The 493,153-nt window shown below is 40.1% G+C and overlaps 2 protein-coding genes across 5 annotated transcripts; both read left to right on the top strand.

The window, feature by feature from the left end:
* Positions 1-54,847: 54,847 nt before the first annotated feature.
* On the top strand, positions 54,848-318,032 carry MAP2 (microtubule associated protein 2). 4 transcript variants are annotated; one of them, XM_063317930.1, is made up of 19 exons: positions 54,848-54,938; positions 108,472-108,522; positions 130,330-130,398; positions 220,276-220,563; positions 255,211-255,324; positions 257,159-257,236; positions 271,342-271,586; position 272,628; positions 276,936-280,745; positions 280,945-281,151; positions 281,861-281,995; positions 287,442-287,503; positions 292,844-293,020; positions 294,045-294,195; positions 296,269-296,597; positions 310,844-310,936; positions 312,335-312,416; positions 315,401-315,513; positions 317,049-318,032. In XM_063317930.1, exons 4-19 carry the CDS (start codon positions 220,302-220,304, stop codon positions 317,262-317,264), a joined length of 6,075 nt encoding a protein of 2,024 aa, XP_063174000.1. In that variant the 5' UTR covers positions 54,848-54,938; positions 108,472-108,522; positions 130,330-130,398; positions 220,276-220,301; the 3' UTR covers positions 317,265-318,032. The 4 variants fall into 4 exon arrangements, with proteins under 4 accessions (XP_063174000.1, XP_063173997.1, XP_063173996.1 ...); XM_063317927.1 differs by lacking the exons at positions 54,848-54,938; positions 108,472-108,522; positions 130,330-130,398; ... (4 more) ...; position 272,628; positions 292,844-293,020 and having other exon boundaries at positions 276,940-280,745; XM_063317926.1 differs by lacking the exons at positions 54,848-54,938; positions 108,472-108,522; positions 130,330-130,398; ... (4 more) ...; position 272,628; positions 310,844-310,936 and having other exon boundaries at positions 276,940-280,745.
* Positions 318,033-333,521: 15,489 nt separating this feature from the next.
* Positions 333,522-492,902, top strand: UNC80 (unc-80 homolog, NALCN channel complex subunit). Its single transcript, XM_063303281.1, has 64 exons — positions 333,522-333,628; positions 334,620-334,668; positions 351,575-351,731; positions 352,647-352,951; positions 354,489-354,612; positions 356,755-356,828; positions 358,360-358,499; positions 365,308-365,569; positions 366,433-366,567; positions 368,015-368,231; positions 369,539-369,676; positions 370,519-370,787; positions 373,292-373,699; positions 380,817-380,948; positions 381,777-381,924; positions 382,279-382,427; positions 382,888-383,057; positions 384,110-384,211; positions 384,773-384,996; positions 385,405-385,511; positions 387,137-387,233; positions 394,118-394,290; positions 399,025-399,237; positions 400,058-400,193; positions 403,435-403,568; positions 404,482-404,647; positions 411,277-411,377; positions 413,281-413,478; positions 413,999-414,106; positions 414,716-414,854; positions 415,231-415,412; positions 417,705-417,836; positions 423,118-423,304; positions 424,058-424,189; positions 424,941-425,084; positions 427,160-427,260; positions 428,779-428,865; positions 430,757-430,940; positions 432,221-432,315; positions 433,030-433,119; positions 438,747-438,848; positions 439,940-440,120; positions 440,607-440,875; positions 441,101-441,235; positions 443,291-443,429; positions 444,335-444,431; positions 446,802-446,972; positions 447,780-447,872; positions 448,462-448,497; positions 448,783-449,001; positions 452,527-452,727; positions 455,547-455,670; positions 458,696-458,821; positions 460,197-460,320; positions 461,126-461,332; positions 461,509-461,693; positions 462,002-462,167; positions 462,786-462,965; positions 464,354-464,492; positions 473,284-473,365; positions 473,597-473,708; positions 477,426-477,640; positions 486,553-486,621; positions 492,337-492,902. The coding sequence occupies exons 1-64, from the start codon at positions 333,537-333,539 to the stop codon at positions 492,607-492,609; spliced, it is 9,846 nt and encodes a 3,281-aa protein (XP_063159351.1). The 5' UTR covers positions 333,522-333,536; the 3' UTR covers positions 492,610-492,902.
* The last annotated feature ends 251 nt before the right edge of the window (positions 492,903-493,153 follow it).

Below are 493,153 nucleotides of genomic sequence, written 5' to 3'. Positions count from 1 at the left end.
CATAAGAAGTATGTATTATCTTGGGATATAGAGGATAAACTCCTGAGCCAGAAGGCACCTGAAAATGTCTTGCAGCTAGAAAGCATGGCTATATGGATACTGACAGTTATAATTATTTTTAAAAATAGAATGAAGGTAGCATAAGTTCAAGATCGATATGAAAAGCATAGAAGTATATTCATCATGCATTTGTGTCAACTCCACATTCAGCCACTTTTCATCTTCAAGAAAATACAAGTTAACCTATTATTCATGGAAGAATAGGAGTAAAAAGATTAAGAATGAGCATAACTAGGAACCTCTAGTCTGGAAATCCTTATGATCTGGGAAGCTCTTAAGTGGATGGTCTCTAATACTACCAAATAAATGTAGTGCAGCTTTTCAGTCTTCGCTTAGACAGGTAGAAAGATATGGGAGGGTTACAAGTGGAAATGCTGGCATCTATATGCCCCATAAAACGGGGACAGGGTAACACTCTCCTGCACAGATCTGGTGTGCAATTTGGGGGTCCTTTTGGACTCACGGCTCCTGCTGGAAGAGCACGTGGCAGCTGTGGCCAGGGGGGCCTTTGCACAAATCTGTCCTGTGCACCAATTGCGCCCATTCCTGGACTTGGAGGCCTTGCTCACAGTCACCCATACCTTAGTCACCTCCCATTTGGATTACTGCAGTGCACTCTACATGGGGCTGCCCTTGAAGACAATCTGGAAGCTGCAACTGGTCCAGAATGCAGTGGCACATACAGTTTTGGGTGTCCTGTGGTTCACTTGAGTAACATGACTGCTGTATGAGCTGCACTGGCTTCCAGTTGCTTTCTGGGTGCAGTTCAAGGTGCTGGTTATCACCTTTAAAGCCCTACATGGCACAGGGCCAGGTTACTTGTGGGACCGCCTCTTCCTGAGGTTATCTGCCCATCCTATTATGTTCATAGAGTGGGTGCGCTCCAGGTCCCCTCCATTAAATGTTGCCATCTGATGGGACCTCAGAGGCATGCCTTCTCGGTGGCCATCCCAATCCTTTGGAACAGCCTCCCACCGGAGATCAGAGGGACCCCTTCCCTTTTAGCCTTCCGGAGGGCTGTGAAGCCCTGGTTCTTCCCCCAAGCATTGGGCTAGGATGGGCTGAGCTATAAGGAAGTTTGTTCTGGCCCCTGGGGGAAGGGTATGTTTTTAACTGTTTTATGGATTGTTGTGAGCCGCCTAGAGTCATTGTATGAGATGGGCAGCCATGTAAGTCTGATAGACGATAGATAGATAGATAGATAGATAGATAGATAGATAGATAGATATAGTCTATTGATGGAGTGGGACAAATGCATGCCAAAAGTTTTACTTGGAAACACCCCTAAACACCCAGACCAGGCAATTCTATTTTTCTTTTCACCTTGTGAACATTCTGGACCAGTTGCAGCTTTTGGATGGTCTTTCTCAGCCCATCTCCCTTAACCACATTTTTATCTCCATTCCATAGGCCTGTCTCTAAGGGTTTCCACCACAGCTATTCACTTTCTTTCATAGTCTCCCTTTCCACCCAACTTTTTTTTAGTAGCTACTGTCCTATGTAAGGGGTATCCATGCCAAAGCAGAGTCAGATGGTTTTTCCCCCTACGTAGCATTGCTCCTTTCAGTGGTGTGCTAGGTAATGTGAAATTTGGAAATGAAGGGTTTTAGGATTTTTTTCTCTTTAGATGAGCTTTTCCCAACCAAGTATCTTACAAATAATTTGAAATGTGGCCAGGGACCAGAGATGGGAGTCTTAGTTCAGGTGCTAAGTTGGGGAAGGCTAATATGGTATTGGGTTTGTTTTTTTGTTTTTTTTCACTTCAAAACATAAGCCAGTCCTAACTGTATGAGATGGCATTGTTTAATTAAAGAGACCTGGAGGGAGCACACTCTGCCAGATGTTAGTGTGTCTCAGAAGTACGGTAGGATTCTGTTCCATTCGTGGGTATGAAGAAAGCAGCAGTAATAAAAGGGGAAAGGTTATGCATGATGCCCATTGCTCTAGAATACCCTTATAGAGTAGTGGCTAGCAAGCTCCTTTATTCCACTTGCTTTTTCTGCTGCAGATAGAATTTTTTTCTGATGCTTCTTCGAGTGGCACCATATCAATAGCAGACTGTCTTGGCAGTTTGAACCTACTTTCTGGGCAGGTTCTGAAGGGAACTGAAGAGAACACGTGCTGGATCTTGAAGGCAGATGACGATATCTACCTCCAGGGAAAGGCCATAACAGCTGTTAAGCAAAACACCTTGAGCAAGCCAGATGAGTTGTTGTAATCATCTAAGCTATCAAGTCCTGTAAAACTAGACACAGAGGAAAAGGGATGAAATCCTATTCATGAAGATGTAGAAGATGAGATTACAGGGATAAAAAAGGACAGCTTCAGTGAGCTCACTGTTTCCCTACTATAAAAGGTGCTGTGTAATGGGGTTGCACAGGAAGAGTGCCATCTCCCTCCTGATTTTAAAACCTTACTACTCTCAGATCATGGGTTTGCAATGTAGGCAACTGTAATGCCCAGAGACAACGTTAATGAGGCTCTGATGCAGCTTCCACATTTGCCACATAGATACGGCAGCATATAACCCCGGGGGGTGGGGTGGGGAGCTGAAAAAGAGTAAGGATTAGGAAAAAAAGTTGACAAATGAATTAAATTTAATAGAGTAACAGTACGATGCTGCTGTTCCCCTCCGTAATACCTTAACTTAAGCAGAATAGAGATGATGGCTACTTCTCTCCCACCCCCAATTTTAAGCAGCAACACACACAAAAAGTCAAGCAGCTGGAATACAGACATCTACTCAGAACGGAACTCCGTCTCTTTGATGAACTGGATTATCATCCGCAGATGATTATATGGTAGTAAAATAAGAGTGGTCAGTCTGAAGACTGCTTGAAGACTGGGTAGTCGTCTTTTCTTTTTCCTCTTTTTTGCAGCAAAAGGCAAATGCTCTGAAAACTTTGACAAGCAGTTACTTTGCATTCTGTATATAAATTGGATACTCTTTAATGTTCTGACTAAGCATGGATTCAGTGTTTCAGTGCTTGTGGGACAGTCATTCTTTTAAGAAATAAGGAAAATTGGGGTTGCCTGGAGGAATACTTTGTGTGGTTCCAGCCACCATATAAGCTACATTATAGGAGCAAAAAAATCAAAGCAGGTCCCCAGTGAGGAAAGACTACAGCACTTGGTGCTTTTTAGCTTAGAGGAAGGAAGGGTAAGAAGAGACCTAATAATAGTATAAAGTTACAGGTAGTCCTTGATTTACGACAGCAACTGGGAGTGGAATTTCTGTCGCTAAGCAATGCAGTTGTAAAGTGTGACTGCATCACTTAACGATGGCAATCCCTGCAGTCCCAGTTGCCATCATTAACTGAATCCCATGGTTGTTAGGCAAGGCAGCTTCCTGCCAGCTTCCCACAACCAAGTCAGTTGGGAGAGACTTACCCCAGTGACTTGCGACCTTCCCTGCCCGCTTCCCCATTGACTTTCTGGGGAAGCCAGCAGGGAAGGTTGCAAAGGGCAATCACGTGATCGCGGGGTGCTGCGACTGGTTGTAAGTGTGAGCCAGTTGCCAAGTGCCAAATTGCAGTCACATGACTGTGGGGGAGCTGGAACTCCAAGGAACGGTCATAACCATTCAGCGCCATCATAACTTTGAACGGTCGCTGAACAAATGCTCGTACATAAGTCGGGGACTACCTGTATGAATGATGCTTTTCTCCCACATAAAGTTAGGAGTGAAATACTTCATAGTAGCGTTCTCATAAGATTGCAATGTCTTCATCCAAAATTTGGCAAGATTTCAAATGAGAACACCAAAAACGTAACAAGGTTACTCAGAGTGAACTTTAGCTCTATTCACAGAAATCTTGTGTGCAAGAATTACAGAGTTGAAACTATCTTTTGGAGTCTTCTTAACCAATGTGAAGTCAATCTAAAGCTAAAATAGATATTTGGCAACAATACATTTTACCTCTGAGAATGTAAGATGCCAGCAAAGAACTGAAAAGATTTAGGGGTGGGGGGAACAATAGGGTGAAGAACAGTTATTTCATCCTTCCTCTGCTTGCTGCTTCTCCCCTTCATACCTCTTGAATTGCCAACTTTAGTTTTTGAGTGATCCAAGAAGAGGTGCAGGGGAAAGTAATGGTGAAGTAAATGCGAACACTGATTCCCTGTTTGCAACTTCTCTTTTTTACGTTACTTTCTCACCCAGTTGCTTTTTGTTCAGCTGTGACCCAGATTTTTTTGGTGGGGTGGTGCCACAACAATACAATAACAATAACAATACAATATTTAAATCAGTGCTATTTAAACAGTGCTTGATTGTGCATGTTTAAATTTGTTACTTGTTTCTCTGAGGTTTAATTATTTATGTGCATATTTATACTGTGCAGTACTTTGACACAGCTTGCATTTGCAGAAACAGGCACTTGCTTTATGCCTGGCCTAAGAACATGATAACTGAATAGCTTTGCCATATTGCTGCTGATAAATGCATTGAAGTGATGGAATATTGTCAAATGGTGCATCAAATACATATATCATTGTGCTGTTTAAATTTTCCTTGTTTTGCTTGTCTAATTAAAAAAAAAGCACCTGAGTGGTATGGTGCTGCTTACCAGCCAGTTGTCCCAAATTGGCTGAAACAGTGATGACTGGGGTGGGGGGTGTCCCACCTACAAATATACCTTGGAAATCTTAGGATTTTTTTTCTTGGCAGAAAAATCCCAGCCTCTGAGCAGAGCAGGAGTCTCAAAAGCTGTGCTGCCTTTCTACTGACTGAAAGGTAAAAATGCAAAAAGTGAAATACTTTCAGTCGTGTAACCTAGTCACATGCTTCTGGTTAAGTTGAGTAGAAGTAGGTGACTACTGTAAAGGTGCTAATCCTTCTTCTCCTCTTTGGGTGATAGACCAATCTCAATCTCACCTGAGATTAAAAACAAACAAACAAGCACCTGTATCCCAAAACCACAGTAGTTATCCAGAGCTGGAAGGGAGCATTCTGTGGACTAGATGAAGCGGCAGGGACCATCCTTCTTGGTTGGCTTCTGGTAAATGGGTTTTATGTTTGAAATCAGATTGGAACCACTGATATCTTACCTCTGAATGCACATACCTGCCAACATGTCAGGGTCTGAAACAGGGATGAACTTCTTATAATGTACCACATGACCTATACTCTCACCCGAGTTCTGTCTCTAAGCACCAACAAGAAATTTGTTGAAATAATAAATGAGAGCTAATTGGAGGTGAAGTGGTGTTTGTCTCTGTGGAAGAAATGTTTCACAAGCCCATACCAGTGTGTTGATGAAGTGGCTATTGTACATGGTCATGCATATTTCTTAGCAATTTCACTGCCTGGAAACATTGTGCTTACTAGTTTACTTATAGTGAAATTATCACTCACAGAAAAAAAAATCTGAAAAAGTGGGTCTGCAGTTACTTTTCTGTCACTTGGTTGTGTGAATTGGCCAAGTCGTCATAATTCTTTATTATCATTAATCCCACCATGGGATATTGAGAAATCAGAACCACTTGCTTCATATGGCATATACCTTTCATTTATTCTCTGCCCTCTACATGGTAGACAGGGGACATTTTTCTCTCACTTACTAAGGAACACAAATGGGAAGGTAGCATTTTGCTGGCCATTTGGGGAACAGTGTTAGGCTATTTCTGTGTTATTTTCCAAAATTCCTATTTTCTCTTTGTTTAACCTCTTTACTCATCTGTATTACAGATTCTTCAAATTTTTTTTCATCTTTTCTTCCATACTTGCAAATCTTTCTTCCATTATCTCTTCAAGTGTAGCCAGATCTGTCTTAACGATGCAGTTATTGATGCAGTTACAGATTCAGTCACTGATGCTGTTACTGATGCTGTGACACTTTCCCCCAGTTCTTCAAACATCCTCTGTAAAACATCTGGCATAATCCTTTTTTCTGTTATTTGCTCTGTAAATAATCCTCTCCTCCCCTCTGTAATTTGCACTGCTTTTCTGTTAGTGGCCATTTTCATTTTTCTTTTTAAAATTATAATCCAGAAAGAGAAATAGAGAGGATTTATTTTCTCTCTCTATATATCCTTAACTCTTTAGTCCATTTTGACACTCTGTAGTTCTATGATCTTTCACAACCGCTCTCTTTTATTTCTTCAGCTAAATCAGCCAATTGCCCTTCTTAGCAAGTTTAAACAATCCTCTTTCACACAGAGGTATGTATTAATTATTTAATTAACTCCAAAGTACTTTAAAATAAACAGTAATCCAAATTCAACTGTCCCCTTAATCCATTTTAAACTTTTGTAATTCAAACTCTTGGCAAGCTTTTTGCTTTTGATTCTTTTCAAGTCCATAAAGTTATTTCTTTACTTTTAATTCCACTCATGGAATGAAGGAACAATCACTGGGTGGTTTAGGTACTCTGCTGCTTAGAAGATCTCTATAACTTTTAGAATTTTTCTGTTCCAAAAGTGCACTAGATAGTGGAGTTTTGGGTGAACCCAGGGTCCTTTAGCAGGCTCTGCTTGAGGCTATGAGCTTTTTGTTTTTTCTTCCGTGGCTCCTTGGTGCTCTACTAGCAAGTCACCTGCATGATTCTCCAGATCCTGCCAGTTCCCTCACGAGGAGCTGCCTTCTAAAGCTCAAGTGGGTGATCTCATGGCTTCTCCTTATACAGATAAGCTCCACTTATCTGGATAAGGAGAAGCCATGGCACCAGTCTCTGCCTTGGTGTCATCCCTGCTGTTCAGGAACATGTTTGTCCACCATTTTCTCCACCTGGAAGCCCAATCCAAGTTTGTTTTATAAGAATGTGGCACAAAACTTCACTGTTTTACTAGAAGAATCCAAACCTGCTATTCCTTTAACAAGCTATAGTACTATGTGAAATACTTGGTGTCTTCAGAAAGCAGTACATACATTTTAATATATTTATCTGCAAAAAGAATAAAGGAGAAAAAGATTCCACAGAAACAAGCCTTATTTATATCATTTGATATATCACATTTAAGATGATTTATAATAAAAAAGGAATTTTTTAAATTGTTCAAATGTAGAAAAAGTTAATTTATCTTCTTATGAAGACATTTATATAATTGATGGAGAATGTGTGTTCTTCCAGCCTTGCAGGGTTGTTTTTGTTGTTGTTGTCGTCGTCATCATCTTCATCGAACTGTGTAGTCTTTAGTTTCTAAATCATTGGCTTGTATTTCAAACAAATGTGAGCATCTACCAGAATAATAGTAAGACTGAAACAACCAAAACAACACTTGTCAATGTTAAGGCTGGTTACTGTACCTGTTGCCATGATTTTACTCTTCTTTATCTTTAATCTTAGTCTCCCTTTACACTGTGCTCCTTGACTTTCATTATCAGAGCTTGTGGATTATTTGTATTTTCGTTATTAGATCAGTATCATCAGCACAGCACAGGCCGTTAATGTTTCTTCTTCCAGTTTCAAAATCACGTTTGTTTTCTTCCAACCCAGCTTCCCTCAGTATATATTCTGCATGTAAGTTAAATATATTAAGGGGAGAGTATGCAGCCTTGTCTCACTCCTTTGCCAACCTGGAACCAGTCTATTTCCTCCCAATAACAACATTCTTGAGAAACCACAGAGATAATATAAAGGAGGCTCCAGGCCTCAGGCCTCTGTAACTTTGTTTTTCATGAAACTTATTATTGAGAGGAAAGCAACAGACCTAATGCAAAGAGAGGACTCACTGGAAAAGCCCCTGATGCTGGGAAAGACTGAAGGCAAAAGGAGAAGGGGATGGCAGAGGATGAGATGGTTGGATAGCATCACCAATGCAATGAACATGAATTTGAGTAAACTCCAGGAGACAGTGGAGGACAGGAAGGCCTGGCGTGCTCTGGTCCATGGCGTCACGAAGAGTCAGACACAACGACTGAACAACAACAACAACAAAAGGTAAGAATAGAGGTCTTGTCTCTGAGAAGGAAGGAGTGAGTCATTCCTGACCCAGAAGAAGAAGATGCAGGGGAAGGGGAAGTTGGAACTTTGAACTTCCTCCGATACATTGCTGAAGATTCCCTCCCAGTGATGCCGAATATAGCCTCACCTACTTCATGGGAAAGGGACGCGGTGGCGCTGCAGGTTAAACCGCTGAGCTGCCAATCGGAAGGTCGGCGGTTCGAAACCGCGCGGCGGGGTGAGCTCCTGTTGCTAGTCCCAGCTCCTGCTCACCTAGCAGTTCGAAAACATGCAAATGTGAGTAGATCAATAGGTACTGCTTCGGCGGGAAGGTAACGGTGTTCCGTGTCGTCATGACCACGGACGGGTCCTTACAGACAACGCCGGCTCCAAGGCTTAGAAACAGAGATGAGCACTGCCCCCTAGAGTCGGACACGACTGGACTTTACGTCAAGGGAAACCTTTACCTTTACCTACTTCATGGGAAAGGTGAAGAAGAAGGAAAATCTGGGTATAGAACAGTATAGGAGACAGATGGGCTGGGAGGAGAAGCCAAACCCAGCTCACTACTGCCTGTGGCCACCTCACCCACTCTGGAAGGGGCTCCCCAACCCACTGTGCTTTGTGGTTTGTGGTAGACCAGGGCCCTCGATTCAGCTAAACGTTGCCCATTGCTAATCTTGTATACTTAGATAGGGAATGTAAGAGCAGGGCCAAGAGCAAAGCCAATTGTTCCAGTGCTGATAGAACTAACCCCACAGAGCCTGAACCCTCTTTATTTTCCCTCAAGCCATTTGACCTGTCCAGTTTGCTATCAACTCTTGCTTACTGTACTTCAACGACAAACCAATGATTATCACTAGAGTCATATCCCTTTTCATTGTTGCCCTTCTGCTTGGGTATTTGATGTGAACCGTTAAAATCATCTAGTCTTTTTAGATATTAACCTGCAGACACAAACACTATACCCTACTTTTTGCTTCTGAAGCCAAACTACATAAGATGCATTAGTTAGAATCTGTAGGTAGAAATTTTTGTATGTTTGATAATACTGTCATGAGTATGGATGGTGAGCAGGAGGGGGCCCCTATCCAGGGGGGAAAACGCATGCGTAGTTTAGAGACTTTGAGCCGTCATTCAAAGAAACCCAGAACAGACCCACCTTGACTTTTGGGGTTTATCTGTCTGGGTTTTTCCCATGCTTCTTCAGTTTGGTAGGATTTCCTGTCTAATGTAGCGGTAATAAAACACTAGAGACTTCTTCCTTGTCTTGGCGTGGTTCTTGCTTAGTCAGGACAAATACTGTTGATACTATTAACACTTTAAAAAATATTTTCAGACAGTTCATCCAGGAGCTGAAAAGACTTACTGTCTTTTTTCTTGAAATAGGGATGTTTCTTGTACATCCATGGACTGAACTCAAAATAGCTCTGCAAACTGTTTGACAGCTATGCTAGAACACACTGTTCCTGATCTGAGGATACCTAATCAGTCCTCTATTCTATAATGTGGCAGTCTTTTCATGAGGATGATATTTTGACCTTTATAATGATTATCACTGCTCTCTACTATCTAGCAATATGGTAAAAATCTTGATACACAATAAATGGGAATAAGTCTAAAATTAGCAAAAAAGTTTCCATGCAAATATGTTGTTGTTTTCAGAGTCTATTAAATATTTTGGGATAATTATTTCGTGGATTTGAATATTTTACATTGTCTAATGCAACTTCATGATGACATTAATAGATGGTTGAAAATACCTATGAATCACTCGGGAAAAATAAATGTTATGAAAAAGAATATGACCTAAGGATTGATATTTATTAAGTTAAATCAGTGGTTAAATTTGAATACAAATAGTCAATCACGGTCATGAGAATGAGATGGGCAGCCATATAAATCGTTCAGATAAACTCCCAATGTTTCTCTTTCAGAGTTGCAACTTTCAAATGAAAAGTTAAAAGCAAAAAACAAAATTTTTCTTGCCCTTGAGGGCAAGATGGGTGGTGATAAATTTGACAAATAAATAAATAAAATAAAAACAAAAAAACCATTGGGCAAATCTGTTAATCTTGTAGAGTACTCAGATGAACATGACATTGATTATATACCGTTATGGGCTAGTCTGAAGAGCTATTACTTGTCACCTCTGAAATCTTGACAAGTGCTTGGTTCTTGGTGTAGGAGGAACTCTACTGAATATTCAGTACTAAAGGTGTTCAGACCAAACTGGAGAATGTTGGGTAAGAAATGAAAAATTGATTCTTATTCTCATGAGAAATTGACCCTTTGGAATAACCTTTGTTGTAAAATGATGGGTTACCCTTAATCAGCTAATCGATTTTAAAAGTATTAATTTGCTTTAGAAAGATTACAAAAAGCATTTGCCCAAAATAGCTGAATTGCAATATATTCAGTTAAAGCATTTGTTATTCTCTTTGCCTGGACCAGAAGCATGATTTGGTTTTCATTATGATTTTGAATGTTTTAGAGAAACATTTGTTTAGAAGTTATAAAAATATTTTTATTGACAATTATCTCAAAATAAGGATAATTCATCAAATAATTCTTTTTCAAATCTTTTGGATTTGAACGTAAGTTTGAAAAAGGTTGGTTCTTGACCTTCTTATGTTGGAGATGTAATAAATATGAAGTTACAGTAGTATATATGTTTGGCCATGCCCCTTAGTAGCCTCTTATTGATTCAATATTCTTAGTATGGTGACCCAAGTTCTTGGAAGGAACTTAAGATTTAAAATATTTCTAAATTGTATTCCAAAATTTTGGGATTTGATCATTTTTAAAGAACTTCACATTAACCATGTTTGAATTCATACCAAAAAAGATTATCCTGTGCTCCTGGAAAGACATTTGCATACAAGCTACCAAAAACAACTGTTTTTAATATCTTGTTTTATTTTATTTGTATTCACATTTTGTTTTTTCTTTTCACTTTTTGTAATTATATTATTCCAATAAAATAAACAGCCGCTCTTGTCATGATTTCCTGTTTGTATGACCATCAGTCCTAACCAGATAGTCTGTTGATCCACCCACAGCATGAAATTAGACCTTATGACAGCTGAGTGAGCACTGCTGAAATCAAACATGTGATGTCTTTACATTCAGATATTTTCCACCCTCAAAAGTGACAGCCAATTTAATGGCAATGGAATAACATTACATTTCTTAAAATTACAAAAAAAAAAAGTTTAATGTTTTCTGTGTAGAGACAGCCATTTTGCTTTCTGCTTCATCAATTCTGAGCCAAATAATAAGAGCAGAACTGCCTTTCTGGATGCAGCCAAAGATTCCCTTCTGTGCCCAGTTACCTGGGAAACTACCCAGAAGGACAGTGTGAAATGGTTCAACTCATCCAGAGGGCGATGGTTAGGGAAGAATGCAAATACGAGTTGCCGAAATTAGTCAGATAATGTTGTAGTGGAATAATATTTCTTATCTCAATATCAACTATAAGCAGGCCAGCCATTTTAGCAAATGAGCTTGTACTTTATTGCAGATTTCAGGAGGAGTTAAAGTTTGGGTGATAGCATTAGGATTTAAATAATATGCTTAAATATAGTTATTATTAACCAGGACCTTTAAATTCTAACACAATGCCTACAGATTAAGTTTGCATCTGCATTCTGTGCCTTGCCTGCTTTCATTCTGACAACAGAATGTGGAGATTTATCTGCATCCTTTCTGTTTTAATCAAAGAGCTTGTAACTTATTTGACAGCATCCAGAGTTGCTTATAACCCACCCTCCCCAACCCCCAAGCATGAGCTCACACTCCTGGGAACCCTTTCATTTGGCATTGCCAACAAACTGCTTCCCTCAAATCTTAATGTATTTGCAACTGTCATCCATCTGTGAAAAGCCCCTCCTATGAATTCTGTCTTGTCTCTGTTGTCTGTTAGCATGCAATCTTTTGTTGGTTTGGCTTTTATTATTCCTAATTCCCTAGACCAATGAAGCTGTAATGAAGCTGAAAAATACTCCCCTTAACTTATGTTTCACAGCAACTGTCAACAATGCACTGATAGCAGAACTGTTATTAATGATCATATCTGAAGAATGAGAGGAGAAAACCATTTAAAAAAAACACCTGTGGGAGGAAGCAGATAAATTGGCCAAGCAGCTATGAATGTTGCTGTATCATTTAGAGGAGCACTGCACTTTAGGTCAAAGCTACTGCTAATAAAAATGGTGCAACGAAGTCTATTTCTTCATGACGTGGGCTTCTTCCTCTGAGTTTTGTTTTCCCTGGTTGTACAGTCTTCCCATTTTCAGCTTCTCCAAGGAACTAAAATAACAGTGAGACTGGAACCTTTCTGAGTCATTTGGTCATTTTGAAAGTTCTCCAAACAGTATGTCCCGGTCTTGGAGATTCATCTCTCTGCAGGTCTTGACATTCTTCCAGAAATAGACACAGTTTCCACGGTGTTGGGTACAGTATCCCTGCCCACCAAACTTTCTTTTATGGTGCAGTATAGAGCAGGGGTCACCTGGTGTCTTATTTTTTATTTCTATTCTTCTGTTGTTATAAAAAAATTAACCAAAGGCCACTGCTTTTGGGAGTGTCCATATTAATTACTCATAGCATTATTTCCAGAGGCAACATTTTCATATGTTGATAATATTCATTCTTGTTATTAAGTCCTTTGTCCTTTTTTTCTTGGTGATATTCATGTCTGTCTGTCTGTTTCTCCCCTTGTTTTTACCTGCTTTTGTCCTGTTTTGGCAGCTAAACTTCAGCAAACATCACACGTGAAGACCAGCTAGAAACCGTTCTGTCAACAAATAGAGGCTCTATCCATTGTCTCTGTAGTAAGGTTAGCAGTCATGACTGATTGTGCCTATGCCTCATTCTGAAAACCTATTATTATTATTATTATGGCCACCAGTAAACACTGGGTGGCTAACAATATTGAAATGAACAATTGAAACAGTTAAAACATGGAATAAAATGTGACAGTGCAGACTATGAACAACCTTAACAATAAATGATCGGCTTAAAGTTATACACATTGCTGTATGCAGGGCAACTGTTGCTGTCCTAACAGTCAGGAACCATGCTGAGACAAGGAATAAGTCTCTAGTGTTTTATTACTGCTACATTAGACAGAAAATCCTAACAAACTGAAGAAGCGTGGGAAAAACCCAGACAGATAAACCCCAAAAGTCACAGCGGGTCTGATCCATGTCTCTTTGAATGGCTGCTTAACTCCTTAGTACTACGCATGCGTTTTCCCCCCTGGATAGGGGCCCCCTCCTGCTCACCATCAGTACTCATGACATCACCCTCCCCTCCAGATTCACATTCCATTTCAGCCCCCTCCCCTCTAGAGTTCCTTCCTCCCTCCAGGGTCTCATAAAAGTCCATCTCCCTCTCCAAGCTCCCATGGGAACTGGGCAACGATGGAAATTCTTCAAAGGAAAACTCCTCCAAGGACGAATCAGCGCTGCTCTCCAGGTCTGATAACGTTTCTGGCCCAGGTGGCTGCTGCTGGAAAACAGCTAGATAATCCTGACTGTTAGGATATCAATCCTAACAAAACTCAACTGATCCTTTCTTCAAAAGCTGTGTGAGGGGTTTAGCCCTGTCACTAAATTTATTTATGAATCTCCTGTAAAAATTGCAGAACCCTAGAAATTTTTCTACCACTTTCACATTTTGGGGGGGTTGCCAAGAGAGAATTGCCTGGACCTTAGAAGGATCCATGGATATGCCTTCTGTTGATATTTTATAGCCCAGGAAATGTAATTCAGTTAAATAGAAGGCACACTTCTCTAGCTTGGCGAACAGCTTGTTCTCTCTCAGTCTTTGTAAGACATTATGTACATGGGTTACATGAGTTGTAGCATCCTCAGAGAATATTAATATGTCATCTAGATAAATGACCAGATACTTATCTAGTAAATCAGAGAAAATTTGATTCATAAATCGGGAAAATATGGCTCCTGCATTAGACAAGCCAAAGGGCAAAACAAGGTACTCAAATTTACCAAACCTGGTATTGAAGGCAGTCAGATATTCATGCCCCTCTTTCATCCAGATCAGATTGTACGCATGCCTGAGGTCCAACCTAGTAAAAATGCATGCTTTCTGTAAGCGATCCAGCAGATCAGATATTAGCGGGAGTGAGTAATTTTCCTTGACCGTGACTTTATTGAGGGAACTGAAATCATCACCACTCTCATGGGTGCCTCCTGGTTTGCCGGTGCCAAAGGGTCAGGCTTCTTTGGTACAAAGAAGGTAGGAGCAGATGCTGGGGAAGTAGATGTTTGGATGAAACCCTTTTGGAGATTAGAATCCAAGTAACCCTTTAAGGTGGCTAGTTCCTTGGGGGACATGGGATATTGTTTCCTTGCTGGAATCTTGGCTCCTGGTATCAACTCAATTGTGCAATCACAGTCCCTATGGGGGGGTAGTGCTGTGGCCTCTTGTTCGCTGAAAACGTCTGCGAAATCTGCATACTTGGCTGGCAACTGGACCCCCCCTGCTTCTGTGACTGTGTTGGTTGCTGGAGAGAGAAGAGCGGCTTGAATCTTGTGGTGCTGGCATTCCTTAGCTGGGAAGGAGATTGCTCCCATAGTCCAGTTCAACAATGGGTTGTGGATCTTCAGCCAAGGTGTGCCCAGGACTATAGGCACATTAAGTGATGCTGTAACATAAAGTTGGATCCACTCAGTGTGGTCTCCTGTTGTTAGTTCAAAGGTTCTGTGAACCTTCTAATCGGCCCTGCCTTGAGGGGCTGGCCGTCAATGGTCTCCACTTCTATGGGACGTGGCAATTCTATAGTCGGGATGTTGAGGTCTTGTACAGTCTGTACATCAATAAAATTGGTGGAAGCTCCGGAATCCACGAGGGCCTCTAGCTTGACCTGGTGCTCTGGGTTTATGTGCATTATGACTGGTAAGTAGTAAAAGGATTGCCTGGAATCCTTGGAATGAGCCCTTCTTAATTGATTGATGGTCTCCCTGCTGAGCTCTGTGGAGGGAGACCGATGGAGTTTCCCTGGTTGGAAGTCGAAGTGGAGGTGGCTCTTGGTTCTGCTGCTTGCCCTGGGGCTCTTACAGAATTTGCTTGGCTTCTCGTTGGGCAAGCTCTCACCATGTGCCCCTGGACTCCGCAGTAGAAACAGAGGGCTCTCTCTCTCCTTCTCTGCCTCTCAGCCTCGGAAATAAGCCTCCTGCTCACCCCGATCTGCATCAGCTCCTCTGGTCCTGAGTAAAGAGATGCTGCGGAGAGAGCTGGAAATCCTGGAAGCGCTCTGAGGCCCCTGTTTCTCCCCAGCTGCATCTGTCTGAGCTCTTCTAGCCTGGTGTCTATGACCACAGACAGTTGATATAAACCTTCTAGGGTAGCTGGTGTTCCCTGGCGCACTAATTCATTTTTAATTTCTTCATCCAGCCCCTGTTTGAATTGGTCTTTCAAGGCACTCTCATTCCAGTCCAGATCTCCTGCTAACAGCTTGAAATCAGCAATGTAAATTCCCACCCTCTTGTTGCCTTACTTGAGCTTTCGAATTTCCCGGCTGGCAGTGACCTCTCTGATTGGGTCATCAAAGCGTGCTTGGAACCCTGCCAGAAAATTCTGGTAGTAGTTGAGAATTGGGTCATTGTTCTCCACCATGGGAATAGCCCATTTGGCTGCTGGGCCCTTTAGCAGACTTAAAATGAAGGTGACTCTGGTTCTGTCTGTGGGAAACTCTGCCAGTCTGCTGTCAAAAAACATTGTGCACTGTGTGAGAAAGGTTCTCAACTGTCCTGCTTCTCCTCCAAACTTCTCTGGTAGACTGCCCTGGGATCTCAAGACTACTGGCGGAGCTGCTGCTGCTGGCACCGGTTGTGGGTTAATCGGAGCTGGTTGTTGTAACTGCTGTAGCATGGCTGCTTGTAATGTGTTGATCTGGAGATCTACTTGTTGTTGATGTTGTTGCAATGCTGCTGCCAGTTGTTGGATGGCTTGCCAAATTTCCTGGTTTTCCGAAGACATTTTTCCAAATGTCTCTTCCTTTTTTTTTTTGTTCCTCTGTCTTTCAATGGGAGTAGTTGAGTTTTGTTAGGATTGATATCCTAACAGTCAGGAACCACGCTGAGACAAGGAATAGGTCTCTAGTGTTTTATTACTGCTACATTAGACAGAAAATCCTAACAAACTGAAGAAGCGTGGGAAAAACCCAGACAGATAAACCCCAAAAGTTAAGGCAGGTCTGATCTGTGTCTCTTTGAATGGCTGCTTAACTCCTCAGTACTATGTATGCATTTTCCCCCCTGGATAGGGGCCCCCTCCTGCTCACCATCAGTACTCATGACAGTTGCCTTGCAATGATTAACCAAAAGGTTAATCTTCATTGGTAATAGGTCAATTTTTTCCTAATTCACGTTATATATTATATTTACATTTTTCCTAATTATAACCTACTCCCAGATATTCTTCCTTACTATATTTTCAAAGAGCCATGAAAAAACATTTGGGTATGTCTGAAGCTTCTGCTGCCCAAATGGTGATACATCAGCACTTTATTTTTTTTATGTTACTGATTTTTTAAACATTAAGTTGTTATTTGTAAACTAGTCAGAAACTTCAGGAACAGAGGACCATGTAAATCAAAGATACAAAAATTACTGATCTTCCCAAAAACTACAGAGCAGTTCAGAATTCCCAGTAGTTGTCCTGAGTCATAAAAACTGGAAAAGAAAACCCTTGAAAATCTCCATTGTTCTTCTGCCACAACTGTTTTTTTTTGTCCATCCTATATATTTGGGGGAGATTTGTTGAATGTGAGCCCCAAATGGTCCCCCTTTGTCCCAGTCCCAACATAACTGTTTGCCTTCTCAATGTCTAAATGGAATTGTTATATTCAAGCTGAATTCTGAATTCATTTTAACAGCAGAGAAACTGAGTGAAATGATGAGATTCACAATGCATTGCAAGTCTAAGTCTTCAGACAGAAATACCCCAATAAGCAGCAGTGTGAAATACCTACCTATTCACCATCCTTTGCAATCACACCATAATGCAATACATACAGTACATTTTTATGAGGAAATCCATACAACACAAATGTTTTTTGTTCACCATTTCATAATGTGGATTTCAAGTGTTTTCAAATATTCTTTGAGAACAATCTGATTTATTGGAAAGGACATACAGTGGCAGGTTATTCTGCTGCTCCAACATAGACAGACACATATACACAAATGTATATGTGCAAAAGACCTGAGGTCAAAACTGCCAGGTGTCATATATAGTTTTATGCTTTTATCTTTGTTGTAAACCCCCCAGAGTACCCCCTTTGGGGGGAGATGGGCAGTGGCTAAACTGAATGAATGAATGAATGAATGAATAAAGCCTGAACAGTCCCATACTGTCCATAGACATAACCTATTCATCCATTCACTCATAGTCCTGATGTTTACAAACCATTAAATTGCCATCTCCACTGAAAAGTTTCAGGTCTTGTGCCTTCACATACTGTACAGGAAAGATACTGTGGATTTTAGCACACGGTGCAAAACACATACTCTAGCATACGTTTTAACAAAACATCTGTTGACACACAGACATCTGTGTGTTTTTGTTTTTAACAAAACATCTGTTGACACACTAGTTCAGAGGTGGGAAACCCATGAAATTGGCAAGGTTTCTCCAACTGGCCAAAAGTTTCCCCTTGGTTTTTTCACAGGTATACACTCAAAAAATGATTGCATTCCTGTAGGCTGAAATGATATCATCTATTCTACCACTTCCTAAACCAACTACCTCATTATACAGCATTGTGTAGGTCAGACCAATGAGTTCGTGTTTCTTGGCAACCAAAATAGACAATCCTGAGAAATCAGTCCAGCATTCTTTTGGTCAGGGAGACAAGAGCTGGTAATGATCTCTCAGCCACTGAACATCTAGATTGCCAGTGATAATACCTTGTTACTTCCATCAGGCATTTCTGGGGAGAAATGTGTGAGTTAAGCTTCTGCAAGGCCTAATACACTTACTTTATTTTAAAAGAATACCCACAGCCCACAAGGGGGAAAAAAATGAGCTGAACATTTTGACCCTGAGCTTGCCAGTGATAACACTGTGTCACTAGTTGTGTACCACTGTGATCCTTTGAGTACAGAAAAGTGCTTCTCAAAGAAAAGCAAATGCTAATTTATGTTTATTGGACTAAGGCAGAAGATGGGGCATTTCTTTCTTGTCAGTCCAAGCTGGAACTGAGGAAGTAGACTGAGACCCACCTTTGTAACTGCAATGATGCTGTGGGATTCTCTAGGGATCTGAGAAAGGACAGAACTCCACTGGTTCATTAATGCTGCAAATCCTTATGCTCAGCTGATATAAGTAAATCTTGTAAAAGCAGTACCATCACTCTCTGGTGGCCTCTTTCTATGATTTCACTCAAAGGTAGGGTTCACAATCAACATACAGGGAAAACTCTTTAATACTTCCCTATAGTTCTGTGACAATATAACTTCCCTCTAGTCTTCTGACTATAGTTTTGTGACTATACAAACTTCCCTATAGTCATCTGACAATAATTTATGATCTCATTATCATTTATTCATTTGATGACAAATGTGACTGTGAAATAGTCACCTTGGACATTACAATGCGGCTAGATAAGTTGAAAATACTTTAGAAGTGCATTTCAGTCAAAATTAAGTCAAAACAGGATACTCTTAGCTCATAAGATGTCTGAGGTCCCACAAGAGACAAGAAATTGTTAATAAAGCCTAAATAAAGGCAGAGAGCCAGTTTGGTGTAGTGGTTAAGGCATCAGGCTAGAAACTGGGAAACCATGAGTTCTAGCTCTGCCTTAGGCACAAGCCAGCTGTGTGACCTTGGGCCAATCACTTTCTCTCAGCCCTAGGAAGGAGGCAAGGGCAAGCCACTTCTGAAAACCCTTGCCAAAAAACTGCAGGGGCTAATCCAGGCAGTTGCCAGGAGTCAAAAAACTGACTTGAAGGTATATAAATAAATAAAGGCAATCTTTTTTCAGGAGCCTTATACATATAATGGATTATATTTTTCATTAAATTTTAGTCTCCAGAATACAGAGGCTGGATTCACACGTCATACATCTGTTTTTGGTTTAGCATATTGTATAAATCCAAATATTGTGGTTTGCAAACCATATGCTTGTTTACAACTTAGAGCAGAGATTCATTCATTTATTTATTTGTATAGCTGCCTATCTTATTATACGCAACTTTGGGCAACCTCTTTGGACCAGAGACACATTTTGAATTTTGAGAGCATGTGGCAGACATACTCACAAAAAGATTGCCATGGGATATATTGTGGATGTAGTTACTCTAAGGGGTCTGGCTAGTCAACGCACATTTACTAGAGGGCAAAAGAGTCCTTCTCCTTCCCTCCCAAATGTTTTCTCAGTAGAACTTTAATATGTATATGTATATGTATACAGGGCCACAACTAGGGGGGGGGCAACCAGCGCATGTGCCCTGGGCACCACGCTGGTGGGGTGTCAAAATGAGCACTGGGGGGCACCAAAATGGGTGCGGAATCCATGTTTGCCCCAGGTGACACAGACCCTAGTTGCGGCCTTGTATATATATTAAACACTTAAGTGGGGGAGGGACCTCATGACCACTGGAGGGGGACATGATGGTGTCTGGAACATGTTGATACCTACAAGCATGATGCTAACTCTTGTATAGAGTGTTATGTGAATCCAGGTAAGCGTGATACACACACACACACAGAGTGTATACACACAAATATACATAGACATACACAAAAATAAATCCTGTTGAAATGAAGTATGGTTTAGTGCAATGTTTGAATCTGCTAATTGTGTGTGTGTGTGTGTGTGTTTATCTCTGTTGCTGTCTTTTATCTTCTCTAGTTAGGGTTCTCTAGTTTGTGATTCTAACTTAGCCTTGGCAATTGTACATAAGCTTTTAGGTATAGTATGTGCCACTTAAGGTCTAATTTTTTTCCCCATGATTGGAAAAGAAATTATTATATCATGGTTAACAAAACACTGAATGTATGGATTCACAATTGAGCGCTCTCCAAATGTGGTAAGTAATATTACAATACCCAGGACTTCTGTTGTTCACACTGCCAGGAAATTCTGAGAGCTGTAATCTCAGCATTTCAGAAGGTGGCCAGGTTGAGGAAGGCTCCATTAACTAACCACCCAGCAGAATATTGGTTATAGTCATGCACCTATGAAGTAGTGACTTGGCATATTCACCTGCACTTTAAGGATCTTGATTCATATTCATCAAAGCAAAGCCTACAATTGTGCATCGACATTCAGGGACTGTCATCTGGCTCATCACAGTGGAATAGCAGCATGCAGTGACTCAGTCTCAGCTCATGTATTTCAGTCCAAGTACATTGATTCTCCTAGCTTCCCTAGGAAACATTTTTAAAGTGAAATGCTCCCCTTTCTGATAAGTGTTAAAACTGTTGCCAAGGGCAATGCTACTGAAAACATATGATGCCTTTAGATGGTTTATTTGTAATTAGCATAGTGAAGAACACCACAATCCCTATTGCAGATTCCCCAAAGCGACACAGTGGCCCTGTAAGTTCAGACTGTGTCCAAATTCATACTTCAGTGTGTTTTCCTCACCAGAGTTCATGACCTTTATGCAGTGGCCAGCAACTTTTTTGCCTTGGAGAACCTCATTCCATCATGGGCAGTTGATGTGAGATGCAGCATATGCCTGTACACATGTAAGCACATATGCAGGCAAAAACACATATTCATATTTACATGTACCAAACCGCTGAGCTGCTGAGCTTGCCGATCGGAAGGTCGGCGGTTCGAATCCGCGTGACGGGGTGAGCTCCCATTGCTAGTCCCAGCTCCTGCCAACCTAGCAGTTCGAAAACATGCCAATGTGAGTAGATTAATAGGTACCACTTTGGCGGGCAGGTAACGGCGTTCTGTTTAGTCATGCCGGCCACATGATCACGGAAGTGTCTATGGACAAACGCCGACTCTTCGGCTTTGAAATGGAGATGAGCACCGCCCCCTAGAGTCGGACACGACTGGACTTAACGTCAAGGGAAACCTTTACCTTTACCTAATGGATATTTTTAACTAACAGTGTTACTCTGTAGATCTGTAGAATATTGTTTGCCTACATTTAACCCCTCCCTTTCTATTATCTCTGTCCTTTTGACCAACTGCATCCTCCAAATACTATATTCGTACCAGAACTCAGTTGCAACTACAGTGTAGTATTTCCTTTCCTATACTAGGAAATCAAGCTCATTTATTTCCCATATTCTGAACATTAGTATGGAGACAATGAAAGCCATGATTTTCATAAAACAATGTATAGTAACTCTTTTACTTAGTCCTGTAGTGCACAAATATTTATCGATGAAAACATTGCCTAAGCCCCCAGGTTCTTCAGATGTCTTCATAGAACTTTCATGTTGAAGTTGGCATTGTTTCAATTGCTCTTGACAGAATTATTTGTCCCTACATGAAAGAAAAGGAGGGACTGTGAGTAGTCAATCTGACAACAAAATGTTCCTAGGATCATTCCTGAGGGAAGTGTTGCCTGTCTCACTCAGTGCTCCAAGGGCAATTGAAAGATGACAAATACTGTATAATTCTGAGTAGCTGCAGGAAGAGGGTAGCATGGGAAAAATAAAACATAGTTCCCAACCGCTTCCCTAATGAGGATCATTACATTTCCATTAAGACCTTTTGAAGATGACCATACAAGCAAGGGGAAACTAATAGGCCATATATGACTCCACATCTTATGAGATCACCAAATTTTACAAAATTTTAGCATTATTACCTGAAATCTTAGAAGTAGCTATTCAAATCTCTCTCTCTCTCATTCTCTCATCTACAGTCCTCACTTAAAAACCACAATTGGGACCAGAATTTCCATCACTAAGCAATGTGGTTGTAAAGTGAGATGTCACATGACCACATCGCTTAGTGACAGCAATCCTGGCAATTCCCCTTGCTGTCATTAAGCAAATTTCACCAGTCGTCAGCCAAGGACCCACCCCAATCCAAGCCATTCTGGGCTTGGTCCCTCCCAGCCCTGAGCCTCAGTAAGGTAAGGACTGCCTCCAATTGCCCCATCTGCCTATCTCCCCCCCTTTTGGCCACCCTGCACCCTGCCTTGTGGGATGGCATGCAGCTGCCCCAGCCCAGTCCCAGCTGTCTCAGCACAGTCCCAGCCTCAGTGGCCCTCTGGGGAAGGCAGGAAGCAATTTTGCCCAGTGGAAAAGGGCCGGGGATTGGCTCAGGGAGCCACATGTAGGAATTGGTCGCTGTAGAAACCACTTGCAAAGGGGCTTGCTTTTGCCACCTTCATGCCAAGGGACTACTTGGCGTGAAGGGTCAGGTTGGGCATGCCTCATCAGCAGCTGGAGCAAGAAGATGGTGAAGGTCAGCTGGGTTGGCAGAGCGCAGGGGGCAGAGGTCTTAGAGCACAGGGTGGCAAGGGCAGCTGGGACTGGACTGGGGCAGCTGTAGCTTCCTGGCGTGTGGCAAGCAGCCCCAGAGCCACATGGTTCTGGGGCTGCTTGCTGCCCCACAAGGCAGTGTGCAAGGTGGCCAAAAGGGCAGAAATGGGGGGGGGGAGATAGGCAGATGGGGGGAGTTGAAGCACCCATGTGGTCATAAGTGTGGGTGGGCTGTCAAGTGCCTGAATTTTGACTGCAGGGGCACTGCAATGGCTGTAACTTTGAAGACTGGTCATAAGCCATTTTTTTCAGCACTGTCATAATTTCAAATGGTCGCTGAATGAATGGTTGTTAAGCAAGGACTACCTTATATCTATCTTTCTGTCTGCCTGTCTATCTCTACATACCTATTGTAGTAGATATTTTAAAAGAACAGAATGAAGAAAAAAAAGCAAAAAAGGAAGATGGAAAACAAAAAGAATAGAAAAAAGATTTACAAGCAATATAAGATTAAATAAAAATCTCATAAAGTAACTTAGATTAGTGCTGCATATTGAAGTATCTTGTATTCAATTAAAAAATTCAGAACATTATATTAAAGTCAAGTTGCTATTCAATAATTCAAAACAGTAGCTGGTACAGTCTGAATCATAATTCAGAATAAAGAATTCTCCCCTTATTTAATGACTCAGACAAGAATATATTAAAACTCTGAGAAGCCCAAACTTTGAGTGTGATACAAGTTGGTATGTAGAATTGTAATCTATAAGTAGTTTCCAAGTTGAATTAAATTTTGTATCAGAAATGTTCTTCAAAATGAAGGTTTGGAGGCAGAGGTAAAGCCTCTTGCAAGATTTATGTCAGTCCTTCAGTGTAGACCAGACTTGGAAACCAAAGTTATAAACACTAAAGCTACTTTTATTATAGGATTACAGTAACAAAATCTTGCAAGTCTGAAAGTGCCTCCCCCTTCCCTGCCTTTATGCAGAAGAGAACTAAGGGTGGCATTCTCTTTGGGCATGGGGAAGGGCCAGACTGGACATTATGTTGAATGTGTACTGAGTTGCCACCTTCCTATTTTCTTTTGTTAGTTACCATTTGCAGGAAAGGGACGCTTATCTTCCCTCAAGCAGGATCAGAACAGAAGTCCCTCCCCGCTGCACTAAAGAGAACTGTTTTCTTCTAAGCCATGTGAGAAGCAAGTTTCAATCTGCTTTTTTTTGAGAGAGAGAGCGAAAGCGAGAGCTAGAGAGAAAGTCTCCCCCTTGGGCTTCACGCCTGGTAAGAATTGTCCCCGTTGGTCTGTAGTCAATTTAAGGAAAACTAAAGAAGCATCTCGATGGGTCTTACGTAACATCAAAGGTGGTCAGAACCTGTTGTGCTCTGGGACAGGGGTATGGAGAAGAAGACGGGGAGAGGATCTCATGAAGCAAAGGTTCAGAGACAGATCTCATCCTGGTAAAGATGAGATCGAGAGAGTGGACAAGCAATACTAATGGGGTCAGGCCAAAACAGAAATCAAAGGTGGAGTCTGAAAAAAGAAAGCGGAAGTAGCTGTACCACAGTGATTAACAACGTAAGGTAAAATGACCAGAAAGCAATGCGGAAACAGAAACAGAGAGCTAGAAATGAAATGAAACCTGAATGAATGACTGGAAAACACCATACAGCTGCAAAAGGGAATGAAGTGATGCTGGAAAAAGTGTATGATTGAGAAGAGGCAAGTTGGGTGATCCAAAGCAGGGCAACAGAGACAACCCAGAGAGACCCAACTGCACTGTACAATTAAATTGAACTCTTCCATTGGTTTAATGGAAAATCAAGGATTATTTGTGATAACAGTAGAGTAATTAAATTTCACTCATAGTCTGTAATTGCTTAATTCCTACCAAACTATTTCCAAGCAGCATAGATGCAAACCACTTCCAAAAATTATATCCACATCTTAACAAAAGAACGTTGTTGTGAACTGTAGGCATTATTAATGAGATGTTTTGCAAATATGCAGTCAGACTCACCATTTTATAAATTCATTTCAGAGAAAGGTAACTAGATGAACATTGACTGCTAATTAAAATGTATACAGCTTAGAAGAAACGTCTTAGTGATCTTGTGTAGTGCTGCTTCAGGAAATTATAGAAGGTAAGAAACTTTATTTATTCGTAGTCTCCAAGAGCTTTCCCTGAGACAGTGTTATAAAAATGTAAAAATGTGAATTTTTATGCGGATAAATCATTAACTTTTCTAATAGAAGTATGATCTACTTTCCAGCTGGAATCTGAACAACTAATATTGTCAATTCTGGGAGTTGAAATCCGCACAGCTTAGAGTTGCCAAGGTTGAGGAACCCTGTCCTAGAACAACAGAAATGTATCTCAGTTTGGAGAAGACGTTCTGCTCTCTGGGTGTTAGGGAGAGGACAATGTTCATAGCCCAGCGAGCCAAAGAAAAGCGGAGATTCATTACCAAGTTAATAATGCAACTTGTCTTGGGAATAGTAGAAAACCTATGGATCAAGGAGCCAGCTCTTTCACATTTCTAGCTGGGAGTCTCCTCTCCTTTCTCATACAGGGTGCCAGCTGGACAAACAACCCCACTCCTGGGCCCTTTCAGTGGTTGCCAGGTACTTTTGTTACTTATGTCAGTGTAAATATTTGGAAGGCTGTGGCCTGCCTGCTGTATGAGCCTGATGGTAATTTAATTGAATGTGGCATATGAAATCTGTTGTCCAAGGCTCTTATAAGCAACCTCAGTAAACCAAGCATGATTGGTGCAATTATTTTTTTTTAGAAGGGCTTGTGATTTTCTTAACATAGATTTTCTCTTCACCCTGTTTGTGTCCATCTTTTATTTATTTATACATGATCTTTCAAGAGGATTTAATTGTTTTGTAAATTGTATAGCTTCTTGAGAACTTTTGGGCAAATGGGTGGGTTTATAGTGCTTTTAATAAATAAAATACATTATGAATAAAGAGTCCATTAAAGGTGAAGCCAATTTAGTGGCCTGCTAGAAAAACTGAAATGGAGCAGAGCTTATAACACAGCTGAGAAGCTGGCACAGAAAAAAGAAAATTATCTTAGATAGCTTCAGTGAGCATGCCAGAGAAACACAGGTTATTGATCTCACACATTCAGCCCTCCCAAGCATAAAGAATTACACGCTTAGACAGATTAGATTAAGAAGTAAAACAAATCTTACCGACTTTATTCTTTGTTGTTCTGTTATATCCATCTTAGTGGAAAAGATGAAGTTCCTTTGTTCTTCTTTTCTTTCTAAATACTTAGTTTGCCCTAAACTCTCAGCCCTACAGTTGCCAAGAGCTGTGTGGAAGAAAGGGGCAGAATCCTTCATCAAGGCCTGAGCACATGACCCTGATGAATGGAGAGCACCGCAGCATCCTTGCTTCTCCCTGGGTGGAAGAAGGGGAAAGAGAGAGAGACAGGAAGTGGGAGTGGGAGTGGCAACAAACAGCTTCCTCAGAGTTGCATTGTGGGGCAACTCAATTTACATGCTAATTCACATGCTAATGAGGCATGCTGGATTTGCCAGGACTTCCAACAAAAGGCATGTGTCCTGTTCTTACCCATTATTTTATGCAATGTGAAACAACAGGAATGGATAATAAATGCACAAACAGTGAACAAGGTGAACAAAATAGGAATTACTCTGCATGAACTGAGCACAGAAGTAGATGGGGAATCATGATCTTTTGGCAGATCTTTACTTGATGTCTGACTTCCTTGTGATAAATCTTAGCAACAAGTAACAAGTTTTGTATTTAAAAATAACTTGAGTCTAGAGACTGGATTGCTCTGCTCATTAATAGCATCTTTAAAATAGCATCTTTAATTTGATTCTACTTCTACTTTTTCTTTTACCAGTCTTTTAATTATAACTAATCTCATTCCCGGTATGTAACTATCTAGTCTAATTCTGTAATACTTGTTCAATTACCTACTTCATATATTCTAATCTCTTATAAATTGATTCTTCAATACATTCTTTAAAGGTGACTTATGATCATATAAAGCCATCTTTTCCTCTACCATTTCATACTTCCAGTTTTAGCTACATTTTGAGCTATACTTTTTTTTACAATCATCCTGTTTTATTCCATCATGCTAAAATGAACTCTGATGTCTATGTTCCCTTCAATTTCAATGCATTTATCACAGAAGATTTACATTATTAATTCATTGGTCAATAATTCCCAATTTAGAATGTTATATATATATTAGAATAAAGAAAAACAATCAAAACTAGTTTAATAGTTGTTCATAAACAATTACACCATAGCTCTGACTTCATATTGTCTGATATCTTTACTAAATTAAGATATACAATTAATATAAGCTGCTGCGATTAAGAGACTGAACACAATCATGCCTGATTATATTTTCTCAGAATTGGGCTTTCTGCCAAACAGAGAATAGGAAGGATCAGAACACAGAGTGCATATATCTATCACTGGAAAACAGATGAACTCACAAAAGTCTATCCACATTTAAAAAAAGATTCTGGATACATTCAAGGACTTTGATACTGTACTATGGAATTGCCTTTTTATAAAAATATTAATAAATTTATAACTTAACTTTGGAGATAATTTCCTGCATTTATTCTCTCTAACTTAAAAATAAAAATAATTAGGAAGTGGGATGAGGCAAGGCTCTCCAACTGAGTCCCTCCATCTTGCTGCTGGTCTTCCTCTTCTTCTCCTTCCTTCCAACCAAAAGATACATCAGTTGTTATCTTGGGTTTATATGGAGGAATTTGATCATATATAACACATTATGTCAGCAGGAGTAAGCCTGATGATATTTTTTCCCTCCCAGTGGTAAATTGAAAATTTCATACTGCCTCTTAAGTTCCAACCAGTTGCTGTATCAATGTAGTATTAACATGTTGAGCTTGCACACTGCGCTAAGCAAGACTGCAAGGAAATGATCCTGAATGTAATTATATTATGAAAGAACTGTTAGTCAACAACAGTAGTGGAAACAGCCCTCCTGGTCCATGACAATAACCTTGTGTAATGGTATGTGGGAAAGACCTTGGAGACTGGGCGAAGAGATGCTGCCGAGGGAACGGTCAGATAACAGCTTGGATTTTTTATTCTTTATTTTTTATCTCTATTTATAGTATTTTTTTACTGTATTTTACTTTTTGTATTATTGTGATGGTTTTAATCGATTGTTGTAAACCGCCCAGAGGCCTCCGACGGGAGGAGATGGGCAGGGATAAATTAGATAAAACAAACAAATAAATAAGAGACAGCATAGCCCACAACTGGATAGTAGGTGGGGCAAAAGACTCAGAAGGGACCCGTCCCTAAGTTCTTGGGCTGTAAAGGAGATGGGGGAGAATTGTACTTTCATACATCATAGATTCTGTCAATGTAGCTTTACAGTGATGTAGAATTAGCTCATCAGGTTGTGATTCCTAATAGGTTTACCCTGCAAGGCTGACACCTTGCTATTGGTACTAGCAATTGATTTGCCACTTAGATGTACCTTTCAGCTGTCATCATTACTTTAAGCACAGACTTGGGTAATTACTTGCATTGGCTTTATTCAACAATTCTTTTCTAGAAAATCTATTTGTTTCCCAATTAGCTAAAAAGACTTATAATTCAAACAGCTTTGGGAAATCTATAGAGAGTAGTTTAATCCAGCTGTGCTACTTGCAACATGAGCAAAAATATGCTTTAGAGGAAAAGTCAGACCTTTCCCTCTAGACTGTATGATCAATCTCACAAAACGGAAACATTGTCTAGCAATTTAACATATTTATTTTTGTGAAAGTGATCATCTGCTTTTCATTATAACTGTAAGCCTAAAACAGGATGTAAAATTTAATTAAAAACTGTAAAATTTCAAAACCATATTCATTTAATGCAATTATAACAGCTTATTAAAATATGCAAACCAGGGCAACAGGGACAACCAGAAGAGACCTAACAGCACCAATGCACTTAAATGCTTGGGTGAATCAGTAAATTATCCACTAGCACTGAAGACTTACAAAGCTGGGAGTCTGCCAAAAGTTGAAAAGGGAGGAAATTGTCCTAATTGGCTGCCTACATGTCAAGAATGAGCCCTCACGGATTGTCACATAGCAAATCCTTGGCAAATGAAGCACTGTTAAGAAGGCAATGCAGTATCTGGGCTGATACGTAAGGAAGGAGGCAATAGATCAGTCACCAAGATCCTAAGCTTTGTAGATCTTTCTGTGGTAACACTGGCCCCACTGGCTTAGTAGAAGATTGGCAGTCAGAGCAGCTCTTTTGAAACAAGCATGATCTCTGACTGATAGACTACCTCCTTCTAGCTCCATTGTTCTGTGCCTCAGAGGCATCCCCATCGAAGGGCATTTTAGTAATCCAGTTCTGATCTTACTAGTGCCTGGATCACTGGTTTAGAATTTTAACTGAGATAGTTCTGTGGAGTCCTTGGTGCTCTCTGAGCTTGGTTGTTTGCTTGCAGACGTTTCATTACCCAACTAGCTAACATTCTCAGTGTGAGTGGGACTGGGGTTTGCTCCCTGTTTATATACAGTATCTTGCCCTGCCAGTGTTGGTGGGGGTGTGGTTTTCTCCTTGGTAGTTCTTTGATTGGGGTATTTTTTTCTGCTAGATTGTTTGTCTGGTGTTAATCCCTGCTTATCTGGGTGTTGGCTGCTGGAGAGGATGTGTTCTGGTCTTTTTGTTTCCTTCTTAGCTTTTTTTGTTGTCTTTTTTGAATGGTGTGTAAAGGTCAGAGAGCACCAAGGACTTCACAGTTCAACCCTGAGCTACATATATTCTCTTCTGCTGAGATAGTTTTAAATCCCATTAACAGTGGTCATACTAGGACTTCTGGTGGGGACATGGCCAACTGAACATCTGGGCAGGCTTTTCCTGAAGCCCTAGAGCATTTTCATGGACAGAAAACACTCATAATCATCCCATTTGTACTCCAGAATGGCACCTCACAGCCAGAGGATCATGAAAAAGTTTTTACTTTTGTAAACTTTGCTGGAAATCTTCTATTAACGCTTACTTTTGCAGTTAAGTATCTGGGGGCACCATAACCTACTGCCTATAATATGGAGGATTTTAAGCAGACATTCTCAGAGCTTTGTTGTGAGATCAAGCAGATTTTCTATGATTCCTGTCAAGCTATTAGGCAAGATATTCAGGACATTGTAGAAAATATCAGCTTTAAAATGTTTCATCTGGCTGAGGAGGTTGTGGAAAAAGTTGATTCTAGTGAAGATGGAGATGTTTCTACCGACAGTGAAATTGAAGCTTTTGTTGCACTGGATGATGATGACCAGATTCTGGTGCTGAAGGTGTTAAAGGGACAGACCAAATTGCAAATCACAAATGGAGTTGTTTTTCTGGTGGAATGTTATGGGAAAGAAGAGACTTTGCTCTGTGGGAGGTTTTCTACTGAGAAGTCTGAGTTTCTAAGCGGGTCAGTTGGGCTGCTTAACTTTTTAATGAAAAATGCCTTGTGTGTATTATGGGGATATGTAAATGCTCTGGTATATTTTGAAGTGGGGTAAAGGTTTAAGAATGTTTATTTGGACTGCTTTTAAGGCTTGTATGATTCTATTCTTTTTTAACAATTTGGATTAAGATTAATTGGATTGTTTTTAAGGTTTGCTTGTTTTTATTCCTTCTTAATGATTTGTTAAGATTTATAAGGTATAATAATAATTGTTTGGTTTTAGGGTTAATAGGGTTAAGATTGTTATAATATTAATTATAAAAGTAGACAATTCATACATTTTTTTAGTTTGATTTCTATTATAGTAGGCAGAAATGTATAGAATAGTGGTAGGAAGGAAATAAGTAAATGTTGTCTTTGGGGGAGGAAGTTGATTAGGAGGTTTATATATTTCTTTTTCTTTTAATATAAGAGGAGGGAACAATTGTATTTAGTGATTTTCATAATGTGCTAATGGAATGATTTATAAGAAATAATGTGATTTTGGTTTGATACAGAGTAAGGGTTTGAGTATGGAAATTGCTGTATATTCTTGCTGTTAAAAGTCGGAAGTTAACTCTTTATGTAATCTTTAAAATTCTTTTCTCTTGTGGTTCACACTTTTTAGTTTTTTAGTTTTTTTTTCTTTTTTGTAGTTTTTTTCTTTTTTGTAGTTTTTATCTTTGCTTTAAACTTAATAAAATTCTAATATAAAAAATAGTGGTCATACTAAATACCTTTTGAAGGAATACTATTCACTTGAACAGCACTTTTTTCAAAATGTTCTATATGATTTAGCTTCTTCATCTTTCCAACAACTGCATACCATGAAGTTACAAACATTGTGAAGGCTTCCATTTTTTATATTATATCAGGAATCCAGGCTGGAGAGTTACTTTATTACTCAAAACCACTGATCATAGCTGGGCTAGAATGTGAACTCCAGAATTCCCAGTTCTAAAGGCTGCTTCATAAATGACAAGAGTTACACTGAGGTGAGAGGCCAACATTTTCTGTTTGCCATCAAAAGACTTCACACTCAAGATTCTGGAGTCTTAAAACTCCAGATTTGTATCCCAGAGACTGGCGTGGTTGGCATCTATTGAGGCCCACGCTGTTGCAGCACACCCACTGCCAAAATGGCTGCCTTCTGCTGTTCCTCACCACTACCCCTTGCTCTTTCAACTGGCTTTTCCCAGTTTCCTAGAGAGGGTGGCAAGGAGGAGAGGCTGCTGCTGCTACTTCTTCTATTCTTTTCCACTTGCCAGATTTCTCCCTGGCAGGCAAGCTGGCAAAAAAAGGATAAGAAGGAAGAACAGTAGCAGCATCAAGAAAAAAATAGGATCATTCACCCCGCCCCCCCAAATGGGGTTACACCCAGCTGTCGACTTATATTGTTGATCAGGACATTAGAATTGGCCATTCCTAGACCGAGAGGCTTTGCTCACAGTCACTCATGCCCTCGTGACCTCCCGTCTGGACTACTGTAATGCACTCTACACGGGGCTGCCCTTGAAGAGCATTCAGAAGCTTCAACTGGTGCAGAATGCAGCGGCATGGTTAGTAAATGGTGTTGGATACTCGACACATGTAACACCATTGTTACGTGAGCTGCATTGGTTGCTGGTGTGCTTCCAGGTGCAATTCAAGGTGCTGGTTGTCACCTTTAAAGCCCTTCATGGCTTGGGACCGGGTTACCTAAGGGACTGAACAGAGACAATTATGAGAGATACAACTGTTGAAGAATAATGGCGTGTTTTTCTTCATATTGCAGGAAAAAAAGTCGAGTGCTGTTGCTTTAATGTAAGGCCAGTTTTGCTACAGTATTTGAAAGATACTCCCCAACTTGTGCTTATACTTCTTCGTTTTTATTTGGCCTCTGAGGAGTTATACTGAATACTGAAGTTGTCACCAGCCTGATTCCTTGCTCCATGATTTATAACAGGCTTCTCTGGAGTGAAGAAGCAGCAGAGAGGACCCAGATCAGCCTCACACTTGATTAGCATAATGAGCAAATACGGTGCATATTATGCCAACTGGGTGGCACTGAACAAGAGGGAGAATTGACCGGGGCAGCTGTAGCTTTGTCACAGCAGGCCCTGCCACCTGGATTAGGTCAGGAGCTTTTCTGTACGTCCCTTTCCTACAAACAAAGTCTCCCATTCAGCCAGACACTGTAGGAGGAGAGCCATGTTTGTCTCTGGTGGCAAAAAACCAGGAGTCTGATGGAACCTTTTCTGATTAACAAATTTTATTAAAAGGCATAAGCCTTGGCGAGCTGCAGCCCACTTCGTCGGAGGCACAGAGTGGCTCAGCTGATGTGGGGTCTAAGCCGGGATGAGAGCAGAGAGCGGGGGAGATAGGTTGGCTATGCAGATGCAGGGTACATATCAGACAGAGTACCTTATCAATTAACAATTATAATATGTTAAAAATCCTTTTTGCTTGAAGAGACCTTCTGAGGTTGCCTGAAATCTTTTGATATATGTGAGTTCAGCAACCTCTCGCTCAATGGTGGAGTTAAAGTCCCGTTTTTCCAAGACAGTCACTTTGAGGTCTGTCACAGAGCATCCTGGGAGGTTGAAATGCTCTGATATATGCATAGGTCATATTAGAGGATGAGCATTTGAAGGTGCCTCTAATCTTGTCTGTGTTGACATAAACGTGGGGGCAAAGTAAACATCTGGGTTTCTTGCAGAGTCAGGTTCCCATCACTGTCCTGTTCTGTTTGGTTGCTTTTGTTGTTGTTGCTGTTGCTGCTGCAACAGTTGTTGTGGAACCCTAATGTGATATCTACCATCATCTGTCAGCAGTGCTCCTCAGGAATCTACATAGGACAAACAGGACAAACTTTGTGCAAAAGAATTAATGGACATAAATTTGATTTAAGCCAAAGACAAATAGTGTCAGAGCAATCTTTGAGGGTTTCGACAAACATTTCTAGGTGACCCTAAAAACACTGAATTCCAAATGTGCCTTGAAAAAAGACGTAAAAATACTACTGTTTGGATATTTAAAAAGACTTTCATTCCACATATAAAGCTTAAAAAATGATTATGGAAGCAAACTTCATTTCATTTACATTGATCTCTATTTTAAAATGCAGTCAAATTTGTTCCCAAATTATTTTAACACATTTATTGCCCCCCCCCCATTTTTATTGCACCTTTCATTAAAAAAAATCCTATGGCAATTAACAGCAATGTTAAAATGGATGGTAACATGGATAACAATAGCACTCATTTATCCTATTTATTATAGTAGCCAATAGTGATGGCCAGTTAAATCAGTGAACCTCGACCCAAAGGGAAATGTCAATAATGTTGCAGGCAGGTACACTGCAGCCCACATTCTGGGTATTATATATACTGTGTCTCACATTACTGTTTGATGCATTTTCCCAGTTGATAGGAAATGAGCTGGACCTCTTGCTCAGATGTAAAAACATTGGCAAGCTGATACACAGAGGGATGGTCTCATGACCCCAATTCTGTTAAGAGACTGTAGGTCAACACCAGCACCTTGCCTTTATCATAGAAAGCAGAAGCTCCTACAGGACTGGTGTTAGATGACCTTTTACAGCTGTTCCTGTAGGTAGCCTGGCAGCTGCATTTTGAACCAACCATAAATTTGGGGCCTTTCAAAACTACTTTGTGAAAACCCAAATGAGAGAATTATCATATACGTAGTTCCTTTTTTCATTTCAATGAATTATAAGGCCAAAACATTCAATTGTATTTAATTCATTTATTTTAAAATAGATATATCCCACTTTTCCATTAAAAGTACTCAAGAAGAATGAAACGATTAAATTAGTACTATACACACACACACACAGAAACATTTAACTTACTTGATTAAAAAAAGTGATCAAAGTCAGCATAAATCAAACTGACAAAGATGGTAGAAATAAAACAGTTTTTAAATCTTGGGGTTTAAAAGCAGGGCCAGATGAGGCAAGGAGGCCCAAAATACAGAAGCAGTCAATGAAAAAGAAATATTGACACAATAGATATAGCAGCTCTGAAAGTAACATTTGCCTAATGCTAGCTCTGATTTTTAAACTAGTATTTACCAAGATATATTAAATCAGGGGAGAGGCTGTTTATATAAAGTATTCTCTCTTGCACAGTTATCATATGTCCGTCATGTCACAGAGCCGAGCATTCTCTCACAAGGTTAAGATAAATGGCAAGATGATCTGCCTGTCGTCAGTCTGAGAATTTTCTGCTATATATTGTACCAATGGAAGTTTCCTATCATGCATTTTAACAATGCTGAGAATTCCTGTACCAAGTGGTAGTAGATAGAATGTGATACAGAAAAATTCTCAGCTGAAAATGTTTCTCCTCAGTATATAGTTTTGCACAGCAAAAATATTGTGTCTTTTGAAGAACACATGCCTTAAAAAAAATCTCAGGTGTCCAATTTTCCAGACAGGAGTTGTAGTAAGTGAGATACAACCCCAAACATCATTAGTATCCACCCCCGAGTGCCATGAAAAACAGGAAAACATAGCATTCTTGAGAAAGGATGATGGAGAAATACAAGTGAGAAGATGGAATTTGGTGCGCACTGAAGCATCTCTGAGAGCCAGTATAAGATAGCCCATTTCTCCCACTGGATATTCAAATTCTGGCTGGGAAGTTGTTTCCATTTCCCTCCTGCTATTCCCTTTGATGGTAATAATAGGAACCGCATCCTCCTTTAAATATGATTGGACTTACTGAGAAGTAAATAATGAAACAGAAGTGGGTCCAAACTACCCTTGGTCTTTCAGTTTACTTTTGGTATCAAGTTAAATGACTAAAAGTTTAAACTTTTGTATATGCTTGATCTATTCCATCTTGAGTTTAATTTCCCTCCTGGTCAGACCCATGAATAAAAAAGTAGAGATTGGGAAGATTCAGCTGTCAGAGGAAGACTGATGGTTTAATTTTTGGCACTGATGATGTTACCTAGTCGGGTAATGAAACATCTGCAAGCAAACAACCAAGTTCAGAGAGCACCAAGGACTCCACAGGTCAGCACTGAACTACATATATTCTATTCTATTGTTTCATTTTTCTCCAAGATCTGAATTATTCCTTAAAAGTTGCCATCTTTATCAAGTAGGAAGATGCAGTGTAATGCTCATATTTTCAACATATGCTGGTTATTTTGTCTCCTGGCTCAAGTTCTGTCCTGGTATGAAGACAGATCTTTAGTAGCCTCTTTGATTGTAAGAAGTTATTGGTGGATTTGTTCTGTCATCCTGTTTCTACTAATTGGAAATTGTTATTTATTGCTGTGTCACAAATCCTGTCTTACTGACAGTCTTTTGAGCACGTCCAGTCCTAGCTGGCATTGGAACCACTTCAGAAGAGGATGTCAAGGATGATCAGAAACTGGAAAGCAAATCCTATTAACAGAGATTGAAGAAGTTGGGTATCTTTAGCTTTAAAAAATAGAACTAGGAAAGGTATAATAGGATTTCAAATATCTGAAAGGATGTCACACAGGAGAAAATCAAGTTGTCTTCTCTCTTGTTCCAAAGTGCAGGAACTGGAGTAATGGATTTAAGCTACAGGAGGGCTGCCTATTAGAAAAAACCTTCTAACAGTATGTATAGATGGAGAGTTGAAACAATTACCCAGAGGCACCATTTCATTGGATGTGTTCTTTCTGGGATGCTTGAATTTGAACTACTGTTTGGACTTGATGACCTCAGCGGTCCTTCCAGCTCTATGAGTTGACAGTGCTAGAAAGCTTGCAGTAGTACTACCATTGAACCTACGAAACTTTCTGAAGGGTGGGAATCCTCTAAGTTGCCTTCTGTCATCAACTCAAGTTCTCTTGGCGATGCAGCTAGAGGGAAGTTTAGTAACAGAACATATGGCTGGAATTATTTCAGCCCTCTTGCTTGCTGACACATCCACCTTTTTTTGGAATGAGACCCTCAGTTCACTGTTGATCTGAAAACAACTATGATGTGTAGTGCAATTCTCGCTTCGCCTTTGCTCCATTTTAGAAACAGGCACTGGCTGGGAGCTGCTGGCGAGCTCTCAGCAAAACCATTACCTGGAGCTTCCCCCTCCCCCATTTTGCTTGCACTTTAAAATCCAAACAGTACCACATTACTACTGAGAAAAGAGGAGAGAAGCAGGTGAACTAGGAAAGCCTTGGCCATAGGAAAGAGGGCTGCTGAATGATGAAATGCTGTAATTACTTTTTTCTTGGCATTTTCCGTGTTAATTCCATTCCTACTTCACTATGGAGAAGCAATGCTAGCAGACAAGGCCAAAGGCTCCCATTTGGAAGCCCCCACTCAGCAAAGCAAAGCACGCTGCCATTTGAAATATCTAAAAGGGCATAAGCATGTCAGCTTCTCCTCCAATTGTGTTTTACTGCATAAGATCCCAGTAGAGCACCTTTAAGGAAGGGAGCCTCTAACAGATGGGCTATGGTCCTGCTGCCATCTTCTGGAAACTCACAGCTTCTTCAGGCTTGAGAGGACTAACAGGAATGTGGTATTGAGCATGGAGGAAGTGGCTAAAAGAATTATCTTAAGAAATTGAACAAGTGATACTATTCCGGATGGCAAGGAATGGTTGTCAGAAACATATGATCTATCTGTTTTGGAAAAGGCAGTATTTTCTACTAATCAAAGGATGCCTCAGTACGTGTTCTTACGGCAGAGATGTTGTGATATCTTACCATATCTTGTATTGTTCGTATTATAACAGTGAATTCATTAGTAAGCCACTGATTACTGATAAGTATAAAATATAAGATAGATTTTTTCTTTTTTTTCTTTTCCTTTTTAGTTTGTACTTCAATTTTTTTTAAAAAAATGTATTTTTCTTTAATAATAAAGATTGTTTCGTTTAAAAACATCTTTTTTTTTTTTAAAAAAAAGGAATGTTTTCATGAACAGCACTTTCGTATGTTGAGCAAGGAAGTGACTGGAGTTGCTCCCACTCCCCAAACTCCTCAGTCTACAGATCCAACAGTTGTGAGAAAGGTAATTGTAATGCGTGTCTCTGTAGGTCCAGAGTTCTGGAGAGACCTCCCAAACCCCCGAATTGTAGACATACACAGATATGCATTACAATTACCCTTCTCACATCTGTTGGGATTAAAAATAAACATTTTTTGCTTATGAAGTGTAAGGGGGTAGCTGTCAGCACCAGGCCAAGAACCACGCTGAGCCAGTGCCTCCAACTCTGCTTCTTCATTGTTCTCACCACACAGACAGAATCTTGCCAGACTAAAGCTACTCTAACCAACCCAGGCACAAAGAACCCGAGAGACTCCACCTTGAGCCTCTTTGCTTTCCCACCAACAGCCCCGGGACTACCGAGAGTCCTCTTATCTCCCTGGAATGCGCTCCCTCCTTCCTGAGAGCTAGTGGCAGCACCGAAATCCACCACAGTAGCATTCATCACAATGCATATCAAGTACTGTGAAACAACATAGTTTAATACAGCAGTAACCATAAAATTCACGTATGATCAGTAACTGGAGTGAAGGAGAAATGTGGGTTTGTGTGCACACATAGAGATAATTAGATAACTATAGGTGATGCAGCTATAATATCTCCAGGAATTTGAGCCTCTTCTTCATCCGTCTCTCAAAAAGAGCCTGTTCACAAAATACTGACAGTATCAGCAATCCGGTATTACAATCAGCAAATATAAGTTAATCTATCCTTTCAGTGCTGCCTGAAAATCCTTTTGACTCCACCTCTTGTAGGAGTTTTCCTCAACCCTTCATATGCCGACAAATTTGACACACTTAGGATATAGCCAAATAGAACACATGCATTCTTAATAGTCATGATTGCAAAAGTATGTTGAAAATCCTGATCACTTCAGATCAAAATGTAAAAATAGGATAAATTGTAAAGCCTTGAATTAACATTCTAGCTGTAATTCCCAAATCAGTCAAGGTGGGGGTTACAACCATTAAACGTTTTCTGACATGTCCCATAAAACTGGATAAAACATTATGTTGTACTAAGTAAAGGCTCTGTTGAATCATGCTCTGTGACCATGAGTTTTCTTGGCAACAACACAGAAATGGTTTTCCACCACTGTCTTCCAGGACATTTTTTGCAGCTTCCAGGTGTAGCCTACAGCTCTGAGGACTGTTTCCGTTTAGCTTGTTCAAGCAGTCAAGAGCAGCTAGGTCCTGCCTACCTGCACATGAGATTAGAAGACTCCCATGGGGCGAAGTTGGGAGGAAGCCTAGCTCTGCCCGGTTATCCTGCTGGCATCTAATTCTAGGTTGGTCCAACTGCCTTTTGATAAAGGATGATTTTTTCAAATAAAAGAAATAAAGCATATGGTTTTTCTATCATTTCTGTATGATGTATGCACAAGAGGGAAGAGAAAAACAGAACTGTTAACAGCTGTGTAAAAGGTGGTTTTTAAAATTCCTTTATTCTGGGTTGCTGTGAAGTCATTTTTAGATAAAAGGACAGCTCTCACTTATTCTGAGTGACCTACTGTTGATTTAAAAAGTATACAGTAGGATTGTTTATAATTACTTTGGTCTGCCTCTTCTAGCTGCTGATAAAGACAGGTTACAAGTTTGATTATATCCCATTGGAGTCACTTATAAAAGATGACATTTCAGAGGCTACAGAACCATCAGAACACCAACAAGCTTTAAAAGCAAGGGCTTAAGCAGAGTAAATTGCCAAAAAGCATGCTGATACCCTTTAAATACTATATTACTGGCCAGCATAGGATAATGGTTAAGGTCTCTGCCTAGGGTTATGGAGACCCAGGTTCAAGCCGACCCTCAGCTGCAGAATTTTGCTAAGTTACTTTGAACTAGTCATTATCTCTCAGCCCAATCTTTCTCGCAGGATTGTGGTAATTGGAGGAGAGAATCTAGAGAAAAGGTGGGCTATAAATGAAATGAATAAATAAAAAAATAGAGAGCCAGTTTGGTGCAGTGGCTAAGGCATCAGGCTATAAACCGGGAGACCATGAGTTCTAGTTCCGCCTTAGGTACAAAGCCACCTGGGGGACCTTGGGCCAGTCACTTTCTCTCAGCCCTAGGAAGGAGGCAATGGCAAACCACTTCTGAAAAACCTCGCCAAGAAAACTGCAGAGACTTGTCCAGGCAGTCTCTGAGAATTGGACATGATTGAACGGATAAAACAAAAAATAAAAAAAAATCATGGATTTCATGATAAAGGGGTTGAAACAGTATCTACAGTCCAATATATTTCACACATATATGCAGCATTCAGCACATATTTACCTATTATACCCCACCTTTTCTCCAAGAGTTCAGCGCAGTTTACAGAAGGACCTCCATTTTACCCCTACAAAAATAGCCCTGTGGGGTAGGTTGATGTGACAAAAACTCCTGTGAGTTTTCAGAATTGGATAAAAATTCAGTAGAAGAGTCTATTTCAGATATTTTTGTCAAAAGTTTTCAAATATTTTTGTCCTTTTATTAAGAAATAATTAAAGTGAGCAGCAAGAACACTTTTATTTTCTTAGCCTCACTTGGCAAGCATAACTTATTGTATTGCATTCCACTGTGGGTTTCTCCCTCTCCCAAGCCTTAGCTGATAATACAGTTAAATGGTTTGACTTTCAAATTGCAAGGTGAAATATTTTTTTCTTTATTCAAGACCTCAGCATAAAGGAACTCTATTGGCAGAATAGATTTGAGTTTGATCTATGTGCGTGTAACTTATCTAGCCTTTGACTGATTAATTATGCACCCATATCATGTACCATACCTTTTTTTGTCTGTGTGTGCCTTTGAATCGATTTTTTTGACTCCTGGCAACTGCCTGGATTAACCCCTGCAATTTTCTTGGCAAGGTTTTTCAGAAGTGGTTTGCCACTGCCTCCATCCTAGGGCTGAGAGAGAGTGACTGGCCAAGGTCACCCAGCTGGCTTTGTGTCTAAAGTGGGACTAGAATGCCTGGTCTCCCAGTTTCTTCCCAGTTTCCCCAGTGCCCTAACCACTACTCCAAACTGGCTCTCACACTATAGCATACTGGCTCTGATCTCTAAGGAAACAAGGACCTTAATACTGACCAAGGTTCATCATGATCAACTGAACTCAAAGAGGAACTGAGTGCTAATACCTTTCTCTATCTTCTGATTGTAAGTAGCCACCAGTGGAAAGCATGAAGACCATCTTGTGAATTGCGTGTCACTCAGGCATGGCTATATGCTCAGTGAATTGACTGTTGGCCTTTAGGAACACATGAGGATGAGGAAGCTGACCTGTACAAGCTGAAATAAATGATCCTTTAGAACTTAACAATTCCCTAGGTGGGGAGATGCAGCTGAGTAACAGATGTCCAATAGAACCTAGGTATGGTAGGCAAAGATACAAGTAATAGTTACTTCTAGTACTCAGTGGACACTGCATCTGAATAAAACCTAAGTTGTTAACCACCCATAATGTGCTTTGGGGAATTGGGGCTTGCAGGAATCTAAGGATACCAATTGGCTTGTCAGCCCAGCCAAAAACAGGGCTCACTGGGAAATCCAAGGGGGCACATGCCCTGCCTCCTCCTAGAGTTTGCACCCATGCCCTAGTAAAGCATATGCTCTTAAAGCCCGAAAATACAAAGACCAGGTGCTAGAGTAGGGAGAAAGAGTTGGCATTAAGCATGTGAGAATGCTTGGAGACAGCCTAGGCCTGGGCCCAAGGACTCATTCCACTTGTTGCCAAGGCTTATCAACTAAAAAGTAGAAGGACAACTTTTAAACTAAAACTTTAGTTTTGTTGGGGGAGGGGGGAGGATGGACTGCCTAAACGGGGACAGGTTGGACCTAAGTGTACAAAGTAGATCATGGAATATAATTGCCAGTTCAAAGATCAGAGAGTCACATGGGAAAATCTTCCAGATATTTTGTAATTTATAAGATAGTGCAGTAGATGGCAGGATAGTACAATGAAGCTTTATTTCTGCTTGCAATGATCCAACAAGGAAACTCTGGAAGAAGAAATGGGCTTTCAGTGGGTTTCTCAGCTGACCTGGGAACTGCACATGAAATGGACCTTTTTAAAAATTCTTGGGCCAGCATTTTACAGCATGGATGGAAAAAAAGAGTTGGGAGCTGTATATCTTTTTAATAACTATGCAATTCCAATAGTCATGGCAGAGGAGAAATGAGGAAACGATGGATGAGAGTAATATTCTTGGAAGGAAACAAATTCTGCAAAGCTATGGGCAAAAAAAAAGAAAAGAAAGCCTATGATTCCCATTAGTAGGATCTGCTTATCTTTTTTTTTTTTGCTTATTAACTTATTTGCTCCAAATTCATGGATTATTTCATCTGTTCATACAAGGAGAAGCAGCTATCTTCCATCCTGTGCATCCTTTACTGAAGTGACCAGTGTTGTTACGTAGAGTGCAGCATCTTTTTCAGCCAGTGATATCAGGGATTGGTTGAGTGAGGGACTGCGCTGGAGGAAACAGTTATGCATGCCACATAGCCTAGACTGCATTCTTGTTTTTGATCAAAAGTTGTTGGTCGCTCTGAGCATGTGGGGTTTTAATTGTTTCTAACTTGTTTTTTATTATCCCCTTTTTCCCACTGTTTGTTAGGCACCCAATGTCGTGAGTTGAGTGAGGGGAGATATAAAGTCAAAGGACATATAAATACCGTCAAATACCCCCATTCACCCTCATTATTAGTTGTAGTGGTGGATTCTGATGGTGTTGAAGGAAGGGAGAAAGCGCAATCTCATTCTTTGACTCGGAGAGCAGAGAAGTCCCAGATGACATTCCAAATTCCAGCTTCGCCTTGTTGCTTTGCTGTTAATAGCATGATATTTGCACAGCATGATATTTAGCAATATTTAGAAGCTATTTAAAGATGGTAATTTTTAATGGCAAATTGTTGCAATAATATGCTGTCTGGAAAATCATACTAGATCTGGTCACACAGACTGTTTATATTTATGCACATTTATATATCCTACCTTATCCCCAAATTGTTGAGTGCTTAGCAGCCTTTCCAAAATCACTTTAACCTTCAAAACCATTATGTTGCATAAGTTATTTTATTATTGTGGGATGGGAACTGAAAGCGAAATAAATGCCCCTGGCCACCACCGCATCCACAGTTGGAATGAGACTGGAGCTGAGCTCTTCCAGCTTGGCTGGGAGCAACACGGAGCTGTTGCCTTGGGCTGCAGAACCCAGCACAGTTACCACGTCTCTGTCTTCTCTTTTCATCCCTGCTTATCCTTCAGTAGCTGGAGAGAGAACTATTTATTAATTATTAATAATAATCCCAAATATTGTGGCTTCTTGCTGGGGGAGGGGCATGTTATCTAACCTGCATGTAAAGCGATGCTGTCAGCCATGGGAACCTTTAATGAGAAAGACTGCATCTGAAATCTAGTTAAAAAGTCACATTGCAACCTGACTGATTAAACTCCTAATTAAGCCAATCAATCTTTTGAGGCTTGTTCATTGGTTTCACTCATTACAAAGGAATCAGTTGCCAGGTTGATAAAGCTTGTGCCATCTCCAAATCAGAGTGGTTTTGTATGCTGGGGATCAGAATGAATTTAACTACCAAGGTGAACCAGTTTACCACCTATTCCTTGTGGGCCTACTTGTCCTGTTTGATTTCAGCCTGTGTAGCCTGAAGGTAAGGGCAAGATCCCTAGAAGTATGGTGCCTCTTGTTGGATATGGCTGATGAGAGTGTATTTGGGTGAGATGCTTAAACAAGAGATAACTACAGTTAAAAAAAACTTTTGAATGAATTGATTGTTGAGGATTGTGATAGTATCTTGCAACCGAACAGCCTCAGAAAATGGACAAAGAAAATACAGTATTTTTTCAATATACAGCAATCTTCCCAATGTCTTCCAAATTCATATCAAATTGTGCCTTCCTTCCTCCTTTATAGACTGCCCCCTATGAATAAGGCTTTCACCCAGCTTTTTCTATTTATCTAGGAGGACTAATTTTCTGACTAGGTTTACCTCATGGCAACAGTTGTGACTATCTGGGATAGCTGGGTTAGAAAGAGTCTCTCTGTGCCTGAGAGCCATGAACAGCCAAAGCAGTATGATAGATTATGATAGAAAGCCCAGCAGCAAACAGAAAAGGGAACATCAAGAGAAATGGCTACAAAGGCCAGTTATTTAGAGTATTAAGAGTAATATCCCAAATATCTTGGTGGCCATAAGAGATGGAATGCAATGATGTTGAGAACCTCTTCTTCCATAGGAGAAGCACTCTGGGAGGGCATGAAGCAGAAATTCTGTCTGCTTTGGAGGCCCCAGTTAAGTTTGTGGAAAGATTGGTGGGATAAATCTACAGTGATGTTTCAACAAAGAGAAAGCAGTGGAAGGCCCCAAAATGAGACATTTTGAGGAGTGAGACATAGGCAGCTTTGGATCTGATGGATCCAAAGGCCCTTCAAAGATTGGAGAGGCTCCAGAATCCCTCCCCCAGGTGTTAGTGTTGTTTATTTATTAAAACAACTTTGGTATACTATTAATAAAATAATATTTGTAGCTCAGGGTTGAACTGTGGAGTCCTTGGTGCTCTCTGAGCCTTGTTGTTTTCTTGCAGATGTTTTATTGCCAGACTAGGCAACATCTTCACACACCCGACCTAGCCAAATACACCAAAATAGAAATACCCAGGATAATGGACCTCATCAACCTCTGCCTTACGACCTACTTTCAGTTTGATGGAGAAATACACCAACAGATCTAAGGAACACCCATGGGATCACCTATTTCAGGACTTATAGCAGAGATCGTAATGCAGCGTCTGGAAAGGATAGCACTCCCACACATACAACCCAAAGTATGGATCCAGTATGTGGATGACACTTTCATCATAATACAAAAGAAACAACTGGAAGAAACTTATGAAACCATCAACAATGTCTTTAATGGAATAAAATTCACAAGGGAGGAAGAAAACAACAACACACTACCATTCCTGGACATCCTCATCAGTAGAGGAAATGATGGCAAGTTAGAAACACAAGTCTACAGGAAAGCTACCCACACCAACCAAGTGCTCCATTACCAAAGTAACAGTCCAACCTCCCACAAGAGAAGCTGTGTAAGAACATTATTCAGACGAGCGCTTACACACTGCAGCAACCCAGAACACCAGAAAAAGGAAACAGATCATCTGTACAACATCTTTCAACAAAATGGATACCCGCTCAACTTCATCAAAAAGTGCCTCACCACCCAACCCACTACAACCCAACCAACAGAAGCTATGAAATAGCTGCATACATCAGAAACATCTCAGAAACTACCAACATACTGTTACAACTGCATGGCATCACCGTAGCACATAATCCAACTAAAACTCTTCAGAACATCCTAAGTAACCCAAAAGACCCAATAGCTCAAGAAGAAAAAACAGGAGTTATTTACAACATACAGTGCAAAGACTGTAACAGCCACTATGTAGGCCAGACAGGCAGAAGACTAGCAGAGTGCATCCATGAACACCAACTAGCAGTCAGAAGGCACAATGATAACTCCTTAATCTCATAACACATGGACAGACTCAACCATAGTTTCAACTGGGAAACTGTGAGCATCTTAAACCAAGCCAAATCCAAAAACGCCAGAGAATTCCTGGAAGCCTGGCATTCAGACAAAGCAGCCATCAACAGACACATAGAGGTAAACAACATTTACATACCATTCAAAAGAGACAATAGAAAAGCCAAAAGACCAGTATACCTCCTTGCCAGCAATCAACACCCAGATATGCAAAAATCAGCACTAGGATTAATACCAGATGAACCATCAAACAGCACAATACACCTTAATCAAGGAACTACTAACTCACTCAATCAACCAAGCAGCAAACAACAGCCCAAAGAACTCCCAAGGAGAGAACAACACCTCCACCAACATAAGCAGGACATACCAAGGTATATAAACAGAGAGCAAGGCCCTCTTCGCACTGAAGATGTTGCCTAGCCTGGCAATGAAACGTCTGCAAGAAAACAACAAGGCTCAGAGAGCACCAAGGGCTCCACAGAATAATATTAATTGTTCTTGTGTATAAGACTGGACCTGGGTGATGGAAGTTTGGACTGTTTAACTCATAGCACAGGCTGTGGGAAATCTCTCTGAACTTACATAGAAGTTTCCTGCTATAGGTAGTAACATAGCATAAAAGAAAAGGGAACTCTCTATCATCTGAAGGGAGGGTTGGACAGAAACATGGAAAGTTTGTATTGCTCCCTCCTCCAATGGCTTGTTCTTCATTGTTTTTCCCAATGAAGAAACTAGATCTTGGTTTATGTTTTTAGCAATTATCAGTGGCATGGAATGGGAATTATTTCCTAATTATGCCTGGATAGCTAGGGCAAGATTATATCATACACCCTCAATTAACTTCAAAAAAATTACCTGTAGTCCAACTGCACTGGGGTCTCTATGAAATAATATTCCAGATGATCTCGAAGTCCAACATATGAAATATGTATCTTCTCAGTGAAGGGCTGGGGATGTCATCTGAAGAAATTGCTTTGGAAGAATCACAGATTCTGGGATACAAGTTCTCATAGCCCTCGTTCTATGGACAGAAATGCGTTGTTTTGTTATTAGCATTGGTCCCTGAATCTGAGCTGAAAAGTCCTTATTGCTGCTTCATATGCAGTGGTTCAAGGAAAAGCACGCAGAGCTAATGTCCTTCCTTAACTCATTACAGGTTCTCAAACAATCTCAGCTAATGAGTGATAGACCATTTGCAAAGATTCAACAACAACCAACATGAATGCTGCAGCACAAAGAACAAATAAGCTGTGTGAATTGGATCAGTTCATGTATAATGATTTCTAGATAAATGCTGAATGGGAGTCCTGATAGTTTTTTCTGTGGGAATGTTGCATGGCTCTGCATGGACATTGTTTCAGCTTTCTGGCACAGTAGAGTATAAACTAAAGGTACAGTCTTCCGGAACACTAGTTGTTAGTTACTGTGAGGAAGGTAAGTTGAATGTTTTAAAAATCTTGCTACTAATTCACTGGTATTTCTATAAATTCACAAACTATACAACTTGCTTAGAACCAGATATACTTGCCATCTACGAGATCTATTGTTGGGGGAGTGGGGAGGAATGCACATGTGTCTGTAAGAGAGAATTCTGAAGCAACATCAAATGGTCCCGCTATTTGCAAAAATACTTCCAGTGATATTTTAGTTTTAACTGCCAGACATCAATAACTCTGACTAATACTTCCTGTGCTGAAAGGATTTATTGGTTTAAGCCTTTCAGAAGAAATTGAACTGCATTAATAAGCAAATGAAAAAGTGATACTGTTTAATTAATTAATTGAATTTCTATACTGTAGAATTGCATGACTTGCTGGGGTTTACAGTAATACAGTAGAACAATACACAATATGGAAAAAACCCATATTAATCCATAAAATTAAAATTTAGGTAATAGTCCACAAAATTAAAATTAAAATTAAAAAATAATGACTAATACACTAACTTTGGGCACCATCAACATAGCTAGCCTTAAGTAACAAAGGCCCTCTGAATCAGTACGGTTCAATGTTGAAGAGTCTCAGAAAAGGTAAAATGTCTCTGTAACTGAGAAACACTGCCTTCAGGTGAGGTTAGCTACACAAGATACACCAGACCAAGAAATAAACTCTATGGAATACTTTTATTAAGACGAACAATAGTAACAGAATCTTGCAAGTCTGATTATGCTTTACTGCCTCCCGCTCTTATAATCCTGCGAATTAGGGAGGTGTCTCCCTGAGATGTTTTAACATGCCTTCGTCATAATTTGGGCTTAAGCCGTGTTTTCCTTCTCATTGCTTTGGTAATGGATCTCTCCTCTCTCTGTCAAGGTCATCCCCTTCGCTCTCTACAGGTGCCCGCTGATTCCACCTCTCTCATGTTGAGGATAGATAATCTCCCCTGCTGGGATGAGTTCATGGGATGGGATGGTTCTATCTGGAGAAGGTGGACCTGAAGGCCCCCAGGAGCCAAACCTGTAAAGCTTCAATTTCATCCTAACGCTGTTGCTGTTTTATGACTGTTTGCTTGGACCTAATTAATTCTCTCCTTTCCTTCTCTTCATCTCTCTTGAAAAATAATAAACTTTATCGATAACCAGAATACCAAGATGGTTGCATAGACATTTATGCCAACAAAACAGAATCCCTGTAATTTCCTCACATGATTCATGCAACAACTTGCAAACAAAGACGATGGGTGCCTCCTAGCCCCAGGTGTTTCTCTCAAAAACATTAGCATTAATTCAGTCACTGAAGTTACTTCAATGAAATTTCATTGGTCTGGCTGATAGTAAAGTCTACTATTGTTTACTTTCAGTAATAAACAATTAGGAAGTTATTTCATTTAATATAAGATAAGGCAGTTTGTATTTTTTTAAAAAAAACCATTTGTATTATAAGACGAATTTAACAGAGCTGGCAAAGAACTTGCTTTTCTAGAGTATACATTTTTAGAATAAAGATATTAATATAATTTCTGCCAACTACTAATGACAAAATTATCCTTTATAACTTTGATTGGCAAATTAGTCATTTATCATACTGTTATCACACTTGATAATCACATAAAATGCAAAAGCAGGCACTCTGATCATGAGGATCTCAAGGCAAACAAACAAAATCCATATTTAGGCTATCTTTACCACACCAGTTGGAAATACATGAATAGTGCACAAGATTTCAAGTTTGCAAAGAGATTTGGCTGTAACTGCTGCATTTTATGAGGGACGTCTCTCAGCAAGCTTTAGGAAAGTTCTCAGTGCAACTTAACATCCCTTTTGTGCCTTAGTTCCACTCTGCACATGTGCAGATTACTCCCATACAATTTTAATATGGTGCAGACATGACTTTAATATCCCTCACAATTTTCCTCTTCTTTTTTTTTCCCAACATTTTTAACCATTTTGCCTTTTAAAGTTTTTGTTTTTGGAAATATCATAGCGGGTGACTGATCTTGGCAAACCTAAGCAGATTGGGATGAGACATCACCAGGACTATAGACCAGAGTGGTAAATTAAAAGGACATCTTGGAAGAAGGCAGTGGCAAATCATTTCTGCATTGTTATGAAAACAGAACCTAAATAGCTTCATGGAATCACTAGATGTCAAGATTTGGAATTAATATTCAGTATTAATACTTCCTTCTCTTTCCCTCCCTTCCTTGGCAATTATAAATAATATATGTGGTAGAATCTTGGGTTTTCTTTCCTCTTGATGTACTTGTTGCTATCTCACACACACACAAAGTGGACTGGAGTGAAAAGGATGGAAGAGGCACCAATCTGGAGACATACATTTCTTTGAAAACTGAGTGTTCAAAGTTACCTTCCCAGTATCTTCACCTAGAGATGAGGTCTAGGTTTCAGAGGGGTCAAATCTGGTCACCCAAAGAATTAAGCAGGCCAACATTGCGGTGTGGGAGGCTTTCCCCAAAATTTATGTGGAAGACCCTGCTAGCTAGGCTTTCCTCTTCTTTTGCTCTGGGCCTCAAAGTTCGGCTAATCCAAGGAAGAAACAGCTAGACGGTCTGGCATTGCTTTCACTCTCATGGAGGAAGGGAAATGTGTACCCTACTGTCATTTTTCTGTGGGAAAAACAACATCTTTGCAATGGCAGTTTGCATGGCCTCTCTGGACAAGGGTCTTGCTCTTTCTCTCTTGCAAGTGAATGAATGCCAGAGCTTATGCATCACCTGTATGTACTTCTGAAACACCAGTTTCCCATTCAGCTAGTAATTTGAGAGTGGCCCAAGCAGAGCATTTCTGGTCAAAGCATTTAATATTACCTGCCATGTTGGTCGGGGAAGAGCAGTCATCTCCAAATTGCTCCTGTATCAGTCTCCCAACAGAAGTAGAGGGGAGGAGCTAAAAAATAAAATAAAATGCATTGCATCTCTCCTTGGAGAGTTACGTGGCTGGCTCTGCTGTTGGGTAGTCTAAAACGGATGAATTTCAATATCATGACAAGCCAGCAAATGCTGGTTTGTTTGTTTGTTTATTTCTTATTGCTAGGAGGGGGAGAGAAGCTCAGTGGATTTCCTGCCTCAATTACTAATGTAAATTGACTAACCATGGACCCTCTGTGGCCTGAATGGCTGCCATTGCCTCTGAGGTCTCTTGGCTCAGTCCTGGAAACTGTATTAAATGAACTGAAATTAGGCCCTGGATTGCATTTCCTAAACACACTGGCTGATGGGACCCCACTGACCTTTGGATTAGGACTTCTGGATCTTTCTTCATTCAATTCTGGGAGTTTTCAGAAATTTTCCATAATTAATATTCCTTTACTCCCAAAGAAAGAACACAACACTTGTTTTCTCTGCACACTCTTGACTTTTGCGATATAATAATAGAGACAGCCATTTATTAACAGACTATTGGATGCCGGCACTAGTGTTTCCATGGAAACCCACCAACCTGCACATGCCTCCACAGATGTGTTTTCCATTGTAAACATCAAATAGCACCAGGGAGCTTCTACACAGACACAGACACAGACACACACACACAAATTATATCACTTTAGATGCACTCCCCTCTTTCTGACACCTGTACCTTCTCACTTGGTATCACCCTTTGGGGAAAAAAGGGGTTTCATCTGGCATTTTGCTTTGCAGATTTCTGAGTTGGAGGAGGCATTAGAAATTGTGCATTAATGTATCCATTACATCCCACTGTTCACGTGGCAGAACATTTCCTTGTAAGCATTTCCAAAGGTGCAAACAAAACCACTAAGGCGCCTATGACAAAGATTAAAAGGGTTAGCTTTTTAATCTATACTTCCCAGATCATAGTGGAAAGATTTATGCAAAAGTGTTAAATTGAAAATATATTCAATACACTGAAATGTTAGAATGTACTCACTACACTGAAAGAGCAAAGGAAAATCTTAATCATAGTTTTCAGGAAACGTACTTTCTAACAATGTTATAAGCACATAATACCAAAAACATTTAATAATCATAAATGACAGAGAGGAGGCTGAATTGAGGCAAGTAAAAAGAAGTAAGAACATTCCATGTCAATCTCTATCTCCACTCTTGCACAACACAAGATGACTAACCGATTTGTGTTGATTGATCATTTTCCAGAGCAAAAGTAAAGATCTAGTTTAATTCTTGTAAGAGAAGGGCTTGGATAATTCAGAGCTCTAGTAGATTCACCGGCAGAAAGTATATCCCAGTTGGCATGGGAAGAACAGTGCATTTATTGTAAATACCACCATCCAAACTAAGCACAATCCAGTCCTATTGCTGTGTGTCTGAAGGTATCAGAGATGTGACCCAAAACTCTGATTTTTTTCCATGAGGTCAGCTCAGCACGACTCCATTGGTTCCTAGTCTGCTGTTGATTTAAATTATTGCTGAGTTACTGCTGGACAACAATTACTGTTGGCAGCTGTGCTGGTCTTACTCCAGATGTCTACTTGTTCCTCTTCTTTCTCCCTCCCTGGCCATTTCTCAGGCCTCATTCTGGCCACAGAGAAGGACTCATATGGTGGATTGCTCCATGCCAAAAACTGTATTCTTTTGGTTTTCTATGAGGGACCGAATCCTATCTGATTAACTAAATCTTAGAATATGCAACCTATTAAAAAGCATGATGACGCAACCAGCATGCCTTCCCTATCATTGTAACTGCCTCCTCAGACAACATCCCCAAGATCTGTACAGCCCCAACCTTGCCATCCTTCAGAGGAGCCTTGAAGACCTGGCTCTTTTCCCTGGCTTTAAGCCAAGATATTATGTGAGCCTGTGATTGAATCTAAATGGCCTGTTATGAATTGTCATGGTTTTATCTCCTGGTATGGCCATATGTATTTCTTTAAAAGGTACATACAGTATTGCTGTTTTTGACCTTCGTAAATCACCCAGAGTCTTGTACAAGTGGGTGGCCATAGAAATTGAAAGTATAAATAAATTATACCATGCAGAGGCAGCTCTTAAACAGAGTGCCAAGGATTTTGAAGCCCAATCAGACCTGGCTGCCATACCAAAATGGTTTGGGGGCAGTCAGTCACCATTTTTCCAACTGGCTAGGTATCTAAGACAAATAAACAGTTCCCAAACTCAGAAGACACCTACCCCTGGCAAGATTTAATGCATATCCAATAGCTGTTTTTGAAGGGAAATTATGAGGTCTCCCAATTGAACAATGTGCTGAAGGAGTGCCTGAAACATTAACCCACCTTTCATTAAAAGGTTTGTGGTTGCAGTTAATAACCCCATCAAATAAGATTTCCAGGCCACCCAAATCTGTTTTTATTTATCGTCTGATCAATGTGGTTTTATTTCTCTTAACATGGCTAAATTTTGTTTTATTATTTGTAACATGCCCCATACTTTGATCACATCAGTTTTATAATTATTAAGTTTCAGTATGGTTTTTATTTGCTGCCTCAGAATTTGTTTTCTTTTAATTTCTGAATCGGTCAAAGACCATAATAAAGTTTACTTCTACTAAATTACCTGTCTTTTTTTTTCTGGCCTGGAATTGTTAGAAGATGCTAGAGCAACTGATCTTTCCAGCTTTTGTTTGTTTGTTTGTTTAAATTTTGAGGCCTCCAACCCCATAGCAACTGTGGGCAGCTTAGAAATAAAAATTTAAAAGAAAGGTAAAAGAAAAAAACGTACAGGAGAGAAAAAGAATACAGCTGACTGGAAGACAGAACCAAAAACCAAAGGGGCTCAGCCACCATCCTAACTCAAGACCTGTGAGAACAACCAAGTCTTGAGCAATTGGCAGAAAGTCAAAAGGGTGGGAGCAGTATGGCTCTCCAAGGGATATCATTCCAGAGGGCAGGAGTCATCACCAAGAAGGCATGAGTCCTGGGTCCCACAAGATGACACTGCTTAATCGATGGGTGGAGTGTGCCCATTCTAGCTGACCTCACAAGATGGGTGGAAGCATATGGAGACAGGCAGTCCCTCAAATAAAAGGTCCTATGCCATGAAGGGCTTTATAAGTATAGCCAGCACCTTGAATTGCACCCAGAAGCCAATTGGCAGCCAGTGCAGCTCACAAAGCAATGGGGACATGTGTGCAACCCATGACATGCCCATCACTTCCCATGCTGCTATTGCACCTCCCCCTGTCACTCCTTTGTCTTGTTCCCAAGAAGATGGTGATGGCAGAGTCAGCAGACATCTACCATCACCTCTCTGCCAATACCATTTAAAAAAGAGCCCTTAGAATCTTGAACCAAATATGATTCCCTTCTGCTTGAGTTATGCAACTGCTCCCAGAAATGCAGAATCACCAGCCCAACTCATATTTTCTCACCAGATAGCATCAAATCAACCCCAGAAAGGCCAGGTACATCTCTGCTACACACCTATCATCTAAAACTATCCAGGCTATAGGTACAATGTGCTGTAATGAAACAGTAGTACTGCTCTGGACTGTGTAGCTGATATGCACCCATGTACTTTACGAAGATCAGTTTTATTTGAAGGTCCAGCCATCCAATTTACTATAGATTACCTAAGAGCTATGATAGGGTTTATGAATAAACTAATGGGTAGCAATGGCTGTACTTTTTCTTTAGAAAATCTTTCAAAATCCAGAAGCTGAGAATCTCCCTGAGAAACCCTGAAAAGGCCTGAGAATAAAAAGGTCTATATGAATGAAAAAGAATAAAAAAAAAATAGGGATCAGTGAGCCTCTTAGGACTTGCCACAATTGACTGCTACTACTGAGAAGGCCCTTTTCGATGCAGGCAGGCATTTATTTACACACACAGACACACACACACACACTGCCAGGTTCAACAAAAATGACTCCTGGAGGTCTGCAACATTTAGCCCCTTGCCAAATCTCACCTGGTCCTTTGAAGAAGAGATTACAAGAATCTCTCCGTCAGGCTATGAAAATATTCTACCAGAAAACCAAAATTTGATGAGAGAAAGCAGTAGAACCAGATATCAGTCCCATTAAACTATTTGTTTGTTTTATTAGCCAAGTGGCCCTAGACAAAAGAGTCCTTAGGCTAAACGGGCTTACTCACAAGTAATTGGGGAAGAACTGTGGCCTTAATTGAGGGCATACTGACATATTCAACAACATGCCATCAGCCAGAATTTGAAAATAGGATGTTGCAATGTGGCACCTGTATTGGCACACTGCCATCTCCATGGCAACTGTTTGCTCTAGAGCAAAACCTTGAAATTCGCTTGGATTTTCTTTGTCTTCAGATGAAGTTTTGTTTCTTACAGAACCTATGTGATCATTGCTTAATACATTCAGGGTCCAGAAATCTGAAATCAAGGAACTCAGAAGAACAAGCAACTGAACATATGAAAAATTGCCAGCCCGCCCTTGTTTTTTAATCCCCTCAAGGTTGCCAAGGCAGAATACTGCAGTGACCATAACAAAACAAAGCAGATTTCAATTTTCCTGACAGATTGGCAGAATCCATCCTTATGTAAACTTCGCATCCTGCAACCTTTTTTCTTTTCATGCTTTGCCCCCTTTCAGGCATCTTGCTGAATGCAAGAGAGGAAAAACAGAAGCCCAGGAGGCACATAGGCTGTGGAAGGCAGTGCCAGTAGCTCTGGTCCTGTGAAAAAGGCTGGCGACCCAACCCCAGTTGAAAATCAGCCGCTCTTTTGAGCTGGAGGGAATAATCACTGACCAGACATAGACCAGGCCAAATCTTATTATGGCAAGTTCTACTATTCCCAATGTCCTGATTCTATTCTTCCTCAGCACACCATGCTTAAACACTTAAAATTCTTTAAAAACTGACAGGAAATATTGACTCGACAGTGAATCTCTTCTGAGTTGGTACCACAACCACGCAACTTTAAATGCTCAGCAAGTCTGGATGCAGTGTTTTTTCACAACTTATTTTGTGTTGCTTTTCACTAGATCACACCTGATTTTTGAAGATAAAACGTGTGATGCAGCTCAGAGGTGCAGCTGTCTCGACACATTCAAAGTGCTCCTTGCAAACTCTGCTCAGAAAAGTACTGGAGAGTTCAGACATCAAGCTGGCAGCCTGGAGGGCTTGGTCAGACACCTTGTACAAGGGACTATTTTTATAGACTATGGAAATGAGACATGAGATTTAAATTGATTTTGACACTCACTATTTCTGGGATTTTCATTAACACAATAGAACACGAGAAAGAGAGGCGTCTGTGATGTGAATAAGCATGCTGGCTAGGGAAGATCAGAGCTGCCTTTTAGCTGCGCCGCCAGAAGATGGCGCTGTATAATAAGAAGCCCGACCTTTGGTACGGTACGTACTTCGACAGTACGCTGTTCTGCCAAGAACTCCGTACGAGAGCGATGCTGCGCAAATTTATGACTCTACATCAACGAGCCCATTCGAGTTTCTTCACGGTACAGATTGCTATAAATGATCTCGGTCCATCCATTCTCTCTCGCTGGCGTCCAGCCACCCTCCCTTTCCATGTGAATGCAATAATGCAAGCTGAGACTCGGTTTCTCCAAGCCACATACATGCTTGCGCTGCTGGCCTTCAACAGCCACCTGCCTGGGGCAGGATCCTTCCGCCGGGCATTCAGCTAATGCAGAGCCGCAAGTGGTCTTATTTGGATCAAATCAGGGCGCAAAACCATCGAGGCTGCTGGAGAAGAGCGCTGGGAGGGCTCGCCAGCACCTTTTCCGCCCCCCTGCCGCCGCCGCCGCCGCTTCCCCCGGCGGCCACCTGCAAGTCTCCACCCCGCTGAAGGTCCGCGGGAAAGCTCCGACCGCCGCGCCCCAGCCCCAGCCCCAGCCCCAGCCCCAGCCCCAGCCGCCCGCTGTACCGCCGGGGCTGCTTCGCGGCCACCTCCCCCCGCTCGGCTGCCCCGTTGCCGGGGCCCGCCCAGCGCGGAGGCTGCTCGCTGGGTCGGGGAGCGAGAAGAGCCAGACCGCGGCGAGGGTGGCGCTGCGACGGGCTGGGCGTGGAGTAAAGGGGCGAGGGGGCCGGGCCGGAGCGGCTGAAGGGAGGAGGTGTGTCCCAGGGGCTGGCGGCGGCGCAGGCGGCGTCTTCGCTCCTTGGCTGCAGGTTTTGTCTGCAGCTTCTCGTCTCCGCGGTTTGTGGGATTCGCCGGAGCAGCTGTCTCGGGTAAGGGCTCCCTCCCGGCGCATCCTCGCGCTCCTCTGAGCCGGGATCGTGGCGCGCCAGCTCCCGTGCCGTCGCCAGGCAGAAACCCAGACCGGGCTTCTCTCCCTCCGCCCCGCCATCCCTATGTTCTCTCTCCCTGCCTTTCTCCATCTGTCCGCCTTTTCCCGCTTAACATTTGGCCTGTGCGAAAGGTCTGCTCCTGGGCTGGGTCAGGGCCGGGGAAAGGAGGTCGCCTTCCCTAGAAGACCTCTGGCGGGGTATCTTTGCGAGGCTCTCCCCCGGTGCAAAAGGCAAGCCCGGTTTCGCGACGGTGGCGGCGGCGTTGTTCTCTAGGGGAACCAGTTCGGGGCTGGGTGGCAGCAGGCAGTGGCCGATTTCTTTCGATGCCCGAGGACAAATCCTGCCACCTTTAGAGAATGTGGAAGGCGATAAGGGAAGACCAATCGAGGATTGGTCGCAAGCAGAAGGTCACGCTGCTGGCCGAAGGGTTTTGAGCCGCCCTGGGCAAGCCTCATTTGGAAAGCAAATAAATAAACCACACCGAAAGGGCTGGTTTTTTCCCCCTTCCAACAGGAGGAGAGACACCGAATTTGGGGTGGTGGTTTTGGGAGTGTGTGTGCACGTGTCCTGCTGTGAAGAGGAAAGAACAAAAGAGTTAGGACACCTCCCCATCTTGCAATTGTTTAAGAGGGTTACAATCTAGCAGAATTTGCTTTCCAGTGATGGGGGGGAATCACTGGGGGGGGGGCAGTGACTTACAACAGACATAGTGCCTTTTTAAGGCTTGCTTTTCTCCCTTCCCTGTAAAAGATGCAGTTATGCAGTAGCAGCATCTCTATCTCTGACTACCCTTCTTTTGTTTAAGGACAGAAATTTCAAGAAAACAGGGAGGAGGGAGGGGAGGGGAGTAGATGTTCAATAGATCCCACCCTTCATTGCCCCAGCAGAGAAAGCCTGACAAATTTTGGGTGAGGGCTTTGTTGAATCTGTGCGATTTTGATCAGTTGAGAAAGAGCAGCCTTGGGAAGGTTACCAACTGCAGTCTCCAACTCTTAAGCAAACATGCTTTGAAGGTGGCTGATAGCCTTCATCTCCCCCTCCCCCTCTTGAGAAGAGATTAAGTTTAATTTAGTTGATTAGGGTATCAGTCAGCCTGGGACACAAAAGCTCTTAGGACTGTAACTCTTAACCTCTAGTAAATGACTCCAGAAGATTGAAAGGGTCTGGAAGGAAGGGCTGGGGACCCACAAGTAAATAGGAGAGATGCACCCCTTCCCCCAATTTTTCCTTCCATTGAAATGATTAGTCATAGAAAAAGAGATGCCTGAAAATGTGGGGCAATCTCAGTGAGGCAGTGGAGAACAAAGCTCTTTGATGGAAGTGAAACAGTGTGCAAAATGTTCCTTGCCTGGTGCAGGTGCAGGTAAAGAGTGCAAAAATCCTTTGCTGGTGCAGCCTTTTGTCTTTCAGTAAGGCAGACATACTGAGTCATTGGCGTACAGGTTTGGGATAGTGTTCACACCCTAACATTCAAATGAAGGCTGCTTTTATGGAGACTGGCTTTTGGGAAAGGAGGGGGTGTGCCCCTGCGGATTGTCAGAATCCTTCCTCTGTTCCACAGTCTAGCAAAGCTGTAAAATCTCTCCCTCTCCAAGGATCAAGAGCAAGCAGACAAAAGAAAAATCTTCATTTCCAGCTTCTAGTGTGTGAGACTTGTCTAAAAACCCATGCACTTTCTGTAACGTCTGGTTTCTGTAATCTGAGTTGCCTGTGCCATAATTTTTCACACATCATTTGTTTTCTTTATATGAATGGCCTGTCATTCTTCCTGCTTCTCTGGCCCATCTCCCTGTAGACGTAGTGTTGATCTATGGACTGACCTACAAAGTGACTCTGCACATGATGTCTCTTTCCTTTCCAGTTCCCATATCCAGTTTCCCACTGCTACCACTCAGTCGGTGGCAGATGCGGTTTCTTTTTTCATTTCGTATCCCACGGAGGATGCATCCACATCATGGGACTGGTTGGGTTTCTGTCGCTGTGCCCTGGCTCCTTTCAAGTCAAGGCGTGATCCTGGAGATTGGCTCTTTCTCCAGAAGCCCTAGAAAATGTGCTGAGGGAGCATTACCTCTGTGGCACTGGTGGTGCTGACGTTACTCCACAGCTCACGGGGAGAGCGTCCCTCTTCTTAGAACGGAGCTGCTGCTATGGGCGTCACCCTGGCGGATGCCGAATAGCAGCAACAGGTTCAGCCTCGCTGTTCCGGGTTGCTATGGAGCTGAAGCCAGAACATGAATTTATTTGCTGGTTGTTATTTCTCAGGGGGCCGACAGTGTTTAGTGAAGGTTGTGTAAATGAATCTTTAACACTTAGAGCTGCCTCAATCTTGAACAGATGCGTAGCCCACAGATTTATTTATTTATTTGTTTGTTTATTTATTGGGTATTGGCTGGGGATGATTTCAGTGTGATCTAAATAAAAATCTCAAGGAGACGTTGGGCAGCTCTTTCTGTTCTCATTTCCAGCATCTTCCACAGTGCTTTGTGTGCGGGGTAAACCGTATGCATTGTGAGATATTGTTGACTCATCACTGCAAGGCTATTAGAGCGATAACCAAGCAGTCGCATGGCCAGTGGCTGACCCCCTTTCCATGATCTGTGGTTTTTACTCGAACCCTAATAATTCAGCTGTGCTTATTTGTAAATATAAAACGAAGTGGGACATTAGCTCTATGGAATTGGTTTCTAGTATGTCTTAGGGTTTCACTCCATGCCATCCTCTTCCCACAGTACAGATGTACAAGAAAATTACTTAAGCCAGAGGAAATACAAGAATAACAGGTGGCAGCACTCAGCCAGCTTTGGCTGATCTCAGAAAACCTAAGCAGGGTTGGAGCCACTTAACAGCTTGATGGGAGAACACCAGGAAATCCTAGGGCTGTGGATTAGGCAGGGAGATGGAAGAAAAGCCAAGGGGAAGGCAGTGGCAAATCACTTCTGTATTGTGCCAAGAAAATAAGATGGACGAATTCATGTAGCCACAAGGAGTTGAGCTAGACTGAAAGAAGATGTTATCTTTTTAAATATCTGATGCATTGCACACCAAATGGACTTTAGTATCCATCATGTTAGTGCAGACCGAATGAATTTTTGTTACAGTTTACACCAGCCTTCCCAGCTGGTGCCTTCTTGGTGTTGTTCTGCTATTCCCAGAATCCCCGGCTAGCATGGGATGGTTTGCGTGATGTCCCATAAATCAGGTGGTACTTAAGAACTGTGTGATGAAAAGCTTAAGTGAATAACTTCTTGTCGATCCAGCCATCCAAGGACTGTTGTCCTTATGCATGGCTAAACCATGCATATATTAATATATGTATATCCCTCTGGTAGAGCTGTGTTCATCCCTTGTAGTTCTTGAAGCCAAACAAAATGCTAAGTACATTGTCTCCATACGCAGAGTACAAAATCCTGATTGTCACCAGCTTCCTTTTTAGCCAGAGCCCCGCGTTACCTTTTCTTCTGCTGCACCATGGGGTAGGCACCAAGCCTATCCAAAGTCAGGCACCAAGCCTATCCGATACCCCCCCCCCCAAGATTTGTATTCGGCACCGGATCCTGCATGGCTGCTTGTGAATGGGGTGGGTGGGGGTACCAAAGCCATCTGCCTTGACCCAGCAGAGGGCTGTTAAGAGGAACTTAATCACCAGCTGTGCTCTTTCACTGAGGGGCCGTCTGTAAAATGGCAAGTTGACGTGATGAGCATAATTGCCTTTCAGAGGCTGGAAGGTTTGCAGCTTATCGATACGGACCTGCCAACAGACCTGGAATGATCCTTGATTCATTTTCCTCATCTTGGTTCATTAAGCCCGAGACCAAAAAATGGCTGGCTGACTCTGTGCCAGCGATTGCAGTGTGGAGGAAAAGAAAAGAAAGACAAGGCGGCTGCCCTCTGGTCACCCAGGTGGGTTGGCCTTTCTTTGGGACTTCCAGCAACCTTTGTGTTGGAGAAGGAGTAGAGAAATCTGGGGTGTCGTTCACCCTCAGGCACGGAAGCTTCCTGGGTGACTTTGGGCCAGTCCTGCTCTTTTAGCTCAGCCTACGTCACAGGGTCGTGTTGGTGATGGGGATTAGGAGGAGGGAGTGCTGGGTGCCTCCTTGAGCTCCCAAATAAAAGGCAGGATATATGTCTAATACAGTACAAAGTAGTTCTCAAACCTGGCCATTGTGCGGCTTTATAAGCATAGCTGTTCACTCCGGTTGTCTGTGGTGCATAAGGGTTGCCTGCGGTAAGTAAGAAGGGATTAAAAGTCATGCAAATAAGCGTGATCATCATGTAGGCTATTAAGAACTCTGGCCTGTTCCCTGTGCTTGTGTTTGCGAGATTGCCAGGATGTTTTCCATCAGAGATTGCACAAGCCACATAAGGGCTTGTTGCAGCACACGCGTTACAAGCACAGAGACCAAGATCCAGCTTCCGTCTGAGGAACAGCAAGGTTGGAGAAGGTTTGGCTGCCTAAGAGATTGGAAAGTTGCTGCTGCTTCCTGCGGGGAGTCTTGGCTAGGGAGTCTTGGCTAGACAGATCGGAAGCCTGCTTTGGTATAAGGCAGCCTTAGGCATTCAGAGTGAATATGTTTGGGAACAGAGAAAATACCAGCAGGGCAAAAACGATCCGATCTGATAAGAGGCTGGAAAGAGGAGAGGGTCAGAAAGGAAGGTTGGCTCCATGGGATCCTGGTGCTCCTGCGTTAGTCAAAATAGAGTTAGTCAAAATAGATTTGCATAGGCGTGGAAGAGGAGTGGCGAAGCAGCCCAGAAGAATGAAGGAAGGAGAAGAGGAACAGCTACCCACAGAACAAACCCAGCAAAGTGCTGTGAGCAGGCTTAATCTTCAGGAACAAAACATCGGTACGCTTTTGATGGCAGCGGCCAACAGGAAAGAATGATGTCTCGGTAAAATAGTGGAGAATTTCTTCTGTTGTTTTCTAGTGTTCTTTTGGGAAACATTTTGGGGGGACCATTGAAAGACATGCCAGGAGCTGCGCTTTAGGTAGGGACCAGAACAAAGTAGAAACAAATTTGATTGAATGTTAATTCAGTTAAAATAGAACTTAAATAGGGTTTGTATGAGTATTCCCAATGGATTTAAGTAGTTTTTCTTTCAGCCATATTAAAATGTGAATTTGGTGATAACTTTGGGAATGGCTGGGGGGGCACACCCAAAACTTTTGGGGCCATGAGATTTACACCCCTGCTCTAAAACCATCGTAACCCTGGCTCTTTGATATTTTAAACCAGGGAGAGACTATGATTCAGAAATCTCAGCTGATGCCTTGGCAATGCCAGCAGGGATCTGGCTTGTTTGTGCTCTGACAGCCCAGGGCGCAGTTTCACAACTGAGACTCCCTAAACTTGCCTTGTAAACACCTCTTTTCTTTGGTGATGGTGGGGTGGAGAGTATTTGATGTTAATTATGAGAGTTGCAGGCAATACAGTCGTGGTGCTTTTATTTTTCTCTCTTTTCCCTGCAAAGAACTTGCTCTTCTTTTAGTTTGTCTGAGCTCATGGCAAGTAAATACATAGAAATTAAACAGGCAGTTGTCTTTTTTGCAGACTTCATTTAAGTTGCAATAGCATGCAGGCATTCTTGCTAGTAAGTTCCAGTGAACAGAACGGGACTTTCTTTTGAGTAGACATGAATAAGATTGCACTATAAATATCCTTCCGTCTGTTTTATTGTTAAGTCAGATTGGAGCTATAACATCCATTGAATGTGCTTAATGTGGCACCTTTGGAGGCTAAGGATCACACCTTTTTTGGTTTGCCGTTTTCAGGACATGCAGGGGGTGACTAGTATCTTGCAGGTTTAAAAGCTTCGAAATCCTTTTTCTGGGATTTTAAAAAAATACATCTTCTTTCTACTGTTTTATATGCATTAAGCCTGTTTGTTTCTCCTTGGAAACTGGTGGAGATTTATGCTACCAGTTTTTCTTGTGAGTTTTAGTGGTATAACCAATCGAAGCAAATATTTGTAGCTCAGGGTTGAACTCTGGAGTCCCTGGTGCTCTCTGAGCCTTGTTCTTTTCTTGCAGATGTTTCATTGCCAGGCTAGGCAACATCTTCAGTGCACTTCAGCACAACACTGAAGATGTTGCCTAGTCTGGCGATGAAACGTCTGCAAGAAAACAACAAGGCTTAGTGGTATAATCCTGTGGAAATATGAGAACCATCAAAGAAGGGTTAAGAGCTACCTTCACAATTGCCATCCCTCATTTGACACATTTCACTGTACATATGGACGTGCACTGGCCTGGCTGGGTTTCAGAGTAGAATTTAGCTATTAATGACACTCCATCTGCTAAAAAAACAAAACAAAACTGGGTGGACCAGAGTTTTAGCTCAGATAAATCTGCAGTGTTTTGGCTCTCACTGGAAGGCAGCTCTGCTTACATTACAGTGTCGATGTGAACTGGTTTTGCAGTTGTGAGTTGACACTTCTGGTGGGAAACATTAGCAGGTGGCTAAAGGGTGGATTGTGTGTGGAGGAAGAAGAGGAGTGACAGAAATCCTCAATGCTTTGGGAAAGTTGCATACTGAGCAGGCTTGCCAGGGTTTGCGTCACACTTTGTGTTTTTTCCCAACCTTTGATCCAGGAGGGTCCCTAATGGAAAATGTACTTCCCTGTTACAACAGTAGCATTTTGGACGATGGTCAGTCCCCCAAGCTTTATTCATTGACCTTACACATGCACACACACAAACACACACACACAGAATGAATCCTAAAGGCTTGATGCTGCTCCACTCAGGTTGGTGAATGCAGGCTCACCTTGGTTCAGTGTTTTGGAAGGTGGATCACTTCTGGGCAGGTAACACTGTGCCCCTCTTCTGCTGAGGATCAAAGAGCCTGAGAGTGCTCATTCTTCCTGAAAAATGGTCTTGGCCCTTTGTCAAGCTGAAGCTTTAAGAAGCGCCTCACCTTATCAGTTCTGTGGGCAAAAATTCAATTAGTTCTTAAGAGCTTTCAGCAAGTTAATTCCAAAACTACTGTATCCTGTTTTTTCTCTCTAAAAAGAAAACAGTGAAGTGCTTTTGCTGATATCTCTGAAAATATCTAAAACATTCTGGCAGTATTGTTCCCCTGATTGTTTACTAAAAATAACACGGGTAGCAATTCTTTTAAAATTAAATCTGTCTTACCAAGCAAACAAGCTATTCCTAAGTTTTCTCATGAATTCAACCTTAAAAGAAAAAGAAAACAAAACACACCACTGACTTCTCTCTAGAGAATCTTTCTAATGTATAAATGAACGGCAGTTATTCATAGTAGGAGTTTAAGAGTTTATTGATTCAATCAACCCTAATCTAATGAGGAATAAAATACTGGCACATTTCTGCTATTCAAGGCTCAGATTGATGATTTCAGACATGGAACTTGCTGTGTGTGTTCCCTTAAGTAGTCAGGCTGATTGAATTTAGTAGGTCTTACTCCTTGGTGGATGGTTAGTGCTTTGTGAAAGGTGTCTGACTTCTGCTTAGGTCTTCCTGAAATTGTAACACTCAGGTGTAGTTCTTAGTGACAGGCAAAACAAGACACACATGTGTTTTTCTTACTAGCGTATCACTAGGAGTAAGCCCCGCTGATCTAGTAATTGTAGGTTCCCAGTTGTCAACCTGGGGACCCTGGTAGACAGAGAGTCTAGATGTGCTGACTGTACCCTTCTTGTAGCTGTTTTTACAAAGAGGCAATTAGCATCCTATCTGGAAGAGGGATAGGATCTAGAAGCAGAAGATTTTAGGCTTGATTTCTTGCTTTTTTAGTTAAAGGAAGGTGACAGGACTAAAATTTAATTTAAAGTATGCTTTTTGAAGGTAAACAATGAAAGCTGGTTCTGGTCTGTCTTTGTTTTTCCCCAGTGGCTTCTCACAGCCTTCTCTGTGTCATCTTGGAGTCTTTCACTACGTTTCTGGATATTGATCTGTATGTTGTAGGCATGTGGGGAGGGCGGTTGATCACCACTACCTGAGGCAGAATCCCAATTTACAGTTTTCATTCTAAAATCTGAGATACGAAGCAAAATGTATAGCCATTTTTCTGGCTTTGTTTTGTTTTGTAAGAAATGGTTCTCCTATTTTCCAGTGCTTTTTACTTCTGAATGAACAATCATAATGACCAGGAAACACATGGTCAAGAGAAGGAACCTCTGGATCATTTTTCATAGAAAACATTTTCTTACCTGCCCTGGGTGAAAGTGATTGTTTTCTTGGGTGGGGGGAGGCCAGTCTTTTGTTACAGCTATACCTGGCGTGGCATAACATCTGAAAACCAAAGCTATGAGTGTGTAACCATTCTGAGTCAGTTCTTAATTTTTCAGAATGATATTTCTGAATTTGAAAACATTTTAAAAATGTGTCCTGACATTTGACTTTTCGTTTAGTGCCATTTTCCGTGACAGAAACACAGCACAGCCATCTAAATGCAGTAATGCCTGTTATTTAGGTCACTGTGCTGTGTTTCTGTCATGAAAACTGACCCTAAACAACAAAGGACATATACAAATAAAATAAAATAAAAATGGGCAGATATATTGTAGCAGTCCGTGCCGGGTGTCTTACTGTAGCTGTGTTCCATTCCTGATCAATTCCTGTGTAGATACCCAGGTTGTCCTCTGCTTTTGGTTAATTTCTTTGGGATTCAGGGCAGAGCCTTTTAATGGTCTTATTTCTTTAGAAGGATAATCAGATACTTCTGGGTGAAAATTCCCATTGCTGTGATGGTGACGATGATTAAATAATGTGATGCAAACATAAAATACTCATAAGCATCTTTTTGTATATTCATGCTGTTGTACCTTTTCTTTGTGTGGCAGAAAAAGGCCTGGGCTACGTCTTCCTATGTGAAGTTAATTTATTAATGTCACTGACAGAGAGACCCCCCCCCTGCACTTTTCTCTTTTTAAAAAAAGGGGGGGGATGGCATGAAGCAGGAGGTTTGATCAGGAACCAGCATGGAACATTTCCATCCTGAGCTGTGGGGGAGACTATGTGATGTCCCTCCCCCTTCCTTGGGTGAGATAGGTATTCGGTATCTGCAGGGTCCATGCAAGGAGGGACATACATGTTTTTCTTGAACTCGGAAGTAGTACATACAATAAAGTGTGGAAGTGTGACATTTTCTCCATCTGGATGCTGGCTCACTGTATCCCACAAGATGTGGTATTTCCCCATGTGTCTGAATATGGCTTATGTTTTCCTGAAGGAGGCTGTAATGATCAAAGGAGCTAATTTAAGAAGAGCTGAAAATACCGAGTGCACACTTTGCGGATTGTAGGAGAGCAAGAAAAACGAAGTCATATGGATGCCCACAGATGTCATAAAAATACCAGCTCCTGTATCATTTAGGCTGAAATTCAATCTTGTCAGCTAGTAAAGAGGCATCTCTTCACGTGTTTGGTTCGGGAGGAAATATGCCTGTAGAAGCCAGATGGATTAGGGCCTTTCAAAACAAGACAGTGGAAGTATTGAAACATTTTCCAGAGAAAATGTATTGTTTATGAAGAAATGGTTCTGTACTGTATTAGGATATATTTTTAAAATAAGTCCTTGGGAGAAAGATGCTTTAGTGCCTTTATGTTTCTTTTCTCTGCCTGCAACTCATTCTTGCACTTATTCATTCTTGTGCTTAGTCCCTTCCCTTCGAAGGCAGAGACAAATGTTGAGTTGCTTTGTTATCTGGATTATGTTACAACCAGCTCTGAACAGTCTTGTTTTATGTATTTTGGAAAACATTTAGCATTTTTGTTTATTTAGAAGTATCTGTATAAATTGAATATCCCAATCAATTTATATCGAGTCATATTATTAGTTCATTTGACTAGCAGCATGCATATTTAAGATGTCTGTATACCACCCTTTGTAAAAACTTACTCCAGGACAGAATATTGGTTCATAAACTCACAGTGATTTACTAAATAAAATACAAGTCACCCTAGAATGAAAATATCACTGTAGATGCTGGTGAAACAGCAAACTTACTTAAAAAGAAACAAGAGCATCAGCAAAGAGATCTACCTCTAACAACTTGCACAACTGAACTATTGAAGATGCTTGAAGCACTTACAAGGGCCATGCGTTCCTAGTGAGGGTGTCACAACTGAGGAGAGTCCTGCTCAGGTAAATTCTCCCCCCTGCTCCCCAAGACATTGCCTGTCAACAAAAGCATGATCAGGACTCCCTCCAAAAATGGTATAGGTTGGTGTATACTACGAGAGGACTTTTGCTATAAAAAGGTAAAGGTTCCCGTTTAGTCGTGTCCAACACTAGCAGGCGATGCTCATCTCCATTTCATGGCTGAAGAGCCAGCGTTGTCTGAAGACACTTCCGCGGTCATGTGGCCAGCATGACAGGCATGGAACATTGTTACCTTCCCGCCAAAGCGGTGCTTATTTATCTACTCGCATTTGCATGCTTTCAAATTGCTAGGTTGGCAAGAGCTGGGGCAAGTGTGGGAGCTCGCTCCGTCATGTGGCACTTGGGTCTCGAACCACCAAACTTGCAACCTTCTGGCTGACAAGCTTGGCGTCTTAATCAGTGTGTGACAGTGCACCTTTTGCCATAAGGACCGTACTTAAACAATATTTTGAACTACTTTTAAATGCAAATAATACGAGCAACATTTCAGTGCACTTAAACCAACCTTTGCATCAGCCTAGATATGGACAGCTAGAGCTATTTCTAGTTGTTGTTACCACCAAAGTTTTCAGTGACAAACTGGATCCAGGAGTAACTATACACCAGGTTTTCTAGCAGGTGCAAATTCATCCAGAAAATGCTGTTTTCCCACCTTTTAAACTCAGATTTTCCACCAATACCATTTCTATCTTTTCAAAATTTAATTGTATTGATCTTTGTCCAGCCCTGTACTGCCTCTAGAAACTGTCACACCTGATTCAGTTGAGATTGAATGATAGAGATAAGTATTACACTGCACAATGATATCAACTCATCCGTAATATCTGAATGTTGTCATCCGAGAGTCTCTTGTGGCCTTCAGGGGCCCTGCTCCACAAGTGGCTGGTTGTGAGACCCTGTTCTTCAAGTTGGGTTCCCGAGAACAGTTGGGAGTGTTGCTGCTGAACCAACCTCCCTGCTGTGTGGCAACCTCCCTGCCTGAGCTGCTTGAGGCTGTCTCGGGACTGGCGGTGGAGTTCCCCAGGCTTATGGTTCTGGGGGACTTCAATATGCCATCCCTGGGGTGTGCCTCAGAGGCAGCTCGGGAGTTCATGGCTACCATGGCAGCCATGGGCCTGTCCCAGATAATTCGGGACCTGACTCGAGACAGTGGTCACACCCCAGACTTGGTTTTCTTGTCAGAGCAGTGGCAATGTGATCTGAGGGGAGAGATAGATCTGTTCCCATTGTCATGGTCAGACCATACCCTGGTGGCCCTGAGATTCTCTTATGCCACCCCCCTCCACAGGGAGGTAGGACCCATTCGATTGGTCCGCCCCCGGCGACTGATGGACCTGGTAGGGTTTCAGAGGGAGCTGGGGGTTATACCCGGTGATCTGCTGCACGGTCCAGCAGAGGCCCTAGCTGCAGCCTGGAATAGGGAGGCGGCTGGGGCCTTGGACAGGATTGCGCCTGTGTGGCCTCTCTTGTCTCATTGAACCCGGCACTCCCTGTGGTTTACGGAGGAGCTGAGGGTGCTGAAGAGGGTTGAGATGCCTAGAGCGCTGCTGGAGGAAGACGAAGACTGAATTCGACTGAACACAGGTAAAAGCCGCCATTAAGGCCTACCTTGTAGTGATAAAAGCGGCGAAATATTGTGTCTGCAGAATGCTGCCCGACGGCCCTGTTTAAGATCACTCGATCCTTTTTGGGGAAGGTGGGTTCAGTGACCCACCTACAGGGCAGTGCAGAGGAATTTGCTGAGCATCTGCAGGACAAAATCGCTCAGATCCGCTCCAAGTTGGACTCCAGGCATGAGGCGTGGTCTGGAGAGATACCAGGGGAACAGGCTTACCCAGTTATCTGAGAGCAGTTTGATCCTGTTGGACCTGAGGAAGTGGATAGGATCGTACGGACAGTAAATGCCACCACATGTCATCTAGACCCGTGTCCCTCCTGGCTAGTAAAAGCAGGCCGGGAGGTCACATGTGGTTGGGTCCATGCGATGGTTAATACATCCTTGGGAGAGGGGGTGTTTCCGGCGGCCTTTAAAGAGGGGTTGGTACACCCCCTCCTCAAGAAGCCATCACTGGATCCTACTCTTCTGGACAATTTTTGTCCAGTCTCCCACCTCCCCTTTTTGGGGAAGGTGGTTGAGAAAGTGGTGGCTTTGCAGCTCCAGAGGGTCCTGGAGGAAACGGATTATCTAGACCCCTTTCAGTCAGGTTTCAGGCCCAGTTATGGGACAGAAACGGCATTGGTCGCACTTATGGATGATCTCTGGCGGGAGCGGGATGGAGGCAGTGCATCCATCCTCGCTCTCCTTGATCTCTCAGCGGCTTTCGATACCATCGACCATGGTATCCTTTTGGGGTGGCTCAGGGAGTTGGGGGTGGGCAGTGTAGTCTTACGCTGGTTCACCTCCTTCCTCCAGGGCTGATCCCAGTCGGTGTTGATAGGGGAGGAGAGATCGGCCCTGCGGCCCCTTCTTTGTGGGGTGCCACAGGGATCAGTACTCTCCCCTCTCCTTTTTAACATCTACACGAAACCGCTGGGTGAGATCACCCGTCACCATGGGATGAGGTATCATCAGTATGCTGATGATACTCAATTGTATATCTCCATCCCGGGTGAAATAAGTGATGCCGTGACCACCCTCTCTGAGTGTCTGGGGGCTGTGGGGGCCTGGATGGGGAACAACAGGCTTCAACTGAACCCTGGTAAGACCGAGTGGCTGTGGGTTAATGGTTCTTCTGTATCCGGGACATTAACATCTCTGGTTCTGGATGGGGTTGCACTGCCCCAGACAGACCTGGTGCGTAACTTGGGGGTCCTCCTGGACTCACAGCTCCTGCTCGAAGAGCAGGTGGCAGCCGTGGCTAGGAGAGCCTTTGTGCAGCTACGTGCTGTGCACCAGTTACGCCCCTTCCTGGATTAGGAGGCCCTTCAAACAGTCACCCATGCCCTTGTTATCTCTCAGATAGACTATTGCAATGCGCTCTACATGGGGCTACCCTTGAAAAGTATCCAGAAGCTTCAGCTGGTCCAGAATGCAGCTGTGCGAGCTCTTTTTGGTGCCCCCAGAAGGGCACATGTAACACCACTGGTGCGCGAGCTGCATTGGGTACCAGTTTGCTTCCGGGACCAATTCAAGGTGTTGGTTATTACCTTTAAAGCTCTTCGTGGCATGGGACCAGGTTACCCGAGGGACTGCCTCTTCCCCATTACATCAACCCGTCCCACCTGATCGTGCAGAGAGGGCATGCTACGGACCCCGTCTGTAAAAGAATTTCACCTGGCGGGGTCCAGGAAGCGGGCCTTCTCCGCAGTAGCTCCTGCCCTGTGGAACATGCTGCCCCCAGAGGTGAGATTGGCCCCATCGCTCCTGGCCTTTCAGCGGAGTCTGAAGACCTGGTTCTGCCACCTCGCTTGGGGTGGAGAGGGGAATAGAGTTACATGGGGATGGTTGTTATAGACCACTCCTCCCACACTTGGACTGTTTTAGATCTTTCATCGCTTGGATTTTTATTCTTTTTTTATTTCTATTTATAGTATTTTTATAGTATTTTATTATTCTGATGGTTTTAATCATTTGTTGTAAACCGCCCAGAGGCCTTCGACAGGGGGAGATGGGCGGGGATAAATTAGATAAATAAAAATAAATATCCTTAAGTAGTTTCACAAAGAAAATAATGGGGAAACAAGATGGAATGTTGTAACATTCCTCAGCTTAAATCCTTGGGACTGAATAGATATCCCCCAAGCAGATGGGAGATCTAGAAGAATCAGCAAGTTACAGTTCTCTAGTCTCTCTACCAGGACAGGTAAAAAAGCAGAGCAGTCAAGAGAATGTTGATGCTGGATCCAGATTGAAGTCAGATTGAAATGGGCCTAGAAAATCTATTTCATCCAAGCATATCTGAAGGGTTTTTTAAAAAAAAAATTAGATCCATTTCCATCTGGCTGAAACCTTAGTTACTGGGCCACAGTGGTCTAAAACCAACAGGATCCAGAGATGGTCTCTTGAGGAAGGGTGCACCTCAGTGTATCATTCTCGCCTGAAAAAGAGGCATTCACAACCTCCTGGATTTGTCCTACCAGCCCTCTCTGGATCGTTCAAAGAATGATTTATGGCAAAGACCAAATCAAGGATGAGACAGTGTATATTGGGCCAGTAGTGGTAGATTGATATGTAGTAGTTATGGTGGCTATGAAGTCTAGAGCTGATGAAAAACAGCCTCAACATATTTGCCATGACTGCTGTCTAAAGACATACTAGTCTTTTGTTCTCAGATCTTCCTTTCCCTACCACCAAGCAAACACAACGGAACAGCTGTGATAATGGATCAGGGTAACTTAACTTATAGGATAGCATGGTTAGATATGCTCAGTTCACGCTCTTTGACAATGATGCTGTTCTCAAAGTTGTGAGCAAAGGTGTCAACATTGATCAGTCCCAAACACGAGCTGTTAACAGTCATAGAGGAGGTATTCTGATCTGCCACATACACTCTGTGTGCAAGAGTCAGTGATGAGACATAAGTGTGGAGATTTGCCACAAGCCAGTTCCTGGTGAAACAGGTGCAATCAGTGGTCCAACTTGTAAAGTTACTTCTTTATAAACAGCTGCATAACAACAATCTCTGTATCATCAAAGCCAGTCACTTGCTTTGTTTCTGTTTGTTTCTCTTTGCTGCCATATTATCGGAGTGACTTGGATTATATATCTGTTCTCTCTGTATTCACATTACAGTATATGCCTTATTTTATTTGGCCATTCTTAATTCTATAATATGCCATATTAATGGCATGGTCAAACAGGCAAGGGAAAAGAGGCAATGATGTCTTTAATTTATTAAATAAAAGTTAAAGTTATTAAGCAAAAGATGGATTATGTGCAATCAAGTCTGTGTGATTCTTAGTGACCATGTAGATAGATTCTCTCCACGAGGATCTGTCCCCAACCTGCTCCTTCAGATCTTCCAGTGGTCCATCCATTACTGCTATCATTGAGTCCATTCACCTTGTTACTGATCATCCCTTCCCTTTCCCAGACTTCCACAGAGAGCAAGGTTTTGTATAATGTGTCCAAAGTATGATAATTTGAGTCTGGTTATTTGCTATCCATGGTATTCTCAAGAGTCTTCTCCAACACTGAAGTTAAAGAAGTAGTAGTTATAGTAGTACTGTATTACGATCACTGATCAAATTCAACAAATTAACAGCAGATGAAATGTTAACTTGTAGCATAGGTCCAGATTTAGATTTATTTATGGTCAAAGACCGGCTTACGTGTGATCAAAGTTTGGTATTACACAGATTTTAAACGTATCACCTGTTAATGTATCCTACAGATAACAAGAATTAAGGTTATAACACTAGAACTTCTGCTAAAACACATGCGCTGTGTCATCATGTACAGAGGTAGACACATCTGTTCTGAACTGGATATAGTGTTGTGTTTTCTTAGCCTGGTTGCATACAGGCAACATTAAATAAATAGCTGACTGGTACAAATATCCTCCTGTTAGATAATTTCATTAAGAGGGTAGGGATTATATTCAAGTCTTTTTGATGGTCTATATCCAGCGTACCTATTGCTTGCCTTCAGTCGTCATCATCTTAAAAGCCAGGGTAATTGGAAATTGCTCTGAGAACTATTAATATCAAAGTATAATTCTCTTTTGAGGGAGATGGGCAGTGACAAAATTTGATAGATAAATAAATAAATAATTGTCCCAACGTTACCAGGGATTCATTTGAAAAGGTTGGCCTTAAACTCACACTCAGAGGAAGTCACCCCTGATTCCAAGCATTTAAATCACCGTTGTGAATATGAATATGCTCAGAGTCACTGATGAATTGAATGGCCTTAGAAATGTGAATGATAAGTAGATAAGTTAATTCAAATCTTAAAATTTTTGATTGAATGGCTTCCAGTGGCTTGAAACCTTTATAGATTCAATCCTGAGAACTGTGCAGCATTTGTCTGATTGGACTGGCTTTAAAAATGTGACACTGTGGTAAAAAGAAAGGCTAGTATAGCCCTCGAATGGAATTTAGGCATTATTGGTGAAGGAGCTTAAAGGCGCCCTCTGAACATCAGAGGACTGAAAAGGAACCCTCTGAAATTTGAAGAACATTCTCTATCATCCATTTGGGTTTACAGCTTTCCTCTTTGAGAAGACCACAACCTTTGGTAGAATTTATAATTATAATTAATTTATAAATAATTATAAATGATTTATAATTAATTTTTCTTTTGCAATACCAGACAATGTCAGACACCTGATGGCCATCTTGAATATGCAGTACATTGAATAGCCGCTTTGAGGTTATTAAATCCCACATTATAAGTCTTGAGTTCTCACGCTCCAGGGCACATGGTGTCCTCTTAGCAGGGAGTCTGAGGAAATTTTCATTGCTGTCTAGTTTTACCTTTCCAAGAAGGAAAGCTGGATTCTATATGAAGGATGCTATTCATTCACATGATGCTCTGTCCAAAGGTCAGGGGATTGCATCAGCTTGTTCCCTGGGATGTTTTCCAGAAAAGACAAGGACACTTCACACTAATACATTCTTTTTAAAAATGTTGCTTATCTGGGTTTGGAGCAGTGATAATAAAGTTCTCTTCAACTGTTCTCTCTCCTTGCCTATGAAATGAAAAGAAGATGAACCAGTTGGCCCTCAGTTTCTCCTTTCTGTCCTCCTTGTCACCACTTTTGTTGTCCTACACGTGCTAAGTAAGTAAACACTATGGGGAGAGCTTATAGGAGATGAGGATTCTGACTCATGCAGGGAACCTACATGAGTAAGGAGGCTTGGAGTTCAGGACTGTTAAAGGAGTAGGACTGATGATGGAAACCCATCTAAGATATTGGCTTGCATTCCACTTTGGCAGTAGAACGTGGCCTTTAGATTACTACCTGGAGATGTCCTAAGGCTTAGGACATACATCTGCGATTATTATTTTAAGGAGGAATTCACACAGCCATTTCCCCCATCCTTTTTATGTACTGGCTTCTGATGGGAAATATCCCTCAAGAGTCTGCAGTGTCAATAAACTTGGCAAATCCTGTATTTGAAGATAATTTCCCAGATATCTTCTTACCCCCACCCCACCCCAAGCCCCAAAACTTTTCTCACAGTGTGACTGCAAGACGTCATGTTTGGGTAGAAATCAACTTGCGGATTGGAATCCGTTCTAAACATGGGTGACTTTGCCAGTTTCTTCCCTGACATTCAGCAGGGGGCAGAGCGGGTTTATTAATACAAGAGGAGTGTGACTTAATGCAAAACCTGCTCCATTTGTGCTTATCATTCAGAAAGCTATAAAATATATTTAAGGAGCAGATAAAATTCTAAAAGGTTCACAGATTACAGTATACTTGGGTAAATGTCAGGAGAGGAAGAATAGGAATTTACTCTTAGTGGGCTCCTAGATCTCAAGAACCCGCTATTTTCTCGGAATTTAGGAGATGTAGTTCTGCTCTCATTGGTGAACCAGCACTGAACATAAACCATCAATTGACAATCAGTTATAGATGCCAGTGGACCATTCTTCCCCCACGTTAAAACATTTTACGTTTAAAGCAGCTTCCGCTGCATTTGTTGTATGTTCTGAGCATGAAAGTCCCTTGAACTATGAACAAAAGCTTTTCTTTTTCTCTCTGACTTGATCTATGTCACTTGTGTTTATCTACTGCTTACAGTGTCCCTTCCTAATGTAACAAACTAAGCCTATAGCCATTGTGAAATGTCCAGGTTTTCTGTCAGGTATGGCATTCAAAGAAGTAGCAATCAGTCCTGATTTAACATCTCCATTTGCTTCATTTGCTTGTTACATTTTAGCAATTCACTTACAAAAGCCATTTCATAATAACACAAACACTTTGTAATCTGGCCCTATATGTGGCTTGGGATGCCCCCTTCCAAGAAGGTCGCTCTGTCACACAGCAGAACCACTGAAAATCTAGTTAAGCAGAATAATTGTTTTAAAGAATCCTATCCTATGAATCCTTGCTATTGTGTGATTACACCTGTGCTATTTATCCCTTCTTTTCTTAAGATTTCTACAATCTTAAATTTCTGGTCAGCTCAAGGGATTTCTTTGCAGATGATGGTGAAGAAGTTGTGATCCTAGAGGTGCTGTTGGCTTGTAGCTCCCAGCAGTCCCTGATCACAGATTTTATTTCAACATCTGGAGGGTCACAGGTTTCTCACTCCTCAAGTAGATAATAGTCATATAACATTGGAAGTCTATATGTTTAGTCATATTAGAGCTAATGTGATATATAGTGGTTAAGGTGTTGAACTGAAACTGGTGAGACCAGGTTCAAGCTCATCCTCTACCATGGAAGCTAACTGAGTAACTTTGGGCCAGTCACCCGCTCAGCCCAATCTGTTTCTTAGGGGGATAGCTGTGGGGTGAAATGAAGGGAAGTCCCATAAAAACCATCTTGAGCTCCTGGAGAAAAGGCAGGATATAAATTAATAAATAAATGTATTTAGTCATGTAGCTCAATGCCATCTAGACTGAATCCAGTTCTTAAGTTCATAATAAGATTATAATAAGTTTCTTAATACTTAGGAATCTTTAGTTCCTCCATCCATCCATCCATCCTCCAGAAGAACACATACTCTTTGAGGAGTATCCTTTTCAGAAAAAAAGCAACAAAAGAGGTACAATAGAATCAATGTTTCATCTGCCTTTGGTACGGGAGACACAGGGGCTCCCTCTGACTACTGTTGCTGAAAATTAGTGGCATGATTTGTTGCAGGAAACACACTGAAACGGTACTGTAGGGCATAAATTGGTTTTAACATAATTTTGAAAAATCAGACTCCCCCAGAACAATCCAGAAAAAAATCAGAAAATTCCACCTGTTTCTACCTCCTTTGCATCATTGTCCAGCCCCCTCTCCAAAATGTTAAGTGTGTCTCCCAGGCATCAAATGTTGTGATTAACTGAATGCAGGTATGTTTACAAGATACTGAGAAAAATTGAAGTATTTCTAAGATTGAAAATCTGCAAATTTGGGAAGAGGAGTCTTCCTCATTGAAGGAATACATGGAATAGTCATACTTTGATGGTTCATATATTAGAGGCCCTTTCTCTAGTAAAGTGTGATCTTCCAGTGGCCAGTCAGATTCCCTCCTGAGCTCAGGAGCAGGGTATGAGAGTAATAGAAGTCCTGTACCTGTCCTAACAACCAGGAAACACACTGAGACAAGGAACTGGTCTCTAATATTTATTGCTAGTACTTAACAGGAATCCTAACAAACTGAAGAAGCATGGGAAAACCCAGACATATAACCCCCAAGGGTTAAGGCGGTCCCGATCTGTGTCTCTTTGAATGGCTGAACAATTCATCAGTGCTACGCATGCGCTTGACAGTCTGGATGGGAGCCCCCTGCTCGCCATCCTTACTCATGACAGTACCATTGCAAGTGGAAGCATGGGATTAAGCAAAATGGCAATAACAATGTTGAATAAGCTTTAATTAGCTCAGCCTTTTGTACCTGGCAGCTGATCCTGAAGGTTTTTGTCCTGCTAAATGAAAATGTACCTAATTTGAAGTGAAAATCCATTCATAACTATTTGAAAGTACAGTGATGAAAAGAGGTTGTAAACAGTTGCATCTCTTTTAGTTCCTTGGTCCAGATGAAGCTCGTGTGAGCTGAAAGGAAAGCTGGTTTTTACCAGTGTCCTCTTCTGTCTATGGGTTCCTGTGTCTCTCCAGATCTGCTCCAAAAGGTTGGAATTCATTTTGGAAAGCGTAGGAGGTTCTAAGAAAGGAAGCGTCCCAAAGTGATCCTTCTCTTTTTGTGCTTGAAAGCCACTACTAGATCTGAAAGCCTGCTGCCATTTATCAGAATCCCATGATCTGCATTAAGCTCCAGACCTTGTCCACAACCCTGCGTTGTTCTGATTCCATTCTGTGCTTAGTGACTTATTTCTTTTTAAATTACACTTTTAATTCATTGTGTCCTAAGCAATGGATCTACTTGGTCCTCATCCCCAAATAATCCATCATTCAGAATGAAAGGTTTATTTTAGGGCATAAGTGATAAGCCATTAGGGAAGCAATATCTTTTAAAGGTACATCCTCTTAAAATCAGATCAATCCTGGAATAGTGACAGTAAAGTATTGATTTTAAAACACAAAAACAAGAACATTGCCTGGGTCTTTAAACTGAAATCTTTTCCTTAGAGTGAAAAGAGTGCACTCAGTCAGAAGGCTAAACCCCAAAATCCTGGGCAGACAGATGACCTACAGGTGTGGTTAGAGCCACACCTTTGTTCAGGATTTATTGAATGGTCTCTGGTTAATAGATTTAGGGGGCTGGAGACACAAAGACTTAGAAAGTGGTAGCTGGTGGCAATTAAACCAGTTATTTTCAGAGGACAACAGAGTGACTGGCCTGAACTTCAATCTGCATTTGATCTGCTTAACACACAAGGGCTCAGAGATTATTACCAGGGTTTCGCTCTTTGCTCCTACCAACAGTTGAAGCCCTGGTGCTCTTCCATGCAGAGCTGCGGGTGGGCAGAGACCAGTTGCAAGATGTTAATAGTAAAGAGAAAATGAATTTGCCCCCCCCCACCCTTGGGCCACTCATATTTTGTGCTGTCATTCTGAATGGTTGTTCCAGTTCCAGAATTAGCCATTATAGATTTCTTATTTGCAGTTGTATCTGAATAGCCTTTTGCCTCATACTATGCTCTGTTGAGTAATTTTCCATCCACGTGTGTCCTGTTGCCTGAGGAGATATTTTGACAAATCAGAGCCACTTCACACTTGATACAGTCCCCTCAGACATGTATAAAGTTGCAAAAATATGCATTACCTACAGGCAACCCCAGGGTACTGAAAGCCCATTTTATGTGTACGAATTATGAAATTGAGATTGGTTTTATTTGCTAAACTACCAGAAGAGCCATTTTCTAATCCTTTTTTTAACCTCAATTTGTGACCTGGATATACAAAACTTTAACATTTCCCCCCTTATCTTATATTTATTTTCAGTCTTTTCTTTTTCTCCTTCTCCTTCCTCCCATCTCACTCCTTATAAAGGACTTGATTATCTGATCTGATCTGATCTTATCTTTCTATCACATTTATATCCAACCACAATCAAATTGCCTCAGCCATTAACATGGTAGGCGTACAAACTAAAGAGCAATAAAATAACTCAGAACAAGCAAAAATGAAAGAGATGGTCCAGTCTGGTTAAAGTACCCTCCAGAACAGTTCTGTTTGCAACATCTTTCTGAACTCAGTCAGACAGTGGCCATTCTGATCTTCACAGGGAGCCTGTACCAAGGAGCTGGCACTGCACTAAGAAGCAGTGCCTTCATCTCTTAAAATTGGGACAGTAAGGGCATCTCCTATCCAGCCCAGAGGAGGGTAAAGTTGGGTATCATCTGCATATTGATGATATTGCACTATAAACTCTCAAATGACCTCACCCAGCAGCTTCATTTTAAAGACCAGGGAAGAGAAGACCAATCTCTGCAGAACCCCCCGAAACCAGGGGCCATAGGGCTGACCCCACAGACTGAACTTGACTGCCAAAGAGGGAGTGGAACCAGTGCAAAACAGTGCCTCTAATCCTCAGTCCCAGAAGGTGATCCAGCAAGATCTCATAGCTGATTATATCAAAAGCCACTTAGAGATGTAAAAGGTCTACTCATCCAAGTTGTGATAATGACCAATGCTGTCTTAATCCCATACCTGGACCTGAACACTGATGGAAAAGGGTCCAGATAATTCACTTCATGTAGGGTGCTCTGTAGTTGATCATGACCATCTCAACAACCTTCCCCCACAGGAAAGGTTGGAGAATGGGAGATACTTATCGATACTCCTAGAGCCAGGCAGGATCATTTCAGGAGGAGTGTGGAGAGTAAGGAAGATGACAGTGACAGAAATATGCAAGGCCTGGGCAAAAGGGAACAAAACATTTTTTTAAGTCTGGAAGCATGAGATAATATTCAGAAGTGGCTCGGGCAGATGCTGCTCTGATCCACTGTGTATAAGAAGGGGAAGGAGGTGCAGCACAATCAGACTTGCAAGATTCTGTTATTGTAGCCAATCTCAATAAAAGTAGTGCTAGCCTTTCTGGGGAGTTAATTTCCTGGTGTGGTCTACGTAGTGCGCTAACAAGTAGGCACACCATTGCTCCTATAAGAGCTGCTGGCAACCCGCCTCCCAAGAGAGGCATTGACAGCCTCTTGGATCCAAGTAGTCACACTTCCCCTGGCTCCATGAAGGAGCCAGGATGGACAAGGAGCCATTCTAAAGTCACAGAAGACAACTTAGAGAGCATCCTATCCATTTCCTCAGAGTTCACAGGCCAGAAAGAGTACCAGGTAATATGCTTCAAGCTCAGTCAAAGACTCAGCTCAAGATTCTGAATAAATCTGAATAAATCTGGTATCAGCAAAATGCTGTGCACATTGGTCACAACAGTGAGGCAGGAGATCTTGCATTGACTTTCCCTAACAGGGAATTAGCTGCCCTAAACAAGGCTATTGGACAACAGCCCATCGATGTAAGGGAGCAGAAATAATGATGCTTGCTTCCCCATCACCACAGTGTAGGCCCAAATGAGGGTGTGTACCTGTGCTTTATCAGAGTAACTTTTTGTTTTTCTCTACCAGCACTCTACTGCTTCATTTCCCAAAGGTTCTTAGTAAACCAAGGCACCAACTAGAATTGGTTGCTTGAGAACAATCTAACCCACTGCTTGGCTCGCTTCCCATTGCCAGTGGCTCACCAAAGCTCTGGGAAGGTTGCCTGCTAGGTTGCTGGGGAATTCTCAAGCACCTTCTGGAAACAATTTGGATCCATCGGGGTAAATGTCTGCCCGGGTCTGTGCACCCCACAGAAATCCAAGGTAGCAGTCAGTGTTGTCAGGATCAAGGCATAATCTGACCATCGCAAAAAAGTAATGAAAATCCTCTCCATATCCAGATATTGTAGTATATTTGAGGCAAAAATGAGGTCTAACTTATGACCACCTACATGTATTGCACCAGAGATTACCTGAGACAAGCCTATGGTTATAATAGGCACCATTAACTCCTGAGCCTTATCTTGTTTCCAAGGCATGGAAATTGAACTCTCCTGGCACCAGAAAAAAAAAAAAGGGGGGGGGGAACTCAACTACCAGCTTGCAGACTAGATCCAGAAGTTCAGAGAGAGATCCTGCTGAGCACTCATATACCGGCAGGATCCCTCACTTGTCTGTACAGTCCAACTTCACACATAGTCACTCACACCCTGGTATTTCAGAAGTGTAATCATATATAGATTGCCTTTGATAGTCAGTGCCACCTCCCTCCTCAGCCATGGTATTAAGTTGCTGAAGGACCCAAAATGTGGTGGAGCAAATTTCAGAGGCATCACCACCCTCAGTTCACCTGGTTTTGGTAATACATGCCAGAACTTCCCATTCCTGACAGTTCTCATGAAAATACTCCATAATCCATGCCATTTCTTTGAAGGTTTTGTGAGGCAATTCAGATATTTGCATATACACTTCTTTGAGTGAAGCAAGATATCAACAAAACATTACTGTTCCTTGTTTCCAAAACTGCATTACTGTAGAACATTTAATGAAGAGTTTCCTATATGGGTGAAATTGACTGGATAAAAGTCATTATCCAGGTGGTTGGTGTCAACACTCAATTGATGAGCCTGCAAAAGATAAACCTTTACCTACTCATATGGCTCATTTCCACTGGACTATCTAGTGGATTCTTGCAAAGAATGCTGGACCACGAAGTTCTAATCCAGCAAAAAAAATTATGCATTTGGCAAGCAGTCCATATTCAGTATCATTTAACACAGGCTGGTTAAGATTAGCTTTAGAGACACTGAATATTCTTGCTTCATAAACTTCAAATGAATCTGTGAGTGAAGAGATCCTGCTTGGTGGTGGTTCTTTTTTAGGGCATACCATTTAAAATTGAAGTTAGCCAATTCTGTTCTCTAGAACTAGGAACATTTGGTGCAGCTAGGAAGAAGATTGTCAGGCTCCCATCCTCTTAATACATTGTTTAAAATATCCCATTCTGTATTATATTTGTATGATAATCAAGTTACCAGTAATGAACTGGATTCAGTGCCAGCATAGCATTAAGTGGCAACTGCCACCTAATTTCTTCAGAAGGAATCACCTTCACCGAATCTGGCAATTATAAACAATGCTGAAATGTGCCTATAGAAACATATTCTTATATGCTGCCTTCTGTAAGAAAAAAAATATCATAATTAATGGTGGGGTTTTTTTGTTCTTCAGAAAGGCTTTTTTTTTTGCCAGAGTTCAACCTGTCCTGTGGCTTAAGTCTTCAGCTTTCACTTAGTTCTTCAGCCAAAGCAAAAGAAGTCCAGCTTAGTAGGGGGGTTGTCCAAATCAATCAATCAATCAATCTGCTGTAGCAGGGACTAGATCCCTACAGGCAACTGCCATTTTCGTTTTTTAGAATTCTTTTTTTGTCTGCTCCTGTATCAGTAGATATGTTTATCTGAGACAGTTCATATGTTTTATTCTTTTCTTGTGTTATATATTACTGCTGGGCACCTCAAGTGAATTGATACTATAGAGAAAGTTTGGATGCAAATTTTAAAATAAATAAGGTATTGCATTATAATCCTGAGATGTTAGAGTAGGATTCAGAAATGCAGTTCTCATAATGCAGATTTTTAGAAAACGTCATTGGAAATTAAAATTACACTAATCCTGAAAGACATATCTAAGTTATAGCAGTGTGTTATTGAAGTTCTTACTCACTTGTTGCCTCTACATGTTCAATATATTGGACATGGGAGGGAACCCAAAGCTGCAGTTGTTAATCCAACTTTAGAGTCAGGCCTAAGGTATCGGGCAATCACTGTAGATGTTTAGGTGAGCAGATCACTATGTCAAAGAAAGTACTTGCCCCTTTTTACTGCTTGGACAATTACCCATTGGTAAAAAGGGGAGAAACCTCCTGTATCATGATGTTGAAATTCCTGGTAAGAATACTGTAGCGTACTCTGTTGATGTCAAAACACAGAGTTATACAAACGTACCAACCGAGTTGCATGTGATACTTTGAGAAGTTTCAGCATGTCTGCACATGGAGTGACTGCTTCATCTTTCTAGCTCAAAGACTTTTGGTTGCCAGGGTAGATGCCAACCTAACTTCTACCTTATTTCTGATATAAACTTTGAAAGAGAATATTAATAAGCAGATTATTAGAAGACCAAACTGAATTGATTATGATTGGATGCTCAATTTTGGGCAAAGTGAGCATATCCAGGGGAAGAGAGTCTGTGGTGCTAGGACAAAAATAAAGTTGATTTTAAAAAGGATAATTACATTAATGCAATTAAAGTTAGTTAATCTAAGTATTATGTATGGATCTAATCACATTGCTCTTTGTTATGTTAAAAGTTACAGTTTGGTGGCAAGATTTGGATGTTCTGGGAGTTGCACCAAAGGTTTTGAAAAGTGCACATAGTAACTACGCCCTAAATTAATTCCCCATTCAGACACAAGTGTCATAGCACACAATGCCTAACATGATATGCCTGAAGGAGAATATAGGAGTCCTGCCAAAAGATGTTAACCTAGAAAGGCAGGTAGATAGGGTGATACATTTAGGAAAGTTTACATTTTCACTGGGTGTTGGAGAGTAAAAGCAGTTGGGCCACAGCACATGGAAAGGCTGGCAGGCAAAGGGAAACTGGCAGTGAGCAACTAGAAGAGAACATGCCATTAGTATGCCAATAGAAAGACGAAGGAGAGAAGGTGGCTGGGAGGCAGTTATGGGAAGTTTGGGTAGCCAGCATGAATGAGCAAAGGCGGAGCAAAAGGATGTGGAATGCATTGGAAAGAACAAGACACACTGAAGTCCTAGGGGTGACCCTGCCGCATGACAGTAGTCATACAACTGTCATCCCCTATCTGGTACTCTCCAGACGTGTTTAACTATGGCCTCTTCATCCCCAGCTGGCATTATGCATGGGGATAAAAGAGATGAGCGCTCAACTCCAACATACCTAGAGGGCACTGGGCTGGGGAAGGCTGATTGTGAAAATCAAAAGCCCGGATGACTAGGAGCCAATCCGTATACTTTGGGGGAGAAAATACATTCTGCCATATTGAACTTAAAGCATTTTCAGCGGAATTCAGTTGATAGCAGGACGTGCATTTTCATTTGTTCTTATTAATCTGTATTTCTTACTCTGGCAGTTTTAAAATTAATGTGAGCATTGGAGCAGATGGCCTTGCTTTTGAAATAGTAAACGGTTGACAACTGATGGATGTTATATGTATTTTGTACACCAATCTGTTGTTCCCTAGCAGCTGCCTTTTTATGTTGACTAGAGATTAATTTAAGAGAAAATAAGTGTGAATTGCTGCAGGTCATCCAGCTTTTGATTTCTCTTCCCAGTGGCCCAGTTCTATAACTTCTGGAGGTGGGGGAAGTGGTGAGTGAACATGCCGAAGGCAATGGCTGAGGAGTTCATTTAACTTTGCATTTATTGTTCAGATTCAACCTTGGCCTGCCAGCCAAATGTATCTCTGATGGAAAAACTAAAGTGAAACTATCAGTTGAGAGAATACTAGAACTGGCCTAGCTAGTTTAATCTTTTGCTTTCCCCCTCTCGATTTTTAAATAGCAATCATTCATTATTTTAAAGAGGTTTTTAGAAAGCACATTTGCAAGTTGAGCTTAATTCCCTTAGGTTATGATTTCTGAAGTGTGACTCAGTACATTTCCCTTTGTTGGGAAAGTGATGGAAAGGAACTCAAGATAATACTCTTTAAAATGCCAGTAGAATTTCATGGTGAATAATAGTTTTCTTTGTTAAAGTTTAATGCTGCCTATCAAATGCAGTTATGTATTATCTCTCTTTGCTTCTGAGTGATCAAAGTGGGAGGTGAATCTACTAAGGAGGCAGGAGCGATGGGGTTGTGTGTTGCTTCCTTTATAGCCCCTGCCTTTCTCCCCATTCCAGTTCGGCAGTATTCTTAGAGCAAGCCTGTCCATTACTTTTATCACAGGGCTTGACATCTTGGTGGACACACTGGGCATTCTGTAAAGCAGGACTCCCTCGAGGCTGCCTTGATGTGAGCTGGGATGAATTCCATCTCAGAGTGCAGTGGAGAGACCAACAACTTGACAGGGAAGTGGCTGTTCCTGATGGTGAAAATACCGTATTGATTGGTTCTAACTGAACACCATGGATGTCAGTCAGTTTCATGGATGTCACTTAGTTTCTCTCTTCCTGTTCATTGGGATATAGACATAGTGTGGCACGAAGGAAGTTCACAGTTTCATTGAGATCTAAGCAAGGGAACAATCTTTCTTCTGAACCTTTAGGAAAAGATTTTTTACTTGACTATATCCCTTGGGCCTTGAACATAGAGAAGCAAATTGTGCAAGTATCATGGTCATTTCAAGCTAAAAGCCTGCACAAATTCAGTGCCCTAGTGATTATTTTTGTAATCTGCAAGTTAGCATCTGGCAAGCTGCACAATCATCATCATTTTCAGAGACCTTTCTGCAGGTTGGGTAGGGGTTTATTGATGAGAAGAGGGAGGGAGTGGGTAAGTAAGTTTATTGTTGTAATCACAGGTCATAACACATAGTGTGCCATAAAATACCATAAAATAACAGTAAAATAGTAAGATTGTATAATAAAGTAATAAAATAGGATTAGATGTAAAAAGGTTACAGCAAAATAAAGCCAAAGCTACAACTAAGAGCCTAAGTATTTCTTTCTACGTTGAAATGACAGCAAAGGTAGCAACTTGGTTGCTGACAGCTGGAAGCACATCTGCAAGAAAATAACTCAATTTTTCAAGGTTGGAGCCCTTGAGTTCATCTGCCAATAATAATTTGGCCCCAATCTCATTGTAAACGGGGCAATGGAGGACATAATGGATGAGATGTTGTTCGGCAGGGAGCTTACAAAACCTCCCTTCGAGACGTGTGGAGGGCATGGTCTGCAGGCGACGGGATGTTACAGCCCTTCTGAATGAAGCACTGGTTATGTTCACCAGGTACTGAGAGAGGCTTCTGTGATTTTTAATAATGGTACCAGGATGAAAATTTGGATGATTGTACTGCAGTGGCATCTTTATTGGCATCCCTTTCAAAAAGCCTGTCTCTGATATTTTTTCTGTTCCGAGAGCTAAGTTCTCCCAAAGGTGGTAGGGAGTACATTTGTAGGATGGGTGACAGAAGTTGGTCAGCTGATTCCCAACTGTGTAATGGAGAAAACAGAGTTTGGCAAGGTGGCATTCATGAAGGTTTTCTAGTTTTTTATAGTGCCCCAACAGTGCAAGATATATTTCAACGGCAATGGAAAGTCTCCATCCTTAAATAGGCAGTGGGAGTACCCAGGGGGAGGCCCAAAATCTTCCTAATGAAGTTGTTTGGGACTATCTCCAATTCGGCAATAACCTTCTTGTCCCATACAACATCTGGGTTATCAAAGAGGGAGGGAGTGGCAGAAGAAAGAATCCATAAAATTGTGTGATGGGCAGCATTACAGCAGTGAAAGCTAACCTCTGTAATTTCCCTGGAATAAGCCAAGAGTGAACTCTAGCTACGGATGTTGCTATCTCCTGCATTGGCTCCTGAGTCTGTAAAGAGGTGGGAACTGCATTTACTCTTGAGGACACTTTTTCTGCAGAAATTTTCCACTGCTTTGCTTTCCATATTTTCAGTTTCTCAAAATACATAATTTCCTAGTATTAAATGTAATTGAAATGGATTAATGCAATGCCAGGTATAACTGGGGCAGTTCCAAAGAAGTCCAAACCTACTTTTGATCTGGGATATTGCTCTATATCTGATTACATACGGTTTGTGTTTTTTGGTTAAAATTAACCTAGTAAAGGGTTTCAGTGCATTCCGTGCATTTTCTTTCTGTAATCTTTAAACCATACCTTACTTATTGACTTGTCACATTTTAAGACTAAAACAGTTTTCAAGGAAAATGGAATTCGTTTATATTTTTAATAAGAGCCCTTTTTCTTGTCATTTATCTCCCTGAAGGTGGAATTTAGGAACCATCTCCCCAATTTTAGTAAAGAAAATGTGACCATCAGTGTGTGTTTGAGGTTGTATGTGTGTTAATTGTTAATAATTGTCCAGGGCTAGTAGCTTGGTGGGATTTTTTATTAGCTCCCTATTCTTGTTCTTAATTATCATCATCATCATCATCATCATCATCATCATCCCACCATCTCTCTCTCTCTCTCTCTCTCTCTCTCAAGGTGGCAAACATACCTAATATTCCTGTCTCCTGTTTTCCCACAATAACCCTGTGAAGTGGGTTGGGCTGAGGGGGAGGGACTGGCCCAAAGTCACCCAGCCGGCTTTCAGGCCCAAGGCGGGACTAGAACTCAACACCTCCTGATTTCTAGGCCAGCACCTTCACCACTACACCACATTGGCTCTGAATTGTTTGCTTCTTAATTGCTTTTCAGCCAGAGTTAATAATTCAGATAACTAAGTGAAGCCTTTGGAAAGTTGTGATTCCCGATAATATTCCTGCAGACTTCTTAGTAAACTAGGACATTCAAGTTCACTCTCTCTCTTGCATGCACATACATAGGTCAACACTTTTATTGCAAAGTATGGTAATTACTGAGGCTGCAGGCTATGAAATTATTGATAAGTTCTAAGTTCATATATTGTAGTATTGTAGTTCTGATTTAGAAAAGCTTTAAAAAACAATGTTAGGAAATTACATATTCCAGGACAACATGAGTTTTTGGATAAATTCTATTCAACATATATTTGGAGAAAGGGAAGACTAAACTACAGGTGCAAGCCAGCAAAAAATGTAAAAAAAATATTCTTTGCACTACAATGTTTTTGGTATAGTACCTATCATAGGTCAACTATGATCCAATTTTAACAAAGGGACTACAACAAACATTTAGATTAGGTTACTTATAGTAATGTTGGGCACTATCCATTATTACAAATGAATCTATCCCTTACCTAAGATGATCAAAACCTCTAATATTAATACTGTAATGGCGATTTGCAAGACTTTTGGTTTTCTCTTTAAACCAGCTATATCATTACTCTGAATTCTTCAATGGATTAAGACTGGAGTGAATGAAACTCACTGTATCTCAGGGCAGCATGTGAAATCTTTTCTATTATTTCAGAGACTTGCAGTTTCTGCCTCATACGACACATTTGTACCCTTTTTTTTGTCATATGCTTAACACCACAGTCCCTTGGAATTGAAGACTTAGTTTGAGACTTGGTCTGAATGTTGCAAAGAAATGCCTTCTCTGCAACCTGTTCTCCACCTCCCTTCCTTTCAACTGTGGGAGGCATTTGGCAAAGAGTGTTGGGGCGGGGAAGAGAGTTGAGCTCAGAAGATCCTTATGCTGGAGTACACACACATTTCCCTTCCCCCAGAGACACATTTCAAGTCCTAGGCAGAAGGGTAGCCTTACTTTAAGCATTGCTGAGCAAGCAGCTTGGATTCATACTCCTGAACCAGCCCTGTTTTCACAGTTAGGAGATAATGTGGGTGTAGGTGTGGTTGACTACCCAAAAATATACAAAGAAAGAATGTGTTGAAAGAATGCCCTTTAATAGTAGCCCTACCCATGTGAGGCTCTACTCACTGTTTAGCCAACCTGTGCATCCTCTCATAGGAAAACCTGTTTTATTAACAGTGGAAGCTTCCACTGGGGTCTTGCCTCCTTCTCTCTGAAAGATACATATTGTGCATACAATATGCCCAGTGCATATTAATTTCACTGTTTGCAAGACGAATGCTTTATTCCAATGTAGGCATTGGAAATGTCCCAAATCACAAAATGCAAGTTTTCATCCTAGTAATCAAGTCTAAATTACAGGATAAAATGCTATCTAACCAGTGTTGCACCAAACAGTGGGCCTGCAAGATTAGAGATAAGTTTTGAAACTTCATTTGTCCATGTTGCATTGCACTGTTAGTTCACTTCCCCTATTCAAGACAAATGCTTGAGTGTTATGCAGCCTTTCTTTTGGTACTTAGGTTACCTAATGCAAGCTGACAACTTCCTGAACTGAGACTCCTTGTCAGTGATGTCAGTGCTTTCAGTGGGAGGAAAAGCAGATCCTTGCAGATAGAACTTTCTAATTGTTTAGACTTACTAATCCAAACTTGAGGAAAGTCTATTATGGTTCTAACCCTACCCCTTACATAATGAAGAAGCAATACCCAAAGAATGTGGGTGGAGAGGCACAAGAAACGGGGTGTTTTTGAATCTTTGGCAAACATGGCTAGAAAGAAACCACAAACCTCCTCTCATTTTTTCGTTAGTAACCTTAGCTAGACCTCCCCCCCCACACCAACTCCTTCTTTTGGAACTGGCTCTGGAGGTAGGAGAAGAACCATCCCAACACTTTGCCTTACACTCCCAAACTCCTGAGCCTGACAAGGAGAATGCCATGATCAATGGTATCAAAGGCCACTGAGAGATCAGGGAGGGCCAGGATGGATGCACCATACCCATCCCAGTCACGAGTATGATCAATGCTGTCATTGTACTTTGCCCAGGCCTGAAACCCAACTGGAAAGGATTGACATAATCCATTTCCTCCGGTGCCCTCTGAAGCTGGAGCCCAACCACCTTCTCAAGAGCCTTCTCCAAAAAGGGAAGTTTGGAGACACATCAGAAATTGTCCAACACTGTTGAATCCAGTGATGACTTCTTGAGGAGAGAACAGACTTAAGTGCAGACAGAACTACCCTCTTGCTCACCTCTGCTTGGACCTATTCACACATTACTTCCTGGGCAGCCTTAACCAACCAGGAACAACATAGTTCTAATAAACAGGTAGCCAAGCTTATAGCTCTGAGGATCCTATCTACTTTCTTGGGACCAACAAGCTCTGACTCTTCCCAGATAACCACACCAGACTGTACCTCATCCAAGTCAACAGCTGGATTTGATTCAGAGCAAATCTGAGTGCCTTCATCCCACAGCAGCCCTTCAAATGATCTTCTGATCCATCCTTCCCTAAGAGGATCCAGTTCACCTTAAATAAAGCAATTGGACAGCAATCCATGGATGCAGTAAGAAAAGAAAAATATGTTTTGCCAGTCAGATCTCCATGTGTAAGCTTACATGTACTCAGTCAGATTTACTCTTTGATCTTACTCCAGTGATACTCTAGGTAACTCTTCTGCTGTTTCATCTCCTGGAGTTCCTCTGAAAACTAGGAGGCTTCTGGGGTCCACATGCAGAGAGAGGGAGTGCAGGCACAATCCAACCCAAGACCATTGCCACCTTCCAAGAAGTAACTAAGGCCTAAGTCAAACTGTACACTAGATCCTCTGGAACTTTCCCAACCACCCTCTAAAACCCAATGGGATCCATCAGATGCCTGGAGCAGACCAGTCGAATGAGTCTTACCTCCCTGCAGTGGGGAACATGTATGGAGAGTTCCAAAGCAATCGAAGAGTGATCTGTCCACAACAAGGGACAAACAGTAATATCCCCCAGCTCCAGATCAAAACTGAGACAAAACCTGGATACAACCTGTGACCCTCACTATGTGTTGGACCCTCAATGATACAAAGTAAGAGAGAGAGCAAACAGAGGACAGTTTCAAGATTCAGGAAGATCGAATCTTGGAACAATGAGCAGAAACTAATAAGAAGAATGTTAACAGAGACAAATTAGAAAGTTTTCATTTGGATAGGAAAAATCAAAAGCCTTTTTTCTTCTGTGCTACGAACTGTAGTCTTTCTGGAGATGGCTCTGTTTGTATGGCTTTTCTGTTCCTGTTAGCAGAATCACTCAAGTCTTTCTTCCCCCCTTCCCCCCCCCCCGGCTGACAGGGACAACCACCACTGGGCACTAAAGAAAAGTCTTGACTTGGCCCTGAGTGCTGGTAATTAATGTAACAGCAGCAAACATCAAAGTGAATGCCATGGTTATGCTAATATAACTACCAACAGAATTAAGCAGTTTTGTCCAAGTTGCAAAGTGATGTGAATTTTCAGTTAATTTGGAGGAGAGGGCTTTCTTTTCTTTTTTAAAGAGGCAAGCTCTGTTGCCTTGAGATCACAGTTTCAGTTCTAGAAAGCTTTACATTCCTGTAGAAAAATAGATTTTGTGCTAGATGACAAAGGATGAAGATGAGGCTGTATCTAGAGGCATCCTTCTCTAGCAGAATGGATATTCCTGTGTGGACTTATTTTCCTCTTCCCACAATTGACTAGGCTGAATCTGCTGTTGATGACTGGTACCTAGTGAAAGAGAAGAAGGTGGACACAAGGAAGTCTGATCCCAAGTTGTTGGATAGAGGAGTCTAGGTTCCGAGTACTGCAGGGATGTGATTGATTTGTATGAACTTATACTTATAACCCAGATCACACAATTCACAAATAACCTAGGCTTCCTAAACTGGACTCTACTATAGGCAAGGAAAACACTGTTGCTAATCCAGTGGACTGGGATAGTTCAGCACTTGGATGAACGTAAGAAAAGGCCCTGCAGCAATGAAACATCAGGTCTTGGCAGGATGAAGTTTCCGCTGCTGCTAAGAAGTGAACTTGATTCTGTGAGAAAATATATCCCAGTGCTTCTTTCAAGAACCAGTTGCAGTGGCTGTGGAGGGTGGGAGGGGAAGAAAAAACAAATCCAGTGAAAAAGAAATGTCTCCAGTGAGTGCCTTCTATTAACCACCTAAAGGACATTGTAATTATTATATGTGGTTCAGATCCCTAGAATTTTTTTTAAAGTAATGCATATAAGGAAAGAGAACTTAAGATGTTTTGTTGCTAGAAGCCTAGGAGATGTTTAGCCCTTCTTCCCAAGGAATTACTTCCAAGTAGTTATTTCTCTACTTTCCTCTACTTTCCAGTCCTGTGGTAAAATCCTGTGGCCAAATAAGTTAATAAATAAAATGGAAAGATGTGGACTTTTGCTTCCTGCTCTTGTCCCAATGCATCCTCTCCCATCTTAAATTGGATTAAGTAGGGGGGCCGTAGGTTCTAGAGCAGAGGTGCTAACCTTTGTTTCAGGCAGAAGATCATGCTATGCAAAGAGTGTCACAACTGCAGGGCATGTGCACTTGGATGGCATGAAGGTAAGGCAGGGGGTAATAGCTATGGAAGAAGTGCCCTTGCTTTTTGAAGTGGGATGAAATAACATTACAGTACTGTAGGGGGGAGGGGGAAATGGGAACTTGTGGCAGGATGTCCAGCAGGGGGCAGAAGAAGTTATTTGAAAGGTCTTATTTAACGTTTGGTTTCTGAGGAAGAGACTCACAAATGTGAGTGGAGAGAAGGACGATGGGCATAGAGAGGAGAAAGGAAAAGTCCTGGGTGATCTGCTCCAAAATAAAGTCCCCAGTTTGGTGTATTCCTCCCAAACAAAGGATTATAAATTGAGGAAATACCTGCTAGGGCATCAAAATGTATAGCTGAGAGATAGATTTTTTTGGAAGAAGTCCAGCTCTAAGTATTGCAGTTCTTGAGGAATTTTCAATTTTGAAATAAAAGAAGTGTATGAAAGTCAGCATAAATTTCTAAAGTAAAAAAAAAAAAAAAATCCAAGCTCACAGATTGGAAAAAGAGCCAGAGCTTTTCTTGCAGGTCTCAGAACCTTCTCTTGAAATAACTCTCAAAAGGGTAAATCAAAGAATTAATCTAGAGATGTAGAGCTTTTTTGTTTCACCGGGGATTCACATTCACCCCAATTAAACATTGTCTCAAACTTGCTGTAATTATCATTTCATGCTCACCAGGGCTGGGCTAGCTTTGGGTTCAAAGGAAAAAGGTGCTTCAGAGTGCACGAAAGTGTGAATGGAGCATCCCTCTGCAATTTCTTAACTCAAGCACTGAAGCACATGGGATCACAGGCAGCCAGGGAGGGCACCCAAGCTGTCCTGGGAAAAGATGAGGCTGCTTTCAGGAGTAGCAAACCAGGGCTGCATGAACACCTCTTTTGCCTTCAAATCCAAAGTGCACTACAACCCCTATACTCACAAAATACCCAGGCCGTGATAGACAAAGTATGCCAAGAATGTTCAATTTATAAGCATAATTATACTGTACACTGTAAAAATGATCATGCTATTAATATTAATGAAACAGCAAAAGGTTTAAGCGAATATTAGAAAAGTATATGGAGAATGATATAGATAAATACAAATGATCAAGGAGCTGATAACTAGGGATGAAGTAATGAATAAAAAGCACATGTAAATTTTCATGAGTTTGGATGCCCATGAAACTATTGGTAAATAAGCTCATTTTAACCAACAGTAGACTGCTTCAATGACCCAGCTTCCATGTGATGCAAGTACAAGGATCAGGACAGTATGCTTTACAGAAACAAATAATGCAAGTCAGATTATGATTTATAAATGAATAATTAGGGGTAAGTCATGTCCCTAAACTTGAAGTACAACTGTCATGACTTCAGCTAGCATAGTCAGTGATGTATGAACTGAACTTGGGAAAAATTGATGGCAATTCCATAATGTTATTACCCCCCAATATTCTGCTCTGAGTCACATGGCCAGGATGGAAAAATGAAGGGAGCTTAAGGTGGAGGAGTCAGTAGCCCTCCAGGTTGCCACCCAACTGCATTGGACTGGGGGTCATTTCCTGGAATACTTTTATCCACAGGCCCCAACTGGATCCAGCCCATTTTTGAACTCATTTTTTTTTTTGCCAACTTCTCCCTTTGCATTCTGTTTTGTTCCGTTATCCTGCTAATGGATAGACAGACGAACAGATACAGAGGCAGACTCCTGAGCCCTTTTTCATAATTTCTTTCCAACATTCCGTTGGGCTGTCAAAGATGAATGAATGTCAACTTGACATAGACTGAATTAGACATATGAGTGCTCCCTTTGACATCCTGACGTGAACCTAAATTGATGCACGCTCATGTGCTTCCTCAGAAATAAATCCCACTGAGTTTTCCCACATTTGTTTATTTCTGTTTAGGATTGCTGCTTACCTGTAAAATTAGCATGTTGTGCTTATTTGCATTGTAACTGCAGCTTTACTGAATATGTTGTGTCTTACTACACAGTAAGTGGGCAGTGACGAGATGGTTGGATTAGCTCTTTTCAGCTGACTAGGAGAATATAGCCTCAGATTCCCTCTTATTCCTGAGAGCTGCAAGGCATGGAGGCCACCTTTTGCATGTTAGCCTGGAGTCCAGGGACTGTCCAGCCCGCTCAGAAAGGACAGCCACACGGATCTGATGGTCAACATAACCTGGGTTGCAATATCTGAGCAGGAAGAGCAATTAGCAGCCCAGACCTAAAAGACCTAAAGCCCCTCATTTCAGAAATCCAAGTTCTTTCCCAGCAGAAGGGAAGAGAAGCACAATTATCTTCCCTTCTGCTGGGAAAGAACTTGGACTTCTGAAATGAGGGGCTTTAGGTCTTTTAGGTCTGGGCTGCTAATTGCTCTTCCTGCTCAGATACTGAAACTGAGGCAGATCTCACACCCACTTTTCTTTTGCCGGCTTACTCAGAGATGGTTTTAATTGGTATGCATTTCCTTATGGGTAGCTTCTAAAATATGGGCACAGTGCCCAGAGTACTGTAAACATAACCAGTGCTTTTTATCATCCAAAATCTGGAAACAACACTAAAGGCTTGAACAAGAAACTGTGTCAATATGATTATCTCAGCCATGGAGCTCATAGAAAACCATAATTATACTTGCTGTTCTCCCTGAACCAGTTGTCTGAAAGTTATCATTAAATACAATTTGCCCTGAAAGTAGCACATTTTATATTCTGGCTCCTCCCTCTGTGGTTGTAAAATATGCATTTGATCCTTCCTTATTAAAAGATCAGGTTGCTTGTAATTTTGTCAGGTTTAAAGTTGAGCCAAAATGCTTCTGGATTTAAGTTTAAAGTGCTTCTGGCTACCTCTTAGAAAGGCCAAATACTGAGGGAGATGAAGTAAAATTATCATTTTACCTCCTTCAGTGCTGTTATCATGTCTTGAAAATATTTCAGGATTTTGGTTCAAAAAGCTGAACAAGTCAAGAGTATTGTTTTAGTCAACCTCTACTGAACCATGGCTGCAAAATTTCAGTTGGCCAGTAGATGGCAGCAGAGAGATTCAGAAAAACACTAACTCTTGGCTGTCATCTAGCAGTTGTCCAGATGACAGCAACTCACATCTAATAGCCCTAGTTTAGTGTAAATAGAATTATCTGTATTTGCAGAAATATCCCAATCTGACACCAGAATAGCTGTGAAAATGAAGACTAAAGAATTGCTCTGGCAAAAAGCTGTAGACTGTTCTTTAGATTGCCTGTAGAATCACAAGGGGTAAACTGTAAATGAAAATGGGATTAAGTGAAACTCTCCAAGACTGAACTCTTCATAAGATCATTCTGTCAGTGTAAGAACTGCACCTTTGCTTCTGGATCCACTTGAAAGGACCTCCTCATACCTACGTTCCCTTAATTCCTGAAGATTGATGCTGCCATGGGGAGAAAGGGTATTGATAACTGTTCATCCTTGAGCACCCTCTTCTCATGTGGTTTTGGCAAGAAAGAAAACAGGTAGAGCTGCCATATCTGGATTGCAAAAATCCAGATGACCATTAAATGGATTTACCCAGAGAAAGGCTACCAAGCTTATGAAAGGTCTGGAAACTAAGTCCTGTGAGGAACAGTTAAAAGACCTAGGTATGTTTAGCTTGCAGAAGAGAAGGTTGAGAGGGAACATGATAGCTGTCTCCAAATACCTGAAGGGCAGTCACATTGTAGAGGGTTTGGACTTGTTCTCACTTGCTGCAGACTGTAAGAGTAGAACTAATGGCATGAAACGTCAAGGATGTAGATACAGATTAGACATTAGGAAGAACATCTTGGCAGTAAGAGCTGTCAGCCAGAGCAATAGGTTACCACATGAAGTGGTTTCTTCCCCCTTTACAGAGGTTTGCAAAAAGAAGCTAGATAGTCCTCTGTCAGGTGCAGTGATTCCTGCAGTATGCAGGGTGTTGGACTTGATGACCTCTTAGGTCCTGTCCAACTCTATGATTTCATGTCAGCAAAGGAACAGGAGACCTTAACTTGTTGCTGCTATCTAGTAGTGGATTTGTGCAGCCTAAACGTGGAACACCTAGACAAGATTTCAGTGACATCCACATCATTTAATTTATAGTGGGGTATTCTTCATGGTGGGCTGATCTTTTGAATATGTAGAAGATGGCCATTTCTGATTTGGGTTTTTCATCCTTTTTATGGTATCTTCTTTCTACTATAGTTGGCATTACATTTTTTTCATTCATTTTGTTACCTGTGGCTAACAGAAAATGTGTGTTTTCTCTTTACTATTTGCCTTCTTTTCATTGACCCTTTCATTATACAGGTAGACCTTGTTTACCAACTGCCTCATTCAGTGACTGAAGTTAACATGGTGCTAAAAAAATAACTTGATGACCAATGCCCACATGTATGACCTTTGCAGCGTCCCTCAGTCACATGATCACCATTACAGTCAGTACACGTCCTGTGCCTGACCTGTTGTTTTTCTTCCCCCTTTGCAGAGCAGAGACATTGTAGAGAAAAGGATTACAAGAGAGTAAGCAGGCATATGATGGGGAATACACATTGAAAGGAATGCAGTGGCGCTGGCAACCCCGATTGCACTTGGGGCTGGGAGCTGTGAGTGCACTACGCAAATAGCCCGGTGTATTCCCCACTGCGTGCCTACTTACTCTCTTGTAATCCCTTCCTCTCCAATGAATGTAAATACAAACATTAATTCCCTTCTTGCTAATTATCCCAGCGTCCAGCCAGGGTGAGCATTCCAAACAGCAGGGAAGTGGGGAAAGGAAAGTACAGTTGTGGTCACGTGATTTCCCACTTAACGACCGCTCTGCTGAATGACAGAGCTGCCAGTCCCAGTTGTGGTCGCTAAACGAGGACTACCTGTATTCCATCCATGTGCCATTCTGTGGCGTAATGCTGACTGTTAAACTCTTCCAAGAAGCCACTTAGCCAAGCACAAGAAGAGAACCACTTTCAAAGAAAAGAAGCCAGGAAAACATCAATCCACTTCATCAAACCAAAGGGATTGTATGAGCCAATACCCAGAGTGAGTTGAGGAAGGAGAGTCCAGGCTTTATTTATTTATTGGATTTGTAACCACCACCACCCCTTCTAGATAATCTATGGCAGTGTTTTTCAAACATGGCAACTTTAAGATGTGTAGACTTCAACTCCCAGAATTCCCCTTTTCTGAACCAGTTCCATTTTCTCTGAACCCTTCTTAAAGTGTAGTTCCAAAAATTGGACACAGTCCTTGAGTTAGGGTCTGACAAAGGCATAACAAAGTGAAATAATTATTTCTCATGATTTGGAAACTATCCTTCTGTTGATACAGCTTGAAGCTCTATTTGCCTTTTTGCACTCACATTCTGCTGCTGATTCTTACCAGTTTGTAATCAATAATTATTCCAAATTTTCTGTTGTTAACTGGATTCTTCCCCCTCCATTTTTAAAGATAAGGACAATATTTGCCTTCTTCCAGTGATCTGACACTTTACCAGTTCATCAGGATTCCTAAAAAATAATGCCTAAAAGATTGGCTAGACTGCTCATACACAATAATCTTTGCCACACCTATTTATTTATTTATTTGATTGATTGATTGATTGATTTCTATAGTCACCCATCTCAACAAATATTCTATAGCCACCATCTCAGCTATTACTTTTACTACTGGAAGTATATAAGGAATATGCTGGGTGATTTCATATTCAAACATGGATTAGTTTGTTAAACTTTGTGATAAGAGAAAAAGTATTTTAGATGCCTGCCACAGTAGGCAAAGACTTCTTTGAACTGGTTTCATAGTGTCATGGTTATCAAGACTTCTTTGAGCTAACATTGGCAAGAATATAATCTAATCTACAGCCTGGGATTTCCTGGTCATCTCTTATTAAGATACAAAACTAGCATGACCTTATTTAGTTTTTTGAGATTAGCCAAACTTGACTAGCTGTTGCCACTTGCCGTAGACCTAGTTAGAATACTGAGAGCCAAAATAACCATCCAACTGAGTAGAAATTCAGAGGGGAGACCAAGAAAATGCAACTTGGATTGGAAATTATTACAAAATATTATCACTTCCAATATTTTGGAGGTAAGCCTACTGGGAAAAATGTTCTGTTGCAAATAATTAGCAATATAGAGGTTAAGCTATACCATTAGTGCTTCATATGGATCAAGATAGTTATATTCATTTTCTCTTGGAGGTTTGGAAGGGCTTGAACCAGCCATCAGACTTAAATTTCCCAGGTTCAGCTTCAAGTTTGTCTTCTATTGGTAGAGATCAATTTTATTGTCTTCATTATCATGGATTTTCCTATAACAACCTTAACCTTGGCTCCAAATTGAGAAGCCTGCTAAGATGCACAGTGAAAACATTCTTAACACATTTCTTTCGCTTCACTCATCTGGTTATCCTTTGAAGGATCTAAATAATTTAACATAAGGAACAGTCGTAAGATCTGAAGAACTGGCCTATTAATTATCTCCTCTGAACTTTGGAACCCCTCATTTGTGTATGCGATTCTTGTTTTTCTTTCCTTTACATTTTAGCACATTAAAAAAAAACAATATGTAGTGTGGCTGTTGAAATAAAAATAATGGCCATGGCTTTTTAAATGTAGTTTTAGTACACAAGGTTAATTTTTCTTCTTCTCCATGCTTTCATTATCCCCCATAAATTAAAGTGCAACTGGAAAATTTTGCCTGAAGAGTAAAACATATCACAATTAGAAAGAACACTGATGAAGAAACAGGCTGCCATGTGATTCTTCAAATATCCCTGATGGTTCATTCTTCTAATATTATATGTGGAGGTGAAAAAAGCTGGAGTAGTGACTCATTAAGACTACTTTGAAGAGAGCTTTGCAGAAAGCTAGCCTGTTAGCATGAGCAATCTTCTTTGAAGCATTAAAGCAGCCATTTCTGTAGAAGATTTGAATCACTCTTTTAGAATCTGTTCCTGGCTGTCTGCACATATGTGTGTACAGCTGTTCCACTAGCAGTCATGGTAGAAGTGTTTGTGCATGTACACGTGCAGGCAACTGGGGATATCTTTTGAAACCGCTGTGTGGGTCTTGCAAAAGACATGGCTGCTTTAATGCTTCAAAGACAGTCTTTTCCTGGGTGAGCTGCAAGGGGGAAGAAGTATTTTATAGCTTTTCTAAAATTCTGGTGCCCTTTATTGCTGAATAATTGCTCTGACTTTTCCTGTTCCTGGGTAGTTCTATTTACTTGATGTTCTACAATGGTTGTACAATTTCTTCTGCTTAGAGACTAGTGTTTACTTAAACCGTGCTCTTCTTATATTTATCATATACATATATGGCGTAATGGTGAAGGTGCTGGCCTAGAAACCAGGAGATGGTGAGTACTAGTCCTCCCTTAGGCGGGAAAGCTGGTTGGGTGATTTTGGGCCAGTCACTCTCTCTCAGTCCAACCCACCTCCCAGGAAAAGAGGAAGCAGGAGCATTATATGCACTGCCTTAGTTATACAAAGGAAGGCAGGGTATACTAAATCTAATAATAAAATAAATAAGTTCATTTGGTTATTCCAATTGTGCCTACTGTTCCTTTTTTTTTTTAGCCTTCACCCACTTGAGCCAACATATTCTTAATACAGGTTATTTTAGAAAGCTTATGTTAGAAATGGAAAGCAATGAAAAAGATTGAATATTGAATGGTCTTTATTGGACACAGTGATCATTAATAAGTTGTGCAGAACTAAAGTGGGCTTCTGGTGTAAGAACAATACTTAATTAGGCCTGACTTATTTAGCTCTTCTTCATGCTTTCTGTGACCTACACAGTTTCTGTGGTTGTGCAGCTCTTCTCTAAGCTAAGATTTGGCAGTAAGAGCTTGAATTTAATGCATCTGCTGAAGGGCCATGGTTTTTCATGTTTCCACTCAGTTCCTTTTCCACTGGAGGGTTGTTTGTCCCTGGGAGGTTCTGTTGGATTACAAGAGCTTTTTCATCTTTTACTTTTTAATTTGCTTGTTCCTCCTTTTTGTTTCCTTCAGTATATTTCCATTACCTTTCTTTGAATTTCCTGTTGATTATCTTTGTGCCTTCTGGCATCCTGACACTTAGAGGTATCTTCCTGGTAATCTTCTAGCTGGAAGAATAAATGGTGCTCCCCTTCCCTGGTAGTTGCTTATGGTAACTTTTGAACCTCAAGGAAATCTCCATGTCAGTTGGCCATATGGCCAGGGTATTGCTTGGTTCTTGTGGCTCCTGGCTTTTTTTAAAAAATAGAAATTGGCAGTTACTGCCTCGGAGTAGTGGAAAATCTTCCTCAATTCAGTTATAAAAAACCCATCAGCATCTGTATTTCCAGAGAGAAAACGAGTTTCCACTATTCATGCACACACTGCTGTTCCTTCAAGACTGAGTAAAAGCTTATCCTGAAATTTCTGAGGGCTTTCTCAGATCCCTCTTCTCGTGGCCTGCCTCTATCACTGCCAACCAGATTCTCAGGTTCATTGGTGGTCCTGAGTTCAGGGCTGGGCAGACAAATCTAAGAGTGTCTGACTCTCCCATTTTACCCATCCTAGAACATTCTTTCAGTCTGGAAAACACAAAATGGCCTAGATCTAAGCATTCTTCTACTATTTTGAGTAAGAGAAAAAGAGAAAAAAGGAGAATGAATGATAAAGGACAACAAATCCTGCTTCAGGAATAGCAGCCTTGGCATTTGTGATATAGTCATTTCTGGAATGACCACTTCTGCCCATCTCTCTCCTCTTTTTCTGATGAGGGGCAGATGATGGGCACTTCCCAGAAGGGAAACTCCAGAACTGAATGCCTGAACCTGTTTCTCATCTGACAACCCACCTTGCCCATAGGAATCACCCCACCTTTGGTGTTCATGCACCACATCATAGATGTCGAATAATTTGAGGGTAGGGGCAGGCTTTTTAGTGCCTGCAAGCACCAAACCATCACCAGAGCTCAAAGAGATGCCCTAAACATCTCCCTTGTCTAAAAAATATGTACATATCATGAGAATTTGGAGACTTGTGGGATCTTAGATGTCTTTTTAGAGGAGCACAATGGTGGCTGGCAACACCAGTTTCTGATCTGTGATCCAGCGGTTCAAATTATAGTTGTACTCTCTTGGCTGGAGAATTTCTCAGCATTAAAATTCTTGTTCAGCGTTCAATCTATGAACAGTACCTCACATTGTCTTTGTAAAATAAACATTGCTAAATTCTTTGTAAATTTGTTTGAAAAAATAAATAGGGAAAAGGACATGCTTATTCCCTTCTCTCCCTCCTCCTCCTCCTCCTCCTCCCTTTTTCATCCTCTGGAATGGTGATTGTGGCAGCAACCTAGAAATCTCCTGTATGCCAAAATTGGCAATTCAATTTGTGCATTAAAAAAAAAGGCTTTAATGAGATGTTTCACATTCTGTGGAGCAAAGCACCAGTTGTTCCTACTGTCTTAATGCTTACCCAATAAAAGTACATCATCATTCCCGATGTATCTGTCAAGATGCTAATTTTAGCTTCCAACTGAAGGCTTAACCAATATGAACAAGCCATAGCACTATGCTTAAATTGATGGTTAAAAGATAAAAAGCAATCGGGATGCATACAGGTAGACCTAGGAAAGGTTTTCTAAGCTTCACTGTAATTTTGAATAAATGGTAGTGCTGAGGAAGCCAATGATTGTAGCCTCCTTTATTTTTATGCTGTTCTCTTTTCATTAAAAAGCTCTTAACAACTGAGAGAATTGAATGTCTTCATATTTAAATGGATTTTTCTCATTAGAGTGAATAATTAAGCCTTTGGTGTATTAGAAGGCTATACATGCCAAGAGTGACGTCTATATGTTTAGTCCTTTTATTTGGAAACATTTGCTGAGAAGCTGAGTTTCTTCTGCTACAGCAGACACCTGAAGGCTGGTTACTGTTTCACCTTCTCTGCTCTTCCCCACATTTCCTTTTCCTGCTCATTTTCACTGTCTCTCCAGCCAGACTTCTCCATGTACTGACTTGGGAAGAGGATTCACATTCCACTTAATGGCCCATTCAGGATACCACAGTATATCTCCAGTGATAGGCATATCACTTTTGAGACATACCATCCTAGACCATATTCTTGCATCTTTGTGTGCATTCAAGCAGTCTCTTCCAGTGCCTTTGTGGCTGGTTTCTGGTTTCTTCTGATATGCATTTCATCAATTATTTTTAATAAGGATTTGTACTTTGAATTCTTCAAATGCTGTTGTTGACTTTGGATTGCTGATTTCTTTATTTTTCCCAGTTCAAAAATTATTTGATTAACTGTTATTTTTATGGTCTTTTTTGGCTCTGCTTCTTTTCCTGGAACAATTATTATTTTGGGTTACTTATGGCTTTGATAATCTATGATATATGTTTTATTTGATCCCCTGATAAAGCTTTTTAAAATATTCCCCAAACCTTACGAAAGCAACTGACCTCACGTTATTGTGCTTTCAGCTTCTTCATGAGAAATTCCCTCTTTGGTAAGGCTACCTATCTAGGCTTCAAAAACCTCACAACTGCAAGGTGTTAGCAGAAATTTGTTTCTCTTTGCTACTTTCTAGTGGTTGCTAGATTTTTTTTGCAGCAGGAGTATTGTGGAAGTTCTGTAATGGCCAACAATAGGGGAGCTACTCTCTGCATAGGGATCCTGTCTCCTGGAGTGCTAACACTGTGTCCACTGAAGACAACCACTGCAGATTGTTGCCTTAAAGAACTCTGTTGCACAGTAGTACTCTGTAAATAGAACATGTATTAATTATTAATTCTATCAAAAGCATGGGTCTTCCCCCACTGAGGAAAGCAGTGAGAGATCCATTTTGTACAGGAACCTTCTCACCCAAGCTGCTTACAAACCAGGTCATTTGACTGCTTGGTTGTTCAGTTTTTCTATTATATAATGAAGTGAGAATGAGGCAAGCTTTCAGATGATGGGAACATTTCGAGTTTTGGGAGCACATTGTGGGTGTTCACAGCTAGTAATAAAAGATTTACTTACCAGAAGGAAAAGTGACCAAATTCTCTCTGCTACTCCACCCCTCCCCAGTTGCTCTGTGTCCAACTAATCTCCAGCCTGCCTGCCTATTTCCAAGCAGGACATTGGGGTACAGGCACTCATCATTTCATTTTCTAGGAATATCTATGGAGCCTCTTTAGAGCTTCGAGTCATTCTTATAAATGAAATGGATGCTAGAGGCTGGTACAGTGTTCCAGCTTTCCATTGCATTTTTAAAAATTAAAATAAGCCTAAACAATGAAATAAAGCAAAGTATGATAGGTAGTGCTCATAGATAGGATGTTACTTGGCCTGACAAGCAGTTGGAAAAGTCATTTAGTAAAGTAATCCTATTCATTTTGCCCTAACTTGGACTTTGGCTGCATCCTCAAATCTTTTTTTATTCCTTTGACATTTTCATCTACTTTTAAATGCTCTTTCTATGGAAGCCAGTAATTGGCTATGCTTGTCTACTAGAAGTATCAGTGGACTTTCAGGCAGGGGTATCATTACATGGCTTTGGACAATGTTAAAAATGTTTAAAGAGCATTCATTTTAAAAGAATAAAAATTATTTTCTAAAATACAAAGAACTGAAATGGCCAAGCCATTGTGAGATCCCATGTAAATAGAGAATTCACACGAGAGTCCATGATCTTGTGAAAATTTGGTCTTTTAAACTTGTGTGCTTCTGATTCCTGATCTACTGATCTTTGTAATTAAAGATGATGTGAGTAAGGTTTTCTCTTAGCTTACCCCCAATTTGATAATGTACACTGTTGTTGTGATATTCACTTGACAAGGACCATCATAAGCATTTTCACATGGTTTCAAAGCAGGGTATTTTTCAGATGGGCCAACTCTGTGTTTATCTGTGTTATCAAGTGTGAAGAATTCAAATATCTTTAAAGCCCTGTATGTATATCAAACTGTTTATTTCCCACTAAACATATCCCAGTAGTAATATTCTCAAATGTTTGTTTGTATTTATACATTTGCTCCATGCTCCAGATCAGATTTTCTTGTGGCACAACATTCTAGTATCACACTCTGGACACTCCTTTTGAAAAGGCACAAATGAAAGAGTTTAAGACGGGTATGTCTTTCCAGAATTCAGTGGGCTGGAGTGTTTCCAAAAGCTGACAACTCACTCAATGAGGCTATGATGGTTTCGTGAGTCAGAAGTATTTATTATACATGGACGGTATTTATTATAGAAAGCTATGTCTCTGTTTTGTACTGGGTGTGAGTTTCAGACTGAGTCAGTATTATGAGTATCTCAGAGTGAATGATAACTAAGTTACTGAAAAGGAAAAACGGGGGCAGGATCAGCTATATGATGCATTTTCTCTCAATATTTTACTTGGGAACTGAAAGTTTTATTATGGATACATTACACAAATGCAAAAGATTTTATACAACATTTTTTTAATGATTGAGAATAGTTGTATATTAGTAAGGATTTGCATGCCTTTCTGTACCTAGCGTGGCACTGGTGCTAAATAAACATTACTTGGTAATTCTAAATACCCTTTTCTGAAATGGGAGTTTTGAACTATACCTTTCTAAGGTGTAGTAGAGGACTGTTTCTCAGGGAACATTACACTTGTGTCCCTGGGTTGTTTGTTAGTTACCTGTTTTAAATACAATGGTATATTTAGGTATCCAGTGCATTATAGGGAATTGTTGAAATATAGTGGATGTCTGTATATTGACTAGATTGATAAACTGGTTTAAATAATATTCTTTTGCAGATGCTTAATAGAAAATTCTCTTTGTTCACTTGTTCGAAATGTCTGAGATTTTTAAGGATGAGTTCAGGTTAATTAAAATTAAAATGATGTAACATCTTGTTATTTCTCTGAATCATACACTGAACATGAGGAATACTGTATTCATTAGTCATTTTGTGTGTTCGTAGAGCTTGTGTTTCAGACGGTGATGCTGTGAGCCGAGATGATTTTATCCATGATATTTAATGTTGTTGTTTATTCGTTTAGTTGCTTCAGACTCTTCGTGACTTCATGGACCAGCCCACGCCAGAGCTTCCTGTCGGTCGTCAACACCCCCAGCTCCCCCAGGGACGGGTCCGTCACCTCTAGAATATCATCCATCCACCTTGCCCTGGTTGGCCCCTCTTCCTTTTGCCCTCCACTCTCCCTAGCATCAGCATCTTCTCCAGGGTGTCCTGTCTTCTCATTGTGTGGCCAAAGTATTTCAGTTTTGCCTTTAATATCGTTCCCTCAAGTGAGCAGTCTGGTTTTATTTCCTGGAGGATGGACTGGTTTGATCTTCTTGCAGTCCAAGGCACTCTCAGAATTTTCCTCCAACACCACAGTTCAAAAGCATCGATCTTCCTTCTCTCAGCCTTCCTTATGGTCCAGCTCTCGCAGCCATATGTTACTACGGGGAACACCACTGCTTTAACTATGCGGACCTTTGTCGTCAGTGTGAGGTCTCTGCTCTTAACTATTTTATCGAGATTTGTCATTGCTCTTCTCCCAAGGATTAAGCGTCTTCTGATTTCCAGACTGCAGTCAGCATCTGCAGTAATCTTTGGACCTAGAAATACAAAGTCTTTCACTGCTTCTACATTTTCTCCCTCTATTTGCCAGTTATCAATCAAGCTGGTTGCCATAATCTTGGTTTTTTTGAGGTTTAGCTGCAAGCCAGCTTTTGCACTTTCTTCTTTCACCTTCATCTTAAGGCTCCTCAGTTCCTCTTCACTTTCAGCCATCGAAGTGGTATCATCTGCATATCTGAGATTGTTAATGTTTCCTCCAGTGATTTTAACTCCAGCCTTGGATTCCTCAAGCCCAGCATGTTGCATGATGTGTTCTGCGTACAAGTTGAATAGGTAGGGTGAGAGTATACAGCCCTGCCATACTCCTTTCCCAATCTTAAACCAGTCCGTTGTTCCGTGGTCTGTTCTTACTGTTGCTACTTGGTTGTTATACAGATTCTTCAGGAGGCATACAAGATGACTTGGTATCCCCATACCACTAAGAACTTGTCACAATTTGTTAGGGTCCACACAGTCAAAGGCTTTAGAATAGTCAATATAACAGAAATAGATGTTTTTCTGAAACTCCCTGGCTTTTTCCATTATCCAGCGGATATTGGCAATTTGGTCCCTAGTTCCTCTGCCTTTTCTAAACCCAGCTTGTACATCTGGCAATTCTCACTCCATGAATTGCTGAAGTCTCCCTTGCAGGATCTTGAGCATTACCTTACTGGCATGTGAAATGAGTGCCACTGTTCGATAGTTTGAACATTCTTTAGTGTTTCCCTTTTTTGGTATGGGGATATAAGTTGATTTTTTCCAGTCTGATGGCCATTCTTGTGTTTTCCAAATTTGCTGGCATATAGCATGCATTACCTTGACAGCATCATCTTGCAAGATTTTGAACAGTTCAGCTGGGATACCATCATCTCCTGCTGCCTTGTTATTAGCAATGCTTCTTAAGGCCCATTCAACCTCACTCTTCAGGATGTCTGGCTCTAGCTCACTGACCACACCGTCAAAGCTATCCCTGATATTGTTATCCTTCCTATACAGGTCTTCTGTATATTCTTGCCACCTTTTCTTGATCTCTTCTTCTTCTGTTAGGTCCTTGCCATCTTTGTTTTTGATCATACCCATTTTTGCCAGGAATTTACCACCGATGTTTCTAATTTTCTGGAAGAGGTCTCTTGTCCTTGCTATTCTATTGTCTTCTTCCACTTCTGCGCATTGCTTGTTTAAAAATAATTCCTTATCTCTTCTGGCTAACCTCTGGAATTTGCATTTAATTGGGCATATCTCCCCCTATCACTGTTGCCTTTTGCTTTCCTTCTTTCTTGGGCTACTTCTAGTGTCTCAGCAGACAGCCATTTTGCCTTCTTGGTTTTCTCTTTCTTTGGATGTATTTTGTTGCCGCCTGCTGAACAATGCTGCCAACTTCTGTCCAGAGTTCTTCTGGGACCCTATCTACCATGTCCAGTCCCTTAAATCGATTCTTCACCTCCACTGCATATTCCTTAGGAATATTAGTGAGCTCATATCTAGCTGATCTGTGAGTCTTCCCTAACCTCTTTAGTCTGATCCTAAATTGTGCAATAAGAAGTTCGTGATCTGAACTACAGTCAGCTCCAGGTCTTGTTTTTATTGACTGTATAGATGTCCACCACCTTTGGCTGCAAAGGATGTAGTCAATCTGATTTCGGTGTTGTCCATCTGGTGAAGTCCATGTATAAAGCCGTCTCTTAGGTTGTTGGAAGAGAGTGTTTGTGATGCAGAGTGAATTGTCTTGGCAAAATTCTATCAGCCTATGTCCTGCTTCATTTTGTTCTCCCAGGCCATACTTACCTGTAATTCGAGGTGTCATTTGACTGCCCACCTTAGCATTCCAGTCTCCTGTGATGAAAATAACATCTCTTTTAGGCGTGTTGTCCAGTAGGTGCTGCAGATCCTCATAGAACTGCTCTACTTCAGCTTGTTCAGCATCTGTGGTTGGGGTGTATATTTGGATCACTGTGATGTTAGATGGCTTGCCCTGTATTCGAATTGAGATCATTCTGTCGTTTTTTGGGTTGTATCCAAGCACTGCTTTAGCCACTTGACTATTAATTATGAAGGCTACTCCATTTCTTCTGTGGTCCTCTTGTCCACAGTAGTAGATCTGGTGGTCATTTGATGTGAAGTGGCCCATTCCAGTCCATTTCAGTTCACTGATGCCCAAAATGTCTATCTTTAATCTTGACATCTCACCAATAACCACATCCAATTTGCCCTGGCTCATAGATCTTACATTCCAGGTTCCAATGGTGTGTTGATCCTTAGAACATCAGATTCGCCGTTCACCACCAGCACCGTCGGCTGCTAGCCGTCCTTTCGGCTTTGAGCTAGCTGCGTCATCACGTCTGGGGCTAGTTGAACTCATCCTCTGTTTCTCCCCAGTAGCATTTTGACCATCTTCCGACCTGGGGGTCTCATCTTCCGATGGTATACCGACATATCTCTGGTTGTACTGATCCATTTAGTTTTCGCGGCAAGAATACTGGAGTGGGTTGCCATTACCTTCCCCAGGGATCGCATTTAGTCTGACCTCTCTGTCATGACCTTCCTGTCTTGGGTGACCCTTCACAGTTTAGCTCATGGCATCATTGAGGTGCTCAAGCTCCAGCACCACGACAAGGTAACAATCCTTTGCTGAAGATGATATTTAATATCATCATGAAATTCCTGGGTGCAATAATCTAAACATTTGACTGTATTATCCAAATATGTGAAAGGCACTAAATTCTAATAATAACTGTTGTTGTTATTATTATTATTATTACCCCTTCACACAAAGCTGGCTTCTCCAAGAAGCCACCCAGACCAGTCCCAGCTGAAGCGGCCCTCTCCACCTCCGATCCCCCTGCTGCCCTGCCCTCCACCGCCCCAGCTCACCTGGCCGTCTTCTGGCTCCCTCTTGTGTGAACCCAGTTCCTGCAGAAGGCTGGGATGGCTGTGGCTTCCCAGGGTGTGGTAGTTGTTGTCAGGTGTTGGTGAATGCTGGTGTATCACCCAAAACATTGTGGTGTGTCATACGTCTGCCATTACTGGAATAAGTGCATCCACATGATCAACAATGAATTATATCATCTCTCAGTCAGTTACTTTATTTTGGTCACTGACCATCAAAACCAAACTTTGCAAAACAGAGCCACATTGAACTTGCTGAATATCAGTGCAGCCTATATAACTCAGAAATGTACTAGAATAAAACAAGCTATAAAATATGCATCAATACAGCTAAAATATAAGTTTAAGAATGTTGGGCATAAAATTAATATAGTGAGGCATCATGCAATTTGGATAAAGCAATTAAATGATTATTTAGAATAACAGAGTAGTAAAATTACTGACCTACAGTATAGAACCATTATGATGCTAAAATCCATGGAAAACCTGTAATTAATATTAATATATCTAGAGAAAATGGAGTGATGTAGTGTATAAGGAAGAATAATACATAAGGAGTTATTATGTTTTAGAAACTAAAAGTTTGAATCCAATTATAATGACTATTTATCTATATTGTTAAAATGACTCTGGCAACTATTAATGAAAATAAGACAGAAGTAAGAATCAATTGACAGTAAGGGCATAATACATTGTTATATAGTAGTGATTAAATGAACAGCTGCATCTGAAATGGTTCCAGATGGAGAATATCTGAAAGGTGCTTGAAGAGAAGTCATGGTGTATTGTACAAACTATGGAACAGTATTTGGCTATAGTTATCAGAGTAGAATCAGACTGATCTGATAGTAACCATCTGAGATGGAAGGAGTCAGTGTGACCAGAGCACTTGGTGATGAGAGGGAACAGTAATTCCTGGTCAGCATCAGGATAGAGGGAGCAGTGCCATAACATGTTCCAGCGTTTCAGTTGCTCCTCCACCACATGGGCACAATCTCTGTTCAAAAGGGGTGTTCTGGTATCTGCCCTCAAGGACTGTTGCTGGAAGGGCATCAAAATCAAGCCAAAGGCAAAGCCCTTCTAAATTTAGGGCTTGTTGTATCTGGCTGGGTGAAGTAGATATGTGGAATGGCTCAGAAAGATGTTTCTGGCCAAGACTGACAAATCTGACTGTAGGTTTCAGTCAATGGTGCATCACTTAAGAGTGGCTGATGCATGGTCGTAGCCCATCAGGGCGGTGGCTGCCCATGGGAAGCCATAGGATTTTAATTTTTTACCTCTAAATAGCGCAAGTCATGAGTTCAGAGTATATAAACAAGCATCGCTCATCAATGGATTCTGTGAGGTCTGCAGATAAGAGGAAATCCAAGATTCCTCTTTATAGAGGTTGGCACCTCAAGAAAGGGCAAAAAGTCAAACTGAATATATCTTTTGAATCACCATTCCCACTTGCTCAGAATTTATTAATTGTCATGGTTACCATTTCCTGGAAGAAAATACAGATATGGTTTCAAACTGTGTTCATTCTTGTCTCTCTGATAGCCTGACAGCCATGTCCATCATTATTTCTGGTTACTCTGACACTCTGTAGAGACAGAATTGGGTCTTTATGTTACTTATAAGAAGCAGTCAGGTTAATAGGAGGTGCAAACACCTTCAGGGGACTTCTGACTTGGTCTGAGGGCCATAACTGGAATATCAAAAACAAATTGCTCTGCTCTGGGTCATCCTGGATCTGGAAGATTCTTGTTAAAACAGGGTTTAATTCTCTCATTGTTTAGTAATTAAAAAAAACACACACAAAAGCAAAAGAAGATACAAACTGCTAATTTTCACTGGAATCAGTGTAGTTTTGGAGCTGTGTGACTTGAAAAGTCACGCAGTTTTCAGCCAGATGTGAAAGTGAGCATCCTAGAGTAGAACAAATTTTAGACAACGATACCTGGGAAGATTAACCAAATTTATTTATTTATTTACATCCTGCCTTTATTATTTTTATAAATAAGGCGGTGAACAGACCAGTACTTATGATGTTGAGGTACTTAGGAGTTGCAGATCACTAGGGAAGGATTTTGTCAAAGGAGTTTTAAAAGGGAAGAAGGTTGATAACTTTCTCTCGAAGATGGTCTGCCTCTTGATGAAGGGGCAGTTAATAAAAAGATCAAGGAAACCACCATTACAAAAACAGAGAAGCACTCCTTCTTTGTGTTCAGTGACTAATCTCTTTTGGTTAAACAAATAGCTGTTGGAACTATTCACTGGATTTGTCCAAACAAAGGGTTAAAAAAAAATGAGGGCTGTATTGTTTTATCTTTTTTTCTGGTTCTTGAGACTAGAAAATCTGAATGAAGAAAAACTACAGAGTACAATGCAGGAGGTTTCCTCTTGTTAGAAAGGATTGTTTTGGACAAAAATACTGTGAACAAATGGTGTTCTCTACAAATAACCAGATAATAAATCTTTTTAAAGGATGGACTTTTTTAGGTAAAAGAGATAACCTGAGTAGTAGGATAAATCAACTTCCTTTTTTTCCCAACCATTGTGGGTTATGTACATGAATGATCAACTTTTTTTTTTTAAATTGGTATGGCTGTTACTCTGTCACTCTTTGCAGTTTCCTCCGATCAAGACAGAATCTCCTTAAAGTCAAGATCTGGAAAGCTAAAATCTGTTCCAAATGATGAAGCTCAGGTTTTGGCCAAATCTGATGCACACCCTAATCGAGAATACTGTAAATGCTTAGAAACCTAAACTAACCATGTAGTGGGCTATTGGTTTGGTTAAACCATAAAAATAATTTCAAGTTCAAGCATTAATGAAGAATTCTGTCCTCTCTTTTTCAGATTGCAGAAAACTAGTGTGAGATATCAACTGGCTGACAAATCCACCCAAGGGTCAGTATTCTGTTTTGTGATTGCCTAAGTTTGAATGCTGTGCAATCTAAACTATTATAAGGAATCCAGATTGTCCTAAATGATCTCCCAAGGAATACATCCTTACATTATATATTCAAAATAAACGATGCACACAGGAGTGAAAAAGGAATACCCTGGTACAGTCTGTTCCTCCTCATCCAGACCCAAACAGCCTCCAGAGACTGGTTTGGTATGTTGACAGCTTCACCTGTCCAGCCTGGAGTTGAGATGCAGAGCTGGGGATCATCAGTGAACTGATGATACTGAACCCTGAACTGAGGGGTGACCTCACCTAAAAGTTTCATGTAGGTGTTAAACATTCCTAGACTAGTCCCTCTGAAGCACAGATTTGAGCATGGGTATTTTTTATATTTATAAGCTCAGAAAAAGGATAAAAATATTTAGCTATGGGTTTAGATGGGTTTGATTTCTGGTGGCTGAACAATTACGACAAATGCTTGCCATCTTGATCTACCTTTGAGCTACTCATAGCTCTGCCAGGGACATACCAGTGATCTTCTTGACCCCATCTTACCAAATGAAAACCTTCATTATGGTCACTGACTGGCACCTTGTATATCTTCATTTCAAAAGTCACTTGAACAGATTAAATAGAAATTAGTAAATGAATACATAAATATACAGATGAAAGAGGCTAAACATGATATGAATACAAATGTTACAATACTATGAAAAAGTAAGAAGGAAATGTATTAGTCTTGAACTACTACTAAAATATATTTATGTAAATATTGAAATGCTGAACTAGTGATCTATTAATTAGAATACCATTAAAATATTATGCCATAAATGATCAGTCTCTCGGTTAATTTTATGGGAAGCCCGTAGGATTTTATGGGAAGCTAGTAGGACTTCATAAAACTCAGTTAAAAGAAAATGGGTTCAGCCTTCCTTCATCTTGTTTTCTTTCATACAGAAGCATTGTATCCTGTGAGCTGCCAGACAACACAGTACAATACTTCATGTTTACAATCAAAAGCTAAGCAGATAAGCTTTTACAAACAATAGTATGGAATTAGTAAAAGTGATTGAACTGCTCATTACAGGGATTACAGAGTACACGATGCAAAAACGTAGGAATTAAATTATGCCCAACTGTCATTAACCAGCCAACAGAAAAGCTAATCTAAATACCGTTTTGAGCTCAAAACTTTCTTCTCTAATGCTCGAACGTATTTTGGGGTAAAACCAGGCAGGTGTCTCTCTGAGATAGATAAATCTCTCTCTAGTTTTGTCTGTTTGAAAGTCTAGTTGCTGGTGGTCTGTAATCTCCGTTTGATGCTTAATTACTGCTATGGCTTGTCATAACCCAAAGAGAGTAAACGTTCAGGGAAGAGACCAAGAAAACACAACCTTAAAGGTCCAGCCTGTTGGAAATGATCACAACATGTATATAAAGGTAAGCCCCCTGGGCAAAAAAAAATATCTTCAGCCAGTAATTGGTGGTTGCTAACCCAACACTTGTTTTTAATCTCCAGTTGTCAGAATGCACTTGGGACGGACCTGTCTTACCCATTGTCTTCCTCTTCTTGCTAAGTCCATCAACTTTCCCAAGCTTTGTCTTTTTCTCTAGTCCATGCGTCTTAGCTTGCTGATTGCTGCCTCAAGAAAGCAGTCAGACTTTATTTGCTCCAGGACTGATGGACTGAGTCTGCTTGCAGTCCATATTCTGTAATTTGGAGTCGTACCTTATTCTCTATATCTCACTCTTTTCTCAGTGCCCAACTTCCACAACCATACAGTACTTTACCACTGGAAAGACCATTGCTTTAAGGCTTCTTGCCTTCAATCTCACCGAAATGTTTTCATGTTTCATGTTCTTATCGAAGCTTGTCATAGCCTTATATTTTGAAGTTTAATTTGATGGATATATGGTGAGTTTTAAATCTTTCCCAGGAATATTTTTTTTCTACTTCTCCATTGTTCTTGACTTGATTATTTCCTAGTATTTGGATCCTTAGTTAATTGGTTAGATAAGTGTATTATAGGTTCTGTGCAGGATTTTGATCATGCTCCAGTATTATATAAGAAAATATTGTCTTAATTTTATCTAAGGTGTACTTAGATAAATTATTATTAAAGGATTCACATTTTCTAAAATAAATGAAACAAGGTTTTGAAGAATATTTTTGTATAGACACAAGGAATGTTTCATTACTTATGCAAGGCAACCTGCCCAGAAATAATATAAAACTTTTACAGTATATCTACTAAATTGGAACTTAATTCCCTTTATGGATTTGATACAGAATATTCACTGAATCACATAAAGCAAAGATATTGCAAACAAGGGGAAAGTCCTAGTAAATTATTGCTTTCTTGATACTCAGGGCGAAGAACATCATGACTCTGATAGAAAAACTCAGCATTTTTATACTTTCTGATCCAATAGCGTGCTGGAAACTCTGTAAAGGGGCTTGGAATTCTGTCCATCCATCTGTCAGTGGGATGACTCTCAGAATGGAACAAGAGCAAATATGGTACGGTGGGAGAAGCCAGCAAAAGAAAGGCCAAGTTAAAAATGGGAAACAAAGTCCAGAAAATAGCCCGGCCTGGTGTCCTTATAGGAGAAGCTATGGGGTAGCGGCTCAGAGTGCTGCTGACTGCTCCGTTCTGAGCCCCTCCCCCTTCCTGGTCATATGACCCAGGGTGGAGCTGCTATTAAGAATTCCAGAAGCCGTGCGCTGCAAGCTTTCCCTACCATGTTTTTATATTAGACTTTAAGGTACTGGGTTAAAGGTTACTGAGAAAAAAATCATTACTTTTAAAATTAATACTGTTCTTCCAAAGATTTCTCATGATCAGCTGTTTACCTAGCGACCACCTTGATCTCATCCGGAAATAATGCTATTAATTAAATAGTACTTTGATTTACGACAAGAGGAAAATCGCCCAGTCTTGACAGCCAATTGTAGAGTAGTAGAGACATAACCTTGAATAAGAAATGCAAGGCTGTTGGATTACCTAAACATCAGTTTAGCCCTAAAAGAGAGGATGGGGTAAGAAAGAAATTCAGCATTGTCCTGCCTTGATTCTCTTTGGATAAGCGTTGGGGAGTGGTGGTGATGGGGCAACTCCATCAGGCTTTCAAGGTTCTGCTATCATCCCTTGCAACAAAGAGTTCCACTTTGTGGAATCTGCTTCCTGGCCTGGCCTTCCTTGAAATGCTGACCCTGACCTGTTGAGTGATGTAAGACATATATTAATCTTTTCCCTCTTACATTGATGGAGACTTATAATTATGCTTTTTTGAGGGAAGCCCTTCCAGATTTGTTTAATGAAACTTATACAGCTCAGATTGTGAAAGCTGGTAGTGATTCTGCTAACGGTGCAAATTTGGTTGTTAAATGTTGATACCAAAATTTTGATAGTGACTCTGGTACTTAGATTACAGATTATATACCTTTAATTGTCAAACCTGTACAACCTGGTTTCATAAAATGGCAACAACCTTCAGAAAATATTAGAGTATTAATGGCCATTAAAATATATACTCAGAAAAATTGGATCCGAAGTGGCAATCTGACTGGATTCAGAAAAAGCCTTGGCTATGGTACAGTTTAAGATTTTTAGAGCAAGTTTTAATCAAATGTAGATTTCCTTCTTAAGTTAAAATTTGGATTAAAATATAGTATTCTGATCTTTTGGTCAGGATTATTATTTTGATAGCTTTTTCTGAAGCAACATGTATCTTTTTGTTTTCGAAGTTTTGAAAATATTTTTTCTATTTCACTTTTCCTTTTATGACTTCTTAGAGCTCCTCAGGGTCACTTCAAGTGTACTAAATCTGTTTCTTATATTCTCAAAGTATGTTCTCCAGGTCATATCTTGCTGGTGCTCTTATTTTATTTTCTGAGTTTAACCTTGTATTTTACAAGCAGTAATTTGCAGTCAGTTCCACAATCTGCACCTGGAAGTGTTCTGGGTGACCTGCCACCTTCAACCTCCATCCTACCTTTCCTCTGACGTACTCTGTTGGATTCTGATGTTTACCATCCAGGGATGTCCCAGTGTAGAGTTATCAGCTAAGAATTTTTTTTACAGAATTCTGTTAACTGTCTCCTATGTTACTGTTTTTACCCAGTATAGTACAAATTTTCTTGTAATTCCAGGTTCCTCTATTTTTTTTCATATGGCATTGTAATCACTCAGTTAGCATCTCTTGCAATTTGCCAGAGAATTCTCCAATGTGTCCCTCTGTTGTAGAAGTACACGTTTGCATAATACTTATGTGTACTAGATATATGTGCTTTTAATACATAGGAATTATTTTATTGAATCATAACTGAGCACATACTGCATATGCTGGTTGATAAGCCGAGAATTTTAGATGCCAAAATACATCCAAAAAATTCATCTCTGCTTATCCACAGATGGGCTTATCCACAAATATATAGGGTAGGTTTTTCCCTTGTAGTTTTTAAAGTGCCCATATATCCCATATATACTTGTGGATAAGCCCTTCCATGGATAAGCTGACCCTGAAATTTTTAACCAAAATACCATGAAAAATGTACCACCCGCAGATAAACCAATTGTGAAAATTAAAATATACGAAAATGTTGAGGGTCAGCTTATCCATGGATGCCACATTTTTATTTTTATTTTGATAGTAATTTTATTAAAAATTACAATTGCAAAGATAAAACTAATACAAACTAAAAAAGAAGAACAAAAAAATAGAAACTGCAAAGGAAGAAAATAGAAAGAAAAATAGAAAAGAAAAAAATAAGAATATAGTAAAGAAAAAAAAAGAAATATATAAAGAAATGACTTCCCTCTTCATCACAAGTATAAATGATTTTAGTAATTTATCATCTTTTAAACTACAACAAACGATCTCTTCTTCCCATATCCCATCTCTTATCTGTAAACAAATCCTTCAAGGCTTGTTTCAGTTCTGATTAGCAAAAGTCCATTAAGGGTTATTAGAGATAACAACATACCTAATTTAAACATGATCAAATAAACTAACTCTATATTCCTTCCTTTTACTTTTAACAATCTTGATCTTTAGTCCCTTCAAATAATGTCCTAGAACTTGATTTCTTTTCATTTTTTCTTTGTCCCTTCTCACAAAATTCTTCAAAGTTTTAACAAGACTCTTTTGTAAATCCAATATAGGAAAATTATCCAGGTCACTCTCTTGGTTTGTTATTTGTATATCCCCTTTAATTATTAAGACCTGAGCCAGTTTCTTTTGTATGTCCAGTGTAGCATCTTTTTCCATATCATTCTTGTGGCCTGTCATTTTTAAAACCACTTTCAGATTAATCTCAATCTTGTCAGGTAAAGCTTGTTCCTCTTATAAACTGCCCAGAGTTGCTCTTCTGTGAGATGGGCGGCTATACTAATTTGATTAATAAATAAATAAAAATAAATAAATAACATCTTTTAAACACAGTCTATCTATTGAGGCAGACAATTAACTTAAAATTAACTTTCGGGTCCATTGTTCAAAAATATCCTTAAATATGTCCAATGTTAAAATATTTTGCTTCATTCTGTGTTAGTAGGTCAAAGTAATTTTAAGTACTCTTCTCCTTTAATTGTAATCTTTAATTCCTTCTAATTCCCTCTAGTGTCCAACCTTTGAAGTCTCATCCTATCATGTTTTTTTAAAAAGAGAATTCAAAACAAAAGCATTTTCCCATGGGAAGGATTCTTATAATTAATTCCAAAATCTTATCTCAAATCCACCTGGACCATTAGTCTGTTTGTAACATTCCAAAATCAAAGTTCTAATCATCCTTTTTTTTTTTTTTTTTAAGTCCTTAAACTTGTATATAAATTTCTTTCGCTAAGGATTGAAGGAAGGGACGCAATGGCGCTGCGGGTTAAACCGCTGAGCTGTCGATCGGAAGGTCAGCGGTTCGAAACCGCGCGGCGGGTTGAGCTCCCGTTGCTAGTCCCAGCTCCTGCTCACCTAGCAGTTCGAAAACATGCAAATGTGAGTAGATCAATAGGTACCGCTTCGGCGGGAAGGTAACGGTGTTCCGAGTCATCATGCTGGCCACATGACCTGGAAGTGTCTATGACAACGCCGGCTCCAAGGCTTAGAAACGGAGATGAGCACCGCCCCCTAGAGTCGGATTCGACTGGACTTTACGTCAAGGGAAACCTTTACCTTTACTAAGGATTGAAGGAAACTCACCTGGTGCTGTAAAACCTTTTTTTTTTTTGAGTAAAAATTTTTATTGTATTTGAAACAAAGATAAAAACTACAGAAAAACAAAAAACTACAAAGAAAAAAAGAAACTAAAATGTGTGAAACACAAGAAAAAAAGAATTTTAAAGATTATATACAAAGGTGACTTCCAACTTTCAACAGCAAGAATATACAGCAATTTCCATAATCAAACCCTTATTCTATATCAAACCAAGATCACATTATTTCTATCAATCCTTCCATTAACACATGTAGTAATCACTAATACAATTGCTCCTTCCCCTTATATATATAAAAAAGAAAGTGTGTGTATATATATATATATATATATATATATATATATTTCTAGTTCAACTTCCTTCCCCCTTAAAACACCATCCATTTAATTATTTCCTTCCTACCACTATTCTATATGTTTCCGTCTACTATGATAAACATCAAATTATAAAAGTATATAAATTGTCTGCCTTTATAATTATAAAACTACATCAATCTTAACCCTATCAAACCTGAAAGACAATATAAAATATTACTATATCTTATCAATTCCTTTTAAATCTTACAAATCAAAAATCCTGTCAATCTTAGTCCAAATCGTTAAAAAAAATGAAATCATAATAGCCTAATTACATCAGGCTTCTCGACTGGAAGGTTGCAAGTTTGGCAGTTCGAGACTCGAGCACTGTGTGACAGAGTGAGCTCCCACACTCGCCCCAGCTCTTGCCAACCTAGCAATTCGAAAGCATGCAAATGCGAGTAGTTAAATAGGTACCGCTTTGGTGAGAAGGTAACAGCGTTCTGTGCTTGTCATGTCAGCCACAAGACTGTGGAAGTGTCTTCGGACAACGCTGGCTCTTCGGCCATGAAACGGAGATGAGCACTGTCCCCTAGTGTTGGACATGACTAAATGGGAACCTTTACCTTTACCTTTATCAGCAGTTACACATACTTGATTTTTTACCCCTCCTCAAAGTATACCAGGGCATTTACATATTTCCCCATTACACATAAGGCATTTTTTTATAAAGGTCCAATAGCCCAACTGCCCATCTCAAAAATGCAGACTTCTCAGCAGGAAAAAAACCCTCCCCCATAACATATTCTCTTCTTTCCCATAACACTGATTCAGACAGTCATAATATTTCCCCAGCATGGCAACTCCCTGTACGCTCTTAAACTTAGACTGTCGTTTTAATCCCCTCAACACCAAACCACAATCTTCAGCTGGCAGTACTTCAATCTCACTAACTGCAGAAAAGTCCCCATCTTTACCAGAATCTTCACCATCCATCATAACATTTTCAGCCAGATGACCCATTTTAGCAACGATCTCTTCTCCAGGGTCCCAAACACTCTGCAGAATAGCTTGACAGCACTCAGGGGATCTCTTTAAAAGCCTGCTTACGCTTACAATGGAACTCTGAGAAATCTTTAAAATCTTCCATGCTTCAGGCAGTAGATTATGCTGCCCCCTAGATAGTTGACTCATGCAGATAGGAGTTAATGAGTTAATAAAAAACTTCCATCTAAAATTGACAAGAGAAAGTGTACTAGCAAACAAGTCTGAGAAAAAGTGAACAAAAAGCTAAAAATTTAAAACATCAAATCCAGCATGTAGGAAAACAATCCATCCTTCAAATTCAGTACAAGAAATAGTAACGGAAAGACAATTATATATTCTCAGCCCTCATTACACTGTAGATGGGAAAACAAGCCAAAACTTTTTTTTAAAAAAATTAAGAATATAATCCAAAAATAACGATTATCACCAAGCGATTCTGCTTCTTCTTACTGTAGAAAGCTTCTCTTAGGTTACGAAACCTAAAAAATAAATTGGGTGCTTTAGAAATGGGAAGGCAGGACTTACTTCCCCTTTAAGAGGCTGCAAACGTGGCTCAGAAAAGATGAAATCCCAGCCTCCCAATGAAGGCTTACCGTTCAATCGGGCACGGTGTCCACGATCTCCTGGCTGCAACTCACTGTCTGGAGGACAAATGGGTTGATTCCCAGTGTTTTCCTTACTCCGGAGAAATGCTTTGGGCTACAGAAAAAGCCAGCCTGTGCCTGAAAAAATTGCCACGATGCCAACTCTGCCCATGGAGCTCGTGGAGCTGTTCAGTCTGCCATAATCCCACTGGAAGTCTCCAAGCTTGTTGATCCAAAGATTCCTAATAGCTGAGAAGCAGTTAACAAAAATTTCTGAAAGTGATTAGAAAAGGAAGTATGCGAACCCAGTGTCCTTTTGAAGGTGCTGACCATGGTTTGGGCAAGATGGCTATTCTGTTGTCTCCCAGATCTCTAAGCCTACCGGAGACCACTATCTTGCGGTTCTCCTTGTGAGGAGCAGCTGGCTGGAGCACTTGTGGGCGATCTCAAGTCCTTGCCTTGTCTGGAGTGGAATTACAAAGAGCTGGTCTACTCACCGGTTCTTCATTCCACCATGGTCGTTGGCTCCATTTTTAGAAGAACCGTCTTCAGTTCGCCATTTCTTCCTTGTAAGTCAGGTGGCGCATTTTTCATGGTATTTCAGTTTAAAAATTTGCGGGCTTATCTGCAAGTATATATGGTACTTACTAATGTCCTCCTTGAGAATTACAGCACATCCCTTTGAATGTGTGCCCTAAATGAATTGTGCCCTATATGTAATTAGCTGAGTTGAAGTTCAGGTGCCCCATTCTGATCTTACATCACTTAGTTCTAAGATATTCAATTTAATACGCTTCATTTCCACGTTGATAATTTCACGTTTTCCTTGGTTCACGCTTCTCATGTTCCATGTTGAATGTGTCTTTCTAAAGTAGGACGCTCCTCTTTCAATCCTGGCAGCTTTGCTGACCAGACTTCTTTGTGGCTTTGCTTTGGCCACATCCTCACTTCTAAATCTAATGTAGAAGTTCAGGACGCTTGCCCAATACCCAGAGGATTGGTTTATCTGACCCAAGGGGAGGAGGTCTTTAATGTGTCTAAATGTTACAGCCTTGTCTGTAAATGGTTTTTCTTTTGGGAACAAAACAGGAGAGGGTGTGCTATTGCGCTGTAATGTTAATTTTGGATTTTTTCCTAAGTAAGTGGGTTATCCTCATACCTGCAAAGCTCCATGTGTCCTCATTCCTGCTCAAGATGACCCTTAGCTTTCCTTTCTCCTCTTAACCTTACTAGAAAAGAGGACCTGCAAGAGCCCACATTGCCATCAATGCGATGGGGTTGTTGGAACTACTCAGCCCTCCCACTGTGTTAAGATGTTAATCCTCCAGGAGGGTAAAAATGTTTAACATAAACAAATGGTAAATAATATGCAAATATGCAATTCCTCAACTCCATTCTGTCTTCTCAGAGAAGCCATCTCATGAGTTTCCCAAACTGACAAACAGAAAAAAATCTGGCTACTGGGAGAACACTTTTCTAAGAATGATGTCTTTATTTAAACGATGAATGTAGAGCTGAGTCAGATTAATAGTTGGTGGGCAGAATAGGGCAGAAACATTAAAAAAAATACCTTTTCTCATAATGATTTTGCTGAATATCCTGTATTAATAACAGCCTGCTTGATAAAATGTAGGCTATTGAGAAGATTGAGGATCTATATGAAAAAGTGATTAAAAATGGTATATAGTTAGCACAGGTATAGTACATTCCATAAAAACAATCAAATTATAGCCCTTCAGTCTTGAGCAACATGGTGCATATAATTTCAGTAGGGAATACCTCAGGAAAAAATGGTTAAACTGGGTTAAGTATGATATGAATTTATTTATTTTCTTGGGGTGCTGCTTCTGGTGGATTTGCACACACATATACAACCCCATCATGCACATGCATTTAGTGAGCAGTGGGAAATGTTCAGCTGAAGTTGACAACTTTAGTTTGACAACATGGGGAGGTTCAATATTGGAAAGTACTTTTGTTTGTGTGGATATTTTCCTCTCTACTCGTCCTTTGAGATGGATCATCTCAAATTCAAGGTGGTCTTCCTGTTGGGTGAGTGTGGTGTATTTTTTTATTAAAAGACAAATCAGTTCAAAAGAAAGACATATGAAAAAGCAACAAAAACAGTTGAGACACAAAGTGCTGTAATACAGTATTACAAATTACAAATGTTTTATATATATGTTTGTGTGTATGTTACATATGCATAGACATGTATTAAATATAAACTATAAACTTGAAAATGTATCAATACTTGAGTCTGTCTGTGAAATGAACACTAGAAAATAATTAAAAAAATGTGGAGATCAGGTTGGGAAGACATCAAAAGGAAAAGGTACATAACTATTTGATTGCTGTATATATTCCTCTTTCCCCTCCAGAAGAAAATCAGAGGTTTTGTTTGTTTTTTATTTTGGTTCTATCACTGTATTTTGAACTTACTTTTTCAAGACCTTGATACACTCATGTTAGACTGTATCATCTTTCAGTATTGTTAGGTTTTTCACCGTGTCTAGTTTTCAAGCTTCACAGTTTAAATAATTTCACACAAAAGAAAAGGGATGACAAAAGAAGACAAGGTGTTCTTATTTTTCTTGTCAATTGTTAACTGCAGCAGTCATTTATCTGTTTTATCTTCCTGAATAGGTAGAGTTTCAGGTTAAAAAGCTACCAATACTAAGGTAAATTGTACTGGCAGCTTGATATATAAATTGAGTTTATTATCATTGATATTCATACTAATTGATCTTTTTTTAGAATCAAAGTGCTGCCAAGATACATAGAATCCATTCACCCAGATTCAAATGAAAACATTTAGCCAAATGTGCATTGGGTTAAATGCTAAAAGAGATGTAATCACATAAATGTCAACTTATTTAATATTTTCTGGTCATGTCCCCAAATATCTGTTTAAGCCTTTTATAGGAACAGATAACAACTTATGATTTACCATTGGGTCTAGTAGTATTTCCATTTAATTATACTAAAATATATTTAAAAAGGTTGCTTCTGCATTTGTTAAGTGTGTTTGATTATTTAATATACCATATTATGATAAAAGTAACATATTACTTACATATATATTTATATGTATATATACTCTGTCTGTGTGTGTGTGTGTATGTATATATATATATTACTTAGTGACAACTGGGGAAGGTGAAAGTGGCGTCCCCCTAGAGGGTCAGACATGACTTGGTGCTTGCACAGGGAACCTTTCACCTTTCACCTCTCACACAACACATATTACTAGGTTTAAGGAAAGGAAGAATTTGAGGCAATAATTTCATTGAAAAATTAACTTGATTTATTGTAATAATAGGGTGAAATGTTCCATTTGTTATACCTATTTACTTTTTAAAAAGCAACATAGCTGTTAGTCATGTGAAAGGCATCAGAACTGTTTCTGTCTTTTGAGATTGGAATTTGCCTGCTCGTATTTCAGAAGATCTGAAGATGCTTCCGTGAAAAGAAGAATAAAAGAAATGGTTAGTTTATCTCCCATGTTTATAGACTATGATACCCATATAGAAGGCTCAGGAACAGAAGGCTTTCCTGCTGTGCAGCTGTTGTTTCTTTCTAGCATATAAAAACCTCATAAAGTATTATTAGCTTGACTCAGAAGCATCTTTTCTGTTTTGCTGAGCATAGAAATAAATAAGCGGGAGCAACATAGCTGCCCTTAAGCTTATTTTTAAAGATCCCAAAAGAATATTTAAGCTTTGGAATGTGACAGTGCTTAGAAACAGCTTCTGATCATGCCAAAAAAAAAAAGTACTGTATCACAAACAACTATTATAAGTCTTTGGTTGAATTGTTTCTCTAATACTGAGGGAGAGAGCTTGAGATGGTGCCTGATGGGTTGGTCAGCAAACTGTTCAATATATACTACTCCAAATTTCTAAGCTAAGACCATAATCCTTTTGAGTGAAGAGTTGCAGGAGAGTTTGCAGCTCAAAGTCCAAATGAGTTGTACTGATTCATGTAGTGCTCAAAATTTTAATCTCACCATTTACTTCTTTTATGTACCATTAAGAATAAAGAAAGCAAAACAACCTGAGGATTAGAACATAACAAGATTTGCTGATCATTTAATTTGTACCTCAGTACGCTAGCTAAAACTCTAAATACAGCTAGATCTTCCTCTGGAGAAGTCTAATTATATATTGACACTTCTTATGACACATCATATATAATTAAAAGTGAGTTCTACCTGCTACAGATTTGTAGTCATTGTGTCAAACTACCGGTGAGGTGAATTTGATGGGCCAGTCCTGGGTGGAGAACGTTTTTCTCCACTCAGAAATAGCCAGTGGAGGGGGGTGCTGGTCCTGGTCAGGACTACGAGGGGACGGATAATGGTCCTCTTTCATTATAGGAAGAAACTCTGTTCATCCAAGGTTTCCATACTAGCATTTTTAAAGAAACCCTTACCATGTATGACCTAATTTCTGTCTTTACCCTCATACAGCTAAATAGTCTCCATGCAAATACATTTGAAACTGTCTATGCAAAGAATGGGTTTCAGCTTCTTAATAAGTTTGGTTGCTCTTTCCTATATGTTTTCTACCTCTACATTGCTTTTTTTTTTTAGATGTTGGAACCAAAAATATTTCATAACAGCTGACCTAGCTGACCTTGAATGATATAAAAGAAACCTCATAAAATTAGACTGATTTACTGCTTGGGTGGGAACACTATCAGAACGTCTGTGGGCTGTGGATTTACTAAAAAAACCCCAATTGTTCATTTTGGGTCTGATGGAGAAGCAGCTTGAGAAACAACACGAGACTTTGCTTTTATATATGATTACAGCAGCAAGACTCTTATACGCACAACGATGGAAAGATCCACAAATACCTACGGTGGAAGATTGGATTATTAAATTGGTGGAGCTGGTCCAGATGGCTAAATTGACAGCATTAATAGAAAATACTGTTTCTGGGTTTATTCGTATTTGGCAACCACTTTTAGATTACTTGCTTGTGTCAGAAAAAAAATGAAGTTTTGATTTTGGGCTTTAGTGAGTAAATGGTTTGTTTTGATAGAAATAATGTTAATAAGGTTTAACTAATGGTACGAGATTATATTTGTAAATGTGTTCATATCTGTACTGGAGAAAGTCGGAAGTCACTTTCTGTTTCTACTTTCTCTCTGTTTTACACTTCTATAGTTTTTCTTCTCTGCACTCTAGCTTTTCTATATTCTGTTTTGTCTTTTAACTATACTTTGAGAATAATAAAGTTCTTTAAAAAAAAATCTGTGGGCTGTAGGCTAGACTGAGATGTTGAAAAAATCCCAGAAGGCGGTGGCAAATTGTATCCTTATTGTTGCCAAGAAAACTAGGTGGACCTGTCCATTAAGAGCCAGTTTGGTCTAGTGGTTAAGGCAACGGGCTAGAAACCAGGAGCCTGAGAGTTCTAGTCCCACCTTAGGCATGAAAGCCAGCTGGGTGACCTTGGGCCAGTCACTCTCCCTCAGCCCAGCTCACCTCGCAGGGTTGCTTTGTGGGGAAAATAGGAGGAGGAAGGAGTATTAGGGATGTTCGCCTCCTTGCGTTATTTATAAAAATAATAAAGGTGGGATAGAAAATAAATAAATAAATCATCAGAGTTGGCCTTGACATAAATAAATTGTTTCTTTTAACTAGAAATGTTGGCTGTAATTCAAATGAAGGCACACTGTAGATATGTTCAAAAGCATCACAGTTTTGCCTTCTTACTTTTCCTAACAATCCAGAACATGGATTTTTGCTTTTTTCTCAACTTCTGTAAACTTAGTTATAGTTTAATTGAGTTATCCACTGTGACCCCAAGATCTCTTTCTTGGCCAGTTACAGCTATCTGAGATATTATTCAGTGGATACAGAATTACATATCAACTGATTGCAATTATGTTTACAATGAATTTTAGGTGAATGCCAGAGAACAAGAAAAAAAGTAAAAATACTGTAACATTAAATCAAAACCAGTTTTTTTTTTCCTATTATTGATTGAGGAATTGGGCCTCTGAAACTTTTGCAAAAAGGAAAGAGCTATCCTTGTTACTTAATGTATTTCTATTATTGGAAGAATATACAAACTTTCCTATTAAACACAGAGAACATTAATTGCTGCTTTTTTTTTTTTGCTTTCAGTCATGAAAAACAGTAAATCAAGAAATAAAAAGTAGACATTTTAAATGGTGCTATACGTGATTAATAATATTTATATGCACCTTCCTACATTTTCTTAATGTTTAACTTTCATTCCTTAAAGGAGAATGAATTACTGTGGTCTGTAGTTAAGTAGCACGCAATCCCTCTGATGTGCTAGTCTGCCCTGGGATTTATTAGCCTGCAAAGAGAACAAGATAGAATTTATTTCCCAGCATTGGTATGGCAGTATATATGAGAAGAGCTCATTGTAGGTAAAAATGATGTGAATTTTTAAAAAAACATTCTTGGAATCATTCAGATGAATCTTTATTAATCAGATGTAGGCATATTGTGTGCATCTGTGTTTGTCCACCTGTGTTGATGGAGCAAATTCCTCCCATCTGCTTGCATCCCCTTCTGCATTGCTTATATCTGCTCCAGGAGTTTGGGAGATTTGGAGGAGAGCAGGGAGGAAGACAGAAAGGCAAAGTCCTGTTAATTGAGCAGCAGTTGGCTGGTGCTAAAGGACAATTCCTCTGGGCCAACTGCAACATTGTCACATGCCATCCACAATGTATGTTCTGAAAAAATGGCTGATTGAAAGATGCTCTTTAGCTTTGTTTATTTAATATGTCTGTATTTATAGCTAAACATGGAACCATGACAAACATACATATTTTATACAAGTGACAAGGATTATTTAGTTCTTCAGTCTCCTGGATTCAGTACCAGTTCTTTTGTGCACACTTTTATGCAAAGTTCAAACATAGTTGCTCAATATATTTTTGGCTTATAAATTCTCCCAGCAGCACTGGCTCCTCCTTCTCCTCCACTCCCCATTTAGGAAGTATGAAAGGATAGGACTCTTCTTTAAGGAGCTTACACAGAGGAAATCTGTGCGAAGGGAAGAATGGTTCAATTTTTTTCAAGGACATAGTCTGAGAGGATTTTATTAATTGAGGGCTGAATTCCAGACCAGCCTGCAGCAGGGCTTGGGAATTAGAGGGTTAAGCCAAAGTCACAGCTTCCTATTAACTCAAATACTCAAATACAGGCAAACTTCCCTTGATGTCCATGGATCAAAATGTTTAGGATAAATCTAATGAGAAATTGCTGTTTTGGCAAAAGATCTTACATGCAGTCAAAACTCAGTTGTGCTGAGCCTTGGTGCTGGCTGCATATAGAAACCTACACAAATGCATTGCTAACCATTGGAGACAGGGCAACTAATTCTTCGGGAATTTAATCTCTGCAGGCTCCTGGCTGTCTGCAGCCCGGTTATCACTAACCTGGGAACATAAGTAGTTTTCTGTACCAGACTTTCCATTTGCGGGTCTGGGGCAAGAAGAGAAACATAATCCCAAGAGTCAGCAACTCTGGTTACACAGATATTGCCACCAAGAATGGTTAGGCTTCTACAACAATAGCCTATGCTTCCTTCACAAAGGACTCCTTGGGAAGAAACAAGCTAAATCTTATGAAGATGGGCAAGAAAGTGGGTTTGGTAGGGATCTTTCCAGTCATGAGGGTGTTAAATTAGTACAAAAAGGGAGAGGGTGGAAAAAGTCCAGAACCAAATAGGCAGCCAAGGCTTTTCTACACTAGTGCACAAAATATGGCATATCAACAGGGAGAACTAGACATCCTAACTCAGAAGGACAAATATAGGTGATAGGCATCATTGCTGAGGAGATATTCACACTTGTTACCTAGCACGGGAAACACCCAGTTATTACAAAAACCCAGACCAAGCAGAAATAATGGAGTGTTATACATGGGAAAAAAACATAAATTCTTAAAAACATACATGGGAAAAAAAATAAATTTGGGAATCAGCGCGTGGAAATCCTGTTGAAAATGTGAAAGAATAAAAAGAGAAGCACTCATGAGAGTTTACTGAAGATTACCTGGACAGGTAGAAAATATGGATGAGGCCTTTCTGCATCAGATGCCCCGACTTTCAAAGAGGCATGCAATAGTGATATTGGGAGATTTTAATTATTCTCATAACTGCTGAGAATCTACCTCTATCAAGAGTTAGAGGCTCAACAGATTCTTGTCTTTTCTTTCTAACAACTTTATTTGTTAGGACCTAATCCTTGAAGGTGAAGGTGTCTAGTACCCTGGGGAAAAGCGATCATATTAACCTTGAATTTGTAATATCTGGGGGAAGAGGACTGAGAAAACCTGCATATTGTACTTCAGAAGAGCAGATTTTGATCAACTCGGAGGGATGATAAGTCAGGTTCTGCACTGTGAAATCCTTAAGAAAAAAAGTATGCTGGAAGAATAGGGAACTGTACAAAGTGCAATACTGAAAGCACAACTGCAAACAATTTTTACAAGAAAGAACGGTGGGAAGAATTGTGGATACACATAAGTTCAACTGCTGAAGAGAAAAAGAAATGCATAGGAAATAGAAAGAGGAGGTCAAAGCTAAAGAAGAATACAAGGTAATCTCCAGTAACTGAAGGAACCATGTTAGAAAGGCTGATGTTCAGAATGAGGTGAGCCTTGTGAGAGCCACCAAAAGCAGCAATAAAAAAGAGTTCTTTGGGGGTGTTAGAAACAGGTCTATTGTTAGCAGAGCGTCATAAATTGGCCATGATGAAAAGGTAGAACTTTACTCCTAATTTGTTCCTCTCTTCTCTAAGAAGGGAATTGAGCTCTAGCTAGTCATTGTTATGTCACTGGGGGGCAGGGGGCAGGAGGGAACTAGCTTATGATAGGAAAGGAAATGGTAAATGAATTCTGCCTCCAGATGGATTACATCCTAGAGTTTTGAAGGAAGTAGAGGTGATCTTGGTAATCTTTGAATATTCTTGGAAGACACAGGAGATCCCAGCAGAGAAGGTTTAGTCTAATGCCAAGTAGGCACTAGCCTAGGGTGCCAAGGCATAGGAGGTGCCAATGCCACCCCTCCCTCCAAATCATTCTAAAAATGCAAATCTTTTCATCGGCAGGCGGTGGCACCATTAGTCAGTGTGGCGTAAGGTTGCCATATACCTCTGAGCTGGCTCTGGATCCCAGAAGACTGGAGGAGAGCAAATGTTTAACCCAGCAGGTTAAAAGTACAAGGAAGTAGGTTCAAGCTAGACATAGAAGAAATGTCCTGACTGAATGAGCTATCAGCCAGTGGTACAGACTGCCATATGAGTCCTTCATATGTAAGTTCCTCACTGGAGGTCTTCAACAGGGTCTGAGAGATCATCTGCCAGAGATGCACTATGAATCCTATTTTGAGCAGGGTTGGTCTGGATGACTTCTAAAGTGCCTTCCACATCTATGATTGTGTGATTTAGTGGAGACCTGCAATTAAGCTAGGAGGTGATCTTAGTTATTACTGTTGCCCTATTTTTGAGACCCAGTCGCTGTTAAATCCTGAATAATTGTCAGTTGGTCTGAATAATTTTTAAAGATATTAAAAATCCAAGTGCATACTACTATACACATTGTGCATTATCAAATATACTTAAGTTATTAAAAGGCAGCAAACCTTTGTGAGAGCCAATTTCAATCTTCTACTTTTATTGCTACATATATTGATAGAACACATGATATTGAATATGTGGACACATAAATAAAATGATTCAAATTGGCTTTGGTTGACTTGCACACCACTTAAAATGATCTAGAGCTTTATTAATATAAAATACGTCAAGTTCTCCACCTACCAAAAAATCTTTGTGTTTCACTGCAGGATGGAGATGATGACCAGTTACAGTTGAATATTGTATTTTTAAAAATGGAGCATCCTTTTAAAACTATTTTTTGCTTTTATTTAATCAAGAGAAGAAACAGAAAAAGAAAGGAAAATAAAAATATATAGGGCATCTCATCCAGGTATATATGTACACAGAGTTTTACACAAAAGTTTCAATAGAAGACAACCATATTTAATTGTAATTGTTCACAAGTTACAAGTAACATCAGGTCTTCAGTTAATAGAGTAATTGGAGCCATAAATTTATCTTTCCAATGTTGAAGAATAAATCTTAAGAATAATAAGGGCGCAGAGAATTTATTTCTGTAGTCCAGCTCTCAATTTCTCTATAGTATTTAAGTAATGCAAAGGACTATAGATTTCCAAAAATATTAAAGCCTATCTCAAAAATAAATTAATATATGTAATGACTTCTTCCTGCAATATAATGATTTTGGGACATTGTAAAGACATGTGTTTGAATGAAGTATCATTCTTATTGCATCTCCAACAACACAATGAATTGCTTTTCTGTACAACAGGGTCCAATACATCTGATTTTTTGTTTATTTGTTAAATAATCCATAGTCTTAACATCTATTGTAATTTTTGATACAGAAATTGAGATACCCATTGTTCAGACAAAACAGAGATCTCCAATTCCCTATTCCATTCAGTCTTTAACATATGCATATTGAATTTATCAAAAAGTATTTATAAAAACTAATTGTGGGATTTTTAGTCTCTCAGGATTTGGTAATTCTAGTAATTTAGATGTCTCTGAAATTGAAAATACTACTGGTGTGTTTGTAAAGTTTAGCAAGATATCAACTTAGCAACAAGGCAACCTAAGTCTTGGAGACTGTCTTTTACCACCAGTCCAGCTGATTATTGCCAATCCTTAATAAATCAAAGACATCACAGAACATTTGCTCTGGCTAGATTCAATGGATTCCCTCTAGCAGCCATAGATGGTAAATACCAAAAGATTTGCTTTCACAAATGACTTTTTTCTGTGACCCCCATGCCATAGAGCATGTCCAGCATGTCCGGTTGCATCTATTCAAACTTGTGTGATATATTAATTTGGCCTCTCATAAACAAACTCCCTGGAAGAGACAATCATTAGTATGTTTTCTACCTCTTAGCAGATCATAAGATCACTGTTACCCATAATTAGCCAAATGTTGCCTCACTGCCATGAAGGTGAGGCAGCAAATATAATCTAATAACATTGCATTTTCCCCTTCCCTTCCATTTTCTTTTTAACTCTTTTAACCTCTTTTAATTGTTACTTTTATGATCTATGGAGAACTTTATGTACATACGCATACAGAATGCCGGCTGGGTGACCCTGGGCCAGTCCCTCTCTCTCAGCCCAACTCACCTCACAGGGTTGCTGTTGTTGTGGGGAAAATAGGAGGAGGAAGGAGCATTAGGTATGTTCGCTGCCTTGAGCTATTTATAAAATGATAAAGGCGGGATAGAAAATAAATTCATACATACATACTTGTACACTTGCTAGTCTAAGATCGTATTAAAGTTTACCTACCTGCCTACTAGGGTAAATATGTGTAAAGGTGCTATGGAGAATTTATTTTGAGTGAAGCCATGCAAAATTTGGTACTAGTCAGAAGGTATGTGTAGGGGTGTAATTCAAAATTGGAAAACCCAGTCCCCCCATCTTTAATTGACAAATGGACCTTTTTCAAGGATATATTTGGAACTGAATCCCCTCATAATTTACAGGACACTGTATTGAGTTTTTCAAAATGTCTTCCATGTGTGTATGTATGTATGTATGTATGTGTATATATGTGTGTGTGTGTGTGTATTTCTGTGTATGTAAATATACCAAAGGATAAGTTTTAAAGACTCACTTATCAGGATTGAAGGAAATGTCTTTATATATTTTATTCATGTTTAATGTTAGTATTTGAGAAATATTACATAGCATAAGAATATATAAATAATAAAGTCAGTACATATACAAAAAAGATAATCAATGTATTGCCCTTTGGTATAAGTTCTAATTTAGACCAATTGCCAACTCTTTCGATACGATTTGCTTTCGATACCATTGACCATGGTATCCTTCTGGACCGGCTTTGGGAGTTGGGGGTGGGCAGTGTGGTTCTGCGCTGGTTCACCTCCTTCCTCCAGGGTCGGTCCCAGTCGGTGCTGATAGGGAGCGAGAGATCCGGCCCGCGGCCCCTAATTTGTGGGGTGCCGCAGGGTTCGGTACTCTCTCCTCTCCTTTTTAACACCTACATGAAAACACTGGGTGAGATCATCCGTCACTACAGGGTGAGGTATCATCAATATGCAAATGATACCCAATTATACATCTCCATCCTGGGTGAAGTAAGTGATGCTGTGGCCACCCTTTCCGAGTGCCTGGGGGCTGTGCAGGCCTGGATGGGGGACAACAGGTTGTGGCTGAACCTGGGGAAGACGGAGTGGCTGTGGATTAATGGCGCCTCAATTTCTGGGAAATTGTCATCTTTAGTTCTGGATGGGGTTGCACTGCCCCAGACAGACCCGGTGCGTAACTTGGGGGTCCCCTGGACTCATGGTTCCTGCTCAAAGAGCAGGTGGCAGCCTTTGTGCAACTTCGTGTTGTGCGCCAGTTACGCCCCTTCCTGGAGCGAGAGGCCCTTCGAACGGTCACTCATGCCCTGGTTATCTCCCATATAGACTACTGCAATGCGCTCTACATGGGGCTACCCTTGAAGAGTATCCGGAAGCTACAGCTAGTGCAAAATGCAGCCACGCGGGCGATCTTGGGTTTCCTAAGATCAGCACATGTTACCTCTTTGCTCCACAAGCTGCATTGGTTGCCAGTATACTTCCAGGTCCAATTCAAGGTGTTGATTATCACCTTTAAAGCCCTACATGGCACGGGTCCAGGTTACCTAAGGGACTGTCTCCTCCCCATCACATCAACCCATCCCACCTGGTCATACAGAGAGGGCATGCTACGGACCCTGTCTGCAAGAGAATTCCATCTGGCGGGGTCCAGGAGGCGGGCCTTCTCTGCAATAGCCCCTACCCTTTGGAATATCCTTCCCCTGGAAGTGAGATTGGCTCCCTCCCTCCTGGACTTTAGGAAACAACTAAAGACCTGGTTCTGTAATTAGGCCTGGGGCAGGGGAGAGAGTAGCCATTCCTGGGGATGTTTAGTTCCTTAGAAGGACCCTGCTCTGCTTGCAAATCACAGAGAACTTCCAGCCATCGGGGTTTTTATCATATTTATTTTATTGTGTATTATAGTGTTTTACAGTTTTATTTTTATTTATGTTTTATTGTAAACTACCCAGAGTCCCTTTTGGGAGATGGGCGGTGATAAATTTGATTAATAAATAAAATAAATAAAAAATAATAATAATAAACTCATCTGTATGCACTAATCCAATGCATCAAGGCTGGAATCAAAGTATGAAGTTCAGAAATAGATAATAAAATATCATTGGCATATAATACTAATCTACATTCTAATCCATTGCAAGAACTATGGATGTTATTATCTTGTCTAAAAGCACATTTTAAGAGTTCTAGACTTATATCAAGCATCAAAGGGGAAAGTTGACATTCTTTATCAAGTAAAAAAGTGGATGAAAAACTACCATTGAGCTTTTTATATATTTTTATATATTCATATATTGTATATACTTTGGATTTGGGGAGGCACATACAAAATCTTGGCCCATTTTATAAATCCTCTGAGAAATCCAAATTTAGTTAAGGTCATATGTATGTATGTGTGTATGTACTGTCCACAGGTTTTATCAAAAGGGGCATCAACTTTTGTCTGTTTCTTTTTCCCAGCAGGCCTTGAGAAAGTTTTAGGCTGAGTGAATCCTGGAACCACCTCAGTATCTGGTACAACCTATTGAAAGGGTGAGCAGCTCTCTTGGGGCCTGATTTGCACTACACAGTCATTCTCAATAGCATGAGCGTATTAATATTTATTAGACATTTCTGGTTTCAATTCTGGAACAACGATGCAGTGGCAGATTATCACTGTTAACTCTGAAGTTATGAAAATAACTGGAAAAATTTTAGCTATTTCTCTAGTCAAGACTGTAAGATGTTCCAGCTATAATTCAGATCTTGTTTTCTATAGCTCTGTAATAAAGAGTTATTATAGATTTGAATATTCACCATTAAACACATGTCACACAGTGTGTTCTAGATACTTTAGAGCAGATGGCTGAAGGGAAAAGTACTGTATTGTAAGGTGTGAGAATTGTGCACGTGTCCTTTGCCTGAGGAAACTTCTGCTAACTGAGGCTTATCAAATTAGAATTTGTGTTACATGCATAGATATGTGCATGGATATTTAGACACATTATGCAAGTGTAACTCTCTTCCTCCACAACACTTTTAGCATAAATAATTGCTTAGCACACTGCATGCTGCAGCCAGAGCAAACCATGCAAATGCAGGGATCTTCCTGAACACAGGAAAGAAGAAATAATAGCATTCACTGTTAAAAAATTTACAAAAGCAAATTCCTGCATTGGAATTTTAGAATGCAAATTGTTTATGCTTAAAATGTTGTAATAAAACTAGTCATTCACCTCACATTGCAGTTCACAGGGGAATTATGAGGTCAGCTGTATGTATCTGTATACCAGTTTCTCAAGACATGTGTTGAGCAGAGTTGCCAAATCTCAGGCTCATCTTTCTGTGTAAATTTTACATGAACTCATGTAAGGTCTTTCTCTTCACTGAGAATAACAACAACAAACAAAAGAGTTATAATTAATGCATGTATGTGAGCGCGCACACAAACAATTCTATGAAACAATAGGCTTGAAAAAAATCACAGTTCTTTTCTACTCTTCTTATGACTCCTTTTCATCATACTTTATCCAGTGTTACACAGTTTAAAAATAATAGATTATCTGAGACTTCAGATTGATAATTTTTACATCCCGTGATAATCCATTTCAGGGAGTTATTCCACTATCTCTTTAAATTCACTTCATTCACGGTTTTGAGTGTCTGTTCCTCAGCTGCATAACAGAGGGATATAACACAGTTGTCAACTAATCAAGGCAACCCTGTGTTTGTACATGACAACCAAGTCGTGTCTGAATTTGCGCAACATGGATAAGAAATGATTAATATCTGTAACACTCCCTAATACAGGAGTACACAACAATGGTATGTAGGTGTCATGAGTGCCGTTGAGCTGAAGACATCAGCGCAATGGCACACATGACAATAACAAGGAAACAGGGGAAGGGGCTCAAGATAAGTAGCCATCAACTTACAAAGACTAAAGATCAAGATACAATGGCTAAGCGGATCGCGAGGCACACCCAAGCTGTTAGCGCTAGCGCAACGGAGATCGCCCAGCTGACAGCAATCACCGGAGGAATAGGGAAACCGATGATGGGCGATCCCGGAGCGCCAGCGGGGCCTCGCAACCCCTCACCTACCGGCAAGACAGCATGTTGGACAAAGGGGGGTGACGTAACCGCGAGTGAGGGGGCGCTGACCGGCGCGGGGTATTTAAACCCTGCACCGGCGCGCTCCTGTCACTCTCAGCTTTTTTCTACCACTGTATCTACACTACGAATAAACCAGAGCCTGCTTCAACGGAATCAGTGTCTGTGTGTTACTCGGAGGTAGGCAGCGCATGACAGTAGGTGCTGGCCATAAACAGACTTAAGCTGTCCTTTTTTTTGGCAATAATAACAACAACAACAACAACTCTGTTTTTTTCTTAGAATCGTGTGTATATTGAAAAGTGGCAGCTGAGATTAGAAGACCTAGTATATGATGACCTGTCATTCAGATGGAATGAACACTCACTGTAGTCAGCTGGATCTTGGGAGAAAGATTGGGGGTTTGGTTTTAAAAAACCAAAAGATTGGGGGTTTGGCTTTACATTTGCATAACATGACATAACAAGAGCCACTTTACACATTAGTGTATGTTCTTCTGTCTTTTGCTCCTTTGGTGGTTCCCTGTTTTCTGGAGGCCAACGTAACTGCCTACTGATTGACTGCCAAGGTTTTTCTGCCTTGTCTTTTCCCAGTGTGCTAGCTGTGCTAGTCTGTCACAATAAAAGCAAATAACACTACTAGCACAAATAACACAGATTGACTTTTTAAAAAATAATCTTCATTAGCTGCCAATAGGATGAATGCATTTAAGAGAAGAGCCTTGGGAAAGCCGTGGGTAATAAAAGCTGTGGTTGCAGCATCTCCTATTTAAGCAACTATAAACTTCAGGGTGATCTTCTGAGTTGGTAATCTAAATCTAAACACTATGCTAGGTCATGAAATGCTGTGGATACCAATTATTCTCACTTATTTTGGTTAATTAATTATTAGGCTGAACATTTTAAGGAGTTACCCTGCACAGATTATTTGATCAACAGAAATTTTGAACTTGCTTGATACGGGAAAATATGTGTATCCCTATGTATTGGACACTTATGAAGATCCTGTACATGTTCATTTCACTGTGCACAGATTTAAATTTTTGTTGTTCAGTCGTTAAGTCGTGTCCAACCCTTCGTGACCCCATGGACCACAGCACACCAGGCCTTCCTGTCCTCCACTGTCTCCTGGAGTTTACTCAAATTCATGTTCATTGCATCGGTTGATGCTATCTAACCATCTCATCCTCTGCCATTAAATTAAGGCAATTTAAATAATCAAGAAACCTAGATGGAGTTATGGAAGGGATTTAAAGATATCCATTCCCCTGATATTTCTTTTGTGCTGCTTAGATGTATGCGTCCAGGTGTGTAGTTGGACAGACAAACTAGGGATTAGGGAACCAGGGTTTCTGGACTTCTCTCTTGATCCTCCACCTACCAGTATTATATAGCACAGTATAAGTGGCTGGTATCCAAAATGTTTTAGAGACCAAGGGTAAATCACTTCCCTTCCTACACAATAGATTTTAAATTTGAAAAATATAAAATTTTTAACCCTGATTGCATACACATAGATTTGAAGACCACAGCTGGTAACTGATTCCCAATATAATTCAAAGTAGTAACTCTTTCAAGTGGAGCTCTCTTTTGGACTATTGCAATATGCTGCACATTGTTCTTGAAGACCACTCAGAAGCTTAAACTGGTCCAGAATGCAGCCACAGAGCCTCTATGTTTTCTCACATAGCATCTCTACTGCAAGAGCTGTACTGGTTACCATTCGTCTTCCTCCAGGCACAATTCAAGGTGCTGATTGACAGCTTCAGAGCCCTCCATGGCTTAGGGCCTGGGAATCTATGGGACTGCCTTCTACTGGGAGCTTTTGCTTGCCCAATAAGATCAGGAAGGGTGGACCTTCTCTGGGTCATCTCTGAAACCATGGCAATGAGCCTTCTCTGTTGTAGCTCCCCTTTTCTGGAACAGCATTCCTTGTAAGATCAGAATGGCACTCCTCCCACTGGTGTTTTAGAATACCATTAAAACCCGGTGATTCCAGAGCACGTTGAGGATAGATGTGAGATATGGGGGCATCTCCTGCCCTGGATGAGCAAGCAGTGGCTGTTTCTTGCGGTCTTGTTGTTTTGTCATGTTACTATTTTTTCCGTGCTGTTATATTTGAATGTTTGTATTTTGGAAGCCACACAGAGCCATGTTTGGATTAAAGAGGCATATAGATGATAGTAAGTAAGTAAAATTTACAGGCACATGCAAACATGAGGGACAAACTCCACACTGCAGCTTTATGAGCTGATTTTTTTTTCAACTAAGTGGGGAATACCAATTGCTAGAATAAGGAATTTTTATCTTAAACAACCATCTTCATTCACTTTTTTTGAAAAAGGTATTTTATTTTAAACATCTAGAGTGTCATGCACTGCCTACCGCAGAGTAAAACACAGACGCTGATTCCTAGGAGAGCAGGTTCTGGTTTATTTCATACGTAGTGTCAGTTGCGAAAAAAGCTGAGAGTGAGAGGAGCGCGCCGGTGCGGGGTTTAAATACCCCGCGCCGGTCAGCGCCCCCTCACCCTGGGTTACGTCATCCCCCCTTTGTCCTGCATGCTGTCTTGCCGGTAGGTGAAGGGTTGCGAGGCCCCAGCGGGTGCCCCGGGATCGCCCATCATCGGTTTCCTCATTCAGCCGGTGATTGCTGTCAGCTGGGCGATCTCCGTTGCGCTTGTGCTAACAGCTTGGGTGTGCCTCGCGATCCGCTCAGCCTTTGTCTTTTCTTCTTTCTCCTTTATGAGCTGATGGCTGCTTCCTCCGGCTAGAGTCTGTGGCTGTTGTTGTGCGTGCTAAGCTTATCTTGAGCCCCTTCCTCTGCTTCCTCGTTATTGTCATGTGTGCCGTTGTGCTGATGTCTTCAGCTCAACGGCACTCATGACATAGAGGTAGACTTACACCTTATAAAAAAGAAAAGAGGCTTGGTTATTACGCTGCTTAACATCCGGTATACTGCTTATTTCTCATAGCTTTAACATATACACAATATACACATTTTAACATATAAACAAGATAGAGGTATTTATTTATTTATGTTTTGAATTTAGTTACCGCCCATCTTACTCAAAGAGTATATTTGTCTTAAGGCAAAGTAATTATCTGTTTCAGAGAATGGGAACCGCCACTTCCAGCACTTCTCTTCCAGATTGGAAGGAAACTATAGTGGACACAAATTACTCTCTAGTCTCCCAGTTTCATAAGTCATGAATTTTAAAAGAGGCGGCAAATCTTGCTCTAGCATCTACCAGAGATATGTTGTAGGGGAAAAGCCACTGGGTAAGTTATATGGGTGATGGAGAGACCAAAGAGAAGCTTACCTGTTATTAAAGCCATGCAATTAGAAGCTCTCCGCAAACTTGAGATTCCCTTCTCAGCCACTGTAATCACTCCCTTCTGATCTTACATGCTGGTGGCTTCCACCAGGCACCAAAAAGATTTTGCTTAAATCTCATGTACAGAACCAGGCTTTGGAATCAGTATTTCACTATGGGTAAATTTTCCTTATGAATATATAACCACAGCAGGAGGCAGCACCTGACTAGCCTTGTCTGCATTTGAAAGTTAAGTAGGATTAGGCTGGGCTGGTACTTGGATGGGAGGCTTCCAGGGAATATTAGGATTGCAGAACAGACTGGGAAGTTGAAATATATCCTGCAAACAGCAAACCACTTCCATACTGTTGCAAAGAAAACTGCATGGATGCTTCCATAAAGCACCAAGAATACAGCCTAATTTGGTGTGTAAATTCAAAATTTATTATAGAGGCCCAAGTAAACGGTGCAAAATATTTATTCTGGATAGTGAAAATATAATTTCAGGGAAGTTCTTGGTTATTTGATATGTTCAGATATGCTAAGAATGGCCATGCTATGAGGTTGTACACAATTAGAAAGTACTATAAGGAATGTTCATTTTTGATCTAAAGGTAGGAATGCTTCAGGGATGGGCTATTTTTATTACCAAGGCCAAATGACCAACTTCTTGGTTCCTTCATGTAGTCGCTGATTGGGTGGTGACCTGTAGGCAAGCAGATACTTCATGCCTTAGCTCTTTGGGAGCAGCTTCCTTTTATCAGTGGCCAAGCAGTATCTCCTGGCGTCAGTCTTGGAGGACAAGCATAAACAAATAGGCTTTTGCCCCACTATAGTCTTGAGGCATTCTGCTGGTAAGCAGCTTACGGTGTTACATGTATTGTCAATTGGATGCTATATAATGCTATAAGCAGCATTGCAGAGTTCAAATAATTTAACTTTTCAGCTTACCTATCAGAGAGCTCTGAAGGAGACTTACGAAGCTGCTTCACAAAAAAACGGGATTTTTCATCCAGAACATAAAGAGAAGCCTTTTCTGGCTATTCATAACCAGTAGTGCTGGACTTCACTGAATGTTGATTTCTTTCATTCCCTTGGTTTTGTTTATTTGAAGGTGAATATTAAAACCTATTATGTAAACAACCATTGGAATTGTTCCCTAAAGTCTGCTATGCATTCATATATTCCAGTTTGGAAATAGTCCCTAAAACAGTATTTACCTAGAGCTAGTAGCTGATTTGTAGATGGCCCCCCAAAGATCATTCCTTCTCCTTCAGTGTTATTTTTGTGCGTTGCTGGCAAGTGTAATCCTGGACTGTCAAGCTGAAATTTTGTACCTAGGATTGGAGGGGTAAAATGGAATCATTGTCCATTCTAGTCTTTTCTGGTAAACTAAATTTGAAGAGAGCAAAGATGTGAAATGATAAAGAATATTTGCTCATAAAGTTTTCTTTCAAGCAGCAATTGAGAGGGGTGGAGAGGAAGCTAAAAGTTTCTATTTCTCTAACGTAGCAGAAAGATCTTTCAGAAATAATTCTTTGGTGATTAGTGCAACTTTCGTCGTTATGCACAAATTTTCATTTTTTTGAAGCTTGTGTTGATTTTCTGTTGAGTTTGATTGCTTCATTGGTTCATCTATTTCTTTCACTGTGCCAATGACTCACGCAGTGTAACTCCCAGAGTAGTATTTAGTTGCTCTTTTGGTCCGTACTGCTAAAAGTGTTACTTGTTCCCTTTCAAGCTATGCTGGAAAACCAGTTTAACTGAACTAATTTTCCCAAGTCATGAATACCAGCAAGCTAAATGGAGTCTCTGTGCATGTTCTGAAAGAGAGTGGAACATGGACCATCTCACTGTGTTTGAGGAGGGATAGCAGGATAGTGCAGTCTCCTTAAGTGTATTTTATATCTTAGGCTTGACTGAAATGTTCAGTTAGGCCAGAATTTGGCACGAATTGGAACACTTGTAGTTTGAAATCTCATACTTTTGACATCTCACACCAACATGAAAACACTAATAGACTTACTGAGACTGGAAGAGTCATCATTCATAAGGGAGAAGCCCTTGGTCAGCACAGGGGGCATCCCAACACTTAAAAAAATGGGAGGAGGGAACAGAACATGCACTGATACAATAACATTCAGATTTTATTTTTCTGTTCAAACATCAGGGCTTGTCCTACAATTTGCCAGAATGAGGCAGTCTCACAATCTCAGGTGCCAGAGTTTAGAATACCAGGAAAGGCAACACATTGTCGATTATTTAGTAAATGTTTCCATCTTTTTCCCACCATGGTTGGGTAGTGTGGCATTTGGGGTTTCTCCATCTGAGCTTTAATGAACCCCATGCCATCTCTGAAGACTAGTATGGCAGATACCCCTCCAATGGACAAAGGAAATCTTAAGGAGACAGGCTGAGTTCTTGTCAGCCACTTCTGCTCTCTCTCCTCAACTCTCTCTTGTCAGCAGCTTTTCCTGAAAGAAGGCAGGAACAATATTCAGAATTCTCAGCAAGAATGTTGGGGTGTGTGTGTGTGTGATATCAAACTGGGTTGGGTAATGTTTTAAGCTGCATCTCTGCAGTAGTGCTGACTGCAAGTTCAAACTTCCATTCTGCTGTCAGTTCTGTAGTTTGCCATGCATGGTATTTACTGCACGTTTCCTTGCTGGTTAGAATTTAAAAAACTAGTTTTTCTGGACTGCATTTATCATGGGAACTTAATTTGCAGCTTGATTTGAGGGCAGTTCTGCAACAACAACAACAACAGTTGGATGCTTGCTTGAAAGTTTGAAACTTTTGGGTTTCAGAGATCATATTCTGGAAGACATGCAAATGAATAAATCATTTATTAGGGAGAATAGTGTGGTCTTGCCTGTGTCTATTCCATATGTCTGGAATCATATTGTCATTGTCATACCCTGCATTCTATTTCTGAGAGGAAGGGTGAGTGCTCACATCTATGTTCTCAAAGAAAACAACAGCCATGAAGAAGGAAAAGGTTGGGGCACTTTGCAGAATACATGCTGTTAAAAGGAAAAAAAAAACCAAGTAGTGGAGGATCTGTTCATTGAAGACTTGACATGTTAAATGGATATGGACAGATGTCTGACTGTTAGCAAAATGCTAAAAATCAAGCAGCAAGGCAAATGGAAGAAAGTGGCTAAGAAAGGATGATGAAGGAAGCTTCAGTAGTCCTGATTCATAGTGAAAAGATACTTTAAATATTCTCAGAGATTGGAGTAGTACCTGCTCAAAGGAAAAATCTATCGATTTGGTACAGCCACAGTTAGCTACTAGACTTCCCAAAGTAGCAGCAGACAATAGTTCCTGCTGTTTATAACTCAGTTATTATTTAGGAAAGTGTATTTTAAAATCTCCCAATGCAAATTCTAAAGCAAATACCATTTTTTTCTCAGTTTTCAATGTTATAGGGAGGCCTTGCTGGGAGAGAGTAACCTGTGAAAGCCTTGCACTGTAGTTCATATCGAATCCTGCAGTTCAGTCTTGGAATGATTTTCAATAACCTGGCATTATTATTACAGGAATAAGACCCCTGTTGCACATGGGAGATGGGCTGGCTTTTGCAGAAGGAGAAAGAGAAGCTGACAGCAGTTCTGGCCTGTTGTACTATGTCTGTTCTGGACATGTCCTATTTTTTGGTCTTCAAATGTGCATAAGGCTTTTTTGTTTCTATTAAAAATATTGAGAATTCTGTCAGCTCCCTTGTGGATAATGAATCTGGATGCCTCTCAGAGCTATGGACCTTCCCTTCCCACAAAATCCACCTAGTCTGCCGCAGTGGGATGCCCAGGACTTGGATCCCTGGCATCTTAAATTTGGCATGCTACTTGATACACCTACATTTGGAAATATGTCTGCACCCAGCTGTTTTTCCTCTCTTTGCTAATGTTTTTGAGGAGAAGAGTGTTTCTGTTTTTTCCTGTTTTGTTTCATTTTATTTGCAGAAATATGTGCATCACATATGCAGATTTTGCACCAATGCAGAATCTTTCATACTGTAGTGTTTAGCTATCTAAACTCTAGTTCTGTGTCCCTCACTCAGTTCCTTTTGACTCATACAGTGGTCACAATGAGGTCTTTCTCCTTTCTTAAAAATACCAGGCTGAGTCTTCCTAATCTCATTCTGCTACTATTTACCTTCTTTATCTTCCTCTCTAAAATTTTTAAAAAGTAGTAGAAATCATGTTTCCTTTTCAGGAGATAGTGCTAGCAGGCTGTGATGTTGCCTCCTTGCTGAGCATGTTGCATAGTTAGTTGTAAGTTCCCAGAGTCGCTCTGGAGGCAGCCTCAAAACTGAAATAATAAAATAACTAAATAAATATGGTCTCTAAGCCTTACTTTGTAAGTGTACCAATCATAGTATTGAATTACCTCCTATAGAGAGACAGGCACTATGTCTTCACTAACTGGGAGAGAGCAGTTCATCCTATCTCACAGGGTTGTTGGGAAAATTTGGAAAAGCAAATGCTGTATATGCAGCCTTAAGCTTGTGGAAAGATAGAATAAAAATAAAATTCTCTAATAACAAAATCCACAAAACAGAAGAGGGATAATTAAACAATAACAAACATCAACCCCAGGCCCGGGACCAAAACCAGGTTTTAAGAGCTTTCTGGAAGCCCTGGAGAGAGTCCTTACCTCTGGGGGGGATGCTGTTCCAGAGGACAGGGGCTGCAATAGAGAAGGCACACTTCCTCAGTTGCACAAGGTGGCAACATTTAATGGAGAGGACCTGGAGTGTACCCACTCTGCTGGAACATTCTGAGCAGGCGGAGACAAGTGGTCTCCCACGTATCCAGGCCCTAGGCCATATTGGGCTTTATAGGTAATAACCAGCACCTTGAATTGCACTTGGAGGCCAACTGGCAGCCAATGCAGCTTACATAACAGTGGTGATACATGGGCACCGTGAGAGGTGCCCATTACTGCTCAGGCCACTGCATTTTGAACCAGCTGTAGCTTCTAGTGATCTTCAAGGGCAGCCCCATGTAGCCAACTGCAAGGCTCCTATACAAAACAATTACTACGGCTGGCTAATGCTCTAGGTTTACAAGTACAGTAAACAGTGGGAGCTGTTGGTGATTCTGTTTTCCAGGCTGTGAATTCAGAGAGGTAGGTATTGGTGGCTTTGCCACCTCTACTCACCCTACAGAAAGCAGTGGGAAACATCTGGTGAAAACTGACCACAGTATCAATTATAAAAGAATGGAACATCTTTATAAACTGCAGCAAAGTAAATGTAAATGTTTCGGCATCCAACTCCAAACTCTGTGGCAGTGGATACTTGTTGGGGAAATCCCAGACACTGAATCACACAGCACCATCTGGCATGGAAGGCTGGAAGCTGGATGCTTTAGGGCATCCAGTCTATTTCACAGGTTCCTTCCCAACTATCCAGTTTGCCCAGAAAGTTACCAGCTCTTTCTATGGAAGAGTATTTCTTTCCTCCAACTTCTATTATAAGACAAAAAGAATCCAGCAGAAGCCTCACATAAACAACAGATCAACATGACCAAACATTTAGAGTCTATTGCAATTTCACTGGTAGGTTGTATAGCTTTAAGGTACCAGCTTGACTATGCTCCTTGGAAGTAACTGCATAGAATACCTCTCATTCCATGCTAAGAGCCTGCTTAGCCTTAAAATGGACAATGTGTGGCTACGTGTAAAGTGAGTGTAATCCAGTATCAGTGATACTGCTCATGGTTCTGAGGTTTTAACAGTAGTACAAATTTTCACTCATCTGCCTCCCATATGACAGGCAATTTTTAACTCACCTGGATGAGTTGATCTAAAAGAACACCAAGACATTTGGGGAACTATCAAAATGGTGTCCTTAACTCCAGCTTGGCCACACCAAGACACATATTTGGCTATATTCTACAGAAGCATTTAAAGACATGGAAAAACATTATCATGTATCCCTGGATTCTAAAATTTGTAACCTCTGCATATAGTCCATTATTCTAGTCTGCACCCCCTCATGTGTCCATGTGTCAAAGCTTCCCCAGTTTTAGCAAGGGAGGTCCAGTCATTGTTTACCAAAAAGGAGTTTATATCCCTGATACAATCTATACTCTTGACACAATCTCTTGCTATTTTACTAACTGAAAGTGGGATGGAGGACCTCTCAGGTGCTTAGCAAGTTCATCCAGCCTAATGTTCAGGATGAGCATATGCCTTTTAATCCAGTGAGCAGGTTAGTTCACTTCAATGGGCCTGAAGGATGCATACTTTTGTACTTTGATCTTCCCAACCTACAAGAGATTCCTGGAATCAATGACATTTGCCTCTCTTGTAGCAATTACATCAACTTGAATGAACCCTGTAACTGAGAATTGATCCTTCTTTCCTGTAGTTCTTTCCAGAAAAGTCATTCTTTGATCTGAGGTCACACTTTTACCAAAAGTTACATTGATCTTCATCTTATCCAAACTTTATATCTTTTGATGTTCCAGCCACACAACTGCAGTGCTTCTTACAAACACTTGGTATTCAAAGGGTGCTAGCATTTTACATTGAAGGGAGACAGTTAGATGTTTGTAGAGGTGATTCAAGGGTTTTGCAAGCCCTAGCAGGAATTTGCTCATTGAGTTAAAGAAACCATCTTTCTGGCATATCAGCTTCCTAAATCTGACTGTCTACATTCTGTCGGAGGGTAAGCTACAGAGCAAACTCTTAGCTTGACAGCATTGTTCCAAGGAATAGACACCTGAGAAGGAGATCTACTCCATGAGCAAGGATGAACCTGAGTCTTTGAGCATGCACAAAGTGATGTGTTTTCTGCCTAAAAGCTTAGCTATAGGTTAATTCCATAGAAGGATTCTGGGTAACCATAAAAATCACATGTGCGAATGCAGAGATAGCTTCTCACCGTTAGAAGTAAGCAATCTATTCTTAATGTTATGAGCAGAATCTATTTTTATGTTTCATTGTGTATTGCCAAAAACAACCACAGCGTAGATTACATCAGTCCCCTCTGCCAAGTGTAAGTATTTATCCCTAGAATTGTCTGTAGGGGTGTGTGTATGTGTGAGGATTGATTTTCAGTAGTTCTTCTTCCTCCCTGCAGTCCCTCTGCCCCTCCAAATTTGTTTTAAAAATTGGGGGGCCTCTTTGGAGAAGATTTTGAGGAGGGAGATTACACAGGAATAGAAAACCATCCAAAATCGCTTGCTCACTATTTCGCATATGGATAACTTTCATTGGCAAAGGGATACTATTTAGAAGCTATCCGGTATTATAGCCTAAACAACACCCAAGCATCCCATTGTTTTTAGAAAAGGGTTCATTATACATTCCTACTGACAATGTATTTACTGCACAAAGATGATTGAAGATGCATAATGTTTGTGTAGCAAATGGCTGAATTGCAGAAAATGAGTTTTACCTTTAACACTCACTGCTGGCCTCATTTTGGTTTAGGGTAAGGCTGTACCCACAGTTAGCAACACTGTTTCAGCCCCAATTTCTAATATTGTGTAGTACATATGATGTATTAATGTTGTACCTATATATTCATACTGCATTAAAAGATAAGTATCACACATTCGTAAATGGGAGTTGGTAGACATAAGCAGGGTTATCTCCCTCTCCAGAGTGTCTTCTATTTGGAAAATTCATATATGATAATATTATCTGTGTTGTTCTTCTTGTAGGTGGGGGGTGGGGCTGCGGTTGGTTTGTATACTCAGTCCCAAATCTAATGTACCTTTGCAGTTTAGGTAGATGTATTTAGATTATATCTTATGACTTTCTCCTAGACTAAACCCAGCATTCAGTTGCATGCCGAATTCTAATGCTAATTTGATCTGCATACTGATTTCATGTGTTTTTAATCTTCCAACACATTTGTTTAAATTAGTTATGGAATGAGACCCTAATTAGAGATTCTTCTCTCTCACTCTCCCCAACCCTGTGCACACATGCAAACATTTTATTGTGAGACTTTGCTTGCATTTTAAGAAATAATTCATCTTTGAAATTATAGCCGTAGATAGTTAAAACAGTAGTACAGTGAACAGTAGAGTGTTACCAACAGGCTTGAAAGAATACTAAGGTAGAGAGATTGTAGGAAAAATGATTAGGAAAAAAAATTGGGGAAATACCTAAAGATTCCAGTGGAAAACCGAAGTAGTGAGACTAAAAGATAATATTGCTGCAAGTCCCACTTGTTTATACTTTAATTTTTGTGCATGAAATTCCATTCCGGGCTTTCCAACCTTCATTTCATGTAGCTACCCTGCAAAGATTATACCTCTTGTATTTTCTCCAAAGAATTAACATCAAGATACAGAATCTGGGACAGTAAGCCAAGCAGCAGCCTGCAGCCTCACATGAGATAAAAAAAAAACTCCTCTGTTTTAATCTCAGTAGCCAAAAAAGATACTTCTTAGTATGAGAGTCTCCTGTCATATATTTGGCAAAGCACTTACTGCATTATGTTCTGTAACCCAGATCTTGAAATATTATGAATGGAAACACTACTTTAAGAATAGTGCAACTTCTAAAAATAATTTAAATAGGCCAGTGATTGCTCTCCCCCCACCCTCTTGTTTCAGTAACTGTTTTTAAGGCAGTCAGAAAAGGGCAGGATTTCCATCCAGTTGAATAATAAAATTACAGATATGTGATGTCACTTTCTGTTGGATAATACTAGATTAATTCATCAGTATTTAGTTGTTTCAATCTCCAGCACCCAGCAATAAGTCAGGGGTTGGTACTCATGGCCTGTAGCTACCAAAAATGCTGAACCCACCATTTCTAGTTCTAAGTATCACTGGCACTATTCCCTGCCAAATTTCTGATGGAAAAAGAAGGAAGCTCCTCTAAGCCTTTAGAGAGCCATAGTCCATGCCACCTCAAAAGCTGCAACAAAGGAGAAAACATCAGGAAAAAAATGCTATCCACTTGTATGCTATCGTGGATCTTTGCTCTGTCCCCTGTAGACCCAGCTACCAAAAATAACACCAGAGCTGCATCCCATGACTGCAAAAAATTACCAGCTTTTGCAATAATTTAAAAAGTTGCATAGAGGTAGAGGCACTGTTGAACTTACTATAGTATGATGCACTCTTTCTATATAACAATTTTTGTACCTGTTTTATATTCTCCACGCAGTGTAAGAGATGCCTCTATCTTTACTTCTCTTTTGATATCACAAATATAATTTGCAATCCTTCCATCAACCCAAAGTGATCACCTACTGGTTGATTTAATAGTAACCTGGAATAATTTGAAGGGGTTTTAATATTCTGCTTGGATTCCTGAAAGCGATGACCTAATCTTTTCAGTTTGTCTGGGAGGGTGTATACCAATTTGTGGGGAACCTTTGGAAGCTGAGACATGCAATACTAAAGCAAAAGTGACTGATTAATGCAGTCCTGTTTCAGTCAGTGATATATGAGGTCATGAAGAACAGTGACAATGAGCAGTTTGGGTTTGTAAGTTATTAAATATCCAGCCCAGTAGAATCAATTATTGATCCAATAACAAATCCATTTGTTGAGTTCTGTTATGATTTGGCACATTCCTGCTGCCACTGGGAAAAAAGTCAGCTTTCATAGGTGAGATACATAGGCCAAAATAATATATGCAGTTGCATGCAGACAGAAATTAACTGGTATATAGTGACATCTTTGCAACAGTGAAAGCACAATACTTTGCTTGTTTGGAAGTGCTGGAAGTTACTGATTGAGGTTGTGGGTCAAGTTTAATGTTTTACAGAATTCTTCCTCATATAGGCTAGATGTTAAATAAAAGGGAGTATCCACAGTGGAAACTGATATCATACAGCTAAGAGATAGGCATTGTTCAGTCTTCCTTGTAAGTAATCAGCCCATCTCTTTGCTAAGACTTAATGATGAATTACAGGATTCACACAGATGCATGTAATGAAGTCAAAGCAACCAGCACCCTGTGCAGAGACAGGTAAAGGAAGGGTCATTTTTTTGTGGAACAGTCTGTACTGTTTCCTCCTTCCACAGCAGCTCCTGTTAAGCTGTTCTGCAGTCCCTTATCCAGGATTCCAGTTCTGCATTCATCCTGGTCCCCTCCCTGCCTTCCTTCCTTCCTCCTTAAGTTTTGCTTCCGCCCATCTCCCCCCAAAGAGGGACTCTAAGCGGAGTCACATACATCCATACTGTATGAGAAAAGAAGGTTGACCATGGGAAAACAGTCATTGAAAGATCAACTAGATCTGTGATGTACCTGCCTCTGTTCATGTTTATTAAAACTAATGGGGTGAGGAGGATGGGAAGATAGACATTAAATGCAGTGTCTGTAAAGAGACCTTAAGTTGCAGGATTGCCCAACATATTTTGAGTATTTATATTTAATTTCTTTTGTACTGTTTTAATTGTTTGGCTGTTTTTTATGATTGTTAGCTGCCCAGAGGCACTGGTTTGAGATGGATGGCTATATAAATTGAATGAATGAATGAATGAATCTGATTCAGTTTCTTTAGGGCCAAATCATCAGACATTCTCAAATGGGGACTTAGAACTTGAAACAGAAAGTCACCTTTTTTCCCCACTGATATTACCACTTTCACAAGTATAATGTGAGGTTTCATCCTGACCCAAGTTCTGAATAAATCTTTTCTGAAGATTTGTTTATTTATTTATTTGTTTGATTTATATAGCCACTTATCTCACAAAAAGTGACTCTGGGCAGCATACGATAATCAATAAAAAACAATACATATATAAAAACAGGCATTTAAAAATATAAAAATCAACATTAAAAATAGAGATTAATTATGTTGGCAGATTGCTAGGAAAGCCTTTGGCCCAGGAGAGATCAGAAAAGTCACACACCAGGCACTTCTATAAAAATAATTTTATTTACAGAAAGAAAACATATTTACAGGCTCTCAGTGAGAGCTGCTTAACTCTCTACATGCCTACACAGAAGGGAAACTGAAACTAAAACAAGTCCAGGCAAGTTCTTTTCCCCAGGTGCAAAAATTAACATCCAAAAAGAGGACAATTAAATTCAACCTCTTAACCCAGCCAAAATGATTAGTTACCATAGTAACCTTAATCTGTAGTAGAAAACATCTTAACACTCCCCTTTTTATACTACAGAATAAGATGCAAACCAATTTGCTTTGTTAACTCTTTGTGTCTTGGTACAGCAAGAGGTTTGGTTAAAATATCAGCAATCATGTCTTTTGATTCACAATATTTCAACATTATTTCTCCTTTGCTTATCATATCTTTGATATATTGATATCTAATATCAATATGTTTTGTCCTATTTTTGCAGGCTTCAGATTTTGCCATAGCAATGCAAGCTTGATTATCCTCATAAACAGTTATAGGCTGGTTCACTTCCATGCCTATGTCTTTTAACAAATGTTTAAACCATATAACCTCATTACAGGTTTGTGTTAGAGAATAAAACTCTGCTTCTGCAGTGGAAAGAGCAACAAGTGTTTGCTTTCTAGAATGCCAGCCTAAGCTAGACCCAGCAAATTGAATTAAAATCCCAGAAGTGGATTTCCTGTCACTGACATCTGCTCTCCAGTCAGAATCGGCAAAAGCCTGCAATTTCTCGGTTCCAGAGGCATTTAGCTTCAGGCAATAATTCTTTGTTCCTTGCAAATACCTCATTAACTTCTTCAATGTTGCTTTTCCAGTAGATGTAGGCTTCTCTACCTGTCTACTTAAAATGGCCACAGAATTTGAGATATCTGGGCGAGAGTGATTTGCAATGTACAGTAAACTTCCAATTGCAGATCTATATTTCTCTGTCTCAGTTAATTGAGTTTCTCCTATATCTTTCTGAAAATCTGTTATCATTGGAGTAGAGACTGGTTTACAGTCTTGCATATTAAAATCCTCTAGGAGCTTTTGAATTTTACTACATTGGTTTAACAGAAAGCTACCATCCTTCTCCCTGTGTATTTCTAAACCTAGGTAATTTGTTACAGTTCCAAGGCTTTTTAATGTGAAATGGCTTTTCATGCAGGCTTCAAAATCAAGCCTTTGTTTTTCTGTTGATGTGAACAGCAGCAAATCATCAACATAAATGCATAGATACATACAGCCTTGTTTGTCTTTCTTCATATATACACATGGATCTGCTTTTCCTTTTTCAAAACCAAAATTCTGCAGTTTTGCATCTAATTTTTGGTTCCAGGATCTAGCAGCTTGTTTTAACCCATAGATTGACTTCTGCAGTTCACAGACTAGATTCTCCCCTTTTTCATAGCCAGGGGGTTGCTGCATGTATAATTTGTGGTCTAAATCACCATAGAGAAATGCAGTTTGAATGTCATAGTGGTGAACTGACATTCCTTTGAGTGCAGCAATTTTTAACAGTAATCTAATTGATTCACCTTTAGTAACTGGTGCAAAAGTCTTGCCAAAGTCTAAATCTTTCCTTTGAGTGAACCCTTTTGCAACTAACCTTGCTTTATATTTTTGGATTTTGCCATCAGCATCCCTTTTCAGTTTGAAAACCCACCTACATCCTAGACAGCGTTCATTGGGAGGTAGATTTACCAGTTTCCATGTTTTATTTTCTTTCAAGGATGCTAACTCCTATTGCATGGCAGAATGCCAATTTTGTGCAATCTCAGGTGGTAAAGCATTCACTTGTTCTAAAGACTCAGGTTCTGTGAATATGTGGAAAGCCTTTACTCTTTCAGCCTGAAAACGTGATGGAGGAACGCCTTTATTACTCCTCTGAGATCTGCGAGGTAATACAGGGCTTAAATTTTGACTCCTATCACTTTCCTGAGAAGCATCTGTCTCATCAGACAGATCTTCAGTTTGCTTTTCTGGTTTAATGTCCTCATCAGGCAAAAGATCACCATCAGCAAGTCCTTGCTATTCTCTTGTGGTGGTCAGATCAACTGGAGAGCTAGAATTTAATCTCCCCCAGTTTTGTTCAGCAAAAGAAGCGCTTCTGCTAATTATCAATTTCTCTCCCATTATGAACCTGTAGCTCCTTTGGCTTTGTTCATAGCCAACAAAGATGGCTTTCTTTGTTGTGAGGCCTCCTTTCCTTCTCTGTTGTTTTGGAATATGAACCCATGCAGTGCTACCAAACACTCTAAGATGGTTTACCTTTGGTTTCACACCATAAAACAAATGGAATGGAGTGTCCTGAATCACAGAGTTATACAATCTGTTTTGTACATAACATGCAGTAGATATTGCCTCTCCCCAATACTTAAAAGATAAATGTGAATCTTTAAGCATGCATTCCATCGCATTTTGCAAGGTTCTGCCCTTTCTTTCAGCAACACCATTTTGCTGAGGGGTGTAAGGGTTAGAAAGAATTTGTTCTATCCCCCTTTCCACTAGGAACCTTTTGAATTTGTGAGAAAAGTACTCTCCTCCTCTATCACATTGGAGTGCAGATACAGGCCTAGGGAATTTTCTATTTGCCCATGTCACAAAACTTTTAAATTTCTCAAATGCCTCATCTTTATGTTTTAAGATGTAGATAAATGTGTATCTTGAGAAATCATCAATGATGGTCATTGCATACCTTGCTTGTCCAAGACTTGGAGCAAAAGGACCAATAATGTCAGAATGTACAATTTCCAAAGGTCTAGTTGTAACTCTGTCACTGTGCTTACTCACAGGAGCTTTTAGTGTTAGCATTCTTTGCAAACTACACAATCTAAGTATTTGTCACAGGGTTTTATCTTTAGGTCAGCACACAGCTGTGGCATTTGTGCTATATACTTGAAATTAGCATGACCAAATCTCCTGTGCATCAGGTGTACACATTGGTCATGATATGGCGTGTTGCCAACTGCAGCCTTGCAGCTTGGCTTCCTTCCATTTTGCACAATGTACAAGGAGTCTTTTAATATACCAGTAGCACACAATTTTCCATTTTTACGTATCTCACAACCATTTTTCTTAAATGTTATGACATACCCTGTTGCAGCCAATTGTGCCACAGATAAAAGGTTTGATTGTAAATTTGGCATGTACAACACACCTTTTACAGTTTCTCCCAAGCAGGATAAATACAAGTCACCTTGTCCCATAATTTTGGTCACAGACCCATCAGCCAAAGATACACTTTGTCTTTCAGTTTTAGACAGTGACACAAAAGAGCTTTTACAATTACATAAATGACAATTGGCCCCAGAATCTAACACCCATGCATCAGAATTACCCTTCTCAGCAACCTGTGCAATTTGGGTTGTCTGAAGAGCCTTCTTCTGTGTTGCCCTTGTGTCCTTCTTCTCTGTCTTTCTACTCTTGGGTCTCAAGGCACAGTCTTTCTGCAAATGTCCAGATGAACCACAAGTGAAGCATTGCTGGCTGGCTAGCGCTGTGGCCTCAGCTTCCTTTCCTTTCTTTTCCCTTGTTTCCTGGTACTGCAGTTTTCCAGAAGAGATTGGGGGGGATCTTTCCTCTTTCTTCTCCCATTCAGTGAGTAAGCGCTGTGTAACATACAATGGGGTGAGGTCTGCTTCAGGCATAGCCTCCAGGGTACAAATCAGTGTGTCCCACGTTTCATTCAGTGAGGACAGGAGGGTATGGGATTTTGTGAGAGGTGTAAATTCCATTCCTCTCTCCTGCAACTCAACAAACAGCTGCTGAATATAATGCAGGTGCTCAGGAAGGCTATCTCCTTCTGCAAGGTAGGCTTTGTACAGCTTTTTTGTCAGGGTAACTTTACTGCCTGCTGTTGCCTTTACATATAAGTCTCTCAAAGCGTCCCAAAGTTGCTTTGCAGACTGCATACCTCGCATGTGGACTAGCTGATTGTCCTCAACTCCCAGGATAATGGTGGCTCTAGCCCGCTCATCTTGTCTCAGCCATTCAGCACTGGGATTTTGGGGGGTTTGCTCACCAATTGGCAGCCAAAGATTCTCTCTGCGAAGATACATCTCCATCTTCAGGGCCCAATTCAAATAGTTGGTCTCTGATAGGCGCTCCAGAGGCATCGCTGAGGGCTGGGAGGTAGCCATGGCTTCTTCCTTCTTTTGCAAGTCACCTCAGCTGGCTTCTTTGTCCTGTAGACCGGCAGTTGCTGGAAAATCTCCAGGCGGCTCCAAAGAAAATCTTCACAGGTCTTTGCTAGGTAAAGGTAAAGGTTTCCCTTGACATTAAGTCCAGTCGTGTCCGACTCTAGGGGGCGGTGCTCATCTCCATTTCAAAGCCGAAGAGCCGGCGTTTGTCCGTAGACACTTCTGTGGCCATGTGGCTGGCATGACTAAACGGAACGCCGTTACCTGCCCACCGAAGTGGTACCTATTAATCTACTCACATTTGCATGTTTTCGAACTGCTAGGTTGGCAGGAGATCTTTGCTACCTGCCTTTGAATTGTCCATGAGGTGTGGAGCTGATCTCTCTATTCTCTCTGGGTTTTACTGGGCTGCTTACTGGGCCCATAACCTGTTGGCAGATTGCTAGGAAAGCCTTTGGCCCAGGAGAGATCAGAAAAGTCACACACCAGGCATTTCTATAAAAATAATTTTATTTACAGAAAGCAAACATATTTACAGGCTCAATTCAACCTCTTAACCCGGCCAAAATGATTAGTTACCATAGTAACCTTAATCTGTAGTAGAAAACATATTAACAAATTAAAACTAAAATATATATAAACCCCAAGCAGAGAGAGAATGAGTACATCCACCTCAATAGTGGAGCCATCTAGACAAGTCTCTGGTTCCCTGGGACCCCCAGACCTGGTGGCATAACTAGGTCTTGAGGGACTTCTGAAACAACAAAAGGGAACTGATGTAATGTCGGGGGCGGTGGAATGTTCCATATGGTGGGCACCACAGCAGAGAAGGCCCACCACCTGGGACCCACCAAATATAGGTTCCTGGCAGATGGTATCCACAGCATGCCCTCTTCCAGCTCTAATAAAGATGACAGGAGACAGGTTAAGGAATTCTATTGCAGGGAAACTTTGTCTGGGCCTTTCACTAATAAATTTAATGCTGTCTCCTCTCTCATTCTGCCACACTAGCAAAGATGCATCTGGCTGTGAGGAGGCAATATCCTAAAGTATGTACTTGAGAGAAAGGGTACCTACTCAGCAAGAAATGAAGATAGAGCTGCATATTTGGTTTCTCTGCAAAGAGTGAGCCATCAAAGATCCTGGAGAGCAATATGTATATAAATTCTCTGCCTTTTCTGGGCTGCCAGCTGCCTTATACATCATACATTGGGTGTTGTTTATGGACAAGGGGCAGTAATTTTTGTTAGATCTGTGAGTGACATTACACATGACATAGCATATACTAGATGAGGCCATCAGATGATTTCGACCAGCAGTAGCTGTTGCTATTAATAGTTGTAAGTTTCCTATTACTCTTTATTTTGTTGAAATGAGGGGGTCACTAAGAGAAACCAAAATTATGGGCCCTATGATCTCAAAATAACCTTCTTCTTAGAAAAAAACCCTGAGAATTGACTTATGTGGAAGAATTTCCATACCTTCTAAATACAATGGACAGAAAATAGTCTTTTGTGCACCTTTGGGTTCTTTACTTTTGTTTAAGGTTTTGTTGTATTACCCCCCCCCTTTTTTTTTTTTACACATTTGGTACATTTGTATTACCTTTTTCCCCACCCCTGATAATGTTAGAGAACCGATATAGGTAGTCCTTGCTTAACAATGGCAATTGGGATGGGAATTTCCATCACTAAACAATACGGTCATAAAGCACAATGTCATGTGACCGCATCACTTAGCAAAGGCAATCCTGGCAGTCCTTGTTGCCATTGTTAAGTGAGGATCGTGCGGATTATTAAGCGAGGACCTCACATGACATGGGAAGAGGTGGGAATTCAGAAGTGCTTGCTTATGCCACTAAAACCACATTCCAGGCAAGCAGGCTGCCGGGCGAGACCTATGGGTGGGCAGGTGGGCACTATGGAGTAAGGGTGTGTGGGTGGGTATCATGGGCAGACTACGAGATCCCCATGCTGCCTGGGGCTCCTTGGGAGAAAAAGTGGTGGGAGTGACTTATGACCTCCTGCTGATTTCCCCACTGACTTTGTGTAATAGTATGTAGGAGTGACCTTGAGAGGCTAGGGGAAGAGATGCTGCCTAGGGAATGATCAGATAAAAGTAGGAGAAGCCCACAGCTGCATAATGGCACAGAAAGAAACTTAGGAAGGATCCACCCTAACTTAGCAGGCTGTAAAAAGAGGCAGCAGGGGATTTGTACTTTCAAACTTGCAAGATTCTGTTAATGTAGCCTTACAATAAAGTAGAATTGGCTCATCATTGTCATGTTTCCTATCTGGTCTACCTGAGAGGCTGACATTTTGCTGGGAAGTTGGCAGGGAAGGTTGCAAATGGTGATCACGTGACCACAGGATACTGCAACTGTCATAATTGTGAGCTGGTTGCCAAGCACCCAAATCGCAATCACGTCACCACAGGGATGCTGCGATGGCTGCAACTTAGAGGACCAGCCGTAAGTCCCCCATCGTTCAGTGCCATCATAATTTTGAACAGTCACTGAACAAGTGATTGCTAAGCGAGGACTACCTGTATAGTGTCCATTTCAGAACTCTAATTTTGTGATGGTTCTGAGAATCTCCCTAGGAAATGACACAAGTTTTCTTTTATGGGCAAATCTTCTCAGCTAAATTAATTTGAATGTTTGATATAGGAATCTTAATAGGAATTTAGGCTTATCATTGTGCAGAGTTTATGTTCCTGATACAATGGAATGAACTTCACAAATTCACCACTTTCTGACATTTCCGTTAATAGTTTATTTACCGTTCTAATATATAAGAAGTAATTAGCTTTCTCTTCATGTAGCATGCCAAGCAATTAATAAAATGTAATCTCATCTTTCTAGAAAGCATAAGACAAATGATACTGGCATGTACTAGAACTATTTCATGATCAGGGCTGCAACTGGGGGGGGCGGGGGGGCAAGTGCCCCAGGCGCTGTGCTGGGGGAACACCAAAATGAGCTATACTGGGGAGGGTGTGTGTGTGCCAAAATGGGTGCGGAATCCATGTTTGCCCTGGATGACACAGACTCTTGTGGGCCTGTTCATGATATCCTTTGATATGAACCGCAGAACATTACTGAACTTTGACTCAGTTCAGGCTAAATTGAATAAGAAATAAACGAAGTTGTATGTAATTTGATGTTAAACTGACCATACTAGTTAAATAAAAAAGACTGTCTAAGCTTCTCAAATTGTTAATACTTAACTTTAAAACAAGGAAAGTGTTACTGGAAAAAAAGAGAAGATTCCATGTAGCAGAGTAGCCAGAGGCTGACCTAACGTTCCTCAGTGTGGAAGGTCCAGCTCATGAATGAGATTACAGAATAAAAGGGCACACACCAGCTTATAACAGCTACAATTTTATTTAGACTTATCGTGATAGAGTCACGATAGAAGTAACACCTTGTGGCGAAGGGCTTAGGCCACATTCTTTAACATATTCTCTGCTACATTATTTGATACAGCCCTCTCTGCGCAGTTGCTGGTTGCTTGAAACTGAGCCTTCTGACTCAGTTGATTCACCTTTTGGAATTCTGTTTGCTAGCAATTTCAGAAATTGAGTGTTGCATGATTCCCTCAGTTCGCTTGTGCTATAAGTTGTTGGTTTTGTGGGCTTCATTTTACTTTGGGCCTTAATCCTCTAACATTATTTCTTCCCTCTTGAGAAGTTAAGGAGTCAGCTTTGCTTGGCCATGTTCCTGAGTGCCACTATATTTAGACTCCATGTTGCCATTCTCCTGGCCAATGTATACAGAGATCACATTCCATGGAAGACAAGTAGCTTCATTGCCTACCAGACTTAATGGTTCAAAGGCCATAGAGTTCCTTTCTGGCTGACCCTCACCACTGTCTTCCCTTTCCCACATCATGAATGTAGTCCAAGGGGACTCTGCCCGCAGTAGCCAAATCTGTATGACTAAGTGGTGTTAGAAGGATTATGGAGTGCCTTGCAAGAATTTCATATAAATCAATACACTACATTACATATATTATTCTATGGCTGTTGAAAAAATTGTTCAGGAGATCTCTGCATAATCTGAAATCATGTACCATTTCCATGAATGCCTCTTAACATTGTGAAAGAAAAACTAAAGGTTTTGCGAAAGAAAAACTAAACATTTGTGAAAGAAAAACTAAAGGTTCAAACTAAAGCTGAGGATAGTCAAACGCTTATCTTGGACTAAATTCAGGGTAATAAAATATAGGATTCCATGGCAGGAAAAAACTACCAGCGAGAGGAACCCAAGATGAATTGCATTTCTAAAAGAAGATAAACTAAAATTGTGATTGCAAACAATTTCAACAACAACAACAAAGGAAAATAATAGAAGTTAGTATGGTTGCACAAAAAGCTTAACAAAGTTCTGAAAACAAAGAAGGATACATATAATAATTGGAAAGAAGGAGAGGATACCAAGATGAATATTTAGTCTGGAATTGTAGAGAAACTGTCAGAAAGACTAAAGTTCTTGATGGGGTGATGTTAGTGAACCGTAAGAGCAACAAAACGAGCTTCTTCAGGTAAGTTAAAAAAAGAAAGTATAAAAGGAAGGAAGGAAGGAAGGAAGGAAGGAAGGAAGGAAGGAAGGAAGGAAGGAGTGTACCAGTTATTCAATGAAGCAAAACAAATAAAGAAAAGGTGCAACTACTCAATTCCTATTTTGCATCAGTTTTTTTTTCAGAAGAGGGCATCAATTCTACAAGGTAATTGTGAAGTGTGAGATGAAGGCATGGGGCTGAAGTTTCAGATTGAGAGAAACATGGTCAGGGAAAATGTCCTTACTCTGAATGAGTTTCCATCTCCATGGTCAAATAAATTGCATTCTAGGGTACTGAAGGAATTTACTGATGGTTTTGGCTGAACTTTATGGAGCGTGGGCAATATGTTGGGAGCTAGAGTTTCCCAGAAAAAGAATGCTGATGATATCAAATCCAACTGCCTTTCAGCATCAAGCTTGGAATAAAAAATCAAGGTGTCCATTAAGCTTACAAAGAGTAAAAAAGAAATGGATTTAAAACTACAGAGAATATAAGAAGGGACTACACCTTCAGTGTTGACAGCAAATATTGCTTTATGTGGCTTAATTTAATATGCAGTAAGAACTCTTAACTAACTGTGTATGTTGAGTGTCTGGGTAACTTCTGAATTTTGTGAGGAAGACTGATAGAGAGGAGGATAAATGTCTCTATCTTCAAAAAGACAGCAAATGAGGATCCAGGGATTTATGGAACAATAAATCAGATATCAATATTCTGGGAATGTTCCAGAGCAGTTCTTAAAGTGATCTGTAACTACTTTGAAAACCATGCTGTGATTACCAGAAGTTGGCATGAATTTGTCAAGATTAAGTGTCACCAGACTAATTCGTTTTTTGATAGAGTAATTTTCTTAGCAGACTATGGGTATGCTGTAGACATAAAATGTCTTGATTTTAGCAAACTATTCTTTGTAAAATAATATTCCAGGCCATTCTGCTTAACAAGCTGGCTAACTATGGGATCGCTAGTATGACAAGAGAATGAATCTGTGGCTCAAAAATATTACAGAGTGGTCATCAAACTGGAAGGCGGTATTGAGCAGAGTACCACAAGGTACACTCCTGGACGATGTATTACTGTATTCAGCAATTTTGTTAATGACAGGAGTAAGTAGGTAGAGGAAACAAAATGACCTGCAATTGACTGGGATAATCAATAACCTAGAAAACAAAAATGAAATTTAAAAAGATCTTGATGGCTTAGAGAAATAAAAAAAAAAAAGAAATCACATAATTAAATTTAACTGTGGCTTAGAAATCAAATGCACTGTACAGGATGGGGGAATACACAGCTTGGTAAAAATAATTGGGGAAAAGATTTTGGAATGATAGCTCATTAGAAATTGAATGGCAATCAATAATGTAATGTGGCTGCAAAAAATGCAAATGCCATTTTAGTCTGAAAAATTTCTGAATCACAGGAAATAATAGTTCTCTTTTATTTGGTAATGGTAAGACTAGTATTGTGTTCATTTGGTAGCATACTTTAAAGAAGATGAAGACAAATTGGAACAGGTTCAGAGAAGTGGGGTGAGAATGAGCAGCGGATTAGAAAAGTAAATCCTGTGTAAAAGTGATTGAAGGAAGTGGGAATATATTGCCTTGAGAAGAGAAAACCAAGGAGGGTAGATAAGAAAACCCACCCAGTGTCTGAAAGGATGTCCCACAGAAAAAAACCAAGGCCTGTTCTCTGTTCTGTTAGAGAGCAAGACACTAACAGACAACAATAGATTTAAATTGCAGAAAGGCAGATGCTGGTTGAATGGTTGGAAAGCATTCCTAATAGTAAGAGCAGATCAACAGTGGAGGCAAGCACCCAGAGAGATTATGAAGTCCCCTTCACTGGATGTGCTCAAGGAGAGGTTGGACTGCCATTTATTGGAGATGATCCAGTTTGGATTCCTGCACAGTTCCGCTCGATTACCTCAGCCACCCTCTTCCAACTCTGTAATAAGGGGAAGATTTTCATAAAGACTGTGGTACTAGGATTTCATTTAACCCTCTCTACCTCAGCATCAGTTCCAGTGAAAATCCCACTCCCAGCCCTTTCCCCCCTTTAGATCCCCTTTTTTAAAATCCCTTTCCTCCAGTAAGCCTTTTTCCCTCTTTCTCCCTGTGCGGGTAGGAGAATTATGCTGGGTTTATACTTGGGGTGGGGACGAGTTATATTTCTTCTCCCACCCCTCCAGAAAGTCGGGGGTCCAGCTCCTAAAATTTCTAGAGTTGTGTTTAGTTGCTTGCTATGCATTTGGCGGAACACGGATAGCATGACAAGTGAATGAATCAGTCCCCAAATCAGTCATTACGATACATTAGACGTTACTGTGTACTAATAAAGAGGCCACTGCATATCCTATTTCATCTCCTACTCAACACACCAATAACAATAGGACATCTATTTTTTTGTTTTTATTCTTATTATAATTATTATACACATTATGGTGGAGAGAAGAGTGGGATGAACTGTAATCTGTAAATTGTACCTGAAGTTATTGATGAGCAAGAACCACGTAGGCGTACAACTGCTGTTTTTGGAAAAATAGACATTTATTTCAAACCTTGGATTCTAGTGGTATTCACTAAAACACTCATGCAGTTCAGTTGGGCCCATTTTTCTCAGAAGGTGCTTTAAATAAATTGGAACTGACATTCAGAAAGATTTTGTTGTCCCCATTACATTCTCTGTACTTCTGGAAATGTGACAAGCCCAGATATGCCTTATGAGAAAATATTTTCAAAACGTTTTCCAATAGTTTGACAATCAGTCTTCTGCATTTTGGAGGTTGGTTGTGATTGTGGATTGCTAGCCTCACAGCTGGAATCCTATGCATACTTACCTGGGGATTAGTCCTATTAATCTCAGTGAGATTTTTTTATAAGTAAACATTCAAAACAGAAGGGAGTGGTTCTGAAAAAGAAAAGAAAAGGAGTAGTGGCACATTTATGTAGTCTTTGAGAACTATCTGTTGCCCCCTAAATTCCTGTCCACTGAAATAAATCCAATGAAAATATTTGCTCAACCCTAAGGTTTATATGTACGCAATCTGCAGTGATTTGGTAGGGTGGCTCATATATGTTCACTCTGACTTGTCATGCAACAGTGTGCTCTTTAAAATCTGTTGCGTAGCATGTTTCTGCTAGTGTTTATAATCCCCAGTAGGAATTTACAGTAGTCTGTTTGAATCTATAGCAGTGAATTCTTCTTTATTATAGTAATTTAGTGTACCTTTTACTCATGGTTTGAGATTTTTTTTTTCAAGTCGAAGCATTGGTGATAAATGATCTCATACAGTATATTTTTGGTTATAAATAGTGTTGTTTCTTTATGAATCAAGGAGGGAAAATAACTGGAAGATCCGAAAGGGAAAGAAACCTTTTCGCAGAGGGAAGGATGGGAATAGTAGTGCGCTGTGCAAAATTAAACTATATTTAAAATTTGGGTGTCTAAAATCACATTTCATATGCTGTATTGTCTGTGTATGCAGTTTTCATTTGGTGTGCAAAGAAACCCAGTTGATGGCATTTCCAGGATTTGGGGCCTGGCCCCTTGGCTCATGTTTTGGTTGGCTGCAATTAAAATGCTTGTCAGGTGCTCAGTGCCAGGGACCCGTTCAAGAGGCTGCTTCCACTGAGGCGAGTGCAGTGTCCTTTTGTAAATGAATGATGGCTGAACTGGCAGCCTCGCCATCGTTCTGGAAGTTTCTGCGGCCAGCGAGCTCCTTCCGTGTCTTCCACCCGGCCTCTTCTCCTTTTCTTCGCTGCGGGGACTTCATCTAACATGTGGTTTTCCTCTTCCCCGACATACATACGGAAGCTAGAAGCTGGTGGCTGGCAGACTGTGTCTGTCTGGGGATAGACTGCGAGCTCACGGATGTTAATGCGTTGGGAGAATAATTATGCTGCAGTTATTTAAGGATATGCCTTTGTGGTATTGCAACACAGAAGCTGGTAATGCTTTTACCCCCTTTGTTTCACCGTCAGCTTTGTGAGCGTCCCTTTCGAAATACCTGCAATATGCTGGTTTACAGGATCCCTTCCTGCTGTAAGACTCCGCACATAACATCAGTACAGGCTCTCTTTGTAAAGCAAGGGGTGGACGTACCTTTGTATTCCATGGAATCTTTTTTTTATATATGGAAGAGCTTGGTAGATTTTTGCAGGCATTGTGGATTGCTGTTGTTTTGCTGTGGGTTTTTTCTGTTGGCTTATTTTAAGTAAATGGGGTGTATGTTCTGAAGTGGAACGAAAGGAAAGACCTTTTCAGGGTAATCATTTTAATTGGGGGTGTGTTCTTTTGCAGGCTCTCCAGCTTTTTCTTTCTAACGTGACGTCCTCCTTGGGTTTGACTTGGTCGCAGACGAACGGTAAGGCGTGTCATGCTTTTCACCTGTTCACATTCATGCTGGGGCACGGATGCTTCATTTGCAGGCAGCCTTTTGCACCTGATTCTTCATCCTTTCTGCGGGGCAACTGAATGCTTTCCTTGGATGTTCTGGCTTACTCCTGGAGTGCCATTAACAGTCCTTAGTGATGGCTGCATTCTGAAGAGCCACTCCATGTATCGTAACAAACGCAGTTATTGCAGCTGTAATGAAGTGAAAGCCATGGCTTTGCTGTATCACTAGTCAGAACCACCCAGATAGAATAGATACAAAAACTCCTCAGTTTTTGCCTATGTTCTGAGTCACCAAAAAGGAATGATGGGGGACAGGAAATTTTTCTGAACATTAAGGTGATTGCAATTTGAAATCATATAAATGCATACATAAGGTATTAAATCTCTTGGCTTATTCTGTTAGGTAAAATTTCCAGAAGGGAGGAAAAATCTTGTTTGCCTTGTCCCAGTTACAACAGAGGGATGTCTACATCCATGTCATTGAATGTTATATATTAGTTTTATAAATATACCAGTTACAGAAAAAACAACATATACCTCCTTTTTGTTATTTTTCATCCATCAAGCCATTTCATAAGGGACTATGCTGAAGTAGCATAGTTTTATAGTTCGTATAAAAGCTGCAGAACATTTTTTTCCTGGGCATACACAAATACACAGGGACACACATTAATCTAGCTTTCATCCACTGCTGAATTAACATTTTGCAGCCATCTGCATGACAGACTGAAAAAAACATGTTCTGAGGACATTTTTATAGTACAAAGAATCTTGGAAATGTTCTTTCGGGTTCCAGTTTTTTGAATGGGCCTAGTCTATTCTGGGGCCTCTTGTCCCCCCTAGCTGCAAGGTGTGCCTGAGTTTTGCATTTAAGAAACAACACCAATTTTCGGATGAGCCATTTCCCTTGATATTTATGCTCCTAAGATCGTTTCTTAAAATGTGGGGCATGTGTGCATATTCATTATAATAAATCATGACAATGCTTGAAAGAGCGGGGGGGAGGGAAAGGGAGAATTGGAGGCATGTCACCTGAATATGATTGCCAGAGTATCAAAGGTAGCTGTAGCTTTCTGTTAAGTGGCAAATTAAAGTTTACAGTAGATGACGCTTGATGGTATTCAGACTGCATGCATGTTTTTGGTTCGTGTATATTGTATATTCTTTAACGCCATCCTAAGTTCTAGGCACTGTACTGCAACTTCCAGAATGAATGAATGAATGAAAAGCAAGTTGTATTGGCCTTCCGTGTTATTTGCTATTTAGTCCTATCATTATGCACTGTATATCTAGTTTTCAAAGCATATGGACTTACTAAGCTGCCTTCTCTTGTATCACAGAATACTGGTCCACTGTACTTAGTCTGAATGCAGGATTTCTGGCAAAGGGCTTTCCAGGCTTCTGACCAAAAGGGCCCATTGTGCATGTGTTTCCCCACTTTGCTGCTCCCAAACCTGAGCTGGGGTTTAGATGAATATTACAAGGGAGTGTCTGGGTGAAGCTGTAGTGCACACAGAGTTACTTTTCTCAAACTTCCAATTACCAATGATAAGCAACAATGTCTTGCTCTGAGATCAGTGGCAAAGGAAGCAGAAAAAGCATAGAGTCTTTTTTTTTTTCTTCCCAGCATCTACAGTAGTTTTAGAGATATAAAACCAAATGTTGGAAGCAAGGGGAAACAACCTTTTTATGTAATAAGGGTGCAGTATGGGCCTCTCATAACAGCTTTACTAGTGTCCCGAACAGTCTTTAAATCAGTACCTCTATCCAAATCGTTGTCAAAAAAATTCATTTAACCTCCTTTTGCAGTCTTCCACCACCCATTATTTTTGTAGTATCACTTCATTTAATCTCAGTCTAAAAATAGTAGGGTTTCTTTTAATTGCTAAACTAACTGGATTATGATCAGAAAAAGTCTTAGGTAAAATATCCACTTTAAGAATTTTATTAGCCAAACTCTTTGAAATCCATATCCTATCAATTCTTGAAAAAGATTTATGTGTTTCGGAATAAAAAGTATATTCTCTCGCCATTCCATTCTTCTGTCTCCAAGAGTCCACCGTGGCCAAATTATCCATCAAATCGAAAAAAGACTTTGGTAGTTTCCCTTGTTTAAGTTTAATTCCTTTATCTGAAGTTCTGTCCATAAGTGGAGGTTACTCCATTCCAATCTCCCAATAAGCACCAATTCTTACGTATATGAAAACTGTGGCAGTTGCTCCATAAGATGTTTTTAAAAATTCCCTTTATATTAATTAGGCACATAAATTCCAACAATTGTTATATTACATAGAGGAAATATTTCAAAGGAGCTTTTAAAGCTTTTTGAATCTACTTTCTGTTCTTGGATCAAATTGCTGATTTTTCACAGAGCTTGACCATTTAGTATCACAATAAAATGGCTCATGTACTTTGAGAAAGGAAATCAAATACAAATCCATGTGCTGGCAGAAGTTAGGGGGATTATTTGATATGTAATATATTAATATTAGTATTCATAATTAGCATTTAAAATATACAGTAGAATCCATCAGTTGAAAACTGTACAAAGAACCATACATGAAGGATAGAGATAAGAAAGGCAAAAGCAGAAGCCAAAACTATTCATCTTACTGTCGCTACAGGGAATGCCTGGGCAAGGAAGAAGATGTTCAAGAGAAGCCTAAAATATGTCACAGCAGGTGCCCCACATATGTCCAAGGAAAGACTATTCTAGACTGAAAATGCCACAGTAGAGAAAAGCTGCCATAAGTCGCTCTGAGATGGCCTCCTGTGGTTCTTCACATATGCAGAAGGTCCCCCACTGACAGTCACTGATGAGGTATAATGGGAAAGGAGGCCCCTTGGATATCTAAGGTCCCCAGTTGCTTAGGATCTTCCATGTCATAAGCAAAATCTTGAATATAGTTCAGTAGCTAAAGGTTGATGTCTAAAGCTAATTAAACAATGACATATGTGAGATGACCTAATCATGCAAATGCTGCAATTATGAACTTGTGTATGTAAATTGTGGCATTCTCATGATTTGGTCATCACATCCATATTGTCATTTCCCCCTTTTCTCCCTCCTGCAGATGCCCACATTGCTAACCATGCTGTTTAGGCCACTGTCTCCACTGTACAAGTATATGGATATTTTGTTATTTGAGGAATTCAGAGTGTCTCTTTCTTCATGCAGGAACATTTGATGTAACCAAACTTGAAAACCCTTGATCCAGAAAAGTGCTGGCCAGTTTGGGGTCTGCCATGGATGCTGTTCTCTTTCTATTTAGGCTTCCAGTTAACATGGGGAGTGTGTGGGAAAACCTGAAGCAGGACTTAAGTGTAGCTTTCTCCTTCATCCTAGGAATTTTGATCATCACTCATCCCAGGGTTGGATTCCTGCTGCTATATGGCAGGAGGATCCCAGCAGTCTTTACTCAGATGCAGTGAAGACCCAAATGGCATCAGGAATTCATAGATTCTAAGCAAATCCCAACAAGCTCTTTTTGTTCCTGGATTCCTATTGTTAAGTGATAGCAGCATCATTGGGGGAAGGTGGAAGCAATGATGCTTTCCGGTGCCAAGATAAAAATCTCTGAGATGTGTAGCATGTATCTGGTATTAGGATGGATATTCATGCATCTGCACAGCCCTCCTGATCCCTCACCAGGTTGGCCTTTAGGTTAAAAAGACTGCCCCTCCATGAACTAAAAATTCTTTTCTTGAAATCTAGCTGGAGCTGTATGAAAGGTATTTAAGGTTGTATGCTCACTTCAGTGTACAGGAAATGTGTTGCTGGTTGTTGCTGTGGCAAATCTGTCTGAGATTTGATCTTCCTAGAGTTGAAGACATAGCGTCACTGCTGTTTTCATTAGGCAGAAGAATCCTTTGCTTCTGGGCTCTTGTACGCCTTTGCAGAAACTGGTGATTTCTTATTCTCCTGCTGCCTTAGGTGGGCCAATGGAGTAGGAAGTAATCCATTTATTTCTGCAGAAATTAGATTAAAGCTAAGAATCTGCTTGCTTAGGAAGACGGAGTCAGTCTACTGAAGGCATTCCTCCTGAGGCTTTGAATCTGTCCTTGAAATCCACTTAAGAAGAGAGCTAAAAAAAAGTACTATGTCATTTTTCGAAAATTGAAATATAAGAACATAGGATTCAATGTATTGAAGTTTATTTAACTATATTAGTTGATTTCCATAACCAGTGTAAATTATAACTGATTTCTTCCTAACCTATTTTTTTGTGGCAAAATCATCCACCCAGTTACGTTTTTCCATATATGAATTAGTGCATTTTTTAAAATTTAATATGCCAAATAAAATTACTTTAATGGACAAACCAAGTTACGTATAATACATTTAATGTGTTCTTGTAGCAATGGTTTGGGGGTGTTTCCCTAGGATTTTTTTTTCTAAAATAGCATCAGTGTTTCTGGAAATGTTGCATCAATGAATCCTTCAGCTTCAATCTAAAGGGAAGTGAACTTTAAAGCAAGGAGCGAAAGCTGTTGACCTGTGAACTGTTGATCCCTGATCATGCCAGTAGCCAGGGTTTGTTCAACAGCATTTGGGAGGGGGGCTTGCAAAGAGAAGGACTACTTTGTTAGCAGGATATAGGGCTCTTAAATCCAAGCCTGACTTTTTTTTACCGCAGTCAGCAATCTCCAACCTGGAGCCCTCAAGAAATGTTAGGAGAGCAACTATCAAGTTTCCCAGGCATCTGATTGAATCACAGTGGAGATGACTGGTCTGAGTGATCAAGCTCACTTTCAAGAATAATATATAATATTGTTTAATTAATTAAGTTTAAAGTTCTTTGAAATGTTCCTATTTGTTTCAGACTTTTTCCCATAAAGAGTTCTGCAAATATTTCTTTTGTGATATATATTGATATGTTAGGGAGTATGAAGGCTGAAAAGCATGAATGAGGAATGTCATGAACTTCTCATCAGTTTGCCTAACCCTGGCAGCAGTTATTTATCATGCTTTTCCAAAAGTTTAATCTGATTTATTTGCAAGGAACAAGCTGAAATAGCAGTTCCTATAGGAAATCATTCAAACAGTTCCAACCTAGTGCGTTAAGGACCATTGTTTTCTAATGATCTTGGTGATATCAATCAAGTTTTTGCTGCAGCGCTGTCAAAGAGGGCCAAAAATCTCTGTTCTTGAGAAACAACAAATGCAAAGAAGTGATGTCATGCCATTCACTGCAGATCCCACAGAACTCACTATTTTCAAACATTAGTTTAAATAGTGAAGTGATTAGAGCATTATTAAATGTGATTCTTTTGTGGAAAAAGATACTTGTAAGAATGGAAAATTTTAGAAGAACCTGCTGATCTTGCAGGGAAATAAAAATAAATCTGTTTGTCATCTTCCATACTGGTAACCTAGGCAAAAATAAAGCTTGGTATTTAGGATGCAGTAGTGATTATTGCACCAAAAATGGAAGAAAGGACTTCCTTTGTTCTTCCAGCATTAAATTCTGTCTTCTAGTTGCTGGGAATTATGACTTATCTATACATATTTAAAGTCATTTTACTGTTACTATCCAATACACCTTCAAGCTTTTTTTTAATATTCAGGGTAGATAAGCTCCTTTAGCTGGATCTTGCAAATCTGACAAGTAATGCACTGTTACTGTTATTAGTCAGGAAACTGGGATAGAGAGCTAGTCACTGGCCACAGCTTTATACTGGAATATTTGTGTAAGAACTTTTACCTATACCCACATCTTTTTAATTTTTTCAGTGTAGCACTGAGTTATGCCATTTTACTACATCCCGTAGGAGCTTTTGGATAATCTTAGCTTTTCAGAAATAAGCTTTAGCCTCTAAATGACAGTAAGAAAAGAAAGCTTGTGCTTAATTCACCCTCTATTTGCAATGCAAGAATTAATGGAAGGATGTTTTTGTTTTTGGTTTGCCAGAGAAGGGCTTGAAATGCTTATTGAACATATACAGAAAGTTCACATAAGCTTTGTAATTGTTTTCATTAAAAATAATCTTGAACCTACTTAATAAATCATGCAAAAATCTCATTTATCTCATTAGAACATACCAGTAATAGAGCTGTATCGTCCATTTCCTCTTGGCTGTCATTACCCAAATTCATCCAGCCAATTCTAGTCAGGACATGGAAGAGAGACAGTATGACTGTGTAAAGCTGCAGTCCTATACCTATGTTCTCAATGAGCTCAGTAGGATTTACTTTTGAGTATAGGTAATACTAGAAACCTTCTTAAATCAAAAGTTCCTCATATTATTATTAATTTACATGGTGTTTCATTCTCTGTAGCATTTGAGAAGTATATTCGGATTTGTGTCATGCACGTGATGCAGGGATAGTAAGGGGTTTCAAGACGAGGTTGCTAAAGGAGCAAGAGGTGTTCAGCCAACCAGCTAGAGCATTAAGGAACAAAATGACCATATGGGATGTTGCAAGGGCATAATGTTGAGTCAGCTTCCAACGGTGTTACCCTTTGCTCTGCACATCTCCCTTTTCTGACGTATCAATGGGGTGGATTTCGGTCAAGGAATTTAGCAGGTTCCAAATTGGGCATATCTTTTAAGTTCAACATTTTAACCCTTCCACAGTTTGTGCTAATTCCCAGCATGTTCTTTGCCTTGTGCTGGTCCTACTTAGTAACTGAAGCAGTTGGGGTTCAAGAAGTCCAGTGGCTCAGTTCTTTTCTTTAAGGATTCCCCATCAAGTCTGCCTTAGGGAGTTGGTAGGAAATGACAGGAAGCAGGATGAATATATTGCAATACTCCGTGATCCTTTGTGTACAGGGTAATGCTCTCCCCCAAATTATGGTGCTGATCAGAAATTAATCAGAGCCATTCACTTTTATGAGAGAAAGTGATGCAACACAGATGCCAAATTCATTTGGGTTGTAACTGAAATTATTCTGTCCCTCTATTAAGTCTAGTTTCTAAGATGGCAAGTATCTGGCCTTGAGATTATATCCCATTTCATTTGTCTTGGAGACATCAGTCAGAGAAGTAAAAAATTGGGATTCCTTCTACCTTTCTAGTTCTACTACAGTACTTCTGTTGAACATTCTTTGTTTCATAGGCTGTATTCCAGCTGAGCCTACGAATCTTCATCTTGGCTGTGCCACTTCAGGTTATAGTTAGGAATCCACATGACTATATAGTCCTGCATACAAAACTCTGTAATCTTCACATGGAAAACAAAGCTGCTGGGAAAAAAATGCCCCCAAATAGTTATTTATAGGCAGGGATTATTTTAGATTAAAGAAGCCTCAGACAGATGTGTTTTCACTGAAAATTCAGACATGTTCCTACTGAGACACTTGTGTATTGCTTTATCAAGTACAAGGTCTTAAGTCATGCTGGACTGGAATATGACTGAAATGGTGAGCTGAAGTATGCCCAAGACTAAAATGTATTAAAAACATATTTTTCAGTTCCCTACATTGCAGTAATATTCACTTGGTGGTTAAAAATGTTTGTACCTTGCTCAGCAAAGTTCAATGTTTAAATTGTAAGTATGATTTACTTTTTCCTAAGCATTTTATTCTTTGTAATACAAAACACCTGACTATCTTGAGATCCAAGTTTAAGATAGTAGGAGTGTTGCTTCCTAGTGCTCACTCTGAACTCTTAAGCCTGCAGATCTCTTGGGAGAGGGAAAACAGAGAGAGCCTTTTTCCACTCCTCTCAGGATCTTTGTCTCCAGTGGGGTCAATCAGGCAGAAAGCAACAATGTACAACGCAATGATGGGATAGGTTTGTTAAGTGACAGCTTGAATACAGTTGTCCCTGTAGTGCATTGCTCAGTTCCAGCACCACTAATTAGAGATACGTGTCACTGGCCAACACGTTTTCCCAGCTAATGTAACCAGAGAGATTATCTAAATTAGTAGTCAGATAGTTACCAAAAGCTGTCATGCAGCTCCTTGATTCCAAAATGATATCGCAATGTAGAAAAGATAGCGAGAGAAATACCTGCAAAAGCAGCAAACAGCATAGTACACCCTTACGTGCTACTGTCAGCCCTTCAGGATAAACCAGACTAGGAAACTCATGCAGGCTAATACTACTTTTATTATAAGGTTATTGTAACAGAACCTTGCAAGTCTGAATGAGTTTCCCCCCTCTCTCCCTTTACCTTCGTGAGAACTAGGGAGGGCCTTATCTGGGATACTTGCTCAGATAACAGTTCTGGCCAGGGCTCAGTTTTCTTTTATCTGACTTTTGTCTTGGTTGGGCCTCTTTCTCCTGTTCCTCAAACTTATTCCTTCTGCCCCATGACAGCTACACACATACACAACTTACTCCACTGTCTCCTCTTTGCCTCCTACTTTATAACCTAAAGGACATTGACCAGCTGGTTTTCATAAATTTTGTCATGGAATATTGTTACAATTTAAAAGATAATTTAGGGAGGAGTCTAGCTTCTCTTAGGCAGTTCTTGGTTGTGGAAGTTCATGTCCCGGCTGGTTCTTAATACTTTTATTCATCAATCATACTTCAATTTTCTTCTTGTCTCTAGCACATCATTGTTTTAGTCCACCCTAGCCTGCTGTTGCATTTCCGTGCACCTGTGTGTTCAAATGAACTGTATCTACTTAGACTGAGTCTTCATTTTATAGCTCATTAAGCCATCATGATCACTAGAAAAGGTAGTCTGCTAAGCAAGCCTGCAAAGGGATTACATTCTGTTTCTCCCAGTTCAGCTGGCCCTAGCATTGCCCATGGTTTTCAGAGCTGCAAAGACAAAGCATATGTAAGATAATAAATTCTACCTTTTAAAAAGAGATTTGAACCGGCTTGAACCAGTTCTTAAAGGGAAATCAATCTGTCTCACTGAAAACATTCACTAGAATAAACTTTGGGCCACTTAAATTGTAAAGCAGCATTTCTCAACCTCAGCAACTTTAAGAGGTATGGACGTCATCTCCCAGAATTCCCCAGACAGTTGGCTGAGGAATTCTGGGAGTTGAAGTCCACACCTCTTAAAGTTGCTGAGGTTGAGAAATGCTGCTGTAAAGCATGGATATGCTGCTCTCCAATTTATTTTTATTCATACAGTAAAAACAGCTACATTTGGAAAATTACATTAGGCTTATATTTGCAGTTATGATAATAGAGTTCTAAAAGTGACATTGAGGTCTGTTTTGTCTTGGCCATTTTCACCTCTTGGGGCAGTGGATGTGATCAGCACCGTTCAGTGATGAACACCTCAAAAGTCTGCTGGTTTTGTAGTTGTACAGAATGCGAAGATGGCAGGCTTACACATGGAACCGCTCTGTTCTCCTCTGCCAGCCAAAGCAAACACAGGGATGCCTGGCAGCCTCAATTAGTGGGTGCTAAAATTTTGCCCACTTCCATTTTTGGAGGAAGTAATAACATACCTGAAGATGCTCTTTCCCTTTTTTGTGCATGGCTGCAATATTCTATTTATGTCCCAACTTCCCATTCAAGTAGGTACTCAAGGTGGCTAGCAATGATTAAAAACAATGATGCAACTACAAGCAGTCTATGAAACAAATAAGTTTATATCTCTGTCTCTCTATAAGTATATGTCTCCCATCTTTCCAGAGATCACGTAGATAATTTTATTGAATCATCATCTAATTAAACATTTTCATAAAGCTGAGAGCCAGCATGGTGTGGTGATTAAGGCGCTGGACTAGGAGTGGGAAAAGCCAAGTTCTAGTTCTTCCTTAGGCGTGGAAGACAATCAGGTGACCCTGAGTCAGGGATTCCCTCTCATCCCTAATCAGTGTCAAGCTCTGCAACAAACTGTCTGAAAAACAACACACACACACACACGCATGCACACACCCTTGCATCATGCATTGATAAGCTTCACTGTAAGAACAGTACAAAACAAGTGGAGACTGCAACTATGCAGGACAAACACCACCACCACCAACAGGGTCATAAAGTTAACTAGAGGCCCACAGATCCTGCTGCCTCAACCTGAACACACTGATATTTTTGCCCTGTTTTGCAATTGCCCCCACCCTGCAAATGTAATTTGTCTGGATGAGAGCTATGGTTCGCAAAATTGATTTCAGATGGACCCCAAATCTAATATTCCAGAATTTCTTTGTGTGAACTGAGAATTATGAAAACCTTTACAGAAAAAAAGAGAGAAAGGGGAATTTTCCTTAAGTCTCCAATTCACTTGTGTTGCTGACTAGTTTCCAAAGCTTCTGAAATCAATGTGTGATACTTAATGTATAGGACATAGTCTGCATGGTGTGCTGTGGTACCTATGGAATGGGCATTGGGAAGTCTATTCCTTCTTATGGCCAGTGTTTTGGAGGAAACATGCAGGAAATCTCTGCCTTGTGCATTTCCACTTACGTCTCTAGCTGCAGATGCTCATAGAAAGGGGCAGGGACACTGCCAGGCAATTGGCAGGGAAGTAATAGCCTTAGGCAGAAGAAAGCGACATGAAATGTCTTTGTATTCAAAGCACGTTAAATTGCAAATGGGATTTGCTTGAAGACCTGTGAAATAAATCAATCCCAGTGCAGCTAAGACATATGAACCTTCTTCTCACCAGTCGCAGTATATTCTACAGACTTCCCAATGAAGAGTTAGCCTCCTTCCATTGGCATCATGCAGCTTTGCACCATCTTGCATTTGTGTGGTTTCAGAACATCTTCCCATTTCCTGTCTTGTTTTATGGTGCATGTGATGTTCCTTAAAAGGAAATGTTGAAATTAATCGGTCCTGGCTTCTTTTTTGCACATTTACTTTCAAAAGGGAAAAACTAGCACAGGATCTGTTATTTCTGGACTTGGGTGAGAGTACTTTTTAACAGTTAAAACAAGTTATGCATACCTAATATCTCAGTAATTCTATTACTTGTACTAACTGTCACAAAAGTCTTCTTCCAGCCACCCAGTATTTTGATCCAATAGGTTAGATAGATAATAACAATAATAACAATAACAGGATGGATAGATGAGACTTTTATTACAGCCATAGACAAAAGAAGAAAAAGACCACCACAGTGAAACACTGCATAGCCACTAGGAGTTACAGCTCATAGCAGGGCGGAGTTAACACACAGGGCTGTATAATAAAGCTTGGCAGCATTTCAAGACACAGAATAGGCAAAATACGTAAAGTAAGTCAGCCTGCCCTGGGAATTGGGAGCCGAGAGGGGAGATCAGCGGCAAAGGAGCGTCCCTGAAGAGCTGGCAGAGGACACAACCTGGGCCGTGGTTCCTGTTGCACCTGCCTCACGGGGGCACCTTCCTTTAGCAAAGGGGGTTCCTGTACCCCCTTCCCAACGCTGCTGTGGTGAGCCTTGGAATGAGCCAAGGAGATCACTCTTCTGGATTTCAGAAAGGGGATCTTGTCCAGATAACTGGCTGATTTGAATTTGGAAACTGGGCCTTAGTGGAGACATCACAGGGTCAAGCTGCGTATTCCAATTGCCTTCTACGTCTAGATTCCTTTGCTTCAAAACTGAGTTGGCTTGCTCTAACTGTGTAACAGGGTAAGGCTGTGTTTAAGCCAAAAGCTTCTGGCGTATCGCTCATACTTCTACCCATTGTGCTTAAAGGAGAAGGAGATGTGAATGAGATCATTGCTGCGGCCTGAAATGTGGAATAATTATACTGGCTAACTAACAAGGTTGTTGTGAGGATAAACATAAGTAATGCAAATTACTTAGATAATATATGAGTAAACATACCAAGTATATTTCTGTTATTCTGCTGCAGATAGTTGGTAAGTCAAGATGCTTATGTGGAAACTCCCTTGGTCCAGGCTCAGAAGACATTGGCTGTTGCTGCTGCTGCTGCTGCTGCTGCCAACCTCTGCCTTTAGTGTAGTAGTACCAGTACCCCTTCAGCTGAACACTCGCTACTCACTTCTTTTTCTGGCAAGAAGAAAGGCCTTCTTAAAAGTAATTCTAAGAGCTCTGCTTTGACTGTGCCATATAATAGGCCTGTAGCAGACATTTGTAAATATCTTTGAAGAAATCTCTTACCCTGTTGTTGTTACTGCTGTGTTTATGATTGTTTGCAGTTTGAAACCCAATGGATTATGTGAGTTTACCACGTGAGTGAACTGTTACACAGTGGGGAAACTCTTAAATCCAATGTTGAATTGCAAACATTTTCAGGGTGTTCATAGTAGTTTGAGCTGGTCAGTTCTGTTCTAGTCCTGACTGGCCATTCTATTTCTAGCACATTTCACAGGTTGTTTGCCTCCCCAGTTGGTGGCTAGTTTGATATTTTTTTCCCTTTGTTTTCGGGCACAGCCAGATGGCTGCATTGAAATGCAATCTGGCAGTCCTTGTGATGAGAGAAAAATATGCTGGCAGAAAATGTGTTGTTCCAACCGCCAAGTTATATTCTGTTTTGGTAATGAGGCCAGTGAGTGGTGCTGTCCTTACAGCTTTCGTGTGGGACAAATTAAGGGCAGCGGTTGGTGGATTCCCTTGGTTTTGCTTTCTTCCAAGTGTGGTGGGGCAGGGCTGGGCAAGTGTAGGCAAGTCCTTTCACAATGTCGGGTTTAGTCACCTGTCAGGTTGCCCAACTAGCAGGTCTGTTGAGAGAGCGCTAAACCCATATCAAAAATGCAAGCCTGGCTGACAGTTGCAGGCGTGCAGGAGGGCATGGGATGAAGTGGGAGGGAGTGATCAATCCATAACAAGCTTTGTCCTCAACTAGCACTGCAGGGGAATGACGGTGCTGTCAATGAGTGGCCACAGCCAGAAGCCCCCAAAAGTAGCCTATAAAGTAGACAGAATGACATGGCTCTCTTCTCCTGTTTAAATCAACGTTCTGTGCAGGAATAGCACTCTCTGAAATGTTGAAACTCCAAAGTCTTTAAAAATCAGGTCTAGCAGCCTTTTAAAGGAGTGCTAAACCCACGGATGTAAGGACGGTAAGACATGACAAGAGCTTCAGAAAGTGCCAGTCAAGCACTACATGGACAGATGCCTCTCTGCTGGCAGGTGTCTAGTCTCCCCTGCAGGTCACACCTGTCCACACCAAGTCGTTGTTAGGAGAATAAGGAAAGGACTGCTTTAGACCGGAACCATTAAAGACAACCTTACGCTGCCTTAGCTGTGACCCAGGGATGAGATGAAGGCAACATTATGACGACTTACCACATAACAACTGAGCATGTTTGTGCTGCAGTCAGGGAGACAGGAGGCTGAGCCTTTAATCAGCCTTCTTCCTGGGAATAAAGATAACATCATGTAGTAGCCACTGGGTATGTCATGGCATCCCTGTTGGTTAACAATGATAACTCAGAGTGATAGTAGTGCAAGAATGTATTTCTCTGAATATATGCCCGCCTTCACTTTCTTATTGTGCTCCCCCAATTAATGAGAAAGGGAAGAATCCTTTTGTGGAGGGTGAACATCTTCACAAAAAGGATCTTCCTGGTTTTAGCTCAATCTTGGCTAGGAAGAGTAACCATAATTATGGCAATTATTGACCTCAGTTATTAACCTGAAGAATTTGTGTATAGCTGAACTTGGGGTGTTGGATTATTCAGAACTGAAGTTAAGCATGGTCACTTAAATACATATTCAGGCTAATTAAAATAGACAATTAAATTGGAATGCTTTTCTGATGGTATTCATTACAGCCAAATGGTTGGGTAACACTTGAGAACAAAAAATTTTAACTGGTTTATATTTTGTGCTTCAGTCTGTGGGGAGCCATTTGTCTGACAGATAGCAAGCTGATACCATACCTGTTCTTAACTCTCAAGATGTCTACAGTATTAAACTGCTGTGGGCATCTTAGCTCTTGAAACTGCTGACAAAACTGTTTTTAAAATGGTTTATACTTTGTGCATTATTAAATTTTATTTATTTGTCGTATTTTTATTACTGCCCATCTCCCCCACTTGGGGGACCCTGGGTGGTTCACAATAAAACAGTATAAAATCCAATAAAATCAGAATAATATCAATAAATATAAATATAAAATACAATAAAATCCAAGTGATGGCAGATCTGATTCTACCCAAAGGACAGGACCAGTTCTGGCAGGACTAGGGAACCAACCAACCCCAAGAGTGGATCTTCCTCTCTGCACTCCAGGCATGGTGACAAAACCAGGTCTTCAGTCCAGAAGAGAGGAGGCCAACCTCACTTCCGTGGGAAGGATGTTCCACAGGGCATTTAAATAACTTTTAAAACAAGTTACTAAAGTGCCTGACTCTTCAGGTTCTTTGTCTGTTGGTTTTTGCATCAGAAAGTAGTGGACTCAGATGGGTTCCAGGGGGAGTTTTTTTTTCTTTTTCCTCCTGGCAGTTTGGTGGGCAGTTGAACTGAGGCCTTAGTTGCCACCTGGCATGAGTGCCTGGGCCCTGGGTTGAATTGCTCCTATGTGGTCTCTCCCTATTTGCCAACCCTGGAGGGCACGTTGGAGCTCTGGGAGATTGAATGACAGAAGAGATGCCTAGAGCACCATAGGAGGACGACGAAGAGTAAATTCAATGAAATGCATTTATTTGCTTCTGCAGAGAGGCATTCAGCAGCCTCATTGAAGGTAACCTGTTCCTGTTAGGTAGGGATGAGTCACAAGAATATCTCCAAGGCTGCTCTTAGGAACTTTCTAGGCAGCCTGGATCCACTCAGTTAGACTCCAGCTTGGTGAGTCTGTGCAAGTTGACTGAAGTCTCATTACCTGACCTTGTAACTTCTGGAAGACATGATCTTTCGGACTGCTAATCCAGCCATCTGCCTTTTAGATCCATGTCCCTCCTGACTTGTAAAGGCTGCCTGGGAAGTGACATGTAGTGGTGAATGCATACTTGAGTGATGGGGTGGTTCCTCCTGCCTTGAAGGATGTAGTAGTATGCCCCCTCCTCAAGAAGCTATTACTGGACTCTATGCTGCTGAACAATTTCTGTCCAGTCTCCAACCTTCCGTTTTTTTGGAAAGGATGTTGGAATGATCATTGGATTGCTGCTTCAGGGGGCCCCAGAGGAAGCAGGTTATCCAGACTCTTTTCAGTTGGGTTTTAGGGCCATACTTGTTGATGACCTCTGACAGAACCAGGATGGTGGTGGTGCAACTGTCCTGTTTCTCCTTGATCTCTCAGCAGCTTTCAGCATTCTCAATCATGATATTCTTCTGGACCAAACGTGAGGATTAGTTGTAAAGGCATAGCATTGCAGTCATTCTCCTTCTTTTCCTAGACCTGATTCCAACTGGAGAGATCAAGCCTGAGGCCCCTGACTTGTGAGGGGCCTTAGGGTCCAGTGTTTTCATTCCTCCTATTTAATATCTGCATGAACCTTGGGGGTGTTGTGTGCCATCTATTAACACAGGGTCAAATATCAATATATTGATGATACCCACTTGTTTATCTTGATTCATATTTAGTTCTGAGGAGCAAACAACCAAATGGAAGGATCATAAGCAATCGCTTTATATCAGCATAGGAAAACTTTAAAAAAATAGCTACTGTGCAAATATCTTTCCAGGATCTTGCAACACTGCTGATAAAACGTTAAATAAGGAGTATAGGAGACATGAAGGAACAGTTGCATATATTTGCTGATATTTATTCATTTATTTATTTAGAAAATATATATGGCCAGCCATCTTACATATGAACAACAGTGGCTAACAAGAGTCAATTGCTGACTTCAGTCAATTCCCCTCTGTAGACTATCATTACTGCATTACCTCTGCTATTTCCTTGGTATTAGCGTGGAGATCACCCCTGTATTAGTACCTGAGTTAGTCTGGAGATCAATCCAGAACACATACTTCTGGATGTGTATATTGATTTGAATGTGCAGGAATGTGTCAGAGAGATAGACAGACAGACAGACAGACAGACAGACAGATAGTCTGCATACATAAATAAACCTAGAAAATGGTCGTGGCTATAGGTGTACTCACTTGGCCAATTTTCAGGAGTAGAATGTAGTTTTTCTCTCTGCTTCAACCGTTACTCCCTTCCAGATTGTCAATGTATAAAAATATTGAGGTTCAATATTCTAAATGAATAAAGCTACTTGTGAAACGCATTACAGGCCAGCAAAATCTTTGGCATTAGATAGTCCTTAAAAGACTTTTAAATTGTCTGTTTAAATGGTCTGTTGAAGAAACTATTACAGAATGGTGTGAGCAGTTTAAATCTTTTATATAGCCCATTATATTTATCAATCCATGAGAAATACACTGAAAAGAAGTAGGTATCTCTCACCTCAGTTTGGAAGAAAAAAATATGTTGTCTTTTATCTGATTTTAATGGAGGAGTCACAGGGTCCTCATTTCACTAGCTGTAGATTTTTTAAACCACATGGAAGTGAAACAGTGGTGGTAATGGGGCAGTGTTGAAATAGTTTGATCCTTGACCTCTTTGCCCCTTGCAGCCAAAAGAGGGCCTTGCCCTTGGTCCTCTTGTGGCTACAAGAGAAACTGGAACTCCAGCTTCTGAAGCCACTCCCCCACCTCCCTTTGATATATGTTGCCAACCTAAAAGTACAGAGCCTTGTGTTGGAGGTATCAGCAATCATGTTGCAGACTTCAAATCCCATCAGTCCCAGCCAGCCTGACCCATTTAAAGGATTGTGGGAGTTATAAGTCAGTATGTATGAAGGACATCTGGCTGGGACAAGCAAGCTAAATATTTGGGATTTTAAAACATGTGATGTAGAATACAACCAAAAAGACTTCACTGGGTGAAATCATTTTAGTATTAAGTTTTAGTTTTTATAGTTTAAATCAATAAATTCTGAACATCTTTTTAGGAGAGGGAATGGACCAAAGCTGAAATAATAGAACATATGCATTGAATGTAGAAGAACCTAAAAATAAATTCCTATATCTTCAGTTATTTTTGTCATTATTATGTAATTAATACATATACCACTCTTCATTAAAAAAACTAAACTTGGTAATTAACAGAGTTAAAAGCATCTCAGGTAGCAAATGATATAAAGTGTCTTTTTCTGCCTGAGATCCTGGAAAGCCTCTGCAAGTAAGGTTAGCCATTACTTCATTTTGATATTTTTTATAAATACTGACCTGGTTCACCACCACATGCTAAGCCATGATATAGCTGCTTTTGCTTTGAGTTAGCATGTTGTGGGAACTGTGCTATTATGGCTAGTAAGCAATGTCTTGTATGTTGGGTAAACCAGCCATTTGTTTGCACAACATACTAAACATTAAGTGTGAATATTATGTTCGCACAACAGAATTAAATATAGGGTATGTACCCTTCTGTTGCCTCACAGCAGAGAGGTTGCAGATAATTATTATTATTTATTAAATTTATATCACAGCGGCTCTGGGCAGTTTACAAATGGTTAAAAACATTTAAAACAATAAAACAGCACAAAACAAAAAGGAACAAAGATGGCAGAGATAACAAACCCATATGGGAATGAAGCAAAAGAAAATAAGGGGGCTTCAATCACATTGATATAATATCCAAAGGCCTCGGCGAAGAGCCAGGGGGAAACAGGGCTTAACTTTTAAGTAAATGTGATTAGAACTGGGCTATCATGCCTCTCGCCTACAGTACTGATTTCCAGATGTCTCTAGTGTGTTTGTTTTTTGATTAAGAGAAGGAGTGAAAGTTTAGTTGAACATAATAAGAACCCAGATTGCCTTAAAGGAGGGGAAAATATAAGCTAGATAAACTTTCTGAAAAGTGGATGGATGGGTGGATAATTGCAGAAGGAAGCTAGCTAAAATCAGTTATGACTAGGAGACCATTTCTGCTAGGAATTTTAGAGACTCACTAGGTGGTAGCTGAGGAATGCTCAGCTGTGCGGATTTTCTTTTTATTTATACAGTAAGAATGAGCTAAAAAATAAGGTTATTTATTCATATATACACTATACTTGCATGCTGCCCATTCCCAGAGGCTCTAGGCAGTTAACAATATATGGTTTGAAAACTCTCAGACCCCAAATACACACGAAACCAAAACCAATATAAGTAAGTGACACATAATGCAGCCCTTACCCGCAGGTCATGAACCCCCTTCCTACTGTGCCAGCTGGAAGCTAAACTATTCCACAAACTTCCTCAGGCACAGGAGGGTTGAAGCAGACTAAAGATCCACTGGGAGAGAGCGCCAGAGATGGAAAAAGCCTGTCTCCAAGGTCCTGTCAGATGACAATAGGACCTTATAGTCAACCCTATAAGATCTGGCTGGACAGGTAGATGAATGCCTGAAGACACAGTCTTTTAGATAACCAGGACTGGAGCCACATAGAACCTTAAAGATAGCAACCAACAGTTTGAATCACAACTAGAAGCCCTCTGGCAGCCAGTGGAACTCTGAAGCAGTGGGGGTTGGCCAGTAGTATCAGGGCATCACCATTGCTACCAGGGCTGCTGTTTTCTGCACCAGTTGTAGGGTGCAGATGTTCTTCAAGGGCATGCCCATGTAACACACATTGCAGTAATCCAGCTGGAAAATGACTAGGGCATGAGTGACCAGAAGCAGGACCTCCTGATTCAAGAATGGTTGCAATGGACTCAACAGATAAAGCTGTGCAAAAGTCCTCCTAGCTGTAGCTGTCACCTGCTCTTCAAGCAGGAGCTTATGAGTACAGGAGAACACCCAATTTGTGAATCATCTCTTAACTCCATTAAGAGACAAAGATGATATTTCCCTGGAATCATTAGAGGCATACCACAAAGTATAGGTTTCCGGGTTCTAAGTAGAATGTTAGAATCACTCTTAAATTAATGCAGCTTGCTGTGTCCAATGTTACAAACAGGGGCAAAAAATAAATTGGTTTAACAAAAAAGACAAATGTTTAAAGAGACAGTTGGCTTTTACATTTTCAGTAATATTTCAGTATGATTAGAAACTGACATTTTTAAGAAGTTTTTTTTAAGAGAGAATGAGATATATGGACTTTTAAGCAAGAATTTGTATCTTCTAATAAAATACTGATTTCTTTAAATGGATTGCATAGTATTGAGGTCTAATGTTTAACTGAAAATTAAATTTTCAAGTAAGTAGATCTACTTTTTAAAAAGGTGCCTAGATATAAAGACAGAGAGATAGAGTTATGCTTTACATGCATTATCAGCATAGTCCTCATATTAACACTATAAATAATATTCAAGTATTGTAGTTAAGCCCCTTCTCTTTCTCCTCCCTCTGGATAGTATCCTTGACTGAATAGCGTGGAAGGGAGCTTCTGACTTGCCCACCTGGGACTCAGTTGCCATCTCTAGCTTCTGGGACATAACATGCAAAACACTCAGGAAAGAGGCTGATGACACAATAGGAGAGCCTACTGAGAAGCTGAGGAAAAGTGGAGGGCTGGTGTAATGGCTCCTCCCAGGTCTGAAATACCCAAGAGTGGTGAGCAGAGAGGGTGCAGCAACAGAGCTGGGGAACCCATGGGCTGTCTTCTTGCATGAGCTGCTAGTACTGCCAGCTGGAGAACAGGTAGGCTGCCTTTACTCCCAGGCAGGCCTGCTGCTCGCTTGCTGTCCACAGCAGCCCCAGTCTGTTCAGCTTCTTCTTTGCTATCCAGGGAGTTAGACAGGGGGCAGATATGGCATGGCAGGATTTTGGCCATATTTTAAAATGATCATAGACTAGAGAATTCCTGTTGAATAAATCAGGTTATTAAGATAGATGTTGAAGAAAAGGGATACATTCACATTGCTGGAGTAGTGTGTAATATATTATTGATAATTTGCTAAAGATGAAGCATAACTGGGGCAAAAAAACACCCCCAACTATAAATCCTTGAATATTTAATTGAGGGTATTCAGAGATTTAAGACGGTAAAAAATATTAGAAGAGTGATTGCAGCATACATTACAAATAAAGCTGCACTTTAGGCTTCTCCATGGACTTGTCTTCAGAGAAAATAAATTAACATTAATATCTGAAAAATCAGAATTAGGAAAAAAATGAGCTCCAACTAGGATGCAGTTTATTATGGAAAGTCAGCAAAAGTAGGAATACTTAATTTGAAGTGGCATAATTGTGTCTCTTCACATCACATAAATCCCAGTGAAGAAGGTTTTAAAAGCCTCCTTACTTGAGTATTTGGGTCAACTATAGTCCTTTGACAAAGAGCACTTAGGACCTCTTCAGCACTGACTTTTTAAAGAAGTGAATATTACCTTTTCATTTTAAAACCAGCTAGGGAGAGGATGAGCAGCACAGGTTCTGACCAAATCCTTTACCAGGTCCATATTTTCTTCTGGATAATAAAGTAGTATGTTGCACTTGTGTTTGTCTGCGTGCACTTCCTTCCAGGGACTGATCAGGACGTGTTCGTACATGTTGCCTCTGTGTGTGTTGCTGTTCCCCCTCTCCCCTCATGGTGTACTTGTGTTTGCTTGTGTAATATGTACACACTGGGAAGCCCAAGATGGCTCCAGATGCTCTAGAGTCATGTGAGCAGAAGGGAGGCATAGACGGGAACAGTCAGCAGCATTCCCAGCTATTGCCAACTGCCTATCCCATAAGGCTGCACTGAGCAAATATGGGAGGGAATATTTTTCTCTTTCTGGCCCATTTTTAGATTTGATCTTTCATTCTCTGGTTTCTCCAGTCATACCAAATTTGGACTGTACTGGTTTTGGTTGGAAGACGGGCAGATGAATGGATAGACAGAGTCCACAGCCCCTTTACATATTTTCTTTTCAACATTCTGGTAAAAAAAAAAGAATGAATGTTAAGACAGCTCCCTCTGACCTGAGCCCAAGTTATCTTCTGGCATTCAGGCATATCTATTAACTTTTCCAGTTTCAGTGATCCAGTGAAAAAGCTGATCCAGGTTTCATTTAAGATGTGATGGATAAGCAGTCATAACCTATTGAGCATCTATTATTCTAGCAGAAGGGTATGAAATTCCAGAATCCATTGGACATTGCCCAGAGTCCATTGGTGTTGGGTGGCCAATACATTTAAATAAATAAATAAAAATAAAATAAATAAATTTAAGAGAACTAAATATGGTAGCTGCTGTCAGAACAAATAGCAGTATGGATGAATCCTAAGCATTTATCATACCTTGCATCAAGTAGCTCAAGGTGTCATCTCTGTTAAATATAGTTTAGCAGTCTTGATGAAATGTGTTATAACATCTGGTAGATACCCCCTGAAGACGAGATTGATCCCCACAAAAGATAAAGCCTTTTAAATGAAAGGCACAGGGATAACTACCAAAATCAAGCCCAAGCTTATGATGTTTTATTTTTTTAGGTTATTGTAGCATAGTTTTACTCACTAACTCTGCATATATATGCTTTAGCAATTCTGAGAATCTGTAAGACACCAAATAGTGTATGGCCTGAAATAATACTCCATAGAGGTCTTGGTTAGAAGATGGAACAAAATATTTTAATAAACATAATAAAATCGATCCTTTAGATGAGAAGAGGTGTCAAGTAGTTTTTTGGCAACAAATTCAGGTCAGTAGGTTTATTTGTTGGCGTCGTCCTCTCTCTTGCTGCCTGTCTGCCTGCTGTGCTACTTTGAAAACAAGGTTGCTGAAATAAACAAGAATTTTTCCCAAGAGTAGAGTAGACAGGCATTGTCGCGTAATGATAGGGTACTCATCCAAATATTCACTAAGCCAAAACACAGCTGCTGCTTCACGGCATCATCTTCACAGCTGCAAGAACAGCCTTGTGCAGTAATGTCTCTTCTGATGGAGGCCCTTCTTGGTCATGATCCGTCAGACTGAGGCTTCAAAAAGGAAAGGAGATGCAGATGATTTAAATGTATGACACCCTTTAGACGACTGAAAATGAAAGGGTCACACTGTTCAGTGAGTAGAGGGTTTTGGTGCAGTGGGCTGCTATCTCACTTTGGTGCTTAGGGTTAAATAGGTAGCTTTCATTTTTGCCAGTAGCATAGTGCCTATTCAAATAGCAGTGTATGATATCTTCTGTAGATAGCTATTGCCATTTCCATCTGAAATACCTATTTCAGAACTCATTGCTTTGCTCTATGCTTAATAACCAATTCTACCTGTCAGGTTGTGACTGAAGGTTTGATTACATGTTGATGAGTTACAGGAAACCAAAGATTACTTTCACCCAGCTGCCAGCTTTGAACAGCCACCTTACTGATTCTACTATTCAGCACCCACTGTATTCATCTACAATGAGATGTGCTTGTTATTGTGTAGTGTGATGTGTGATCCTTTCTCAAGGAGAAACCGTACTTCACAAATCACATTTCACAAAGCCATGAACAGTGTTCGCTGTGGATCAGCTAAATACTTGAATGGATATATTTGAAAAACCTAAGACAGTTTCTTAGATTTATTGTCTTGAAAAGGATTGAAAGAATATTGGGGGGGGGGGGGTGGAGGGGTGCATAAAACCGAAACATTAAGTAATTGTTACAGACATGATTCCTGATTGCTTATACTCAAACTGAATTCTAGGCAACCAGTACATTTGTTTTTAATTGTTGTTCAAAAAGAATCGTCGTCTTCATGTCAAGCTCAGTTCTTGATGACTTCATGGATATATTTGTGTAATTTCCTTGGCAATAATATGAAAAAGGTTTGGCATGAGTTAATTTTTTTCATCTTACTTATTTGCTAACCTACTGCCCTGATAGGTGTCCTTTGTGGTACTAACTAGTCTGATCCTGCTTAGCTTCTGAGCTCAGGCAAGTACTGCTGTTTGTGGAGATCTAACTTTGATGCATGCTATGGTCTAGACCAACATTAACAAGAGCTATGTTTTTAGATTTGTTGGCACTCCTGCAGTTGCTTGTCAAAATGGTAACAGCAGAAATGAATGGAATACTTTGATTTGTTAAAGGAAAATGAATTATTTATCTTTAAGTGTGTCCCTAAAGCAACAGGAGATAAAGAGGTATGAGTTTTCTACCCAAAAGCAGATAACTGGTGGGTTATTTTGGAGATTTCTCAAAAATGTGAACTTCCTCATATGAAGCTTAAAAAGAAGAAAGAATATATTCTTGAAATCTGCAGACAAAGTCTGGCAATTACATGTGACTCTATCGCATGTGGCAGAATTTTAGGTTAATAATACCTAGTAGTTTCCATGAGAAAACTTCTCTGTTCCATTTCTTTATATCTTTACATTTATATCCCACTTCTTCTCTTAGGAGCTCAGAGAATTTCCTAGGTTCTCCCATTTTGTCTCCATTTGCCTTTCAAGACAAAAGGGAATGAGGGGAGAGAATTAGCTACAATATCAGCAGCAAATGGTCTGGCATGTCAGATAAGCCAATAAGATTTATGTGTATATTTTATTTATTTAAAACATTTCTAGAATGTTTTTTTCATTAAAAGGAACAGGGACATAGTTTAAGGTGCACTTCTCTAAAAGCAAGGGAGCCTGTGGGGCCAGTCTATGAAAACTCAGTGCCATGAGGTCCTCTGCTTCAAGAACTGTGTCCAGTTGCTCATTATTTGAGAACTGATATTTAACTTGCAGAATTTATGCTTCAGTTTGCCCCTCTCCTCTCCTCTCCCCATCCCCATCCCCATCCCATCCTTTTCCCCCCCATTATTTTAGATTATAGGTCTATGGATAGGATCTTTTTGTTTACTTAAAGTTAACTTTTTGCCTAAGTGTAAAAATGCTATAAATACATTACAAATAAATGAGGAATTATAAACCATGACTTGCCTCTAGATGCAGATGTTTAAGCCATAAATATGATCCTCAGTTATTGCTGGTGCAAAATGTAGTTTGCTGTAAATTGCAGCAGTAAATGCAGTAAATTAAGCTAGTGGTAATGATATGCTTTGGGAGAAGAACAGACATCCATTTTTCCAAGACATCGAGGTGTCATATTAGTACTCCTGCAGAGCACCAGTTCCTGCACTGCTTAGGAAGTGTGAATTTTTTTTTAAAAAGGTTCTAAATTATCAACAAATACATTTAAAAAATTGTGACGGTTTTACTAACCTTGGAGTAGATACAAATAACCCCAGTGGATTCAGCATTGGAAGCTAGTTTTAGACTTGGTGAGGAAGAAAAATTCATGATTCAAGGCAGGGCAATCCTCGGACACTTGATTTTATTGGTGTTACATTATTGTAAAAATTTACAGGCTCTCCGTGCATCAGAAACGATAAGCTAATGATCTAGTAGCTGGTCTATCACTCACGCAGTGTGTTAAACATGATGCCTCTTGACACGATCAGAGAAGCAACTCTCAGACTACCCCTGCCAGAGTGGCTATACAGCAAAGTGCGTTGTTATTTTAAAAGGTTGTAACTTTAATGATAACTCTGCCACACTGCTCTCTATAAAGCATTTATAAATGCCTCAGCGTTAATTATAAGTCTAAAATATCCCTCAGCCCTTCATTTATATTATGTGGGCTATAATTGCAAAGAGCAAGCATCATTTATGCAGCAATCAATAAGCTGGTTTAGAAAGTCTGTTTAAAAGCCCGTTCCAGTGCAGGCGCATGAGCTGCACTGCATATCTCTAGTCCACCTCCCGTAGGATAGTCAGCCAAGAAGTAGGTAGAAGCTTAACTGTTGTTTCAAAATCCCCCTCACTGAAATGTGTTCACTCCGTTGTTTCCCAGTGAGGCGAGGGATTAGAATCAAAATTAAAACAATACCAAGGAGCCAGTTTGGTGCAGAGGTTTAGCTGGTGGACACTGTAATTTCTGTCCTTCTTTAGACTGGAAAGATGGTGGGTGACTTTGGGCCAGTCACTTCCTTTCAGCCCAACCTATCTCACAGGGTTGTTGTTGTGGAGAAAATAGACACTCGAGTTGTACAAAAATAAAGCTGGGGATACACTGTAAATCTAATAAATAAATACCAAATCCTGACAACATGTTGGGATTGAGAGCACAGAGTGGCTTTTGAAGCATTTGTGAAATGAATCAGGGCTGAGCTCTTCCCATGTAGCCCTTGTGGGTATTCTCAGACATCTCCCTGGGTACCCCCCTAGCTTGGTGTCCCACCTTCATTTTTCTGGTTCAGCTGGTCAGGCCATCACAGTAGCCTCTGTGTGAAAGGATGGCCCTGCTCTCAAAGCAGCCATGGTGCTCACAACATGCTCTCAAAATGGTAGTGGAGCTCCTGGTGAAAAAGGTGGGGTGGCAGGACTTCCCTAGGCAGTCCAGAGATCTCCCTAATAGGCCTGTAAATTTCCCCACACTTTTCCTCACAGGCAGCATACCTGCAGTTGTGTGAGATTCTCAAATTCACCTGTGCTTCCTAGAAGGAAGAAAGAATTGCTGCACTGCTGGCCTGCAGACTGCTCCCCACACTCCAGATCCCCTCCCTCCCTCCCTTTTGAAAAGACTCTTCTCCACAGAATCCGATGTATTTTCAAATCAGCTCCACTTTGCAAGAATTCTTGATTATGCCATATCCTGCCCTCTAATTATTCTGAAGGGCTTTAAAAAATCTTATATTAGAACTCTTTCCTACAATATTAGGGCCCTTAAATTATGCATGTGTGAATCAGGTCTCAGGGTAGATTTATTCTCAGGGCCAAAAAGCTGTCAGTGTCATGAATTGCATGAAGGATGGTTGTGGAGCAGGTACCAATCCAGCACAGTTTTTGTAAACACTCCCATCTACAGCAGTCTTACAAAAGAAGCATTGCTTCATTTATATAATATACAGTACAGTATACTAAATTGCAAGCTTGGTTTAGGGGAAAGCTTACAAGTGTTAATCTGTTTGTTTGTTTATTTATGTTAATAAAGTAACTGGACCAGGCAAGCCTCATTGTTTTTCTGTTAACTGGATTTTTTGGAAGTTGCAGACATTAGAGTGGTTTGATTAAATCTGGGTCCAGCTGCCATCCCCACAGCAAATAACTATCATACAGCTACTTGTGCAAGTCCCCCGAGCTAAACAATGCTGAATTATTTCTGCTGCAGTCTAGTACTAGAAGAGATGGCAAGGCTGCTGGTGCTGAAGGCACTTGGATGTCTCCACTGCATAGTTGATTCAGTTAAGGAGAAGCAGCTTGATTAATTTGTTTTAAAGCTCCTGCATCATAATGGAAGAATGTTGCAAAGCCTTGTGTACTTCAGTTCTACTCAGTTCAGTTCGATGCAACAAATGTTGTCACTGAGAGGGGCTGAGAGTGCTTCCAAAGGAACTTAGCAGAAAGGGGGAAGAAGCCTTGTTAGGACGTTATAAGGCCCCTCTCCTCTAGCCATCCTTGCTGAAAAAGCCCTCTCCTCCCTACCACTTCCAGAATTGGGTTGGAACTTGCTCTAGCAAAACACAATAGTTAAGGCAAGAGGACTTTGAAAGATGTACACAGAAGTGAAGGATCACAATCTGGAATCCTGACTTTTTCAGCATGGCTATATGATACATAAATTCCAAATATGAGCTTGTCTCAATCATATTTTTCTTATGTCTGTTACAGTTAAAAGGTCTTGTTTACACACGTCAAAATTAAAATAATAGAAGAATCCCTTTTACAAACTGAGAAAGGAATAATTTAAACCTCACTGGAGGACCATGTCTTTCAAGGGGTCCATTGTAACTAATGATTAAGGTAGGCTGTCACCAGTCAGGCTGAACCTCCTGACACACCATAGAGGTGTGTCCAGCTAGAGAGACCTAAGCCCTTCTACAAGCACCTCTCCATGTAGCCCAGCTATAAGAAAACAGAAAGAAGGGTGCTGCGGATCTGCCTGTCCAAACCTATAATAAGGTGCTTAAAAAAAATTACGGCAGTCCTGAAACATGAGGGGTGAATATATTAGCAGTATCAGATCTGGTGGCATTCCAGAAGACTTTAAAGACCAGGCTGTTTTCCCAGGCATTGGGGTAGGGTGGATGGAACTCTTTGTTAGATGTGCTTGACATACTGTATGTTGCATATGGGTCAACAGTGCACAGAGCACTAACAATGTTACCTAGTTGGGTAATGAACCATCTGTAAGCAAACAACCAAGCACAGAGAGCACCAAGGACTCCACATACATAGAGATTTTTTTATTTTACTTATTTTATTTATTTGTCATAGTTTTATTACCACCCATCTCCCCTGCTCAGGGGACCCTGGGCGGTTCACAATAAAACAGTATAAAATACAATAAAATCAGAATAATATCAATAAATATACATATAAAATATAATGAAATCCAAGTGATGGCAGATCTAATTCCACCCAAGGGAACAGGAATCGGTCCTGGCAGGACTAGGGAACCAACCAGCCCCAAGAGTGGCTCTTCCTCTCCCTACTCCAGGCATGGTGACAAAGCCAGGTCTTCAGCCGTTTCCTGAAGTCCAAAAGAGAGGAGGCCAACCTCACTTCCGGGGGAAGGATGTTCCAAAGGGCGGGAGCTGCTGCAGAGAAGGCCTGGACCCCACCAGATGGAGTTCTCGTGCAGACGGGGTCCGTAGCATGCCCTCTCTGCATGATTTACCATTGTTGCTTTCATGTTTGTTTATAATAAAAACAAACTGGCTTCAAAATAAAATTAATAGCAGGTCTACCAGATCTGGGCTGCAGAAATGCAAATGATCACTACAGAAAACTCTCCTTGCTCCCATCCTGGCCAACCAGGTGCTGACTGGAACTGGTAGCTCTAATTCCATCGGTTCCATCTACCCATGATACTGTAAATGTTGCCATTCTTCATTATAACTGGAGGGTCTCCCAGATGGAGAGGTTGGCTAATGTATCTATGATCCGGCCTCTGCTTTCTCTAGAGATATGTCCACTTTTGTTTCCCTTTTGGCATCATATGTGCTCTATGTTGGCACTAGCATAAAACTTAAAGAGATTAGTCCATGGAAATTGCCATGTGTGACAAAAAGTGAACACAAGTTACTAATATGTGCCAACTTTTCTATTGTAAGACAAGTCATATGTTTAATAAAACAAAGACAGATGGTTGAAGAGATAGCAAGGCCAGAAAAAGCATTCACCAACAACACACACAACTGAAGCCCAGAATCAAAATGACCCATAAAGATATTTTTTGGACAGCCTCCCCAACCTGCTGTCCTTCAAATGTGTTGAACTTTAGCTTCCATAATTCCCAATCTGTATGATCAGTAAGTCTGTGACCAATACACTTACTGGTATTGAGTTCCACAGAGATCTATAGTCTAGGCTTTTCCAGAGGGAGCTAAATGACGATTGTAAATATGGATTACTTTTGATCTATTTTTATAGAAACATGATTTTTTTCTTGGTGTTTTAAAATGAACATAGGAATGTTTAGTCGTGTTTTAGGAAAAAGTATGCACAGATATACATACATACAGGTTAATAAACATGCTAAATAAAACTGCTTTCAAAAGAATGCATTTGGTGGACAAAATTGCAAAACAGTGTGTATATTAGGGACAACAGATACAAAAAGAGCATGCATTTTTCCTAGCATTACAAATTAATGGAGAAAGAGGACAAATTTGAGAGAAACTGAAACTGACAGGTTTGTCCATCCTTATTTTATTTCAGAGTTTCACTTGAGATGTTGTTAGTTAGTTGTAAGTATTCTGTTGAAGTGTCCTAGTTAACTAACCATGGGTGACACTTGGATCAAGAAGAGTCAGGAAGAGTAGGGACATTTGAATGAGGAAGTCAGATCTGGTCTCCCCAAAATATTTGCAAAGCTGTTCTACCTGATAGAAAGATGTAAGCTACGATATTTGTAGCAAAATTGCTATAGTTTGTTAATTCAGTGCAAAGCAAGAATATTTATACAACTGATGTAATCATGCAGTATTTCAGTCAAACCAAACAGACAGTCAGGGAAAGTAATGGAATCTGTCCAGTGTTGTTTACATAAAACAATGAGTAAGTGGTATGTGGGGATTTAATTTCTCAGCACAATTATTGAGGTGTTGTTAATAGATTGATGGTGATGAAGATGATGATGATGACAATGATGCAAAGATAATCTCATCTAGTTTGTAGACATGTCTAAGTCTGGGATACAGATTGTTTATTTTTATTGTTATAAAGTTGGGAGATCAGTCGCTACAGGTTCTTTAGCATCAGCATGTACAGTGAAACAGGGAGATAGAAGTTATGTTTGTGGCACGCTAATGGTAGATTCTTGTATTATATATAGATTTTGAAGAGGAGAAAAATACAACAGAACTTGGACAGTCACATTTGACGGTTATGTATCAGACATAGACACTGCCTTACTCTCTGCTTTATGAACTAATTTTACATCTGAAGAGAGGTAGAGGAGGGGATGAATGAACCCTCCTACACTTATTTATTTATTGCATCCATTTGTATGCTCACTACCCATTGCATTCCAGGTGCCTTGCAGCCAGTCTGGGAAGGAAAATGCTTGAACTGATAGAGCACAGTAAGATAAGGAGCAGTTCAACTTCTGCTTTTGATATTTCTTCTTTGCTTATAAAAAAATATTTCTCTGATCCATTGTAGTTATTGATACAGAGAAGAAAGAAGCATGACTGCCTTTTCACATCTAGTTTAGCTATCAAAGTATATAGCAACTGTTTTTGTTACAATTTAAAATTAAATGTTTCTGAGCAAAGTGAACATGTGGTGAAGAACAATAACTGTGATGATCACATTTGTAGCTACAGTAACTGGTTCATGCTTAAGTGGAAGTATATCTCATTTTTTAAAATTTATTTGTTCTATTTTACAGTTTTTGTAGCCCACCTCATTGCGCAGACTGGGTGACATGCAACAGAGTAAAAACACACAAAAAATAATGTAAAAATTAATAACTACCTCCCCAAGATAGATGCCATTAAGCAATTAACTCTTGTTAAAACAGTGGTGAAATAGAGTAGCTTTTTAAAAAAAATAAATCATATGGCATAGCAGTTCGGTGTTCATGCTGCTTTTTTTCTTGCTGGGAAATCCTTGTGAGGTCCAGCAGCCAGATGTGTAGACTATTTAGCCGTGACAAGTCACGTTGCCCAGGGTGCGCCACGAGGCTAGTCTACACTGCACCGAGTTGGGCTGAGAGAAAGTGACTGGCCCAAGGTCACCAGGCTGGCTTCATACTTAAGGTGGGACTAGAACTCACAGACTCCTGGTTAAAGCTAGGGGAGGTTTAACAGCTTTTTGAAATGCCCAGAAGGAGGATGTTGCACAAATGTCTAGATAAGGAGTTCCAAAGTGCAGGGGCCACAATGAAAAAGGCTTCCTGCCTGATTCACATCCCTCTGACTTCATATAGTGTGGGATTCTTAGCAGGCCTTCTCATAATGTTCTTAGGCAGATTCTACTCTGGCAAGGTGATGCCTGATGTTACCCAGTGCTATGCCATGTAGATTTTTGTAGGTGATCATCAGCATCCTAGAGCTTGCTGCTAACCAGTACAGCAACTTTAGCAGAAATATTACCCTGCATGGTGGAGCTGATGGATCAGCAATCTAGCCACTGCATTCTGAACTAGTTGTAGCTTCAGGGTCATCTCCAAAGGAGCACATTTCAATAATCCAATTGAGTGGTGATAAAAACATGATTTACCATTGACAAAGTATTGTAGGGTTGTAACTGGCTCACCAGATAGAGCTGGGCAAAGGCCTTCCTCGCCATGGCTTCCACCTGCTATCTGAGTAGCAGCTGTATGTCCAGGCAGACCTCAGATCATGTGAACCATCTCCCTCAAGGGCAATGCAAGCCCATCCAATCTCCCATATCAGGCCGTGTTCCTGTATGTTTATGGACAAGGAACAACTTGATCTTGGAGGGATTTAGTCTGAACTTATTTCATCCATCCAGACCCTGATTGCCTCTGGACACCTCCATGGCATCCCCAGTTCAGCCAGGAGTAGGAATGTTCAGCTGATACTATCAACATGACTCACTCTTTTCCATCTTCCTGCTTGAGATCTAAGTAAATGATCAGGTAAAGGCAATTTCTGTGGCCAGAAATCATCATGGGAATCTAGAAGAGTTACACCAAACAACCCTTTTGCTGGATGTGATCTGCGTTGGTTACAGGTAGTCCTCGACATGACCATTTGTTTAGCTACCCATTCGAAGTTATGATGGCACTGAAAAAAGCAACTTACGACCTCACACTTATGACCATCACAGTATCCCTGCAGCCATGTGATCAAAATTCAGACTCTTGGCAACCAGCATGTATTTACAATGGTTGAAACGTCCCAGGGTCATGTGATTGCCATTTGTGACCTTCCCAGCCGGCTTTCGACAAGCAGAGTCAATGAGGGAAACAAGATTTGCTTAAGGACCATGTGATTCACTTAACAACCACTGTGATTTGCTTAGCGACCGCAGGAAAAAGGTCATAAAATTGGGCATGACTCACTTAACAACTGCCTCGCTTAGTGACAGAAGTTCTGGTCTCAATTGTGGTTGTAAGTCGAGGACTACCTGTATATTCTAGTACAGTGATAGTGAACCTTTTGGGCTCAGTGTGTCAAAAATTCAGAAAATGCCTAATGACTCTGCTGGCGTCTCACCCCTCCCAACACGCCCCTTCGTGCAAAGCCGGTTCCTGGAGAAGCCGCTTGCAAACTGCTGGCAAAGCCAGCAAAAGCACACCCCTTCACTCATAGGCGCCCCTTCGTGCCCTGTCGTACAATTTGCAAGCGGCTTCTCCAGGAACTGTCTTTGCATGAAGGGGCGATCACAATTATTGTTATTATTAATATTGCCCCCTCGCGCAAAGCCAGTTCCTGGAGAAGCCTCTTGCAAATTGTGCAAAGGGGTATGCCTTGGTGTGAAGGAGGGTGAAAGGGTGCCTTTGAGTGAAGGGGCGTGTTTTTGCTGGCTTTGTGCAAAGCCGGTTCCTGGAGAAGCCGCTTGCAAATTGCAAGGGTCTCCGGGAGGTGGCGAGGGCGACTGCAGCTGAGGCAGCTGCAGCTTTCCGGGCCGTGGCAAGCAGTCCCTGAACCTCACAATTTGCAAGCAGCTCAGGGGCTGCTTGCCATGCCCCGGGAAGTTCTGGGGCTGCCTGCCATCCTGCAAGACAGGGTGCAGGGCAGTCAAAAGGGCAGAGATGTGGGAGAGATAGGCGGGTGGGGGGAGTTACAGTGCCTTTTGCTCATTCCGTTTCTTCAGCAAACAAGGAGAATAGTTGTTGTCAGGTGTTGGTGAATGTTGGCGTGCCACCCAAAACATCATGGCGTGTTACCTTTGACAGTGCCACATCACTGTTCTAGTAGGTTCTGATGAGAATTCTTTGCTATATTAAAAACCCTGAGAATAAAAATGTTTCTGAACTTCTGATGCTTTCAACAGCATATAAATTACTCTGAATTAATAATCGGTTCTGTAATGGTTGAGAAATATTATCAAGAAATAATTTGAATACAAGCTTGTTACTACGTATTTTTCACTAAGTTTCTCAGAAATGAGTTGTGCATAATTAGGCAGTCTATTTTACTCCTGTGAATTGCGGCCTTTTTCCTATGTCAGTTTTGAGTGGCATCACTCCCTAGTGTTGCCATCGAATATGCTTGGGCATTACCAATTACACTTATTGTGTGACTAGTCCTTAATCATTCAGAAGTTTAGCCACGTGCCCCCCCCCCCCCGTTTCCTTTGGCAAATCATCAAACAAATGTGTTATTACAATCCCATGTTGTTAACATAGAATGTATAAAATTAGCTAACTGAAGAAATTCCAAATTTATTAGGCTTCTGAGAGTGTTTAGCACACATGCACATCTGGAACTTTATTGCCTCCCAGAGCTAAAAAACCCATTTGTAATTTTCAGACTAGATCTCTGTGTTAATAACGTTTCTACCAATTCAAAAGATTCTATCCATGAATATGTAGACTCGTTGTGTGACAGTACTGGCTAGAAACGGTTCTGACAGCTAAATATTTTCCAGGAGAAAGCATTCAGCAAAATAAAAGCTGCCAAGACATTTCTGCTGCTTTGTACTGCAGAATGTTGTGGCGACTGGGAAAATACTGCAATGCACCATGTATGTACTAGGACTAGCATTTTCCAAAAGGTTAAAAGAAGATGTTCCCCTCCCCCTCCCCCTCTCCTCCCCGGCATGTAGGTGGTATTTTAATCAAGTTCTCATGGCAACATAGCAATTTAAAAGGATTGTAACCAACAGAAAATGGGTCTTTTATGTACATGCTTGAGGTGGGGAGTACTAAATCAAAACATTTGCAACCGTTATTCGTGATTGCAGATCTTCTGTTGCTGAAAGAATGCCAAAAAGGGATGTTCCATTATGTCAGTGAATTCAGAAAAGATTTACTACATTTTTTGAAGAAAGCCAAATTGTTTTATTTGTGCGACTAAATGTCCTCCCTCCAGATTTAACAGTTCCAGGATATGTTGCTTTGGTTGCAGAGCAGCCATGAAGTATTCTTCCAGCTTGCGTTTCTGGAATTGGCAAACGGTATTGCAGTAGCAACAGCAGCAGCATGCATGCGTGGATTACTTTTTTTCCATAACAGTTTCTTGATCATCTTGAAAATGTTGCGTGGAGAACTTACACAAATGTCCTACAAGGAACAATATTCTGAAACCTGCTCTCTGGTGAAGCTAACATTTTCCGTTCGTTTTAATTAATATATTCTAATGGATGCAGTTTGCTGACTCTCTAGTAGCATTTCCCATGGACCATATCCCATCCACTGAGTCTACTGCCATGCTCAGAGAAAGACATTTGCATGGGTGCCGCTTTGTGGCTCACTGAACTACATTGGAAACATTTCTGTGTAGTTGTCATCCATCCACACATTTCAGTCTACACGTTGACATACATCCCATCCACCTTCTTTCGTGGGTGGGGTGGGATGTTTCATGTGATTTTTCAGAAGGTAGAATCAGATCAGGAGGAAAAGAAGAGGGAGCAATAGCAGGATCAAGCAGATGCATACGAGTCATCTAGTGTTTGAGTCCTCCTCAAAGGAAGAGGGGGATACTCAGTAGATTGGTCACTGAAAGGCAAAACTGTGTCCCCCCTCCCCCCCAGCAACTCAGATGCTGAATGAGGATCCTCTCCACCAAGCTAGAGGGTAGGAAGATGAAGAAGAGCGCGGATACATGGAAAAGGCAGAGCTACTTAAGAATAGCCTTGCTCTAGGAATGGCATCAGGTATGTTGAGGTATGTTGAGAGGAAGGCTGTATTTAAGCTCTCATGTTCCTAGAGTATACTACTGAGATAAATCTCCAATCAGATCCCTTGTGTTCTTGGAACTTTGTGTCAAGCCTTGAAGTCTCTCTCACACACACAGCTGTGACTATTACCTGGAACAGACAATACTAATTTCCTGGCTCTTGGTTGTCAGTAAGAATGTTGCCTCTTTGAACTCAAATAATATGATTAGGCTGGCCTCCTGCTGTTTTTGTCTCTTATATGCCAGCTGTCCTAGATGTGGGCAGCATCCCACAGATTTGGTGGGAGGGTAAAGAAAAGTCTCCATTACCTTCACCAGCCTCTTGACAGTTTCATCACAATGTCATTAGTTTAAATTAATAAATGAACTTACTGTCGTTTGGAAATACACTTGGTTGCTCATTTGGTCACAAGTTCATGAGGAATTGGAGGCAATAATGAAATATGCACAAATAACATCAGTTGATAAAAGTTTTACCAGTTTCAATGGCCTTCAATAGCCATGATTTTAGTTGAAACCAGCCTATAATGGTACAGAAACAAGTAGTTTGGACTGGCTTCTATATATGCAGACTCTATCTTCCTCAGCTAGGACTTGTCTGCAAATTTGTTCCTAGTTTGTTCAGCAGTTGTCCATACTATTCTCCTATATGGAATGCTGAGTTTTGTATTTTTTTTTGAAAAAAAGACAAATGCATCATGCTTACTTTTGACTGATTGATTGATTGATTATCTGCCTTAAGTTGTTGTTGACTCTTAGTGATCACATAGATAGAATTTCTCCATGACAATCTGTCCCTCACCTGGTCTTTCAGGTCTTCCAGCAGTGCACTTGTCACCACTGTGACTGAGTCCATCCACCTTGCTGCTGGTTGTCCTCTTCTTTTCTTTCCTTCCACCTTTCCCAGCATTAGTGCCTTCTCCAGAGAGCTGGGTCTTTGCATAATGTGTCCGAAATAGGATAATTTGAGCCTGGTCTTTTGTGTCTCGAGTGAGAACTCTGGGCTGACTTGTTTGATGATCCATTTGCTTTTTTTCTTGGCTGTCCATGGTATTCTCAGGCATGCTTACTTTTAGCCACTGAATATTCTTAAAATAAACAAAATATCTACACATGACTCCACACCTTAATTCTTAGGTTATCTTAGGTCCACTACATTTCAGAACGTTGTTATAGATCTTATCCTACCATACAAGCATACAAGATTTTGAGAGCACTTCTAGCTACAGCCATGGCTACTATAAAATAGTCCCTCCTTTTCAGTATGACAAAGCATTTCTAATACTGATGAAATAAAATGGATCCTATTTATGTCTTTCTCTAATCAATTATTTCTTTTATCAAATAGTGATTTATTTATTTATTTGAAAAAATTTGTCCCCCCCCCAATCTTGTGCAATATAACCCTGGGTGGCTCATAAACAACAGTAAAAATAAAAACAGTAAAAATATAAAAACCCACACAGAAACTCCTGGCACCCCCAACCGCATCACATCCCCACACATCCAGAAAGACCTTTTCTGGGCTCCAGCCTCCCACTGGAGCCCAGTTGTTGGAAAAGCCAGGTCTTTGCGGCCTTTTGGAAGGCTAGGAGGGTCGGTGCCTGTCAGATCTCAGGGAAGATGTTCCAAAGGGCGGGGCCGCTAACAAGAGGGATAATCTTGGTGGAAGATCTGTTACCAGAGCAACAAGTAGATAAACATAGGTTTCTTGGTCTGGTCTACCTTGTAGGGCTGATACTAGGACCACTAGCTGGCAACATTGAAGGAAAGGAACTGGAGCACACCCACCCTAGTGGAATGGACAGATGTGGTCCCACAGATAACCTGGCTCTGTGCCACTTAGGGCTCTAAAGGTGGTAACCAGCACCTCGAATCGCACCCTGAAAGAAACTGGAAGCCAGTGCAGCTCCCCCAGCAGCGGTATAATATGGGCAAACCATGGGGTACCCAAAACTGCATGAGCTGCTGCATTCTGGGCCAGTTGTAATTTCTGGATGGTCTTCAAAGGCAGCCCCACTTAGAGAGCATTGCAGTAATCCACCTGAAAAGTGACCAGTCATGAGTCACCATGAGCAAGGCCTCCTGGTCCTTGGCATGCAAGATGAATCTGCGCAAAAGGGCCCCTAGCCGTGGCTGCCACCTACTGCTTGAGCAGGAGCTGTGAGCACAGGAGGACCCCCAGATCGTGCATCAGCTCCAATCGGGAGTGCAACCCCTGCAACAGTCAAAGATGATCCCTCACCAGAACCAGGGAAACCAAAACCCAAGAGCCACTTTGTCTTGCTAGAGTGGAGTCTAAGGTCTTGCTAGGGTTATTTATCATATAAATAATGATATGATTATTTGGTGTGATAATTATTTTATACTTTGACTTACCATGAGATATACTGGGGTTTTCCTGTTAGATAACAGCTATTTTTAACTGAAAAAGATTAAGCATTAACGATGTGTTTGTATTAACCTCCATGTGGCTGTTTGTTTAAGCTGTGAAGTATTTCTTTTCTTTATTAGATTTGAATCCCACCTTTTGTAGAGGAGCTGAAGACAGCCTACACACTGTTCCCTCCTCAACAACCCAGTGAGGTGGGTTGGGCTGAGAGTCACCCAGGGAGTTTCCGTGGTTGAGGGTGAGGGTGAACTAGGACCTGGTCTCCCTACAACTCCTTAACCATTACAACACACTGGCCCTTAACGCAAGGTAGATGATGAACAACTTTACACGCTCTCGAGCTCTGGATCAACTGCTCCTACAGCCGGCAGGAGCAAGGGCCAGCAAGCCATTAAAAAAACGAACTATTTAAGAACTGACTGAGGAGGTAAAAGGATCATGCAGCCTGAGGAGATGGGGAACCAAGTGCAGGATTCCTGACCTAGTCATGTCAGACTGAAAATGTGACGGGATCTCAACCGACAGGTGCTTTGACACATGAATACAGCCTTTTCATTCAGTTAAGTGTGCAGAGGCCAAGAATAGCCTTTCATCCAGAGACACTCCCTTTGGGTATGAGCTGAGGTTATCAGTGGGGCAAACATCTTGTTTTTGATGAGTAAGAAAGTACACTAGATTTCATTCGAAGCCCTGCAGCTTCTGTTTTCAGACAGACATCATTACTATTCAGCATCCTATTAGGGGGTCGCTGTTGTAAGTTGGAGCTGGGTAAGAATGAAGCAGGAATTACTATATTAATTTTTGTATTCACCACATTTCTGTGGGCGAAAAGAGGATTCCCCAGGGCTGTTGCTTTCATTATAGTACTAGCCTGTTCATTTGCTACATGTATGCTGGCAGGTTGTTCATTAGCCCAACAAGGGCAGTATTTCATGTAGCATATTTTTATGTTTAGTCCTGGATGTTCGTACACTGGAGTTGTCTGTGACACGCTGTCATTCTGTGCACTCTTCCCTTACGCCTGTGAGAAATGCAGACATCAGTAATTTGCTACTGCTGTGTACTGTATATATGGGCTTCAGTTTGGAAGCTGCTTTAGAGTTCAGAACTAATAGGAATACAGTTTGTCTCTGATCTGTTAGAGAGATTTTCTTGAAAGTTGAGTTTAGAAACTGGACCAGAAAGTAAAATATTGAGTAGGTCAGCAAGTGCCTGCTTTATTCCACAAAGCTAAAACAGGGTGGGAGGAATCTTATAATGAGAAGCAGATTCAGATTATGTGTGCTGGGCATTAGTGAAATATTAAAAGATAGATGTTCTAGCCACGCTTACTGGGCCTGAATCTCTTAAATGGCTTTGGTGAAAAGCTTATTAACCAACAGATGCTTAGAAATCAAGCTTTGTGCTGAAGCAGAATTTTTTAAACTGAACTTCACTGTAGGAATGTCCCATTCATTCGTTTGGACTGGATGAAGGCTGTCCATCTTAGGGCTGCACTGTTCTTAGGTAAGGAAGCCTCTTTGGGCCTTAAAGGTGCTGAGAATGTGGAAAGTCTTTTTTTTTTCGGGGCCATCTCAGAAAGCAAAGATTTGCACAACAACAAAGGAGAAACGAAGTGGGCTTCTTCTATACCCAGAGCATCTTTCTTTGACATAACAGCCAGTATCTCTCTGAAAAATGCTGAATATTCTGCCTTCATTAACACAGGATGCCAGAAGCCTCAGGAAACATTGTAAGTGTGTCAGATAATGCGATGCAGAAGCAGGACACGATCGCTCTTTATCCAGAGCTAGCCTTTTCTGTGGAGGCCGGGCCTAAACCATGTGCTTTCCTCATAGTAATGTATTATCTTGAACAAATCTTAAGCAGCAGTTCCTAAGCCTTCTGTTTTGCTGAAAGCAATGAAGCAATGTTCCCAGTTAGCTGCTTTCTTGCTTCGGTTGTCTTAGATCCTCCTCAGTGCACTGCATCAGATGCTGATTCAGGACCAACAACAATATGCATTTTTTATTGCTAGTTTTCTATCTGCGCTGCTCTAGGCCTGTAAATGAGTGGCAAGAGAGCCTTCCTCAAGCCTCCTCTCCATTATATCTTCAGTCAGTGTGATCTAATGGTAAGGCCAAGGTACTGTAATTTCTCTCATCCTGGAATCAGATTTTCCAACCCTCCTTCAGTCTTCTGTGACAAAATATGAAATGGCATCTCCTTCCAGAAATTCACACACAGTCATTATACTGCACTGAATCCTCTCTACTCTTTTTACACCTCATAGAAGGCACATTTGACTATGTCAGGTTTGAAGGAGTTTATGTAGTAGAAAATTCAAAGGCATCAAGAGATCTCGCTGTTCAAAAGTAGCAGCTGACCAGTCTTTTTTGTCTGAAGTGGGCAAGAAATGTGCCATTAACAAGAAATGTGTCATTATTTACTGCACTCCACTCTCAAAGACCCAGAGTTCTCCTTTTTCATTTGTTTGCTTGTTTGTTTATTTCAAGTACTTTTATGTGGCTTCAGTAAAAAAAATGAATCTAAGTGGGCTACCAGGAGGTACACAATAAATTATACAATGTATTGCATTCTAATAATCAACATCACTATAAAAACACAATCTTAACAAGATCATTAGCAATACAACCCCCTACCATCCTAGGTATATCAATCGTCCTGTCTGTCTGTCTGTCTGTCTGTCTATCTGTCTCAAATTTATATAGCCTCCCATCTCGGTATCTGATTCTTGTACTGAGCTCACAAGCAGTTAAAACAATAGAAAAAATTTAAAAAGTACCACCCTTTAAAAAATAGTAAAAACTATATAAAACCGTATAAAACCGTATAAAAAATACAGAGCTGAGGTAAACACATCCATCCATAATAGTCAGTACAAGTGCTGCACTGGCTCTACCCCGTTCCTGGGTCCCCAGGCCTGTTGGCAAAGCCATGTTTTCAGGGCCTTGCGAAAGGCCAGCAGGGTCAGAGTCAGTCTGGTCTCCAGGGGATGATGTTCCAGCGGGAGCCACAACAGAAAGGCTCTCTTTATCCCCAAATGCCTCCTTAAATAACCACAATTTCCCCAGTCTTCTAAAGATTAACAACAAGGATGCAGATCTTACTCCTAGGGAAGCTAATTCCACAGAAGAGAGTTCCTGGCAGAGATTGCTTTTTTCAGTGTGACCTCCCAGGGGTGACTGCTAGGGGCTGAACAGCATCAAAATGGCAGGCATGTCTGGATGATGGAAGACCCATCACTTTTCAATACATATTGTATGCATTGCATGCATGTGAAAAGGGACAGGACTTCAGTCACTCCACTTGTTCCTGCTGATTTAACACAGTTGATTCCAAAAATGCCTCTGTGTGATCCTGTTACATTTCACAGGGGTGGAGTTGTTAGCATAGTTTCTCTACCAACACTCCTTCAACAAATACATTCTACACTGTGTAAGCAGTCCCAGAGATAACCAGGTCCCAAGCCATGTAGGACTTTATACATTATCAGGTTGTTGTTTATTTGTTTAGTCGCTTCCGACTCTTCGTGACTTCATGGACCAGCCCACGCCAGAGCTTCCTGTCGGTCGTCAACACCCCCAGCTCCCCCAGGGACAAGTCCGTCACCTCTAGAATATCATCCATCCACCTTGCCCTTGGTCGGCCCCTCTTCCTTTTGCCCTCCACTCTCCCTAGCATCAGCATCTTCTCCAGGGTGTCCTGTCTTCTCATTATGTGGCCAAAGTATTTCAGTTTTGCCTTTAGTATCGTTCCCTCAAGTGAGCAGTCTGGCTTTATTTCCTGGAGGATGGACTGGTTTGATCTTCTTGCAGTCCAAGGCACTCTCAGAATTTTCCTCCAACACCACAGTTCAAAAGCATCGATCTTCCTTCTCTCAGCCTTCCTTATGGTCCAGCTCTCACAGCCATATGTTACTACGGGGAACACCATTGCTTTAACTATGCAGACCTTTGTTGTCAGTGTGAGGTCTCTGCTCTTAACTATTTTATCGAGATTTGTCATTGCTCTTCTCCCAAGGATTAAGCGTCTTCTGATTTCCTGACTGCAGTCAGCATCTGCAGTAATCTTTGCACCTAGGAATACAAAGTCTTTCACTGCTTCTACATTTTCTCCCTCTATTTGCCAGTTATCAATCAAGCTGGTTGCCATAATCTTGGTTTTTTTGAGGTTTAGCTGCAAGCCAGCTTTTGCACTTTCTTCTTTCACCTTCATCATAAGGCTCCTCAGTTCCTCTTCGCTTTCAGCCATCAGAGTGGTATCATCTGCATATCTGAGATTGTTAATGTTTCTTCCAGTGATTTTAACTCCAGCCTTGGATTCCTCAAGCCCAGCGTGTCGCATGATGTGTTCTGCGTACAAGTTGAATAGGTAGGGTGAGAGTATACAGCCCTGCCGTACTCCTTTCCCAATCTTAAACCAGTCCGTTGTTCCGTGGTCTGTTCTTACTGTTGCTACTTGGTCGTTATACAGATTCTTCAGGAGGCATACAAGATGACTTGGTATCCCATACCACTAAGAACTTGCCACAATTTGTTCTGGTCCACACAGTCAAAGGCTTTAGAATAGTCAATAAAACAGAAATAGATGTTTTTTTGAAACTCCCTGGCTTTTTCCATTATCCAGCGGATATTGGCAATTTGGTCTCTAGTTCCTCTGCCTTTTCTAAACCCAGCTTGTACATCTGGCAATTCTCGCTCCATGAATTGCTGCAGTCTACCTTGCAGGATCTTGAGCATTACCTTACTGGCATGTGAGATGAGTGCCACTGTTCGATAGTTTGAACATTCTTTAGTGTTTCCCTTTTTTGGTATGGGGATATAAGTTGATTTTTTCCATTCTTGTGTTTTCCAAATTTGCTGGCATATAGCATGCATTACCTTGACAGCATCATCTCGCAAGATTTTGAACAGTTCAGCTGGGATGCCGTCGTCTCCTGCTGCCTTGTTATTAGCAATGCTTCTTAAGGCCCATTCAACCTCACTCTTCAGGATGTCTGGCTCTAGCTCACTGACCACACCGTCAAAGCTATCCCTGATATTGTTATCCTTCCTGTACAGGTCTTCTGTATATTCTTGCCACCTTTTCTTGATCTCTTCTTCTGTTAGGTCCTTGCCATCTTTGTTTTTGATCATACCCATTTTTGCCTGGAATTTACCTCCAATGTTTCTAATTTTCTGGAAGAGGTCTCTTGTCCTTGCTATTCTATTGTCTTCTTCCACTTCTGCGCATTGCTTGTTTAAAAATAATTCCTTATCTCTTCTGGCTAACCTCTGGAATTTTGCATTTAATTGGGCATATCTCCCTCTATCACTGTTGCCTTTTGCTTTCCTTCTTTCTTGGGCTACTTCTAGTGTCTCAGCAGACAGCCATTTTGCCTTCTTGGTTTTCTCTTTCTTTGGGATGTATTTTGTTGCCGCCTGCTGAACAATGTTGCAAACTTCTGTCCATAGTTCTTCCGGGACCCTGTCTACTAAGTCCAGTCCCTTAAATCTATTCTTCACCTCCACTGCATATTCCTTAGGAATATTAGTGAGCTCATATCTAGCTGATCTGTGGGTCTTCCCTAATCTCTTTAGTCTGATCCTCAATTGTGCAATAAGAAGTTTGTGATCAGAACTACAGTCAGCTCCAGGTCTTGTTTTTACCGACTGTATAGATGTCCGCCACCTTTGGCTGCAAAGGATGTAGTCAGTCTGATTTCGGTGTAGTCCATCTGGTGAAGTCCATGTATAAAGCCGTCTCTTAGGTTGTTGGAAGAGAGTGTTTGTGATGCAGAGTGAATTGTCTTGGCAAAATTCTATCAGCCTTGTCCTGCTTCGTTTTGTTCTCCCAGGCCATACTTACCTGTAATTCCAGGTGTCATTTGACTGCCCACCTTAGCATTCCAGTCTCCCGTGATGAAAATAACATCTCTTTTAGGCGTGTTGTCCAGTAGGTGCTGCAGATCCTCATAGAACTGCTCTACTTCAGCTTCTTCAGCATCTGTGGTTGGGGCGTATATTTGAATCACTGTGATGTTAGATGGCTTGCCTTGAATACGAATTGAGATCATTCTATCGTTTTTTGGATTGTATCCAAGCACTGCTTTAGCCACTTGACTATTAATTATGAAGGCTACTCCATTTCTTCTGTCCACAGTAGTAGATCTGGTGGTCATTTGATGTGAAGTGGCCCAGTCCAGTCCAGTTCAGTTCACTGATGCCCAAAATGTCTATCTTTAATCTTGACATCTCACCAATAACCACACCAATTTGCCCTGGCTCATAGATCTTACATTCCAGGTTCCAATGGTGTGTTGATCCTTAGAACATTGGATTCGCCGTTCACCACCAGCACCGTCGGCCGCTAGCCGTCCTTTCGGCTTTGAGCTAGCTGCGTCATCATGTCTGGGGCTAGTTGAACTCATTCTCTGTTCCTCCCCAGTAGCATTTTGACCATCTTCCAACCTGGGGGTCTCATCTTCCGATGGTATATCGACATATCTCTGGTTGTACTGATCCATTTAGTTTTCACGGCAAGAATACTGGGGTGGGTTGCCATTACCTTCCCCAGGGATCGCATTTAGTCTGACCTCTCTGTCATGACCTTCCCGTCTTGGGTGGCCCTTCACAGTTTAGGTCATGGCATCATTGAGGTGCTCAAGCTCCAGCACCACCACAAGGTAACGATCCTTTGCTGAAGATACATTATCACAAGCATCTTGAATTGTACCCAGAAATAAACGGGTAGCCAATGCAGTTCCCAGAGTACCAGTATTAATATGGCCATATACGGAAATTCTCATTAGTACCCGGGCAGCTGCTTTCTGCACCAGATGAAGCTTCTAGGTGTTTTCAAGGGCAGTCTCATGCAGAACACACGATGGAAGTCCATTCAGGTAGTGACAAGGATAGAAATGATGGTTGCTGATGCCTCCCATTCCAAGAACAACCACAACTGGTGCAGAAGCTGAAGCTTGGCAAAGACTATTCAGGCCACAGTTTCCACCTGCTGTTCCAGCAGGAGCTGAGTTCAGATTAATGGACCCCCATCAGCAGCTATTCTGGCATGGGTTTTCTGGATTAACAGCCGCTCTGTCTTGTTTGGGCTGAGCCCCTTCCCATCTTGCAGTTTCCACAGTTTCCATTCAGTCTGAGGTAGGGATGTATAACTGGTATGGTACCATCTGCGTATTAATGACACCATACTCCAAACAGTGAAATTGCTTCTCCTAGCAATCTCATGTAATTATTGAATATAATGGGACTACTGTTTTGCATCTGCGCTGAAATATTATACTAGCAACCAGACTATTAGTGACATGGTCCTACTGCACCATTTACTGACAACATGGAAAAGTAGTCCATAAACATATAAATGGCAAAATAACTGCACTTAAACTTATGCACATTTTAAGAAAATAAAACAAGCCACTAAGAAGAGTTGTACACGTTGGAGGAAAGCCACGTCTTTATTCCTTACCTTAAGCAATAATGATGATTAAAAGTTAGCAGTGTATGTTCAGGAGTAAAAGTTAGCAACGTTAAAGGAAATCAAATAAAAGGTGATGTATTTTTAATGTATTATCTTGACTAGAGTACATATTATCTAAATCAGAGCTTTCATACTTTCAGAGTTAGGTGCTGAAAACAACAATTCCAGAATACTGACTTTCTTCATTTGGATTTGTAGAATTTAAAAACAACTGATTAATTTCATAGTGCTTCTTGGCAATGTATTTATGTGTGTGTTTGTGCACATGCACACATGCCTCTGAGTCAGTGCTGACTCCAGGCAACTGCCTGGAATAGTCCCTGAAGTTTTCTTGGCGAGATTTTTGGAAGTGGTTTGCCACTGCCTCCTTCCCAAGGCTGAGAGAGAGGGACGGGCCCAAGGTCCCCCAGCTGGCTGTGTGCCCAAGGCGGGACTAGAACTCACTGTGCCTGTTTCTGATGCCGTAACCACTACACCAGACGGGCTCTTTTTATTCAATTTAAGTGTATTCAATTTAAATATTTGGTCCTGTTGCTACTGCTGCTTCCGAAGATCCACAGAACTTCCACAAACTTCGGAGGAATCAGTTGAGGCTCCAAGCCAATGATCCATTTTTCTAACTTGAGGGAATGTGATGGAACTGATATTGATGGTTTCTATACCCTTTATAATAATGAGCCTGAATATCCAGTTCTACTAAATCAGTAGATGTTTGCTTTAAAAAATATGTTTCTTTTCATCTGCAAATGACGTTAATACACTAGAAAATTGTGTTTATGCATATTGTATCACATCAGAGAATATTTAATAAGGTTTGGTTGGAATCACCTTGATATTAGAGATGCAATTCAGAAATTGGAATATAAATTCCCCCAATAGCTAGTGCTATTATTGCCACATTTTGAGTTGAATCCATTAATTCATTAACATAACTTTAGATCGATGAAGTTATATAATGACAAATATTAAGAATACATTTTGTCCTAACAGTCAGAAATCACGCTGAGACGAGGAGTAGGTCTCTAGTGTTTATTACTGCTACATAAACAGAATCCTAACAAACTGAAGAAGCGTGGGAAAAAACCCAGACGTATAAACCCCAAAAGCTAAGGTGGGTCTGATCTGTGTCTCTTTGAATGGCTGCTTAATTCCTCAGTACTACGCATGTGTTTTCCCCCCTGGATAGAGGCCTCCTCCTGCTCGCCATGAGTACTCATGACACATTTATTCTTCTTGGCTATATCCCCAGTATTTGGAATCAACAAATGTCAATGATTTCAGACTTTTCCATATGGAGGAAGGCCAAAAGAAGAGCATAATACTGGGAGGATAATTCTACATCTGATGATTTGGGGCAATGGATTGTTGATATGATGTTTGTCAAGTCACTGTGTGCACAATTATTAGGCAAGTGAGTATTTTGACCATATCATCATTTTTATGCATATTTTCCACCTCCAAGCTGTATAAACCTGAATGCTTATTGGATATAAGCATATCAGGTGATGTGTATTTGTGTAATGAGGGAGGGTGTGGCCTAAGGAGATCAACGCCCTATATCAAGGTGTGCATAATTATTAGGCAGCTTCTTTTTCTCAGGCAAAATGGGCCAAAAAAGAGATTTAACTGACTCTGAAAAGTCAAAAATTGTAAAAAGTCTTTCAGAGGGATGCAGCACTCTTGAAATTGCTAAGATATTGGGGTGTGACCACAGAACCATCAAATGTTTTGTTGCAAATAGTCAACAGGGTCGCAAGAAACGTGTTGAGCAAAAAAGACGCAAATTAACTGCCAAAGATTTGAGAAGAATCAAACTTGAAGCTACCAGGAACCCATTATCCTCCAGTGCTGTCATATTCCAGAATTGCAACCTACCTGGAGTGCCCAGAAGTACAAGGCATTCAGTGCTCAGAGACATGTCCAAGGTAAGGAAGGCTGAAACTCAACCACCACTGAACAAGACACGTACGTTGAAACGGCAAGACTAGGCCAAGAAATATCTGAAGACAGATTTTTCAAAAGTTTTATGGACTGATGAGATGAGAGTGACTCTTGACGGACCAGATGGATGGGCCCGTGGCTGGATCAGTAATAGGTACAGAGCTCCACTTCGACTCAGACGCCAGCAGTGGGGTACTGGTATGGGCTAGTATGATTAAAGATGAGCTAGTTGGACCTTTTCAGGTTGAAGATGGACTCAAAATCAACTCCCAAACCTACTGCCAGTTTTTAGAAGACACTTTCTTCAAGCAGTGGTACAGGAAAAAGTGTGCATCTTTCAAGAAGACCATGATGTTTCTGCAGGACAATGCTCCATCGCATGCATCGAAGTACTCCACTGCGTGGCTAGCCAGTAAAAGCCTCAAAGATGAAAGAATAATGGCATGGCCCCCTTCCTCACCTGACCTAAACCCTATTGAGAACTTATGTGCCCTTCTCAAATGGAAGATTTACAGTGAAGGAAAACAGTACACCTCTCTGAACAGCGTCTGGGAGGCTGTGGTTGCTGCTGCACAAAAAGTTGATCATCAACAGATCAAGAAACTGACAGACTCCATGAATGGAAGGCTTATGACTGTTATTGCAAAGAAGGGTGGCTATATTGGTCACTGATTTTTTGTTTGAAATGTCAGAAATGTTTATTTGTAAATTTTGAGTTTATTATTCTCACTTTAACAGATGAAAATAAATGAGTGAGATGGGGGAATTTTCATTTTTCATTTAGTTGCATAATAATTCTGCACACTAATAGTTGCCCAATAATTGTGCACACATAGATATGCTCCTAAGAAAGCCAAAACCTCAGTTTTACTTTCTCAAATATTCAGGTTTGAGGTTTATTAACATTTTCGATTGACCGAGAGCACTGTAGTTGTTCAATAATGAAATTCATCTTCAAAAATACAACTTGCCTAATAATTGTGCATGCAGTGTATTTGAATTAGTGTTTTTTCAACAAAGGGGCAAAGAAAAAGAATTTTAAGCTATATGATCACTTGTTGTAGATGTTCTGTTTCTGATGCAAATTTCCAAAAACATTTTTTTTCTCATTTCCCCACCCCGGTTTTAATTTTAAGCTTTAATGTTACTTTGTATTGGCAACTCAGTTATATATGTATATGCATGCATGATACTTCTTTTAGTTTTATATAATAACATAGTTTTTAAAAATAAAAATAAAGATAAACTTGGCAATAGGCTTTTAGATATCCTTTTAAAAATTAATATGACCAATATTTGAAAAATAGGAAACAAGATTAGGATGTTGAAGGGAATGTTAGATTAACAGAGATAGCGAATGCTAGTGACAAAGAATAAACAAATGAAAATTCCCAGTGCAACTCAGATTTTGGAAAGGAATATTCTGCTTTTATTGGGATGAATTGTGATTTAACTGAAGAATAATGTACTTCCTATTGACACTATCATTTTGGTAATATTTTAGGGCTGTTTTAAGATAGGTTGGGAGTCTTAGGAGGTGCTGAAGTACAACTCAGAATAGCCTTCACTCTTGACCAGGCTGACCAGTTTTTCTGGGATATATACATAGCAACATTTGGAGAGCCCTAGGTTCCCTACTCATTTCAGAGAATAAAAAAGAATAATTCTTAGTGTAGGTTTTATTATTAAAAAAATTAATTTAATTTTTAATTTAACATTTTAAATTTTAATTTAAAAATTTAAAAATAATAAAAATTTATTATTAAAAAAAGAGAATTATATTTTAAAATGTACTGTGAAAGTTATATATATTTCCCATCTAAGTGCACCCAAATATTGATAGCTATTCTGGCATTTTAGAATCTGAGGTAATAATTCCTGGTTTGCTCTTTGAAAGGAAGTTCTGTTTCTGTCAATTAGGAGTTTTCATCTGGTCTGTAATACTTCAATAACATTTTTTTTTCTTGAACTGAAGCTTTTCTCACCAATATAGTAGTGGCCAGGCTAAGAAACTTCCAAAAATTGTTGTTGTTTATTCGTTTAGTCCCTTCCGACTCTTCGTGACTTCATGGACCAGCCCACGCCAGAGCTTCCTGTCGGTCGTCAACACCCCCAGCTCCCCCAGGGACGAGTCCGTCACCTCTAGAATATCATCCATCCATCTTGCCCTTGGTCGGCCCCTCTTCCTTTTGCCTTCCACTCTCCCTAGCATCAACATCTTCTCCAGGCTGTCCTGTCTTCTCATTATGTGGCCAAAGTATTTCAGTTTGGCCTTTAATATCATTCCCTCAAGTGAGCAGTCTGGCTTTATTTCCTGGAGGATGGACTGGTTTGATCTTCTTGCAGTCCAAGGCACTCTCAGAATTTTCCTCCAACACCACAGTTCAAAAGCATCGATCTTCCTTCTCTCAGCCTTCCTTATGGTCCAGCTCTCGCAGCCATATGTTACTACAGGGAACACCATTGCTTTAACTATGCGGGCCTTTGTTGTCAGTGTGATGTCTCTGCTCTTAACTATTTTATCGAGATTGGTCATTGCTCTTCTTCCAAGGATTAAGCGTCTTCTGATTTCCTGACTACAGTCAGCATCTGCAGTAATCTTTGCACCTAGGAATACAAAGTCTTTCACTGCTTCTACATTTTCTCCCTCTATTTGCCAGTTATCAATCAAGCTGGTTGCCATAATCTTGGTTTTTTTGAGGTTTAGCTGCAAACCAGCTTTTGCACTTTCTTCTTTCACCTTCATCATAAGGCTCCTCAGTTCCTCTTCGCTTTCAGCCATCAAAGTGGTATCATCTGCATATCTGAGATTGTTAATGTTTCTTCCAGAGATTTTAACTCCAGCCTTGGATTCCTCAAGGCCAGCTTGTCGTATGATGTGTTCTGCATACAAGTTGAATAGGTAGGGTGAGAGTATACAGCCCTGCCGTACTCCTTTCCCAATCTTAAACCAGTCCGTTGTTCCGTGGTCTATTCTTACTGTTGCTACTTGGTCGTTATACAGATTCTTCAGGAGGCATACAAGATGACTTGGTATCCCATACCACTAAGAACTTGCCACAATCCAAAAATTAGGAAATTTGTTTTAGTGGTTCAGGAGGTGTTCTTTTTCATTTATGTATGGTTACCTAATAGTTGGATGAGTCTAGTTGCCTATTCCCAAGCTAAAATAACTTTCTTAATTTTAAAATCAATAGTTTTAATTTGAAAAGTTATTTTAAAATAGAGATAGATAGATAGATAGATAGATAGATAGATAGATACTGTAGATAGACAGACAAACAGACAGATATGTTATAGCTAGAAACACACTCCAAAGGGTCATATTTAAATGTGTCAAGACCTAAATAAATAAATAAATACATCTAAAATTATTACCCTGGTTTGTTTTAATTATCATTACAATTATTTTATTGATCTACATGTGTGTAGAAGAGATGATAAAAGTTTCAGCAAGGATCCAATTCACTTTTGTATATAGCCCAATCCACACCATTCTTCATTTCTAGAACTTAAAATCATAGCGTTGATATTGAATATAGTGTAAGGCAGTGCATGGGGACACACTGGTGGTGTTTTATGTGAAATAATAAAACAATTTATACAAAAAAGAAAGTTGTATGCTGTTTGCTTTACAGGATTTCAGGCAATTTAGAGTAATAAGACAAATTAGTACATTAAGCCCCCTCCCCCCCAAATGGAAACAAAATCTTCAGGCAGCCCTATCGACGTTAGTGCCCAGACACCCCTGCAAAACAAGGTAGTCATAAGTGACTTCTCAAGGACCAAAAGGTGAGGGCACCATGCATCTCAGGCAGAGTATTTCAAAGTGTGGGCAGCCACAAAGCAGGAATATCATTGGCCCCCTGATCTCCCACATTGCATGGGGTGGAGACTCTCAGCGTTGTTCCTTGGAAAGATACACAGAAGGGGTTGACATTTGTGGGACAGATGGTCCTGCAAGTGTGGGAATAATAATTAAATTATTATTACATGCAGTTGTGGGAATAATAATTCAAACTTGCCCCACACACTTCCTTCAAGGAACAGAAATAAATGTCAATTCAACAAGGTAAGAGCTCTAAATGAACTTGAATAAATTAACATTTTAAAAGAAAGACAGAGGAAGGGGTTGCTGATCAAAGAGAGAGTGCTAGGGAAAACTTGCCCATATAGGTAGGCATTGCTAGCTTTTCATGAAAAGCGTATTCAGGGCTGCACAGAACTGGCACAATGCTAGACAAAAAAGATCCGGGATGCGGGTCCATAGCGCACAAATTTGTGTCAACTCTGCTTATTCTAATTTATATGTGTAGGTACAAACATAGGGAACTTTTAAATGAGAACAAAATCAGGACTTCCTCTGACCTATTGGATTGCAACTGTAATTCTTCACCCCAGCAAAGCTGCAACCTTGAATCAGGATAATATTACCCTGAAAATTAACCTTCTGGATATACAAATGAATGAATAACTTTATTGATTAGTCAAATGACCATATCAGAAAGTTGGGTATCAGCCACTATAAGATATAAAATATAAAATATGATACCATAAAACAGCTAAAATACAGTAAAATTAGCTAAAATATACTATGGTAAGATAAAACACGATAAAATACAGTAGGGTAAAATAGAGATAAAATTGTAAGATAAAAATGCAAGATGTAGTAAAACAAGTAATAAAATACAGAAACAATGTGAGTTTAAATGAATTCATCACCTTTACATGCCACCCCAGTGCGTTCTATAAATTGCGTTCTCAGTTGGACAGCCCTAACTATAAACTTAACAGTTCTATTGACCACATACGTATTTGTGCCCTGGAGGAAGTAACATAGTCTTTTGTTACGATCCCAGTATGTGGTTCTGTCAATTAGTGTCTGAAGGTACTGAGCCCTTGCTGGGGCATATAGTTGGCAGTTAAATAGGACATGTGCAATGTCTCCTACTTCGGGTGCTCCACAAACACATGTCCTCTCAAGGTAAGGCACTTGGTGGAATCGTCCGTATTTGACCATAGAATCTAGCTGCTCGAATCTTGCTCTAGTAAGAGCTCTCCTATGGTATTGAGTCAGACCCATTGTCAGGTACTTTTCTATTTGAAAGGACAGTTTATTCTTGGCCAGCCATTTCGACGACCTATTGTGTGCAAGTGACTCCATGTCTGTTTGGGCATTAACATCCAAGACTCTTTGTTTGAATATTGCCTTGGCCTGGTCTCCGGCTGAAAGTAAGCATTTTGATGAAAAGCCGAGGAATGCAATAGTTTGGAGGAGTTGATTGATCCATGTGGTGGGTTGAGGTGTGCCCATCTGTGCTTCAAGGCACATTTTTGGTAGTCTATCATGTTCCATTGGGAGAATCCTCCACCAGTAGTTGAAGACTTTGGTTACTGCTAGACTGTAAATGGAACGGGTGCCTGTTTCAGCTCTTACTGCTGCTGCGGGTGTATTCCTGTCAGTCCCCAGAATGGTTCTTAAAAAGCGTGCTTGATTTTGTTCAAGTAAGGAGGCCTTTGATAGGCCCCACATATATATGGATATACATGCAAATTAAACTTGAAATTAATGTTCATTTGACAATAACAGGCCTTTTGAACTCTTGAAATTTGCTATATAAATGTTGATTATTCTTATATATATATATACACACACATATGCACACATGCACACACATGTAGAATATGCAACCCATGCACTGTTCATGTGTTTGGGGCAGAAACTGCTTACTATGCTGTTGTTCACCATTCAATGTATTTATTTGCCTTTGAGAAGCCATGGAGTTCCTGGATTGTTCTTGATTTCCTTGGCATTCTACCCTTTCCTCTTTTTCTTTGGTTGATGAGATTGGCTGCCAGTTATGGTGCAGTGTGCATGTGTCTGTGTTTGTGTCCACTTTGGGGACTCAGAGACAAGGCCTGCCACTTTCTGCTCTAAAAATCTTGGCACTGCAAGTACAGGTAGTCCTTGCAATGGACTTATGACCTCACTTCTGCTTCATTCATTAAGTAAGTCCCTGTGGTTGCTAAGCAAGACATCACGGGACCACGACCTGCAATTTCACTTCCTCATTCTCAATTAATTCTGCTTGTTGTTAGTCAGGTGTGAAGCACTCAAATGGCAATAATGTGACCATGGGATGCTGTGACAGCCAGAAATGCGAGTATTGGTTGCAAAGCTGCTTTTTTCAGCCATCATAAGTTTGAATGGTCTCTAAATGAGGCAGTCAGTAAGTGAGGACTGCCTGCATTGTATCTTTTGAATGTACCTAAATGTTTTTTCACTGATCAGAAGCTATGCTTAATGTAAATACAAATGCGTGCTTAATCTTACATGCTTCTCATTAGTGTTTTAACTTCCTGAAATGAAGCCACTATTAAAAGGGCAGAGAATAATTTTACACATATTGTCAGTTGAAGATATTTTTTTCTTTAAAAAACGCTGAATAATCTATTAAATGTCTTTGTGGTTTCTTATCTTGATAGTTATTATGTTTTTATAAGTTAGTTTTATATCAAAGATTTTACATGCCAAGTCTGCATTTTTTTCCCAAAATATTCATAAGAAAAAATCTATTAGGTAACATTTATATTAGAACCAACCAAAAATTATTAAAATAGGTGCCTAATTAAATTATACACCTATTTAATAACATTGTGAATAACCTTTCTTCCCAAGGAAAAAGTAAAAATATCAAATATATTTTTATCTCCATTAGATGTCTCTGATTGTCATCTCTTGCACTGCTATGGATTGTCTGTACAATTGTGAGGTTAATTACTTCTGTTTGGGAGAATAAATTACAAGAATGAAGTGACTGGCAGCCTTAATAATATTTGTTGTTTTTATATGGAATGCGAACCATATCGGTATACCTTTATATTTATATTCATTTATACACAAGTATTTATTATTAGACACCTTTTAGCGCATTGGTTAAATAAAGGATTATTTTCCTTCTATGATAATATCCTTTACTTAGATTTTGTGCGCTTCCTTTTTTTTAGTCTAGCACATAATATACATGAATAGAACTGCCCGGCTTTCAAGGAATTAAATGAATTAGCAAACATGAGAAAGGAACTATGTCTGCTTGATAAGGTAAATGAACAGTAACTACAATCTTGATTCAAGCTCAACAGATTTTAATCTCTATATAATTTTGCACAAAACCTATTCATTTTGTGCATGATAAGTAGGATTTTTAGGCAGTTGCTGCCAATAACCTTTTGTCCATCTTCGATAGAACGATTAATCATTTTCCTCCCCCCTCCCAACCATCATCAACTCCACTCCTGACTACGAGGCTGGATGCAATTCTTTCTGTTCCTTTGCTCTCAAAGCTTCTGTGACACCATGACAGAACCAATCATTTGAACCATCATCTTCCATCACTTTGAACTGTTTGGTATTATCACCCTTTCTCTCCTTGCAATGCTGGAGCTATTATTTCTTTCATTTCTGTTTGTAGCCAGTGGAGCTTAGCTTTGTTGTCTTTATGTGTTAGATTTATATGGACATCTGATTTGCCAAGTGACTCTGGATGACCTTGCAGTTTGTAGGAACGTGAAAACAAGGAATTAAACATACAATACAATATAATTTAGGACAGAAAAAAGTAACAATAAGGTAATGGAGTAACAGAAATAACAGTAAGAACAGAATTAGCCAAGGTCAGCCTACACATACTGTATCTCAATCAAGATACAGTATTTCATTCTGCATGGGCTCATCCCATGTTCTGGCCCAATGCCTGGGGGAAGAACCAGGTTTTTAAGGCTTTTACAGGAGAGAAAGTTGGGGTCATCCAAGTCTCAAGGGGAGTGTTATTTCACAGGGCATGCATTGAGATAAAGAAGGCCTGTCTCCTTGGTCCCACTAGGTGATATTGTTTTGTAGAAGAGACCCAAAGCATGCCTACTCCATCAGATCTCATGGGAGAAGGAAGGGTAATTGGAAACAGCACGCCTGTAAATAACCTGGCCCTGTACCATAAAGGCTTTTACAGGTAACAATCAGCACCTTGAATTGCACCCAGAAGGTTACAGGGAGCCAGTGTAGCTTGCAAAGTAATGGTTTTATGTGAGCATACTGAGGTGCACCCATAAGTACTTACGCTGTTATCTTCTGGAGCAACTGCAGTTTCTGGGTGGTTTTCAAGGGCAGCCCCACTGCAATAGTGCAAATGGGAGGTGACCAGGGCATGAGTGACCATGAGTAGAGCCTTCTGATCCAGGAATGGACTCTTATTAGTGCATAAGATGGATTTGTATAAAAGCCCTTTCAGCCATGGCTGCCACCTGCTCTTCCGGTAGAAGCCAAGAGTCCAAGAGTACCACCAAATTGTGCACAAATCCTATCTGGCAGATTGTAATCTCCCAGGTAGATAATTCTTAGAATTAAGGGACTCAAAATCCCAGTCACTCAGTCCTGCTAGACTTGAGCCAAAACTGTTTTTTCCCATCCAGATCTCCACAGCACCCAGACACTGAGAAAGAACCTTGACAGTACCACTCAGTCAGCCTGGGATAGAGATGCTGGGTATCAGTGTAATTATTTCAATTTATTATAGCTGCCCGACTCCAATCGACTCAAGTACTAATGAGACTTGATCTTGTATCAATAGATGACCTTACCCAGAAGCTGCATGTAGATGTTAAATAAGGTCAGAGAGAGAGTAGAGCCCTGAGGGACCCTGCAATGCAGGGGTCTAGGGCTAGACACCCCCCCCCCCGTAACATTGACTGGAATAGCCTCTTTTGGGTTTAAGGGTTTAGGCCTCTTTCAGAAGAACACTATAGCCCTCCTCAGAAATAGCTTGAGAGGACAGCTCCTTCCTACTTCATCCCAAGCCCTCCTCTTAGTTTCTGCTACTTGTTAGGTAACTTGACTAATGGGCAAACCCACGATTATAAGCACCCCTCTTAATTCACCCTACTCTGCCCAACCATGCTAATGATTGGCAATTATTTTCTCGCCAGGAGGTGGCTCTGGGTGGGAGGAGAACCAAGCTGGGGGTATCTACCAGTTCCTTTCCTTAACTTGACCTGCAATAATTAAGAAATCTCAGCACCATTCACTGGCCTCATTACTATGGCAGGAGTGGGACTGTCAAATGGGGGCAGATCTTAAGCTGGCTTACTTTTCTGCTGGCTCATGGATTGGGTAGATAGTATTTCAGTTGAACTGTGAATGGAAAGCCTGTTGCTTTCCCAATGTTGTGAATTATAATTCTCAGCAACCCTCACTGCTGGCTATGCTGGCTGGAGTTGCTGGATATGGAAGACCACAAATGCCTCACCCCGACCGTTCTACACATAACGAAATTAAATCTTCTATCGATTGAGTCAGGGTTTCATTCTGCAATAGAATTTTTGTATAGCAAAGTTTACTGAATGCTTTTAATTTATTTCAGATGTTGAAACAAAAATGTAGTGCATTCCCAAGGCACATATAATACGATCAATTTAAAACTTATAATAGCATTGAAATTGATACTAGCACAGAGAAGACTAATAGGAAAACAATAAAACCAACAAACCACTTCATTCTATATCAGTTACTATAGACCAGCACCCAAAACACTTTGGAGAGATGTCAGGGCATTGGAGAGAGAGATTTTTTCTCAGGTTGAGGACACTGTTCCAATGCAAATATTCTGTGGCCTCTGCGAGTAGGATGAGAGACATAAAGCAGACTTTGGACTGGTTAGAGGAAAACATGGTAGAAGAGTGAATCTTTTTATATATTTAGAGTTCTACACTGCCAAAGCTGATGGTTGTCCTAACTGGCTGCTAATTTGCTTGCAATAAAACTTAGTCTTTATAGCAGGGCTACTGAGAAGCAGCTGCAACTGAATTCTTGCACTGAAGGGACCTGCTATGGAACAAGGGCACGAAGGGACTGACACCAGTGCCCTTGTTCAGCAGCAGCAGCTCACTTGCCATACTCTAGTATCTTACATGAGACTAGATTCAGCTAGTTGGAGGCTCTTGGGCAACAGGGCAGCAACAGTTGCCTGCCTGCAAACTTGTGCGTGTGTGTAATTTTTATTACAAGTTTTTTTAAAGATAAACATGAAACAATATAGAAAAAAAGAAAGATAAAGAAAAAGGAGTTGAAAACAAGAGAAAGCAAAGAGAAAGAAAAAGAAAACAAAAAAATACTTAAAGATGCGACTTCTGGATCTCCTTTATAGCAGTTATACTTAAAACCTGTTTTCCCCCTTCTAAATTACATAACATGGTTCCCCAACCATATTCAACGCTTATTATTCAGTAAATCCAGAAATCACCAGCTCATTTTTATCCATTTTCAGTAAAAAGTCCATGAAGAGTTTCCAGTCTTTTACAAAAGTAGTTTTTGTTTCCTCCTTAATCAAACAAGTCAATTTAGCCATTTCTACAAGTTCTGCCATCTTCACAATCCATTCCTCTGTTGTGGGTTTTTCTGTATTCTTCCGTTTTGGGCATATAATAACCTCACTGCAGTTACCATATATAAAACCAATTGTCCATATGTCTTTTCTAATTGACTGTCCTTAAGTCCTAGTAAGAAACATTCTGGTTTCATCTGAACGTTAATTTTTAAAACTCTCTGCATCATCATATGTATTTGTGTCCAATATTTTTTTGCTTTTTCACAAGTCCACCATGCATGGTAAAATGTCCCTTCATGCTTTCCACATTTCCAACAACATTAGAAGTACCTTTATACATCTTAGATAATTTCTTTGGTGACATATACCAAGGATACACCATTTTATAAAAAGTCTCTCATGTTATAAGATGTCAATTTCAACCATTTAGCCATATTCTTTCCCACTGTTCCATCTGTATATTATAACCAAAATTCTTAGCCCATTTTATTATGCACTCTTTAACTTGTTCTTCTTCCATTTCAAATCTTAACAGAAGTTGACACATTTTAGCAATTACACGTTCATCATTTGTACATAATTCCATTTCAAATTCCATTACACGTTCTATACCTGGTAGCTTTTTATCCATATTAAACCTCTCTTTTAATTGTGCATATGAAAACCATTGGAAAGTAAATTCCTCTGCAGCCAGTTGTTCTCTTGATTTCACCTTCTCTGTTTCTCTGTATTAGCAAGAACCATTTTTCTTTGCCTGCTGTTTCTGTTCTATAAAATGCTTCTTGTGCTGAGGCCAGTAAAGGTATTACTGGCACAGCTGGGGTTTATATCTGTTCCACATTCTTAATATTGCATTTCTAACATAATGGTTTTTGAAGTCTACATTTGCCTGCAAACTTGTTGATCCATCATTGCTTAGAATGCAGAGCAATGAGCTACTGGGTCCTATGAGCGCCATGTAAAGCAACTTCTTAAATCTTAGGGCTTCATGCACAGAAGAATGGTACATGGTAAAAAACAAGCAGTGCCCAGCATATTAGATGGTGCTTTAAGATAAAGTATACTGAATGATATCTGCATATGCAGACCATCATTTTTATAGCATGATGGCTTCAGGAAGGTGGGCAGAATTAGGCTGAGGTTCTCCCCTCAAGTTCTTACTTTTTGATTTATTTTTACTTACTGAAGCCATCCAACTTCTTCAGAAGGTACCACAGCTTATCAGAATCAGCAGTAAATGCCACAGAAGGTGAAGTGATGTATGTGTGTAGAGGTCAGTCAGTATAGCCATAGAAGGAAATAATTTCAGGTTCCTTCACAGCAGTTTGGAAAAGAAACAGTCTGTCTCTAGGCTCACCTTTTGAAATCAGGAACAGATGTGGCCTACAGCTGGATTTCTTTTGTCAGGGATAAAGGAAAGCAAGATGCATATAAATCCTGAAAAATAAGTTTATAAGGGGAATGTGTGATAGTTATAAAGCAATTCATGTTCATCAATTCATGTTTATCAGTGTTTAGTATGAGTGGGTTTCAAGTGCACTGCAAGGTCCATACATCAGCCACTGTATTTCCATTTGGAAAGACCTGAGGAAACAAACAAACAAAAAAAATGCCTGAGACATAGAGGAAGCACCAGTATGACCACAGTGTTGTATGTAATGAAGCTTTATGTGTTCTTAATACATGAATTTTTGGATTTGATTAATGTTAGGGTTTTTCTTAATATGGCACAGATATCCAGTCAATTGTGTCCGATTTTTGGAAACTGGACAAGTCACTGCAGTTTTCTTGGCAAAGTTTTTCAGAAGTGCCTCCTTCCTAGGACTGAGAGGAAGTGGCTGGCCCAAGGTCACCCAGCTGACTTTGTGCCTAAGGCAGGACTAGAACTCACGGTCTCCCGGGTACTAGCCTAGTGCCTCAACCGCTACACTAAACTGGCTCTATAAGTTTACTACTATTCTATTTCCATTCTTATTTAATCTAAACATTTCTATCTCTTATGTTCTATTCCAATTCCTACAGTTAGCACTATGTTTTCTTTTGTTAACTATTTTCTTCTTTAAATATCTCCTTTTTCCCCCAGGTCTTCAACTCTTGTAGCCAGTCTCAGTCCATTTGCCCCTGAAAACCCTTTTCACTCCTTTATGGACTTGCAAATGGGCTTTTCTGTCCCCATCCCTGCCCCGTCCTCTGTTTCTGGAGCTGGTTTGTGGAGCGCTGCCCTGGCGGGGCTGCTGCACGCAGCGGGCTTGGCTCACTTGGCAGTCTGCAGGCTTGCCTGGGTTTGCAGACTCTGGTCGGGCCCTCTTCCTCCCCCGTCTTTCAGCCCAGCCTCTCTGCGGCCTTGCAGCTCCGAGAACCGAAGTTTTCTCTTGCTGTCTGCGGACGGCTGCTGAGGTGCTTGCCTGGCGTTGGCGTTTTTCTTCCCGCGTCTCTGCTGTCCTCTGGGCTTGACTCTTTTCCTCGACACAGCCTCCCCCGTGCTTGTGTTCAGCTCCATCTTAATAAAACAAACTCTCCAACTGGGGGGGAGGGTTCTGTTTTAACCCTCCTTCCCAGGGAGCACCAAGACTCTGGATCTGAGGGAGAAATTTGCCTTCAGTCCAGGGGGTGACTTCACTCTTCACAATTAAATTTTTCCTAGAAGTGTTTGACAAATACATCTTTTACACACGTATCTTCTACACGTTATTTATGTAGGTTTACTTATAAATGTATCCAATTTATGAAAGGATATAGATGGCCTAACTGTTGAGGTTTTCTGCATTCTTACTTTGGAGATAAGGAAAGATTTTTTTTCCTTAGTGCTGTTTCTCCAAATTCTCTTCTCTTTGAGAATGACACATTGGGGGGGTGTGCGTATGCTTTCTCTTTGTAAATTATCCAGTGATGATTTGAATGGCACCATCTAAGACCATTTAGCTGTGAATCCAGGAAGATGTGATCCCTCTTCCTCTGTCTAGCCAATATGTATCCAGACTGGAATGGTTGGCCTTTTTCTCTAGGTATCTAGCTACCTGCAACTGAAGGGCCTTGAGTTCATCTTAGACCTTGCTGCTGGGCCACCACTTAATATGATAAAAAGTAGCATTTTTGCTAATTAAATTGTGTTTTGGATTTTTGTTAGGACTATTACATATATATTTTATTAAATATATATTTAATATTGATTGGCCTTGTATATTCATTGAAATCCGTATGATTACATTATTGATATTTTGTTTAGCAAGCTTGGCATTTTGCAAGCTTTCTTTTAATATTATGGGCTGCTTTGGGTTAGCTTTACATAGAAAAGCAGCACACAGATAAGAATATCAGCTGAGGAATTCATAACCACTATGTGCATGTTTTTTTCCCCACTTCTTGAGGGACAGTAGTGCGATAAGTTTCATCTGGCAAAGTTCACGCTTTTGTACTAATTGTACAAAAGTACAACTCTCTGTGTTCCTGGACATCTTAGTCCATAACTGTATTGGCTTTTTTTAATGTAGAATTCTAGTGTTGTATCATAATTATAGAGGGGCCCCAGCTCCATGGCAATACACATGCTTTGCATGCTGAAGGACCTGCCTTACTGTCCAGCATCTTCAACACTAAAAAAGATTCTAGGAACTGAGCTGGAAAAGATTTGATTTCCACAGCTTTGGACAGCTGCCAGACAAAGGAAACAATACTGGTCAAGACAGACTCTTAGTGACTCAGCATAAGGCATTACGTGGACTCTACTAATTGTGTTTTGTAAGCAGAAAAATGTAAACCATTTAAGATGCATTGGGCTAAATAAATCAACATATTCCTGAATTCCCACTGCTGAGGCTTTCCGTTGCCCAAAACACTGTAACCATCCCATCTGAATGCTAAGCTGTTAACTCAGTGCAACAAGCTCCCCTTAGTTTTCCTAAAATGAATAGCAGTAGTAGTGGGCATTCAACTATTTCAAATAGTCCCTTGGCTTCAGAATATAGTAAATTATTTTATTCCACAAATATGTCAAGATAACATGTGGAGAAACTCTTCAAATCATCTAACTGATTCCTAGCAGTATTAGAAATGGAGTTAAAGGAAACTAACTTAAAAGTCCAAAGAACAGGGCTACTGGAATGCTTGCTTCAAATTCAGTTAAGGCCCTTATTAGGTTGGAGCTAGGATTATTATTATTATTTTGTAAGTGGTAAGTGCATAACAGTCTGATGACCATGGATTCACTCTTTCCTCTCCCTGTTCAGCACTGGTAGAGCCTTGTGAGTCACTTCCAATGAGGCATTCAGAGAAATCAGAGTTTGCCCCAACTGGTGAGAGAAGTCACTCCAGCGTACATTGGAGGAAGTGGTGCAGCTCCTTTGTTCCTTGGCCATGCTTTGTTTTAGGTTCCCAGAAACTGATGATTCAGAGACTGGAACACCATCCTACATTTTCTATATAAAGTTGAAGCCATACTGCACTTAAAAAAATAAATAATAGCCAAGCCCAGGCATTATCTCCTGTCTTGCTTCTACCATCTACAGGCATCTAATACTGTAACTTGTGAATGTAATATGCCATTAATGACATGCCATGGATTTGAGTGCTGAAGGCTTAGACTGGAAAGACGTGCATTCACTTACAAATCAGTCATATCAGTGAGTGATGTTGGACCAGTTATTCTTCTTGTGCAGCCTAGCATACAATGAGGTTAAAATGGAGTAGCCATGCATAAATTTAGATGATTGATTATTAATTATTGATTCTTATTATTATTGAAAAAAATAATTGCTATGCATGTTAATATATTGAAGTCAAGTGCAAAACTTCCAATGTATTTTTCTTTTTCTTCATACCCAGAGATGATGCTTTCTTACACATTTCCATATCCAGCCATATTTCATTTTTACCATTGGGAGGGAAATGCATGTTTCAGTTGACTAGTGGTTTCTCTTTCCCTTCTTAATAGAAGAAAAATTATAAAGGACAAGAAGTATGGCAGACGATAGGAAAGATGAAGCTAAGGCACCGCACTGGACCCCAGGTCAGATAGCAGAAGCTTCTTCACATCCACATGCTGCAGAGATGAAGGAGCAAAGTGGCACAGGGGAAGGACTGGTCAGAAGTGCTAATGGGTTTCCATATAAAGAGGATGAAGCTGGAGAATATGGTGCACATGGACCACAGAGCTCATATTCCAGAACCAAAGAGAATGGAATCAACGGAGAACTAAGTACAGGAGAGAAAGACACTGCAGGTAAAATATCAAGAGTCTACTCTTCTTTTGTTCTTGAAATCCTTGCTTTTAAAGAGAGAGCACTGCAGCGTATATTTTTCTAGGCAATAGCACCCTAATAATTTGAATCCAATTAGGCTTCAGCAGGTAGCGTAGTTATGTTGTTAAAAATACTCCTGGGCAGGGTATTTAAACTGATATCCAATTCTGAAGGTCGGAGGAATGTGCTGCACAGACGGGAAGGTGTTTCTCAGCATCTTTACATGTAGTTGCTCTTAAGTTTAGTCTTTAGTATTTCCAGGTTAGGAAGCTATTGAGATCCTAACAAGGCCTTACTAGCCAAGCAGAAATATTGGGCTAAAGGCTAGCTGCTGGGGAGAGCCAAGGTCTCAGTGTGACAAAGTCATGCTTCTGGATTCCAGACTTGTCCTCTCATGAAATCTAGTCCTCAGAGTGAAACCAACAGCAGACTTTATCAAAAATGATTTCACTACTACTTGTAAAGTTGTTTTACTACAGAAAAGAAAAGGGTGGTAGGGGTATCATTAAAGTCATAACACTAAATGTGACTACAAATACCACAGGTATTTTTGTTGCATTTATAATGGAATTAATAGATGAGCATGTCGCCTGCTGTAGAGGGAATAAGGAATGGCCTTGAAGGACAGGAGGAAGAGCCGCTACCCAAGTAACAGTCAGATAAGAGGGGCTTGAGCCTGGGTCAAGAAATTAGTTTGAGTAAATATCTCAGAGAGGCCCCTCCCTAGTTCACATGAAGATAACGTGAGGGAGGGGGAAGCACTTTCATACTTGCAAGATTCTACTACTATAGCTGTTAAAATAAAAATATACCTCACCTATATGGTATTGGTTTCTTCGTCTGTCTACCTTGTAGGGCTGACACCTGCTTTGACTGAAGCCTAAGCAGCTATTTAATGTTAATGTTAATAATAATGTTGATTTTTTTTTAGTAGTCTCAGATTGAAACCTCACATACATTATATATGAAACAATTCAATTGTCTATCAATAGATGATACCAAGAAGCTAAGGTTTGGTCTATTAATGCAACAGAATGTGATCCTGGCATAGATGTTCCCCTTCTGCAGGGGCAGATACCATTTTAATGCCTTCCAGCCTTCCGTAACATAGCGCTATAAGTAGAAAATAAACAGGTGTGGAGAACATATTGTCGTAATAGTCTGTTGCCTACTGTATGCTGTTTTTAGTTTTAGCAAAAGAGAACTTTTTTTTTAATGGAGGTGTTCCTTTATTGTCATATTCTATTGGATGGGTAGGCCAGGCCTCAGGAGATAGATAAGAATCTCAGTGAAATTGTTTGGTCTAGATTCAATCACTCTTGAAGTTTGCCAATCTGAATCAAAAACGGTATATTGTACTCAGAGATGTTCAGTTTTTTGTTAATGTTTTTGTCCCCCCCCCCCGCTGGTGGACACCCCTAATTGTACTTGTAAAGGCAATCAAGCTCCCTGTAATGATTGCCTATTCTAAAACACTCTCAGACTCATGAGCAGGAATGCAAAGATATCTGATTTATTAAAGAATAGTATGCAGGATCACAAAGAAAGCTGAGAATGATAAAAGCGCGCCAAATGCAAACTAAAAACCCTTGGTACAAATGAGATCCCTCCCCCCATAGAATCTTCCCAAGCTCACAATCCCAGGTGCTCCTAACAGCTTCTGATGGTCTGCGGGAAAAGTCCTTGAACAGAGTACATAACCCAAACACATTCCATTGAAATGAACATAGATACAGAGCTTGGTACAAGGTTTCACAGCAGCTCCCTCCCAAACAGAAACGTGCGTCAGCACCATGGCATGTGAAATGTTACGATGTACAGTGCACACTGAAACAGTGAACATGACATACTGCCCCCCAAAAGAAAGAAAACACTAAGCAGCAGGCTTTAAAGGGTATGCCAAGTGGAAGTGGCGAATTAAATCAGGGGCATTAACGTGGTGAGCAGACACCCATTCAGGATGAGGAAAGTGTTTCCATTGGACCAGATACTGGAGGGTGCCGCGAAGCTTGCAAGAATCAACAACCTCCTTGACCTCAAAGTGCTGTTGGCCATCAATCATGATCGGAGCAGAAGGAGGAGGTTGGGGATGCCAGCGGGAGGTGTGGTGGACAGGCTTGAGCAAGCTGCAATGGAAAACAGGGTGCAAGTGTTTCAAATTGTGAGGCAGATCCAACTTAACAGTAACTGGATTGATAAGACCAACAATAGGGAAAGGACCAATGAACTTGGGAGCAAGTTTTTTAGAGGGTTGTGGGGACTTGATGAATTTGGTAGATAGATACACTTGATACCCAGTCTTGAAATCGTGTTGCAAAGAATGATGCTTATCGGCTTGAAACTTGTAAGCAGCCTGGGCGTCAGCCAAAACCTGTTGAATCACCAGCCAGGAATCAGCAAGCTTAACAGCCCAGTCAGAGGCAGAACATGTTTGGGGAGGGGGTTGTGGCAGTTCAGGGATGGGAACAAAGTCGTGACCAGAAAGCACACGAAAAGGGGTTTGCCCGGTACTCTGATGGACAGCATTGTTGTAAGCCACTTCAGCAAAAGGCAGCAAGTCCACCCAATTGTCCTGATGGTAGTTAATGTATGCTCTAAGAAATTGTTCAAGGGCGGAGTTCAAAATCTCAGTAGATCCGTCAGTCTCAGGATGGGACGAGGTGGACAGCGCCTGTTTGGTGCCAATCAATTTTAAAAATGATTTCCAAAACTGGGAAGTAAACTGTGTCCCGTGGTCGCTGACCAAGCAGGAGGGGCTACCGTGGAGATGGTAGATGTGGATGAGAAATAGGTGCACCAATTGCGGGGCCGACGGGATGGACGCACATGGAATGAAATGGGCTTGTTTGGAAAAAAAATCTTTTACAACCCAAATGACAGTTTTCTTCTAACTGGGAGGAAGATCCACAATAAAATCCATAGAAATCTCATCCCAGGGACGGGACGGGCTGGCCACAGGCTGCAGAAGCCCCTGCGGTTTCCCCCCTTTTCGCTTTGACATTGCACAAACAGGACAGGAAGCCACATAGTATTTTACATCGCGTCTCAAGGTGGGCCACCAGAATTGACGATGAACCAAATGCAATGTTTTAACAAAACCAAAATGCCCAGCAAGTTTATCATCATGGGAACGCTGTAAAATGTCAGGTCATAAAGTTTCGGGTACATAAAGGCGGTGTTGCACCCATGCCAGACCGTTTTCAAAAGAAACAGTGTCTTTATTAGCTAGCAACCAAGTGTCAGATTTCAGCGCCTGGAGGAAGTCTTTCTGTAATTGGGAAGGAACTTGCACTTTCCGCTTCCCAGACTGGGCTGGGGGCGGGGATGCCTGCGCACGGGTCTGGCTCCAGGTGACAGCAACTAAGCCCCAGTTGTGGTTCAGTGAGAACAGTCCCAACCACATCTGCCACGTGGTCAAGGTCCTCAGGTAAATATGACAAAGCATCGGCCAGAAAGTTTTTCTTTCCCGGAATAAATTTTAACTGGAAGTTAAAGCGACTGAAAAATTGAGCCCAGCGAATTTGTTTAGGACTGAGATGCCGGGGGGTGCGGAGGGCTTCCAAATTCCTGTGATCGATCCAAACTTCGAAAGGGCATTTAGCACCTTCCAGGAGGTGATGCCAGGTTTCCAAAGCAGCTTTTACAGCAAAAGCCTCCTTTTCCCAAACATGCCACTGGGATTCGGTTTCAGAAAATTTTCTGGACAAATAAGCGCAGGGTTTTAAGTGATTTTCAGAATCTCTCTGTAACAATATAGCCCCAACTGAGGAGTCAGAAGCATCAACTTGGACCACAAAGGGGCATTCAGGATCGGGGTGCTGTAGAATAGGCTCAGCAGTGAAGAGGCATCCAATTCAGCACTGCCCCAGGGTTTTTTACTTTGTGTGTCTCCCCCAAGCCCTTGATACGGAGTAAATCAGTGAGGGGCAAAGCAATCTCAGCGAACCCCTGGATAAATTGGCGATAGTAATTACTGAACCCGAGGAAACTTTGCAATTGCCTCCGGGTGCGGGGACATTCCCAACTTAAAATTGCCTGAATTTTTGCAGGGTCCATTTCAATGCCCTTGTCAGACACCCTATAGCCCAGATAGTCAAGTTGGGTCTTGTGAAACTCACATTTGGAAAGCTTGGCATAAAGTTTGGCATCTCTAAGCTTGCGTAACACCTGTTTGAGGAGGCATTCGTGTTCCTCCTCGGTTTCAGTGTAAATGAGAACATCGTCTAAATAAACCACGACCCCTTTAAACAAATGATCATGTAATACTTCATTAATCAATTGCATGAAGACTCCGGGCGCCCCTGCCAACCCAAAAGGGAGGACTTTGTACTGAAATGAACCCAGTGGGTAGTTAAAAGCAGTTTTCCACTCATCTCCAGCTCGCATGCGGATGCGAAAATAGGCTTCACGAAGATCGAGCTTGGAGAAAATCTTGCCCTTAGACAAGTGAGCTAACATGTCCTTCATGAGCGGAAGAGGGTACTTGTTGCAAATTGAAACAGAATTTAACCCCCGATAGTCCATACAGAGTCGAAGCGTGCCATCTTTCTTTTCCCAGAATAGCACAGGGGCCCCAACTGGGGAATTTGCAGGTTCAATAAACCCCCTTGACAGATTTTTGTCAATAAAGTCCCGTAATGCCTCAAGCTCCTTCTGAGTCATTGGATAAATTTTTGGCTTGGGCAATTGAGCGTTGGGAACCAACTCTATCGCACAGTCAGTTTTCCGATGGCGGGGGGCAGCTGATCTGCTTCCATTTCCCCAAAGACATCTGCAAAGTCTTGGTATCGATTGGGCAAGCCTTCTAAATGTGCCAAACCAGGGCATGGCGTGGCAATTGCAGCCCTTCCAACCCCCGCACGTGAAGCTCTCTCCGCTGTAGGAGCTTGGTAAAACCCATCCTTAAAAGTCACAGTTCTGTGTTCCCAGTTTATATATGGGCTTTGATAGGTCAACCAGGGGATCCCCAGAATTACCAAGGGATTGCCAACAGGTGCCACTACAAATTTTAAAGTCTCACGGTGGCTGCCCATTTGCATTGCGACAGTTCCAGTGAAATGGGTTGCTGCCGCCGCCCCGCCATTGAACCATCCAACTGTGTAAAGATCAAAGGCTGCTGGAGGGGGAAGCTAGGCAGGTCCAAAGCAGCAACCAGATCAGGGTGAATTAGACACCTGGAACACCCAGAGTCAACTAAAGCCCAGACCTCTGTAGCCTTTGTGCGGGAGCCCAATTTCACTTTTACTGCTAAAGTGGGACAGTCAGCACTCACCATAGCATCCTCGCGCCCATCCTCCTCCACCTGCCCACAGGCACTCTTCATGGCAGGTGGCTGGCATTTCCCGCCAGCTCCTTAGAGTCATCTTCAGCCTCTCCCAAGAAGTAGAATACTTCCTCAGCGTCGGCTGCCCCCTTGGCTGCTGTCATCCACTGCGAGGGGGGAGGGCGATTTGGCCGGCAGCTTGCGTGCTCGATCTCCAGCCTTGGCTTTTGGGCAATCAGCTGCTTGATGCCCTTCCTTTCCGCATCGGAGACACTGACCCCTCGCGTAGCACCAATCTCTCTCCTCTTCCCAGGCTTTATAGCCTGGCCGGGCAGCAGTTGCGGCACTTTGGGGTCCCCTCATGGTGGCTGGTGGTTTTCAGGTCGTCTGGTTTGCATGAAGGTATGCTGGGCGTGCTCAGCCTTGCCAGCCAGACAGATCCATTCATACAATGACTCTGGGTCGTCTCTACACAATGCCCATTGTAGGACGTCCCGGTTGAGTCCCTCTTTAAACCGTTCTATTAAGGTTGACTGAGACCAGTCAGGGATTTTCCCAGCTAAAGCCTTAAACTCCAGGGCGTAATCAGCTACAGACAGCTGGCCCTGGGTAAGATCCTTCAGTGCCTTCTTAGCTCTTGCCTTGGCCAGAGGATTCTCAAAATGCAGCTTTAACGCCCCCATAAAGTCCTTGAAATACTCAAGTTCAGGGGAGTCAGCCTCACTTAATTGAACATACCAGTCAGCCGCTTGACCCTTCAACTTGGTGGCAATGGCAGTTATCTTAGCCTCTTCGGAAGGGAAGTATGCTCCAAACTGCCTCATGTAACTTTCAGCATTGGTTAGAAAGAAAGATAACTTGGTTGGATCCCCATCAAACTTGACAGAAAAGTCTTTCACCCTCACTCCTGTTGGAGCGGAACCGGCGGCTGCTTGAGTGTTTGGGCCCCAGGTTACGGTAATTGTCGCTCTGCGGGGTGGAGATTCATCCTGGAGCTGTCTCCGGCCCCACTCTGCTGGCGGTCCGGGTGGGAGGATGGGGGATGGTTGCGTGAAGCTGGGACCTCCGTCGTGCCTCCCCTGCCCCCCCAATGATAGAGACAGGTTTCTTAATATGTACTCCATCGCTTCTATTTTGGCCTCCACCACTCTTAGCCTTTCAGGGGTTTGAGATTCCTCCCTCCCTCGCGTGTTAGGCTGTCTCTCTGTTGATACCGTGGTAGATTCTACATCTGGGGTCAGTGGGAACCGATGCTTCCAGGATGCCTGGGACGTCCCTGGCTGGGGTTCTCCCATTGCATCCCAGGTGATCAACTCTGCGAGCGATTCGCTGGCTGCCAGTTGCTCTGGTTCTCCCCCATCATTAGATTCCTCCACCTCAGGGCTGGAACTCGAATCCTGCCGGAAATCTGAAGGTTCTGGGGTGAGGCTCAGTTCTCCGCTCTTGACCGATGACTCGGGCATCAAGCTAGCCGGCTCCTCGAGTCCCCCGGTCGTGAGCTTGGACTCGGCCATTGTTAACTATTTTCCCTCACAAGAAACTGATCTTGGTAGGAGCTAACGGTACAACTTTGGTGATTCTCAGCTTTATGTAATGATTGCCTATTCTAAAACACTCTCAGACTCATGAGCAGGAATGCAAAGATATCTGATTTATTAAAGAATAGTATGCAGGATCACAAAGAAAGCTGAGAATGATAAAAGCGCGCCAAATGCAAACTAAAAACCCTCGGTGCAAATGAAATCCCCCCCCCATAGAATCTTCCCAAGTTCACAATCCCAGGTGCTCCTAATGGTTTCTAATGGTCTGCAGGAAAAGTCCTTGAACAGAGCACATAACCCAAACACATTCCATTGTAATGAACACAGATACAGAGCTTGGTACAAGGTTTCACAGCAGCTCCCTCGCAAACAGAAATGCGTGTCAGCGCCATGGCATGTGAAACGTTATGATGTACAGTGCACATTGAAACAGTGAACATGACACTCGCCTGAATAAGGCTTCTCTTTGAAGTATTGCCATCCTAGAAAATCAGTGAAATTAAATGGTAGCATAGTCACAGAATTCTAAATGGTTACTACAGGTCTGGGGAATATTTTGCTGAGTTATATTAATTCCATGGCCAATGTTAGAAATTACAGCACAAGGATTTCTTGCCTTTAGGTGTCTTGGCAATTACACAGATTCAAGCAAGTTGATTGCTTCCCATTTGCTTCCTTATTATTGTTAATGATGGACAAGACAACTAATAAGATGGAGCCTTAGTTGCTGTTACAAAGCCAAAAGCCAAAAAAACTTAAATATGGTTAATTTTAGGAAGATTAAACTATATTTGATCTGGTATTTCATTTGTTAAAATATAAAATCTATCCATCTCAACACAAAAAACAGTGCTTGATGCAGTACATCCCAGCATGACTGAATGCTTTAAACATCATGAAGAAGAATATTTTTTAGGAAATGAAAAAGTACAACTTGTGGAATTTGAGTAGACAATGAGTGAGCAGGACAGCTAAGGTCTGATCTTCAGAAATTAAGAGGAAGTTGTGATGAAGCTGAGCCACCAACGTTTGGGATTTGACAGCTAAAATATATACATGTTTTGCCAATGGCTTAGTTTTGAAAAATGAAAAAAATAGAAAATGCATTAGTGCCTTTCCAAGAAGTACCAGTGGGAGATTTTTTTGTAATAATACAGCATCATGATGTATCAGAAGCTGTATTATAGCAGAAGAAGAGGAGGAAGAGGAAGAAGAAACAATAACAACAACAACAAACATGTTAAAGCACATAAACTGTGCACATGAAAGAGCTGTAATAAACAGAAGATTTGGGCCGATTTTTTTTAGACAGTGTTTTTCCAGTAGGTGGGAAGTAACTCTTCTATGAATAGCAGATGCTTTTCGCTAGCTGAAGGGCACCACTGGATCAAAGTTAATATTTATAGTTTAATGAAAATGGTTACCACCCCATGGAAGCCAATATTCAATTGGGAAATTATGTATTACCCAATCGAGCACCATACCTCTGCAGCCCTAAACCACACTGTGTTCAGCTTGTCTGCAAATACATTGTATAACATTTTTCACCATTATTTAAGTACATTAGTCCTCAATTTTTTAAAATAGAATTTCACCTTGAAGAAAAGTTATTCCTGAAGTAAACATATAATTCTCTGACATTTTTCTGTAGCAGAATACATATTTTAAGCTGCATGTACTAAGCACTGTAAATTCATCTTTCAGTCTTTCAATCATAAAAATTATCAACAACTGTATCATTTTAAAGTTCCAGACCTTTATATTCATAACTTCATGAATGGGTAGTGACCAATGTAGAAATATCTTTGTTTGATATAATGTGAGAAAGATTTGGGGGCAGCTGTCCTTACAAAACTAGTTGTCTGTGTATCTGAAAACTAATAAAATGCCTCCTGCTGGGAACACTCTTTTATTTTTTTATTGCCTTTTAAAATAATGACAGAAAAAGAAAACAAAAACAAAAAGGTCCACAAAGATACATATGTTACAAAAAAATACATAGCTAGTGCTTAAAAACTAAGAAAAATGTGACAGAAAGAAAGAAAGTAAAAATATAAAATATTACGTGTCGTCACAACAATAAACAATTACAATTTCTCTCTCTCTCTCTCTCTGTATTTATAATGCAAATATGATGCAAGTATCTATCTATCTATCTATCTATCTATCTATCTATCTATCTATCTATCTATCACAATTACATAACCAACATGCTTTTCCCTAAATTACTGCATTTTGTAAAAATGAGTCTCATATTTCATTATACTTGTCCATACAAAGTCTACATCTGTAGACAATCCTTTCATAGGTGGCAAGGATAATCAGGTCTTCAATCCATTGAGTAAATGGGGCCATACGTTTATCTTTCCAATGTTGCAAGATCAATCTTTTGGCCATAGTACTGGGAACACTTTTTTGTTCATTGTTTCATTGCATTTTCTTCATGATTGGAAATGAAGTCTTGTCTTGGATTGCTGTATTGGAGCAAGCTCTGAATAAACCATTGTGTCACTTGTCAGGAAGGTTCAGTTGAAACCAGGGGGAGCTGTAGATGGTCCTTTTGAGTTGATGGGTATGGCAGCCTTAGTCTCCTGTACTCAATGCCTCAAGCAGTTTTATTACTGTTAAAGTGGCTGCAGTTTTGTATTAATATTTATTGCCTGTTCTATTCTTATAATGAAGGGTGCACAGTTGACTTGATCTATTTATAAAGTCATTGTGAAATTGCTGTCATATGGTGAGTCTAGATTTCCTCTTTATTGTCATTTCACCAAGAATATCCATACATATTTGTATGCTTCTTAACACATTGCGTTGTATGTTTTCAGGGATGTTACATTTTGTAATAGGACTTTAAGCATGTGATCATGTATGCTTTCTAAAAAGGTAGTTCTGTTGCAGTTCTGTATAGCACGGTTAGGACAATGCATGCGGTTCTTAAGTTAGCTTGTGATAGCAATGACATACCGTATATCCTCTGCCACTACAACTCCACATAGATTGTTTAAAATCCCATGACACATTTTAGCAGCAGTTGGCAGTGTAAGGGAAATTTCTCTCACAAATTTCCCCGAAGAGTTTGTTTGTGACTGTAATGGTATGTGGGAATGATCTTGGGAGAAAGGAGGAAGAGTTACAGCCTAGACAATGGTCTGATAAATAAATGTTGAGTCTGAAGGAGGGGTGGGGGTGGAGAAAGCATCTCAGAAAGGACCCTCCCTAGTTTTTGGGAGAGTAAAAGTAAGGGAGGGGAGAGGTGCTTTCAGACTTGCAAGACTCTTTTAATGCGACCTTATAATAAAGCTAGTAATCCTAGTTGTGCTTCTTGTCTGGATTACCTCAGAGGGCTAAGATCAGTCTTGCAAGGCTGAAAGGACTCCTCCATTCCTTTACTTTTACTCTCCCAAAAACTAGGGAGGGTCCCTTCTGACATGCTTTCCCACCTCCTTTGGATTCAAATTTCATTTATCAGACCATTTTCTAGGTGCAGCTCTTCCTCCTGTCTCCCAAGGTCATTCCCACATACCATTGCAATGACAGAGACCAGTACACCCTCCCATTGAAACACAGATTGTTTACTATGGTACCAGAGATGGCAAAGGCAGACCTAAAAAGGGGTTGCGATGCAAGACTTTTATAAAGAGTAAGGCAACTTAGAATAATGTATAATATCAGATACAGCAGCAAAGTATTTGATTGGATGTAGAACAAAGTATGTGTTTAGTGAGATCAGTGAGGTAATTAGTGTAATGAAGTGCCATATGTATCCTAGTTACTATGAGGTAATGAGAATTGTACTACAAAGACAATGGTGTGTTGAGAAAATAAAGGCTGTGTTCTTAGGAATAAAGGTTACTGTTGATGTATTATTTTTCCTGTTGCCTCATTTTGGCCTTGCTTCCCAGAGCTGTTCTCACCTTGCAGTAATCTTTTACAATTTAATCAACATTCTCGTGTCTCAATGGCTGAGCTGACAGTTTTATTTTTCCATGAGAAAGGTGAATTGAGGAGGGATCATTTACTTGTCCTGCACTAGATACTTATTTATGAGTATATTTAAATTCTTTCCAGTGAAATGGAATGGTTTTTAAATTATCCATTGGATGACGTTTAATTTCCATTCAAGCATATTGGCACATTACATTTAAAGGTTTCAGTAACAACCTTCCTTTACAGCGCCATATGACGAAATCTCAATTCCACAGTGAATGATTATCTTTGAATAAGTCACACAGAAAATATAGTTCAAGAAGTATTTTATTGTTCGTAGATGAATGCTTCTTCTTGTTGGTCTCAACAGAATGTTTTTGAACTTAACCTCTCAACACCAATTCATTATTTTTGTTCAGCCCATCTCTCCTGATGATGCCTGCAAAATATTGAGGATTGTGAAGGCTACCATTTGCAGCCTTGACCCCCAGCCACGATGCTGGCCAACCCTGTTACATTGATAATACCTATGTAGGGGAGGGCAGGACCTCATATTTTAAAATAGGAGTGATATCTATTGATTAATGTATAGATGAGCTAATCAATTTTAATATTGCAGAATACCAGTGCTTCCCTTAAAATGAGCATCAAGAGTTGGGAATGTATTTAGCTCCAAGATTGAATTGATCATCATACTGTTTTTTGGGCCAATGAGACATAAAAGGTTTAACATCTTGCCATATATTTAATTTATTTGTTTATTTATATCCCACCTTTATTATTTTTATAAATAACTCAAGGCGGCAAACATACTTAATACTCCCTCCTCCTATTTTCCCCACAACAACCATGTGAGGTGGGTTGGGCTGAGAGAGAGGGACTGGCCCAAGGCCACCCAGCCAGCTTTCATTTAGGTTCAGCTGGGTGTTCATTTTAGCTATTTTTCTCTTTGTAAAATTAGAGCATCTACTGAAAGTTGCTCCAAACTCATGAATTAACTCTCTGTTTGTTTTCTGTTTTATCTAAATTTTGAAAAGCTTATAAGACATTTGCATTGTCATCTAACATTTAGTAAATTAGGCTTGATTTATCTTCTGTGCATCTACAGGCATAGTTCATGTCAATGTTGTCTGTTGGAGATTTTAAACATACTGCTGAATTGAAATGGAAGATAGATAGAATATAAATATTTTAAAGAACAAATACACTGTCCTTTAATATGTTTTAAAATGGTTATTCTTTAAATACTGCCCTGATTTGAGGAAAAGTGGCATATATGTCATTTAAATATATAAATAATTTTCCATGAATGACAGGGAAGTTTTTGTAATTTAGGATTGTGATTCCCTAAAAATAAGAGGCTTCTCAATAGGAACTCGGAGCTGCCAGACCTGGGCTGCAAAAATGCTGATGATAGGTGATAGTGAGAGGTGGCAGCAAAAGGTTAAGAGTTTTCTGCATCTCTTTGGTGTCATCTAATGGTTGTCTGAATTTTTGTCGCTCAGATCTGGTGGCATTAAGCCCAGTGGCATTCTTCTAATTCATGAAAGAGCGGAGTGGGAGTGCACAGCAAGGAGTAGCTAGATAGCACCATCTTCTGGACAGGTTCTTTAATTCTGCTGCTACTGTTGCTTTATCTGGTTTTTTGTTTGGTCTGGAGGATTGCGGCAGTTAAACCGTATAATTTTTTTTTATGTACTTCTGATATTCCGATGCCTACTCTCTATCCTTTCTTGTGTAGAGAGTCTGTACTTTCTGCAGGCAATGTTCAGAGACAGCAAGAAAATGTTCCTTGGCCAAGTGAAAGGATTGTATGTAGCTACAAATGGGTTCTGCAGCATGGGCAGGATTCAGAGATCTTGAGACCAGATGCAGTGGCTCCTAATAACTGCAGGGTTATTTTTTGACAGTAAGACAGGTAAGTGAGGACTTCCCCACAGTGAAGTGGAAAGGTTTGGCCCATTCATGGAACAGACGTCTCATATTCCCCTACTGGGATTTTTGAGAATGTGAAGCTGCTTGCAATGATTCTCAGTGATATATTAAAAAAAAAAAAAAAGCTTAATACTGGATGACTTCAGAAGTGTGGATCTAATTTATTTGCTTGCTTGCTTGCTTGCTTGCTTGCTTGCTTGCTTGCTTGCTTGCTAGCTACAGGAAATCAATGGGCTTTTTCCTCCAATCCCGAATCCTTTGCAAACCACTCTACCTTTCTGCATCTGTGTGGGTGCATAGACATCCAGTGTTGCTAAGCCTGGCAACGCTTCATTCTGTTTCTGCTGCAGCATTGCAGTATTTGTCATATTATTAGGTTTAATCAGCATTTCTAGATTAAGAGTTTAATAAAGGCTTGTAGTAAAAGGTAAAGGTTTCCCTTGACGTAAAGTCCAGTCGTGTCCGACTCTAGGGGGCGGTGCTCATCTCCGTTTCAAAGCCTTGGAGCCGGCGTTGTCCATAGGACACTTCCGGGTCATGTGGCCAGCATGACTCATGGAACGCCGTTACCTTCCCGCCGAAGCGGTACCAATTAATCTACTCACATTTGCATGTTTTCGAACTGCTTGGTGAGCAGGAGCTGGGACGAGCAACGGGAGCTCACCCCGCCGCGCGGTTTCGAACCGCCGACCTTGTACTTGATGTTTAATTGAGAACGTTTTATGTTAAAGGTGCATGCTTTTACAGTTGATATTTTACAAGACAATAAATAGGAAATACCTAATTTAGGCAAAAAGAACTAGCAGTTAGCTAAGAGTAAGTAATAATAATAATACAGTGAAATACATCCGTGACTCCTATTTTTATTTCTGTTCAGTAATTCTGTCAAAACTGAATAAGTGGGGAATAAAATGTCAATGCATATATTGTATACTTGCCACTGTCAGAGTCTTTCTCTCATCCATGTAAATGGTGGAAGCAGTGCCACTATCAGTTGCAGATTAAATTTATTTCTTTGTATATACAGTATAATAACCACCCTTGACATTTTAAGAATATTGTAAAATTGGATTTTTGGATTAAGAAAACGTTGTAGCTTCACTGCTATTCATACCTGTAGCCACCATTCAGAAAGGAGTCAGAAAACGCCTATTAACATCTTCAGGAAACTTGCATGCCCTTAATAACTGCTACGAAGTCTGAATGGTAAGACTTGCCACAAGGATTGCTTTGCTTCTTCTAAAAGTGAGTATGTTTAGCAGCAAACAGTTAATGAAGGTCTGGACCAAATTATAGTGCCTAGTCCTCAGTTACAATGTAGAGAGCCAGGCTGGTAATCTTACCATGGATTAATTCTTAACTATATCTCCCTCTATAATACGGATTAAAGCTGTTAGTGCAAACATGAAATAACTATATATAATGAGAAAATATACATAAATGAATCCAGAATGTAGCAGTGTTTGACTTACTTGGTAATAGCAGTTCATCATTAGTTGCACAGCCGTCAGTGTCTGAAATAGAATGGAAGCATGCAAAGTTCATGCTTATTTATATCAAAGTTAAATTAACGTTGTGACATTTTGGAAATGAAATGTTTATTTATTTAAATATTTTAAGCACACATAGAACAGCTAAGATCATCACTCAGAGTTCAGCTCATTTTATATTTCTAGCACTCATGCAAATTGAAGGAACCGAGAGGCCTTTAATGGGCACAGACATTTCCATGCACTTCTTTCATGCTGGGGAGGTAACTCTGTTCATGCTATTATATTATGAATGAATGAAACTTTCATCAATCTCATTTAAAATAGTTGATATTCCCTTAAGTTTTTTCAAAAGTTTTATTTGGGGAGGAACCCAAATTTGTTTTAATTTCAGAAACCTATTGGTGAAAGCTAATTTTAAATGAAATTAGCTTGTGAATAATTTTGCATAATAACAATAAACCTCAAATAAAACCACATCACCAGCAGAGCTCACCTAACTGCCTAACTCAAATGCCTGCAGGAGCAACCAGCTCTTCAGAGCCTTATGAAAGGCTAACAAGGTCAGGGCTGTCTGGACCTCTGGGAGAATGCTGTTCCTCAGGCACGATTCTGGGGTTCAACAAGATGTCATTGTTTGATGGAGGGGACTCAGATCATGCCCTTCCTGCTAGACCTGGTAGGGCAGGCAGGAACATTGGGTGACAGAATGTAGGATTTAGATCCTATATTTTATGGAGAATTTCAGTGCTTCCAGGGTTGGAATGGCAATTTTGGGGTGTCCTCTATTATTTATTTGATCCTAAAATGTTGAATTTATCTTGATTCCTTTCCTGCTGAAAACATGAAAAAATCTGCATATTTTAGATTGTTTTTCTACTGATTAATAACAGTGAAATTCCACATATGCAATGTGTGCTTTTCCAGGCATTTTTCTGCCTTAGCAGTGGGAGGTCTGAAAACTTATGTTAGATTTCAAACTGTATATCTAGTTCTTACTCCAATAAATATGTATCAACTATCCTAACTCCGATGCAAAATCTTTTAAGTGGTAACTAGTTCTGTGATAACTAGGTACCCCTTACTTTTCAGTTCCCAGGTGATAGGCAAACAAAGTATGCATGTATGGCTACTTATATTTAATCTACCATATCAGCAACAATGGATTTATGCTATTTTTCTTCTTAGGGAGCATTGCAAAAGAAAGAAATGAAGAAGAAAGCTAAAAGAATCTGGATATTGTTCTTTTGGTTGCTATAGTTATGTGTTTCAGATACATAACTTTAAAATACTGAACTAAGTTCCCCATCCCCCCACCGTGACTCAGTCTTTAACCCCTACCAGGAGACCTAGTTAAGCATTCAGCTGATCCTGAGAGGACACCAATGGTGTAGGAGGTTGGGTGTGCATGTTACTGCCCCACCTACATAGGCAGCATTTCAGATTTAATTCCAAAAAAGATGCTTAGGAACACAAACATAGAATCTGGGTGTAACTCAAATGACCATTACTTTTTCTGGGATCATTTGGCTGTCCCTTACTGCTGCCTATGAACCCTGGGAAAAGACGCAAACACTTCAAAAAGTTTCAGACAGACGCTATGTTTGTGTTCCTAAGCACTTGTTTGGAATCAAATCTAAAGAGTTGTATACCCTTAATGCATTCTGGCCCAGGCTCTTCTACACCTATCAGTTGTATATTCATGGGACAGTTCCAAAAGAAAGTTTGAACCATGTTTAGTTGAATTCATTTAGAATCCCTCTTCAGACCTGCAGTGTTTGGGAATAGAGGAATAGAGATGGCATCCTCTGAAACGTCTGAGATAGGCTGCTGCACATTCCCCTTGCCGCTTTCCTGCACCTTCAGGCTGAGTATCTGAAGAGCTCTGGATCTTGATTTGTCTTACCAGGTTTTTATCTACTTGAGCACTTCTGTATCATGAACATTTCATTGTTACTTATCAACAGATGGCTCAAAATTGGTTAGTCCTCCATTTGTTGGTGCCTATATACTAATGTGGGACGCATTTAGGATATTAAAATCAATGGATTAGAGAGCTCTCTAAAGGTATTTGAGATAATCAGCTATCAGTGAAGTTTATACAATACACTGTTTTTGCCAGTTTAAGGAACAATGTTTAAAATGGAAAAAAAAATCTTGAATTAATATTTTTGAGTGACACATTAATACTTGGTATTTACAAATGTGGACCATGAGTACAGTCATAATAATGCTAGTCAGAAATCTTTAAAAAATCAGTAATGCAAATTGTAACCTTTTCCTTGTTCAAGTTACGTATGAAGCCTTCTCTATCATAATTAATATATATCCAAGGTATATTTTTGTTACTTTTATTAAGTCGTACATGTAGTCTTCACTTAACAATCACTCATTCAGTGATCATTCAAACTTATGACAGTGTTGAATGTGTGGTACTTACAACCAGTCCTCGTAGTTGTGGCCATCACAGTGTCCCCATGGTCATGTGATTGTGATCCGGGCACTTGGCGACTGGCTTGTACTTATGATGCCACAGCGTCCTGTGATCATGTGATCACCATTAGCAACCTTCACTGCCAGCTTCTGACAAGCAAAGTCAATGGGAAAGCCAGCAGGACTTTGCAAATGGCAACCACATTACATCGCGCTTAACGCTGACACAGGATTAGCAACCAAAAGTGCTGGAACTGCTGTCACTAAGTGTCACAGTTACGTGACGTTGTGCTTTACGACCACATTGCTTAGCAGTGGAAATTCTGGTCCCAATTCCTGTCATTAACAATGACTACCTGTAATTTGCATAGTAAAGTGTCCAAATGATATAGGATGCCAGTGGAAAATAAACTGCTTTGATAATATGTGAAATGGGTTCCTCTCTCCGGCTCCTCTAATGGTCAGAAATGAATGAATTTGATAAATTTGGGGCTGGAGGGTTTAATTTAATCTATTGATATGTATTTTAAAATATTTTTAAATTTTTATTTTTCTCCTTTTTCATCTAGATACAGTTCAAACCAGGCTAAGGTAGAGGCATTAAAGCCCATTTAAATGAAGATGTTTATAGCTTAGTTTCATGTGTAAACCATGAGCCCCTATGTCTTATTCCAGAAATCCAGCTTAAAAGAAACCATGACTTAGTATGATACCTGAATTTACATGTGTTTGCAGAATAATTCATAAACAGATATTACTAATTTCAGCATTATAGGAAATGGATTTTAAAACATGTTTGGTTAAGGTGCTGGGCTAGAAACCAGGAGACAGTGAGTTCTAGTCCCACCTTAGGCATGGAAGCCGGCTGGGTGACCCTGGGCCAGTCACTCTCTCTCAGCCCAACTCATCTCACAGGGTTGTTGTTGTGGGGAAAATAGGAGGAGGAAGGAGTATTTGGTATGTTCACCGCCTTGAGTTATTTATAAAAATAATAAAGGTGGGATAGAAAATAAACAAACGAATAAATAAATAAATCTTGTTGAGACGGAATTCACTTTCCTTTTACCATTTGAGAAATAAAGGATTCTTTTTAGTTTATAGTAAATTAGAGTTTAAACACACAGCTGAAACAAATTGCTACAGTTTTTTATTCATATTTTTGTTTACAGGCAATATATTCATTCCTTGAATAATTCTATTTTGCATGAATCTGACTCAAGAGATTTTATGAGTGTTTTTCTTGTGTTTCTTGTGTTCCCTTGTTCTTTATTGGTAGATATAGGCTTTTAAGAAATTCATATTCCCAGAAGATGTTGGTAAGATTCTATAGTCCTCTGCTATTTTGTTATTGCTTTTAAAAACTCAGTTCTTAATAAAGGCATCTATGTTTGTCAAAAGTTTATTTCTTGAAAGTCATCAGGAACTACCAAGACTGTTGTGTAGCTATGCACCTTTCTGCCTCATCTCTCTAATTAGTTACAGATACCTATGGCGTAATGTACACATTCTAGAATCATTGAAATTAAATATGTTCTGAGACCCATTAGAGGAATAGAACTGAAACACTGAAAACAACCATCTACCTAAGCAAGCTGCTGCCATTCCTCATCTGAATGCAGCTTTTCTCTTTGGTGTTGCCATGCCAACATTTCAGTGTGCTGTCTGAAATTTCAGTTTAAGCTCCACTGAGAGAAAGTAGGCAGAAAGGGAGATTATTTAGAATGCAAGAGCAGACCCACAGCACTGTCTTTGTGACTAGTCAGAGGCGGGTTCAATCTGCCAGACAAAAGATGCAAGGCGTCGTTTTCAGTAGTAAGGTTGAAAAACCATGAGGTTGAAAAACAGTGGATGGATGGATTAAACTAAGAAACAAAGAGGATTCCTTGTCAGCATCATGATTTTCCTGTCTCAAATAAATGATTTACTGTGTATAACTAAAATAAAACCTTCCAGATTGGTTACTGTCTTCTCAAGTTAAGCTTCCAATTTGTTTAGCTTTTTTAATAAATAAAAAGGGAGCATTGCTGTGAATATACTGATTATTTCAAACCTATGAGAAATAGAAGACCTGAAAAAGAATACAAAGCTATGAAAAGAGAAAGAACCATTCTCAGTTCTATCAGCATACATAATTATGTACCAGGAACGTTTACATTCCCTTAATCAGGCCTTCACTTTGGAAGGAATCTTTTCATCAACTAGAAGAGCTTGATCCTAACTAGAACACTCTAGATTGAAGCTACAGAATTCGAAGGAGAAGCAACTGGGGATTTACCATCCCAACAGATCTGTAGGATGCTAGGTTGAGCAAAGCTTTGCCACTGGAGGAAATGACAGAATGTGTGTGATAAGATCACACCATGACTTGTGACTTGCATCAGATATGGTGCAAGAAAGTAATTGCGATATTTGCTTGGTGGCATAGTCACACACGTCATCGTTTTGACAGCATCACTGGTTGATACTGATGCTGCTGGAATTCTTTGTTTTCTTAAGAAGGACTAAAGACTAGGAAACAGACCATTCAGTAACAAAGAAGATGTAAAGAAATGATAATGAGGAGTCTCATGAGTTCTGGGAGAAAAAGTGGTGGTGGTGGAGGCAGCTGATACTCCCGATTGGATTATTTCTCTCCATTCACTTGATTCCCTTGAATGTGGTTGTTGTCTTCCTGCAGGCCTTTTCAGAAATAATGGAAGCGCTAGCATGCATCGCTATCCTCCATATGAATTAATAGCTTGTGTCTTTATGTTATATGAGCTTTCTTTGCCTGTATCAGTTATCATCTCAGATATTTTGCTGATCATCATAGGGGAATGGCCTTTGTTATGCAGTCAACAGAACAGCACCCATGAATTGGCTTCTGTTCAGCCCAAGGACTGCATTGGTTAATGAATTGTGGACTGTAGACATGTATGTACCTCATTCATGCACACAGATCACTAATGTAGATACACACACAGCACACAAGCACCCCACATTCTTCCAGATATTCTCTCAAACAGCATTTGCCCATCCTTCCTCACCCCCTTCTGCCAGATTACTGAGAGGGATAAGGAAGCTATGAAGCCCTCCAACCCCTCCCCTCCAACCACTTGCTAGCAGGTGACTCTTTACCTGCAGTAGGAGGTAATGTAACTTGGGTCATTAGGAGGAGATGAGTCATTAAGAGATAAGAAACCTTGCCTCCTCCCAACCCCTCTCAAGATTGCTTGGGTGGAAGGAATAGAAATAGGGATATTAAGGAGTTTCTCTTAATGCCCAGCCACTCCCATTTAGGTATGCTGCCCTTGCTCCCAAACGCCACAGCTCTTCACTGCTGGCCAGCCAGAATTAACTTTGGGTATCCCAGTCAAACTGTCATTAGCACTGGAAAATGATCCATTTTGAACAGGATAACTGGAATGAAGAAAAAAGCAAAAAGAGATCCCTGCTTTCCTCCTTCCCCCCAGTAGCCTCTTGCAAATGGCTGATTTCTCATTATTATTAGCAGTATCCTCATCCCACTGCTGGGATGAAAATTGGCTTGCATGGACTCAGACCTTGGTTCCCCATTACAAAGGGACATCAGGAAACCTGCAGTTTATTTTGGACTGGCCAACTTTTTAGGATTGTATTTTTACTGAGTAAGGGTTGCATACTTTAAGGCATCCCTACACTAAAGCAATATATTGGTGTACTCAGATAAATCTCAAAGTTTGGAAAAGTATATCAGGAGAAAAGCTTAAAAGGGGGGGGGGGTCTGAAATAGACAGTGGGACTGAGCATGCTCATTGGTCCTGCTCAGACTTTTTATGGGAAAAACTGAAAATGGGGGTGAAAGAGGAAAGGAAGGGAATGTCCTGACAGGAGCACTCAACTTTACTTTTCTTGTTGTTGTGAGGCCTACTCAGGATTATTCAACCTTTTTCACTGAATGAGGCTTCAGCATTCTGGTCAACTGTCCACCTCTACAAAATGAAGAAAGATAATTGGCCATAACATGTGCACACATCTTGAACATCTTGTGGGAAAATGGTTGAATAGAGAAAATAACAATAGTTTTCTGTTCCAGATAATATTTTTAAACAATTGGAAATACACAGTACATCATGGTTTATGAAACATCTAGAAATAAAAAGATAAAAATAATTCATTTCTGATTATCAGAAACCATATTCTGGTATTGCATAGGCCAAGGGTATTAAGCACAAAAAATTGTGAACAATTTGGGATTGATATATGCAGAGTTTGCATTTATAAAAAATTCTAGGCTGATTATAAACCAGTGGAGATAAACTATTTTAGCATTTCTGATGCATTTTCTATTGGATCAGAAAGTTGTTTTGTTTTCTGTAGTTTTGAAGAGTTGAGAAAGAGACTGTGTTGTATATCATAGAAACTGTAGAAAACCAGGAAAATTTCTTTATCTATTCACTCAATTTTTAGCCCGCTTTTCCTCTTAGAGCTCAGGCTGCTTACCTATAAATCTTCCGTCATGTTATCCACACTGCAGCAGCCATGTGAGTTAGACTGAATAACTTGAATTGGGGGTGGATGGGGGGGAGAGAGAAAGAGATTTTCCTCCTCCTTTTTATATTTGTTTTGCATCTCTTATATTGTGTGCAGGATCAGCATTGTATTCTTAGTACAGTGCTCAGGAAAGATCGTCATCATGTGACAGTGTTGCGGTTTTTCAATTAGATAAAAGTGCATCATTAATGGTAAATAAGGGAAAATTGATTAATAGTGATGGAATTGAAATGCCAGTTGGAAACAAATTAAGAAATCTTGCATGAGAGGATAGTTACAAATTTCTAGTGAATAACATTATACACATGGAAATCAAAGCCAGTGTAATCAAAGAATACATAAGAGTAGAGAAATTCCTGAAATTCGAACTTAATGGTGGAAATACAGCCATTAACACCTGGGCTCTTTTGCCTCCTCAATACTCTGGACACAAGCTGAGCTAAACACATCAGATCAAAAGCCTTGGAAAATAACGACTATCAACTGTGCACTACACCCATGTACTGACATTGATAGGTGGTATTTGCTGTGAAGGGAGACATGCAAGTGCAGCAAACAGCTGAAGAAGAAAAAAGGGCTGGGGCTGAATATACTAAGGGTACCCAAGAAGATAAACTAAATGATCTAATAAAGGAAGGTGTATTGAACAGCAGAGCAACCAAAGATGTATCTCAGAATGTGCAGCTGGTGCTGTGAAGGCACAACTGGCAAAAGAAGCCATTACATGGCCAGCACTTTAACATCATCCAAGGAAAGGTTAATAATGAAAAAAAACATGGCAGTGGTTAAAAAAGGTACATTAAAGAAGGAAACTGAAGGGCTCATTTTAGCAACTCAAGAACAGTCACTACATATAAATATAACGAAAGCTACAATTGAGAAAACTCAGCATGATAGCAAATACTGGTTAGGCAAAGAACAAGAAGAGAACGTTGAACACCTGGTAAGTTGCTCTAAGAAGATTGTGCGGACTGAATTTTAGAAAGACACAATAAAGTGGCCACCTTGGTTCACTGGAATCTCAGTAAGAATCACAATTTAACAGCAACAAAGAATTGGTGGAATCACAATGCTGAAAAAATGGTAAAAAACAAAAAGTTAAGGTCTTATGGGACTTCCAAGTACAAACTGATAAACATTTAGCCCATAATAACCCAGACATGAGTGTAGTTGCAAAAAACAAGCATGGATAATTGATATTGCAGTAGCTGGAGATAAGGGTCAATGAGAAAGAACTAGAAAAAAATAGGAAAATGTAAGTCCTTCAAATAGAGATTGAGTGAATGTGGAAAAAGACAGTTGTAGTGGTATCGCTACATTTGATGCTGTACCAAAAGATCTGGAAAAACACTGGAACATGATAGGAAAGGATAAAATCTCAACTCATCAATTACAAAAAATTGTGTTACTTGGAACAGCACATATATATGATGATCTTTGTCTGTCTTACATCCTTGGGAAGGATCCAATAGTCAAAAGTACCAAATCCAGTCAGAACTATCTGGTAGACCAGGAGTTCTCAACCAGGGTCCCGTGGAACCCTAGAGTTCTGCAAGAGGCCACTAGGGATTCCCTGGGAGATCATGATTTATTTTAAAAATTATTTCAAATCCGGGCCACTTCACATTAAAGAGGTAAGTTTCATTCTTTATTTTTAGGTTAAGAACACTGTCAATACATATATACAGGCCTACGCATGAAACAAATATAATAATTTTGTAACTTCTGGCCTCTATTTGAGCCTGAATGTGCAGGGGTTCCCTGAGGCCTGAAAGATATTTTCAGGGTCAAAAAGATGAGGAAGACAGCTGTAGATTGTGGGTAATAGAAATAGTAGTCATCGTCATCATAATGTCTGAGGTGATTCTCAACAATTGTGTTGTCCAAATACTGAATATCTTTTTTTTTCCCAGGTGTTTTCATAGTTTTAGGAATTTTACCACTTCTGTGTTTGGCAGTTTCTGCAACACGAGTTGCTGGCTGCCCTCTCACTCTTCTCACTCTCCTCCCTCCTGACTGTGAAGAAATGTCTGTTTAGTCTCCCCTCCTTTCTCTTTGCTTCCAGCTAATGGTTGGATTTTGCAGATTCTGAAAACAGCTCGCTTCTATCTAGTGGTTGTCCAGATTCTGGCATTCCAGGTCTGATACTGAATGCCTACAAGAGAAGGACTTTCAGGTGGTCCAGTGTGGCGTTTCTTAAAATAAGATTAAGAACCTTATGTAAATTCTTCAGGCCATCAAAACAAAAACTTCCGTTTTTCTTTTCTTTTTCCCACCAGCTATCATGACACTCTCAAATGGATATCAGAAATAAACTAATGGTTTTTGAGAACCAAATCATTTTATGCAAGTTACATAAGTAGCCAGAGGGCCAATTTACCTGCACATTTGAGTGGCTTTCAAAAATTCCTCTTCATGAGACTTTGTACTCTTAGAAGCAAATCTGATTTTTTTAACGCAGCGAGATTCCTTTCTCTTCTATATTTTGGTAAGTTACTACACAATGCGATTCTTGGCAGTATGAAAGAGAAAGATGTCAGAATCAACATACCATTATGCTAATGGAGTCCAAACTAACATTCAGATGTTATGCGGCCGGTGTAGTGTTGTAGGGCTAATGGCTTTAACAGTGTCGATGCTGCAGTGGGACCCTGAAAAGGAGAAGGCCTTGTGCCTGTCTTTTCGTGTCATAGCCTTCCTAATGGAACGTGTTTGTTTTTCTCCTCTGACAGAAAAATTGTGAACCTGCCAAAGGAATACTTACAGCTTGTTTTTTCTGTGCAGTATTTTCGCCATGCTAGAGCATCCCTTGCAATATATTTTGTTATTGTTGTCTATGCAGTATCAGAATACTTCAGGTTCAGAAATATTTCTTTTAATAATCCTAGAATTTGGAATGTGTTGTTTATGTGGGTAAAGAGGAAGGCCAGGACAGGAGCCCACCAGTCAGCATTTCCCATCAGCAAATGTCGATGTAGTCTAGACAGGAAACCAGAACCATGAGTACTAACTTAACCTTTGTTGTAAGGTTACAGGAACAGAATGGTGCAAGCCTGAAAACTCTTTCCCCTTCCCCTGCTTTCCTTTCCGGAGAACTAGGGAGGGTCCCTTCTGAGACGCTTTCTCCACCCCCATTCCTTCTGTGGGCTGAGATGTCTCTTGTCAGACTGTTGTCTAGGCTGCAGTTCCTCCTCCTGTTTCCAAAGGCCATTCTCACAGCCTGTTACAGCAACTCAGGTGGTCTTTGGTCACTGCCAGGGGCTTTCCCACTTTTCCATTATTCACTTCAGAATCTCTGAGTGGAAGGTGGGGCCATGAGGGGATTCAGACTGGAACCCGTCCATTTACATATTCCCAAGCAGGCAACAATACAGATTCCCTATATTAGACTATTGAGTGTACCCAGCAAGCTAGATGCCCACTTTTGGTACTAAAAGCTACTGGACTGGCTTGAACAGGAGAAATTCCTAGCAGACAAGCAAGCAGGATTTAGAGAGGGCAGATCTACAATGGATCAGTGTGCTATCTTGCAATTCTTAATAGAAAAATATACATGGGGATTGCACCACCTTTATATGTTTATTTATTTATTTTTCAAACTTCTATTACTGCCCATCTCCCCAAGAAAGGGGGACTCTACAATGTTGCTTTTATTCATATAAAACCAGCCTCTAATTCCATCCCAAGAGATAGACTCTGGTGGAAGCTTGTTCTTACATCTATCAACTGGCAGCTACTTTCACTAATTAGGATGCTACATGAAAACACAGCCAAGTCAGAAATAATAAAGCTGTCTATCTTACTGCGGATATTCCAGTTGGCCAAGGAGTGAAACAGGGATGCATTTGAGCTTCCCTACTGTTTAATATTTATATAAATTCAGTGGTTGTTGCTCTTACCAAAAAAGAACATCATTCTCACTAAGCTCAGGGACAGACATTTGGCAACACTGCTGTATGCTGATGATGCAGCAATCCTCTTGCTTATACAGATGGGCCTTAGGAGAAGTTTGGGGGCCTTAGCAGAATTCTGCAAGGAGGAAGGGCTTATAATTAATTACTCCAAGACTGAAACTGTGGTTTTGTTGGAAGGACCTAGCTGCCATAAACACCAATGGCAAATAGGAACTAACCAAGTAGAACAAGTTCCAGGTTTTAAATATCTTGGAATAATTTTTCAAGCCGCTGGAAGTTGGCAGGAACAATCTAGAGTCACCTCTGCCAAAGCTAATAACAGTGCCAAGGCAATCCTGGGCTTTTTCAATGTAAAGGAGGTAAATATATACCCACTGCCATTAAACTATTTAACCTAAATCTATATCCCAAATGCTATATGGTGTGCAGATATGCACCTACAATAGATGATGATGATGATAAGCCCCTGGATACTGCCCAATCTAAGTTTTTGCAAGCACTCCTCCAGGTTCCATGTTGTCTCCCAAATGTTCCAATTCACATGGAAACAGGTATGATCCCACTGAAGCTGAGAGTCCAGGTTTGCTGTCTCTCTTACTGGCTCAAACTTCCATTTTCAGTTGGTCCACTGGCCCCACTAATTCTTCTTGATGGCTTTGTGTCAAGATGGAAAGTAAAAATCATAGCTGATCTGTGTTATTGCGGCCTTTCTATCCACTCTTTGCTACCTCTGGGGCTAGGGAAAGTAAAAGCCAAGATTCTCCAGAGTCTTCTATTGCATGTCAGATAGAGTTGAGTGCTACAGACAATCTACAGTGGTGGGTTCCGTCCTCAAAACCTTTTATACCTGCAAACTATCTGTTCAATCTGGTTTGCTTAGCCCACTGCAGAGCCTTCTTTTTGGCCTTCTTTAATGTTCTACCCTTGGCAGTATTGGATGGGACATTTCATAGAATTCCATTTAAGGAGATAACTTGTGCCCATGGTCAGAATGAACTCAAGACCTTAGTGCAAGTATTTCTTCACTGTCCTTTCTATGAGAACTTATGCACTGGTATACCTGTACCACCTCCTAGTAGAGATCAGGGGAGAGATGGTTTATGTCCTACACTCAGGCTGGGACCCTGCGATTATGAACAGAGTTGTCAAACTCTTATTGGCAGCTATTGCCATAAGAAAGCTTAAGGTGTACTAATCTTGGAATGACATAATGAGAAAGTCCTTTCATTCTTTTATCTGAATTTTATTTTATCTATTTTGTTTTGCTTTGTCTTATTTTGTTCTCTGTTGTTTACTTCTTATACGTGTGAATTTTAATTGGCAGCTCTGTATGGTGGCTTTATTGCTCTTACTGTATTTGAGTCTGCTTTTATGTGCTGTATGTGTATATTATGTATGCGTTATGTGTTGTAGCTACTTTGTTGGTCATTGTTCATAAAGAAATAATTGTTGTTAATCTTGGAATTTAAAAATGAAGTAAAAGCATGGCTTCTTTGAACCATCTCCTCCTTCATTTTCAGCTGACCCATTGTCACCTATAGCTTTTAGATGGTCATCTCCAGGTACTGCACAAAAGATGTTGTACAATTTCAGATTGGTTTGCCGCTTGGCTATCTGAATATGAGTTCTTCTTCCCCATTTAGCACAACTCCACTGTGTAAGCAACCAATGCTGGTTTAATTTATTTAACATTCTCCAATGGTTAATAAATTAACCCAACAAGACAGAAGGAATCAATATTACAAATATTCCCTAATACCCAACAGTTCCTTTCTACTTTTTAGGCCCATCTAGGCAATCTGAATCATGGGTCCTATAGCTGTACTTGTTACGATGCAAAATTTTGGGGTGTGTTCAGTATCTAGCAGTGAGGTGCAGAACAGGCTCCAACTGGGTGAATTTGGGGTGCATTGCAACCACTGGGACCACTTTGGCCTTCACTTTCTACATCCTCTCTACTTCTTCCTTCAGGCCCTGGTACTTCTCCAGCTTCTCATATTCCTTCCTCCTGATGTTGCTGTCACTTGGCACTGCTACATCTATCACCACTGCCATCTTCTGGCCCTTGACTATTATCACAATGTCCAGTTGATTGGCCAGTACCTGCCTGTCTGTCTGGATCTGGAAGTCCCACAGGATCTTAGCCCTATCATTCTCCACAACCTTCTGTAGAATCTCCCATCTGGACTTGGGAGGGTCTAGCCCATACATTCTGTAGATGTTCCTGTACACAAAGCCAGCTACTTGGTTGTGCCGTTCAGTGTATGCTGTTCCTGCCTGCATCTTACATCCTGCCACTATGTGCTGGACTGTCTCTGAGGCCCCTCTACACAGTCTGCACCTTCCAGGTTCTCTTGTACATGGACGAGACAAGAGAACCTGGAATGAACACACACACATATACTGTATATATATATTCATTCTCCAGCTCTGGCATTCCCTTGAGTCCCTGTGCAAGTACTGTTTAGCTTCCAAGATCAAGTGCTGCCGTCTGCTGAGCCATTCACTGGAATAGACTTCAGTAGAGAGACATTGATGTGTCTTCTGATTAAGGAATACTTTATTGCTTTCTGGGTAACCAGTTTCTGTAAGGTTAGTTTCAAAGGGGTGCAGTAAAAATAGTAACTATTCCCAGTTTTTACCTTGGACTACCTACGGTTACTAACTTACATCTATGTACATTGAACGTGCTGTTGTCTCTATATAAATTGAGAATTCATGAGTACTAGTAGTTGGAAGTAATTGAAGGCTGATCTGTAATTGTATTATTTCAGTGGTTTTCACTGTGAGAATTCTGAGAAAGTTCACAGCAAAAACATTCTAAAGACTCCATGAATACAACATCTACAAGAACATGTTTGTCTCCAATACAGTTTTTTCTCTTGTGTAATGTACAGCTTCAGGAGAATTTTAGGTGGTTTTCAAGCACTGACTTCATTCATACATGTTGAGAGAGAAATATAGCAGGCATGAATGAATTTGGGTGGTAGGCAAGATGAGGTAAAGTGTTCCGAATCTCGTAATTTCATGGTTTTTTTCTCTGTTTGAATTCATGTTATTTAATTAAATCTCAAAATATTTTTTTTATTTATTTCCACACTACCTAACATTCAGAGCATTCAAAATGCTGAATGTTTTGGTGATTTTACAGTAGAGTCCAATTCTGTTGCTTATGAATGCCAAGATGCTTAGGTATAATATTTTATTAGGGGAAAAAAATAAAAGGGCTAGCATAGATTTCTCAAGTTGATTATTGAAGTAAGTAATGAATGTTCTTCATTTCATAGTTTAGAAATATATTTAGCATATGCACTTAGCTAACAACTGAATTACTCATTCCTTTTATTGTCTAGTTTCTACCTTAACAGCTATTAGAGTTGTTGCTAAGGAAACTGCTCCCTGCTGTGAAATTCTCCAAGAAGCATCTGAAATATCCTCATATCACAGCTGCAGTATAACTAATTGCTTCATTGTCCTCTGCTCCTGTTCCTCACTTAAAATGTGGCTAAATTGGCAGAAGAGAAAAAGCAGTATTTCTCTCTCTGGGCCGGCTGAATCTTTCCAGTATTTGGCTGCTTTCAGAATATAAAATGTGATGGGACCATCATTCTGAATCTATCTTTGCTGGTTTCAGCTCATAATGAAATGGATGGATGAGTCATCCAAGCCCTACTTACACAGGGGAGGAACCAAATGTTCACCGCTCTGTGGTGTTAAGCAGTTCTTCCCCAGACTGGCTCCAGTTTAAGAATTATGTTGGGCAGAGGGAAAAAATGCTGTTTTTCTCCATGCCTCTTGCCAAATAAAGAGGCAGTCCCCCTCCATCGTATACATAGCTGCTCCACACAGCTAGTTTGTCCCACATTTTCTCTTGTGGCTGTTTCTGACTCTTTCCTATTTCTTTAACACAGTAAAGGTTCATTGTTACTTTATGTAAATTACAGATGATGACATTTTCCAGGGATGCAGCATTGGCTGTAGTCCAGGTTTGGTTTCCTTTGGAGTGAGCTCATGGAAAGCTTCTTTTGTGATATTTTGTCTTAATTTATAGATAAATAAGTTTAGAATACTTAGTATTTATAACATTAAGCATGCCACCAGAAAGCCTGGTGTTCCCACATCAGATCTTCAGAGAGATCACCAAATCTGTTTTCTGCATGCTTGCAGAGAACAGTTCTGCAGTCTTTTGCCTTGTTTCAATTAGTCTTTCAATAAGCACTCTACCAATTTATTGTTTTTATATATAGTAGATTTCTTGCTTACAGGATCCCCAGCTGGAAAGCCTGAATGGAATAATGTAATGCAGTCTTTGGTTCTTTCATAGTCATGGTGAACCACTTCCCTACAGGCTAAGAACTATTTCATCCAGTGCTGTAAGCGTGAACATCAAAATGATAGAGTAGCACACTGAATAAGCTTGTAGCAGCATCAAATAACTCTGCTACCCTTTACTCAGATTTTATGGCTATATTCTAAAGCGGTGTTTTTCAAACTTGACAACTTTAAGATCTGTGGACTTCAGTTCCCATGCTGGCTGGGGAATTCTGGGAGTTGAAGTCCACAGATCTTAGAGTTGCCAACTTTGAAAAACACTGTTCTAAATGTACAAAGAAAATAGCAGAAGTAAATCAGTATGAAATTCCTACCCACCTGGCTTCTCACTGCTGGATTTTCTTTTCTTTTTCAATATTGCTAAAATCCCTTGAGCTATACAGCAAGAGTTAAGTAGCTACCTTCCACAAATTTTACTTAGCCATTGGATCCTGTACTTAAAGATCCATTAGTACCAAATGTCTCGGTTTTGTTTAGTTTTGTTGTTCAGTAGCCATTAACAATAGAAAGGCACTTTCTGCTGCACATGTTGCTAAAAATATCCATCAAAATGTTATGACCTGAATTTTACTTGATGAAAAAGTGGTAATTTGTTTTTCCTTTGTTTTGTTTTGTTTGGATGGCTTATATTAAATCTTCCATTACTCAGCAAAGCTGCTTCTCCCATGCCACCATAGCCTGCATGTTCCCCACCCCCGCCCACTATTCTTACTTGGGTCGTAGAACATCTCTGTTACTGAAAACTGAGCATGGCTGCAAGATCAAGGACAACAGTTTGAGGCTGGAATAAGTAATATCTTGGATAACTGAGTACTACTAGCCAAAATGTATACAGTAGCTGGGATTGCAAGAGGAAAATAAAGTCAAGAAGAAAATTGCAGCATTTTGAAATCCATGCTCATAATCATAATCATTCTAAAGATGGTGATAGGAAAAGCAGGTCCAGATCATGACAGCTGCATGAGATAGAGGCATATTATTTAAAATGAAAAACAAATAGAATTTGAGGAAAAGGCATAACAGTGACCATTTTGATTACACCTGATACTGAGATCTGGATGGGGTGATGTACTGGTCTTGTACACTCTATCCAGATTATTAGTTATTTCTACTACCTCAACTGTTGTTACACACTGTGTGTCAGACCCAGTTCATTCGAGCATTCACACAATAACAGTCAGGAGACCAAGATCCTTTAACTGTTTAATGAAGCAAAATGAATAGGACAGAGGTAAAACTGCGAATGGAGAGTTCCCGTGCAAACCTACATTTAAAACTACATTCCCTTAACTTGTTCCCTTTCCCAAGAAAGTATGTCACCCCACTTCCCATCCAGGTGGTGTTTCTGGTGTATCTCTACCAATTGGCCTTGATGTCTGCCATCATAAATGTGTAGCCATAATAATACAATTCACACTCCAACTTCACACCCCCTCCCACCCGGCGACAGAGAGTCTACGCCATTGATAAGGAAATGATGGAAGATGCTCCGATAACGGGTTCTGTGAACCCTTTGATCAGAGGGATCTGACACTATGTTTATTCCCTCCTTAGTAACCAGTGCGCTAAAAGGCTGAGAGCCCCCCACTGCAGCAATTATGCAGATGTTGGACTATTCACCATGCCCCCCAATCTCTCTGGAAAGACACTTCTGCCAGTAAACAGACTTCTGAGGAGTTGCAGTTTGCTCAGGCTACTGCAGCATTAAGTCTGCTGTGGGTTTGTCCAAGGCAGAATTTCCTGCCACTGGCAAGGGTTGGCAAATTTCTCCAGCATAGAATGAAGCTAAGTCTATTCTGCTAGATTATCCAAGGGGTAAAGGGTTGATAGATAATAAATCCTCCCTGACACTTCTTTGTTCACTTCCAGAATCACTCCCATCTTCTCCAACATTAAGTTCAACTCAAAAGAGCCCATAAGTCCCTAGGGCTGAAAGTTCAACAACCAATACATACCGTGGAAGATTGGATCTATCAGTTGGTCCCAGATCTGACCGCATCCCCAGTTCTCATACCCATGTTACTAACCTTATGAAAAGAAAAGGAAGATTCACCATTTATTTCCAAGCATATTTTGAATCTCAGCAGAGTGTGAGATGATGGCTGTCAGTTTTTTATCTAGCATCTATCACTCAGCTCGATTGCAGAGGATGCCTTCCAGTCTGGGTCACAACTGCAGCAACATTCATTGCCAACTGATAAGGAAAGGAAGAGGTTAGATACTTTGGGGCATACATTTGGGCATTCTATTTTGTTATGTATGACCCATTACCAAGCCTGTTTGCAAAGTATCATCACTTTCTCTGGGAGGACAAATGTCAAGTCATGTAGGTTTTCCAGGCAGAGACAGCATGCTTTGTTAAACAAGAAAGATTGCTTGTCATGCTGTTAAATCGGCCTTGAAGGTGATAGTTATTTCTACGGAGCTTTCCCAATGTGCTTGGCTCTGTTCTATAAGACTGACTACTGAAGCTAAATCCAGGATCAAGGACTTACCTTTTAACAATGGTGGTACTTTTTAAGACTGTTGATATCCTTGAAAGGATACAGAAATCATGTGCTACATCTTGTGAATGGAGTCCTTGACAATTAAAGAACTCTACCTTGTCTGCTGAATAGGGTCAATGATTGTTATTAACAGCTGCTTTCCTAAAACAAATAGCAGTTACATGATAAAATAATACTGTATGTTAGGAATGGTCATATGTAGGAATTGCTATGTATAGATCAAACTGGTAAAGTCACCTCTTGGGGTGACTGGGAAAGATGAGGGAATGTTGGCAAAATGTTACAGTTCCTTGGTTGTAATAGGGAAAGTAGATATCCTGGTTGGGGGTGGGGGTAGTGAGGCAAGAGTTCCTACCAGTTGGAAACTGCCTGTTCTGTAGTTCCAGAAAATGATATTTAAAAAAAAAAACTCTCTTTGCAGCATTTGTCTCTCAAACAGACAAGCCAATAGTTAAATGACTCGTTTTCCCAAGCTTGTGCAAATATAATGGCATTGTGGGGACACAAGGAGGTGGCACTAATCATAGAGTGGCACAGGACTTTGATGTGAAAGTGATCTCAGGGAATAACTACCCAGTAGACCCCATTACAGTCTGGTAATCAGAAGCTATTGCAAATTTCTTGTATGAGCAGGAGGCTGATGTTATTTCAGAGCTCAGCATTAATCAGTTAGGTTTCTTCAGCCACCCAAATTTTATCAGAAAGGTTACAGAAACTATTTTTTGCACCTCTGAAGCAGAAATTGATTTATTTAAGGGCCATTAAATCAAGAAACAAACCTTGAATCACTGTTCTCATCACATATTTATATTTATATATGCATGCATGCATGCATGCTGCGGGGAGATCATCTGTTAGTTTGAGTTTCGGTATCATCAATATCTCTATCTCAGACTGAACAGGAGATGTGGTAGAAATCTTGACTTGTTGTCTGAAGGTGATGAGGGACTAGATGGGGCAAAACAGAATAAGATTGAATCCCAGTAAGAGGCAGTTATGTTTATACAGAAACACTCTGGTTCCATGGATGTTCTACCTGTTGCTATGGAGGGGGTTGTACTGCCTTAGAAAATCTGGTATTCAGTCTGAGGGTCGGCTTGGACCTCTGGCTCCTGCTAGAATAGCAGGTGCGAGTGATGGCCATGGGCACTGAGAACAGTGACTCATGCCCTTGGCATCTTTCAGACTGCTGTAATTTGCTGTAAGTGGGATACTGTGGAAGATGACTCAGAAGCTGCAGCTGGCACAGAATGCTACTGCTCATCAGGGTTATCCAGTTTAATAGAATAATACCTATCTTGCAACAGTTTCATTGGCTGTCAATTGGCTTTGAGGTCCAATTCAAGCTGCTGGGGACTGCTGTACAGCTTGGGCCCTGGCTGCCCTCAAGACCATCTACTCCAAGCAGATTCTGTTTACCCTGTACGTTCTAACAGAGAGAAGATGCTTTGGGTGCCCACCCTATGGAAGATCAGAGGGGACCCACAGAATAACATTCTTAGCTGTAGCTCCCTCTCTCTGGACTTCAGAGGTCAAGTCATTCCATACACCTTTAGTTTTCAGGAAACAAGTCAGTTCTTGGCAAGGAAGCTAGGGTTGCTTGGGAGGAAGTACATTTTTTTCTGCTTGTTTAAGGTTTTTAGATCAGGTACAGAAAATATGGGGAAAGTTTTCCCCATTCTCCCATTCCCCTCTAAAACAGCAATAACAACTCTTAAATAAACAATTTTGCCAAGTTGTCTATAAATGTGGGAGCCCCTTCTGGTACTGAAACAAGAGTCTAATGGGAGGGGAAGATTTTCTTGACCATTGGCATGGAAGTGAAACTAGCCAAAGCATTGTGCCTCCTTAGACAGAGCACGCTGGCACCTTCTTCCCAAATAAAACCAAAGTTAGTACAAGTATTTTGACAGCTGAATCTGACTGGAATCTCTCTCCAATAGAAAAATAGTAGTACTGGGTGGGGTGGTTGGGTGATGGTAATGATGTAACTAACCTAGTTGGTCTCCTTTCATGAATTCAGGAGGGAGATCGTTGATCTGGCCACTTCATTCTGTCTAATACCAAGCAGCCATGCTTTCATTTTAACCTCAAATCTGCCCACACTCACTAACTGAGATCCCAGAATCCCTAAGGAACAGCAGTCTTCCTTTTTTAATTAGCAAGTCTATACAGTTCTAATTTGTTGACAGGGCTAATGCTTTCCTGCCGCAGATCAAGTATTCCAAATAAAGGAAGTAACTATTTTTTCTCACAAAAGAGTCTTCAAGTAATTTCACTGTAGTACATGGGTAGGGATTCTGCGGTTCTTGGAACGTTGCTGAACATCAGCTCCCAACAACTCTCACCCTAGTCCATGCAGTTTGGGGCTGCTAGAAGTGATCGTAGAATCTGAAGGATTTAGGTTGCTCACTCCAGCTGAAATAGAAAATAACTGTTTTTCAGTTATTATAATAGTCAATTCAGTCATGGGGACTAGAATTAATAATAACTATATGTGGAAATCTGATCAGATAGATAGACACAGACAGACAGACAGACAGACAGGGATTTTACTTACTTACTTACTTACTTACTTACTTACTTACTTACTTACTTGAGAAAGCAGCAGTCCTAAGATAGTTGAACAAAATAGGACAATTGTAGAAAAGTGCCTTTAGAATTGCAACCTAGATCTAAAATAATTGTATGTGCAAGTGTCCTTCTTAATCGTTTCATATATCATTAACATGCTTTTGTTTGTCTTGTTGCTAATCCTCCTCCTGTCCCAGAAGAAGTATCTGCAAGGATAGTCCAAGTAGTAACTGCTGAAGCTGTGGCAGTTCTGAAAGGTGAACAGGAAAAAGAAGCCCAGCAAAAAGATCAGCCAGCGCAATTACCTTTAGGTAAAGCAAATGATCTTAGCTGTATGTTTGTTGTGTGTTAGAAAACAAGCTGTTGAATTACAGCTGTTGCCATTTTTAAAAACTGTGTAGTTATTTCATTTTTAAGACCTGAGAGCTGACTCACTCAGAGCTATTCTGCAGCTTTTTAGGGAAGTTAGAATTATTTTATGGTCCAATTTTTGATGACTTTTTATATGAATGATACAAATTTCAAAATAGGATGTTTGTCCTTTGAGTAATTTTTCAACTTTCCCAGCAATCAAAATGAGGGGGCAAAACATACAAAGAACCTGTGGAATATAGTGATTAAAAGGTTAGATTGGAAGTAAGGAAATCTAGGTTCAGGCCCCCGTTTAGCCATATTGCTCATCCAGTTACTTTGGGCCAATCTACCTCATAGGCTTGTGAGGACAAGGTTTGGAGTCCAACATATGTGATGCTTTGAGTTCCTAAGTGGAAAAAATGGGATATAAATGCTTGTGTTCATAAACAACAGAGGTTGTTCAGTTATGCATATGCATGCACATGCACAAATTGATAGGCCACCAAATTTTCATCAGTGGTCCAAACTTCTGCAAGTTTAACAAAACTGTTCCTGAGGATGGAGGACTTGTGCTAAACATTAAGAGACATAAAAAGTAGAATGGAATCAGTTAAAATCTGGTGTCTACTTTTGTGTACAAATATATTTTCTGTGAGCAGAAAGCTGTAATTATATTCAATCCATTTTATGCTGGAACTTAAGCACATGTTTAAGTATTTTGTTACGCTGCACCAAAAATAAACAAGTCCGTATAATAGAATCATCTGTGTGTGTGTGTGTGTGTGTCTGTGTGTGTGTCTGTGTCTGTCTGTCTGTCTGTCTATCAATCACAGGCTGCTAACATGAATAATCATTTGTGAATGGAGACACTTTGTTTTAATGTTTAATAGATTCAGATTGCTTTGGATTCAGTTTTAATCTACTTAGCTTCACCATTAATAACTGCTTTACAACATCACAGCATCTATGAAAATATGCTAATATTTCTATATTATGGGGAAAATTCTACAAACCCAGATATAGAGCCTAAAAAAAGGTTTAATACATTATTTTAAAGTCCTGTTTAAAAGTGGCTTATTCTTTAATGATGTAAATTGGTCAGATAAGTACTTAACTTTTCCTAGATGCTGCCTAGTATTTTCCAGGAAATACCTAGGGAATATTACTTGGATTTATTTATAGCACTGGTTTCTGCTCAAGCCAATGTTTTGCTCCTGTGCCACAGGTTTATCTACCATAGCTAGATGATTAATAGGAGGCTAACATCGTGATTTTTACTATGGTTTAAGAAGCATTTAGCTGGCACTTACTTAAGAAATGGAGCTGATGCCAGATAAATTGTGTATACATTGTAATGATATATGAAAGTAATCAAATACTGCTTTCTCAAATTCACATGTGAATTTCACATATGTTTGGTCCTTGCTATAAAACCTCCCCAAATTTTATAATATATATGTTGCTTGATTTTTTTTCCTTTTAGGCTTACAAATTGTCATCTGAGAGTTACAATGTTAATCACTCATTCAAAGAGCTGTCATATCAAACAAGCAGCCCCTGTTCCCTGCGTCAGACAATATTTAGTGACATTTATGTACATTTATAAATGTTTATAAATGCACAAATTTAACATTCCCTCATCTGAAATGAATGGACACTTGAGTTGGACAACATTAAACTTAAAACTCTTGGGATTCAATGTATTGGATGCAGACACATGCAGTTTGCCCCAATGGTGTATTCTGGTTTCAGATTAACAGTTGTGTTTCCTTTCTACTGTTCAATCATTAGCAGCTGAAGAGACAGCTAACCTGCCTCCTTCTCCACCCCCATCTCCTGCATCAGAGCAGACTGGAACCCTGGAAGAAGGTAAGAATTTCCTTGGGTTGCATGCACAATGTGGGGCGCATTTTTAAGAGGAGAATCCGGGGACGCTGGTGAGAGAGAAAGTGAGGTAGGAGGAAGATTCTTTAAGTCTTAACTTATAGGTAGGATGGTTTTCTGAAAATAACCAAAAGTGTACGACAGAACGGGTTTAATATAAATGTGTATGCTTTATATGTAGATGCGTACATGCATCTGCGTATTTAAGAAATATAAATGAATATGAATTATGTGAATTTTCTTTTTATCCTATGAGTATCATAAAAGGCCATGCTAGCTTTACAAATTTCAAACTGAAAAAAGTTTTATTAGATGTACTCATACTGATTCTGTGGTGAATCACGTTCTTTAAAATTGTCTCTTCTATGCTATTACTAACAAAATCATTCTCTCAACATCTGTACCAAGCAAGCTTCATTATCACACAGGATATCTAGCTGGAGAGGATTCTAAGGTTGTATTTTAGCTATAAGGATGCTTATGTTTTCTAGCAATTTTTAACTCATGAATTTGAGACTTCAGTGGGTAAAGCGTTTTTCTAGCCCTTTATTGCCATATTGCTAAAAATATTCCAACACTGAACTTCTTCCTTTCCAACTTGTTTCAAATCTATTTTTTAAACACAAAATACGTCTAGTGTACTAAAACTGGAAAAGTCATTAGAATTAGATTTTGAAATATTCCGTTTGTTCTGAGATTATAAATAAAGAAGAAACATACAGAACTCTGTTTGCTTTACCATATTTGTACTTACCAGTGAAGATACTGTATGTTTAGCAGGACATTATTAAAGGCATAAGAGTGTAATAGGGAAAGAAGCTGGCACACTAAATTTTGTTCTATTTTTATATTTTATTTGGGATCAACATTTCTTCAGATAATACTGCGACCCCTTCTTCTTTTTATACCTCCATAAGCTAATATATTTCTGTGTCTAAGTCCATATGGAGGGCATAGGCCTTGAAGGACAGGAGGAAGAGCCACAAGCAAGGCAAGGGTTGGAAAAGAGGGACTTGAGCCCAGGTTAAGAAACTAGTTTGAGTAAATGTCTCAGGACCCTCCCTAGTTCACAGTAAGATAAAGTGAGGGAGGGGGAAACACATTCAGACTTGCAAGATTCTGTTACTACAGCTGTTACAATAAAAATAGTCCTGACCTATATGGCTTTGGTTTCTTAGTCTGGTCTACCTTGTAGGGCTGACAGTCCATTAGGGCTAAGCTTGCTTTTAAATTGGTAAGGTTTAAGATGTGAGATTATGATGAAACTCTTATTTCCCTTTCAGCCCCAAGTTCTCAAATTTTGGGCTTGCAAGCAGCATGGGGCAGGGGGACTACAGGATTTTTAAACAGCTGGTTGTGCTTGTGCAAGCACAATGGGGGTACTGTCCAAATGTATTCCACGGGCCTGGTCATCTGTCAAAATCATCTTATTTATTTATTTATTTATTTATTAAATTTTTATCACCGCCCATCTCCCCCAAAAGGAGGGACTCTGTGCAGTTTACAATAAAAACAAAGTTAAAATTCAATACAATTATAAAAACAATAAACATAAATATAAACAAACAATAAATATAAATATAAAAACAATAAATATAAATATAAATAAACTATAAAAATATAAAATATGATAAAATCCAGATGGACTGAGATATTCTGTATCAATCTGTGAGTCTAAAGGGCCTTTCTAGGGGGCTAGCCATCGCCAGGAATAACTATTCCCCTTCCCACTTCAGGCCTGCTGGCAGAACCAGGCTTTTAGTTTTTTTCAAAAGTCCAGGAGTGAGGGGGCTTGTCTCACCTCTGGAGGAAGAATGTTCCAGAGGGCGGGAGCTACTGCAGAGAAGGTCCGCTTCCAAGACCCTGCCAGATGGAGTTCTTTTACAGATGGGGTCCGTAACATGCCTTCTCTGCATGACTGGGTGGGACGGGTTAATGTGATAGGGATGAGACAGTCCCTCATGTAACCTGGCCCCATGCCATGTAGGGCTTTAAAGGTGATAACACCTTGAATTGGACCTGGAAGCAAACTGGAACCCAGTGCAGCTTGCGCAGCAAAGGTGTTACATGTGCCGACCTTGAGGCATCCAAGATGGCCTGCGCAGCTGCATTCTGGACTAGTTGTAGCTTCTGGATACTCTTCAAGGGCAGCCCCATGTAGAGCGCATTACAGTAGTCTGTATGGGAGATGACCAAGGCATGAGTGACCATTCGAAGGACTTCTTGGTCCAGGAAAGGGTGTAACTGGTGCAAAACATGGAGCGCATGTAAAGCACATTACAGTAGTCTGTATGGGAGATGACCAGGGCATGAGTGACTGTTCGAAGGGCTTTTCAGTCCAGGAAAGGGCATAACCGGTGCACAATATGGAGTTCTTTAGTTACAGAAGCACTGTAATTTCCAGCTGGTTTACCAACTGCTAGTGATTTCTGGTAGGATGTGTAGTACTATACCTGAAGTCTTTAGAATGTCTGTGGAACTGTATATATTAGTGAGGTTCTGTATTTTTATCCATTATTTATCATTTTTAGGCTTTCAAAATGGAAAAGGCTTGTTAGGTGGTAAGAAGAAAACTAAAGATGTCCAGTCTGCCTGTAATTTTATCAGTCTGCTGATAAAATTAGCCTCAGAAAATACAATGAAGGTTTTTTAGTAAATCTAAATAAGTGGTACGTCTTTAGTAATTAGAAGGACTGTAACAGGTCTTTTAGTAAATAGTATACTTCTTTGTTGCCCAATCCTAAACCCAGTGAAATCATTGGTTTTACTCATGAAGGAGGCACATAATTTCATTCATCATTTTAAGGAACTGCACTATCATAGAGTTTGAGAACCCCTGCTTTAAGTTATTGAAGAGGTTGTAGCCCTAAACCTTGGCAATTTAAATATGCAGAAAGGTTGCGAGGACATCTGTAATATCACATACATGGGAAGAAACTGTCCTAAAGATGTTTGAAAACAATTTTTTGAACATGGAACATTCAGACCAAAATTATCATAAACGTTTGCTACATCTTCTATTTCCATAGGTGCTATCTTTTTCAGGGAATTCTAACATAAATCTAGGATGAAACTATAAACATTTTTCAACTATTTGAATGATTTAAAAGGTATTTCATAACCAATTTTCAAGCATTTTGGGATTAAGTCTTTTTACCAAATTGAAATATGGCCGCTTGAAATTACAGTAATTCAAAGGGGATTATACATTACAGTCTCAAAGATAAAGGGTTTCTTTAAGGTCAGTATGATCAAATTTCCTTAAGATTATTCTGAACTATAAGAATAGAAAAGAAGAAATGGATGCTTGGCAATTGCGTGTGTTAAAGCAGTTTTACATGAGATACAAGTTGCCTGAAGACACATTCCATTTTATTGTTTCCATAATAGTCTTTTTACTCCATACAAGCAATATTCATTGGGGGAAAAAAAATAATCCAGACTGAAATAATCACTACATTTGTGTTGGACTGTATGGGCAAATCTGCATTTCAGAAGGTGAGGTTGGAGATGGGTAGGGTAGGGTAGGGTAGGTTGGATATAAAATCAGTTATATTAGCATAAACCCATGACCTACTCTACCGTTTGTAGGATTTTTATCCATGTTTTAATCATGTTTATTACTGTGATTTTAATTATATTATTGTGATTTCATCAAAGTTATAAATTTTAAATCACATTTATTTGAATGAATTATGGGTGTCCCGTTGAAATTAACATGACTAATTTTGCTTTGATCATATTTCTTTTAACAGAAACATGTAATTGGATACTTTTATACTCCACTGAGATCAATCTGTATCTTCATAGTTTTTTAAAATACAAGTTTCAAGAAATCTTCTAAGCAGTATCACTATTAGTTCTTTGTATAAGGTGGGAAGCAAAATTTGAGTTTGGTATGTGAACAAATGTTTGATGAGGTAAAGAACTGTTACATTAGGTAATACTTCAATAATATGCAAATATTCCTTTAAATATATTGATTCATATTGACACTGATATTGCTAATGTAGAACTATTAATTTATAGTCAGATTACTATTACTACTATTATTTTATTTTTAAAGTGGGGGTGAATGCTGCTGAATGTAGTTTCAGTTATCACTAAATTATCTTTCTTGCAGCTCCCAGGAATTGTCCAAAAGGGAGCCAAATATGTATTGAATGTATTAAATATAACCAGGTTGGAAAAATACATTTAGTTCAATTAGCTAAATGGGCATCTACCTGGAAATTAAGGACCTTTTCTCTACTATTATCCCTATATGCACTGAACATGTTGAACGATTGTATAATTTCCATTGGTTCAGTTTCTTATGCTAAAATACTATCTAGATAACTCACTTTGCTCATAGGAAGAGACCTTCTTTTGTCATTTTTTACAGCATGCCAAAGTTTTATTGGTCTGTATTCAGATGAAAGTTTAACTATGACCATAAAATTGGCTTTGAAAAGTGTTATTGCTTTTCCACTAATTTAAGTTTGTATAACCCTAGAGCTGATTAATGTCCTGGAGTTTTAAGGCTCTCAAATGCCAAATGTATTTAACTGTGTGTTTTTTCTGTTTTTAAAACATGAAATACCCCTGGGTCATTGTGACTCAGTAGATCAAGTTGTTCCTAGGGTTCCAATTGGTAACTTGAATTGGTTATTTATATTTTTACAAATAGGTATAATAGAGAAAATGATGCTTGTAGAAATTAACCGCAAGGTATGAATATTTGTGCAGGACCTTGAAGCTATAATTCAAATATATTTATTCAGATTGTGTTTTAAGATCGTACCCATTCCCTACCTCAAAACAGAATCTATTTTTGTTATTTCTTTCAATTGAAGATACATCTAGCCATTTTCTGCAAAATTTTCAAATTCATAAGAAAAATCCAGCATAAGCACTTCCATTCATTTCATTAGTACAGGCAGAAGGACATCATGCTGAACATAGCAACTGCTTTTTGGCAGTTGTGCCCAAATTTCAGCTAAGTAAATTAAATTGTAGACTCTGAGTTATGTAGGTGGTTGCTAATGCCTATATAACTGAGTTAGGATCTTAAGGCCTCTCAATAGTAATGCTGAAAGATAAATTTATTTCCAAGAACAGAGGAATAAAGCAAACAAACTTTAAGACTAGTGGACATATTGGAAGTCTGAGAAAGTATCAGAGACACTGACACAAAAAAGGTACATCCACACAAATGAGTACACAAAATGGATATAGTCATTCACCTTTAATATGTTCAAAAATAGATTCTCCCATCTCTGTTATCGCTATTTAAACAGGATGTTTAGAAATGATTCTGCTTAAAAAAAAGTCTCCCATCTTTAGAACACATTTTAAAATTGTTCCTCTCAAATACAGCTCTTCCATCTTTAAAATGTATTTAAGAATTAATCTGGCTATCTCCCTTGAAAGAAATCAGCTGGAAGGGTGGAAGCTCCAGTGGCTTGTACTACAGTAGCTGTGTGAGGTAAGGGACCCTCACCTGTCAAAAGCAGGATAAAAGGTCATTGAGACCTTGTTGGAATTTTGTCCATAGAATTTTTTCCACTCCAGTTTAAGCCAATGGATCACCAGAACTGCTGCTGTTTGATATGGGATGTATTTCCCTTAAAGGTAAAGGTAAAGGTTTCCCTTGACATGAAGTCCAGTCGTGTCCGACTCTAGGGGGTGGTGCTCATTCATCTCCGTTTCAAAGCCGAAGAGCCGGCGTTTGTCCGTAGACACTTCCTCCGTGGTCATGTGGCCAGCATGACTACACAGAACGCCGTTACCTGCCCGCCGAAGTGGTGCCTATTAATCTACTCACATTTGCATGTTTCCCTTACTTATGGTCAATTTCTGGCAAGAATGTTCCTCTCCCCATGCAAGTCAATTAATGTATCATTTGAATGACTTGCATTTGGGTAAAAGGATCTCTGTTGTTGAAACTCTGAAGTGGAGAGCTATCCTATCTTGGCTGCAGAAATCCCAGCGATCACTTGATGGCAGCAAAGAAATTTGGAAAACTCTACATCTGTGCTGCTGTCTAGTGGTGGTCTGCTCTAAGATAGCCTTGGTAGCAGGGGAGTTGCCTGGTAGATACTGAAATATAATTTGGTAAGTGATCCCCAAATCTCCAGATTAATTTTATAGTTTAGTCACGTGACCATATCAGTGGGTAACAGAACAACAGATATTAAAACAGGAATAGGAAATATAAAATCACAAAAAAAAGAAAAAGAAAAAACTGTATCAACCTAATTCATAGAATTTCATCACACTTGCAGTCAACTCCAATCTGTTCTAAATGTTCTATCTTCTTCTGGATAGTCTTTGATATGAAAGAGGGTGTCTTCCTGGTAATACGCAGGTTCATTCTCTAGAAGAAATATGACAATTATTCTGATTGTCTCAATTCTTACATTTTAAAAAAAGGTCCTGATGTCAGACCTTGCTACAGAGTATAGTTTGCAGTCAAATAAGATATGTACACTGTCTTCAGTAGCTAGAGTAGCACATATTCACAACCTTTCTGTGAAACCTCCCATACCTTACCATGGAATCAAACTGTTAAAATGTGCTCTGGAAAAAAACGCACCTAAGATGTTGTAGCATGTGAATTGTTCAGTGCTTTTCTGTTTGAACAATTATGTTGTGCCAGCCATTTCAGAGACTTAACAAATGTAAGGGGTGCAATGTCATCTTGTGCAGCGACATCCAGAAGCCTTTGTTTGAAGTTTTTCTTTATCTTCAGGCCTGCTTGAGCTAGAGATAAGAGAGAAAAACCGTACCTAGAAACAGTGTTTGTAATTTGAGCAGCCCAAGTAAAAGGAGACTTGTTAAAATCTACTCTTCAAAGCACAACTTGGTAATCAGTCCGAATCCATTGATAAAATCTTCTGCCAGTAGCTAAATACTTTAATCATAAGGTAACTTTGTATGAAAAGTATTCCCAGCTTGGCCCCAACAGCAGAGGCTGGGGTGAATTTATACAGCCTCAAGATGCATTTCAGAAGAGAGGATTGTATTTGTTTCAATAAGGGAGCATTGATGAGTTCCCATAGTTCTGCACCATAAGTTATCATTGGAACTATTTTAGCATTCTAGACCTTGTTAATTGGAATTGTGGATAACTATGGTTGATGAGAGCTGGACCATAAGGAAGGCTGAGAGAAGGAAGATCGATGCTTTTGAACTGTGGTGTTGGAGGAAAATTCTGAGAGTGCCTTGGACTGCAAGAAGATCAAACCAGTCCATCCTCCAGGAAATAAAGCCAGACTGCTCACTTGAGGGAATGATATTAAAGGCAAAACTGAAATAGTTTGGCCACATAATGAGAAGACAGGACACCCTGGAGAAGACGCTGATGCTAGGGAGAGTGGAAGGCAAAAGGAAGAGGGGCCGACCAAGGGCAAGGTGGATGGATGATATTCTAGAGGTGACGGACTCATCCCTGGGGGAGCTGGGGGTGTTGACGACCAACAGGAAGCTCTGGCGTGGGCTGGTCCATGAAGTCACGAAGAGTCGGAAGCGACTAAATGAATAAACAACAACAATGGTTGATGAACTGCATTATTGAATTAGTACTGGTTATAGCCATTAGTGAACTCTTCTTAAAATGCAGAAGTCAGGAACCTGTTCTCAAAAGACAACACTTAGATGTAGGTAAGATTTAACTTGGTATATGTGCTCCATTTCCAGACACCAATTACATCTGGTCTGACTCTTTCCAGAGATGACCACCTTAATCTTAGCCTTATGAATATTCAGAAAATTGATTTCACAAGAGTAGATAAATCTATGAAACAGTCTTCTCATCCCTACCTGGGTGTGAGACATCTATACCATGCCATCTGCATAAAGCAGGATGTTTACGTGTTTGTTTTTAACTTTTGGTGTGTGCACTTTGGGATATCAGTTTGACAACATAGGAGCCAATATGCCTCGCTGTCTGACTCTTTTAGAGCTACACATTTTCCCAGTTAGGGAGCCATTCACACCAGTACGAATCCTTAGACAGGAATTTGAATATAAGTGAAATAAAGTGATTCTCCAATTATTCATGGTAGAAAATGGATTCCTGCAATTGCAGGAATATCATTGTACTCTTGAAAAGGGTACTCAGTAAAGTTTTAAGAAGTGGTGGAAGGTGAGGAAGTACACTGTTTTAATTTATCATAATAGTCCACAGCAACATCATGTCACTTCCACTTGGCATGTGTTGCTGTTTGAAACCCTGGACTGGAGAAAAAAATTTAAAAGGCATGTATCAGTAGTGAGCCATGCCCAGTTGCTGGTCTCCCAGTAGCTACTCAAGCACCCCAGGTATTAATACAGGTTTACTTATATGGCCTGAGTTAGTCCACAGGGAAGGAAGTGCCTCCTCTTACCATGCTATCCCTGCCACAGATGCAACATGTGAGATGCCAGGGGAATACACCTCCAAGAAGGATGGTTAGTGTAGCAACAATAACGTAGTTACAATAGTATTTAATCTGTTTAAAATACTTGATCATACTTCATGTTTTAAATTCATTTAGTACATTCCATCTATCTTTTTATCTTTTTTTTATAGTATCCATGCTTATTTATTAAATGAGTAAATTACAGTCAGCTAATGTGAAGCCATTGCGTTGATATTGAGTAACAAAATAGGCAGAGGTGTGGACAACCCAAAACTGTACTCAGAATCATATATGGTAGTCAACTAGAGGCTTTATAAACTCCTTAAATTTATCTAGCTGAACAGAGTTGGATGGGCCTTTCAGGTGGCAAACCACAATATATGGCTAGTGGGCAGCAGCATTTATCTTGGTGGGTTACAAATGATAGTGCCTGCCTTTTCACTTGTTTGCACAGAGTAGAGTTGAAAACCACATATTCTGTGCTGTGGCCTTGCACATATTAGCTGCAGATATATGCAACTAAAAAGGCTAGATGCTCTATTTGGCACAGAATACTTTTTTTCCCAGGTCAAAAAAAAAAACAATATTGGATTTTAGTGGCATCCTGGGCTCCCCTAAGTCTGTGGAACCAGGGCAAAAAACAGTGGGAAGTATGGCTGGGCTGTTAGACTGCATCTGAAGAGACCCAGGTTCAAGCCCTGATCAACCACAAAACTTGCTGGGTGACTTTGCTTCAGTCATTTTCTCTCCATTCAGCTTAGCTCAGAAGATGGTTGTAAGAATAAAATTAGAGGAGGTTGTCATCTATACTATTTTGAGAAAAGTCTAGAGATACTTATTTGTTATTTATATACTTGAGCTTGTATACTTCTTCACTCTGTAGACTCTAAGCAACATATATGCAAAAATAAATGCATGCAATAATTAATAGTTACAAAATATGGACAGGGTGAAGAAAAAAACTATATATGATTTAATGTCATTTAAGTTGAAATGTAATAAAAATAAATCCAATTTAGTGTGATAATAAGATGACTCTCCAGGTATTTAATAATCTTCCAGTTTGGCCTCATTAAAAATTATAGTGCAGTGACCATTTTTGGAAGGGCTCTGAGGGATATGTCTAAGGTTTGGGGACCATGTAGACCTGGACCCAGCTTGGGTTTTCTTGACCTACAATTTTCAGTGTAATTCACCCTGTGGCCGGCCTGCCAAAGGTGGATGGGTAATCAATCATGCAGCAAACACAAACAAAAGAGAGGGGATGAGTCAGATCTCTTTTGGATCTAATTCAGCAGGGCATGCTGCTGTAGCCCCATTTTTCTAGTTTCATAGCTTGCTTCACCTGCGTAAAAGAATGAGTGGATATGTTTGCACTGCTGGGAGGAGTAAGGTACCTAATATGATTTTAATAGAACTAAGTTGAATATAGAAATTATTGTACTAAGATTTCACTTTGCAAGATTTCCTGAATGGTGGCTGATCCATTTAGTCAAACAGAATTAGGCAAAGAGATGAGATGCATCTACAGATAATTTATCTGTTCGTCTTTAATGCATTCCATGAGGCTAGCTCAGAAATAAAAACGCTGAATAAAAAGCAAGTTTTTATTTTAATCATATATGTCTGAATAAAGATTTGAAATCAAAGGGTGAGTTACAAATTAAGAAGACATATATTTTCTAAAAGTCTTAACTGGGACTAGAAGACATTTTAATTGTTTTCTCTCCACCAGAAAATAGCTTCATTAAATTATTTAATTCAGTAGTCTCCAAAAGCAGTTGAATTAAATATTCCTTTGGGTAAAATTATTTGCTGTTCAGCTACTATCCTAATAATGATGGTGCCAGAACAAACTTAATTCATGCCAAAGCTCCTTACTGCTGCAAAATGTTTTTATGTTCAGAGTTCACATTCACTTTTAGATCATTTAAACAAAAGATGACTTATTACAGTGGATAAAATAGGGGCAGAAACGTTCCAATTCTCTCCCTCCCCCATATAGCCAGGTATTGGGGTGTTATATATGTGTTCACCATGCAATCAAACACGCATAAATGCAGAGGCTTAAAAATAAGACATTTAACTATGCTGATAATAGTTTTTCTCCAGGTACTATGCCATATGATAAAGATCTGAAATACTAGAAATTTCATTGGGAAATCATGATGAGTTTTAAAACTTCAATAGAATTCAGAGCCACAGTTTAGTATTCCATTCTTTTGTTTTCAAGCTAATCCATCCTGTAGTTATTCTGAAACATTTAAAACAATACCTATTTCATTAGACTAGATGTGACCCTGCTGGGCATCTGTACCATGACAACCAGTGCTCACAAGGCCCCTTGTAGTCTAGGAACTGAGGGGCTGTTACACATCTTTCCCTCCTCCAACTTACCACTCAAGTATAAGTTGCCTTTTGAAGAACAGAGAAAAGTAGTTTGTCACATGGAGAATCATATCACGTATGACTGATCTCATAAGAAATGCGCCCTGGCTAATACACTTGTTTGATTAACTGGCTGTATATCTCCAGATCAATTGGCCCAGAGCTGGAGGGTTGAAACACTGAATCCAGAGGTTTTGTCAGAATGGCAAAATGTGCATCATGATGTTGTAATGCAAACTCTGCCCCTTATGTATAAGTGTGCGATGTCACAGTGCAGGTACAAAAGGGGCGGGGTTTATGTCATGATGTTGACATTTCATCATTTGGCCCCCATGAACATGAGAGAGAGAGAAAAAGAAAGAGGCGGCCTCTTCCAAGGCCATATCTTCATACTTGCATCGAAAAAAGTTTGCAAATTCTTTTTTTTTAACATTGTTTTCAAGTAATTTCCTAAGACTCCAGTAAAGCTAACACTCCTTAAAATTGAAATTTTATTCCAGATATTATGTGTCACAAATAATGCTAGCCTGATTCTACTCAGGCAGTGCAAATACAGTGGACCATGCAGCTGAGTATTTACCTTGGCCTCTGTATCATCCAGTTCCTCCTGTATATCATGTGACAAGAGTGGACTTTTACAGAAAATTATCCGGATTATCAGAAATCTCTTTATGCAATACTTTTTTTAAGGAAAATTGCAGAGAAAAATGTCTGTTAACTCATCTCCTGGCTAATTTTTAAATTACTTTTTTTTTTTTTAAAGTGTCTTAATTTTCTTAAAAAGTACAGATGAGAATAAAAAGATAATTCAAAACATAGAAAATATGAATACAGTTCAAATAAGGCTATAGATAAAAAGACTAGCTAATCCAAAATAACATTTTAATATATAAGAATAAAAAGAATAAAAGCAAAATAGAAGAAAGAAGAAAAAGGAAGAAATGAAGGAAATTGTCTATAGTACAAAAATAATTGTTACATCTCAATGCAAATTACTGCATGTAAATTTTAGAACAAAAAATACCTAAAATAAGAGGGTTGAAATATCCAATAATACTAAAGTGGTCTTAGTTATTTAAAATCTTGCCTGAAGAGCCTGCTTCTGTATTGCCCACGGCAGGATCCAGAGACTACTTTAGGCCCATCTGCTGTGTTTTTTATAACATTTGAATGGCAGCGGGACAGAAACAGAGATAGCTGACTTCTCTACTGTCACCTCATCTCATCAATGACTCCTCATCATTTTCTGTGTGGAAAATCTGGAGAACATGGTATAGCTGAAGATGCAGGGCTTTGAATTCTGGCTTATCTCATGTGTTGGACTTCAGCCAGTTCTAAGATTACAACATGACTTATTTTTCTTTCATGCTCCTGACATACAGGAACATATGACTACTGTAATCAGATTGTCAAAACCGAAAAGATTGAGTTGAGAATGGGTACCACTGGATTTAATCTTTGCTTCCTTTTAGAATGAGGGTTCTGAAGCACTCACTCTTCCAAATTTCCAGTGAAATTTGCTGAAGATGGGATGTTTTTATTTAGCTAGGGTAAACTTGTATCCTATGTGCAGAACATTTGACAAATAGAGGTCTTCTAGAAACAAAGAATACAAGTTTGTTATGTGTACTTTTCTTTTTCCTTTTTGAAGGAAAGTAGTGTTTTTGCAAATAGTGTTTTTTTCTCAGTCTGTCAAGCAATCAAGGCAAGATGCATTATATTATATTATATATTATATTATATTATATTATATTATATTATATTATATTAAATCAATATTTGTCCTTATTTTTTCCAATTCTGTTTTCATTCGGTGTGGCATCCTATTCCGTGCCTGTTTTCACATGCTGTTTAAGGATTTGTGCCCTGATCCAGGGAGTTACGCTGAGGTTGGAATAGATGCTCCAGATAGCGTTGCAGCACCTGCAAGGGCTCCCTGGGTGCACTTTGGTAGAGACCGTAGTTTTGCTCTTTGTTTCCTGTTCCTAGTTTTAGCTGTACTTCCAACAAAGTGAAATTCCAGTGGACAGCAAAGGATATGCATTGGGTTACATGCAAAATATCTGTGGTAGAGTCTAACCTGCTAAGAGCATTCCTTATTATGTAATGGGTAAATGAAAATAACTTTTTAAAATGAGCCCCTACAGGCTTTACTCATTCTCTTTTTAACATTGGGCACATCAGTGTTCCATTGATCGTTTAATAACAATATAAAATAAGCAAAGATAATGCAGATAAGAGCAGTAAAGGCCCAAGAGAAGCAATAAAGGGAGAGCAGAAGTAGAAATAAAACTACTATTAAATGGGGGAAAATTAAGTCCCAGTTATCTGAAAAGGTACTGTAAAGCAGCAGTCTGCCATGGAAAATGCAACAGTGAGAGGGCTAATCAGGAGTTCCGCTGAACAGGTTGCAATACCTCAGGCAGCCTTACTGAAAAATTCCTCAGATCCCAGGGGATCTGAGGACAAAAATAGCTTCCTAATGAAGAAGGCATGCTCAGCTATGCTGATTCCAGACCATTTAGAACAGTGTTTCTCAAACTTGGCAACTTTAAGATGTGTGTTTGGCTGACTGGGGAATTCTGGGAGTTGAAGTTCACATGTCTTACTCCAAGTTAGTCTTTTTTTTTTTTAATCCGTTCATCGTGTCCGATTCTCGGACACTGCCTGGACCAGTCCCTGCAGTTTTCTTGGCAAGGTTTTTCGGAAGTGGTTTGCCCTTGCCTGCTTCCCAGGGCTGAGAGAGAGCGACTGGCCCAAGGTCCCCCAGCTGGCTTCAGGCCTAAGGCAGGGCCGCAACTGGGGGGGGCAAGTGGGGCATGTGCCCTGGGCACTGCGCTGGAGGGACACCAAAATGAGCGCTGGGGGGATGCCAAAATGGGCGTGGAATCCATGTTTTCCCCAGGTGACACAGACCCTAGTTGCGGGCCTCCCCTAAGGCGGGTCTAGAACTCCCGGTCTCCCAGTTAACCCATAGTTTTTCAATAGCTATATTCACCAGGGAACCACAAAACATTCTCAGTTCTTTCTTTCTTACTTAAAAACAAACTCTGTTTTTTTCCTTACATTGCACCAAAATGTTATTAGTTGAACTAGAGCACACTTTTTAAGGGAAAAAAGTAGAATATTAAGGCATTAAGTCATTAAAAAAAAACAGTGCATACCTATTTTATAGTTCTTGAAGCAGGTAAACAGAAATATATAGCTTCCGTGCAGACCTGAAAATGTTTAATATGTGTATACCTTATAATATCTGTTAATCTTGAAGATGTTGCCTCATTTTTCCATACTTTCCTTCTCCTTCCTGCTCCCCCAAAGAAGAAGAAGAGGAAGAAGAAGAAACAGTCAAAGGTCCCATGGCTGATGACCCCAAACCTGATGTTCCCCTTGATGAGAAGCATGAGAAAAGGAGTGGGCCTGCTGAGCCTTTGGAACAAACAGAGAGTTTCTCAGAGGCCCAGCAGGATTCCTTTCCTGAAGATCAAGTGAATCACAATGGGGAAAATATAATCCTCATTGAAAAGGAAACCTCAAAAGCAAAACTGCCTTCCTCCGGTGAGGAAGTTATGCCTGCATTAGGGATCTGCATGTGTTGGCTGCATATGAACTGCTCTCCAGCTTTCTCCCCATTCTCTCATTGGCTTTTCTTCCCATTGATTTGTCCTCTTGGTTAATGCTCTTGTTATTATGCTTGAAGAGTGTGCACATGGCAAGCCAAAGGCTGTATAATCACATGGTTTCCCACCACTGCAGTAGATTCCTGACTTTTTAGGAAGCGTTTTCTACCCATGATACGGTTTGCAGTGCAGCCAAGCTGATATACCATCCCTCGCTCCCTCCTCGTTGCAGATGTGTTTGCCAGTCACATTGCTAATCTTTGTGTGTGTGTGTGTATATATATATATATATTTCATTTCATTTTGGTACAGAGGTTCATCTGTTTTTCATTTCAAGAAACAAACTGATCAACCCTGACTATGGCATAAAATGCTTAATTTGTAAAATTTGTTCATGCTGTGCAATCTACTTTTGCTTATGCTTCAGTACATTCTGCCTCAATTTCCCTAAGGCTACTGCTTCTTATATCACATCTTTACCATTCATTGCAGCCCACCATGACGCTTGTTTGCCATTGCCAGGATTTTGAGTTTTGATCTATTTTATCCTTCTTTCCAGCTGATTATCTGAGTGGAAGTCCCAATGTGAGAAGAAAATTCACATGAATCACATTTTATACCATAGTGAAGGTCTAAATATAAAACTCAGAATTTTTCTTTGAATTATATGGCTTATTCTTAATAAACCAGATTAGTTGTAATCTAGAATACAGTATATACTCACATTTCTCTGCACATGATAGCACAAGCCCTTGCACAAATAATTGTGCACCAGTTAAACCTAATTTCCATTCTAAGAATATTTATGGAAAGTCTAATTAAAGCTATCATACATAGCTGAAAATACATCATAACAGCTGTAACTCACAGAATTAACTTTGCTTCTTACTTCACTAAGGTTTCATCGTCCCTTGACTATATCGACAAGCAGGTAAACCAAGCTAGTTGTGATAGGGAGTATACATGAATATAATCTCAGGTAATGAGGGTCGTGTGAGCAGGCTAATGCAGTTTGGGATACCAGCACTGGAAAGAGTTAATGTTCTCTCCTCCCACATGACTTTTCCATGTTTACATTTCCCCTCTACAAGCACTTGGCTCCATAGTTGCTGTTAAGGTTTTAAAAAAATATGCAAGATTCTAGTCATTGATGAATCTTCACATCATTTGTGTCAAAAGTGACTTAGCTAATGAATCATACAATAAAAGAACTGAGGATAAGTTCTTTTACTGGGTAGTCACTAGATAAGACAGGTGAGAAAGTATAGGAAAGACATTCATTTTCAGTGCATTGGACCAATATAATTTAGTTAATTCATATGTGCCCTTAAATAAGGGGTGAATTTGAAATTAATTATTGAAGATGGTAGATTCCCAGGCAGACTTGGTAAACTTCAAAATGCAGTAGCTTATCTTGGCAAGTCCATTCAACAGAATACTTTTGAGCCAACATTCACTGCCACATTCACTGATATGATCTAATTGTTTGTAATTTTCCTCAGAAAGAATTAATGGTTGGAATGAGTCATAGTAGAAAGTTCACTGAAAAATCAACAACATGTGATGAAAAAAATAATAAAAATGGGAAATAAGATAACAGAAAATTGGCGTATCCTCTCTATCGTAAGTTTAAGACATTGTATAAGACTATGGTGGGTGTTTACAGAAGTAGAGACAGTGTTTGAAACAAAAAAGAAAAAAAACAAACTTAACAAATTAAAGCTTGAAATAATTTAAACATAGGCCTCAGCTATTGGGGCCATTAGAAGCCGGGCAGAAGTCTTGAAAATTAAGATAAGGTCAGAAGCTGGCACTCTGCTTTGCTACATGCCATCTTATCTCTCACTCTCTTTTCATTTAATGTTTGCATTTTAATGTGGAGAAAGGAGTTGGCAGACATCAAGAATGGTTAACTGGCAGAAGTTCTCCAGGGTTTTAGATCTGAATCTTTCCCAGCTCTACCTGCAGAAGACTGGGATTTTTTGTATGCGCAAGCTTTTCATCTTGGAAGCAGTGGAGTCTATGGCAAATGTAAATAATAGAGATCCACTGTTTTCTCCTACTATTTGTTTTGAGGACACAAAGATGCCCTGTGCAGGGCATTTGAAAGAGGCATCTTTCAAAGCACATTAGTGCAAGCAAAGCATTGCTCTTTGAAGCAGCTGTGTCCTTTGGAAAGCTCCCGTGGCTGCTTTGAAGGCTGTTCCTAGATGTCTATACCTGCCTGTGCCTGCACAGCTCCTTTTCTTTAGCAGCCCTGACAGATGTCTGGGCGTGCACAGGTAGGTGCACGGGACTAGAGAACCTTTGAAGCAACCATGCAAGCTTCCCAAAAAATGCAGCCACTTTAATACTTTGCTTCAAGGATGGGTACTTTGCTTGCACTGACATACTTTATGAAATACTTCTTTTGAATGCCTTGCACAGCCACTCCATCTACTATGACCCAACCATATATTTCTAAACTGTTTTTTTCTGAGGCAGAAATTATTTCCCATTATGGAAGATTCAAACCAAACCAAACAAAAATGCTTTTCCTTTTCCAGACAATGTATGTATGTATTTTCTTAGTCTTTTGTAGAACTGTTTATCCACTGGCTATAAAGCAGGCACAAGCTTTCTTTTCAAACCAGAAGCAATATACTTTTGCTTTGAAGCTCAGCTTTCTCAACCTTTAACCCTGGAGGAACCCTTGAAATATTTTTCAGGCCTCAGGGAACCCCTGCACATTCAGGCTCAAATATAGGCCAGACGTTACAAAAATTATGATATTCATTTCATGCGTAGGCCTGTATGTATTCACTAATAGTATTCTTAAACAAAAAATAAAGAATGAAACTTACCTCTTTAATGTGAAGTTGCCCGAATTTGAAATAATTTTTTAAAATAAATTGTGATGTCCCAGGGAACCCCTAGTGACCTCTTTCAAAACCCTAGGGCTCCACGGAACCCTGGCTGAGAAACCCTGCTCTAGAGGGACAAGAGGCTATCTTTTTTTTAAATGACTGCTGGGAATGTAGGCGTTATGGTCCATTAGGGAATGGATCTGCTTCCCTTCCCGCCCCGTAAAACCCACAGAAATTAATGGGTTTTGATACAAATGAAGCAAGGATAATTCTTTGCACTGCACACCATTTTTAGAGTTCATTATCACAATCATTGATTCTGACCACATTTTTAAAGATGAGATCAGTTCATTGAGGATAGGTTGTTTAGGGGTTATTGCTCACAATAAAGTAGTCCAAATATGAACCTCCAGACTTAAAGACAACATATCATGGTTTATCATCACACTTCCAGAGGCATCTAGTCAGTCACTGTTAGAGGCAGAATTCTGGACTGGACGTTGCTCTCCATCAAGGCATTTATCTCAGGTGTTCAACATGGTGCATCAGCTAGATGAAACTTTTCAGTTCTGACACAGGATGCTACTCAGCGTAAAGAAGCCATTTTCCCAGTGTGAAACCAATTCTAAGGATTATATTGTGTGGCTTTAAACCTCTTTATTTCAGTGCTTTCAGAATGCTGTTTATCATTGGAGTTCTTCATCCTGAATCTGATGAGGGTACAAAACCATTAAAGAATTCCAGTGTTGCAAAATGCAATTGCTCTGGGAAATAAATCAAGGGCAGAAGATTACATTACAACTATGAGAAATCCTTCCCACTGTGGTAGTGTTTTTCCTCCAGTTTCCTCCTTTTAGGATTAGAACAGTCATTTCCAACATGTTGCTCCTCAGATGTATTGGATAATAACTCTTATATTTCATAGCCTAGACTTCCTAGCCAGCTTTCCAAATGGGGAGGCTCATTGAGAAGGATCCTACTGACATTTATATGTTTTGCAGCCCAATTCAGATGCCTCATTGAGCCCTGGGCTTGCCAATAATTCTGGATGAGTGTTCACATTTTGAATTCTTACAAAATAAATGAATATGCCTTTTGCTGCATAGTGAGCTGAAATGGTTCCTACTGAAATAATGAAGAATTCAATGCTTTGCCAAGGTTCTTTGTCAGAACTGGTCTTAAACATGTGTAAATGGATAGCCATTATTACAGCATGATGTACTAGCCTGAGATAGATAGATGATGATAGATAGATAGATAGATAGATAGATAGATAGATAGATAGATAGATAGATAGATAGATGATAGAGACTGCCCCAATAATTGATCTGGGGGAACTCCATAATATGTTTTGAAAAAGCGCCATTATATAAATTAGGGTTGTGCTGCTTAAAAAATGATTAGGAAGAACTGTGTTATACCTTGCTCAAATGCAAGTGCAATGCCTATTCAGTAAAACACATGTACCTTTTTTTTTTCAGTCTTCCATGTGAGCCCAAAAAACGATGTGCATTAAAGACACACTTCTTTAAGAACTTGATTTATTAAATGTTTGCATATTTTCTTCAGGGTTGCATGAAGGTCCAAGAAAAGGTGTACATGCTTTAATGAATAGCAGTGAGGTATTGTCCTTGGGGTTGAGTGAAGTATTGAACACTTTCTTTGAGTCATTGTCAAAGCATGCACAGTCATACTATAAATGTTAACATGTAATATATGCAAAGATCAAAAACTGAATTCAGTTATTTTTGAAATAATTGAATGCAATTATTTTTGAAATGTTAAAAATGTCAGAGTTACAGTATAGTGATTTTGTATGAGGCAGTTATAGGTACGAACATTCTATCTTAGTCTTGTGTTTCTCAAGAACAGTTTCATGATAGTAGAGTTTTTAAAAAATATATTTGAAAAACCAGCCCCCCCTCCCCCCCAATCTGTATCAAATGTAGATTGGTGTATACATTTCTGTCTTACCCTGATTTGGCAGGCTCAGACAAGAGGAATAATGTCATTAAATGGATATAAGATTTTGAATTTTAAATATAACACATAGAAGCATGCATACACACACACACACACACACACACACACACACACTTATGCCCTTATATATTGTATTCCAGAACCTTATCTCAACTTCATTGCATGGTAAAGCTTTCTAAGGTGAAGTTGAATTTATTTTTAATATAATAATTTTGGAAAAAATGAGCCTGTTACAGACATATTTAATAAAATACAGTTAGGTTTATCTCTATAAGATCGATTATTAATAATGTCCTAAGAGAGAGTAAAATGTAATAATGTAAATGGAGTTCTCATTAGATTTTCTAGTTGCATGTTTTTACCACTCTGCCATGCCAAATTATGCTATAAACTAGTTTTCTTTTTTATAAATGCTTTCTGTAATCTGTTCTAAAATCCAATGCAACAACTACAGATTTACTTTCAGCCTCGAAGATGGAAATCCATGGACAGGAAGGTACAGGCCTTTTTGCAGCTGCGCCCTTGGGCACCAAGGAACAAGATAAAGAAGGGAAGCCCAGCGAGCACCCCGCCCAAGGTGCCTTAGTTCCACAGCCAGCAAAAACAGAGACTATAGGAGTGAGAGACGCACAGCCCACGGGAGAAGAGATGACATTCCCATCTGGGTTGGGAGAGACTTTGGATGCCACGCTGCTAAAGAAAGAAGAGAAGGCCTCCATACCTCAAGAGCAAAAGGATGGGTCAACACAGTTTCACAAGAAAAGTACACTAGATGAAAAGGCCACCGAGACCCAGAAACCTGCAACAGAAGCACCACCCTTGGAATCTAAAGAGGAGCAGATGAATATTACAAAAAATGACTTTACCTCTCCTGCAAGCATTGGTTCTTCTTCCCCTCCAGAATCTATAGTGGACATAACAGGCACAGTAACAAGTGCCTTTTTTTCTGAAACCTTACCAGCTGTTGAACATACATTTGAACCAGAAGAGAGTAGCAAAACAACACAAAAGTCTGCTATTACAGAGATTACCAAAGACCTTTCAAAAGATCAAACAATGAACAAGGAAGACATAAAAATACAGGAAGAAGAATTTGCAGTGGTGGCTGCAAGTGCCTCACAAGCCATTGCAGACCAAACCCCCAGCCAGGTTCCTCTTTGGGAAGAAGAAAAAGATATGACCGAGGATGAAAGCGATGAAGAGAAGTACTCCGTTTCCAGTAGACAAAAGCTCAGAGCATTAGATGATCGACCTCTTGCTATTTGTGACCAAAACCCAATGGCTTTGGGTAAAGAAGTTATGGGAAAAGACACTGATCCTAAAGAAGCATGTGATGCTCACCAAGCAGAAGATGTGGGGATAACTGGGGAATTGACCACATGGGATATTAAAAAAGAGGAGAAAAAACACAGTACTGAGGTCCTGGCAGACCAATTCAGTAAAGATTTTTTTCCTGAAAAAGATGAAGAGTGTTTGGATATTGCTGTGTTGCATGAAACAATAGAGAAAGCCCCATCTGAACCACATAAAGAACCTCAGGAAGACAAAGGTTCTGAAAAAGAAGGGAAAGGTAAAGTGTTTCCTGTTACAGATTCAGATCCCCAACAGATGAGGATAGAAGAAGATAAATCAGGTATGTCTACATACTTCGAAACTTCCACTCTTAAAGATGAAGTTATCAAGAGGGATAAAGTACAGCAAGGCAATGATTACTATGAACTGAGTGATTCAAAAGAACAGATTTATGATGTTTACCATAAAGATTCCCTTGTATCTAAAAAGACTGATGAATATCAGCCAGAGGCATACCAGCAGCCCAGTCCACCTCATGAAATTGGATACAGTACTCTTGCCCAGAGTTTCCCAGAAGATGATTCCAAGGAACCTCGCTCTCCTCCAGAAAGAATGTATACTATTGACCCAAATGTGTATGGAGATAAGAGAGAACTCCACAGTAAAAATAAAGATGACTTAACTCTCAGCAGGAGCTTAGGGCTTGGTGGAAGATCCGCTATAGAACAGAGAAGTATGTCAATTAATCTCCCAATGTCCTGCTTGGATTCTATAGCACTAGGGTTTAACTTTGGACATACTCATGACCTTTCACCTTTAGGTTCAGATATTTTAGATACAGCTAGTGGAGATGAAGGTGATGATTACTTGCCTGCCACCACCCCAGCAGCAGAAAAAGCTCCCTCCTTCCCAACCGAAAGTAGGGAAGAGGAAGATGAGAAGACAGAAGAGTCCAAATTCAGAGAATCAGGAGAGATTCAGGTGGAGCCTTTATATGAATCACCTTTCCTGGCTAAAGATTATTACAAAAATGGGACTGTAATGGCTCCTGACTTACCTGAAATGTTAGATTTAGCTGGCACAAGGTCAAGACTAGCATCCATGAGTGCAGATACAGAGGTAGCACAACGGAAATCTGTTCATGCAGAGGTGGTTGTTGAGGACAGTTCTGCAATCCAGCACCTTATGACTGATGAAAACCACATGAGTCTAAAAGCTGACAGCCAAATAGAAGACTTAGGCTACTGTGTTTTCAACAAATACACAGTACCGCTACCATCTCCAGTTCAGGACAGTGAGAATTTGACAGGAGAAAGCTGCCCCTTTGAGGAGAAAATGAGAAGAGGTGTAGTTACAGATCTCTCATTGATAGAAGTGAAGTTGGCAGCAGCTGAGAGATCCTGTGATGAAAAAGAGGTCTCTGATGACTCAGCAGTTTGGGGTCAGGACTTTGAACAGGAGAGAAAAGCTATTGATAAATTAGATACTGTGTTAGAAAAAAGTGAGGAACATGCTGATGCTAAAGAAATATCTTTTCCTGAGGATACTGAACATGAAATAAAGCTTGGTTCAGAGTTAGCGGATGTTAATGATAAAACTCTAGTTGGACCAGAAGGAGTTTCTTCATTAACTCAGAAAGAGGAAAGTGCTATTTGTGTTGCTGCAGAGATAGACGAGGCAGAAATGTCCTGCAAACCAGACTATGATGCTATAAAGCTTGATATGGATTCTGCTGCTCGGCAAGTGGAACAGGAATATCAGAGTAAGTTAGGAGGTCATATCACTGAATTAGTTTCAAAGGAGAATAAAGAAGATCCAGAAAAGAACCTCTTTACAGTAAATCAAGAACCCGATCTATGTGCAAAAATGGAGTCTAGTCATATGAAAGATACAGCCAGACTGTCTGAAATTGAAGTTAAGGAAAAAGGAGCCAAGCCTGATCTGGTGCACCAGGAAGCAGTAGATAAAGAAGAATCTTATGAGTCTAGTGGAGATAATGGTCAAGTGCAAGAGGGCTTGTCTGGAGAAATTTCAAAGCCATGTGAAGGCAAAATACAACAAGAAAGCCCATCTCTATCAGAAGAAAAAAATGCAGCACGTTTTCCATTGGGACAGCCTGTTACAGAAACAGATATGTCAAAAGTTGGTCAAGGAGAAGCGACAGAAACTCAAAGGGAGAACATAATACAGCACGAAGAAGATCAGGTAGATACTTTGGCATTAGTTGGCACTGAGAATGCTGAGAATTTACCCTGTGATTTAAAATATGAGAAAGTAAAAGGAAATGTGGAAGAAGAACAAAAGGAAGAGATTAAGCAGATGGAAGAACAAGAGGAAGATTTTAAGAAAACAGAAGAGGAAATCAAGCACAGGGAAGAACATAAAGAAGAGATTAAAAATGCAGAACAACATGAAGAGATTGAGCAAGTGAAACATGAGGTAGAGATTGAGGAAGATGAACATAAAGAAGAGAGTCAGCAGAAAGAAGGGGAAGAAATCAAGCAAGCAGGTGGATTAGAGGAGGAAAAAGATCAAGAAGAGGAAATCAGTAAGCCAACAAGTAAAGAAGAGAACTTGGAGAGACCTAGTGAAGAAGTCTGTAAAGCTATCCCTGTGGAGATACCTGAGCTCAAAGGAGCAGTAGAATCTGTTGTTACAGTTGAGGATGATTTCATTACAATAGTACAGACAACAATTGATGATGGAGAAGCCGATTCCTACAGTGTTCGCTTTGCTGAAGCTGCACAGACTGATACAGGAGGAGAAGGTTTCCATACTGAGGAAGAGCTGGATATGGAGGCCGAAGTGATTGTTCCTGTTGAAGCAGACTCAAAAGAAAGATCTCTAGAACCTCCTGGCTCACCTGAACAGGAAGAAATCCCATTAACCGACTACAAGACAGAAATGTATGACGATTATAAAGACGAAACAACAATTGATGACTCAGTCCTGGAGACCGACAGCATATGGGTGGATACTCAAGGTGTGCCTTATGCTTTTTCATTCATTCATTTTGTTTCCAGTATACTATATTAGTAATTAAAAATAATTAATTGTAGTGAAGTCATGAATGTTATTAAAATAATATCAGCATGAATCAACCTAATTGTTTAAAAAATGATATCCCAGCAAAGTACAAATAACTAATCCTGTTTTTGTTATAATTTACTCTGATCCTGCAGATGATGATAGGAGCATCATGACGGAACAGTTAGAGATTGTTCCTAAAGAGGAGAAATCAGAGAGAGAATTGCGGAGACCGTCTCTTGATAAACATAAAAAAGAAAAACCTTTAAAAACTGGGAGAGGCAGGATTTCTACTCCTGAAAGAAAAATAGCTAAAAAGGAACCTAGCACAGTCTCCAGAGATGAAGTGAGAAGGAAAAAAGGTTTATATAATACTTGCTCTTTTTCCTTTTATGCCATACTATGGGTTGTTCATCTGTGTACCTTTCCATTAAGGACATATGTTTGTGCTAATGGTAAGACATATAGTCCATACTACTACCATTGCTCCAGTTGTATGCTGGTGGTAACAGCAGGTAAACATTATAAATAGCAATTCATCTATTAAGATTCACTAGTCCTGAGAAATGTCAGCATAAAATCAAACTATCTGCCCTAATAATACTGGTGCTCTGGGTACCCAACTAGCAATAGATGTCAAACCACAGTTAGGTTGGGAGCCTTCAAAACTGAATGTCCCTCCAGGATCCTCTTGTACTTAATGTGAGCCAGTATGCCTTTCCTTCCATAGCTTCATAAGCTGCCCAGCACTGAGGCTATCTGAGATGTTCAGACCGTGGAATGGATCAGCATGACACAGGGGTGCAGATTGGAACAGAAGGAGTTCACTTTTCCCGCATGTTAAGACGATACATGCATTTTTAATAAAATGGTGGTGTTTTTGGAAGGGATATGTGTGGATGGGATGACAGAGTCAGGGAAGGCTTTACAGAACGTGTGGGCATTGGTACACTCAGGTCAGAGTTAAATGGCTAAGTTGGCACCAACAGCCAAGATGTTGATTTGTTGAAATATATTTCTACTTCTAATTTTTTTATTTCTGATTGTATGCTCTTGTTTTCTTGTCTATAGCTGTGTATAAGAAAGCTGAACTTTCTAAAAAAGCTGAAGTTCAGGCTCACTCTCCTTCCAGGAAAATCATTTTAAAACCTGCTATCAAACATACTAGACCAACTCATCACTCCTGTGTTAAGCGGAAGCAGACAGGTGACTGTGCTGTCTTGAATTTATGCAATGTGGCCGGCAAACATAGACATTACTATTCTCATCATTATTCTCATTATTATTATTATTATTATTATTTGCAATCTCATTGCTCTAGTGGCTGCTCTAATTTTGATTTCGATCTTTTCCCTCTGAGACTCTTTCAGCTCTCATGAATGATACTGCTTTTTTTTTGTATCATACTCTTTTAATTTTTTATTATTATTATTATTATTATTATTATTATTATTATTATTCAGAGGCCATGTTCATGAATGCTTACCATGCTTGGACTTCCCAAGTTCCGTAGCTGTTTATTGTTACAATGGTGTTGTATAAATTTCTCTATTTTGCTTTTTTTTGTTTTTTTTTTGCTCTGTTCTGGTGGGAAAGTGCAAATGGCTTTGAACCATGTTTTACATTTTTCTTTTATTTTTTTACTGTTTTTCCTCTCATGCATAATAATAAGAAGTTCAGCATTATTCCAATTTATATTGTGTGCAATAACCCTTTCAAATTGATGGCTGATTTATGTCTTAAAAGTTTGATACATTAAAGCACGAAATGTGAAAAAAGTGGATATTTTAAAACAGAAAACTTTCCCAGGTATGAGTATTTGCTTGCAAGGAAAAACTTGGAAAATACAGGAAAAGAAAATGAGGGAATACTTGAAGCTAAATATATCTCCGTTGTTATTTAGGATATGAATCTCCTAGATTGTGCAGTACTTTGCAGTTGAAGAGATTAATTGACATAATCCTCAAGAAGCAGCATTTGTGCAAATCCTTTTGAGGACTGATTTGCCCAATTGCCCGTTGGGTTTCATGCAAGAATTGATTGGAGTATGCATCTTATCCTTACATATTTGGTCACATGTGTTCTTTATTACCATCAAAGGGGAGATGAATAAAGACCACCTTTATCTCTTCATTGTATATACATAATTACAATGCACATGAGATAATGCTGCTAATTCCAGGAAATAGTTTTTCCTGGCAGTTCCAAAATATTCCTCCTCTAGTTTTTCTGTGGATGTACTGTAAGATTGTAAAACTGGAGTGCCAATCCATAATTTATAGGGGACTTTTGTAAAAATAAGTAATTGCATCTCAGCAAATATATTATCATATATTGCATTGCAGAACATTTTGGGATTTATGCATGTTTCTCTTTATTGAAGAAGTTGATCATACATTATATATAATTCAAATTCTGTACCTGCGAGAAAAATGCTAGGAAGGAAAAACTTCTGAATGACAATGTCTGGATTCCAGTAACTGTAGGTCTTGGGGTTTCATTTAGATTGCATGTTTTCTTAAAACTATTGATAAGGTAAACCTGAAACCCTGATAGTTTAAACAGTCAAACCTAAGAGAATAGATTTTTTTTAAATGCATCAGCCTTCTTTCTTCAAAGACCTGAGAAGTTCTCTATTAAGAGTGTCCTGGCCCCCTCTTTAAAAAAGAAGGACTTCTTTTTCTTTAGCCTTTTGCATTGCTTTCTTGTCTTTAAAGAGGGTGGTAGTGGGCAGTGAATGTGCCTTTTTCTTCTACTTTTGTGTAAGGTCCACAGGTTTCCATCTCCAAAAGCAGGAATAAATACCCACTAGATTTCCTATGAGGAGAACACTGGGCAAAATGTAGCATAGCTGTGACAACAGAAATGCCTGTTCTTTCACATTCGTGGCAGAAGTAATTCTGCAGCAACACCTCCAAATTCATCCACATACTGTACATTATATAAAAGACAGATATTGTGCAATTGTTGCTGAATCAAAGCATTTTAGCATAATTGGAGATGGACTTTTACCTACTCATTAAAGAGAAAAGCTCCTAAGAGTGTACCTGTGTTGCATGTCCACTCTTGTTTCTATGTAAATGTAGAGCCAGTGTCAGTCTTTGCTTTAGGAAAGCTTCAGTTCCCAGTTCCCCAGGAATGTAAGAGACTAACAGAAGCCTTAGTCCTAAAATTCCTTCCATTGTGTGACTTCTGAGTGCAAGAATAACAGTGAAGGCTTTGGTTTATTTCTCAGAATGGAAAATCAGCCATAGAGTAAATTAATTACAGATGCTTAACTTTAATTAATTGATATTTTTATTCCAAGCAAAAAGCAATAAATAAGAATCATGATGATAAATAACTGATAGATACGGTTGAATGACACACACTCTCATTCTCTACTGATTTCACGACTTTCATTGTCTACTTAGTTGCACTGTCAGCTCCAGGAAAACATTCCTTTCTTGATTTTTTTATGCCCCATCCTAGAGAATTGTCTGTGGTTCTCATTAGCTAATTTTGGTACCTTTGGGGCACATTTGTCTCTGGGCTTAATCTCAGTAAACAAAAAGTAAGGGTGAATAAGCTGTTGTTTTAGTTTCTCCTGATCCTGTTTTTGGCAAAAGCTAAACTGTATCCTCTACACTAATATCCCAAACTCAACTCAGAAGTTATAACAACAAAATTGAGGTATGCTAATGATTATATCTTTACATACATGTGTTCTCAGTGTAAAGATTGCCAAAAATCAAGGCATTTTGAAGGTTTTTCTTTACTTCCTGGGACAAGCAAGCAAGACATTGTGAATTTTGAATGACACAGATTCAAGAATATTGGCCAGATAGCAAATCCATTTAAAGTTATATCACTGTTGATCATCTCAGTGCCTTTGCACTTTTCCAAAATGCTAGATGGATGGAGCAAATTTACTTGTAAATGAGCAAGTAGGGGAAATTATAATATTTTCCTTGCATCTTTCCTCATGTTTTTTCTGTTATATGTACAAACCAAGGAAATTTCACATTTGCCCGCTCCCTTCCTCTTGTTTATGTGGGAGATAAGAAAGTTAAAACTTTGCACTTCATTTTTAAACTCCTCAGTTTCTTGTAGTATCTGAACTCAGGAACCTGGTTCAGATCCTGGCATGTTCTGACTAAAGTTTAGCTAACCATAGTTCCCACACAACAGGAGATCCCTTCCTCTGGAAACTAAACGCAAACACAATTACTCATTTCTAAGGAACTTATGCTTACAAAGGGTTTCCCATAACATGTGGAAAGGGCGATTGAAAAGTGGTATGGAGGCCGGGGTCGGGGGGTTAGGGAAATTGGAAGAATCTCCTTGCTACTGATCAATGGCTTTTCTTTCATTCATGGAAGATTGACATTTGCTATATTAGCTCAAACTAGAGTGTAGTATCAAAGCAAGGATTGGTATGGTGTTTATTTTCAGATACCCAAGTTTCAAATTGTGAACTTTGAAGAAGGAAGTGATTTGCAAATCCTAAAACCTTCAAAATATTTCCTGTTTTATATAAAATGTGTCCCATATTTTGCCAGTTCTATTAATTGCATATTCAAAAGCTCCCTAAGAGGGTTTTATTTCCATAGCTGCAATTTCAAGCATTGTAACCTGGAAATCTGACCCACTGAATTAACGGGTCTTCTTTCTGACAGAGTAAATTAGATGGGGATATATGAATTGCAATGGTAAAACTTAGGTCTGGGGTAAGGCTACTTCATGCAATCAAATACATTTGCAGTATTTGTTTCTTTTTATCTGTTTTTCTTGATACACAAAGAAGAGGCAAACATTGAAGAAACCATATTGATTTTAACCATTGCAGTACAGTAATGTCAATGTTATCATCCAAATGTTATCTAAATTTGTACTGCAGTCTTTGGTTGGTTGAAAAAGTAAGACTTTGTTTCCTTTGTGACATCACAACATTCATATCATAGGACAAACAGAAGCAGCAGCTTAGGCTCTGAACTGGGACAAACATGTATTAGGTTTGTCTTCCTTATCTTAAATTTCACGGTGTGTGTCCCAGAATTAAACATGTTTCTTGCATGATTAAACTGTTAATCGAGCTCCAAGGGACAGGGCGAAGTCATGATCCAGGTTTATTGTTCAGATGGAAGAATTATTATGCTTTCAGGTAAGTCATCAGTAAAGGCATTTTCCCCTTGTTTAATAGCTGCGGATCACTGATACATGATTCAACCAGAAGAATCTATTACCTGGGGGCGGGGGGGGGGGGGGAGGTACCAGTAGTAGAACTGAGAAAGAATGATGCAGGCAGCTTGTCATGAATATTTCCTGCTAAATATTGACAACTTAAACTACACTATCTTCATTTTTTTCTTTTAATTTATTTCCCAATAATTTTCTAACTTGATATAAGAGGTTAATTTGGAGAAAATACAGTCAGATTGATAATAGATACTTCCTTGCAAAGCAGTGGAATGTTGGCAATCCTGGACCTTGGAAATAATTCCATGATTCTAATGAACTCCCTCCAAAATCTCTAGGCTGGTACAATTTATGTTGTAAACCATGCTGTCGGGGGCAGTTCCGTTCTTTGAATGCGACTGCAAGCAATGAACTGGTAATGATTAATGTACTGTAATAGGATATGTTAAGCTAGGCACAAATACTCAGATTGCACATAAGAAGGCAAAGGGGTGGGGAGAGGATGCGTGCATGCATGCTGCTCTTCGGTATCTTCCTGTATCTGTCCCCAACCTTCCTTTGGTGATGGAGAAGGTCTCAAGGCTGTTACATTTGGCTCACCTGGACACTGTGGAAAACATCCATGCAACCAGAAACTATAGGAGCATTTTTCATGCCATCCAGCTCAGAGTAGGAAGTTTGGGGACTGATCAGTGAGGGATGTTACACTCAAGTCTTGCATGCTGACTCTTGCCCACATTGTCCTTTTCAACCATATAGGAGTAGACTGAACACATTTGCAGGGCTTTTCCTACAGATAAGTGGGAATCTCGTGTTGTTCAAGGTCTCCCAAAAGATGAAAAGTAATAGAGGTATACACCATACAGTAGGATTAAAGGAATCCCATGCTGTTAACCAAAAAAATGGAATGTGACTGTTGGGCTATGTGTTTACTCGCTGTTTCTTCAAGCACTGCTTTCTTTATGTTTGTAAATGTAGTTTATGTGCAAACCATTTAAGTGATAGATAACACAGTGGAAATAAAAGCCACCTTTTCAGTGTCCTGCTCTTCACTTATTTTAACATTCTGTCTTGCCCTTCTTTGTAATATTATTCCTCAGAGTCGCAGTACATGCTTATAAGAAGTTGTTTTAAGTCGTGGCCAAAATATTACTCATGCTCACACATTTTAAAAAGTGACAGGGGATGTTTTCGGATGAATGTTGATTGATTGAATATAATGCTCTAATCCCACATATCCAAATCTCACAATTTTCTTTGCAATGCTCTGGTGGTAACATTTTTTCAATAGGAGAAAATTGAAAAGTGTTATTTTTTAATTTTCTAGTTTCAGTTTATTTTTTAATTAGCAATAGTTGTGGCCAATAACTAATTCATTATAAATACTGCATGGCAATTCAAACAGAGTATGTTAAAGGTTAATTTGAAGTTACGATTCTGAAATATTACCTTTTTTCTCCTTATTTTCTAATAGCTGCTGGTGGTGAAATAAACCAGACGCCTGGGGTGTTTAAGCAAGCAAAGGAAAAACTTTCGGTGAGTGAATTTGCCATTGTGTGTTTTACATGTCTGTGTATTTTGAGTATTTGGTGGTTTTATTGCCATAAATAACTTTAAGAACCATTTGGCAATTTTTAACAAGTGGCTTCTTTTTGACTCACTTCGAAATTAATCATAGGTTCTTAAAACATTTTAACTGCTATACTGTGCAAAATTACATATTGACAATTAAAAAGATATTAAGCTTTCTATTTTATGTGCAAGTCAATCGGATGCAGTTCTGAGAACTTCACTGGCACTAGTTTCAGTCTATCAGTCTGATTCATTTGCCTAAGGGGAAATACTTGACTCTAAAGCTGATTTCACCCTAATTTCTCTGACCTGCTTTCTGTATATTTAAAAGCCAGGGCTGCTGCTCTGCCTGAAAAAAAGGGCAGGTCGAAGTTCAGCCAATCACTTGAAGTTGGGACTGAATGCTAATCAGCTAGATAAGCAACTTGACACCCGCAGATTCTGATGCAGGCCTCCTGAGTCACAAGGCAAGTGAAAGTCTGGCTGCTTGGACTCTCAAGGCAGTAAGCAAAATCTAGATGGAAATACAATAAAATCACTGCTATCATAGCCTCAGGGTGCAAAGAGAAACTGATTTCATTTGCATAAAATAGGAAATCAACACAACCACCAGCAGCATAGAACATTACCTGCTTTATCACCCATTGTAAACCAACAAAGGAAGGAGTCATTCATGTCAGTGGGAATGCACAAGTATGTTTGACTGCTTGAGGTGACTACAAAGCACTTTTCCAGATGTGGTAGGTGCCATTCACAGTACACTGTTTTCCATGACTGTCCTTTGTTCAGGGCCATGAATTTAGTTGGCTGGTGACTTCTAACTGGGAGGGTCTATGAATTGCCATCTCCTTTTCTTTTTCCTTCTTTTTTCCCCTTTCCTGGGAAGAGAAAGATGGGGGGAGGAAATTGTCTCCCTCTTGAACCATGCTTGTTCTAACAAGAAATGGAGGATGAGAAAGGATGTGGCCAGAGTTGAAATATTTCCCATCTCTTTATGTCTGTTTCTCCAGACATACATTCTATGTTAGTCTGTAGGGAAGAAAAATCCCTCCACTCTAAATGTACCTGTTTTTTAATTTGCAGTTAATTTAATGGAATCATACAACTGGATGAAGCCATTGAGTCCAACTTAGTGTGGGAATTCAAATCAAAGCATCCCTGACAGAATATAATCAAGGAAAGGAAACCTATCAAATCCTTGGCAAATTGGTTTCACTGTCACAGTACTCCTATTCTTTGGAATTTTTTTCTACTATTTCTGCCCTGTTTCTTTCTGTGTTAATTTGCACTTCAAAACTTATTTGACGTTAGAAACCAGAACTGTCTTTATGATCAATTAATGGCCCAATAATGTTACACAGATGAAAGTTCTGGCTCTTTGTGTAATAAGTTAAAAAACACTTTATAGTTATGTTGGCTAAACATGCAATATTGCAATTACATCCATGCTACTGCTTCAGAAGATGCACCAGCATCTCAAAATCCAAGACAAATCAGAACATTTTTGCCCTCTTTTTAATTTTATTCAGAAAACGGATGGTCCTTGCTTGTTTCAAGTATAAACACATTTAGAGGACAAATATCAGAGAGAACAGTTGTTGAGATGGATGGATAGATTTCTGAATTTCTTTTTTAAAAAATTGAGTGTGTAGTTGTCTATTAGTGTTGTGGTTGCTGTTCATGTGTCAGACAATTTATGTATAAATTGTAGATTGCCTGTGTACAGGTAGTTCTTGGTTAACAATGGCAGTTGGGACTGGAATTTCCATCGCTAAGCGATGCGGTCACAAAGCATGATATCACATGACCGCATCGCTTACCAACAGCAATCCTAGCAGTCCCAGTTGCCATCGTTAACCGAATCCCATCCAGTCATTAGGCAAGGACCCACCTGATCCAAGCCATTCCCAGCTTGGTCCGTCCCAGCCCCCAGCCTCAGTAAGATAAGGGACTGCCTCCTCTTCAACTCCCCCCAACCACCTATCTCCCTCCCATCTCTGGATTGCTGGCCCTGATGCCCCCAGCAGACCTTCGCTATCTTCTTCCTCCTGCTGCCGACGAGGCACACCCAGCCTGGCCCTTCACAAAGCATCTGTTGGCTGCACCGGGCCTTCTTCCCAAGGCCACTCGTGCTGTTTTCCAAATAGTGTGTGGCCTTGTCCAAGTCACATGCAGCCTTCTTGCAAGGCTTTGGAAGGCTTCAAAGCCTTGTGAGAAGGCCACACGCAATTTAGACAAGGCCGCACGTGGCCTCAGGAAGAAGGCCTGGTGCCACCAGCAGCTGCCTCGTAAAGGGCCAGGACGGGTGCGCCTTGTCAGCAGCGGGAGGAAGAAGACGTCGAATATCATCTGGGAGCATCAGGGCCAGCAAAGCACAGGGCAGCCAAAAGGGCAAAGATGGGGGGGAGATAGGCGGGGGCAGGGAGTTGAAGCGCCCTTGTGGTTGTAAGTGCAGGTGGGCTGCCAAGCACCCGAATTTTGATCATGTGAATGTGGGGGTGCTGCAATGGCCATAACTTTGGGCATTGGGCATAACTACCATTTGTTCAGTGCTGCTGTAACTTTGAACGGTCGCTGAATGAATGGTTGTTAACAGAGGACTACCTGTAAAATTGCCTGAATGAAACCATGAGTTTCTCCCACTTTTTATTGCTGTCCTCCATAACTGCATGCACTGGTTTCAAAAGGAGCCAGATTGGGAAGAAAGCTGCAAAGAAAGACACACACACACACACAGATGATCTCCCCCACGCCCCTTTTCTTATAAAAATTAGATACCTCATGTGCAGGGGACATGCAAATATATGAATAAACATATGGCTGTCCTGCTCCCTTTTGTCTAACATAAAAGTTTGCTTGTTTGTATTTAATGGATCTTTGCTCACCCACGTAAAGTAAATATCTTCTTCCTTTTTATTCAGAGGCCACAGCTTTCTAGAATTTGATAGTGAAAGAATAATAATTTGCATATGTAAATAAAAAAATTGTACGCCTTTGCTTCCAATTCCCACCATGGGCTGAAGTGATAATTTTCCAAGTAGCAAGCTTGCCCACTGATTATCTGGCCTGCTCTGAGCACATAGGAAATTTCTTTTCATAGTTAGCAATAGCTCTCTCTAAAACCAGGCTATCACCTGATGGTTACAATTCTTGGTCTGTGGCTGAGGAGATTTGAGTTCATTTCAATGAACTTCTTAGAAATTTCCTCAGAAAAAGTATGTATAGGATTAGAACATTAGACTAGTAAATAGTTTTCTTGATCTCTCAAACCTTGCATGCTCACCTGCTGCTTACATCGCCTTATGCCATAATACTAATAGTGCCCATCAGATTCCATCCCTTGTTCTTACGTTTTTCAGCTCTTGTCCTATTTTTTGCCTTTATAAACTAACACAGTTGTTATTCTGGAATGTCTTCGCGCTGCGTGTTTCAAGTGCCCAAGTTGTTTTCTTCTTTAAATCTAATTCTAACCCAGCCCTTACATCTACACCAATTTACAAAGGCCAATTTGTATACTTAAAACTGAAATGGAGACATAGCAAATGGAAATGCATGTAAGTGTGACTTCCGACGAAAGGTTTCTGAAAGGAAATTACTGATACAAAAAGGTTTTTTTTAAGGCAAGTAGTGCCTTCTGTGTTTTGTTTTGCAGTAGATAAACTATCAGCAAAATGTTAATGATATCATAAGGCTTCCATAATTGGCTTTGTTAAAATTAATTAGGTGTGTCGGCTTCATAAGGCAAGGACTACTGTTCTCTCCAGCACTAGCAAGGTATCACAGAAGTTTGTCTGTGACTGCTGCCCTTAGTGACGGCGTAATACTTCATGTACTGCCACACTGGAAACTGTACAGGGGCATCAGGTCAATCTACATTTTGCCCCCCATAGATAAACTCCCTGGGTATCCAGATAATCCTTACGTGAACTATTTACTTCAGGATCTGAAACCATGCATTACGTGTGCAGTTGCCAAATCCTGGGTTGCTGCACTGAAAATAAGACAAAACCAGACAAAGAAACAGCTCCCTACTTTAAAAAGTATTTTTAAATTTGAAATATCTCAATCAATAAATTGTTAGGGGATGTACAGTTTTACTCCTATTTTATAATTCCTAATGGCCTGGGCTCACACCACCAAGGTAACAAACATATTAATATAGTAATAGCAGAGTGAATGCTATAGTATTATGTGATACATCTGATCAGTCTGTAGTATATTATTGTATTTCTTTGTTTTACTTTGCTTTTCTCCTTTTAAATTTTGCTGGTCATTGACCGGATAAATATCATCTTATGATTTTAATAGCATTTTCAAAGCAATACTGTCCACTGAGATCCTAGACATGAACTTAAAGTGCTTGTTGGCTTATTTTATTCTTTTAAAATAAAAAAATTATAATTATTTATAATTTTTAAATAATAACATATTATTATTTAAAAATTATAAATAATTATATTTTATTATTTTATTATTTTATTAATTATTTAAATTTTTAATTTAAATAATAAATAAATAATTTGATTTTTGAATTGTTTTGTTATTTTATTTATTTATTATTTACTTTATGCAGATCTAAAAATGCTGTACATCACAATAGCATTGTAAAAGAAATTATGAATATAGGCTGAATTTTTTTTTAATTCATTCAGTCGTGTATGATACTTGGAGACTGCCTGGACAAGTCCCTGCAGTTTTCTTGGCAGGGTTTTTCAGAAGTGGTTTGCCCTTGCCTCCTTCCTAGGGCTGAGAGACAGAGACTGGCCCAAGGTCACCCAGCTGGCTTTGTGCCTGAGGCAGGACTAGAACTCTCGGTCTCCCGGTTTCTAGCTTGGTGCCTTAACCACTACTCCAAACTGGCTCTTAGGCTGAATTTACCTAGAATGAAATCAGTGCAAGTCTAGTCTCAGTCTGGTAACCATAGGAATCCAAGTTAGGGTTGGACATCCCTAGAAATATCAATATTCTTTAGTGAATAACTGAAACTCTAACAATCCAGTCTTAAAACCTGAAAAGTTGATAAGGCTAAAAGTAGAGAAACAGAAAATCAGTATGGGCCAGTGATAGTGTAAAGTAGCTTCAGGAAAAGCTATAGTGGACTTCTGAAAAATAGCCATTATATCATTATTCACCTTACGGTTTGAACAGTGTAACCACTTTACTTTCATGTATGCTTTAGAATTTGCATACATAATGATTTTTAAGGTTCTGATTTGTGATCCGTTTTCCATATTCCATGCATTTTCTGTTTGTCTCATTGTTCATCTTCCCATTACATTCTTCTTTTTGTTTTCCTGTAATTAGACTTCTTCTTTGTCAAAGATTCCTGCCTCAAAGATTAGAGCAAAGTCATTGCTTCCTCCAAGACCCAGCTCTGCTTGCTCACTAATCACCACTAAAAAAGTTGCTTTGCGCAATAAAGACAATTATATTGCATGGCCCTCTTCAGTGGGCCCAAGGGACTATTCAGAAACAGCGCAGGTAAGGCAGTTGAGGTAGAACAAGAATAAAGACAATTTCCCATACCTTTAACTCTTTTTCCTTCTCTCTGAATATGGATATCTCACCGTGATATCCATTTTCCCCAATGAAAAAGAACTGCAGTATATAAGTCAGAAATAAAACAAAACTGGTTCATGGCATTAACCGCTTCAGAATCTTTCCTCCTGCTTCACCTGTAAGGTCTGTAAAAGAGAACTACTCTAGTCCATTCCTTTATAACATCACAGCTCACAAGTGTTGAGAAAATTCAGTGGTGATGCTACTGTTCCCATAATCTGTTTTGGAAAACACTACAAGAGAAGGAAAAGGTAGAGATGCAAATGTTGGGTTCCAGGTGCCTGATAGATTCTGGCAAAGCAAACTCCAGAACCCAAAGAAGTGCCAGGGCAGAATCTTGTGAGGAAGGCACATAGTTGAGATAGACCTGGTTTGTTATTTCATGGCCTGCCAGAACCTGAGATTTGTTAGCTGTGATAAACCCCAGTATTAGAATTTAGTTTACAGATCATAAAAAGAAATGTGATTGTTCAAAAAGCTGAATGTATTGTTTGATTCTATCCAATGTCTACAAATCTCATAAGATGCACATCGTAGGTTTAGGCCATTTGCTGCAATAGAAGAGGCCTTGCCTAAAAAACTGGCTTTTCCAAGTGATTTTTGAATGGCAAGAATTCACTCTGTCCCTGTTTCCAAATATTGTGTGGGTGGTTGTTCTATTCAGCTTCAGTGTATACATCTGTCTGTGGGTCTGTGAATGCAGAGAGGCATTTTTTCTCTTTTGGCTTTAAATGCAAGTGAAATTAGGCTGTTCTGATACAGTCATAGCCAAATTAAGTCAACTTTCTGGCCCCAACGTTGGAGTCTGCTCTTTTTCCTCATCAGCTTCCTGTGCTACTATCGTATTGCTTTCTCTTATGGCTTGACTGCAAGCAAAGCTAGGTCGGGGGGTGGGGGAATACCAGTACGTGTTTAAAACCAAAATGCCTCCTGTTTTTTCCATTAGGATGGAATAACCAAGAGTCCTGAAAAGCGTTCATCTTTACCAAGACCTTCTTCCATTTTACCCGCCCGAAGAGGTATCTCAGCAGACAGAGAACGAGACGAGAATTCTTTCTCCCTGAACAGCACCATCTCCTCCATACGACGAACTACGAGTATGTCTCTCTGCCCTGTAACTCAGCCTTAAAGTTGGAGGCTCGAACTCAGTGTTCTCTAATTTATTTTGAGCCAGTGGGCACTTTTGAAATTTTGAAAGCATATTAGTAATAATCTTAAAACAATTATGCTATGATGAACCTGGACAGTCTCAAAAATCCCCACTTATCAGAAGGCAAAGTAGAATGGTTCTGGGCCACTATTCCCTGTAACCTTACAGGATGCACTCTGTTCTTTTGGTTTAGACACCTATAGCTTATGCAAGACCCAGAAATGTTTCTGGAAATTAAAAAAAAATCATTAAAATGACACTTTTTTTGCAGTATGCTTATCTCCCATTTTATTCTTTTAAACTAAAAGAATCGATGAGGTGATGAGATGGGGTGGGATGGGATGGGGTGGGATGAAACATAGAGCCTGGCTGGTTTCAAGAGAAATGTTTATGGATGCCTTGGTGGCCACAGTACCATGCTGAGGATGTAGGTTCTAGACCAGAGGTGATAGCTAAATTAGACAGCAATCTGTTCCTGCTCAGCCAAGGGACAAGGAAGCCAATTAGTAGGAAGCAGGGTCTGTGTAACCAATACACTACAGATCTCTGCCCACAACAGGGCATTGCCCCTCTCCCCACTTGGCTCTCCAGATGTGACTTAGTCACCTGTGGTGCCTTCAGTGGAGCTCTGGCACTGCCCACCATACCTGCCAGTGGAAAGGTGATCCTTCCTAGAAAAAAATCAGCAACTGATCTCACAAACCAGCTAGACAACTCCACTGTGTGTATATAAATTATGTAATATGTTACAGTGAAAATAGCATAGGAGTGTATATTATATTACAGTCATTTCTTAGCTATTAAAGTTACTTTTAAGGTACTTTCCTCTCTTTGCTTATTTGTGCTTTCCTGACAATAAGATTGCCAGCATGTTTTAAAAGCAGATCCACATAAGCATAGTTGTCCGCTAACCTTAAATGAAACACTTTGAAAAAAGAGCTAATACTAATGTTTGCTATGAAATTTATTCTCATTCATAAAATTGAAGATTCTTTGAAACAAAAATATTTCCACCCTTAAATGTCATACCTACAAATCCTGCTGTAATGCAGGAATCAAAGCTTTGTTTCTATTGTAACACGAATGTGTTAAATACTACCACCTCTGTAATAGTTTATTTTTTAGACTGCTTCCACCTTTTATGTTAAGAAGATTGTCTTTTCACCGTTTAAATTTCTACCAGTTTTGTGGAAGATCAGATAAAGCATTCTAGGTATATTAAAATCATATGTGTTCTGTTGTAATTGGATACTTTTTAAAAGACTAGGAAAGGTCTGTGTTTAGGAAAACAGAAAAGTTTAGCGAAAAAAAGGTACAGCCTGGACACAGCTTAAATTCCTATTTGTCTAGTTTATATTAGTTCCTGTAAATATTTGGTATCAAAATTTTATTACATACAGAAAAGATTGGTTTGCTTTGTGTAAAATAAAATGTTTTTAATTGAAGAAATTTCCCAACTTGTGAAGAGGTTCTACATTTTAAACATAAACTTAATTTAGAGGTACAGGTAGGGCTACTGGATCTGGGCTGCAAAAATCCAGATGTCCACTAATCATGAGTAAGTTTTCTGTATGTTTTTCTTGCCATCAAATGACTGCCCAGGTATTTGCATCCCAGATCTGCTAGCCATAGGGAGCGGTGAAGCTAGGAGAGGGGAACAAATGGAGGAGGTAAATGTTGGGGATCTAAGTTGGCATTAACATTCAGATCAACTGTAATTCTCATTTTCATTGATTTCTCCTTAAGTTTGGGATCAATAAGCTATGAAAGATATAATTGCAAATAACCAATTTTATTAATTTTTAATTTGTTTTAAATCCCAACTGGTTCATAGTCCATGATGTTATTGTCATATAGTGAGATACTGCTCAATTTTAAGTGTCACTCTGACCTTCAGAAAGCTTTAGTGAAGACTGAATAATTGTGCGATCAGGTTCTTTTATGAACAGTTAGATACCAATTCTCTCTAGGAAAATGGTATGAGTATCATAGAACAAACAGAATTCTGTCATCAATACAGGATCAGAGCCTATTCGAAGCCGAACAGGGAAAAGTGGTACATCAACCCCAACTACTCCAGGATCAACTGCCATCACTCCTGGAACACCACCTAGCTATTCTTCTCGTACCCCAGGAACACCTGGGACCCCTAGTTATTCCAGAACCCCACACACACCAGGTACTCCCACATCCACTGAGAAAAAGGTTGCTATCATACGCACACCTCCAAAATCTCCAGCAACGCCTAAGCAACTTCGTGTGATTAATCAACCTCTACCAGATCTCAAGAATGTCAGGTCCAAAGTCGGGTCAACAGACAACATCAAGTATCAACCTAAAGGGGGACAGGTAAGGCTTTAATCCTTATTAATGCATTTAAAAACAGGATTAGAGTAGAGGGGGTGAGGAGGATATGCAGTATTTGACTCGTAGCTATCACAGGCATTCTTCACTAACTACACTTCTAATTCCATTCCGGTAGTAATTGGCACCTAGATTTACTGTAGTGGTAGATATGAATGTAGGAGGAGTTGTATCCCTCATTAGAAAAATAAAGGCTACTACTTCTGATAGAGTGGAATGAAAATCTGCAAAGTGGAAACTTCCTTTAAACCTCATTTGTAAACTTCTAGAGGGAGGAGTTAACCATTTAAATGTTTTTGTTTAGTAATTTGGCTTCATGCTGATGGAGGGATAGTTTCTGAAATACATTGGTATAATATGCCTAAGATTCAGATTGACCTTTATTTCTTGTGAAATTTGCGTTTGTTTTACTTTATGGAACTGCTTTAAATTAGGGTTACCAGAACTGAGTTGGAAAAATCTGGACATTCCATAGATGGTAGAAATGGCAGAACGTGTGTAAACCCTAAGCTCTGACAGTTATTTGTATTGAAAGATCAAGCATGCCTTATTCATCAGAAATAATTCCACATTACAGTGTCTGTTTTATTCAGCCTCTCACAAAAAAATCATGCAGCTCCATACTGGTCTGGTAATATCTTTCTATCTGCCTGCTTGGGATGCTTTCATGTGGGAATCCCTGACTTCTGCACAGAGGGATTAAGAAACCAAAGGAAGTATCTACTACCAGGAGAGTTCTGTTACCTGTAGAAGACTAGCAGAGGCTGCAGCAAACCTCCCACCACCCCACCTGGCCCAATTTGAGGATTGTATAGGTATATTGCCTTCCTCCTGGTGGGATTATCTTCCTTAAGTTCTGCAGGGAAAGGAAGAACATGGCTGAAGGGCATTAATGTGATGTGATGACCTGAGATCAGCAATCATGCCTCAATTGCTCTTGGGTTAGGGTTTTAGGTTCTTCAGAATCCTCTCACTTTCTGATTCTCTAGATTCTCTCTCCCAGTAAATTACTATTTTACAAACTAGATGGAGGTTGAGACATCATTTGCTCTCTCACTTCAGACCCTTTCTTGATCACTGAGATGAGAAATAGAGGTTCTCCCTTCACCAGTCGTGGGGAGTGTGTATAGTTTACCTTATGTGGTAGATTTCTCTGTGAACTACACTGCCAGCCATAGCCAGGCTTCATGTAATTGAATTTTGCTATATGGAAAACTAAGCTGGTCCACGTAACCCTTGGTTTTCTGTCCAGTTATGTGCTTAAACTTGTCTCTCTGTTACTTCTTCCCTTTCCCTTCCAATCTTTCTATTTCACAATCCATTGTAATAGGTATTTAAACCAAGTTTAAATTCTTCCAAGGTGTCTTTACTTTTTTCAGACTGAAATATATTGATAATCATACTTTTTTCAAGTATGATAATCAGTATATTTATATTCTTGCAAGTCTAATAGCACAGAAGGTCAACCAATCTCTCCCTTGAAGCCTCCAAGCTGGTCTATAGCTAAGTAACACCATTTCTTGCCCAACTTTCCACTGATTAACAAATATCCTTCCCTCCTATCCACAAAAAACAGAATAAAATAATATGCCAGAGCAGATGATCCACAATCATTTTGGTAGAAAACACAGATTATATAACAGTTCCATTGCTTATCTGATAAAGCACAAATCTGGATAGAAAAGCCCTCAGTGGGTACAGTAATGCTGTTACGGTAGCATCTGCATTTAAATATCTCTCTGAATGACTGTGGTATGGCAACGTGTTACTAAGTTGAGTGGGAGAGGAAGAATGAAAGAAAATCAATTTTGAGCAATTTCTACACAAACATGAGGACCCTGGAGACTCTTTGAAGCTGCTCTTTTTCTCTTGTGTACCATGGAATAGTAAAATGGAGCACAGAAGCTGGGTTAAGAGGCAGGGTTGTGTGACAATTGTCTTCAGTGCAAATAGGGTACCACCTTTGGTTGCCAAGCTGGCATTGTGGCAAATGGTAAAGGTAAGAAGTGCTGTAACCTCATTAGAAGGAACTATAGAGGAAGGGAGGCATATATATTCCATTACAGGTGGGAAGGCTACAGCTTCAGACACACTGCCAGCATGTAAGATATTGTGCTGGGATTAGTACAGTTGACTGGAAGTGCCCAAAGGGGGCAGCAAAAGTGCAGTGAAAAAAGAAAACTAGATATATTATAAAAATTAAAACAACTAAACGTGAATACTAATTAACAGGGAAAATGTAATATAACATTAATTCAGGCCTTAGCTTAGCATAAAATCTAGATCATATATAGTAGAAACAGAGAGGCTTTTCAAAAACATATAAAAGACTTATCCTGAATCCTTTCCTTAAAGTGCAGAGAATAAGTTTATTTCCACTTATGTAAAATTATCCTCTTTGTCATGCCCCATGTTCAAAAGAACCAAGTCTTCATTAGATGACAATTTCCATGTTTTAGGAACATAATTCGATGTTACATTAAGATCCTTAACAATAATACTTCTTTCCATAACACTGACATATGTAATGTAATTATTTGACCAAAGTGAGGCTGTAGCTGGACCAGACCAAACCAGATCATATGAATTAAAGAGCCTTCAAATTTCTTATAACACCAACACCAAAAAAGCAACATCCAGTCCTTTTTAACATTCTTTGAGGGGTCCCATAAATATTAAATAATATTTTCTGATGAATTGATTTCATTTTTAAATGATAAGATCCAATCATTTTACATTTCTTAATACCTGGATCCCCTGATTCTCCAGAATAGGATATTCTACTTCTTTGTTCCACATTTCAGTTAAGTAATTAATGCTGACTTTCATTTTACTTTATAATTTCCTTAGAAAATTGGATTGTTGGTTTCTGTTCCAACACTGCATCTCTGAAGGATCCTAATATTACAGGTACTTCACAGCCAGCTGAAGCATCTGGGTCATGCTGTTTAGTTAGTACATGTTGTCTACCTTGCCAAGCAAATGTTGTTGGTAAATTATATTCAAAACACAGTATCTGGAAGTCTTTAAAATGACCATTAAAATTTATCTGATTTAAAATACTGGGTTATTCCACAATGTTTGGATTGTTTGGATTGGATTGGGTTATTCCACAGTGTCCATTTCTCATGTGATTCAGAATCAAAAGACAACCACTTGTCTATTAATGACCAAATGTGCCTGGCAGCTTTCAAGGCTGGAAGTGAAGATTCCTGTTTAATGTGTCCGGACTGTAAAACTTGCCAGTATTTCAGAGGTGTTACACACTTACTCGCCCAAGTAAATCTAATCTGGTAGGTTAAACCTACCTTCATCATAAAATAACCTCAGTCTGGTTATTCAATGGATCCTGGCCTGCTATAAAAATTTTCTCATCTAAATTTATTGATCTGTGAAAAGTAGCTAGTAGAAATTAACTTTGAAATATACATTAATCTCATTGTAATATTCATTTTGGTAACATTAATCTTGCCCAAAGACTTAATTGGAGTTTTAATCATGAAACTATATCTACTGAAATTGCACCTATACATTTAGACAGTTAATTCAATATGTTGTGATATATTTTGAGAAAGATACAAACTCAGACATTTTATAGAACCTGTATAAATTGTAAATCCTAATCTCTTACAGTAATCTATAGCTATAGTGGATCCCAACACTAGCAAATTAGGCTTGTTTCACCTAGTAGTATAACCAGAATATAAACATATTGCTGTCCATAAAGCAATAAACTTTGGTAATGACTGCACAATTATCAAGGATAGCCATAATACTGTCTGCATATAAGAATAATTTATTCAGTATTGAGTGCCACCATACAGTTAATATCTTGAAATTGTCTAATAGAAGCAGTGAATGGTTTAAGAACTAAATTGAAGGTTAAAAGAGACAAGGGGCAACCTTGCTGAGTGCAATGATGTAACTTGACAGGTTGAGAGACAATCCATTTGTATTAACTCTAGCTATGTGACAAAGTTATTAGTTTCCCAGGAAATTAATGCTGTTCAGTTACAAAAGTCCTAAATTGATAAAACTCAGTGTAAAAATCATAACACTGATAATTGATAGATTCTGCCTTGGTAAATAACTGTTTATCATTGGCCTGGAATTCCAGTTACAGATTTTTGTCAATTTTGTTATTTCAAATGATAATCCAAATGTTTTTCTAGCTTTCTGTCCTGATTCTCAGTATTTCTAGACAATACGTTTCAAGGAGAATTCAAATTGTTCTGTGCCTCCAATTTAAGTTTTGTTGGTACAAATGCTTGACATGATTTCTCTGTGAGGTTTCCAGCATGTAACAAAAATTAATCTTTAACCACCTTTAACTGTGTAAGATTAGAGTCCCTGAGTCTCTTTTTTTTGCTGAAGTAAAAGTAATAATAGATCCTTAAATGTATCCCAGAGGATTCACTTATTGGTAGAGCTCTGATTTATTTTTGTAAAAAGTACAAACTCCCTTCTTAATATATTCTACAAAGAGTCAATGTCTTAGAAGAAAAATATTTAAATACCATCTAGAACTGACCAATCTATAATTGCTAAATTTCACAGCTGGGAAAATCCAGCTGGTCTCTGGATATTTCTCTGCATGCTGAGCCTCCATTTCAGTGGCAGTGTCGTGTCCTATAACCTTCAAAGGAAATATGGAATCTGCAAAGATGGCAGAAGGGTCCCTGAAGGTAGTGAATTAACAAGAGAGTTGTGTGCCCTTATTTCAAAGAATAATCCTTGAGGTATATATGAATTTTCATAAATTTTCCACATGACTCCACCAAAATAGTGCAGTAAGAAGGAAGCAGGAGAAAGAAATGGACATTTAACTTATACTGTACTTGTGAATTTTTATATTTGTTCAAAACAGAACCAACCAAACAGAAATGTAGCTTTTATTTTTATTTTAATTATTATGTTTTTTCTATATTATAATATATTGCAGTATGCACAACAGCATCGATTTATATTTTCCATACATCTTGATGGGTATGCATTTTGCCATTTATGAAACTGATAAAATCATGCCATTCCCAGTAGAGTAATGATTTCCCACCTGTTTTTTTCAAAAAATGTAAATTGTTAATGAAGACTGATTCCTGCATTTCACACTTCTTCTGTGAAAGGCCCATGCTTGCCTAGATGATAACTGCTTGTGCCAAATTGCCCTTTCATTTATAGTGGCATATTTTATTATTATATAGACACACACTCACATATAGACACACCAGAATCTTCAGTGAGTTGATTGTATAGTATAGGTTTTAATCTTTTTTGTTTAATGAACAAGAAACAGCTTGCAATTTTTTTGACCAGCTGCAAGCACTTCATCACAGTCATTTGGGTAACGAAGGCTGATAAATACTCACAGACCCTTTGATAAAGGGATGTAGTAAATGTGGCACAAAGCCCATAGGAAATTTCATTCCATGGCATCTAACATATATACTAATAAGCCACCTTTCTAGAACTGTATTTAGTAATTCAGTGTTTGATCTGTACCAAGGACAAACAGAGCCAGCTGTGACACTTTTTCAAAATCAGCACCTATTCCTGAAACATATGGAGTAAGAATATAGTGACCTTGATTATCTTTACATATGAGGCTAGGGAAAGGTGGCTCTAAAAGCTGCTTCCAGAAGGTTTTGCATCCTGAAATCTCTATAATTTAGGCATTGCTGCTTTCCCTTGGAAGTGAGGGCAAGACCAAGCAAATACTCTCTCATTGTCTTGCCATGTAATTTTAATTCATAAATGCAAAACTCTGGGGTTTTTGTTTTTTTTTTGGCAACCCTTGTCACAATGGTGTACACAGATAGATTCAGACAAGGACATGCTTTGGGACTAGAACACCCCTTTCTCCTGGCATTGTAAGATAGAAACAGCGTGCTGCAATGATGACAGAATACCCTTGGAATTTTGTTGAAAATCTGCCCCAGACTGTGGAGAAAGGACACCAAGCTTAGACAATTTTAATATAAGTTTTAAAACTTGTATAATCAAATATATACTTAAAAGTTTCAAAACTTTTAGATAAACTTTTAAGGCATTTAATTATTTTCAGAAAGGATTTTAAGTTGGCAGCCTCAGGAGTCATGCTTGAGGTATGTAGGGGAAGAGGGATTCAGAAGAGCCTCGGGATCTCAGGACAGATACAGCTCCTAAGCTCTGGTTTCAAGGCATGATGAAGATTGAATGGGATAATAAATCCAAAGTTCATCATTAGAAATAGCGATAGAACTGGAGGACGGAAGAGGGGTGGTTTCTGAACGTTGGGCACGAGCAAAAACTTGAGAATAAAAAAATGGAGGGGGGAGGGGAAGACACCATGCACGCACTTTCAGATGCTCAGCTGTGCAGTGGAGCTGGGGGCAGATCTTTTCTGAAAGAATGATTGAACAGGTCCTCTGTTCTAAAATAGAGAATTCTTTTTTTAAAAAAAGAATGTTATTAAATTTCAGAAAAAGATCAAAGATACAGAAACATTTAATTGGAACTTGTAAATTCAAATTTCAAATTATTTTAAATCAGATGGTTCATAGTTTAAGGCTAATGTGTATATCTTTACAGAATTGTATCTTGTACTAGCCAGTGACCATAATAAAATTGAACTGAACTGAACTGATACAAAGCACCAGACAAATAGAGGCAGAAGTAAGCTATAATCATTGGGACGGAAACACTAGCAAGGTTTTGTTTTGTTTTGTTTGCATAGGAGGGATTATGGGATTTTTCTAAATTCATAGTTCAAAGTACTGGGATTAGTAGAATCTGCAGGTTTAAGAGTATTAGACACTTTTCTCAGCTTGGAGGTAACTAGAGCAAATATTGATTGGTTGACAGTCTTGACAGTCTCTACAGGATCTGGATTCTCAAAAAATGTAGATAACGTTCATGATTGTAGGTATCAGGATAAATCTAAAACAGTAAAGACAACTCAGAATATTCTTGCATACATGCTTGGGAAATGAGTGGGCAGAGGATCTGAAGAGCTGCAAAATCACCCCAAAGAGAATATATTTATAAATCCTAAGTCATAAAGAGCCCCCTTTTTGGGAGAGATGGGTGGTGATAGAAATTTGAAAAACAAACAAACAAATAAATAAAATAAAGCTTGGAAAGGTATTTCCGGATCAAATCCTTTTTCTCAGTCACTATACACAGAGGTGCTGATTTGTCACTTCAAGGATAGGCAGGCAGCAGTCGTTTTATATTCTTCCAAATGATTTACCTTTTTTGGAGCCAGATCTAAACCAAATGTTTAATGCACATCATTCTCAAGGTTTTTAAAATAAAACTTCTGAAAGAACATTCTTGCATAAAGTTTGGAACTAGAAATCATTTGTCTTGGGCATTCCAGTAAATGTTTGTTTGATCCTTCTGAAAGAAAAGATACCAGAATTTGCTAGTGTCAGGCAGTGATCAAATGAGACAACGCAAATGCAAGAGTTATCACTGATCAGTAAAGAGATTGATAGCTGTTACAATTCAGGATCTTATAAGTTTGTTATGTAGATATAATCATTGTTACCTTGATGGAGTTTTTAAAGGTTAATAAAAGAACTCCAAGCAGCTAACAGCAATCTTGCAGAGTAGAAGTGTGAACCAAGAGAACTTGCACATTGAGCTTAATTACGTTCAGAAATAAATTCAGTCTTCACATAGTAGTTAGATGAAGAAAAATAGAGATAGCTTACTTTTATTCAGTAGATCTGGATACAAGTAGATTCATAGTAGAAAGCACTTAATCATCACTGGTTCTTTGTAGACACTTTCTATGTGGAATAGAAAGTCTGCATGCAAGATGGAAGGACAAGGACTGCATTTCTGCAGCACCTCCTGCTTGCATGTGTGCCAGAAGGGTAATGGAGATTGTTAAAACCCCCAGACCCAAGAAGGAGGAGGAAGTGGAAATCAGGTGAGCCACAAGCACAATAGAGATACGTCTACCAGAGAAACCCCCTTACTACACTTGTGAGACAATGCTGAGTTGACCCCTGATAATTCCAATAACCTGCACATTTTTGCCACAGTCTTCTGAATTATAAAAAGCTACATTTTTTTACATCTTAGTTTAGGGAATACATATTAGAAATTGGGTTATCCTGTCTTTGTCATCTGGAAATATATGTATTGTTATGCCTATTTTAAAAGGTAAATGTTTTTGCTTCACCTTATTCTTCAAAAATGTATTTGCTTCAACTTATTCTTCAAAAGAGACAGTTCTTCTGATATCCTCTGCTGACCAGCAAAAAATCTGGTTCATATAGTATTCTATTTATTGCCTAGTTATTGCAACCGTTTTTTCTCTGGTTTTCCATCACCATATCTTAACTCTTTTGCTTTTGTTTGATACTATCTCTTTAAAATAATTCACTTGCTCGTCTGACCTTGTGACATTCCATTTATTTATGCATTCATTCATTCGTTCACCCATTCATTCAATTTGTACACCACCCGACTCCCAGTGACTGGGCAGTTCACAAAACTTTTAAAACCTTAGAGTGGCTTCCTGCCTATCTTGAGTGCTGTGCCCTCCCACGAAACTGAAGCATATAAAGCTGCTGTACTCTTGAGTCAGAGAGGTCCATCTACCTCAGCATTATGTACTAGGACTCAGCAGAGTGCTAGATTTTCAGAGCAAAGTGATTCAGAGTTCATGTGGGCACTCATGTTCCACCTGTCAAGAATGCCTTATATTAAATGTGCCTTTTCTCAGTCACGTGGCAGGCAGCCATTCAGTTCTGGGAAAAGGTGTGGCTGCTTGAAGCTGTTCCCTTAACAGGGACATCAGGCAGAAGTCAATAATTCTCCAGGAGATCAGACAAAAGTCTTTCTCTACATCATGTAGTGTCACAAGGGATTAAATCTGGCCCAACATGAATGCAGAGCATAGTTTCCCTAATGAATCTTCCTTCTCTCTACTGCCTTATCCTATTAGGTCTGTGTCTTCCACTCCTTTACTTGTTCTTCAGGTGCAGAAGTTCAGATACCCCTTTGGTCAGCACTTCGTTAGCCTCCTTTGGCAGAAACAGTGGTTTCCAAACATTTCCTATAGACAGCTAAGAATCCTCCTATTCTTACTTTTTTATTTTTTCTCACTCTTCCCTTCAGAACTCAAGGAAGTTCAGGGTTCAGAAATATTCCTTGTATGCACTGTGGTTTGCAATCTCTCTACAGGTTTTCAACAATATTCAAGCCTGGGGACTGTGAAGACTATCTTCTTTCCTATAAGTACTTCATGCTTGGTTTGGAGATAGGTTTCAGTTTGTTGTCTTGCTGAAATAGCCAACTTCTTCTCAGCTTCGCTGACTGTGGGACATTAGGATATGTTGATAATTAGCTGAACTCATCTTTTCCACCCACACAGTATTTCCTGGGAGCATAGAATCCCAAACATAATACAGGTACCTCCATGCTTAATGGCCAGTAAAGTATTATTTTCTTCAAGTGCTTCACCCTTTTCCTCCAAATGCATATTGTGTGGTTGTAGCTGAACAGTTTAATTTTTGTTTCATCAGTCCAAAGTCCTTTTTTCCAAAACATTTCAGGCTGTTCAAGATAGATACTAGCCTGGGTAAGCAGCTGCTTCTCTGAGTTTCTTTTGCTAAGAAACAGCTAGAGTAAATTGCTAAAGAAAGAAAAAGGTATTTTTAATGACAGAAACAGTTTTGCGAAGGCTTTTTGCTCAGGACTTGCCTTCACATGATTATTTGCATCCATGACTGACTAAATCATGTCCCACTGATGGCTGGAAGCATTTTCAGTGCTACTTCTTCTTTTTTATCCAGAGAGTCAGTCAAATAAAACAAATGCAAATTTATATTTTCTATTGTTAACTTTCCAAATAGAAAGTTCCATTTATTCATACATTGACACATCCATGCTTATCTTCCCAATTCAAAGTCTGCCTGGCCAGACTACATTTTGAAATCAATTATTTATTTATATTTATATTTATATATATAGACACACACACATATATATAACATATATTATATTCTATATATAATACTATATGCTATATGTAATATAATAATAATACCTATTATTATTATTATTTCAATTTTTATGGCCACCCATCTCGCAAATATGATTCTGGGCAGTTAACGCATACAAAAAATAAATAATATTAACGAAGAGTAGAATTTACAGTGGTTGCTGAGGGTAAACCCAAACAGAACAGTTAACAAAAGCCTCACAACAGCCATCTAACCTTCCAACCCCCAGGCTGTGGAGCACATCCAGGCCTTCAAGGAGTTATGAAATTAAAATAGGATGCCCACACAGAGCCCTCATTCTCTAAGATAGCCAAGGATAATGGTCCCCCTACATTTTTATACTTTCCCACAAGATTGGGCAGGCCATCATTGCTTGGCCAGACCCACCTTGGAACTTTTCTTGCACATCCTGGTGCTTTTCCACCAGAGCGGCATTCCTCACCCAGCTTACATGGGAACAATCTATTAATCAGGGAATCTTCTTTTGTGGTGTCTTCTTCTGACTCTTCATTTTCGTCCGGTTGCACATGCCACGTAAGCCAAAATCTTCCTGAACAAACTTTTCTGCCTTTAGGGCCTGCTTTGAGTGTGTCTCATGCGTTCCATCTTTCATACATGTTTATTCACACGAACACATGGCATAAAGCTAATTATTACTATGTTTGTTGTTTATTTGTTCAGTTGCTTCCGACTCTTTGTGACTTCATGGACCACCCCACACTGGAGCTTCCTGTCGGTCGTCAACACCCTCAGCTCCCCCAGGGACGAATCCGTCATCTCTAGAATATCATCCATCCATCTTGCCCTTGGTCAGCCCCTCTTCCTTTTGCCCTCCACTCTCCCTAGCATCAGCATCTTCTCCAGGCTGTCCTGTCTTCTCATTATGTGGCCAAAGTATTTCAGTTTTGCCTTGAATATCATTCCCTCAAGTGAGCAGTCTGGCTTTATTTCCTGGAGGATGGACTGGTTTGATCTTCTTGCAGTCCAAGGCGCTCTCAGAATTTTCCTCCAACATCACAGTTCAAAAGCATCGATCTTCCTTCGCTCAGCCTTCCTTATGGTCCAGCTCTCGCAGCCACATGTTACTGCGGGGAACACCATTGCTTTAACTATGCGGACCTTTGTTGTCAGTGTGATGTCTCTGCTCTTGACTATTTTATTGAGGTTTGTCATTGCTCTTCTTCCAAGGATTAAACGTCTTCTGATTTCCTGACTGCAGTCAGCATCTGCAGTAATTTTCGCACCTAGAAATACAAAGTCTTTCACTGCTTCTACATTTCCTCCCTCTATTTGCCAGTTATCAATCAAGCTGGTTGCCATAATCTTGGTTTTTTTCAGGTTTAGCTGCAAGCCAGCTTTTGCACTTTCTTCTTTCACTTTCATCATAAGGCTCCTCAGTTCCTCTTTGCTTTCAGCCATCAAAGTGGTATCATCTGCATATCTGAGATTGTTAATGTTTCTTCCAGCGATTTTAACTCCAGCCTTGGATTCCTCAAGCCCAGCATGTCGCATCATGTGTTCTGCGTACAAGTTGAATAGGTAGGGTGAGAGTATACAGCCCTGCCATACTCCTTTCCCAATCTTAAACCAGTCCGTTGTTCCGTGGTCTGTTCTTACTGTTGCTACTTGGTTGTTATACAGAGTCTTCAGGAGGCATACAAGATGACTTGGTATCCCCATACCGCTAAGAACTTGCCACAATTTGTTATGGTCCACACAGTCAAAGGCTTTAGAATAGTCAATAAAACAGAAATAGATGTTTTTCTGAAACTCCCTGGCTTTTTCCATTATCCAGCGGATATTGGCAATTTGGTCCCTAGTTCCTCTGCCTTTTCTAAACCCAGCTTGTACATCTGGCAATTCTCGCTCCATGAATTGCTGAAGTCTACCTTGCAGGATCTTGAGCATTACCTTACTGGCATGTGAAATGAGTGCCACTGTTTGATAGTTTGAACATTCTTTAGTGTTTCCGTTTTTTGGTATGGGGATATAAGTTTATTTCTTCCAATCTGATGCCCATTCTTGTATTTTCCAAATTTGCTGGCATATAGCATGCATTACCTTTATAGCATCATCTCGCAAGATTTTGAACAATTCAGCTGAGATACCATCATCTCCTGCTGCCTTGTTATTAGCAATGCTTCTTAAGGCCCATTCAACCTCACTCTTCAGGATGTCTGGCTCTAGCTCACTGACCACACCATCAAAGCTATCCCTGATATTGTTATCCTTCCTATACAGGTCTTCTGTATATTCTTGCCACCTTTTCTTGATCTCTTCTTCTTCTGTTAGGTCCTTGCCATCTTTGTTTTTGATCATACCCATTTTTGCCTGGAATTTACCTCCGATGTTTCTAATTTTCTGGAAGAGGTCTCTTGTCCTTCCTATTCTATTGTCTTCTTCCACTTCTGCGTATTGCTTGTTTAAAAATAATTCCTTGTCTCTTCTGGCTAACCTCTGGAATTTGCATTTAATTGAGCATGTCTCCCCCTATCGCTGTTTCCTTTTGCTTTCCTTCTTTCTTGGGCTACTGCTAGTGTCTCAGCAGACAGCCATTTTGCCTTCTTGATTTTCTCTTTCTTTGGGATGTATTTTGTTGCCGCCTGCTGAACAATGTTGCAAACTTCTGTCCATAGTTCTTCTGGGATCCTGTCTACTAAGTCCAGTCCCTTAAATCTATTCTTCACCTCCACTGCATATTCCTTAGGAATATTAGTGAGCTCATATCTAGCTGATCTGTGGGTCTTCCCTAATCTCTTTTGTCTGATCCTCAATTGTGCAATAAGAAGTTCATGATCTGAACTACAGTCAGCTCCAGGTCTTGTTTTTACCGACTGTATAGATGTCCGCCACCTTTGGCTGCAAAGGATGTAGTCAATCTGATTTCGGTGTTGTCCATCTGGTGAAGTCCATGTATAAAGCCATCTCTTAGGTTGTTGGAAGAGACTGTTTGTTATACAGAGTGAGTTGTCTTGGCAAAATTCTATCAGCCTTGTCCTGCTTCGTTTTGTTCTCCCAGGCCATGCTTACCTGTAATTCCAGGTGTCATCTGACTGCCCACCTTAGCATTCCAGTCTCCTGTGATGAGAACAACGTCTCTTTTAGGTATATTGTCCAGTAGGTGCTGCAGATCCTCATAGAACTGATCTACTTCAGCTTCTTCAGCATCTGTGGTTGGGGCATATATTCACAGTTGGAATCACTGTGATGTTAGATGGCTTGCCCTGAATTCGAATTGAGATCATTCTATCATTTTTTGGATTGTATCCAAGCACTGCTTTAGCCACTTTACTATTAATTATGAAGGCTACTCCATTTCTTCTGTGGTCCTCTTGTCCACAGTAGTAGATCTGGTAGTCATCTGATGTGAAGTGGCCCATTCCAGTCCATTTCAGTTCACTGACTCCCAAAATGTCTATCTTTAATCTTGACATCTCACCAATAACCACATCCAATTTGCCCTGGCTCATAGATCTTACATTCCAGGTTCCAATGGTGTGTTGATCCTTAGAACATCGGATTCGCCGTTCACCACCAGCACCGTCGGCCGCTAGCCGTCCTTTCGGCTTTGAGCTAGCTGCATCATCACATCTGGGGCTAGTTGAACTCATTCTCTGTTCCTCCCCAGTAGCATTTTGACCATCTTCTGACCTGGGAGTCTTCCAATGGTATACCGACATATCTGGTTGTACTGATCCATTTAGTTTTCATGGCAAGAATACTGGGGTGGGTTGCCACTACCTTCCCCAGGGATCGCATTTAGTCTGACCTCTCTGTCATGACCTTCCCGTCTTGGGTGGCCCTTCACAGTTTAGCTCATGGCATCATTGAGGTGCTCAAGCTCCAGCACCACGACAAGGTAATGATCCTTTGCTGAAGAATTATTACTATATCATGGCATTTTATGGTGAATGACAATAATATATTGATATGTTGTTCATTAATTTATTATTTATCTAATTTGTCCCTGCCCATCTCCTCCCGTTGGGGGACTCTGGGCGGTTAATTAATGTGATTATACTTTGTTAACATATTCCAGCAACTGATTTTGGGATGCACATGGTGGACCGTGTTTGAGGGAGACAGATTTGTACAAGACACCGGTTGGTTTGTCTGTAATTAAGTGCATCATGCAAAAATCGACCTTATAGCATAGTTTTGAACCCTGATTTTCAGAATTATGAAGGCTAAAAGAAGATGCTTAATAGTAAGATAACCTCCAATTCCTTTTAGGTTAGGATTTTAAACAAGAAGATTGATTTTAATGATGTACAATCCAGATGTGGTTCAAGAGATAACATCAAACATTCAGCAGGGGGAGGAAATGTAAGTAGAGGTGGTATCTTACACTGATCTCCAGCTGGCTGTGGGGAACCCACTCTGTATAAACTAGCCCTTTAACCCTCTCCCAAGACTGCTTCTCTTCTTCCTAATGTTTCACACGTTAACTTGGTCTAATGACCCATCAGCTTTGTATACTGAGTGGTATGTCCCTCCTTCCTCAAAAAAACAAACAAACAAAGCAAGGCCTTTGATTTCACTCAGAAGGGCAAGAGCCAGGTTTTCTTCACAAAGCACCCTGTTCTGCAAGCACTAACATAGTGATGAACTGCCATGGTTGTTCTGAACTCCATATTTAATCAAGGCCTGAAAGCAAAAAAAAAAAAAAAAAAGTCTTACAAGTCCTGAGTTCTGAACAAATAATGATGTCAACAGAAAGTTTCATTTGCTTGATTATAAGATCAGATGTATTGTCACTGATTCAAAGGTAAGAGTAATGAATTGATCACTCGTCCTAATAAGTGTTCACAGATGGCAGTCATAGCCAGTGAACAATGCATGTTAACTAGTCGTAAGATGATTTCACTTCACAGTGGGAGATATGTGGACCCAGAGCTATCTTGGAAGTCACTTGCCCAATTTTATGGTTTGACCCTTTCAGCAAACCTATTCCAAGTGATGATATTTAATGGTAGATCTAGTGAATTCCTCTTAAATATGTCATATATATATATATATTTTATTTTCCCCCCAGCCTTTATTATTTTTATAAATAACTCGAGGCGGCGAACATACCTAATCCTCCTTCCTCCTCCAATTTTCCTCACAGCAACAACCCTGTGAGGTGGGTTGGGCTGAGGGAGAGCGACTGGCCCAAGGTCACCCAGCCGTCTCTCATGTCTAAGGCGGGACTAGAACTCTCAGGCTCCTGGTTTCTAGCCCAGAGCTTTAACCACTAGGCCAGTATTTCCACTAATGTTTCTCAAAAGCCAAGGAGGTTTATGAAGTAACCTAAGACAGAAAATTGTTCTGAGCAGAATGTCAGGCAATGAAAATCAAACATCCTTGATTACCTAAGGAAAAGGGAAGTTTTAAAAGACACGTTTCAACACATAGCACTAAGGAAATGTTATCTCCATCTTTAAAAAATAATCTTACTTTCCTGATTTATAACCTTACATTTACTAATGAAAGAGATTTTAAATGATTCCACTAATCTGCTTTTCCAGTGGGAAGTTTGCTGTATTAACCTGGGTAGCATTCCTTCTTTGTACCATGATTATTATCTTCTAATCATCTCTTTTTGTACTGTGTTTTTCAAACTGGATACATCCCTTTTCTATTTTTGTTTCTTGATCCTTCCATATATAAATATGCATCTCTTTCTGTGTCTCTGTGTCTATATCTATACACATAGAGATATATTTTGTATATTTTAAACAGGTGCAAATTGTAACCAAGAAGATAGACTTGAGTCATGTGACTTCTAAATGTGGCTCCCTGAAGAATATCCGTCATAGGCCAGGTAATGCTAAAATGTTCCAGAGGGGAAATGGAATTCTACAAAGTCCAGAAGTTCTATAAACTTGTACAGTTTCATTTCTAGGGACTCTAACCATGTCTGGGCATTTGGGGAGAATTGCATCCTCCATGTCCCTAATACCTGGTCCATTGCCATTGCTACTGTACATGGCAGGGTAGGAGGAAGGAAGGGAACGAGGTCTCTAGCAAAGCCTATCTAACCCCACAGCCATGTAAATGAGATGGGAGGAAGATGCGCGGTGCAAGAGCATTCATACCAAAAAGCCTCCAGAGAGTAGCTTGGTCTTCAGCATTTTCCAGTGCACACTTTGAGGAATTTAGGATTGCTTGTGAAGCTTTTACATTGGTCTACTTCATTACATAATTTAATACAGGGAACTAAATTAGAGAAAGATTGACTGTGCCACTCTGGTATTGGGTCAAATGTGCCCTGAGAAAATAATACAAACAATATACCTTGTGGAAAGTTATTGAACCAGGATATAATTCACAAGTTTTTAAAAAACGGAAATTTCCTTTTTCCAGTAAAACCAAATAATTGCAGATAAATCATTGGGGCCAAATTTACCAAGCGTTTTAAAATAGATAACCTACATGAAGTAAATGGTCTCACACATTTTTTAACATTAAAAAACACACATATTGCATAACTTTAGCGCTGCAGTGACTTAAGTTGTGAATTATTTATTTATCTATCAAATTTATATCCTAATGCACTTTTAAGTAGATTCTCTGGCTTACAAAAGAGGACAATAATCATAAATAGTTAAAAAATATAATACAGACAGACCGCAAAACAATACCTGATATTAACACCTAAATGTCCTCCTGAAATGCTCCATCTTCAGCTGTTTCTGGAAGGCAAATAAAGTTGGACCCAACTGAACCTCCTGTAGGAAGCCATCCCAGGGGTGATCCCTCCAGGCAATGCCTTCCACCCACCCACCCTGACCTCCCCAAAATGGGGGACAGTCAGCTACTTCTCCTGGCATGATCCAAGTGGTTGTGCCAACTCAACTGGAGAGATGTGGTCCTGCAGGTAACCTGGGGCCAAGCTCTAAAGGTTTTTAAGTGTTAAAGTGTAACTTTACATTACATTTGGAAGCTAATGGGAACATTGAGGACAACCAAGATTACAGACTTGCAACCAGAGCAAAGAGGTATTTGAGCAGTCTATTCAGGATCATCATTTCCCAACAAGTTACTGAAACCACATCAAAACTGCAGATTTTGACACACCATCCTGCTTTGTTTCTCAATGTTAGCAGGGAAGAACTGCCCAATTCTAGCAACTAATACGTTTAAAAATATTTCACCCTTGCTGGGGACATTTATGCCCCATACTACTTAACTTACATGATTTCTCATTTCATGTAAGAAGGATGGAGCTGATCTCTTTCCCCAAAGCTATAAGAATAGAATTACAATTGTCTTTCCCAAAATTAAGTAGGGTCATTATGCAGTGCTGGTTGAATGAAGGTAAAAAAAAAGGGTGCTTCAGAGTGTGCAGGGGCACCAATGTAACTCCTGTTTGACATTGCTTTTAAAGCAGCCACTTTTTCCTGGGACCACAAAGGCACCTTTTTGTTTTCAAATCTGAAGTTCATCTTGGCAGAGATCCTTTCTGAAACCTCTAGTTGTTGAGGACCGAAAAGAAGCCATATAATTTTCTTTTCAGAGTACATTAAACTCAGCTATTAGTGCAGAGCTGCATTTACATAAATTCATTAATCTCCAATACTTTCATTACAATAAGATTTAGATTATGATCAAACTATGAAAGTAGCCATATACAGCAGTTTAGATGTGAAGTCTGCTTCCTTAACTTCAGGAAAATTCTGTTTCTCCTGAAAGTTAGATTAGTTGCATTACTAGTACTGCATAAAACAACTTTGTAGGAAGAATATCTTCCATAGGAGTAAAATACTAAAATATTTAAAGAAAAATTATTTTAAAAATGGCTGGACTACAGCTGCTTTAAAAGGGAAGACAGATGTTTTTCATGAGTGTTTCCCACTATTTTTTTTTCTGGGTGTTTTCCAAACATTGTTTAAATGTAACTATCTGTATGTGTAAACGTTTTCAATTATTATGTATGCTACACTTCAAAGGGAAAACAGAAAGTAGCAAAATTGTGACAAAAGATCTATTGATCATTAGTTAAAAGTAGGGCAAATAAGACATGGTAGCTTAAGACATTACAAAAGAGTTTTAAAATATGGATCTCTATTGCAATTGTCTCCAAGTAACATTTGAATCTGCAAGCTGTGTCTCTGTGTAGTGCAGAGGGTAAAACATCCCCATCATCCCCATCAGGATGATACACCAAATCACTCCTAGCAAAGATCTTCAGCTGGTGTCCTAGCCATCTGGGAGGTAGCTGGCCAACTGACGCTTCCTGCTTTTTGTTAACCAGAGAACAGCCTAGTCCAATCAGGATTACAGCAACCAAGTGTGGTTGCAAGGAAGCTTACTTTTCACACAATACTTCCTTCTGCATAAACTGACCAGTAGCAATAAAAAAAATGCCCAGAAGCTGCAGAGGCACTGCTGCAGAAGCACTGCAGTTTTATGATGGCTGAAGTTATAAATGACATGCCGAACTATGGTTAAGGTAATGTAGTCTAAATATAGCCTTTGCTGTATTGTGTAGTTAAGGTTTTCCTTATTAACCACAGTCGAGCCCATGACCTGGATTCAGATAATATAATAAACCAAACCACAAAATGATTTAATGTGTTACACAAAGCTGTGAAAGTTCACCAATACTTGTATATCTCACATTTCATTTTAGTAACTGTATGGCAGATGTACCGCATTTTAGCTAATAGCAGTAACAGGCATTTTTCATTCTGAAGTACATAGTAATCTGATACGTACATAGTAGGTTTAAATGCTATTTAAATCCTAGAACCAGAAGAGTTGTGCTCTTTTTAAGGTTTTTTCCCCCTCCCCCTTAACATATAGGTGGGGGTCGAGTGAAAATTGAAAGCGTGAAACTGGATTTTAAAGAAAAGGCCCATGCCAAGGTTGGCTCACTTGAAAATGCCCACCATGTGCCTGGAGGAGGTAACATCAAGGTAAGACATCAAGGGTTATAGACTTGACAGCTTATCAGTATATTAATATAGTGGATTATCTATTCCTTTGTTTAATATATTGGAGTTGTTCAAACTGTTACATAGTCCTATACAGCAGGTAAGAAGGACAATGATTGACACAGAGATAGAGGTTGGTGCCACCTTGTTGTGTCCCCACTGGGCTTGAGAAGCTAAGTCAATTAACTGTCTGCTTAGCTGTTAGAAAGTCCCATCTTATACCCTAGCCAAGTTCCAGAGATTTCCTGCCTCCTCTCTGAAGTCAAAGCTTTACACTGTGAGAACCTGTTTATGTATGTAAACTTTCAGACTTTACCTTCACTCACTAGATTCCTCCATGTTTGATTCATAACTGGCCAGATTTTGCCTCCTTTTTGTTCCTGAAATCGTTACAGTTCTTTTTTGAACATTTCTATTTTTTAAAAAAGTCATATGTAAAATACAGCGAAATGGATTAATGGAAATTTAATCAAAATTGATTTACTTCTCCCTCTTTTAAACCTCCCCAGAAAAACATTTTACTTACTTACTTACTTAGTAAAGGTAAAGGTTTCCCTTGACGTAAAGTCCAGTTGAATCCGACTCTAGGGGGCGGTGCTCATCTCCGTTTCTAAGCCTTGGAGCCGGCATTGTCATAGACACTTCCGGGTCATGTGGCCAGCATGATGGCTCGGAATGCCGTTACCTTCCCGCCGAAGCGGTACCTATTGATCTACTCACATTTGCATGTTTTCGAACTGCTAGGTGAGCAGGAGCTGAGATTAACAACGGGAGCTCACCCCGCCGCGCGGTTTCGAACCGCCGACCTTCTGATCGACAGCTCAGCGGTTTAACCCGCAGCGCCACCGCGTCCCTACTTACTTACTTATTTACTTACTTGTTTATTTAATGTGCATAAGCACCTCATTGATTTTTTTTAATCTCTACAAAGCTGGCCTACATAGTTCTCACAAAATACATTGTATAGGCTGGAGTATGACTAGAATCATTTGTTTTATGATTTAAACAAAGAAGTTAAAACATGATTTCAATCAATGTTTTAATATTTTTTAAAAGGAGTATACAGAATGCCCACAAGAGTACAAATTCTCTTAAAATAATTATTTCAGCCTAGGGAATCTGTCATGAATGGCAAATATTCAATTAACCTGGAAAGTCCTGGTCAGATGACAAAAGTAAAGTTGCACTGCAACATTTCTCACATGGGTCCTGCACCTATCTGCCTTTTCACTTAGACTTATTTAAAGAGACAGATGAGGTGAATGTGAACAGTGCTGCTGTAGGAGATTTCAGGCAACGAAACAAGGAGAACTTTGTAAAGAGGCTGGGCAAATGACACGTCTGCAACCTGCTTTTGAAGCTTGACTAGGGAGGTGCTGCTTGAAGGTTCCTCCTTGAGGAAACACTGATAACATTTTCCAAGGAAATTAAAGGAATGTTAGTGAAACTGGTCTCAGGGGAGCTTCATACCGCTGTAGCTGCTGCCTTTTATGTTTGCACCTTCCTTCCCTGCCCAGATCGACAGCCAGAAACTCAGTTTCCGAGAGCACGCAAAGGCCCGCGTGGACCACGGCGCTGAAATCATCACCCAGTCTCCTGGCCGATCCAGTGTGGCCTCTCCTCGGAGGCTCAGCAATGTCTCCTCCTCCGGCAGCATCAACCTGCTTGAATCTCCTCAACTTGCTACCCTGGCTGAAGACGTCACTGCAGCCCTCGCTAAACAGGGCTTGTGAATTTGCTTTGTTAGCAGTGTTTGAAGTCATAATATTTAGGCATGAGCTCTTGCCAGGAATGGGCTCTGAGCAGGTGTTAACATTCATTCTTCACTATGTCTAAAATCAAGTCACATCCCAAGACTGTAGTAACCATAAAATAAAAACTGGGGGAAAGATCCATATAGATGCAGAAACTGGCCTGATTTCCAATTACAGCAGGAAGATCTTGGCTTTTCTATGGGTACAATTGCAGTATATTACATTGGACAATTGTTGTTGCTCTGCTCTGTCTTGCATGGAGTATGTACTATGATAACAATGCATTTTGACCTTCCATGTGCCTGAAGGCCATCCACTACTTTTTGAAGAGCCTTGTTCAACCCCTTGAGTTGCTCATTTGACTGTTTTGTTGATGGATGGAATTAAGGAGCATCTCTCCCTGTAATTTATCAACAGGTTAATTTAAGCAGGAGAGTCTGAGGACCACGTAGAAGGGCAAATAATGATGTCAACACTTCAGAAAGGGTGGGGTTATTTTATATAAATGGGTAGAAGAAAGAGGCAATTAAGTTATTAACGTTGTGGAAGTTGGATAATTATGTCAGTGTATAGCTGATTACAATAAATTATTTAATGATTAAATAAGTAGTGGGGGAGAATCATATGAGCTGTCCTGGGGAAGCAGCATTTTCTTTTTTAAGAGCAGTTACTGAAATTAAGCAATGGAGTTATGTCAGATTAGAATATTGGTTAAGCAACTAGGTTTGTGTCTTCACTACTGGTTTCACGTCCTCTCCATCTGTTTGATACAGTATTATATTATATATATATATATATATATATATATATATATATATATATATATATATATATATATATATTTGTGTGGCCATTTGTGATACCCCCTCTCATACTTGAATATTCTAATTCTTTATTCACAGTATCTGTGTCTCTTGCACCCTTTGGTGTTGCAATTTTAGGTCTGTAAAAGTAGATGTTAGCAGGGTTTTTATTTCCCTATTCAACCTTTTACAAATACAAAAAAAAAAAGATTGCTCAGCATGAAATTGCTTTCTGTAACATCTCAAAATGTGTCCCTGTTTTAGTGCCAGATGCGAGTCTCTTCTGTGATACTAGAAAAAGTACTTCTTTCTTTCTCCCTATCTTCATTTGTTTTCTTTGCCATTACTGACTTTATGGGTCTGATATTGCTTATTTCTCCTTCCTCCCTCCCTTCCTCCCTCTCTCCCTCCTTCTCCAAAATGATAGTTTTGAATTCTACATTTTAAAAATGTCATTTAGAATAATGATTTTGTTCTACCTTGAAAAAACCTGAAGTAAGAGTGACATTTTTAAATTATTTATTTTTTCTTTTGCTAAAGTTGAAATTCCAAGAAAAACAGGGAGTTTTATCAGAAGTTATTCCATTTCTATAAATTGCATCTTTGCATTGATGTACTTGGGCACCTCAGGAGAACAAGGCTCTAGAGAGTTGCATCCATAATATATATTGATTACTGATATATAAGCTCCCTATGTAGCATAACTGAGATGATAGACTGATAATCTGCAGAAACAATATAAAAAGTATATGAGAGGGTTTCTAATAAGAGAAAAGGCACTTAACCTGGAGTCTATGGGATTTCTACCATTACTTCATGGAAATTAAAAGGATATACAAGATGGTCTGGTAATGTGACACATAAGTGGACCACTGTCTACTCATGTAATATATGCTAGTTTTGACTACATGATAATTGTTACCTATTTTACCCTGCATATTTATGGCATTTTCCTTAAAAATCACCTATATTACATTTGCATGTTCTCAAGCTGACCTGTATGTAAATGGTTCATTAGGATGGCTTTGTGTGTTGGAAGCTGTTGGACAAGGGCTACCTCTTAAACGTTTTAATTTACCTGGCGTGTCTCAAGAATGATGCTTCAATTGTTTTCAGAGGAAAACACCAACAATGCAAACAAACAAGAAGCTTGTGGTATCATAAAAGCTAACAAATGTATCACTGCATACACTCCCATAAGATGCATGGAGCTGGCTCTCATTAGATGAATTTATTAGATGCACAGATGTGATTCTTTGGACTTCTCCAGAATTGTTTTGTAACAGCCATAGAGTTAAATTGGATCCTAATTTAAAAACAGATTCATAAATGACAGGCTATTATTTGTAAATGGATGGGAACAACGGAATGTACTGTGTACTTGATCAGATGATATGAGGATAAACTAATGCATAAATAGCCTGACATGTTACGTCTCAGAAGCTGCCTCATGTTAAGATCCTACTGCTTATAATGCAGTCACGTAGTTTTTTTTCTTAAGAGTTAGCCTGCAGTCAAGAGGACTGTTTCGCTCTGTGATTACTATGATATTTAGAATAACTATGAAGTTCAAACACAACATTGATTAAGGACATAAGAATAGCCCTGCTGGATCAGACCAAGAGAGCTCGTCTTGCTGTAGGCTCCGTGCCACTGCTTCAAAAGAATTTAAAAAACAAAAAGAGCAGCATTTTTAATGAAATGTTGTCACTCTGACTCTGGGCTGTTGGTTCTTGGAGACAGCCTCTCTGTGTTTTTATGTCTTTTTTCCACTCTTAGAGCAAGAGAGGGTCCAAGGCTCTACTGAACCTGACATGGACAGTGCTAAGTGTCAGCCAGTCAGAACAGTGTTTAATCTGTGACTATTTTGTAATCTGCTTTTTTGAGATATGAACACAATCTAGATGATAACGTTGCTTACCAACCATACGTGTCCAAAGTCATTAATTCCATGCTGCCATTTTACCTTTCTTATCTTGAAGCTAAGTCCTTGTAATCATAACTGTCTTTCCATAGAAAGAATAGCAGAAGTTGATGAACTTATACAAGCTGAAGAACCAGAACGTGACCATGCTGTAATACAAGGAATGCACGTGCTATGTTACAGGACTCTAGATTTTCACTGGGTACGGGGTGGGCATGGGCTGGCTGGTAAATCCACAGAAACTTTACTTGCCAACTCTAGGCTTGGTTTAAAAGCTAAGGACACAATGTGCTAACAGCCCTGAAAGGGACATGGTCGCACAAGAACATCAGATCATCTCTACAGAATTTCTTCTTTGTTTGTTCCCTATTAAAATAGCTGGATAGCATATCCTTGAGAGGCCTGTTAAACCACAACCCAGTAACACTGACTAGTAAGCTTTATGATCAAGTATAATAATCTAATACACATTTAGGAATTCACAGCAAAGATGGGGGGAAAGTCTATAACCAAACCATGACTAAATCTGTCCTGTTAGAAGGTAGGGTCCTCTCTCCTCTCTGCCTACAATACTGTAGTGTTTACTTCTGCGTGAGCCTAGGCATGAAGGCAGTGGTGTGCTGGAGCTGGCTTCTACCAGCCCACAAGAGCTGATTGTAAAATTATCTGGCATTTTGCAAGCAGTTGAGAGCAGAACTGGACTGCAATGCCTAGCACACTGGTCAGCTGTTTGGAGGCTTGCAGCACAGCACAGTGGTGGCAACAGAGCCAGCAGAGCCGGTTGTCACACATTTATGAGCATATCACTGCATGAAGGGTACAGAAAGGTACAGAAGCTATTGCCTGTCAACACTGATCCAAACCAGCAGCCACCTTGCTTGCTGGACGGTACGGAAGGAAGGAAGGAAGGAAGGAAGGAAGGAAGGAAGGAAGGAAGGAAGGAAGCTTGTGTGTGTATGTGTGTATGTGATTACACCTAACATGATGTACATCTATAATTACAACCTTGCCCTTCTTTGTGGCTGTTTGCAAATGAGTCTGTTTGCCAAGAGCATATCCAAGAAGGATCCCAAAATGTGGACTTGCATGTCACAATAGACATACTAAGGGTTTTTCTATTTTACTAGGCCCTAAAATCCCTTCCAAAAGATACTAAGTGTGAAATAGTAAACCAAATTATCAGCTTAATCCAGACTTGTGATTTCTGATAGTAAACAATGCAGCCCACCAGAAATTGAGTACAGTATTGCTGCTCCCTAGAATGGGAAAAATAGGGGAGTTGCTGGGCCCCAAGAAGACTGCTGTGCATAGTTGGTTTGCTGTGGTCAGCTTGTTGTTTAGATCTAGGTAATTACTGAAATGCTTCCTGGAAAAAAAAATAGTGGCAAATTGCTTCTATACTGTTGCCAAAAAACAGGAAATCACCAGGAGCATAACGTAGAGGAGACTTTATTGCTCACTAGTAATAGAAAAATCAAGCAAATTCCCTTATATATAGGATTATTATTTTGCAAATCTGGTAAGGTCAAACCTAGCAGTCACTTCAACTTTAGCAAAGAGAAATATAAAATCATTTTCTGCGTGCTGGGATATTTCCTTTATCTCTCTTATTTGTTTTTCTTTTAAGATATACTGTAGGCTGTTAGCCTGTGGAATTCTTTTCTTTCCTGGTAATTCTAGAGCCTGTTATCATAAAAGAGGCATTTCTTGAATGACTGGTGGTAGGTAGTTCATGTTTTTCAATCCAACTTGCAGTTGTATTTGTTGCTGTATAGTGATTGTTTTGCAAAATAAAATCGCTTGTCATCAACTTGCTTGCATCCCAAGTCTCTGTTTCTCCATTGTATCTTCTACTGTTCCATACTGTGTGATATTAGGATGAATTAGCCTAAAGAAAGCAGTCTCTGGAAAAGATTTATCAGGGCAATTTCTGTCACTTAGGAAGTCATCCTGATATATAACTTGTGTCTATTTGCTTCTCGAACCTAGCAGGTTCCAACCCACCAAGTTGAATATTTGTGCTTAATACATGCCTGATGTTTCAGGGGCATGTACTAATTTCCTGGTGACGTTCAAACCTTTCAAGATTTAAGCCAGTGGTGATACAAGGCAGGAAGAAGGGGGGGTCTGTTATAAAAGTAGATTGGATGCATGTGCACCAAGTATTAGAATGTATATTTTGTTTTCCTTCGAGATCGCCTTTTGCACATATATAAAATAGCTTTCATCTGGCAATGAATGACCATACCTCCCCCTTCTGCCACATAAACAGGAATATATTTATTTGGCCATGTCAGGACTGTCTACGTGTTGGAAAACAAAGTTTTCTATTAAGATGAAGCCAGCCTTGACATCTCAATCAACTGTTAGGCATTTTCCCAGAAAAAAGTTGTAATGCCACAGAGTACAGTAGCAGTGTCTTGTCACCCTGATAGCACCTTGCTGGTAATTATTTCTGTGTCTGGATCCAAAGATAGGGAATTGGCGGAAATCTGAGATGGAAGAGCAACTGTAGGTACGGGTGAGTTCTTCTGGTAACTGTTTCCTACCATTCCTCTTCACTGCATTCCAAATGGTATCAGAGAGAAAAAAAGACCTTCTTTTTTTGGATTTGGGAGCAACAGACCCCACTTTATTATGTCTTGCTGGCAACTGAGAGGCCCAGATTTAAATAGTCCGATTACATCTTCTGCCTATATATCCATCATTCTTAGGTGGAAGTCAAGTTCTTATTGAATTACAAAGGTCCAAAAAGCCATTTCAACAATTGCAAACAATTCCAGACTGGTAAATATAGGGCCTTTCCTATCAGTACATTGTGTTGGTCTTAGGGGAAGACTGGGATGAACAAAGGAGGATGTTTTTGTAGAGAAATTTTTCTTAGGCATACAGTATCTGGGCTGCCAAAATCCAGATGCCCACTAGATGGTGGCTGAGAAGGTTTTTCTGTATTCCTTTGGTGCCCTGTTGTGGTTGGCTAAATGATATGAGGAAGTAGAAGTGGATGGAGGATATTCTTCTAGGACAAGAGTTTTGCTAAAATGGCTAATTTGAACAGATACCTGAACAATTTGGATAAATTTCTAAGAAACTTTTATGTTTTCTTTTAAAGACATATAACTGACTTCCTGAAAGTTTTGAAAGTATCTGCTCCTCAGTTACAACACATTTCCTAGTCCCCATTTCTAACATGTCCCTGGGAGTCGGGTGGCATACAGCTCAGACAGCAGCAGCAGCAGCATCTCCATCCTATCACTTCTCTGGCCTTTAGCATAATGGGGTAGGACTGCAGTTTTGAAGTAAGGATTTACAGTGAAAAAAGCAAGACAAATTGCTGGTGTTTGAGACAGGTTTATTAGCAATCCAGGGCTAATAAACTGAACAGATCTTCACGCAGCCTGCCTCAAGGCAAAATTATACCATCATGGGAGATCCATGATCAGGTTATCTCACTTCATTTCTTTTTGCTTTTTCATTTTAAAAACATTAGTGTGGGGCTGCAAATTTGGTTAAAATGGTGCTGAGTAGAAGTGTGAATGTGTGTTTGCCTTGTTTCAGTCCTCCACCAGCAACAGCAACTGGGTGATTGTGTGTGTATGTGTGCATGTTTTAGAAAAGTTGGAAAACATTCAAGGACACTCGCCGCATCAATATCATTTCTTCAGTCTCATTACCAGCTCCGTACAGGCCTCTAAACTAATGCAAACATCTGAACGTCTTCCCTCTAAAATGTAGCACCATAAAAGATCCTTGATCCACCTCTAGAGTTGAGGTGCTTAGTAGTGAATCTGCATCAAATAATGTATTGAAGACATGCAACCTAGAACTTGAGTCAGTGAATTTATCAAAATCTGCTGTTGGCATCTGTTCTTGCTGCTTTACATTTACTGCATAGTAGATGTAATGTGAAGTTTTAACCACTAGGTGGTGGCATATACTGAATGGAGAAGGTCAGCTGAGCAATAGGGGAGTTATGCTCAGCATCCATTTTAACCTAGCTTAATCTCTAAAATATGAGCAGGAAAGAGGATATTTTGGATTTTTATAAAACATGTTTTATTGAAACAATATAACCTGCTTTTCTTTCCTGCACTTTGTTTCTTGCATGTAGATAGGGATCTATCTGAGATGCAATTGCCTGAGAACTACCGCTTTCTGCAGAGGGAGTAAAAAATGGTAAGATGGCAGATGTGGCTACATGAACCAAGCCATGTTCTTTTTATAGGGGTATCAATGTTGCACCCACAATATGAAGTGCTGGGCCTTTGATCATGTTGCTGCAACTACCACCTTGCCTTTTTGACACACACACACACACACACACTCCTTGCAGATGCTGGTGATAACAAGATAGCTACATTGGAGAATGCACAGTCTTATGGAATATATTTCAAGTTACTTGCTTTATTTCAAACATGGGACTCTAACAGGGAGCAGGCATCACCCAAGTTGAGACTGGCCTCTGGCTGAACATTTTTGCCTGTGGGCCAAGGTTATCCTTTTTCCAAATAGTTTGGTCTTCTTAATATTACCCAATACATTTAACTCCACCTGAAACAAATCACTTGCCAAGAAATGGGCCTCTGAAGGCTTTTCCACTGACATGATATTGATGCTGTGATACGAGCAACCCAAGCTTGCACTGGGGCAGTGGGTACTGAACATGGAAGGCCAAAATGAGCAGGCTTCCTTGCCAAGAGACCTATGTGTGAATAGCCTGTTTGTAAAATTAAAACCAGGTCAATCTCTCAATCACAACACAATTCCTCATTTTGGAGCGGCATTGACCTTAGCTAATTTTAATGCTCCTCCTACCTGAGTCCCAGAAAGAGAAGCCAAGAAAATGCTGCATGTAGGCAGATTATCCAATGCTGTCCCAGTGCCATCAAATCAACTGTTCCCATCCTCCTGTACTGTCAGCTTAATGCAGATGCTCATCTCTGGTAAGTAAGTACCAGAGAGTAAGTACCCTCTATTTGCTTACCAAGGGTACTCAGATTTATTGTACTTATCATCCCTACACTCAGATAAGAATCCATCCATCTCTCTATCTGTAGCAAAGTTTTGTTCTACAGTTTGCAAATTCTAGCAGGGCCTAACAAGCTAGCATCCGATTCAGTGTTGTGTTCAGTATGTGCTTCACAGTATATATGATGACCTCTGATATTTTACTACTATTTCTGTCATGCTAAATATGTTTCTGGTTTTTACTGTGGTCTAGGACTATAATAAAGTTGATTTGCTCTCATCTGATAGAGATTTATTTCTTAAGTGATGTCACTTTTGAAACAAGTCTGCCACTTTTTGGGCTGGAGATTTGTTTGTTTATTTTGTTCCCCCCCCCCCCGCTTTCCCCTTAAGTTTTGCACAATGGGACAATTCATTTATATGCTTATAACATTTCTTATTTGACCATCATTAAAAAAATCATAGGGAACAATCAATAAAACAACAGCCATTTAAAATTATACAGACACATCTAATTGCAGTTACTTTGCACTAAGGTTGTTCTTGTTAGGCATTGGCAGTAAATCGCAGACCTCCAGACACTTAACTCTAATTAGCTCTTGGCCTCATTCGGCAGACGGCTCCCAGACAAAACTCACCTTGCTTCGAATCTTTACTGCGAGCAAAAAGGGGGCCTCAAACCAGCAGCGCAAAGATTGGAGGCTTTATATGTGTGTTCTCGGTTTTTTTTTTTTCTCCTGTCCTTCCAGGTTCAAGTGTGCTTGTCAGGTCTCTTGATTGCCTGGGCAGCTGAAATATGGATACGTGGTGCTTCTTTCCAGCCTGGGAAGCATTGGTTCCTGCCTCACCACTCTCAGGCCTGCCAGTTCTCCCTTGAATATCAAGTCCCCAAACTGTTTATGTGTCCCATTAACACCTTGCACTCAGAATGAAAGCGTATTGGTTGACAGTGCAGCTCCTTCAGAATCAGCGTTGTATGATTTCTATACGTTGCATCTGATAAGAGTCTAGCTGCCACATTTTGCACTAGCTGCAGCTTCTGCCTCATCTTGAAAACAACCCCATGTGGACTGCACCGCCCTGATCTCTGGAAGAAATTACCAAAGGTTGAGTACTGCACTCTGGCAATCCCTTTTTTTAGGACGGCCACAATTGGCATCCCAAATCCACCCTGTGCCAGCGAGGCAACCTCAGATTCCAAGAAGGAAACTGCATTAAAGAGCATCCCATCCCAAATAATTATTTACTCAGTTGCTGATTCCATAAAACCCCCAAAGAGCCCCCCTCTTCTTGGGATTCAGTATTACTTCACTGGTTCTCATTTGGTGGGTTGAATCATGGAGATAGCAGTCTGGTCCCAGCACAGCTGCATGTGATTCTGACAACAGAGAAATAGAATTGGCAGGGACGCCCCACTTCAGAGCCAGCAGTTTCATACATGCGTTAAACGGCATGAGGGGCATAAAAACTGTGAAGCATTTCAGAGTGGATCATGGAAGGATCCACAAGACAAAATGAGTTTCTTCAAAGCTGTTCTCTGGGACCATCTCTGCAGATAAAAGTGGAATACTCACTGAGCTGGTCCAATAAGGTCTCATGATCAGTACTATCAAAAGCCAAGGATAGATCCATAAGGATCAACAGAGTTGCTCTCCCCCTGTTTTTCCACCAGAGTTATTCATCTTTCAGCTTAACTAAACATTAAACTAAACCCTAAACTAAACTATTAAACTAAAGTTGTTTTGCTTTCAAATCTCTGTGTGAAACAGACTGAGTTGAGTCCAGATGATTTCCTCCAAGAACATCTGAGGTTGCATAGTGACTCCTTTTTTAAATATTTTGCCTGCAAAGGGAACATTTGCAATATTTTCCTTAATTACTTTATTGTGTTCTTGTTACATATTGGTTACTAGTGCAAGCTTTCCAAAAGCATCCTTTTTTGCTATGGTAAAGTGTTTCTCCAACTTGGAAGCGTTAAGATGTGTGGACTTCAACTGCCAGAATTCCCAAGCCAGCATCTGTACAGTGACATCTCAATTAGATGCAAAATTAACTAATTGCCAAAGATATTTAGCTAATGAATTTGGACACCCAGGCCAGAAGCACAGAGTTTATACATGTGAGAACACTCTCTCTCTCTCTCACTCTCTTGCTTGCTGTGTGCATCTGTGAGAAAGAGGAAGAGAGAGCCATGGCAGATACTCATCCTGATATGCTCTGCATTCGATATATCTATCCTTTTGTCTTGTGCTGCTTGGCTATGTGCCGCACAGTATGGAAGCAGTCATAAAACATAATATGAAATGAGTGTCATAGCAACCACAGAACTATCTCTGGTATGCAAAGTTACTTGCTAAAACTGCCTTTCCTTTGAAAACGGAGACATCTTTCTTCCTGGTGGTTAACTAAGTAGTAGGATGGATTCTTTCTCTTTATGGACTTGGATGGTAACAAACTGACAGGTACAGATGCATCCAGGCAGAATCCTTATAGCCAGCGCCGTGTCTTCCTGACATCCTTAGGTCACAGTATCTGTGGCTGTTCTTTCTCTGAGTATCCATGTCTCGCTGCATCTCCAGGGTTCAGATTAAGAGTCCTCTAAATTTAAGGTTGCTGAGAGATTAGTGTATCTATGATAGTCTCTGCACTTTCTCACAATGAATTGGTTCACTCAGTTTTGACTTTTGTTGAGTCAAAGTTTTCATATGAAGGACACACCTTCAACATGAGGATTCAACTCCTGTTGAATATATCTGCAATTCTGCTGGCCCTCCGTTAAAGAAACTCTGTCCTCTCCAGTGCTGTCATATATCTTAGCAGCGAAGTAAAAAATGAGTGACTTCTCAACATGGCCTTAATGACATTTTCTGTGGATGACTTAGCTCAAACGTGATATTTCTTCTCAAGAGAAGGGCTCCTTCCCTGCACTCTCATATCTTCAAACATCCTCCATAAATCCTGCCAAGGGTTATATTTTGTATCAACAGTTGAGACTGCTCTTTAAGTTGAGGCTAGTCCCTTTCTTGTTTTCATTTAGGTGGAGAGGTAAAAGAGGTTCCCCCGGCCAAGGCCTTTTAAAGTATCTTAAAACTAATAATGCTGCTGGTTGTTAATGATAGCAATGTCTTCACAGCGTGCAATATTTTGATATGGGCTATCAGGCCAAATATTTCAGAAACTGCTTTAATATTATAATATTTTAATAATAAGCTTATAATAATTCTGTGCTGATAGTTGTCAGAATACACCAGCAAAAGAGTTCGAAGAGTGCAGGGAAGCATTAATGATAATGATAATATATTAAACATATGCTGCCTGATTCTCAATGACTCTGGGTAGTTTACAAAAAATTAGAATAACATCAATAAAAATGAGGCACTGGGTGAGAGTGGAAAATCATTTGGGCATCTACATGTTATACTTTATAGATTTAAAATTACAATTAATTCAACAAAAGAATATTATGGGTTCAGCTACTTGATAAAACTGTAGTGCTCAAAAGTAATTGTGGTTCATACCATGTGATCTCATGCTATTTTGGCTCTCTTTTTGATGTAAGTCATTTCATATGCTAATTGGTCTTTTGAATTATATACCAATGATTTGGAAATTAGCAGTAAGGCAATGGAAATAGATATCGGGCACTTTTGTGGTTTCAAAACCAAACAAACATTACTACAAGGTTGGGATTGGCCACAGCCACCCTCAACAATTATATAATATTCTGAAGAATGTATATGTACAAGACTGGAGATTGTGATTGGAGGACTGTTTAGAAAAATGGTAAATTGACTTAAAGGCTAATAATTTATTGGTGTAATATGGGATGAATACACTATATATGTAAGACTGACTATTTTATAAGAGTTATAAATTTTTATTGTGAGGTTCCTTCTTTCTTTTTGTTGGTATTATTGCTGTTATTATTTGCTTATAGAATAATAAATAATAATACATTGTGTTATTCTATATAGAGGTTGTAGACCACTTAGAGTGACATAATGGAAATGCAAATACAAACACACATATTTAGAAGGTAATTTTTTAGCAAAATGCTAACTTCAGGCATATGGTTAAGTCCCAGATGTCTGTTTGTTTATTGTTTCTAAGCCTTGCTCAGAAGACATTCAATAAATCAGTGGTGGCAGGAGAGAGAGCAAGATTCTGCCCTGCTTTTACCTTCTTTCACTTGTTGTCAGCCCTTCAAGGTAGTCCAGACAAGAAGCACCAACCATGAGTTCTAATATGACCTTTATTGTAAGGCTACAGTAACAAAATCTTGCAAGTCTGAAAGCACCTCTCCCCTCCCTTACTTTTACTCTCCTGAAAACAGGGAGGGTCCCTTCTAAGATGCTTTCTCCACCCCCACCCCTCCTTTGGACTCAGAATCCATTTATCAGGTTGATGTCTAGGCTGTGGCTCTTCTTCCTGTGTCCCAAGGTCATTCCTACATACCATTACACTTGTCCATCTGATCATGTTTACAATTTATTGAGTAGGAGTTTAATCTATATTAAGTTTTAGTTTATATTATATAGTCCATGATTCATTGCTTGAGGATTTTATCAGAAGTAGAAAGATATTGTCTGGATCCCAGGTTTAACCACTAAAAAAGAGGGGTTAGATGTAACATGTAAATTGCTATTATTGTGGCAACTGAGCAGAATACTATGGTCCTACAAATGTCCATTCCAAAGACATTTGTTCAAGTACCTACAGTCGTGGGAAAAAGTAAGTACACCCTCTTTGAGTTCTATGGCTTTCCGTATCAGGACATAATAAAAATAATCTGGTCCTTAACAGGTCTTACAATTAGGTAAAGACAACCTCAGATGAACAACAACACATGACATATTACACCATGTCATTATTTATTTTACAAAAATAAAGCCAGAATGGAGAAGCCATGTGTGGAAAAGTAAATACACCCTTACTGCTTCCATAGGTATTAAGAGGCTAAGTAGCAGCCAGGTGCTGCTAATCAAATGCCCTTGATTAACTGACCATCAGCAAGTGTGACCACCTCTATAAAAGCCGAAGTTTTAGGGGTGTGCTGGTCTCAAGAATTCAGGTGTTGTTAACACAATGCCAAAGAGTAAAGACATCAGCAATGATCTTAGAGAAGCAATTGTTGCTGCCCGTCAATCTGGGAAGGGTTATAAGGCCACTTCCAAACAATGTAAAGTCCATCATTCTACACTGAGGACACTTATTCACAAGTGGAAAACATTCAAGACAGTTGCCAATCTTCCCGGGATTGGACGTCCCAGCAAATTCACCCCAAGGTCAGACCATGCAATGCTCAGAGAAATTGCAAAAAATCCAGGAGTTACATCTCAGACACTGCAGGCCTCAGTGGGCATGCTAAATGTTAAAGTTCATGACAGTACAATTAGAAAAAGACTGTACAGGTATGGTTTGTTTGGAAGGGTTGCCAGGAGAAAGGCTCTTCTCTCGAAAAAGAACATGGCAGCATGGCTTCAGTTTGCAAAGTTGCATCTGAACAAATTGCAAGACTTCTGGAACAATGTCCTTTGGACAGACGAGACCAAAGTGGAGATGCTTGGCCATAATGCACAGCACCACATTTGGCGAAAACCAAACACAGCACATCAGCACAAACATCCCATACCAACTGTCAAGCACGGTGGTGGAGGGGTGATGATTTGGCTTATTTTGCAGCCACAGGACCTGGGCACCTCGCACTCATTGAGTTGACCATGAACTCCTCTGTATACCAAAGTATTCTAGAGTCAAATCTGAGGCCAACTCTCCGACAGCTAAAGCTTGGCCGAAATTGGGTCATGCAACAGGACAGTGATCCCAAGCTCACCAGCAAATCTACAACAGAATGGCTGAAAAAGAAAAGAATCAAGGTGTTGCAATGGCCCAGTCAAAGTCAGACCTCAACCTGATTGAAATGCTGTGGCGGGACCCTAAAAGAGCTGTGCATAAGCAAATGCCCACAAACCTCAATGAACTGAAGCAATGTTGTAAAGGAGAGTGTGCCAAAATTCCTCCACAACGATGTGAGGGACTGATAAAGTCATACGGAAAACAATTACTTCAAGTTATTGCTGCTAAAGGTGGTTCTACAAGCTACTGAATCATAGGGTGTTCTTACTTTTTCACACACGGCATCTCCATTTTGGCTTTATTTTTGTAAAAATAAATAATGACACGGTGTAATATGTCATGTGTTGTTGTTCATCTGAGGTTGTCTTTACCTAATTGTACGACCTGCTCAGGACCAGATGATTTTTATTATGTTCCGATACATAAAACCATAGAACACAAAGAGGGTGTACTTACTTTTTCCCACGACTGTATAATGCACATGTATTTATGAATGAAAAAAAAAGCAGATGAACACCATGTAACTAAATTGAGCTCCAAATTCTGGGTAAATAAATCCATTTCTCCAAACCCCACTGCAGAAGACATTCTTCCCAGACTCCAATGTTACCCTTTACAAAGCATTAATGCTTCCACGATGAAGGAAGGGCCAGAGGTCTGTGGTAGAGCCTCTGTGTGCATACAGAAAATTGCAGTTTTAATCCCCAACCCAAGATCCCGAAACCTCTTGACCATGTTACGGTCATTCCCCCAAAAGGACTGCCCTAGGGGTGGCTATGTCAATGTCAAAAAGCAAGCTGGTACAGTTGTTCCTTGCCACTTCCTCTACCCTTCCAAGATATTACCTGCCCTCTCTAGATTACTTTTGTTTTTTTCTGAATAAATAACACGATAGTCTTGGACAGCAGTGCATTGCTTCTTTCCAACTCAACAGAATGTTGGAAAGAAATTAAGCAAAGGTGATGCGGCTCTGTCTATCGGTCTGCCTGTCTGTTAGCACAATAATTCTATGAAAAGTGAACAGAATAGGATGTAATTGGCTATTGGGAAGAATCTGGCAAAAGGATGATTGGGCTGGATCAGTCAAGGGTTTAAAAAGAAAGGAAGAAAAAAATCCTCACAAAGGTTCTCAATGCATCCTTATGGGAGAGGGGGTTGGGAAGTGGCTCGGAATGTTGGCAACTGCTCCCTTCTAAGGCCCCCTCCCTCCCAGTCACATGATCCGGAAAAGAGTGTAGGTAACCCTTCCCTTGTGCTTTGCAGTTTAGCCAACCCCCCACAGAGACACACTATGGAGGAAGGCTGAAACACAGAGGGACATGGCTTATCACTTGTTAACCCAAAATACAAATGCCTCCCATGGCAACTGCTGCTAAAAGATTTGGGAAGAATTCTAGAATGCTTCTGAGGTGGTTTGGGTCCACAGGAATTGTTGAAAATGCCAATTATGCTTGAAGCAGGTTCTTTGTGCTTCATAGCTGTATAATAATTAATAATAATAATAATAATGCATTTGTTTAAAAATGACATAATTAAGTTAGATTGAGGAGAAAGTCTGATGGATGCCAGGAGACTGTGTTGCTGGTTACACTGGTACTTCTGGGTGCCATTTTGGGGTCCTATGCCCGAGGCCGGAGTTTTCAAACTTTTTCAGGCTGCAGAACCTGTTAGTTTTAAAAAAATATCCTCTAAACCCCTAATCAAGAGGCAAAGCTCTAGAGACAGAAAATTGGCTGTGTTTGAAACACGTTGGTTTGTTTGTTTGTTTGCCAGTTGTCTCTCACGGAACCCCCTCATCTTCCTGTGGATCCCTGGGGCTCCACGGGGCACCATTTGAAACACTCCTGCTCCAGGTGGACCAGGAAAAACCTCCTGTCTGAGGCCTGGAGAGCTGCTGCCAGTCACTGCAGACACTACTCACTTGGACAGCCTTAAGGCCAGGAAAGCCCCCAAAATGAGCAGCTCTCCAGCCTCACAGGGTTGTTGTGGGAATGAAATAGGAAGAGAAATATTGTGAAAGCTTCCTAGATCTGTTCCTGTGACTGTGAAACAGGTTCCCTTCACTTCCTAACCAAATAATGCTTTTGATTAAGCAGGGGTTTTCAGCATTTACTTTCTTTAACTTTCCCCTTGCAGAAATAAATTGTAGGACTCCATCAGCAAGTTAGTTGTTACTTTATAACCCCCTCGAGCCAAGAGTGGAAATACTACTGCATAAAGATGAAAATGCAGCGGCTCTGTCCCTGAGTCCCTTAAAGGATCCGTTCTAGGGAATGAATCAGAGTTTATGGCCGTAAGGAGGAAGCTGGAAATTCGGGAAGCCTTTGCGGCTCCCCAAACTTTCCACTTCAGACCGGGGAGTTTGATCTCCGTGGGAGGCGCCGCTCCTCCCCACCATCGCCTCCCGCCCGCCCCCCGCGTTGGTGTCCCCTGGACACATAACGCGCAGGTCCCTTCGCGCTGGTTGCTGTCCACAGAAGGAGGTTCTGAAGGAAGGGAGTCATGCGGGGCGGGGGGCGACTATCCCCTCGTCCTTGGCTGCCGCCGCCGCCTCCCCGCAAGCTGCGCTGATTTTTCCCCGCTTGGCTGCGGCCGCTGTTTTTGCAGCCATTTTGCACCAGCGGAGCCGGAGGCAGAGAGGGCTGCTGCGGCGAAGCAGAGCGATGGGCTAACAGCTGTTGCGGCCCAGGAACCGGCACCATGGTGAAAAGGAAAAGCTCGGAAGGGCACGACCAGGAGAGCGGCCGAGGGGTTCCGCTGCCTATCCAGACCTTCCTGTGGCGGCAAACCAGGTAAGGGAGAATAGGGGGCGCTGCCCGCTAAGCCTCGCTGGGATTCAAAGGGCCGGCAGCCTGAGAAATGGTGCGCCTCTTCGTCCGGCTGTATGTTCTTGGTTTCCAGGAGATCGAAGTCGGAGCAATGAGAAGCTACCTTTTCCCTAAATGGTCCGGTGTGCTCTAGGGGGACCCTAGAGGGGTTGTCACTACTGTAGGTAACAGCAGAGATACAGAAACCTCGGACTCCCTGCTGCCCTCTAGTGGTGGTCCCTATTTGGGGGCTCCAGTTATGATACATCCATGCTCTCTCCCTTCCCTCAGCCTCCAGCCTGATGTCTCTGCTGGCTGTGTGCCAGCGCTGCATGCCATGAAACCACCTCCTCAGTGCCCTCTGCTGAGTCAGCAGGTGTCAGGGTATGTGGTGCTGTCCATCCGAAGAAACATTAGAAAATCCATTTTTTGATTTGGAGCCCGTTGCCAGCATTGCCCAGGAAGATGCTTCTGGGAAGACTGTGTTTGAGGAAGGGAACATTGGGCGGCCTCTGGAAAATCATCTCAAGTCCCATGAATAACCTCCCACCTCCCACCTTACTCCCCCGTTAGGTGTGCTTGGAATTGCAGCTCCAGTCCCCCATCTTCACAATGGATATATTGAAGCATATTGAGAGGAGCTCTACTGTCACCATTGCTAAAATGGTTCAGCACAAGGAATTTAACTTCTTTTATTGGCTTTAACACTGTCTGTGTGTATGTTGTTGATGTATGAACATCCCTTCTTTCCAGTTAAAACTGAACACTAACATCTTATGGAAACTTGCCCCCAACTATTTAAAACTATGTTTACCAGTAATGACACAATAATATTTCCATCTGTACATCTATCAATTTACACACAGATTTACACTTTTTTAGCACAGTCTAAATAATTGTGCCAATGATTTAGAGTACTTAACTGTATACTATACCTATAATTATTCTTTTAACAAAAATCTATGTCTTTTCTCAGTGCATTTTTGAGACCCAAACTGGGAAAACAATATGAAGCTTCATGTGTGGTACGTGATTTTTGGTGTTCTTGATTTACTGATGTACATGAATTGCTTGCTTTTAACATGGAAACCCAGGAAGCCTATGCTCAACACAATTGGACAAACATAGTACTTGTTTTACTACCAATAGCTAAATGCATGATTCAGGCAGGCTGGATCTATGGTTTCCCCTTTGAATAGTGTACTCTTTACTAAATGTAGATTATATGGTTTTCACAGCAATACTTGCAGGGAAAATATATATGTAATAAACCTGATCAGATTGGATTTCTCCCAAAGAAATACATGAGAGACAACATTAGACATAGACTGAATGTTACTGACAAGATAAATCCAAACAATAAAACATTGGCTAGGATTTTTTTTGAAACAGAAAAAGCCTTTGATCATCTAGAATGGTCTGTTATGCTTGAAGTTTTGAAAAAGATGAGTTGTGGCTCTAATTTTTTTCACATGGATACAGAGCATTTAAAAAGGAAACAAAATCATAAGAAAATAGTAAAATACATTTTTACTAAATGAAATAAAAAGTAGGCTTTTTATCACAACAATGCACCATACCAAAAAGGACAAAACAAAGTTGCCCCATTTCCTTCATTATTTTACTAACATTAGAACAATTGGCAATGAAAATATGTCAAGTATATAAAATTTGAGAAGTTAAACTAGGAATTCTAAAACATAAACTGAAATTATATGCCATAATCACTCAACCATAATCATTCAACCAAAAGACTCCTTATTAGTGTTAAAGGAATATATATATATAAATAAATAAATATAAATAATATGGTTTTATATCAGTTAAAAAAACCTCAGATGTTGACCTGGAATCTAAGAAAAGCAATATCATATCTGCATCTAGTAACAGATTTAACACTTCTGCAAAAAAAAAAAAAAAAGGTTAAAAACTTAGGAATGTACTTGATAAAAATAATGATTTGTTTCAAAACATTTTTATAGAGCTGGAAAAATATAACAGCATATATTTTCAGATTGAAAAAATTGGACTTCTCTTGCTTATTGCTACTATCAAAATGAATATTTTACTAAAATTTAACTTTTTTTTTTTACAAAGGATTGAAAATAAGTGGCATAAACAGGGAAAGAACTACATATATTACAGTAAGAGACCAAAGATTACATTTAAGATTTTACAGGATTTGAAATAGTGATTGGTGGCTCCAACTTTTAAATTGTACTAAAATGCCAGTTGCTTAATATGAGTTACAGAGTGGATTGTATCTCCTTATGATCCAGCTACCTCCATGGAAGGGGGAGGACTTCTATATGCTCTGCCTCAATATCTCTCTGAGAGACCCAGTTTGGTGCAGTGGTTAAGGCACCAGGCTAGGAACTAGGAGACCCGGAGTTCTAGTCCCGCCTTAGGTACGAAGCCAGCTGGGTGACCTCTGGCCAGTCCCTCTCTCTCAGCCCTAGGAAGCAGACCGTGGCTAACCACTTTCAAAAAACCTTGCCAAGAAAACTGCAGGGACTTGTCCAGGCAGTCATCAGGCATCAGGAGTCAACACTGATTCAAAGGCGCCCCCCCCTCAAAAACCTCTAGATGGATACAAACAGAAACAAACAATTTATAAGGGATCATGCAATAATATTGAATCGCTTGGTTAAATAAGCCCAGACTTTTGCCCTCTTGCTTTGTTATTAAATGCTTATTTTTATTAAGAGGAAAACACAAAGAAATTTGCTCAGTTAAGAGATAATGGGTTTAGACTGCAAGGTTATTAATAAGACAAAAGATAAAATCTTTAAGGTTTTTTATCTCAATGGTCTTGTGCACTATCTTTCAGTATCTTCAAATTAGTGGCAGAAACAATTGTAGAAAGAAGGGGAACATTTAGGGGCCTGACTGAATTTGAAAATCTTACAATTTGAGATAATTCAGAACTCCTGCTGGATCTTATTTATAAATTGTTGGCAAAGTACAATTCAGAAACCAAACAAATCAAAGATCAAATGGATACAGAATTTAGATATGGTAAACAGATATGTGACAATAGGAATTTCAATTCAAGAAGATTATTAAATTCACCCTGAAAATTATACTTATTAAGATGCTTTACTGTTGGTATATTACTCCAGTTTTGATAGCTAAAATGATAGCAATTTTAATCTTTTAAAATGATATAATATATTCAGTTACTCATTGTTAACTAAGAAACTAAAGATATATAAGAAAACTGTAAGCTCCATGTAGTTTGTAAATCCCTTATTTATTCATTTGTATTTTATTATTTTATCCCTTTTCCTGTTTGTTTCTTTGTTTCTTTGTTTATATATCATTAAAAAATAAGAAAAAATAGTTTAAGTGAAAAATATCCTCCACCAAAATCTACCAAATAAATTGAATGTAAACGTGGTTAAAAAAAACCCCCAAAATATTGCCTTTATAATATTTTTTTTCACATGTTTCCCATTACAAGCTAAATGTTCTCAGTAGAGATTACATTAGTTTTTGGAAGATTTCAGTTCATAGCATGTATATAATCCCTGAGTTGCTCTGGTTAATCTCATGGCTGAACAATTCCTTACAAGGAAAAAAAGTCTTCAAACTAGTGTTTGAGGATCACCTATGAGGGAGAACTAGCAAATGGGGGATTTTCAAAAGGATGTCTTCTGGGGGTTGGACTAGAAGACCTCCAAGGTCCCTTCCAATCCTATGATTCTATGATTCTTTTCCTGCCATTTCTTGAAAATGTCCTTTTCGCTCCCCACAGGCTCCCAAACCAAACTTGGCTGGGTGGTGGGGAACATAAGGAGTAGTGCTCATTAGCAGGAGATGATCTATGAATGTTTCCATGACTGTCATAAACCCTACAGAATACCAGCATCCCATAAGGGACTGGTACCCAAAAGTCCTATCTCTGGAAGGCCATGTTTATCTTGCCTCATTTCTTCAAGTCTGAAACTAACGTGAAACTATCACAGCTACTCACTCTAAATAACAGTGGTCTTAAGGTCCTTGATAATTTGAATGGTTAAGGGAGAGATGCTCTTCAGTACTGTATATGCTTCAAGCATAGCCTCTTACAACATTTACCAAGAACCCAACAATTCAACCCTGGGCTATATATATTTTCCAATATTGCCTTTTCCATCCTTCTCTGTCCTGTCCCCTACTTCTTAGGTAGACCTAAGGGAGAAGTAAATTGTTGCATTCAGCATTTTATTCTTCATACTTTTATAAGCAGTTTATTGCTTAGTGTAAGCTGTTCAATGAAATCTTGCTCTTGAATGCACTCATTCTTGAAACCTGTTTAATGTCTTGTATCAACTGACTTATCTATAAATGCTTCCTTTAAAAAATATGATCCTTCTCTTTTCAAACAACCAGCAGCTTATTTTCGTTTATTTGGTAATATAAACAGATTCATTATTTTGCTGCTCATTCTCTCTCTTTTTATAATTTTCAAAAATATTCTCGTATATGCTGGTAAAAGGTGCATAAAGTTGCATAAAAATAAGCATATATTTGGAAACATTGGACTAAAAAGCATGTTAGGGCTAAATTGTATTTAAATATATAGGGGAGTAGGAAAAAAAGTGTATATTTGAGGTATTGATATGTTGTGAATAATTTGCAAATTGCAGAATAACATGAAGGTTGTAGGAAAATTGATACAAAATCCATAAACCAGTAACTGGGTTTTCTGTTGATTTTTTTAAAAAGAGAAAAATCATATACTGTAAAAACCTTCCTCTTAAGATTTTGTTTGTCTCTCAGAGTCTTTTATATTATTGTTCTTTGAACAGTCTAGTAACACAGTTTCTCCATGTTTATTTAGCTTTCAGCTGTTGTCATATTTAGCATCAAAGGTTTTTTTAAAAAAGGATTTGCTAAATTACAATTCATTCAGCATAATTTAGCCAAGAACAAGAAGTCTAGGAGTAATTCGAAGGATTTAGTTCCTTTGGACAAGAACTCGTTGTCCAGTCACTGGGTATAATCCTTATTTCATTTCTATTTCCAAATATGGAACCAGAAACATCTGCCATCCCCATAGATCCCTGGGTGTCTTTATTCCAGTGAAGTGGGAGGCAGCTTCAGGTACTGACTGAAAAAAGGCACAAAGGGGGACATGTGAAGGCAGTGGCTGGTCAATTGACAGAGGACTTGAACTGGGGACTAAAGGAAGGAGGGTTGAGGAAAGAGCAAACCCTCCAATTAAAAAGGAAAGTCTCTGAGCAAGAAGCTGTGCTTCCAGGTATGATCAAGCTTCTAGCAAGCCAAAGTCCACAGGGCTTTAAGCAGAGATCTCACTAGAGGGAACTCCAGCAAGAATTCAGTGAAACCCCTGAGCAATCCTAGAAACCTGAAGAATAGGAGGCAGAAGAAAGTGGCATTTATTCCTAGTTGTGAAGATTGACTGGTCTGAGGTACTCTGGATCAAACGTGCTTCTGAACAGAATATTTAACAGGGTTCTGTAGCCTGAAAAATGATGCAATTGCTTTAAGAAGTAAATTTATTAAAGTAAGATGCTTCTTAAACCAGCCATGCTCTTTTGGAAACCTGAAAAAAGAGGGACTGCTTTAATGACTAGCAGAGAGATGCTACATTTGGGTGAGATACAAAACATGACTTTCTAGACATTTTCAAAGTGTCGGCCTTCTGAAGTAGGCCAGATCAGGAAACAGATTCCACAAGAAATACTGGAACCTGACTATATTGGTATAGGCTATAGTAACAAAATCTTGAAAACCTGATAGTGGGATCCTTCCCCTCCCTCTTATACTAAAGAGAGTTAAGGCAGGGCCAGATTATGTCTCTTTCTAATATTCTCACATTTTCTCACATTTTCTCAGGCTTACATCATGTTTTGATAGCCATCACATTCCTTCCCAAGGTGATCTTTGTGGTTCTCCACACAAAGCTTGCCCGGTGCTAGAATTTAGGCTTTTTTAGATCCGTCCCCCTCAAAAAACACCACACCAATAGTAAAGGCTTTGACTTTGTTTCTTGCTAAAAGTTATATCCCATTTAAGGGGGATATGTAGATTGATTGATTGATTTGCAATGTTTGTAACCCATCTTAACCTGAAGGCTCTGGATGATATACAAGAAGAAAGGGTCAAAAAAACAGAAGGCAACCCACTCCAAAACAATCCCAACAGGTGAATGCTGAAGACAACCAAATAGGGAGTTAAGAACATGTAGAATAACATTGTTCTGGCAGCTTTACAAAAAGCCGGGTGGGGGTGCTACACAGACACCAAGGGGAAGTGAAGTCCACAACGTGGGGGCCTCTGCAGAAAAGACCTGCTGTTTTGCACAAGGATCATGGGTGCCAAGTGGGAGGGACTTTCAGCAGATGTTTATACCTGATGGGTACATTCAGTCTTGCTGAGTGAGTTCTTTTGCTTCATTTCAACTCTTTTATTATCTAATTAAATTATTAAGAATAAATTCACTGGAAAAAACAAGTCCATAGACAAAGAAATGTGATGAATTGCACAATCGTTCCCATAAAGTCTCCTCACTCATGTAGTACCCTAATGCAGAATTTACAGAAACTCCTTTCTGTATAATAGTATGTTCTCTGTAATAGCAGATGAACAAAAAAACAAAGTTCACTTTCCCCCCATCTCGTATCCCTCTCTCTTTGTTTCTTCATCAAAAAGCCAGTTCAACCCACTTATCTTCCAACAGCTGGGTTTATTTTATTCTGGAATGCAGGTTTTCTGTTAGGATTAAACAGGGCCAGTTTCTCAGGGGCCAACACAGATTAGGCTCCAGTTTGTACAGTAATTGGCCTTGATGCGGTTAGCCTTTTCCAGTGGTATAAGCATGTCATGACAGACAATGGATGACCAGGATGATCTCCAGATGGGTAGACTTCAACTCCTAGAATATGTATTAACAAGCTGAGGATCCTAAGGGCTAGACTCTGTCCACCGTTTTAAATGTTGGCACATCTTCTCAGATTGTTCATGGAGTTAATTTCATCTCTTTCAGCTTCTGTTCAAAGGTGATTGATAATCACTAGGTGGATTTAATGTCCTTGATGCATAGGAAACTATTAAGTAATCATTTAGCTGGGAAGAAGTTCATATTATGAACTGTAGTCAAGTACAGTTTAAGAACTGTATTTATAAGCAAATATATATATAAAGCTGACCATTTGTGAAAGTAATATGGTATAAACCCTTTGAATTTGTTGGCTAGTGAAATGTGGTCATTTTGCTGCCAAGTTTTGCTGGCATGACATTGAGCCAATGGGGGATGGTGGTGGGGTTTAAGTCCTCCAATTCCTGCAAACAGTTTTTAAAATGAGCCAAAAATAGGCCTTTTCTGATGAGGTCACCACATTACTAGAAGGTAAAGGTAAAGGTAAAGGTTTCCCTTGACATTAAGTCCAGTTGTGTCTGACTCTAGGGGGTGGTGCTCATCTCCATTTCAAAGCTGAAGAGCCGGCGTCTGTCCGTAGACACTTCCATGGTCATGTGGCCGGCATGACTAAATGGAACGCCGTTGCCTGCCCATCAAAGTGGTACCTATTAATCTACTCACATTTGCATGTTTTCGAACTGCTAGGTTGGCAGGAGCTGGGACTAGCAACGGGAGCTCACCCCATCATGCAGATTTGAACCGCCGACCTTCTGATTGGCAAGCTCAGCAGCTCAGCGGTTTAACCGACAGCGCCACCACGTCCCAATACTAGAAGGTTACCTTCTAGCTAATTAGGAAAGTAAGTTGTGATCCACAACCCAGATGGAAAGAATACAGCTAGTTTTCCACAAATGCAGAGCATTACAGCAGTTGCTTTTCATATTTTTGTACTTCTTATTGTTATAGCTTTCTCCTGTTTCATCCTCTCACAGATGGGGCATATCTCCTGGTCCCAACTTCTGCTGCACTGCTGGCAGAGAGAAACTTACAAACTCTGTCCATGGTCATGCCCATCTCTCTGAGTTCAGTGGGTCTTTTTATTTAAAAACCTAACACCTATTGCCTGATCTACCTAGCTGTTTATCATCACACATTAAACCCCTTTAGGCTCTGTCAGGATGATCTGCCTCGCTTTCCGAGTCTGTTGTTCTTGTAATTTTTCCAAAGGCCAGGGAGACATAACCATAATTATAATTATATCACTTTCTTTACAATTGAGTGTATCCTGTGTAGTCTTATGAGTTGCCCAGCTAAAGCCACTGAAGTGTGTGATGGTGCACTATTTTTAGAATGTCCCTTTTATATTTCTCCTATTTGTTACTATACTTACATCATTTAAAGGTCAATTGTACTTCTCCAACAAGACAGGCTGCTGTACAGAACTGAGCCAGTTGCAAGGCGAGTGGCAATAGACCAAGAGCAGTGTAATCAGGGCTGCAGTCTTCAGAGCTATGTAAACAAAAGATGATTAACTGAAGCTTTAGATAATGGTGGTAGATAAATTTAATTGAATAGATGGGCCTTTGAATCAAATGCAGAATTTCTTAATTTGCAGTATAGGCTGCAGCATCATTGTGTATGGAACTTTATAAAAATATGAAATAGACCTGCCTTTGTCTCTGAAAATTTGCAGTTAGCTAAGTCTTGAATTATTCTTCTGTCATTTTTTCTTAAGATGGGAACAGGGGTCTAAAGTGACGTATAGAATGTCCAAGCCATTGCTAAGGAGTTTTCTGGAAAAGATGTGTAAAATTGGTTCTTGTAGTTCTTACATCACTAAAACATGCAATCAGCCATCTCTGCTCAGTGCTTATAAGTAGATGAGAAGGTATTCTCTAGCAGTAGATAGTCTGCCTACCAATGAGGAAGTCATCGTGCACTGAAAACAACATACCCTGATCACACAAGGTTCAGGCTGCCAACTTTCCAGCTGGATTAGGAACACATTTAGTCAAGGGGAGCCCACCATTTCGCTGGGTAACTGGTTCTGCTGTTAAACTTAGACAGGATTCCGCCCCCCCACCCCCGCCCCAGCATTTAGTCAGAATTTGCCTTCCTGTAATTTAAATGTCTTTCTACATACATTGGTTCTTCACTCTGGATGAGAGAGAATGGATTTTGACTTTCTTATGGGTGACATCTTTTCTGCAATTTGAAGAATGCTATCAATATCAACAACAATCTGTTACCAAGCCAGTATCCTCCATTCTGTCCTTGTGCATTTGCTGATCAGCATGTCATAAGGTACCTTGTTAAACAGTTTGCTGAAATCAAGATATATTATGTTTACAGCATTCCTATGATGCCTGATACAAAAAGATACAAGATTAAGTCTGGCAAGAGTTTGTTTACCAAAAAATGCCTGCTGACTTATGATAATTATTGCATTTTCAAGGTGCCATTTCTTTATTATCTGCTCTAAAACCTTCCTAATTATTGATGTCAAACTGACTGGTCTGTTAACCAGACTTTCCATTTTCCTGACTTGGAAGATAGGGACAGCACCCACTCTCCTCTAATTATCTGACACTCCACCAGTTATCCAGGATTTTTCAAGAGAAATACATAAAGGTTCAGCCAGATTATCAGCTAGTTCCTGCAGTGTTCAAGGTTCATCTGATCCTGAAGATTTAAACTTGTTCAAGTTATCAAGGTTATCACATTATCCATCAGTCTCAGTTGTCAGTTCTTCTCCTTCATCCTGCTTTTCACAGTTTCCTGGTAGAACACTTTTTTGAGTGGGCTGGAGAAGACCAAAACAAAATAGGAGCTGAATGGTTCTTGTTTAGCATTTTTTCACACTTACTTAGCAACTAGTATACTGATTCTTTTCTTTTTCTTTTCTTTCCAGTGCATCTAAATAAACTCTGTCTGCATCCTTCATTAATCTCAGCTCATTGTAGACATTTGTTTTCTTGACACCAGAGTTACAGTTCTGAGCTGTCTGTTTGTACTTTTGCTTTGTCACTTGGCGTATGTTACTGGAATTGTTTGCAATTGTGCTTATAATACCAATACCTTTTTCTTTAAGAAATCCCACTTATTTTGAGCTCCTTCTCCCATTAATGTTTCTTGCCATAGCGAATAGCCAGTTTGCATTCACAATGCCAAACAGCATTTATATCTCAACATGCACCTTCTCTCAGATACGAGTTTTAGCATCTAGACTCAGGAGGTTCCCTCACAGGTTCCCTGTCTAGAGAGAAAAAAAGGATTTGTTCTTTTAAAAGACAAAAGCACAACTCTGGGGAAACAGAGCAAGAAGTTACTGTGCCAGAGCTGGGGAAAGAAATGAGATGTACCATCTCACCAACTGTTCTGAAGTATCTCCCAAAGTCAAGGGAGCTAGAGGGAAAAGAAATAGAGGACATTGCTTCATTACTCAGTTTTTGTCTTAGGAAATTACCTTAATCCAAAGTTTAAATTTTAACTTCTTTTACCTATGTGTATCAGTTAAACCTTATGGTCTATTACTCTGCACAAGGAGGGCATTCTGTGTAATTGCAGATAGGTTTCCAAAATATTTTTTAATTTGAACTGTTTGTGAGCTGAAGTTATTTGGAAGTGGAGACCATGCCATAGATCGGTGATCAGCACCACCTTGTGGTGTGCTGGGAACACTGCATGCATTTTTGCAAATGAGGTTTAATATCTTGTATTTTTTACTTTCTTTTCTTTTTTAAAAAATAAAGTTCGATTTTATTTATCTCTTGCAAGATTGATTTATCTCCAAAGGCAGGGAAGGGCTGAAACCTCTAGCTACACACCTCTGTGCTAGAGGGCCAGGAGCTTGCTATAGAAGATAATAATAATAATAATAATAATAATAATAATAATAATAATAATAATACCACCTTTACCATCTTTTTATTCACCAGAAGAGCAGTACAGGTACAGAGAACTCTACCATTTTTTTACAGCTGAGGGTTAACAGGAGGACTTCAGGAAAGTGATGCATCCCATAAAAAATAGGTGGTGGCAGCAATAACTACCAAGGCAGGAAACTAGGGTCAGAACGTATAGACACATAGTGCTTTAGGTAATGAAGATTTGAGATCTCTTGCCTTTTAGTTTACAGGCCTATTAATCATTGCTTTGTGTTTATTAAAACCCACTCTTTGAAGTTTTATATTTAACTAACTAAAACTGATGGTTTCTCAGTTTCTTGCCCAGTACCTTAACTAAGACAGCCTCATGTGGTGCAGAGTTAGGATGACCATATTTCTTTGAGACAAAAATGGGACATTGGGATGGCAAAACGGGACGGGTTTAAACTTATGTAATATTCTGTATTCATGAAAAAGATGATAAAAAAATTATCGACAATAAGCTGGGAAGGTGCAGGAGGGGGAGGTGCGGCAATGGTTGGGTCCGGAGAGGCTGGTGCAGGGGTGGCGTTGGGCGGAGAGGTTGCAGGAGGGCTGACGGCGGTGGTGGGCTGGGACAGAGGAAAGGAACGAGGCGGCAGGAGGCTGGAGAAGGGGAGGGCTGAGGGTGGCGGCGAGCTGGGACTGGAGGAGGACTGGGAATGGAGGAGTCTAGTGAACGGTTGTCCCTAACAACCTGTTCCTCTCTGGCGCACCCTTTTACTTTATTTTCTTCCCACCGTTTTGGCCTGAGAGCCAATTGGCTTCCTTTCTGCTGGGCGTGTTTTTCTGGCTGTCTTCCACTGCACTGATTGGCAGCAGCGACTCTTCCTCTTGCTCACCGCCAATCAGCTGTTCCTGAGGTTCTACTCTAGGTTTCCCGCTGGATTGAGAACTACTGCCAAGTCAGCCTCCTTTTCAATTTCAATTTTTTCCTGCTTTTCCCAATAACAGCTCCAACGTTTTTAAAAAACAGGACAAAATTGACATTTATATTAAAATGACAGGACGGTCAGGAAATGTTAAAAAAATGGGACTGTCCCATTCAAAACAGGATGTATTGTCAGCCTGCACAGAGTGGTAGATGGCAGTATTGCAACCAAAACTCCCCCCGCGACCTGAGTTTGATCCCAGTGGAAGCTGGATTCTCGGGTGGCCAGCTCAGGTCGACTCAGCCTTCCATCCTTCCCAGGTCAGTAAAGTGAGTACCCGGCTTGCTGGGGAAGGTGACGAGTGGGGAAGGCAATGGCAAACCACCCCGCTATTGTCTGCCAAGAAAATGTCATGAAAGCAGCGTCCCCCCAAAGGGTCAGACATGACTCAGTGTTTGCACAGGGGACCTTTCACCATCACACCTTAACTAAGTCTTACCTATTGATTAATATCAAATCAAGGATAGCTGATCTTGTTGTGCCTTCTTCCAAATTCTGAAGGAGAAAGAAAGTCAGAAATTTCCTGGAAAAACCATTAGACTTTAACTCCCAAGAGATGTTAGAGTAACTACAGTCTCCCATGACTACAATCTCACTTTGAAAGAACTGCAAATTGCTTTTAAAAGGCATCATCTACATCTTTTTTTTATTGGTTGGGAGGGAAATAACAGACAGCAGCAACAGTGCTACTTTTATTTTTTCCTTGATTTATCTTAACCAAAATGCTCTTGAAATACTGCCAAGTTCATTCATCTGGATGTCTGGTCAGGAATGCGTATTTTTAACATACAGTGCACTTCCCCCTTAATGGCTACTGATTCTGTTTCTTTGGAACAAACTGTATACTTCAACTACTATATTCTACTCATGAGAGTCATCCCACCAGGTCTCTATTATACCTATTAAATTATATTTTCCCTTTTGTGCTAAAAGCTCAAGTTCATCTTGTTTATTTCCCGTGCTCTGAGTATTTGCATGAATTTTCAGCATCCTTTCCACTTTCCACAGTGCATATTTTTTTTTATCTGATGTCCTTAACACGGAGATTTTATTTTCATTTCCTACAAGATTCGGTTTAAAACCCCCTAATCAAGCTCATTGTGCAAAGCACATTTTTATCCCTCCTTTAGGATGCAACCAATCTTTTGTCAGTAGTTTGTCAGTTAGATGACATAAGCCATGGTCCCAGAAAGCAAATCTCTTCCATCAACCCCATTTGCATAGACAATTGTTGACTTTCAGCATTCCTTTTCCCCTTTCTGATCCTCTTTCATGGATTGGAAAAATGGATGAGAATATAATCCAAGCCCCCAAGCTCTTCAGAGATTTTTCAGAGATCATGGTGATATGGTCATAGCTATTCAGTATCATTTGTTCCCACATGTATTACTGTAGAATAAGAGGATAGTTGTCAGTGGACTTAATAAATCATGGAAGTTGGGGGAGATGGGCAGTAATTAAATTTGAATAATAAAGTTGTTATGAGGGCAGAACTAGCAAGGTGGGAAATGAAGAGCCTGGGATTAGACAGCAACATTTTGTAAACACTGGCCAGATGCAGCATGAGAAACGGGCTGCACCAATTCATTACAGAAGAAAAGAGAAGAAAGTTATAGATTTAAAACCTTGAATATACACATATAAGGCACCAGCTTCTTCGCCTGTCAGAAACCATTCTGCCTCTTACTAAGTTTTGCTTGTAAGTGCCATGAGACCACCAAGTTGCAGAGAAAGATTACTGTAAGGGCCTGGGGGGAACTGTATTCTGTCACGTTCCTATTCCTTGCCCTTGGCAGACAGTGCAGCTCATATCAGTGTCTCGTTTCCTAGCAGCCATGAGTCATCAGCTACCACAACTCTTCTGTCTTATAAGGCATAGTTGCATCTTTTCTGTCCTACAGGGATCCACCACCCTCTTCCCCATTCTGCATCGTCTGTTTGTCTTCCCCAGAATGCTCAGAACCTGTTTCATTTGCAAGCCTTTGCAAGACTCACAATCGTTTCTGAGTTTCAGCATTGCAGAATATCTTCATATCCCTGGTTTTTGGCTATTACTCTCATCCACTGGATTCACTGTTAGGTCAGACTGGCTTCTTGATCAAGAGGAGCTGCTACTATCAATTTTTGCTGTAGAACTTTCTTCCCTTGAATTGATTAACGCCCATCCTTTAGCATCAAGTGAAAGGTGGTTATTTACAGCTTCAATACTTCTGATTTTTTTTTTCTGTTCCAGGTCTGGTACAAGCTTGCATTTGCTGTAAATTTTATGCCATGTTGTTTTCAGGCAGGAAGAGGAACACGGCACAAACTTTGCAGGTCACAATTGTAGACTCCTGTTTCTCTACATTCACATTTGCGTCTTAGGATACTATCAGGAGATATGATTTCTTCTTGTTTCGTTCTTAAGCAATCAGGTTAGCCAAGTAAAAACCCTTAGTTTAAAGGGAAAGCTTGTTAGGGGTTCCCCATAAAATGCCTCATCAAACACCTCTAGCAAAAGAAGTGTTTTTGTAATTGACATGAGACCACCAGGTTGCAGGGAAAGATTACTGTAAGGGTCTGGGGGCAACTGTAATTGGTCATGTTCCTATACCTTGCCCTTGAAAGACAGTGCAGATCTGTCTAATATGACTAAACTTTTTAGTTCTCCCTATTTGCTCACTCAAACCCTGTCAATTAGGATGATATCTTCACATCATTGTCTCCTTCACTGTTGTGCTCTACTGTCCCCCAAAGTTTGTTTGTCTCTACGGTATTCTACCATAGAACAACTCATAATTTTAATATATGCCCTGCTCCAGTTTACTTAATTGTCTGAGATCATTTTGTCAAATTCCCAATCCATAATCATTTTAAGTAAGTTAACATAGATATCAAGCTATTTCTGAAAAATTATGAAACTTGTTGGGTGTGAATTAACAACAGATTAGATACTGGCCACTGTTTCCTTGAATATTTATTTATTTATTTATTTAATTCAATTTGTATAGCTGCCCATCTCAAACCAGTGACTCTGGGCAGTGAACATAGAATCATAAAAATATAGCAGCCCATGTGTGTTTTTCACTTGGCAATTTGGTCACACTGAATAACATCAAAGATATAGTTTTACAAATCATATTTATTGGAAAGTTATATTTTTCAACTATACTGCTTCTTCCACTAGCTTCCCAGCATTGTTGCTAAGCTCCATTTTGAGAGTCATCTATGTTTATTGTTAATATCGCTTTTAGGTTTTTTTCTACCCAGTCTTCATAATCACATTACTGATCCTGTTGCTCTAATACCAGAAGTTTGGAGACAAGAAAGTGAGAAAAAGTAGCACTGAAAAATACTCTAGTCAGATTTGCCTAATCTTATGTTCTCAGAAGGACTCGGGTAGCCTCTTTTCCTACTAATAAATTATATTAAATGGCATAAGTTTTTGTGCAGCTTTCAATAAAATTTGTTAGTCAGAAAAGATGCTACCAGATTCCTACTGATTTTTTGCCTTCATAGACTAACATGACTGTCCTTTTACTATGTATCTCAGTTAACACTTTAAAACTCTCTAGCAACTTGGGGCTGAGCAAAATAAGAGAAAGTTAGTTGATCTAGGGGATAAAAATAGATATCTTGGTGAACATGTAGGAATGTTTGGAGGTCAGTTACAATGGATTGGCTAACAAATGCTCAACTGCTGTTAAAGATTTCTCTGTGTTAATTACAAGCCATTATGAGCCAGTATGGTGAAGTGGTTCAGGCACCAGGCTAGAAAGCAGGAGACCAAGAGTTCTAGTCCCACCTTGGGCACAAAGCCAGCTGGGTGACCTTGGGCTAGTCACTCTCCCTCAGCCCTAGGAAGGAGACAATGGCAAACCACTTCTGAAACCTTGCCAAGAAAACTGCAGGGACTAGTCCAGGCAGTTGCTAGGAGTCAAAAACTGTCTTGAAGGCCAAGAAAAAAAAATGCTGTCAGATATGAAGACATCAACATATGAACACTAGTAAATCATAGCCTTGTTTTTATATCCCTGTGAAAGAAATATGATTAATATTTCTGGGAAGATGTGGAACTGTTGCTTAGAGTCCATTTTCCTACTTGCAAGCACTTCTTTATACTCATGGAAAGATCTTTTAAAAGGATATTTTGTTAAGGATTGCTTCATACCAAAGATGAATAAAATTGTTAGCACAATCTCACTCAATTTCAAGTACATGTCAGTTCCACTGATTCCAATGGAAGGCTTAAGTGCATTTTTAATTCTGTTTCATTAGAGCTTCTTTTAAAGTTGACTAGACTATTGCCATTCTCAGTGTGAAGGGAGGCTAATACATTGCATGCAAACAGAATAGCTTGACCTTCCTCAGCCTGGTACAATCCAGATGTACTGGAATGGTCTTGGCCATGCTCCTTGGAAATTTTGGGAGTTGTAATCCCAACATTTTAGGAGTTCATCAGCTTAGGGAGAACTCTTGTGGTGCCGAAGCATGTTATTTTAAAAAATAGTACTATGTCCTTTGATATTTTATTTTTTTAAAGTTTCATGATGATATGATAAAGATATATGGCTTAAAATATGCTGCAAGTCTTTTAACAGTTCTGTTTATTGTACAAAGATTCTGCAAAACTGGAAACAAGTAAGATATTGCACTTGTTCACACGTTCTTGTCCATTTTTACTTTGCTTGGTGGCCACAAACAGACAAGAACTGATTCTTTTCAAAATATTGAATCAAGAACATAAGGAAGTGCTCCCTCCCCCACTTTATTTTGAACTATAGCCAGACTTTTTTTTTTTAATCCTTTATGTTTTTATAAACCCCTCAAGGTCCTCCTCAATGACCTTCTGTATCTCAGACATTTTCTGTCTGGGACTTCCCAACTACACTCCCCCCCCCCCCCCACACACACACTTTCCCCCAAACACTCCCCAGAAATTCTCTAAAGGTGGCTGCTGAATTGCAAGTTTCAGTGGGATGAAGGGAGAATTATTAAATGCTCCAAATTAAATGGAGAATAAATATTGTAATTGTTTAATTACAGTAATTTTAAATCAATTAAAATTAAACAAGAGATCGACTTTTGTCCCATCCCTACCCATTTCTTTGTCCTAGCTCCATCTAGTAATTGGAAATTAGTCTCCCACATGTCTCCCTCTCAGCCTGAAAATAGATGCAAACCTGTATTGCAGCTGAATGAGTTGTCTTCCGATTCCTGCCAATCACAATTTTAACAGTGTCCAATAAGTCTTCAAGTAAAATTTAAACCTACTGTACAAGAAATATTCCCTGATAACAGAATTAGTCTGGAGGATTGCACATATCCATACATATTATTAAGGGCTTCAAGAACCATCACCCAATATGAGCTGCTTGCTATGAAGAAAAGGGAAAAGCAAACACACTTGTATTGGAAAGATATGGAATCTGCTGGATTATATCCAGAAGAGGCTATTTAGATATGCAAACTATTACTTGGTGCTCTTAATCAGATGATGAACAGGTACAGTGATGCTTAAAAGTTTGTGAACCCTTTTGTATTTTCAATATTTCTGCATAAATATGACCTAAAATACCATCTGTTCTCCAAACAAGTCCTAAAATGAGGCAAACAGAACCTAATTAAACAAATGAGTCAAAACATTATATCTGTTCATTGATTTATTGAGGAAAATGATCCAAAGCTACATATTTGTGTGTGGCAAAAGTGTGTGAACCTCTAGGATTATCAGTTCATTTGAAGGGGAAAGCAGCACTCGATTGATTTGTGAGTCCATCATGATAGCAATGCCACCATTAAAATCTTTCCTGCTTAGCAGAGACTTTATCCTTTAGAAATATCCATGACCAAAGAATAAAGTCATGAATTTTAGCATTAGACAAAATACAGCGAGCATAAGACAAGCTACTCAAGCATGGATAGTAAACATGTACCATTGAGCACATAGAGCCATGGGTCCAAAAGCCATGGTCCAACCAGTTCCCTGATACATTTTCATGAAATTTAAAAGATAAATGCATGCTGTCTATTCTTTGCTGATATTTGCTACAAGAAACAGCAGGGCAAAACGTCACATGAAAGATCTGCCTTTAGTAGAACATACTTAATTATTGTGGAATGTTTATTGGAGAGCATGGAGAGCAGCAAAGTGCATAAAAAGGGAATATAGTAAAAGTTTCAAAAACCTAAACTAAGGGTTTTTTTTCCCCTCATTTCATTTTAGTCCTTTGAAAGAGTTTTGGTTGAAAACAAGCTGCATGGTCTTTCACCAGCTCTTTCTGAAGCCATCCAGAGCATTTCACGCTGGGAATTGGTTCAAGCTGCCTTACCACATGTCCTTCACTGCACAGCCACTCTGCTTTCCAACCGGAACAAGTTAGGTCAGTGCACATCTGAGATTTTAAAAACAACTGTGGTTAGACATTATGTTATCAATTTATTATCAAAACTGACTAAATACAGTTCAGATTAAAGTTCTATGACTTGCACTTTAGCTCCATTAGAAAAAGAATGGAAGGAAGGAAGGAAGGAAGGAAGGAAGGAAGGAAGGAGAAAGAAATCCTTTCATGCACATTTGTTTTTGTGCAAATTATGGCATAGTAAACTGTGAGGGCAAGATGAACTGATGGTTGTATAGGAAAGAGATTGCAGATGATGATCCAAGAAGAATAGAGAGTTAAAAGGATTTGATAATGGAGAGCCTTGTCATAGGGAGCAGCTTGGTGGATCATGGAAGGATGCAATCAATTACAAAAATGTCAGCTGGATTTTAAAACCTACATGGATAACAGTAAGAATATCATAAGCAGTAAAAATCCTCAGGAAGGGGATAATTGCTTATATTTTTACAGGAGAGATTAAAATATAATTAAAAGCATGTTTCCAGTAGAAAAACATTCTTATCCATTCATCCATCAATACAATATAATACAATGTAAATACAAGAAAAAGTCCAAGAACTTACATAGTTCTTGCTTGCATAGATACCTTTTGAAACATTAATGAAGTTTTTCAGAGCATAGAAGAAATGGAGATGTCTATATTTTAGAAGCAGCCTTAAAAACTATTTAAAGTAGAACAGTTCATATATTACCAAGTCAAATAAAACATAGTAGCCATGTACAGTGTCTTTCTAGATGCTCAAAGTGGGCAGCAAATAAGGAGATTCATTTAGCTGACTGCTAGATATACAGTATATGGTAGGATGTGCTTGGCATTATGGAGAACAAGTTGGGCAGAGCTTCTTTTTAAGCTGCACCATCTAATCATGGTCCCCACAATCTTTTTCCACCTAGGACATCAGGACAAACTTGGTGTTGCTGAGACAAAACTCCTTCACACTCTCCATTGGATGTTGCTAGAAGCACCCCAAGACTGTAGCAATGACCACTTTGGAGGATCAGGAGACAGAGGATCAAGCTGGAGAGGAAGCAGCAGTGCTTTTATCCACCAGATTGAAAACCAAGGATCTCCAGGGCAATCGAGATGTGACAGTACCAATGAGGAAGAAGAGAACAGCAGAAGGAAGTTTTTTCAGAATTCAATGGCTACTGTGGAGCTTTTTGTATTTTTGTTTGCTCCTCTGGTTCATAGGATAAAAGTAAGTGCCTAAAGTCAGACAAATGGCAGCTGTAAAGGAGGTGGCATGATTTGCTATCATAATGAACTACTGCCTTGCATATCTGCTGCCTTGGTGTTTCTTGGATGTAGCATATGACATACAAGAAACCTTAGTCTGATTTTTTTTTTTTTGCTATCATGTCTCCACCCATGTTGCATTTATTAGGGAATTTATTGATTTATTTGATTTATATATGGAAGGGGGTGAGGTGGTTGCAGGATTGGTCCCCTTTAGTGCAAAGAGTCAACCATCTAGCGTCAAACTCATCCAGCTTCCAGGTTTTCTGCCTGCCATGAATAGAATATCTTTAGAAAAAGATGGTAATCTTACTGGACATATGATCTTGTTTTCCACAAACACGATGTCTTGATATTCTTGCATTGTCTCTATAACTGAGTAGTGACTACTGTGCTTCTTCCCTATTATCCCAACTAGTGTGGGGCATTGAGAGTCTTCTGCCTCTAGTCCATCTTCATACATGACCCTCCTTTATTTCTCCTTAGGCTCATTCATACTACTCACATGAAGACTGGCAAGCTTAAGTCCAAGACTTCAATACATGCTGAGGATTATGAAAGAGCCATGTATTGTTCTCTTTTTTCCCCCCAAAGATGACTCATTCTTTTTCCTACTGAGCCTTAGTCATAGTTGTTGGGGTATTTAAAATGACAAAATACACTTAGAGGTTCTGATCATGTTTTCTGTTTCTGCTTTGGAAGGTGAAGGCTATCCAACATGGTCTTGTTCACATGACACAATTAGCAGTGTCAGGATATTCTGTAAACTCTCAAATGCAAGTGATCCAGCCAATTAACCCTTAAGGGGTTCATTTTAGTTCCAAACAGACTGAGACTTGTTTGAGATTAAAATAATGCCTTCCAGGTTTTGCAAACTACTTCTCTGTCTCTTCTGAGTCCTAAAGAAGTTCACCAAAGTGGGTCTTTTATAGCTATTCTATCTCTGTTATTGTTCCAGTTTCCTCTCCTTCAATGGGGCTACACAGGAGATGAAAAAGGACAGAAAAGAGTGTGGGTGAATACTGCTTCCCTGAACCTCTCTGTGGTAGTACTGGCCCCACACCTCCATTCATTTTTAATTGAAAAAGTGTTGCCTTCCAGAGGATGCATTGCATTGCCTATATTGAAAAGATTTTACCAATCATGGGTTATAGCATCCACAACTTTTTTGATTGGATAATATAATTAACTAGGGGGGGGGAAAGAAACGGTGGAATAATCTTGCTTCATCTTAAGGTTTAATTTTTGCTGTAGTTAGGAAATCCAACTCACTTATTAGTTGTACCTTCTTTGATCCATCAACTTACTCTACTTAAAATCAGTAAATTAAATTGATTCCCACACATACCCTTATCTGAGTGCTAATTTGGAACCAGGGATAGTTTACATGTGGAAAAAAAAATCAGCTTTGGAACTGGAAAATTCTACACATACAGTATATAGATATCCTTTTTCCTTAGAATAATCCAACAACTTGCTGTATTCTTGTATGTTTTTAGGAATCTGATCTGACTTTTCGTCTTGCCAGTGGTCTGGTTATTTGGCAGCCAATGTGGGAACATAGGCAGCCAGAAGTCACTGCCTTTACTGCACTGGTTAAGCCCATCAGGAATATAATCACAGGTTTGTTTGTGTGTGTGTGTGTGTGTGTATCCGTGTGCATGTGCATGTCTGTGTGCACATGGGAGTGCATGCTAAATCAAGGTCTTTTCCATCTATGTATACACGGCAATTATTATGATTGTTAGGGACGCGGTGGCGCTGCGGGTTAAACCGCTGAGCTGCCGATCGGAAGGTCGGCGGTTCGAAACCGCGCGGCGGGGTGAGCTCCTGTTGTTAATCCCAGCTCCTGCTCACCTAGCAGTTCGAAAACATGCAAATGTGAGTAGATCAATAGGTACCACTTCGGCGGGAAGGTAACGGCGTTCCGTGTCGTCATGCTGGCCACATGACCCGGAAGTGTCTATGACAACGCCGGCTCCAAGGCTTAGAAACAGAGATGAGCACCGCCCCCTAGAGTCGGACACGACTGGACTTTACGTCGAGGGAAACCTTTACCTTTACCTTTATTATGATTGTTGGATCAGCATAGATTTACAGTATTATCTGCATGCCTTTTTTTTGAAAGGATGGCAGTGAAAAGAGGCTTTCTATTGCCTACATTGTTTTTACAAACAGAATTCCTAGCACTAATGGTTAAGATACTGTGCTTCTCCATCCTTAATAGATTTCTTTCCTGGCAAGAAGAAAGAAGGAAAAAGTGTTGAGAAAACCTGAGCAGTTTAATCACTAGTGGCAGATATCATCATTTGGGCCCTCTGTAGAACTCTGTGAAATCCAGCCATGAAAATTGCACAATAAATGCTCTACATGGAAACAACCTAATTTCAGGAACTATTTTAGGAAATATGTAGAAGACTTTGCACTTGCTCAGATGACTTGGAGGAGCAAGACTGAATTGGGGATGGAGCAGCAAAAGAGAGTGGAAATATGTTCTTAAGACTATTGTTGGCTTCAATTTCCTACTAGAATATGCAAGAAATTATTCATGTTTTGCATTACTACATTTTCAGGAGATATTATCTCCTTGTTTTTTAAAAAATAAGGCTAAGGATAGAAGTGGGTTGTGATAAGAGGATAGATTTGTGTGATTTTAAAATAGAAGTGTTCTCCACATATGCTTGAGTCAGATTTTGAGGGCTACATGTGACTACAGTACTAAATTATATACTTGACATGTTGCCCCATACCTAGAATTTTACAAGGATCTTGTTTAAATTCTTTAAGATAAAGTACTGATGGCTTGAGTATAACTTTGTTGAGAACCTTGACAGAATGCAGTATTGCACATGAAATAGAATTCATTTGACTTAATGGTGTGGCAAGGTAATTTGATTCTATAATTCATTGCTTATAGCAGTAACATGGAGCCTCCCTGGCATGGCTACTTCATGTATTTCCAGAAATACAGGGGGGAGCTGAAATACTGTCATGGTTAGCTACAATTGATGTTGGAAGTGAACCAAAAGGGGCCCCTCGTTTCATGTAAGCAATTCTTTGTCTTCAGATCTGAAATAGTAGGTAGCAGGTTAGCTTAAAGAACACAGGGCAAATTGAGGCACACAAGCTCTGCCAACCTCTTACATGTTGCAGCTATTCTCTACCTTGTACAGTATCTTCCATCTGAAGTAGTTATCTCATTTAGCCTAATGGTAGAAAAATATATGAAAGACCAAAAATGGGAAATATTAGGATGCTATCAGCTTCTGCCAATGATTATGTCCCAAACCCTCAAATACAGTATTAATGATGTGGTGTAACTGATAATCGTAATAAAGGTATTTCCTAGCTTCACCCAAAAGACAGAGGCCAGCTTCATATGCAGTGAACAACTTTTTTTTGCTATTGTAATACTAATGAGGCCCAGAACTTATATCCAACAACCCCTATCCTCAAACAACCCAGTTACCATAAACCACTTCTTATAGTCCCTTCAGAAGCTGAGAATTGTACAGTATGTCCCAATTTTAACTCTGAGCTCACCGTTCTGTGTGCCCAATGTTTACAGTTACATACAATTAAGATTATGGGATCTGTAATTCTAGATTCTCCAACATATAGTGCTGTATTGATTAAAAAGGATAATGTTTTTAGTTACTCATGTATAATTACGAAGGGTGGGTCATTTAATGTATAGTCTTCTATCAGAATTGCTAAAGTTTGATTCACGTAGCTTCAGTACTAACAAGCTGTTGAATTTGCCAGCAAAGAGGAGTTCTCCAATCAAAAACCGGGGTCTTACATGTGAATCTCCTAATCTGGATGCTGAGCATACAGAGGTAATCACTGGGGCTGCTCTGTTTGCGGGGAGTAATGGGAATCAATGGTGCGGGCAGGGTAAGCAGACAGAACAAGATTAGTGAAATTTTACATAGGGTGTTTCTGGACATACACCTACTAGTGCTAGCAATCAAAAACTAATATGAAAATATCCATCCTTTCTTCCTCATGGAAGACAAAAGAAAAGGTTGAAGAACTACAGGAAAAGCATGGAAAGCTTCCAGACAAAAGAAGTTGCCACCTGGACCCTTGATTAAGTACACATTAAAAAATTGTGATCTGTTAGAAATTGGCAGCAAATTCAATAAAATCTCCCTGTGTAAATATTTGTTGAAATTGGAACAGCAATATCTACCAAAAAGGTGGGGGGGGGCATTTGTGTACATAGACCATCTGCGTGGTCCCTTGGTTTTCTGCATGAGCCACCTTTTGCCCCTGGCTCACTTACAGGACCTCCTGACGCCAGGAAATTTGAAGTAGACTAAGCAAGTCTGTCCTCCCTGCTGCCAAGTTCTAAAGATTTAGGGAAAGCTGCACACAATTCATGCTGAGGTGCCTTTTTGTGAAGAGCCCATAAACAATTTCATTCAGTGCCTGAAGGTCTCCAGGGCTTTGTGTATTTGCTTTGTTCTTGCTTTCCATCTTGTGTTTTGTTGCAGCTGGGATGGCAATTCTTCATCTAGGATATATTACCTCAGAGTGAAGGGCTCATAGCACAGAATGCCCTGCTATCATAGGGGTAGGAAACATGGCACTCATGGGCACCAGTGCCCCTGCAGCAATTCCTTTGAGCCTCCCAGGCTCTGTATCTGACATTAAAACAAACAAATAAATAAATGGGAAGCTGGCATGCTGTAAAACAGTGCCAGCCTCCAGCATCATCTCAAGCATTCTTAGAAAATAAGCATTCTTATCAATAAAAGAATGATTGGCTGCAACCCAATGTGTGGCCTGCACCTAGCCAGAAAAAAGGAACAAGTTATCCTGGACTGTTAGGGAACATCTTGTGAGGCTGGAGGGGATGACAGAGGGCAAGCTTAACGCCCGGCCTTCTGGCAAGTAAGTACTTGTGACTTGTCATGCCCAGAATGGGCAGGTCATACCTGCTGCCACTTTGTATGAGTAGGCTGTCCTCCCTCAACAGCCATTGTATGAGCATGCCTACAATATGTCCCCAAAAGAAAATGAGTAGGACTTTGAATTTTTTATTTAAAAATGGCTTTCTCTCGGTGGTTTTGTTTTTTAAGTGAATGGTGACCATCCCAGGGAGAACTGGGACTTGATGTACAGTACCCACAAATTATTCTCTTCCCAGGTCTCATCATGTCCATTTGTTTTCATACAGCAAGCTCTAAAAATAATTACATTTCAGTTTATGTCTAAGACTGGGGAATGTCATTTTTCCTCCATCCTAAGTTAGAGGAACTTTCAGGACAATATCTGATGGTTCTCTCCCTTGAATTAGCAGTCACAGTGGTGTTGACTCCATGGTGGATCTATATGATATACATTTTAACGTTGTTTCTTCCTGGCCTGCAGATAGTGTGTGAATCAACCGAATTGGACTCCATTCCACCAAGGCGGGCCTTCCTAGGCTGCCACCGTGGAAATTCCACTGATGGGAGCATCTCATCCCAAGCATCCCAAGAGAAAGGACCCCCCTACCCTAGGTACGCATTCTTCTACAAGGTTAAAATTTGTCAGTTTTCTATTTGTTACACAGAATGACTTAAGAAATCAGAAAGATACTTCTGCTAAGGAGAGCCAGTTTGGTGCAGTCGTTAAGGCCTCAAGCTAGGAACCGGGAGACTGTGAGTTCTGGTCCTGCCTCAGGCCCAAAGCCAGCTGGGAGACCTTGGGCCAGTCCTTCTCCCTCAGCCCTAGGGAGCAGGCAAGGGCTGCACTTCTGAAAAAACTTGCCCTGCAGGGATTTGTCCAGGCAGTTGCCAAGAGTCAACGCTAACTCAAAGGCACAAAAACAACAACTTCTGCTAAAAGGAAAACTCCCACTTCTATGGCTGAATTTAAAAGATGCTCTGCTATACTGCATATATATAACAATGAAATGTGGTGGTACTGCATATACAAATGATTGATATTAAAGCTTTCCCTTTTAGGATCACTGAGACATGTGAAAATCCAGTGAAAAATTCAGTGCTACTTTGCTTTCCTTTATTCTATATCATCTTTCTCTCCAAAAGTCCCACTGGAGACCTTGAGGTTGTAACACATTCCAGTTTCAATTTTTCACAGCCATTTTTTATTTTGAGCACGGGTTGATGTAGTATAGTAATAGGGCCGTGTCCAACCAGATGCCCTATGAGGGGCATTGGACTACAACCCTTAGAATCCTCACTCCCATGGCCATTGTGGAATTGTACAGAGATCATTTTGCTCTTAAACACTCAAAAAATAAAGACAATGGTTTATCTTGAGGGAACTACAGTAGGGAACTGCATTATCCCTGAGAAAAATATAGAACCTGAAACAAAACACATCTGTTTATATCTCCTGCCCTGATCTAGCCAGTTGACGCCTTATTTGATAGGACAAATGTGTGAGCAATGCTGATCATTTGGTTCCAGGACCCATAGTTAAAACTATGTTGTTGAAGAAACTATGGAAATGTAGCCCTTAAATTTTACCTGCGAGAAGTTGAAAGACAGATTCATTGTGCCTTACATACATAGAGAAGAACAGCATGTGCACATACACATGCCTGGACAGATGGTTAAAAAGAAGCAGGAAATCCAACTGGTATTTCTTATTTATTGGGTCCTTTCCTCCCTCAAATATGCAAGTTCAAAATACAGCAAGGCATGCAGTGTCTGAAACTAAGCTGGGTGGTCACTATGGCAATGGAGCTGCAGGCCGGGTCTCTAGCCTGCGTCATTAATTTCTCTTCATTTGCTGAACTCATTGATCACTCCAAACGGAACTGGAGAGGGTGTTGCCTAGCAACAAGCAGGAACAGAATAAACGTGGTTTGCTCTACTTACCCATCCAGCTTTTATACAATTATTTCTGTCCTTGAAGATAGAATTCCAACAATCGTTACATCCTGGCCTTGGGGGAAACTGTGCAATCACTGACTCAGTGAGCTTAGAGTGCAATTAAAATTAAGCAGACTTAGGAAAATTTGCACATTTTAAAAATTGCTTTGAGAGAGAGAGGGACAGTGAAACAGAAGTGGGAGGGGGGGAGGGGGAGAACAAAAATACAAAAAAACCCCAACCCAAAAAACAAAAAAAAAACAACAACCCCACACCACCAACTCAAACCAAACGTTTTCCAGACATGCTTTGTGGTGTTTAATGCAGGAGACAGAACAGAGCTGTTGCTAAAAATGAAGCCAAGACCCTGCCATAATATCAGAGGAATTACATAACAACATGCTAATTGTGCTAACAGAGGTGTGTTATCTAATCACGTGTGTTCCATAGGGAGAGTGAAGCCAAAATTTATGCCAACTATAAAGCTGAAAGTCCAGAAAATTAAAACTCCCATCATCATGTAACAGCCTAATTTAGATAAAGAAATTGTAAGAGGTTGTTCTTCCCATTTACAATTTTTTAATATCTTATATCTCTCTCTAAAATCTTAAAGGTATTCACCTAGGAACACTGCTAAGTAAATATATGAATCTTGAAGTCATATAAATGTTTACAAAATGTATTTTTTCCCATAATCAGTTGAATTTTTACCCATCAATTTATGCTAATTTTTATTTGAGATAAGGAATCTAATATATGTACAAGAACACATGAAAACATCCTTAATAGTAGAGATAATATGACATTGTTGTAACCTGTGTCCTCTCTACGGTGTGCATGGGTGCACGCTACTCATCAAATCATGTGGTAAAAATTAGATTACCCCGAAATAATTATAGTAAATGTAGGCACCATAAAACTCTGGGCTTGCGACTCATGAAGAGTCCCGAACAAGCTCACCACCTCAACTCCATTGCAGCAGTGAGGGTCACTCAGGGTTGCCACTGAAGCAGAGATCCTGGGCGTCTTTTGCTTGGAACAGCAGGCAGGTAGCCCTTTCCCAGCCTTGCAACTGCAGCTGGCCTGCTCCCGACTGGGCTGAGGTAGATACAGGCTGCAGAGAGCCAGTTTGGCATAGTGGCTAAGGCACCAGGCTAGAAACTGGGAGACCAGGAGTTCTAGTCTCACCTTAGGCTCAAAGCCAGCTGGGTGACCTTGGGCCACCACATTGTCTCAGCCCTAGGAAGGAGGCAATGGCAAACCACTTCTGAAAAACCTTGTCACGAAGACTGCAAGTGGCAGTTCCCAGGAGTAAAAGTGATCTGAATGTACAACTTTTAAGCATGTATGTGACATCCTAGTATACTTTCTAGTTTCTATACTTTAACTAAGAAATAGGTAAACATTTTAACATATTGCTATTACATATATTTGCAATTTACTTGTATACTCGTATTGTGGAGCACAAATTTGTACTGTGCTTGGGAAAAGCTGCACAAAACAGTGTTTTTTTTCCTGCACAAGGCATGTCAGAAATTAGAGGGAACATTGGATGTAACTGTTTCAGCCAAGAGTAATTTATATGGTCTTTCAACTTGCTCTTAATATCTTTGCTGTACAATTCATTGGATATTCTGTTTCAGGGGCATAGAAGGAATAGTTCTTATTTAGCACAGCTAAAAGCTTTGTGTAATTCTGATGTAGGTAATTTGGAATAACTGCTTAAAAGTTCCTTAATTTTCCCCCCAAATGGTCTTACTATTACATTTTTCTTACATTTATGTTTTTCCATGAAACATAATATGACTGTATATTTATCTTACATCCTATTTAAAAGAAAAAATAATCTTCAAACTCTTCTTTCATCTGTACATCAGTCTGCATGTCTTTCATAAAAGTGGATCCTTTAATGAATTATATATTTATATACCATTCAGAAAAAATGGGAAAAAATGGGATGACTGTTTCTTACAGTAGTCTTCAATACTTATATTTCTTAGTCCATTCAACTAAGCTTTGAGATATCAATAAATAAGCTAGTTGAAAACAAGGTAGTCTCTAAAGTAGACATCCTAGCTTGCATAGAATAGCATATTCAGGGTAAAATTGGGCTCTGGCTGCTTGTGGCATACTGGCTCAAATGTACCAAAATTGACTGGTGGTATCCTTACCATTATCAGGGAATATTATATATGACAAGCCTGGTAACCTAGTTTGTACCTTTTCTATCTTACTAAAAAGCATCACTAAAGCATTACTTACTAAAAAGCTCTGATTTATCAAATCCATGATGAGAGCAGAGGTCAATATCTATGGACTTAACTGATGATAACCAAGCCATATAGATGATTAAAACTTGGAATATAAGAGGAGTAAATTGTAAACAGCATTAATGAAATGAAATGAAATAATGAAATGAAATATGTTGAGCATCTGTGAAACTAAGAAAAAAGGGAAGGTGTAATAGATCTGAACGAAGTAGCATTCATGAATACATGCTAGGAAGTGAAGATGTAGGTGTAATTATAGGGGGAAAGTCTTAAAATCTATGTCAGGAAGCATGAATTGCTGTCATCTAAGTTGTTATGGGAGCATATGAAAGTAGGAATCCATATGTTGGTGATACTTGCACAATACATTCCAACAAATTGTGATAATAGAAGGACCAGAGCTGGGCAATATTGTGAATGAATGTGTTCCATTGAGGGGTGGGGGTGGGGATATTCTGCTAGGTGACATGAATGAGTGGGCAGGAACAAGATGACAGTATTTGTTTAATTTCAAATACATGGTTTAAACATGTTTAACTACATGCAGAAACAGAATGGATATAAAACTAGAAGAATTATTGTTTTAATTGTTTGTGATGAATGACTAAGAGAATTAGTGAAGAATTCAAAGGTCCTGAGAGGTCTGGAATGTGTAAAAGACAATTTTATTGCAGCAAATTGATTTTGGAGGGAAATGAAGAAGAAAGTAAAGGAAAAATCTGAAATAAACAGAGGTGAAAGGAAAATAACCACAGGGAGCTCTGTATGCTATGGTCTGTGGTTACAACAATATAATTTATTCATTTGTATAAAAGTATTACAAGATAGATTTGTCTCCTGACAGAATGACTGGAAAGTAGACGATAAGGAAAGAGGATGTGGAAGCTACTTGGAATGGAGTGCAAAAACAATTGAAACCAGGTGCCACAGAAGTATGTGGAGCTAATGGGAAGGATGAACATGCCTGGTGGCATAGTGAAATGAAAGAAGCTGTGAATCAGGAAAAAAAATCTATATCAGAGAAGGACTGCTGCAAAAAACAGAATTAGAAAAAGAAATTGTATAGAAAAAGAGAAAAGGGAAGTAGCCGAAAATGTAGGCAGAGAAAAGGATGGTTAAGGCTGAATGAGACATATATATGAAAGAATGTTTGTGGTGTGATGTTAGAAGTGTGTTGGTTTGGGACATGAATGTATGAATACTTTTACAGCATATGCAAATGATACTGTATTGTTGACTAAGAATTCAAATTATTTGCAATGAATGTCAGCTAGCTTTTCTGATGCTTTTTTTTTTTTGGATGCCTTCGAGTCAATCTTGACGCCTGGCAACTGCCTGGACAAATCACTGCAGTTTTCTTGACAATGTTTTCAGAAGTGGCTTGCCATTGCCTGCTTCCTAGGGCTGAGAGAGAGTGACTAGCCCAAAGTCACTCAGTTGGCTTCATGCCTAAGATAGGACTAGAACTCACGGTCTCCCAGTTTCTAGCCTGATACCGTAACCACTACACCAAACTAGCTGTCTGTCTGATGCAATAAGGAATTTATATATGAATATTAATATATCAAAGCAAAGGGTTGATTTACATGACCTCTGAACTCTCTTCCAAACCTATACTTTTATGGTATTCTTCAGTTCATATTCAGTTCATGAAACTGACAAAACCAGACTAGATTATGGCAGTACTTGAAGGATCCTTGTTAAAGTATAAATGCTCTTGAAAGTGTATTTTTATGCTCAGCAAGGCTTTTGTAGAAAATTCATTAGATATATTTTGTCATACAAACAGTGCTGAAAGCAGTCATCAATTAATTGGTAGGAGAAGCACTGATGTACCAATGAAGCATCACCTGAATTGATGAAACACTTTATAAAGATGTGGATGGTTAATCAGTTTTCAAACATACATGCCTAGAAGAAGGAATGTCTAGAATTAATGGCACTAATACAAATGTATGTCTCTTGCTTCAGGCAATATGATTGTAGAATAGAGTCCTACAGTGGAAGGCCATAGACTTTAGCCTCCTATTCACTGCAGGGAAAGCACTCCTGCGAGTTGGTTGTCCAGCCTCTGCTCTTGAACATGCAGTAAACATTCTGACTGCAACTGAGCCAGTTTTATTTTCACTGGCTGCCAGTTTGTTTCCTATCCGAGATTAAGGAACAGGTTTTAATCTATAAAGCTCTTCTCAGTTTGGGACTGTGATATCCAAAGGAACACCTTTTCCCAAATATTCTTCAATGAATCTTAGGATAAACTTCTGAGCCCTATTCTGGCACCCTCCAATGAGGAGATGTGACAACCAGCTATGCAGAAGTGGCCCTATTCAGTGGTTGTCCTCCACCTCTGAAATGATCTTCCTAGTACAACCTTATTCTCTTTTTGGCACTGACCAAAGACATTTTTATTTGTCCATATTTTATTCAATTACTGATTTAACTTTAACTATATGTATTGTTTAGAATCTTCTAAAATACTCTGATGGCTGCTGCTTCTATTATTGTATCAGTTCAGTGTAAAGTGCTTCAATTCTTATATTTTGTGCATTGTATATTTTAAAAAACTGTGAGCTTAGGGTGTTATACAGTACAGTCTGTATCATCCTGTTTATATTCAGTAATAACCCAATCTTATGAATCATGTTTTAGTGGGAATTTAGCCCCAAAGAATGGCCCATGACTACCATTTGTAGTCCTAAAAAGCAAATAAATTAAAATAAATTAAAAATAAATGGCAATCTAAGATATGAGTAGAGAATATTCATGTGTAAATTTAAGATCAGTCCTTTGACTGTGAGTGGTTTTCAAGGAATCCAGAGACCGGCTGCTTCTTCCTTCTGAACCCTTCCCAACAATGCTGAGTTCTTCAACCCATGCTCAGTAACAGCTGGGCCCCTTTCATTCTTCGTCACTCTCCTATGTCTTGCAATAAAAGCAAGATTTCATATTAAACAATTTGTGTTCCCTTTTTCTAAATAAGAATTTTTTTAAGGATTGTGGAATTATACTTTTCTGGTCGCGTAATACACTATATTTGGGGCTTGTCTGTTAAGATCGTGCTGACAGTAACAACCCTATCCAGGATGAAGAAACAGATTGCAAGCTGCAGGCCCCCATCTGGATCGTCTTTTGACTCGTCAGTTGATAATCATACAGATTATTAATCTCTGTGTGATCTACTCTCCCTAGTGCCTTTTTTTCACTCTTTGTAACAGGATGTCCTTGGTGATCCCACCGTGCCAAAAGTCCCGCTATGCCACTTACTTTGATGTTGCTGTATTACGATGCCTGCTTCAGCCACACTGGTCCGAGGAAGGCACCCAGTGGTCCTTGATGTATTATCTCCAGAGGCTGCGCCACATGTTAGAAGAAAAGCCAGAGAAATCACTTGACCCAGACGTCCCCCCATTGCCAAGGCCGCGCAGTAGTTCCATGGTGGCTGCTGCTCCCTCACTAGTCAATACCCACAAAACACAGGTAAAATCAGGCAATTGGGTGGCTCATATTTTCAGCTGTAAATCTTAGGGCCTGGTCAAAAGCTCAGTTGCAAGCTAAGATTGTAGTTCAGTTTTAATTCAGAATTACTGAACAAGGTACTCATTTTTTATGGTTGAAGTTCTAGATAGAGGAGAACTTTATGCATTCAGTAGTTTTATTTGTCATTTTAGGTTGTGTATGTCTCTTTACTTCTCTTTTACTTCTGAAGTATTTCTATACATGGGTGTTTATGCTAAAAGAACCTAAATGAAGCGAGCAACAAAGGATGATGGGAGACATTATAATCAGAAGGACCTCTTGATATTTGTAGGGGAGCAGAGGAAGTATTGGTTAGTTTTTTTTCTATGCTTTCCATCATGAGAAATCAATGACGAACGTTTCATCAGATAAGAGAGAGAGAAAGAGAGAGGGAGGTGCAGATAAGCAGATAGTTAGGAACCATAGCCAGCTTGGCTAAGCCTTGAAGTCTGCAGAAGTACAAGTCTTTTAAGAAAAAAAAAATCTGACGTAGGGACTCCAAAGTAGCCAGTGAAAACTGTTCTGTACTTTCTATAGAACACTAATAGACTGTAGAGAAAAAATTTGGAATATGGACAGAGAGAAGTCTGGAAAGGTAGGAAACTGGTACAAGAAGCATTCAGCACTGCACATTTTGAATACGAATAAAATGAATTAAAATATATTATTCATATCCAAAACGTTACAGTCCAGGCACCACCACAAGGTTGCAATTCTCTATCATCCAAAGGAAACAAACACCGTTTGCAGGAAGGAAAAATAGTAGCTGCTTTCCTAGTCGTTCTACAGGCTTCTGTGTTTCTTGTCTTTCTTGTGGAGCGTAGGATCTCACAATGAAATGCAACGAGGAAGAAAAATCATTAAGTACCGAAGCTTTTGCTAAAGTATCCCTAACTAACCTGAGGAGGCCAGCAGTTCCAGATCTCTCCTCTGATTTGGGAATGAATATATTTAAAAAGGTAAATTAAACTATGATGCTTTAAATTCCATGTGTGATCCCTTAATAACATATTGATTGCATTTTACTAGATGGGGGAGGCCTAGTACTGCAATTGGATTTAGTTTTATCCTCGTTGTTGCTCCTTTGGTTATGGGGTACAATTAAGATCTACGGCCTGGTACGGTCTGTGGGCAGGAAGGGGTAGTAGGCTTCTTGCTAAAACTCAGGAGGACCCCTATGCTGGGTCTGAGTAGAGCTAGATGAGAGTATACACACCACGGAACAATCTTCCATTTAAAGAAACAAACCAAAGCAAAAGCAACTGCAAGGAAATTGTGAATTTTTCTGAACAAAATCGCCTTCAAGATTCCGTTCCTGCAGCTGGTAGGAAGGAAGAGCAACCTGGGGAGAAAGGTTTTAAAATAGCAAAATAAAATGGCCTGCAGTGAGAGGGGACCCTCCTTTTTCTTGAGGCTGCTGCTTTTTATTAAGAAAAAGTTGGAAGATTGTTAAGTGTAACTGCTGTGTTTTGTCTAGCTTGTCACACAGTCTTCTGAGTGTTCTCAAGCATATTTTGATAATTATTTGTGACAGTGCAAAGAGGCCAAAGTGGAACTGGATATTTAAGATTACTCCATAGGAAGAAATTACCTTGAGACACAGTGGAATTATTCTCACACATCCATGCAATATAAAGAAAATCACAATATTTTCTTAGGCGATAAAAGGTTCTGTGTATTCATTTTGCACATACATAACCAGTTACCAGTTATTGAATCAAACTCCTGATGCACCTAGCCTAATATTTTCCAGTATTATTGGCACCAGCTCTGTCTTGGTCAGATCTGGAACTAGGTATACCAGGCCCATATTCCACTGCAATGCCATGGTCACTTCTTTATACCACAATACCATCTGTATCCCAAACCCACTCTCCATCAGTCTATCAAACTAAAACCCAACTACTTCTAATGAGCTAAAGTTCACTATTATTAATGCAACATACACCTGCTCCTAGTTGGGTCACTTTAAATCAGAATTGGGCAAATTGTGGCCTCAGACCTACCTGCAGCCCCATATCCCCCGATTATCATCGTATCCAGCCCTTTTGAAGTAGCGAAATACATGAAAATAAAAGAGAGTTCTGTAATTAAAAAATGACAAGTACCAAACCCTCCAGAGAAACCCAAAACAGTTAATAGCTGTGATGTAGCCTATTGCTTTGGGAGCTTCAGCCTTCTGGGGGGGAAAAATAAAACATTGTGTCTCTTGGCCCCCTAAATGTTGCCTACCCCTACTCTGGTTAGATAAAACAGTATAAGCCCAAAGGAAAAGGGAATGAATTCCAGGCTAGTTTCAAGAATCCGAGCCTAAGAGAAGAGTTACCCCCTGAATTCTTCTTCATGTTTTCTGCAATTACCTTATGGGTTGTCCCGCATAGATTTCTTCCTACATTTTTCCTGCAGTTCAAGAGCCGCAAGGAGGATCGTGAACGCAAGGGCTCCATTCCCTTCCACCACACAGGGAAGAAAAGACAACGACGAACAGGGGTGCCCTTCCTGCTCCATGAAGACCATTTGGATGTATCACCGACTCGGAGCACATTCTCTTTTGGCAGCTTCTCTGGGATTGGTGAAGACAGGCGTGGCATTGAGAGAGGAGGGTGGCAAACCACTATCCTAGGTGAATGAGAGGATCCTACTGAGAACAAGTAACTTTCCTGATAAACCAGTTTTCTACTGGTTGTGGTCTTCACCAGATTGATTGATCAGTTGGATCATGGAGTGCACACAGTGGTGTCCATCTACTGATAACAACATTGGACAGTGAAATGAATTCTTCTTTCCTATTTGTGCTGGTCACACATCCTCCAATCTCCTCTGGAGAGTTAAGGGATCACCAGACCAGATTGGAGGAAGAACGAGGAATAAAGGAGTGAAGAAGGGAGAAGATTGAGGGAAAATCTCATTATGCAGTTAGAAGTCCATTCACAGCATTTAATGCCGCCCAATGGAACATCCTATTAATCTAATCTTGTAGGAATGGCATTTGTTATATGTTATTACTTATGCAAATTTCTCTTTTAATCTTACATATCTGTTGTTTGCTTAGTCTGGATAATTATGCAAGCATTAATTATTTTCTGCCCACTGGAAGCAGATTGTTTTCATCTCATTGATCCATTCTAATCCAATTCCTAAAGCTCTTAAGTCACCTAATGATCACTGTGTATTACAAATAAGATACTCATTTTCCCGGTCTCTTCATCTTACTCAAAAGGGGGGAGGCATTTTCAAATCTTTTGTGATAGCACTTTCCCACTGATTCATACTCTTTGAATGCAGTGGCTATGCTCCTTACTGCAGTTTCATTGCCACTTCTTGGGCCTCTCTGATCTGGAGATGCCCAGTCATTTCCAGCTTTTGATGCTGCTCGCTCCAGTATTTTTAAGAACCATGATCGATAAAAAGGAAACAAGGCATACAACCTCCCACCAAACAAACAAACAAACCCTACACCCTGTGAGCCATGAAATTGATGTTAGAATAAAAAATCAGCTGATGTTTGAGCAAGGCTCCGAGGCCAAGTAACCTTCCCTAGCCTCCACCATTACCCACTGATTGGTGCTGGACACTTCAAGGACTGAACAAGGGGGGAAAAAAACATAGTATTTATAACTGGCCCCTGTTGAATTCAGTTCACGGTAAATGATTTTGCCATCTTTGTTTACCCCTCTCTTCAACCAACTGACTGCTGACCTGATCTGTTTTAAAAAAAGAACCATGCCTCATTCAAAGCCTCTGTAGTCAGTGGGCATTTTCATGACTTGAAATTTGTTTTGTGACAGTCCACAAAGATACAGCCCCTGTGAATCCTAATGCTACTTTTTTTTTAAAAAAAAATGCCATTAATATGCAGTTTGCAAATGATTCCTCAGTAAACGATGTTGCAGCACCAACAGCGCAATGCATGTCTTTTCTCTACTCCAGGGAGATTTACTAGGCGGGGAAGCTCCGATACGGCAACTGAGATGGGGGGTCTGAGTGCTCGGCATTCCCATTCCCATCATACGTTGGTTACGGACCTGCCAGACCACTCCAACAGCCACGGTGAGGTGATACTCAGAAGCACTGAGCAAGTGACTTTCCAGCGCAGGGTTCTTGAAGAAGCCCAGACGACAACTTGTTCGCATTAGAATTAGGGTACATTAAGTCACCTTTCTCCTATGAGAAGTCACAAATGTTTGAGCTGCCCAGGACTTTTTTCAAGACTCGTACTTATATCAGCTATCCAGCTACGTATATGTGAGCCTTCTTAGGATGTACATCAGAACAGAGCAGAGTTGGTAAAGGAGGAATTGGGTAAAGATGACATGTTGTTGAATTCTTCAGTTTTTATGAACACCTAATATTTCCCCGGTTGGAACGCGGTGGCGCTGCGGGTTAAACCGCTGAGCTGTCGATCGGAAGGTCGGTGGTTCGAAACCGCGCGGCGGGGTGAGCTCCCGTTGCTCGTCCCAGCTCCTGCACACCAAGCAGTTCGAAAACATGCAAATGTGAGTAGATTAATTGGTACCACTTCAGCGGGAATGTAACGGCGTTCCGTGAGTCATGCTGGCCACATGACCCAGAAGTGTTCCTAGGGACAACGGCGGCTCTAAGGCTTAGAAACGGAGATGAGCACCGCCCCCTAAAGTCGGACATGACTGGACTTTACGTCAAGGGAAACCTTTACCTTTACCTAATATTTCCCCAAACGTTGCCAGCTCTTACAAGGTTTCCAGAATGGAGCAGTAGATTTCTCTTTCCTCTATTTAGTTCTACCTGCAGATGGCGACACACATAATTAGTTGCCAGTAGTAGTTGTAACATTCCGAAGCAGAATACGCATGTTTAAATTAATCCGCTTACACGTGCATATTACGTGCTCCGCCCAATGAACTAATAATATCTGTGATACTTTCTTGCAGTACGTTCCCAAATTTCTACCATCACAGTGGCCACCTTCAATACCACTCTGGCCTCTTTCAATGTGGGCTATGCCGACTTCTTCAGTGAGCACATGCGCAAGCTGTGCAACCAGGTGCCCATACCAGAAATGCCCCATGAGCCCCTGGCATGTGCCAATCTCCCTCGAAGTCTGACAGATTCGTGCATCAACTATAGTTGCCTAGAAGATACAGATCACATAGATGGGACCAGCAACTTTGTCCACAAGAATGGCATGTTGGATCTTTCGGTAATTATCAAGAAAAAATAATATTCCTTTTTGTGCTAGTTGTTGTACAATGGAAATCAAAGTCCCCTGAGTATACAGTCTTGTTCCATTTCAGCCCTGCATAAAGGTCATTCCAGTCAATTAATGGTAAAGTAAAATATATAACCAATTCTCAGTGAAAAGAACTTAGTAGAGCATTACACTGAAATCAGGTTCCTATACAGGTAGTCCTTGTTTAATGACCACAATTGAGATCAGAATTTTGGTTGCTAAGCAAAGCAGTCATTAAGTGAATCTGACCCAATTTTACGACCTTTTTTGCATGGTCATTAAATAAATCACCACAGTCATTAAGTGAACCATATAGTCGTTAAGTGAATCATGCAGTTCCCCATTGATTTTGCTTGCCAGAAGCCAGCCAGGAAGGTCAAAAATGGCGATCACATGACCATGGGATGCTGCAATGGTCATAAATGCGAACCTGTTGCCAAGTGCCCAAATCGTGATCACATGACCGTGGGGATGCTGTGACGGTTGTAAATGTGAGACCAGTTGTAAGTCAGTTTTTTCAGCACTGTCTTAAGTCTGAACCATCACTAAATGAATGGTCATTAAGTGAGGACTACCTGTACTAAGTTCTGGTTAAAAATAGAAAGATGATTATTTGGAAAACATGATCTTCCTTTAGTGTAAGTACCATAACTTTCTTTTGTCCTGTGTTATGTCTTACATTTTTTCCCACAAAATTTCTGTTACCTACTCTGTACCTCTAGGATGAAGTAGGTTAAAACTGCCAACCAAGAAGCTCATTTTCCTACTTCTCAGTGAGCTTGGAAGTATAAGATTTAGTGCCACACTGACTGACCAGCAGGCTCAAATCTTGTTAGGTTGTTTTCAAACTCTATAAAGTGCTTATATGAAATTGCTGTCTTAAGGGGAGGGCTGATTTTTAAACTTCTATGCATGAAGAACCTTCACTTACATTGGAAGGATACTCAAACAATCTGTTCCCTTTCAGTGGGGGAGACTTTATGTTAAAATGTTGGCATCCCTTAGGTATCAGCTACAAAATGCTAGGAGGAAGATCTTGATCTTTTTGCAGGGTATTGAAAAAGAAGGAGAGGTGAAATACTTAGGACAGAGGTAAATACCTGTTAAACCTGGAGGATTTTAATTATGCCAACGTATGTTCAGAGACAAACTCTGCCAAACTACTACTACTACTGCTGCCAAACATGGATATTTCAGGAACTTCTTGTCTTGAAGACGTTCTCCTTCAGAAGGTAGAGGAAAACATAAGAAGATAGCTATACTTGACTTGATTGTAACCTATTAGGAAGACTGAATAGATGGAATAGACATAGTAGGAACCCTGGGGTGTCTATGGAATGCGGGCATTCTTGACTTTAAGAACACTAAAGCTCAGCATAGTCAAGCAATTATCAAACAATGATAACTAGGATCCCGCAGCAGGGGAAGCTAATGGGAAAAGGAGCCAAAGATGGGTGGACATTCCCAAAAAATTACAGTAGCAAACAATTCCAACTGGGAAAAAATGTGGAAGGCAGCAGCAGAAACCAAAGCAGACCATTATAAAGGAGGTGCAGAATTTCAATTCAGAGGAGCAGAATTTCAATTCAGCATTGATGGAGAAACCTAATCAGGGAATGAATGCTTGTATGAGTTCAAACTCAGGTTTACAAGGAGATTGAAGGAACTGCTATTAGAGTTGTGCAATGCTTTGAATTCAGTCTCCAGAAGGTACTTCAGAGTGGATGAGAACACAAATATAGCACCTACGGTATGTTCTGTACTCTTTCCTGGGATGGCACTAACTACAGTTTTATGGAGATCTCAAGAAAAGAGCTGCTTTAAACTGTTGTAGACGTGTGCTACGTTGGGACTCCCGTGACTTCTGAAGCACCTTTTGGAGACTGGATCCAAAGTGCTGGATCCAAAGTCCTACTAGACATGTTCAGCCTTGACAAAAGCCAACTATGTGGGAATATGAGAAATATCTGAAAGGGGGTCTATTGTCCCAGAATGTATGTCCCACAATAATAGTCTCAAAACACAGGAAGGCAAATACTGTGAGGGTTTGACAGTGGAAACAGTGACCAAGGGAGTGGATGTGTTCAGATAACCATCTATCAGAGCAGGGACTTGATGGCCTAAATGACCTTTGAAAATCTGTGATTCTATGAAACCACTTGTCTTTCTGATTCCAGACAACCTTTACATTCTTTCAGCAACTGCTGCAAGACGCCACTTTCTATCAAAGGCAGATCTGTTTCAGATCAGCTAAAAAGCACTGCTACCAGAAAATTGATCTGGATCATGCTTAGGGTAGCTTATATAAATGGTATGCACATATTTTGGTTCACCTGATATTATGCTGTAACTGAATAAGTCACCTTGTTGTAGGATATCACACTCAGACCATTTCTCTAGTGAGCTGCAGTCAGTTTTGCAAACCATACCTGAGTATAGAGCTGCCTGCAATATCTAACTTTTCCTTTTTCAAGGTGGTTCTTAAAGCAGTTTACTTGGTCCTGAATCATGACATCAGCTCCCGAATCTGTGATGTGGCCCTCAATATTGTGGAATGCCTGCTTCAGCTTGGTGTGGTGCCCTGTGTGGAGAAGGTCAGAAGGAAAAGTGAGAATAAAGAGAACGAGACCAGTGAGAAGAGGCAAAGCGAGACCTCCTTTCAACTCAAGGGGGTTCTGACTACCTCCGCATCTGGATTTGGGACTGCTCCAGTCATGGGAACAGGAGATGGTGGTGGAGAAGGAGGAGGAGGAGTTGGAAGTGCTGCTGGAGGAGGAGGAGGTGGTGGAGGAGGAGGAGGAGGAGATGGAGGAGGAGGAGGAGGAGGAGGGGGAGAAGGTGGAGGAAGATCTTCTGAAAAGAATGATAAAAAGGAAGACAAGGTATGTCGAAGCTCCTTATGAGCACATTATTTGCCAATCGGTACTATTATGTTAAACCATTTCTGAAAAGCATTTTTACAGAAGCGTCCATGCTGATGTGATAATCCATTGCCTGATTTAACTTCCGATGCTGTGCTTTGCAAACTGCTAGAATCCAAAGGACTCTGAATTCTGATTTATTTTCATTTCTCAGTTTGCCTTCAGAGGTGTTGTCATATGATATCCCTGTTGAGGTATTCACATGAATGTGTGAAAGTTTAAAGGTTTGGGGGAAAAACTGCATATTCTTCTGATTTCTGCCAGATGAGCAATCATTCAGAATAAAAGTTTCAGCAAGCTGATGTATGTTGAATTTGTATTATTCGATGTCAAGCTTATTTCTATGTTCATAGCCCCATGCATTCTGATACACTCTTTTGGAATTATATCCAAAGTCCTGTGCAGTCTTAATACTTCTGTTAAGTCTGGATGGCTTGCTGCCTAAATCTTCTGCACCCCTTTTTTATTTTGTTGTTAATTAATTTAGAATTCTCTGACCCTTTCCTCATAGCCATGATACTAGGTTTTTGAACGTGCTGTTTTTCTTTTTTTGTTTGTTTTTCCTACATAGTATGTCATAAAAAGTATAAATGTTAATTTGGGCCAGGACCAAAAAAAAAGTAAAATTTGTGATGTTCAGTTTCTGCACAAACACTATTTCTAACTCCTGTTTAAAAGAGTAAATTTGTATAAACCTTTGCTTTGGTGTGGTGGTTAAACCTTTGGGTTCAAAAGGAATGGTTGGAGACACCAGCATTAATTGTTAGTCATGGGGTGAGCATCTTGGGGCCAAGCTTTAGGTTACCACATGCGTGCTCTGAATTGCGGATGGTGGAATAGCCATTAGATGTAATGGTCAGTTGTGATATAAACTCTGTTGAGTAAGTAGACATAGACTTACTATGTGGCAACACTAGCAGTAGATAATCACAGTAGGTAAAGGTAAAGGTTTCCCTTGACGTAAAGTCCAGTCGTGTCCGACTCTAGGGGGCGGTGCTCATCTCCGTTTCTAAGCCTTGGAGCCGGCGTTGTCCCTAAGGACCCGTCCGTGGTCATGTGGCCGGCATGACTCACGGAACGCCGTTAGCTTCCCGCCGAAGCGGTACCAATTAATCTACTCACATTTGCATGTTTTCGAACTGCTTGGTGTGCAGGAGAGATAATCACAGTAGCATGAGGGAAATGTACTGACTTAACCAAAACGCTACATATAGTCAAGGATAGTGTTGTGAACAGGCGAGCTCTGCTCCAGTACCAGGTGGAAGTGGAAGCATGTACTCTAGGCAGGTGTAGCAGCAAACTGTATATAATGGTGGAGATGAAATACATTCATATTGCACCAATAGTCAGAAGGGGGAAAAATCTTCAATGAAAGTCCAGTTGCAAAGTAAGGCAAACTTTTTTTTTAACCCATTCAGTTGTGTCTGATTCTCGGAGACTGCCTGGATTAGCCCCTGCAGTTTTTTGGCAAGGGTTTTCAGAAGTGGCTTGCCCTTGCCTCCTTCCTAGGGGTGAGAGAGAGTGACTGGCCCAAGGTCACCCAGCTGGCTCCATGCCTAAGGTGGGACTAGAACTCACAGTCTCCCGGTTTCTAGCCCAGTGCCTTGACCACAAGACCAAACTTAAGTGAACAATAAAAATGATAGTCTGAACATCCAACCCTGCCCCACCATATGATCAGGAGCTGTTTGGTGTTGGTTCTCCCTCCAGTAGTTGATGCTGGATAATAGGGGAAAGGAATTGTTACCTTAAAAATGCCCTGTGCTCTATTGGGTGAGGGTAGCAACACTTAGCAGTCTCATTGCTGTCTTGGGGGTAAAGATAGGTTATGGAGGCAGCACTTTTTGTATCAGCATATTTTCCTCCTGTCTCAGGCATGGGAAGAAAGCACATTAACATGATTGTGAAAAAGAATCCTCTGTAATAAAATGGGCTTGAGGTTCTCCACCCATTAAAATGCCATTTTGACTCTTGATTCATCAGTGGGCTGTTGGTAGACTTACATTGATTTTTACCTGGAAGTAGAAGAAAGTCAGACTAGAATACCTGGGCTATAAAATTCCAGATGACTACCAGGTAGTTGTGAAAAGACCATTCTGTCTATTTTTGCTGCCATCTAATGGCTGGCTGGATTTTTGCAGCCCAGATAGGGTTAGCCCTAAATTAGCACATGGCATAACTCTCAGTTTGTAACGTGCCATGGTTTAACCAAATCTTTAAAAATTACAGCAAATTTGTGATGTTTCTGAAGATGACCCCTTATTTTATGTGTATCAGATTTCATGAACCTGAAATATATAGCTTTTTAAAAAAGTTTATGAGCAATAGGGAAAATTGGGTGACCGGCTGGGTGACCCTGGGCCAGTCCCCTCTCTCAGCCCAATTCACCTCACAGGGTGGTGGTTGTGGGGAAAATAGGAGGAGGAAGGAGTGTTAGGTATGTTCGCCACCTTGAGTTATTTATAAAAATAATAAAGGCAGGATAGAAAATAAATAAATAAATAATAATAAAAAATGAGTGGTAGGATGTTAATTTTCAACACTAACACCAAGAGCAGGATTTGGGCCCTTAATGAGGGCCCACTGAGGTCTGGGTGGTTCCCACTTGGTTGGTGTTCCAGAAGGCTTTAAAGAAGGCCTTGGCTGTTCTCCCACACCTTGGAGTAGGGTGGTTGGAACCCCTTGTTAGACATGCTTGACATATTACATGTTTGGGTGTTAATTGTCTGGCTTTTCTGCCTTGTTTATTTCTGTTGTATTTTTATTTATCTTATCTTACTGTATTTGTATTTTTTAATACTGTGAGTTGCCCAGAGTTGGTTTGGAGATCAGCAGTGATGAAATAGAATCAAAGGACGGATGGACGGAAGGAAGGAAGGAAGGAAGGAAGGAAGGAAGGAAGGAAGACCAGGTTAGGCAGCGTAGAGAGCCAGTTTGGTGGTTAAGGCATCAGGCTAGAAACTGGGAGACCAGCTGAATGACCCTGGGCCAGTCACTCTCAGCCCTGGAAAGGAGGCAAGAGCAAATTACTTCCAAAATCTTGCCAAGAAAACTGCAGGGACGTGTCCAGGCGGTCACCAGGAGTCAACACTGACTTGAATGCACCCAAAAAAAAAAAAAGGCAGCATAATACCATCTCCTTGGGCACCAAAAATCTTGTGCAAGAATAAGGTTGTGTCAAATGACTGAAGAATTGGCTAGGTTTTTCTGCTTTACCAAGCAAACCTGGTTTGCTAGAAGAAGGAAAGTTTTGTTCACTGATTCCTTCTTTCCCCAGTATTTCTATAGCAACAGTTCTGTCTTAGGAAGCTGCCATATGTCACCATGTGTCAGGACAGACTACTTGTTTGTACATGTGTTCCTCTAAGTCTAGTTTTGTCTACTATGCCTGGCAATGTTCTTCTGTGGTTACAGGAAAAAATCTTTTCCATCCTACTTGATCCTGGTTGTCAAGAATTTAACCTGAGATTTTTTTTAACACAAACCATATATGGTTTGCCATAAACTAACATTCCTGCCTGATTATTTCCTTTTTTCCTATTTTGTTTGGGTGGATTTTGGCTAGAAATCTCCTTTGGCAGTGGCAGGAAGAAAGGTGGGGACTACTGAAAGAGAACAAATAGGAGCATTGAGCTATATGGAAGATGGAACCAGGGAAAGAGAGCCATACTGTGAGAGAAGGGGAGGTGCAACCAGGATCAATGTCAGCCCCTGTTTATCTTAGCAGTTGTTAAGGTCTGTATACTCTTGTAGAAACTACAAAAACTAAGCTCCACTTTTTCAGATGACTAGAAAGTGGCTAACATAACAACAATTAAAAAAACACAAATCCCATGGAGAAATCATGAAATTACCAGATAGGTTGTTTAATGTCTGCTTATGTTAAATTGGTGGGAAGTGTTAATAAAGTCAATGTTGCCAGCTATAGAGAACTCTTGGTAATGAAGAACTAGCATAGCTCCTGCAAAAATACATCCTTCTCATGAATCCTTTCACATTCTTTGAAAATTTCATCATGTATGAGGATAAGAGTGACTGATAAATAAAATTTACTTGGATTTTCAAAGGCTTTTGATGAATTCCTTCATCATAGATCCTAGGCAAACTTAGCCATCATGGGATAAGAGAAAAGGTCCTCTTGTGAATTGGTAAACAAGTGAAAGAACAAAGCTGAGAATTTCAACAAGGATGAATGGATGGAGATCTCATAAACTGGGGATAACGTGTTTTATTTGTTCATAAGTGATCTGGAGTTGGGCCAAATAAGGAAATGAAAGAAAAATTAAAGAAAGCCAGTTTGGTCTAGTGGTTAAGGTGCTGGGCTAGGAACCAGGAGGCTGTGAGTCCTAGTCCTGATTTAGGCATGAAAGCCAGCTGGGTGTCCTGTTTGATGGACCAACACAGGTTTTGTAATTGAAAACTTTATTTACAACAGAAGATACAATGGTTTATTAGCAGCAAGGATCCAAGAAAAGTTTAGATACGAAGAAGAAGTGGCCAGATCCACAGTGGTGTGGCAGCCAGGCGGGATTGTAGAGGCTGTAAATGCTACAAGACAGGAATCACTGGAGGTTGGCTCAGTGGTCAGGCTGAGGATCCAGGGAACTGGAGACGTGGCAGCAAGGTGGAGGTGGTGAAGACACGATGACAAGGTGGAGATTGTGAAGAATGGAGGCGCGACAGTGAAGCAGGAGTTCTTGGAGGCTAGAAGAGCAGAAGCGTTTCTGGGGGTTGGAGATGCAGTGGTGAGACAGACGGTTTGGAAGGTTAGGGGCTCTGTGGTGAGGCAGGAGGTTCTGGAGGGTGGAGATGCAGTGGTGAGGTGGAAGGTTCAGATTGGCGGAGTGGTGGTGAGGCAGGAGTTTCCAGAGGTTGAGGGTGTGATGTGAGGGTAGAGGCCAAATCGAAGGTTAGTACAGTGTCAGAAGGGAGTGGAGGTTCAGCAATGGGATAAGGCTCGAAGTCTGGCTGTGGTGGAGGCAAGAGTTCCGGCGTGGCGTCAGATTCTGGCTGTGAGGCATCCTCAGTACTACTGAGAGTCGAAGGCTACAGATAGGAGCGGTTGTCTCTGGCGACCCACTCTGTCTTTCGGCGCCTTTTATACGCTGGGTTTTCGCACCATTGGTGTTTGGAAGCCAATCGGGCCTCCCATTGCGCGGCCCTCCTGTCAGCGCGTTGATCTTGGATGCTGACTGGTGGTGATGAACCCGACTCTTGCCCTTGGCCAATCAGCTGTTCTCCTTTCTCTTTGTTTTCCACGGTTTGGGTCAGCAGTTCTAATGGACTGTCCTCTTCGTCCTCCAACTCAGCCTCCATCCTATGTCAGGCTCTGCCTGCGATCCAGTAAAGACACAGACGCTAGTGTAGGCTTAGGTTCTGGCTTTATTGAGGAACAGAGTGCATGCCTTTAAAAAGCTGAGAGTGAGGGGAGCACGCCGGAACGGGATTTAAATAGCCCGCGCCGGTCAGCACTCCACCCCACCTTATTCCAGGTGCGTTCCACGAGTCCCACCGGTTTCGTCCCTGTCAGGTGAGAGGTCGTTCAGCCCCCCTGCGCCCCGGGTGTCACCTTGATCGCCTTCCTGAACGATAATGATTCATTGCTGGGCGATCAGGCTCTTAATCCTTTTGACAGCTCGGGCGCACCTCTCTTGTTGTTTAGTCAATTGCTTGTTGGCAACTTTGTATCGCTGTCTTCCGCGCCGCCGGTCTCGGTTGTTACTTAGTTTCCTGCACCTGTTGCTTTGCCTTAATCCGCCAGGGACCCATTTCCCTGTATTGTCATGCGAGCCGTTGCGATGTCACAAGCATCGCTACGGTGATCATGACATCCTAACACTGGGTGACCTTGGACCAGTCATGCTGTCTCAGCCCAACTCACCTCACAGGGTTGTTGTTATGGGGAAAATAGGAGGAAGGAGTATTAAGTCTGTTTGCTGCCTTGAATTATTTATAAAAATAATAAAGGCGGGATTTAAATAAATAGATAGATAGATAGATGGATGGATGGATGGATGGATGGATGGATGGATGGATGGATGGATAGCCAAGTTTGCTGGTGAGACAAATTAATAAGGATGGTTAATTTTAAAAAAAGTAGAGTGAAAGGCTCTAAGAGTTATCTCTAAACGGACGGGGAGGGGGATGTCAAATAGGAGTCAATGTAAAGTAATGCAAATTGGGGGGAAATGTCCTGGTTTCACCTATCTGCACCTGACTAGGAAAGACTTTTTTGATGTGGCGAATAGTTAATAATTAAATAAATAGTAATTAATTAATTGCTATGAAGAAGACAAATTCCATTTTGGGATTCATTAGGAGAGGAACCGAAAATAAAGCTGTAAGTATTATAGTATCCTTATAAAATCTAATATGCAGTCATATATGGGATACTGTATTCATTTCAAAGTACTAGAATCCAGAGTTATCCGATTAAGCCCAGGGTGAGAAAATCAGATTAGACAACATCTGTGTGCGCATAGCATGCTGTTACTCAATTCTCCAAGGTGTCATGATGGCCACCAACATAGACAGCTTTAAGTGGGGATAAGACAACTTCATATAGGATCAGGCCATCAGTGACAGTGTTACATCCAGGATCAGAGGCAGTGCACCTTGCAGTGCTAGCTGGTGGAGAGAACAAGTGTGCTTTGCGAGGTTACTATGCTTATGTCCTCTTGGTGGTCTTCCCAGAGGCATCTGGTTGACAACTGTGAGAAGGGAATGCTGTATCTGGGACATTCTCGTACTGTGTGTTCTTACTTCTTCCAAGATTGTAAACAATAAAGGGAATTGGTCCACTCTGTGTTTCCAAGTTCTTTGCTTAGACAGAGGCAGCCAATCTATCTAAAACTGGTCATTTTCTTTCCCAATATTGAAGCTACTTCCTTTAAATATTCCTTTAAGCCTTAATGGTCTCATGTTATCATTTGTAGAAAAATATTCCTGTGTAAGACTTATTCTGTTAATAGATAAATTGGCATGCACAATTTACCAGTTTGGTATTGTTGTTCTTTTTTCATCATTGAATAGCTTTCTCTCTTGTCTTTTTGGTTTCTCTAAATGTTGTGCTGCTCAGGATGAAAATACTCCAGTAAGCACGCATAGGCTGGCTCTGACAATGCTGATAAAAATTGTGAAGTCTCTCGGCTGTGCATACGGCTGTGGAGAAGGTCACCGAGGACTCTCTGGAGATCGTCTGAGGCATCAGGTATGCAAATACGGAAGGATGTGAAAGAAGTTGTTTCCAAATCTCTCCCTTTGTAAATCCGTGTTTGGTCCTCTGGATTTCAGCGGCTCTCCAGTTATTAACTGTGGAGTCTGTGCTTAGGCTGCGGTGTTTGGCTGTATACCAACATACTGATTATTATGGTGTGTGTGGACTTTTGATAATAGACAGACAGATATGGAAGAAATTTTTAGCGTTTAAAGCATATCTGCTTTAGAGAAACACTTGAACATAAGTAAAGAATTGTTTTATAGCAGCTTTTAGCTTCAGAGCAACCATAAATGTTTAGAGTAACGTAAATAGTGATATGGCAAAAGAGGGGTCCTTTTGATCGAGGCAGAAAGGCCAGGTTACCAAGGAGACCTGGCACTGCAAAGGCAAGTGAGTATCCCAGCACACTCTTATCAGAACAGCTCCTACCATAACGAAGAAGTGAAACATACAAACTTTTTTTGTGTACTGTAGTGACCAGTCATTAAAAATATAGCAGTCTCACCTCATTTCTTATCTCCACCCTTATTGTTAAGTAACTGCCTATGTAATTGTCTTCTAAATTGCACTGTACAGGTATTCAATTTTAAATGCTTGTAGCCCTATATATTTTCCTGAAACCTTTATTCCCCTAGAGGCTTTGGGTCCAGTGAGTCAGTGTATCAAGAAACATAGGAAGGCAACGGTTGGAATCTTCTCTAGTTGTTTTGTGAATTTCATTGGGTGCTGTTCCTAACCACACAGGGACTAGCAGGTTGGATTCAGTGTGATCCTCTGTGTGGAAGCTCTGTCTGGCATTCTTAAAACCTTTCTTAACAGGCTCAGAATTGCCTTACAAAGCTATATAAGCTGGATAAGATGCAGTTTCGTCAGACAATGAGAGATTATGTGAACAAGGATTCACTGAACAACGTGGTGGATTTTTTACATGCTTTGCTAGGATTCTGCATGGAGCCAGTCACTGACAGTAAGTATAGGTTGTCATCCTAAGCATTCAGGTTTCCTGCAGACATGTCCCTGAATGTATTAATTTGTGAAAGTGTATGTGTGTGTTTATTTCTATTGTTTATTTTACTTTCTATTGTTTATTTTACTTGAGTGACACATGGGCACTTTGTCTTCACACCGTTCTTATACTGCCATGCTCATTTTGGGAATACTCCTTCCCCCCATGTGGTTTTCCAAAGTAACACATCCCTACTCTGGATGAAGAACGCTACTGCATATCAGGAATTGCTGAGTTCAGGTCTATACATTTGTTTCTTATTGTTTTTCTGAAATTTAACCGTGCAGTTTAACTGTTTTACTTTGCATTTTGTAGACAAGGCTGGTTTTGGAAATAACTTTACCACCATGGACAACAAGTCTACAGCCCAAAGTATTGAAGGCATTATTGTCAGTGCCATGTTCAAATCTCTGATCACCCGCTGTGCCTCTACTACACATGAGCTCCATAGTCCTGAGAATCTGGTAAGGGCAATTTTCCTTTTCATCCAATTATTACATAGGTTTTTAGTTAATATCCGTATCTATTCTCAATATAAGTTGTTGAGTTGTGCCACCTTCTTTCAAAAAGGGGCAGAAAGGCAAAATATAAATTGTTTAAAATTAATTTTTAAAATGAATAATGTTGGCAGGTGCATTTTGGAAACTGTCATGCAGTTCATGATGAGAGAATAAAATTCCCTTTTGAATTTGCATCTAGTCATTAGTATGTTGTTTAAGATGGCAACTCTTAGCACTTTCCTTTCAAAGACATTTTCAGGCAGTTTCCATTAAATTCATTGCTGAAATGTATTTCATGGTAATAGCAGGCCTGAAACTTGGACCGATTTTGTTCAGAAAACAAGAACAGAGAAAGAAAGTGTCTGTATGTTGGCAGCCTAACATACTGGCCTTTTTTCAAAAAATGATACCCTGCTCTCTTTAGGGTTTGTACTGTGACATCCGACAGCTGGTCCAGTTTATCAAGGAGGCTCATGGAAATGTTTTCAGAAGGGTAGCTCTCAGTGCACTTTTGGACAGTGCAGAAAAGTTGATTCCAGGCAGAAAAACAGAAGAAAATACTGAACAAGAGCCCAAACCATCAGGGAGTAAAAAGTACGTATCTGGACTGGAACAGGCATTAAGATGCTTGAATGATATAGTAAAGTCAGCCTTACTCAGACTTGTGAGCCTCAGTTTTGGGAAGAAGATGAATAATCCTAATACTATTTGCTCTCAAAATCCTCCCTTCTCCAAGAATAGTCTTACGTCATTCATATACTGTAGATAGCAGTGAAGCGTGCTTTAATTCGATTCAAATGCACAGGATTAGAGCACAGTTAAGCACTGTATACTCAGCTGAAAAGCTGTCCTATAGAATATAGTTTTTATACAACATAGGAGAATAGGAATGCCGGATTACGTAGATATCTCAGTCATTTATCTGTGAGGAGGGATGATCTGGTCCATGTCAGTATGGCAGATGCTCAGGTTATCAATCCATTTTCTCATTTTTTTTCCAATTAAACATGGAAAATGTATTTTTTTCTAACAACTGTGTTTTGTACACAGCTTTTCCTAACATACCCATTATTGTATGGAGTTGGCCCTAATATACTGTGTTTTCTTAAGTATTTACAAATCCGTAGTTTTTATACAAATTTTTCCATGTGTATCATGGAAATACAACTTCCCCAAGGATACACTACTTTGTACACTTTTTTAAAGCCAAGGCATGTTTATAGCAGCACACCCTTTTTACCATATATCTGTCCATGTGGAGAAAGGTTCTAGTCTGGTAGAACATATGATTTTTCTTGAAAAGAACCTGCTTGAAAATTGTGGTTTAACTCTATCCTGTTTTTATAATGAAATCCTATACATATTTATAAGCTAGTTAAGTCCTATTTATTTTAATGAGAGGCATTTCTGAATTTACATTAAACAGACAAGCTTACAAATTAGATGATCAGTTCGGTGTATGTTCATGCCCTTGACTGCTGTATCCATTCATGATTGATATATGAAATACTGATGGGAACCTGCAGGAAGAAAATTCACCTCATCTTTCTGTTTTAGAAATACTTTTACAAAATAATGTTCAGCTGATAAACGTGAATAAATACCATATGTTACTATTCCTCTGACTAGTTGCTTTGTCTTCATAGATCTGAAGTAGGAAGTGTTGTTATTGATAAAGGACAGCTATCTTCTGCTCCTGATGAATGTCGTAGCTATACCTCAGGCCGCCCAATGCAAAATCCTGAGCAGTAAGTAAATTGATCATTATATTTTATTTTAACCAACAATCAGAAGGTTACATAAAGACGTAACTAAAAAAGCAAAAGCAACACAGTTTAGACTTGCATCAGCTGGTTGCCTCGTTTTCATTGTAGCAATGTAAAATTTAGCTATCATAGCTGAGAGAAAAAGGTTCGCATAATAATTATCTGGAAATTGTTTCTCAACAGTCTACTTTCTGTGCACTGCAAGCAGTGAAGAATATTCTGCCTAGCCTTAGGCAAACCATACTCACCATCTCAGCATCTTCCTAATTTACCACATGAAGATTATTTCTTTATTTAAAAACATTGTATGCTTCCCTCCTAGTGCTTACTGTCCTACCTTACAAGGGTCACAAAATCAGATACTTGACATTTTTCAGTATATCGCTTTATGATGATAAGCTTATGGCTTATTCACCAGTCTAAAATTGGCCAAGCGACTTCCAGTGTCCAGGGCACAGGACAAGATTAGAAGAGAGAAAGATGCTGTCCTGCTTTTTTGCATTCTGCTAAGTTTTATCAGCCACGTCATTTATTCCTTCACAGTGATGAACAAATGCAAGGAGCAGCTTTAGGCCGCAAGGATTTCTGGCGAAAAATGTTTAAATCTCAGAGTGCAGCAAGCGATACCAGCAGCCAGTCGGAGCCAGACACCTCCGAATGCACAACTGCACACTCAGGAACGACCACTGAGAGGCGCTCCCGCTCCCGCTCTAGACGGATCTCCCTGAGAAAGAAACTCAAACTCCCGCTAGGTTGTTCAATTATTGGTTTGTTAGCTGTCCTGCCTGCGCTCCAGGAGCAAAAGTCAGTGCATGTGGGGAATCCCCCTTCCTTTTTAGTCCCACAACATCAGCCCTGAAGGAGACAGTGATTGGCCCAAAGTCACCCAGCAGGATTCCATGACTGAGGGTGGACTTCAACCCCGGTCTCCACTGATTCTGTCTGTACAGGAAGCCTTATGCATGAAGACTCCTTGTCGTGCTATTCTGTACCTTTGAGTTTTTCCCCACTTTCCTTCCTATGCCTTCAAATATTTTGTTCAGATGTTAGGAATTGATGGTCCCAGTTTTACCTTGTTCATTACCTATTCCTCCTTAGTACCAGTAATGAGAGATGTACATTATTCAACTAGTTGAGTCAGAAATATACTCACATCTACGCTCTCCATATCACAGGGAACTGGCTGAAACGTTCATCAATTTCTGGTCTGGCAGATGGTGTAGAAGATCTTCTGGATATCAGCTCTGTAGATCGTCTCTCTTTCATCAGGCAGAGCTCCAGGGTAAATAAGCAACCCTTCCTACCCCCACTCTTTTAAAAGAAAGATACATAGTAATATATGTGCATGTTTATCTTTCTGTGTGCCTATACCTATATCTTCTACATCTCTCCTTCTCTCTTCCTGGGTTGAAATTGTTCCTGCATCTTGTTTCTCAATCTGTGTATCCGTCCAAGTATTACCAGTCTTTCATCGTAAAGAAATGACTAAGACCAGGCCAGTTGTTACTTTCATTTCTTGATTCAGAGTCTTGCTTTCACACACATATACACACTCATCAGTACAAGGAGAACATAAGAATCTTTTCCAGCCTTGTGTCACACTCTCAGCAGATCTACCCAGTACATTTCAACAAAGCAGAGAACACTTACTTCTGAAGAGGGGAAAAATACCTCAATCAACCAGCCAACTGCCGACTTTCGTTTTTAACATACATACATACAAACCTATTAATAAGCACCTAAGTGTAACAGAAGAAAAACAATTCAGTGAGGATGTCAAGCCCCTGCCTCCCCATCCCCAGCATTATTTTAATTATCCTGTATAAGAGATTTGGAAAAGCCACAGACTGGGAAATTTGTTTTCCAATAGGAAGTAGAAAAGAGCAATAGGTTGCTGTATGTCTGTGATGTTTGTGTGCAAATAAAAACTGGGCCATGGGGAGAAAGTAGTGGATTGGAAAAGGAAAAATATATAGCCCAATTGATTATATACTAAAGAATAATATGGACACAAACAACCTCTCTTCCCAACTTGCCAGGCCTAATTGGAAAAAGACTGTGGACACAAATTTGATTTTTCTGCTTTTAGTTACCAATTCAAAATGTGTGAAAGCCTCAAGGTATTGAGCACCAGACAGCATGCCACTAAGTACTGTGCAGTCCAGGAAAAAACGAATAATGGACATATCTGAAGTTAACTGGACTTCTGGTACTCATCAGCAGGCGGAGGTTTACTTGCTGTAGGTCCTAGGACTAAAGGAATTTGGTAGAAGAACAGATAATTTTAAAACAATTTCTCCTTCAAACAAAGCTGCAGAAAATAACAAATGTGGAGAATGAGGAGGGTTGAAAAAAGAAGAGGGATAGGAACTACCTAAAAAGTTATCCATAAGACTTCAAACATGGCTAAATGATTGGGCTTGAGGTATACCTTCAGTTGCATTTCTCAAAGCATTTTAGATTCCCATCATTATTCTCCACACTAGCAGCTCATTGGTAAGCTGTAAGGTACCCAAATATGGAAATAAGGACTTTATAGATTTCATTGTGTCATATATGGACCTAAGCTTTACACCTAAAATTGCTTTACTAGAAGCTAAAATTTTATTTCTGGATGTGGATCTTTCTGAACAAACAAAGCACTAGAGTGATTCCAAAAACTAATGGTGAAGAAGGAAGGAAGGAAGGAAGGAAGGAAGGAAGGAAGGAAGGAAGGAAGGAAGGAAGGAAGGAAGGAAGGAAGGAAGGAAGGAAGGATCTTTTTTGCTCCTCTTTCCTACTTATTCAGCTGTGATGCCCTCAGCATGGTTCTCCTTGTGGAGATGTGGGCTTTCAAAATGTTATGTTAACATCAGAAATTAAAACAGAGCATCTTAACAATGAAATTATGCTTCTTCTATCATTTAGGTGAAATTTACTAGTGCAGTGAAGCTATCAGAAGGCGGGCCTGGAAGTGGCATGGAGAATGGGCGTGAAGAAGAGGAGAATTTTTTCAAGCGTCTTGGTAAATGGCGCACCTGCCGAAGACATCCATCCAGGCTTCATCACACAGAAGAAAAAGATGGTTAGAAATCAGGGTTCTGTTTCTTCAGTCCTTTTTTAAAGAACTTTTATCTTTTTCTTTGTTCTTCCTTTGTTCTTTTTTTTTGGGTTATCCTCTTTCTTTAATTCATACTTTACCTTTAAAAACATGTTTTCTGGACCCTTTTTGTTTTCTTTGGCTTTATATATTTTGTAGCCACCACTTCCTTCTTTTCTTCTTATGTCATTTCTATTCTAATTCAATTCTAGCCAAGAAGGAAAATCAAGTATGGGCCAATGCATTTAGATAAGGTAAAATTGATCTTCCAAGAAATCAAATCCACCATTTGGAAAATATGAAATTTGGAAACAGATATCTGGGTTCAAACTTATTATGCTAATATTTAGTTACTTAGTTCCTTGATGTGAAATCTTGGATGTGCCCATCAGCTTTTATTCCCCATTATTGATCATCTACCATTTTCCATAAAGTTTAGCACTGATGAAATGGAAAACCCTGTACAAATGTGTTTTAATTATCTCTTTTCTTCTGTGTTTGCTTGTCTTGTGTCTTCATGCCATTTCTTAGAGAGATGCTGTCCTTCATTCTTAGCAAAATTATGAATGACATTGAGAAACATTATATGACAAACTCAATTGATTATTTTGTTATTTTTAAGGGAAAAAGTTCTTTCCTGTAAACAAGGTTAGGACTTAACTGCTTTCAAGTGTTTCGGATATGCATATGTGAGCATCTTGTTACCAAAGAAACAGCCTTGCATCTTGATATTTTCCTGTTTTTGCACTGAAAAAGGGACACAGCATCCCCTCTTGATGGATTTAGTTCTTCGTCTTTTCCACAGAACTTTACATGACCTGACATTACATATTGCATCATTAAACATTTAGCCATTGCTCCATCATAAAATGCCTTTCTATATAAAGAGGGGTGGCGTTTCAGATAAAGACATATGACACGATTATTGGTATATCTTGCTGTGTTAACAGAAGTATTTGGGCTCTTTCTGACTGCAGTTATTTCTGGGTGTCCTTCCATACAGGTACCCAGTAGAATAATTTACTTTTTTTTCCACATTTGAACAGCAGAGCCTAATGCCATTGTCAGCCACAGGTTTGAATGTCTTTGCAGTTTCAAAGAAAAAAATTAGGTGGGTATTAGGCAGGGAATGAATGCATGTTATAATTCATAATGTGATTACTTTGTTAAAGTCAAGCATGACTGTAGGATGTGGTGTGACATATCTCGGCAACTAAACTCAAATTTCAATTTGAGATATATCAATTTCAAGTGGAAATATTTTTATTTCAACATCCAGTTTTTAAAACTACAAAATTTTTCAATTTTTAAAATGGAGCAGCTTATCCAATAGTAATGGAAATACCATCTTGTTTGGCTTTTGAGATCAATATGTGACAGTAGGAGCCAATGGATAGTTTTAGTCCACAACTTAGTAGCATGTAGTGTAAAGATCTTACTGATGTGCCAAGGAGTAACTTAAATGTTAAAATAAAATGTAGAGACAATATACATAATATGCAACAGTTCTTAGGTCAGGTTCAGTTCAGAATGGCAGAACATGGGTAACCCTCGACTTCAGCCTTAATTATGGCAATGTAATTAATCTTACTCATACGTCACCTCATAGGTATTTATGGTACAGAAAACTGAAGTCAACCAAGCAACCACAGGAACAGATTGTCACATCACTCTCTGAGTGAGCAACAGGTAGAACTGATAGAAATTGAACTGAAATTGAATTTCACCTGTATGTTCCAAGCAGTTTTGTTGCTGAGCTGTGACAGGTGAAAAAGTCATCTCCTGATTCACTACCATTGTGGGTGATTGGTTGACGTCTTCCTTTGAGTAAGAGGCTGTAAGGGAAGTATAAGGCAGGCTGATTCCAAGGAGTCAGCTCTTTGAGGAAGTTAAGCTAGGGAGCAGGGGTGTCTGCAGGCTATGGTCAAATTCAAGATGGCGGCCACAGCAGTGCAACTGAAGCTCTGCCTTTTTTTTTGAAGTGTGTTGCATGTACAAAACAGGTGCAGCTTCTGTTGTAACATTGTGGCTGCCATCTTGACGTTTTCGAGCCTACCCTGCAGACATCCTTGTTAGGGAGTTTACCTGGAGAAGTTTGAGGGGGGTCCCTAAATAAATTTTCTCTCAAATTAAGATTCAACTTGAACTTGGCTAACATGAAAGCCTGAGAATGAGAAAGAAGCAAGCAAGGAAGCAAGCAAGCAATTTCTAGTAGTACTCTAAGTGAAGATGAATGGGCAGGTTGGAGCAGTGGGTAGCCACACTAACTGATCAGAAAGAACGAGGATTTATCAGTTCAAAGAAAAAGGATCTACCAGAAAAAGAGATAGTGGAAGAATTCTCCATAAGACAGACAGACAAGAGGAACAAGCCTAGTGGATGAGAGTAACAATCAGAAGCCAGGGAAGATATTCTATGCTGCTGGAACTCAGAAATGGATTTCAAGCCTTTGCTGATGAAGCAGACTATGACCTTTCAGGGGAAGGAAAAGAGACACTATAGAATATATAGAACAAAGATAGAGAGGTTGTCATTGGGCCATATAAGAAGACAGAATTGAAACAAATATATATCAGCTGGCCCCATTAACTTGTGAGGTGTGCTGTCTGCCAGGAGCAAAGATCAAGCACATGACAGCACTTCCAAGATTTATCATGTCCAATGACAACTGAACCACCTGCAAATTGATATGGGGACAAATGATATTGCAAAGAACAATTCTAATTGTATCACCAAGTCTTTGAACATCTCAGAAAGAAGCTCAAGACCCTGTGGATTCAGGTGCTTCATCCTTTCTTCCAGTTCACTGGAAAGGACTAGAAAGGGAAAGAACAATAAAGTAAGTTCAGAGTTGGCTTCCAGACTGATAGAGATTCAAGAGACCATTATATTAAAAAAAACAGCTGCAAATTTAGCCTTTATCAGTTAAGAGACCTGCCTCATTGCCTGTAAGAAAGTGCATCAGGAAGTCCCCACCCCCATGTAAATGGAGATATATTGACTGTGAGCTGCAGATGGTTCAGTTGGTGGAATTCTTGTAACCCCTACTAGGCATCTTGTAAAATCTAGCTAAAGACAACTCTGTGAGAACGGTGCTCCTCATTTTCAATTAAGGCCGTTGCCAAAGAGCCTGACAATGATGAGCTATGCAAATGGTGTTGATGGAAAGGAGTTTCTGGGACCATGGTCTAAGTTATCTAGATGATGGATTGCCAGCACAGCCTCAGAAGGAGTGGCAAAGTGTTTGCCCAAGTTGCAAGAGATAGTTCTGGCAAGTCACAAGCAAACAGATTAGTCAGTTACTATAACAAGATACAGATAGCAACCATTCCTCCTCTTCAAAAATGTGAAGTCTCCTACCTTTTGCACTATGATGGTGAAAGAAAAAGGTGCAAAAATTGAACCTTGACAGAGCTTGCATTTTATAGAATCTGCATGTATCCTTGAATCATTGCCTGTACAATATTAAATTCTAGTATTAACCAAAAGACGCCTGACACAAAGTATGGCTAACTTCATTTAATTTTAATTTTAAATTCATTTAAACTGATTTGTGGGGGGGCGAATGGGTAACTTCTACTTAATGGATATTGGAAATGTTGCTGAAATAGGACCTCTTAAATCAATCAAAGAAAAACCAGAATGAACATTGGGTCATCATGATGCTGGAGTCTTGATTTAAGGGAATCGAAAACTGAGTTTAGTCAATTATCTTGATGTTCAAAAAAGTGGATTTTAATAAACTCAGAGCAATCACATGTAAGATACTATGGCAGGAGAAGCTAATGGGAAAAGTTGCTCAGCGTGAGTGGGAATTCCTAAAAAAAAGAAGATACCAAAAGTCCAATTGCAAACTGTTCCAATGAGCAGAAAAAAATGAAAGACAGCAGAAGACACAAATGGGGCTACTGAAGAAAGCTAAGTGAAGATCTGAAAACAGCAGCAAAGACACACCCAGGAAATGGAAGGAAGATCACAAAATAAGAGTATCAGCAGGTTATCCAGGATGGCGGAGCTGGGGTCAGGAAAGCAAAAATGGAGAATGAGTGGAGGCTAGTGAAAGATGCTAAGAATAATAAAAAGGATGAGTACTTAAGAAACGTTCAACGTAACAAGAAAAGGAGAATTGGTGTAGCACGTGCTCGGCTAAGAAGACAAAGTGTTAACAAGAAGTATAGAAAAGCCGGAGTTGTTCAATTCCTACTTTTTTAGCTTTTTGCCTGCATTTGTCTTCCTTTTTGGTTATCTTTGGCAAAATATTATGTGTCCTACCAGTAACCAAGAAGGGCAGGATGAAAGGGCAGAACTGAATCTTGAGATTGATAGAAACACGATCTCTTCATTTTGAATGAGTTTAAATTTACAGAACCAGATTAATTGCTGATGATTTGGCCAAACTTTGAGAAATTCTGGAGAACTGATGAACTGCTAGATGACTGTAGAAAAGCAGATGTTGTCCACACTTTCACACACAAACACAAAGGGGGGGGGGCGTACCACAAACTACAAAGCAGTCTATCATGAAAAAAATGAAAGACATCAGAAGACACAAATGGGGCTACTGAAGAAAGCTAAGTGAAGATCTGAAAACAGCAGCAAAGACACACCCTGGGAAGATTCTAGAGCAGATCAATCTGCAAGCATCTTGAAACCAATGCAGTAATTACCAGAAAACAGCACATGTTTGTCAAGAGCAGATCTTGCCATACTAATCTTATCTCATTTTTTTAAAAAAATTGGGCAGCTTCCTTAAAAGATGGTGGGAATGTGTAGGTATAATTTACCTTGACTTCAGCAGAGCATTTGACAAAGTACCTGAGGATATACCACTTTGCAAGCTAGTTAAGCATGGCCTGAATAACATGATGATTAAGTGGCAACATAGCTATCTTGAAAACTACTCAGAGAGTACTTATCTATGGTCCTTCGTCAAATTAGAGAGTGGTATCAAATGGGCTGACAGAAGAATCAGTCCTCTGCTCTTTAAACTTTTGTTAATGATTTGGATAAAGGAGAGGAAGGAGCGTTTATCGGATCTGGATTGGATGGGATTAAGAACGATTCAGAGAAATTGTAACAAGTTAGAGAGGGCAACGAAGTTGATCAGGGACTAGAAATTAAGCCACATGAAGAAAGATTGAAGGAGTTGGGTGTGTTTAGCCTTGAGAAAAGATGGTTGAGGAGATATGATAGCATTTCATTCACTGTGTTTAGGTAGAGAACAGCTATCTGCCTGGAATGCTTTCATTTCAATTCCTGCACTGAGCAGGGGGGTTGCCTCTTCCAATTTTATGATTCTATGAATCAATTATGCAGGGAATGTCACAGAAAACAGGACTTATCCAAATGAAGTTTTTTTATAGATTAAAAATTTTGACTCATAGCTAAACATGGAGATTATCTTTTGTTAATATTTTTTCTTTCCTTTCCTTTTTATATCTGTGATAGTTTGCTGTGACCTTGTGCTATTTTCTCACTTTTCCTGAGATGGAGCTTTCTGTTTTAAAATGTTCAGACTAGTCAACAAAACTTAATTTAATAAATGCTATGTTTTATATAAAGTTAAGCTATTTTCTCAAACATGGAATGATGCAGTGGGCCATTTCCACATTATGAATCAGTTATGGTTGTGCCTTTCTGATATATTTATTAATTACACATGTCTTCTGTCTCTCCATTAAGGATCTTAGGTTTGGTATGTGTGACATTTTAATACCAGCCATGCAATCTAGGTTATCTTCAAAGCTGACATAATGGATTGACATAATATATTGTAATGACATAATATAATGAACATTCATAAATCCATAGAATGTGGTCTCAGGTTTCAAGTTGGCTCCTGACCTAAACATGCAACTTCTTCTTTGGAACATCCCCATAATACCTGCTATGGACAACCTGTGAACTACCTGCACATTTAGTAGAACATCTCTCCCATTCCCTCTCCCAAGGGAATGCTGAGTACAATTCTGTTATGAAAATGTTTTAGAATCAGTATCTTCACCTACCTTTGGGCCAATCCAGTGACAATCTTGCACAAACCTGAAGAACCAATTCCACTACAGACTCTAGATCCTCTAATTTGAAGAAAACCAGTGTAGGTTCTGTGGTAGCCCCCGTTATGCAGTGGTATTGAATTTAGCTGTAATAACTAATGTAGTCCTTTTGTTTAGTGAGATTTAGTCATGGCTATTGACTTTTGCTGGTTTGTGCTTGGGAACGCTATGCAGTGAAATTCTTCTTTAGATTACCTTTTTGCTTGCTTATTTAAGAACTTGCAACCATTGGAAATAGTATGCCTTAGGAGTTTCAGATATATATATATCTCAAAATCTAAAGGTATAGATAGATAGATAGATAGATAGATAGATAGATAGATAGAAAGATAGAAAGATAGAAAGATAGAAAGATAGATGATAGATAGATAGATAGATAGATAGATAGATAGATAGATAGATAGATAGATATGTATCTCAAAATCTAAAGGTGCAGGGAACTGGAAATACCTGTCTGCTAGGTGAAATGAAACCTGTCCTAAAATACCTCACTGGTGCTAGGTGAAATGAAACCTGTCCTAAAATACCTCACTGGTGCTAGGTGAAATGAAACCTGTCCTAAAGACTTCACAGAGCTTGGATGCTCTGAATGGATGCCTCTCTCCTTCTGTCACGCTTGATAATCATGGACAGGGCAGATCAATAGGAGACACGTGTTCCAGGATTGTCAGTAGGCCCAACAAATGTTTAAACTTCTGTGGGGGCTTTCTCTTTCCCCTCTCTCCCACCTTCCCTTCTGGATTTTCTTTTAAGGTTGCCAGACTTATGAGGATCATCTGGCTTCTAACCAAGAGGGAAACAAATCCAAGAATGTGGTGAACCTGGGAGCCATACGGCAAGGCATGAAGCGGTTTCAGTTTCTCTTAAACTGCTGTGAACCAGGAACAATCCCTGATGCTTCTATCCTTGCAGCTGCTCTTGATCTTGTAAGTCCCTATATACTCCTTTACAGGTTCTGTTTGCAATAGTAAGTCAATGCTGAAGACTCTGGTTTCTGCTGAAGTATGGTAACTGCTGGAAGGGGAGAGAGAAAATAGTAACTAAGAAAGGATAGGAATACTAATACTAAGCACAATGTCTAATAAATAATTTTTTATCCATCTGTAACTATGTCTTTCATTTTATTAGATTTATGCTGCGCCTAATGAAAACAGTCTTTTCTTATTCAAGCTCCACATGACATGACTCCACTTGCTAAGCCTTTGTAAATGTCTGATACATTTATGTCATTTATAACTCTGACTACAGTAATTCCACAGAAGAGTTAAGTTGATGCTATCAATAATTAATGCAAACCATAGCTATGAGTCTCAAGTTATTCCCTGGGAGGTAAAGGGATAGCGATGTGAGGAAGTCTTCCCTGTATTCTGCTGTATGAGTTATTTATAGCCTGGGATTTGCGGATCCAAGGGCTAAAGAACCCTGCCCAGCGTAGACTGGGATCCAGAGTGTCATTGCGCAAGCTACTTGGTCGTTTTTGCTTTCCTCTCATCTCATCCACCATTGAATGTTCCTCACCTATTGCTGAATTTACAGTGATTGCCATTTAACACAGTATTTTTATATTTAAAACCTTTTGTGATGCATGATATATTTTTGCAAGTACTTCTACCTATGCATACATGTTCCCAATCACTAGGATCCTCATGTCAGTAACTCCTTGGGAAATTTTTTGACCTATTGCTCAAGTTCTGTTAGGAAGCAGCTAGATTTAGTTCCTTTGGGAAGACATTGGGAAAATGATGTATGGATTTTCCCTTTTGTACCTCCATGCCTCCCAACTCTGCTTTTATTGCCTTCTGTGTAACTGTTACCATTATTTTCACATCTCAACACATTACAGTAAGAAATATAGGGGGAGAAGAATAAATGCTCCCTGGAAGGATACCTTTTGCTTCTTCTCTCTAATATTTCCCACCAAAGGGAATACTTTTTGTGTGCTAAGCTTTATTTTGAAGGACACATGTACCAGCACCACAGTTCCAAAGCTTCCCCCACATAAGAACAAAGCAATGAGATTAAGTTAATATGAGTGCTCAGACAAACACTTTTCTGGGACTGGTACAAGCTTGCCTTCCTTGCCCCATGAAAGGCCTTAACTGTTTTGAAAAGTTAGAAGATTAATGGGTATCCTTAGCTTCTTAAATTTCCTGACTCATATTTATAGTTAGGCAAATACCTCAATAATAGATGCTTTTTAAGAACAATTCCCTGCCTGCGTGATCTGGAGCTACTGCTTTCCCCAGACATATTGTCTGGGCATTTGTGTGTCAGTCCCTGTATCTAAGGAGGGGGACTGGAGTTCCCTCCCTCCCTCTCTCTCTGTCTTAATCTTGTTGCCTTCTACATGTGGATGGCAGTGGGAAAAAAAAAAATCCAGTATCTGTAGAAGAGTTTCCAGCAGATTCACCATGGAAACCTTCTGGAAATCACCTGGTATAAAAAAAAACAACCCACCACATTTCTGATTATTTAATATTTCTCCTAGAGAGGCCTTTTTAGTTATTTAGGACCTTGTTTTTTCAGTGTGTTACTGCCTAGGAGGGTGTCCATCAAGGTAGGAGCCTCATTGATGCAACCACCCACCCTATGGAGAGATGACTACACTTATTTTGTGAGGGGCTGGGGGAGATCAAGCACCCACATGCCTAATCCCTCTCCTTGCATGTACAGATGACATTTTTCAAATGTCTGAAGTGGGCTAGTGCTTAAGTGAAATCCTTATGAACAACACTAGTTCTCACCACTTCTGGGATATTGATATCCTTGATCACATGGTGCTTGTCCTTTCTTCCTGCAATGAAGAGTAAGAGATTCCATATCCTGTAAGCTTCTTATGCATATACATAGGAAATACTAGCAGGATCTATGACCTCTGGCTTTAGGTTTTCAAGGGAACATGTTACATAGGGAGGTAAACATCTGTTTCCCAAAGTACAAGTCCTTGAGTTTTCAAGACCTTGAGTTTTCTTGACAAGCACTTTCTGTGGAATGCCTACATCCACCTAGAAGGCTGCTTGTTTCATTCCAGCACTGATTCTCATTGACTCCAATGAATGCGGCAACTTTCTCAAAGTTTTATAATAAGTCCACATATTCTGAAGCATGAATTACAAACTAACCTTAACTTTCCTCATGATAATCAACCCCTCCCCCTCCCTCCCCTAATTCTAGGGTTTACTCTGCCCTTTGACCTAAGTGTTGGATTCATCATTCGGAAGCCTTTTAGGATTATATGAAACTGTGAAAGAAAATGGCGATTCTTATGTTGCTATTGTTGTTTTCACCATTAAGTTACATTGTACAAATACTGTAATAGGAGCAGAAGGCGGCTGTATAAGCAAAATTATGAGGAAAATGTCCATCTTATTTGAATTTTGCAGCCGTGTTTTGCTTTGTTTTCTGTGGACAATGAAAGTGGTAACTTGTGGTTCTTTTCAGCTATGCATCTTGTGGCTAATTCATTTCTCTTCATTTGTGATGTGTTTCTCTGTGGTGTGAATTCATCCTTATCCATTCTGTCAAACATCTTCATCTTTCTCTTGCTGCTTCTTCAGATTGCTCTGGGCACAAGGTAAGCTACTGCATCGCATTTGCATAATGCTCTGAGATTCAGCATGTTGATTCTAAGGGTAATGTGTATAACATAGTTTCATTTTTAGTTAGGCCAACAGAAACCTACATCACCAATCCTTGTCTGAGATAAGGCTTGAGGCATAAGATGGAGCTGAAATAAATTAGGCAATGAAGAACCGAGGGTTGATGTTGCTGAGCAACCAGCACCTTTAGAGCAAAAGAGACCAGCTAGACATTCCAGTCGAAACAATGTTCAATTGAACAGAGCTGCCTCCCTCTCTTTTGGGCCACTTCTGATCTGTGGGAGGTGGATTTGCATTCAGAGTTCAGATTCATTTTCCCCATTTAATTTTCTTAAAAATTAAGCACCTTTCTTAAACTTTTAAATAGATAAAGTTCGTAGTTGCAGATTCTCTTGGTAAACTAATATGGGCTGGCTCAACATAGAATTGTGGGCAAAGTGGCCTCTTCTGGTTTCATAACATGATGGAACATTAATTTAAACTAGCTCTTGGTCTTACTGCACACAAGGAGGTATAAGAAAAAAGGATCTTTTCTATTTGCCCTTGTTTGCAGCAATGAAATTAGTTAACCTAAAACAAGAACAACCACCATCTCTGGAAAGAAAAATCAGCTTCTTTTTGGAGGCAAGGAATAAATTCATATATTAATCAGGGAAGCTTAGAGAAAAAAAAAAGAACTATAGTGATTATATACAGTGTGAGTTCATGTACTAATTAAAGAACACTTATTCCCATTAAGGACTAATTTGAATATATGTATGAAAGCAGATATAAATCTGGTATCATGTTACCTGGATTAAGTAACAAAGAGTTGCAGCACAACGAGTACATGCATAAAATGGATTATGTAGTTGTTTGCTGTGATATGAATAAACCCTAGATCCCTCTTCTCCTCATGTGTGCTGTGTAGTTCCTGGTCTGTGCCATAGCTTGAAATGAGCTCTACTCATTTGCTAGTATAGATTGATTTGCAAATTTGATTTGTGCAAATTTTGAAATAACTACCTGTATGGATTATAGAGATGGGAGAGATATCCTTCAGTTTACATTTTAATTTGTACTTTCATTGAAGTTACTGAATTTGCATTTCCCAGAACTATACACAAAACAGAACGTATAATTCTTTGGTATCAACACTTTTCCAGATTGCTTTTTGCTTTTTGAACAGGAACAAAAAAATCATACTGAAATGTGTACAGTGATAGAAATAATGTTCCAAAGTGGATTATAACTGAAGTGTTATTTGAAAATGCATATGTTTTGGAAAGCATGTACAAAAATGTATGTATTTGTTGAAATGCATAGGAAAATGCAAATTAATTTTCACGTAACCTTTAATAAGTTAATAAACAAATGCAGACATGAGATGTTACAACTTAAATATCAATAGACAGATTGGTCTCTCCCTAATAAAAGAGGGAAGGGAGAATAACCAATGTACTTTTTGTTGTGCTGACAAATCATGAATTGGTATTACATAGGAATGAGCTGGAAATGGTAGCCCAATGGTGAGTCTGAAGTACTACATATATTAGAACTAAATCCCTACAGAAAGTTTTAAATGACTTAGACATAATTTGTGAAATTCTCATTATTTAGAGACTCGTGTGCCTTATAACCATATGTATTAAAATTTGAATTATTTATTTATAGTATTCTATTTGTTTTTAGTATAAATATAGTATAAAATTTTAGTATACTTTTAGTATCCTACATTTAGAGAAATGATTCCCCTGGGACTTAATTATTGTCCTAGAAAATGTTTTGTCCTTGGAAAAGCTTTGTCATATAATACATTCTCTTATACTGTTTAGATGAAGCCATTATTGTATATCTCATATCACCAGTAAATTTGGAAAGAATTCATCAGGTGTCAAAAGGGCCTCCCCTCATTAACAGGTGAAAGGCCTGATAGGTCCAAGTCATCTGTGATATTTGCTTCATTGAAGCATTGTATATTTGAAAAAAAAAAGTAAAACCGGACCCACTGAGTCTTTGGCACTGTTCTCTTCAGCTTGCCAGCTTTCAACTTCTTACGGACATTCTGGTAATGCATTTTAGGAGGCACCGGTGGTGGCAAGGGCAGCCCTTTTCTTGGAATGTGCTCGCTTTGTGCACCGCTGCAACCGAGGCAACTGGCCAGAATGGATGAAGGGGCATCATGTGAACATTACTAAGAAAGGCCTTTCTCGTGGGCGCTCTCCGATTGTGGGGAATAAACGAAACCAGAAGTTACAGTGGCATGCGGCCAAGCTCTTCTACCAGTGGGGGGAAGTAAGTTTCAGTCCTTCCTCTCACCTTGCCTCCCTCCTTTTCTTACCATTCAGCAGCATTTATGTTCTGTACTGAATAATCCATGGGCTCTCTGATTTATACTAATCTATCTTCTTGTAGTTTCGTTAGACACAAATTTTACATATTCTGAACAAGGTTATTTAAATGATTCCGTTTTTCTATGAGAATTTAGTCATCAGTTAAGATCAGCGGCTCAGGTCCTTTTCCAAGTTCCTCTACTATTAGAAAGAAATTAGATTTGATGGATCATCTACGCCAGTTGGAATGGAGGGAAACACAGCCCCACAGATCAGGTTGGACTAACCGGGTTTGGGCTTGGCTCTGTACTTGTTCAAGTTGGCTTTGTGGTTCTAAATGTTTTGCTTTTACTCCCTCTCCACATCAATGAAACAAACTCAATATTCTGTTTTATTTAATAAGATATTCAGAGATTTACAAGTTGCTGTCACAAAAACTCACTGATCGGAGTTAATTAAAAATGCAAAAAAAAGTTTGATTGTTGCTTTTGCCTTAGGCAAGCCACTTTCCTTTCGGTATGGGGATAATAACATTTATCTAACATACAGGGCTGTGGACAGGATTACAGCAAGATGCTAGATGTTGAAGCACTTTGAATATTCTAAAGTATTATATAACAGCTATGTTTTGTTGTGGTATTTTTTCTGGATCTTTTTGTTATGATATAGTATAATCAACATGAATGCAAAAGAAGTCTTTATCTACAAACTTCAGCAACGCAGTTGAGATTTTCTCCTTTAAGAAACCTTTATGACCCTCTGTTAATCCATTCTTTTTGCAGGCAATTGGAGTCCGTCTCAACGAGCTTTGCCATTGTGAGAGTGAGAGCCCAGCCAACCTGCTAGGCCTCATTTATGATGAGGAGACCAAGAGGAGGCTGAGAAAGGAGGATGAGGAAGAAGACTTTTTAGATGACAGTAAGGAGACTCCCTTTACTACAAGAACCCCCACTTGTAAGAACCTCTCCTTTAGGAACACTTGTTCTTTTTTGTTCTTTTTCTTTTGAAATTTTATTTCTTTGCTTCCCTTTCCACCCACCAGTGTTTCACCACATTTTCTCTTTTCTTCCTCTTCAACTATCCAAAACTAGCTATAATGCATTATGTAGTAGTAAATACATAAAAAAAATGAGGGGGACAAAATTAACCAGATATGCTGCATTGTATGCAAATAAAACTTTAGCCACATGCAGGATCTTGTGGACCTAGTTGGGTGCATCTTCTCATCTGCATCCAGTAATTACTTCCAGTAGCTCACGGGAGCCTAGCCAAGTTTATAACGCAGATAGGTGCAGACATCTATCTGAATCTTCATTGACTGTTTGCTGGGGACTACAAATGCAGACTTGAAACTTCAGTTTTGATACGATCTATATTTATTTTTTAAAATTTATTTCTAAAAATTCTGTGATCACAGAAGTATACACAGAAAAACCAGAAGATTGCTGGATTGAGGCAACTGGCCATGAATATTCTTAATTGATCTCTTTACTCTTTTACTATTAGAATATTTTTATGTTCCTCCTTTCAAAAACATGGATCATATTTTATATGTTGAAACCACTGACTAAGACATATAGTCACTTAGTCAGTGACTAAGACATAGAGCTAATTGGCCTAGATATAATTGTCCATTCATAACAGATTTAAAAAAAAGAATATTAGTGAACCATAGTGCAGTAGGCTGTGACGGAAAACCTTTACTCAGCCTAGGGACCACATGTCCTTCTGCACTACCTCAGGGCTGCAGCTGGCAGAACTGGCGACCAGAATGGGCACAGCAGGATTTCTGGAAGCCAATTTTTATTTTGTTTTTGTTTTGTAGGGAAATGAAAAGGTGGAATGGGTGCCACAAGCCTTAAACTGCCCATTTTCCCCCTTAAATGTCTACCTGCCCTGAGAAAAATTGCCCCAAGTTTGTGGGGGTTTCAGTCTCTTTAAAAAAGTGCTATGCATGACTTATGCTTCTGCTGGGCATCCTTTTGTCCTGTAACTCCACCAAACCTTGTAAAATAAAATAAAAAAAGCTTTCTTGTAAAACAGTATCTATCTGTTAAGAACTGAAAACAAGAAAGCAGGGTAAATGAAAAGTTTTAAGTTAGTGGTCAACTATTCATGTGTTGATTTTTTAAAGAAATGGTAAACAGTATCCTAGAAAAACCTTTCCCAGTCAACTACCCTTCAGATATGGGGGATTACAACTCACAATAAGAAGTTAATTGGCTCTCCTGATTGGTAACTGTGGGAGTTGCAGACTAACACATCTGCAGATCGTGGGCTTAAGGAAAACTATGCTTTAATATTATGCAACGTAGCAAATAGTATCAGACTTACAATTATTTATAATGTCAAGAAGACTGGGGGTTACCACTTTTAAAAATCAGCATGGACAAGTAGAACATGACACTATAATTGTGGCAACATAAAATGTAGGTTAGTCTAATGTACAGAACAATACTGTTTCCAAATACCATCTACATGTATGTAATACATTGATTTGTATGTGTGTGTATTTGTACTGTTTTTTTTCTCTAAGCATGTTATCCATTAGAGTTTCTTGTAATTTTGTTGGATTTACTCTGCAAATGCGAGTCCTAAGGACATCTAAGCTAGCTAATATTTGGATAGAAGAGATTGTGGGCATCAGATTTCATTTAGCAAGGCCTGGCAATATATTGACTCTTTCCTTGCTCAGATACAGTCTGAACCTTTTTATCTGTAGGAACCCCTGTTTTATCTTATATATGTATGAGTATAAAGGACTTTTTACACCTTGCTGCAGAGTAGGGTTAGCGGGATTAGGAAAGTCTGCTTCCCAGTGAAGGAATGTAGAGAATAAAGAAGCATCTGTAAATCAGAGAGGAATGGGACTCCAGTATATGACATCTCACCGCACGGTATTTTAATTCTGTCCTTCACAAGTTCTGTAACATTTCATAATTTTATTATGATAGTTAAACCAGGGTGTAGAGAATTGGCTCACTCAACGGTTAAGGCACACAATGTCATCATGTCCTGTTGCACTTCTTGTAAAGCAGTAAGGCACATAGAGAGACTTACTAGGTACTTAGTAACAGTTTAGTAAAACTTTTATCTAGGATGAATTACAGTTTCTTCTAGTCCTTTATACATCTCTAGGATGACTTCGAAGGAGTGGTGAAGAAATGTAACTCTGTACTATCTAGATCATCTGAATATGAAGAACTTGAAATCCCCCCCCCCATTTCTTTCTTGGTTTCAAACTTGCAGTTGGAGCAAATCTGGTGAAACCTACTATTGCTGTTTCCTTTCATATTTCTTTATGGAGAAAACATTTATAGTGAGTGGTACTATAGTGCATTTACTGAGGAAAGAATAGTAAGAAATAAGCATATGTGCAACTAATCAGCTAATCCTGATACTCTATACTCCATCTTTTCCTCTTCTCTATTTCTTAATATGTTTTCTAGAGAAGTGTTTTCTTCTAGCCACTTCCCACTTTAGACTTACAGTCAGTTATAAATATTAGTGAGAATCAAGTTAGTAAGAAATTCTAATGACATGCTTATATTGGTTCTATTTTCCTGTAGACTAGATGTCGCTGGGATTTGTGGGGCTTCTAGAATACTTGGGTTTACATACTGAGTTTAGATGCAGAGAGACACTACAGAGCCCCTAAAAACTGCAAGAACAGCCCAGCAGATTTCAAGAAAAACACCTAACACATACTGATGGCTTCAGTTTACTCTTACAGTCCAAGAGAAGTCCAACTCCCTGTGTAGGCCATTCATCAAGGTGACCAAAGCAGTTTCGCTCCTATACTCCAGTTGAAAGCCTTACAGGAAAGGGTTTAGATTATCAGATATGTCTTCAATTGTGCAACTTTCATCTTCTGAATTATGAGGTGAAGAGGTCCTAAGGGTATTAAGTTCATAAAAGTCATATCTTTGAGATCATTGCAAGAGTGCTGCTAGAGGTAACATAAACCACAGTGAATAGGAGACAATAGATAAATATGACAGCGATATTTCTGGAAAAAATAGAATAATCATACAACATATTGTTCCATATGCAGTTTGCATTGTGTACCATGTCTGGTGATGTCCATTTTTTTTATAATGATCTTTTTTCTTTGCTGCTCTTTTTTTGTAACAGAATGTATGTATATTTTCTTTTTTAGGTACTGTGAATCCTACCAAATGTTGTTGTCCTTTTGCCTTGAAGATGGCAGCATGTCAGCTTCTCCTGGAGATCACCACTTTTCTTCGAGAGACCTTTCCATACATGCCCAGGCCACGTACTGAACCTCTTGTGGTAAGAGATGAAGCCAGTTTAGTGGCCTGCTAGAACCACTGAAATGGAGCAGAGCTTATAACACAGCTGAGAATCTGGCACAGAAAAAGAAAATTATCTGGGACACAAAAGGATAAAGTTGCAGAAGGAGGGGAAGGTATGGGTAGGGTGGGAGACCAAAAACCAACCGTGTAGCTAAAGAAATTTATTGATGAAACAGAGGCAGAGTTAAAAATATGGTATCCAAGATGCCCGGTGATTTATTCATAGGCCTTGAAAAACATGATTTCTCAAAATTGATGAATGGCAATTTAGTCCAACCGTTCTTGACATTCTGAGTTTAGCTTAGATCCTCTTCAGGGCAACAAGTGGTGGCAAGCAAAATATAAAAGCAGCTTCTCATTGCTGCTCTGAAAGCTCTGCCTATTTGTATGTGCTTTGTGATGTGTCATGCATGTACAAAAGGAGCAAAACTTATGTCACAATGATGTAATACTGTTTTTGTAATATTGACAAAAGTTTTGGATCCTACTTGGTAATATTTATTCCAGCCTGAAAATCATTGAGGCCAAATTGGGGTTTTTTGGTTGTTGTTGATTATTTCTACTTTAACCTTCAGAGCAACTTCCCCAGAAAACATTCTGTTATAGAATTATAAGAGCAGCCAACAATAATATGGTGCAACATAATTAACATTAAATAATAAAATAAACATCTACTCAAACTAATATAGGGAACCAGTTACAAAATCAATTGTTTTCAGTCTAACCTACCTACTTCTTGGGGTCATTACCAAATGGCAGGATAAAATCTAACGCAACATTTACATTTCCTTCTCAGTTTTAAGTCTTTCTTGCTTCAGAAGAAAACCTGAAGGTCTGTTTTATTTATACGTTTGCTCTTCATACATTTCTATGGTTATGTGATATTACAGGATCTGGAGAGTTGCAGGTTGCGTTTGGACCCTGAGATGGACCGACACAGGTATGAGAGGAAGATCAGCTTTGCTGGGGTTTTGGATGAAAATGAAGATTCAAAAGATTCCTTACACAGCAGCAGTCATACCTTGAAGTCTGACACAGGTTGTGAAGAGAAGAAAGGTTTGTTGCCTACTGAAGCTTCTGTTTTACTGCAAACTCTGATGTGGCTGTGGGCAGCATGTCCTTATTTCCCAAAAAATAGTATTAGAGAACAGCAAGCTGAATCAAATCTATCCATATTTAGATGCGTTTTTTGGCACTTCAGTCCCAAGCGTATCTAAATAGTGGTTACGACTCTTATTTTGGTGGAATTGTTGGGACTAGGTGTAGTCTGTTAGCCAAATTAAGTCTTCTTCTTCTTCTTCCTCTTCCTCCTCTTCCTCCTCTTCCTCTTCCCCTTCCTCTTTAGTTGTTATTTTTAATTCTCCAGTGCAAATTGCTGTAAAAGAATCACTGCCATGAGATTAAATCATTTAAATAAATCAAACACCCCTGTCAGTTTTTTAAGCACTTAAAATCATATTTGTCTGCACTGGATTATAGGCAAATTTAATAACTAGACATTGCATCAATATCTTAGTGTGCTTAAATATTTTGTTTTATATATGAAACAGCTAGAAGTTCATGTATATGCACCTTAAAATAATGTATTATCTTGCTCCCTCTAACTTAAACAAAAATTAGAACATGCTTAAAACTAATCTGCTATGTGGCTCTTGTTTGCTAACTCCAAAATGTGGTAGGTAACTTCAAAGCCTAAATTACTGTGGTTACTACAGGTAGTAGAATGTCTATCATTATAATGCCATCTCATGCATAAAAACAAATCTGTACAAATCTCATTCTATCTTAATGTTCAAGTGTTGCGATGCAAAATAGAGCCAGTAGCTACTTAACTTGCTGTTGCATATTGTAAATAATAGCCCGACCTATCGATATGACAGAGTATAACTGGTAAAATACACAGTTTTCTTTTTGTAGTTACAAAATGTAAAAAATATGTAATAGTAGTTTTAAAGAGATAAGATACTATGATTTATGATACCATGTTAGTTAAACTATGAAGAAACAAATTGTATTACCTTGTTGAGTCCTGAGTCCTGGCTGATTCCCTTAGATGGGAAATCACTCTTTTTGATGCAGATTTGATTTTCCATTTTTTGGTATTGCATCGGTTCCTTTTCTGAATATTTAAGTATAGTTGCCTGGTGTATAGGATTGTTCTGACAGTTGTACTTCCTGTGAGGAGATTGGACTCCACCTTGGAATACACAGCTAGTTCTAAAACCACATCCTTAGCACACAAAAATGGTAATGGGATATGTTCAGTGTCTGGACATTTAAGTTGCATAAGCCTGCTGAAGCACCACAATTCTCAATAGAGTTATGTGAAAATAGGAATCAAGTGTATATGAAAGTGGTTGGGGAAGACGGGGGATGATTTTAGGAAGGTACAAAGTTCATCAACAGAACTGGTTGGTGGAAACTCTCCATGCTGAATATTCCCCTTGGGAGTAGCTGTATTGGAAAGTAACATCTGACCTGGTACTTCCATACCAGGGAGGTGCCTCTGGTGATGTGTGTGAACAGGGCAGCCCTTTTTTACTGGCTGTACTTTGCACTAGCAATGCCTGACAAATACATTCAAGCTGGACCAAATATTACCTCCTCCACTTAACTGTGTCCATACGAATGTATCTCTGGTTGCCCATTCTCAAGCATAGATTTAAATAAGATAGGGTTTGCCCAAACAGCTTATTGACACTGAGAAGGGAATAATTTTTTTAGGTGGATTATAAATTCATCTCACTTTTAATTTCTGTTTTATGTCACTCTGTTCATTTGTTAGTGGGTTAAAAGTATCATGTTGTGTAAAATTGGCTCCTGATTTACAGAAGAAATTGTTTCCTGATCTCTGTGAAGTGTTAACAAAATTGTATATATATATGTTTTATCTCTGTGTTCCATTTTCATAGATATTGGTGATACCCTCAGTTAAAGCAGTGACAGAAATCAAAGCAAACCCTGGGTGCTTCCCCCTATATATATATATATATATATATATATATATATATATATATGTATATGTATATGTATATGTATATGTATATGTATATGTATATGTATATGTATATATGTATATATTCTTTGCTTAATATAACTCACAACATTTAATTATTGATATTGATTAAGGTTTAGGTTTATTACACTAATTAACTAAAAGTATCCAAGAAGATGTGAACATTAAAAATGAATAGCAGTTAAACTGTAAAGAATGCAATACAATACAATCAGCCAGTGAAAACATAATAAAAATACATTAAAATGCAGTAACAATCACAGTCCAGTAAAAGCAGTGTTAATGGTTTTGAAGAAAGTGTTAGCCCGGTTCCCCTTATAAAAACTTCATTCAAAAGTTATTTTTATATTGCATATAGCACAAGGGATTTTTCTGTTCAACACTAGACTGTAAAGGTTGGAATACTATTATGTCTAGGATGCTATGGAATGTGACAAAATAAACTTTCTTAATGAAATATTTTCTAATTTGGCCAAAGTCATTTTGGGTGGGATTTGTTAGTATCAAAACTACAGATATGGATACAAATACTGATTCAGGAGCAAAGGTTCCTTTTGTTACTTCTACAAAACCAGTATCTGATTTTTCTGACAAGTTAGACTTCAAATTGCTTTGGAAACAATGAACATTTTCCCCTTTTATTTATTTATCATTATATTTAATAATAAGCTGCTTTAAAAAGTATGCAAAACCTTTGATTTTGCAGTCACTGAACATTAGGTTGAAACTATTGATTGGACTCAAAATCTATTACTGATTGCATACATTCACTGTTGTAGCTGACTATAGCTTGAACCGCAGTACTGAGGTTTTAACAGAACATGGAATTAAAATTCTGTATTCAGAAGATAACTGTACCCTACAGATTTAAATAGGTTAAATAATGATTCCCTCTTATTGGGAAATTATAATTGATATAGCAGCTACACCTAAAGTGGAGAAAATCCTTACCAATGGCCAGTATTATTACCTATTATTGAGAAGAAGAAATCTTCTTTATGGTCATAGAGCAGTACATAATTAAACTCAACAGTATAAAGCAGGATATATATATCCTATATATATGAACAAATCATAAAATTAACTGTTTTCAATAATTATACGTTATTGAAAGTGTGACCATGGAATTAGTATTTGGCATTACTAAAATGAGGTTTTCAGTCTCTCTTTTTTAGGGGGGTCAGGAACAACAACAAAAATGTATTTTAAGGAATTGTTAGAATTGGTGAAATACAGACCATAAAACAATATAAACTCTTTATTTCCCAGTCAAAATATTGTACACTTTAGTGAAATTTGTAGTGGAATACAGCCTTAATGTTATTGTTGCTGTGTTACTTAATAATAAATTCTTCTCCTTTCTTCTTTTCCTTCTTCCTCTGTTCCTTTTTCTCTTTCTCCTTCCTCTCCTTCCTGATTCTGTTCCTGATTCTAACAAAATGTATTTTAGAAATAGTTTTCTATTACAGGAATCCTTTGCCTACATTTAGCTTATAATTTATCATAGAAACAGCAACAACATGCTTGTAGCATGTTAAAAAGTTACAAGATGCATTGAAATGTAAGTTTTTTATATCAGGTAGATAAAAAAAGTTATTTTAATTCATACATCCGATAAATTTGCTCTAGTTTCCAGAAACTTGTTCCACAATTTATCTCTTATCATTTAAGACACTGTGCAAGATCCTTCACTGATCTTGCCAGAGGAGTAATACGATATTTCTCTGAAAGCTTGTTACACAATGTGCCATTTTCAACTAGTCAACAAAACTACAAAGCCAAGTAAATGCAAATAAAATTTCAGGTTAATCATATGCTAAAGGTAATAACTTGTAAAGAAAATTGTGCATTCACCACGGTGGCATGCAAATCTGTAAAAATCAGGATTTCTTCCCTCCCCAGCTGTTTAAAAGCCCAGATCTTAACAAGTATAGATAATTCTTCTTTCATCATTGCCCTTTCTTCTGGCCCCAAGTGACAACTATCATTTATTTGTATTGTGACCTGTGCCGTGTGTTCACTTTTAAGTAGATGTACAGCTGAGTGTTGCAACATTTGGACATGCATATTGCCCATGTACTGCCTTAGAGCTGAGTGGAGAACAACATGCCAGTGACTGGTGCTTCAAACCATTCCATATATTCGTGCTCATTACACACACACACACACTCACACGTGCACACACACACACACATTGCATCCACAGATGTCTTTAATGCCTGAAAACTTCTGAACTATCTGAAGAGTGGGACCACATGTTGTTGCTTTCTCTGTAGAATTCTGGTGAAGTTTAATGTGCAAAGAAGACAATTTATACAAAGGTAACATTCAGAGTGGATAAGCAAAGGATGCGCCTAGCTTCAACAAGCAGGCCGCCTATGTACGACTACGCTTGCTGCATGATTGAGAGTTACGATTCTGTCACAAAATTTAATCCGCCTGGGGCTGGCCGGAGAACAGCTCTGCTCTGAGGCCTTGACAGCACTTGCAATACAGTCACTGATCGCCAGTGACGGGTGTAGTGTCGATGGGACGGCAAAGGCCTTACTAGCAAACATGAAACGATAACTGTTCTCCTGTGTCAATGAGAGCAAATTATTTGGCACTAACCATAGCTTTTGTGGCTTAGCCCTGGGATTTCCAACAATGCTGACTGTAAAGTATTTGAATAACACAAATGGCTGGATTGAGATGCAATATAACCTGAGTAATAGACCTGTCTTACCTTTCACTGAGGCATCCCGGCCAGGATGATTTCTAGAACTGCCTTGGTGTTGCTTTGGAGGGAGCCTCTTGCTGGTCTTCCTTGAGAAAAGGGAAAAGGCACCGCAATGCCAAAGGAGGAGGGGGGAGGGTGAACAGTATAACTTTATACAAAATATACATCATTATATTATATTTAAAATGGAGGGAAATAAGGGGGAAAAAGTCCTCTTTTATTCTTTTAATGCAGTTCCCAGCAGGAAGATCAGGATAGGAGGCTCCCGCTTGCTCCAGATTAAAGGAACCCGCAGTTTCCGGGTGAAGAGAGGGGGTTCCCTGTCCAGCATTCGCCGGGCCGGCAGCCTAAAGAGCACCAAGTTGTCCCGTCAGGACTCAGAGTCTGAGAATGAGGAGCTGCAGCTGTCCCACAGCAGGGACACTGTCACTGACATAGGTAACACAGATGAGCGTGGCTCAAAAAAGGGAGAGGGATCACGAGGCGGCGGCGGCAGCAGCAGCAGCACCCGTAGCGTAGGAGAGCCAGGAAAGGGCTGGGAGGCGAGGCAGACCTCCCAGGGCCGAGCTTGAACCAGGAGTTCCCCTGTCTTGCATGGACGTAACGTTTGGCAAGGACAGAGCTTGAACCCTGCCAGTACCTCGTGAGGTAGTCAGTGCTGCTCCACTCAAAGGGCTCCCGATTTTAAAAATGGAAATGTTTGATGCGTGGACTCAGTGTACAGGCATTTTCCTGACCGCCAAACAAATGCATGCCATGATTAGGAAGGTATATATAAAAACATCATATATTATATATCGGTGGCATATATAATATATATGGTATTGTATATATACACTCACTCTTTCTCTCTTTCTCTCACACACATACACATCTCATATCAATAGTATGTACTATGCATATACTTATATATACAATATGCATATATTTTGCTTTCTATGAGATAAATATATGTGTACTCGTCAGCTTCCAAAATACTTGTTTCCAGAGATTTATTTTAGAGAAGAACTCAGGGACAGATACATCCTAAACCTGAATCTCCTTTCCCCTTGTGGGTCTCAGTGGTATTGTCCGTGCTCTTTCTCTTTTGTGTGCAAATCCAAGTTAAGTCAAGTGCATATTCACTTTAAGGGGCAGGGGAAGGATGTAATTGGAGATACTGCATCTTTTAATAGTCTCAGTACAATCCTATGCATAACTTCTCAGAAGTAACTCCCATTGAATTCAGTGGTGCTAACTCCCAGGCAAGTGGATATGGGGTTGCAGCCATAATATTACAATACAGTAAGCAAATTGTGTGCTAAAGATCTATCTGATTGGAAAGCCTATTGGCAATAAATGCATGCAGGAAACTCAGGGATCTGAGAGAGCATTCACTTGCCTTTGTTCTCAAATGTTCATCAGGATTTTTCCTCTTTTCTCCCCAAGTGTTCTATAATCCCCCAATGGGACCTAACAAGGCAGTAGTTGTAGTAAACTGCTGCCACTGCAGGACTGTATGTATTATCTTTCTTGAACATGGAGCCCAGTCAATGCAGATCACTGAAACCAACAATTGGCAGCAGCATGATTATGAAAGAATTTTGTTTCCACTTATTCACCCTCCCCTCCTCCAGAAAAGGGAACAATGTTTATCCCTGATTAGTGGTCATTTCCATGGTGACTATGAATTATGCTTGTAATGATCAGTCTAGCTAATCATCAGGGACATGGAAGAAGGGTTGGGGGTGACATTTCTTTAATCTAACTCACATTCCTTGATGAAGGGCTTGGCCTATTGGGAATGGTATGCTTCTGGCATATTATTCTGTTCTCTCTAAAAAAGTACAAGGGAAGAAAATCAATTGGTTTCAAAACCCTGGTCTGGTTTACAAGCATATATATTAGATTAAAAATATGTAGGAAGCATCAGAAGACAACTACTTCTGGGTGTATTTTTTTTTTTTTAAGAAGGAAGCCCTTGGAGTGCAAGTGAACCTAGTATAGAACCTGAAGTGCTCAGCAGCACTGGAACAGAAGATAACTATCACCGGAATATGTCTTGGCTGCATGTAAGTAGAGATTATTTGTGGTGCATAGAGTTTCCCTTGAGACACATAATGTTCACGGTTTGTCATCTGAGCAACGGTGAATTAAGGCTGTTCATTTTTATGAATAACGGAGCTTCAACTACTCCAGAATTTAATTGTCCCATCTCCCCAGAAACATTCAGAAGCTCCATTAAGGAAAGTTAGGAATGGAAGCTGCTATATATTCCAAAGAACAATTTGCAAAGGCCCTACTTCTGCCAGGGCTCCCACTGCAAGGTATTTAAAGTCCTGAAGAAAAAGTCCACCAACTGAGGCACTAGAGTCATGAGTTTCTTCATACAGCTATGTGAACACAAAATGTTGTCCTCTTTTAAGTAGTGACTTGGTTAATTGCAGGGCATTTGGCAGATTTTCACCTGGAGGATGATTGGTGGACTTTGAAGATCAATGAGGATGGATAGATCAGGATGGATCAGAATAAGTAATGTGATTAAAAACAGTTCATTTCCAATGTGTCAAAATCCTATATCCTGAACCAAATTAAGATGACTTAGACTTAACTTAATGTCCAAGTTAAAGTGGATTTCCTTGAAGTGAATCTAAATCCTTTCATGGTCTCATAGTTGTTTCCTTGGTTAGTAGTAACAACATGCCCCAGAGTCTTTCAAACACAAGTCCAGAAGCAAAGGGAAGAAATGTGGACAGGTCTTTGAACTCCTGGGGCAAAGCACAACCAACTCAGTCTAGCTATATTTCTAAATCTCCATGATGCTGTGGTCCAGATCTGTATCTCTAGAGCTTTGGGATGGTAGTGCTGTTATTAAAGCTCTTTCTTGGATGTCTGGAGGCAAAGTGAGGGAAGAAGGATTCAGAAACTGGCAAGTGTTCCTTCAGTTCAAGGTGTGCTTTGTGATCAAGCAAGTTGAACCAATCAAATATCAAGTTATGCTTTTTGCCACTTAAATAGTGAGTTGGTATATTAGTAAAGAATAAAATCAAACTTATTAGAAAATGAAATGTGGAAAACTGGTTACTTGTAGTTTTTCTTCAGTTGGCATTTCATGCCCTCTGCAATCAGAGGATAGGGTCAAGCAGAGCTTCAGTTTTCAAAATACTGGCTATTTAAGCACACATGGTTTAAACGTGAGCTTACTATAGGACAAGCCAAAGATTTTGCCTTAGGGTGCCATGACTTATGAATAAATTTGTCATTATAATTTTATATTAGTACTCTTTAGTTACTCAGCTCTGAGGTCTGGGTGCAACTACATGATAAAAATAAGGAACTGCAAAATGAATAAACAAATAAGAAAATGGAGAGGAGAGGAAGAGAAAATGTAGATACTGTTTTCCCTCTCCACCACTATCACACCATGCTTCCTGATCCTTCAGTTGTTTCCTATGTCCCATGAATAAAATCAACCCAGAAGAAGCAACCACAGCTACCCTGCCAAGAAAAATTGGGCTGTAGGAGGAGGATTGCTGAAGTGATGACTATCTCCGGAAATGAAATTTGGCACACCCATCTGGCAGGGAGCAATTCTTGTGTTTAAGCTAGGCAGCTCTGAGCAAAGTGGCAGCAATGGTAGATACTCAAACTCTGCCATGGCCTCTGGAACAAAGGAAAAGGATATTGCTTGCTCTCACTTTGTCCTGGAGCATTACTTTGAGTAACTGAACAAAAATGTTCAGGTGTTGAGGTTAATGAGTATGAGGCATTTGCTTGATCTGTCATCTATGAGTTAATTGTCAGAGTTAGTGAAATATTAAATTGAAGAGGATGGGGAAGGAGAAAAATGGTTTGAAAACATTTCAAAGATTTTGCTATCCATGGCTTTTGCTACCTAAAAAAGGATAGTCATATAATCCTCTCTTGGCACAAAGACAGCACTGCAATTCTACAATTCATACTTCATGTTTCCAGGTGATGATCCTGCTATGCAACCAGCAGAGTTTCATCTGTACCCATATTGATTATTGCCACCCTCACTGCTACCTCCACCACAGCCGTTCTTGTGCACGCCTTGTCCGGGCCATCAAACTTTTATACGGAGACACTGTGGATTCACTCAAAGAAAATACCTTACTAAACAGTGTGGCCAGAGGCAAAAAACAAAAAGAGGTAAGCAAGTTAATCAGTCAGTCAATCAATTACTCATTTCTCAGCTGCCTAGACATTTATTTCAGACTGTCAAACTTGGCTGCCAAACCCTTGCAGGTGAACAGATGTGGGGGGAGTTTCTAAGAACTATGTTTAATATAGAATCCTTCTTTAGTTTGATGCAGGAAGCAAGGGGGCAAATGAATGATGAGACAAGCATCATGACACAGGATCCATCCCTTTTGTGCATGAGTCATAATATCATACAGATGTTTGAGAGGTGGAGCTGGCCTTGCAATATTTGCTTCCTCATTCTGATGAAACTGTCTGATTCTGTGAAACCTGCATCATTTTGGAAACAGATTGGGCAAAGAAGGAAATTTCAGCTTCTCTCATTATCAGTGGTTTTGGTCAACAGGAGAAAGCTGCATTATTTAAGTGTACTATTGTCAGATTTAGAGACGTAATGGGACCCCCAGCTTCCACCAATGAGCTAACTTCTGAAAGCCCTCAGCATTGTTTAGATCCAATTGTCTTTCAGTGTTCAGACAAGTCATGCCTCAGAACACCGTCCCTGAAGAAAAGAGTGATGGATTCTAATCTTGAAGGAAAAAAAGACTCTGGAATGCTGAAATATATAAGGCATCAGGTAATGTGAGTTTCTGTTACTTACATGAATATTGCACCAGTGGAACATTATGTTTAGTCTTTAATGTATGTGTCCCTGGTAGGGAAACCCTAAGGAATCTTAAACCTGTGAATTGCTCCATTGGCTTCTAGTTAATTATCTGTGGTGTCTGGTAATACTGTACATATGGTAGAATGTTGCCTGTGCACAGTTTGCATTGTCTATGTAACATGTGATGGAAACATGACACAGCTGCCTTACTGCCTTGCACTGAGTCACTACAAGCCTAGTAGTATAGGTCTCTGTGAGGTCTTTCTCAGCACTATAGGAATGTCACATTTACCTGACGTGCATGAATTTGCTGTAGTTTTAGTAGATAATTCAGATTATCTCATTTATCTACTATAGATGCTATCTAGATAAGAATATCCCCCGATTCTCACTTGCATTGTCTTGGGTCATTTTTTACAGTCACGTTAAATAACAGATTGTCTGGCACCACCAGGGCTCTGTGAAGAAGCTGCAGTCTTCTGCACTCTTACTGTGTGTGCTGCATTGCCCTCAGCAGAACATGAATACGTTTGCGAGGGCCATATTTTTCACTACTTGGTGCATGGTTTCCTTTCGCAGGTGATGAGCCTGTCTCCAGCACCACTTTCACTGTTAATCAAGGCAGCTCCCATCCTCACCGAAGAGATGTACGGGGACATCCAGCCTGCAGCATGGGAGTTGTTGCTCAGTATGGATGAGCACATGGCTGGTGCAGCAGGTAAGAGGCACATTTCACATTCCAAGAATGCCCTCAAGAGCGCATGAAATCAGTCCTACGGAATTGGAGCTATAGCAGTTTCGCCCAGCTTTGGATTTTGAGGATTTTCAATCTAATGCTACAGAAATCTTCCGTGGCATTTTGAGAGCCCTGCCTGTGCAGCCTACATTTATATGCATTGCCACCTTGTCTTCCTCTTCATGACCTTTCCTTGCTTGAAATTCAAAGACATGGAGGCCCAGTACCTGCTCCTTTTGTTACCAGGTCTGCTCATCAGCTTAAGGTGTGCTTCCACCTCTCAGTTTCAAGTACATCTGTAAATAATGTTTCCAGGTTGTAAAAAAATGATGTTTCATGGAATATTTGCTTCCTGCAGCTGCTATGTTCCTTCTCTGTGCTGTGAAAGTACCAGAGGCAGTTTCAGATATGCTGATGTCTGAATTTCATCACTCGGAAGCAGTGCAGAGATTGAATGCCATTCTGAAGTTCCACACTCTCTGGAGATTTAGATATCAAGTATGGCCTCGCATGGAGGAAGGTGCTCAACAAATCTTTAAGGTAAACTATGTACCACCCGATATACTGTATTTCCTTGTTTTAAGTGTTATGCACACAGAAATATCACCACAGAACTTGAGTTCAGTGACACTTAGGTCAGGTAGTTGATATGTGTCGCAGCCTAAACTTTCACAATCTGTTATGCTAATTCAAAATTTACAAAATAGCATGCTGGCTTTCACGTTTCCAAGAACTTTTCATCAGGTAAAATGGCTAAACTAACAAAAACAAGAACAACAAAAAATCCCCTCAACAGTTAAGAACAAAAACAAAAACAAAAGAATGAGAGATGAAAATTTGAGCTCTGGGCCCCCCGCTGTCTTCCACGGAATGAGGGAATAGCTTCTGCAAACTGGATCCTTTGAGATATAGAAGTGATATTAGCCTATATCAAGGATTCACAGAGCAATGCTCTTAATTTTTTTTCTCACCAAATAAAAATGGTCTGATACTCCATCTCCCTACATTGAAAATCCATATGAAAGAAGGTCTACAAAGTCTTTATGGTTTTATCACAAACCATGTGATCTGCCATAATTGATATTACAGCCAACTTGACTGTGGCACTTATGGCTGCCCTTTTCACCCATTGCCCAGCACTTAGCATGTTGACCAGACACTACCAATTAAATAATTGTTTGCCAGTTATGGAATGATATGAGAAAAGGGTGTAAGAGCAGGTTCCCTGAGCATCTAAAACTTAGACCCAAAGATATATTCTAACTGAATTTTGGATCTCCCATTAGTTGGATTCCTCCTCATGCCAAACAAGAACTAAATTATTGGTTATTTACTATCAAAATTGTTCCTGGTTTGGTATGACAGGAGCATCTACATCTACTAGCTGATATGGTTCAATTTTGCCATCAACTCTGAATAGAATTTTATCTTGTTCAGTAGGACACACCTCTCATAGATATGAGAGGGTTCTTCCAGATTCTCGGTTCTTCTCCTTGATTTCTTCCGGTGACTGATTTAACTCTTCTTTTGCCTTTGTGGAGATCCATGGGGATCTAAACTTTCCCTGGATAGTAATGCTAAAATTATAAATAACTAATTTCGATCTTGCTCAGTCTGTGGGAAGGGTAAAGCAGTATTTTGTAAGCTGTGGAAAGGAATGTTGCAGAGTTTAAACCTTGGAGGGTGTAAGATTTATCAGAAGCCTTAACTATCAGAAAACAGTCAATTGTTTAAAGCAGGTTCTGTCATAGTGAACTATACAGATTCTCTACTAGCTATGCCATATTGAGTTTCTGAGAAGATTTAACCTAGTTGGAGCCAGATGTTAGGCAGAGCTCTAGTTTTTAGAAGTAGTGATGGTTAAATTCTGGTATTACACACTGTAATTCAAAAATAGCCTTGTTCTTTATATTTGTTGAAGTGTGAATGAAGCCATTTAGAGGGTCTTGCCATAGCCCTTTCAGGTAGGCAGGAACAACATGGATTCCAGGAATGCACTTTATTTTTGTAGGGTAAAATAATGGAATCTTGAAAGCCTGTCAGAGTTTCTCTCTACTCCACCTTATACCAAAGAAAATCAAGGTGGGGTTATTTTGAGTTTCTTTCTCACCCTTTCCTCTTTCTCAGGGCTGAGTCATCTTTTCTTCAACTCCCCTGTTAAAAATTCCTTCTATATTCCATAGGCTAGGTCTACATTCCTTCACATTTGCAGATCCATCGTTCTCCTATATAAATGGCTATTTAAAACCTGTAAATTATAAATGGAAGGAAATACATATCAGCACTATGTTTGTCAAGGCATATAGTAAGATAATATAATGAAAGAAAAATAACCAAGTTCTTTGGCCTTCAAAGCTCTGTTTCCTAGTACTGGTACCTTTTCTGGATGCTCTGTAATGAGAAAAAAAAAGGAAAAACAGTACACAACTTTCTGGATATATTCCAAGGCCTGAGAAAATTGTCCTCCTTTCTGGATGAAAGCTAATTTTTCTGTTATTTCAGGCAGTTTTGACAGTGGCTTGGCCAAACAGTTTGTCTGCCTAGATAAAAACAATTTGCTCTGTATCTTATGTATTTATTGCAGTTACGTTAAAAAATACAAAGGAACCCCAACTCAACCACAAAAAACTAAAGAAGGAATTATTTGCATTGCCATTGTATTATGTGAGAAAAATTATATTTTCTAATTCCATCTTTATCTCAGCATAGAATTAAATAAATTGACATATTTTGACTCTGAAACATTTCCTTGTTCCTTGAAAAACTTATCTTCAGGAGAGATGTACAAGAGCTATTGCTATGATATTGCACCTTCTGGACTTATTTTTGTAGATTCCTCCACCAAGCATTAACTTCACCCTGCCCTCTCCAGTGCTTGGAATGCCATCTGTCCCCATGTTTGACCCTCCATGGGTTCCCCAGTGCAGTGGGAGTGTGCAGGACCCCATCAATGAGGATCAATCTGTAAGTAGAACATTCCTTGAAGCAGGCACCTTTATTTTATAAATGAGAAGCTAACTGTGGCAGAGTGCGAAGGCAGGGAGAAAAAAAATCTATAAAGCCACTTAATAAATTCTTAAGGCATCTCTTAGAAATAATGTTTAGTCTTTACAGTTAGATAAATGATCTGTGTAACCTAGAATAGCTGTAGAAGGCTGGTAACAAAACAGCTCTACGAACATGTATTAGAAGTTATTAAACTGCATATTAAGAAACAGAACCCAAAGGCTAAGTCCAGCCATAACAATCTAGAATACCATAGGATTTATTTTTTCCTCATACAGAGAAAAATACTGCAAAATCAGCCAAAACTGGTTAAACCAATTTTTACATTTAGGAATGTCCCCATGTTTGACCCTCCATGGGTTCCCCAGTGCAGTGGGAGTGTGCAGGACCCCATCAATGAGGATCAATCTGTAAGTGGAACATTCCTTGAAGCAGGCACCTTTATTTTATAAATGAGAAGCTAACTGTGGCAGAGTGCGAAGGCAGGGAGAAAAAAAATCTATAAAGCCACTTAATAAATTCTTAAGGCATCTCTTAGAAATAATGTTTAGTCTTTACAGTTAGATAAATGATCTGTGTAACCTAGAATAGCTGTAGAAGGCTGGTAACAAAACAGCTCTACGAACATGTATTAGAAGTTATTAAACTGCATATTAAGAAACAGAACCCAAAGGCTAAGTCCAGCCATAACAATCTAGAATACCATAGGATTTATTTTTTCCTCATACAGAGAAAAATACTGCAAAATCAGCCAAAACTGGTTAAACCAATTTTTACATTTAGGAATTCTATGGCTCCTTTTCATACGTCTGTGTGATAAGTGGGGTCTGGAAACAAAAATAAATTAAATGTTACTCTCTGCTCAGGAAGACTGAAAGTCTAATTATTTATTAAGGGGGGTTTCACATGATGTTATAAAGAAGATAGCAATTGCTTGCATATTGTTTACGTATCTGGATGCATTGCACTTCTATATACTTTATCTGAGAAAATATTTGCCATCTCCATTTATTTTGTGACATTGTCTAAATTATTACTCAATATGTTCCAAGTTCAGCAGAGGATTGTTACCTTGTCGTGGTGCTGGAGCTTGAGCACCTCAGTGATGCCATGAGCTAAACTGTGAAGGGCCACCCAAGACGGGAAGGTCATGACAGAGAGGTCAGACTAAATGCGATCCCTGGGGAAGGTAATGGCAACCCACCCCAGTATTCTTGCCGTGAAAACTAAATGGATCAGTAGAACCAGAGATATGTTGGTATACCATCGGAAGATGAGACCCCCAGGTCGGAAGATGGTCAAAATGCTACTGGGGAGGAACAGAGGATGAGTTCAACTAGCCCCAGACGTGATGACGCAGCTAGCTCAAAGCTGAAAGGACAGCTAGCAGCCGACGGTGCTGGTGGTGAACGGCGAATCCGATGTTCTAAGGATCAACACACCATTGGAACCTGGAATGTAAGATCTATGAGCCAGGGCAAATTGGATGTGGTTATTGGTGAGATGTCAAGATTAAAGATAGACATTTTGGGCATCAGTGAACTGAAATGGACTGGAATGGGCCACTTCACATCAAATGACCACCAGATCTACTACTGTGGACAAGAGGACCACAGAAGTATGGAGTAGCCTTCATAATTAATAGTAAAGTGGCTAAAGCAGTGCTTGGATACAATCCAAAAAACGATAGAATGATCTCAATTCGAATTCAGGGCAAGCCATCTAACATCACAGTGATCCAAATATACGCCCCAACCACAGATGCTGAAGAAGCTGAAGTAGAGCAGTTCTGTGAGGATCTGCAGCACCTACTGGACGACACACCAAAAAGAGATGTTATTTTCATCACGGGAGACTGGAATGCTAAGGTGGGCAGTCAAATGACACCTGGAATTACAGGTAAGCGTGGCCTGGGAGAACAAAATGAAGCAGGACATAGGCTGATAGAATTTTGCCAAGACAACTCACTCTGCATAACAAACACTCTCTTCCAACAACCTAAGAGACGGCTTTATACATGGACTTCACCAGATGGACAACACCGAAATCAGATTGACTACATCCTTTGCAGCCAAAGGTGGTGGACATCTATACAGTCGGTAAAAACAAGACCTGGAGCTGACTGTAGTTCAGATCACGAACTTCTTACTGCACAATTTAGGATCAGACTAAAGAGATTAGGGAAGACCCACAGATCAGCTAGGTATGAGCTCACTAATATTCCTAAGGAATATGCAGTGGAGGTGAAGAATAGATTTAAGGGACTGGACTTAGTAGTCCCGGAAGAACTATGGACAGAAGTTCGCAACATTGTTCAGGAGGCGGCAACAAAGTACATCCCAAAGAAAGAGAAAACCAAGAAGGCAAAATGGCTGTCTGCTGAGACACTAGAAGTAGCCCAAGAAAGAAGGAAAGCAAAAGGCAACAGTGATAGGGGGAGATATGCCCAATTAAATGCAAATTCCAGAGGTTAGCCAGAAGAGATCAGGAATTATTTTTAAACAAGCAATGCACAGAAGTGGAAGAAGACAATAGAATAGCAAGGACAAGAGACCTCTTCCAGAAAATTAGAAACATCGGCGATAAATTCCTGGCAAAAATGGGTATGATCAAAAACAAAGATGGCAAGGACCTAACAGAAGAAGAAGAGATCAAGAAAAGGTGGCAAGAATATACAGAAGACCTGTATAGGAAGGATAACAATATCAGGGATAGCTTTGACGGTGTGGTCAGTGAGCTAGAGCCAGACATTCTGAAGAGTGAGGTTGAATGGGCCTTAAGAAGCATTGCTAATAACAAGGCAGCAGGAGATGATGGCATCCCAGCTGAACTGTTCAAAATCTTGCAAGATGATGCTGTCAAGGTAATGCATGCTATATGCCAGCAAATTTGGAAAACACAAGAATGGCCATCAGATTGGAAAAAATCAACTTATATCCCCATACCAAAAAAAGAGAAACACTAAAGAATGTTCAAACTATCGAACAGTGGCACTTATTTCACATGCCAGTAAGGTAATGCTCAAGATCCTGCAAGGTAGACTTCAGCAATTCATGGAGTGAGAATTGCCAGATGTACAAGCTGGGTTTAGAAAAGGCAGAGGAACTGGGGACCAAATTGCCAATATCCGCTGGATAATGGAAAAAGCCAGGGAGTTTCAGAAAAACATCTATTTCTGTTTTATTGACTATTCTAAAGCCTTTGACTGTGTGGACGCGGTGGCGCTGCGGGTTAAACCGCTGAGCTGCCGATCGGAAGGTCGGTGGTTCGAAACCGCGCGGCGGGGTGAGCTCCCGTTGCTCGTCCCAGCTCCTGCACACCAAGCAGTTCGAAAACATGCAAATGTGAGTAGATTAATTGGTACCGCTTCGGCGGGAAGGTAACGGCGTTCCGTGAGTCATGCTGGCCACATGACCACGGACGGGTCCTTAGGGACAACGCCGGCTCCAAGGCTTAGAAACGGAGATGAGCACCGCCCCCTAGAGTCGGACACGACTGGACTTTACGTCAAGGGAAACCTTTACCTTTACCTTTTACTAAAGCCTTTGACTGTGTGGACCATAACAAACTGTGGCAAGTTCTTAGCGGTATGGGGATACCAAGTCATCTTGTATGCTTCCTGAAGACTCTGTATAACGACCAAGTAGCAACAGTAAGAACAGACCACGGAACAACGGACTGTTTTAAGATTGGGAAAGGAGTACGGCAGGGCTGTATACTCTCACCCTACCTATTCAACTTGTACGCAGAACACATCATGCGACAAGCTGGGCTTGAGGAATCCAAGGCTGGAGTTAAAATTGCTGGAAGAAACATTAACAATCTCAGATATGCAGATGATACCACTTTGATGGCTGAAAGCGAAGAGGAACTGAGGAGCCTTATGATGAAGGTGAAAGAAGAAAGTGCAAAAACTGTCTTGCAGCTAAACCTCAAAATAACCAAGATTATGGCAACCAGCTTGATTGATAACTGGCAAATAGAGGGAGAAAATGTAGAAGCAGTGAAAGACTTTGTATTTCTAGGTGCGAAGATTACTGCAGATGCTGACTGCAGTCAGGAATTCAGAAAATGTTTAATCCTTGGGAGAAGAGCAATGACAAATCTCGATAAAATAGTTAAGAGCAGAGTCATCACACTGACAACAAAGGCCCGCATAGTTAAAGCAATGGTGTTCCCTGTAGTGACGTATGGCTGCGAGAGCTGGACCATAAGGAAGGCTGAGAGAAGGAAGATCGATGCTTTTGAACTGTGGTGTTGGAGGAAAATTCTGAGAGTGCCTTGGACTGCAAAAAGATCCAACCAGTCCATCCTCCAGGAAATAAAGCCAGACTGCTCACTTGAGGGAATGATATTAAAGGCAAAACTGAAATACTTTGGCCACATAATGAGAAGACAGGACACCCTGGAGAAGATGCTGATGCTAGGGAGAGTGGAGGGCAAAAGGAAGAGGGGCCGACCAAGGGCAAGGTGGATGGATGATATTCTAGAGGTGACGGACTCATCCCTGGGGGAGCTGGGGGTGTTGACGATTGACAGGAAGCTCTGGCGTGGGCTGGTCCATGAAGTCACGAAGAGTTGGAAGTGACTAAACGAATAAACAACATGTTCCAAGTGATTTCTCTCCATCCCGGCACTGAGCTAATAAGGAAGTGTTGGACACATTTTTGGCCAACCTCAGCTGCACCCATTAAAATAATCATTTTTTTCTCTCTTAATTTCTGTGAATAGCTGCCAGTTTCATACTTCAGACATTTAAAAATAGCTTGTCAAAGTGAACCAGGAAGCAGCTTACCTTAATTAATGTAAAGGGTCTGCCTAAATTTTCTGTCTCTGTCTCTCCTTCACTCCCATAGCACATTCCAGTCTCCCCATTCCATTTAATTGCCCAATTAGCTGTCAGTATTCCTCTCCCCTCATCCCCAGTCATTCAACATTTGGTGCCACTGAGTTCACATGTGGCTGTTTTGGCAGCTCTTCATTTTTTTTCGAAAATGAAGATCAGATAACCTACAAATCTCAAGGTTACCCAACATTAAAAAAAAAAATCCCTTTAAATGTTTTCATTCTTTCTTTTGGAGTGATGGGTGATGAATTCTGAGAGTTGATAAATTATTGATAAAAATAATCCTGGGGTGAGTTTGGTGAAGTAGTACTCTTTTGCTATTGCTAACATGAGTTTCTTTATAAAAGCGAAAGCAATTTTTTTACTATGTCTTTTTTAATGGTTTGCTTGCAGAAGTCGTTTTCAGCCCGGGCAGTGTCACGTTCTCATCAACGAGCGGAACACATTCTGAAAAACCTGCAGCAGGAAGAGGAGAAGAAACGTCTGGGCCGAGAAGCTAGTCTCATCACTGCCATCCCCATCACCCAGGAAGCTTGCTACGAGCCCAGCTGTTCCCCAAGCTCAGAGCAGGAGGAAGAAGGTGCACTCACTTTGTACACTGGAATATGTCCATTGGCCTGGAGACTCGTATAGCAAGGGATAAAGTCCCCCCCCCACAGCCTAGGAAGGGCAGAAATGGTGATTTTTATATTTCTATTACCAGTTATTTCTGCTTCCAAGAGCTACAAAGGGCCATTACTGGTGACATCACTAGAAGATGCAGAGCTGCAATATTTATCTCTGGTTTGTTCCTTGGGGAAGCAGCTTAATATACCTATCTTCTATGTTGAAAGAAGAAAAAATGATGGCACTGAAATTTAGCAGTGAAATTTTGGGGCAAGGAGGTTAAGGCAGCAAAAATAAGGCACCTACAGACTGCAGCTCAGGAAATGCCCATCCATATCTTAAATCATTGGTGGTGTGACTGCTTCAGACTTCCTTGATTGGTTTCTGCTGCTGAAATGGCCATTGGACACATGATACTGTTTTATTATATGACAAGCCCAGGAAGAGCTTCAGAAGCCTCTGCAAATTTGTTAGCCTCTCTGCAGATTTTTATTTTTTAGGGAAGGACAAATGCTAGCTGTTTGTCAACAACCACTGATTCTGCTGTTGGCAGACCTCCTGAAAATAGAGCTTGGAGGAACTGATGCAAAATCCTTTTATATCCCCATATGGGTACCATAAAATTAAGTGTATTATTCATTATTATATAATGAAATGGTTTCATTGTTGCAGCTGATCAACAGACTACATAAATAAAAATTTAAACATCTTCTATTGATTTTATCAGTAGAAGAAGTCACCAACCTGGCATCACGCCGTCTGTCTGTGAGTCCATCATGTACTTCCAGTACATCACATAGAAACTATTCTTTTCGACGTGGCTCAGTTTGGTCAGTGCGTTCAGCAGTCAGTGCTGAAGGTAAGGGAACTTTAGATTGGAGGTTAATTGTCTTATGAATGATTTGTTGCCTCTTCCTTGATTTTATTTCTGTGTTAAAATGTGTTAGTTGGAAAAGGTGCTACCAGAGTCCTGATTTTTTGCCACCATAGAGTAACATCTCTCCTCCTACAATACTTGAAATGTGTTTATGTGATCTCCAGTGTGGGGTGTCCTAGATCTCATCATGATGAAATCTTTATTGTCTAGGGAGTCATCTCAAGTTAAATCAACAATTCTTAATGTGGATATTATTTTAGGCTTTATTATTCTGAGTGTGCCATTTAATGTGGCAGATGATCTTTACGTTAAAACAGTGCCTATGTTGCTTGTGCCAAATCTGCTCACAGTTCATTTTCAGTTGGCTTCTCCCACACAGTTAAACTTGATAAAGCTGATATATGCACATTATATAAGCAGCTAATCACACAGAAGGGTTTCTGGCTTTGGTAGCAAGGACATCTTTGGGATGATATATGGATCAGGCCTTAGAATCAAACATTACGAAGAGTGACTCATGCTTTGACACTTCTATTCCTTTCTGAATGCTTACTTTTTTTTTGTCAGTAGACTGACAGTTGGTATTCATTTGATGAGTGGACCTGAGGTGATCTGTCCCTTATTCAGAATGGATTTCCTTTCAGCTGGACAATTGTTATATAGATAAATAGGAATAACTATAGATGTAATGTCATAATTACGTTGGGACTTTACTTCCACCATCTTTTTTTAGATGAAGAGCATACAACAGAGCACACACCAAATCATCACGTGCCGCAGCCCCCACAGGCAGTGTTCCCTGCATGCATTTGTGCCGCTGTGCTTCCAATTGTTCACTTGATGGAAGATGGAGAAGTCCGTGAAGACGGAGTAGCAGGTACTGTTTTAGTTTAAAAAATTGGTAAACAATTAAAAATATCTGTACTTCTTTTAGCAGCAAACAGTGTCAGCCAATAGCGAAATCTTTGCCTTATACACACACACATACCCTACTTAAGTTTTAGATTCCATTTGAAAATGGTGCTTCAGCACACTTTTCAGCAATTCTTTAAGGCAACTATGTCTGTTCTTGGGATCACACAGCAGCTGCAGAGGGCAGGTGCAACTTTCACATGACTGTGCTTGAATGAAATACCTTTCCCAAATTATTCCCCAAATGCTGCCCAGCTCTTATGTACGTACACCAAGGGGTGTGCACACATAGTATAATATTGTGTATGTGAGAGAGTTTGTATGACTGATCAAATCATTGACAAAAATCAGATGTGGATTTTTAACAGAGAATTCAAATTTAAAAGTCAGATGCTTGCATTTGCACTACCTGGCAGTCTATTAAATCATAGTAAAATTGTGAAATCGTTTAATATTCTCCATCAGTCTGTAGTGTGGCTTTCCATCTCCTTCCATGTTCTGCATAAGCTTTTTCTTTAACTGCAAAACTCTACATCGTTTACCTCTTTCCCAGATATGGAATGGGAAAGTTTAGCTTACCGCTCCCAAGTTATGGTGCTGATGAAAATACACTGACAATTTTTGCTTTATTGCCCTTGTTGGCTGTATATTGAAAAGCGCCTTTAGCACAGTAAGCAGGCAAATACAGCAGTGCTAAGAGCGGTTCCACAACACTGAAGATCCTAAGCAATCCCGCCCAAGATTTCATGTAGGAATATCTCAGGTTAAGAGCTTCTACTGTTTCACTCTACTGCAAGGTTTCTCAGCCAGCGTTCCGTGGAGCCCTAAGGTTCTGTGAGAGGTCCCTAGGGGTTCCCTGCGAGATCACAATTTATTTTAAACATTATTTCAAATTAAGGCAACTTCACATTAAAGAGGTAAGTTTCTTTATTTTTAGGTTAAGAAGACTGTTAATACATATATACATGAAGCAAGGGTAGTGATTTTATAGCTTGTGGCCGGTATTTGAGCCTGAATGTGCCAGGGTTCCCCGAGGCCTGAAAAATATTTCAAGGGTTCGTCCAGGGTGAAAAGGTTGAGAAAGGCTGCTGTATTGTATGTCAGAGCCTGAGTAGGCCTTCCTAGAGAGCCATATGGATATGGAGGAAGAATGGCTTTGGCTTCTTTTTGAGAAGCATACATTCCATGTGGATTCTGATTCAATGTGGATCCTGATGTGACCTTGGCACTGAAGTATGGACTGGTTTCCCTGGAGTAAGTATGGGAGATGATGGTGGAGACCATTGAATTCTATCAGAAATTGCAGATGCTGGCTTATTCCATTCTGGATCATCTCTTTCTTCTCTGAAGAAGTTTTTCCATGAATCTGGAATGAATTTTCACATTGGCTTGAGATCGGAGATTCCAGCTGACTCTTCATTGTCACCTGGATAAAATTCAGGCCCAAAAGGTTGCTGCAACAGAAGAGGTGATGGCAGCAAAGGATCTGAATTCAATATCTCAATAGCATTATTTGGTGAAGGGGAATCCAAATATATGTATGTTGTCATAATGGACAGAACAAGTCTGCTGTCCTGCTCTGTGCTCCAGTGATGTATTCCTTGAAGGCATTTGTGCCCTTTTCCCTCTTTTAGACAAAAGGGCAGACAAAAATATTCCCCACAATAAGCAGTGTGAATTTATAAAAAGTTATGCTTTCCATCATTTCTCTGTTACCAGAAATACACTAAGTTCATATCCTGTTCTAAGCCATAAAGTAGCATGTTTGCATTTAGTTAGGTACCCACTGTCACATGTAAAAAGGTTCTTTCCATATCAAGTACTATTACTGACTTTAATGGGAGTTTAAGACCAAGCTGAATATTACTGGCATCCCCAAACCATGTTGTGTCAAATTCAGACTGGTTTAGGTTTTGGCAAGAACAGATTTCTGTGCTGTGAAGTCTGGAAGTTTAACTAATCGAACAGTTGTTGTATTTGGAGGCATTGATTTATTCAGTCAGATCCAAACAACAAGCTCTCTCCTTTTGTCTCATACAGTGAGTGCAGTGGCTCAACAAGTCTTGTGGAACTGTCTCATTGAAGATCCCTCCACAGTTCTTCGACATTTTCTGGAGAAACTCACTATCAGTAACCGACAGGTAGAGGTTCTGCTTTCCATAAACACACATGAAAGAACTCAGTTAATACTCTCTTCCGGAGGAGAGTAACTTGTGTTCCCAGGATATTGTTTGTTCGCTTGTTTGACTTATATCCCAATCACAATCTAATGACGGTCAGTGGCTTCCATAGTATGTAACAATCAAAACATCCATAATATAACTCAAAGATAACATCATAAAACCCAGAATAAATCAATAACAACAAATGAAAAAATGAGAATAAATAAAAGATGGCATAATTCTTAGACTAGGAGAAATACCTTCCGAAATAACCTTTTTCAACGTCTTCCTGAAGGTCAACAAAAATGGACCAGCCTGATATCCACAGGGAAGCTATTTCAAAGCACTGCCTTCTAGCTTCAGCCTCCCTCACCTCTCAGAAGGGTGGGACCAAAAGTAGCTTCTCCCTAAAGGAACTAATGGGTCAGGTTCATTCCAGCTAGAGCAGGCAGTCTTGAAGATACCCAAGTGCCAAGCCATGAAGGGCTTTATAGGTCAACACCAGCACTTTAAATTTAAATTCTTGTAGAACCAAGACAGGACATTGACGATATCTCTCTCACAGCCCAGAGTGGCAGTAGAAGGCAGAGAGATGACCGAACCCTGTGACATCCACAAGGCAGAGGCCACCAGTGTTTGAGTGTATGTGTCTTCCCAAAGTCCTAGAGACCTCCCAGAAGTTGTCACCCAGTTGTAACTTTTAATGTAACAAAAGGTAAAATTATTAAAAAGGTGAGAAGCAATCCTGTACTAAATAAATTAAATCAAATTTTATTCTAGTCCTGCCCACATTGAAGCATGGCTTCTAACAGACGGATCGAAGATGAAATCTGGCCCCTTGGTTGAAAAAAAAAAGCAACGTGTTCCTATCCTAGTTAGACCTAATGATAAAGTGTGATTTATGAAGACATGAACAGGCCTCAGATTTGTACTCTCTCCCTTCCTTCTGCTTCATCAGCATAGCTGTAAGGAAGAGATGGGGAAAACACCTTTCTGAAATTCACTTCATGTTAACTTAACTGAATCCAAATAAATAGTAGTGTATTTTTACTATGTTTTATTGAAATACTGTAAGCCAACTTCAAATTTATGACTTGTTTCAATAAATCATATTTAAGATTTAATACAATGTGAGACACTTGTACAAGAATACAGCGCATTCAATTTAAAATGAAGGCAAAACTCTCCAATCTCCTGCCAATGCCAGAGAACAGGGCTCAAGGTTCATTCAAGTTAAGGATAAACTAGTTAGCATCTAATACAATCAAAGAACATGAGTTCAAACATTTGAAGGCAAGATTAGGCACTTATCAGACTAGGATTCTGTTTAGACATTCTGATCCGGTTTTACAGCTCTCATGTAAGAAAAGTTCCCTTGTCATTTATGGGAAGACATTCATAAAGCTGCAACTTGTAAGGATTTAATTGATCCCAGTGCAAGTAGTGAAATTGACTGCTATGCTGTAACAAAACTGAAAAATTCTGCTCTAACTGCAGGATGAATTGATGTATATGCTGAGAAAACTTTTATTGAACATTGGAGACTTTCCTGCTCAGACATCCCATATCCTCTTCAATTACTTGGTAAGTTCTTCTGAGCCCTGGGCAGAACCCAAACTGTAAGCATTAATTATACCCTTATCCAAAGTGGAGACAATTTGTGATTTTTAAATTAGGCATTCACAATTAGTGTCACATTCAAGAAAGTAATGTCTTCTGTACAATTTCTCTTACAATCAATAGTTTTGCTGATTATTTGGCTTCAATTTTTTGAAGATCAAAAGCATGATTGAATTGTTCTTTTTTTCAGTTGTCCAAAATCTCCTCTGATTTACTAAAGTTTTTCTCCCAAAAGAGCAGAATTAGAGAATTGTGGACCAATAAACTAAATTCTTAGGTCACTGGTTATTATACTAATAGTGTTTAGTGTTCTGAACTTAGAAACTTTGGAGTGTTTAGGGAGCTTAATGCACAACATCTTATTGTAACCTTTACAACAACTCTTAAAGAAGTATTTTATCCTCTTTTTTATGAGAGAGAGAAGTGCCACCTATTTGGCGTCTAGACAAAATTCAAACTAGAGCCCTCTAAATTCACAGCTCACCCTTTAGCCATGATCTTCTACTAACTCATAACATACCTTTTAAGAAAACAATTATTGTCAGTCTCCTCTTGATGGGGTTGCAGTTTCTTAAATGCCTGGTCTTCAGCCTAGGGTGGGGGTTCGCCTGGATCCTGCATCGATCCAGTGCCTAGTGCCAAGGAGGATATTTTATCAATTTCAGCTAATAAACTAGGTGGATCCCTATTGTGGGAAAGTGATCTGGCTTTGGTGACTCATGTGCTGCTTGGTTTATTGTAATGCACTCTTTGTGGGTGCCCCTTGTAGGTAGCCTAGAAACTGCAGCATGGGTGATGTGGTGCCTCTTGAATGTCTCAAGTAATCCTTATCTGAAACAGCTTCAGTAGCTGCCAGTTGCCTTGAGAGACCCATTCAGGGGTCTCATGTTGATATATAAAGCCTTATACAGCTTAGACTCAAGCTTCTTACAGATGTGCTGATTGCTCTGTAGCTCATCTATCTTCAGTCATTACTGGGTACCTGGTGTGAGCCCTACCATGAATGTATCTTCTGGGGGGAGATAGGCAGTGGCAAAATCTGAAAAATAAATAAATAAATTAATTAATTAATTCTCTTTTTTGGTAGTGGGGTTCAGGTTATAGAAGAAGTTGCTACTGGAGTTGAATTTAGGAGTGGGCTAATAGCATACTTACTCACCAAGGCCAGATTGCCTATCTTGCTTTCTCCACTCTTCTTTGCAAAACTTAGCAGTGGACACTGTGAAACTGGGTAAGGTTCCTACTCTTCATGGAGTTCCATTTGATTGATTGAAAAAATATATTAATTTTCTCATTCTGCTGAGCCAAGCAAAGTGGTTTTCACGAATGTTCATGCAGAAGCCACTGGGAGGAGGCTCTGAAGCTATATGTAAGAGTTACATATGTACATACAGCCTTATTAACCTGGGAAAAGATGTGGTTGCTTTAATGATTTGAAGACAGGTTCTTTGTTCCCATGCCCTGCAGAGCACCTCTTTCAAAGGATTTGCACAAGCCTTAAGGTTTATCTTGCCATAACATTCCCTTGGAAACTTTTTCGGTGGGTTTGCTTTGGTATATCCCTGCTTGTAGAATGAAGCTTTAGAAAGGTGGTCATTTGAGCTTTCTGGAAAAGAAAAAAGTGAGGTTATAGAAGTCTTCTGTTTTTTATTCAATCCTGTTATTTTAAGTAAGTTTGTAAATTATTCCATACTTTCCTTTGGTAGAAATCGCCACTCAGATATTCAGTGCACAAGTTATACTTATTGACAGAGAAAGACTGGCTCAGTCTTAGATATTTTCACATACATCACTGGCCATCTACTTAGCTTCTGCTACAGGCTGGAATAAAGAGTGTGTACCTTGTGATTCATAGGTGGGACTGATCATGTATTTTGTGCGCACACCATGTGAATGGGGCATGGATGCCATTTCAGCCACTCTGACCTTTCTTTGGGAAGTGGTGGGCTATGTAGAAGGACTGTTCTTCAAGGATCTCAAACAAACTATGAAGAAGGAACAATGTGAAGTGAAGCTGCTGGTTACTGCCTCAATGCCAGGTACGGAAGGCACTATTTTTATTTGCCTGAGGGCTTTTTGCTGGCCTGTGCTCTTTACTTTTGGAACTATAATAGCGATATACAGTATTTCTGCCCGATCGTTTTCTAAATTCACTAATATAGGCTGAATAAAAGGGGAGAGGGGAGAGAACCTGTGGAATGTCAATCCTAGATATCCATTGCTGCCTGTCATTGACCTTCCTATATGAAAGGGAGAGTCTGCAAGGGATTTTTAAATGCGAGTAAAACCGTTACTTGAATAAGAGTCCTGTTTTACTCTTGGCTTTAAGTCCTTACATCAGCAGGCTAACTCTTACAGATAGCTTTTATTTAAAAAATGTTTAGCTTTAAAATACTTTTTAAAAAAACCTTAGCAATTGAAACATACATCAAATGTTCGGTGAGACAGTGATGGGCAACTTCTTTGGCTGCCCTTTGCTCCTTCTCCAACGCTGCTGAGCAAGGATCAGCTGGATTGCTCAGCTGTACTATGCTGTGGTCTGTGCTTGTATATGGAACTGGCATTATAGTTCACCATCCCTGCATAATAGTCTTTGAGCTACAATGAGACACCAGTAGTCAGAACTCTAGGACAGTGGTTTGTGTTAATGGATATAATTTTGTAATCAGCCAGTACGATGAGTGGTGGATCATCCCCAAGAAGCGTTTTACATAAAAAGCTCCATGAGTTGCAATACATACTGTATCTTGCATAGGTTCCATAGAGTGGACAAAAGAACATTGATCTAGAAAGGTCTTCCTTTTGATCTGAAGGTGCAAGCAAAACAAACGAACAAACAACTTGGGTTCTTGAAAATCATATCCTGCACTAAGTTCCCATAGTTATTTTCAGAATCCCCTCTATATTAATAATAGCAAAGACTGCTGTAAATTTAACAATAACAGCCTGAATTGGATTGCCTTCTCTTCCTAGCTGTATCCACATGTTTGAAAAAAGAGCTTTGCACATGCATGAAAGCCAGCATGGCATATTACAGTGATGGACATGATAAGAGAGAGAGAAAGATGCCTCCCAGTGAGGCATGAGCCTGCCTGAATATCCCCGTACAGTACAGTCACTCCCTTTCAGCTGAGTTGTACTGTACAGAAGCAAAAATGGTGAGAGGATGAGAACCATCTAAAATGTCCCGAGCAACTCGGAGGAAGACTAAGACATAAAGTAATTTACTTTTATTTCTGTAGACAAACACAGGGTTCCAAAAGTACATTATATCTTCTTGTAAACAAACATTTGTTCTATTATATTATTGCTTTTAAAGGCACCAAGACCCTAGTAGTTCATGGGCAGAATGAATGTGATATCCCAACCCAGCTACCAGTCCATGAAGACACTCAGTTTGAAGCTCTCTTAAAGGTTTGCAGATTATTAAAATAATTCTGAAAAATGTTTTGTTGGCTCTATTTTCCAGTCCTCCCGTATTAAAGCTCCTTCATGAACCTCCTCGTGTTGTGGGAGAGGGAATGACTTAGCATAATATACAGGTCTGACCTCCAGTACATATCTATGCATTAGGTGTTTCACAAGGAGAAATTATTTATTGAAAGCCTGATTTAGTAGCTTCTTTACACCTTATTATGTGAATAGGGTCATCATACATGTACTTCTCCTGTAACATTCATCTTATAAATTACTTCAGATACACAGTAAACAGGACAGTTACATGGCTGACCTGTCATCAGTGACTTCGATTGCTGGACATTTAAGAGTTAGTTAGCTAGTAAGTTATTGCACTTTTAATTATCCAGCAGCCTCATTTCCACAGACCTACTATATCACATTAGCCTATTATATCACTTTCAGTTGTGATTTGGGAAATTAATTAAAGATGACAGTGGACTTAAACAAACCTGTAATGATCATAACTGGTATCGCTAATTAACAAAGAGTTGCCTTAGTAGCAATGCAAGTCTTGACAGCCTATTTCTATTAAGATTCCATCTTTATGGGCGGGGGACAGAGATATAGCCACAATTGCCTGAGGAAAATACTTTTAAAATTAATAACTTTCTGAAGTGAAGAACACGTGATCAACCAATATTAGCTTATGCTTATGTCTTTATGTGCTAGGAGTGTCTGGAATTTTTTAACATACCTGAATCCCAGTCTTCCAACTATTTTTTAATGGATAAGCGGTGGAACCTTATTCATTATAATAAGGTGAGATAGTTTTGTATTCTAATGTGATGTGTTCATTGTAACTGAAAATCTCATGCCTGAGTAACATTTTGAATACACTAACATGAAACTTTAATAGAATAATAATATGTATGGGCCCTGAAAGTCTACTGGAAGTAAGCTCCACTGGGCTGATTGGTGGTTATTTCTGATTTGATGCATAAAACACTCTGAAAATACACTTATTTTATTTATTTTCACATATTTACAAAATTCTTATGTTATTTCATTCATAGACTCAAGTACTACAATAAAACAACCACAGTAGAATAAGAAACAATAATTACCAAACCGGCAGATCAGTTATTAATATTAGAAAAGATAACAATTTAACATAAACCCTCTCATAAAAACTTAACAGATAGCCTACGTACAGCTTGGACACAACACTTATTCCCTAAAGGACTTGTGGAAGAGCAGTGTTTCAACTGTCCTCATGAATATCAAAAGGGAGGGAGCCATCCCAGCTTCAGGGGTGGGGGCAGAGTATTTCAGAGTGGGGCTATCACAAAAAGGCTCGTTTCTGGTCCCCCACTTGCAACGTGCCCTCTCTTGTGGTTTGTAATTGGATGGGCATATTATTTATGGGTCTTGAAAGTATCCAAGCTGCAAACCATATAATCCTCTATAGGTAATAGCCAGCAGATTGTTCGTTTGTTTAAACAATTGATATAGCCTCCCATCTCATAGCAGTGACTCAGATAGCCCCATAACGGTTCTGGGACAATTTTAATAGGTCCTTCCTCTGTGCAGACTTGGTCACCAGGAACTGATCTGTCAGTGACAAAGGACTGCTAGGAATGTCATCACTCCACCACATTGTACGTTAATTGCTTTAAAATAAATGCCAGATGCATGGAGTAGGGCCCGCGATGACCTGGGAATAAGGCTATGGCTGTCAAGGCAGCTATGAAATTCCAGGTCATCTCTGTTTCCATACTCAGTCAGCTAAATGCACATTCAGAGTTCAATTAAACTGCAAGAGATCTGGCATATAAATAATACAGTTTAAACTGTTGCTGCTATAGGATCATCTTTAAAAAATGGAAAAAAGCCTTGTCCTTTGACTTCTTCCAAGTGACTTGGTCATAATCATTCCATTCCCATCCTCTTCTTCCTTCTGGTACAGTTTGCTTAGTACAGTTCTACCCTTTTGTCAACTGAGATCATCCAAGAACATAAAAAGGTATCTGCTGGATTGGGTCACAGCTCGTCTAGTCCAGCATTCTGGGTCACACAGTAGCCAACTAGGTACATTTAGGAAGCTTAAAAGTCTAGTATGGAAAGCAGTAGTCCCCTTATGCAGTCACTTCCCAGCAACCAATATTAGGGCTTGCTTGGAATTCAAGAGGCAGTAAACAGCCATCAATATTATTGGCTGTTATTGGGCCCCTGTCATCACACCTCCAGGTAGGTGGGAACTCTCAGTTCTCTCTGGCCATCTGGGTCAGATGGGCAGAAACTGTATAAGAAAGGTCATCTCTAAAATATCCAGGCCCTGAGCCATATAGACATTAGTAACCATTGATTGTCTGATATGGCATGCATGAGCCAATCCCTATTTAAAACCATCAAAATTGGCTACTGTAACCATCACTGCCAGCATCATATTCCATAGTTTAACTATGTGCTGTGTGAGAAAGAATTTTATTCTGTTTCCTCACTTCCAACACTCTGAAAGAGGGAGAAAACCATCTGTCTTTCTGCCTTCTCTATGCCATGCATTATTTTTTTTATATCTCTATTAAGTCTCCTCTTATCCTCTTTTGCTCCAAGCTAAAAAGCTCCAATTGCTACAGTCTTCACAAGAGAGTTGCTCCAGCATAAAGACTATTTTAAAAAATAAAAAAATAAATAATAGAGAGTTGCTCCAGCCCCCTAATTATTTTGATTGCATCTTTTACAGCTTTACAATATCCTTACATTAAGGTAACCAAAACCGTACACAATATTCCAAGTATGATCTCACCAGAGATTTGTATAAGGGCATTATTATATTTGCAGTTCTATTTTCAATTGCTTTCCTAATGATTCCAAGCATGAAATTGCCTTTTTCTTTTAAGAGCAGCAGCACACTGGATGAGCATTTGCACTGAGCTGTCCACTGTAACCCCAAATCCCTTTCCTGACCAATCATTGGCAGTTCAGATCCCATTCATAAGTCAGTGAAGTTTGGATATTTTGTGCTAAAGTGCATCACTTTATAATGGTTTACACTAAATTGCCTCTGTCATTTTGAAGCCTATTCACCCAGTCTGGAGAGGTTCTTGAGGGGATTCTCACAGTCCCTTTTGTATTTTACCCCTCTAAACAGTATGGTCATATTTAGTCTGACTTCTCTGTTATGATTTCTTATTGCACAATTTAGGATCAGACTAAAGAGATTAGGGAAGACCCACAGATCAGTTAGATAAGAGCTCACTAATATTCCTAATGAATATGCAGTGGAGGTGCAGAATAGATTTAAGGGACTGGACTTAGTAGATAGGATCCCGGAAGAACTCTGGACAGAAGTTGGCAGCATTGTTCAGGAGGCGGCAACAAAATACATCCCAGAGAAAAAGAAAACCAAGAAGGCAAAATGGCTGTCTGCTGAGACACTAGAAGTAGCCCAAGAAAGAAGGAAAGCAAAAGGCAACAGTGATAGGGGGAGACATGCTCAATTAAATGCAAATTCCAGAGGTTAGCCAGAAGAGATAAGGAATTATTTTTAAAGATGTGTGGAAGTGGAAGAAGACAATAGAATAGGATAGACAAGAGACCTCTTCCAGAAAATTAGAAACATTGGAGGTAAATTCCTGGCAAAAATGGGTATGATCAAAAACAAAGATGGAAAGGACCTAACAGAAGAAGAAGAGATCAAGAAAAGGTGGCAAGAATATACAGAAGACCTGTATAGGAAGGATAACAATATCGGGGATAGCTTTGACAGTGTGGTCAGGGAGCTAGAGCCAGACATCCTGAAAAGTGAGGTTGAATGGGCCTTAAGAAGCATTGCTAATAATAAGGCAGCAGGAGATGACGGCATCCCAGCTGAACTATTTAAAATCTTACAAGATGATGCTGTCAAGGTGATGCATGCCATATGCCAGCAAATTTGGAAAACACAAGAATGGCCATCAGATTGGAAAAAATCAACTTATATCCCCATACCAAAAAAAGAGAAACACTAAAGAATGTTCAAACTATCGAACAGTGGCACTTATTTCACATGCCAGTAAGGTAATGCTCAAGATCCTGCAAGGTAGACTTCAGCAGTTCATGGAGTGAGAATTGCCAGATGCACAAGCTGGGTTTAGAAAAGGCAGAGGAACTAGGGACCAAATTGCCAATATCCGCTGGATAATGGAAAAAGCCAGGGAGTTTCAGAAAAAGATCTATTTCTGTTTTATTGACTATTCTAAAGCCTTTGACTGTGTGGACCATAACAAATTGTGGCAAGTTCTTAGTGGTCTGGGGATACCAAGTCATCTTGTATGCCTCCTGAGGAATCTGTATAACGACCAAGTAGCAACAGTAAGAACAGACCACGGAACAACGGACTGTTTTAAGATTGGGAAAGGAGTACGGCAGGGCTGTATACTCTCACCCTACCTATTCAACTTGTACGCAGAACACATCATGCGACAAGCTGGGCTTGATGAATCCAAGGCTAGGGTTAAGATCTCTGGAAGAAACATTAACAATCTCAGATACACAGATGACACTGCTTTGATGGCTGAAAGCGAGGAGGAACTGAGGAGCCTCATGACGAAGGTGAAAGAAGAAAGTGCAAAAGCTGGGTTGCAGTTAAACCTCAAAAAAACCAAGATTATGGCAACCAGCTTGATTGATAACTGGCAAATAGAGGGAGGAAATGTAGAAGCAGTGAAAGACTTTGTATTTCTAGGTGCGAAGATTACTGCAGATGCTGACTGCAGTCAGGAAATCAGAAGATGCTTAATCCTTGGGAGAAGAGCAATGACAAATCTCGATAAAATAGTTAAGAGCAGAGACATCACACTGACAACAAAGGTCCGCATAGTTAAAGCAATGGTGTTCCCCATAGTAACATATGGCTGCGAGAGCTGGACCATAAAGAAGGCCAAGAGAAGGAAGATCGATGCTTTTGAACTGTGGTGTTGGAGGAAAATTCTGAGAGTGCCTTGGACTGCAAGAAGATCAAACCAGTCCATCCTCCAGGAAATAAAGCCAGACTGCTCACTTGAGGGAACGATATTAAAGGCAAAACTGAAATACTTTGGCCACATAATGAGAAGACAGGACACCCTGGAGAAGATGCTGATGCTAGGGAGAGTGGAAGGCAAGAGGGGCCGACCAAAGGCAAGATGGATGGATGATATTCTAGAGGTGACGGACTCGTCCCTGGGGGAGCTGGGGGTGTTGACGACTGACAGGAAGCTCTGGCGTGGGCTGGTCCATGAAGTCACGAAGAGTCAGAAGTGACTGAATGAATAAACAACAAAAAAACCCAGTATGGTATCATCAACACATGTAGCTCACTGCGCAGTTCTAACTCTTCATATCATTTGTATACAAGGTAAAAAAAAAATCTGTCCCAATATTGATCCTTGGGAGTTCACACTATGTATATATCGCCAGCATGAAAGTTGCCCATTTATTCTTCTTCGCTCTTTCCTGTTTCTTAACCAGTTACCCATCCATGTGAACACCTGCTTTCTTATTCCATGGCAGCTATTTGCTCAGAGCCTTTAGAGAGGAACTTCATCAAAAGTCCAAGGGAAACTAGGGAATAATAGTTAAGAACAGGAAATATCTCCCCCCCCCTTCCTCCTTCCTTTCCCTATTTTGATTTACAGGTGCCCAGAAAACAATAGCTGTTGGACTAATTAGTAAGACACAAATGGAGGCATGCCAACAGGTGACCCAACATAAACGTTAAAACCAATCATGGAATATTAACAGATTAAGGCAGCTGATACTGGAAATTGTAGCAGTTTCAATAGTTTTATAATCTCTTATGTGCACCTCTAAGGAGGGAATTCAGAACCTCAGGACCTCAAGTACATACCAGAAGGAAGCCTAATCGCTTTAGGTCCTTTTCTTAACTTCACCCCCCTGGCAAGGTCCTTTCTGTCAGTGTGGATCTGCTGAGGAGGTTTTTCCCAGGCACCTAGTGGGCTGTTCTCTCATCTCTCTGTTCTCATCTGCAGCAATTCCATAGTGACTCCTACAGTACATGGATCTCTCTCAGGCAACACCACCAATAGAGAGCAAATACTACTCCAATCTGCCAACACTTCTTCCTTTCTTGGAAACCTTCCACTCGCTGTGGAGATGGAGATGAACACCCAAAGAAGGGTTGTGTGCAAACAGAACACCAGCAAATTCCTATTTCCACTACAATTTCATTCCCTTGCTAGACCAAGGGAAGTTGGCATAAGGATGTTTGTCCATCAGTGATCAGACACCATGACAAATACCACATCTCTAAAAGAGAAGCCCAAAGCTGAGAGATCTTCCTCCTCCACTACACCATACGAGTCCATCTACTACTGAAGAGTATTGCTATTCCTGAAAATGCAATTGCTAATGTACTAGAAGTGAAATTCATTTATAAAATACGTGTCTTTTTTATTATACTGCAGACCTATGTTCGTGACATTTACCCATTTCGTAGATCAGTATCTCCCCAACTGAATCTGGTACACATGCACCCAGAAAAGGGACAAGAACTCATTCAAAAACAGGTATGTCAGCTTCCTGAGAGTTTTACAGTAAACATCACAATGATGCATTCTCAGCAGATTATCACATGGGTATATGATCTGGGATGGTCTGCTTTGTGGTGCAGAAGCCACAAGCTTACTCGTTTCTATATTTTGGGGGCAAAGATACTGTAGATATTTTATGCCTTAACAGCTATGAGCTACAAAAAGCTTCGAACCAAATAAGATAATTGTCCTATCATGAAACGAGGGTTCCTAGACCTAGGTCCCCAGGACAGTCTCTTGGATTTGTGGATGTATAATTTGGGGTAGCTCAAAGCAGTTTTGGGATGCACTGGTCCATTTACACATTAATTTCCCCCTATTACATTAAAAAATGGGCTTAGAGTTCTACTGTGGATGGATCAGTTTGGGCCAGATGAGAGTCATTCCCATCACACTAAGGAAAAAATTCTTGGATATATGTTTTGTGCTAGCCAAAAGCTATTTGTGAGATGTAGTATCTTAGATCTTTTTGCTGCAAGATACATATTTGAGACATATGTACTCTGTGTGTGTGTATGCGTGTGTGTGTATGTATGTGTGTATGTATATATGTGTGTGTGTATATATATATAGTGTGTGTGTGTTCAGTGTCTACTTTTCAAAAACTTGTAAATTACATTAACACATTCCACCTAACAGTGATAATTTCTCCATTCTGTTTTCCACTCCAGATTATTTGCTTTGGATCCTTGTTCTGCATGTGGAATATTTATTACTAATTATTTATTTATTCTGATGTGTCTTAGTGATAGAGCATGGGACTAAAGTTGGTTACTTATTCCCAGTTCCCAATTCCTTATTCCTCCAGTATGTGCCTCTCATATATCTTTGTAATATGGACACTCTCCTTGTCACGCTAAGCAATTATTGTGTATAATAATATACAACCATCCAGAGTCGCTCTTTGAGTGAGATGGGCGGTGACAAAATTTGAAATATAAATAAAATATAAATAATTTAATAATTTAAAACAACTGACAAGCATATTGCATGAAACCTTGATAACAATTATTGTTGGATTTGGATAATCAACAATAATCCAAATAATTGTCTGGCTGTTTTTTTAGGTATTTACCCGCAAGTTAGAAGAAGTGGGTCGAGTGCTGTTTCTTATTTCTCTGACTCAGAAGATTCCTGTGGCTCACAAGCAGTCCCATGTATCTCTGCTGCAAGAGGACCTTCTCCGCCTGCCCTCATTCCCCCGTAGTGCCATTGATGCAGAATTCTCACTCTTCAATGATCCACAAGGTACCATTAAGTCTCCCTCAAGTTGAGCCTGACTCCAGGTGGCTGTATAGACATTTTTTGACAATAGTATCTAATTCGTTTGCCATTATCCTCTTCTAAGATGTTTTTTTACTTTTCAGGCTAGTCTATTAGGATTTCCTGACATCATCCACTACAAGTACTAACCAGGTCTGACCATGTGGAAGACTTTTTACTGATATTCTACTGAACCACCACAAACAAGAGCATAATTTTGTTGCTCAGATACAATTAAAAGTCCATAGATACCACCGACATAATGTTTAATAGTACAAAATGAGATCAGAAAAATACGACAAGTATCTAGTAATCCTTTTGAATACCTAGAGTTAATTATTGCAGCAAGCCCTTTTTTTTCCATACATTGGTTTATGGATGCTTCTGGTGATTTTCTTAGGGAGCTCTGATACTTCTCTTTAAAATAATCCAATGCATTTTATTATGGCATTGCTCTCCTTGTTCTCCTAGCTGGCAAGGAACTCTTTGGCCTGGATACACTTCAGAAAAGCTTATGGATTAAATTGCTAGAGGAGATGTTTCTAGGGATGCCCAGTGAGTTTCCCTGGGGGGATGAAATCATGCTGTTCCTGAATGTATTCAATGGAGCCCTGATCCTACACCCGGAGGACAGTGCCTTGTTGAGGCAATATGCTGCTACTGTGATCAACACCGCTGTACATTTCAACCACCTCTTCTCTCTCAGTGGGTACCAGTGGATCCTTCCCACTATGCTGCAGGTGAGCCTCTTAGCAGAGAGAAGTGAAAGGCCTAAACTAGCCAATAGGCTATCCTGCCAGGTCAAACTTTCCAAACGGTCATTTGCTGAATTTATTGCTCCTTGCACTCACTTGCTCCTTTAATTCTTTATCATGACTGCTTTGAGATATGGTGCAGCTTTTGAAGGTGACAGTTCAGCCTGTTGTTAACAGATCAGAATTCCTGAGGGTTTTCCTGTTTCCCAGGTATACGCTGACTATGAGAGTAATCCACAGCTGCGCCAAGCAATTGAGTTTGCCTGCCGTCAGTTTTACGTTCTACATCGTAAGCCTTTTGTGCTGCAATTGTTTGCTAGTGTTGCCCCGCTTCTGGAGTTTCCTGTGAGTATCAGCCAATCTCCTGTATGAAAATCATTTGCATTGTTTTCTGACCACATTGAAATTGCAATTGAAGTATGATGATATATTTAACGAGTGCAATGTTGTGGGCAATTCCTCGACCCTTGTGCCTCTGCTCAGAAAAAGAAGCAGGTAGAAAATCAATTCATGAGTTTAGGATTATTTAAAAGACTGAGCTTGATTACCAAACTAAGACCACTGTCTGCATCGCTTGCAACCTCCTAAGGAGTTACAAGCCACAGTTTGAGAACACCCAGATAACAAATAAATAAAATAAAATAAAAATCACTCTATTGGTCAAATTTTCTTCCAGGATTAAGACCAGACAGTTCCCACCATCTGAGCCACTGCATAGAAGGAAATGTGATGCTTCCTACTTGTCAGGCTCTTCCAATGCAAGCACAAACAAGGCTGTAACTCCCCAGTGATTTGTAATAACATGACAAGGAACTCAATCCTTATTGAAATACTGGAGTGGCAGCCGTAACAGGCAGTGCACAATTAAAAGTTCTTGAGTGGGTGGGACAGACGATACACGGTTTATACCAGTTTATCCTACTTCAATCCTGCATGTTCTTTTCCCGCTGACTCCCTTTATGCAGAGAAGCTTTAGCTTTTCTTTTCTAAAGCCCCCTCATCTTATTCACTGAAGGCAAATGCTTGTTCACATGTTCAGTGTTCCTGTCTCCTGTCTAGAAAATTCTCTCCCCCGAGGCCGACATTCTTCTCCCACTAGCAGAACACTGACATTACCCACCCTGCACATTCAGCTTTTTGTATCTACATGGAGAGACACGTCTGTGCATAGGCTAAATGGTGCTAAATATATATATAAATAAAAATCTGCTAATGGTGTGATTTTTGCCTAAGTGTGCACTAGTTAAAGTGAATATTTGGACATGATGGAAAAGGCATAGTTCTCGGTAAGTGGGAATGGTGAGCCATCACCTTCAACTCCACACTCAGTTTTGAAATGTAGAAATATTTGGGCCATGAAGACTGTGTTGTGCATGATAAATGGAAGTAAAGTTAAAATGTGAACACTCTTCTGAAGATGCTTGCTTGACCTTGCGATGTATAGGTAGCATTTTAAAATTTCTAAAATTTCCTGCTGTCCTTCTTAAAACATCAACATTAATAGAATTTCTGAAACCATTAAAACTCCTAATGAAAGCCATCACTGGGAAGCATTCTCCATTATGGGAAGTAAGTTGATATTGGCACCAATAATAGCTTCATTTTTATAGCAAAGCGTATCTTCAGAGCATAAAGTCCAGGAAGATGGTGGCTGGCAATTAAATAAAGGTAAAGGTAAAGGTAAAGGTTTCCCTTGACGTAAAGTCCAGTCGTGTCCGACTCTAGGGGGCGGTGCTCATCTCCGTTTCAAAGCCTTGGAGCCGGCGTTGTCCATAGGACACTTCCGGGTCATGTGGCCAGCATGACTCACGGAACACCGTTACCTTCCCGCCGAAGCGGTACCAATTAATCTACTCACATTTGCATGTTTTCGAACTGCTTGGTGTGCAGAAGCTGGGACGAGCAACGGGAGCTCACCCTGCCGTGCGGTTTCGAACCGCCGACCTTCCGATCGACAGCTCAGCGGTTTAACCCGCAGCGCCACCGCGTCCCTAATTAAATAAAAGAACGTGTTAAAAAATACAAAATGAAATAATTTGTTTCATATACCATCTAGTTTTCCCATTCATCACCTTGATTTTACACAGCTAATTTCAGAAAATCAGACAACCTTGGGACCTTTTAGATTTTGTTATATAACCCCCTGCATATAGGGACTGAAGGTAGCAACTCTCATGTAGAATTCTCACTTATCCAAAACTGGTATTGCTTACTTCAATAGTCATAAATTTGTGAGTGGGATATAAATGGTTTTCACTGGGTGTTGATGTTCCTTTTTAAAAAATTGTGCATTCTTTTAAAAAATTTAAGCCACCCAGAGTCTCTTTGAAGTAGGGCAGCCTTGAAATCCAGTAAATAAACAACCAAATGAATAGAGCAACATTGCTTTCTTCACTGCAGGATGCTGCATACAATGGACCCAGCAAGGGAGTGTCTGCTCAGTGCCTGTTTGATCTCCTACAGTCCTTAGAAGGAGATACTCCTGACAATCTGGATATTCTAGAGTTGGTAAAAGCAGAGAAGCCTCTGAAATCACTAGGTATTTTCAAACTTTTTTAAAAAAAAAGTAGCCATTTTTCTTATGAAATAAACATATTTGTGCCATCATTTCTTCCTGCAAACATTAAAACTAAAAATGTTAAATAAAAAAACTAAATAAAGAAGTTTCTACAAATGGCCAGGATCATAATATGTTACGTATACATATGCAGGATGTTCTGGTCTTGCCACCATTCAGTAAATGATAGCCAACCATTGTTTCAAACCCTGTGCATTTCCTCTCAAAAGAAACACCTTTCATTTTGTGTTTTTAAAGAAACTAAATTCTAAAGAGGTCTGAACTGGCTTACAGTTACACTTGTTGTATCATATAAATTGTTTGTACCTATAATATACTATATTCTGGGAGCCTGAATTCTTAATATAGTAGATGTTCTTGTTCTCTCTCTATATATATATAGTCCAATGTCAAAGGTTTGCTTGGAAGTAAGTCTCACTATATTTTAATGAATGTTGTTTCCTAGTAGGTTTTATTGTGCAATCATATAACATGTTTCCCCAAACCATTGTCTTCAGTGGGGTTTACTGCCAGGTAAACTGTGATAGGACTGCAGCCTGATCAGGCAATCACATTCCTACCTATTTAGAAGTACTGCTGATTTTTCTTAGATGAATGTCTATACAAAATGCCACCTTAGATTCTAAGGTGAAAGGAATCTTAATAGAATTTATTAAGTACCACTAATGATCAATTCTACTTTGATAAAATATACAGGCTAGAGTTAAATATACAAATCATTGAGCTGAAGCCCAGTTAAAAAAAAGAGACTGAACATGAATTAGTTGCCTAAGGCAAGAGAGTTGGAAGTGTATTGATTTTTTTTCTAATGTCACAGTATTTCCATATCGTTGATACTCTGTTGTGTTCTATTTTGTCTGTTTCAGATTTCTGCTATGGCAATGAGGACCTGACTTTTTCAATCAGTGAGGCCATCAAGTTGTGTGTAACAGTTGTGGCATATGCACCTGAGTCTTTCAGAAGGTAACAACTATTTCTCACTTAATTCCCAATTGCATTTTCAAAGAACAAGTATGACTGTCAGATTCCTCCGATCAAAGGGTTCGCAGAACCCCTTATCAGAGCATCTTCCATCACTTCCTTATCAAGGGGTGAGACGCTCGGTCACCGGATGGGAGGGGGTGTTAAGTTGGAGTGTGAATTGCATTGTTATGGCTACAGATTTATGATGGTTCACATCAAGGCCAGTCGTTAGAGATACACCAGAAACACCACCTGGGTGGGAAGGGGGGTGGCATACTTTCATGGGAAAGGGAGGCAAGCAAGGGAATGTAGTTTTAAATGTATGTTTTAGCGGGAATTCTCCATTCGCAGCTTTACCTCTGTCCTAGTCATTTCGCTTCATTAAACAGTTAAAGGATCCCTGGCTCCTGACTGTCATTGTGTGAATGCTCGAATGGTCTAGTGCTGACAATGACAGATTATTGTTCAAATTGTAATAAATGTATTTACTATTATTTATTATAGTCAACCATTGTTTCAAACCCTCTTGATTCAAGGATTATTTTAGGATTTTCTTTGTCATATTCTTTCCCTGAAATTAAAGAAGTTTGTATCTGTGTCTAATGATTGGAAGAATGCCATTACTGTTCTCCAGTACAAAGGGAAAGGTAGCAAGAGTGAATGCAAAAACTACAGGGGGATTAGTTCGTTAGGTATGCCTGGGAACATCTCTGGCAGAATTTTAAGGGAAAGGGTAGGAGAGGTGACAATGAGCAAACTTTGGGAAGTGTTGTATAGTGATGTGCAGCCCAGATTTTTTCTCTACAACAGATCTCTGAGAGATGGATTAATGTGAGGAAGAAGTTTATTGAACTTCTGCTAATTTAGAAAAAGTGTATGCTAAAGTGATTGAACTGAATTATTGAATGTTTTACACAAATATGGAATATAATAGAAGCAAAAATGGCTGTCTAATGCATATGCTTCTGCCCACTTTATATATGGAAGTGAGAGTTTGGTATGTCAGGAGAAACATAAAAGTTAGAAACATAAAAGTAATCTGAATGCGGTGGGAATGGGTTGCCTGAGAAATGGCATGTTCTTGAGAGTTCATGAGTGCTGAATGAACGTGGATTAAATACAAGAACAAGTGACAATATGGTTGAGAATCAATGAGGATTAAATTGCAAAACAAAAACATGAAAAATGAATGGCCTGAGAGGAAGTGGAAGAACATGAAGATTGTTGGATGGAGTTGTCAAGACCCTCAAAAAGGGAGAAGCAAGAAGTTCGAAGAACAGGTACCCTTTGGATGTGATGGAAGCAAGGATGGCTGCAAGGATAAAAAGTTACGGAGAGACATAGTGAATGGTGTTGGTGTAAACTAGGTTTAGCTTTATCTCCATTTCTTATCATATGCCTTCAATTTCTTACTCTCTTTCTGTACATTGTATAATGAAAGGGAATAGCTTCTGGGCAGCAGACAACATCAAACAAAACAAAACAACACAATAATAATAAAAGAATTGAATCCAAATAATATCAAGAACAAAAGCTAACCACCAAAAAATTAAAATGCTATTTTAGTCAGAAATGGTAACGATGTAGAATTCAAGTGGATAATATTTAATCTCCTGAGATTCTTAGTGGCTTCAGACTGGCTGACTTTAAACAAATTACAAAAGCTCATTCCATTGTGAAACAGCTGAACTAGGATTCTTATCTATACTCTTGGGATAATTTTGTTTGGATCTGATGAGGTGGGTGGTAATCCATTAATGCTGTCATCATTTCTTAGTCTTTATGATGGCATGAAATCTTTAGCTCAGTAAAAAGGCTGAAGGAAAATAAATGAATGAATGTTAGTTTAACATCAAAATGTCCTAATGTTCACAATTATTAATAACTTTAGAGGACTGAAAAGCCCAGTTCCTGGGTGTGTTCCCCCTTGATCTCTCAAGTATCCCAAAGACATTTAGGGCTTCATAGGTAATGACCAGCACAATGAATTATCCCCAGAAACTAACTGTGCAATGCCCATAATATTGGCATAGCACCACATTGGAAGCAACCATCTCATTCCCTTTGCCTTCTCAGACAGGCTGACTTGCCCTTCAACATTTTTTTCAGTTACTTTCTGTTTCATTTTATTACATTTCTTCGAAGAAATGTATCATTTATCGTTAATAAAAACAATCAAGATTTTTTTTGCAGTTGGAAATTTGTTCTGGCAGTGGTGGTGTCTTAATATTCACAAGCACTAATCACCAAGTACTGTGCACAGTCCCATCTCCTGCAGACAAAAACGGGTTTCTCCTGAACTCAGGGGTATTGTACTTCTGGATATAACCTCACACTGACAGCATTGTTACATGATGTGCATTGTTTCAGTCTTCAGATGCTGATGGTCCTTGAAGCTCTAGTGCCCTGTTACTTGCAGAAACTTAAGAGGCAAACCTCCCAAGTGGAAACCGTGACAGCTGCTCGAGAAGAGATTGCTGCTACAGCTGCTCTTGCGACATCCTTGCAAGCACTCTTGTATAGTGTGGAAGTTCTTACTCGGTGAGCTGCACCACTTACTTGCCTATGACCTTGCAGAGCCCAAGCGGAAAGAAGATGAGAATCTCATTTTAAGTTCCTGCCCATGGTGAAAAAAAGTGTATACCATTATATGCTTGTATAATGCATGTATATCCAAGAACAAGAGTTCAAATGAGCAAAGCTCAAATCTGCATTATAAAATATGGAAGGTTGTATTCGTCCATTTCAAAACTAAATACCTACCAAATCTATTTCAGTGAAAATTAGGGGTGAAAATCAAATTAGGGTTTGATTGGCTTTAATCGCAGATTAATTAATGCAGATTCAGCACTTACTATCCAGAATCCCTCTTCCTGCTTTTCCAGAAAGTAACACAATAACATTTAATAGAGGTGAACGCAGATGAAGATAAAAAGCCTTTTTTAGGTTGAGCTTGACTCGGTGGCTACATGGACATGTATGAGTTTTGACATTTTGGAATTGCTTCCAAATCTGGCCTGTAGCTCCACAGTTTCCTGGAGATCTCCTATCCAGGTCTGTCCCTCTTAGATTTTCTTAGGCTGGCTAATTCCAGCTGAACCTTAGAATAAGTCCCTGACACTAAGAACAATGTGGCAGTGCAGTCAGTTAGTGAGCAAGGTGGTGAACTCCTCCTTGTTGGATGTGTTCCAGTGTAGGGTGGACAACCATCTGTCAGGAAACCTTAATTTGGATTTGAGCAGAGGGCTGAACTTGATGGCCTAAACGGACTTTCCAACCCTAAGATTCTCCTCCCTCTATTATTACTACTTCTACTAATTACTATATTACTACTACTGCTACTAACAGGCCAATGACTGCACCTCAGATGAGTCGCTGTGATCAAGGCCATAAAGGAACCACCACTGCTAACCATACTATGTCAGCTGGAACAAATACCAGGTATTTAACAGAAGCTGCCCTACAACTGGTCACTGAAATCTTCAGATACTAATGTTCTTTGCATAATCTATAGACTGTACAAAGTTGCATAGGAAAAATGAAAGTTGCCCAGATAGGAACAGAATATAGGACTTACTGTGTTGGGTCAAACCAGCAGCTGGTATGGGTTTTTGTTTTTGTTTTCAGTGGAAGCTAGTCCAAAACTCACAAGAAGTTGACAAACAATACATGATAGAGAAGACAGTCATATGTCATAATTTGTGTCTATCATTTAGTAACCTGAAGTACAATTCCTATGAAGATATCTCCCCACGAAAACATACACATATCCAGAGTTTGATAATCTCACTGCCTTGGGGTGAGAAGAGTCAGACTACTTTATAACAAATGAAGTTAGTCTGAAACTGGAACTGAGGTTGGAGCCGCTTCATATGCAGAACAAGTGTGTCAGGAGGGTGGGCTTGAGGGGGAAAGCATCCCCTCATCCCCCTATTGCTACTGCACGTATTGTATTTGACCTAGACCAAAGTGTACCTCACCTTATGGTTTCTGAATCCCCCTGTCCTTGTTTTTGTTTTCCAAATTCTAGGTACCCAGAGCAAGGAGCCAAACTGCATTTTATCAGGTACTGGAATATTGCTGCCAGCCTCTTTCTCTAGAATTTGTGATGAACTCCTTCAGTACAGTCTTTCCCATTCCCTGCCCCAAATTGGGCTTTATTTTGAATGATTTTATACCAGAGATCCATACCAGGAGAAAAGAGCCAAAGGTGCCTTAAGTAACAGCTTCTGCCTTCCCTGCAAAGGCACACCCCATCAAAGGCAGGGTTCATGACAGTGTTTTCACATATCAGCCCATTCTTGTCTCTTGATTTCCACATTCTTCATTTTTCCCGTTTTGTAATCTTCAGAGAAAATCTTCATTTGCTAGAGGAAGGCCAAGGCATCCAGCGGGAGGAGCTGGATGAACGTATTGCTAGGGAAGAATTTCGGCGACCCCGCGAGTCCCTGCTGAATATATGCACTGAGTTCTACAGACACTGTGGCCCCCGGCTGAAGATTTTACAGAACCTGGCTGGAGAGCCCAGGGTGACTTCTTTAGAGCTATTGGATGTTAAGTCTCATATGAGGTATTATTTTCTGATTGTGTGTAAATATTTGCATGTCCATTAGCAATAAGTGTGGGTGGCAAATATACAATATGATATAACATGAAACAGAATTTTAAATGTTCTTTCAGCTGCGAGTAGAATAAGATTTTTTTCCTTTTCCAAATTAGCTCCAGGTAAATATCATATAAAGAGAAAGGGAACACATAGTTTAAACATTTCAAAGACTGTAGATGCCATGAAATAAAATCCACATCACAACAATGGAAAAACACCTGCAGTGTCATCAGTTGACTGAAATTTATAATGACAGATCTAGTCATCTCTGGGTGTAGAACGTAGCTAACTATATTTTCAGAAAATCATTCAGAATGTAGTTTTATTTTTTTTTATTGCAGTGTCAGCCTAGCTGGCATTTATATTTATGACTTTTCCTATCCCTGAAGATGGATTGTTGGAAGGTTGTCAGGAACATAGAAACTGCCACTCTGAGACAGAGAGAGGTTTTTGCAGAAATATATATATAGTTCTTTGGAGATGCTTGTTGAAGAAAATAATAAAGTCAATATGGATTTTGTTTCAGCAGTGATGGCTCTTTTCCTTTCCTCCTCAGTTGTAGGAAATAGGATCCATCAGTCTTGATTCTGCCTTCTAGGAAAACCGAGGCTTCCTATTGGCTCCAGAACTCCAGGAAGTAGAGAAAGAAACTCCATGTAACCCTACTGACTTTTGTTTAGTATAAGATGGGGCAGAGAGAAACTCTGGCAGGCTTTCAAGATTCTGTTATTATAGCCTACAAGGCTACAAAGTAGCATCCTAAAATCCCTGTGGTGTTTGTTTCTTGACCCGGCCTACCTCAAGGGGCTCTTGCCTTCAGCCCAGTTTCCTATTTACTCCTATCACCCTGGAGAAATGAGGACCTCCTCCTCCCTTTTAGCCCTGAGGGGGCAGCTCCAAAGCTATTTTCTCAATCTGCTAAGAAAATTCCTGTCCAACAATGCAGACAATAAGGGACCAAATGCATTTCCAAAATAAAGAGAAGTAACTATTGCCAGGCCTGAAATTTAGGTTCTTCCCCATTCCTATTCTTACTCCTTCATCTTCATCCTCTTTTTCCTCCTCCTCTTGATCCCACCAGTGTAAGACAAAGGACAAGATTAGCAAATGCTGCCATGACCAGAAGAGCAAAAAATATATGAGGATAAAGGGAAAGCCAGAATACATTCCAGGCCAGGTTCTCCTGCCAAGTCCTCACACGGTGATAATGTCCAGAGGGCACCTCCCTCCACACTTGCCGCCAGCTCTTTGTGTTCCAAAGGCAGAACCTCAGACTAGTTTCTTTTAAAAAATGCCAAACCTCAAGGGACGTCCAAGCAATGTTGGGCTCAGACAAGCCAGAATGTGAATCATGAAGCAAAGATGTGCGCTCTGTTGCCCCATTCAACCAAAGCTATTCAACCAGGAGCTTTATCGACTCCTATTCAGCACAGCAGTCAGAATGCTGATACTAGAGCTTTTTAGCACTTCTACCCTCTAGTTCTTCAAGGGCCTTCAAGGGCCCCAATTGTAATGGTACTGGGTATAGACACATTCCTGGCAGGAATCAATACAGGGGACATGGGCCATCTCTCTATGTACTCTGATTGTTCTGTATATCTCCTCTGGGCTTTCAGGTTTCTGTCAATTTGTTCTCTCCTTGGAATATGCTTTGGTACATCTTTTTCCTGTAGGTTCATCTCTTCTGCTGACTGAGAACTGAAATTTGGACTTAACTATGAAATTTTCTTGAAGTCAGAAGGGATTGTACCTGACAAGGCCTCCTACATAACAGCTGGGGGTTGGCTATAGGTGTTTCTGTAGTGCTTGTGCAATTCTCCATTTAGATAGGGTATCCTGTTCTTATTCTAGGTTGACTCAATGCTGAACATTGTTTGGGGTGTAGAGTTTATTGCTCTGCAGCAGTAATCAAGTCCAGCAACTGATGGGCTTCCTTTCTGAGTCCACTCTCTGCTGACCATGGCAAATCCAGTTTTCTAATCAAGACACTCCTATTTGTCTTGCTGACAACTTTTACCTTCAGAGTTGAGGAGGGCATGAGTAGGTGTGCTACTCTTTCTGATTCAGTAGGGAAGATTTTGACAAGGAAGTGGAAGTAAAGGGGAAAGGGGGAAAATTGCTGATATTAAAAGCACTATTGCCAACAATTACAATGAGGGGAGAAATAATGAAAGAAGCCAGTATGGGTGCACAAAAAGATGAATGAAGATAATGAGAACAAAAAAATGGCACACATCTAAAGAGATGGTAATAGGGAAAGATCACAAGGAAGGTAAATTGGTACTGTAGAGATTATACAGAAATGTCAAATCTCAGCTAAGCAAAGAATGGTAAGAACAACAAAAGGGACTTCAGACTCAAAATGGAAGGAAACAGAACAAAAGGAAATGCATTCTAGTTACTGAAGGAACTTGCTGATTAGCCCAACCTTGGTCCATAATCTTTGAGAAAATCTGGAGAAGGGGTGAAGTGCCAAATAACTGGAAGAGGGCAAACATTGCCTCTGTCTTCACAGAGAGGGGAAAGGAAGATCCTGGGAACTATAGGTATCAGGCTGTCACTGATACTTGGGAAGACAGTAGAGCAAATTATAAAATGCATTTGCATTTCTATTATTAGAATAAACTTTCTTGAATTGAAAACTAGTAGAATATTGCAAGATATATCCTCTGATTATCATTAACTTTGTGATTCCTTTAGTTTTCCTAAGGGGGGAAATTCTTCTGTTTTAATAATAGATTAGTGAATAATATTGTGCTTGCCTTTTAATACTCAAAATATCAGAAATGTCTGAAAATTAAACATATACAGGTACTTATGCTTAAGGTAATACTAAATCACATACATATCATTAAACAAAACAGTATGAGAAAGCTAGACAGGTAGGGATCAGTACGACAGCAACACAAAAACATCCTACTTTACAACTTGTACTATTATACTGCTCTAATATTTTCCCAATCCTTTAGATAATAGTTTTATATATTATTGCATATAATATGTAAAACTAAGGAAATGAAAAATAGGGTTCCTCTGTCTAATAAATCTACTGTGTAACAAACTTATTAAGAATGTAGTATGGATACAAGAAATACCACTATTTACTTAAGCCATTATATAATTTATATGATGTATGTGCATGTATGCATTATTCATTTAGATAAGTATTTTTACATTTCAGAAAAGTATTTAAAATGTTAGATATGAGTTAAGTCAGTCTTCCCTAGCCTGGTGTGTCCTTCTGATATGCTGGATATCAAATTCCTATAGTATTTTGCCATTGCCTTTTGGTTGCCACATCTCTAGAGTGCATCAGGGTGAAAAGGCTGCATCAGACAGTGAGAATCATGAGTGTGGTGGTCAGTTCTTGGACTATGCAGCATTTCATTTAATGGGAGTGTGTTTTTCCATGACACAACATTTATCACTTTTTCAAAAGAGCTCACGTTGCAGAATCCAGATTTTCCTCTTAATGAGCAATGGTTTTAGATTGGCAGAGATTGCACATTCCCTTCTGAAGCTGGCGCCTTATGACACCCAGACGATGGAGAGCCGTGGCCTCCGGCGGTACATCATGGAAATGCTGCCCATCACCGACTGGACTGCTGAGACAGTGAGGCCTGCTCTTATCCTCATCTTGAAAAGACTGGATCGTATGTTCAATAAAATTCACAAGATGCCTACTTTGAGGTAAGCATGTGTGACAGGAATCTATTGTTTCTGATGTTGCAAGCCTTGAAGGAAGGGTATGTTGTTTTATTGAGAGTGGTTGCCACACTGAACTCTTACAGCAAATATTTAAAAATGTATTTCTTCTATTTACATATGGGCCTGTGATCATACTGGGAAACAATAGTAGCAGAAATACATCTTTTTGGAAGAGTCACAAGAATTGAGGTATCTGATATAGATATGTTTGCTGCTTTGGTAATTTCTAAAATTATATCAAATGATCCTCTGTGATTTTAAGAATTCAAAACATATATACACTAAGTTCTGTCTCTCGTAGCATGAACCCTTGTTTACAAAGACATATGTGTGTTCAGATGACAGCTAGGGAATTGCTATTTGTAGTAATGTTCTCTGCAATATACTTCTGTCTCCATAAAACAAACTTTAAATGAATTAAGGAATGCTCTTTTGCTTCCAAAAGTAAGCCCTAAAGAAGTTTTGGATAGATGTTTTTATTCTGGGCTGCTCAAATGAGGCCAGTGTCCATGAGGAGTGCAATCAGTGGCCTTCCTCATAGTCAACTGTGTGATCCAAATGCAGTGTTTCCTAGCATGTTTTAGCTACATTAGCTTACTTTAGCCTCAGATTAATCACTTGATTCTGCAGAAACACTGGCAAGTTCTTTAGGTAGTTCCTTAGATGAACAAAAGTATGCAGGAGGTACAAACTAGAATGACAAATAACTTGGAACAGGTAATGTAAAATTTAAGGTAGCTTTTGAGGTTTGTTTGAGGAAGTGGAACCAGGCCCATGAAAATGTTCATCACCATATATTATTTTAGATTTTAAAGGGTTAGAATCCTGTTTGATACTCTCTTTATGTATTTTAATTAATTATTGCTTATAAGCAAATATGCAGAGAATGCATTCTTTGATCTTTGCATATTAACATTGTTTTTTCTCATTTTATTTCCTGAAGATGTTTTCATAGGTCAAAAGACATGGTCGACAGAAATAGTTGTATATTCTGCTTGCTCCCTATCTAATTCTCAATCAGGGTTCCAACCCTTGGAAATTTTTTAATGGTTCATTCCCTCTTTACTTTTGGAAGGTACTGTCTCATTAGCAGGACAAACCCAATTTCTAATTGCCAATTCAGCATTGTAATAAGAAAAGACTGGGATACAGAGACATTGGCTGGGTGCAGGTAGTCATTCCTGGCTTCATAAAACATGGCTTAAAAATGAGCTTCAGAGGCTGAGTACACCTTCCTTCTCTCCAGCACACACAAACTCGAAGATGCATGAAGTCAGAGTTCCCTCTATGTTGCCTAGGATAATCTTGTTTGCAATTTCTGATCACTATTGCTTTTCATAGTCCAGTTCCTACTTAATGTTTCTATGAAAGATCTACATGCTCATCCTTGGAGAATTTTAGATTTGCCTGTATTTCCAAGTCCACTAGCAAACCTTTGGTTTTTTTCCTATAATTTTCTTGATCTGAAAATAGCAGCCACATGAATGAATTCTGGAAGAAATAAACAAATTTCAGGTACTCCAAATCTCCTGACTTCTTTTTAAGCATCAATATGGGAAGGAACTCGACTATGGGTGAACAAGGTCTAGAACTGCAATATAAAAGCAACTGAAAGGGTAATTATGTCTTCTCTTCATATCCCTGGATATGAAACAGCAATATTGTCTTGACATTCACCAAATGCTGAAGTATTAATTTATTTATAGAATATTGCAAATACCACATTGATCTTTAAAACTTAAGAATGTTTACAGAAATATCTTAGGTGGTTCTTGGACATCCATGAAGAAAAAAAGTTTTGCATCACAAGTATACAGTGTTGTCACTCTACTTTCCATACTAAAACTATCCTGTAAGGTGAATGCAATTGGATATATGGAATTTATATTCAAAATTCCAGAGGATATCTATTATCTTTCTCTGGATAGGCAAAATTCATAAATATTTTTTTCCAAAGAGAAAAGAATTTAGATTTGCGTTTTAGAAATCAAATGGAGGTAAAGCATTTAAGAGCTGGTATTTATATCATGCCTATTCAGACCAATTCTTGTTAATTCATTTTCATATACTACTTCTCTACAAATTATCTGCCTAACATTTAAAAAGGTTGAATTCAATAAAGCAGAAATAAATCATGGATCATTCAGTCAGATTGCCTGTCAGTATTTAATGAAGAACCGCACTATATTTTCTTGGTTGACCTACAGAGATGGAAGTGAAACATCAACTACATAACCACACGACCACTGAACCAAGAGCGGGCCATGTTTGCAATGCCTGTAAAGCATGGGTCTTTGACAACATGCAAGTAACACAGCGGAACATGAAGGATGTCCTGCTATGGCCAGTTGTAAAAGGCTGTTCTGACTCTCAAAGAGCAATGTTCAGTAGACTCCAGAGTTCAGTGATTTATTGTAAACAGTGATATTGTTGAGACTATGAAACATGTACACCTAGAATTGAATTTCTCAGAATATTTAGAGCTTGTAAACAGCTAGACATTAGAAAGTTGCTTCATTTGCTAGGACTTACCTTTATAAAAGTAAGGAGTATGATGTGCCCATGTTCATTTTTCTCACTCGTCTATGTTTGGTTGGTAACCTGAGCATTTTACCGGATTGCTTTTTCTACAATGCTTTTTATTCCACTGTCTTCTGAATAATCTGGGTAAAATGATTACATTGTGATACAGGTTGTTGCCATCTGAGATCTCCTTTATTTTGAACATTCCTTGGTGTTCCTATCTCTCAGTCACCTTTTTGCGGGCCAACCATCTAATGCCACCTACCGTTGTGTTTTAGGAGACAGGTTGAATGGGAGCCTGCCAGCAATTTGATTGAAGGGGTTTGTTTGACACTGCAGAGGCAGCCAATCATATCCTTCCTGCCTCATCTTAGGTCACTGATCAATGTCTGTGTCAATCTGGTGAGTAGATAAAATGGCAATCTCCTGCACATCTGCTAAGCTTCCTTCTACAATACAAACTCCCTGTTCAGTACTCCTAGAAAGAACTTCCTTGAAATAACACTAGAAATAATGAAGTACATTTTCAAAGTGGTGCATGGGGAGAGAATGAAAAAGAAACTGGTTTTTGCTACTTTCCATGCACCACTCTGAAAATCCACTTCTGCATGTTGCGCTGAGAGTTGAGGGCTGCAAGTTGGAGAGTGGGGTGGTGGATACTGCACACACCTGCATACACCTGGTAGAGGAGTTGGAAGGGGGTGTGGGACATTGGAGACATTATTCAGTCTCACCTTGTAAAAATAAACAATTTTTACTGCTCTGCAAAAGGGCATCAACTATTGATTAACTCAAAGAATTACTAGAAGAAATTTGTTTTACCATTTGTAATGTCCATAGTTTAAAGAAAGTTTGGGGTTTCTTTATACAATGTTCAGATCCTTCTAACTCTTAAGACTATGATGTTTCTGGATTACATTAAGGAATGCCAATTTTACCTGGTGTGTCTTGACATGTATAAAACTGCTATAATCACTGTGTATAGCTGACCTCAATGACAATTCAACAATAGACAAATCCTTCACAGGTGTGTTACTTCTTTGATTAAAAAAATCAAGCGAGCCAGAATACCCAGTGTAGTAGTAAATGTCATTTCAGTAGGAACTCCAGTAAATCATTAGATAAAAATATTGAGTTTTTATAAGGTTAAAATGAAAGCTAATAAATTGGGATAATTTCCCTATATACAGTGCTGGTTTAATTTTGCTGGCATTTTCACTGATCTGTACTATAGTTTGAAAAAGTATTGATAACAGTTTGGAGGACTGAAGAATGTAAGAAACTCAGGAAACTCAGCCTGAGTTAGCCAAACAGTAAAAACAAGATGCTGAACTATACTGACTCTTGGTCTGATACACCAGGGGCCTTATTATGTTCTGAGTCAAGAGTATAAAACTTCCATCAGCTGGAGGACCATACTGGATTTGTGGGGCATACCAAGGACTGAATTCAAGAACTGAGTGCCCCAAGACCCCAAGTTGTGGTATCTCAGGTGAAGTGATGTGTTAAAAGGCTGCAAGGGTTGTTTCCCATTTTGACCTTTAATTCCCCCAAGCCCCCAGATAAATGAAGTCAGCTTTTTCAGCCCCACCTGCTCTGGGAACTGCAAAAGGGGATGTTGGCAAGGCACAAGTTTTGCACCCCTCTAAATAGCTCTAAATATCACAAACTGCCTGCCCTCTGGAATGACCCCCCCCCCCGAGATCTGGTTGGCCCCCACCCTGCTGGTGTTTTGAAGACCTGGTTCTTGGCCTTGGCCTTTGGTGAGTCTGATTGAAGCCCCTTTTAGGTTGTGTGGGTTTTGTTTTTTCTCCTGTCCAATTTGCCATGTTTTATTCCTTTGTTCTTGTTTTTATTGTATTGTTTTATTCCTTATAATATTCTTTGCCCAGAATTGTTGGGAGTTGGGTGGGTATACAAACTTAGTAAATAATAAAGAAAGGAAATTAGTCACTGAATATCTACTCCTTCAAATGGAAGAGAGTAGTTTTCTTTTCTAAGATCTCTCCTTGTAAGATCTAGTTATTAACATACAAACAATGCTGATGGAAAACAGACTGGAGGAATGAGCACTTGCAATCCTCCTCCAATCAGTATTAATAATCCAGCATTTAAAATTTACAGGAACTTGATGCTTGTGCTGGCTGAGGTCTTGGGTGGGGAGGTGTCAAAAAGTGCCCAGGATCTTGTAATTGTGCCAGGATGATGCCCATGATTATGTAACTGGAGCCCCACCTGTTCTTACCTGTCATATGTGTGTGATTCATGTAAAAAAGGGTCAGGGCTTCAATTGTGTGGTTGTGGCTGTCTGACTTTCTGAATCCTTCTGTGCACCCCCCTGTGTGCTAGGCAAAAACTTAAGAGACTTGTAACAAATTTCAGCCACTACCAAATTCCTTAAAAAAGCCTACATTTACAGTAAGCAGGTAGGTCTCAATCACTCTGAGTAGCCATTGCACCATTGGATACTAGGGTATGTGTGTTTGTGTTTTTTTGTTTTGAGAGGGCCATTTGTCATGGCCTGAAACTATACATGGCATAAATTCTACATTAAAAGCTTCTGTACAATATATAAGAGCCTCGTGTGGCCAGAGTGGTAGGCGGCAGTATTGCAACCAAAACTCTCCCCACAACCTGAGTTCGATCCCAGCGGAAGCTGGATTCTCAGGTAGCCGGCTCAGATCGACTCAGCCCTCCATCCTTCCAGGTCGGTAAAATGAGTCCCCAGCTTGCTGGGGGAGGTGACGACTGGGGAAGGCAATGGCAAACCACCCCGCTCTATAGTCTGCCAAGAAAACGTCAGGAAAGCGGTGTCGCCCCAAAGGGTCAGGCATGACTCGGTGCTTGCGCAGGGGTCCTTTCACCTTTCACCACAATATATAAATTGAAATCCTCCCCCTGCCCACATGCAAGTTTAATTGTTGTACATGAGGAGAGTCTGAACATTGTATGAACAATCATACAAGGGAGTCTGAATATTGTGTTAAACCCAGTCTGGGTCAGACTCAGGACATTACCCTGACATAAGGAGAGAACAACTTAAGCCAACTAGTACATTGTGATTTCAAGTACATGTTTCCATTGAGTACAATAGCTACATGGCATACCCTCCAACCCTACCTATTCTGCCAGTACAGTGCTGCTTATTCAGTGCTAGTACCGGGTACATTCTTAATTGTGCCGATTTTCCCTGTGCCTTCCATCCAATCCTTCTGCTGACCCTGTAGTAGTGCCTTTTCCTTCCCATCCATCTCCTGCTAGAACCACTCCTTTCCCTTCTTGACCCCAGCTACCGCAAGGCATGTGGAGGGCCCTGAGCATCCCAGTTTTGCGCTATCTGAAGTGTGTACCTCATTAACACTGGAGGGTATGGCATGGATGTAATTGTAATAGTTGGTCAAGGCGATGTGCTGTGTTTATATTGCAGGTGATGGGAGTAGTAGGACCTTCCAGTGTGGCCGATGGATTACCCCTTCTTCATCTCAGCCCTTATCTCTCGCCACCTCTACCCTTCAGCACAGCTGTTGTCCGGCTTGTAGCATTGCAGATTCAGGTGTGACTGCCTTGCCTGTTAGACAGGCTTTGCTTCTCATGTGGTTGAGACACCGGTTCACTGGTGCTCTTTTGTTTTCTGCGAAAGCTGGGCAAAAACTGTGAGGCAAAATTCCTACTTCCCCATACATATGCTGAAGTGGTATCTCAGCATTTAGCAACTCACCAGGTCTTCGGTGGGTGTCAATTTAGCATAATTCCAGTGAGTCACTTTGGAATCGTGCAGATTGAAACCAACCAAAGGCCTGACATGAGAGAGAACTGTGCTTCTCGGGAATCTAGACAAGCATTATTCATTCTTGCTACTTAGCTGAAGAAAGCGCTGAAGCAGTAAGTCTTTTGTAGGCTGTGAATCTGAAAGGCTAAAACTAATTTCATGGAAGTGCTTTATATGAATCTGAGGATCAGGTATTTTTACGTTTTGCCCTTTGAAGTATTCTATTTAATTTCAAGTTTGCGTACCCACTCATAAACATTTATTAACTCTAGAAGATACTGCTTATCAGTTTACTATCCCAGATTTCCAGAAGTGAACTGACAGCTTTTCTTTCCTTTCATCTCTCTCTCTCTCTCTCTCTTATCCTTTTAATTACTTAATTATTAATTATTTCCATCAGATAGATGATCTGGGACTTACATCAGAGTCAAATGAAATCTGGTTAACAGAATAGATACCACATAAAGTATAAAAGCTGACGTTAATGCTTTTAAAAATATTCATTATCAAGTATACTCTTTTAATAGCCTAAACTCTGTGGAGTTCCTTGGGATTCTACACTGCATTGCTCCTACCTTGGAAAATGCAAGTTTTGTGCTTTGGGGGCAGGGGTAGTTCTTCAATGATACTAAGTTAAGGTGAGAAAGCCAAAGATATCATGTTTTTTTCAGTACAGATATAGGTTTTCTGCTCCAGTTCCCTATCTGTCCAATCTTTGGCACTTGGCAGAATCAGGATCAGAGCAAAACAATTGGTACTGTCTTCCAAATGTACATTTTCAGAGAGATGTAGTGAATTTTTTTAAATGACTAAAATGCTTTCCCTTGCATTTTTGCTAGAGTTTTTTATTTCAGACCTTTTGGCTTGTGTTGGCATAGGTAATTATCAGTAAAGATCTGCTGGGAAATCATTTAGGGTAAAACAAAGAGGTCAGTGAGCTCAAAATCTTGAATGTTTAATCAATTGATTATGTTGAAGCTAGAAGTTGCCTCTTTCAATGACTTCATCTAAGGTGGTGAACCCATCCAGAGGTGGACACAACATGTTCCTGTAGTGTATTGGGTAAACCAAGTCTCTGTGGATCCAATTTTTTAAAGCCAGTTTCCCTCTTTTAATCTGCTAATATTAATTTTTAATCTTTTTTATTATCACTGCACAGGCTTTGAAAGAAGATTTTCCCTTAAGCCATGTGATCTCCCCATTCACCAATCAGGAGAGAAGGGAAGGAATGCTTTTAAATCTACTGATTCCATTTGTGCTCACAGTAGGATCAGGAAGCAAAGGTCTGATTAACAGAAAGATTCTTTTGTTTCCCCCTCCCGCCTGCCTCTCTGAAACAGCAGTGTTTGTGCTTTGTTATACCTTCATGTTTCCTTTGATACAAGCATTCTTTCACTGGTGTGTTGTCAGTAGGGTTTGTTGGGGACTTGGATGAGAATATTGGTGTGTTGTAGTGTCCTTCTCTCATTTCAGCTGTGTTTTCTGAATTAAATCTTTGACAGAGGAGCTCCCCTTTTTGAAATCAGGAGAATGACAGAGCAGGCCGGACAAAGCAAAAATTCACCTATGTGTAAGAACAAAATGGGGACAAACAAGAAAACCACACAGCTTCTACATAGGCTACTCTTCTTGTATGGTTTAAACTCTCTTACTTAATACGACCCTGTCTGCAGTGCATCTGATTTTGTTCCAAAGGATTCATTCACACTGGTGGCCGGGCTCTGATCTGCCACGTAACAGTGTGCATGGGAGGTACAGCTTAGTCCTTGGCTGTTCAAGGGCTCATGTACTTGTCTTAGGTAGCAAGCCCAGAGAAGACATGGTGAAGTCCAGCATGAGCCCCAATTCTTAAGAGTCAAAACCACATATAAGGTAGTGTGGGAAAAGTACACCAAGAAAGACCATTATTTCTTTGTCTTGTATTGTTGTATTTGTTCTCGGATAACTTTGTCTTTTGCTTACAGAAGGAAAAGGTAGGAAGACTGATTGTGGTTGACAGAAAGTTCATGTTTCATTATGTGGTGTTGAATCTTTTCTGGGATTCAAAGACTGATCTGCTCTTTGTCTTTTCCTTTTGATATCATGCAGACAGCCCTTGGCTGGAGCAGCCTGAAGTTCTCCTGCTGCTCCAGACAGTCATTAACATTTTACTGCCACCTCGCATTATTAGCACTTCACGCAGTAAGAACTTCATGTTGGAGAGCTCCCCTGCTCACTGCTCCACTCCAGGAGATGCAGGGAAGGACCTGCGTAAGGAAGGGCTAGCTGAATCCACTAGTCAAGCGGCCTACCTGGGTGAGTGAGAATTTCCATCTGGCAATGAAATTTGGGATCAGTCTTATAGGATTGCAATGATGTTTTCCTCTCAAAAAAATTTATTCCAAATCTTGAATGTGCAAGTACACATGGGTTCTTACCTCTATACTTTAATTTTTCTTTAATTTTTCTGACTCATTTGTTTCATTTTTCAGCTTTGAAGGTGATCCTTGTTTGTTTTGAGCGGCAGCTTGGTAGCCAATGGTATTGGCTGAGTCTGCAAGTCAAAGAGATGGCTTTGCGAAAAGTTGGAGGGCTGGCCCTATGGGATTTCCTGGATTTTATTGTTCGCACTCGAATTCCTATTTTTGTACTTCTTCGCCCCTTCATTCAATGCAAGGTAATCCACAATTGATATTAGTCATAATTTCTTTATGAAATGACATTGCAAACAGGATTTATTATTGCTGGGGTACAGACAAGATAGTCTTTTGTGGTAAGACACTCTTGCAAATAGGAGCAATACACCTCAAGTTCAAAAATGCAATTTCAAAAGTAGTGGTTTGCAAATTAGTATGCCTTTTTCACTGTGGGTTTGTAAAGGAGAGTCCTCATGAAAATGGCTAAGAAGAGTTGTTCTGTATATGTATTAATAGCATGTATGATTTTTCAGTCTTCATGGCTGTCCCCTACCACTGTCATCCTCAGTTGCTAGCCCAGCCAGCTGAGAATCATGAGGAACTGACTGCCCGACAACACATCGCTGACCAGCTGGAGCGGCGCTTCATCCCCCGCCCTCTTTGTAAGAGTTCTCTCATTGCAGAATTCAATAATGAACTGAAGATCCTCAAGGAGGCTGTGCATAGTGGATCAGGTGAGGACACTGGGGGAAAAGGCAGGCTGAAGATGATGCAAACAGAACAGGAAAAATTCAGTCAGACAAGAACATGTCAATGCCAGCATCACACCAAAAACTCAAGTGTTTTTTCTTCTCATCAAACTCATATTATAAAATGGAAATTATAGAATTGAATAGAATTCAGACTGAGAAATTTGAACTTTGATAAATGATGTGGGAATCCTCATTCAAGATTACAAGCAGTTGTAAACTTGAACGATGGTGGTGGTGATTCAAGGGTCATTTAGAGTTTAATTTATGACACTGGGAGAAAAACATTGTATGATGGTTACCAGTGCTTATAATTTCTGATGAGGCATTTTTAAGGATGGTGAGATGTTTCTTGCTATTTCATAGGAACGTGGAATTAAACTAAGTACATCTCAAAGGAAAGCTTCTCCTTTCTCAAAGGAAAGTTTCTCCATTCTTTACCCACACTGTTAATCCTTCACACTCTACAGCTGATGGCTCAGAATCACATGTCCTTCCTTTGCTTTGGTAAAGGCTGTGCACCTAAATAGAATGGCTTCTTGATAACATTATTCTTTTCCACTAGCATAATTGTCATTTCCTTGACCCCAACCCTTCTTTTAGCTTACCAAGGGAAGACCTCCATCAGCACTGTGGGAACCTCCACCTCTGCCTATCGACTGAGCCTTGCCACTATGTCTCGCTCCAATACCGGCACGGGAACCGTCTGGGAGCAGGATAGTGAGCCTTCTCAGCAGGCCTCCCAGGATACTCTAAGCAGGACAGATGAAGAAGATGAAGAAAGTAAGGATTCACCAACCTAAACACCATAGTCCCCATTTTGGCCTTGCAGTCCAACCTCCTGCTCAGTCAGGAATCTTGATGCAGAGCTGGAGTGTCCCCCTTGTCCCATATATCCCTCTGTAGTAGACTTCCTGTTTATTTCCCTTTGGCTAGAACTTTTCCCACCATTGGGTGCCTGTGAATCTAGCTAAGAGGAAAGGGCTGGGGACAGTGATGGCAGGGCATTAAGGCGCAGGAAGGTGGGAATCAGAGATGCTCTTCATGCCTCTCACATACATCAATTCTTTTCCTTGACCCGACTCTTTGTTCTCTATCCGACTGGGCCAAATAAGTGTTTACACATATACCATCTGATCTCATTTGGCATCTATTCTTAAATTTCCTTAAATTACTCAAGTTAAAAAAGCATCAAATGATCAAGTTCTTCAGTTGTATTTTTAGCACTTTTTTCCTTTCTGAGCACAGGGACGCGGTGGTGCTGCGGGTTAAACCGCTGAGCTTGCCGATCAGAAGGTCGGTGGTTTGAATCCGCATGACGGGGTGAGCTCCCGTTGCTAGTCCCAGCTCCTGCCAACCTAGAAGTTCGAAAACATGCAAATGTGAGTCGATTAATAGGCACCGCTTCAGCGGGCAGGTAACGGCGTTCCATTTAGTCATGCCGGCCACATGACCACAGAAGTGTCTACGGACAAACGCCGGCTCTTTGGCTTTGAAACGGAGATGAGCACCGCCCCCTAGAGTCGGACATGACTGGACTTAATGTCAAGGGAAACCTTTACCTTTACCTTCCTTTCTGAAGTCACTTTGGACTTCATATTAACTAGGCAGGCTTTTAGAGCTATTGTAGAATAGGGATTAAGGAGTTAAGACTTCAACCAAGGAGACCCAAGTTTATGTCTCCATTCAGCAAACCTGAAAACTTGGAACTAGCCTTAACCTAGTTTAACACATAATGCTGTTGTTCTGAGGGTCAAATTAGGGGAGACCTTGTGCCTTGAGCTTGCACAGAAAAGGGGGAAGAGTCACACAGACACACACACATACTGAATAGGAGGGACCCCTCCCCCCACAAGGCTGGCAGGGCAAGCCACTATATATAAACAGAGTGCAAACCCCACACTCACTCACACTGATGATGGTACCTAGTTGGGTAATGAAATATCTGCAGGGATACAACCAGGTTCAGAGACTCCACATGCTAAATAAATGGCAAGTTATAAGTAAGGTGGTGTGTCCCTGCTTTTGCAGGCTTGAGCATTGGCAGCCATGACAGGCTTGGCATTACTAGCCAAAGGGTCATCTACAGAAGGAGTTACCATCACCTGTCAGGCTAACCTCTGAAGTCCCAAATGAAGGACTGTTCATTCTTTCATCTGGATTCCTTTCAGATGACTCAGTGAGCATGCCCAGTGTGGTAAGTGAACAGGAAGCATACCTTATGGGTACCATTGGGAGGAGGCGATTCTCCAGCCATCTCTCCAGCATGTCTGCACCTCAGGCTGAAGTGGGCATGTTACCCAGTCAAAGGTAACAAACTGGCTTGTTTCTCATTTCCTGATATTTTTCACAAGAACAGAAATTATGAAGGTATAATAGAGCTTATAATTCAGAGATGTTGGGGTGAAGACCAGACAAAATAAAGCAGGTCCAGTCTTGGCATTTTATGAGTGTTTGCAATAGGGATATGTTTAGTAATCATCCTTGTTAAAAATGCTCAGGCTTTCTTAGGTACTTCTCACCAGCTGCAAAAAGAACCATGTTAGTTAATGTTACTTTTCTATGACTGATTTTAAAGGTTCAAAACCCTAGTGCTGAATCGTATCTCTGTCTGAAGATGTTTGCAGATGCACTATTAAAAATCAAATGCAGACATGTTTGGCTTGTAGGGGAGATCCATGAATGGCTGAATTATTTCTGTAGTTGCTCATTGAACAAACTGCCTACAACGAGCAGATTTATTCTTGTAATGCACAAATCTTTGGAAGTATGTGTATGAAAGGCAGAGGCAGACAGAAATGGAGGAATACAGGAATAGTTTTACATAAACTAGTAAACCAATGACTTTAGATTGCAATGCTCTATATTCACAATCGCTTTGCAAGTATTAGAACCCTCCCCCCACCCCCGTATCCCCCTTCCCCATGCCTAATCTCGATTTATGTAGCTAGTTGGCAAGGATTTAATCTGGTGATATATACTTAACAGTACTTAGGCAGATTTTTCTTAGATGGTTCTGGACAGTGAAAACACAAGACAGGAGATGAAACTTTACAAAGCTAGGCTACAATTACCAATTGAAAAACAAATTGGTCTGAATTCACTCTGCAGGCCTCTTGTGACTGCTTTCCTCATGAGTCAAATGCAGTTTTATTAGGGGTTTTTTTAAAAAATCACAGGAGAACTAAATTAGATCTTCTATGCCTCATCTCCTCTGGAAACAGACATGGCTACTTTAATTAGTCATAGACAGCTGCTCCCCTGCATTCTGGAGGCCCTCTTCCACATCAAAACCACTGCACACTGCTAGCAGTTGTGGTCCTTAACAGGGCTGTCAGTTTCTCAAATAACTTTGGCTTTAATACAAAAAAGTCATTATTTATCTTGCCTTTAATATTTAAAAATTTCAGTAATGTTCAGCTATACATTCTACTTGTAAGCTGAAAAACATTTTTTCCTGATCATATTTGGAAAAAAAATCAATAGAATTACAAGTGTTTGTCTGTTTAATTAAAGACGTTTTGAATTCCCAACAACTGATAAGTAAGAGAGATAAGGTATGATCATTTCTGTTGTAAGGGGAAACATTTTAGCTGCAATGTGCTATTGTATTACAAACCAGAAAAAAAAAGACAGGATTGCACTTTGGGGCATAATGTTCCCAAACGTTATAGGAATAGTGTTATGAAACAATGAAGTCTTGTTTAGACTGCTGGATGGATCAACGATCCCATCATCTTAAGAGAGCGTAGACTTGTCTACTGCTGAGGATATTTTAACTATGGTGATAAATTTGATTAATAAAATAAATAAATAAATAAACTATATTTCCAAATAGATAGTTGGGAGATCAGAGGACTCGAAGTTCTCCTAAGCCCCAATGTTGGATTAGTGCCGCATTCCACGAATCCTCTCCAAATAGATCTTTTGGCATCTCCCACCCCGGTAGAGCTGTTCAGTGGCTGGGAGGTAGAGGAAGTTGGAAAGCCCTATGAAAGGAAAGAAGGTTTACTATTGTGAATTAGATTTTTCACTGAGGCTAGGTGGGAGTTAGCCTCTAAATGTATTATATAAATGTGAAGATTCGTTGCATCACATCTTCTCTGTGCAGGAAGCTCTTTAGACTCATCTTTCAATTTTTCAGTTACTTCTCTTCAGGGAATTAGTGTTGAGGCCAATTTGCTCTCCTTTATTTTCTCTACTATCCTTCTGATACTTATTTTCTTTGAACACAGAGAGAATTGCATGCTTTAAAAACATATTTTCTTCCTTAAATGCTTCACCTCCTTGCCCATCCTGCAGTGAACCCAATGTCCTCGATGACTCCCAAGGCCTGGCCGCTGAGGGCAGCCTCTCTAGGTACAGTGTTTACCCTACTGTATGTCAGTGTCTGTGCTGGGAACAATCTGCTCCCTCTCTTCACTGTCTCTCTTCCATCCTGATTCTCTTTTCCTCCATTTCAGTTTCTTGTCCTTCACGGAGGGTCAGGCCTAGAAGTCAAAGGTGTAGCCACCTGAGGGAGGTTTCAGCTCTGGCTCCATCAACCTTTATTGGCAAAATAAAACTCAAAAAGCGGTGTGGAGCAAAGCTGCCAAAAAAACATCTAGATTATCTGTTGGAGCAGTTCTCTTCTTCTGTCATTCCCTTTGTAGTTTTGACTATAGAAATATAAGAAACCTTTATCACACATTACTAAAAAAAACGTTTCAGGTATACTCTGGAGGCTTTTAAAAATAAAGCTGTTCCTTCTATTTGTTCACAATACAGTTGGGAATGTTAACCTTTCATAAGCGTTAGTTTAGTGTTCATATAGATTAATCTATGGCTGTGCAGAGTTAGCAGCTTGTGCTTGTTAGAATTACATAAGGTCTTTTCGGAAGAGGCTTGATTACAATGCTTTTTGTATTATGAAAGTGCATTATCTGAATTTTATTTTCACCTTCTAAAGAAAGCAACTATTTATTTTTGAGAGAGCCAAACAAGCAAACAAACAAACAACCCCAAGAACAACCTTATTTTCAACTCTTGTTCCTTTTTTTGCCTGTTACTAGTTATAAATATAATGTTTTTGGCTGCCAGAGAGAAACTGTGGAAATAAGTGGATGTAACTGATCACTGTGATATCCTTGTTGTGATTACAGCACCAGCCATTAATCAATAACCCTAACCTTAACCCATTTGGCAGGCAAAACAAGAAGATAAGCCTTGCTTTTCTGAAATCAGACATCCGTCAATGTTCACTTTGGAACTAAAATACCCTTACGCAAGGAGTAAGAGAGATCACTATGCCTTTAAAGTATATTTGTTTTAAGATAAAAGGGGATGACTGCACCTTTAACACTCGTCATCTGAATCATTTTTACCGTTCTGTTGTATGGATGCTTCTCAACTGACCCATCATAGCTAGGAAGGCTCCTATTTTTCCCCACGTCTCTGTGACTCACTATAGAAAACCATTACAGAAAATTGCATCAGTTGGGCTAAGGCTGCTGCTTTCTTTATCAGGCAATATTAAGAAGGATTATTGGGAATTACCTCTTTGCTTTATTCTGCCATTGTTTTTAGATATTAAGAACAGGAAATTATATATCACAGGATGTGCCATATTGATTACCCTCATGATTCATGAAGATCTATGTGTTTATGTTCATTTGCCTAGCCACATGAGTCAGTTTTGTTGGTCGTGGTGTGAAAACATACATGGGAGAGAAAAATACACTTTTGTGTGTAGAAAGGAGGAATTTAAAACATGAACCAAACATCCTGTTGTGTTTGAACAAGCATGAAATAAACAGTAAACTAAACTTATCTGAAGCCCCATTGACTTCAGTGGGATAAAGTTCTGGATAGATATATAGGATGTTCCAGAAATAATAGGGCTGTCAAAATTTGGGAGTAAATCTGGAAAAAAAGTTTTAAATATTTTTTAAAAAATTAGTAACTTTGTATAGGAGATGATGATGATGATAATAATGAATTTATTTATTTGGTAACTGCCCTATTACTTCTGGGGAACCCGTTAGATAGGATTGCATTTTAAGAAAACATATAAAGGCAGCTTAATTCAAAATAAATATGAACAAAATTTTCTATACAGTGGACAAGATCCATAGGATTAATTACGATGGAAATTTTGTTACCATCAGGCAACATTAGACATCATATAGGTGATCAGTTAATAAAAAGTGCTTAGCACTTATAAATCAGTAAAAAATTTATTATATTATTAAGTCAGTATCCTTAGGAATTGTATCCCTATTATATGCAGGTTCACCATTTACTAGCCTGCTTATTGAAATACTTATATTCTACTTTTTAATTTTTAAAATGAAATAAACAAAATGCCCTGATGAGAATTTAGAAACATTAACATTAAAATATTAAATGAAAAAAAGCAACCGATTACAAATACATTAACATTTTTCACCTGAATTTGGATACAGTTAGTTGTGGAACATTTTTCCTAGAGAAAAGATGTCTCTACCCTCTCCAAACTCATTTGAGAGCTGATTATGCTAGGGCAATAAAAAAGACAATATAAGGCACCACTATGATTCCATTGCTTGTAAAAGACACCTGGATGGAATGACTTATGTGCAGAGCAGCATCTAAGAATGTTCTCAACTGAGCATCCTTGTATTATTGTTCGTTATTCTTAGCATCACTTATTATACCATTATCTGATTAAATTCAATTTTGAAAAAATAAAACAAAACAATGGCTTGCAAAGACCACCCACTGATTGTATCTGAACAAATATCTGAATGTATGATTCTACTATAGAACACTAGCTTGATAATCTCCTAGAAGAACAGTTGTGTGGGATTTCTCACAATTGGGTGCCTGGCTGTGAAACTGCTCTCTTATAAATAATGACTTGCCTTCCTCAGAAACTGAAACTGAGGAAAATACCAAATGACTGTCAGCTGGACTGTGTACTCATAAATGTCATAAAGGGGAGTCTCCAGTCCGGTTAAGATGTTAACAGTGTGGAATAGGACCTGCTTTCCACTATTCGTACCATGCTTTCAGGTTCAGCTCTGGTGTAGAAAAAGGACTGTGCCATTTAGCCAGTCCAAGTATAAAAATAGCCATCAATATTCAGACTCTTCCTCTAGTTTCGTTGATACATCAATGACAAAAATTAGAAGTGTACACCAGATCAAACCAATACTCCCAGATGTTATCCATAATGAGTAATATAATTCTTTTCATTCTATTTCAAGCAGTTTCCATGGCCTCTCTCCATGCACTTATTTTTTACATTCATTCTGTTTGGAATGTAGCATTTTCTAAGACTTCTTCATACAAGAGTCATGCTTTATCTTCCTATAGTTCTATTTTCACTCTTGCACTTCTTTCCTTTTCTTCTGTGTCCATGTTTTCCCAAGATCCACTCTTGACAGTACCAAATAACGGTCACTCTCACATTCAGAATTCATTCATTCATTCATTCATTCATTCATTCATTCATTCATTTTCAAGGCTGCCTGACTCCACAGTGACTCTGGGTGGCTTACAATTAAAACATTAAAAAGAAAATAACTTTTAACAAAGAAAAAGAATACAGCTGACCAGAAAACAGAACTCACAACAAAAGGGGCTCAACCATCTCCTAAGCCTGGGAGAACAACCAGGTTTTTAACAATTTGCAGAAAATTTAAAGGGTGGAACAGTATGGATCTCCAGGGGGATATCATTCTACAGGACAGGAGCCATCACAGAATCTCTTATAACACTTCTCCCCTTCACTAACTCTCTCACTCTTTCACCATAAATAAGCAAATCAATCATGTGTTTCACTTTAGATTCATTCCTTTCTTATGTGTATGTATGATTAGACTTAACTACATATTTAAAACTGAACTTTTTTTAAAGCAGATAAGCATCAAGCAATAATCATCCTAATTCATTTTTGCCTCTTCAAATGGCTCAATCACTTTTTCTGTATTCTCTTCCTTGTTCCTACCCATCCATTTATGTCAATTAACTATAATTTGGAGCTTATTCATTCACTGTTGCACATTTCCCCCAAACTTATCCCTGGTTCTTCCATTATTACTATTCACTGGAGCACAATATGTAACAACCAACGATCTATGGATTCCTATATTCAGAGACACCCATAATAACCTAGATGACACCAATTCATACTTTCTGATATAATATTTTAACCCTTTCCTTTATAACTAAACCTACATTTTCACTTCGTAGCATGTATTCATCCACAAAATCAGAACACCTTTATTCAGATCTACTACATCTTTCCCATTTCCCTCAATTTCACAGATCTGCAAAAGATCAGTTTTACTTTTTTTAGTTTCATTTTTGGTTCATGCTCTTTGCTGCTTGCTCCTCTTACATTCCAAGTCATAGTCTTGGCATGATAATCACCAAATGGTCCATAGATATTGGCCACCACCATCCACCTTGGCTTTGGTCAATCAGGTTTTTCACATAAACCTTTTAGTGTTTAGACTCTTTCCAAAATAGCACTGACAATTCATATTGCCATTTCAAATCAGCTCATAATACAACTCATAATGATAATAGTGGTAGCGGATGTATCATTTTCCAAATATGAGTTCTGTCGCAGTTGTTCTTAGAAATAGACAAATAATAAACTTTGCATAGACTACTGAATAATAGTAAAAGTTTGCAATTGTACAGTAAGGGCCATTTCATTAAACTGAACAAGAGTAAAAATCATGTGGTAAAATTATGGAAACATCCTCAGTACTTTGAAGACTTTTATTTTTAGTTGAGTAATAAATGAAAACATCTGTACATCTTGCTTGCAATCAGGTAAAACAAAAGAATGCTCTGTGTAGTGGATAAAGAGGATGGCCTTGAAAGCCAGAAGGATCTGCTATCAAAGCAATGATCAGATAAACAAAACCTGAGCCCAGGCCAAGAAAATAATTTGCAAAAATGCCTCAGACACTCCCCCCCCCCCCAATTCTCATGAAGAAAGAGAGAGGAAAGGTAGCACATTCAGACTTGCAAGATTGATGTCAGCCATATCAGGTAGACCAGACTAAGAAACAGACACCATGCAGATCTAAGCTACTTTTATTATTACTTCATTACGTTTATTATATCAGCTATAGTATCAGAATCTTGCAAGTCGGAATGTGCTTACCTAATACCTGTGCATCAATTCACTTTTTCTCCACAGTATGTGCAGTATTATTACTGTGCATTTTAATCACAGGTATTATTTTCAGTAGTATAGGGTATTTTTAGCTGGCTACTACTAGATAATTTTAAAATCTTGGAAGAGTATTCTTTAAGCTGATCTGTTTGCATGTTCTGATACTCATTTGTCTTTCATAGTAATCTGTTTTCAAGTTTTCACATTTCTGTTTTGCAATTTGAAGAATTATGGTCCGTCTGATGAATTTTGTTCTAAGGCTAGCTGTCACATTCAGCCCAAATTCCTCTTAGGCTTGATTAACACTTATTATTAATAGTGTCCATCTGGAGAGGAAGTCTATCTTAAAGCAAGGAAAGATGGATTTAGAACTCCTCATCTGCCTTATATATTAACAATGGCATATTGATGGAATAGATATTGCCATAGTATTGCTAAATGGTGGCATTTTATATTCTTGTTTTCCTAAAAGCAATAAATATAATAAAATATCTGATAATAACAACCTGTTAGTTTTGTTTAACTCATAGTCCCACAGAAGGAGCAGGTAAAGCAACTTGAGTAAAGTAGAGCATAAGCCATTCTCCACATTCTTACTTGCATTACTTATTAAACTGTTACATTATAAATAGGGAGAGATAGTTTATGAGTAACTAAGGAGGCCAAAAGTATAAAAGCAATGCATGCCATCATCAAAATTTGTTGTGAAGAATGTTAAATTGTATACAGATTTATTAATGGAATATGTAAAAGTTTGAATGAAAATGGCATTTAGCCATTGAAAAGCAGCCTTCTACCTTACAACTAGGACAGAAATTGGTTGTCTTCCTTATCTCAGTGCTTTCCATTAAAATGCTGGCAGGAAAGCAAACAGATTGAGGGAACTAGTTTTTAATGTGCATCAAGTTTACAAACAATTGCTGCAGTAAGATATTCCTGCCTACTTAATTACAAAAGTATGCAAACTCCTTTCATAATTTGTGAAATCCATTCTTTCGAAAATCAAAATATGCCACTTGCTTTTTGGGCATAATTTCTGTTGGTATTGACCTGAAAGCTCTAAATAGTTTAGGGCCTGACTGTTTAAGGGACCTCTTGTCCCACTGCAAATGTGTTTGGTTATCTAGACTGGCAGGACAGGCTCCCCTGAAGAAGCCCCACTGTCAGAGGCTTGTCCTTCTGGCACATGGGAGAGAATGCATTCCCTTTGGTTCCCATTTTCTCAGTGTTTAGGAAATCAGTGCCAGGCATCTCATCATTAGATATTGGTAGTATTTATTTTATTTTTATTTTTAAATTATATTTTTGACATTTTGGAATCCGTGTTAGCTGTTTTGAACCCTTGCCAAAACTGAAAAGTGGGGTATAAATAAAATGACAAATCAATCAATCAATCCCAATTACACTTTTTCTGATATGTGCTTATCTAATGTTGACTTGAAAGTGCAAGTATGTGTTCAGTGTGGTAACTTTTTCCATAAGTCCTGTGCCAATGCTGTGAGTTAAACCTTTGTCAACTGTGTTCATCGTTCATTTTGTTCTGTACTGAACTCCAATTATTCAAAACTATGATGTACCTATCAAATCTGTTTGCAAAGAAAATATATTTCTATTTGATATTTAACATTTGCAATATAATGTTTAAAGTAAAGCTTCAAAATGGCATCTTCATCATTGTCCTCCCTTGATCTGTTATGTCAAAGGAGGGAGAACATTATGGAATGGGAGGCATTGTTCCTTGACTAAAAACAGACTTTAGACAATGATGGGATCCTCAGTGCCATTACCCGTCCTATATAATTTAAACAAATAGTCTCCCATTACCTTCAAAGACTCTATGATCTTTGAAGTGACTGTGTCATTACTGTTTAACGACATTTGCAAAGAAATGCTTTCTGTAGCCTGTGTTATTCTGTGGTCACCTTCATACTCTTGACACTTACGCAGGGTAGCAAGTGTGCAGAGTGAACCTGGACACCACAATCTCCTCCTTCAGCAACCATTAGGGAGAAAAAGAGGTCTAAGGCAGGTGAGTTCACAACAAGGTTGCTGTCCATGGTACGAAAAAAGTCTGTGTAACTTGTTTGAGGGAATTTGTCGAATAAAAAAAGAGATTTTACCTTGAAGAATCTCAGAGACCTTTGTGAAAAAAGGATGGTGATTTCTGATTTAGGGCATGATAGGAACAGATGGGAGGTACATACTGATGTAAGTATTTCTGAACCTCAGAATTTCCATGTCTAATTCAATTGTTTTCTAGCTAAGGAGGCCTCTTTTATCACGCCAGAAAACCCAAACTGAGCCTCACAGCCGTCATGGAGCACGACTTTCAACAACACGTAGAAGCATACAGCCCAAAGCAAAACCAACTGGTAAGGAAATGTTTATGTAATTTAGTATTCTAAGTTGTAAAAAGTTACTGGTTTCCACAAATATTAATGTATTCCATCAATCAATTAATTAATGGGCATGAAATATCATGACTGTAATACTGATGTTTTCAGCAAAACAAGAACATCATCAATATTTTGTAAAAGTCTAGGTCAAAAATAGTAATTCATTTTATTTTGAAAATACTTTACACTAGGAAGGAAGGTCTTCTCTGTTTCGAGTTAATGTACATCTACGTTCAGAGCATTCATGAAGTGCCAGTAGATTCAAGGGACTTCCACACATCTATATTAAGCCTCTGGGACAGTGTTTCTCAACCTTGGCCACTTGAAGATGTGTGGACTTCAACTCCCAGAATTCCCCAGCCAGCAATGAGTTGAAGTCCACACATCTTCAAGTGGCCAAGGTTGAGAAACACTGCTCTAGGAGAACCCATTTTCTGCAGGTAGTTACCACCACAAAGGCCTGATCTGCACAACAGGCCTGACCCAACAAAGTATAGGCTATTGATAATATCTCCAAGGCAGGATCATGCTCTGTTGTCTTCTTCCTGCACCCAGCCCACCAGGAAGGCAACCTCTGCTTGTCTTTTTCTGCTCTGTGTCAAAAGTAGTGTTTTCTGACTTGTGTCAGTTCAAGTGGTGTTGTCACATTCATCGTGGGGCTTTTTTTTTTTTTACAAAGTCACTGATGGAACAGTGAAACTATGAACCTACCTTTGTTTTGGGGTTGTTTTAACTAGGTGAAATTAAGAAGAGCTCTGTTACGTCCCCCTTCTAGGCCAAGCGACAGGGAAAATGGGTAAAACTGGTGTTTTGTTTTTTTCCTTTAACCTCTCCAGGAGAGGTAAAGAAACAGAAGAATCCACCAACCGGGGCTGTGGTAACCACGGTCCATATAGAACACTAGGCCTTTACTATGGCCAAAATGGAGTAAGGGGATGAAATCCGAAAAGCAGTTTCTGAAGCTGGTGTCATTTCCAGCTGGCTTATGCACAGGAGACAAGCAGATGTAAGGCTACAGTGCAGAAAAGCCCAAAGAGCGGGATCTGTCTCAGATGAGATTTATATGCCTCCCCCTCCCATCATTTTTGCAAATGAAACAAGCCTTTCCCCACATAAATTGTGGAATTTGCAGCACTGTTGGCTTCAGCCCCTGTTCTGCAGCTGATGGGGACAGTCTGGGTTCCCTTTCAAGGGAAGCCTTGCCTTGTGGTGGCTCCAGATTCCTGGGCTCATCACACAGCAGCTTCAGTGAAGCAGCCCCATTTCTCTATAGAAGTTTAAACCTTCTTCATGGGCTTTTGGTGTCCCCTTATTTGTACAGATTTCAATGCCTTTTTTCCTCCCCTCTCCTGGCTCAGCATCCACCTGGAATAGCAATACGCTGCCACACTTACAGCTGGTGAGGATGTGGTTCAAATGCAAAATTGCCAGCACTGCCCCCTTCACCAATCAGATGAGCTCAGAACCCAACCAGTGGCCAGCACCATAGCAACAAGAAAGCTTTTGAGCATTTTCTGGGTATTTATTTACATTTTTTAGAGTTGACCTTCCCTCACACTGCTTTCCCTCCTAACAACATCTTGGATTTTATAAATCACCATACATGGGTGGGGAGCTAGCATTGTATTTGATTTGATTTGGAGGAAGAGTTTAACAGGTTATTTTGTTGTTGTTGCTGCTATGACTGGTGGATGTTCAAGGGCAGGGGCAGTTCAATGAGAGAAAGAGCAAGCCTTTACTGGCTGGCAGTGTTCTCTGAAAGCTGTAAACTCAAAATGTATAGACATACGTATGTTTAGAGTATTTTAATGCTCAAATAGAACTGTAGTAGGGAAGACGATCTGGAAAATTAAATTTGCTTAAAGTGTGTTGTGGAGGATTTCATGACAGGAAAGAGATCTGTGGCCTGGAAGAGATCTCAGAATCTTCTCTGTTATTTTATCTGCAAGTATGGTGTCCACTAGAAGGTGGCTTATGCATAGAAATCTGATTTTAAAGATGGTCTGTTAAATGGGCAAGCAAATGTCAGAGAGAACTTCTCTTAGATACATTAGGCCTGCAGGACCTCCTATCCTTAATCTCTATTTTGGACTTTTGCCTTTCCTAATGGCCTATCTAGAGAGTTACCTCTGCTGTTCTCCCCCACTCTTTCCTTAAATCTGACTTGGCTGTAGCCCATCTAACTCTATGGGGCCTCTGAGCACTCTCAATTTTAGAGAAAGCAGTATGATGAAAAAAAACTGTCTATGTCACAAAAGGAGGGTCATACAGTGACAATCAAAAAATGTAATGCTCTAACCAAACATCAGTTTCATAAAGGAAAACTGATGTGGTTAGAAAACAAATCTGAATACTTTTGAGCACATTGTATTCTGCTCTTAAGCCTCTTTCCCCAAATAACTTCTAAATAAATTATTTTCAGATTAACTTCCCCAATTTTAGTTTTCTGAACTTGGAAGTTAGTCTCCAAATGTGTCCTCTTCAAACTCAGAGAAATCCACACCACCACACTGCCAGAACACAGACACCATACCCTGAAAATCCCCTACAAAAATAGTGTTCTCCCCTCCCTCTCAAGAAATTATTCGTTCTTCCTCTGGATCACCTCCAAATTCTTTCTGTCTCTTATGTACCCCCCCCCTTGCATTCCCATCCATCCATCCCACAGACTTTCTTTTCTTCCTCATAACCTCCACAGTGCCCGCCTGCTGTTCCCTGTTGGCTTCCCAGCCTTTCCTGGTCTACTCCACAGTCACTTTCCCCTACTCTTTCCTTGCTTTTTCAAGCATCTCTTTGCTCCCTCCTCTCTTTCTCTCAGTCTCCTTGTTATTCTTCATTGCTGTTCCTGGTTTTCCACTTATATCTTGTCAGAAGCATTTTTATTTGGTTCGCTTTCAATTTTATCAGGCTGGCCATCCACTGAATCATCACCTCTGCTGGCCACAGCCTCTCCTTTCTCTCTGAGAATATTCTAGGGAAGGAAAAGGGAAAGGAAAAGCTTGGGGCATCTGAAGGACTAATACTTTCCAACTATCTAAGTACAAAAATTTTTAGTGCTTTTAAAAAACTGAAAAATTCCAAAACATTTTTTTAAAATTGAAGATGGTCAGAAAACCCTGACAGGTGCCAAGCAGATTATCCCTGGTTATTTGGCTAAGTTATCTGTTTCTTTGATTGTATTTCTATTTGTAATTTCCACTCATGTGCTCTGTCTCTCATTTATTTCTTGTATTTTAAATAAATTATGTGCACAGATTGCATTCCAGCCGTAAGTATTTCCCCAATGGTTTTAAAGATAGACATAGTCATGCATAAATAAATTAATATATAGGAAGCACAGCAGCAGGGCTATATGTAGTACTGCACCCTAACCTTCTGGACCACTGGTTTTGAGCAATTGTGGAAGAAAGATACATAGAGACTTGCTGTTATGTACAGGGGTGGTCCTATAAGTTCTGGGGAAGTCCCAAGGCTCTAAATATGTCAACCTCCGCTCTAGAAGTACATATCTGTTTTAAGGAAGTTTCTAGCATCAGTTTCAATTTGGGGAGGGAGGTCTGATATAAATTTATTTAAGCAGTAGTTTCAGGAGCTCCCTTTTAAGATTAGCAACTATTTTTGTTAACACAACGATGACACATACTCAGGTTCTTTTTTGATCCTTGCGTATCCATTGCTGCTTATTACCTGCAGTGGATCAAAAACGATCTGTAACCTTCACTGAAGCTCAGTCAGAGGCATCAGCTTCAAAATCTGATCCCACACCTATTACAGCCCAGCAGCAACAATGCAGCAAAAGGAACAGCCCCACAGAAGGTACCATGCAGGAAGTTACCAATAAATCTGTTGTGACATCATCACCTACTATTATTGTTGCAGATCTCCACAGTCAAGTCTCTTCCCATCAGGTAATTTAATAGAAGAAGAAAATATGCTTGCTACTTTCTATGGAATATGCCAGCTAATGTTTGCATGTTATTGTATTATTTTTTGCATGTTAGCCATTGGTTTTCTCATATTAAACACAGCATATCTTTCTAATATCTTACTCCACTTGTAGATAACTTTATGCCATCTGGATGTTCTATCTTAATGGCTCTCACAATTCCATGGCATTAGTAATCTTTATGGAGACTAATGGGAACTGAATTGTCATCTGGGAGACTCTGATGGCAGTCTTGAGTCTCTATAAAACAGATAACTGGATGTGAGGCATTATTTGTTAAATTGGGCGCTAGGGACAAATTGGGAGTGCAGCTGCTGTACTGGCCTCCCTGCTGTCCAGTGGTAGCAGTTACTCAATCTTATTTCTGGATTGGCAGTGGAATTCCCTAGGCTTATGGTGTTGGGATTTTAACATGTTTTTATTGGGGGTGGGATCAGAGGTAGCCTGGCAGTTCATTGCCACCATTACAATCATAGGCCTGTACCCGATCATCCAGGGCCCAGCTCATGGAGGAGGCCATATGCTAGATCTGGTTTTTGACTCAGGGCAGATGTCATGTGAGCTGAGGCTTGGAGACATTGCAGTCTGTCCCATGTCATGGTCAGATCACTCTCTGCTCTGGAGCTGTCCAGTGTTATCAAACTCTGCAGGGAGGATGGACCTGTTCAATCAGTCCACTCTGAATAGGCTATCTAATAGAACTACTTGGCTTCCAGAGACACTTGAGACATTGCTTGGGGCTGTGATGGGAGTCCTGCAGAGATGTTATTTGCCTGGTGGAACAGGGAGGCAACAGCAGCTTTGGACAGAAACCTCTCCTAGTTCACAATCCAGAGGAGCTCTGGGAGATGAAGTAAATCAGGTGTCATGAGTGCCGTTGAGCTAAAGTCATCAGCGCAATGGCACTCATGACAATGACAAGGAAATAGGTGAAGGGGTACAAGTTAAGTAGCCATCAACCCACAACGACTAACGGCTAACAAACAATAGATAAACGGATCACGGAGCCACCCAAGCCATCAGCGGCAATACAACGGGGATCGCCCAGCTGAAAGCAATCAGCAGAAGAATGAAAACCTGAGGATGGGCGATCCTGGAAACCCTCAACCAATGGCAGGGCAACGCATGGGACAAAGGGGGGTGACGTGACCGAGAGCGAGGGGGCGCTGACCGGCGCGGGGTATTTAAACCCCGCACCGGCGCGCTCCTGTCACTCTCAGCTTTTTTCTACCAACGTTGTACCTACCCTGAAATAAACCAGAGCCTGCTTTGCAAACCAGTGTCTGAACGTTACTCAGAGGTAGGCAGCGCATGACATAAAGCTGAGAGTCATAAACTCAGCCTCGCCGAGCCCCACCGGACGACAACGAGCCGCGGGAGGAGTAGACGGCGAGAAGACCAGCAAGATGAGGCCGGAACGACGCGGGCAAGGAGGGCGAGCCGCGCGGCAAGAGACAGAGGAGGACCGACCGAGGCCAGAGGCACCGCGGACTCCCGGAGCCATGGACGCCCACCCCACCCGACCCGAGCCTCAGCTCCAACCCCAAGGGGAGATGGCGACGGAGGCAACCCGACCGCGGGAGGGAGCAGCACGACTTCCGAAACCAGCGGAGGACCCCGCGCCCCACATCGCACCCCAGCAACGGGCGTGGAGCGACAGCCCCACGATGCTCGACACGGAGGAGGACGACGGAGACACCCATCAGACGGAGGAGGAAGCGGACCCGCGGCGGAGGGACGATGAACCCCACCGGCAACCCACCCCCGAGGACGCGCCAACGGAACCGGCCCCAGCGGCGGCGCGGGCTGTGGACGAGGAGGCACGAGCTGAACTCGCGGCCATGCGGGCTCAGCTGACGGAACTCCGGACCATGCTCCAGGCGCTCATGCCCCCCGCGCCACCCAACGACGTCCCCGCACAAGCCCACACCCCGAGCGAAGCACCGAACACACACGGGCCAGCGGAGAGCCAGCAGACGGCACAGGCGGCCGACACCACACCCCGGGAAGCGAGAGGCGGGGCCGCACAAAACGCCCGGGCCCCAAAGGACTTCCCCATCTTCTTCGATGGGACCCCCTCAAAACTCTCGTTTTTCGTGACCAACGCTAGGGAGTTCATGGGGAGGCACGGACACTCCTATGACTCCGAGGCCGACAAGATCGCCGCCGTGGCGATCAAACTCCAAGACAGGGCGGCGGACTGGTACGTCCAACTGTACGAGTCCAGCTCCCCCGCCCTCGCCACCTTCCCTGCTTTCATCAAAGAGATGAAAACCTACTTCGAAGACCCCCTAGCTAAAGTACGGGCGAAAAGCGCACTCCAGAGACTTAAACAGGGCACACGCACGGTCCCTGACTACGCCCTGGAGTTCAAAGCCCTCGCGGGAAAGGTCTGCGACTGGTCTGAGACCACCCTGCTGGAAATCTTCAAAAGGGGGCTCAACCGCGACGTTCTCCAATGGGCCCTCTACCGCGACGACCCAGAAACGTTACACGGGTGGATCCACCTCGCGGGAAAAGCCGAACACGCGCACCGCACCTTCCTGATGACAACCACGGAAGACACAAACTATGTCGGGAAAAAGGTACCCGCACCACACGGGGGGATGGCCGGCCCCATATACCCAAAAAAGAAGTTCAACCGGGAGCCCTGCGGGAGGTGTGGCAAATTAGGGCACAAGACGGCGGATTGCTTCGCCAACCGACCGCCGACCAGCGCGCCCAAGCCCGCCCCGAAAATTAGCCCCAAACCACCCAACCCGGGGCCGCCCCCTCACCGCCGAATGACCGTGGCCACAGCGACACCGGAAGAGGGCTGGGACACTTACTGGGGGGAAGAGGACAATACCGACCCCGACCAGCCGGCGGGAAATGCTCCCCGCTTGCTCTGAGACGCGTGGCGAGGCAGGCGGTGGGACAGCAACGCGGACCACCTCAACGAAACGACAAAAGCTCCGTAATATTGGCAGCAATTCAACTCTCTGCCGGCAACGGAGCCACCACGGCCGCGGCACTAGTGGACTCGGGGTGCTCAAAAAACCTCATCCACCCCGACCTAGTCGCCAAACTCGACCTCCGCTGCTTCCCCCTCCCCACGCCGCTGGCATTCCACCAGCTGGACGGCTCTACAGCGGGAGGGAAACCAGCCACGCTACAAACCGAGCCGGTCACCCTGCAAATGGGCACTCACACCGAGCGCACGTCGTTCGTAGTCACGCCCATCGGACGGCCCATTGCAGTCCTGGGGATGCCATGGCTCGCGAAAAACAACCCGCGGATCAACTGGGCGACCCGCACCTTCACATTCGGCGACGGCGAGTATCGAGCACCAGTACCAGCTGGCGAAAGCAACCCCACGGTAGGACGAGCGGAGGCGACCACACAAGACAACGCCGCTACCACAGCAGACCTACCGGAACAATACGCCGACTTCTCCGAGGTCTTCGGAGAGGCAGAGGCAGACCAACTACCCCCCCACCGCAAGACGGATTGCCGGATCGACCTACTGCCCGACGTCCCCCTACCTAGACCAAAGATCTATTCGATGACCCCGAAGGAGATGGCAACCCTCCGGGAGTTCATCGATAAAAACCTAGACAGGGGATTCATAGAGCCAGCATGCTCACCGGTCGGAGCCCCCGTCTTATTCCGGGAGAAGAAAGACGGGACCCTACGGCTCTGTACCGACTACCGGGGCCTAAACGCGGCTTCCCTGTCCAACAAATACCCCTTACCCCTGGTGAAGGACATGCTCGCCCACCTGTCCACGGGCAAAGTCTTTTCCAAATTGGACCTGCGCGAGGCGTACTATCGCATCCGAATCAGGGAGGGGGACGAATGGAAGACGGCGTTTAACTGCCCCCTAGGCGCGTTCCAGTACAAGGTACTGCCCTTCGGACTCGCGGGGGCCCCTGGGGTGTTCATGCAGCTCATCAATGAGGTACTGCATGAACATCTGTTTAAAGGGGTCCTGGTCTACATCGACGACGTCCTCATTTACACAAAAACATACGAGGAACACGTAACCTTAGTCAGGCAAGTCCTCGACAAGCTCAGAAGGGCGCAGCTCTATGCAAAGCCCACAAAGTGCGAGTTTCACAAAGAGCGCCTAGACTATTTGGGGTATCGAATCTCCGGGGACGGCATCGAAATGGACCCCGCAAAAGTCGAAGCGGTGCTAAACTGGGAGCGGCCCCGCAACAGACGGCAACTACAGAGCTTCCTGGGATTCGCGAATTTCTACAGGTCCTTCGCCCGGGGGTTCGCTGAGATAGCCCTCCCCTTAACGGACCTCCTCAAAACCAAAGGGGTGGGGGACACCCGACGCGCCAAGAACCCAGGCACAGTGCTGAATTGGACTCCCGCGTGCCAGACCGCATTCGACAAGCTGAAAGCGCTGTTCACGACGGAGCCAATCCTCGCGCACCCGGACCCAGAACGGCCGTTCGTGGTCCAAGCCGACGCCTCAGACTTCTCCCTGGGAGCCATCCTGCTACAAAAAGACTCCACGGGGCTCCTGAAACCATGCGCCTACCTGTCAAGGAAGTTCTCCGAGACAGAGAGGCGATGGCACGTCTGGGAGAAAGAAGCCTTCGCGGTGAAATCGGCACTAGAGACATGGCGTCACCTACTCGAGGGAGCCACCCAACCATTCGAGGTCTGGACGGACCACCGGAACCTCGAGGCCCTACGAACGCCTAGACGCCTTAGCCCAAAACAGGTCCGATGGGCCCAATTCTTCAGCCGCTTTGATTTCCAGCTGAAGTTCATGCCGGGAAAGAAGAACTTTCTGGCCGACGCCCTCTCCCGGCTGCCCCAAGACGAAGAGCCCGCCCCAGACACCATTGGGACGGTCCTATCCGCCTCGCAACTGGGGATGGCCGTGACCACCCGAAGCGGCGCACGGAGGCAGCTCGACGCTACGGCGCAGCCGACGGCGGGACAACCGGCGACGGAAAGAAGGCAACCGCAACTACCAGGGGGAATGCGCACGGACCTCGCCGCCGCCCTCAAAACCGACCCCTGGTTCCTGGCAAACCCCGACAAGGTAACAATGGCGCAAGACCTGGCATGGGGGGAAGGCAGAATCTACGTCCCGGACTCGCAACGCCAGGCGATCTTGCATAGGTCACACGACGCCAAGCAAGCGGGACACTTTGGGTTCCTCAAGACCCTACACCTAACGCGGCGCCAATTCTGGTGGCCCGCGCTCAGGCGAGACGTAAAAACCTACGTGGCGTCCTGCCCAACGTGCGCTAGGGCCAAACGGGCACCAGGCAAACCCGCGGGGCTACTGCAACGGGTGGCAGAACCCTCCCGCCCATGGGAGGAAATCTCTATGGATTTTATAGTGGACCTCCCACCCAGCCAGAAGAAAACGGCCATTTGGGTGGTGAAGGACTACTTCTCAAAGCAGGCCCACTTCATCCCCTGCACGTCGGTCCCATCCTCGCAACAACTAGCCAAACTCTTCCTCATCCACGTGTACAGGCTACACGGATGTCCCGCACGTGTGGTGACCGACAGGGGCACACAGTTCACCTCCAAATTCTGGCGGGCCTTCCTGAAGCTGACGGGGACCCAACAGGCCCTGTCTACGGCTTGGCATCCGCAGACGGACGGAGCCACTGAGGTTCTTAATGCCACCTTAGAGCAATTTATACGATCATATACGAACTACCACCAAGACGACTGGGCTGAACTGCTCCCGTTCGCCGAAGTCGCATACAATAACGCCGTCCACACGAGCACGGGGAAAACCCCGTTCGAAGTAGTCTCGGGGCGCGACTTCGTCCCCATCCCGGAGCTACCTCAACCCCCGGAACCCCAGGTGGACGCCAGCGACTGGGGACGGAAGATCGCGGAAGCATGGCCAGTAATCACGGCGGCGCTAAAGGAGGCACAGGCTGCTTACAAAGAGCAGGCCGACAAGCACCGGCGCCTACAACCGACGTTCCAGGCGGGGGATATGGCCTATCTCTCCACCAAGTTCCTAAAGTCAACCCAACCCTCGAAAAAACTGGGGCCTAAGTACATCGGGCCGTTCCGAGTCACGCAAATAGTGAACCCGGTAGCAATACGCCTGGACCTGCCACACAACCTCCGGAGGCTCCACCCGGTGTTCCACACCAGCCTCCTAAAACCGGCAACCACCTCCCGATGGCACCCAAGCACGCCACAGCCCGCACCGCTTATGATCGACGGGCAACACCACTTCGAGATAAGGGACATCCTCGACTCCCGCAAACAACGAGGAACCCTACACTACCTGGTCAGGTGGAAACACTTCCCCCACCCTGAATGGGTGGCGGCGCATAACGTTAACGCGCCTGACCTGACCAGAGCATTTCACCGGGCATACCCCGACAAACCGCAACCAAGGTCAGCAAAACCAAACCCCCCCCCGCAGGCCTCCCCCCGCCTCCCGTGCCCCAAGGGAAAGGGCCCCCCCCAAGCCCGCGACTTGGGTGGACCTTCCCCCCCCCGGGACTCACTCCCCCCGCCCCGGGCCCACGGGGTGGTGACAAACGATCGCCAGCACCCTCCCCCCGCCCCCCGGCCGCGGGGGAGTGGCAAGCAAGTCAACAGGGCAACCTGGGGGCAACGCCCAAGAGACACAACAAAGGCGACGCACTCTAAATAAGAAAAGAAGGGCCCTACCTGGAGCTGAGAAGCACCCGACCAGCCACGCCTCTCGCCTCGCCGAACTGAGCCAAACAAACAGGGTGTGGCTGGAGCATGCGCACGCCAGGTCAGAACCCGAGCATGCGCACCATGGACACACCCTGGGAAGGCACGTGGTAGAGGGAGGAGCAAAGGGAGGGGCGACAACTACTCCGGCGGGAACTTTAAAAAAAAAAAAAAAAAAAAAAAAAAAAAAAGTGGCATTTTGACAGCTCCATGGGGAAAACCCAGAAACCCGGGGGAGAACACTATTCGGAAAGGGGGCAGTATGTCATGAGTGCCGTTGAGCTAAAGTCATCAGCGCAATGGCACTCATGACAATGACAAGGAAATAGGTGAAGGGGTACAAGTTAAGTAGCCATCAACCCACAACGACTAACGGCTAACAAACAATAGATAAACGGATCACGGAGCCACCCAAGCCATCAGCGGCAATACAACGGGGATCGCCCAGCTGAAAGCAATCAGCAGAAGAATGAAAACCTGAGGATGGGCGATCCTGGAAACCCTCAACCAATGGCAGGGCAACGCATGGGACAAAGGGGGGTGACGTGACCGAGAGCGAGGGGGCGCTGACCGGCGCGGGGTATTTAAACCCCGCACCGGCGCGCTCCTGTCACTCTCAGCTTTTTTCTACCAACGTTGTACCTACCCTGAAATAAACCAGAGCCTGCTTTGCAAACCAGTGTCTGAACGTTACTCAGAGGTAGGCAGCGCATGACATCAGGAGACACCTAGAGCATCACTGGTGGAAGACAAAGGGTGAATCAGACTTAAAATGAGAGAGCTCATGTTCTAGCCTATAGCATGGCAATAAGATGACTCTTCCTGGAGTGGGAGGCTCTCCTCACAGTCACATATGTCACCTCCCACATGGATTATTGCAACATGCTGTTTATGGGCTGCCCTTGAAGAGTGTTAAGGGGCTACAACTGGTTCAGAATACAGGGACTCAGGTAATCATAGATGCATCTTGATTCACCCATATAACAGCACTATTTTGAGAATTACACAGGTTGCCATTTGTTTTCTGTGTATAAATCAAGGTCTTGGTTATCACCTTTAGAACTTTATATGGCGGAGAACTAGTTATCTCTGGGACCCCTTACTCTCAACTATATTTCCCAATTAAACATGATTTGAGAGACCAGGCTCCTTCTATGACCTTCTCTCAGGGAATATCATCAACAGGGATCACAGGAGTGAGTCTTTTCAGTTACTGCCCTCATTCTGTACAGCAGCGTTCCCCCAGGAATCTGGAAAGGCCCCTCCCTTATTAGTTTTAGGAAGGCCATTAAAACCTAGATGTTCCAGCAGGCCTTGGGATGCATTGTTATTCTCTCTGGCATTGCGTTCGGTTGTTACTGTTATCGTTTTGTACTTGTTTTAACCTGATTGGTGGATGTTGGATATGTATGCTGCTCAAAGCTTTCCACAACTGGAGCAGCCTGTAAACTATAGCCTATAAATAGATTACATATATACATACATCCAAAGTGTCTGTAGGGCACTAGGATAGCTCTTCTTGCCTCATTCCATCTGCAAGTGTCTTTAAACATTCCACTATGTATAATACTTTACAGAACAGGTCTCTTTCCCAAAGAGCATCAAACTAAAAGTTTAAACAAAGGAAGCAACTAAACGGATGGGAAGTAGTAAGGATTAACTAAGAAGAAATAGGTATCACATGTGACCTTAGGTATGGCCCAGTTGCAGTAGGATGTGGATATATATTGAATACCAGTTCCCAGATCTAATGTATGGGACTAAAACAGAATATATTATGTGTTCCTAGAAAAGGAAGTGAAGTTAAAAAAATATGATAGTTGCTTAGCAATTTAAGGTTATTCAGCAAATGTTGCTGGAAAGTATAGAAAATAAATGTCATTCTACTAATTTGAGGGCATTTTACTAATAGCCTAATCTGAGTGTTGTTTTGGTGTAGATATGATAAACTTATTTAGAATGTAATTTGGTATTTATGCATACCAAAGCAGATGTATGAAAACATAATTTCCCTATCTCCCACCCATATTTACATGACATAACATCACCATACTGCATATTTCCTTGCTTTTGAAATATAAGGAGTCATCTTCTTATATGGAAAAAAGAAGGGAAAACTCAAATAGGATCATTTTGTATTGTATGTTGAATGTGCCTTAATTGACTGAATGATTATATTTATAGCCCACCTTTTCTCCAGGAGCAAAAGGCAGTATACACGGCTCCATCTTATCATCACAAAAGCCCTGTGAGGTAGGTTACTGTGGACTGGGAATTTGGATCTGTATCTCCCAATACAATTACCTTTAAAAAATTGCACAAGCATGAGAAAAACGTATAAAGCCGATTGCTTCCGGGTCCAATTCAAGGTGTTGGGTATCACCTTTAATGCCCTACATGGCATGGGGCCAGATTACCTGAGGGACCATCTCATCCCCATAACATCGACCTGCCCCACCCAGTCAGGCAGAGAGGGCATGTTACGGACCCCGTCAATAAGAGAATTTCATCTGGCGGGGTCCAGGAAGCGGGCCTTCTCTGCGGTTGCCCCCGCCCTTTGGAACATCTTGCCCTCAGAGGTGAGGCAGGTGCCTTCACTTCCGACCTTCAGGAGGGCCCTGAAAACCTGGCTCTGTCATCTTGCATGGGGCGGGCAGGTGGGCAACCATCCATGGGGTTGGCTCGCTCCTTAGAGCCCTTCCCACCTGATCAGAACTTTTAACCTCTTGGATTTTATACTTATTTATATTGCATTTTATATTTGTAATTGTTTTTATAGATTTTAATTGTTATTATTATAGTCTTAATTTTATTGTAAACCGCCCAGAGTCCCCCTTTTGGGGGAGATAGGCGGTAGCAAAATTTGAATAATAAATAAATAAATAAATAATTTTTAGGTGATGAAACCCATTCTGGGCTCTTAAGCATGACTCTCCAGCATTAATTAGAAAACCTCCACCTCCACCCTGCTATTTATGTTATTTTCTCCTATGGGGCAAGTTTAATAAGTGGCTATACTTTTTGTTTTTTATCAGAACAGGTTGGAATTTGCAAAGCTATTAGAATATTATTCGTAAAGAAGCTTGCTAAATGTTATATAAAGTGATGAAAAGGCTTTTTGAACTACATGTCTTAAAAATCTATAACTTCTTTTGCTTTTTACTGTAAAAGGCTTATTGGAAGGCTAGATAACTATTAAGCGATAAAGTATGTCAAATTTAATCAAAATTGGAGGGAGGGTTAAATTATGCACCTTTAAATTCTGATATTATTAAAAATACCCTATTTTTTACATTCTGTAAAATATTACATTCTGCTTTGGAGGTAATTAAATTTGGGCAAAAAGTATTCTTATACTCAGAAATATCTGTGACAAATTTTGGGCAGATAGGGTTTTACGCAAAAGGAAGAGATGGTGGTGACAAATAATGGAACAGGAAAGGGCAGGAGAAAGCATATTTTTAAGCCAGGCAGGGAAACAAGAGAAGATAATTTTAATAATGGGAAATAGCAACGTCAGCTGATGTTTAAAGGAAGGATTCTCTTACAAGTACTCTCCACCCTGTCCCTGAAGAAGTTTTGGAAGTCTAATGATGACGACTCTGAGTTGAAGAATCATTATATCCAGCATTCCCCCCTCCCCCCGTTGCCTTTTATCCCACCAAAACAGCAAGTGCCAAAAAGGAGCATTTTAAAGTCCCAATCTTCTTGTCAGATGGGAATGCCATGAAGGATTCAGAATCGGGAATAGGACAAGTTAGACATCTCTGGCCTGAGGGAATTTACAGTTGTAATTGAAATTATTCAACCCCCATTACAAATCAGGTTGATTGTCAAAATGTACAGACTTTCAGCTGTTTGCAATGAACAAATCAAACAAAAGCAATTGAAATAGCTCAACACAACGAATGCTTCAAGTGGTGTCCGCAAATTCAACTGAAAATGCAACTTATACTGACTTCTCCGGTCTCAAAATTATTCAACCCCCTGAATAGAATCCGTCACAACAGCACACATACAGTATGCAAAACAGGTGTTGTCTCAAGCACACCTGATGCAACTAATCAAGGGCTTCATTAGCTGCGCCAGGTGTGCTTGAGCTGGAACACATGAAATACCTGAAGTGGCCAGGGGTTTGTTGAGTGTCACGTTTGACTGCATATTAGAAATGCAGTATGGCTAAGTCAAAAGAATGGTCCGAAAAGGTAAGAGAAGAGATCGTCGCCCTTCACAAACAAGGAACAGGATACAAAAAGATAGCGAGGGCACTGAATGTTCCTAGAGACACCACTGGAAGCATAGTTTGCAAGTTCAAAGTTAAAGGAACAGTGGTGACGTTACCTGGACGGGGCAGAAAAAGGAAGGTGTCAATGGCTGCAAGCAGATTTCTGAGAAGGCAGGTGGAGAGAAACCCTCGAGTGACTGCAAAAGACCTGCAGCAAGACTTGGTGGCAGCAGGCACTGAGGTTTCAGTGAGCACAGTAAGGTGCGTACTAAACACAGAAGGTTTCCATGCCAGAACTCCAAGACATACACCACTGTTGACCCAAAAGCACAAGAAAAGCCGGCTCCAATATGCTCCAAATCATATAAATAAGCCACAGAAGTTTTGGGATTCTGTTCTGTGGAGCAGTGAAACAAAACTGGAACTTTTCAGCCCGATGGATCAGCGGTACTGTATGTCTGGAGGAAGAAGAATGAAGCATACGCTCAGCCTACAGTTAAGCATGGTTGTGGCTTGGTGATGCTCTGGGGCTGCTTTGCATCCTCTGGCACTGGAAGCCTGCAGCGTGTGGACAGCAAGATGGATTCATTGAAGTATCAGGAAATCCTAGGAGAAAACGTCATGCTGTCTGTAAGGAAGCTGAAGCTTGGGCGTCATTGGACCTTCCAACAAGACAATGATCCCAAGCATACCTCAAATTCCACTAAGAGTTGGATGTAGAAGAAGTCCTGGAAGATTCTACAGTGGCCATCACAGTCAGCTGACTTGAACCCCATAGCAAATCTCTTGTGGGATTTGAAGAAGGCAGTTGCAGCACGCAAACCCAAGAATATTACTGAACTGGGAGCCATTGCTCATGAGGAATGGGCTACGATTCCTCAGGAACGCTGCCAGAAGCTGGTGTCTGGCCATGCATCTCGTTTGCAGCAGGTCATAACAGCAAAAGGATGCTCTACTAAGTACCGAAGATGCTTGCCATGAAGGGGTTGAATAATTTTGAGACTGGAGAAGTCATTATAAGTTGCATTTTCAGTTGACTTTGGGGACACCACTTGGAGCATTTGTTGTGTTGAGCTATTTCAATTGCTTTTGTTTGATTTGTTCATTGCAAACAGCTGAAAGTCTGTACATTTTGACAATCAACCTGATTTGCAATGGGGGTTGAATAATTTTGATTACGACGGTAAATACGTCCCAAAAGGCCACATTGTCCTCTGGGTTCAAGACTCATGCCACGTTGGAGCAGATTTCTCAATACAGGACACGTTTGACAGCAGCTGCATGTTATAAACATTTCTGTTTGTTCTATATTGTTAATAACCATGTTAACTAATTACACAGCATCAAGCTCCCATACAATGCATAGCCTTTTTCCATTGTTGATAACATGACTTTATTGTCTACCCTTTCTCCTATAGAGAATTCTTCCTATCATATCTAACACTATTATTGCAGAAAAGGAGAGCCTATTTTCTTTTAAATGAATATGCAATGTTCATGTTTCATTACTATAATTTTAGGATAACATAGATATAATCAGTTTTGTGCAAAACCTGGTTTGGAACATGGGAGAAACGGTTGTGGTGTTCTAGCGCCAGACCGTGTCTGGAACCCTGTGAATCACTTCCTGTTCCAGAGGATTCACTTTCAGAAAATAAAAAAATCACTCCCACAAGGAATGGAGGTTCAGCAGGTTCCAGAAGAAAAACAGAAGAGTCCAAGGAATGCCACATTTTCTGACTAGAACACAGGGTTTTACACACAACAAATTATTATACTTGAATCATGATTAGCCCATATTTTTCTTTATCTAGAATGGCAATAATCAAGTACAATAATTCTGCATATAAAGAAAGATGCAAAGTACAAATCTCTGAAAATGTAGCTGTTCTATAGTGGTTCATTCTCATAGGGTCTGGGGGCTGGAGAAGGAAGGAGAGAGACTTCAACACCAACTGTGATGCTCATCCCCCTTCTCCTGTTTCCTTTCCGGAAGGTTTGAGTCGTAAGCATGCAAGTTAAAAGGAGGAAAATGTGGCTCTGATTACTAAAAAGCAGTGATGTTGTGGTAATGTTCTGTAGAATTATCATAATGAACCTGATACATTATTATATATGTATCTTTGGTACACTGGATTGTTAATTTAACCGAAACAGTTTCAGTTAAATTGATTCCAGTAAGGCTTAGAGCAGCTCTTCTCAAAACTGGGACCCACTCTTGCTCCAGCACTCCGCTGCTGATAGGCACCTGCAGCTCCTGATAGGGGAATGGGAGTTGGTTAGACAGCAGGCTTGTAACATTCAGGATGGAGGGAAGAAAAAGGAGGAAATATGACAGGCAGAGCAAGTAGCAGGCAGCGTGAGTGAAAGAAGTTATAGTTCTTTGCTTCCCCCCACCCCCAGAACTGTATTTTTAAACTATTTTGAGTGGATTTCACTTTGAAGATAATATAATAATGCAGATCAGAACCCATTTGTTATAAATAAAGTAGCTAAGTTCTTATTGGCTACTATCTCACTCAGAAGAAAAATACTGGTTTTGTCTTAATGCTATTGATATCCTGTTACCAGTTCTGTTATTCTCCAGTTTGATCTCTCTTTCCCTCTCTCTCAGGCTTTTATTCTCCTTTAGTCTTTACTTGTATGATATTTTCATTGTATTTTATTTTATTTTCATTGTTTTTTTTTAATTGCTGGTAGCTGACCATATTTTATTAATAAACTTACAATAAATATAATTGTATTTTCAATAAAAAAAAAGGACAAAGACTGAGGAGAAGGAAAAGAGGAAATGCACTTAGAGTTGCAGCTGTACTTTGGGAGCACTCCCATTGCCCCCTGCTCGGGTCCAGAGCAGTCATCTGCCAAGAGTAAGGGCACTGCGAAATGGAGAGCTTCTGAGTGTGAATTTGCACGGTAAAACGAAGATAAGAGAAGGCACAATGGAAAAAAGGGGATTGACCAATAGAGGAGGGCAGGGGGCAGGGAACAAAAGTGGCCAAATGTACCTCTGCAGGAAGTTACAGGGATAAAACAACCACAATAATATCTGAGAACAGAGGGGAAGGTGCTAAGAAAAGGAAAGTAAGGTACTATAAATGCAGAAACAGTAGAAGGGAGGATAATTAGGGGAGTTAGAACAGGTTAAGCCCTATAAAAGGAAAAAGACAGGAGATAAAATAGCTTAAAAGGCAAATAAAAGCTTAGAGGTTCCGGATCAGCTAATACCTTTTAAACTGGGAAGGAAGTTCGTGATGTAGCTAAGTTCCATAACTTATCTCTGGTGGCTAGACCTATCACACCTGGTAGAGGTGGAGGACAAGCAAGGGCCTCAGCAATGCACTATGCAGTGTTCCAGCAGTGTTTGACCATCCAACACAATAGAGGTAAGTATTGGTGCTGCAGTGCCTGCTTGTCTCTTCCTCCCATTTCAAATAGATGCCAATGATGCTCCCTCTCATCATTCTTCCTGCCCTTAAGTGCAAGTCAACGATGCCTGTATTTAACTTGAAGAAAGATGAACTATGGAATGTCCTATTACTAGGAAGTTATGTCAAACTTTTTAACAATTTCCAAAAGGAATTTGCTATGCATGGAATAATTACAACAAAGTCCATCTCTATCTGCCACTCTATTGTGACTGGTTTTGCCACATGCTACCACTGTCCCAAGGGAACTCTTGAAGAATTCTAGATATATAGGACAACATTTCAGTGTGGTACATTAACTTCTATTCCTTGCAGGTTGAGACACTTGCTGCTGGAAAGGATAAAAAAAAGGAGGAGGATTCAGAGCAAAAGTCAGCACCTGCTCATAGTACCTCTCCAACCACACAGCTTTCTGACACTGAGGACTTTACAGGCCTGGAAACAACCAGCTTACTGCAGCATGAAGATACTGTGCTTCACATAAGTGAAGACAATGGGATGGAGAATCCCCTTCTTTCCAGCCAGTTCAATTTCACACACGTTGAAATGGGGCCAACTGATGTTGGCCTGGATGAGTCACATGTTTGACTTGAAACTGTAGTACAGTAGAGGAAGCAAAGACTTTCCTCTAATCTTCATAGCTCTCCATAAGTAATTGAAAGAGCACTTTATACACAATGAGAGGTATCTCATATCCTGTTTGGTAGAGGCGGGTCAATCTATTTCATAAACTAAGCTATGCCTTTGGAAGATCTAGTTGGACTCAGGACACACTGTAAGATCAAACAACAACTTGGAATGTTCTTAGACATAGAACTTACTCACGACATATCAATCCTCTGCTTCTTAGCCTCTTCAATAAAATATTACATTAAACACAACAGGCAGAAAATGAGAATGATCTTTTTGAAGGCAGGCCACCTTAATATAGTACTTTAAAGTTTATTTTTGTAATCTCAGAAGGGAGAGACAGATATGCAGAGTATATTTATCACAAACATCATTAGTAGAAATTATGCTACAGGAAGATTTCATGACTATGTTTCAATCAGGATAGGACACAAAAAAGTTTATTTCCACACCTATATAAGTCTGCAGGTGTTTGTGAATCTGTGAAAAAATATAACATTTA

This window comes from Candoia aspera, chromosome 1 (assembly GCF_035149785.1).
Source record: "Candoia aspera isolate rCanAsp1 chromosome 1, rCanAsp1.hap2, whole genome shotgun sequence".
In the NCBI taxonomy this organism is placed as follows: Eukaryota; Metazoa; Chordata; class Lepidosauria; order Squamata; family Boidae; genus Candoia; species Candoia aspera.
Note: the sequence above shows the minus strand (reverse complement) of the source record. Positions and strands in the feature narration are given on the sequence as shown.

What these genes read in the sequence shown, in the direction of transcription:
- UNC80 (XM_063303281.1), top strand. Translation starts at nt 333,537, where the DNA reads ATGGTGAAAAGGAAAAGCTCGGAAGGGCACGACCAGGAGAGCGGCCGA. An exon ending in TTGTAGCATTGCAGATTCAG is followed by an intron (nt 458,822 to 460,196) that starts GTGTGACTGCCT and finishes ATCACTGCACAG; the next exon opens with GCTTTGAAAGAAGATTTTCC. An exon ending in GTCAAGTCTCTTCCCATCAG is followed by an intron (nt 477,641 to 486,552) that starts GTAATTTAATAG and finishes TTATATTTATAG; the next exon opens with CCCACCTTTTCTCCAGGAGC.
- MAP2 (XM_063317930.1), top strand. Translation starts at nt 220,302, where the DNA reads ATGGCAGACGATAGGAAAGATGAAGCTAAGGCACCGCACTGGACCCCA. An exon ending in AGGAGAGAAAGACACTGCAG is followed by an intron (nt 220,564 to 255,210) that starts GTAAAATATCAA and finishes CTCCTGTCCCAG; the next exon opens with AAGAAGTATCTGCAAGGATA. An exon ending in ACTATTCAGAAACAGCGCAG is followed by an intron (nt 293,021 to 294,044) that starts GTAAGGCAGTTG and finishes TTTTTCCATTAG; the next exon opens with GATGGAATAACCAAGAGTCC.